Genomic DNA, 463,377 nt, shown 5'->3' on the forward strand with positions numbered 1-463,377 from the left:
CAGCCTTCATTTCTCCAGGCTAAACAACCTCAGTTCCCTCAGCAGCTCCTCTTCAGATGTGTTCTCCTGATCCTTTGCCAGCTTCATTGCCCTTCTTTGGACATGTTCCAGCACCATTATGTCCTTGTTGTAGTGAGAGGCCCAAAACTGAACACAGTATTTGAGCTGCAGCCTCACTTGGGCAATAATCACTTCCTTGCTATTGCTGGGCACACTATTGCTAATAGAAGCCAGGATGCTGTTGGCCTTCTTGGCCACCTGGGCACACTGCTGGCTCACATTCAGCTGGCTGTCAACCAACACCCCCAGGTCTCTTTCCTCTGGGCAGCTTTCCAGCCACTCTTCCCCAAGCCTGCAGAGTTGCATGGGGTTGTTGTGACCCAAATGCAGAACCTGACACTTGGTCTTGTTGAACCTCATACAACTGGCCTTGGCCCATTGATCCACCCTGTCCACATCACTCTGCAGAGGGATCACCATGCCTGCCCAACTTGGTGTTATCTGCAAACTTACTGAGGGTGCACTTGATCCTCTCATTCAGATAACTGATGAAGATAGTAAACTGAACTGGCCCCAACACTGAGCCCTGGGGAAAACTGCTTGTGATCTTCTGCCAGCTAGATTTAACTCCATTCACTACAACTCTTTGGGCCAAGAGTGTGTTTTACCCAGCAAAGTGGACACCTGTCCAAGCTATGAGCAGTCAGTTTCTCCAGGAAAACGCTGTAGGAAACTGTCAAAGGCTTTACTAAATTCCAAGTAGGCAACATCCACAGCATTTCTCTCATCCACTAAGCGGATCTCCACTTAGAAATCAGGTTAGTCAAGCAGATCCCGTCTTTCATAAACCCATGCTGACTGGGTCTGATCACCTGGTTATCTTGAATGTGCTGCATGATGGCCCTCAAAATGATCAGTTCCATAACCTTCCCTGGCAGTGAATTCAGCTGAGGTCAGGCCTGTAGTATCCTGCATCCTTCATCTGGCCTTTCTTGTAGGTTTATTTCACATTTGCTAACTTCAAGTCTACTGGGACCTCCCTGGTTAGCCAGGACTGCTGGTAAGTAATGGAAAGTGGCTTGGTGAGAACTTCTCTCAGCTCCCTTGGTAGCCTTGGGTGGATCCCATCCAGTCCTGTAGACTTATGTTTGTCTAGGTGGTGTAGCAGATCACTAACCATTTCCCTGTGGATTATGGGGGCTTTGTTCTGCTCCCTGTCTTCCAGCTCAGGGGGCTGGATGCCTGGGGAACAACCCAGGGATGCTCACATCAGACATTATTTCATCCCTGAACTGTTGTGACTCCTGTGATTTTTAGTTCCCCATCCTAAAATAGGCCTTAGGTTTTAACACAATAAAAGCAGCTTATTACTTTCTGAATCATATTCAGTCCCACGTACCAAACAAAGAATTGTGCTCCCACTCATACCAGTCTGGATTTGGAGTATAACTTTGCGTGGCTTTCTATAGCAGAGTATCAAGTGAGGAGTTTCATTTACCTTCAAGAAATGGCTTGTTTACTGTCTGGCCAGATAATACATATCCTAATGGATGTTTTACCTTTAAGTCAACAGTTTTGCACAAGCATTACAAGTACCCAGATGAGTTATAGGAAGTGCTCTTCTGTTTTGATGGCTCCATTATGGCAAGACCCTCAAAAAATGATATTGTCATACTTGTGTATTACAGTAGCCTGGTAATTCCTGTGAAAGCAATTGTATAATTTCAGCTTGAAATTATTCCTGGTTTTCTGATTTAAGAATATTAATCTACTTGGAAGAAGTGAGGTGCATGGAGACCCACACTGCGTTATTTTCTCTGAACACTTATACAAATAAGAGACATAGAATCATTAAGTTCGAAAGAGACCTCTAAGATCATCAAGTCCAACATTCCTACTAAACCATGTCCCGAAGTGCCATGCCTACAAGTTGTTAACACCTCCAGGATGGTGGCTCACCACTTCCCTGGGCAGCCTGTTCCAAGGCTTGACCACTCTTTCAGTAAAGAATTTTTTCCTAATATCCAATCCAGTCTCTGCCCAAGCAGAACTCAATAGTAAAAACCAGCTCTGACTCAGATTCTCCTATCTTATTTCAGACTTGGGGCTTTTTACATTCTTAATTTTTTCTTTAATGGAGCAATTATATCAGCAGCCAGAGGTACCATTTCAGATCAAATGTACTAAATCCTGTACAGTAGCTTGTGGAGCAGTAATCTATCAGGGTTGAAATTGCCAGGATAATTCATGTACAAATCTTGAAGTTGGGTCCTTAATTCTCAACTGTATTAAGCAGTGTTGCAGACTCATTTCAGTGGTGCTGCTTCAGGCTAAGCTCTTTCTTGTGGGTTATCCTTGCTCACTTGGGCAGACTCTGTAGCTGCAGCGAGGACTCATTTTGCCAGTGCAATTGTTGTGTCAACATCTCAAAGGCATGGGGATGGGAGAGAGCATCCAGTATTGGTAGAAAGGGAAACCCATGGTGTCCTCCTTAAAACCCAGGGGCATCTACTGTGAGTAATAAGAAGACTGACCTAGGGCAGAAAGTCTTGATTGCTGCTTGGAGCCAATCATCTGGTAGTGAACTGTGTGTGTTTTGAGTAGGCTGTGAAGTGCTTCTACAATTTCTTTCCAGTAAGGAGGCAGAGATGAGGAAATCCCAGGACTAGCCTTGGGGCTGGGAAGGAAAGGGAGATAGCAACTGGGTAGGAAAGACTGTAGTGTTTGTTCTTTACTAAATGTTTGAGAAACCTGTTAATTGTTGGGGAAGGAAAGCTGTGCTTTTTTCTCTTTAAACACAAATGCAGTGTCTCATGTTGAGAAGGCAGTGGAACAATGAACAGTAAAACAGTAGTAGTTTCTTTGTCTCCCTTTCAGATAGTACTTTGATAATCATATTTCTATTTAGTTGCTAAATCAAGTATTTGTGAGAACTGAGTCAGCCCCAAAACTCATGAGTGAGTTTAAAAATGCACATAGTTTCTCTCCTTTTTTTGACTTGGGTTTTCAGACCATAAATCATGATCATTCAGCCTGTCCTGCCTTTTCACTTGCAAATAAGGGCAAAAAGATTTCCTTAAATAAAAACGAGAAGCTGTTATCTTCATAGCAAGAGCTGCGGGTTTAGGAAACAACTCCAAATACTAAAGACTTAGAAAAATGTAAGAGCTGGGAAACATATCAACTGTCCACCTAAGTTCTAATCTACTGCTTCAAGGTTAGAATGGGCAGGCTGTCTGGGTGAGTCATCATGGGCACAAGCTGCATGTTCAGGGGTAGACTCGTCTTTCATAGGCTTATGTGCCTATGGAATTCCACAGAAATATAAAAAAACCCTCAGATCTGAGACTGAAAAAGTTGGGCTGGAAAAAGGCAGTATATGGTTTTCAGCTGCCTTTGCAATATATATGTAGGAGTTGCATTTTGGTAGGCTTTTAAAAAGGATCTTAAATCTCCTTAAAGGCAAGCTGCGAGGAGGTTTAGAAGCTATTTTTAAAGCAAGCTTTTTTCTTAGCATCTTGTGAGCTGCTTGCCATCTAGTCACATATGCTTCTGGGGTACGGGAGAGGCTTTCTGAGGCTGCAGGCACTCCCCACTCATCTACTTCTGCTGGGCCATGGGAAACTGTTGTCTGGAAGAAAAGTTAAGCTTTAAGAAGGGAGATCTCAAATGCCTCTGGGGCTTCATGTACCTAAATAACTCTGCTCTTTTTCTTGTAGTTGTTCATTCAGATACTTTGAAAGTTTATAGTGTGTCCCAAGGGCCTGGCTTTTATTCTTAAAGACTTCTGGCTGTAATTTTTACCTGTTATGCTTGTCGTTAAGAACTATCCTAAAACTCATGTGCACGGATAACTCATTATCTGAACTTCTAGAATTCATAATTCTCAAGCCTTCACATTATTTGTGAATGTTTCATTTGGAAAGACTTTGATCTTCCATTTTATTTAAATAGGCAATAATCTGCACTGGTTTTCTGTGATCCCTTTATCTGGCTCAGCTTTATGAACAACTTTTGAATGCAGCAAGCTACATAAATGTTTCTTTTTTTCCCATTTAACTTTTTCCTGTTAGCAACCTGGCCTCATGCTGCTAGGTAAATAGGGCTGCAGTCTGCACATTTGTTCTGCACCCAATGTTATGACAAATGGAAGGCTTTGGTCATTATTCTATAAGGTATTTTTCAGTCTATTTGATGAAGCCTAATAAGGTCTTTCACAGAAGCAATAAAACCCAGAGGATATAACCTTGATCTTTAATTCATATCCCTTTAAAAAGGAAAAGAAACATCTTTCCTCCTCTTGAACACAAAAGGCTTTTCTAGCCTGGTAGGCTGGATGGTGAGTTAAAGTGGCAGACTGAAGTTCACTGCCTGTGTGAGGTGGTCAGGTTGCCACGTCCTCTTTGCATGTTGGGCACAAAGATGAGCAGTAGGAGGTTGTCCATCTATGACTTACTGTCTGATAATTAGTCACAATATTTTTTTTCCTCTGGCAAGGACTAGACTTAGGAATGCTCCTGGCTGGAAAGAAATTTGTTAGATGAGCAGAAAGGCAATTTTTCTGAAATTTACCAGCCTTGCCATTCTAATGGCAAACTCAAAATATATATTCCATGTGTTGGCAGTGTATGTACAGTGCACAGAACTCAAGGAAGAAAGGCTTGAGAAGACTTCCTAACAAGCAGAAGGAATAAGGAGGAACAGTTCCCTAGTGCTTCCAACAGGATCTTGGTTTTGTCCACCTTGGGTAAGTGGCATGTGTTGTGGGAGGGGAGTCCCAGAATGTGGGTGTGTACTTTAAAGCCTTGTGGTGTGACCTGGCATGTCTGGCACAGAGAAGGCTGTGCTGCAAGGAGCTTGTGGCAGCCACTGTGGTGAGCTGGGAGCTACTGAACTTCAGTACGCACCAGGCTGGAGGTACCCAACAGGAAGTGTTAAGTGTAGGACTGAGTTCTGAACCCTGAAGCTTGGGTGTATAGCTTCTCATCCAAATTGGTTGGCATCCCCTGGGTAATCACAGTCACAACTTTTTTCTGTAAAAGCTGCTCTCCCTTGCTACTGTGAAAGGGTAGGGAAATGTGCTTTATAGGAGGGAAATACAGCTGAGAAATCATGACTAAACTATGGGATATGACATTTGCCAAGCAGGAATCTTGGATTCCCATCCCTCTGCTCCTAGAGCTACTGATTTTGTACTAAGATATTGACTAAAGCACAGTCCTGGCTGAGGCTACAACACAGGCCTTCCCTTCCAGCTCAGTGCTCTCACTGCACTGTTGCTGTTTCTCCTTGCTGACCCAGTGATTCTGCACCCTTCACTGCACAGCAATGCAGCTTCCTTAGGAGGAGCAGGAAGCAAATCCCTGTCCCCTCCTGCCCGGTACTGCTAAATTGAAGTTTGGGACCAGGTGGTTGGAATTACTGTCAGAAAAAATAAAAAGCCCAAAGGACCTGGATCTCCTGTTTCCAGGGTGAATGCTGTAGCCATTTGGGTATTTCACACAAAACAGCAGGCTGAGGCTTTCCTTATGAGGGCCCAGACCCTTTTGATGGGTATTAGGTACTTTTTGAGTGACTTGGGGCTGGCCATTTTTAGGTTTTGTTGGTAAAATTGTGGTGTGCTTTGCTTACATCAGGTCCCAGATATCTTCTATTTCTAGGAACCCTCAGAATTCACATCTAAAATCCAGTGCTATTGCTGTAGAGTTTTTGGTGTTTCCTGTTACAACAGGTAAAGTGGCATCAAAAACAAGGCATATAAATAGAACTCCACACTGGGCTGAAGTGACTGAGTCATACCCAAGCATGTTGTACTGGGATCTAGGTTTAAAATAGATATTGTGGGTGTACATTAAAAAGATTAATCTTTTTTTGACTTTCACTAGACTTCCATGATAAGCTTTAAATGAAACATGCAAATAAGGCATTAGAAAAAGAAGATGCATATCTCAGGTAGTCCTAGGAGGCATCAGAAGGAATTTTCTTATGGAGAAAGAAGAAATTGTAGCAGTGCTGGGCCATTCTTTCCCTTTCCTGCTGAACTGTGTTTTGGTTTACAGCTCCGTAGTTTAAGTTGCCAGGACCTCTTGCTGGCCTTTTGGCTTTAGCTACCCTGACTTATTTAAATTATTGATGTATGAATTAAAAATAAAATACCCTAATGTAAAAATCTGTCACCACTTAAATATTTGATTAGAAAAAATTACAGATAGAAAAGAAAAAAAACAGTTGCAATGCACCATACTGAAGTGCTTGTGGGAAGGCACTACTACCATCTGAAGAGTAACAGACCTATAGCAAAGCTTGCCAAACTCATTGGTAATACTTGGTAATGTCCTCTCTGGAGTGGCTACTAGTAATGTTTCTTGCCAGTGTTCCTAAAGAGATTGTGTGCAAGGCACATGGAAAGTAAGGTGATTGGTGATGGCCAACATGGCTTTGCTAAGGGCAAATCAGGCCTGACAGATTTGGTTGCCTTTTATGATGTGTTGGTAAATAAGGGAAGAGCAATTTGTCATCTACCTGGACGAAGTGAAGTATTTGACACTGTCCTGCATTACATCCTTCTCTCTAAATTGGAGAGACATGGACTTGACAGATGGACCACTTGGAGCGTAGTGATTGGCTGGATGGTTGCAGTAGATGGCTTCATATCCAGTCATGAGTGGCACTCAGGGATTGGTATTTGGGCTGGTGCTGTTTAACATCTTTGGTGATGTGGACAGTGGGATTGAGTGCACCCTCAGCAAATTTGCTGATGACACCAAGCTGTGGGGTGTGGTCAACATGCTAGGGGGAATGGAGGCCATGTAGTTCTTACAGTTTTATGTTTTGGAGTCTTGCTAAACTGTAAAACTTGGATTAAAATCAATTGGGAACTTAATTTTCTTTAGTAGCACTCTTATGAATATTGTTCTCTTGTGGTTAAACTAGCTGCTTTTTGAAGGCTGCAGAGTTGTCCTCCAGAGAACTCAAAAATGCAAATTTAGTTTTCTCAATATATTGTTCCAGGGTATGTCTTATTTTCTACTTATTGCTTAAAATGTCACTTAAGATGTGTAAACTAGTCTTAAAAGGAGGAAAATAGAGTTCTTTTTTTATACAGTAAAAAAGGTGAAGCTTGGCTTCTTGGCCCTATAGTTCAACAAAGCTGGTGGAAGCAGGCACTGGCTTTGGCATTCCCAAAGCTGGAAGTTGGTGGAAGTGATGAGAGTATTGTAGGAAGATATGGCTGTGTGTGCCAGAGTCTTGCTCCTTGCTAGGAATCTATTATCAATGATAAGAGTGATAATGGGATTAAATTACCCTGATCTAACCTGGGAGACCAAACACTGACCAGGGCACCTGGCTGAACAAACTGATGCAGCAGCCTAGGAAGCAAGGAAGACTTTTGAGCTGGTGGTGTGCAGGTGCATTGGGTTTGTGTGGCAAGGTTTTGGTAGCAGGGGGGCTACAGGTGTGGCTTCTGCTGCTATGGGCTTCCCTTCTGTCTGATAGAGCCAATGCCAGCCAAATCCAAGACAGACTTGCTGCTGGCCAAGGTGGAGCTCATAGCAATGGTAGCGATGTCTCTGGGACAACATTGAAGAATGGGGGCAAAAAGACCCACCTGTGCATTGGCAGTTGTGGCTTGACATATGAGTGAGAATGGGAGAGCAGCAACCCTGCAGACACCAAGATCAGTGAAGAGGACGGGAGGAGGTGCTTCAAGTGCAAGAACAGAGATTTCCCTGCAGCCTGTGGTGAGGCAGGCTGTAACCCTGCAGCCCAAGGAGGTTAACAGTGCAGCAGATGTTCACCTGCAGCCTGTGGAGGAGGGGCAGGTGGATGTGCCTAAAAAAGGCTGTGACTGCCTGGGAAGCCAGTGCTGGAGCAGGCTCCTAGCAGGAGCTGTGGACCCATAGAGAGAGAAGTCCATGCTGGAGCAGTTTGTGAAGAACTCATGTTGAACAAGTTTGTGGAGAACTGTCCCCTGTGGGAGGGATCCCATGCTGAAGCAGGGGAAGAGTATGATGAGCCCTCCCCCTGATGAGGAAGGAGCAGCAGAGACAACATGTGATAAACTGGCCATAACCTCCATTCCTTGTCCCCCTGCACTGCTAGGGGGAAGGAGGGAGAGGAAATTGGGACTAAATAAGATGCTTTAAGATTTGGGTTTCTCATTACCATTCTCTGATCTGGTAATAAATTAAACTGATTTCCCTAGCTGAGTTTGCTTAGCCTGTGATGGTAACTGGTGAGTGATCTCTCCCTGTCTATAACTTGACCCATGAGCCTTTTGCTATATTTTCTCTCCCCTGTCCAGTTGAGGAAGGGAGTGACAGAGTGGCTTTGGGTACCTGGTGTCCAGCCAGGGTCAACCTGCCATAGCAGGGCATGAGGAAAGTTCATTCAGCTGAACATAACCTCCAGCTGCGGCTACCACAAAAGCTTCTACAGCTCTGCTTGAAAACAAGAGTAAAAGCAAGGGCCTTTTTTGTTAGAATAGAGTAGCTGTTATGCTAGCAAGGGTGGCTCTACCATTCAAGTGTGTAAAAAATATAGGATATCCTTCCAAAAGATGCTGAGAAACTGGAAGACGAGATCAGCTGTGAGAGTGACAGAAGGGCTAGAAAGGTTTATAATGAACTTAGTTTATAATGAGGTGCAGCTTAGTTCCTTTAGCTTAGCAAAGGTTAACAGGAACCAAAACTAGAATTAGAGGACTCATAAGTCTAGCAAACAAGACCATAGGAAATGTCAGCAGCAACAGTAAAAGCTACATAGATTCTGATTCTGAATACTGCTGATGCTAACCTGTTGTGAATTCACTGGGCATTTTTAAGTAAAGAATGAAGGCTTGTCTGACAGATTAAGTTCTAATTTGAACATGAAGTAATTCAGTGAAGTCCTATGGCCTGTGTTATGCAGAAGGTCAGATGAGATAATTGAGAAAATTGATGCTACAAGACAGAGGCACAAGCTCTGCACTTCTAGACTTTGACCATGTGAATATTCCTCACCTATTTTACTGGCAGGTAAACTGAGTAATTTGAAGCTACCTTCAGCACTACTGCATGGAAGTTGGACAAGGTGAAGCAGCTGATAGCTGTCTAGTTTTCCTGCCTTGCTGGTGTTTGGCTTATCCACACTACATGGTGGCAGCAACTCAACTTGCTGTGGAGGCTGGACCTACTACTGAGCCCCTTTCTCTTACAGCTCCTCCTGTCCCTGAGAGAACATCAAAATGAGGTTAGTGACTTGAAGATAAATGGGCTGGAGCTCATGCCCCGGGTATAAAAATGCTAATGCTTGACAGTATTTGACTAAGTTGGATAGGAAAGACAACAGGATAGAAAGAAGCTGCTATAGTGTATGTATTAAAAGAAAAATAAGCTGCCAGTAACTACTGCTCAGGTATTACCCTAGAGACTCTTTTGTAGAAGTGTCAGAAGTGGTTAAAAATCAAACCAAGTGTTAGCAATTGGTAGGAGAAGTGCCATGAGCAAAACCAGCAGACATCATCAGGCCATTAGACAAACTAGTGTGCCTGCAGGCAGTGTGCAGATCTGCAGACCTCACCACTCCTCTGAGGAGACAGTTGTTGGAAAAAGCATGGGGAAGGCATTTCAGGATTGTTGCAGAATTGTTTCCATTCAAGGAAGGTACAAATTGAGATTCTTCAGTTTTTTCTTACAAGCTGAAGAAAGGATGTGGTACAGATTTAGTAATGGATGGATTGGAGAGAGCAGTGAATGTCTGCTCATACCTACTTATCAGGCTCTTATGATGGAGGGTGGCTGTGAGAAGGAAAATTATTTTTCCAGGGAGACCATAGTGAAGTGGCAGAACTTACTGGCAGAGGATGATGTAGAGGCCAGAAGTACAGGAAGGGTAAGGAAAAGTGGTAAGAGAAAAAGATCAGCTGCAGATGTTTAACACAGTGGTGTGAGTATGTAAGCCCTTGGACTCCTTACTGTCTTTTAGGGGGGCACATTTTGAAAAAAGGTTACTGTGTATTTGATGTTTTCTTTTAATTTTTCCTTAAGGGAGAGTCTTAAGGGGAAAGTGATGGAAAGGAGCAGCTCTCTCTACAGCTCTTGCTAATTGCCAGTGAAAAGAAATCTGCTGTTGGAAGAAGTAAAAAAATGGGGGAAGGTAGCACAATGTAGTAAAGGCAAGGGAGCTGGGAGATAAAGTGAGGAGGTAAACATGACTATCAGAGCACAGAGGGAGCAGTGGAAGGTAACACCTTGCTCTGAGATTTCAAAGAGGTATCTCTGGCCCTGCCTGAGGTTCTGCTGGAAAAATAGGATACAGGTGGATCTTTTTTGACCCAGTGTGATTGTCCTCAAGACCTTAACACCACAAGTGTGCTGCCAGTGTGCCTGTGTGATGTCAGTCATGTAGGAAAAGTTCATCAGTGGAAGAAGATGCAGTGGACTGATCTTCTAGAGATGCAGTATGAACTGTTTCAGGAAAAGGATGTGATCCAGAAACCCTCATGTTTAAAAGGGATATATAGTTCTCAATTATTTCTTCTGACAAAACCATTTCCTGAACAACTGATTTTTCAAATGAGACTTTCAATGCCATTAATTGTTCTTGAAAATGGATTTCAAACTGCATTCTCTAATGCTATATAGGCAGGTCACATACCCACAGGCTGCATGTGAACTGAAATCACCTTCCATGAGATTCTTCTATTTAAATAAAGTAAGAGGACAGACCCTTGGCTAATATTGATCATTAATGACTCAGTTGCAGAACTGGCCCAACAAATACAGGGCATCATGGTAGCTTCCTAAGTGAATGTTCTGAATTTCTTGCCTTACTGAATACCTTCTGCTTTTAAAATGCTGTATTCTCCTTTGGTATTGGCAGCTCCCTGTCTTTTGCCCACATGGCAGGGTCAGCCTAGTAACTCTGCTTTTCTCAGGAGCATTTCTTCTGTATTTGAATTATTTTCCTGATGTTTAGCACAAAGGAAGTTGTTCTCAAAGGAAAATGCATCTGATTATATTTTTGTAAGGAGCAATTTAAATTCTGATGATACTGTTCATGTTGTGGAAAAAGTAGCTGTATGTTCCCACCCAGAAAGGAGACTCCTCTTTCTAGTGGCAATTCTGCTTGACCTGGTGATTAAGTCCCACTACATCCTTGGAAGGGACAAGATTTCCAGCACAACTGAGTTTTGAACAAGCCTACCCTATTACTTAGTTCCCCCTCATGACAGCAAGTGTCAGATGAAATCTCTTGTCCTCTCACAAGAAACAACTTCTGCCACAAAAGTTCCAGAAACCAATTGCATAAGTGTCCATGTAAGCCCTTGCTTTTTATTAATCAACCTTTTGTACCTAAGAGCTGAATTAGAGTTTTTTAGCTACAAAAAAGCCAAAATAGCAACAGCAAGAAACCCCAACCAAACCAAACAAAAAAACCCCAAAACCCACAAAAAAACCCAAACCAAAAAACCTCACTTGGAAGCTCACAGCTGCTGTCATTGCTGTGAAGGCCACAAAAAGGTCACTGGCTTTGCATAGCTATACTGACCTTCCAGGAAACAATGTTTTTGAGGCTGTGTATTTTTAGATATACCCAGAAATCAAACCTTGTGCTGTAAAAGAAAACAAGATTGCAATAATGGGTGACAAAATGGTAGTCAAACTAAGGTACTTCTCTAACCTTGCATTTGTATGCTTATGAAATGCAGCCCTTAACTGCTCCTAGATGTTATTAATTGGTGGTGAGATCATGCTGTATGAATCTGTCCCAAGTTAATTAAATGTTTTGTTGAAATGCACTGGGCTCATGCTTAGCTGCTACAAACTTGCCACAGGTAATGTAGGATAGTGCTAGGCTAATGGAGGTGACAATCTAATCTAATTATCTAAACCACACTTTTCCACTTAAGCTATTGTATGTGATGCCAAGGAAGGAACAGTCTAATCCCACCTTTCCATGTAGCTAAATAAGTGGATTGATTTTGTTACCAGCAGTATGCTTGCAGGGGGATCTGCAAGATTTATTACAGGCAGTGAAGTAGCATCAGTAATACAAAGAAATAAAACTGAATGATAAGAAAAAAAAGTTGTCTAAAGAAGGAAATCCAATTATGTATCATCAGCAAGTGATTAAGAAGGTGGATGGCTCTTTCAGATAACTCCTGTTTCTTTTTTTAGTGCTTCTGTATTTTCTGTTAACTGTTGAGTATTCTGTTTGGCTAAAAGGGGTCCTTCAAAGTGCCTCACACAGGGCATTCAAAATCACTAGTGGTAGTTGAAAAGCTGGGTGGGTCCTGGCTTAATGTATCATGATCTTATAGGATTGCTTTTTTAAAGAAAAAAAACCCCACGAAACTTTAAAGTATGTTACAGTGACAAGATATTGCTACTCAACTAGCCAGTGTCTTTAAAAATAATGGAATGCCAATTCCATCAACTAAAATCAAGATGTGATGCCACATTCATCAAGAAGCTGGAGCAGAGTTTCTATAGGAATAGTCCAAAAGCTTAGAGCACCACACATTGCTTTGGTGCAAGTTAAACAGAATACCTCCCCAATGTGTAAGTACAGACATATCAAAGGGAAGGGTCTCATCTATTTTAGTGATTGCACCTCTTACTCATGTAGTTGACTGTGAGGAAGTCTTTAGAGACAGTTTCTAAAATAAACCTTCCAAAGAGGGACAGGAGACATCCTTTATTTCTGGGAAGTGGCGAGGACTGCAGAGGTGCAAGCTGCATCTTACTGCTCTGAAGACAGTCTATCCTGAAGCTACTGGGGTGGCTCAAAGGTGTGGTAAGAACTTGTGACTTGTTACAGCAGCTAATGTCAGTGTCGATTGGTTGTGGCTCTTTCACATTCTATAGGCAGGGAATGGGCAAAATTAACTTGAATTGCTGTAGGGAACAGTAGACCTTATAGGGTTAAGCCTGCATCCAGAATTACTCAGGCATTAACTAGAGCAGAGCCTCTGGAGCTTTGAAAGCTGTTGCCCCTTCACACAAAGCAGTGGTGTGGAGCCCCTAATCCTGTGTCTGTTCCCAAGAGGGCTGTGTATGTTTTATTTTTATTGTGATCCAGAGGGAGCCTTTCCAAGGTGGAAAAGGAAGTCTGGTTCCCCCACTCCTCAGCCCAGAGGAAGAGCTGTGCAGGAAGAAACTGGTGTCTGTGTCAGCACTGGGGATGAGCTGTGGCATTTCATAAAAAGGTTCTGAGACTACCAAAGACCTGAGGCTTTCTGCACTCCAGATGTGGTTGTAGAAGCTCTCTGTGCTTCCTGACATACCTGGACAGTAAACTAACCAGGAAGGTGCCCTGCTGGACCTGCTCTTTGTGAACAGGGAAGGGCTGGTAGGAGCTGTGACAGTTGGAGGCTGCTTTGGGTACAGTGGCCATAAATTTGTAGTTCTCTGTTCTTAGAGATGCCAGGGTTGGGGGCAGAAAAACTGCCATGCTAGACTTCCAAAGGGCAAACGAACTTGTTCAGTAGCCTGATTGCCAGAATCCCTTGGAAACTGGTTCTGAAAGATATAGGAGTCCAGGAAAGCTGGACACTCTTCAAGGGGGAAGTCTTGAAGGTGCAGGAGCAGGCCATCCCCATGTGCTGTAGGGTGAGCTGGCTGAACAGGGAGCTTTGGCTGGTGCTGAGGGAGAAAAAGAGAATCTGTGGCCTCTGTAGGAAGGGGCAGGCCAGTCACCATGACTACAAAAATGCTGTGAGGCTCTGCAGGGGGGGAATTAGAAGGTCCAAAGCCCAGCTAGAAATTCATTTGGCCTCCATGGTAGAGGATAACAAGAAAAGCTTCTATAAATAAGACGACAAACAAAAGACCAGGGAGACCATCCATCCCCTGTTAGATGCAGGAGGAAACATTGTGATGAAAGATGAGGAAAAGACTAAGGTGCTTAATGACTTCTTTGCCTCAGTCTTTATTAACAGGTCCAGTTAGATAGTGAATCCAACTCCCTAAGCTAGGGGACAGGGACAAGGAGCAGAATGACCCCCCCACAATCCAGGAGGAGATGGTCAGTGAACCTGCTCCACCATATAAACGTGCACAAATCTCTGGGGCGGGATGGTTGCACCCAAGAGTGCTGAAAGAGCTAGCAGGGGTGCTCACCAAGCCACTTTCCATCATTTCTCAGCAGTACAGGCTGACTGGAAAGGTACCAGCAGATTGGAAATCAGCCAGTGTAACCCATATATATAAGAAGGGACAGAAGGATGATTTGGGAAATTACAGGCCTCTTAGTTTGACTTTGGTACCAGGGAAACTGATGGAGCAGATCATCCTGAGTACCATTATGCAGGACAAACAGGTGGTCAGGCCCAGTCAGCATGGGCTCATGAAGGGCAGGTCCTGTTTGACTAACCTGATCTCCTTCTGTGAGAGGGTGACCTGCTTATTGGATGAGGGAAGGAGGGCTTGTGGATACTCTCTACCTTGTCTTTAGCAGGGCCTCTGACACAGTTTCCCACAGCATTCTCCTAGAGAAGCTGGCTGCTCATGGCTTGGATGCACACAGGCTTTGCTGGGTTAAAAGCTGGTTGGATGGCCGGGTCCAAAGAGCTGTGCTCAGTGGAGCTAAATCCAGTTGGTGGCCGGTCCCGAGGGGTGTTCCCCAGGGCTCAGTGCTGGGGCTGCTCCTGGTTAACATCTTTAGTGATGATTTGGACGAGGGGATGGAGTGCACCCTCAGTAAGTCTGGAGAGGACAATAAGCTGGGTGGGACTGTCGATCTGCTTGAGGACAGGGAGGCTCTGCAGAGGGATCTGGACAGGCTGGATTGATGGGCCAAGGCCAATTGTATGAGTTTCAATAAGGCCAAATGTCAGGTCCTGCACTTCAGCCACAACAACCCCAGCAGACCTACAGGTTTGGGGAGGAGTGGCTGGAGAGCTGCCCAGCAGAGAGGGACCTGGGGTGCTGACTGACAGCTGGCTGAACATGAGCCAGCAGTGTGCCCAGGTGGCCAAGAAGGCCAGTGGCATCCTGGCCTGCATCTGGAACAGTGTGACCAGCAGGACCAAGGAGGTGATGCTGCACCAAGGGAGGCTCAGACTGGATATTAGGAAAAATTTCTTCACAGAAAGAGTGGTGAGGCACTGGAGCAGGCTGCCCAGGGAGGTGGTGGAGGCACTATCCTTGGAGGTGTTAAAAAAATTGGTTAGATGTGGTGCTTTGGGAGAAGGTTTAATTGTCATGGGGGTGTAGAGCTGATGGTTGGACTTAATGATCCTGAAGGTCTTTTCCAACCTTAATGCTTCTATGATTCTAGTACCACTTATTGAAGTAAACCATGTCCATTTTCACTCTAGGCTTTTGTTTGCACCAGTTCATTTTGAGACAGTATGAGCAAATGGATTTAAGACTGTCACATTCTCAACACACTTCTGATTGCATCATCAGAAATAAACTGGTAGGAATGTAGAAATATTTAGCTTGTCAAGAATCCTTCCCTTATAAGACTTTGGAGAAGAGGTGTGGCTGACAAATACTTTTCTTTCAACCCTGTATCTATAGGAGCTGCTGCATCCAACCTAGCTACCTTGTGTCTACACTTGTGCTGTATTCTGGAATTGTGCATTATGTTCTTGTGTTTCCCATGAGTTATACTTGAGATAGAGGTAAAACTTACCTTCTGCATTTATATATCAGCTAGTCCTGTGACTGAGTATTATAGAATCACAGAATGGGGTTGAACGAGGGACCTCTGGAGATCATCTAGTCCAACCCCTCTGCTAAAGCAGGTTCACCTAGAGCAGGTTGCACAGGATCATGTCCAGACAGGTTTTGAATATCTCCACTGAAGGAGATTCCCCAGCCTCTCTGAGCAGCCCATTCCAGTGCTTTCTCACCCCCAAAGTAAAGAATCATAGAATGGTTGGAGTAAAGTTTTTCCTCATGTTTAGATGGAACTTCCTGTTTTCCAGTTTGTGCCCCTTGTCCTGTTTCTGGGCACCACTGAAAAGTCTGGCCTCATCTTCTAGACATTTGCCCTCTTGATACTTATAAGCACTAATAAGATGCCCTCTCAGTCTTCTCCAGGCTGAACAGACCTAGATGTCTCAGCCTTTCCTCACAAGATAAATGCTCCTTAATCTTGTGTCACCAATATTGGACTCATAACTGAATGAAGCCTGTGCTTAAACTAGATGCCCTATAGGACAATCCATCTGCTTAGTCACCCTCTGTGGACAGACTGGGATTTGCTCTACCTGCTACCTGGCCCTACCACACTGATGCAAAGGCTCTTTGCAGTGCCTTGGCAGAGTTGTGTTGTTCTGGCTGGGAGCTGGGGTAGAGCAAGGACGTGTCTGGGTAGCCCTGCTACTCTCTTGAGCATCACACTAGACTTTAGTATGGGCAAAAATGAGCAGGAGAATACAAATCTGTGCTCTCTTGTCTACACAAATATTCCATGTGCTGTGGATTTTCAAAGCAGCTGCTGACATCTTCAGTTGTTTAGCTTTTGTATGAAGCCCTGAATGTGGGGGTTCCCTCTGTTATTGTCCCTGATCTCTCTAAAGCCAAACATGGGGTGGACATTACTTTCAAGTATGCTAGTCTGCTTTTAGAGAGGAAAGGACACCAGAAGAAAATTCTGGGTTTGTTTCCTGAAGAGTTAAGATAAAGGCTGAAGAAGCTGAGATTAAGTCTTTGGGGATGACAGGGAAGGAGATTGTGGAAAATAGCTTAGAAGTACAGCTTGGGATTTTTTTCTAGCTGATAATCACAGAAGCTACTGGAGGTTTTAAAATTGGCTGTCTGTATAATTTTCTGACAAAGGAGCTGAGTGGCTATATGTTATGACAAATGTATTACAAAGTAGTCTTATAAGCCACTATTGTTACATGTCAGTACTAGGACTGGTGGAAGGAATGTTCATTTCCACTAAATGAAACAACGAAAGGGACAAAAATATCAGGTTAGGCCTTGGATAACCTAGATTAGACAGCAAAACAACAGATATTGATGTGAGTATGTTATACACATCCTTCACTAGCAGAGCTAAAGGATTGTAATTAGAAATTGATTCCTACAAACAGTAGTTAGACATCTTAAATCCCTAAAGAGGCTCCCCTAGTAATGATAACCTGAAAACCAAACACAAACTTGAAGTAGGTTTTTTCCATTATCCATTTATGGTATTTTCAAGTCCCAGCTGCCATAGCAGTGCTGTTCTTCAAGTGCATCTATACTGAGCTAAATCCCACTCACCTTAATAATGTCAGCAGTATCACTGATGTCCCTGAAGGACTTACCCCACTAAACTGCTATTGGATTTGTTTTGATTTCAACAATTCTGACCTCTTATAATACTACATTGCAAGTTAGAATTAACAAATCTCCAAACCTGACACACATAAAGAACATGCTGAAGGAAGAGAAGAAAGGAAGAAATGTGCCTGGTATTTGTGTCTTGAAAAGAAAAGGCAGTATTTTAAAAACTTTTCAGCTGTAAAATGCAATATGAAGAAAATGATCTCTTAGGGGAATGACAGAATTTGAATTTCTGGTCTCTTGTTCCAGCTTTTCTGCCAACTTTCTGCATGACCTTGGCTATAGAATGTGCCTCAGCACATTCCTTCCTCACTTACAGGAAGGATACTTAAACTGTCCATGTTGCTAACCAAAATTCACATTACTGTTGTTTGCCCTCACTGCACAGCTACCCATTATCTAAAGGCTCTGTGGGCTGGCTAGCACACTGTTCTCAACTTCTATTCCAACTTATCCAGCTGGAATGAACTTGTACAAACTGGTACCTTTGTATAAAAAAGGCTCACTCTGCCCTAAGTAGCTACTGAAATATTAAAATCCTAACATTGCATTTTGGGGGCATTTAGTTTAGGGTAATGGGTATCAAAGTAACAATTGAAAAGTTTTGGACCTGGAGGACTTCTGGGCCATTATTTTTGTGAGAGGAAAAGAGCTTAGAAGACTTAGAACATCCAGAAAAAGCTTCTGCTTCAGCACAGGGCAGGCAGTGTTGTGACAGTTTTTATTTACTTGCATGTCAGAACATGATGCTGGGCAGAGATTTCTTCCTGTAGTCGGATTTGTGTGGTATGCAGAGCTCAAGTCACCTGTCTATGTATTCTCATGCTGTTCTGGCAGGAAAACACAGGTTTCTGGTGTGATTGACTTCTGAAAGTCCAGCCTAACTCCCAGTTGGTTAGCTGACAGGATGGCAAGAGCAGGTGTTCCCAAGCATCTTTATTCTTTCTTACCTCTAACTCGTATCCTGAAATGTTAGTCTAATTACCAACAAACAGGACTTTGTGTTAGTGGGCTGTTTCCTTATTTGTTGGTTCCTATTGAGACCTACTTATCCATACTCACTGGAAGCTGACAAATTGTGACAAAGGCTTTTGCTTGCATCCCTTAAGTGGGGGGATCTCCTAATTTAGGGTAGATTAAAGAAAATCATGTGAAGACATTATTTTTTCCTTTGTTCTTCCTTGTAATACTCCTCCTGCTCTTAATTTTCTTTTTTTCCTGAATCACAGAATGGAAGGGGTTGGAAGGGATCTCTGCAGAGCACCTAGTCCAAGCCCCCTGCTAGAGCAGGATCCCCTAGAGCAGATTACACAGGAACACATCCAGGTGGGTTTTGAATGGCTGCAGGAATGAAGACTCCACAACCTCCCTGGGCAGCCTGTTCCAGTGCTCTGTTACCCTCAGAGTAAAGTATTTTCTCATATTCAGGTTAAATCTCCCATGTGCCAGTTAATGACCATTATCCATTTTGTGAATGGAATCTGGGAACACTGGCAGAGGTAACATACCTCAAGTGATCTAACACCTTGATGAGGGGAAGTTTGAAGCTCTTTCACTATTCTGTCTTCATAAAGAAAACTGGAGTGGACCTCTGTAGAGAAAAGTTTTGCACTCATGAGTCACCTGGAGTACTGTGTCCAGTTTGGTGCCCCCAAAACAGGAAGGACATGGAGCTGTTGAATTAAGTCCAGAGGAGGGCCAAAAGATGATCATAGTGCTGAAGCACCTCTCCTGTGAAGTCAGGCTGAGAAATTTCTTCAGTATGGAGAAGAGAAAGCTCTGGGGAGACCTTACAGTGGCCTTCCAGTGCCTGAAGGGGACCTACAGGAAAGGTGGAGCAGGATTTTTTACAAGGGCATTTAGTGCTAGGATGAGGGGTGATGGCTTCAGACTGAAAGAGGGGAGATTTAGGTTAGAAATTAGGAAGAAATTCTTCACTATGGGGGTAGTGAGACAATGGAACAGGTTGCCCAGGGAGGTTGTCTCCTTCCTGGAAGTAGTCAAGGGCAGGCTGGATGGGGCTTTGTGCAACCTGATCTAGTGGGAGGTGTCCCTGCCTGTGGCAGAGGGGTTGGAGCTGGATGATCTTCAAGGTCCCTTCCAACCCAAACCATTCTTTGATTCTAAGTAGTCGAGGAAAGAAAAGGCTGTTGCAGAAGTAGACCAGCAATGGTGCATATGCAAAGCTAATGGGAAAGCGATCACAGGACTCTTCCATGTTAGGGTGTAAAGAGAGGGCATTATTTCAAAGTTTGCACTTTTGAAAGAAAACTAGTAATTTCAAGTATTTTCAGGTAAGCCCACTGAATTGCTAGTTGTTTGTAGAACGCCTTACACTTTGGAACTTCTTAGACTCAAGAGTTTACTTCTGGCATATTTACAACTATAAGTGACACATGCAAGTATAAAGGAAATTGGTACAGGTACACCAGTCTCAACTGCCTTAACAGGGAGCTTGTTGTTAATGGTGACACTTACAGCACCACTGTTCTGCCATACACTTTCATCTTATCTGCACTCCTGAAATACTCTAATGGATTTTTAAAGCATAACCAGCTATTTATGGGATGTGCTGTTCCTGTCCCCAGATATCAGGTTGACCAAATAGCTGGCTGTTGTGTATCTGGACATGGCTTTAAGTACCACAGGGTCAGAAAATGTAAGTAGAGTGTACTGCACCCAAGATTCACTGTGACCTTTAGTGTTGTGGCCTCTGCTTTCTATTCCAGATGTTCAGATAAAGACAATTTAAAAGTTGTTCCTTACAGAACAAAAAGCCATTTTAAATGTGCTTACATCTGAGTATGGACTAATGTGCATTTCCTGTATTGGGTTCCTGGACTGGTTTTGACAAAGATCTGTCTGCTTTTGATTCACCACTTCACTTGGCTGCAGTATTTGGAAGGATTCTGTCTTTCGGTGCTAAATAGACTCATTTTCCACCTGTTTCCAAACTTTTTTGTCCTTCCAGAACTTTTCTAATCTTACATTTTCATGTTGTGTTTTTTCTACACTACAACTATGAAAAGTCCACTTGGGACAGCCGAAATGTGTGCTGTTTACAGGGAGTAGATCTGCAGAGGGAATGTTCAGGAGGGAAACAGTAGATTGCTTCTTGACCCTACATAAGGTTGCTGTAAAAGTACACTGGATTTCCAGGCAGTGAATAGGGTCACTTGAACACTTTCTCATGCAGCCTGAGCAGTGGCTGTTGTTGCTCTTGTAGATATGGCTCTCAAAGTCTTTTCCCAAGCCTAAGAACACTGTATTCCTTTCTAAACTAACTTTTCCTTGCTGAGATGAGTTGATGGGTTCCTGAATGGGTCAATAATAGCAATGATTGCTTAAATTTTTTTGTTTTGTTTGGCAAAGGATTGCTCTGACCTTTGGAGAATAACATCTTATTCTCAGGTTAACACAGCTATTTTGTCAGCTATCTTACTGTCACTGTCTTTGCATGATATCCATATCTCAAGGACAGATCTTTATATGAAGAGAGCAACTGCTAGCTTGCTTCAATTTGAGTTTTCTAGAACTGCTCAAGTGCAAAAATTGTCTGTTTCTGGAAGCAGGAACTGGCAGTGGCATTCTCCCCTGTGATCTGGAATTTGTCAGTAAATGAAATGACAAGATAGAGAAACCAAGCCTATTGAAACAGACTGAGATTTGAGCCACAGTCATTATATTATTACCCTAGTCATCTCACATAAAGAAAAGAGGATCAATACTCAGGAAAATATCTATAATGCAATGTCAATTTTTTTGTATTTTACTTTAACAGCATATGTTTAGATGTGGTACTTCTGGCCTGGCTGTTTGCCTACACCTAAAAAAAGCTTTTTAAAAATAAAATTTAAGCCATTGAAAAATAAGCTTATCTCAAACTTAGGGATTCTCTGTAGGACTGAAGAAAGCTTTCCACTTGTTTAAATACAAAGAAATACTTCTGAGTTCCTTACTCTATTAGCACATCTCCATGATGAATTAGGAGTTGTAAAGCAAGTGTTGAAGTAACTGGATGGCATAATCCCAAAGTGTACATCAGAACCCAAAACAAGTCTGTTGTCAAAAGTTTAGTCTTGTAAGAGCTAGTCTTGAATCTGAAGTTTGTTCAATTCCTTATCTTTATCATACACTTTAAAAAATATTTTGAAAAAGGATTAGAAAAAATGTACTCCAGAAAAAAACACTTCCAAATATTTCCTGTGGATTAATCATAAAATAGGACACTTCCTGATTAGGCAAGTATTATGAGAATAACAGATTGAGTAGTAATGACCACAATGGATTACACAGAATAACTCAGTTTAGGAAGAACATGTACATAAAATAATTCCTGTACAGCAAACTGCACTTCAAGTATTTCAGACATCTGTAGATGTATTCTGTAACATCCTTAGCTAAGAAAAGAATTTAATCTATGTACACACAGGAAAACTGAAAAGCAAGATGCTACAGGGACAAGTTGTGTTTAGATTCAGAATGTGGTGCATTAAATTGAGCAGGATTGTACTGGCAGGGTTTTCTTGCCCCTTGTCTCCTAGAAATAGCTATTGCACCCTGTACTGCTAATGTTTTGTGATGTGTCTCAGACATCTCCATAACCCAAATGGTTCTGGTCAGTTTGGGTCTATTAAATCTTAGCTGTAAAGCATTCCCTGTTAGAATTCTATAGGATCCTGTCTTGGAGAAAATTTTTCAGTGAAAAGAAAGGGAAGAATCTGCCATTTCTTTAAGTTATTCTCTTTAGGAGCACTTTCTTCTGTACACCTCAGGGAAAGCATCCTTGGGTAGGTCCTTGGATATCTTTGGTACGTTCTCCAGGAAACATCAGAAGAATGTCTAAAGCAGAAGGGGATTATGGCAACACCCATGTCCATGCAGGAGGGATGCACATACTTGCAGAGACTGTATTGAAGGGCAATAAGCAAACCTATGTACAGAACCCAGCATTATTATACAAACAAAAATGATTTATGAAACTGCATTACCAGATCTTGAAGTACAATGACCTGCACTGCATGTGACATTAACCCTATTTTCTCTGTTCTTTTCACCTATCTGCTCCTGACAAGAGTCAGAAAGCAGATGAGTGGGTAGCTGGCCTTTGGTCTGATCCTCTCTGACTGTGTTTTCCATACAGAGGACAGTCTCAAATAACCACTAAGCAAAAGTATCTGCATCATCACTAACAAAAAATAAAACAAAAAAAACCCAGAAGTGCAAAAGGAATAAAGGCTTTGCCACTGATATGTTACTTTATATGTTGCTTTATGATTAAGCAGTTGTGCTTCTGAAGGGCTCCTGTGGGTGGTCTGGTGATCACACATCCAACAAAAGAAAGTAACATTCCGTAATTATTTACCTTGCTTAGCTTTGTGAGGTTGCAGTAGTTGTCCACTCTGTACAATATGAAATCACTCTGGAAACTTTTGGAATAAAAATCAGTGACCCTCCTGCTTGTACCCAGCTTTGATTTTTGATATTTGTAGATCTTTATCAATTGAAAGAGTTCAAATAATCCCATAAAAACAGGGACTGGATTGCTCAATCTCTATCCTTCATTTCTCTCTGAAGAAGTTCTATGTACTCCTTGTTTTTGTATTTTAATACAGCTGGGTATATCTGGAATAATGCAAATAAATCAAGAGGATTTAAGCTGGTGAAATCAAACTACCCAGTTAACTGACAAGGAATCTGCAAATGGAGAACTGAGAAATTCAGTAATGCTTATTTTCCAATTATAGTTCTGTAGTGTATGCCTGTAACTTCTTTTCCTCTTAAAGATACTTGGGAGTTTTATGAGAGGTCATGACAGTTGTTGTTTTTTCTTGTGATACTTCATACATTTTGACCTTAAGAATACTGGAAACTAAAAATCTTCAGTATTTAATGATCTGTTCATTTTCAGACATTGAAAGGCAAGGTCTGCCCTACAAAATTAATTACAGTTTATCTCATTAATTCCCTTAAAATGTTTGTTTCCTGTAGTGTTGTGTACTTCAGTCTGTGTCCTGTCTGTCCAAACATTTCCATGATCCTCATTGTTCATAATATACATCTGACCTGACATTCTCACAATCCTTTCTGGTTTATTGCTTACTGACATTTCCCTGGGTGAAGCTATGTTTTCATTTTTACACATAAGGAACAGACACAGCAGGTAGATTGAAGTATTTTCCCCAGGCTACATGGGAAGTCTGACAGAGCCAGGACCTGACTCCAAGTATATGGGGTTTCAGCATGATCACCAGACCTCCATTGTCATCTGCTTGCAGTATCTTGTAGTGCATTCCAACAATGGGTGAAACAGGCACTTTTCCTATGGGTCTGAAATACAGCTCTGTAGGAAGAGAAGTCAGTTACTGATGCTGTGTACTGGCCAAAATCCTTCCTTCTCTCTATATATTCATGACTCTACTTGGTTTTGTTGCTTTCACCTATATGAAGTGTCATAATTTTATTTTGGCTAAAAGCTGAACATGATCAGAAACACTTTGATCAAATGAGGAATCTAAGAGGAGAATAATTAGATGCACAGTGTATATTTTTATGCAAATAGTGTGAAGTTTAACTGGTTTTCCTTCCACAGTGTGGAGCCTGGTACTGCAGAGGTTATTTTAAAAGAATACAATTTTAAATGGTATAAGACTACAGTAAAACTAAAAATATCACCAGACTATTTAAAGCAGATATAGAAAAAATAACTCCTGTCCTAAGGCTCTTACACTATTACCCAGAAGTGCCTGAATATCAGGCAGGGTGTCTCAGCTATTTTTAGGAGTAAAAGAGATGTTGCATTATGAAATTTATTTTTGGTAGTGTATTATTGGTAGGAGTCATTTTCCAAGAGAAATGTTGCAGCTTTCTGTAGGTCAGTTAGACTTAATATTTGGTCAGCTTGGAAAACAGAACAAACAACCACCCTCCCCCCAAAAAACAAACAAAAACAACAACAACCCACAACAACCCAAAAGCCACAACCAAAAACAAAGCAGAAAAGTCAAACCATGGCATACTCTTTATACCATTTACCAGGAAAAGTTGTTTTGCTAGCAGTTGCCCCAGGAGTGGCAACTTACAATAATAGTGAGGAATGTGAGAGCTTGTAAACTGAGGCAAACTTGTGTGGAAGAGTAGTGCTCTAAGCCAAGGGACTGCAGCTGAATAATTGTTGTAGGATCAATTCTTGCCATACAAAACCACAACTGAGAACACGTGTGCCACCCTGCTCCCCAGAGAGTTTTGATATGGAACAAAGATGAGTGGGTCCTGAAGTCCACAGGGAATCTGGTCTATATAGATGTTAACCAGACAGCTCTGGCTAAATTCTGGGAACCGTATTTGCTTTCTCTTCTTTAAATACTTTGATTATATACACAACATTACTCTATACATGGCCAGATGTGTACAAGCTCTATTGAAAATCATTGAATTACAGCAAAGCCAGACATCCTCCTTTCAGCTGCTTCCTTATTCCTGCTCTGAAGTACAGCCCCTGAGATATTAATCACAAGGAAATTATATTTTTTGTCAAATTTTTAAAAAGCAATTAAAAACATTTAAGATATGTTACAGCTTATCTCAAATGCTAAAGCTGAAACCAGCAATAGTTTTGCTAGCTAGCTGGAAGCGTAAGAGCACTGGAGTGGGTGCTCATGTAGGAATTAAGAGTCTCTTTCTCTGTGTGTATCTCAAACAAGGTAATGCTGAACTCTGATACTGACACTTTTTCAGATTCTGCTGTCAGTAATGAACTATTCTGGATATAAAGCAGTGTGATATATCTGAACTTAGACATACAGGGATAATGCTTATTTCAATTGCAGGTTAAAATGCTTTTAAAAGCAGAAGATATCAAAGGCAGAACACATTAATGAATGTACTCAACATTTGAGTGTTCAGTACCTCTTAATTTCTTCCTGCTCACATGTTAATTGTTCTCTAATATCACTTCTGGATTATGTCTCCTTTTCCCTTTAGATGCCATTTTTACCTTGGATTCAGACCCTGCTCCTGGCACTTCTGTCTCTTCTATAAAAACTTTTTCTTGGCAGGAAAATGCAAGTACTCTATATCATTAGTCTTGCAGAAAGAATCACTGCAGTTTTCTTCTTGCACAAAAATGCTCTGTGGTGGGGTACATGGCACTGCAGTACAGACTGTTTCTTTGTGCAACAAAAGGAAGAGAAGAGCCTTTACAACTGGACAGTATGAAAGGCTGCTACTTTTGTCATGTCTGGGGACTCCTCACAGGTGTCTTGGTACTTTGCAGAGTGACAGCTAGGCTACTTATACTGACTTACTGGGCTCAGAAATAAATCCTAGATCATTGAATCAGAGAGAGGTTTGGGTTGGAAGGGACCTCATCTAGTTCCAATCCCCATGCATGGGGCCTCCCACTAGATCAGGTTGCTCAAATCCCCATCCAACTTGACCTTGAACATTTCCAAGGAGGGGGCATCCACAGCTTCCCTAGGCAACCTGTTCCAGTGTCTCACCACCCTCACAGTATAGCATTTCTTCCTATAAGGTCTCCCCAGAGCCTTCTCTTCTCCAGCCTGAACAACCCCAACGCTCTCAGCATGACTTCATAGGAGAGATGCTCCAGCCCTCTGAGCATCTCTGTGGCTCTCCTCTGGACTCACTCCAAGAGCTCCATGCAGATGCTTTCCCTGTACACATGGTTCACAGGGGACTTCAGCAGCTGCTGTGTATGACCTGTCCATAATTCTGTCCCTGGTTCTTCTGTTTCAAGCTGCATATAGTTCAGCCCTAGGATGTAATATGTGCAACTCCTACTTACCCAACAGAACAGTGTGTAGTCAGTCACATCTGCTAACAGTGTCAAAACAGTTTGTATTGCTTTTTACTCCTGTTAGCTCTGCAGCAACAATACGGCTGAATGGCAAGGCTGGTGCATTATTAACAGCTCATTTGCTGAGTTCCCCACAGGGAACAGCCTATGCTAGCAAGCCAGACGTGCACCCTCACTGATGTCCTGGTGCTGGGCTGGATGTAGAGCTACTGAGCAAGGAGCAACTTCTCTTAAACTTCACCTTAGAGGTGAACTGGACTTCCTCAGTGCTGTGCTTCAGAGAACAGATCAGATTAAAGATGCCCAGCACAAATACAGAAGGAAATCCCAGGTGTAGCTCAAGTTGCACAGAACTGCTGAGGCCTAAATTTTGCTGCTGCTTCCCATGTACTCACAAGAAGACAGAACTTGTGCTGCACTTGTGTGTGTGCACTAGACAAATCTCTCAGATCAAAGTACTTCTCAGTGGTGTATAGCATACCTCTTTATTTTATGTATGGATATAATTTTGCTATGTTTCCTAGCCATTAGCTTTTACTAAAACAGCTAATGTCTATGGCAATGTCTTCTTAAGACAAACTGCTGAAAGCAAAGGAATTAGTTGTACTTCTCACTGAGCATAAATTGCTTGTGATTTTTTTTCAGGCTGACTTTTAAACTTAAAACTGCTGAAATGTTTGGTGGGGCTAATGAATGGGTGTTATTCATGCAACTTACACAAAAAGGAACGTATGGTTAAAGTCTTCAGGGACCTCTCTGCAGCAGGAATTCCTCATATATGTATGTGTTGGTTATAACTAGAAATTAGAAGTTGTGTAAGCATTTAAAGGCAGAAAAATGTGCTCTGTAACCTAACAGATGCCAAAGACCTTTTGCCAGGTGGTATATCTAACTCTTGTAAACCTGGCCATCAGTCTTCCTACCTGAGAGCTGTGACAGCCATGTCACTTCTACTTGAAAGGCAAGGGTAGGCAAATTATGTCTATGGAGTAGACATTCTCAGTATCCAACAGGTAGAGTGATGTGGTGGCATAATTTAAAGTTTGTCTACATGATTTCAGATGTCAGTGTGGGGGCTGAGGACTAAAAGGAATTGCTGTGTCTGCAGAGACGTTGATAGGGGAGACACTGGAGCTGAAATGCTGATAGAAAGGAACAGTAGCTACAAGCAAAGCTTTCATGATTGGCTAGAAGAGCTGTCAGAGCAAGGGTAAGCACAAAGATGGAGGAGCTGGCAGGGCTCAACCAGGAGACCAGAAGCACTTATGGCCAGGAGGAACAGCTAATGCTGTAGGGCCAGCAACAGCTGGGATAAAGCCTTATGATTCTGCTGTTCAGGTGACAAAGCCCTGGGACCTGCTTGACTGCAAGCTGAAAACAGAGTGATAGTGCAGGAGACGGGAGAATAGCCAGATGGCTACACCATGGTGCTAGGGAGGAAGGCTGTAAGCAATTATAATGCAACTTTGGGAGAGGTACTTTATCTTAACTGCTTTTGTCTTCCTGTTGTCCTTTTCTCCCAGTCAGTAAAGTAATAACTGATGAAGAAAATTTATATGGTTTTAGGTATGGAAAAATTAGCCTTTGAGCACCAGATGGCTTACTTTAATTTTGCCAGCTTTGAAGTTGGGGATTCAAGCTGGTGTTTCACTATTGGCCACTAAAATTTCAACCTGGCATGGTTGATATCAGTCAAAGGCACTCAGAAACATTGCAGAGGGCTGTGTATAAACTCAGGACATCTGTCCTGAGTGATTAAGGTATTCCATAACAGGTTCTTTTGACAGCAATTGGAAGGGATATGCTATTTAAGTGCATATCCACTTCTTTTTCCTTTTATCAGTAGGATAGTTTGACAGATGAAGGAAGACAGTGGCACTTGAACCCATGCCAGACTTATCTTCACAGCATTTGCATGGGGAGGTGGATATGATATTGCAGAACTACTGAGGGTGGCAGTGGATCTGTGCTTACTATAGCTGTATTCATATGACTGTGATTCTACATATTTGTAAAAAATAACAAAGGTATTCACCCCACGCAAAAGGGCACGTGTGCTGTGTTGTGTTGCTCGTTTGGACTCTTGGGAAGCACTGACTGCAAAAAGAAAGGCAACCCTGAAAATCTCAACACAAAACAACAGATAGTTCTGAAGCACTGTGACAATCAAATAACAAGAGCAGAAAAAATGTTTAGAAGAGACATATGGCTTAACATGCTGGCCCATTTTTGGTTGATCTTTTTCCAATCCTTCTGCTCTCAACATAACCTCTCTCTCAGTCCTTCCCTATTCCATAAACCCATCTGCCTTCATCTGTTAATTCAGTCCTCTGTTACTACTGCATTGTTTATCAGCCAAATGAGTGTGGACAGTGAGCTTCTCTATTCCTTCCAACCTTGTTAAAATAGGCCTGCTACTCAGTGGTGGGCCAGTGTTGAGAAATATGTAAATGAATGATTTGTCTGGAAACCTTTGAAAGGGAGGCCAGAACAACTGAGCATTTGGCATCTCCAAAAAATTTCCGAGGCCTCAATGCAGGCACCAACAATCTCTTCTTCACCACCCTACTGAGTACACAGTGATTTTGGCTTAGTATGATTTCACAAGGAAAGAGGAATACCCCTGCTTGTCTTGGGCTTGATCCTCTTCCAGTTCAGTCTGGGAGAGATGAGAAGTCTGAACTGCTCCAACAGGCTTCATTGCCCCATAAAGGGGAAATGGTAATTTTTTTTTCCCCTCTTGCTATCCAAGTAATTTCACATCTCTCTCCAATGTACCAGTGGGAGGTGTTGGTCTGACTCCAGTTCAGCTACTAGAAAATTAACCCAATGCAACAGTGGGTAACTGTCTGCTGGATTAATGAGCTAAACTGAATTAGCAAAGGCTCAGATGAAAGCCTTGGCAGGAAGGGGTGGTGGGACCACCAGATCAGAAAGTGGGTACACATCAAAAGGATCCCCTTAGAAGTGAGATTCATTCATCCATTTTGAAGAGAAGAAAAACTTCTCTGGCTCTATTCTAAGACAACGTTAAGGCCTGTGTCTAAGCACATGAATAGTTGTGTAGTCAGTCATGTAGGAGTGCTGCCTGTGTGAAAGGTGTACTTGGTCAGTGTTACTAGAAGTATTTTGTTTGGGGAGGACCTTCAAAGCCTGTTTCTGTAACTAGAGCTTTTCTCACTTTGCCCCTTCAGAGGAGGTCTCCAGTTGAGACTAAAACTAAGTATGTGCTAATTAAGCCAAATCAGTCTGTTGCTGTCACCCTTCAGGACTCTCCTGACTTTTTTCATAGACAATGAGACAATTATCCCCCTCTTAGTGTGGATTCCTAAGAAAATAAGACTTGCATAATTGCTCTGAGTGTCTGACTATATGCAATCCATGTACTCTATGAACTGTCTGAGACCTCACATGCCCATTAGATGGGGGAGTCTCAAATATACCGAGCTCTTACGAGCTTTGTGGCAGCCAAATAGAGGAGAAGAGACCCCTGACAATGTGTATTCCTACTTCCACTTTCCTGGTATGGCAGAAGAAGCTGTGATGGGAACTCACCATTCACTGGACATACCAAAGGAGGTACAGGGACAGTCATCTAAAAAATTTCATTGCTGACAAAAAAACTTGTTTGGTTTATGGGCTCAATCTTTGTGTCATTGAACATTCTTTATACATTATTTTTTCTTTAAGTGGAGCCCTAGTTGTAAAAAATAGTTGGCCTCTTGGTAGGGTTATAATGGGCTTTATGCAGGAAAAAATATGCAGTATGTTTATCCATGTAGAATTATGTTTCATAATCACTGTGTATCTCTTCTGCCAGGGATGCTAATATTTTATCTCCTTCTATTTTGAAGCTGGTTAGCATTTGCTCCAGAAAGAGCACCAAGGTAGAAGAAAATTAACTTACCAGGGACAAATGTCACACCAGTGTCTATATGTAAAACAATTAGGTGAAGTTGCAAAAATCAGGCCATACAAATTATTGTAGCTGAAGGGCTGGAGCTCTTTTGATCAATTTGTGTTAATGCTCCATTAATTGGTACCTGTCTTAAAGAAAATTCTCTGTGCCCACAATGAAACAGGGATGGAGTCTGGACTGTTGCACAGTATGCTGCCCACTCCTGCAAGGAAGAGGGTTGGTGGCTCTAGGGCTTGCAGTCCTGTTAGGGCAGAAATCACTCTTGGTGATTCTCATGTCATTCTCCAGAAGTTATAATCCTTGGTCATCTCTTCTGGGAAGGTGTCTGTCTTGGCCTCCCCAGATGTCCAGATCTGGGCTGCCAGGAAGGAAGGGTATAGTGTCTAAGAAAAAGGTAGCTTGTGCCCTAGAACTTCTTAAAGAAAGTATTTCAGTAGAGCCTGAAGTCCTAGCTCCTATGTTAGGCGAGTGCCTACTGCTATGCATAAACATAGGACCCAGTTGAAATACGAGCAATTCCATCTGTGTAAGGCAAAATATAGTAAAAGACATTAGACAGCATCAGCCAAGTGCCTTTTTAAAAGACAATCTCTGTGTGTCAATATCAGTAACAGGGTTCTGTGTCCCAACAGAGCAAATAATCCAAAATGAGAAGCCACGTGAGCTAGGTATGAGGGTAACACTTGAACATAAACGAGTCCAGCATCTAGAGATGCTGCCCTGTATCATCTGAGTGGGCAAAAATTGTGTTTATTGGTACAATGTTGCAGGAAAGAGAAGTACCTACATAATATCTAGCTCAGCTGGAGAGGAATCCAGCCTGAAAATTTAGGATATGCCCGAATGCACATCTAAACAGTTAAATGTCCCTCACAACACAGTGTTCTGCCAGTTCTGCCAAGATGCTGGATTCCCATTTATCAGTCATTCAGTCTTTACTTATACAACGGCCACTCAGGGTCAGTAACAGGATAATAGCTAGGCTCCTATGTTTGACAGATTAAAATGGCAATATAAAGCTTAAACAGCTTGAAGTTACTCATAGGTTTTATATGGCTTGAAGGCAGGAGCATGCTTGGTAAAGGATTTAGAGGCTGACCACTTTTCTTTCAGAAAAGCTCCTATGGAGGAAGTTTGGTCTGTTTACACCTGGCTCCCTACAAATGCAAGATATAAGTAAACCCTGTGAAAGCCTGACTCAGTCCTTCCATCATCACCCAGATCAGCTCAAGCCAAAAGTTTGCAGAGAAGGACATCAGTGTTTTGTTTTCTGCTTTTGCAGGACTATTCTCTAGCTGCCAAAATTCTGCAAACCCCCCTGCAAGACAGACCTGCATCTTCATCACTGGCTGCCCAAATCATCTTCACCTTGTGCTGTCTGTAGGCCTGTCCTGAGGCATAAGAATGCCTTAGCTTGTGGCTGAGAAGATACCAGAAGTTGTTGACAGGGCTGTGGGACAGCAAAACTTACTATTTTGTTTGCCTGTAGGAGGCCAGGGAGTGTATAATTGTCAGTTGTATAAAACGCAGAAGTTTGTTTATAATATAGATAAGCATCTCAACTGCCAACGTTTAGTCTAATTTTAAAGATCCTTATGCATTATGCAACTGTTCTCCTTTTCAGTAAAAGGCAAAGTTACAATGGAAACCACTTGATTTCCAATGTGCATAATTTCCTTCTTTTGAGGACCAGGAGGGCAAAATGTCCTCTTCAAAGGCTGGCTCATTCTCTGAAACACTTGCCACATTCATCTTCTGCTCAATATTTGAATGTAAAGCTACAGGAGGTGGGTATGCAGTCTGCCTCTTGATCTCCTGGTTTTACTCAAATTTCAACAGGGGACAATTTTCATTTTCCTTCTCCTGTAGGAGATTCAGGGTGTTCTTTCCAGTCTGAAAAGAAAGGAGGAGTTATAGCTAGTGAAGAGGAAAGCACATGCCCAGTTGTCCTTAAAGGCATTCCTCTCCTCAGGCCCACAGAGCATGGCAAGGCCTTGAGCTTCAAGTCTTGTGGTCTCAATGTCCTGATGAGGGTTTTGGCTCCTACTTGCATTTCCATAATGTTGAGCTGTCTCCACAACTTAGAGTCAAGCTTGGAGTTTGAGCTGATGGATGTAGACTGTTTTTTAGAGATGTGCATGTATTCATTTTTCCTGGCTTAGCTAATGTAGTATCTTTGATAGAACGAATACATCCATCCACCTTTGAAGATGAGATTCGTGTCTGAGATTAATACATGATGTACAACTACACCAGTAACCTGCATGAGCAGAAGGAATTGGGAAACGTTCAGAGGGGGCAATGAATCAAGAGTGAGAGGGCTTGGATCAGTTCTTTGCTCTCTACCAGCTTGCTGTGTGACCTTGGCAAACTGCTTCACCTTTCCATGCCTCTGACTCCCTCCATCTTTTTTATTTATTTTTTTTAAATTCCTTTTTATATAGACTTTCAAAGTGCAAGGGCAACAGCACATGCCTACCTGGAGCAGTTTCAGTATAAGCATTGATACACAGCTTTAAAACAAGGAGGCAAATACCCAGCTGGAGGTCTCCTGTAGGTATTTGTGAGCATAGTTTTCTGCAAATCAGGAACAGTGGATGGATTCAGTGGTTGAGGAGGGACTGTGCTTGTCCAAATGTCAACTGGATCTCTCAGACACCTGCAGAAGAGTGTGTTTTGCACATACAGGTGTCCTGCAGTGCACATTAATTTGCTTGTGTGGCCTTCAAGGCCTGGTATGTCTCTTGGTCTGCTTTGCTCCTGGGGAAGAGCTGCTGTGGCTTTGTGATGGGCTCTGCTTTTTTCCTCACTCTGCACAGGAAACTAGCCCGCTTGCTGGTCTAAGCATGCCAGTAATCCTGATTGTAGATGTATTTCTTCTTTCACTAATGTAATAAATACCAAGCCATTCTCCTTCCCAAATTCAATTTCATTTTTCTTGTGAGGTTTCTGCTGATACTAAGTTCTAGTTTCTCCTGTTTCACCTTTTAATGAAAGGAAATGAGATGATCAGGTGGAAATTAGAGACTACAGTGTCTCTGAAAATATTTCAGACTGTGTTCATTAGAAAGCTACAAGAAAAAAATATTTCATGTACTAATACCAAGCACACTAAATCTTTGGTTCCAAAGAAATTTGTGTGAGTGAAGGATGTAAAGGTGGTTTTAGAAACAAACTTAGCTTCACTTGTGATATGTTACTGGGCATATCTGTGGTTTTTATCAATATGTCTTTGCTTCAGCATACAACTTAAGATCTAGAAGACTCTTGAAAAATTGATGTATTTAATAGCATAGAGGGGGAAAAAATCCATTCTGACAAGATGCTTTAAAAATTGCTATTATCCAAAACCACCTATCTAGAAAAATGAGTTGAGGACTAGCAGACCCCTGCAGGGTTGTTCTGTCTTTTCCCTGGTCTTCAGCCCTTCTGACGGGCGGGTGCAGAGACAGCATGTTGCTGGTGGAAGCTGCTGCTCCCTGCAGCCCCAGCAGCACTCCTGCTCTATTTTTGGCCAGCAGATTTGCCCGGGGACAGGACAAATGCAAGACACGGCAGAAATAAGTGCATAGCGCCTCTGCCCACGTCCCTAACTGCATTTTAAAACTCGCTTTGTTCCAGCTGTGCTGCTGCAGCTTTCTTGGCCCGGGGGTGCGTTTATAGAACCACAGAATTGGGTTGGAAGGGACCTCTAAAGGCCACCCCCCCCAGCCCCCCTGCAGGGGCAGCTCCAGCTAGACCAGATTGCTGAGAGCCCCATCAAGCCTGGCCTGGAGTGTCTCCCGGGACGGGGCCTCCAGCACCTCTCTGGGCAACCTGCTGTCTAGGAGAAGAGGCAGGAGAGGCTAGAGGAGATCAGGATGCGTGTTCCCCGCGGGGGGATGACCACCCCCGAGACGACAGCACTCCGGGAGGGCTGCAGGCCCGGGCGCAGGGGCAAAAAACAAGGCGAAGAGCTGCATTTCTCTGCCTCCCTGCCCCCGTGCAGCCGGGTGGCTGGGCTGAGGGGGCTGTGCACAGCGCCGTGCGGGGGCCGGGCAGGCTGAGGGGAGAGGGCGGCCCGGGACGGGCGGGGGCACGGCCTAGTGCGGGCGGGCCCAGCGCGGCCGGCCATCGCCGCCCCGTCCCCAGCGGCCCGGGCCGCCGTGCGGTGCCGGGCGGGAGGGAGGGAGGTGCTGCCGGGCGGCCGCCGCGGCGTGTGGGTGTCTCCCGGTGCCCAGCAGCGACGGGCGGCGGGGTGGGAGGAGGCTGGCGGGGCGGAGGAGGAGGAGGGAGCGCGGCGGCGTTGCGGGCGTATCAGCCGGTGCTGGACTATGGTGCGGCTCGGCGGGGGCTGAGACGCCGACACCCCGTCGCCCTTCCCTCCTCCTCCTCCTCCTCCTCCTCTTCTGTCGCCTGACGAGCCCTGCGCCGCACGTGTGGGATGTGAGCCCTGCCCTCGCCGGGGGAGCATGAGCTGTGCCCAGGCCGGCATTGTCCAGGTACGAGGGGCTGGTCCCGCCCGGCCCCGGGTGAGGGTGCTGGGGATGGCGGGGATGAGGAGGGAGGGGGAGGGAGCGGTTCGGCGTTGCCTCCCGGCGGAGAAGTGCGAGGCGGGATGGGGGCTGTCAGCAGCCTCGCCGCCGGGGAAGGCCCTTCCCGGGGCCGGCAGCCCCCGGCCGGCCGGCCGGCCGGCGAGATGCGGCGGGAGGTGGGCGTGCGCTGTCATCCGCGCCCGGCTGCGCGGGGGCCCGGCTGCGCGGCTGCCCGCCTTTGTGCTGCGGTCCCTGCGGGAGTGGGACCCCCCCGTGTCCGTGTCCGTGGGCGCTGCTGCGGGTGGGGGTGGCCGGGAGGAGGAGGAGGAGGAAGGGGGGTGGTGGGGGGGGTTGCTCTCCGCCGAGCATATGGGCCCTGGTGGGTTAGGGGCTGTCGGCTGAATCTCGCCAGCGAACAAATAGTGTGGAATAGAAGGGCGATGAGCGACGTGCCGGCAGGGATGGACATCATGTGGGGATCCGGGGGCGCGCAGTCCGTGATGAAGAGTCCCGCGCTGAATTCTTGCTGGTGGCGTCCCTGCCCTGCCAAGGAGGAAGCCCCCAGGTTTGGTGCTTGGCTCCTTGACAATGCAGCAAAATTTACAGCGAAAACTGCCTTTTTCCTCCCCCTGCTCTGTTTCTGTAAGCCAATCTCGTGACTGCATATGTTGGTTATTACCTTGTGTTATTATGTAACTCCGTTTTTTCACGAGCAATTAAATAAAATAACTTATTTTAAGTGCGTTAAGAGCATTGCCCCAGCCTGTAGCGTTGTCAAATACTGCTTTTCTCATTTTGCAGCCTGCACGGATAATGGGTTTGTAGTGACACAGGCACATGCAATTCATTTTCTTGTCTCTTGCATCGTTTCCTGTGTGTTTCTTTATAGTTGCAGAAGAAATTACTTGGCCTGGGTTTAGATTTTTGCATCCTGCTGTTTGGGGCTGCAGTAGTGCCTTTTTTATTATTATTTTTTTTTATTTTTTTTGCTGCACTCAGCAGAAGTGCGTAGTGAGACTGTACACACAGGCAGGCAGGCAGGCTGTGCTCCCGTCCACGTATCCAGCAGCACTGCCCTCTCATGCGGTGGGGCACCTAGCCCTGTCTGGGCAGGGCAGCAATTAGGGGCAGGGTGCTGCCGAGCCAGCGGTGTCACATAGCAGGTGGTCAGCTGCGCCTTTGCTGATTAGCGCCCACGTGAGGATTGCAGTTATTAGAGTAATTCATTTGAGCTTGGGGATTCATTTTGAAAATTTGGATTTTCCACTAAGAAGGGATTATCGTTTCTCTGTATAGTACGTGGGTTTTTATGAAGAAGTGGAGTATGGTACCCGTCCTGGCTGCTCTCTCTACTTCTGCCTGTCTTTGAAAGGCATGCTCGTTTGGACAGCACAGGTGCAATGTTGATTTACATGCTGGAGTCAGAAGTAGATGTACAAAGCAGCGCGCGCTTAGTCAGACAGCACTCATCCTGTTGACGCGGTCTCACACTAGCACAGGGAGTGGGGAGAGTGCTTGTCCTTACAGAGGAAACGCTGGGTTTATTTACTTGTTTGTTTCAGCAAGGTGAGTGGGGAGTTAGCTGAGAACAAAGAGTGCTTGTGAGGAGCTGGTGGTGGGTAGCACCTCGTATCACTCCTGCCATGTGTACGCTAACGATGTGTTGCTGACTTACTGTGACCTGAGCTTTGGACTCCTAACCTGTTTAGTATCAATCAGTTGTTTCTCATCAGCTTACCCATTTGGAACCAGAGCAGGCCAGAGCACAAACTGACACCCACAGTGGCTTTATCAGGATCTATCAATATCTGAATGTGCCAGTGATTTATTTGAAAGTGAAACGTGTACATGTGCTCTGAACATCCCAAAGAATTGATTCAAAATCCATATACTCGGTATTTTAAATGCATTCCAATAAACAATGTGGTGCTTATAGTCTTCCAACAAATAACTGGCTGCGACTTGTTACTAAAGTGCATCTTCCTGTGGCTTTGTGTTTCATGTACGTGGCATGCAATCTGGCATTCTGTGCGATCGCGAGTAAATCCCTGTGAAGCTTCGTGGAGTTTCGCACGTGCTGTGCCTGACGCTGAGTAGCGTTCATTCAGGGTAGTGCTGAATCTTCCTCCTCGTCTCCTTTTCAATGGTCTTACAAGCAATGCAATTACTTGAAAAAAAGAGTGTGAGCAGAATTTAGTTTATTACCTGCTTTTTGAAAAGCTGCAAAAGATGTGGTTGGGGTGTAGTGAAGGGGATTCAAGTTGTGACAATGTTGAATAATTGGTGTCAGGCCCAGAGCTATTCTAACAAAGAGGTTTGGTTACCTGTTGTTTAAAGTTGTTGGAAATTTGTCCTGTGGATTCAGGTATTAATATTGTCCCTGTGGTTTCAACACTGCTGCTTTTAAAAAAAAATCGACTAGACAACCTTCCCATTTGCCCACCAGTTAGGCAGGTTGCAAAGTTCAAACAAAAGGGCTTTGAAGGCTTTGAAGTTTGTGATGATGGAGTTTGCTGGACAATGTAACTTGTCTTCACAGTGATTTTCCTTTTGTTCTTCCTAAGTGTTTCTCTGGTCTTAAGTCTTACCTACCTGGTTTCCTCCAAACTGCGGTGTCCCCACAGGGTCTGGCTTCAGCGTGCATAGATTGTAGTGGGCCCCTACAGACAGGGAGGAGAGCTCGAGCCTTCTGCAAGTGCTCTGGCACACTCTCCCTCCTGTTCAGCAGCGAGGTTGCTTGCCAGCCTGAGCCAAAGTGCGCCTTTATGAATGCCACCCAAACCAGTTTCATTTGCTATCCAAATATACGTGTGGCTTCCATGAGTGGATCACACCTGCAGCTTTCCAGCATATGTAACTAGCGTACTGGGAGTCACCGACACCTCAGATGCTCTCTAGTTTCCAGCGGCACCTGCGCTGCTGGGAATGTTTCAGTGGCGTCAGCTTTTTCTCACAGATTGGCTTGCAGGAGTAGCTGGAGGATGGTCCTGCTCATACCAGTTTGTGTGTCTGCCTATTAGCATGGAAAGGAATCGCGACGCCCCCTTTTCTTCAGGATGTCTGTTGTTTGTTTACGCTCAGCGACTTTCTGGGTTTTGGCAATAAGGAGATGAGTCAGTTTTGCTTCTGTTTAAGGCTTTTTTTACCCATTTCTCTTGTAAGATTTCATGTGCTGTTGTGATTCTGCAGTGGCTGAGTGGCAAACACTGCAGGGGTTTGATTTAATTCCTTCGATATACATTTCTATTTGCCTTAGATATCATGAACATTAATTCTAATAAATTCTAAAACAGGGTAGATCTTGCATGCTTATGCATTTCTCCTAAAGCACAGCAATGTTTTGGTTTCTACTGATAACCTCAGGAGGGTGGGGGGCATGCAACACAGGAAAAATAAAAGTGCAGCCCGTAGCAAAGGGCAGGCTGAGATGCCACCTACTTCAGTTGGTGTTTTCCAGCTGAGATTTAAGGCCAGCAAGATCTTTAGAGTTAATTAAGAAGAAATGGCAAGGTTCTTTGATGTAGGGAGCCCAGGGTCATGTTCATTACAGTTAATGAATGGTGGCTAGGTAGCTGTATAATGGGCTTATGAGTCAGTCTTGGAATTTTTGATCAGCTATGCCGTGCTCTGACATAGGAGGTTTAGGTTCTTCAGGCAGGTCTTCTCAAGAGGTGCTGGGACTGTCCCTTGGTGAGGTGGTGTTCCTTGTCTCAGCTATTGGTGGGTTCACCAGAATATGGACCAGTAAGACTAGCCCAAGCTACAGGCAAAACAGGCTGTTGTCAGGGGCAGCAGACTGCTGGGGGCGAGAGGCTGGCGTTAGCCCCACAGCCTGTTTTTGCTTTGGAAAGAGGGAGGAGTTAGTTTGAGCAGGGCAGCAGCTGAGCCTGAAGGAGGGTTTCACCTGCTGCAGTACCTGTTGCAGATGTTTTTTGTCCTCTCCCTCCAGTGGCGCCAGCAACAGAAGCCTCAGCTGGCTCCTCAGGACTCTCCTTCCTCAACTCTCCACTTTATCATCTCACTCTCCTTTTCCATGAGTTAGGAGCAGCCTAAGGTTGATCCCAGTCCCTCGTCCTTTTGTCCAAGACATTGTCTACAATGCAGATAAACCTTGAGATGGCTTGGGGGCTGGGCGGGGGTGGGGGGCGCGCGATGCGGCAAGCTGTTCCTTTTAGACCTTAAAAAAGGGGGAAACCCTGGTGCTGTTGTTTGAAATAGGGAAGTAACTTACCAGCACCGTGCTCCCCAGGGAACTGCTGTGCTCCCTTGTATTGCAAAGTTCCTTGAGGACGCGGCAGGGCAGGCAGCGTTCCCTTGCTGCAGAGCAGAAGGTCTGTGGGAGAGAGCGTGTGCACAGCAGTCAGGAAGGCTATTACTGAGACCTTTGCTGAGGTTTCATTTTATGCATTTAGCAAAACAGGCTTGCTCTTTCGCACTTTACATATATTTTTATATTTCTCTGCAGATGCTTGTAGAACACCAACATTTCTTCGGCTTGAAGCCTGAATTAAAAATCCCATCCAATGTCTAGATGCAAAATGGAAAAAAAAAGCAAGTGTTTGTCCCAGAATTAAAATCCGTTTAAATTTGCGAGTTGTTAACCCATGAAATAGTGATGCAGTATAGAATGTCTCTTGGACTGAATCACTTGTGTTTAAAATGGAACATGCTCTAAAAATAAATGGGTAATTGCTTCAATGTAGTCAATATGGAATTCAAAGATGACTGACAGAGTGATTTGTCATCCAGCTCCGTAGCAGGAGTCATCTAGGAAGTCTGTGATGTTAAAGGCATTTGTTTCTATTAGCACCTTTTAAAGCAATTTTGTTAATGAGCTCTTGAACACGAGGACTGAAAATCTGTCATGTGGTACAATTTATTTTTCCATACCGTAGGAAAATGTGTGCCATGTGCACCTTCAATTACCAAATCAGGTTTCTCAGGTCCTGAAATGTGTGGTTCAGCAGGCCTATCATTTTAGAGACAGGAGAAGCATCCTGTTCTTCTGGTGCTAACAAAGTGCTTTCACACATCTCTTTGTAAAATTTAGGATGACATTCTACAAGCTTGGGAAGATGTGATGTTGTGCTACACACTGTATACTTTTTGAAGAGGAGAAGACTGATGGATACCCCCTCCCAAACATGTGTAAGCAGAAGAGGTGGAGGAGGAAATTGTCTGCTTTTCCCAAGGGGGAAAGGAGAGCAGGAGAGGAGGAATGCTTTACAAGATTGTGAAGCAAGTTGTTCTTTAGTGTATGTTAGTAAAACACCTGAGTGCTGGTTGCACGGAGCAGACAGGTCAAGGGGATGTTGTCTTGGTCTTAAATGTTGCTGTGACTCCTCTTCCTCCCTGAAACACCCTATCCTACCAAAGTCTGTCTCTTGGGCAGAACGTAGCTTATATTTTATACAGGCTTTGCTAAGCTAGGTAAGAAGCAATGTAGTTAGGGATAATCCAACTTTGCTTGTGAGCTGAAGGCCTGTTTTAAGGCACTTCCTGAACCATTTGAACTGCAGTCCTCCTTCCAGCTGGACTCAAAAAAATGTGGTGTGGTGCTACCTGCCTGGGCATCTGTGGGCAAGTTTACAAGTGCTTGCCCAACTAGTGGGATGAATGGGATCACCTGATGTCCCAAGCTGATCCTTGGGCAGCTAGATGCTTTTCTTTGAAATCTGGGACCTGTCAGAACTGATAGTGTTGTTAAAGTAGGAACTATTGTCTTGTGCCTGCATCTTAATGCAATGTTGGGAAAATTTAAACTTAAAATTTACAGTCTGATGCAGAACATCCATCAAGTGTTGGGTTATTTGTCAAGTATCTTTAATGATGTGTAAAAAAAGCCAAACCCAGACAAAGAACAATGAGAAACTCTGGGAGAGGCCTTAGGATTTTTACTATTAAATATATATTTTAATTGGTTTTGGTTCTTCTTGTGCAGCACATGATTATGTAAAGAGGACAAAGACAACAAAAGATTTATTCTCAGAGGCAGCGTCTTAATTTAAATAGCGTGGTTTATTTGCTACGTGCTTTATGTGAAAAGGGGGGAAATGTGGATGAAATGTTTAATCTTGGGGTCAGAACGTGATTCCAGGATGATGCTGTTCAAGATTCACGAAAGGCCCCTTAGCCGTTAAGCTGTGTGCTGCCTTCATTACAGTCCTGTGGAAGCGATGCAGAGATTTGTTGTGAGATCTTGTCATGAACTTGTCAGTTGATTCGACTGCACCATGTTCTCAAATGGTAGTCAACGTGAGGTCAATACCGCAAGTCAGAAATACTCCGTATGTACCTTCTTCAGTCACAGTAGAGACCCGATGCTGACGTGAAGCATTTGGTCTGAAATTAACAGTGCTCTTTCTAAAGTTATTGGGAACTTTGCTTAATGAAGGGCAGTGCCATCTGGCCTTTTGTGAATTTTTAAATATTTTTTTTTCCGAGCTGAGTGTCGTAGGGGAGCTGTTTGCTGTGCCAATGCGAAGCACTGACATTTCTGTCTCATTGCTCTAGCAGCAGGCTACATCAGAAACAACCATGGGAGTTACTACCCAGGCCCAGTATTAAAGGCTAATGAACTGAACTATACTACTTCTCAGGCTAGAAAAGTATTCCAACATAGAAGCACCCAGTCCTGTAGTAGAACTCCTCTCCAGGACCCATCATTATGGTGGTTTATGAGAGTTAGGCTACCTAATCTTTTTGATTTTCACTTCTTAATGTTCCTTAAGGATTTTGCTTTGTGTGTGAATGGAAATTAACTTTTTTTTTTTTTCTTTGTACCAGCAAATCTCCTACTAAAGGTTAGTATTTCCCACCTGACTAAAGGCAGAATTTCTTATGTTGGTCAAAAAACTGCGTGCTGACATAGAAACATTATCAGCTCTTAAAATTTACCTTTGTGTTACTCCTTCAGGCTCTTCATAACTATTACACTAAAAGCACCCTCTTTGCAGATTTCAAAGGGTCCCCCTCTCTGCGCATCAGTGTGCGTTCTCTTTGATAGTCTCCTCTCCCCCTTCAACCTTCTGCCTCCCCAAGAACTGGGTAATTGTGAAGTATTGGGGTTTTTTTCCAATGCATTTTGCTACACAGGTAGCTGCTCCTAGGCCATGCAATTTTATGTCTCTGTCAGTTAGAACATGAGTTAATAACTCTGACTAATTCTCTGTACCCAGTAGCAACCTTAGTGTCTGTATTTGAGCAATTATATTAGGGCAGTTCTAATTAAAAACATATATCACCTAATTTTAAGTGTCTGAATTCTTAAGTATCTGTATCTTTTGCACTCAACTGTGCGTAAAGCAGGAGTGGGTGCAGGGGAAGCACTTGCTTTTCCTGAAGTACTTAGAGCAGTTTACAAACCTGGTGTTACAAAGATTTCACTGTGCTGAGGAGGGAATGAAAGTTTGGGACATGGGAACAAAATAAGAAGCAATCATGCTGCAGGAAATTCAGCAAAAGTGTGGTAGAGGTGTGATAAAATGTTCGGTGTGCTTCTGTGGGTACAAGTTGCCAGCTCCGCTGCTGAGGTTTGGCTGGAGGTGGATCCTGGAGTAGGGTAGAAGCAGACAGTACCTTCTAGAAATCTGATCTAAGGGTCAGCTGCTCAGTTTGCTTGTTGGAGCTACATAGTAACTTCTAGGTATCAGCCTTATTCTCTTGTTCAGCTTGGAAGATCATCATGTGCCCAGGGAAGTTACTGCAGAACTTAGAGAAACCAGAAGACAGCCCTTGTGCATTCTCTCCTGTGTCCTCCTGGACCTGCCTGCAGAGGTGGCTTTTTGATACTTGGAAATAGGGGTAGATGCCCAGGCCAGGTTCCCTGCCAGGGCATCTAAACCCTCCATCCACACTGTCCTTAAGAAAAAACAAAAAACGTCTAAGACTCTGGTTGGAAATGAGTAAGAAACAATTTCCCGATTGTACAGGAAGAAGTTGCTTGCTTATGGATAAAAGAATGGATTCAGGGTTGTGAGGGAGAGGTGATATGTTTAAACCTCTACTTGGAGCAGGAATAGAAAAGTTTCTGTCAGAACGTCTGCTTCTGCAGATATCCTGGTGGCCTACTTCCTATCAGAATGACTTTCTAATGGTTATCAAATGTGTATTTTGTGTATGTGTGTAAGAATTATTTGTTGGTAAAATAAATTTCTGAGGTTTGGACTCCAAGTTAAATATATGCCTGTTTTGACCTATTTTTCCCAACCTAATTCTGCCAGGTCTGCGCGCACACACATGATGTTACTTGCTGTGGAGTCCTGCTGACTTTGGAAAGACAATGCACCTTAGCAAAGCTGGCACTTAAGTGGTGGTAGCAAGCCCAGGGTCAGGCTAGTTCAGCAAGGAGAAGGTGTGGAATGGAATGTTTTGGGTCTACGGATTTAACACTGTATCATCTAGTAGTTCAGGAAGGTTCATTGTGAATAATGTGACCTGTGACCTTGTAATAGCTCTGGGAGATGGACAGGAGGTCAGTCTACTTGGTGGCCTGCTAATAACTCACTGGAAAACTCAGTTCATCTCCTTTAGCTACCTGGACCAAAAGGGAGATAAATGCAGTATTGCTAACCTAAATAATCCCTTTGGGACTGTGACAGAGGGACACCCACATGCTGAAGTGATGAGGGCCTTAAGCAAATGAAGATCTAAGCTGCTGAGTCTCCATGGCATGCTGTGAGCTTTCTAGCTTATGTCTGCGGATGATAGAGCTGTGTTTCGTGCAGCACTGCACCAAAAAGAGAGGTGTAAAAGATTAGCTTGAGTTGGCTGCATGCGACTGGCTGATGTGCAGACAACAATAGGGTTCCTTCTCTGTGCTCCCTGGGGCTTTTATTTCCAGAATAACGCAGGCAAAAGCAGCGTGCTGCATCTCTGCCCCCTCGGTGTGCTTCAGCCCTGAGTTAAGTGCAAAGCTGGTTAGCAGTGCCTGAAGGGAGCCAGGTCATCAGAAGCAGATAACCCAAAACGGGGTGTTTTGGTAGGGCTTGTCTCTCAGGGAGAAGCTGCTCTCTCCAGGAAAAGGCATTACTATTTCTCTTGCATCTAATCAACCCTAGATCTGTGGGTTTGTAGGAATGTGCCCTAACAGGCAGGGATCTCCTGTAAGTGTCTGTGTATGGGACATAGTTTACGCCCATCTGGCCAAAGTAGTTATGTTCTATATAGAAGATTTGAAGATTCATCGAGTTAGAGAGCAAGAGGGGAGCATAACTGATAGAAAGGTTAGAGAGGGAGTTTCTGGGTTCCTTTGCCGAGGGCAGGGTCATGTATTTTATATGTGGAGTAGCATATGGGATGTCAGGACTGATGGTTTTGGGATACACAGGAGCAGAACACTAGGTCCCTGGATCCTGTGGATTTTGCAAGCAGGGCTCAGCAGTGAGTATGGTTTTCAACTTTAATGCCTTAATAGTCAGTCTAACAGTCCTCTGAACTCTGTCTTTATCCACACCTCAGTGATATGTCAAATGAGAATCTGCATATTCATTTGGCATGTTTTATGCAGTAGTTTTCTGAGATGAATCCTGGTAGCTAATGGTGAATGTGAAAGCTCTTAGATACAAATTCCCATGTAATAGGATAACCAATATAATTCAGTTAGAGCTCTGATAAGCAACAGATTATATGTGGCAACCAGGTCTTCAAGCCTTAGACAACCTAGGATCTGAGCTGAGAAGGCTGTTGGACTACCTCTGTAAGTTTGAGTGAAATAATGTAGATGAGAGACTACTGAAAAATGTTTTCCAGCTGTACCACTCAGCCAAAACCATCAGCTTTTTTCATAACCCCTTCCATTGATCCTGTGTTTATGGTCTCAGGTAAGTATTAGGGCAGGAGGGAGACTTTGCAGCTGTAGGGGTCTCAGCTGGGCTTCATGTAAATCAAGCATTTCTCATCAGAGAAATATAGTTAACGTTGCAGTTTGTGATAAATTAATAAAAAATGTTAGGTTCCTTTCAGACCTCTTAAGTTTGCTTTTTTCCCTTGTTTTAAAAGATGCAGGGGATAAATTTTTTTGTGCTTGAGACAGCAGGCAAATTCTATATCTACTGGAGGCAATAGGTCTTCTGTCTAATAAAGTACCATTTTTATATAATTGCTTTGGAGGAAAATCCTATTTTAGGCCAGAGAGGCTTGGTGTTGAGCAGACTTTCTTAGAGACCTCTAACCAAGTACAGTGTTCCTCCTCATGCTGTGGCACTTCCCATTTCTGCAGAGCTGTCCTGCTGGGCTTGTCGTAGCAGTCCAACTTCAGGTGTGGTTCAGAAGCTCAGACCAGCTCTTGACAGCCCTGCTGAGTGCTGAGTCACAGGGAAGAACTGGAGACACAAGTGTTCCCCAGATCTATGTGGCACCAGTGGGCTATTTGCTGAAAACTAGAGACCCACTGCAAATCACATGTGCTTCTTCAGTTGCTGATCAAGATTGTTTGGTGGTGTAATTACTATGTTCATTTTCAAATAGCTGGCTGCTTGAGCAAAGAGCTGAATTTATCACCATGTGAGCCACCCTGAGGCTACCAAGCCTCTAAAAAATAAATAAATAAATACAAATCCATGTTTTCCTTGCATATATTTTTTGGGGAATGCATGCCATGTATGTGCACACATTGAATTACTCTTGTTTTGATGACTACTTTCCTTGTAGTCTCTCACTACCAGTGAAGACAGGTGACCTGACAGGACCAAAGCCAATGCTCTGCAAACATGCAGCATAATAATCTTTCTCAGAGTAGCTCTGGTGCATGCATGTGTGGGAGGAGGGGAGGCATATTAAGTAGTGAAGCTGCATTAAAATTTGCCAGTGGAACAGTTGTGTAAAAATAAATGCTGTTCTAAACAGAATCAAAATGTTCTTTGTGAGAATGTGTTTGTACTGCAGCTGGCAACAGTTCAGAGGACCTGGAACCCTGCAGCCCTGTTTAATGATCAGATCCAGTTGGGAGAGATCAGAGATGGAGGTGTGGCAAGGTGATGGTTGTTGTTGTGCTTCAGCTGTAAGGAAAACTTCAAAATGCTTCCGTTTCCCACAGTGCAGAAAATGAGACTTGACCTCCTCTGCTTTATACAGCTATTTCTTAAAAACTATCTGCTGTTCCCAGTGCACATCATTATAGTGTTGTGCTATTGTATTTACTTCATAGAAGCCTGGGGCTGATCTCCTTGCTACACTGAGCTCCTTTAAATCACTGGTCTTACCCTGGGAATGCATTTGGCCTGTGAGGTCTTAAAATACCTGTAGAAAGATTCACTGCATATTTATGCGGGACAGAGACCACACAGCTTTCTCAGCTGGCAGTTTTGTAACACTTGTGCACTGGAAAACAAAAGCATGTCAGTAAGGAACCACCCATCCCAGGCTTCCTTTTCGGCTTAAAAGGATCACCTTGAGCAGGGTCTCCACTCCCTTTTTTAATTCCATTTTTGCAGGTTAGATACTAATGTTACTTTAGCAAGGTGGTCTGCTTTTTTTCTTCCCCTCTTGACAATGCTGGGAGCCATTTTTTTTCCCGTCATTATTTCTACTTCCCTCCACTTCAGACCCCTTTCTTAAAGCCATTGGAGGCCAGTATGTCTATTCTCTCAGTAGCAAGCCTGTAGGATGTTTGGGCTTCCAACCTAAGCTGATAAATCCAAGCATAATGCTTCTGTTTAGACCTTTCTGGTTTCATTGGTGTTGGAACCTTCATAGTTTTGGTTGCAAAAAGGCCTGTGCTTTGAAACAGCTGGGCTCTTTTCCTTAACATACAGCAAAGGCAAACTGTCTGCAGCAGATTGTTCCGAAGTGGTGTTCATCAAGGCAAGAAATGTCCTGTTTTGACTTCACTTCTCCTGTGGCAGTCAAACCGGGCATCAGTGCAATGGACAGAAAAATGGCTTCTATGCAAATCTTACGGTTTCAACAGCTTTTTCTTTTTCCCCTTTTGTGGCGATCTGCCTTGTTCCTGCAAAGACCTTTTTTCACCCTTTGCCCTGTGGGTTGCTCTGGTGTGTTGAAGACCGTACTCCAGCTGCTTAGTCTGTTGAAACATGAATGTAGAAAAGGCATTTTTCTTAGTGTGAGCACTCAACAATGCATTTGTTCAACAACTGAGCCGTTCCTTGTTCAGAGCATGCTGCACAGCAATAATGTAGCAGCTTTGTCATCTCCTAAGTAGGATGAAGAAAGAAAGTTAATGGATTTATGACCCTGAGACTACTTCTTGTTCTGTATAGTTCACCAATTTCTTGTGTTTGTTTGCTAGTGCTTGCCTTGCATCCTGCGTATATAGATACCCATTGGTCTTCCAGTGGCCCTGCACCTCTTAACACTGGATGATGGGATGGAGAGGGTCCCTGCTGTATCACTGGTTCCCTGAGTTAATGTATTCACATAGCCAGAGGCAGAACTAGTCTTGAAGTGCCCAGTTGCAGGGTAAAACTTGGGAGGTGTCAAACTTTCTATCTGCCTATGGATGAAGCAAAGAAGAACAGCAGAACCTTCATCACTCTGCTTAATGTTTTTACAAGCTGAGTTTATATAGCCAAGTATTGTGTATGAAAAACAATTACATTTTGATAAGTTCTTTTCCTTTAAGGTGTGCTGCTGTCTGTGGATGAAAATGGGAATCTTTCAGAGGTCCTTGTCGTGCTCTGCCAGGAATGCTTAGCAATTTTGCGTTTGCAGAAGCTAATTCTTCAGACCTTAAATGCTCTTTTAGCAGGGATGTGAACACCCTTGCAGAAATGTCACATCATATCTCCCATTCAATTATCTGTGTAACTTACATTGTCCAGGCCTTGCAGTTTAAAAAAACAAACCAAAAAAAAAGCTTTTTTTCTTATGTTTAAAGGGAATATTCTCTATTTCAGTCTGTGCCTATTGCCTCAGGTCCTGTCACTGGACACCACTAAGATCCTTGATCAGTCTGCCTCACTCCACCAGCTATTTATGCACATTGATAAGATTTCCCCCTGAGCCTCTTCTTCTCCAAGCTAAATAATCCCAGTGCACCCTTCTGCTTTTCTGCCCACTCTTTCCTGCATGTTAGTCATTTCCTTGGGCTAGGACATGCATTTGTGTGGCTGAGTGGAGAGCTGTGTCAGGGAAGTGACCCAGGTTGGAAGTAACCTGTTACTTTATACCATGTGGTTTTAACATAGGTGAGGTCCACTTGGCTGTTCTGTGAATGCTTATGGCAATGCAAGCAACCAACCATCAAAGGCTGAGGAGGAGAAAGGCAAGGTGTTTCTCTCTGAAAAGTGTCAGTTTATGTAAGCTTAAAGACTTTGTGACAGTCACCTGTGTGGACTGTGAACAGATCTGAAGAACTAAAGGTAAAAATCTCTGGTCTAGATTTAGCAGGAAACCAAGGCAAAGGAGATAGCATTTTGGCAGGGGTTTTTCCACCATGAGAAAATCTCTTCTATAGTATTTCTTTACTCCCACCCCAACCACCTTCTGCTCAGGTGTTTTTGTGAATTTTGTACCCTTCAATAGACACCTGCTCCATGAAATCTCCCTTGCTTCTCTTTGAACTTATCTACACTTTTACTGTAATTTGAAAAGTAATTTCATTACTCAACTACCTGTTGCATTAAGAACGACCTCCTTTAGCATATTGTGAACCTGACTCCCAGTGTCTTCTCTTGATGCCCACCCTTTTGTACTGGAAGAGAAAGTGAAAATTCTCTTTTCCACTCATGAGTCTGTGAACCTCTGTCTTGTCTTCCCTTGGTTGTCTTGTATCCTTCCCTGAATCTTATCTTAATCTTCTCCCCTGCTGTCATCTTTGGTACCTGCATACCCTTCTCCTGGTTTGCTACCATTATGCTATGCGCTCCTTTTTTTCAGACACTCCTTTTGCATTAACTCCCAAACTAATTATCTTCTGACTCCAACTCCCTAATGTGCAGTTTTGCAATCCTTGTAGCCCTGTGCATCCTATGCCATACTGTTTCAATGCCACCTCATCTGGATTCAGTGCAGTTTCTTATATGTGACCTCTTTCTCTCCTTTTCTCCTCCTGCCACCCGTATTTCGGTCATGGATTTGGTCTTAGTATTTTATTTATTGTTTTCATTTTGTGAGACCACATTCAGCTTGGTTCCTAGGTTATTGTTGGATATAATTTTCTGCTTGCCTCTGTTGCCGAAAGTCTTTGCCCATGACTTGGTCTTCACCTCATCAGCTTTCTGCAAGTTAAAATTTTCTTGTGAAGGCCTTATTCTCCTCTGTTCCATTTTATCTGAATGATTTTTTTTTTTTGGTCTGTATTTTCATGGATCTGTTGAATGCTGATTATTCTTAAATATGCATTTCATATCTTCTGTCCCTTCTTTTGCTAATTAACATGACTCAAATATTCTGTTTCTGCCATTGGTATGGCTACTTCATGCTACTTGGCATACATGCATATTTCATGCTGTTTTCTCTACTCCTTCCTTGAGATCCTTCCCAAATATTTTCTGCTACAAAATTACTATTGCAATAATATCTGTAAACTGCTGTTATGTATGTATCTTGTCTATATAAGGTTATCAGTTTTCTGATGTACTGACACTGACTGGATGATTTGCAGCTCAGCCCTGTAACTTGCATTTCACAATATCGTGTCTGGTGTTAGCAATTAGTGAAAAAATTGTTTCTGATGTTTTGGACATTTCTGACTTTGCCTTATTAGTATGTGATATGATATCGAAGTATTCCAAAGTACAGAAGGCCTCAGTGAGTTTGGCTTGGAATTTTCATGCACTATTTGCTTATTGGGATTTGTTATGGCTATTAGAGGATGCTGAGGGGTCCTGTCCTTTTTCATGGATGTTCTGAGGATCTTTCTACCCCTGTTGTATTACGTGTATCTCACCTTTTCTTTTTATCAATTTTTCTTTTAACTTTGGCTATGCTTCACTTTTTCCTTTACAGTCTCCTAAGCCTTGTTATATGGCCTTTTCTAAGTTTATTTAACAAGCATCAATGTTATTCACTTAAAAAGAAAAATCCTCCCATCTTCTCTGAGGGTTAATCAAGGGAGAAACTTTCTAACCCACTAAAGCAGGGTGAGACTGTCTCTACTCTGAAATATTAAATAAAAGAATCAAAGGGAAAGAATACCCTGTGATGATACCTCAGGCAAGGCTTAATTAAGAAAATGAAATTGCAGTAAGAGTGACCCATAGTGGACTGCCAAAGAGCCAGCAGATGAGGGAGACATTTGTTAGCAGTGTCTGCCCATCAGTGAGAGCTTACACAGTGGACCAAGCCTGTGAGATATGATGCTCAATCGGGTGGCTTAAAGTGACATTTAATTACCTCACTGGTTAAGGTAATCTTTTTAAATTCAGTACTGCAGGGAACACATCTAGTCTGTGAACTGGCCTTGCAAGTTCTGGGCATCAGGGCTGGTCACAGCACATGGCCATGCATGTGTCTCTACTCATGCCTCGCTTAGACTTCATACTAAGGAGCCACCTGCAGTTCAGAGATACTGTTTGCAACCTTCACTGGCTAAAAGGGGGGAGCTCTCTGGTGCATGGCATCTGATCTTGACCCCACTGAGCTAGTCAAAATCTGGCCAGAAGACAAACAGTCCTCTAATGATGCGGTCTGCACAGCGGCCTTGACAAAAAACATGAGCCAAGGGAAGAAAGGAAACTATTCCATAGCAGAGAGATATCTTACCCCATGACAACAGTGATACTTTAAAAGTTGGTATTGCCTTCTGTGTCTGTACAAGCCATGAAAGCACAGGGTGGAGCAACACTGGGAAAAGAGTTACACTGGGATCTGCTGTGACCGTGGCAGCACAGGCACAGCAAGCACTAAGCAGAAATACCTTCACAGCCAACTTAGTTTTCCTTCTTTTCAAGGCAGTCAGCAAGATTTCTGTTTGCAGACTGCTTGTCATTTAGTCACTGTGGAGGAGAGAAAAACACCTCCCTTTACTCCTTAACTGATGTGCTCTCAACAGCTTTTACACTGCTTGAGGTCCATGGGAGTAAGTTGATGTGGGGGACACACTGATGGGGGCCTGCACACTCTTCACCCTAAGCCTTCCCCTGAAGAGCCCCTAGCCGAGATCCAGTCAGTCCTGCATTCTTGTCTAGAATTAAAACTGATCTGCAGCTATTCTTTGTGCACTGCCACCGCAAGTCTGGCTTAATCTTCTACCATAGTTTGGTAGCTGAGACAAGAACTAGCCAGGCACAGCAGTCCTCCATGGATCTTCTTGTCCTCAGACTTCAGACTCCACCTCCAGGCCCCAGGCAGGTTGGTGGTCCTACAGTGGACTCCTCTTTTCAGCCTTGTGCAGCTGCTGGCCCTGTGCAGCAGCTCGGAGAATGCCAGGGCCTCTCTTCCCCTCTGCTCCTAGTGGGTGCAGGGATGATGCCACTTGAAGGGCATTGAGTGGCTGGAGAGTAATGGAAACTCCTCAACCCTCCTGGAACACTTGAGAACACTCTCATATTGAGTGGACACCAGGCCTGGCACAGGCAATAAGGAGAAGGCTGGAGCCCAGAGCACATGAGGGGAGCTGGAGGGCAGTCCCAGTGCCCAAGGGGCAGCCTTACTCTTTGGCAAGCAAAATGGCACCCAGGAATGGGGCCTTCAGGGCCCCCTGGCCCACTGTCCACCCCCAGCAACTCCCAGTGGTGATGTTACCAGCTGTCTGGTAGCCAGTGGGCACCCTGCGCTAGCCCACAGGCTGCGGAGCAGTTCCAGTTTCTGACACCAAGCACACTTGGTAGAGGAGGTCCCAACAGAGAAGGGAGTTGAGTTCCCACCTTGAGTGGGAAGTCTGATGCCTCCATGTCCCAGAAAACAGAAGCTGGTTGATGAGAGCAGCAGCACCAGTGGTAGGTGAGCAGTACTCAAACCAGCAGCAGTGTCCAGCCCATGAAGGTCAGCCCACCACAGAATGGCAAGGAGCCCATGCAGGTGGAACCAACTCCTGCAGAAGAAGATTCTCTTGAGGTGGATCCAGCTCAAGAGGAAGAAGAGCCCATGGAGCTGGATCCATCTCCAGCAGGGCTGATGGAGCACTGCACCATCACAACCAGAGTGCCTGCAACAGTATGATGCCCAAAGCGCTGCAGAGCCTCCAGAGGGTCTCGGGGACCCTTCAAACTACCAGCTTCCAGCAAGTGGCACCACCTGAACAGCTGACACCAGCCCTCAGCGGACCAGCTGCACTGACACCCGGCAGGCTCATGAGTAAGATCACCTGCCTCTCGAGACTCAGATATGCCCTGACCCCTTGTGATGGGGGACATCTACTCTGCCCTGAGCCCTGGGGAAGAGGCAAGGAGCTGCCATCTTCTGGCCTCTGGCACCATAGCACTAGGAGGAGGCCATCGGAGCCTGCTGAAGATCCCTGAAGGACCACTGGAGCCTGCTGAACACAATCCGACTGTCTCCGTCAGTCTGATGGTCTCCCAGAGACTGCTGGAGACCATCTTGATGATCTTCAGCTGTGTTCAGTGGTCTTGCAGAGGCCATCAAGATTGTTGGAGATTGGTGGAGACTGTTGGACTCTCATGGAGGCCACCCAGGTTATTGGGGCCTGAAGGTGGCTTTTTTCCAGGATGCAGGATGAGAAAGCCAGTGTTGGAGGAGGATGTTCTCAGTGAGCTCTCACCCCAGCTCCCGAGTGGGTGGGTGCAGATGAAGCTAGAGCCACCCTGGCAGTGTCCAGAGAAGAGCAACAGATCATCAAAGAAGGTAGATTCTCCGTTGCTTCAAGCATTCAAAAATAGACAGCTCTTACTTTCAAGAAGCAGTTCAGTTCTGACAGGAATAAGCTTTTGCAAGGTTGGCCAGTAAACAATTATAGACCAAATAAAACCCAATTAAAAAAACAAACCCAATTTCAGAAATGAAGAATGCTCTCCTCTCTTACATTTGGCTCTTTTGAGACTGCATGTGGATTCCTGTGTCCTGTTCTGGTCTCCTCAGGACAGGAAAGACACTGACAGGTGGTATAGGCCCAGCACAGTGCCTTCAAGATGGTGAGGGGCCAAGGCACAGGGCACATGAGGTCAAGCTGAGGGAACTGCCACTGTGCAGCTGGGAGAGGAGAAGGCTTAGGGCTGGATCTGACTGAGGATCTCCCAGCACACTGACACTGTTTTCCTGACCCGATATGACACAGAAGTCACCCTGTTTATCTCCCTCATGCACTTAACCATTGCTGCTTTTGGTATTCAGGACAGCAAAGGCCTTGTATTTAAAAAAAATAAATAATAATACTAAAAAAATTAATCAGAGCTTGATTTCCCACACACTGCAGCCCTGCTCTCTCTGGTAGGATACAAAGCACAGGCTTCTCTCTTCTACCTGCTTCCTGGGTCTTATTGATCAAAGAAGCAGTATGAGAGCATTCAAGCACAAGGATTCTTTGCCAGTGTGCATGGAAGTGGCATTGCATCGCTAGATTATGAGACGTGAGAAAAAAAACTTCATCTCAATGCTAGGAATAAAACATGGAAGTGGAGCTTTGCTGTGAAAATGGATTCTATGGAAAAAAAATACCTTTGTGAGCTCCTGAGGTTCTCTGGCTTTAAGGTCTTTAACCCCACAGCCAGTAGGGTGCAGACCATGGTGTCAGCTATCTATTGGAGAGTACTGTTCAGTAGCAGTGCAGACCTCATGTGAAGTTGTACCTGGAGCAGAGTGGGTAAGTTCAGTAAGATTTCAGTGGGTTTGTGTTGCTTTAAATCAATGGGGTTATTTTTTTGTGCATGTTGGCCAGAAGCAGTTCTGCACTGACTGAAGCCAAGAGATGCAAGGGCAGCTAACTGGTTGGCAGAAGATCAACTGAGAAGTGAATACCTCGGTGTGATGGCAGATACTAAGAGAGTAGCAAACTGAAGCTGCTTCCCTTGGGCTCATTTGCTCTAGGTCTACTAGAGGCAGGAAAAGGAAGCAGCTTGCTTCTTCCCTTGGTGTGACTAGGTTTTGTAAAACTCAGAGCTGTGCATTGGGGGAGAATGCATTCAGGTTCTGCTCTTGCCTCTTCAGGTAAGGATTGACTTGGGAAGCTGAGGAGGAGGGAATGTAGGAAACCTAACACTTGACCCTTTACTCCCCTAGGCAATGCTTTTGAAATACGTTTGGCTCATGGGGTCTGGAACAAAGCAGGGAATGACATTTAACAGATAAAGGCTGCAATAATGGGTTTTATGTCTGTAATAACACGTGATTTTGTAGGTCGGCAGCCATTCCCGTGTTAGGGCTGAGCAGTTTCTCTCTTGTGCCCCACACACTGCCTGGATCCCAAGAGGTCTCTCTCAGCCTGCTCTCTGGCAATTACAGAGGCATTCCCTCACTCTCACCATTACCATAATGGCTAGCAAAAGCATCACTCACCCCTTTGCTCTTGAGTGACTACTGCTTCTGTAACCTCTTATGCATTAAACTAATGGATGGCTTCTGTAGGCAATTTTTCTCCCCCTCCTCTTGTGTTAAGGAGGGTACCTGTCATTGCTTTTGTCCTGTTGGTCTTTTATTACAGATGAAAATAGAAGGAGAGTTTGACAAGAAATTAGAGCAACTGTCAGATCTTGTTGTGTCCCACAATCTTCTGCAGATCTCACTGAAAGTATGAAAATACTAGAAAATGCCAGCTGAAAAAGGAAAAACACCCCCACATTCAATTACTTTGTCGCCACGTGTAAATTCCTCAATTGCGAGAACACAGCTTTTCATCACACAGTCATTTAACCTGGCTTTTATTTATTTATCTTTCAGTTAGAAGTGATATTTAAAGTAGCTACTTTATAAAATGGAATAGTGGCCATTCTCAGGCCATCTTGTATGAAAGAAGAAAAATTTGGCTTACAGATACAGCAACTCTCCCACTGTCTTTTACTGCAAAGTAACAGTGACTTTACATATATGCTTCATCTTATCTGAGTTTAAAACATCATTCCAAGAAATAAACATCTCTCTCTTTTTTTTTCCATTGGTCAATCCCATTGTGCTATTTATTTTTTTTTAAATGTAGTGCCTATGGTTGAGTCCTTATCCATCCTATTCTTGGTGAATAAGTTCAGTAGAACACAAATAACTGCTTGCTATGTGCTTGCTATGCCTGTTATGGGAGGACATAGAAAATACAGAGCTGGAAACAACCTGTAGAGGTAGGAGCAATGATACTTGCAGTACTCACCAGGAGCTTCTGTAGCTGTTCTGAAAAGCTGCTCAGGATGGAGAGGCCACAGACCCCCATCCAAGCATGTGCCTTCTCTTGATTGTTAGCGAGTTTTTCTTAATGTCTGAGCGAATTCTTCCTGTGATGTAATTGGTCACATCCACTGTGAGCACAAGAGAAAATATCATTTCTTCTTTGCAGTAGCATCTTAAATACTGAACAATGTTACTTGCACCATTCTTCCCACTCTGTCTCCCATCTTTTTTTCCACATTACTGCTATCCAATCCCAATTACATGTCTGTCTCCATAGGCTGTGTTTGCCTGAGTGTTTCTCTTTCCTGTGACTCTTCTCTGGACTTGCTCCAGTTGGCACATCTTTTTCTTCAAATGCGTTTTCCAGGCAAGGATGCAGTACTGCAGCTGAAGCTTTTCTGGTGCTCAGTAGAGTGGATGGACAAGTCCATGCAGTATGCAGGCCACAGTCCTGTTTATCTGTTCCAGACTGCTCATTTGTCTGGTGCTCAATAGCTTGACTCTGTTGACTCATGTTCAGATTGTCATCTCTTCTTACCAGTAGGTCCTCTCTGAGGGCTCTTAGCTGGCCCAAAGTTCTCCTTACTGTATTTATGCAGTTGTTTCTGTATGTGTGTACACCTGTGTGTTTCTTTCCTGTTTTTTATCCAATTCCTCCAGTTTGTCACAGTAATACCGGATTTAAATCCAGTCCTATTTGTGGTCTTCCTTGGTTCCATTTGGTCTACATATTTAATAACACATCTCTTTCCTGTCATCCAGTTAATGACAGAGGAGGACTAGCCCACAGAATTAATCCACGTATGTGCTATACACTCATATAAAACCAGTGATAACTGCTGGATACAACTCTCCCAAGTTTTCCATTCAACCTGAATTATCTTCACTTAGATCATGTTTTCCAGACTTTCTTAAGAGAATGTTGTGTGAAACTGTATCAAAAACCTTATTTAAAATCAAAGTATAAAATATTTTGCTTTTCTTTTTTTCTGAACCACAAAACCTGTTACTTTGGTGCAGAAGGAAATTAAATTGGTTTGAGATTATTTGTTCTGATGAATCTATTTCTTGTTACTTCCCGTCCTCAATCTCTTGATGCTCTTTTTGGATCTGACCCACTCAGAGAGCTCTTGGAATCTCTCATCAGAGTAAATGCTTGCCAGAGGGATTATAGTCCAGACTTACTCTTCTTTGTCTAGATTTTGCAGTCTCTGGGGCAGACTCTGGGTATACCTCCATGCTTTGGAGAAGTATCTGGTAAATTTTGAGCCCTCCTGAAGTTTAAACAGTAAGACTGTACAAATGCAATGTCAAGAGACATTTTTCTCTCCCTGGGGACGATTGCAAGATCCAGGAAGTTAATAAACTGGGCAGGTGCATGGCATGCTGATCCTATGATCTGTGCAGCACTCACCAGCTATAAAAAGAGTATCTGGTACTAATACCTGGAATATTTTCTATATTGTTTAGTTTGCACCCAAGTAGGAAAAACACTGCTGCTGCAGATAAACAGAACCTCTTTTTGTCCATTGCAGCCAAATGAATGGGATAAGGAGGGATCCAATATATAACACAAACTTTATTTTATTCATTACATGGTTAAAATGAAATGTCTGTAGCTTTATGATCTAGTTTTTCCTCTGTTATGTGCGGGAAAAAATCTTTATGGCTGAGAAACCTCAAACTGTTTTCTAGATACCTGTTTATAGCAAGAAATTAGATGTGTGAAAAAGAAATAGAATTAAAGTTGTAGCATCTCAGTGAATCAGGTCTTCTTTATATAGTGTTTTGCAGGGCCTTAGCCTAACCCATCAAGGTGAGTGTGAGACCCCAGCTGTATTCAGAGAGCAGGAGCACTGAAGGATATCAATCCAGTTTTAAGATGCATTTTTAAAAGACTTTTTTGTGAGCAGAATCCATGAATCCTAAAATTTATTCTCATAAAAAATATACTTTAGTTACTGAATGTTATTCCATCTAAGATATGCTTTATTTACTGAAAGTTATTTTATCATTGTGCAGTTGTGGAAAGTTTCTATGGGTTGTCCTTCCCATTTGGTACAGTGCAGCTTAGCTGCCTTATTCAGTTGGTTTTTTGCTGAAACTCTCCAAATAGTATTACATGCCTCACTAATTTCATTTATCAGATCTAAGGCAGGTTTATCAGATCTAAGGCAAGTCTTCTGCCTGCATGTTAACACTGTAAGTATAGAAGTGATGATTATGTATCTAGTTTTGTGAAAAGCACATTGGAATACCCTCTGTGTACAACAACTAATTGTAGACATCGCCAAGATTTCAGAGAACGGTCTTTGCAACCAGTGTTACAGCAGGATGGGTTTCATGCACTTTGATATGTGTACTGTTTTTCTCTGACAACATCTTAGGACTGATGGATCTGCAAAGTTTTCCCTGCTGTGAATTTTCTGACAAGAGTTGAGCTCTTCATTTGTTTTCTCAAGTCTGTCAGCTCGAGGAAGAAGAGATGTTTTGTCATACTTCTAGTGTTTCTTTCCACTTCTTTCACTGAAAATGAACAGGTTGAATTTTAAATCTCTAGTCTTTACTCTTCACTCAAATGCATTTGTAAGATATAAAAATCTTTGTGAGTTATAAAAGGCTGCAAATTGTCAGTTCTAGGTGCAGAAGCATCAAGTGTGGAGAACTGATATAATTAGGAGATGCAATATATCTTGCATAAAACATAATAGATATTTTATTTGACAAGATTTAGCATTAATTCAAGAAGGAATTGCTCTTCATTATGGGCCTTTAAACATTAATTTATATGTTTCCTCATTCAGAGGTTTTATTACCAGTGATTCAGGTTACTTTGTGAACCAAAGAACTTACTTTGGCCCTGCAAAGATTTAGGCATATCTTTAATTTTGAAGCAAAAAGTCTATGCATGCTGATCAGACAGACTGTGATTAAAATTAATTTGAATGATCTAAAGCAGAGTCTGTGTATATGAGGTTTTGTTCAGGGAGCCTAAATGATTAGGATTTGGCTACTGGAAGGATTTAAGATACCTCTTAAGTCTAAAGTAATTTAGTGGTGGCTTTTAGTTATAGCTTCTCCTTTTCATTTAAAGAATGCAGGAAAAAGTAATATTGGAGTTTTAAAGTACAGGTAAATTAATCCAAGTTTTCTGTATTGACTATTCACTTTAAAAAGATGCCTAGATTATTTTTTTAGATTTTTTTTTTAATAGACTTCAGTTCTTCAGCCTCTTTAATTAAGATCTTAATCTGATCATATATGTATGTCATGAATCACTGTTTGATCTTATTAAACCACATACATTTGATGCAGGTTTTACAGTTAACATGTTTTTTCCTTCTTTCTGTGCTTTCTGACATAATTTTACTTGGAAAAATTGTCGAGTAAGGTTTTTTCGTATCTAGATAGTCTAAAATGAATCTTAGATTTTTCACATATGTTGTTTAACACTTCAAAGCCCTGAACTGCACTGGTTCTGAGAATATTATTAAAAGAAGTGACATTTTGGACAGCATTCTGTGAATTGTTAGTAAATGTTGATGGTTCGAGCATGACCTCATTTTTTGTCACTTCTCTCATTATATTTGCTAATATTGCAAAACACTGTGTTTTTCAAGGAAAAATTTCTCATCCCCGGATTCTTTTCCTTCCTTTCTTCAGTCCACAGTGAAGATGTGAGCCTGGATCTGACATGATCTCCATGGCAGCACACATTAGTTTCCATGGCAACATATTTCAAAAACAACCCTACAACTTTACTACAGTGTCAAACAAAAGGAAGAGTCTGACTGTTGGAACAGGCTGTGATCAAGGTTAAAATTAAAAAAAAGAAGGGGGAAGGGAGGCACATGGAAAGAGGTCAGGTGAGATAACGACTTCTCAAAATTTGTCACTCAAAGCTTTTGCTCCAGGGTAAGCATACCATGAAAAAAAACCTAAAAAAACCCCAAACAACAAAATAACCCCCCCCCCCAACCCACCAAAAAACCCTCTACGCTCTAAATTCTCCAGTCCGCAATGACTGTGCTACCCAGCTGCATTCCTGCACATGAGTAGGTAAGTGATCACAAGTCTTTTGTCCCAAGATAATTCTTTAGCCTGCTTTTGGAAGGAAATGAGGCTTATGGAATAACAAACCTCTGTTCTGGCTGTCTCTCTCTTACTTCCTACCCCCTTCCTGCAGCTTTTGACCCCATTGATCAGATTATTTGAATTTGACAGAGGGCCCAAAGTTGAGGAGGTAATTAAGGTAATTAAATTCCCCTAGGTGTTGTGAGTCCTTGGAAGGAGGCTGTGGACACTGAGAGTTGGAGAACTACAGGCATCTAAGCTAGATGGATATAACAAGCAATGTATAAAGCCTAGTTCCTTTGATGCTCTGAATTCAGTAAAAATGGTTAAGCACGTGCTGAGTGTCTCTTTTTCTCATGAAATGCAAAGTAAGGGAATGACAAGAGGCTGATACTCTGGGAAGCACTTAAGGTTACATCTCTTTCAACGTGATAATACTTGTGAAGAGCAAGGAAAAAACATGTAAGGACTGCAGGGTGTGAAGGGGCGTTCAGTTACAGATGGAATATAATCCATACTTCAGGTTTGTACCATGCAAAGATTACTGGAAAAAGGCGTGTTGCAGTCTGCTTGTGTTGCATGTTGTCTCAACAGGAAGCTAAAATGCAGTTGTTCCTGCCTCCTCCCTCCTTCCCCCATACTTGTCAGGCTGCTACTGGCAACCAAATCTGAAAATACAGGGTGGAGTTTGGGGCCAGAGGACTTGTAATGAGAGGGTTTGGGAGGGTGGGCAAGGATAATCGTATCCTATCTTAGAATGGTTTGGGTTGGAAGGGACCTTAAAGATCATTAAGTTCCAAGCCCCCTGTATGGGCGGAGACACCTTCCACTAGACCAGTTTGCTCAAAGTCCCATTCAGCCTGGCCTTGAACACTTCTAGGAATGTGACATCCACAATCTCCCTGGGCAACCTGTTCCAGTGTCTCACCACCCTCACACTAAAGAATTTCTTCCTAATGTCTGAAATAAATCTACCCTCTTCCAGTTTAAGGCCATTACCCCTCATCCTATCACTACATGCCCTTGCAAAAAAACCCCTTCCAACTTTCCTGTAGGCCCCAATATTATTTGTGTGTTCAGTGGTCTGCTCTGTTATCTGGGCTGTGCACATTTCCCCTGTCTCTGAAAGATGCCACTCCACGTGCATGGGAATGGTTGTGTGATTGCATTTATGTCACTGGAAAGGTGGTGGTGTTTTGGTAGAGTCTTTCTCAGCTGTATTGGAGGTGGTTTTAAAAAAAGCGAAGAATGCCAAAATAGCTAAAAGATGTACCTTGCTCCTGGTTTAGAAGTGCAAGACGACCACATTACTGTTGTCACTTTAAAGTCATCCCCATCAAACTTACTATGGCATAGTACCTTGCATGTGAGCTTTTATGGGAAGATTGGAGGGTTTTTTATTTTCTAGTTTTCTTATTTTATTAAAAAATGTTAGGCTGCATTATAGAGGTGGATGTACAGGGTTAAATGCAGGAGGGAACTCCTAAGTATCAGAGCTATGTTTTGCTTAGAAGAAGTACAGGTAAGCCACACTAGTATTGCTGTAGGTGATGCTGACAGCAAATGGAAGCAGCACATTAGGCTGGGGAGCTGCCAGGGTAGAGGTGGTTCTGGAGATATGGTGTGAGGCTGGGGGCATTGCTCTGCTCAGAGAATGGGATCCAGCTGCAGTGGGTCCTAGGGTGTTGGGTCTTTTAATACATTGCTGTTCAGAGGTGACTTGCTCCCTGCAGACCTTTGCTTACCGTTTGAAATATTGAAGTGGCAAGATACTCTTTCAGAAGGAAAGAAAACAGTTCTCTTGCAGACTTGTTTTGTTCTTCTGACTGCTGGAAAGGATCGCAGTGGAAATGCTCTGTTGAACAGAGTTAAAAGAAATGGTCAGACATTCATAGTTATGAATTATTGCCTTCCTCTCCATTTTACCTGATTACTGTTGTTTTCAAAAGTGACTAGTCATTTTGTTAAGCATATGAGTGTCCCTAAATCTCCTCAGAAAGTAGTTCCTAGGGTGCCTCCATGTTCTGGAAATTGAGTCCTTTGAAGTTTCTGATGAAACAAACATGCATGCAAACACTACCCATATTAAAAGGCTTGCCTGTAGCAGTGTTAACTGTATAACCAGCCTACACAATGTTTCTGGTTTTGATTGAGGAAAAAAAAAAACAAACCTGCGATAAACTACTAAGCTTCCAAAATACCAATATTTAAATTTTTTTGTAGCTGAAGTACTATCTCAAAACACTCAGGAGGGTTGGAGTGGATATTCAGACGTTGTTATTTAACCCTCTTTCCTGGTGGTTATGTTGTGCCTTGCCTAGGGGGCTTAGTCCCTTCCAGACTGACAACTCAAAGAGCCTGTCTTTCGTTTATTCCTGCTTAGCTTTCAGCCTCCTTCCTGCCCTTAAGACTTCCCAGATGGAATTAGTGGTTCTCAAGCTTGCATGTGATGTGCAGTGGTGGTCAAGCCCCTTCATCCTTCTAGAGAGTCTTAGCTAGTTTCCTGTCCCAGTCAAGAGTACCTTCTATAGCTACTGTCTTTCAGGTTTTTAAGGTTGTATAAAGACCTGTGATCCAGGCAAGGTTTAGTGAGGCAGGGTAAACTAGACACACATCTATGCTTTTGTATATTTGGTCAGGACAAGATTCATGTAGATGATTTGCCAGTACTATGATTTCAATATGTATTCCCAGTACTTTTCTGTGAGCTGTGGTAATGTCTTGCTTTCTTCTGCTTTGCCTCGGAGTGCTGAAATTGCATCGTAGGCTCACTGCTGAATCTATTCCGTGTAAAAATAAACTTGTTTCATTGAGCTTTCATGTATCAAGAGATTTGTAAATGTAAAAATGCAATATAAAGGAAATGGATTTAAAATAATTCCTTAATCTGGTTTTCAACGGTCAGGATGTTCAGCTGCATTTTCTGTCTTCTCCCTAATCACTTTCATATTAAAGATTAATTGCATATCATAGAGAATCCTTGATTAAGCCAATGAAAAGTGAGAGCACGGATCTGTTCATTAAAAACAGCGTGAGGAATAATAATGAGCAACTGCCAGGCTTCCTTGTCTACCTTGCAATAGACACATAAAGGACATGTATTTCTGTGATGCTCCATTTGCTGTTTTTAAACAAAAAATAATCATTTACCATTTTACTAAGAACCATCCTTATTAACAAAACACAAATTAATTACTCTGCTCCATACACCTCCTGTGGTGTAACTTTAACAGGGGGAGGAGTTAATATTTTACAAGTGTGTTTTGCCTTTGACTCCAGTAGAATTCAACAAGTTGATTTATGAAGACGTTTTTATTTTAGACTGTCATTTTGACTAGCACTCTTTCTCATTTGCTACGTGTCTCTTTGCAATGGTTTTTGTTCTGAGTTGTGGGGCACTGTCTGTGACAAATGTAAACCTGCAGAATTTCCTTCCCATTGCATGAGTAGATAGATGAGTGTGTACAATTTTACCCCCTGAGTGTGATGCTCTTGGGCTGACTCTGCCGGCCTCTCTAGAGCAGGAATGTCAAAAGGGATAGGGTGTAGCAAGGGCAATGTCAGGAAATATATCAACAGCATGGACTACATGTGCCAACATTAAATTAGAGTAACTTTATAATAAAAAGTGAAGCAGTTGGGGAATGTGATTTGTTTGTGAGGCAAACTGGTTGTTAAAGGCACACCATTGTTTCTACTAGTACTGTAGTAGTGCCAGTACTGCAGCTGCTAAATTCCTGTTCATCAGCAACATGTGGCTCTTACTTGGAGGGGAAGGTTTCTTTCTGCTAGTGTACTGAATGATTGTGTCATGAACATTGTGAGCAAGAGGCTGTACTCACTTTTAGTGTTGCTCATAGTCTGTAGCAGTGATTCTGAAACCTCTTGGAAATGGATGACTGTCAAATCTGAGTTTCTCATGGACCATCTTGGATTCTTGAAGTTTTAAGAGAAAACCCCTTTAGACTATGAGTGAATTAAAGCCAGTTGCATCCATCCCATGCCTATCACTGGAAAAATGTAGTTTGGGAACCACTAGCGATGTGTCATCTTTGTCTTGAATGATCTACAAAATAAAAGGCCTCTGAGTTGGCTTTACTGGAGTTGGTTTTTTCCTGCTTAGAAATTCAACAGGTAGAACATAAATGTCTGATGCTTAAAAGGCAGCTGAATTACTCCTTCTTCAAAGATCTATTAAACCAGGTCACTGCAGAATTGCCTAGCACTCATCTGGTGCTTGTTCTGCTGGGCACCTTCTCAACTATGGGCCTTAGAGCCCACTCTTTTGCATATGTTATAGGGAGGATAAATAGATGTGCATCAGAAAATATGAAGGTGGTCAGGTACTAATATAACTTTCCAGAGCTGAAGTTCTTTCTTACCCAATAGGTGGGCAGCAAAGCTGAATTCGTGGCTGAGAAGATACATTATCCCTCATGAGTAGCAAGGAACTGACAAGGTGACTGGTTCAAGACCTTTTGAAACAGAAAGCTGTTTTGTGAGTAAAGGGAGATGTGGTCATTGGTGATGAGTCAGTACAGTTTTTTTTCATTGATTGTCAGATAGCAATTAGGAATAGTTGGTTATTCATTAATCTACGTTTGCATTCCTTCTTTTGCTGCCACTGGACCTTATAGATAACTTTTTAACACTTCTGTTTTTCTATTTCTTTTTCCTGCGTTTTGAACTAATATGAGTAGTACACCAAAGGGAACAGCTAACCTATTTATCTTGTATTTCTCATGAAGTCCCTAGGCAGCATATTCTAATCACCTTCATCTTCCACAGTGTCTGCACTATCTTCAAAAAGATTTAAGGGAAAGAAACTTCAGTCTTGGTAAAAACTTAAGCACAGATTAAGCACCTCCCAGTTTAAATTATCTCTACTGAAAAATCTGAACCAAATTGAATTGTATGGATGGCTGGTCAGGTTGTTACAGATCAACTTCATGTGTGCTCATATGTAATTTCAATATTATTTTTTTTACTGCAAAGCAAAGGGATACCCTGAATGTTAAAATTTACATCCTTTTTTATTTACGAACAGTAGTGGGACCCTAACCACACTGTATTTACTTCATCTGCTTTCCAAAGGCTTCTAAAATGCATACTGTGATTGCCACTTAACACTTTTTTTGCCAGTAAACCCCTAGAGTCATTGTTGTTTTTGACAAACAAGGAGATCTCTTAACAGTGATATTGTGTAGAGAAGGTTTTGAAAGTACAGAAAAATTTATTGTCAAGAGTTAGATGAGAGAAAGCTTTAGATTAAGTGACAGCAAGAGAGTTCAGTTGGTGATGAAAACTGTGTACACTGTATTGTCACTGCAGGTGACACAGGTTTGTGAAGATACAAGAGACAGGCTTTATCTAACTTCTCCAGGTGCTGTTGACATTGTGATCATTGTGGCATAATTGGTGCTGCAAAAGTCGGTGGTGAACCTGTTCGAAGTCCTGTCTACCACAGCAGATGCAGGACTGATGGTAGAGAGTAATGAAACATGAACTTCAGTTGTATAGCTGGGGGTGGTGGTATATTTGGTTTCTGCCTCCTGTCCACACTGTGGGGTTTTGGGATGTTTTTTTGCACTACTTAAACAATGAAGGGAAAAAAAAAAAATCCCTCAACTAGCTAAATACCTGCAACCCACTATGAACACTGGTACATCAGAAGTTAATGCTGCAGCAGCTTCCTTTGGTGTTGCAGGGATTGAAGTTGTTCAGACTCCATTTACAGAAGTATAGGAAGCATTGCATAGGTATGGCTGCTGTGTGCATTCCATACTGGTTTCATCTGAGGAGCTCAAGGAATATCATAAATTTATCTTCTTACTTTAGGAGTCTGGTTCCATTTTACTGCAGAAGAGAAATAAGGCTTTAAGAGGTGGAGAGGCAAATCTGGTTCATTTCTAGTCCAGAAAACTTACACCAATCTTTCGCTTTGCACAACTGATACAGCCCTATGAAATGTTGAATTTTGCACAGCTCTTTAGACAAGAAGCAGTGAATAGTCGGGAAGAGGTGGGAAAGGACTGGGTAGCCTTTCTTAATGTGGGTTTTCTGCTGTCTTCCAGCAGCTATACCTTGCTGTAGCTTTGTGCATGTATCACACTGCTGGTCATGCTCTTAAACTAATGGGTTGTTTTCCACTCATGAGCCTGTCTTTTCTCTGCTTCCTTGAGTAAGGCTGTGGGCAGGTTCCGAGGCAGAGATTTTTGATCATGAGCTCAGATTTGCTGCAGGAAAACAAGGAGCCAAGTACTGGGACTTCGTGTCCTGTGTAGGAAGCCTGGAGCCACCACTCTTGTCCTCTTCAAATGAACTCTGGATTCTTCCCCCTATTCTCCATGGAAAACATGTTTAACCACTGAAACTGGATTTATTATTGTTTGTACAGCTCAGATCCATACTCTGTTGTCTCTGACTTGCTCCTTATGTTCTGGTAGAGTGAGGCATTTTTTGAACATCTACTGTGTTTTTACCTTCCTCTTTGACTGAGCTCCTTTCCCTTGGACAAGCCCAGAATGTACAGCTTGTTTTGTCTGTTCAGGCTGTCCACATCTTTGTGCAATGCAGGAGCAGATAGAAAGGAAAATTTGTATTGATTCTACCTTTTACTGTTTGACAGCAGTTTTTATTTTTAGCCTCAAGAATGCACATTGGGAGCTCTTCTCTACTGCTCTAAACATCCTAAAGACTTTTTCCCTGACATGTATTGGGGACATGGCCAGAGCAAGAAGATAATCCTTTCTGCAGGGCACCAGACATGACTATCTTTTATGTATATTTATGTATCTATTGCTTGTAAGTGAAAAAAGAATTACATTAAGGTCAAGGGAAGACATCTGGGGAAAAAAAGATTTGTAATAGCTAAAAGACCTCATACGGATTCCTGTTCTATCCAATAACAAAACATGCAAGAGACCATTTAAAAATTAAATATAGACAAGAAATAAAAAGGAGGTAAAATAAGGGAAGAAATTAAAGTTGTGTAGATTACCAGTGTGCAACCACTAATTTAGGAATAGAGGTCTGGAATTTGCATTTGATTATTTTCTTTTTCCAGAAAATGTAGTATTTTTAACGTATATTGCTAAAGAAGATTTGGGGCAAGGAATACTGTGATTTCTGACCTGCACTATTAGAGAAAAGTATTTTTCTTTGGTTTAGTTTGCTTTATGCAGATAAAAACATTCTCACTTCAGCATTGAACCAAGTCTATTGTCTTGCATCTATCTCTTAGGCATATTGCTTTTATGTTACTGGATGGGGACAGAAAATAACAACTTTTAAGGAAGTCAAGAAGTCCAGAGATTTGCATTTGATAGTTTTGAAAGAATTAATCAAGGTGTTCTTCTGTACACTAATGTCAGTTTTAATATATATCAGAGCGCTGGAGAGGTTCAGGAGAACTAGAAAAAGGAGCTGTTTTGTAGATATTTCGGAAGAGTGAATGGTTCAACCCAGTTACTTGTTTGTCTGTTAACTGTTATTTTTGCCAAGCAGAAATTATGGAATGCCTGGGTTGCGATTAGTACAGCTGTAAGGAAGGATAGTGTAAGGAAATCTAGCCCCTGTGGGTGTTGACTTATAGCAAAAAAAAAAAAAAAAGTCAAACTGGCCTTTTTTCTTTTTTCCTATGACTTTTAAAGCCTGGTTAAGAAAAGTTATACAATTGATTTAATACACCAAGACTACTAGGACACATTTGCTGCTGTACAACATTTTGATTGAGATACTAGATTGTTATGGGATCAATGTGACACATTATAAATGGATAAAACCCATGTAACTGAGGTCTCCAGATGTATCACCAAATAGAAAAACCCATTGTTGACATAAAGAAGGCTACTGTTTTCAGTGCTGTGTCCTCTTCTTGTGCTCACAGGTCAGGAAAGTTTCTGTAAGTGGAATTTGGAGAAGAGCCACAAGGAGGAATGGAGATACTGGGCCACTTTAATCTGTTGATATGTTTATCTTACCAAAGAGAACTTAAGTGGTGACTTGATCATTGCCTTAAATGCATACAGAGGAAATAGAAATTTGAGATCTGAAGCAAAGGTATAACATCCTGAGGACTAAGATTGTAATGGGTATTTTTCATTTATGCTGTAATTAAAAATGTAAATAATTCCTCAAGGTTTGCATGGCTTTTGCTATGTCTGAAATCTTAGTCCTTCTTGTGTATTTTTCTAAAATGTACACTCAGAGAAACATACAGGAATTAATTTTTTAAAAAACCCATCATCCCTTTTGGCAAGAGAAGTTAACCCTGTTTGCCCCAGTGATCCCTGGGTTCTGGGCTGAACTGCCTCCCACTAGACCACCCTTTCTTCCTGCACACTGAGTGCAGTGAGCTGCAGTGTGGTTAGGAAGATCAGCCCTTGGTGGAGAGTAAGGTCAGGAGTCGCTATTGGGAGGCTCTGCAGCATTGTGTGTGGCCTCAGGGCCAGCTCAGACCCAATTCAATTTAATGTCAAACCAGTTTAAATTAAAACTTCTCTATTTAGTCCAAGATGCTAACACATTCAGCTGGGGAATAGTGAAATATTTAATATCTGAAATTAGTGCTTTCTAAACACTTTATTCTGTCAAGAATGCTGATGTTTTGAATTTTTGCCCTAATTAGAGATGAAAGCAAATGTCAAAACTGGGATGCTCTGAAGACTGGTAGTTCTGTGTTTTAGTAATTTTTACAGAAAAGCTCACCTTAACAGCTAGAATCACTCGTTTATAGTCTTCATCAAGACAGCTGAGCTTCTACGTGTCTTTAAACACTAGACTTCAGTTGGGCTACTTAAAATTAAGCATATGCTTACGGACAGTGCTGAACTGGGCTTGATTTCAGAAGATGAGCTGCTGCCCTATTTGTGTCCGTGCAAGTCTTATGAGGAGCATCTGAGAGAATTGCAGTTGTTTAGCCTGGAGAAAAGGAAGCTGAGGGGAGAGCCTATCACTCTCTACAGCAACCTGGAAGTAGGTTGTAGTGGGATTGGGGCTGGTCTTTCTCCCAAGTAATAAGCAATAAGAGAAGAAGAAATGGCCTCAAGTTGTGCCAGGGGGAGTTTAGATTCGATGTTAGGAAAAATTTCTTCACCAAAAGGGTTGTCATGCATGGAACAGGCTGCCCAGGGACGTGGTTGAGTCACCATCCCCTGGAGGTATTTAAAAGACATGTAAATGTGGTGCTTAGGGACAGGGTTTAGTGATGGACTTGGCAGTCTTAGGTTAATGGTTGGTCCTGGTGATCTTTAAGGTCTTTTCCAACCTAAATGACTTCATGTGTGAGAAGGCTGAGAGGACAGGTAAGGCAGTAGCACACTGAGAGCACAGCATATGTAGGACAGTAAAGTCCCAATGAGCACAAGATAACACTGAAGGGATTGGGCTTGTTTGCCACTGAAGCTAAAAGACTGCAAAGTGGGTGAAGAACTCAGGAGGCTGAGACAGTCCTTCTGCATCTCTTCTGCTGTGTAAGGTTGAGTGAGTCCTGGCTGTTACCAGGGGGAAAGAGGGAGATGATCTGTCTGTGCTGGCTGGAGGCTGTTGGGTGCAGTGTCCTGGACAGTGCCCAGGGCTGATGCCAGCAGTACAGCTGAAGATGTCCTTGTCTTTGCACCTTGGGCAGCATGGCTGAGCTCCCACTGGGGTGTTGTCCTAACCCTGGATCAAATGTGAGTTGGGTACCAAATGGGAGGTACAACGCACTAGGATCAGTGGGATAAAAGGGCACCAGTTAGTGCCAGTAAACTGGCAATAGCTTACATAATACTTCTTCATGGGCACTTTAATATTTAATGTTTGCTATAGCATAAATGGAGCTTGCAGGCAGCTGTACATTACCAGCATGAATTTTTAAGAGGGAGGAAAAAAGTTCGGGAGGCAGGAATGTCACAGAAGTTTCCTAATTGGCACATACCCCAGTAGAAACCAAAATGTGAAAATTAAGTGACTGCCCTAATTATCAGAGGCTCCTAGGAATACATTGTGCTGGGAGATACTCCTTTTTTATTTCATGCACTGCTTTAAAAATAAGCATTGTGCAGAGCATAACAAGACTTTTAATTAAAAGGCTGTGCCCACACAGCAATTTTTCACTGTGGCACTGGCTGGTGAAGGGAGCCGCGAGGGGTGAAAACATTGCTTTATGTCCACAAAAGATGGAGTTGTTAATCTGTTGATAACTAGTGGCTCTGAAATGAGTTTGCTACAGTGACGTGAGATTTGATTCTGACTGGCAGGAGTGTGCGTGGTAGGTTCCTTGCAAGGAGAAATACTCTGTGCTTCTGGCCAGGAATCACCTTTGCCCCTGCAAACATGCAGCAAAAGATGTGCACTGTCCTTTGTCCTTGATGCCAACCTGCCCTAAACTCTGATGACTCTATCCCCAGCCTGTACCAGCAGGTAAAAGCTGCAACTGTTTAAGCCAGTGAGGCTTGTAAGATGGGAAAGAAAACCAGTACATTGTGGTGATGGACAAGCATAAGAGTGAGTTACACAGATAGTGTTACAGCAAAGTAATGAAGAGTAAACAGAAGGGTACACTGAGTAGTATATGAATTCTGCTGTTAATAACTTAGAAGGTCCTCTTGACTTCTGAAATGTTTCATTTAGAGGCAAGGATGTGCCATGTATTAAGGCAGAGAACATAAATAAATGGGTAGCTATTTTGTTGGTACTGTCATATAAAAATCTGATTGCAATGCTCTGTTTTCTAACCCACTCACTGTTCCTTCTGGGTTTTTCTTTTACCCTCCACTTTTCTACCCACATGACTTAACCTTTGCTCTCCCACCTTCTTTGCTCTCCCTTGTCTCCTCTACAGTATTCCAATTTCTTTGGCGAGTTAGGCAAGAGAACTGTCATGTGGCAGTTGGCTGGCAGGGTCCAGTACCTCAAATCTGTGTGACAGAAGCAGAGCTTCACAGGATGTACGTTATATAGATAACTTTTAAAAGGTTTCTTAAACATTCCTTCCACTTGTTCTCCAGTGATTGTCCCAATTAACAGAGCATGACACTAGTTTTCCAATTAACTGTATTTTCCTGAATGTATTGTTTTTATTTGGGCAAAAATAATTAATGTTCTCAAGATCTCATCAGAATGCAGAACAAATATCTATGTGTGCATGTATTTGAGAGGGGAAAACTGCAGAAGTAGGGGTTCTGCTGGGTTTTTGAGTATGCAGTACGAAATATCATTTTCAGAGTAGTGTTTTTTGAATAACTGTCTTAACAGCACTGTCACTGAGGGCAGAGAAATTTTATACATTGACTTCTCTGAGAAGAGATGATAGAAAAGGCAGAGTGCTTTTGGGAAATATTGTGGTTTAATGGGTCACCCAATACATTTTTTAATATATATTCATATAATGTATGTATGCAGCATAGCTGTATACTAGAGCTGTTGAAAAAAAAAAGAATTTTGTGGTCCTTTTTACAGACAGAGAGATGCTGAGCTGTGCAAACAAAATTGATATGTTTTCAGCTTTTTTCTTAATTTGCCAAAAAATGCTGTGAGGACTTAAAAGTTGGGAAGAACTAGCAGGTTGAGTTTGTTTTCCTGAGTCCAACCTACTTTAGTTCAAGGTTAGAGCAATCGAAAACCCTCTGTATGAGAAGAGGTTTGAATAAGTCTAATAATAGATATTGTGATCAGCGTGGTGTGTAGTAATGAAGTTCCTCCTGAGAACCTAAGAGCAGTTGCATTGGATCAGAAGGAAAGGTCCGCCTTGTGCAGTTCCTGTCTCATAAGCCGGTAACATATGTTACTAAGTTAATGAAAGGTAGAAACATCACAGGCTTTGTAAGAGTCCTTTGCCAGTACCCTACCACTTTGCAGTACTGTGTGGTACGGGAACTGCGAGCTTGTATTGTCTAATAAGCCTTAAGGGATTTTTTGAATTTTATTTTATTCAAATATAGTTGCTCTTTTCCACTTTATCCATTTTGAACTCTTTTTCCCCTTCTGACACATATCCACTGGGAAGCTGCAGGTTTTGGCTGCCAGGGAGATATGATGGTGTGATAGTGCTCCTGCGTGCTCTAATTCAACGAGCTATGATTTGCTGGGTTTGGAAAATAAAAATATTAAAAGTTATTTAAATTAGCTTGGGATATTTCTTTGGAGGAAAGAAAATAGTAATAGAAAACTTAATGTGTTAAACTGAGTTGCCCAAATCTTTATAAATGGTAGGAACAAAACCATACTAAGTAATCAAGGATACAGTGATCTCCTTTATATGGTTACAGTACGCTCTAATTGAGTAGGTAATCAACCTGAAACATCTTGCCCTAAGCACGAGTCTCAGACACTCACCAAGTGTAAATGTCACATAGAGAGTCTGGTAACTGATAACACTGTGGGCAATACATCTGTATAATCTGATTTTTTCAGTTTTGCAGCAATCTGACAGAGAGCTCTTTCCACCCAAATTTGTGCTTGCGCCTTATCATTTTGATTGTGATAAGGCTCAGGGTGCCCAGACTGCTTCTCCCTCTCCTCCCCGAGAAAATGTATTGAATTGATATGAAGGCAGGAAAAATATATCTCAGGAAGAGGCTGGCAAAGATCCATGGAAGATGAAATAGTGGTGTAAATGTATGACTGCTACCTGGAGGCAAAGGAAGCTGCATTCAGCCTATGAGGTGTAGCAAATACAGCTGTTAGACACTTATACACCTCTCCCAGTTATCACTGGAGTGTATCTTACTGTATTGGAATGGAAATTTCATCCACTGACTTTCAGAGATAGGAAAGATTGTTCTATCAATATATTTATTAAATGATAATCTGGGTGTCCAATTATTTCTTAAGCCAAGCACTTAGAGAAGTTTTGTTCTTCAAAGTGGGATAAACACTGTAAAATCCTATTTGCGATAGTGCCTGGTCTAAGCGCCCAGTTTTTGTGCACCAGGCACTTCTGCCCTTTTCCCTCTTTGCTTAATAGAAGACAGGCACCTGAATTGCAGACCACAGGGTTCAGCTCCCCAGAGGTGTGACTACTGTTGTTTTCAGTTGAAGATTTGCCTAATACATGTGCAAGCTGCACTGGGACCCACACTGCTGGCTTGGGGTACCTTAAGCCCAGTTGTCAAATGGTAATAGTCAGAAATGTGGGCTGTCATAATCTGTTGTGACAACTATCTGTTGTGATACACTTTCTTAATGAGCTGAAGGGCTGGAAATATAGTTGGGCATATGAGTGTGTGTAGCAGCCTTGTCATTGTCTTGAGAGGTCTGACTGGCTTTTCAGATCAATTTTGAAGAACAGAGCAAAGCTTTCTCTATTAAAAGAATAACCTTTCCCCTTGCAGTGGAGAGTGGCGGATTTCATGTTTTAGAAGCTGAAAGGACACACGAGTTTCCTGCATTCCAATAGTAAAAGAGAGGCTGTGAAACACTGTAGAACATCACCAAGTTTTTCCTGAAAAATAAACTCCACCTGAGGTCCCTTTTTCACAAAGATCAGTGTTCTTTGCACAGCATCAAAACTGAGTTAGTCCACTGCAGTGAGACAAGAGCAGACTGTAATAGAAGGCTTTTTTTTCCCTCTACAAGTCTTAGAAGTAACACTGGTTGTTATAATAGAGACTGCCAATATTTAGAACTACTGTATTTCAGATCTGTGTTTGCTGCATTGCCCAGGCTTTTTGTTTTCCCATAATTATTACCCACACAACATTTGGCAACCAAACTGTTCATTTAAATGCTTATTCTGTACATTTTAAAGGTTCTGTTTTCTTTTCAACAAATACTTTCTTTGAAAATATCAAACAAAAACATCCAGTGGTGCTTAAAATAGATTTAAAGAAAGAACAGGCAAAAAAAGTCTGTCCTGGCAGTGGTTCAAGATACAAGTTGGAGATCTTTCCAGTCTGTGCTAGGAGAAATAAACTCTGCAGATGTTGTCTTGTCTGATCTAGCTGCTGTTTTTCTGCTAACTATGGAAGTCAGGCACCTGGGAAATGAGGTTTAGAAGAAGTGAAACAACAACCTGAAGCAAAAAGGGTAAAAACTGTGCTGTAAGGTTTAGAATGATCTAGTCATTGCAATGTGGTAATTGATGCCTTAGGAGGAAATGTGAGTCAAGACCACAAGACAAGGGGCAGATTGATTTTCTCAAGAATCAAATATCAATTACCAAATTCATTGAAGGTTGTGCAGTCAAAGTCTTGTTTTCCTGACTACTCACATCTATATGCCATGTGACAAAAAGGCAATGCATTCAGGTTCTGTTAGAGAGTGCTGAATGTTAGTGAATGTCTCCATTATTACTGAGGTAATTAAAATAATGAGTCATGCAATAGATAGAAATACATCAAATATCTTGTAAACAATCATGAGAGCCAGTGATTCTACTCCTAGGTGAGAAAGCACAAGTAGCAGACATTAATATGTAAAACCTGAGTCTCACAACTCAAGTACAAAAATGTGCTCACTGTACAAAATCTTGGTGTCAAATGGAAGTTAAGCTTAAAAAAACTATGTTGGCTGTGTTTGGGCTCTCTTATCCCTGTATATGATCCAGTGTCACTTGGGCCTTACTGCGGGATGTGTGGAATATTGCAAACCTTGTCAGAGTTGGGAGCATGACCTCAGATTTACCAAGTCCAGTAGGGCAGATAGACTTTGCAAAGACTGAACAGAAAGTGGCATCTCCTGTTGTGTTTGTGTTTTGCCCACTGAATTCTCTTCTGGGTGAAAAACAAGGCATTAAGCAGTTGTGTTAGTGGAAACAGGCATAATTCCTGGTATGAATCCTTCCGGAATTTTGTATGTGTGTTATTCTTTCATGTGCAGCATTACCAGTAACTGAGGAGCAACTCTTTGTATCTGTTCAAGTATGGTCTCAAGTATGTTTTCATTGGTGGTGTTCATGTTTACGGCAGATTTGAGGTGTTCTGGTGACAGATGGATTTAGAAGAAAAAAGCAGATTCTTGCCTTGTTGCAAAGACAGTGATTCAGAGCTGCTTCAGGGCTACACTTGAGATGAATATTTGCCTTTGATCTGCATGGATGACATCTGTTGATGCTAGTGCATGCTTGCTTTTTTCCTTTCTCTCCTGTCTATGTTCGTATCTACATGTGCCATATATCTATATATAGTACACATATATAAAAGGAAGTGCAGTGTGGCTGAAAATACTGAAAAAAAATGAGTTATTTGAGAGAATTCCTTCATAAAAATGTTGTTCCCTTATTTGCAAGCTGTGACTGGTACATTACAATTCATGCTATTATTGTAAAGAAAATGCTGCTGCAAACAGCATTACCTGTATGTTTTTCTTCAGGCAAGTTATGTGAAAGGTAAAAAGAAGAGCTGTCTAGGCTTACTAATTTTAAGCTGAAAATTGAATAGATTGGTGATTAAAATGACCCAACAGATTATCTCATCCATCTCAAAGCCAGTCCAAGATGTTTCCCTACCATTACCCTAGGCACATTTTTATAGTGCTTTATCCCGCTTGAAAGAGCTGAAGTGTTGAATATTCTGCTGTATGATTTATTTTCCATCTGAAGTACTAGCTTTCCCTTGTGACTTTTGTTGGAGGCCTGTCCAAAGCCCATGGATCAAACCTTTACTCCTGTTGCTTTCAAGGGACTTTAGATCAAACTCCCTGAGACTCTTGAGTTGGACACCTAAGTGTGTGTTAAACCCTAGCACCTGAGTTTGCCCACTGATATAAAGCACTGCTCCTCACAAGGGCACAGGGATTTAGGATTTCTGTGAAACTTGCTATCAATATGAGCAAGGGCTACCATGAAGGCTACGTTTCTGTACTTCATAGCATCAGCAGCCCAAGGCTTAGAGTGCTTCTCCATCACAGACTTCTGCAGAGTGGAGAAATGTACTTTGCTGCCCCTCAGCTGGATTTGTAATAAGGGTGTTAAATAAACTGAGTATCACCTTTTAAGCATCCTTTGTGGGACATTTAGACATTTTCTCACAGCTCTGTCCAGAGGCTGCTTCAGAACCGTCCTGACTGGTTTAATCTTTTCTAATCAGCTTTGTAGAGTTCCTTATTTTTTTGTTGAGTCCCTGAATTTTCTTCTTGTTACATTTCTTTTGTGTGGGAACTTTTTAATTCCTTGCAAAGTGGAAGTGGGGTCAAGCTTGTTGTGGCATCTTCCCTGTAAAATGCAGGATGCACAGCTTCAATTAATGAAGGCAATTTGTCCTTTTCAAAACCACCCTAGCAAGCAAAGTCATGGGAAGGGCATAGGAGAACATTGGAACTTTTTTTTTTTTTTTTTTTTTTTTTTTTGCAGTGCACCATTGCATAGTTTAAATTCATTATCAAAACATCTGTTGTGTGAGGTACAAGAGCAGAAAACAGAGGTCTATTTTCCATTAGTTTTACCAATTTTCTTTGTGCCATTGCTTGAAGGATAGGCCTTGAAGGTTACTTGGGGTGGGGAATTTGGAGATGAATGAAGGCAGAATGGGAAAATGAGCTGTGGTGGTCAGCTCCACCAGACAAGATCAGTTGGAAACCAGGATCTACTGAAGCAATTTAGTCCAGCTGACTGGCTGCTGCCCTTCTCTTCTTGGGGGACTGGCTAACTCTCCAGTAACTCTCAGTATTTCTGTCAGAGCAAGTGTAAGGGAAATCCATTGTGATCTCTTTCTGATGGATCCTGCAGACTCATTTGTGAAGCTCTGGCTTTTGGGGTTTACTCCCAAGTAACAATTTGTAATTTTAATGTTCAAAGGTCCAATGTGGTTTTACTTTGGAGGGGATTTTTTTATAGAGGTAGTAAATAAAATTTTTACAAGAGCTTACCCAAATGGGATGAGGCTTGTTGCAGATCAGAATTGATTACTGCAGCCTCAACAACTGAAATCTTACTTTACGTGTCTGGAGATGCTGCACAGTTGAACAACAATGATGTCTGCTTCTTTTAATGCTGAGGGCATATACTTAACTTTTCTGTGATTCTCAGGGTGGTCCCTAAAATATAAGGGTATCCATTTTCTTCAGGTTATTGTTCAAGTGTCCGAAAACAAACAGTACTCATCACTTTCATTTAAATTGTGTGGTTAGTGGCCCTATGGGGCCATATAAGAATGTCCAATACAGGACATTCCTCCCTTGTAACTGGTGATCCTGCATTGGTTGTCTCTGGGTCTTTTCCCCCTGGACTTTCTCATTTTTTGGTAAACTCTAGGACTTCCAGAAAACCTCACAAAAAGCAGTCACCCTCCTGCTGCTGTGTAACAGTCCTCAAAGGAGACTAAGGGATTGTACTGACTGTAGTGATGGCAGAGATGATGAGCACCTCCAGTTCAATGTTTTTACACACTTCCCTGTGAGATAAGAGGAACTGGTGTATATAGAAATCAAGTAATTCACAAATTATCCCAGTCCAAATAGCTGGGCTTTACTGCTTTTCCTTGGAGGACCTGAACCAGTGCTCTTTCAGTGTGCAGATGGGACTTAGCATAGATTTATCTACTTTCTTCTCAGCTCAGTATAAGGAGTGAGTTTTGGAGAAAAGATGGCAGAGGCAGTAAAGTTTGGCCCTCTGTCCTACATAGCTAATGAAGAACAACAGCTCAGCAGTTTTCTGTTACGTCCAAGCATTACCTTCTGAGTGGAGTCTGAGTTGGTGAGGAAGAAGGAGAGGAGAGGTGTAACTGCTGTTGTAGTGCCTGTTTCCCAGATCCTTTAAATTGCTTTTGAAATAACTTTTTTGATGAGGAAGCAAGAAGAGGTGTGATTACAACAAGGGGCAGAGCTCTTCTGGAGGGTTCTTAGAGTTGAGAACAGGTCTGGGCAAATGCTTGTGTAGTGTGAGGCTTAGCCTTTGATCATCTTTTCCCACCAGCCAGCTGATCTGGCTGGCCATAGGGGGCAGAGCACACGATCCTCTCTCAGAGGGTGGGAGATGGTGCAGGGGAGTTCCTGCTCCACGTGTGCCAGGAACTGCTGCATTTCTTAGGCACGTTTGTCAGAGATCACATTGGAATTACGGTTCTCAGAGCACAGGCATAGCTTGGATGGTGACAAGCTGTGTGCGTAGGGGTAAAGAAAAACAACAAGGATGGCTACAGGAGGAGAAAAAAGCTCCCTTCTCTCATATCACTTACAAAACAATTGCCTGGATCTCAACATGACTGGCTCTCAAATCCAAACTTAAAATAAAACCTGGGTTTGTCTCTTTCTATTGCTATTTCTGCCGCCTCCGTGGTTAGTAGGAGGCATTTAAAAAAGTGTTCTCATACTACTTTTTTTCTCCCCTGTTGTGACAGTTCTTCAAAATAATGACTTGTCTGTGATGTTCAGATTGACTTCTTTGGTAAGGTTTGCACAAAAAGACTTCTTCATTGTGGAAGGTGAGTTGAGTGTCTGAAGTAATATAAGCAGGGAAGTTCTCTCTAGTTCAGAGACTGAATTAAATTTGACCAAGTCTTAGGCTTTCTTCATTTAGAGGCATCTTTTAGGGTTCAGTTACCAATTAAATAGTTCCCTTAGTCTCTCTGTCTGGATGAGGAGAGCAATCTGCACCAGGTATTGCCATCTTTTCAGTGCAAACAAGCAGTGTGGGCAAAATAATTGGTCAGGTTGACAGTACTTGAGTCGGGAAAAGAAAAAGAGCTGAACCCAAATGTCTCTGCTGCCTTTTGACATGGAGCACAATAGGAATCGGGCAGTGTCATAAGGCACACAATGTCACTCTAGGCCCTGACTTTTTGGTTTGCTTGCTTTGTTTTTGAGGGCTTTAAATTGACCCTGAAGAAATGTAGCCCCCTGCCTTTGGATGACCCATAAAGCTGATTCTTGGCTGCGTGCCTGGTTCCAGGAGCAAAACTAAAGGTGTTGATGCTACAAACCGCAGCTCCAGGCTTTGGTGATTCTGTGACAATGCCAGATTAATAACTTCACCAGGGATGGTCACTTAATCAGCATTTATTGATTTACTGTGAGACACTACGGGCTGTTCCATAAGCAGTTTCCTCAGTCTGCTGTTTATCCAGCCTGCATTGTTGGGTTGTGGTCAGCTTGAGAAGCATCTGATTTCTGTCTTCCTCCAATGCCATTGTGGTAGTGACAAAGATAAGGGTGTAATAAAAGCAAATCAGAAGGTTTGGTCACTTCTTGTTATTAATATCTTTCTACCTTGGGGGTCATGTTGCTTTGGAGTTGCTTTGCACAAGTTTGAGAAATTTGTAAAATCACCAGCTTGTATTTGTACTTTTGGGCTAGTCCTCCTTTCCATGGAGACATGTAAAACCGCTGCCTTGTGCATTAAAGGAAAGAACAATAGCAGCGAAATTAATCTAAGTGTTTTGTGTGTGTGAGAAGGTAATTTTGTGGTGTCTGCAAGTTACAATTTTAAGGAAAAAAGAAAGCTCACTATTTGTAACCACTGACATGTAAATTGGTGGTGGCTTAATTTTTTGTAATCAGCTTTAAATACATTGTGAACTTGGGCCAAAATACTTTCTACAACTTTATAAACCTTGGAATAGTTACCAGGAGACACTCTGACCTATTTCTTTTCTTTTTTACTACCTATATTACTTTTTAGCTTCTCTGTGTTGGTGTTTGTAAAACAGAAATATATTCAATTTGTGTCATTCTGTGGAAAAAGGAAGTTTTCTGTAGCCTCTATCTCAGGAAACAGGTATATGGAAATCCTGTTTTCATTTTACATGGGACAATTGGTTTCTTTCCCTTCACAAATAGTGACTCTTAGGCCACCACAGGCAGAGACTGCTTTAGTCAAAGGCAGTTTAAGAGATGAGCATTTGAGCCAAGAACTTGGACAGGGAGCTACCAGCCCCAAGGGCACTCTCCAGATCTGCTCAAAAAGCAAAGCAAAAAAAAAAAAGACCTGGCACTAAAACCATCAAAACAGAAACACTAGTGAGAATTCATCACTAAATTAAATTAAACCAGCCCAGATCAATAACATATGCAAAGAGGGGAGGCTTAATGTTAAGTTAGGTACCTTTGTGTTGGTACACAACAGGACAAATGTTGGCCTGCCAGCTGGAGATGATCAGAAGGCTGCCTTCAGTTTTTTGAAAAGTCCCTATGAGAGCTGTGCATTTTGCATGTGTTTTCAGCTGAATTCATGAAAAAGCTGGTAGACGGGCTATGTTATTTATATATATATTCCCTATGACTCTTTGTAAATAGACAGAATGAAGACAGTTCATGGCAGAGCATGTTTGCTCTGGCTCAGTATGGTGTTAGCCATTCCTACCTGAATTGTAGAGACTTGGAGGGTAGACAAAGGACTATGACATGTAACATGTCCTGTAAGATCCATTTAACCTCAAGAAGAAGCAACCATTAAGATTTTATTAAAAAAAACACCAAACCCACTATTTCCACAATCCCAAGTGAACAGTTGGTGCTGTCAAGGAACTTGTAGGTGACTTTCTAAGGAGAGTCTGTTGACTTACTGGATTTCTCCAAGAGAAAATTAGCAGAATTCCATATCTGAGCTGTAAATCTACCAGTACTAAGTAATTTTTCAGAGTATCTTAGATGTAATTCATAATAGCTTGTAACATATAAGGATCTGTCATGACTTTGGTCAGCCGGTTGTGAAATTGAATTTATTCTCATAGGGAATACTGGGAGCTAGAATCCACTCAGTTTATTGGTAGAGCAAGAGCAAGCAGGGGTGGAGCGATAACTCTGATGGTATAATTAAAGCTATACATCAGGTGGTTGACTACTAAGTGATCAGCAGAGATTTTGGAGTAAGCATGGGAAAACAAAACCCTTTTTCATCATTATCGGCTTAAAGCACTTATGAGTAAATGACCTTTTCAAAAGAAGATGAGTAAATGTCTTGAAAACACTGTCTGGTTTCTTTGGTTCCAAATACAAAAATACTTGGAGGATAACAAGAATTTCCATGACTGTGGCCAGGTGATTTTTTTCAAGAGTTGTTTTTTGTCACACTTTATTGCATTATCTTTTCAATATATGTTGGGTATTGACAGACTTTCTCTTGCTATCTGCAGAGATCAGAGCGCTCCGAATTCGGAGGGCAGAAATATTTCACAAGGTATGAAAGATAGCCTTAAATGAAAGGCAGTGGATCGATGCTTAAGTGAGAAGGGGTTTACTTCTGAGCGCTTCCAGAATGTCAGATTAACATGCTGTGCAAGGGGACACTGTGTTTTGCCATTTACAAAGTAATTGTAATTTGTATTTTGATTTTTCTGTCTTTATAAATTAAACATTTTTGAGCTGCTATTTTCTCTTTGTCTCTGTTTTTGTAACTGCAGCTACAATGGGATCTTGATCCTATCAATTGCTTCTGGTACTGCTACAGTATTCTGCTTTTGAATTAAGGAGCCCAAGATCTTCACAGTCTGATTAACTCAGAAGCTTTTCCAGTTTTCTCCAGAGACTTTTCATTCTTGAACCTGGTTCATATATGGGCACGTATTTCTTAAAATACAACTGCTGGTGAGAAAAAGGCAAAAGCTGCATAATGAGGAAGTTTGGATACTTTTTGCCAAAAGGACTCTTTTTGATCTCTGTATGCCAAATGAATCTCTTAGAATTTCACTGCTTGTAGCTATTCATAATAAATTAATGAGTAATTAAAACTGTTATTAGGAAAAAAAATGATGGAATTTTAGCTTTTGGAAAGTGTAGTGCTCATTTTACTTTCTGCTAGAGTGGAGCATGTGAAAAAGTGAAGGGTCTGATTTCCTACTTCACTGCACCACTTCTAACCTGATCTAATTGCTTTGATTCCAAATCCACAAATAGGTTTGACAAAGTGGACAGAATAGTGAGTAAATTTCCATGTGTTTATGTTGGTTTCATAGCATGTTTACTGCAGAAGAAAGAATCCTTGTAACTGGCTGTGTGGTCTCTGTAGTTATTTTATTAAAACTTCCCATAGTAAGAAAGCTTTGGAAACCTTTTCTGAGGCAGTGAAACCACTTTTTTTTTTTTTCTTTTCTTTTTTTCTTTTTTTGTTTTTTTTTCCTGAAGCTTTTTTAGTTTGAAAGGCAGAAGGCACTTGAGGAATAATTTTACCACACATGAAATTCCACTAAGGTTTACTTGAGTGATAAACTGTTAAAATTGTTTCATCACATGTTATTCATACCCACTGCCCCTTCCTACGAACATTTTGACAAGTAAATGGCTTTGCACTCAGGCATGCTCTAGTTTATTCACCTGTACAGATGTTTGCAGGACTCAGACTAATATTTATTCCCAGTCTGAGTGCATCTGACAAGTCGCAGTGGGATGCAATTTTTGGAACAGAGTTGTTGATATCTGAGAATCCAAAAAATCCAGGAGTGAAGGGGAGGAGAATTACCTTAGATGCAAGTATATTAAAAGTAACTGTCACCTAAATCTGTTCCTCGAGAGCATCTTCTTGACTGTGTATTCTTCCAATGTGAGTGCTAACCTGCCTCTCCTGAGGAAAAAGCTTCTCAGCTGGCCTTCTCACAGGTTTAGTTGATCTTATATGGTGTGCTTTTACTGGAAGCTGTGGTTGATGGTTAGATGAGAAATGCTAGGCTGTCCTTTCTGCTGTTTGTAAGACAGGAATTGGTAAGGGAAAGGGCATTTCCATGAATGCCAAATGTCTTAAGGCTTCCTGCCTGCCCCATTCACTCTCTTCTGGGTGTGCTCACATTCTTCATCTGCCTGGCTTTCAGGTCCATCCATGCTGTCAGCTGGAAGGGAGGCAGCTCCATGTGAGCTGGTGTGTGGTTCTGCATCCCCCCATGCAGAGCACAGGCCAGTGCACAAATCACTTCCTCTGCAAGCTCCCCACTTGGTCTCTTTTATCACTAATTTTTTATTGCCCATCCCAAGTGCTTGAAAACGTGAGTCAAGAACCAGCAGCTGAGAAGTTGTCTTAGGAAAAAAATAGATTTGTGGGAAGGAAAACCTTTTTAAAATTAATCTTGTGACTTCTGGGCCTTTAGGGTTGACCTTCCAGATTGTCTGAAAAATTAAAGCTAGAAACTCACAATATAGAAAGAAAAGATTTGTAGTTGTTCATATAACTCCAGGGTTGGGTTTCTTAAGAATACCAAATATTGTAAAAGCTGAAATTAAATTAAATCTTAGTTACTAACTCTGCTATTTATCCCCTCACCCCAAAATACACTTGAATACTCCAAAATAGCTAACAGTGTTTTTTGGCAAATATTTACAATTCTCTTGCTCACAACTCAGATCTTTTCCTTTGTTGTCTCTGAGGAAGGACCTAAAGAGCATATTTCCACCAGACTGAAAAACACCATGTTGGTTAGAGAATCTGCCAGATATAATGTATCAATCAAGGCAAGGTGAAATGCTCAGAAGTGTTCTGTGATGGAAACATGCATCCTTTCAATTCATTTAATTAACACTGCCTTATCTTTTAAGTCCCCATAAATAAAATTTCACTTTAATAAGCTATTCTTGTGGTATGAAGTGCTTTCTAATTTTAAAAAATAAGAATCTGTAGAGATATCAAGCATAAGCATGATGACAAGTAAGGATACATATCATTCATATATCTATGTTCAGACATTTATATATAAAAAAATAAATCAAGGGTCAGGCAACATGGTAATATAAATATTTGTTCAGATTGCAAAATTACTTACTGCTGGATTCTGTTTCCTGAAAAAAGCTGAAATGCCAAATGAATCTTTCAGCACAGATTTCCCCAAATTCCCTCAGTAACAAATTGTAACACGTAATATTGATTGTAGTTTTAAATTTCTGCTTGATTACAAACACACGTAGAATTGCTTTGACTAGCTCTGATAGTTTTATTCATATAGTTAAGAATATACCATAACTTGCTGAATTGAAATCACTACGTCTAAGGTTTGGTACCACCACTGCTAATTTAATATAAAGGGTGTCAGCACCTTTCTAAGTGTCTTCTGATCACAGTAGACAGTAATGAAGGACAGTGAAAGAGGCAGGGAAAATTCCAGACTGTATTTTGCTGCTTGTATGCAGAATCAGTAGCTCTGGGAAGCCTATTTCATGAGAGGTTATTTTTGAAAAACGTTTCCCATACATGTCTATTGTCACATACAAGGCCTGTTTCAACCTGAGTTATAGTCAAGAACAAATTCACCTGACTTGAAAAAAACACCAGTCCTTGAATTCTGCTTTACAAATTAACGTATTGAGTATGTGACTTAGACAAATATTAACTTTCCAAGCACTTTTTACAGAGGGCTTAGGCTGGTAGATGGGTTATTCAAAAACAAGCCTCACACCTTCCAAAATATAAAGTTCTCTTAAAAATCTCTTGTAATTTAAAGAATACCCCTTTTCCCTTTTAAATAAAAGTGACAAAAAGGGAAAATCACTGTGTATGGAAAAAATGGTCTGGTTTTGTTTGCATAGACTCTATTTCCAGGGTACTTCTATGCTAATTGCTTGCTTGATGATGATTTTGCATTATTTCTCTATGATACGGTAACAAAATGCAGTATTCTAGATAGCTGCTCTGACATAGGTTTAATCAATGTTTATTAGTTTATTCTGGAAAGGACACAAACAAATTTATTGTGAGAATTACCTGGAGAGAATTAATTCCACTTGGCACGTTCATCAGCACAATTTGCCTATCCTCCTTTTCTAAGGATTTCCTTAATATAAGGTGGATATTTCTTCGTTATGATTCATAGGTCACTTGTGGTTCACTGGGTTCACTTGTTTGCTGTGTCACTTCAAGACTGAGAAGCCAAGTATTGGTTCCTTAGAGGAATTTTTTGCAAATAAGCATGAAACTCAGATACTCCTGATAGAAAACATTCTACTTAATAGTATTTGCATCCTGCTGATTTTTTTTATGGATGACTATGCTTATATGCCACAATCTAGAATAGCTATTAGTAGAAATTAAATTGTATGGGGGAAATTAACTGGGGGAATTGGGGAAAGAAAAAAACCAGCAGTCAGCTGAAAAATGATAGGTATACTGTAGGTTTTTTTAGTTCTAGAAACAGCAATAAATTTCTCATTCCTTTTTATGCAGCTGAATAAGATACTACTGTGATTTATTTTTTTTTTTTTAAACAGCACTCTTCTGTTACATCTGATCACTGGAATTCTGCTAGGGAATTACTTTGTTATCAAAATTAGTGCATGTAAATTATGCATGCATGAGCACAAGAAATAATTTTGTGTTCATAACAGCCGATTGTACACTCCGATGAATGTTTGTGTGCATAGTCACCCATTTGGAACTGGGCCCAAAGTAAATTAGAATTAATACCATGGGCTAGTTCCAGGATTTAGCTCTCAAGTCTGTTGATAGTGATGTAATACACATTAAAAAGATCAACCTCTGCAGACTGCATTCTGCTGAGGCTGCTCTAGCTGTAAACCCATGTAGCTGCAACACTAGCCTGCCATCAGGTGAACATGCACGTGGGAGAGAAGGGGCTGCTACATCAGGTGGAACTGTCATCGACACGGTTTTGGTGCATGTGTCATGTCAAGACACAGGCTAGGCTGTGCAAGAGGCAATAGATAGGACTGCCCTGAGCACCTCTTCCTTTTTTAAGCTACTGCACTTCATGCTGCTGGAGCACTGGCTGTGTAAGTGAAGAGACGGGCTATTTCCAGGAGACAGCCACTTCAGTTCACCCCCCCCCCCCCTCCCCCGGGAAGATAGCAAGCGTTTGGAGAGTCATATCTGCCAGCCATTGTGGGCCCCAGGTGATGGGATCTTTATGTGCGTCATGACATTCAACGAGAGTGCCTGATGTCTTGTGTCAAGTGGAATGGCCAGGCTCAAAGTGCAGGGCGGGTAGGAGAGGGGTCAAAAAAAATGGTATCCTGATTGAAAATGGATATTGCATCACTTTCATACTTAGCATCTTCTGCAGCTTGGTGTTCCAGACTGTCTGGTGGATGAGGAATTGGAGAGAGTTTTTCATCTGTCCCATCCTTCCATGCTTCCTCTCTGCACAGCAACTGCTACAGGAGCTAGGCTCAAAGAAGAGCCCATTGTAATGCCATCTGCCATCCCATGTTCCCTCTCTTATCTATCCCTTAACAGATCCAAATTGATTTACTGTGCTCTTAGAGGTTTACATAGTGTGTCCTCATAAGTGGCAAGGCCAGGCTGACACTGATACAGCGGTCAGTGAGGCCTCCTGTCACAGACCACAGGAACAATCTACAGAATCCTCTGTCTGGCCCCACTGTTTGTGGTCAGACAATGATGCGGTCCCTAGAGATGGTGCTAATCTTAGTTTTAACTCATCCGGTGATTAGACTCGGACCAGCTTACACAAGGCAGAGATGCAATTTCTTTTTCTGTTACTGGAAACCAGTTCCATCTGGGTCTTTGTATCCAACCATGTGCAATTTCAGAGTTTTTTAATGTCTGAAGAGGAAAGAGCACTCTTACTGTTCAAATAATCTTTTTAGGATAGTTAAGGAGAACCAAACTAATACAAGAATACACCAAAACAAGTAGATGTGTACTAAGTTATATTAAGAAAGAGAGGAGTAACTCCTTGATTTGAATAAAAGGAATGAGAATTGTGAGTTGGATTTTTGTTCTTTAAGGTCAGATGACTTTGTGGTGTGAAATCTTGGCATCAGATGGAATGCTGATCCCTTCATCTTAGCCACTAATGTAAGCCAAAAGTGAGTGTAGTGGAGGGTTTTTTAATCTGATTGTTTAAATAAGATGGTTGTTCATATATTGTCTTCAGTTATGAATAAGACAAAAAGTATGGCATGCCAATGGCATCCAGTAAAAATATTGTTGCAGTTGTATGTGGTTTAAACTATAGACATAATCAAGTGCGTGTGATGAGTCAAATATCAGATGATGACTTGTTTGTTGCCCACCGTTGTTTATTTTTTGTGAGGTTAGTGAAGGAATCTCCTTTTCAAGGTTATAGAACAGTACCATAAATGAGTAAGATGTTTAACAGTGCTTTCAAACTTGCGGTTTTGAAATCATGTCCATGCAACTGAAGTGGAATAATGAGAGGCACAGGGTAAAGCAAGCAGAGGGAGAAGGTAGTGCACCAGGAAAATGAGCCTTTAGAAGCCTTTGCAAGCACCCAGTGTAGAGGATGGGATGTGAGGAGGGAGAAATTGTACATGTTAGTGCTCATGCCTTTTAGGATCAAACTAGGCAGAGAACTGATGACAGAAAATGCCCATATAATGATTCAAGGGAGATTTCTTTAGGACAGCAATCACTGGGCACTGAAAAAAATCCATACAAAATTACTTTGAAGTTCAACACTTAATCTTCCTTTATTCTTAAGGAATTTCCTTTATTCTTGTATATCTAGACTAGTAGTTTCACCTGACAGTGTTGCTGTTTAGGAGCTGGTATTAATTTCTTCTCTTTCATCCTGGTTACAGAATTCTCCTCTCTGAGAAGATGCATTTTATTTTTTCCTGCTTTACATGACTTTTTTTAGATTGTTTGTCACCTGTGAAGAGACAGAAGTGGATACCCTTAAAATCCTCACCTCATCTGCGGTCAGTTCAGGGATCTTGGTGAGCTCTCAGAGAACCTGTAGTCTGCAGGGGTCATATGAACTATAAATGCATAAGAAAATCGTACTGGCTTCCTCAAGGCACTTCAGGTATTTTATATGCAGAAGTGATCTTAAGCAGGTCCAGAGAGAGAAGAGGAAAAACCCCACAAACACCAGAAAACCTGTTCTTGGTCCAGTATGGGAAATAACAGTTATGGAAGGCAGAGATAGAAACATTTTCTTATTCATATCTTTAATATTTATTTTTCTGAGAGAGTTTTAGTCACTTAATTTCAATTCTTAAAAAAAAATAAAAATCAACTACTAACAGACTTGAGGAAGTAAGACCTTGCTTTGATTTTATTTTTAAATTGATTTCAAGTACTGCCTCTTTTTGTAGGGTAAAATTAATGGGGAGGTAAGGTGTAATTAATGGGGCTAACGCTTCACCCTAGAGGTTAGTAGCAAATTATAATCAACTTCAGCAATACAGAATTTCACCCTATTATTTCCTAGGTCTTATTGAAAATTAACTGACATAATCGATTGTTAGGGTCCCTTCCAACTCAAACTATTCTATGATTTTAAGTAACTGTTTTTCATCCAGGTCACATACTGAAGACCTTCTAAGATACTTTGAGAGAAGATGAAGCATTGCTGGTCTTACCTTCTTTGGATAGGAATTATCTAACTGGCCCATTTTTAAAAATGTGTTTCATCTTGCTCTTTCCATTTAGAAGGTGGTGCACAGCAAGTAGTGGGAAGTTGGTGGTCTAGGTAGGATATACTCTGCTGTTGTCCCTATGGACAGGTTTTTATGAAGATAAGCTGTCTTTTCCCTATGGTGAATGTGCCCTGCTCTTCTCAATGTGTCTTTCTTAAGTCATAGAATCACAGAATGGTTTGGATTGGAAGGGACCTTAAAGATCATCTAATTCCAATCCCTGCATAGGCAGGGACACTTCCCACTAGGCCAGGTTGCTCAAAGCCCCATCCAGCCTGGCCTTGAACACTTCCAGAGATGGAGCATCCACAACTTCCATGGGCAAACTGTTCCAGTTCTGTTCAAGTCTGTCTACTTGGGGAACAGCACTTGCTGCCTTCAGTGGTCTTTTATAAAGCCTAGTGTGGTCTTTTATCTGCCTGATTGATTATCCTACTTAACACTTTTTCTGAGTATAAAAAATATTGTCTCCTCATAGCCAACGTGAAATGCTGTTGAAATTTGAGTATTGGATAAACAATCAGTGATTACTACTGTCCAGTAATAATTGTGGCTTTACATTTTATCTGTGTAGAAAATAAAATTTCAACTTGTCTAGATATTTAGCTTCCTTGCAACTTCAGAGATGGTGTTGGTTGTTTACCTTTTGGGTGCCCAAGAACATGCCTGTTGAGACCTGGTGCAGGTGCTGCCTGAGAATTTTTATGCAGAGAGAGCTGGAGCCAACGAGTTAGCAGAAATAATGTTTCTTGTCTGGGAGCTGTTTTTTCCAAGGAGGAAAAAAAAGGCTTTCAACCTTTCCCTTTGTATATGTTCCATAACAACTTGCTCTGTGAATATTGCTTTGAAAAAGTGAATGGTGCAATTCTAAATGCAACTCACTGAGTTGCTGTCATGTTAACATTTGCCTGTGTTCATGGGAAAGCAAATGAAAGTCTAATGTATCACAGCCTGGCCCAGAGCCAGCAAAATTCCTTTAAAGTGGATCCACCTCTCTAATGTCACTTTACTGTAACGTCCATCATTAGTAAACTATCCAAATGCAGCATTTAATATGGTAATAAATTAATTACTTTGGCACAAGTAGTGCCACTGTGTTGTTTTATAGCATGCTGTTATTGTGGTGATACTTCACTGTAGTGAAAAGAGGATGAAAGTGGGGTACAGGGTAATTCCATTGAATTTATAAAGATGCATAGCAGGCAGGAGGGTTAGTGTCATGGCAATGTAGCCTTAAGATTTCTGGTGGTGGTTTAGAAACTGGAGTAACAGGGTCTGGTATTTATCATTTACAGTAGAAGCTTGTGATTGCTGGGCTTGCTGCTTGCTTTTTTATCATCTTTTTTTTTTTTGTCAGTTAAGCTGTAGTTTGCAGATACTGATCATTGCACTGAGCAACTGGGGGAAGATGCTGCTGGTGGTTCTAGTAGATAGTTGGATGTTTCCGTGTCACAATTCATCAGATAAGTTCAGGAGGTTGCCAGCTTCAGAGAGGTCCAGCAGCAATTTATTATACTTGAAGCATGCTGCTTTGCAGACACAGGCATTAGTGTTTTTTTGCAATCAGAGGGGAGTCATGGCATTTAGGCAGTACTAAATAAATTTTGCTGTCTTGTACCTTTCCCTGCTGCAGGTCTAATAGCTTTAACATCCTGCTTGAATACAAAATGCCAACATAGTTTTCTGTATTATTGTCACATGCACTGTTGGTTCAGGTCTTCTCTAGTCCCTTGTCTCTTTCTGCTCTAGCAAAAGGATGCTTCTAGATAGACCCTGAAATTGCATTTATGAGTACAGGGTTATAGTGACAGGGTAAAGGATGCAAGTGCTGACTGTTCACCCATGCCTATTTCTTTAGGAGGTGGGTCTGGTTTCCTTGTGCTTGATGCTTACAGCTCATTCAGTGTTAAACTTAATTTGGTAAGCATTAACTCATCTGCAGATGTTACTATTCCACTGATCCTTTAGGACTGCAGTTCAGATCTGAGTTCATTTCTCAAGTGGCTGATGGACTGTGTTAAACTGTTTTTCTACTTAAGTCAGTGTGCTGCCAAGTATCCACGTCACTAGGAAAATCACGATTGTCAGGGAGAGAGTGAGGACTTGAAGCCAGTCCCTTCAACCAGTTCTTAATTATAGTCTATTGGAGCCAGTGGAGGAAGGAGAAATCACTCCATCTGAAGGTGTGGTAGTGTACACAGTTCCACCTCATCAAGCAAAATGTTTTCTACTTAGGCCAGCACTCAGTCCCAGTGGCAGAGCTCTAGGAGGAATTTGGCAGCTGCTGTCTCACAACTTGGAGAAGTCTTTAGGGCCCAGTGACTGAACTGCTGATGCCTGTCATCAGCATGAAGTGTACTTTATAAGTACAAGGTGGAACAAGTAATCAAAAATATGTATGGACCACTTCTTCTGGCAAATGTGATTGCAAACCAAAATATTAGGTAGAAATGGACATACACATCATTTCAACCACAAATGAGAAGGGGATAACTAATACTGATGGTGCAGAAACATCAGCCCTAACTGATGCCTTTCTGGTGCAATAATACCAACTTGCTTTAGTTTTCATTGTGTGCTGTCAATAGCTGTAGTGTTCTATGTGCAGCCAAGGAGTCTGGTGCATAGCCTGACAAAATCCAGAGGAGGAAGGAGAGGTTGGTGAGAAGCCTAGTTTCCCAGAAGCTCATCAAAACAAGACAGATTTCATTCTCTTTCAAAACTTGATCTTTCCATTGAGGATAAGAAATAATTCTGGAAATAAATTGGCTGAGATGGGCTCTGCAGGAGAGCCTTTCTGGACCTCTCCAGCTCATTGTTGTTCAGTGTTTCATTCCCTGGGGTCTCAGTTATTGCAATATCCTTTGTAGGAATGGATATACCTCACTTGGTCTCTTTCCACAGTACTGCTGGAAGCATCTTCTACCTACCTACAGCACGTTTCTCTGACTGTATTTTTTCTATCTGCCCTCTTTTTGCTTTGTTGGCTCCTGTTTCTGCAGAACTGCAGAATATATCAAACAGCTGCTCATCTTCAGAGGAGTGAGTGACCTGTGGACACCCTTCCTACCAACTTTCCACACTAAGAGTTCAGCACTGTTGATCAATTCTGCCTTTGTTGCCAACGTCCCTGGAATGCTTGCTGCCCCCTTCAGTTAATCTTCACAGGTTTTTCTTGCTGTTCTTCCTGCTTGTCAGGCAAAGGAAATACTCTTATCATCCTGTTTCTATTCCCTCTTTTTAAAAATCCTCCTTTCTGCAATGCCTGTGGAAAATCTGACAAACAGTTGGTGTCTGTCCTGAGGCAAAAGCTTACTTACAGTAGTGACTACTCTCATTTTCTCTTCTGTCTCTGTTCATCTCAAGCTCTTGGTGGGCATATGTTTGAGATGTCATGTGGTTGGGGGCAGAAATAATGGGTTTTGCTCTGTGGTCATATGTCTCCTTGCTTCATGGAGGTTTTGGTTCAGGACCCCAGTTCTAAACTCCATCTTAATGTATCAGCAATTATTTACAGAATGGTTTGGGTTGGAAGGAACCTTTAAGGATAATCTAGTCAAACTCTCAAATAATATCATTTATACAGCATTTATAATAATGTCAGCTATTTATTGTTAATATTACTACTTGATGCCTCTCAAGACTGGGCTGGTAATTGACAACAATGTGGTAGATCTGCAAATTAGCAAATGGAAGATCTCACCTGAAAATGGCCTGAAGGCATTGCTGTCTTCTTAATTTGCCTTTGGTGTAAAGCAGTCAGAGGTTTTATATTAATATGTACAGATTTGTGCCTTTACTTGAAAAAGCTAGAGTGCTTTCCACAGCAGATGTAACTCTGATTTTGAGCCAGATTTCAAGGCAACTGAGTTTTGTCTCTAGGCAATTAAAATCCTCAATTAACATATTAATTGTTTTTCCTAATGACATTACATTCTTTCTCTTTTTGTCTACTGAAGGGAAAAGAAAATACCTAATTTGTACACTGGTTTGTGAGATACTTAGCTAATTTACACATGAAAATTTGTTAGTAGTTACCTTGCAGCAACAAAACTGAGCATTTATTCTAAGCGATTTTAAATATTTTCTGATGCAGCTAGGTGTGTTGAAGTAGTGGCTTTGGCTAGCAGCAAATCTGAAAAGTGCAGGAGATACTTTTTCCTGTTTTCATTTGTTGAGATAGAGGGAACAAATACTTCTAGATAAATGACCAGTACTATGTTTCTTTCTCTGATCTTTATTAAAAACTGAAAAACCCTTCAAATATCCATCTGTGGAGGTTTAAAAAAAACAAGGGGAGTTCTGATCTCTTCAATGCTGTTCTGATCCTTTCAAAGGAGAGACAGTACTTGAACTGTCCAGCAGAACTGTTAATTACCAGCATACTGGGCCTGGTGCTTGCAGGGGAGAAGGAAGAAGGGAGTGACAGAGAAACAGAAAAGCTTATCTGCAGGAAAAAAGCATACCTGCTTTTCTGTTACTGTTAAGTCATTGTTTATTGTTGATAGAAAAGCATATCTTCTCTGTTTGCAAAGCTGGGTGTGATACTCTATCTTATTCTGAACTGGTGGCTCAGTGTTTGGGCAGTTGTTCATTCTCTGTGCTACAAGATCAGCCCCTACTCAAGTGGCATCAAGTCTTCAGGGAGCTGAGCACAGGTATTCATTGGTGGCTCTGGAAACATGCTGTTGACCACTGAGTGACATACTTTTTCAGCCTTGGATGGGTTTTCTTGCAAAGACTGAGTTGTTATTAAGCAGTAATGCACATCATGACTAGAGATCTCCTGGGCTAATTACTATACAATCTACCCCAAGGCTCTGAACAGTACACGGGCTAAGAACAACCATTATAGATAGCATGGGCAGCAGCAGGAGGCAAGGATATCATAGAAATGTAATAATATACATGTAGGTGTTGCGGGCCGGTGTCAGGGGGCTTTGCTGGTTTGAAAGGCGTTTTGTTTAGTCTTACGTGGGGGGAGAGAAGATGGACCGTTCCCCACAGTAGGTGTGTGCCCATTTATGTAGACATAGAATCAAGCATAGAATCACAGAACGGTTAAGGCTGGAAGGGATCTTAAATATCCTCAGGTTCCAACCTCTCTGCTATAAGCAGGGACACCTCCCACTAGACCTGGCTGCACAAAGCCTCATCCAACCTGGCCTTGAACAACTTCAGGGAGGGGACTTCCACAGCCTCCCTGGGCAACCTGTTCCAATATCTCACCACCCTCATGGTGAAAAATTTCTTGCTAATATATAAGCTAAATCTCCCCTCTTTCAGTTTAAAACCATTACCCCTTATCCTATCACTGCACACTGCACTGCATGTTTCTCCCCATCTTTCCTGCAGGTTCCCTTCAGGTACTGGAAGGCTGTTGTAAGGTCTCCCCGCAGCCTTCTCCTCTCCAGGCTGCATAGCCCCAGCTCTCTCATCCTGTCTTCATAGCAGAGGTGCTCCAGCCCTTTAATCATTTTTGTAGCCCTCTTCTGGACCCTTTCCAACAGGTCTGTGTCTTCTGTGCTGAGGGCACCAGAACTGTACACAGTATTCCAGATGGGGTTTCACCAGAGCAGAGGGGCAGAACCACCTCCCTGGCCCTGCTGGTCACACTTCTTTTGATGCAGCCCAGGATGTGTTTGGCTCTCTGGGCTCCAGCACACACTGGTGGCTCATGTAGAGCTTCTCATCTACTGCCACCCCCAGGTCCTTCTCCTCAGGACTGCTCTCCAGCCATTCTCCCCCCAGCCTGTATTTGTGCCTGGGGTTGTGCTGACCCAGGTGCAGGACCCTGCACTTGGCCTTGTTGAACGTCATGAGGTTGGCACTGACCCAGCTCTCCAGCCTGTCAGGGTCCATCTGGATGGCATCCCTTCCCTCTGGGGTGTCAACCACACCGCACAGCTTGGTATCATCAGCAAATTTGCTGAGGATACACTCAATCCCACTGTCCATGTCACCTGCAAAGATGTTGAACAGCACTGGTCCCAATACTGACCCCTGAGGGACACCACTCATCATGTGCCTCCATTTGGACACTGAGCCATTGACCACAACTCTCTGGGTGCTGCTGAGTGGTCCATCTGTCAAATCCATGTCTTGTCAGTTTGGAGACCAGGATGTCATGTGGGGACAGTGTCAAATGTCTTGCACAAATCCAGGTAGATGACATCAGTTGCTCTGCCATTATCCATCATCTCTGTGGCCTTGTCCTAGAAGGCCACCAAATTAGTCAGGCATGATTTGCCCTTAGTGAATCCATGTTGGCTGACACCAGTCACCTCCTTATTTTCCATGTGCCTTAGCAGATTTTCCAGGAGGATCTGTTCCATGATCTTGGTGGGCACAGAGGTAAGACTGAGCGGCCTGTAGTTCCCTGGGTCTTTCTTTTTCCCCTTTTTAAAAATAGGTGCTATGTTGCCTTTTTTCCAGACCACCAGGACCTCTCAAATATGATGGACAGAGGCTTAGCAACTGTATCCACCATCTCCCTTAGGACTCATGGATCTCATCAGGTCCCATAGACTTGTGCATCTTCAGGTGTACATGCAAAACAGGTATTGATTTTAGCTGTTTGCATGCCAGTTTTACCACAGAGTTTTATTACCTAAACACTTACTGCAAAAAGTGCATTTGCATAGGAATTTGAAGCAAGATGGCAGGTACCAGCAGGATATGAGTCTTAGAATCGCTTTAGGCAAGGCATGGCATGCATAAAGATGATGTCAATATGCTTGTATGTTAAGCAGAAAAATCTATAAGGTACTCAGACACTACTTAAGAGGCTGGATGGGGGAGGGTCAAGCATCAGCTGCAGAGACTAGCAACAACTTCTGTACAGAGAGAGGGACAAACCAGAAGGAAATCAACAGTGGAGGAGAAGGGAAATGGAATAATAGCAGAAATTAAGGAGATAAACTGAAGGGAGAGAGGTTGAGGCACAGCTGGGCTTGTCAGAGCTGGAAAGCAAACAAGAAATCTTAATGTTAAATGATGGATGATGAAAGAGACGGTGTTAGAGGAGGTGAGAGAGAGAAAAGCAAATCAGGAGAGAGAGTTAACATCAATTGAATCAACTTGAATTTGTGTTTTCAGAAGGAGGAATAGGTTAGGAAAACTCTGCTGAGGAGACTCTCGTCCCTACTTATTTTTCTCTTGAACTCTGCTAATCTTGTGCACGGATTTCAGAAGAAACTACTCATATTCTGTCAATGCAGGGCTAATTTTGTTGGAAACCCATGTTGTTCTCACCCACCAAATGAATGAGTACTCAAGCTTTGAGTAGTCTTGACACAAACAGCACAGCCCTTGTATTTTTTAGTCTCTTCCTCTCACTTCATCCATCATGCAGGCTCAAAACATGATACAGCTGACTGTTCTGGCCCTTGAGATGATGTGTTTGTGTACACATTTACTGAAAATGTGTTTTTAGGCTTTTATTGCAATAGTAACTGGCAGGCACAGTCATGGGCAGAGAAAAGGGCAAATGCTGTGTGAGTGCCACGTGAAAACCAAACAAAAGTGCCAGGAAATGTGCTATCTAAATGTAAAGACAGAAGTTCATAGGTGAGCAGAGACGACCACAAAGATCCAGAAAAGTGTTCATCAAAACGATGATAGTCCATCTGATCACAGGCTCTCAATTTACCTCAAGTGCATTTCAACCATAATTACATTTTTGAACCACTTTATTTAACATAAATGTACCCCTTAGTAAGTCTAATCATATGTAAGATAGTGTTTTTCCAATCTGTTGCTGTAAAAGTTTGAACACATACAGGCACATCTGCCATTTGTCCTGAAGCTGGGGTGTAAATACTCTGTAGGAGGCCAGAGCCCTGGCCAGAGCATGGCATAAGGATGCCCAGCCCCGTGGGGTGTTCATGGCTGGATGGGGTGCTGGTGGCTGGGGCTTCTGTCATCAGGCTTGCTGTAAACCCTGAGCAAGATTTTTCTTTCTCTGTGCAAAAGCATCACAACACAACCTGTCTCTGTACAAAAAATGTTTTCTGTGACTTAGTTTAGGTTTTGCATCATGTGTGAGCCAGGCAGTTTAGGTAAATCAATTTACACTCTTGCTTCCCCTTCACAAACTAAGTGACTTGAAGTCTGTCATGCTGAGATGCTTTGAGGAACGGGGTGGGAGGGGAGGGAAACAAAATCATTGCTACACCTCAGGGTGCAGGAGAGGGCAGTGGGGTGTATGTCCAGGAGTTCTTCCTTGCTCTCCAGCTTTACTTTGGTCATGCAGTATCTCTGGTCTGTGTAACTTGGTGGTACAGTCTGGATGGCTTTGAAGATAGGAGTGGAGCTGTGGCCTTTTCACGCTGCCAGTGGAGAACTATGGATTAATGTCATTGTGGGAAAGGCTGTGAACGTCTTGGCAGAGATCAGGATAGCACCATGTGTACCTTGCCCCAGGTTGCCCTACCATAGCTTTTGGTACAGAAGCATGAGGCAGTCTCAGGTACCAAACATTCTGTGGTTTTCTCTCCTCTTGCCAGGAAAACACTATTTCTGGACTATATCAAGGAAAATGCTACCACATACTAATTCTTGCTGTCGGCAAAGCTATTAGGTCTAAAACCAGCTTCTGTGTAGCTGAAGAAAATTCATGGTGACTGTGGTTGTAAGAAGAGGTTTTACAGCCCTGGTTATTTGGAAGCGTTTTGTTGTGTTTGCCTCTAATGGACAGTTGAAAAAAGCATATGTTTGTAGAGTAACTTCTCTGAGATTTGTCTCCAAAGATTATGTGGCTCTTTGCCCAACTTTGGGATCACCCTGCTTTATATCTAATGTAAACACACTTTAAAATAAAAGCAAAAGGCCGCCGAACCGTAAAGAGTTGGTAGATTTGGGACAAAAATGGATGATGACCATGAGATTCAGTGCCTTTTGAAAGGTAGAGGATGATGACAAAGTAATGTGCACTTTTATTTTGTTTAATATCTTTTTTTTTGTGTTTTGATAGTCTTCTAATTTCAGAGGAGTAAGATCAACTGACATTTTATTTTGTAGATCTTTTTTTAGCTGAATATTTCCGAACATTTCCAAAGTTCTTCCTAAATCCACTACCGTGCCCTTCACTGTTGGTTCTCATTTTCGTTTTAGTCCTCTTGTTGAATTGACAATTTTAATAGTGATTTCAATCATGTTGTTTTAAGACTTTTTTCTGCCTTCTCAGCTGTGGCTGACTACACAGCAGAAACTGATGATGAGAAGGAGTATCAGGGTGGGATAACAATCTGCAGACATGCTGTGACGTGAGCAGATGAGGGTGTCAGACTGTCCTGTTGCTGAGATGCTTTTCCTGATGGTGCCATGGAGAAGCTGTGAAGTGTTGGTGTACCCTGGTCACGAAAGAGGAGAGCGAATGAGCTAAAATACAGATGTAGATGTTGCTGTTGTGACTTAATTGTGGATGTAAACTTTTTAAAACTATTTTTTTATTATTGCATGTTTGGAGAGCCTTCTGTCCTTGCTCTTTAGTTCTCCCGGATTCAGTGAAGGGTTTTTTTTTGTTTCATTGCTTCTGTCTCTATAGTTTGGTTACATGGGAGGTTTTGACTTACTGGTTGATGTTGATTAGGTTCATTCTCTGTATTTTGTGGTCTGATCTTGGAATATCAGAATTATGGTGGATACCTGGTCAGCTCGAGTATGGTACACTGAAATTAACATCCTTTGCTTCTGGTTCCCACATGTAACCAAGCATATCAATAAATTGCTGGGAAGCAGAAATGCTGATCAACTGCTACCCATCTAAGCTCACTCGATGTGAGGATTTTACAATGAAGCGGAAGATCCGTTGATGGTATCGCTTGTTATATCTAGGCCTCTTGTTTTCTTTCAATTTATTAGTTAAATGATTTATCTTACACGGTCTGGAAAGCTCACTGTAGTTAACACCATTTTTATTTTGGTAAACACATGTATTTCTGTGTTGAAGCATACAACCATGTCCAGGTCTGTTGGAGCATGATGTAGTACACTGTTAACTCAGTGCCGGACAGTGAAACAACTCAGTTAAACGTTGGCAAAGACAAACAGGTTTCTGTGGAAGAAAACAACAATGTTTTAAAATGTCACTTATGCTGGTTATGGGATACATGCTGAGTTAACCTCATTGAACTTTTCCCCAGGAATTGATGCGCTTACAATTGGCGGGTCATTATGCTGCTCCACCTGTGTAGTGTTAAGGTCAGTGTGTTTTTCTGATTATAAAAACCATCCATACCATTCCATTATAAATTCACTACCATTCATATAATGGAATGTGCCAAAGCTCGGAGCTCGTTGCAGCTGCCCCTGGTTCATGTTTAAGATCAAACAAAGCGGTTCAGGTAATTTGAGCACCTCTTCAACAACACGTCCAATCAAGCTTCATTTGAAGTGATCTTTTGTTGTTTCTGGTTTTGTTTTTTGTTTGTTTGTTTGTTTGTAACCTGCTAAACATCCATCTGATGTCAGTGTTGGTTTTGTTTTGTGTGGCCTGCCCAAGAATTCTTATTGAATCAAGACATGGTAATTATAAGATCATAGCAAGGAGGTCCTGGGAGCAGCAAGCAACTGTGACCTGGCAGTTGCACGCATCCAGGCAAAGCACAGAATGCATCAACCACTCACCTTCACAAGGCATTTCCTGAAGCCTGCAGCTTCTAACTGTGAATTAATTCTGAGGCATCACGACACACAACTCAGCCATCACAGTAGACACTAATGTGTGAGATGCAGGAATGTATGACTGGCACTAACCACTTCCTAGGGGGAACCTGTGAGATGATGTGCATGCGTAACACACACACGGCTGCTGTATGCATCTTCCTGCACAGCTTAGTCTTCTGAATTGTCATGTGTTACCAAAGAGAGCCAGAATGTGCATTAAAGCTTATCTAGTCTTATTTCTGTCACTGAAATGTTGTTACGGTTGGGGCTTTTTTTTGTGTGTTTGCTTCTACATTTTTCTTTGTTACAAATCATAAAAAACCCTTTAATTCTCTGAACAGTTAAGAATTCAGTGAACAGCTATGTATATGATAGGTCATTGTGTTCTTCGAGTTCCATGAGGACGTATCCTTTCTGTGTTAAGTTTTGCACATTGTAGTAGCCAGTAAGAGCCTCAGGTGCTGGCAGTTGTGTTGGGGAGTATTTTGAGCCTCTGTGCACATTAAGCAGATACATGCAGCCCCTTGATGATGACAACTGAGAATTTGTGTGACCCTGTCCAACAGCACTCCTCCTTTCACCTCTCCATAGCTGCAAACTCAGGAGTATTCTACACTAAATGCAGTGTGAAACTTTCCCAGATGTATATGCTATATACAGTATATACAGTCTCACAAAATGTGGTGAAGATTCATGGGAAGACTCTTTGGCAAGAAGTAATCCTTGAATGTTCTAACTCATGGAAACTGTTCACCACCTGACATTTCACATGACAGTAATTTGAATTTTACAGCTATTGCATCAGGTAAGTACATCTTCAGAGGTATTTGGCAGTTTCTTTTATTACACTGGGGAAAAAAAAAAAAAGTATTAGGCCACAGTCCAAAACTTAAATGAAATATCTCCCCCAAAAGATGATGCAATCATTGTAGGATTGCATGTTTTTTCTCCAGTGAGGAGTCTGAAAAGGAAGGGCATGTTTAATAGCAGAAGAGATATCAAAAGGATTGAGAAGAGGGGATTTTTTAGTAAGGCAGAAAGCACAATACATTTTCCAGCATTTTCAAGTTCATCTGTGGTGATGAACCTTCCCGATTTTTAAACAAGTGCATCTCTCACTGTCTCACTAAATGGCTTAATGAATTTGGGTCCTTACATACAACACATAGGAGATCCTGGAGGTTGTATTAAATACGTCCCACCAAGAATTCTGCCAGAAATAGGTAGCTGACATGGTAGCAGGAAGAAAGCAAATTGATTACATGCTGCAGCATATTCAACTGGCTGTAATGCCTTGTCTCCTGAGGGGTCTTCTGTTTAAGATAAGTTTGATCCCCAGTCTATGGGGACAGCTGTATTCAGATGTACCAATGTGATGCAGATCATAAGTACTTGTCACAAAGTGCTGTCTACTAGCTGTATCACCTGCCTTTTGTTGACAACATTCATTAACTGGAAATGCAACTTTGGCTCTTGTTTCTACTACTCTATGTGTGGAGGAAAAACCCAAAACACATTTTAAATGGAACAAAGTAATTTCTCAGTACCCATCTCCCCTCTCCTCACCCCCTATGGAAAACATGTTGAACCAAGCCTGTAACAGTATTTTCACTTGTTACTGGACACTTTTTTCTCCTTTATTGTCATTATTAGGAAAAAAAGTAAATTGTTTGCCCTCTCAGTCTCAGCATGGACAACTTCAGTAAAAACAAGCAAACCAGACGGGCAATTTAGTCTGTGACAATGAGCAGTGTGAACCTGCAAGGGCATTTACTTGACCTTGCAGATAAGCCTTTTGAGTTGCATGTAGGCATTTGAGATAAGTGCCAGTATTTGTTAGCAGTATGAAGACTTGCTGGGCACAGCAAGTCCAAATCCTTGGGTAGGCCTGAGCACTATTCACAGCTCTGTTTTTAAGTACCTAATTTAGTTTCTTAAATTAGTTTCCCTACATATATGCTATATAGTCAACAGTAAAGTCACGCTCCTAGTGGTTATTTCAGAGCACCCTTTTCTCTCCTGTAATATAACCAATATAGACAACTTAGCCTCATTCAGGTACCCAAATCTCAACGCAGGCTATGAATGATTGGAATGAAAAGGTAGAAATGCAGCCAAAAAATAATGGTATGGCACAATCAAAATAAGGCCTCCATTAGAAAGTTAATGCTCTAGTATGTGGTGGCTCCTGGAAGTAATTTCTGGCTTTTAGGTCTCCTCTAGATGAGATAAAGAACAACATATTAACCTTTCACTTTGGATTTAGTCCTTCACTAGGGAAGAGGGCTTACATTGATCCATTGTTTATAAAAATCAGCTTCTGTGGCCTCTGTAGCACTATAGTGCTTTCTGTAGTATGCTGTGTGTTTATACACAGCAATGCTTTATTTTTTAAAAAATAAGTCTTCAATTAGAGTTTAGCACATATGGAGGTCATTGTTGTAATCACACAAGTTACTCATGGAAAAAAGATTTATTGCTGTTCCTGTGCCAAACATTGTTAATGTAGAGTTGTTACCTGTGGTTTATTTAGGACTCAACATACAGAAAGCTTTCAAGCCTTTTGCAGTGTAATTCTTGAGCAAGTATAAACAACAAAAAAGTCAACCCTAGGGATTTTTTTTTATAAAACAGTGCACATAAGTAGAACCTGTCCTGAAAGCTGTTTCTCAGCCAAAAGCCATCCCACATACCCAACAGATCCACCCAAATCCCTTCGGGTGCAAAGGGGGTGGTGGCTAGCCAGCCTGCAAGCATGAAGGAATGGCCCCCCATTTGTCCTGTAGACCCTCAGCTTAGGCAGTGATGGTCCCAGCAGATGGGAAGCAGTGGTAGGAGGAGAGGTAGAGCTGCGAACCAGAGACCTTCCTCTCCTAATGTCTTTTTAATTAGAGTAATATAAGTATTGACTGGGATGATAGTTACATCTTAATAGAGAAATTAAGGAATAGATTAATTTCTGGCACAATTCCCTCTTCCTGTTTACGTCAGTCTCTATTTCCAGCAGCAGTTTAATTGAAGGAACAATTCTCTGTGTTTGTTTATTATCTGCCAGTCTTGTAAGGGAATAACTATACATTTGGAAAAGCACCAGGGGGTTTAAGGGCACCAGCAGAAACAAAGATACACATTATAAGAAAAACATAACTGAGTAACAGGATCATTCTAGTTATTAGGAAAAGAGTGCTGGCAGGGAACTTTGGTAGTAAATTTGTCATTCTTCCCATTGTATCACGGGAAGTGGAAAGCTGTGAAGGTGGTGCTTTTCATCTAACTGTGAGTATTTAGGAATTTAAAAGAACCCCAAATGACACAATGGCTCCAAAGTCTGTTGAAGGCAACAGGAGTCTTTCCATGACATCCAGGATATGTGAGATCAGGCATAGGTTGAACTCACTTCCCAAGGAGCAAAGAAGTTGTACATGGATCCATGCCTGAATGTGCAAGCCATTGTCCATCCTGGAGAACAGTGCACTGATGGCATTGGAAACAATGTCTGCACAGAATGTGTCTGGAGTTTTGATGCACTTGAAATCTCTGGTTGCTCTACTGGCTGTTGTCAGCTAGAAACTCATGGGCCTTTAAAAATTCTGAGATAAAAGGCTTTCTAATTTATTTTGGTAAAACACAGGTACACTTTTAACTTTTAGGATTTCCATATTGGGCACCTACATTGCTTCCATAGTATTTTGCAGCTTTGCCCTTGCAAGACATGTGGAAATGCTTTTGTTTTGACATGCACAGATATTTTGATTTTTCTGGGAGATTCAATTCTGTTCTCAAAATGTGGCCCATCTCTTTAAAGCCAACACAGAAGCTAGCTGAAAAGATCCGTTATTTTGTGAAATTCTATACGATAAAAGACTAACTAAAATCAATGAATGTTGAATTTTCTTGTATTAAACCATTTACAGAGCTAGTTGCATAATGAAAAAAAAACACAGTACACTGAAAAATCTCTGTCAAATGCGTTATCTCTGACTCTTATGTGAATATATACTTTAATTGCATTGGGAGTTCAGAAATGAAAAATATAAATTAGTTTTTTCTACTTTGCAATTTAAATTAGCCCATTCTTCATGACACTAAATTTTCACCTCTATCCATTTCTTTGCTTCTTGAGGAAAAATTATACACTGGATGTCTTTAACATGGGAGAAAAAATTCACACCAGATGTACTAGTAAGTTGGAAATCTGTAATGAAATCCATACAAAAAAATATCAATATATTTCATTTCACTTGTAACTAAAATTTTCCACCAGGATGAGAACACACTGGGCTGTATATGACAAAACACTAATTAAGAAGAATGGAGCTGGAAAGGGAATAGAGCTGGGTTATATATTAAATCAGATACTGTTCCCACCAAAGTAGCTTTGATTAGATTTCTGTTAATTTTTTGTCATGACTCTTGAAATACTAAACACCTATTTCTGCAGGCCTGTACACATAAGGAAATTCTTTTGTTTAAGTAATCAATTAAATTAGTGAGGCTATGTATAATTTTTTTCTAGTCTGGGCTGCTAGACTCCTCTAATGGCAATTTCTGTCTGCTTGTCACTCCCTTAACTAATTACTTTTGAAGCTGTTGACTAATTTCAAGAGAAACAGAGAGGAGTACTTCTCTTTGAGATAATTAAGTTTCTACAGGTCTCAGGGGCTGCGGAAAGGAGGGAGACCCAAGTTGGGGCTGGGGAAAAGGCAGGTAGAGCCTGTCTGTCACCTACTCCAGCAGCCAGGGCAGGCACTGGAATTGTCTGCACCTTTGCTTCAAGTGTTTTTTTTTTGCAGAGGAATGAACAGGAAAAATCTGGGACTTTAGTAGAGGTCTGGTGGTGATGAAGGATACAGCTCTGCAGGAAAACAGATTCATTAATTCTACTGCTAACAGGGCTGTTTGTTTTTGTTTCCAGGAATGCTTTCTGAATCAGACATGAATGTCTTTAATACAAACATTGAACTTGTGTTTAAAGGTTAGAAAAATACAGCAGCCAGGTTAATTTATCACTAATACCGAGAGAAAAAGTACCAGAAACATTAGTATGTGGCTGTTAAGCTAATGTGTTACAAGTGATAAATGTGTCAAATTAGTGTCTTTTCTGTTTGCAGGTCTTAAACACAAATAAATTCTTGCAGTGCCTGAGCAGCCCTAAGTGGCAATACCTGCTCAAAAGTCAAATTTTAACCTCATTGACATTCCAGTTTTACTGCATAAGTTGAAGTTGCATAGCATTTTATCCAGCAAGTAAAACCATCAATATCAAAGTATCATCTGTGGCTCAAAGTGTGCTTCATTGATTTGAGCATGGAGTTGGACAATAGGTGGTTCTTATTGTCCTTAGGAGAAGAGAACGGGGTTCCAGGCCAAGACATCCAAGCAGGGAATGGCCACTCATGGGGCTGCAGCCTTGCTGTGTGATGATGTGCATGTCTTGGCCTTTCCTCTAGTACTCAGGTTTAACACCTGCAGAACAAGTAGTTTTACAGCTTGCTTACTCAAGCAGGCTTCTACAAATACTAATGAATTAAACTGTTGACTTGTATTGCAGTGCCCTAGAACCTAATGCTTGATGGATTTAGGACACTTCTTGGCAAAGGGGTTGTTACCAGAAAAATAGGTTAAAAAAAATTTCTCCTTTGGGCCTTACTTAAAGTGCAGTCTTAAAAACTAATTACTTCTCTTCTGTGTGGATTCAAGGGCAGCAAAAAAAGCATTGGCTTACGTCTGACTAATGGTCCTCATTAAAATGAAATGAAAACTATGTCTTGGAACCTTCCATCAGCATCATCCTTTTGCTTTTGTCTGTAGGTGAATGAAAGGTAACTTTTCCCATTACTTTTGCAGATGGTCTTCCTCTTTGAAAACTATCATGAGACTTTTAAACACAGGACTACAAACCCTTTTGAGCTGGATTAAAAGGGAAAAAAAGCAAATTAGAACCTCACACAGTAATCTGAGCAGACATACATGGCTGTACGTATGACTGTTTGACACAACTCAGATATATTTAATTATTGTATTAGAGGTGTGCTAGCGGCAAAGTAAGTATGGATGGCACAACAGGACTTGACCACTTGTGTTCAGGTCCAGCTTCTCTTGGTGATGAGGAGTCAGTCAGGGGCTTGTCTCTCTTCTATGCTTATGTTTGGTTGGAGGAGCATGCACCAGTTTGTTCATCAACTTGATCTAGTTCCCCTCTAGTTGTTCTAGGCAGTTTCTGATTTGGAAATCTGCTTTATGTCCATAATTGTTTTCCAGGGGGAACCTACCAGACTACCTTTAATTTAACCTTGGCTAGCAGTTCCCCAGAAAACCTTCCAGATGTAGCTCAGTCTTAGAGCAATCCAAAGAAAAACAGCTGATTTTTCTGCCCTAGATAAACCCATCACATGTTCTTTTAGTAAAATCTGAATCTTGTTTCTCAGCTAGGGTCTGTAATATCAGAATTACTCATATCCTCTTGGGATAGTTTGCCCAGTTTATTTTATAAGAATACAATTACAGTAGCAATTTGTTATGATTTACACAGTCAAAACATAAACCACTTTTAATAAACATGAGACAGTAAGTAGCAATGTGATTTGGAGATATGTATCTGAGGCTTGTGTTACCTGCCCAGGAACAGACAAATCTCACCCTTTAAACTATGCCTTGTGGATTCTATCAGTAGTATTAAGTTTTTAACTTTGTCAGGATTATTTTTAAAAGTACTGGATCTGAAGCATTACTAAGCATACATCAGTTTTTCTTCACTATACAAAAATTACGGGGTTGTTGCTGTAGTCTCCCCAAGAGTAAATAGACATAAAATGTCAGTCTGTTGAGAACAAGCATAATTAAATATGGCAGTTGTACTCTTAATTCTTGCAAGCAGTTTCCATTCTGCTCTCTAGTTACAGCAGACGAAAAACAGGCAGTAATGATGAATATGCTTCAGTGTTTGGTGTTCCAGTGTAAATCCATGAGGGGTTTCTTCATGTTTGAAAAAATGAAAAAGCGTGTTGGATCCTACTATTTCATTGCATAGGAAAAAACCATTCAGGTATCATGGTCTGAAAATGTTATATTTTAAATGAATCCTAACCCATCAAAGGACAGATTTGTTTATAGGTTCTGAGATCTTATTCTAGGAGTAATTGCTGTGATCTGTGCACTAAACCACAACTTGCTGCTCTATGTGTTTGTCTAATGTGTTTTCCAACAGAAGAGGTTGTAGCATGGATGAAAATGTTTCAGGTGTTTCAGATAAAATAAAAAACTCTTGTTTTTTCAGGTCTGGATTAGCCCTTGTTAACGGCAGGTGTTGACTTCTCTGTGCATTTTCCTTTGCTTTACAAAGACACTTTGTTCCACGTTGAAATCAAGGGGAGTTTTGCCTTTAATTTTATTGGAAGCAGAATCAAGCACATTCAACTGGATGGCATTTCTGTATTTGTCTGGAGGTAATATGATAATAACAGGAGCTCTGTAGCCAATTAATTTTAAAATGTCAGGTAATATTCTAGGCCTTGTTGAAAGGTAGAAGATGGAGTTGAGGGCATGCTTCGAAGCTGGTGACTGGTTGAGAGGTTGCTTTATTGCAATGGTTTGTTGTTGTTTGTAGATCAAAGGAGTGGTTGATGTAGGCATTAATACTTGACAGGCTGCTAATAATACTTACCTGCCTCAGCCCTGCCTCACTGCCTGAGGAGGTTAAGATACTGACACTTCAAACCGCTTTTCCCTTAAAGAAGTACAGATGGGGGTAAGAAGCATGACAGAGTGTAGGTGTGATGAATAAACCAGGAAATTTAAAATGTTCTTTCTGCTGTGGAGTGGGGGTCAGCAACCATGGGCCGCTGGTAGGAACCATGAGTGAAAAGAGCCTCCTTCCATCTCTCCTGGGATTTGTGTGTTTATCATCCCCACATGTTCATCCAGTGCCTAAGTTATGGCTGGTACAGCAAGTGATGCCTTGTGCCTTATCCGTTCCTACCTATGAGTGAGGAAGAGGAGATATATGCCCTGGGAATAAAAGGGAGCGTGAGGAGAGGAAGATGCATGGTCACCTGTGAATGTACAACAGTCCGTGATGTGAGGGACATGCCACTGGGGAACAAGAACATTGCTGAAAGCCTGGAATAGAGGGAGGCAGGAGGGAAACCACACACAGCTCTTGCAGTGAGTGGCATGAGTGGTGTCAACTGAAATTTTACAGATCACAGCAACCATGAATATCTTGTGGTGTATATATAAGGATCCATTTGTGCTGCACACAGGAGTGTTCAGGCAGAGAGGGAAGTGTGAGTGGTGGGTATAATACTTCATGGGTAGAATGGAACTCTGCAAGATAAATCCTTTGATACATATTCCCCTCAACCTTTCATTTGCAAAGACTTAGGTCTGAAGGAGGTTGATATTAAAAACACTTTTGATATCTGTGCTTCATTGATACCTGTTGCCTTTTTGTGTGTGTGTAGGGTTTATACATGAGCTAGGCCTGATACCTATGTAATATATTAGTCAACTCTTTTTTTCTACCTGGTAGCAATATACACTATAGACATCTCACAAGCTTTGTTTTTTAGCAAAACAGTTGTCATGATGGAAGGCATAATATATTTTTAATGGAAGAGAATTGTGGGATTTTTATAACTCTCACGTATCATAAGAAATTAAGAGGGCTTTCTGCAAGAAATTTTCAGAGGAGTCCTTGGACTCTGGGGAGGAGATACAGGAAATATGGAACTGCTTCTGAGCAGAGACGTGACTGTACCTGACAGTTCTGGGAAACGTACATGACTGGATATCTTTCTATAACTCATGTTTACTTTACATCTTTTTGTTAGTAGTCTCTTAAAATTAGCAAGATGTCTTCACAGCTTTTCATTTAACCCTTGCTATGTTTACTGGTATTACATTTTTAAAAAGATCTGTACATAAGCTGTATTCAGTATACTGAGTATTTTACTTTCTCTGCTTTGACTTTCTCTGGATGTACTATCTAGTTTGCCATTTTATAGTTGCCTAGAAAGTCTGACTATTATTAAACAGTCAGGCAGTAATTTAGTATGTTTTTTATTATGCCATAGGTTTCTATGTCACATGCCTGAATGTACTCACAATACATGTTTTCTGCCAACCTCAGGAGTGCTTTGCCCACTTGTCTTTATATAATATAAAATCTTACAGCTTGAGAGATTCATACACAGATCTGGCTCCTTCCTGTCTAGCCTAAAATGCCTAACCTAGGATCCCAAAAGTCACTGACTCCTTAAAAAGGTGATGAAGAGAGGTGAAGCTGAATCCCTCCTGGGATAGCCTTACTTGGGTCTCAGACTTTCCCAGGAGGAGCTTGTCTCCAAGTACTCAGAGCTTAAGTTGGATGAATCTGGGCCCCTGTTAGTGCTGTTAAAGACGTTGTTCGTTTGCATGGACAAAGTACTGGAAGAACTGAATCCACTGGTTATAAAAATCGATCAGTTCAGGGATGTCTAATAATGTGTGCTGTGCAGAATCTGAAACAGGGCCTCCAACATGGCCTGGGCTTCTCAGTAGGAATATCAGTTGATGACTTCACAGAAGACCAGCAGTGTTTTTAGCCTGCAGAGGAGAAGAGCATCCCTGTCCTTACCTCCAGCCTCCTAAAACCCCTTCAAAATAAGTGACAGTTCTGGGAGTCCAGCAGAGTCTAGCTGTGCAGTGGATCTGATGAATGCAGTGATGATTGTTAAACAGATCAGAGTGGGGCACACAGGCTTTTTGGGACACCTCTTCTGCTGAGAGTGATGCTTCTCTACATTAAACAGGGGGCTAAACCAGTACCAGTGCCTGGTACAGAATAATTATTTTTCTTCTTGCAGTGATTGTTGTTCATAATGTTGTCCTTGGGCTTGAAAGGATGAAGAATGGAGATTTTTAGTCTTCAGCACCATACCCACTAGGACTGTGTATCTGTGAAGCTGGTGTGGTCCACACTGCCCTTCATGGACCTGAGGATGCTTGTTAAGAGAGGGTTTATTGTCCTACTAACAAATGCTTCGTCTTGCACCTGTTGAAAGGCAGTCACTGTCCTGCTGCTGTCTGGTACTGCAGCAACACTCCTCTGCCTGCTAATGTGTTTAAAAGCAATCAAGTAAAAAATGTAAATTTCCTGTTACATGCATCATAAAGCACCAGAAAGGCGAGAAATGTGGACCTTGGAGTATTTGATAGTAGCATGTAAGGAGATCCTAAGGTTATTTATTTGATATTGTAGTGTGAAGAGAACAGAGTGAAGATGTGCAGTGTTACCATGTTGACTCTTCTATTATTTCCTTACAGTTATCTTTTTGAGATTTTATGTTCAGGCCATATTGTATGTTTACTTGTTCTTGTGCACCTGAATATATCCTTTAAAAAGACTGGCAATGTTTTTAGGTCTTTTTGTCTGTAATGGGTAAGTGTGATGGCTATTTCTCATCCCTTGTGGTGACAAACTGCTGAGACAAGACTGGTTTTGTGCTACTTATTTAAGAGAAATTAAGGAATTAATCTTGTGATTAGGTGCATTCTATTGCAGAAACTTCCCATTGCTTTATTTAGTGAACCGTGAGTGGATTATCACTGTTTTAACACAAATGGGTTCAATGTAACATTATTAATTGCTCTTGGTTAGACATGAGTAGTCTACAGTGTAGAAGCTTGGAGTGATGACATCTAAAACTGGTAAAATGTAATATTTTTTACAAACTTGTTTAGCTTATATACTTACAGGAGTACAAATCTTAATTTTTTTACTCATTTATTTGGAAGTGTGGTGTGTGTATCCTTCAGGAAATTGTCTTGGGTTCACCAGACAGCACTCTTTTTTATTTCTTCCAGACAGAGAAAAAAGAAAAAAAGCATTATTAATTTTTTTTTTTTACTCTAAGAATTTATCTCCAGTCACTGCCCCGTATTCCAGCTTCCATCTGCTTTTGCCCAGGAGATTGTTTACATGCTTTGAAAAAATGCACACTGCTCTTAATTGTACTTTTTCTTTGTATATGCTAAGAATACTCCTAGTTACTAGGCTGCCAGCTTGTACTGCCTCATGACTAATAGGCCTGCATCAGGAATCAATCCCACCCACTGGCACCAAACCTTGTCAGGTTGACCTTGAGGCCAACTCTTTCATTTTTATTCTAATTGGTGCAATGATTTGCACATCACTGAAGCAAAGTTACATGTAAGAGGATATATTAACACAGCAGTACAGCTAGACTGGAAATGCACACAGGTCAGGAAATGGAAAAATGAACTACCTAGTAACATCCATTTGCTGCATTGCTGATGTATAATGGCTTTGATTTCCAACTGATGTTTATTATAGGCACAAAAATATATATATATATAGTGCCATAGACGTGCAATGTTGAGACAAATGCACTTAACGTTCCTTAGTGGTGTTATTGCATGCATCCCTTGGACACGTTTGCAGTCTTCTTTTCAATCTTCCCAAAAGCAACAGTTTAATCCATATGCTCAGTAATATCTTGCAGGGGAAGGGGTGTCACTAGACCATGGAAGCCTGCAACTGTCTCATGGTTTTAATGATTCCTTTGGAGCTCTGAGAAACCATTCCTGTGCCTCTGAAATAAATGGCCTGATCCTACAAAGTTTCCCATGCTCTCCAAATCCTTTGGCTTCGTGGCATTCTCCGATCACAAGTCTGACAATTTTCATGTTGGGTTTTATGTTTTCAAGCAAGTCAGATGCCAAAACATTTGGAGATTTTGTGTATAGCTCCTTGCACTATGTGATCTTGTTTAATGGATTTGGCTGCACTATAATCTATGCTTCAAAAATCCTTTCTGTGCTAAGAGTTATACTAACAATTCTTCCAAAATTCAGATGTCCAAAGGGATTTTTCTCACATGATGATGAGCAAGTAAATAGCTGTGACAGGTGGGAGTAGGTTGATAGGAGGCAGTTATGAAGTTATGGTAGCTGGAATTGTAACCTTGATTATCACTTTGCCTTGCATTTTGCATAGTCAATTGTACTGTGCCTGCAGTGATGGAAAATGCAAGTTTTCTCTTGGTTGACAATTTGCTTCACAGGTACCATGTGCTATGTTAAGAGGACAGTCCCTGGGCACAGAGGACAAAATCTTTGTACTTTATCTTTTCCTGGCTAAAAGTCTGACAGATGGAGAGTACGTTCCCTGAAAGCTGCTGAGTAGTGGCAGCTAAGAGTTCTCTGGGTTATTGGTGGGGGTAACAGATGGGGAAAGAATCAAGAGCAGGCCTGCAATGGGAGTGGAGATAAGAAGGTTGCTGGGAAGAACAGGGAACAGATCCTACAAAAACTCTTTAGGGCTATGAAAAGTAGCAGCGTTTGCTCTGAGGAAGGACTTCATGGTGCTGGGTTGAGAGCAAGGCTGGAGGTGGAAGTCCCACTCTGTAAGAAGCATTGTTGAGATTCATTCTCATATCTTTTTGTCTTCACCCAGCTTTTTTACTCTTTCACCCAGCTTTTCTATTCTTCCACCCAACAGGACTGAGTTTCCTGTCTTTCAGAACTTACCGGATTCTAATTTATAATAAAACAGTTTTACACTCAGGATTTGGCTCTGAATGTTCATACCCGAGTGATGACTAAGTTTTAAAAATCTTTTTATGTTGTCTCTCGTCCAGCCAATTAAACGTTTAATGCAGGCAGTTACTACCTTGTATTTCTGTTAGTACAGGATCCTCGATGATGCACATGGTCTTACCTTCCTGAAAGCTGGTCAGAATACTTTTGCTGCCATAACTTAACATTTTCCCCAGGCTCCCCTAACTTTCTATTTGTTTTTTTGTCTGTCTTGGCTCCTTCTGATCTTTTACAAAACACATAAAACTGTCTTTCACAAATACATATAAGCCTTGCAAATGAAGCTACAAGCTTATGAAGAGAACCTTCTGCTCTGGTGGGGCAACCAAGAGACTGACTCCACATCTCATTTGTGATATCAGACTTGACTACTGGCTTATTAAATTTTCAGATGGATAAATGTGCTGTGTCCCGAGCTTCCCATCGTGCAAAGAATCACTGTCTTGGTTGAAATTTTCTTGCCCTTGACATTCTGGTTGCAGTGATGCTTGCAGACATCTACGTATGACTTCCTGTGAGCCCACTGTCATGCTCACTTGTTTCCTTTAATTTCTTCATCTGCCAGTCCTCCAGTGATGGCTGGTATTTCAATCATAGAGTATCTTTGTTATGGACCATAAAAGTCTGTCGTACCACCATGCTGACCTGCACAAATACATCTTTTCAGCACTAGGAGGTAACTCGTGTCAGTCCAAGGATCTAAAAATCAGCTCTTAATTGTCTTAGAGAGCTGAGCTAGGTCCTTGCAGATTCTTACCTGAGATATATCTCTGTCTTGCTAAAGCATCATGTACCTTTCTGGCATGTTTTAAAATAATCCCACATAAAAAAATCAATCCCTAAAATCAAGGCAGGCATCTCTTCAGTAGAAGTTGCTGCATGGCAGATCTGAATCCTTGGGTGACATTTAGCTAGCAGTAATGGTGTGAAGCCTTCCAGCCAGAGGATTCCTCCTGTCTCCAAGAGAGAGGTGGTACAGTTTTCTTAGGTGGTGAAGCAAAAGGCAGTGGTGACAACAGCTCTCTGTTGTCCCAGTGCCAAACAGCAACTGGGTGAGGAGGGAGGTGCGAGTGTGAAAGGGAGAGAACGTGAGAAGAAAATATTGGAAATATTTCTTCTTGGTATTTACTGATTGCAGGTTTTCTGTGTGTACACTTTTGAGATCAGCTTTCTTTACCGTCAGATCTTGTCTGTCATTTCCTTTTGGCTGCTTCTTCCTAATTTCCCTTGTTAGGGATTGCTGTTGCATTTATATGGGGGAGGAGGAATCCTAAATTAATTTTCTTGATGTTTGTTTTCATTAGATGGACAATGTGACATAAATGAGAGTCAAGTTCTGCCTGCAGATAATCCTCCAAAAATCTGATTTGGGGTGGGACTTTTTATGTGGCTGTTAGATTTTTAGAGACAGAGCTTCCCAGAACTTTGTGAAATCAGCAGGAATGCCAGTGAGAGCAGAAAAATGTCCCTTTACCTAGTAATACTCGTCGCACTAGTATTTTATAGCTAAATACTTGTTGTCATAGCTGTCTGTACACAACAGGGCTGTTCATCATATTAAAAAATACAACTAATTACTAAATTTATGTGAGCAAATGCTTATTTATGCTAGAGTGGCTGATTATCAGTAGAAAACCTGTATGTTTTCCACCATTAGTGATATTTGCATTTCTTGACAAGGTGTTAATTTAAAAGTTGTCTACTACACAGTAAATGAAATTTTAGGTATCTATGGATTAGTATTGTTTCTGTTGACAACCAAACATGATCTGTTTTGCTGTTGGGTCAACACATGGCTGTTCATTGCACTTGCTTTATAATTTCCACTGTATATTAGAAGGTAGAGTATAACTTAATGTGTATAGTGTGCAAACCTCTGCAAAGGGATAGAGAGAATAAATAATCTCAATCACCTAAAGAAGATGTTGATTTTATTTATTTATTTTATTAATATATTTGTAATCTATATGTGCTATGTGTGATGGATCAGATTGCTTGCACAAGGCAATTTGTTTAAGCTGTCTCATTATGGCCAGGACTCTTATCACCAGAGCATGGGGGCTGGGTGCATGCTTTGGGTAGTTGCATGGAAACATGCAAATCTGGTAATGAATGTGAAGTAACTATTTCCCCTAACTCCTTTTAGAATCACAGACTCGTAGAATGGTTTGGGTTGGAGGGGACCTTAAAGATCATTTAGTTCCAACCCCCCAATACAGGAAAATGGGAACTTACAGAAGAATTAGACTACAGTGATGAATTTATCACTTTCCTTAAAACTGTTTAAAGTCATGCTGAAGCTGAAAAAACATAAATGTTTAATTTGAAAGTAAGCAGTTAATTAATACGCTACATCCATTAACATTCAAAAATGAAAGTATCAGCAGAACAATTACTCCCTGGAGAAACTTGTCACCAGAAATGTCAGCCTTTGAACTGGAGTGGCTTTTTGATAGCATGCTATGAGTGAAGGAACACATGTAAATGATACAGACTACTCCAGAAGAGTAGGCTTGAAGTTCTTCGTGTTGCTATCTCACCATTATAAAACCAACAGTAGTTGTTGCGGTTACTGATGTAACAGCAGGTATCTTCATCACTAACTGACAGACAGTAATATCAATTTTGAATTACTTCCTGGAGTGGGGTAGTTGCCCATGCCCATGAGCACTTCCCAGATTAGAAAATGTTCACAGCATATGAGGCCCAGTTTATGAGGCCCTGTTTTGTTTTATTTAAAAAGATGCATTTTCTGTTTACAGGGAATAACAGTGTTTACACTATGAAGTGACCTCTCTGAAACAGGGAATAAATTTAGCTCTAAGAGAAGCAGCAGCAGCAAAGACATGATTATATACACAGCAAATGCAACACCATGTACTTCATTCCCCTGCATGCTTCCTTCCTCCTTCTATTCCTCTTTCTCTAGTGTAGCCTTTTGCATTATTTGCTTCAATCTTGCCAGCACTTAGTATAAGGAGTGGCATCCCTGCTGGGGCTATTTTTGCTATAAACCCTGTCTAATGCAGTAAGTGAGGATTTGGGTCATTTGATTGTAAGTGTTGTCTTTGCAGACAAGCATTGCAGTGTCTGCCAAGTGACAGCGTATCTAAGGGTACCTACATGCCAGTTCATTTTTTGCTCTCTCTACAGTTTTTTGTGCAACAGAAACCTACAACAGAATAATATCTCTCTTAAAATATTCAATGAAAATTGGTATTAATAAATTATTTTATTTTGAGGGGGCTTATTGTCCTTCTGTGCTACCACAGCCATAATAAAACCAGGGTTAAATTACTGCTTGGCTGGACAAAGGACCTGTGATTTTTCTTCTGCTTAATTTGTTTGAGTTCAAAAGGATTATTTGACTTCTGATCACGTGAAAAGCATTTCATAGCATACTGGAAAGCTGTCTGGTTTTGTATCTAACAGACTTGACAGCATGGTTGGCAACAGACAGATAATGGAAGGCTAATGAATAACAAAAAGCTGAGTGACTGAAATAGTAGAGCTGCAGGGAGAGAAGAGGGAAGGCTGGGAAGGAAAATGGAAAAAACCAAACAGCACAGAAATAAGGAATAACCAGTATTTTGATCAGTGTCAGGGCATGTCTTCACATCAGAATGAACCCCAGTCATAACTTAAGCATTCTCCATCTGCCAACTCACAAGAGCTCTTAACTCATGCACCATGACACATTTCATACAAGTCACTCAGCTTGCCTTGAGGAAGAAGGATAGGTTGGAATTTAAATTTTTTTTCAACTGCTAAGGTGATGACTACTTTGCAGTAACCTGTACGATTCCCCTTAATTATCAGATGCATTCCCAAATTCCTACCAGTACATGTGCGCATAGTATCTCACACTCTACTGCAAAAAAAATGAAGCAGAGCAACAGCATTGGAAGCTATCAGGGGTACTGAGAGACACCCAATGCTTAGTTTGTATTTACACTTCAGTGAATACATCTTTATTTTGGCAACAGGGGTAACTCCGTTTTCATGGCTCCTGTTCTTCAAATCTCCAGCAGGGAGGAAGAACTCTTTACTCATTGCTAACTAATCTTCCAGATGGGAAGCAGTCTCTGGGGCGACTGCACCTTAAGAAGATTCCTCTGCAAATGTAATGAGAGAGAAGACTTAACTCCCAGTATCAGAAGCGGGCAGACTGTCTCCTGATGTTAAAAGAGAATGGCTCTCTAGCAGTTTGATAGTTGAGATGTTCATGTCTGGAAGTGTGCCCTAAGGTGGACCCAGCCAGCTGCTGTTCTATTAGTTTGGTCACACACTGCTAGTTGTGGCTGAGCTTTGTGGTGTAGGCTTGCTTTTACACGTGTTTTCATGGTGAGAATTATAGAGGAGGAGTTGAGTTAGCACAATGTTTCCTGCTGCACCTTTTTGTGCCTCTTTTTTTGCAGTGCCGTATGGAAAAATACCTGCTTTTTTTACTGTTTTCTCATTCCGATGTACTACCTTTCCTGAGCTTTAACATCGCTGAAATATGAATCATAATGTAAGGACGATCCTTTCTTTTCTTCTTTGCAGAATCTGTACCAAAACAGGTTCCTGGGCCTGGCAGCCATGGCGTCTCCATCTAGGAACTCACAAAATCGGCGCCGGTGCAAAGAGCCTCTCAGATACAGCTATAACCCTGACCAGTTCCATAACATGGACATCAGGAACAGTTCCCATGAGACAGTCACCATTCCTAGGTCTACCAGTGACACGGACCTTGTCACTTCAGACAGCCGGTCTACTCTGATGGTCAGCAGCTCCTACTACTCCATCGGGCATTCGCAAGACCTAGTGATATACTGGGATATAAAGGAGGAAGTGGATGCAGGGGACTGGATTGGCATGTATCTCATAGGTAAGTCCCTCTTACCTCTTCCTCTTCAGGTTTCTTGCTGCTTTTTTTAGTTGTTAGCATTAAGGTAATGTGGACTAATGGTATTCATGAGCTAATACAGCTCCACTGGGTTTAGTCTTTAAATGGCTTTCTATATGACAAGATTTCTTCTGCTCTTGAGTTGCTGGCTGCAGTCCTGGCTTACTTTTTATCTTCAGTAGAGATATGGAAATGCTGCTTTTTTTTTTTTTTTTTTTTTTTTTCCTGACAGTTTCTTGACGTTTCAAAATATTTTCATTTTAAAGCCATTTGGATTTTTGGAAAATACCTCCTGTATAAAGACAGCATAATATTTTCAGGGTTTCCTCTTGTGAGTCCTTGAGTAATCTGTGACAGATGAGAGGTTTTACAAGTCAAGAATATGAATCATTAAAAAACCCCATGAAACAGAATTACTTTTTCTGTATAGCCAGAGGATATTTTGATATGAACAATAATTATAGACTGAGGCAGGCTGGAGTTGCCCCAGAAGGTTTTTCCTTTTTTCCCTTTTTTTTTTAAATTTTTATTGGAAACTGTATTCAGCCATGTGCATTAGCATATTTTTGGCATCTCCCTCTAGTAAATCCAGCCCCATATAAGAGTAATAAGAAATGGTTTCAATCCACTTTTTACCTGATTGTTTCACTTCAGTATAAAATTAGCATTTTTTTTAACCTCATTTGGTTCCTCTGGAAATAGTCCGGCTGCCTAGACTGAAGCCGGTGTTAACTCTTAGCCCTCTGGTAACTTTTGAATATGGTAGATCAGTTTCAGACACATTACTCTATGGACTAGAGGTCTTTAAAATGTGAAGTTCTAAAATGTTGCTTGAAAACCAATGGTTTGGTAAAGAAGACAGACTCAAATTTGTGCCCCCTCAAAGGGAGATGTTCATAAAATGCTGCCCTCACCTGTATGGGTGAGTGTGCCTAGCACTAAGCAATTTGTCTACTTCCAATAGCAATATTTTATCTTGCCCAGATAGCAAGCCAAACAAAACCAGATAAATCATGTGGTATGTTTTTGGACTTTTGGAGCACAGTGAGGGGCACTGTAGGGAGTCTTGCTCTAGTGGGTGAGACCAGAAGGGTCATATGCTGAGGATGTTGAGAACACAGATGCTGGTGATGTGAGAAGGGGCTGGGCTGGAGGTTTGACATGTGTGAAGGAACCCTGGAGGCACAGTGTTAAACATTAGAAAATTAGTTCAGGGTATTGGAGAGACTGGGAGAAGGGGAAGATGAGGGTGGCCATTTAGGACATGGAGGGAAAGGAGTGGGGGTTACAGTAAAGCAGGCTGCAGTACTTTTTCCTTTGAGTAATCTTATGAAATAGCCTGCTTGGAAAATAAAAGTAGGCTTCTGAAATTTAAAATATTTTAGGAAGAAAAACCAGAGACTGGACTTAAAACATGCTCTGAAAGCCGTCTGGTTTGTTGGCCTTCACAGAATTACTTGTGTTTACAGTTAAGCTTGCAGTTGACTGTTTTATTGGAAGAGATGAGAAGACACAGCAGCCCTCAGTACTAGGTACTAAGAAACATTCTGAGCCTATTCTGTAGGCAGCTCAGAGAGGACTGTATTGCTTCTGTAAAGAGAGGCAAAGGTTTGTTTCTGGTGGTTTGGGGTCAACAGAAAGTTCACAGTGCTGTTTAACATTCCACTCATTCAGCCAGGTTCACAGCTCATTGTATCATGGGCTGTGAGGACCTATTCCGACTTTTTTTTAATAGGTAACCTTAATACATGAAGGATTAAGTAGGAGAGATAAATTCACCTTGTTAATCCTGTGTCATGTATCATATCAAACAGGATGTTGCTCCAGACACCCCAGTAAATTAGAAGTGCAAATCATGAAGTGGATCCTTGCCCCTGCTGGCTGAATGCCAGTGGCTTGTTCCAAGGGACACAGCTGCCAGTGAAAAATGAATAGTGTCCAGGCCCCAAGAAACTGTCAGCTGACCCTTATTGTCTTTGAAGGTGTTTTGTCTCCAGCCTCTCAGGTTTCCAATCTAAATAGCTGAGGAAATAGCAGACAGCAGCACCCCTCATTCCCTTTTTCTCTTCCTGTCCCCTCTTCCCCTGCTCCCCTCCCAAAACCTAATGTAAGGTGAGATTTGGTGTTTTAGTTTCCTTAAAGAAGGAACATGGGAGACTGAAGATCCCTTGGCTTTTGCTCTGTGTTTGACATGGAAAACACTTGGAGTCTGGGGGACTGGCACTATGGCCACATCAACACACTAGGGGGAACCAGTAGGAATGGGCCTGTAGAAGCAAACAGCTGCTGAATACATTTTAGGGGCTTGGTTTCAGAGTAATCTGTCTGGCAGCTGAATGCCCTTGAGTCGCAATAGTGCATCTTTCAGTTTAGCTTCACCAGGACAGAACTGAATTTGTGTGCCTGAAGATCACCACATGCTCTGGGTGGGGACAATTGGAAGGGTCATTCCAAAAGCACACTGCTGACCAGAAATAAAACAATGATGCATCCTGTATTCAATGTCTGTGACCAGTCCATAGGGATGGGAGATCCAGACATCCCAATGGCTTAGATTTATGTGCATTTGCACAGATTTTCCATACCTGCACTCTTGTTTACAGAGAAAATGTTCCTGGCCTTGTGGGCATGACCTTCACAATGTAAACTGATATATGACTATGTTTTGAATTAGCAGCCAAACTGGAACAAGAGAAGGGAAGAAACCATGAGCTTTTCTCAGCCTGCTCAATAGGGGATTAAAGTTGAAGCCTATTATTACCGCTTGCATGGCAATACTGTTAACTATTGCATTGCTGCTGGTCACTCTGGTGTTTGTCTCAAAGCCAGTTCATGGATACAGCTCAATCCTTTTTTTAGTTGCTTGGGTTGGTGAAATTTGAGCTGAAAGTTTTGAATGTGGCAATACTTTAATATTGCAGTGAGTCATGCGAACAAAGAATTTATTTGTATCCTTGAGGTATCAGACAGTGTGTTGTGGTTTTTCTGTAAACCTCAGTGCTGGAGTGTTACTTCTTTGTCTTGTGGGAACTCCTGAGCATCCCAAGAAGGGGCTATACAAAAGCAGAATAGAAGGCACTTCTCACCTTGGAGGGTTTTAATCATTGCCATTGTAGTAATCTAGGAAATATCTCAAAATAATTTTATACAACTGTTGGTTTTGAAATGTGTAAAACAGTCTGCTCTCGCCACCACTGCCATCACTAAAATTTTGATGCTACCCAATAACCTGAAGGCTTCATCTGTGTCTGGGGAAATACAGATGATAGAAAAGACTTTCAAAAGAAAAAGCAAAAATCATGTAGCTCATGTGTTTTGATACAATAGGGCATTTTGGGATGCTATTCAAAGATCAGAGTGACCTGAAAGAAGAGTTAAGGAAGTCCTTCCTGTAGGGAAATTCTGTCTTCTTGGTCCTCTTGTGAAGGAGATACATCTCCCTTTATCAAAAGGTATCTGTTTTTCTCTTCTTCAATCCATGTGCACATTCCTAAGAGTGGCCAACTGAGAAATAGCCTTTGCAGAAGCCGGTAAAAGCTGGATTTAGAATTGGTTATTAGAGTTTTGCTTGTGGTCTCAGGAAGTGTTCTAGGCAGCCAATTGATCTTTTCTAAAACAGTTTAAAAAAATGATGGTTGTGTGTCTCATGACAAAAAAAATAGTATTGAGTGTATTCACCCTGTAGCTGCATGAAAACATCCATACGCACCTATGTGACTTTTATGAAAGGCCACAGAGGAACTCCTTGGTTGGAAGGAGGGTAGTAAATGTTGACTCTGTTAAAATTTAGATCTTATTACTTCAATGCATTTGAAGTTTAACTATGGTAAGATGATAAAAAATATGGGAATTGGAAAAACAAGCCTTTCTGGGTGTTTAAGACATATTGTGTCTTCAGGAGTAGAAATAATGTTTGATTTCTGCTAAGCTTGAACTAACTTATTGCGTATACTGTATGTCAGCTCTGAGCTATGCAGAGGAACATCTAAATTCTGCAACAACTCGCCTGAGATGTGCATTTGCCCTCCCTCAAGAGTACTATAGTATTATGAATGTCAGCAGTCTGTCAGAAACATATCCACAATCAAAAATACATCTCAGTGCCCAAAAAATAGTTCCCTAAGAACATCTTTGTTGCAGTTTCAAGGTCTCAGGAATTTTATTCTTCTTTGCAGAAAAGCTGTATGTAAAGAAAATGCACATTGTGGGGGAAAGAAGTGAAACAAAAACAGTTTTGAATGAAGAAGATAGCATGTTTGTATATTTTAAAAAAAACAACTCCCATTTATTGGCTACTGTGAGACAGATTGAATATTGGCAGTTATTTACCTAAAAGTTTTCTCTTTCTCTCTTCTGTCATTTACTATTTGCTACAGTATGAAGCTTCTTAGATAAATTAACATGGACTGCTGGCAGCTGCCTGTAGAGAAAGTGCTATCTTATAATTACTGCAGTAGCATTTTAGCTGCTACTAGATTTCAATTCTGTCATCATCTCCATATCTGATGTAAAGTAGCTAATGAGAAATGTTTAAACCAGACTTGGAAAGAATCATTTGTTCCAGTGTCTGTGCACACTGATGTTGGGAATTTATCAGGGTTACTAACATTATACTTTTTTTATGCATATGCAGTAGTCTTTTTTCTCTTGTAATTTCCTTATGGGAAAGCAAAATGTGGTTGAAGGCTTTTTATTGAAAGATTCTTCATACACAAATCTTGTAGGGTCCAATTTCCTGTCCATATTTGGCTTTTGACAGTAGTTCCTCTCAAATTTATGTAAGTAGGAATATCTTGACCTAATTAGTGAAGTCTAGCTTCAGCTAAACAGCAGGTTTTCCTCCTGTGTTTCAGCCTTTGATGTTGTTTCTTTCCCAAAAAGGCGATTCACCATAATCTGAGAAATCAGTTTTTTAAAGCTATTAGTTAATAAACGTTTAAACGTTTGTTTAAACACTTTGCAGGTTGACTTTAGGCTTAGAGGGCCTTATGTTGCTGTATTGCCCACTGAGACAAGTGGAAAGATCTGCGTTTTTCCTGCTGTCAGACTTGGATCAGAACTTGTTTGTACAGCTATTTTACCAAACATCCAATGCATACAAGCAGAAAGTGTCACATGTTGCCAGCAGAGATGGAAAATGTTAGAAGCAGTAATGTGCATATAAGGCTAGGAGTTGTGAGTCCCTGCATTGCAGCTCTAATCCCCAATTCAAGCACTCTGTGTGTGTTTGGATAGTTGCTCCACCGCTTTGCTTCAGAAAAAGCCCTCTGTAAAACATAACTCTTCACAGCATGCCTGCTTAGAGTGAATTTTGTTGAAGCATGGAATTGTGTCCTAGGGTTAACCATCTTCCCAGTCCTTCTATGGCGTTTGGAAGAGAACCTCGCTCTGGTCTTAGGGCTTCTCCTCAGCAGGTCATCTTGTAGTTGGGGCTTTCACCAGGCAGGCTAGACATGGTGGCTGTGGCTGACTGTGATAACCTCAGCAAATTAAGTTTTCTCCAGCACTTAAAATTCTGTGCTCTCTGTAAAACATTGTCAGAGGTGCCCAGTGGCCAGACAGCTTTAACTAAGCACAGCACTATTTATTTCAGGAACAAAAAGTGTCAGAGGAGCAAACCTGTCATTAAAAAAAAAGGCAATGGAAAGCCTGCTCAAATGCTGAACAGAGATGGTATTAGGTATCATAGGCCTTGGCAGATATATTAGTGCAGAGATATAAATTCTTTGTTCCAATCTGGTTTGCCTTCACCTTCCTGCTCTTGGATCCAGTGAGAGTGACTTCTCATTATCAGGCTGAGTCACTTTCTGCCTTTCCCAGTTCCGTAGCTGGTGGTCCTCCACCGAGTCCAGTGGCAGCAAATCTGAGTCACTGGCCACAAAATCCAAGTCCACTGGCCAAGTTCACCCCTCCTGGCGCCTTCAGGGAATGTTCCACCATGTTCCTCCATGAATGCAGGGGGACAGCTGCCATCTCGCCATGGGTTGCAAGAAGACTTCTGCTTGGGCACCTTCTTCCTCTCCAACCTCCAGCACCGCTCTGCGTCTCTAGCTCAGCTCTTCTTTTTAAGTGCTCGTTCTGCTCAGGTGTTACCTCAGCTCTTTCGTATGTTAATCACAGAGGCGCATCTATTGTCTCTTTAATGGCCCCTTGGCTGATTTTGGAGCAGGGGGAACTTCTCAGCTTCTGACCAGAGCCACCCTTGGGGCCTTTTCCCCACTACCAAAAAAATCCCACCAAACCAAACCCGCACAACTGGGTAGTATCAGTTACAGCACATACAGTGGACAGCACAAACATAAAATTCTTGGCAGGATAAGTCTTAAAGCAGAAAGATTTGCTCTGTAGAGGTTGTCAGGCTAGCCATGTGGATTTTGAAGGTTCAGCATATGTTTTTCTTCACTTAGTTTTCTAAACCGAACTAAATCATTCCCACTCTCTAGTGGTTATAGCTTAAACACACTGTTCTTAACATTTTAATATTCCCATTCTGCCCTTTACAACTACAGTAATGACTGTGTATGCATTTATCTTTTGTAATCTTCTTCGTCCAATGATCTCTCTAGTCCTAAAGACATCTTTCCTTTACTGAAGATCTCCCACTTTGTAATAAGCTTATAGTTGAATACCATTTTTCAGATAAAATCACTCCAGATTCTCAAGAGATTCTTTGCACTATGCTTCTTCTGTACACAGATCTGAGTTGTGTTTGGGTTTGTTGGGGTTTTTTTGCTGCTGTCAGATCACAAATGCCTGTCTAATTTACTGCCTGCTGTGATGTCTTTCAACATTGATATAAGCCCGTTTTTCAAATAATGCAAATTATTTCCCCCCTATTTACTAAAGGTTGTTAACCTGGGTGAGTGTCATCCCTGTTCAAATTTCAGATCTTCCCATGTCCCTTTATATCATGTCTTTATACTGCTTTGGGCCTGCATCATCTCTTATTTTAGTGTCTTCTAGCTAATTTCATGGGCGTACTGTTTTCTCCTGATCCTCATTTTCCAAAGTGTGCTATAATTAATGGGGAGGCTTCCACTGACTGCAAGAACTTTGGAACTGTTGTTATATTAAAAACAAGCAAATAAAACTCTTCCATGTTGTCCCTCACTACACATAACGCATCTGCAGTTTTTCAGTATGCACCGAGGCAGTTACGATCATCTCCCTCCCATCTTCAATTCAGTGTGCAGGCTGGATGTTATTAATTGTGAGAAGTTTGTGCAATACATAGCTGAAGTATGGCTGTTGCTGTACTAAAACCCAGATGTGGTCCATCTGCTGCAGGGGTGAGAATAAATCTGGAAGTGCGGGAGCTTTAAACCAGAATTCTGTAGCTGGGACAGGCATAGCTGAAATAGCAGTGAGAGCTGTGTGGATACTATCATGCTTTTAAGTGTACGCAGAACCAAATGACACCAGTATTGCTACATAGATGCCCGTCCCACTGCAACCTAACATCTGCTGTGGGGCTTTTTAGCCTCCACAAGCTGTTATTGCTGAGCCCCAACTCAGGTCTTCAGTTTCCTCATTCTGTCTACCTTTTCAGCAGAAAATTTGTAGTTACTGGACAGAAATAAATGAATGATGGGTTGTGCTGGAGCACAGGTCCCAAACACCTCAAGGATACCATGGAAGAATAGGGCCCACCGCCATCTATTCTGCTATTAGCAAGAGGCTCCACTGGTGCAGGGAAGAGAGGTGCAAGTCCTTCAGGTGGCAGAGCTCAAGCTCTCGCTGTGGTTGGCTCAATTGCAAGAAGAGCAGGACAGTGGGGGAAGGACTGGATACACATGACATCCGGAGCCTTCTGAAAACCCATAGGCATATCATCCCCAAGATTTAATAGGGTCTCTGTGATTGGCAATCTTGTTTGCTTTTTTAATTGGTATCGGTGTAATGAAGGAGGGATCTCCAGTAGTCATTTGGAGGCTGCTGAAGTGGTAAAGGATAATGTCATATATGGCTCTGAAAGTAACCTTGCTGTTCAAAGGTAAAAGTGTTTTGCTGAAAGTTAGAACTTGATTTTTGGGAATGGACAACAGGTGTTCTCTGGGTTTTGTGTGTAAGTCTTTATGCTGCAGATTAAGTAGATTTTAAACCTACTGTGCATGCCTCTCTGTGTGCCTGGAGCAGTTTTACTTAGGACAGCATCTCCCTCAGTGACCACAAATTGTTGCAGTTTTGCCAGCTCTATCCCAGTTTTCTTAGGGTTTATGCTCTTCAACCTTAGTACTTTCCTTCGGTCTTTCTCTTTCCATGTCTTCCTCTCACTGCTATCCTCCACTTGTTCGCATTTTCTTCCTTCTAATTTATTTTCTTTAACTGGGTAGGGAATTAATTTTGATTGATTTAAAATGGGACCTTTCATGTACTTGAAACAGCACACATGTATAGCTCTGAGACCAAGGACTGAGCTTGCAGCACCATGAGGAATTAGGCCCTTGTTTCCCAGAATGTTTCTCCCTGAGAAGCTATAGAAAGAAGGATGCTAACTGTAAATTGCATTATATTCATTGCCTGCAGCAGAAATCGGCAAACAAATTAACAATGAAGTTTCGATCCACATTAGAACTGGATGTGTAACTGGTGAAGTCAATGGAAACATTCCTATTGATTTCTATAATGATAGTCAGCATTTGTGTGGTTATTTTTTACTGTGGTATCTTTGTAAATAACAAATTGGTATTTGCATCTTCAACGTACATTTCTCATTAATACAACTCTTTGGAAACGTGGTTTCTAAGGGCTGGGCTTTGCAATGCAAAGCTAAAGGGCTGCAAGAGGAAACGCTGGCGTGGCCTGATACAACTCACTCCGAGCTGCACTTGTGAATTGTAGAGGCTGTTGTCCTCATTTTTCTCTTTTTCAAGTGATAAATTATGTGGTAAGAGAAGAAACATCAGACATAGGAAGCTTATCTATGGCTTATACTTGTATTATCTTGCAAAATAATTTTATTTTCTTTATATTCTGTGCTTTACAATGTCCTTTTCCTGCAGGTTTCTGTGCAAATTGCAAAACAGATCAAGCTTTGCCTCTCTGTACAGAAAATTATTTTAAAAATCATTTTGCTAACTGTCTTCATATGTCATTGTAGTACAGACATACAAATCGGTCAAATGCACTTTTAAATGTCAAACTGAAGCAAATTTGTCCTGTAATTTTAGGAGTACAGCATTTCTTACTCATAAGGGATCAAGACATGAAGTGTAGCTTCTGTTTTTACACTATAATTGCATTAAGTTTACGGAAATCAAGTGTTGTAGTATGTAGTGCTAAATCAAATTAGTGATGGATAAGAGACTGGATTAGTGTACTGAGTTCAGGCACCTGTCTGACACTGTGTTCCTGTCTCATGTTAATAATTTGCTTCTTTGAACGTAGCTCAGGTTTTTCTAAATTTTTTAGTTGTTACTCTTGGAGAACATAGAAAGATAGGCTGATCGTATCCATCAGCAAAATAGTGTTTGAGAAAAGGAAAGTTTCTTGGGGTTTTTTTGGTCATTTCTCCCTCTTTAAGTAAAACCAAACTGACCAAAAGGGTCACTCAGCTCTTTGTAATTTGAATTCCCTCAGGCCTACTGAGGAAGAGGTACTGACTATCTGTTTGCTTCTGTGTGGAAATTTCAGGCATTCCTTCAAATACCAAGGCCCTGTCTGTTTAGTGTAGGCTTCTGACAGCACTTGAAGGCCTCATTATTTTTTTTAACAGACCCTTTTGAGGGGTGGTCTTTATCAACATTTTCCCTAATTCCTCTGAAGAACATGCTTTCTGTCAATTGCTTGCTGTCTTTCATCTGAAAGATAGCTTTCTTTGGTGGCCATGGTTCTTTATCTCTCTCTCATATATATATATATATATGTATATATAGTGCTTGTGAAGTATATTGGGATTGCTCAGCATGGAAGTGACAGCACAGAATATTTTTAGCAGTAAAAGGCTGTGCTTGGAGGTACGTGATTAGGTGAGGACAAGCAGTCCATCAGAATTGCAGCGAATTCCCAAAGCACTTGCTAATCTTTGCCTGTAGCCTTGGTCCCTCTGGCTGTTGCTCACACCCCGGCTGCCTGGCGCTTGGTCGTGCATCACCTTCTCCGTTCCTCTAGGGACCCTGCAAGATGTGGGAGGTCTGACTGCTGCTGCTCCCGTCCCAGCACAGCTTTGCAGATCTGCAGCCACCTTCCCTCTCACCAGCAAGAGCCAGCTGGCACCTGTGTGCCCACACAGCAGAGGAGGGAGAGAGCAACATCTGCTGGCTCCCCATCTTAGATGCCCTCCCTGTCCCCATTCTCCAACTCCAGGACCAGCTGATTATGTTCAAAGGGCCACACATTCCACATACTCCCTCATTTGACACTTTCCTTAATTAGCTAGTTGTTTACCATGCAGGAAAATGAAGCCACAGATCTGAGAGTGATAGCAGAGTGCTTGCTTTCTGACCCAGTGGGGCCAAACCTAGGCTATGCAGTTGATTGCCAGCTAAGCAGAGGGCTAGTTTAATGGTTAATCTCATTTCAGAAATAGCGGGAGGGAGATGCACTACAATGCTTCATTGGAAAAATGTCAAAAGCCATTAGCTGCTGGCTGAAATATATGAAAGAGAGCTGCATTAACTCTGCTCTTCATTTTGTGTGGAGGTGAAACGAGGCATTTCACCATTTACCACTGGGAATTAAGATGCAACATATTTTTAAGGTCATTTCCTTTGTTATAGGGATTCTCAGTAGAAAGATGAAATAAAAAATGTTTTCCTTTGCACGTACTCTTTAATATACCACGCTGTCTATTCACTTACATATGGCATGAATGTTGATAAACATAGGTGTACACATATGTATAGTGTCCTAAACTGTTGTGTATTTCACATGCACCATTTTCTTTGTTAATGTGCTCCATACACAATGTCCATGGTCAGGGCATAGCATGCCTGGAATAGTATCATCTGCCAACTAAAACAGGTCGATCAGTCGGACTCACACATTCCAACCTCCTGACTAGTTGCAACTACTGCTATTTTTAACCTGCCAGGGGATATTTCTCTCTTATCTTTCACCTTCCAAAAATACCTACCTTCAAAACTGAAAGAGAAAGATTTCTCTTTTGGACCTGCATGTATTTTTCTAGAGCTAACCTTCGTCTGGCTTAAAAATCCCAACTAATGTAAATTTGTACTGGACTAAAAAGCAGTTTTATTTCTTTGAAAAGAGGGAAGTACCTAGCTTTCAAAAGAGACAGGGCTTAGATCTGACTGTGAGAAGGCTCTACATACGGAATTTCTAAATCATGACATTTGTAAATACATTTTATTTACATAAATTGTTTTATACTTAAAGGCTGTGCTCCTTCTTCTTGGGGTGACCTGCATATTACAGAGCTCCAGAAGCTTATCCTTTCTACTGCCTGAGCCTGTATTTCATCAATGGCCCCTGTCCATAAACTGTGTGTGCATGACTGGCTCCGTGTGTTTTTGTGCCATCCCTGATGTGCTTTGTGACCTGACCTTTTGCTCTGGACACTGTCCTCCACACACCCCCTTTTCTCTCTCTTCTGTGGCAGGAGGCAGCGTGCAGGTGGGACTCGGTGGGTGCAGCTTGTTCCAGCTTTCCCATGATCTCACCTATCCACTGTAACCATAGACCGACTTTGCAGGGGTCTCCTACCTTGGATGTGTAGATTAAGAGCGGTCCTTTTGCTCAGCTGGTTTACACCTGGTTTTCCAGGTTTCCAGCCAAAAGGAGGAAGGGACTCTCTGCAGTCATCCCCGCTGGCTCAGCTTGTGGTAGGGATGTGATTGGGTTTGGGTATGGGCATATTGTCGAAATCTCTGTCAAATGAGAGAGACTGCATTAGGCAGAGCTGATGCTGCCTTTGTGCCAGCTGCGGGAAGCAAACAGCCAATGCAGGGGAAGTGCCAGCTGGCCCCCACACATACTACGTATGAACACAGCATTTTAAATCTGCTTCTGGGATCTCGTGCCACTAAGCTCTGGCCTAAAACATCTTTGATTTCTTAAGCAAGGGATCCAGTCTAGTTCAGCTAAGCCTCCTTAAGCAAGCATGGTGTTTTATAAACAATGTATCTCAAGGAACAGTAATTACCCATATATCTTAATGACATGGCAGGCATTGGAGCATCTCCAGCAGCTTACACAGACTAAATATGACAAATAAACGTCGCAAGTGATGAAGCCAGAGAGCAGCATGCCTGAGCTGAGGGATGCTCTGTGCTCCATTAGGAAGAGGGGCTGGGCAGGGTTCCCAGGCTCCAGCTCAGTGCAACATTTCAGTATACGCTTGCCCTTAATTCTAAATTGTTTTTCCTGCCAAAGCAAAAGGGACAGCTCATCGGTTTAAATCTCCTTGTGTGTGGATAAGTGTTCGTACTTCCACAGAATGATGTGGGTGATTTTGGATCATCTGTGTCTGGGATGGTCCTATACTGAAGGTAGGCATTAGTAAGCCAAAGCTCTGAGACCAACGGTGTAGAGTTATCTCTGTGTCGTGGTTTGAGCCTAGCACAACAACAAAGAAACAACCCCGTGGCCACTGACTCAACTCCCCCCACACACACACTCTGGGATGAGGAGGACCAAGCTCATGGGCTGAGACCAAGGACAAGGAGGGTTCTTCACCGATTAAGGTCCCAGGCAAAACAGACTCAACTTGGAGAAAAAAAATAATAATTTAATTTCACACTAATCAGATATGGTTACCCCACCCCTCCCTTCTTCCCGGGCCCAAATCACTTTGTTCCCGGTTTCTCTCCCTCCTTCCCCCCAGCAGCACAGGGGGACAGGGGATGGGGTTTAGAGTCACTTCACAGGCTGGTGGTTCCTGCTGCTCCTTCCTCCTCAGGAAGAAGGATTCCTCACAGTCCTGCCCTGCTTCCCCACCGGGTCCCTCCCATGGGAGAGAGTCCTCCACCAACCTCTCCTTCATGACTCCTTCCCACGAGGTCCGGAGCTGCTCCAGCCTGGGCTTCCCACAGAGTCAGGGGCTGCTTCGGGAACAAACTCCCCTGGCCCCGGGGTCTTCCACAGCTGCATAATCAGAGTCCACAGGCAGCAAATCCTCTGGCCACAAAATCCAAGCCCAGTGGCCAAGTTCACCCCTCCTGGCACCCCCAGGGAATGTTCCACCACGTTCCTCCATGAGTGCAGGGGGACAGCTGCCATCTCGCCATGGGTGCAGGGAAACTTCTGCTTGGGCACCTTCTTCCTCACCGCTCTGCCTCTCCAGCTCAGCTCTTCTTTAAGTGCTCGTTCTGCTCAGCTTGTACCTCAGTTCTTTCGTATGTTAACCGCAGAGGCACATCTGTTGTCTCTTTAATGGCTCCTCGGAGCAGGGGGAGCTTCTCCGCTTCTGACCGGAGCCACCCCTGGGGCCCTTCCCCTGCTACCAAAAAAATCCCACCAAACCAAACCCGCACACTGTCCTTTATATATATACGCATATAATTTGGCATTTTAAAGAAGGTAGAACCAGCTATTAAGTACAGAGGAAGAACAGAAATCATACAAGAGGATTTTGCCGTTGAAGAGTTACCTCAGAGATAAACCTTGTGAATGTGCTGAAAGATTTCCACTTCAATGCAGAGCATGAAACACAGCTAGGGAAATAATTACTGACAATTAGGAAGTCAGCAAAAGGGAAAATGTGTTATAGATAGCACTGCCATTTATAATTATCCATTGCAATCATTCATGACCTCTTTAAAAGGATTTCTGTTGTAAATCTCTCAAGAAAGTGGCACCGAAGGGGTCAGTGTTGGTAGCCCACTTACCTTCCTCCTGTGAGAGTGCAGCTATGTAAAACCAACGGGACAATGTTGGAGTCTGCTGCTTTTTTATTTCAGTGCCAGTGTAGTTTCCTTCAATTTTTAAGTCTACTTTGCTTAACATTTGTCTGTGTGTGTGTGTGTGTCTGTGCATATACATATATATATATATATATACAGATAGATATATAATCTGTTAGTCTGAGTTTCTTGACTTTGTCAGTTGGGCTTCCTTGTCTGCTCTGCACTTGGTCACACAGCCAATCCATCCTCAGATATGTTGTCCTTTGTTGTGTGGCATAATCTTTGTTTTCTTGTTGACCTCTGTGATAAGAAAGCAAGTGCTTCACAGTGTTTACAAGTGATGTATTTTAATCTCTGGTTGAGTGGTTCACATCTTTCCTCAGCTTTTAGAGCAACTAATAATTCAATTGTCTTCAAAACTGAATCTCATCACCCACCCAGGACCACTTCCATAGTAAGGTTGAGTTGGTTAAAGTGTGTTTGTACGAATCTCTGTTAAAATTAAAACTCTCCTCATTGCTGAGAGGGGAAATCCGGGAAGTTGCTGTCTGGTCTCAGCAGGCAGAGATGGCAGCTGTTTCGGCAGGGCACAGATGCAAAATCCATTTCATCCCCCTGAAGCCAGAGCGATGAAGCCATGGCCGGGCCCACCCTGGGTCGCTGCTTCAGCCGCTTGAGTTCATCACCATTTTGGGCTCACACAGGGCACGGCCCATAAGCCCCACTCCCCCTTAATAGGCTGTATATGTCTCTATGTGTCTATTTTTGCTGCACTGTTTGTACTTAGTGACAATGAAAACCCTAAGTGCTAGCCTGGTATGGTGGCAGCATGTGCTTTTTTGTTTGCTTGAAAGTCTGTCATAAGGCTGTGAGCATGGGCCTGGGGCTGCAGCCCAGCATCCCTGGCTGGTTTTTAAGCTGTTGAATAAAAAAGGGTCAAGAATCAGGCTCTTGCCTCAAGGCCGGGATGTGTTCCCTCACATCTACACTGTGCAGGGCTTGCAGGTTGCTCTGGAAAAGAGCTTGTTGAAGCAGTCCAATATGAAGGTTGGAAGCAGACTAAAAATTCGTTTGATTTTCAACCAGAAGGCCACTTTCTCAGGCTCGCTACCTGTCCACCTTTTATTTACATGCAGCCCTCTGCCTGCAAGGCAGTTGCTTCCTCAGCCTTGGTTTTCAGCAACTATTTTAGAGATTATTCATTTTTATAGATGACCTCTTGACTTCTCTGAAGATCAGCTTGGTAGGCTGACAGCTGCTAGTGGAACACTGCAAAGCGACATCATTTTGTTACCAGTCATTTGGATTTGGAGGCCAAGAGCTGTGAAGGCACCCAGTGAGTGGGATTCTTTAAAAATAAATATCCTTCACTGTACACTGCAAGAAATAAGCACGTGTTGTGATACAAGTGAGTGTAGTACAGATGTCTACACATAACTGTTTTCTGTGGGGTTATTTTTAAGGGAAGAGTTGATGCAAGGGGGGGATTGTTTTTTGCTGCCATTCTCTGTTACAGATAGATAATTATGTTTAATTGGGAAGGGGTTCATCTATGCTAAGCTAGATGTTTTCATTTTTTATTATTTTATAGGGATGTATTTTTAAAATTACATTTCAGGAAAAGCTGTGACTTTTTACAAACTTTTCAAATACATAAGTGAGTGAAAAAACTGATTTCTCAACATGTGGTGCCAAGCTGTCTAGCAGCTCTAGTATGTTCTGTCAAGCCAAAGGCATATTTTTAGCCTGACTCTGTGCTATGAATGTCACTGAAACAGGCATTTGATGAAACTGTTTTCTTTGTTTATAGATGAGGTCTTGTCTGAAAACTTTTTGGACTACAAGAACCGTGGTGTCAATGGCTCTCACCGTGGTCAGATTATCTGGAAGATTGATGCCAGCTCTTACTTTGTTGAGCGTAAGTACTTTTTGAATCCTGCTACAATATAGATCAGTCACTGGAGGAAGATAATTGAACTACTTAAGTTGTTCTTAAGTTGTTTTTATGCCCAATATATCCTTTAGGAAAGCCAAAAATGTTACAAAAATCTTTGAATGTATTGAGAGGAACAACAACAATCTATTGGGTAGAAAACCACTGTTCCTGCAAGCAAATATATTTAGTGGACATTGAATTATTTACATGTCGGTTTTTATACAGTTACAAATAAGTAGTTTAATCCATTTGCTGTTATCTGGACTATATGATTAGCAATGAGCTGAATTAACTTTAAGATAGTATTAAGCAAAAGAGGATCTCAGGGGCATAAACTCACTCCAGGGTGATTCATACTCACTTTTAATTGGAAGACTTCATGGTTCATCCAGCTTCCACCAGATTCAGGTGGATTCAGAGCTAAAAAGGGTTCTGATTACCACCTAGACTGGTAGCAGTATAATAATACATAGCTGCAGCAAAGTACACTGATTACAAATTTGTTCTTCCTCATTATATTCATATATTACTCAGGCCATCTGATGCAATGCAGTGTAACTCTTTTCCACCCTTTTAGAAATCAAAATACAGTAACACTGGATTTGCTTCTGCAAAATACTGTGTACCTTGTTGTGGGCAAGTTAACATGTCCAGACTTGGCTGTCCCACATCCTTGACCAAAGTGAACCTGACCATTCGGGTGCTTCCTCCTTTCGGAGTTACATGTGCTAGTGTGAATGGAATTCATGGTTGTTTTTGGAGAACAGAAAAAGGTACTCAAAAGGCTGGACTGAGATCTATAGCAAAATTTCTGTGGTGAAAGAGCTACATGTACCCTTAAGGAGCAGTTAAACACAAAGAAGCCTAGCATGCAACAATTTCAGTTTTTCAATTGTATTGAATGTTTCCAATTATCTACCTTAGCGGGTGGAGCAGAATTCAGAAGTTTTGTAAAAGCATATATGAATTGCATGACAGTCAGGTACATCTGTTTAAGACTGTCTGAATCTGAGAGCAGTGAAGGGCTTCCTTGATACAACCTGAATTCTAAAGGATCTGGAAAGATTATGAATAGTGTTTTATTAGATTAATCTATTACTTTGACCTTAAGTATCTGGTATCAGCAGGGATACTACAAACAGGCATTTTACAGATACTCTCCTAGAAATGGGTTATCTGTGCACTACAAAGCATTGCTGATGGTCCATAATTCCTAGTGTTAAGTTCAATTGAGAATGTTGTAAAGAATTAAGGGAGCTGCTAAAATGTCTACAGGGCAGATAGGATGCTTTTATCCTGTTAGTTGTTTTTTGGGTTTTTTTTGAATGCATTTATGGGAAATTGTTTAATGCATAAGAACACTGGTTTGGGGCAGAAATACATTACAGGATCTAACCTTTAAAGCAGATTCTAATTTGCAGCTGACTGATTGTGCTTTCTTTCAGCTGTTAAAGAAGTGTGAGGAGGAGATATAAAGTCCCAAGAACTGGGTTTTGAAAAGGCTTTAGTACCTCTGTTTATTGAGGAAGGGAGGAAATGGGGCTGGGCTGGTGGTAGCTTTCCTGCCTAATTCACAAGAGGAAAGAGGGGCAACATGAGAAATGCTTAGGAGAAAGCCTCTTCAGGTGGGCTGCATTTCATTAAGAGCTCAGCTGTGCAATGAATTGTCAGCTTAATAAGTTGCCCCCATTAGCTGAGACGTAGTAGCTGTTAATTAATTGCATGTACATTCTTCACTTGCCCTGTTGTAAGAAAATGCAACTTAGCATAACCATCCTTCACTGGTACTTAAAACTAAGTCGTACTACACTGTAGTTGGGCATGCCAGGCTTGATGAGTTGCTGCCTCTTGGTCATTTGTTCTGCTGCTATTGTTAGGTTGTGAATCTCAGCCCTGAGGTTAGGTACCAGTGCAATCATCAAGAACAAATCATTGCTCTGTCCAGAATTAAAGTAGCAGAAGATTAAGTAGGCAGTAGTAAATACAGCACATGTGAATACTGTATAGCCACTTCACTACAGAAGTGGCAAGTTAAAGCAGTGAAATTTTTTGTATATCTAAAGGCATATTTAAGGTTCCTGCTCATTACTGAGACTTATATATGAAAGTACACAGCTTTGCATTAAATGTTATGTTAAAATCTCCAGTATCTGAAAACCTCATGTATTTTCTATCCAAACAGGACAATGTAAACCACCTTCCTGTAGTCTTTTCTTCTTTGGACAGAGATAATTTATTCCTCTTATGTTTCATAGCACACAATATGGTGTTATTTGCAGGAATCAGAAAGATACTGCTTATCAAAATCCAGTTCACCTAGGAATTCTATTTTCTTTTTCTTGTCATTCACTACAGAACTGAGAGAACCTAGAGGATAGGGCAAGGGTATATTCAGTGGTTCAGGGGTAATGTGATATAAGAATTACTGTGTTGATCCAACGTTAACCTGACCTAGTGTCCCGTATCCAAAAATGGCCAGTGGTTTAGACTTGAGTTGCATATAAAGGTAAGTAAGTGTTAGTGTGACTTCCAGCTGAAGTATTCCCAGCTTCTGTTAGTCTGTAGGTCTGGCAGTTTCTAAAATGGGTGGTCTTTTTATTTAGTGGTTGTCAAGGCATGTAGTAAGCAGCTAAGATGTGGTAATTTATTTTCAAGATATCTGTATTGTTTTTCTATTAATTATGTTGTACTTTCCTAAACTTGCTATTGATTGGAGTCCTGCTGATTATAGCATTAATTCTCTATAAAACAGAGTAGCTTACTTGTAAAAGCAGGCCTTAATTTCTGCCTTTGCTGCAATTAACTGTACTTAGGTCTCTGTTCACGTGAGTAAATGTGGGCAATTTATCAACCATTTAGTGCTTCAGAAAACATTAGGGTATACACTGCAGTGTTTGGCCCATCGTAGCTGTCAGGAGCCACAATGAAGGGGAAATCACAGTATGGCTAAATAAAAAATCAGCCTTACATAGAGCATTTAAAGTTCCCAAGAACTTAAGTTACCCCACACAAACTTGTTTGCTTCCGGTCCTTGAAATGTATAAAGGTTTAACATTTTTGGTGGTACTATTGTGTGAGGTATAATAGGCTTCATGTTGGGGGATCATGGGAATCATCCTGTCCAGCCTCAGGAGTCAAGAGTTTTTCTTTGACTTTACACTCCATGTGTGTTTTTGTACCACATTTAAGGAAATTACCTTATGCTGTGGCCAGCCAGCCACTTTGACATAAAGAGCTTAGAAAGACATTTTTGAACTTTTATTAAAGAGCTATATGAGGGAACTTGAAAATTGAAAGGTATTAAGAATTGTCTGATTTGCGATAGTGCAATTCCCATTAACGTGGGGGGAAAAAAAAGAAGCATTAGGAATGAGGTCAAGTAAATATAGAATTATTACTCCTTTTCTATATTTTAAATCTGGAGGCACATGTAATGTACTTGGGAGTATTTTTTTCCAAAGCTTTAATGTTCCCCAATTAGTTATTCTTTGCTTACTGCATTTTTTAAATTAACAAGCAAATTAAATACGACACTCTAACTATGTAACCTGTACTCATTATACATAAAACCACTGTTCAGGTACTTAACAAAAACTTGACATTTAACTGCTGTAGAGAGTTATTTGTATGTGATCATCTGGGTCCTGAAATAAGAGTAAGTAAAGGCAAAAGTGGCCGGAAGTTATTTTCTTTGTGGTGGCAGATTATCACAACAGAAATTTTCTATCAGATGCAGCTGTAATGATAACTACTGGCAAAAATCATCAGCCTGGAGGACCACACTAGAAATTGTCCACTTAGTAACACTATAAAGAGAAGAAACTAGCAATATTGTGAGAGATTTGCAGAAGTGCATCAGGAGTGGAGAACACAAAGGAAAGTGTGGCAAGAGATTGAAAACATTTTTGTGTTAACTGAACTTCTTGTGCTTTTATAAAACTGAAATTCTGCAATTTCAGATCCTTCTCAGATGCTTCCACCTCTACTCTGCCCTGGTGAGGCCACATCTGGAATATTGCATCCCGTTCTGGGGTTCCCAGTTCAGGAGCGACAGGGAACTACTAGAGAGAGTCCAGCGAAGGGCAAGAAAGATGGGGGATTGGAGCATCTCCTTTATGAGGAAAGGCTGAGAGAGCTGGGACTCTTTAGCCTGGAGAAAAGAAGTCTGAGGGGAGACCTTATTAATGCCTACAGGTTTCTAAAGGGTGGGTGCAAGGAGGGTGGAGCCAGACTCTTTTCAGTAGTTCCCAGTGACAGGACAAGGGGCAATGAGCACAAACTGGAGCGTAGGAAGTTCCATTTAAATATGAGAAAAAACTTCTTTACAGTGAGAGTGACAGAGCACTGGAGCAGGGTGCCCAGAGAGGTTGTGGAGTCCCCTTCTCTGGAGATATACAAGACCCATCTGGATGCAGTCCTGAGTAATGTGCTCTAGGCAATCCTCTGTTAGCAGGGGGATAGACTAGATGATCTCTAGAGGTCCCTTCGAACTCTGACAATTTAGTGATTCTGTGTTTAAGCTCTACTTTCACTGTATTTGCAGTGAGTTGCCCATCTGAGTCATTAAGAGTTACTTTGTCAGTTATATTTAAAATCTCACTAGGCTAGAAAAATGCTTTTTGTGTGGTAGTTCAATGACAACACAAAACACTTTCACTTTTTGGAACATGCTTCTGTGTTTTGGAGGTATTTGGGCAAAATGCATGTTGCTTTTGAATTTGCTGATGGCCTGGTACAAGACCATCTAGGAAATCTGTCAAGGTTTAACACCGGGCCAGCAATTAAATGAATGACAGATGCTCTCTATTAACCACTTCACGCACAGTTGGTATGAGTATGTTGTTCGTTTCATGGACAAGCCCTACCACTTTTCAAAACAAAGGTAATTTCTTAACACGTACCCATACAGCATTTTCAGATATCATTTAAAGTTTGTGTTTGTTTTATAGTCATGTACTTTTTCACCTTGAAAATGACTTTTGTCTTCCCAGGACTTGTGTGCCTTTTCACTTTGCGTATCGCAAACTTGGACCATAATGTTGCCAGACAGTTACGTAATTGGTGTGACCCAGAGAGGGAATTGCTTCCAAATTAGAGCACAAATGCCAGCAGAACAGAACTCACCTCTTATTAATACCCAGCAAACAAAAAGCCTGAACAGCTGCAGAGGCAATGTTGCACTCCGGCCAGTTTTGCATTTCTGCAGAAGTCTGGTGATTTGAGTGTTTATGACAGCCAGTGACAAGGAGTAACCACCCACTGTAAGCATGCAATGGTTGGGGTTTGGAGAGAGGAAGGAGGAGGGAAGACAGGCTATGTGCCACCAGGGAGGTATACTTTGTACTGAGGCTTGGAAGGCACTGCAGTGAAAGAACCAGCCTATGATGGCTTTTCCAAGAAAGTGAACATGCTGTGCTTCACTGAGATTTCTGGCACACTTTTGTGGCTTATACAGCAATACAGAGTGTACAAGAGATTGTTTCACTGAGGTGCTCAGCCTTGTCCTGTAAGTGTAGTATAAACTACCATATCCTTAAAATTATAAGAAGAGTTTCAACACTTCAGAATTGCACTGAAAACAGCCAAGTGCCTGAGACTCCTGTTAGTCTACTGGCCTTTCTGTAGATTGTTTCACCACCTGGCAACTAAGAAAACCATTTTGAAGTGTAGCCAGTCATCTGTGTGGCACTTTCATGCAGAAGCTTATGCAGCAGTTGCGTGTTTACTTTGTTGCTGTTGTTGCTGCATTTTTACTGGTAGCAAAGAGGGATTATAGGCCTTGCAGAGAGCAGAATTTATAGTTATTTAGTCCTGTTGACTAGGAGGAAAATAATGGTAAAAAAAAAGCATGCAACTAAAGTCAGAGGTCTGAGAGATCCTGGTACATCTGCAGGTAGAACGCATATGTTCTAGATCATGGTCCATATATGCCATACATGTGTGTGTATTTATGGAGTAAGTACAGAAATGTCCCCAAAAGTGACAATCAGCCCTTTCATCTGAAGCTCTCTCTAGAAAACCTATCTTTTGCATTCCTTTAGGAAGCCAATATATGGGACACTTTCAAGGTACAAAGGATGTTGTAGCCTCAGATGTTTCCAAATAAATGCCACACAGTTGTATCAACAAAAGCTTTAAGAAGCTGGATTATTTGTGAAGTTTTACTTTTCCTGACAGCCTGTTGACAGCTCCAGCAGACTAATACAATTTCCTGTAGCCATTTTCATTACCCCAGTGTGTCTCAAATCATATACGCTCCACTCTTTCATACAGTGTGTGAGGAGAGGATATAGAGTCAGGCTGTTGAAGTCCATTCTGCTATACCTTTGAGCAAATTACAATATGCTGCACGACTTTAACCTTCAGGAGTCCACAGATGGTAAAAACTGGAGCAAAACAGAAGCACCTTTAATAGTGTGAAGACTATTAGCAGAATGGTTAAAGGTGTCGGGGGGGGGAAGTGTGAAGCTATAGGAGAGGCTTTGTGCCCTGAAAGGAGCATCTACTGCTTGTCTCTCTCCCACGGAACACATACTTTTGAGTTTCTTTCTCTTCATCTCTTTGCAAACCTTGTAGTCTAACTGATGTGTTTCAGTTAACTTACACCCTACACACAATTTTAAAATTCCTCCTTCTGTTCCTGAGCCTGGCAGGCTCCTTACAGGAGTTTAATATTCATATCTGAGCCAGGCTTAGCTTTGGGAAGAGGAGAACCATCTGAGCGTGCATGAAGGCATTTCCCAGTTCAGGGCTGTAGAGGTTCCTCAAAAACCTTTTACTTTGGATCCTTTGATCCACTCTTTAATCTTTGCTGTTGTTGCATTAGTTTTTCTCTTACAAAGTCATTCTGTGCCAGGATTGTAGGCAACAACCTGTCATAAAGGGAAACATAGGTCAATCCACACAAGACATTACACAGCTATTTCTCAGCTTCCTGCATGGTTGCAGTGTGGTAGCTTAACAGGGAGACTTGTCTGCGAATCGAATTTTTCTGGTTTTCTCTCCCTTTCCACAACTTGTTTTGACACTTGGACATACTTTGTTTGTGGTGTGGAGATCAGGGCTGTTTGCTTATTCATTTCCACATGGGGAAGAAGTTGCTTGTCTTGCAGCATGTGTCCTTGGTGACACTCTGCTGGAACAGCCATGTTGGTCCCAGCAGTATCTGCTCTCAGCTTTTCATGGCAAAGCTTAAAGAAATTACAAAATCTCTGCTTGCACAAAGGTGAGATTGAAGTGAGAGCTCTGATAGGTTGGTAACAGGAGTTTCTAAAGCTCTCTTAAGGTGAACTGGAAAGTTTTAAATGAGAAATAATGCCTGATCTTAGGCATGCTAAAGTCAGAGCAAATCTTTCTTCACTAAGCCATGGTTCCCAGTCACAGAGACCACAGCTTTTGTGTTCTTTTCTCAGCTACTTAGCCTTAAACAAGCACAGACATTGTATCAATACATCAGAGACTGGACATCATCTAATTCCCAAGACAGTAGTCAGGAAGTTGTGGTAACATTTAGCTGAAGTTTTAGTGTCAGTTACACTGCACCTTGTGGCATTTGGATGTGGTTTGGATGCACAGATCTGTTCTTGCATGTTAATTTTCAAATTTTTATTAGTTGCCTTTTTTTTTTTTTTTGTTACAGTACTGTCTAGTGTCTCCTGTGAAGAGTAGATCTTATTTTATATGTACTAAAATAGTTTCTGTCCTTAAGAGCTAATGTCAGATTTCTAAAGGTCTGAGTTCAATGCAGGTGTTTGAGAGCTAGGCTTCAAAGCTGAGATAGGGAAAGTAGATTAAAAGGTGAGAGGTAGAAAGAGAGTCACAGAGTGAAGAGAAGACTTGGCAATGAATGGGTACAACTGCAGATAAGACTTGAGTTTTCATACTCCCTGCTTAGTGTCTCATCTAGTATTTTTAGTCTATTTCTAGTCTGTTTGCAGGCCAAACTAGTGGGAATTACTTAAAAGTTGTACTCTGAAAATAAGTGTGCCTTGTTGCATGGTATGTTCCTTTTCCTTTTGTTCTTTAAGGAACAGAGTTATTGAAAGCTTTTATGCTGGAATGAGGGTCATCTTATGTCCCAGAGTGCAGCCTGGTGAGGATGGTCAGCCCCCAGGTCAGGTGCAAACTAGTGCCAAGTGGTACCAGAAGCACAATATGTGCCTCCCATTGTGAGATGCAACACCATATCGTTTTGTGTCTTGGGAAGAAGATGCTTGACAACAAGGGGATAATAAAATCACATCACTTTCCCTTTCTCTTCTCCTTCATTTATTGCATTGTTTTCTCCATCCCCACTATCGTTTTTCTTGCATACATCTGTTCAGTTCCTAATTCGACTAACTCTTCTAACTTGGGAGTTTTGGGAGGACACAGAAATTTGTGACTGTTTTTTGGGTGACACTGGCCTTATTTCAGGCTTGTTTGATTTTAAGGTAAGGATAAAGTTGATGAAAAGAGTTCACTCTTTCCAAGCAGGGGCGTACTGCTTAATACCCTTTAACAGGTAAGAAATGGGGAGCAGCCAGTAGTGTTGTCACTGCCAGGAGATCAAAAAGAGGCTGTCTGGTACTTACAGCAGTTCCCACTTCAGTCTGTCAGTAGCTGGGAATGCACAGCTTTCCGTGGTCCCAGCATGAAAATTTGTGGGCACCTATAACTTCTGATCTGTCCTGCACCACTCCCTCTTCTGCAGATCCCACTGAAGATAGATACCAGGTAGGGTCTACATACTTCAGCACTTCTGGAGTCACTTGTTGGTCATGCAGTTGTTCCTGAGTAATTTAAGGAGGAGCCATCAGACCACTCTTTACCTGACAGTGTACCATGGGGAATGGTACATCTTCACTTTGGGTCTGGAGGAGTCTTAATGTAGAATGCCAAAGTTTGAAAATAGGAGTTCGCCTGCAGTTCACTTTGCTCTTCCAGTTATGTCAGCAATATTCTGAGACACCTTTTTGCTTTAGAATCAGAACTGCAGTACATGAAGCGTGTCTTCTGCTTTAGCTTTGGTATTCCTCAGGATACCACAGTACGTATCGTGATCTTGAGGAACTGAAGAAAGGTTCCTCAAATCCAGTGGTGTGGCCAGTAGCTGTGTTTTTCTCACCTAACCCAGCATTTGATAATGCATGAGCAGATGCCTGTTGTTTTGGTGCTTTGAACTTTGGATGTTAGTATTCCGCACCATGGGTGCTAAAGTCACAGAATTTATTTAACTTTGATAATGTTGGTTTATGATTGATAATATATTGATAGTAGGGGGTTACAGTGTCATCTCTTACTCACAAATGGCTTAGTCTTTGCCACTCTTAAATGCATCTGGAAAGTTTACTTTGGATTATATTTGGGGATTTGGTGGGATTTTCGTGGAAGGTAGATCCCCCTGCTTTCTTCCATTGCACAAGGGCTCCCCTTGGATACTTCCACTGGGCATGTTTCTGAAGCTGCTGCAAGCCAAGTTGGTCCCCACTGAATTCAGTAGGAAGTGCTTGCACGCAGCCCCTGCATGCCATCAGGCCCAGCACCTTTCATGTACAGCCATGCTCAGAGCCAAGGTGCAGGCATTGGCCCAGGTGGTTTTATCTTTGTAGAAAAACAAAAGACAAATGCAGTGGAAGTGGGAAGTAGCAGTGATTGGAAAGGGTATCAGTATGTGCATCAAAATGTCATATTTACTGTAAAGAGTGGTAAGGTACTTAAGCCTTGTTTCAATTATTTTATTACTAAATAATAATAATAAAAGGTACTGTGTTCAGATTTTTATTATTAAGGATGTAAATTCAATTAATGGATGCAAAATTTGTCAGGAGACAAGGAGGCTGTCTTGTCAGTGTCAGATCTCAGCACCATGAAACTTGAGTATTTCTGATGGAGGGGATTGTATCCCCAGGGTCATGGGTCTCTGAGCAAAGGCTAAGTTGCATCAAGGGCTTGCCTGAGAGAGCAAACTCAGCAGGTTGTTTATTGACCAAGCCTATTGCTAGTTTAGAGGCCCTAAAAATAAATCAGTTTCAGTAATTTACCATTTCTAATTTTGTAGAATTTAATTTATTTTTTGTAATCCTGTTAAAAGCATACTGTGAGAGTAAGTCATCAAAACAGAACTTGGAGTGTATGTTTAAAAGATAACATTTTTCTTTATGGATGTAGTGAGTTTGCTTCACATCTACAAGAAAGTCTCTTCCATACCTCACTGCAGTAGTGAAGCATCTGGAGGGCTCTTCTTTGGTGTCAGGCATAGCACAGTAAAATCTCAGTATAAAGGGGGATAAATCCCTTCACAGAATACAGAAATTTTGTTGTAACCCTGCTGTATCATTGTCCTGTTTTTTCCAGCCACTCCATCTCTCACTCTCTTCATGTCTCATAGTGGTCATGGCAACATTTACCCAACTCATGGAGTTAGGACAATTTTATTTGACAGAAAAACGTATTTGACCTTCCATGAGGGAGACAGAATTATATCTATGGTGTAGTGCTGTAGTAACTCAGCCTGCTTCGGGAAAAGTGCATATATGACACAGGAAGCCTTTTTGATAATTGGCTTTTCTTGCTAACTAGCTGGTAAATCTAGCTCTGTCATCATCTTACTCCTGGTCCAAGGTTTCCTGCTATTAGGACTGTCGCATGTCAAGAACACAGTTTATATCAAGAATGGACTTACTCGGGGAGTTGGAGGTCAGCAGGGATGAATTACTGTGTCTCTGCAGGGTTCAGACACTTTGCCCAGCAGAACCATTTTTCTGCTAGGTCTTTGATTTGGTAACAGGATCTTAAGAGCCTCAGACAAATAAGGTTTTCAAGCTTCCAAGCTATTCTCCAACCCTTTCAATACTTTAGATGTTCACTTTACCATATTAGTAGCAGGTATAATTTCTTTCCTTATCTCAGTGCTGATAGCTTTTTATAAATAAAAACCAAACCAAACCAAACCACAGTCTTGAAACAGATACTTTTGCTGTAATTGTTTATTAATTAAATTTTCATAATGATGCTTCTTTCTGTCCTTCCCCTTTCATTAGGTAATCTATGCTAATTTCATTATGCTTTCACTTTTTAAGAGTTGTCCTGCTTGTGAATTTTTTTTGAAGTCTTTATGAAAAGCAGATGCTACAGTGAGGCCTGTAAGAGCAGACAGCAGCATTTATTCCAGACCCTCCCTTTTCCTTGGCAGCAGAGCCTGTGTGCCTGACAGGTACTTGTTCACTTCTGAAGCAGTAGGAGATAGAGATGTGGGGAGATGACATGTCTACTTACCTGGAGTGAGCTGTTACAGCTCACTTGTAGCTCTAGACTCTGAAAGTAAGAGCTACTGGTCTGCTTGCTTCTTGCTCTGGGGCCATTTTAAGGCAGCTTTTAACATTATTACGCCACACATACTGAAAATCTCAGTTCCTCTTTGTGGCTCCTTCATACTAGAAGAAAGATATGAATACGATCATTCAAAAATCTTGAGTCATCTGGCCCAACTGCCATCTCAAGGTAGGTCTGGTTAAAGCAGGTTGCTCTGGACCCTGTATAGTCAAGTTTTGAATGTCTTCAGGATGGAGTTTCCCTCTGGGCAACCTGTTCCACTGTTTGACTACCCTCATCATGATTATTTTTTTTCTTAAACTTAATAGATCAGGGCACCCTTACACATGAGTGTACATAATTCTTATACCCTGTGCATGGTTTGAGGTAATCCCAAGCACAGATACAGGCTGAGTGGAGAATGGATTGAGAACAACCCTGAGGAAAGGGACTTGGGGTTGTTGGTGGATGACAGGCTCAACATGAGGCAGCAATACATACTTTGGGCTGCATCAAAAGAAGCAGGGCCAGCAGGTCAGGGGAGGTGATTCTCCCCCTCTGCTCTTGTAAGACACCACCTCGAGTACTGTGTCCAGTTCTGGAGCCTCCGACATAAGAAGGACATGGAGCTGTTGGAGCAAGTCTAGAGGAGGGCGATGATGATGATCACAGGGCTGGAGCAGCTCTCCTCCAAAGACAGGCTGAGAGAGTTGAGGTTGTTCAGCCTGGAGAAGAGAAGGCTGCAGGGAGACCTTGTAGCGGCCTTCCAGTACCTGAAGGGGCTACAGAAAAGCTGGGGAGAGACTGTTTACAAGGGCATGTAGTGATAGGATGAAGCACAATGGGCTTAAACTGTATAAACCAGGGTAGGTTTATTTCAGACATTAGGAAGAAATTCTTTAGTGTGAGGATGGTGAAACACTGGAACAGGTTGTCCTGAGAAGTTGTAGATGCCCCCTCCCTGGAAGTGTTCAAGGGCAGGTGCATTTTTCCTGTCACTATTGATAAAGAAAGGTGTTTGCCTGAGGTGGGATGAGCCAACCCTACTCACTGACAAAACACTGATTATTTATTATTTGACACTGTGGCATCTCGTGGTTGTGGGGAGAGACTGAACTATTTCCTTCCCTCCGCTTGCCTAAGATTTCTTGATTTACATGTAAGTGATGTCCTGTAATTAGCACAATTCTGAATTCAGGCTTTCAACTCTTTTCCTGTTTACAGGATATTATGGTAAGCTTCATGAGCTGCCTGTGAGGAATATAAAGTTGACATAGCTAATAGATTCAGTATTTTCATTTCTTTTTGTGAACTGTATGAAGTCTACACATGGCATGTCACAAGAATGAGAAATAAATTATCTGTACCAGTATACTTTGGCTTTATCGTTTCTTTTCCCCAGCTGCTCCATAGATTTCAGAGAATCCACTGCAGACCTGTTTTTTTTTTATTAAGGTGAAAGTAGAAAAGGCATAAAGTGACATTTTGAATTCTAGGGGCTCAGTTCAGAGACAACCATGGCTGAGTGACCTGCAGTGTTTAAGATGATGTATCAGTTGTCTGCTTTGGCTCTTTGCCAGAAGTCATCTCTCACTGCCCCACCATTTTTGGTGGTGACTGTTTGATTACTGGCCTTGTAATCAGTTGTAATTACTGGATTGCTTGCTCCAGTTCCAGTAGTTTAGATCTTATCCAGGTGCTATTCCTAAAAAACTCTGTGTGTTACAAGGCTAGCTAATGTAAGCAAGCATTTGAATCAGATCATGTTAACTAGAGACTTGAGATGTGTGGAGCTCAGGTGTGGGACCTTATCTGAAAGCCTCTGACTCGAGGTTTTTGTTTATCATGTTCTGGTGCAGAAGGAATTTTCATGAGGATTCATGGTGCTTTTCTGTTTGAATTTCTTTCTGACTTGAGGGGAAAATAATGAAATTTATCCAGGGGTAATCTCAGCAGCAGCTATGTTCACTTCCATGACCAAAAGTAGGTTGCAGTCAAGCAGGTGAACCAAGTTTCCTCTGATTTTTACCTTAAAAAACGGAAGATTCACAGACAGAATGAATTCAAGCTAAATGCTTAGTTTAAAGTTTTATCCTGGAAGCTCAGGCCAGCTTTTTTAACCTGGTTGTGAGGGATGGTCCGTTGTCAAAAATACTGACAAAAGTCTCAATAAGCTTTGCAAGCTGTCACTTCAGTCAGCAGTATTAGAGCAGAGCTGTTACAGCTCCAGCATCCTGTACTGTGCATATTCTGACATAGTGGCAATGGCAGTTGTATCTACAGAAGACATGGAGATTAAGCCAGTGCTGATGAGTGTGAAGAATGAATTCTGAGGGCTGTGAGCAGCTAGACAGGGGGCTTCTAGTTGCTCTCTAGAACATCTTCAAGAGATCCCATCTCTAGTTGTATCAGAAACACATAGCAATGCTCAGAACAGGGAGACTTGTGGCAGTGCATGAGTGTGATAATCTACACCTGTGTCCTTCAGTGCTATTTGAGTTAATTTGCATTACGTTGCAACTGGAACAAGCTTAAGAAAGCTGTAAATTAGTTGAGAAAAGCACATGCTCTTGCAGAGCAGCTCTGCTGACAACAGAATCTGAACTGCTCGAGAACTCAAGGGATTGCAGTCCTGTCCCTGCTGCAGTTGAGAGAACTAGCTGTTAGTTTAAACGGGATTAACAATTTCACCTGGAGGTGTCCAAATTTGATGTTTTAAAATTATTAACTCTCTCCCTAGTATATATTCATAGAAAAGCATGGAAAAAAAGATCTAATTCCCTTCTTCTTTTTGCACTTTTACAAGAAGGAAAAGTAACTAAATAAATTACTTCTGGGATGAAATTTTCTATGGTGGTTTAAAGCCAGTACATGAATGTTTTGTGCCTGAGATGTGAAACCATGAAAACTGGGTTAGTAATGAACCCTCGACACAGCCTTAACAGTAGCACTGCTAATAGGTACCTCTGTAATTACTGCTTCTCTCTGAATTTTGCTGAGCTTCTACAATGAATTAAAAATCTCATACTGTGATTTCTTCTGTTAAAAGATGACTCAGTGGAAGCCTTTTAAATATATATAATACAACCAAAGGTAAAATTTCTGCCTCTGAAATAGACCATTTTGGGTTTGTGTGGTTTGGAAAATATAATCTGGTTTTGCTTTAGCAGATCAATTTCCTTTTCTGTATTTCATAAATTTGTTGCACTTGAGATGCAATGAAATGCTAAGTAAAGCTTCTGTGGCATTGCGTACATGATAGAGATGACCTGTCCATGTAATGTACCATGGAATATAAATCCAGTTGTTAGTGCATTTAGCAGATTTTTTTCTGGCTCTTTTCAGACAGACAGATTGCAGGAGTTTTATAAGTATTTTGGAGGACAGAAAGACTGAGTGAGAAGTGGATGTAAAAGGAACAGATTATAGCTGAGGAAATTGTTTCTTTTGGAAGGAAATGAGGAGATGTAGGTATGGTCTCTGTCCACTGAAATCAGTGGGAGTTTTTCTATTAGCTTTCACGAGATGAATCAGACTTTTGCCAGGAAGTGTGGAAGAGGCCTCTAGTTCAGACGCTGGAAAATGTTTAAAAGGGTAAATTAAACACAAAATGTATAAGCAGTGTTTGTTGTGCAGTGGTCTAAAAGTTACTTGGTCCTTCAAAACACTTTGATTTTAGAAGCCACAGTTTGTCAAGGCTGACATCAAGATTCCTACATGGCTGCTGACTCAAAGTACTATACGCCAGCCCTCACTAAGGGCTGACAGACAGTCACTTGATGGTAGGTACAGTCTCCAGGGCAGCAAGAAGTTGAAAAAATGAACCATCAAAACTATAAAAGAACAATGCTGGGAATACATTTACCTCGTTTGGAGTCTTAGTGTGGCACTCAGCAGTTAGATGTCCATGACAGCATTATATAGGTGAGCAATGTGCAAGCACATGTGCTTTGTTTGTCAGAATAAGTTGACATGGTAAAAATGCACATCTTATGCTGGCCTTGTTGTACTACGAGACAAATGTGAGTATCCTCAGTGCCTATTTGAGACTTCAGATCTGGAATGTAAATGTGCTAGTAAAGGATGTCTGTTGAAAAAACGAGAGGCTGGGTGTTTTGTGTGCATGAACTAGGATGGATCCATTAGTTTATGTGAGTTCACAGCAAGTGAGTGTTCAAATATTTGGTTTTCAGACTACAAATTCCCAGAGGTAGCGGAGGGAAAAAACCATACAAACCAATCTATTGCAAACCCATCCTGGAATCATTATCGATTCTTCTAGAACTGAAAAACCATTCGAACAGCTTGTTCCTCTCCTGTTGCCTCAAAGCTTCATCCATGGCTCTGTTCAATGCCCTGTCTTGTTCAGCTTTCAAAACTGCTAAAAAGGACATGTTTACTGGTGATAGTGAATAAGATTGATATTGCAAAAAAAATCCCACATTTACAGAAACTTCTTTTTATAGTTTGTTTTTTTTGACCTAGTAAGTGAACTATAACATGTTTCCTGCAAATAGTTTTTTGTTACCTTCTTGGCATTGCAGGTTGTGTTTTAAAACAAATAAGCTACAGAACTATGAAGGCCAGATGGGGGGTGGCCTGGATGTGTTTTTTAGCATCTCAACGAACAAAATTGGTTTCAAGAGGCTATTACAGCTTCTGTGAGGAGGTGACAGTTTCCTTGATGTTGGTGAAACCCCACCAGAAGATGTGAAGAAACTGTTTGGTTAATGCATCTCCATTACATTATGTAGTAAGGGGCTGACAGAGTTTGTCTAGCAGAGTGGCTGTTATTGTTACTATTGCATTAGTTGTACATGACCATTTGCATCCCAAAAGAGTTCTCCTTCCATAGTAGATGGTCATTTCCCTCCATGTGTTGGCTATAGGCACCCACATCCAGCCAGTTAGATCAGTAACTTTCAGTCTCACTTTCCATTCCTTCTTTTTTCCTTTGTGATCGCTGGGCAAGGTGCCAACTACAGTGCTTGTCTGAAAGCTACCCTCTCCAGGTGGGATTTATAATACTGGGAGTGACAGGGTTACAGCTCAGGATTTTTCTGAAGTACAAACCTGTCTGTGATTTAAGGGTAAACAGGCACAGGGGACATCTGAACAAACAAATGCTTTAAAAGAAATTTGGAATGTACTTTTCAGTTTCTGTGTGACCTGACTGGTTGCAGCTTAAGTAATAAGTAGAGCTAAATCCTGTGATGACCTGCTCAGTCCAATCCCTTCAGGTCAGTATAGAAGTGCCTGATGTCTAGAGAGGCAGATTCACCAGCCACAGCATATACCTGCCAGGAATTTAACTGTTACTGAGCGACTGTGCTCCCAGATGCTAATACGCTTTTTTAGGGCCCATGTTGAAAGTCATTGTGGGCATTGCTTTGCAGAAGACAGTACTTTTCTCCTGTGACTGAAGAACAGTCCTGTTCTTATGAGAACTGGCTTATGGAAGGACAAGAAAACACTCATATTCCTCTCTCATTTGGATTGGCTTGCTGGAAGTATAATTTTCTTCATCTTACAGAGGAGGAAATTAAGTCAGGAAAGAGTGAAACTACTTCTGTAGTAAGTCAGTAAGAGAGGTTCAAATAGAACCCAGGTTTCCTGACTTTGAAGTATTTCAACTGAATGCTCAGTGTGTTTCTTCCAGAGATGGAAAAGCAGTGGCCCGGTTTCTGCAGGACACTTGAGGTCGCCAGCCTTATCCCAGGCCCAGGAAGCTGCAATCTGTCTTCCAGACTGGGAGGAAGAGCCACAGCATTTTCCTTTTTCCATATTGCCATGCATAGCGTAGCAAAGGTGAGAATCTCTTGCTTGGGGCTACAGGAAGCATGAATGTGAATGCCAAGAGTGGGATTCAGTGTCCTATTTTTATATATATAGCTGGCAAATTAGGAGAAAAAACATACATGAACTTAAGTATAAATTAGTAATAGTACATTACAAATGTGCAGAGGTCAGACTAGATGAACTTCAGAGGTCCCTTCCAACCCTGACAACTCAATTACTCTGACTCTTATTCAAAGATAATTTACTCCATAATCATCTTTTCTCCTCTACCTGCTTCCTCTTTTCAGATGCCCTTTGCTTCTGCTTTAGATTTTGTCTAGGTTCTCTGCAAGCTTATTTCTGAAAAACAGTGTTTTAAAATAGTCTAGAGTATCTGCAGTCTGAACTGGATAGTCATCCCACTGTGTGTTGTCACACAGCAGCTGTTTACGTCTTGCTCAGGCTATTTATGATTTGCATTAGGGTTTCTTTTTCAGAGTGCAGAAACTCTGGTGGGAGTAAAGCGTGCTGTGGACAGAGACCTTAAGCCTTTACTATAAAAAAATTAAACTAGTAATGTTTCCTGTCTGTCACCTGAGTGTGTGACTGCAGCAATTTCAGCTGGGATGGGCTGGAGCAAGCCAGAAGCTGCTCCTGTCAGGACAACAGCTCTGAAGGCTTGCAAAAGTCAGGCCCAGCCAATGAAGTGAACATCTGCAGCTCCCACCATGGGTCCCAGCAGTGCAGTGCAAAGCCAGAGTGCAAGTGCGAGCCACCTGGCAGACACCTTCAGGTGATAAATGTGCTGGCATCTGTATATGGTTTAATAATCAATAGGAAGTAATAATGATTTGAAGACCATTTTTTACAATCTCCCAATGTCCATTTTAATATATTTTACTAGGGAATAAAACTTACTCACTCTCGAGTATCTTGTCTAGGCTGGCTATGATTCTTTGTCTCCTTGCTTTTTTAAATGTGGTATTTCCATTCCTTTTTATTGCAGTATATGCTACAAGATACTTATTTTTTAACCTGCACCAATGCAGCATCTGTTTCATAGTAGTTTTTTTCCACAGTTCCATATTTTCATTGCACTTGAAAACAAATACACTCATCCAGTGCTCTCAGCCTTCAATTCACTGGTCTTTTTACAGTCAGGATTTTTTCTCTTGCCTTTCAACTTGAGGTAACTCATTTGTAGCCCCTTCTTTTTACTGGTTCTGAGTAAGATACTTTTGAAGTTGCTGGGTGTTAAAAAGTCAAGTTTCATTTTGTGATTACAGCAATTTTATTCCCTAATTATTAGATTGCAAATAAATGGTGAACATAATGGTATTTTAGAAAAGTAAAAAAATAGATCTTGAAATAGGATATTGCAGAGGGAGCCCTAAGGTGAGAAGTAATAGGAGGTATAATACCTCCTTCTTAGCAGCCTTTTGATCTTTTCCTTCTTGATATCTTTTGTTTTGTCTTATAAATTCCCAGGCAAATTAACAATAGGTACCATAGCAGTGGCACCTGATCAAAGTGCCCTTGTGAACAGTTTTCTGAATGGCTGAGCAGCCACATAGGGGCTGTCTCAAGCCAAAATGTAATAAATCCTTCATAGTAGAGTAGCTCAACCAGATGCCAGCAGTTACCTTTCTCCTTCTACAGTTGAAATTGTGAAGTGAATCACATAAGTCTCATATTAGGCTTCCTGTAGAAGATGACTTTGTGGGCAAGCTTAAGAAGAGCAGCAGTGTTTGATGGGTCTGTCCTCATCTTTTTAAAAGAGAGCAGAGAGGCTCAGTTCTGTCATCCCATGCAGCTGTGAATCCAACTACAGTCAAAAGCAGAATTCCACTTTGTGGTTCCTGTTAAAATGTAATTTTTCTAATGAGTAGGGGTTTCCTTCTTCTTACTCATCTTCAAAAAGCATTGCACAGAGTTGAAGCCTGATTAACTCCAGCCTTAATTCTCATTCTGATATAAATCTTTCTCAGTTAATTCAGATCCTGAACCCTTCAGAGTTTCCTCTCATGGGACATGGACACCTTTCTGTCTCTTTGAGATCTTGGACACAACTTGACTTCAAGTCTGTAGGCAGAATTGCACGTGAATTGCTTTCTTGAAAAGGAATTTCACATGCCGAGTGCTGTAGGACCAAGCTTATGGCTTATATGCAGCTTGCTGCTGGGCACATTCCATATGCTATTGCCAGCAACAGACATTGTTAATGGCGTGCAGATAGATAAAAGTATACATAGAGCACAATCCCAGTTCCTAGAAAAAGAGTTGGTCATGCTTCCTTCCCATTGCTGCAAAACAGGGACCTGAGCAGCGCTGAGGAAGGAATGATCCATGCCACATGTGAAAGGAGGCACTGGAATGTGAGTCTGTCTCTCTGCAGACGTATGTAGTTCCTCCTCCCTTTTATTATGGAGGAGGTGGTGGCAAATATGTGCAGCATCTTACAAAGCAGCAGTGATTTTGAAATTTGTAGCACACAGGCCACAGTCAGACAGTGTGTGAGCTGGTATTGGATTAGGAACCATGATAATGAGATTGACCAGTGTGTGAAGCTGGAGTGTCAAGGGCTTTTCTCTTTGTGATGCATCTTATGATGGTTATCAGCATCCAAGATCCCCCTATATGCAGAGACTGCATTTTTGCAGAGACAGAAGAGACCTAGAGAAGGGGCTGTGCATCATGCAGACCACTCTGGGATCTCCTGTGTGTCCCTAGGTAAGCTGTGCTTTAAGTTTGTCTTCTACAAGTCCTCGATGGAAAAAACTTAATCTAGCTAAACCTGAACATGCCACACTTCCATTCCTGTTGAGCTAGCAGCAGTACACAGGACAGGAACTCTGGTGGCATTTTTTAAAAAAGAATATGGGGAAGTTTTTATCCATTATACACAGATGCAGCACTGTGTTTGCAAAGGTGTCACACTGACAGGGTTTCACCAACCAGCAGAGTGGCTTGCAGGTTTCTGCAGGAACCGAAGAACATGAATGCAATTTATCTGCCTATGTTTTCTTAGCAAATGGAAGGAAGATAGGCCCTGCTGTTGTAAAGCAAAACATTTGTTTTGCTAAATACTAACTGAAAACTAAAACTAAAAGGAGAGGGGAAAAAAACATGCCTTGACAGCATAGCTATCATACAGGTTTTATTCAAGGCTCATGGTTCTGAGTGGGTGAACCCAATTAATTATAAATGCTTTGGAAGTGTAAACAAGAGAATGGCTCTGTGTTGTGAAGACACAGAAGTCTCTTTTCCTCTGTTTAATTAATGCTTACAAGACTGACCCAGGTAAGTTTTTGGTGTACTAAGAAAAGACCTCAAAGAACACAGTTTTTTAAAGCAACCAAACTGTGGGAAATTTTGGTCATTGGGTAATTACTGTTTATCTCACACTTGTGTTTAGTAACGTAACAAGTATTTCGTGATAGAATTTAATATTGTTCACCATTGTTCATTTCCTTTCTGCAAAGAAGGAAAAAAAATAATGTGGAAAGAAATAAAGTATTTGCAAGATGATAATGTGAATCTAGGAATGAGTGTGCCAAAGATCTCAATCTCTACTGCATTGTTACCATCTGTCTTTTTGCCTTCAGTAGAGCTACTGTGCCAAAAGACAGGTGCAACTGTCCTAATTTTCTCCTCATACTATGTAGACCTATTAAGTGCCTCGCAAATAAGACCAAATAATCTTAAGGTGAAGGGTGGGTTGCATGCTTTTCCTTGGGTTGCTCCCTTATATGTTATCCTTGCCTCTAATGCCACTGCCTGGAATACTGGCCTTAATTTTGGTCTTCCAGATTTTTCAAATAATGATCTGCAAATAGTTCTGCTCCGTAGTTCAGTGAGTAAAGCCAAGACTTTGAATTGTCATATTTGCCATTGCGTTCTTGATACATGTAATCTATTACCAGTTGCCTCAGAGTACCACATCATCTCTCCTTACTCTTTTCTGTGAGCTGTTACTTCAGTCTAAAGTAGCTTTTTATTAGTAGTATTAGTATTCTTACTATAGTACATATTAGGGTGTTCATATTATGATAGCAAAGAACAGTCTTTGGTGTATGATAACATGACTCATAATTCTCTTGATCAATCAAAATTAGTTTTTTAATATTATTATTAGAAATAGCAACAGCAAGCAACAATGTGGATAACTGAAACAATGTGAGCACCAGAAAACTGCTTCTACAAGCATTTTGAATTTTCTTCATCTCAAATTGACCGTTTCTTGCTCTGTTGTCATGGAAATATTAGGCTAAAAATATCTTTAGATATGCAGTAGAAACAAGGAATGAGTCTGAAGTGTGATAAATGTATTAAGGAAGAAAAGCAGGGCTTGTTATGGTATTGTGAATAATAGGGCTTAAACTCTTGACTTCTCTTTTACATCGAAGTGCAAAGGGTATTTTTCTTGGTAATATTCATGTCTTGTTGCTGAAGGACTTAATTGCAAAGCTGTCTTTGTACACTGCATGGCACATGCTTGACTGACTAATCGCTCCCCATCAGAGTGAACACTGAATTTTAGTATCGCATGGTCTGGCTGCTAAACACAAAGGAACTGTTGTTGTTACACATTCTTATAGTGACTGAAGAGAGCTTAACACTTGAAAATGTGAATAAATCAGACTTCTGACTGGGAGCGTTTGTGGAGTGACAAAAGAAAGGACATAAAGTGCAAGAGGAGCTGGAGGACAGAGAGGTCCATGATGACTGTTTTTTGGCACTAATGTCCTCAAAGGTAACTCCCTTGGGAAAAAAAAAAAGAAACACGGACTTAAAGGAATGATCTAATGTGAAATTCAGTTATGCTTATGAGACAAGTGATCAAAGGCTAGCTCAAGAAGTGCTGTAGCAGGTGTCTTGAATTAAACTGCTACTAATGTAAATGAAAACATTAATCCTCCCTCATTTCAGTACTCGGCAGAGTCTGGAGTTGTAAGGTGTCCCTTTTCATGCTGTCCTCTCGCTTCACAAAGGAGGCACCAGGTAAAGTTATGGTTTACACCTTCCTAAGTATTAATCATTGATTGTAAGGCTATTGTCATAGAATCACAGAATTACAGAATGTTTGGGTTGGAAGGGACCTTAAATACCATCTAGTTTCAACCTCCCTGCATGGGCAGGGACACCTCCCACTAAATCAGATTGCTCAAAGCCCCATCCAACCTGGCCTTGAACATTTCCAGGAACGGGGCATATACAGCTACCCTGGGCAACCTGTTCCAGTGTCTCCCCACCCTCACACTAAAGAATTTCTTCCTAATGTCTAACTGAAATCTACCCTCTTCCGGTTTAAAGCCATTACCATTGTCTTAAATGTCCTTTTAAAAAGTCCCTCCCCAGCTTTCTTACAGGGCCCCTTCAGGTACTGGAAGGATGCTAGGTCTCCCCAGAGCCATCTCTTTTCCAGGCTGAACAACCCCAATTCTCTCAGCCTGTCTTCATAGGAGAGGTGCTCCAGCCCTCTGATCATCTTTGTAGCCCTCCTCTGGATTCACTGTAGCAGGTCCATGTCCTCCTTGTGTTGGGGGCTCCAGAACTGGACACAGTACTCCAAGTGGAGTCTCAAGAGAGCTGAATAGAGGGGATGAATCACCCCTCTTGACCTGCTGGCCACACTTCTTCAGATGCAGCCCAGGATACGGTTGGGTTTTGGGCTGCACGTGGACATTGCTGGCTCATAGAATCATAGAATACCTTGGGTTAGAAGGGGCCTTTAAAGATCATCTAGTCTCAATGTTATGCTTCTCATCAACCAAGACCCCCAAGTCCTTTTCCTAAGTGCAATTCTCAATCCATTCTCCCCCCAGCCTGTATTTGTGCCTGGGGTTGCGCTGACCCAGGTGCAGGACCTTGCACTTGGCCTTGTTGAACTTCATGAGGTTGGCATGGGCCCACCTGTCAGGCCTGTCAAGGTCCATTTGGATGGCCTCCCTTCCCTTCAGTGTGTTGATCACACCACACAGCTTGGTGTCATCATCAAACTTGCTGAGGATACACTCAATCCCACTGACCATGTCACTGACAAAGATGTTAAGCATCACTGGTGCTGGTACCGACCCTTGAGTAACACCACTCGACACTGGTCTCCATTTGGACATGGAGCTGTTGACCACAACTCTTTGAGTGTGACCATCCAACCACTTCCTTATCCACTGAGTCGTCCTTCCATCAAATCCATATATTTCCAATTTAGAGACCAGGATGTTGTGCAGGACAGTGTCAAATGCTTTGCGCAAGTCCAGATAGGTGACATCAATTGTTCTTCTCTTGTCCACCGACACTGTGACCCCACTGTAAAAGGCCACTACTTTTGTCAGGCATGATTCGCTCTTGGTGAAGCCATGTTGGTTGCCACCAACCACCTCTTCATTTTTCATATGCCTTAAAAGAGCCTTCAGGAGGAGCTACTCCATGATCTTGTCAGGTACAGAGGTGAGACTGACTGGCCTGTAGTTCCCCAGGTCTTTGTTTTTTCCCTTTTTGAAAATGGGGGTTATGTTTCCCCTTTTCCAATCAGTGGCCATGACTTTTTTAGTATTATGGAAAGTGGCTTTGCAACTTCACCTACCAGTTCCCTCAGGAGCCATGGATGGATCTTGTCACGTCCCATGGACTTGTGCACTTTCAGGTTCTTTAGATGGCCTTGAACCTGCTCTTCTCTTACAGTGGGCAGATCTTCCTTTTCCCAGTCCCTGCCTTTGCCTTCTTCAACTTGGGTGGTGTGGCCAGAGCTCTTGCTGGTGAAGACTGAGGCAGAAAAGTCTCTGTGTTCATCTGTGCAGGCCTCTTGGCATTCTTGTCTGCCTTGCCCTTTGTTGGGATATATTTCTCCTGGTCTTGGATATTGACCAGTTTCTTGGGCTCCTCTTCCTTCCAGGGCTTTATCCCTTGGTACCCTACCAAACAGATCCTTGAAGAGGTCGAAGTCTGCTCTCCTGACGTCCAGCTTGCTGTGCACCCTCCTTGTTGCTCTAAGGATCTTGAATTCCACCATTTCATGGTCACTGCAGCCAGGGCTTCCCTTAGGCTTCGTGTTGTCCACGAGCCCATCCTCGTTGGTGAGAACAAGGTCCAGCATAGCACCTTTTCTTGTTGGTTCCTTTACCACTTGGAGAAGGAAATTGTTGTCAATGCATTCCAGGAACCTTCTGGATTGCTGGTGCCTTGCTGTGTTGTCCCTCCAACAGGTATTGGGGTGGTTGAAGTCCCCCATGAGGACCAGAGCTTGTGAATGCTAAGCTTCTCCAATCTGTCTATAGAGGGCCTCACCTGCTCAGTCTACCTTGTCAGGTGGCCTGTTGCAGACCCCCAGTATGTCATTTTCTCCTTTATAAATCTAAGGGAGTGTCTGGTCCACCCATGTTCTGAGATCAAGGGGGATAAAAACATGCTGTGATGTAGAGAGCTGTGTTTGAGGCACTTGGCCTCTGAATTTCATTCATTATTTCTTCCTCTAGGCTGTGGCTGAAGGCATAATCAAGTCATATGTATTTAATTAAAACTCTGAACTACTGTTGCTGTGATAAAAGCAAGGAGCTGATGGTTCAGAGGCACCTGGTCTAGGAGACAGTTAATTTGAGGCAGACACAATACCTGGAAGCCTACAGGATATATTGCAACAAGGGCAGTAGAGATGAGTTTACTTCATCTGGGGCAACCCAGTGGCTGTACATCACAGTAAAGAGAGGAGAGGGGTCCCCAGCTCTGCTTGTCCCTCCTCTTTTGTGGAGCTGTGAGCTACTTTATACTTTTGTGTTCATCCCTTTCTCTGTCATCTCCAAGTCACCTTCACAGTGCCTCTGCTGACACTCAGAACAGAGCTCAGGGATGTCAGTATTTCTGCATATTTATTTTCTATCTGTTTATCTTGTGGTTTAATATATATTGCTGTAATTGAGAACAGTTAGGCAGTTTATGTTCAGTTTAAATTCTTTTCCTGAATATTGTCAGTGACTCTAATGGGACACTAATACAGTGGAACAGATGGCTTTCTGTGTGTGAGGCAAGGCTCATTTCCAGTGTACTGAAAGCATAGAGATTTTTTTCTCTACTATTCAATTTTGATTAAAAAACCCACCAAGATGATGAACAGTTTTAAAACAGAAGTGTTATTAGAAAACTTAATCTGATGTAATTGTTGCATTTGAGAAGTTACTTTAGATCATCTCTCATAAATAGATGAACCATATGTTTGATTTTGCCTGCAATGTTGTTTTTCATGCAGCATGCAGGAGCACTTAGGATCAGAGAGCAAACTTTAGGCATGGTTTCCAGTTATTATGGACTCAGCTAGCACACCGTTAAAAATGCTTTGATGATTGCAAGTTTTTCTCAAATAAATGGCTCACTTGCTAATGCTCATGGTGAAAAACTCATCGTTAAGCTGATTTACATAAAAACATAATAGCCTGTAGGCTCTGGAATTTCATTAAAGTCTCAACCTTAGTGCAGCCCTTATAACTTGCTGTTTGCAATGACTGAAATGTCTCTCTCAAGCAGCTTTTTCTTCTCCTGATGAAAGGCAGGTGAATTGTTACAACCCCCCTCCCCATCCCCAGCTCTCATTCACTCAAATTGATGCCTATCATTCCATAAAGGCAGAGCAGACAGATAGCACTATTGGCTTTGACTGTAAGTAAATAGATAAAATTCTTGCCTGTTCTGGACTGGATCCTGCTGTCTTTATCAATACGGAGCAAAGAATTCTGTTGGTTTCAATGGGATGAGAGATGACTCAGTACCAGGAATGGTAAGTCTGAGTTCTTTTTTTTCCCCCATCTCACATTTCTGAAGAAAATTTTAGGAGGAAATTATTATTTTCAAGGATGTGAGCTGTCCGAACAAACCAAATTTCAATTCCATTACTCATGTTATGCAATAAAACTTTAAAAGTAGGTAATAGTGGGAGAGTATGCTCCAGTGCAATCTGCAGGTTCTGTTCCTAGCTACATAAGAGCTAGAACAGCTTTTTATTAAAGACATTTGGCATCTTTCACTACTGGCCAGGCAGTGGCAACTTTCCACTGACCTTTCAGGTGTCTGCAGAAGCTTTGCCTTGCTCCACTGTGCCTTGAATCTAGTTGTCAATCTAAATGCCAGACATACTGGGCACTTGGTACAGACTCTTGTCGATGATGAACTGGACTTTCACAAGGGCCACTGGATGGCTGTAGATTCTAATGCATTCCAACCCCTGCCTGTCTGGACAGAATTTGAGCCAGCAGACTGACCGTAAATCTCAGTGCCACATCCCTGTGGCTGCTTAATTGGGAGCTTGAATACAGTTCTCCAAGTACACGCGTTGTGTTCCCACTGAGAAGGCAGCTGGCAGTGCTCATTTGTCCTAGCAAGACTGAAACAGTGCTCTGCTACCTGCTCCCCTCAAATCCTTCTCTACTCAAGCCTATGGCCATCACAGATCACAGGTTTTTTTCTTCAACATCTTACCTAGTTTTGTCCTGACTTCTGTTTTCCCACCCTATGCTCCTAATCCCCCCAGCTGGCTTGGTCTCTTCCTTCAACAGGGGCAGGCCAGGGATACAGTCCTGTGGCTCCCAGGAAAGGCACCCAGAATATGGCACAGCCAGGAAGAGCTTTGTTCAGTTCTCTAGTACTGAAAAAGTCTGTCTTAGCACCAGTCTGGAACATACTCAGCACAGCTAGGATTTCCTATGGCACAGACAGGGCATTCAGATGATAAACTCAAAGATGTCTGAAATTAGCATATCAAACTGAATTTTTCTGAGAGGTTCATAAGTTAGCTGAATTTAAATGTGCTTTTACAGGAACAGGAAAAGATATATGCTTATTGTATTGACTTCTGCTCCCTATTAACATGGGGGGTAAAAGGAAAGGTCTTGAGAAATCTTTAGTAGGTAAAACCCCATGGATTTCCCTTATAATTCACAGCTACCAGTTTCTGTACGAAGTTTTCTTGCCATTCATGTCTGTAGGTCTGAGACACGCATCCCACATGCAAAATTTTATTCCAAATATATGTATCTTGAAAATGTACAAGCAACTGAAAGCAAGGTTTATGATGAAAAATGTCAAGCAACTTTAGTAATCATCAGTGTTAGATGTCCTGCCTGTACAGAGAAATACAGAGAAGTGCTGGAAATTAATGTATAATCACACATCCATTCCAGCTGCTATCATTCTTCAGTAATGAGTCTTGCCAACAGTCCAGTTTTTATGAGGGTAGCACATAAGCAAAAGCCTATTGAAATTAGATCTATATGTTCTTCCTGAATAGCAGCTTAGAGCCACTTTGTTGTATGTCTTCTGTAATAGAAACTCAGGTATACTTTTATTTTCATAAGGCAAAAATGATGTGATTTTGTCTGGCTTATGCTCAGTTATCTACACCCAAAACATTTCTGAGTGCTGCTAGTTAATCACAACACAGTTATTGGTAGGCAGAGAGATGCATGTCACTTTGTATAAGCAGCATCATAATCATAGCATGTATTGGGTTGGAAGGGACCTCTAGTCCAACCCCCCTACAATAAGCAGAGACATTTCCAACTAGACCAGATTGCTGAGAGCCCCATCAAGCCTGACCTTGAATGTCTCCAGGGATGGGGCCTCCACCACCTCTCTAGGCAACCCGTTCAGTGACCCACCACCCTCCTATTAAGGAACTCTTCCCTTATGTCCAATCTAAATCTACCCCTTTCTAGCTTGAAACCATTACCCCTTGTCCTCTTACATTCCCTTGTGAACAGCTCTTCCCCAGCCTTCTTACAGGCGCCTTTCAGGCACCAGAAGGCTGCTATAAGGTCTCCCTGGAGCCTTCTCTTCTTCAGGCTGAAGAACCCCAGTTCCCTCAGCCTGTCTTCATAAGAGAGGTTCTCCAGCCCTCTGATCATTTGCGTTGCTCTCCTCTGGATGTGTTCCAACAGGTCAACATCCTTCTTGTTTTGGGGCCTCCAGAGTTGGAAGCAGTACTCCAGGTGAAGTCTCACCAGGGCAGAATCACCTCTCTCGATCTGCTGGCCGCACTTGTTTTGATGCAGCCCAGGATTGGCCTTGTGGGGTGCAATTGCACATTTGTGACTCATGTTCAGCACTGGATCTGCTAATACCCCCAGGTCTTTTTCCACAGGGCTGCTCTGTAACATGTCTTGTCCCAGCCTGTATTGATATCTCTGGTTGCCCTGGCCCAGATGCAGGGCCCTGCACTTGGCCCTGTTGAACCTCATGAGGTTCACCTGGGTCCACTTCTTCAGCTTGTCCAGGTCCCTCTGGATGGCATCCTGTTCCTCTGGCATATCAGCTGCAACACCCAGCTTGGTGTCATCAACAAACTTGCTGAGGGTGCTCTTAATATCATTAGTGAAGATACTAAACAACACTGGTCCTAGTATGGACCCCTGAGGGACACCACTTGTCACCATTTTCCATCGGGACATTGAGCCATTGACCACTATTCTCTGGATGCAACCATCCAGCCAGTTCCTTATCCACTGAACAGTCTACCCATTAAACTCGTATCTTTCCAACTTAGAGAGAAGGATGTTATGGGGGCCATTTCAAAGGCCTTGCAGAAGTCCAGATAGGTGACATCCATAGGTCTTCTGTTGTCCACTGATGCAGTCACTCCATTGTAGAAAGCCACTAGGTTGGTCAGGCAGAATTTACCCCTGGTAAAGCCATGCTGGCTGTCCTAAACCACCTCCTGGTCCTCCATGTGCCTTAGCATGTCTTCTAGGAGGATCTGTTCCATGATCTTCCCAGGCACAGAGGTGAGGATGACAGGGCAGTAGTTCCCAGGGTCCTCCTTTCTACCCTTGTAAAAAACTAGTGTGATGTTTCCTTTCTTCCAGTCACCAGGGACTTCAATTATCCTGGAGAGTCGCGTGGCAACTACATCCGCCAATTCCTTCAGGACTCTGGGATGCATCTTATCAGGTCCCGTGGACTTGTGTATGTTCAGGTTCCTCAGATGGTCACAAACCTTGTCTTCAATTATGGTGGAAGGGATTTTGTCTCCCTGGTCTCTGTCTTGTGGGCCATCAACTTGAGAGCCATGAAGAGAGGGGTTGCCAGTGAAGACTAAGGCAAAAAAAATTGAGAATCTCAGTCTTCCCCTCGTCTGTTGTTACTAGTTCACCACTGTTGCTCATCGGGGCAGGGGGCGACACTTTCTTTACTCTTCCTTTTCTGGTTTACATACCTGTAGAAGCCCTTCTTGTTTTTCTTTACATCCCTTGCCAAGTTCAGCTCCAGCCGCCCCTTGGCCTTCCTGACTATTACATCACGAGCCCCTGGCTCATCTCTTGTAAGACTTTGCCTGTGCTGCAGTGTCCACAGCATGTGTCAGGGCAACAGGTTGGAGGCCCTTACCATCACCCCCTTGCTGTCACCCCATCCTTCCAACCCTGGTGTGTCTTCCTGCCGCTTGTCACAGACAATCTTGGTATTATTATCCCACTCCCCCTTCACGTCTAGTTGAAAGTCCTGTCAATCAGCCTGGCAATCTCTTGGGCAAAGACCCTCTTCCCCCTTTGAGAAAGGTGTCTCCCGTTTGATGCCAGCATTCCTGGTGCCATGTAGGCCATCCCATTATCAAAAAACCCCAAATTGTGGCAGTGACAGCAGCCATGGAGCCATGTGTTGATAGATTGAATCCTCCTATTCCTTCTAATGTCACTGCTTTCAACTGGGAGGATGGAAGCAAAAATAGCCTACCCCCCAGATTCTCTCACTAACCATCCCAACGCCCTGAAGTCTTTCTTGATTGTTCATGAGCTAATAGTTGCTGCTTCCTCTCTACCCGCATGGAAAATCACTAGTGGGTAGTAATCTAGGATAGGAAGTTTTCTAGTGATGTCCTTAACCTGGGCTCCAGGGAGACAGCAGACCTCCCTGTGAGAAGGGTCTACGCAGCATGCTGAACCCCCTGTTCCCTTCAGAACAGAGTTGCCTACAAGTAGAACCCTTCTTTCTTTCCTTTTGCATGGTGATTATATGGGCAGTAGGCCTGTCTGGCTGTGCAGATAGCTCTGGTGTAGTTTGCCTATTGTTCCCATCCTCATTCAGCTGTTCCTTCTCAACCAGAGCCTTGTACCTGTTACCCAGAGGCACCTGGGGTGGCAAAGTGAGCGAGAGAGGATTTTGCCTGCTCCCCTACCATGAACTGCTCCCTCCACTCACTCTTTTCATGTAGGCTTCTGCCTTTGGCCTGACAGGGTACAGAGGCCCCTTGATCCTGGGTGTTTTCTGATGGGTGCTCCCATTTCTGTTTTAAGGAGGGTAGAGCCTGGCTCCACCAGTCTATCTCTTGTTCATCCTCCCTGCTGCTCCTCAACCTTTTGACCTCCTTGTGCAGCTCGGCCACCAGGCTGAGCAGATCCTTCACCTGTTCACATCAGACTCAGCAGTTCTCATAACTGCGACTTGTTGCTGGGCAAGGCTCTGGCACTTCTTGCAGCCTGTGACCTGGACAGCTGCATGTTTCCCTGGGAGTTCTGTCAGGGCTGCTGTGTCCATTCTGGTGGGTGTAGAGGTCACTACCTTTTGCTGGGTGGGGACCACTGCTGAGCTCTCCCACGCGCCCTGCTCGCGCTTTCAGTGAGAAAGCTGCTGCTTCGCTCTTCGCCAATGGAGTGTTGCCTCCAGTTTTGCCAAGTTTAAATCTCCTGTGGTTGCCCCGGCAATTCCCTCAGTCACATCAGCCTCTCTCGCGGGAACTGCCAACTCCCGTTGGGTCTCTCCACTCTCCCTTGGGCTTCCCTGGCTCTGGGAACCTCCTGTCTGTCTCAGCCTAGCATACTTTTTTATCAAGGCATAAGACTTACCATTAAATCAATGGAGCATGCAACACAGAGGGCTCAAACAAGTGAAGGAAGCTAGGACACGGGAGACTGGCCAATGATGATGAGGATTTGTTACTACCAGTTAGTTGTTGTTGTTGTACTAATCTACTGTGCCACTCTTGTGGTAGTTGGAGGCAGGTTGCTGCCGAATCAAATTATCGAGCAAAGGAATGAAAAGTGCAAGTCAATAGCAGAGAGTGTCTGCAGATCACAAATAACAGAACAAAGAATCAATTATATAATAAATTATAATAACCAGCTCTCCTGTTATAAAGCAGATTCCTCCAGTCCTGAATGTGCAACCCTTGTGAAGCAATAGCAGTCTGTTAATACACCATCTGAAAATGAAATAGAATTTCTAATATCATCTGAACTGTTCTTCACATATCAGTCACAACTACAAATACTGAAATACATTATTTATTGTTTCAGAGTGACGGTTATTTGAATGTTCTAACTCTGCATTTCTGCATCTTGAAAAGTTTGGATTTTTGGCTTATATTTAATCTTGATTCGATGTTTTCTGGGTGTTCTACTGCTTGGTTTTGAGCTATTACAGTTTCCTTGCAAAGGTTGGTGCCTGCAATAATTGATATGTACTGATCAGCCTTAATTCTCCCTCCAGGTACTTTTTTCTTTCTTGTCTGGAAGCATTATAATAATCTGAAAGGTGGGGTTTTAAAACCTCATATCTCGCAGCTTCTTAAAAGAAGTCTTTTAACAATCTGTTCACATGTATTCGTGCACGTTTTAGAACAGGACAAGAAAAAAAGTAATCAGCAAATTAGAAGAAATTCTGCAACTGTGATTAAAGAACACATCTGCTTAGGCCTTATCTGGTTTTAAACTGTTAGTTGTCTGAAAACTGAGGCACCTTACAGAAAAGCGTCGGCAGTTGTGATACTAAACAAGTACTGTGAGCAGATGCAGTTTACAGCTTAAGGAAGGAAACATTCCATAGGTGGCTGAGCAGCAGACCAGCTTGATGACTGTAGTGTCACCATTGCATATTGGACATGCACTTCCTGGAACAGCCAGCCTTTTCTGATACAGCACAAGAAATGAGGGCTGTTGTTTGCATGGAGCAGCAGCAGGCATACGTGATGGAAATAAACAGTACCATGCTTCTCCCCTCTCCCCTGTCCCACTCTGACTCATGGTGGTTGTCTTATAATCTCAGTCCTCTCCTTCCCTCAACTTTGGCTCAATTCCAGTACTGCAACACCTCATACTTAATTTAATCTCTGTGCTTTGGCTTCCCATTGTAATTCTTTGCCATATTTTTTCATATGCTTCACCCAGTGTCCCCATTGTATTCAAGTGGTTCTCCTCCCTCCTCACTCCTTATCTCCTCCACTTCGACACTTTCTGTCTCCACTTCCAGAGATCACTGTGGCTACTGGAATTCAAGATTGTCCCGTAGTGATCTGATTATAGTACAATATCATATATTTGTTTATTCTACTTCTGTGTCCTCTCTATGGAAAACTTTGTGACTCATAACTTAATTGCTTTGCTTTCTGGTTTGGTTCACTTGGTTCCCATCCACTTACCAAAGACTTTTTCATTTACCTTTTCATTACTGGTTTTTGACACCTCTCATTTTTTATGCACAATGTTTGCCCAAAAGAGCAAGAGCAGCTCTTTTAGTAACAGATTGAATTGATCACAAATGACTCCATTTTTAAGACCAGCATTACTTCCCTGAGTGGTTGTACAATGCTGAGAAATGCTAAGCTAATGCCTAGTCACCCCAGCTATTTAATTGAAACAAAAATCACAAGATCGTGGAAGGGCCTCAGGAGTACCAGACACTCCTGTCAAACCACAAGTGATGCTCCCTGCCCCACCCTCCCCTCCATCACCCTAGAATATCATTTAGGCTTTCCTTTAAATACCCATTAGGAAGGTTGAGGGGTTTTTTAGTTTAATGAGGGAAACTGCTTAATCCTGGTAATGCTTCTTTTTATATTTGAGAAAATAAATCCAACTTTTAGTGAAAGCTAAGCCTCTGAGACCAGACTAGCTTTAGTGAGTGAGGAGTAGAGGATTTTAAGAGCAAGTGAACTTTTGAGAAGGTATTTAGGGCAATGTTACAACTCTGAAGTAATTAAGAGGATGAGTAGGGACATAATTACTTTAAAAGGGTAAGGGTATCAAATAAACCAACAAGAGAAATAACAGTGACAAGAAAGAAGAATAGGTGGATGATGGAAATTAGGACACCTCTTAGAGACTTTCAACCTTCAGTACTTCTAGCTGCAATTCATCAGCAGACCCTACTAAATTTTATCTCCTCTCACTTCAGTTTAGGAAGGAGTTAGGGTGTTTTCAAGGGCTGAGTGATTGCAGAGGCAGCATTCATATTGCCAAGGAAAATAATGTTGAGCTGATAAATTAATTTTCCAGTTAATTTGCAAAACTGATTTGGTAACAGATAACTCAGGATAACTCAGAAATAATTTTCTGCCAGCTGTTTTTTTTTCTTGTCCTGAGGGGGATGAAGCTCCATGGCAGAGTTGTTCTCTGGCAAAACTCAAACTTCTCAGGTTTCCTCTGAACAAGGCGTGGTCTGCATGGTGTCTTGGGAAGGGCTACGTTGCAGCTCCTCTCCCTTCCCCAGGAGCATCCCTCCTATGTGGCCCACAGAGGCACTTGCAGGCTGTGGTGCAAGGAGCAAAACAGAATTGCTTCTCCTGCTGCCTGGCTTTGATTACCGTGCCTTTGGGCCTTGCTTTTGGGCAGCTCTATTTTCTGCACCTGTGATGGTTACAGCAGTGGGTTGGCGCGTACAACTGGGAACCATCTTATTTACATCAGTGCAGCAGAAGGCTGTAACACAGCCATGGTATAATACACCATGAGATACCAAGCCTTGTGTAAAGAGAATACAGTGCTGTTTTGTTCCTGATTTGTGAAAAATGCCAAGTAGTTTGGTGATTGCCATGGGCATGAGTATTTATGAGCATCTTTAAACATCTCATCTCTTGGAAGATATACCAGTTTAACTGCCATTTACACTAATTGAAAGGAGAATTTAACCTCATTACTTCCTGACTTTAACATCATAACTTCATTACCTGATCCAGTGAGCTGCTACTCATAATTACTGAGATGAAAATAACAATGGCATGTATTTATTTATAGCTGAGGAGTAACTGGACAACATCTGCTCCTGACCTGTGCACTGTGCCTTGTAGCTAGGGCAACAGAACAGAGTTAAATGGTCTTCTTTATTCCACAACAAGCTAATATACAAGACTGCAGTGCAAACAGCCCTTATAACCACATATTAGGTGCAAATGCCAGCTGGATAATATTCAGATTAATTTATATCACTGCCTTGTCTATACTTACTGTGCTTTCTGTTCATCTGCAGAAGTGATGGTACCAATCCAGTGAATGACTGTGTCTGTTTTGGATATGTCTCAGAAGTGATTCATAAATACAAGAACAATCTTCAGATAGATTAAAATGTTAGGGCTTTGTTGAAATGAAAAACATGGCACCAACAATGTTATTTGGAAAGAATGGCTTCCAGCCAAGAAAAGCCCTACTAGGCTTTAAGTGGCATTTTTGTACATAAAGATACTGTATGTAATTTTGCAAGCTTTAAACTTGTTAAAGTTTTATCTATCCAATGACAATAGCCATTTTCCTATTATTTTCAACCTGAAAAAGATCTGGGGAGAGGGGGAATATAGAAAAAAGAAAATGTCATTCACCTGATGTTTCTAGAGCAATTTCTCAAGCTGTGAAGGCCCATATAAGACTTTTTGCTGTCAGGCTGCTCTTTGAATGAAACCTTTGACATTCATTAGTCACCACCTCAGATACTGCCTGATGAATGGCTCTACCTCTGCCACTGTTTTGAATTGGATGTGACATCTGCATCTCTCTGGCTTGCCTTGTTGCCAGTCTCTATGTGGGCAGTTTGATTGAAAATTAAAATAGAAATAGTACGTCTGTTAAACTGAAAGGAATCTTCAATACCCACATGGTTCTTTCCAAATACATTTTCAATCATCTTAGTAATCCTTTCTCCTTGAAAGCAATACTAATATCCAGAATACCTACATAAGGATATATTTTTTCCCCCTTCTGTTCTTTCTAATACTTTTAGATTAATTAAATATGTCCTTTTAAACCATAGTTTCCCAATGTACATGGTAACTGATTTCCTACTTGTCAACCTATGGTGAGGCTTCCTGCTGTGAGGTCTGAATGTTGTCATACAGGCTAGTACCTGAAGTTATATTTTGTTAACTGCATGAGCTAATAAAAATTAGAAATAAAATAAAATAAAAGCAGCTTATCTTTATTCTAGCTCTTAATGTTCCATGCAAACTGTAGCTAAGAATCTCCAGCGGAGAGGAAAATTAAGATTTGAATAATGGGACAGAACTGCATGTTTTAGCTGTTGTGATATCCTCAGCTTTTACTGTCTTCTCAGTGAGTAAATGAGTTAGCTGCTGAGCTGTTAGAAGTCCTGTAGAGAAAATTACAACATGAAAATTCAATCTGGGCTTGCAGTTTTTCAGTCCCACAAGCTCATCCAGGTTTTTTTGCTGCCAAAAGGAAACAATTTCTGCTCCCAGGTGCAAGAGCAGGGTCGCTTGCTCAGCTGTGCTGACACCTCAAGTAATTCTCTTGAATTTGCAGAAGTTTGTTTGGGGCATAGTTGCAAATTAATCCCCAAGATGGGCAACAAAGACCCTTATGGAGATGCTGAAGGACTGTTCCTCTTCTTCTGGAGTGCTGTGAAGTAAAGAGGACACATGTCTGTGTGTATAGTGGAAGAGGTGTGTATTTTCACTGTGTGAGCAGAAATGTGCACCTGGTTGGCTGATGAAGAATGAGCTGTGGGGATGGAAAATACAGTGGCAGATTAACTGCACTGTAACTGTGCTTTTCATTGATGGGCTTGTATGTCCCTGGTGCCACCTCAGGGAGCAGTGCTGGAAATGAGAAGTGCTCACTACTTGCAAACATAAGCTCTTTGTTTTTCATTTCCTGAGTCACATTTTAAAGTTCAGATGGCTTTACACTCCTAAAACTGTTTTGTCTTTCAAAAAACAGATCAGGATTTATTTTTCCTTCTGTGTATGTGTAGGTGTCAGGGTAAGAAATTCAGGCCTGTGTTTTTGAGCAGCTCCACCACTTTTCATGTCCCCACATTTTGCTTCCACCTGGGGTGCTGCATGGTTGTTTATACTGGATCTGCCAAAGGGCAGATTGCAGCATCAAAATCTGTGGCCGAGGTCCCAGCTCTTAAGGCTGCAAAATCTTTTGTCACAGCTGCACTGATTTAACTTATTTTGTTACTGCTGTTAAAACAACACTGCCATTTGTACATTAAAACATTTGCATTCATGGAATCGTAGAATGGTTTGGGTTGGAAGGGAGCTGAAAAATCCTCTAGTTCCAGCCCCTCTGCATGGGCAGGAACACCTTCCACTAGACCAGGTTGCTCAAAGCCCCAACCTTATCTTGAAGACTTCTAGAGATGGGGCATCCACAGCTTCCCAGGGCAACCAGTTCCAGTGTCTCACCATCCTCGTGGTGAAGAATTTCTTCCTAATATCTCTCCTAAATCTCCCCTCTTCCAGTTTAAAGGAATTACTGCTTGTCCTATCACTTCATGCCCTTGTAAAAAGTCCTTCCCCAGCTTTCCTGTAGGTCCTTTTCAGGTTTTGGAAGGTCACTGTAAGGTCTCTCCAGCACCTTCCCTCCTCCAGGCTGAACAGCCCCAATTCCCTCAGCCTGGCTTCGTAGGAGAGGTGCTCCAACCCTCTGATCATCTTCATTCCTTTAGTATTTTCTTACATAGGCACTGTAGTTACAGTGAGCAGAATTGTGGCTCTGCAGACAAAGGTTGGTGTTTTCCCTGGGCCTCAGCAGCATCTGCAAAGCAAGATGTTAAGGAAAAATACAAAGTGTTAAGGAGAAGCACCTTCAAGTATATTATGGAGTATCCGGAAATTTCCACGATGTTATCCAGTTAAAACTGCAAGATGTGAATGTTGCTTTCTATTTAAATAGGGGGTTTTTAGATCCCACAAATATAGCCGTTAAACACACACAGTTCATAGCTGTGATGTCCTGGCTGTATGTAGGCATCTATCAACACAGTTCTCATCCTAGTTTACTACAGAAGAAAAGTCCTGCCTGCGGGATGTGCTTCAGCAAGTAAGCAGGTCCAGGCTACTGAATAAGAGGGATTGTGGCACATACTAGGAATTTGTATCTGTAGTTACGGACCAACAGAGAAGCTGGCTAAAGTATCTTCCCTTCTTGCAGCAGACAAGAAGGTGGGTCCTAAGGGGATGATCAAACAAGAAGCTGATTTTACTTCTCTGCCTTGACAGTTATCAAAATGGGTTTCCCTCACTTAGTGTGTCTATCTGAATATCGGTGCATGTGGCAAATGCTCTGAGTTCAGAATGTGTTCCTCACCTAATCCAAATCTTTGGAAGTCAGTAGAAACGCACTGAGATAGGGTCTCATGGTACCATGCTGTTTCTGGAGTATGTTTTAATGCAGTAACTTTCAGAGCAGTTAATCTGGGTAGATGTACATCCTTGCCCTGACTATGGTCAGAAAAAAATGGCCATGAAACCTGCCAGTGAGCAACTATGCAATCTCGTTTTCCTAAGGAAGTTTCTCACTTTGTCTGCACGTTATGTTTGGTATGTCTGAAGAGGGAGGGTTTCTCTCTCCCTATTTTTCTTCCTCTTAATGTAGCAGAAGAATGCTGATCAGGTACTCTGAGGTCTGTCTGTTGAAACTGCTGCTCAGAAGAGATTCAGGTTTTAACTATTTTTAGTCACAGAAACCAAAATGTAAATTTCACTCTGGCAAAGTCAGAGGCAGGAGGTATCCTGACATGCCAACCAAACAGGGACAAACCACTTGCAGTTTAACTCCTTGTCAGCCTTGTGCCTGTGAGCTGCAATGGATCATGCAGCTTCTTCCTGGCAGTTCTTCTAATTTATAATAATTCTCTTTTTTTAGCTGAAACAAAGATCTGCTTCAAATACTACCATGGCGTGAGCGGGGCACTACGAGCCACAACTCCAAGTGTCACAGTGAAAAACAATGCAGCTCCTGTAAGTTATACCAACCTTTTTTTTTTTTACCCATGGATGTTCCCTGCTGTCACTGTGCTATATACCTTGCTTTCCCTGCCTGCTTTGTGTGATTTTGTATGGAAACTAACATAGCATTTGCCCTTCAGTGCACTGTGGTACAGAAAAATGGGTAGACTTTCAGTACAGATGTGGATTTGTATGCCAAGAGAATGCAGATTTAGCTCTCGATCTGTCACAGGTAACCTCTCTGATTTGGGGTAAGTACCGATGTCCTGGCTGCATCCCGTTCTGTAAAGTTTTCTTCTCTCTGCTGGGGTTTTTGAGGCTTGGGTGATATCTCTAGAGCATCTGGGATCCTTGTGTTGTAAATACATCAGCTGTCCAGAAAGGGAATAAGATTTTCCTATTTTAAGGTGCTTTATTCAAAACTAAGGCATGAGCATTTTCACGGCAGTGCCTCTGAGTTCCAGGAACAGTGCATGACATGCTCCCACAAGTGTTAAGAAGTGGGCATTCAGGTTCTGATCCATCAAAATACTGAAGATAATTTTTGACAGATTGAGGTTTCGTTGAGAGCAATTTTGATTTGCTAGAGTTTAGCAAAGCTCCGTGGCCTAAGTGGCTGTAAAAAGCTATGTATCTTGCCTGGGTTTGGAACATTTGATCGTCCTTGAGAGTGAACCATTTTTCAGAAGCCTGCAGAGAGACTTGCTGACCTCTAGAGCTTGTCTGGCCTTGCTGACAGTTTCACTGCCTGCTAGGCTCATCTTGTCAGAGAACTGCATGAGGTGAGGACTTTCAGTCCAACCAGCATTAGAAAAAAATTAGCTCAGAGGTGGTTAAGACCAGAAGATGGGTTCAGGAAAGAACTGGCTTTCCTGTGGCTGTATGCAGGTTTCAGTGGACATAACTAAAGCTTAAACTTTTAAAGTTCATTATTTTAATTTTTTTAAGCAGTTCCACATTAGTATTCCTAGAAAGGCTGAAAAGTCTCACAGGTTGTATGTTGGTTATGTCCAATTGCATCAGGACCAGGAAGGATTAATTTTTTCACCCTTGAACCATGTAAAGACTTCTAGTGATTTCTCTTTGCCTTCTTTTGATGCAGCAACTGCAAACTGGATGCTGGGTAGGGATATAATGTGTCTTTCAGGAATAAAAGGCATTAATGTCTTCATGTGCCTTTCTTATATGCTCACGGTGAAACTATTCACCAGTTTCAGAGTCTGGAGAGTTTCCTTCACCTGTCTTCAGAGGAGCATTATGGTGTGGCCTTGGATATCTTCATTGTGTGGCATTCTGAGTTCTTTTTAGCCTTTAGTGAGTGGTGTCTTGTTGATTCAGGACTTGCTGTTCATTTCATGGTTGTCATCAGTTTGGAAGAACAATCTGTGTCATTGATTTAGTCCTAGTCTTCTCTGAAAAGTAAGTCAGGCAATAAATAACCAAGGCAATAAATACCATTAGGCTAAGAAATTAGAATAATTTTTTGCACAATTCACACCCATGTCTTAGACCTGAGTTTGAGCCAGTTAAGCAAATTTTTCAGGTCTAGTGCAGAAGGGTAACTCTCTCATTGTTAAGTATCAGCAATATGTTTTAAATTAATAGAAGAATGTCTGAGGGCCTGTGCCTTCATAATATGCAAATACATAATCTCTTTATGTTCTTCAGTTGAAACCTTTATATTTGTAGGGAAATAAAGTAACATTCGCTTTCAGCTGAGCAAAACTTGTTTTTATAAGAAAGTACTCTGCATGCAGTACTCACGGTCTTCTTAGAGATCAGATGGAAAAGAACCACCTATTGTGACCTTCAGCTGAGTATACTGTACATGACTGAAAAATAAAAGAGTATTAAAAGTGGTATCAGATAACAGGTTTCTGTTTGAGGGCCGAATCACTGTCCTTGGAAATAGCATTCTTTTCAGGTCAGCTCCTAGTTTTTCCTGTGTTCAGAATAGCCTGTGTGTTTTCTCCAGTTTCCTTTGCAGACCAGAAAGGCCAGCAGTTTTGTAGGTGCAACACCAGTTTCGCTGTTGTTTTCTCTTTGCTGTTTGCTGCATGACATAAATATTTGGTGCATTGTAAGGCAAATCCAAAGAAGTGAAGGCAACAAAAGCAAAGGAATAGCAACAAAGATTATGCAGTATGAGCCCAGGTGGACACCCTATTTGAGTGTAAGAGAAGAATGCTGTAGATAGGAAAACTGCTTTAGTATTCAGAGAAAAATGATGGGCCGATTCTTGCCTATGTGAAGACCTGTGTGGTCCTCAAAACTCCAGTCCCAGGTGAGACCATCAGAGCTGGGGCTGTTCAGCCTGGAGAAGAGAAGGCTGAGGGGAGACCTCATTGCTCTCTACAACTACCTGAAAGGAGGTTGTAGTGAGGTGGGTGTTGGCCTTTTCTCCCTGGTCACTAGTGATAGGACAAGAGGAAATGGTCTGAAGTTGCAGCAGGGGAGGTTCAGATTGGATATTGGGAAAAACTTCCTCAGAGAAAGAGTGGTGAGGCATTGGAACAGGCTGCCCAGGGAGGTGGTACAGGCGTCCTTGGAGGTGTTCAAAAAATGGGTAGATGTGGTGTTTCAGGTGATGGTTTAGGGGCTAGGGGTTGTAGGGCAGACAGTTGGACTTGATGATCTTGAAGGTCTTTTCCAGCCTTGGTGATTTTGTGATTCTGTGATTACTTTCTCCATCTGCCATTCTGCAGTACATGTCCAGCCTTTGCTGCTAAAGTTGTTGAATGTTTCACAGCATCCTGTACCATTCAAAAATTGTGTTACTCTCACCCCACAGATGGGGAAGGGCATGACAGAGGTTTTTCCCACCTCTAGCCTTTTCCTGGGCTCTTATGTGCCTCTGCCCTGGCTGCTGCTGGGACACAGGTAACAGCCATGCAAAATGCAGACATCCTTAGAACTGCAGACACATATAGACACTCACCTTTGGAGTGATCCTGGGTATAGGAAAGGAAGCCTGGAGGAGGGAAGACTCTCCACGAGTCAGTGAAGAGTGGGTCAGAGATTAGTTGTGTAAAATGAATGAACACAAGTCCATGGGCGCTGATGGGATGCACCCAAGAGTGTTGAAAGAGCTGGCTGATGTTATTGCCATACCACTCTCCATCATTTTCAAAAGATCATGGCAAACAGGAGAGGTACCTGAGGACTGAAGGAAGGCCAATGTCACTCCAGTCTTCAGAAAGGGCAAGAAGGAAGATCCAAGAATTTACAGACCAGTCAGCCTCACCCTCCATTCCAGGAAAAATGATGGAGTGGCTAATTTTGGAGGTCATCTTGAAGCACATGGAAGAGAAGAAGGTTATCAGGAGTAGTCAGCATGGATCTACCAAGGGGAAATAATGTTTGACTAATCTGATAGCCTCTTATGATGGTGTGACTAAATGGGTAGATGCAGGGAGACCGGTGGATGTAGTCTACCTTAACCTTAGCAAGGCTTTTGACAGTCTCCCATAACATTCTTGTGAGCAAGCTCAGAATATGTGGGATAAAAGAATGGACAGTGAGATGGATTAAGACCTGGCTACACAATAGAGTCCAAAGAGTGGTGGTCAATGGTGCAGAGTCCAGCTGGAGACCTGTAACTAGTGGAGTCCCTCAGGGATCAGTGCTGGGTCCAGTCCTGTTCAACATCTTTATCAATGACCTTGATGACAGGACAGAGAGTCTTCTCAGCAAGTTTGCTGATGACACAAAGCTGGGAGGATTGGCTGATTCACCTGAAGGCTGTGCAGCCATTCAGTGAGATTTGGACAGGCTAGAGAGTTGGTCAAAGAGGAACGTAATGAGGTTCAACAAGAGCAAATGCAGAGTCCTGCACCTGGGAAGGAACAACAAAATGCACCAGTACAGGCTGGGAGGTGGTCTGCTAGAGAGCAGCTCTATGGAGAAGGACTTTGGAGTCTTGGTAGACAACAAGTTATCCATGGAACAACAATGTGCCCTTGTGGCCAAGAAGGCCACTGGGGGTGCATTAGGAGGAGTGTGTCCAGCAGATGAAGAGAGGTTCTCCTTCGCCTCTACTCAGCCCTGGTGAGACCCCACTTTGGAGTATTGTGTCTAGTTCTGGGCTGTCCAGTTCAAGAGGGACAGGCATCTACGTAAGAGAGTCCAACGGAGGCTACGAGGATGATTAAGGGACTGGAACACCCCCCTTATGAGGAAAGGCTGAGAGACCTGGGGCTTTTCAGTCTAGAGAGGAGAAGACTGAGAGGGGATCTAATTAACAACTATAAATACATGAGGGCTGGGCAATCAAGAAGGCAGGGACAAGCTCTTTTCACTTGTGCCCTATGATAGGATGAGGGGCAATGGACTCAAACTTGAGCACAGGAAGAACATGAGGAAGAACTTCTTTACTGTGAGGGTTACAGAGCACTGGAACAGGCTCCCCGGAGAGATTGTGGAGTCTCCTTCTCTGAAGACTTTCAAGACCTGTCTGGATGCCTTTCTGCGTGATCTGTCCTAGTTGTTTGTGGTTTTTTGGTCCTGCTCTGGCAAGGGGTTTGGACTCGATGATCTTCGAAAGGTCCCTTCCAACCCCTAACATGCTGTTATTCTGTGAGTGTGATTTCACTATTAGTGAATTCCAGACACGCTCCTCTCCCCCTTTTTTAATGGAAGGAGAGAGGGATAAAATGTTAAAGAAATCCCAAAATAAAATGTTACATCTTTTTCTAAATTATGGCTTGGAACAACAATCAGAAATTTCTTGTTCAAAAGAAGTAGCAGCTGTTCTGTTTCATATTTTGCTATGCCCAACCCTCATCAGCCAGAGAGTAAATGCAGAGCTTGCTTTATCCTTGTTGCCAAGTCCCTCCCCATCCCTTTGCAGTGGCTCCAGAGTGAAGAGTAGTAGGTGGGCAGCCCCACCTCTTGCTGTATCTTGGATCAAAATCTGAGCATGACTGAGCAGGGAAGCTATAGATTGTTTTATTTTCCCTTATTCCTCCATGTGATCAGTGAAGGGCTGTGACAGTCAAGCGCCCTCCCTATAGCTCATCTGAGGGCCCTGAGACTTCTTATTCTAGTGAGACTTGACACGTGGGGCCTTCCCAGATCGAATTGGACGCTTCAGATTCCTCAGTTGTTTTCATTGCTCCAGTGATTCAGAGCACTGCCCCAGGGTCTCAGGCATGGCACACATTTCTCACCAGCAACATCAGTGGTCTTCCAGCTGCTGTAGCCTGGGAGCAGAGAGAGGCTCTTCTAAGAGGGAACCTTCTTCAAATCCTGGGGCAGGTTCTTGCACATCGTTTCTGCTGGAAGAGGGAATCCTGTGTTCTGTGCTTGGCAATTTACCATCTTTTGCAGTCAGTAGGAATATTAGCAGTGGCTGTGGGACTATAGTGTGTTAGAAATAATAGCTTTGTAGGGAGAAAAATATCTAGGGATCATACTGTGGGTATAGGAGCTGAAGTATTTTGAAAAGATGGTTGCCTTGAACCAAAGGCAGTTTTGCCATTGTAGTGGCAGCATCACAAGTTCACCCTGAAGCTTGGGCTGTCAGTAGGGGAACAGAGGAAACAATGCTTTGCGTATTTGACACAAGCAAACCTCGTTTGGCACAGCTTGGGAAAAATATCCAGAGCAGGTGTCCTTTGAAAGGCAGCATCTGGGGACAGGTGACCTTCTGGGGAAAGTTACCGCTGCTAGCACAAACTCAACTGCAGCTGATGCAAGAGCCACCCAAGCAGGTTCTGTCGGAGCCTCCCGGCGTGTGGCACATCCCATGATGGGGGCCGCAGCTGCTTGGTGCGTGTCCTGTCCTGTCCAGTCTGTCAACAAGACCTGCAAACACTGATAGCTACCAGTAGCCTAACACCACAATTTAAAACAACAACAGCAAAAAAAACACCCCACTCTTAATTGTCTGTTTGGCTGTGTTTTGCTGCAACTGAAAAGGGAAGCAAAACTGGAAGAAGTCATGCTAAGGGCAGTAAGCCACTGCCTTTCTTGTTCACGTGGTGCTGAGACCATCTTTAACTGGCAGTTAAAAGGAATCCTGCTTCCAAAGGGGAAATAAAGTTGCTGTGTTATTTAGGTGTTTTTATATAGCGCTGATGGCACTTCAGGCTGAGTAGCATCTCAAGTTTCTTGTATCATGAATGTTCTGCTCCATTTCAGTTTATCTCCTTACGCTGTCACACAGTTTTTAGAGCTGCCTTGCCTGCTTGACTAGCATGCCCTGCAGTTCGCCTGTTGGGGAAAAGTCCTGTCACATTTTATCGCCTGTGAATCATCAAGCTTGAGTATCTGGGACTAATGGGGTGTGCCCTTTGGCCAATTCATGCATGGCAGAAGCATAAACGTGAGTTTGGGCTAGCAGATAGACCTAGGGTGATGGTAGTAAAACGGAGCACCTTTAGTTCTGGAAAAGAGGAACATCCCACCTGTTTTCTTTTTTTCTGGACTAACGGGCATCCTCAAAGCACTTTTGCTTGTGCACTGTAGTTTCTCAGTAGAAAAGAACATTTTTACATCATCTGCAACATTCCTCTATTTGTTACTCTTTCTTTATTCATAATGTTGTCCCCAGTAATTCATCTTTACATCAGACATTGCTGTAGAAAAACAGTATCAGTTATAGCAAATAATTATAGAAATAGGAAAGTGGTCTCGTGCTAATATGAGCATTATTTAAACTGAATGTGGCTCCTCTGCAGTTAAATAAAGCAGGCATGAGAAGAGCATATAGCTTGAAAAAGAAAAACCTCTTCCCCTAAGAGTTTATAGCCTAAAAAGATAAATTAGATACATCACAATTAAAATACGGTAAGTGGAGAATCAATGTTCTCGCCTCAGGACAAATGTCTTCACTAAATTGGGAGCATTCACTCACTGTGTATTAGATGCAAAGAACCACAGCTGATGGAACCTCTGGAGGTTTCGTGCCACAGTTTCTGTCTCATAGATCATTACGACACTCATCAAGTACACTTAGCATCGTGGGGAAAGCTATGTAAATTGGAGCCAATTATTGAAAGAGACCTTCTCTGTGTTGTGTTTGCGTGGAAATGCTGCCTCAGCTGGGTTTCCCACAGCAGGAATTACTGCTTGATAAGATGCTGCCATTTGGTGGTGAGTGATCATTCCTGAGGACTTCCTGCTGCAAGTATTTGCATTACGTTCTGCCACGTCAGAGTGTGGGCTGCCAAGGAGTGTTTGATAATGAAGCATTCTGCCTTATTTCCACGTATGTGCTGCAAGTCAGGATTTCATGAGAGTATGCACGTATGAGAAGCTGTATCTCTCATTCTTTCCAAAGGCTGTATTTAAAAATCTCAGCTGTGTTCATTACTTCATGTCTTACTCTGTGATAGGTGAGTTTTAAAGCTAGCTGTGTTTCTGAGGAATCGCTGTGTAACAATGCTAGCAGTCTGATTTTGAGAGTGTAAGAATAATTATAATTCAAGAAACAGGACAAAGAGAGAGAAGAGACTTCCTAGTGGCTTCTGCACCGTTCAGCAATTGAGGTTAAAAAAACCCAAAAAAAAAAACAACTTTATGGAAAACACAACATAAGGCTGCTGCAATTAATCATGTCAAAAAATGCAAGCCGGGAACATCTTTAACAAGTGTAAGTGGTGTACCTTGAAATGCTCAGCATTTCTAGGGGGTAAGCAGCACTTCTCTGCAAGCTCTGGGTGTTCTTAGGTGACTGGGTATTTGTCAGAACTGAGCAAGAGAATCCCCTTTTCTTACCTCGAGATGAGAAGTAGCCAGAGCTCCCCCAACTTGCAGCTGCCTTCAAATGCAAGGTAAGGAGTAGCATTGTTAATATCACCTGTTTTCTACCCATCCCTGTATATGTCTCCTCCTATTTTGATTACCTGCAAAGGAGATGGAGTCACTCAGGAATGAAAAATTCAAGGCAAAATGAGCAGGGGAACTGACTGGAAATACTAGCTGTGCTGGAAGGAAGCTTAGACTCCAGTAGTCTAATATGAAGTGCTCTCTGCCAAGGTACAGTCTCTTTCAGTGTAAAGGGCATCTAACAAAAAATATATATGCTAAGAAACAACTGGAGAAAGAGAGTGGATTCCACTGATGCAAGGTGGATAAATCTGAAAAAGTAGCTGATCCATAAACTGTGGGAGGAAGGTGATCTGTGTAGGCTTCTGGTCTATTGGAAATATCTGCCCGTTTTTTGTTTTCTCCTGACATACATTTCTTTGACAATAGCAGCAATTTTGTTCACATCCTGCCTGCTTTATGGGCTCGTACTTTGCTATTAGTGTAGGTTAACATCATGAAGTGGTACAACATGAAAACATAAATCTCTTGAGTTTAAAGAAGCTATTACTTTGACTGAGGATTTGCTTCAGCATGTTAACAGGAAGTCCTGAATGTCATTAGTTTGCTGTAAGCATGCAAGGAGCAGTTTGGTCACTTGTGTACAAAAGACTTCTAAGGTGTTTCGCGTTAAGAAGGTGTCATGGTTCACAGTAAACTCATCAAAGGCAGAAGGTAGAGGTGGTGTAGTACCTCTCAGTAGGGAACTGGCAACGATTTTACTGTGTGCATAGGGAACATTAGCATTTTTATGTTAAAAAGTCCTGTGTGCACTCATTGTGCGCTTGTCTTGAAACGTTATAGAGAGATGAAGTTAAAAAAGAGAGCAAGGAAAGAAGTAGGAGCAATATAGAAATATTTTCATTAATATTCTGTTGTTTTCAACTCTTAATACTGCAGTATCACCTAAAGTTCTAGTCTAGGATGGGACTTTATGGCACTGTGCACTGAATGGGTACATTAGGCTCTACACAAGCAGCTAACACTTGTTTGGAGGGAAGGGCTTCCTGGCAGAATTTTACCCCCCCAGCTACAAAATACATGGGAATGATTTGTAGTGTGAGAACAACCCTTAGCACATTTGTTACAGCTGAGAAATGTCATTAATTCATTCTTTCACTTCTGTTTTACTTCATTATAAAGCTATGGTAGTGTTTTACAGCCTGATTTGATGATACTTAGTTATGTTCAAGCATACTTACTCACATGAGCAGCCTTCTAATAGCTTCACAGTTATGCTCTTAGTTCAGCATAATTACATTGTTGGTTATGCTTTTTTTATATCCTAATTACCACTGATTCAAAGAATTTGAAGGTTAATGACATGTCCAAATTATTCTTATTGCCACCTCAGTAACACAGGTGCATTTTCAGAATCCAGTTACATAAAGACTATTGTATTTACACTGCAATTACCCTGTCATGTAGCAAGTGCTCTATTTACATGAATTAGCAGAGTCAGAAAGCATAACCAGGTTGTAATTGGTCTCTGACTGCAGTATAACTGTGGTCACTGTGTTATAAATAAGAATTTTTTTCCTTCCTTTTGTTTCCTCTACTCACATGTTAAGCCAGAATGGTTGGCAAGAGATTTTCTTTAAATATATAAGAAAACTTATTTGCACTGAAGGCCTCTTCTGAGTGCAGATCAAGAGTACTGGCTTTTACAGCCCAGATGCAGTAAAGGTATGGAGCACGTGCTGAGACTCCACTGCCTTTACTGAAAATGTTAAAGGATTTTTTCCAAATTGGCAGAACCTTTCAAAACAGAAGAGAACTAGCAAGTACAATCACTTCAAGCAGTATTTTTATTATGACAGATTTCATGTATGTCAATAGCTAAAGTGACAAATTATTCAGTTCTATGTGCCTGTTTCCCCTATCTTGATAGTGACTTTCTCAGTTCAGTGTGGTTCAAACTCCAGTCACCACCCATTCTTAGATTTACACCAGTTACATGAGGTAAGTGCTCAGAATTTATTATCTATCAAGCACAAATTGAGCAGGGGAGGTAAAAATTATTTTCTTTGTGAAGATCAGGATTGATTTCCTGAGCAGCAGCCTGTAACTCTCTACATAAAGGTATGTTCTTTTTTATTGTTCCAAGCCAGAAGGAATGTGTCTGCTTTCCAGCACACAGCTGTTTGCATACTTAAACCTTACTTAATTTTGCAGTCTGTGTAATTTCCTATCTGTCTGTATGAAGGATGGAGGTGTAGTGTATTTAATCATCATAATGAAAGTTTAAATACGAGGACCTAGGATTAAGCTTGATGCCAAAAATCAGAATGGATTGGAAAACACTTCAGTGCAAGAGATGGGCCCAAAACACTCTTCAGAGCTTTTTCTGCATATTTCACGTGCATCTTCAAGGACTGCACAGCTAGGAGAGAAGAGAGAAGAGTCACCCGTGTGGTGTGAGCACGATGCAGGGCAGCACAGCCCTCCTCTCAAGTGCAGTGCTTGTCACCCAGGAGGATGTGCAGCTTGCTGGCCCTGCCACTTGGAGACAATTGACACTGAGGGCTGGGTCAAGCAGCGACTCTGCACATATTGCTGATGCATTGAAAGCCAGAGACCTTTTGCATCCTGTGGTGAATCCAGGTAATATACTAGAGCATGGAAGAAGTAGTCCTATATATCAAACATATCCCTAGCAGAGTACCAGCCACTTGAAGCAGAGAAGGGCTGTGTGCCTATATAGGCAGGGCAGCTGGGGCACATATCCTGTTCAGAGCACAGTGGAATGTGAGTGGTCTGAAGTAGAAGTCACAGAGGTCCCAACTTTGTCTTCTTTAGTCATATTTTACCAGTGTAGGCAGGCTTAAGTGCCTGGTAGCTTCACACGTAATGCACTACTCTAGGCATAGCTGCAATGGATTTAAATGGAGAAGACATAAGAGAATGTTGGCATCTGTTAAATTATTAAACAAAGTAATTGTTTAAGTGTTCATCCATCAGGCTTTTTCTTACACTGCTAGCCTGATCATGCAGTTATGCAGTCAGAAAAGCAGAGTAGGGACAGAACAGAAAGCAGGGTTAAGGCCAAAATTTGCATGTCCCATTAAAACACTGTCAACTTCTTACCCTCTCACAGGCTCTAATTAAGCAGTGTTAATTGTGGAGCTGCTGAGCCATCCTAGATATAACTGACCACAGCTACTCTTCACTTTACAGATCACACGTTGTTTCAAAGAAGACACTTGGTTCAAATTTAACTTTACTGGACATCTGATCCCTTATGAAGTTCTAAATGTAGACTTAGAGTGGTTTAATTAGGAGACTTGTAGTGCAGCACAGAGTTGAAGTGAAGACATAAAAAGCATGGCAGATGGGAACGAGAGTGACTTTATATCAGCAACACCAAGAAGATCGTTACACTAGCCATTTATTCTTTAATGGGTTCAATACGTGTCTCATATTTCCCAGCCACTTGCTTTCTTAATGTCTCTTGTTATGGTCACAGAATAGCCATACTAATAGTCTGCACATCATATTACTCCCTCCTGTAGTTTAGTAAATTATGGAAAGATCAGCAACTGTTCAGCATACTGTGTTAGTATAATCATCTGCTCTTTGGCCTTTTACATTCTTACATACTCCCTCCTGCATCTGGTCAGATCCATGAAGAACAGTACAGTTCCTCAGATTATACTGTGGAACCGAGGGCAGATATTTCAAGTTTTGTTGAGGGAGAAAGGAAGCCATTATTTAGACCTGTGTAGTGTGCTTCAGAGGTGAAAGTGATAGGCTTCTGAGTGAAGCACCTGCTGCTTCGTCTCTGCTAGGAGTTACCTGCTGAGATAGGGCACCAATCTGATTGTGGGCCAACACCAGCTAATTTTTACTAGAGGTGGTTAGGCTACATGACACACCTTTCCAATATAGATCAGTTCAGAAGTTGCAAAAAGGTTTGCTTTGATGTTGCTTTATAAAATAGATTATTTCTGCCCTTTCCCCTTACATTTATCAATTTGATTTGTGTGCATTGAACTAGGTCTCACTGGATGCCCTGTAGGCCTGCTATAATGGATTAAAAGGAAGAGCACATTGTGTTCTAGTCATTTTTCATGTATATTTGACTATTGTTTAGTGAGAAAACCATTTATACTTGGCACAATCTAGATGTAAAAAATACAGTTTTCTCTTGGGTGGAAAAAGAGGAACTGAAATGCTGCCAGGCTGAATCCTCTCCAGTATCCAGTCCAATACTCAGGACCATGGAAGCTACAAGAATCCTGTTATGCATGGACATGAAATCCTCTAGGTCAAATTGGGTATGTCTGCAATATTGCCTGATAACTAATACAGAGGAAAGGACCAGGGTTTGATTTTGTGTGCTCTGTTGTGTTTCCAGGACTGCTTGTCCACGTCACTACTCTACTGGGCATAACATTTTCACCAGTTGCCATTTCTCAGTGTGCACTGGATAGGTGTCAGGGACTAGCTACTGGAAGAACTTGTATCCATGTTTCAAGTGGGGTGCTTGATGACTGAAGTAATTGCAGCAGGGAGGTAGTTTTGGGTTCAGCAAATTATGTGCTTGGATATGTACGACAAAGCCCATACATAAAGATGCAAGTCAAATCTGCACCAAAAAAAAGAAATTCTGTGCAATAAATCAGTAAAGTAGGCACACCTAGTAGCTGTTGCTTGGGTCATGTATTGGCATCCTGCTTGATTTTTTTATTGCTGTATGTTACAGGAATTCTGGATATTCCTGATTGCCATCTCTCGTATTTTTTTACTCTTGTTAAACTGTTGGCATAATAATACGGTGTCCTTGTAGTAACACATTTCACCCTTTAATTAGGCCTTGCAAGAAAAAAATCTGTGCTTTCCTCAGTTTTGAATTTACTGTTGTTCAATTGCATTCTCTTCTCCCACATTCCCAGATTAATGGAGACAGAGATTAGAAGCTCTTGGTCTTCTATCTCTGTACCAGTTATCATTGCTTATAGTTCTACTAGGTCTCCTTTTACTCCTATTCTTCTAAGGTGCTTTAGAAACATCTACAAGCATCAGGTCATTCTGATCTGGATCTCCTCTTGCACAACTTTTAGTACAAAATGAGATTCTTCTTGAAGGCCTAAGCAAGCATTTTCAGAATCTCTGGTATCCTCCAGTACTCATGAGTTGAGGAAGTTCTTACTGTGTTTATATAACAATATAGGAAGAGAGAGGAAATTTTGAGTGTGGATGATAACCACATAGTTTTGTGTAGAATTACAATGAGGTAGAAGACTTTTGAAGCAGGAATGGTGTTAATTAGCTAAGAAATCTGAATCAGTTAGGATGAGGTCTACTAATTGCTGTTAGTCTCCATGACCCAGAAAGTAATTTCCAGCCCGGTGTTTCTGCGAGGTCGGTGCAATTTCATCAAGACACGACACGTGTGTCCTCATAGTTGTTAAGATCATACTGACACTTTTTCAAGGATAGCTGAGTTAATACAAGGATTCTAATTGTTCAGATTCTAATTTGGCTAATTATGATTTATCCATAATACTTAAAATTTCAAATTAGTTTTGCGTTATTTCACGTCTCATCTGGCTTTGTTATATAGCACTACTATTGGACATCTGTATATTTCATCTCAGATGTGGGTGACAACTTCTTACCTCTCAGGTATGTGCTATGAATTAATGTGTTCTGAAAGGGTTAGGAATTCTCAAATGGAAGCTGTTGTCAAAGTATTTAATCTGCTATTAATTCCTATTAGCTGATGAGACAAAGCTTAGGACTTAGGGGCAAGTGTTAGCCATCTGAAGGCTGCAGTGGCCAGGTTTCTGCCTGATGTGTCTCTATCCAGGAAAATGAGCATAGTAAGCCATAGTCATTAGATTATAAGAAAGGATAAATTGCTCGTATTGAGGAAGGAATGCAAATATTAGCCAAGAGACAACTGTTTGTGTGGATAAACCTTCCAAAGAAGTAGAATGAATTTTAAAAGGTGTACAGGAAAAAAACATAAACTCACAGCTTATTCAAAATGATGAGTAAAATCCCAAATTACTCTTTAAAAGCTTGCAGTGAACAAGGCAAAATAAGCAGATGGAGCTGGGCAGTGAAGGAACTTGTTTTGTGAAACTCTTGCAATGCCTGTGTGATGGTATGAAAATAGAACATCAGGAAAACTTGGAAATACAGTGGAATTACTAGCTTATGGGTTTAAAATATATGTGATATTTGTAAGAGATCAGTGATTTCCAAAGCATGGTTGGAATGTCAGAGTCTCATTTCTTGAAGATGATGTTTTGTGTGGCAGCATGTGCTGCTGGGTCTCAGACACTCTGCCAAGTGAAAAGGGAAGAGGAAGCTTAATCTGCAGGGAGAGATGCTTAGAAAGGTATAGCTACAGTTTTAAAGTCTGTTGCTGTAGATCATGGTAATCTGAAAACCAGATCCACTGTGGCAATAGAGGTTTTCCTTCTGATTCAGTGGGTCTTTCTCTCAAAGCCTAGATGAACACATAGAATCACAGAATCACTTAGGTTGGATAAGACCTTCAAAATCATTGAGTCCAACCATTAACCCTACACTACCAAGTCCAGCACTAAGCCATATTACTAAGCATCACATCTAGATGACTTTGAAACACATCCAGGGATGGTGACTCAACAACCTCCCTGGACAGCCTGTTCCTATGTCTGACAACCCTTTCTGTGAACAAGTTCTTCCTAATGTCTAGTCTAAACCTCCCCTGGTGCAGCTTGAGGCCATTCCTTCTTGTTCTATTGTCAGTTACTTCTGAGAAGAGACCAGTACCTGCCTCTTTACAGCATCCTTTCAGGTAGTTGTAGAGGTGATGTGGTCTCCCCTCAGCCTTCTTTTCTTCAAACTAAACAACCCCAGTTCCCTCAGCTCCTCCTCATAAGACCTGTACTCAAGGCCCTTCACCAGGTTTGTTCCCCTCCTTTGGATGCCCTCCAGCACCTCCATGTCCTTCTTGTATTGAAGTGCCCAAGACTGGACACAGTATTGGAGGTGTGGCCTCACCAATGCTGAGTACAGAGGGATGATCACCTCCCTGGTCTTGCTTGCCACACAATTTCTTATACAGGTCAGGAAGCCGTTGGCCTTCGTGGCCACCTGGGCACCTCTTGCACAAATATAGGCTAGATACATTTTGCTTGTCATTTAGGTTGTGTTTCTTTGTCTGACCATTTTAAATTACATATTTTGCTATAAGGCATGACACTTTGGACAGCTGCTTTGGATGATAATAGTGGGAGATGTCCCTGCCCATGCGAGGGGCTTAGAACTAGATGATCTTTAAAGGTCCCTTCCAACTAAAATAATTCTATAATTCTATGATATGATAATACAAATAATTTATAAGAGTTGAGTAACATTTTTAATTTTTTTTTCCAGGAAAGAGTGTGGAGACTTACCTGAGGTCTCTCTCTGGGGGCTCTTCATGCACTAACCAAGCTCACCTGTGCTCTGTATTGCAATCAGAGCTGTCCCTTGCAGGTTTATGGATGTGAGGGAAATGTTTAGGGGATACAGAAGAGAAATTAACTTAATAGATCAGTGATGAATTTTCTGTGCAAAACCAAAGTATAATTTTACATAGCTTCGATGAATAATTGGGAAGACTGAGAAATTATTGGGTAGATATACAGATTATAAAGTCTTTGAACCACACACAGATGAAATCCAAGTTTTATTACAATCACATAATCCTAAGCTAAAGTGTGCTGCATTCCCTGTGGCCAGCTGGAACACAGACACAGTGGGAGGAAAGCAGGGAAATAGATACAAGTCCTCTTCTTGTGTCTCACAGCTGTATTGCTTGTATGAATTTAAACTGAGGTGGGCAATAGCATGCCCAGCCTCTCACTCAGCAACTTCCAGCAAATTTCAGCAACTGACATTCCCTAACATAGCTGTTTTCAAGCACTGGAAGGATTTCTTTACCTCAGAGCAGCAGCCAAACAGCCAGACATAGAGAGGAAGAGGCTGTAAAACTTGGCAAAGCCAGGCCTACAGCCTGCCCTGAACTTATCTGTGTGCAGTCTTACAGTGAAGTTTCATCTCTGCTGGAGCTGTTATATGCCATCGAATTTAGTCCTGATTGGGTTTTCAGTAACAAAGGATTTTCCAGCAGCCAGTGTAAAGGAGAAAAATACCTTGATTTTCTAGAAATAGCTTCTTTTTGTTTCCTTGTGTGCTTTCTGGAAGTCCTGGGAAGAAGTGGGGATGGGAGGATGATTTAGGAAGAGAACATTATTGTACTTTCGCAATGTGTGACCCTTTATAAAAGTAACTTGTACTTAAAATTTGTCCTGAAACACCCTTAGATGACTTATATAAAATCAGCAGAAATGGCTGTAGAGATGACTGTGAGGTGAACTGGTACACATTATAACTTGTAGATTTGTAGGTAATCCTTAATGTTTGTGGGCATAACTCACAGGTTATTTCAGTGGAAATACCCTAAGTAGGTGAAATAGAAGAGCAGGTGGTTACTGAAAATTGAAGGGGTTTTCAGCAACCCAGCACACATCAGTGCCTACAGGTATCTGTCCTTCGAGTATAGTGTTCATTAATGTTCTTGCATGTGCATGTTTGCACATTCATGCAGGCCCTATCACGATCATGTCATCCTTTCCAGCTAGTTGCTTTTTTTGGTTGGTTGGTTTTGGTTTTTTTTTCTTCTCATGTTTTCTGCTCTTACTTTTCAGTTGTGTATTTCCCACTTTTTCTGCCAGCGATTCAGCTTTTAGGTTTTTGCCATATCTGAATCCCAAGTATATCTTGGATTGTCTATATTTTACTGGTCACAAAAAACAGTGATCCAAGAATATGTCTATAATGTTATATTGGGAAAAGGTTATGATCAGAGACAGCTAAAAAAAACCCAGAAGCATTACAATTTATATTGATAAAGAGGCAAACTTAATGCTTCACAGTTATATTTTAGGTTTACATTTCCTGGTTTCTAAGAGCTTGACAGAATAATCATGTTCCCTTAACACAATTTTTCTGATGAAATTCAGTTATATAAAATTGCATACTTTTCTAAATCATTTTTTCTAGAATTATTACTTGCGTGAAAGATTAAGAATGAAAGAGGCTCAAGTGGGGAAACCGATTTAGGTCAGTATGTTAAATATCAGCAGATGTGCGTGATAGTATTTTTGTTAATAGAATTTTGAACCTTTTGTTCATTTTTAATCCTTGAATCTCTTGAGAAATATTTTCCACTTCCATGAAATATCTGGGTTTTTACTCCCAGCAAGCTAGCTGAGTTCTCAGGCAAACACATTTCCAACCCTGCAGAATGCACGCTGCCCCTTCCCACTTAATATCACCAGGTTAAAAGCAGGCTTAAATTCTTACATCTGTGAAATATGATGGAAAGCAACTCAGTTTTTCTCACACAGTTCCCTTTTTAACTCAACGGATCTGATTTTTATTTACACGGAGGCCCTTTTTGCCCTTATGGCAATGCAGCAGGAGTTTATGGTGCACAGAAGTAGAAACCACATTAATTGGACCATATGTTTATATTCTTAGCAAAGGACCACCAGCATTGCTTATGCTACATAACTAACCCTGGGAAATTGTTAAAAGTTTAGTTTATAAAATGTGGAATGTATAAAATTCCAGGTACCAACACACTTATGACTTTTTGTCTAGCAAACTAGTACTGTACTAAGACACTAGTTTCAGAGATGTAGTCTTTTGAGGGCAACCAGTACCTGTTACCATAGAGCTGATTCAGGTACATGTGAATTGTTAAGCCTAATAGCAGAAAAGTCTGGAGTTGCCACTAGCTGTCAAGAAACCCTGGTTTTAGTAGCAGCCTATCTATCTTGGGTTTTTTCCCAAAAGTATCTGACTTATCTTCACCAGCAGGCATGTCTGAAAGCTGTTGCCATCATGTTTGAGTTCTAACACAGTTGGACTGAATGCTGTTGAAGGTTGGGGTTTTTTCAGGGTTTGTTTTGTAGTTTTTGAGATGTGTTTGAAAGGAAGGGAAGAAAATTTTAGGATGTTGAAGATCTAGAATTTTAGAAATTAATTGCTTGCATTCCTTATAACATTCTCTTCTTATCTTTGTTTTCAACCCTTCTGTAGAGCCTTACCTTTTCTCTTTTTCCCTTTTTTTAACCTTTTTCTTTCCTTTTCTAGTTCATTTCTTTCACATTTTTGTTGTCTGCTTCCTTTCACAGTTTTGACGAGCTTCTTGATTAGGAGCTCCAGGCTGTCTAAAAAGCATGCTGGGCTCATGCCCTGACCAGCCTTTAGGACCACTTGGCTGCCTCTCAGACAGCTGGCTGATGGCAGCCTCTGTGTGAGCCTTCAAGTGGGGTGGGCAAAGCTGCCAGGTGCACCCAGGCATGTGACGCCTGCTGCTTCACTGCAAGGGCAAGCTGTGGTCATGCCTGGGGCTCAACTAAAAGGTCTGCTGGTTTTGCATCTGCCTCCCTACACTGTGCAGCAGTATCTTGTGAGTCTTTATGCTTTTTGGAGCTGCTACCAGTGAGAGGATGCTCAGAGTCTGCACCCTTTGAGGGTAGCGAATGGAGGGGGAAGCTGCCAAGTCTGTCTCATGACGTCCTCACTTTCTACGGTGAGTGATGAATTACTGACAAGGGGGCAACAGAGGCTGTTTCAGTGTCCTGCAGTTCAGATAGAATGCTACTGCAGCAGCAGAAGATAAAATATTAATGCCATTAATTCGATGGCCAAACTCTTACCACTTTCAGAGAAGTCAGAATTGACTTCTGGATCCATTAGTCATCTTTGTGTCTCACTGCAGAGTGACAGCACTGCCTGCTCCAAGATGGTTGGAGAAAAGTCATGTATCTTGTTCTTTTCAAATGGTTACGGGGCATGGTCCAAGGAATCTCTCTCTAAATGGTTAAAGGGACATGATCCAAGAACGTGGCCTGGCCAAAGTTTTGGATGCTGAGCAAGGAAGTTCTGTTCCTGCTGCTGCAGGAAAGAGAAGAGCAGAGTGAGAGCTGCTGCTGGAAGGGCAGCCTCATAGCACCAGTCTCTGCTCACCATGCCTTTCAGCTCCAGCAATGGCAGCAGCAACAGCCCAGCTCTGCTCTTAGCTGCTTTTCCATCACTGCTCATACAGAGCTGCAAAAAAGTGAGCGTGGGTCTGCCTGTGCAGAAAGGGAAGGAAGGGAGGAGCTGTTTGCTAGGCAGAGGGCAGGAATGTTCCTGGTAGGTATGAGGGGGGAGACGTTTTGTGCACAAGACACCTGCTTTCATGTGAGCATGTTTGCCAAAGGGGGGGATCTGGGAGCAAGGGATGCAGAGTTTTCATGGAGGTGGAAGCCATTTATCTTCCATATGAATACTGGATAAGGACCAAGTGGGTAGTGTGTGTGGTGTGGGATATGAACCTCAATACTTCCTTGCTCTGCTCCACACAATGATTTCCCAGGATTGATTGAAGTGTTTGAGATTAATTCTGTACTGATTTCCATCAAAACTGAGACATGTAAAAGAAAATACCTCTGTTGCTGATAAGATACTATTTATTTATTAAGATCTACAAGAGTGATATCATTATACACACTATAGCTAATGATTTCTCTGCAGTGACAACACTCCTGCATTTAGTTGACATCCTTTTCCCTTCCTGTCATATTTACTTTATGTTCAGAAGTTTTTTGCATCCAATATGTAGCAGCCCAAATACTTCACGAGGCTTTCTCTGATGCCCAAGTTGCTGTAGTGAATTCAGCTATTATGGGAGACTGGATTTCATAGAATCATAGAATGGTTTGGGTTGGAAGGGACCTTCAGGATCATTTTGTTCCAGCCCCCTGCATGGACAGGGACACCTCCCACTAGACCGAGTTGCTCAAAGCCCCATCCAGCCTGGCTTTGAACACTTCCAGGGTTGGGGCATCCGCAACCTCCTTGGGCAACCTGTTCCAGTGTCTCACCACCCTCCCACTAAGTGCCTCTTCCCCCTGGAAATCTTTGCCGTACCTCAGCTTTGCTGTAACACCTCACCACAGTAATTTTCAGGATGAGTTTTCCCTGTTTTCTTCATCCTTCGGACTGGTCACTGGCATTACATGTGAGGAGCAGCACAGGTAGAGTTGGACTTGTTCATTCTTAGGAGAAGTCGTAGGTCGGATGTTACTGATGCCTTTAATTACCTAATAGAAGGGTGTAGGAAAGAAGGTGGCAGACTCTTCTCACAGTGCGTGGTAAAACAACAAGAAGCCATAGACACAAGTTGCAACTAGAGAAACTGATTAGACCTCAAGATTTTTATTTTTTTTTTCCTCAGGAGAATAGTCGAATATTAGAACAAGTTTTCTAGAGAGCTCATAAGATCTCCATCCTTCGAGATACTCAAAACTCAATTGACAGGGCCCTGAGTAACCTGCTCTATGTTGGTCCTGCTTTGACTAAAAGATCAGATAAATTCAGGAGGTTGCTTCCAACACTGGTCATTCTATGGCAGTTCGATTACAATCAGTATTCCTGCAACACTGGAGAAGGCTGTTGACTTCTGCTACAGAAAGCAGCAAAATAAGAAAAAACAAGAGTGAAAGCTGTAGCAAGCAGTAGCCAAATAGTAAGGAAAATGCAATTCTAAAAAAGAAAAATAAAAAAACCTTAACCACACCAACAAGGGAAAAAACACGCCTTGCTTTTACTGAGGATAAGCAGTTTCTGATGAGTCTGATGGATCTCCCAAAAATATACATGAAAAACACTGAATGAGCCTGCATTAACTAAAGGACTGTAGATACCGCAAAAGGAAAAGGGTTTTTTTTGCTCAACTTGACCTTTTCTTTGTTGTTATAGCTAGAGAAGAGGCTCTGTGGAGGGCAAATGTTGTATTAGTAATTCAACAAAATTGAGAGGCATTTGAAGTAGCAGAGATATTTCTCTACTTTTTAAATCTTTCTCTACTTTTTAAATCAGACTGTAAATCTCTGCAGTCGCCTTGTTTCTGCCTGAAATAGGATCCAAGGTTGAAGCTGTAAGGTCTGTAACTCACTTCTGGTAATAATGGTATTCATAGTGAATTGATATGTGAGACATTCATTTAGAAGAATGGGTGTTATTCGCTGCCTTCTGCTGCTTTTATGGCATAAAGGGTCATTGACTCGATTCCCTCATCCAGACTCTTCTGACAGCAAGACCTAGTGCCTTGAGCAGTTCTTCAAACACAGCTTGGCTGAAGGATATAGTTGTCTCTTACACACATGAGCATCACTCATCTCTGTACTTGTCCTGACCAAACTGCATTAGAAGAGTGAAGAGTTTCTGAAGTTCTAAGACTGCTGTCTAACATAAAGTTTCCTGCCTTCCAAAGACATTGTGGGTGTGTCAGTTTAGAGTATTTCCACGATATATGCCCTATGTTTTGATCATGCTCATTGTTTCATAGTGCAAAGAGAAAAGGTTTCAGAAGTATTTTTCGCTATCTATGCAAACAAAATGTTTTCTTGAAAAGTCTGGATTTGGAATGTACACAGGGCAAATTTTATGTTGCAGAGTTACAGGATTCAAACAGTGCCTGATGGGCCTATCAATGGCAGAAGTCCCAGTTATTTGAGTGGGTGTAGGGGCTTGCTTAGCTGTTCCCAAGAGGATAATATTTACAAGCAGTTTTTGTTGTCAGAGTGATTAAGCACATTAATCCCCTGTGTACAGACCTGTCATGCTTACAGGGTCGATCCTGTCCTGAATTAGGCAGCTGCCTGACGTAAAACTGATCATAAACACAGAATATATTAGAGGCTTTTTTTCTGGATGAAATAGCTCTGAGATGTACAACGTTCTGTAGTGACTGCAAGGAACCTTCTTCCCTGCTAGCTGGACCAGAGTTTGTTTTGCACGCTGGGGCTGTAAACTAAAGCCATCCTTTGGACCGCTTTAAACTTCCTGAGAGACTTGTTAGCCCTCAAAGGCTCACTGGCATAAAATGGCATGCAATGGCAGAGCCCATGTGAGCACTTGGTGAGATATGCTGCAGAAAGCAGTCCTCCCAAAAGTTTGCTACATAGAAAGAAAAAATGGCTGCTGCTTAGATGTAGTCCAACCATCATCCCAGAAAGTGCAACCCAAAGCCGATCCACATGCACGTGTGAATGTGTTTCAGTATCTGAGTTTCAGTATCAGAGTTTATTCAAATTAACTTTCAAGGAGCGCAGAAAAATCAGAATCTCTAGTCAAAGCTTTTCCTCTGCTGCTAAAGGATAGTTGAAGTTCATTAGGCAGAACTGGTGAAACAGTGGAAAAGCTGAATATAGTAAAATTTTGGAAGAAAAAGATACTGGCCTCTGTGAGAGATACTGCTTTGTTGCCTCAGGCGTCGATTTTGCTTTAAGTGAAAATGCTTGACATCCCTATACCAGCTGCTGGTTATGCTGAAACAGTATTCTACCCACACAGGGGAGGCTGGGGAATATGAAATATCTCTATGTCAACATAGAGACCTCATACACTTTTTATTTACTGTCATTGAACATCCCTTTGTCATAAGTCTGTTGTTAGCTGCCTTCTAGAGGAGTTCCCTGATGACACTAAACAGCAGTTTTTTCCTGGTAGTTTAATTTGGTTTCCAGGGTTTGTTATCTAGAATCTGCTGAAGGAATCTGCAACATTTTTAACGGGAACAAAAATTGTTTAATCACTTGCCACCTTTTTCTAGGAGAGAAGTTTTTGGAGTGAAAAACTTCTGTCCCTTGGGAATAAAGTAATCGATAAACAGTGCTGCAAGATGAGAGCTTTCTGCAGAGAGAGGACAATTTCCATATGCCCACAAAAGGCAAATTCTTCCCTTCATTAGGGAATGGCATTGAGAAGGTGTTGTATTACAAGGCTAGAATGGCACTGAATGCGACACCTGGGGAAGACTCTGCTTGTGTGTGGTCACAGTCCTTTAGAGATGCAAGTCAGCTGCAAAGAGCCCAACAGGGAGATGGGCTCTGCTGCTGGACAGACTGGCTGCTGTGTGGAGGCACCTAATAGAAAAATACTATGGTGCCAGCACAGTGGCTTAACCAGCTAACAGGATAAGTGGAATGTATTGCATTCAAGAGCTGGATAATTCTGTTAACAGGGTGAGGGCAGTAGCTGAAGCACCGCCACTAATTAGGGCTGGATTTTCAAAGTGGTGCCTGGGATTATAGCCATAATACTGTCATGGAGCTCAGGTCTCTGCTCCTTTCACAATTCGCCCTTGCTGTCTCAGCACACCCTGTGTCCCCAAGATGTGGAAGAAGTCAAGTAGTGCTGGAGAGAAAGGAAGCACTTACACAGTCTGTGTTTATTCATACAGCTTTTTTTTTTTTTTTTCTTTTTTTCCCCAGAATTATTTCTTTTTAAATTCAGCACTAGGAGGAAATGGGAGTATTCACCCATTTGCAGATCTACTGAGGACTATTTCCTCTCTGAAGAGCATGGCACAAAATATGAAGTATGAACTTGGCATGATGTCTTACAGTCTTTTATTGTGAAAAGACCCTTCCCTGCTAAGCTGTGGAAAATGTAAGCCATCGATTAGATAGTTGTCCTAATGTTTAGAGTTCAGGGAAATCAAGAGGGCAATAGTAAAATTCAATAAAACTAAGTTAAGGCAGAAAATTTTTTTTAGGAACTCGTCTTAGCTATTAAGAAAAAATTGCAGTAGAGGTGGTGTGACACTGGAACAGGTTACCCAGGGAAGCTGTGGATGGCTTCTCCCTGGAAGTATTCAAGGCCAGGTTGGATGGGGCTTTGAGCAACCTGGTCTAGTGGGAGGTGTCCCTGCCCACGGGAGGAAGTTGGAACTGGGTGATCTTGAAGGTCCCTGCCAACCCAAACCACTCTATGAGTCTATGATTCTTGACACCCCTGCTGTGTACACACAGGTCTGCTAAATAATAGCTCAAAGCTGATTAAAGTCACGTCAGCAAAGCTCTGCAGAGTGGAAACTTATCCTGCCCCTGCATCAAGCTGGGGAGATTCGGACCTCTTAAATCCTGGATGACCTGAGGGATGCAAACAGGTGAAAGGAGACAGAGGACAAAGCATAAGTTTCTTTTTTTCTCAGGATCTTTGAATTCAGGCTATTAATCTTATTTATTTTGTTTTAATTCTGCAGGCAAGTATAGTGTTCTTGAAAAACAGAGAACAGATATATGGAGCTTGAAGCAAGCAAAGTGTAGGCACAGCATACGGGGCAGCCTGTCTTTTACCCCAGCTCTGCAACACATGTCTGCTCTTACACATCTAGCAATAACTTTTCCGTTTGCTGATGCACAATTTGGGACTGAGTTAAGGCTATTTTTCACTTGGGATTTGAATCAAGCATAGGTCACAACCTCTCCTTTTTGCCATGCTCTTCTCTTCTACTGCTTTTCACCCTCAGAGCTGGTGTATACAAACAGAAAATGCTTTGCTGCTTTACTTTTGTAATTTCTAGTTTTCTTTCATTGTAGACGTCCTTCTTCCATATACATGTGGACAGTACTGCTTGGAAGCATGAGCTCCACTGAATATTTTGTCAGGTTCTGCCTTTTTTTAAAAAAAAAGCTCTTGTGAATAGATAGTGTGGTCCTGGATAGAGCTTTGCCACTTTACAGTACTTGAATATTTAATCTGCATGAAATATCACTGTAGTTAAAATCTGTGTTGTCAGTGTAAAATATTCTAGATTTTAATCAGAACCTTTTAGAATTGGAACTTGATTGGATTGAGCAGTAGGTCACATCCATAATGTTCACCATGTAAAGTCAACAAATTGCACTAGTGCTAGTGCAGCCCTGTTTCTAATGTCACTGCAGTTTCCTCTGTTTTAAATGTAAGAAATACTAGCCTATGAGAGATAACATATCATTAAAGGTTATCATTCTTTTGCAGCAGAAACTACTGATACAGAAGTGCTTTGGCTGTCATTGAAGAGTCAGATTTCTTAAACCAGATGTTTCTTCTACTTATAGGAATACAACATTTGCTTAGCTTAGTTGGATTTCTTCCTGTAGTCACAAGGGTCAAAAATGCCATTCTGGAGAGAAAAGTGTTACAGAATGTTAAGACTAAGGCATAATGGTGTTTTTCTGTCTTGTGTCTGGGAAAAGAAGTAAGTGCATGAATTTGCCAGCTGTGCATATCGAGCTGTGGTAGAAGCATCTAATAAAATTGTATTAGTCCTGTTTCATATCAGCAGGACTTTTAAAATAAGAAAGTTGGGCTGCACAAATACAAATACATGCTAAAAGTGCCTTAGTGGTGCAAACCACGCTTTACCAGCATGCTGCCCTATTGCTTAGCAATGTGGTGTGCAAAAGCAGATTTTCTAGAACAGGCAATCACAGTTACAGCTTCTTCCAAACCTGTGTTCACACTCTATGTGTCCAAAAGAATTTGCCTCATCATAACCCAGAGGTATGGGGTGGCAAAAGAGGGGCACCCAAGGTGGGCCCTGTAGCCCACTTTACTTTCAGGAGCAAGAGTGTTCTCCTTGTTACTCTTCCACATGTCTAGGTAGACTGCTGAAGGGTAATCTATTTTAGGAGGTATTTTTAATTAGCTGTGAGAGTCTCTGTATCTTAGCTTCTGCTTAGACAAATTTTTAGTGATGCACTTGGACCTGATGGACTGTAGTACTCTGGGAGTTCTCAGAATTTTATTTATTTTTTTAATAACATATACCACAGCTAAAGAGGGAGAGAGACTCAAGGGTTCCATTTTCTAGTGTGAAGCCTCCCTCTTTTCTTGTTCAGGGTCACGTAACTTCCCTCCAGCATTTACAGGAGGGAACTATTACAGGAACTATTCACAAGGAAAAGTGCTACTATACTTTTACTGTATTATTTTTAGCTTTCAGTCATCTCCTTCTGTTTTCTTTTTTCTCTCTACTGAAAAACTGAAAAATGCTACCAAGCATGAACCCTTTCCTGAGTTCAGCATGTCCTGAGAGGGTTGGATCTGGCTCCAGGTACCTCCTCATGTTTTGCAAATAGCCATCACGGGTTCTGTCAGTTGTCTTTTGCCATTCCCAGCCTTCAGAGGTTGGGAAACTCTGTAGCAGACCAGAAGATGATTTTCCAGTGTGTGTTTACTGGAGAATATTTTAAAGGAAGTACTGATACTCCTGTAACTGCTTGAGTGTGTGCACTGCCATTAGTGGCCATGACACTGGCTCTGATTACAGCAAGAAAAGCAAAGGGAGATTTGAATCTGATTCAGGAAGTCTTTGGTTTCCTGAGAGATGCAGCTAGGCTTGAAGTTGCAGCTCACATCCCATCTCTTCATGTCTAGATATAACAGAAGCATGAAATAAAAGTGTATTTGTCCTGTTTTGTATCCGCTGGACTTGTAAAGTAATTAGGCTGGGTTGCACAATGTGCAAACATTACATTATAAACAAAACATTAAACTAATTTAGATTGAGCTCTCACTTCAATGACATAAAAGAGCACCAAAGTTACTGAGGGAAAATCGCATTTGCTCCTTTTCATACCAAGAACTTCCAAGTCCATAGGATATCAGCTGACAAGATGAATGTTGCCTTTCTGTCAGCTACGTTCTATGTTGTAGATGAGAAGACAGAGGGTTTTTTACCTCCCCATAACTAAATTCAAGGTTTACTCACAGCGACAAAAGTTCAAATGTAATTATATTGTAGCCTCTAAAATCAGTCTGGATTTCTTTGATGATAAATGGCAAGCAGGAAGAGCATCCCCATCCAAGGCCTCAAGACACTGTGAACCCCAGTTGGTGTGGTGGCTGTCGTGCATCGGTGACCATGTACGCTTCTGTGTCCTGCCCTGCACCAAGAGCTCTTCAACGTTGTCCTCACTACTGGGGACAGTCTGGTATAGCATTAGTGAATGGTGAAGCCAAACTGCAGCAAGTAGCTTCTTTCTTCTCAGAAAATCAGACTTCATGTCAGGAAACTTTTCTCATTGTTTTTAAGTCCCTGTGATGTTTGGTTTGGTCTCCAAAGGTTCCCTTCGGCTGGACTGCAGGGTAAACATAATGACCTTGGCTAATCAGGGTGCTGAGGGGAAAAGCCCCACATGCTCTGCTTCCTTGGCATGACGAGATAAATCATGTTGTGCTTCTGGTATAGCTTCCATTCTTCTCCCACCATTCCTTCTGACTCCTTGAAACACCAATATTAAAATAAAATCACTTTCCTGGCCTTCCTGATATCCTTCCCTGGGTGTGTCTGTGTTCCTTCCTTTGAGAGAGGATGTCCACCTGCTCATGACCCCCTCTGGCACATGTCCTGCCACAGCTGACGACCTGTATTGGAAGTGAGAAGGTGCAGGGTATGTGAGGGGAGAGTGGCAGACCAGTGCTGCCTGGCCACTGGAGGACAAGGAGCATGAGTTTGGGATGGTGTGGCTATACTTGAGGTGTTGGACTCATTTGTATGATGAAGTTTTTTGTGGTGCATCCATTTGTTTGTGTTGTGCATCTCTCCCCCTCAGCTTTTCTGCTTTGTGTTCCTTTTGTCAGCTACCTGGACGGGGATAAAAACTGGATATGCTTCAGAGAAGTGTTGTGGTGTATTTCAGTTTACTATAGTTAACTGCAGAGTGTGGGATAAACTACTGAGTATATAGTTTGTTTATGCAGTGGTGCTGGTTTTTAGGCCTTACTTTCATGTCACAGCTTCAGACCTTGCCGATGCAGCAAGCGCCTGACTAATGCACCCTGCTGTGTTTGGGGGTGAATCTGAGGTGTAAAACTCCCACCAGGAGATGCTTGTAAGGCTTGGTTTGCCTTTATGATACTGTCTGGCTTTTTGGCCTCTGAAGAATCCGTAAGGGTTTTGTGAGTAATTATCTCGTTTTTTTGTGAAAATGAGAGCTAGATGGGAAGCCAGGGCTGCCCCTTGCCAGACGCAGCCAGTCTCACCTGGCTCCAGCCGCCTTTCGTCTTCATAGGGGAAAATAGCAGTAGGGGGGAGCTCTGTATACATCCTTCTCAAACCTCTTGACTGATTTGGGATCAGGAAGTCAGGGGTTAGGAAAATTACATCAAAATTTTAAAAGCACCAAATCACCAGCCCAAAGAGCTGCTTTCCATTGAAGGCTGTGGAAAGCATTTGTTAACAATCAGGTCATTTTAAAAACTGACCCTGATATAATACGCAAATGCTGTGCCTATGGAGTAAAAAAGCAGGAGTCCTTCCCAGCTCCTGGGTGCAGGTGGGCACTCCAGTCTTCTCTCAGTTTATCGTTGAGCTGAGACCTGGATGTGCCCTGCTTTTTCACCCCACTCCAGCCTCCCTTTGCCTTGATTTCCATTGGAAAGTAGAAACTGGGGGGAACACTGCCAGTGGCTTTGTGATTGCTTGACTGAGGGGTGAGCACTTGACAGCACAGTGTGGGGTACACCTGCTTCACGTAATAGATTGAACCTTTAGGAGCAAATAATTACATTGTCATTGTTCACGTTTCACTTACGGGGCTAGATGTGTTATTACTGTCTTTATATAGTGGCAAGCTTTACCACCACAGTTGTGGCCGTGCTGAGGATCCTTTGGCTAAATCAGGATTCATTACATTACTCCGGTATAACTGTCTCGATATAATTTCACTGATGTAGATGTGACCCAAAAAAAGTCATTTAACTGCAACATATTTTTAAGTTTTGAACAGGCTGGTATTTGCAGGCCCCCTACCAGCCCCACCCTGGTCTGTTCAAAGCATAGACTGTTAAAATATTTGTAGTGATTTGTGGCAGATCTAGAAACCCCACAGAAGTTTAAGGACTGGAAAAATGCACATTTTGCAAATGTGTGCATATCTAGATCAATTGGCCCAATTACTGTCCTGGACAAAATAATGAAAAGCCCAATAAGTAGTAAGTAAGTATTAAAGGATAGTGTGTAATAAATGCCAAGCAGTGAACTTGTATGAAAAATATATCTTGACAAGGAAATATTGTAGTTTCTTGGTGAGGTCACAGCTTCAGCTGGTAGAGGTTACTGAGTTCTTGTAATAAAATTTTCAGAGTCACATAATATTCTCATTTACACATCTCTATCCAGAAATCAGTGGTGGCTTCAATAAATATATTGTAACCTGCTTAGTTGCAAAGGCCAAAAGTGCAATTATACCTAATTAGATGTGATCCAAATAGGGATGTTTTTACTGGAATTTGCTTGTAGTCCAGCTCTACTTAATATGCTTTTTCCCATTTAAATAGCTATTATGATAAAAAAGTTAAATCCAATGGAGCCCATTGTCCTTATAATGGCATCTAAATTCAATCTATATGTTTATGATCTAGGCCTCATCTGTGCCTTGACCTTCCAGTTGGGTTGTTTAATCCTGCTAGCTAGGCTGCAGTGCCTCCTTGCCCAGGCTTTGAACTGTCTGGGGGCAAAGAGCAGCTTGTATTCTAAGCTAAGCCTGAATACACAATATTTAATATACTGAGCAATGAGTCACAGGTGAGTGGGACTTCAGATACTGTTTCCTGGCAGAAATTGGAACTTCACTGCATAAATTCTCGTTTCTTTTTTTGCCTGGAAGCTGAACAGCAAGAGCGGTGGGGAGCTGCAGCTTCCCAGGAGCAGAGCAGCCCTAGGTCTGACTCCAAAGTTAGTGGGAGGTAGTGATAGTAGCATCATCTCCCTGCTGAACTTGGAGCCTGACTCCTGGTAGCCTCCCCTCTGCTCTGTGCAGGACAACAGCAGTGAAAACTACTGATGGTGGGTTCCTGATGATGCTCTAGACACTGGCTCAAAGGTGTTCTTGCTTCTCAGTTCCGATAACAGGGAGATGGGAGCCTCGGTCCTAATTTGCACTGCAGGAATTCACTAATTAACTTGCTGAACCAAAGACTGACATTAAAGCCTAAACTGTGGGGTACAAAGGCTCATTTATTTTTAATATTATTTTTTCCAGATCACCCTCAATGCTTATTGTCATTATAATTCAGGGTTGCTTTTTGCACAGGGTATTAGTAAGCTCTCAGAAGTCTTTCTCACGTGTATGCAATAAACTTTCTGGAACAATATATTGTACATTAGTAATAAGATGTGATAAAGACAGAAATTGTATTTAGAGGCAAGAGCCACATCCCCGTCCTTATGTACTACTTTCATCTCCTGTTTAATAAGGAGTTCCTTTTTAGGTGAGGAAATGCTGTATTAAATAATAGTAGTATTTTTGAATAAATTTATTTTCCTAAGCAAAAGCTTCCTGAAAGGGATTACTGGTGCTTTTTATTACCTGACCCACTAGTGGTTTTTATTACCTGAATAAAGACATTGTTTTGATTAGTAGGCATCTAATTGATGACAGTTACTAAGCAATTTGTCTCTTCAGGAGTTGTTGGAGACTCTCTCATCATTGTCTTTCTTCCAGCAGATTTTTAAAAGCATCACCAATGAAGATTCAATCCAGGGACAAGGAAGTCGGAGACTGATAAGTTTTTCATTGTCAGGTAAGTCACTGATGGCATGAAAGTTTTAAGCCTAGAGAGTAGGAAAGTGAAGTTACTAAATCCTTTCATGCATATATGTATATATGTATATGTACTTACATATATATTTAAGCATAGGGTTTTGCCTGTTGCTCTAGAAGTGGTGCTGAGACAGAGAATATCTATGATTATTGCCTCTCCTTCAACGAGAGTTATGTGCTGAAGTGTCTTGTTCAAGTAAAGTTTTGGGGCCATACTAGGTTTTCCTGTTTGTAATTAAATGTGGTGTTGGTCAGGGAAAGCAAGGTCAAAGGCATGTGCTTTACTTACAATGAAAAGTGTGATTTTCACAGTCCTCTGTTTCATGGAGAGCACATTCCACAGTCATGGTCTGGACCTGAGGCAGATCCATGCACCATGGTGCATGAGCTTGTCTGTCTTGGTCAACAGTGACTCTCAGACTTCTTGAGATAGAAGACTGCTCTCACTCTTCTAAATTTTCTGAACAATGGTCAGCCTCATTACTTGGCATGTCTCTGCAGGTTTTAAAGGCTTAATATGGTTCATTTGTTCTGGCTTCAGTTTAAAAATTCTGTAAAACTCTTCTGCAGAAAAAAATCCTTTTCTCAGAAAGACAGTAGTTGAGAGCAAGGTTCTAATTTTGGAGTTTTATGCTTGCTATTTGGTTCTCATGCATTTTAGCTCCTGCAAGACAAAGAGAAAGATCTTGATCTTGACTTGTAAATTCTTTGAGGAAGTAGTACAGAGAAAAAAGAGTGACCCAAGTTCAGCATTTTTACAAGTGTAGGCCTATGAAGTCCTGCACTCATACAAGCATTACATGATAGGTTTGGCTATATGATTTATTGCAAACTTCCCTCTAAGTAGTGTTAAAGTTGACTAGGTGTTCCAAATCACTTTAATATTAAGTATGCAAGTCAATGCTTTTTCAAATTAGGTGGCCCATGTGTTTCTTGAGACGTTTTATATGCTCTATGGCAGGTTAGACAGACATGTGATAGGGCTCTTTTTTTCACTGTGCTGGATGCTGGCACCCACCTAGTCACATTAATTTGTTAAAACCATGGGTTTAGCTCAACAAAAATAGAGTTAATATTTTTTCATGTTCCTAAAGAATCTTTCACAGAAAATGTTGCCCAGAATTAGTGAATTTTTTTCTTTGCCTTGGCCTAGTAGACCAAGAGATGTCAAGAGTAGTAATTTGTGAGACTGTTAAATACCCTTATTAAGCTAAACTATCTAATTTACCACTTGATTCAAAGTATACGAAGACCATAGCACACGATACTTTTGGGATATCTTATTTTAGTGGTTCACAATTAATTCATTTACATTTTTATCACATCTGTATTAACAGCATCATCACAGCCAGGTATTTAAAAGGCTTTGAGTTCACAATGTTTTTTTCAAAAGTATTTGGTATCGAAATAGCTCAATTTCAGTATTTCTGAAATTAACAGATTAACACATCACAATGATTTATTTATTACCTTCTTACTTAGTCAATAGCAACAAAAAAAGTTGTTGTCTTTCTCAAAGTAAAGTAATTGCTGTTCCTTTATCTATTATTCTAGCTAATAAAATGCAGATCAAGTTAGGTGTTCCAGGAGCATGGGGAGAAGGTGGGATTCCTTTTGGTTTGTACTCCTATGGCAGCAACAACCTCTTTATTGTCACAAGTCAGTTCAGCTCACATAGACTTCTCCTTGTCAATATCTGTATTTTTATATACTGTTACCATCAGTGTCGTTACTTAAAATTTAGGTTTCCAAATGATGGTGTAATTGGTTGCAATTAAAAGTGCTGAACAGTATCAGTCCATTCCAGCACCCTTGGATTGCTTGCTGTACTGCCTAGACACTCCAGACGCCGCTCTGTTAAACGGTGCAGAAATAGTTTCTTTCTAAAAGTTGGTAATAAAGTGCTTTATTCTTTCTGCAGTTTTTTTGAGCATTTGCTAGGCCAAAATCCAACTGATTTCATGGAAAGTTTTGCCTGAGAAGGATTGCTGGATCAAATAAAAGTGTCAAAGAAAAAAAGCTATAAACTGATGCTTCAGGGCAAAAAGAGATTGCTAGCTTCTTGAGAACAGAAGTAGCTGAGAGGCTGCATTACATCAGTAGGTTTGTTTTCTTCGTATTTGCTTCTTAGGAGGCTGGAAGTTGGTGCTGTGAAAGGTTAATTCAGATTAATAGATCCCTTAGCAATACTGATCTCAAAGAAGATAATTTCCTATGATTAAGCTTCTTAATCATTATATGGGGACTGTATTGTTATAGCTTTCATTATTTAAAATACCAAGAGAAATATTGTAAGCTTAATATAGCTAGGAAAGCTAGGCATTCGCTTGACATTTACTTTCCAACATGACTTTCCTGTTGTTACCAGGGAATGTCACACTTTTGAGAGACATCTGAAAGTGTCAGAACTCTCTCACATGAATTACAGGAAGAAGAAATGTGCTAAGCTTCCTGAGATGTACCAGCCACTTCATGGAAGGTTCATGGTTTAGCAGCACTGTAACGCATTTGCTGAAGGCCCTTGGAACAATTCTGTTGGCTGGTATATTTAGAAAGTGTTATAACGAGGTTTGTGTGATATGCCTCCTACCAGTATGTTGCATCAAATAACTTGATTCAAGCTGTGGTATTTTACGTATCTCATCGATTTCTTCTGTATTCCCCAACTCAAGCTAACTTGCCCACCTGTATTCCTTATAAACCTGAGTTTCTAATCACTTGACTTTCTCTTACCCATCAGAGCTTGTGCGAAGGTGAGGTGACTTTCTACCACCTGCAGTACACCTGTGCCTACAAAGTACTGCAGTGCTCTAGGCTAACAGATTTAAAAGGCCTCAAAAGGCTTTGAATTCAACTACTCCGTTATCCAGTGTAACACAGGCCACTTTGCTTCATGGTGTGGAGCTTTGTGTGAGTTTGGCTCAGACATACCTTACAGACCGATGTGCAGTCTGAATCTGTGGATACCATGAGATGGTACTTTGCTCCAGTAGTTAATTGCTTGCAGTGGTAAAAACTCCCCCTCAGTGTTCAGCTGTTCTTATAAGCTGTTCATACTTTTTCCCTATTCCTTCTTGATGAAGACAATTTAAAAAGTAACTTGTTTTTCAGCCATTTGTAAATAATTAATTCCTCCAATTCATTTATTAATAGACATATTTTCTTTGTGATATCTCTGCTGCCTCTTCTTTATACAAATGAAAATCCCTCTCATTGACTTTTGTGGCATTTCTAGCTAGAAAAATTCTTTTCTCCTCTTTTCGACTGTCTTTATTGTTTTACTGGGGAACCTCATGTGGCAGAAATGTTTTGGTTTATCTGCTCCACTTAGTAATTAAAAAAAAAATTCTTAGATCTTTAAACACCTCCTTGTGCAACTACACCATGCAGTTCTTCCTTTCTTTTTTCAAAGGAGAATGGAGTTTGTCTAAAGGTTGGTAGATTTCTGAGAACAGAAAGAACCACTTTAATGATCTGAATTAACCTCTTGCATATCACGAGTTAGAGAACCTCATTCACTTGCTGATCAAGTTAGTAATCTATTGTATGTTATGTTGTCTCTTTCTCAATTCCCATGCATTATTTTTGTGTTGGATTTTATAACTTCCTAGCATCACTGTTTCATTTTTTAAATTCCTTTATACCAGCTGCAATACTTGTGTGAACCTGTGCTCACTTTCTTTAGGATAAATTAGTATCATGTACTGCTGCATGAATTGGCATTTCCAAGCCAATGCAATAGTGCTGTGCTGTTACTGTTGAAAGGTTATTACACTACTAGTAGGGAATAATTTCTAGTGCTTTAAAATCACATAGCTGAGAGGCTATGTATCTCTTGTTGAATCTTGAGCAAGCAGATTTTTGTTGTCTCTTCCTTTGCAGCCACAACTATGTCTTAGGTAGCTCAGCTCAATATATGAACTGCTACCCTCTAACATAGGCCATACTTGTTCAGGTCAAGCTCTGCAAAGTGCACTTTACCAAAGGAACACTGATATATTAGCACCCTGACAATTGCCTAACCTCGTTGATGGTCAACACAGATACCGGTCCTGTTCGAGTACATTTATTCAGTGTTAGAACCCAAGCTGACAGCTCTTCAGGAATTTACGAACAGAAGTGTTGGAGCTGTCCTTTGACATCCTAGTTAGCAACTCTTGTGGGGTGATTGATCATGAAGATGGTTTATTGTGCCTTGATACATGACTATCAGGTTTTCAGTAAGACAACCTCATTTTTACTTCCTGCCATTAATGAGCAGATCATAGAGTGATGCATTCTATTTTGGTATTCATCAAGCTAAATCACGATATAAATTGTCTTGGGGTCTTTCCAGTGACTCTTTGGTCTTCCAGTGACCTGGTAGCTTGGCAGTAGAATCATATAATGGTTTGGTTTGGAAGTGACCTTCAAGATCATCCAGTTCCAACCTCTTGTCATGGGCAGGGACACCTTCCACTAGACCAGGTTGCTCAAAGCCCCATCTTATCTGTACTTGTGCAGTTCCCGGGAGGGGGCATCTACAGCTTCTCTGGGCAACCTGTTCCAGTGTCTCACCACCCTCACAGTAAAGAATTTCTTCCTAATATCTAATCTAAATCTCTTTCAGTTTAAAACTGTTTAGACCTCATTAGTTATGTTTGTATGTATGTTCTGGGCAATTTTGACCTGATGCAAGGTGTCTTCATCTTCTCAGATGACTCATGAGGAATATATATGTCCCCACTTGGTTCAAAGTTTTGCCAATAAATACATGCTAGTTTCCAAATTGCCACAACAATAGAGTCTCCATCACTATCCAGGCATCCGTACCCCAAAGTCTGTGATGCTGCACGGACAATGGATTTGCAGAATGATCCTTTACAAGGCAGACAAGGAAGCCTATGTCCCACCTTAGGGACAGAGGCTGCATGTATACAAGTGACCTAGAGCAAAGCTTCCTTAGGTCTTATCCAGACACAAAGAGATCAGAATATATGGAAGGGAAGCCCTAAAGTTGGAACAAATTCAGAATTCACTTGAGGGCAGCAGCAGGCAGCAGTTATTATAAGCCATTTTTTTACAATTAAGTGAGCCCAGCTGGATTAGGAGGCATGTACTTACGATGACTGAAAGTCTGCAGCAGTGAAAGAGCATGTGGCTGCTGTATCTCCACCTGGATTCCTTCCTTCAGACATCTTTCATGAGAGATGGCCTGACATTATTGTACTGATAGAGGTGTGTAACCTCTAAAGTATGATATGAGGAAACAGGAAACTGACATATGGTATATTAATAACTCTTTTAAGAGACTGGATGAAAATAAACCTTTGCAAAGCATAGATGAGTTATCTTGGTAGCATTTCCTCACATGTCTCCAAGAAACACACTGTAAAACTACAGTGTACATCAAGGCATATCCAGGACTTCTGGAATCCATTGGTTTCCATTAACCTTAAACCATCACTTAATGATTTAGTATCTTCAAAACCTTATTCTGAAGACAATCAGAATAGCTTGGATTCTTCTGTTGGAAAGTTACACAGCAGTGGTAAAAGAGTACCTGAGCCCTTGGTTACAAGTTACAGCATCCATCCATGATACTTCAAATTAAATTGTCTCCTTCTGGATATTTGCAAATGCCCATGTAGCTTTATTCAGAGCTTTTCTATTTTTAATGCTCTTGTTTTCCACAGTGCTGAGAATCTGGGGTGAAATTTGGAAGTATAACTGGGATATTTGTCCTTGAGGAAGCTATTTCTGCTATTCCTGTGTGTGCTTTGGACGTTAAAAATTAAAGTTTCTAACTGACATTTTTACAAATGTGTTGTATTATGCAACTCAAGCAAGAAAATGACACAAATGAAGTTTCCTTTTGTGTGCTAAGCTGAAGTATCTTTTCTCATCCAAATACAAAAGTTAGACTACTAACTAAGGTAGGATTACCTTCGCTCTCATGACGGGGCTTAATTCCTGCAATTGGAAAGAGGCTGGTAGGTCACCATAATATGTATGTTCTTTATGATACATAATACATAAGTATGCATAATTGAGCACTAGTTATTTTCTGTCTATCAATAAACCATTTATTTCCACAGTGGTACCCAAAGATAGTGTGGTGTCTCTTTGAAGGAAACAAAATCAGAAACATATCCAGCAATAAATATTTAAGTTTCAGAATCTTTTGAGGAAACATCAGAGAGAAAGAAAATAAGATCCCAGAGGTCTTTCTCTCTTCTCATGTTTTAGCAGCCTGACACTATTACACTGCTGGGTCTTGTCATTCATGCTGCTTTTGCGATGTTGGTTTCTATTTCTGGAATGTCTTTCTAACAGTACAACTTCCAAAGCAAAAGAGTTTGCCATTTAGGATTTCAGCAGGGCTGACAGATGAACTACATGCTGGTTACACAGAGATTATACACTCAGAGAAAAAAAGATAATCAGTGTTAACTGGTTTAACCTAGGTAATTTTCTTTGTGCAATACTGTTGCTAGGACCATGGCACTACATACTGTCAGCAAAGTACTTTCAAATAGGCAATTAGTAGTGATATCCCCTATTTTTTGTTAATTGTTAGAGAATATCACAAGAATGAGAGTCTTAAAATACAGTCTTTTTTGGGACACTCTGTCCAACAGCTTTTGAAAATCTGCAGCATAAATGGGGTGCTGGAATAGATTATTAAAACCAATCAGAACAAACTTTGTTCTTTCTAACTTGCACATTTTATTGTGTTGGCTATTCCCATGTGTTAAGGAGGCAAAATACAACTTGGTGAATCTTATTGCTGTTCTTAATGTAGCTGTTTTCTGGAAAAAGTGCTGATGTTGATGCAGAAAGTGTATGATTTTCAGATTAATGGAAAAGATCTGCCTGGAGGGTTTTAAATGGTCTCTCACAAAGTGCCAAAATAATTGAGCTTTTAATCAGAAGCAAATTAAAAGACTGTGAAAAATAATGTTTTCAAAACCTGCTTAAAAGAAAATATGTGTTTAAATTGAATGTTTAGGTGTACATCTAAGGAGTTTTGGAAACAAGGAAAGCTAAGGCCTCCTTGGAACTAAACTTTGCTAGTGAGGTCAAAGACAATAGAAAGGGCTTGTTCAAATACATTGCAGATAGAACTAACACTAGAGGCAATACAGGCCCACTGCTAAATGAGGTGGGTGCCCTGGTGACAGAGGATAGAAAGAAGGCAGAGGTGCTGATGCCTTCTTTGCCTCTGTCTTTACTGCTGCAGACTCTCTCCAGGAGCCCTAGATCCCTAAAGCCCCAGAAGAAGTCAGGATGAAGGAGGAGTTTGCTTTGGTAGATGAGGAATGGGTAGGGAGCAGTTAAGCAATCTGGACATCCATAAGTCGATGGGTCTGGATGGAAAACACCCATGGGTGCTGAGGGAACTGGGGAGGTCACTGCTAGGCCACTCTCCATCATCTTTGGTAAGTTGTGGGCAACAGGAAAGGTGCCTGAGGACTGGAGGAAAGCAAATGTCACTCCAGTCTACAAGAAGGGCAAGAAGGAGGACCCGGGTAACTATAGACCGGTCAGCCTCACCTGCATCCCTGGAAAGGCGATGGAACAACTTGTTCTTGTCACTATCTCTAGGCATATCATGGATAAGGGGGTCATCAAGAGCAGTCAACATGTTTTTACCAAGGAAAAATCATGTTTGACTGACCTTACAGCCTTCTGTAAGGAAGTAACCAGGTGGATAGATGATGGTAGGGTGGTAGATGTGGTCTATCTTGATTTCAGTAAAGCATTTGACACGGTCTCCCACAGCATCCTCATAGATAAACTGAGGCAGTGTGGTCTTGATGGTCAGGTAGTGAGGTGGATCATGAACTGGTTGAAAGGAAGAAGTCAGAGAGTTGTGGTCAATGGGACAGAACCTAGTTGGAGCTCTGTGACTAGTGGAGTCCCTCAGGGGTCGGTACTGGGACTGGTGCTGTTCAATATTTTCATCAACGACCTGGATGAGGGAACAGAGTGTGCCCTCAGCAAGTTTGCTGATTACACTAAACTGGGAGGAGAGGCTGACACACCAGAAGGCTGTGCTGCCATTCAGCGAGACCTGGACAGGCTGGAGAGTTGGGTGGGGAGAAACTTGATGAAATTCAACAAGGGCAAGTGTAGAGTCTTGCATGTGGGGAAGAACAAGCCCATGTACCAGTACAGGTTGGGGGCTGACTGGCTGGAGAGCAGTGTAGGAGAAAGGGATCTGGGGGTCCTGGTAGACAGGAGGATGACCATGAGCCAGCAGTGTGCCCTTGTGGCTAAGAAGGCCAATGGCATCCTGGGGTGCATTAGAAAGGGTGTGGTTAGTAGGTCAAGGGAGGTTCTCTTCCCCCTCTATTCTGCCTTGGAGAGGCTGCATCTGGAATATTGTGTCCAGTTCTGGGCCCCTCAGTTCCAAGAAGGACAGGGAACTGCTTGAAAGAGTCCAGCGCAGAGCCACAAAGATGATGAAGGGAGTGGAACATCTCCCTGATGAGGAAAGGCTGACGAAGCTGGGTCTTTTCAGCTTGGAGAAGAGGAGACTGAGGGGCAACCTTGTTAATGTTTACAAATATGTTAAGGGGGAGTGTCAGGAGGACGGAGCCAGGCTTTTTTCAGTGATGTCCAGTGATAGGACAAGGGGCAATGGGTGCAAACTGGAGCATAGGAGGTTCCAGGTAAACATGAGGAAAAACTTATTTCCTGAGAGAGTGACAGAGCACTGGAACAGGCTGCCCAGAGAGGTTGTGGAGTCTCATTCTCTGGAGATATTAAAAACCTGCCTGGACACGTTCCTGTGTGATGTGCTCTGGGTGACCCTGCTCTGGCAGGGGGGTTGGACTGGGTGATCTTTCGAGGTCCCTTCCAACCCCTAAGATTCTGTGATTCTGTGTGACTAAAATTATTGATATACCCATAGATTGGTTTGTATTTCATTTGCTCCACAGGGACAAATAATAAAAAACTTTGTGTCTTTATTTAGAACATTATGAGTGAATTTTTAAATAAGTGCCTGTGGATTTTTGTCTGCACAACACACATTATGTTCCATGGGAGTTCTGCAGCTAGAAAGCCCCACTTAAAATTTGGACAGTATATACCAGAGTGTTTCTAAGCTACACTGCACGTGAAATTAACCCAGATAGAGAAGCTAAAGTTTTAAAGTGGAAAAAATGTAAGATGACTTCACATGTAGAAAAGTGTTCTAAAACCTAAGATTCATAGAAAGAGAAGATTGAAACCTAGAAGAAATTACATCTGTTGGGTACTGAATGTCATCTATGTGATTGACTGAATAGATCTTTTTTTCACAGTAGTCCTGCCTCTGGAATTAGGCTGGGTTTAGCTCCTTAGAGAAATAGGCAGATCACTTAAATTAAGTTGAATAAATATTGATGTAGAAGCCAGATTGCTCTACAGAAGCAGGTTGTAAAATATGCAATTTTATTATATAATAATTTGTAAGTCCTAAATCACAAGATCATTATGGTTTGGCTTTACATTACCTCACAGAATCATAGTGAGTTTTTTCATATTCCTGCCATACTATTTGAATTCCTTACCAGTTTCCTGTATGCTTCTCCATGTATCCTAGAGAACTACCTGGAATGAGAAGAATAATTGAATTATCTACCTTCTTTCAGATTTCCAAGCTTTTGGTCTGAAGAAAGGAATGTTCTTCAATCCAGATCCTTACCTGAAGATTTCCATCCAGCCTGGAAAACATAGCATCTTCCCAGCACTTCCTCATCATGGACAGGAGAAGAGATCTAAGATCATATGTAATACTGTTAACCCAGTGTGGCAAGGAGAGGTAAGCACTTTAAGTGTTGCCATGAGACTTCAGACTTTTCTTAAAACATGGAAATTGCTCTAGCAGTATCCTTCCTTTTTTTTTTCCCTTCTTAAATTTCTTTCTTGGCTAAATAGTTGTTGACCTAACCATGCTTGATGTATTTAATGACTTCTTGTCTTAATGCAAAAGGTGTAATTAGCTACAAAGATGAATGACACATTAAAACATTCAGTATGGCTTGTACTTTGTGAATTTAATTTATGAAGTTGTTAAATATTAAAGTTAGGTATCATTCAGAATTGAAAAATAAACTTGGTCAGTGTGAAAGGCTGCTGCTATATTATTGTAGTTTTCTTACATGGAGAGCAGACATAATATAAAGCAGAATAAGTTTAGCATATACATAAAAAGAATCTCTGTGATTGAAAAGTGTCAGGGGCAATATAAATTAAAGGTAACTTTGGCATATTTGCCCATCACCTTGAAGAAATACACTCCAGTCTGCTGCTGCTTGTTGGAAGGGTTTAGTAGATCTTAATGAGATCTGTGAGTTCAATTGCTGCCTGCTGTTTCTAAATTACATGCAAAATGGCAACAGACAGCAAAGAATAAGGGATCCCTTTGGAATTAAAGGAGCCTGACATAATGGGTGTGATTTACTGGTGTTCCCTGTCAGACAAATGTCTCTACTGCAGGAAAGAGTAAAATTGAGTAAATAGACTAAATAGATTTATTCACATGAAAATGCAAATTGTAAAGTAATTTAGGGATAATTAGGTCAAACTGTATAGATGTGAAAGTGGAAGTGGGGAAAAAAGACAGCAGAAATGTCACTGAATAGTCCTGCATGGAGGAGGATGGTCAAGGAACTAGGTGGCACATCAGGTTATGTGGCAGGTGAGCCTATGTGGGGGAGGTTACATGGCAGGAGGGGATGACCTTGAATCTAGTCTGGGAAAAAGCCTTCTAACAGGACTTAATTAACTGGAATGCCCTGTCATGAGGAATCCACCAAGCCATAATTTCTCTGTGGCTCCAAACATTAGATGTATCTGAGGGGTCCCAGGTCAAGCTGAGGGACTGGATCTGACATGGAGGATCAGGGAGTTGGCAGAGATCTTTCAGTGAAGTGCATAAGACACAGGCCTAGAGGCAGGCAGGCATGAAGGGGAAACTTGCTGTATGTATAGCACACTCAGTATGTGATTGTGGGAACTGGCAGCAAGTGTGGATGCCAGGAGTTGACACTCCAAGGAGGACCCAGGATGTGGCTGCAGTCCCTCTATTCTGCATCAGCCAGAGTTAACTGCTAAGGAGACACACAAGCTATCCTTATCCAAAGAGGGATGTAGCAGCTGTGCTGATGCAGCCTGGAAATAGAACCCAATACTGACCAGAAGTCTTCTCTTGACAAAGGCAACCCTCCAACAATGCAGCTTGTTGTCGCTTCAAGGTCCTTTTGTGCTGCTGTAGGAGGAAATAATCAAAGAGTAAGAATGTGGCCCTGATAAAATGTTAAGGATGTCTTCTCCTCAGGCCATGTGGGATGGCTGAGTTTCTGGGATGGTATTTCTTTTCCAATGAAGTTCAGCAGAAGGAAAAGGAGAAATAATGTAGTGGCTTAATTATGGACATCAGCAAGTGAAAGAGCACAGATGGCTTCCAGCTTCTCTGTTCAGCCTCCTGGTTTTCATGATTGTGTGGGTGCTGCTTCTCCCTTTCTGTTGTTAGTCTGTTAGTGGCTAAGGAGTCTAAAATAGCCAAGCTGTCATTCAGCATGTTCTCATTCTGCATTCTCTTCAGCTGATGTTGAGATGCTTATGAATCCCTTCAGATCTATTATGTAGATGCAGCCTGTGCACATCAGCTGGTCTGATGTTTGCTTTGGTACTGAAAAGTACTGATTCAGCAAACTGTTGCTGAATCATGGTGGTAGTCATTCTTCCATCCACCCTTTTCACTGATGGATATGAATATATTAAGTGAAAAATATTGAGGAATCATAGCCATTTCGTCAAAGAGATCAGTCAGTATTTGTTTTCCCAAAAAAAATATTTTAGGCAATATAGTATTTCAGAAGGGTGATTCTTTCCTCAAATAAACAGAAGCCAGATGTTTTGGGTGTTTTGTTTTTTTTTTCAGTTGAATGACATATCTCTTTTGTTTTGGCTGCTGAACTTGAAAAGATCTGGAATAGGGATATAAAACTATAGAAATAGCTGCAGTCTGGGATATTTATGTATGTTCTTGATTACCCTTGAGCAAATTGACAATTTAAAGCATTGACTCCGTTTTGCAGGGCCTCAACACCAAAATAAAGTCCTACGGACTAAGAGATAATTCATTTAGTTATATTGGTTCATCCTGGTATTCCTCTTCATATACTTACCAGGTATGAGTTCTATCTGCATAGTAACCACTTGCCCACAAGAACACTCTGGGAGCACCGTGATACCTCAGGCAATTTTTCAACTCTGTCATGTAATATTGATGATAATTTCATAGAGCATACTGTTTATCAGGAGTTTTCCTGACTTAAAACTATTCTTCCATTGCTCTCTTTTGCACTGCTTGGTACAAGAAGACATTTGGAAAAGAAAATTTCTCACTGAGAGAGAAGAGTAGCATGTGATATTTTGACACTGCAGCAGGGCTCTGCTGGTGAAAGAGCCCTCACACTGAAAATTGTTCACTGAGACAGGTTAAAGCCCAGGTGGTATCTTCTGCTGGTAGAGGGGTCATTCTGTGATGTTTCTATATGTTTTCACATGCTCACAGAAGCATAAGATTGAATTCTGCTAAGCCAAAGTGCTGAATATTGCCATGTGCAACACTGACAAATGAGAAGTACTTTAGGGGAGATCCAGATGAGCTACTGATGGTGCTCAGGCCTCTATATGGTCAATGTGAATAGTAGACAGATGCAGAAAGTAAGAACAACAGGTGTTCTTCAGACAGGGAACTAGTTACTGAATCAGAGTTAATGGTCCTAATTGTTTTCTTACTCCTGGCCCTGCTTTCAAACTGGTGTATTCTTCTGCAACATCTGTGCTGTTAGGTGAAAGAAATGAGTTCCTGGAAACTTCATGCCACTGGACAGCTTGACTCTAAACTCCTAGGTTGAGCAGACATTGTGATGACCATTCACACAGTTTCAGGAGCGTAGTGGGTGAGTTTTCCTACTGTGCTGATTTGAGGTAAAATAGAAAGGAAATCTCAGAAGGTAACGCCCACTTCACAGATCTTCTGTACATCTGACAGAATTGAGAAGGGTAAATGTCGATCACATCTCTTGTAATATTGATATTAGAAGAATAATTATACTATTCCCATATTGTTTCATAGTGAGACAATGTGTCTGCTGTCACGTTCTATGGAAAAAGCTCCTTTAAGAAGATGTAATTTGCCAGCAAGCAGTGAAGTGATAGTTCAAACAAGCAATAGGGGATCATAAGCAACAAAGCAAAGTGGTTTAAAAAGTCATTCACATACCTCCAGCTGGTTGGCACATTCTCTTGATAGTTGATAAAGTACATCAGGCCTCTGGACTTTCCCTTAGACATATTTATGGTATTTCTTTCTTAACTGTGACAGTTTGAGCTAATTCTTCCTTCAGGTTTTGTTCATTTACTAGCAAGTGGAAAGAGAGCCTCAAGGAATGGGCAGTGAGATGACTATAAAAACTGGCTGTTGCGACCATCCAGCATATTTTAAGTAGTAGGAAGTGTCATCTGTTAAATGACACACTGAATTTCAGCTCTAATAATTCTGTCTCTGGATTTGGATTGCCTTGAAGTGGGAGCTGAGGCACAAAATAGTGTTTTGGGTTGCTGTTTTATCACTCTGAAGATAGCTACATTTCATTGGTAAATTAATTAATGTATATAAGCAGAGGTGTTCAGTCATCTATGGCAAGAGCACTTCACAAAGAGTAGTTAATGTGTCAGATCAGATAAACAGAACTAAAAGTATTTTCACACATGTAACTTTTATTCTCTGCACCTTGATAACCCGCAACCTTTCAAAAATACTGCACTTGAATAAATTCTCACATAACCTGTCTCTTCAGATTATTAACAGAAAATCAGAGGAAGAAAACAGGGGCTTGAATACCAGCAGGAGGTGGTTTGGGGAGAGAGGGCTTCTGTGGTGGAGACTTGTCAGTGATAGAAACATTGGGTTTGGATGCTGCCTGCAAGAATGCTGAGATGACACAAATACAGCTGACTGACTGAATGCAGGTTTGCAACTGCTTTCCCTGTGATGCAAATTTGTAACTCCGGTGCTGATTCTGTGGTCATGAATGGTGTGTGATGGACCACTCAGCAGGACTGCAACTGAAAGGTGTTTTGTCAGAGTAGCCAGATCATGCAATATGGGGTTTCAGTTAGCTCTCTGCTTCTCTGGAGGCTTTATGTTGGCTGATATGATGAGTGCTGTACACAAACCTAAAGTGATGCAAATACAGGATACTTGGTCAAAGATGAATCTTTCCAGAACAAAATTAAACCATACTTTAATATATCTGAATCAGAAGTATAAATTTAAATCGAAGCAGATAATGTTTGATTGGATTTTGATCTAATATTCAGAGCACTAGATACTGGTAATCCAAGCATGCCCTTACAGGATCATTGTGTGGTTTCACCAGAAGTCCAAAATTAAAAATGCAACAGGAACATCATACTGATTGAACTACCTATTTAACATAGATAACCCTTTCCCCCTTCTACTGGCAAGTACAAAAGAATCTACTGCAGAAACCTGGAGGCCTTTACACCCAAAGCGTAAATCCAGTAGAGGTGCATTAAAATCCGGGTCCTGAATTCAGTACGAGTTTTGCCAGAGTTGTCATTGGGACTGAGTAAAGCCTTGTGGGTGGTAGCCTCACCGTAGAACATTCCTGCACATGTGGCCAGGTAAAGTGTAAACTACAGTATGACTACATGGAAAAGCTGTGATTTTACAGCTGCAGGTTTTTTGTTATCTAGTAATGACTGAAGTATCAAAGTCCAGGACAACTTCAGCTTCTTCAGGAGTAGGTTACAGTGTGAAAAATAAATGTCTATATTTTTGTTTTTATTATGTTATTCTTCTAGAAATGCATTTTAATTTTATCTTCTGCATCTAGAAGACTATCAATCTTGCTAATCTGTGTATTAGTGCTCGTGAGAGTTTTCAAAGGTTTTCAGTCTATTCAGTGCTAATAAATTTGTAGGCAGTGGATGAGAGATTAAGAAAAACCCTGACTCTTTAAGCAGTGCTTGCACTTGATTTATCCAGAAGTTATTTTATATTTCTCATGTGTCAAGGGTAAATGTTGCCATTAATATAGTAGGAGACATCTTGCAAAAATCCCACAAATGTGGAATTGTGGAATACATTAAATAGATGGGAAGGAATTATTCCTTCTTTCCATGACAGAGAGGTAGTGAATCTGAGGGAGAAATTTAGAAAGCAAATTTGCTGAGCACCCTATCCAACTTTGGGGAAGTTAAGTAGAAAAGATTGAATTAGGCACTAGAACATCAGCTTGTATTTATATGCATCCCTTTTGCTGTAGAAGAAGAGCATTGTGCCACACTAGAATAAGGCATCTCATTGGATCTAGCACCCTGAGGTCACTGCTGAATTTCACAACTCTCTTGGAATACGTGTTGGCACTTCCTCAGCCTTTGGCAGCAGAGGAGCTCTGTGTTTGATACTGCTGACCTTGCAATATTTTGCATTGTCATTGAGGAGTCCTGCAGTAAGTTTTAGAAACTTGAATTCCCCACGAGCTTATCCAGTTGTTTGTATGACTCATGTTGTCTGGGACAATAGTGATATGTAGAGGAAGATTTTGAATGGTGAGCAGTATGATGCAGATGGAGAGCAGCGAGTGCATTAAGAGTGCAATTGTTTTGCTGGAGTATTTGAAATTAAAAACCCACTAATGAAATATTCAGCTGAAAGACTAAATCTGTCTTCGTCCATCAAATGTAATTTACAGCCTTTTAAGATTTACCTCTGCTTGTACCATCCCTGTGGCATGATGGATATTGAAAATAGATTTTCTTTTTAATTATATTTCTAATTCAACTCCATATCTAGAGCCTAGTTCTTCCTGTCACCAATGTATTAATTTATCTCCCTTTTCCCAGTTTTACTGACTGTTTTTAAAGAACCTGAATTGCACTTAACTTGTCCAATTGCTGCTGATGGACATATTCTGTTCATTTCAACAACTTCCTTAATAGTGTTATTGAGAACTGATCACTGTGATTTATCAATATTCAGGGATGCAAGTAATGTTGATAAAAATAAAACATGGGAATATATCAACATCATTAGTTGGCTTTCTGTGAAAAATTAAGAAAATAAATAATCTTGTGTGTAAAATCATTGTTGTGTCTGGAAGCACTGAAAAGTAGATTACTCTCTGAAACACCTTCAGGGGTGTTTACTACAGTGTTTTCAGATCTTTCTTCAAGATGGGAGTAATAATGTAAGATCAGATTTGTGTTTAGGTCATTGAAATGGTGTGAGAGGATGCATATGACAACTGATCCTAGGTAGCTTTGATTTGTGTCTCTGAGAGGGAATCTGCAGAAGGTGGCTGTGTAAAATCTGTGTAAATGAGAGGACAATCTTAATGACTTACTACTGACCAGGGACAAAGCTGATGATACGCTGCTTAGCCCAACAAGGCTTATTATATGTTGATGTGGTTCTCTCCATCATGTCACTTTTGCTTTTTCCTCTCCTTCCCTTCTCTGCATTTCTGTGGAAATAATTATATCTTGTTGAGTTTTGGTGCCCGAGAAAATGGCTGGGACATTTTAAGGCTGTTCCTGGTACAGATTCTCCAGGGCCTAGTAAGATGTGCAATGATGCTGCAGATTTTCTCTTAGTGAGGAACTAAGAGTTTCTCTCTCCTATCCTACTGCCTCTTTTCATTAAACATGTAGGAACAAAGCAATCATTGGATCTTCTGCCACTCTAACAAGTGGGACAGGCATTGAGAAATGGCTTAAGTGGGGAAAGTAGAGAGACCCAATAGCTTTGCTTCCAGGGCCAGTCTGTCTCCTCCTAGCCATCATACTTCCAGAGGGATGCAAGAACACCTGAAAAGGATTTAATTAAAGCAAATACTGAGAGAATAATACCAACTTGTTCTATAGATCATGGTTCTTAACGATTCAATGGTTCCATCTACAACAGTGTTTCTGTTCCACTCAGGGGAGCAGTTTTAAAGCAAATCTCCTGATCTCTCCACTCTCCACAATGCTTGGCAGTCTTAAAGTGCATGGCCTGAATTACTCTCAGCAGAAAGTAAGCCAAGAGATGTGCTTTAGGAGTACATCTAACACTTTTCAGACTATCACAGAAGTTCAATCCAGAGCACCAGCCTCGAGTTACTTCGTGGTAAAACCTTTGCAACACGACTGGATGTGGTCATTGGGTACACAGCACCAGCTGCTTTGCTCTTCAGATCTGCTTCTGTTGTGCCACATGTCATCCTAATGCATGGCCGATGTATTCCAGGGATCTGGAAACATCAGCCTCCACAAGGATGCTTTACCATTGCTCGTAACGTGTACTGTTTTTCCCCAGTATGCCATGGATCTTCAGTCATTCCTTGTTATCAGACTTTTTGCTCGTACCTTCCTTTTAGGAATACACCTGACAGATAACCATTTCTTTTAGCAGTCCTAATTTGTTTCTAGAGGAAAATGAAAAGGTCTTCTCTCCTGCTGGAGCTCAGCACTCGGAGCTTCCCTGCATTCTCTTTCAAAGCCCCTAACTCTGAAGGGGTTTCCAGCCTGGGATTCTTCCAGACCAGGGTGAGCTGGCTGACCACCTCATCCTTCCAGTGGTGCTGCTCACTGTGAGGGTGTCTGTGATCTCATCTACATCTGACCTATAAACAGGAGCCCTCTCATCCCTAGCTGGTAAGGGTCAGACAAGGGGACAGCTGATACACTACATGGACAAAATAGGGTCTGAGACTGCTTCCAGGGCCAGGCACCCTGTGAGAAACAGGTTATTCCTAATGATAATGTCTTGGCAGTTCTGTTGAGGCAATCTGCCATTTCCTCTGTGGCGTGTGCTGTGTCATGTATCATGTCAAGTTCTAAGAGTCGTTTTGTACAAAGCAGTAGTTGATGTGATATGCAGGGTAATGCACTGTGACTAATGCAGCATTATAGGTAATTACTGGTTTGTACTAATCAGAGAATAGAGATTTAACTTCTTGTTCATTATCCGTTCATCCACTGACTGCTGTAGATGAGCTATAAATTGTGGGTCCAGTGATACCTTCTAAGAGGTTTTTTCCCCCATTTTAAATAATGCATTTTACTTGAATTTTAGTTAGTGATCAAGTAAAAACATCAAGTTCAAGTCATCACAACTTCTGTGGATTGTTATTCCTAGGTGTCCTGTTTTCTGCTGTTATCCAAGTAAATGCATAACAGGTAATTGGACAAAATATTTTCCTTGGGTGGGGCTATAGCCTTGAAACTGTAGGTGTTCGGGGACGTGAGTTTGTGCCTTTGTTGAAAGCCATTACTTCTGTTGAGAGGTTTTTGTATTGAAGTACAAAGAAAGCTTCAGATGAAGTCACAAATCACATCCATGCAGCCATTATCAAGTTTGGTGGACATCTGGGCAGCTGGAGAGGCTGGACCTTTTGAAGAAGCTAAGTTAGAACATCATAATTTAGAAATGCCAAAAAATATATTTTCACTTTGTTCTTTTTGAAGGAAATGCCCATTTATGTGAACTTCAGTACACCCTTCTACAGTTAGTCTCAGTGTAAACTTTAATGAGTGTCTTCAGATTCCAGCAGGTTCTTGACCAGTCTTACAGAGTTTGCACTACTAGTTGTAATCCAAGGAACTTGATTTTTTGTGGAGAAAACCCCAACCAATGAACAAGCCCACGAAATGAGCTGTCCCCAGTGATAATACACAGGTCAAAGGCTGCTGTCTTAGATTGTGAAAGAAAATGCCTGGTAGCCAATGCCAGTTGCAAAACAAAAGAATGTGGCTTCAAGAAGAGATTATCAGAAAAATCAGAAGTCCTCTTTGAATAGTATATTTGGGCTTATTGTAATAAGGTTTTTGTATTCTTGGTTTTCTCTGCAACCATGATGTTATACTTCTTTTTAATGTAAACGCATAATTTCCAAGTTAATTCTGTAATACTAATAGGTGTGATAACAAGAAAAGTTCCAAATAACGGAAGACTTACAGTAAAAATCATTATAGCAACATCAAAAAACAGCAGAAGACTTATTCTTAAAATGCAGCACTTATGGTTTTCAGTGGTGTGGTTTGTGGGCATATGTAAGAAGTCCCATCAAGCTTTCCTCATCCTGAAGATAATTGATTATTTTTTTTGTTGTTGTGATCTTACAGCCTCCTTTTCTTGCTCCTCCTTGGGATGAATTACTAATCATAGCATCACTGAGTGTGAACCCAAGGGTATTGCAGACTCAGAATTTAGAATTGGTGTCTTCGGCTTCTTTTCAATGCAGATACGAAGTATACACAGTAATCTTCACAAACTGACCATTGTTCTGTGACAATTAGCAAATATTAGGCAAGAAGAGGATGTCATTTATAACAGCAGTGTTATAATACTAGTGTGTTATGTTAGTTATATTGGAGAAGACCATGAAATGTAGGGTCCTTTCTCTTCTAGACAGATAGGACAGAAAAGGCCGAGGCTTGAACAGTGTGAGTGCAGTCAATATTTTGTGGCTAAAAAGCAGAGGCCAGCACTTGTCAGAAAAGAAGGTGAAGGAAGATAGAAATTAGGGTTTGATGACAATTTGCTTCTGCATCTGAAGCAGACAGTCTCAGCTTTAAAAATAACAAGAACCTGCAGATTTTTAGAAGTCAGTGGTGACTTTTGAAAATGAGTTTATAAATATTTGAGTTCTCCAACTTAGATGTTTTGCTGGGACCAGTTTTTCGAAAGGCCAGAGGCCAGTGTGTTCTGCAAACAAGGATTCCTTCAAGCTGTTCAGTGCAGTTGTCCTGAGCCTGAGGCATCCACGGTCAGGGATTGCCTTAGAAAAATCTTGCCCATTAAGGATTAAACTAGATGAAAGCAGGGAAAAGTGCTTAGATAATGGAAAACTGAATTATGTAAAACTATCACTGCTTTAAAAGCTGTACAAACGCATTTCAGTGAGTTCACTTTTGATCTCAAACTGCAGTTGTTTCCAAATGGCAAAACCCTTAAGCTCTGCCACAGGACACTTCTGGTCATAAAGGCTTAATTGTGTTTCCAAGATGCTGCTGTTTTTATACATCAGAACTGTCTCTGAAAAGAAGCATTTGGGAACTCTGATCATAGACCAGAGTCTGGTCCCAGGCAGTTTCATGTATTCCCAAATGCAACATGGTTGGCAGTTGATAAAATCAGAAAACGATTTTACAGGTTGCATGGAATATCCTGGCATTTGTACATCTGAGAGGCATATTTGTTCAAGGAAGAGAGGACATTTCCTTTGGTTGATTCCAACACACCTTGCTCCATGTCTCCATACTCTCTGCTCATGTGCTGATAATTGCTCTGGCAAATGTCAGTGTGTTTCTTGTGCAAGAAAGGAACTGTCAGACTTGGTTCCAACTGATACTATGGAAACAAATGTCCATGCAGATTCTGATTTGCTTCAAGACAAAATGTTAGTAAGATAGGAAGGTGCAGAACATTAACCTACATTTCACTTTCTACATGTGAACAGTTCAGTCTTCACCTGTGTGTGTGTGCTCTACCCTACAGACACTTTTTTACAATTTAGTTGTCAACAGAATGACAGTGGATAATTCATTAAATTGCAAATTGCTGTACATTACAATAACCTCATTCAGTTAAAAGTTAATTCCCTTCTACTTTTCTTGTACGTGTCATGAAGTGGCAGTTACCCAAGGTTTATAGCAGGTGGAACAGTAATGGCAATACACCTTATTTTTATAAGGCAACTTTCAATATACATGTGGAAATACTGTTGTCCCCTTGTTAGGCTTAGTCTCTGTGGTAAGCGGTTCTAGAGATGTTGAAGAAAATACTTTACAAAAGAATGCTTTAGCTATTATTTGAATTGTATTTCTCTGATTATTTGCATGTTTGTAGGACCTGATTAACAGAATATCCCACTCACATTGGTTTCACTTGAAGCTGTTTTAACTAGGCATTTCTGAAAATTAGATAATCATTCAATGAAGCAAGCAATTTAGGGCTTATCTCCAGGCCTCAGCAACCCAGCACATGATTCTGTTATGAAGATTGTTTTTGGCAGCAGGAAAGCTAGCAAATCCTTTCATCCATCTCAATATTCACTTACTACAGACATTGTCTTCCAGTTCAATACTGACCTTACAAGTAGGTGAACAGCAATCTTTACAGTTCTTCTACTGATGCACACCTCAGCAGAGGTGTGCCTTTTTTGATTGATGATATTCTAGTAGTAGCAGCAGATCTGTTTGGAAAAAGGATTCAGTGACCTGTATCCCCAGCTCCTGGTCTGTACTGAATTTAGCCACTTCACGAGCAAGCAAGACCAAGTTATCTGATACATTTGCTTCTCACTGGTGTTCCTAAATAGATCTTTGCTTTTCTTATGGCACGATCCTGACATCCCCAGGTACCATAATGCTCCCATGCTTGGAAGATATACTTATGGACTTCCTTTGCTCCTGCAACCTAAAGCATCGCCCTCCTTGTTCCTACCTCAGGTTTGTGTGCAGACAGTCTCTGAAAGCTTACTGAAACATTATTTACAAATAAAAAATAGATGTTCTTAAAATCAGATTGGCTGAGGTGGGAATCGTGTTTCAAAGTACTTGGTTACAACAACAGTTTTAGATGGTGCCATTCCAACCTTCTTCAGTATCATTTGTTCCCATTCCCTAAACTGTGGCTTACCTTCTCATTTTACTCTTTGTGGGATCATGCGGTGAACCAGGTTAGGAGATTGATCCAAATAAACAGTCTATTCAGACTTCTTCCATTTTAAGTTGTAGCAGGGATGAGCAAGAGAGAGAGAGATTCCAAGGCTCTGATCTGAAAACTTTGATCAAGTATCTTTCACCTCATTAGGTTCACACTTGTCAATAGCTGAGGTGTGCCTTACAGCTGAAGTTCCACAAATAGCCCATCAGGTGCAAAGAGGACTAATTTCACTTGGAGGGAAATGCTGACTAAACATCTCTCCAGGCTGCCAGTTCAGTTGTCCTTTCATGGCACTACTTAAAGTCTTTAGAACTTGGGGGGGGTGAGGAGGGAAGGAAAAACAAAACAAAACAAAACAAAGCAATGTAATGTGTGTACTATTACATGGACATTGATAATAATTGCTCGGGCAGAGTTAATTAGATTTCAATAGGTGTATTGATTGTCCTTTCATCGGTGAGCCTTCATTAGGTTGGTTGATTTATCATGGCAGCCCATGACAGGAGTAAATGAAATTGCTGTATTCCCCAGGCCTGATTCTGCAGCATTACACAGTAACTGTAGGGTGCTTTCACCTGCCTGCTTTGAGACCAAGCTGTTTTTATTTTGCAGGCCTGTGCCTTGGAGTCCAAGGACTGTTTCTGTCCTGTCAAAAAGTCAGAGACTTACAGAAGTCAGTGAGCTGCTAGCAGCTGTGTATTGTTGTGGCCTGACCACCTACTTCATGTTCTGTGCTCTTCCTTTATTGCAGCAATTCAGCTTTGTCTCCCTGCCCACGGATGTCTTGGAAATAGAAGTTAAAGACAAATTTGCAAAGAGCCGACCAATCATCAAGCGTTTCCTGGGCAAACTCTCCATGCCAGTTCAACGCCTCTTGGAAAGACATGCCATAGGGTAAATTTGCTACTTCTGCTACTTTCCATTGTTTAGCAAGTGTGCTGCTGTTTTGAAGTCCCTGTTAATAATGTATCGTCATAGTTGATATGATGATGTCGAGGAGATTTATTAAACTGACAGTTGTCTGAATAATTATGTTGGTCTTAATCAGAATTTATAGGACTACGGGCCTGACAAAGAATTTCCTCTGTAAGCCTATCCACTGCATTTTGAAAAGTGAGAGCTGGCATTTAGGAAAGACAATTGTTTTGTGTGTGTCATGGCTGTGAATCTGGAGAGTGCAATATTTTCAATTTGAATATTATTTTAATGTTATCAACAGGCTGTTCTCAAGTTTCAGGGAATTACCTATGGGCTAAAATCATGCCAGATCTGTTCCTCCTCCTTTTAATTTCTGGATAGTGGAAACATTATTTTAAAAATGTATGTGGCACATTGTAATTAAATCTTGCTAACTTGACTCTGCTTCCTAAGAATAACCAGTTCACTTGAGCTCCCCAGCCCCGTGCTGCTTCCCCTTCGTGTGAAAGTCCTGGGAAGGTGTATGGTTTCAAAGCAACACAACCAATTTGAGGAAAACTGATAGCATGCAAACAAAGCCAAAAAGCTGGCTCTCAACTTTAAGGTTCAGACCTTGAAGAGCAGAGAAAGAAAGTCATCTACTGAGGAGAGCATAGGCAATGTGGTTTCCAATAGGGCATTTTTTTAACTTGGATCTCAATTGAGCAGAACAGCAGGAAGCCAAGCTTGTTGGAAGTGTTTTTGAACAGCTGGTTCAAAAACTGGCTGTGATATTGACAGCTGAATCTACCAGGAGGAACTAAGCTACCTCCCTGTTTCTCAAGCAGGGAAGATAGATTAGGTTTTAAGAGACCAGATGGAAAAGAACAGCTTGAGGAAGGTGGAGCCCTATAACTGATATCACTGGCTTCCCTATGTATGAGAAGATTTCTCATCATCTTCTGATTAAATCTTCCTATTTTACTTTCTTATTGTAAACAATGTCATTTCTAAGGATATACTTTGCCAAGACCAGTGCCTCCAACCTGTACCTGTATCTGGCTTAGTTTTAATACCATAATGGCTTTTAAATCTCAGGCAAGCTCACTGGGAAGGATACACACAAGTTCAGAAAGAGATCTTCTCATTTATATGAGTTTCTGATGCATGTGAAACTATCCTAGCAAATATATTGGGCCCAACTGGAATTGAACTATGTTTCTTCAAAAGATGTGTAAATATTACTATTTAGTAAACCCTTTACACTCAAAAAATGCTTTGCAAACATTGATTCAGCCTCATTTTGGGCAGCTGGGAAGTTAATCTCTTCTATAGTTTCATTCTGTTCTGAGGGGTGGATGAAGTGTGGCAAAGGGAGGGACCTGCACAAGGACAGAATGGAGTCATTGATCAACCTTGTCAGGAAGGTGTTCTCCTGATATTTCAGCTTCATAGAGGTAAGAGGGGTGGAAATAGATGAAGATCAGTTGTTCAGCCAGTCTGAAAAGAGAAAGTGGTAAGCGGGGACTGGCCTGTACAGGATTTTGAAAGAAAGGACAGGAAAGCTGAATTTTATACAGATGGTGAAGGGAAGGATATGCAGAAATGTGAGGTTCTGCAGAAAGGTAGATATGGTCAGATCATTAGGGAAGTGAAGTCTTGTTACAGTAGCTGAAGTGGGAGTCGTTTGCTTCCCATGTCAGTATTTTCATATCCATACTGCAGAAGTTCCATTCCCACTGTTCTCTCTCTATATATACATACGTGCTTGTGTATCCCAGAAGCCTGTCTTATCCACTGACTCAGCTGTTCCATTGTAATTGAAGACATTGTCCTCTCCTTCTCTGCCATTCGTTCTCTCGTATGCAAGTCAACATGCCCTCATGGCTGGGTTGAATAGCCTTTGAAAATCATTCTGTATTTCTGTAGGACACAGCAGCTTTATCTATGCACAGCAGACACTGTGAAGGTCATAGTGTATTGTGACAATATTTGTTTTCTTTCAGGGACAGGGTTGTAAGCTACACTCTGGGTCGCAGGCTTCCTACAGACCATGTCAGTGGCCAGCTGCAGTTCCGATTTGAGATAACTTCTTCCATCCATCCAGGTAATTCTCAGTCTTAACCCACTGTTTATCTAGATCTTGGTTTTTTGCCTTTGCATTCTTTCTCTTCAGAAGTTTGAATTCATTCCTGGCTACTCTGGGACTTTAAGTACAGCCATGAACAAAGGAAAGTGCATAAAGTTCCCTGTCACAGGATGCATCGTGAGTCACAACTTATTCCCTGTTTCCCCTTAGCTTAGACCTACTGGTGTCTTGTATCCCCCTGCTCTTGGCTGCTTCAAATACTCTGCCACATCACTGGGAGAGAAGAAGGTGGAAAACTAAAGTCTTACCTACTTCCCTGTCTCCTTTCCTAGGGAAGTGCTAGGTGAGCTGTTATTTGTAGCGTCATCTGCATTTGAACACTTCATAAGCAAAAATGGAGAATATAATAGTAGAGGTGAATAGAAAGTTTCTCATTTTGAGTATTTTTTTAATGGAAAACGTCTAACAAAAAATAATTCAGTGTTCCCCTCCTTCCCTCCCTTTTGGTTTGCTTTTGGTTCACATTCTTTTGTAGTTACTAGGAAGTCACTGTCACAACGGTGTAACTTTGAACCTTTTCTTGTCCAAGTCTCAGTAGCCTTGCTCAGGGAGTTTTTGCCCTCTGTATGGTAGTGCCCTCTCAGGTACACTTTGTCAAGCCAATAGCAGCTGTATTAATGGTTGGAAATTGTGGCCTGCCCCTTGCTGGAAAACCCTGACTATTTGGGTTGTGTGGAAGAGCCCAGATTGTCTGACATCTTGGAGGACATGATACAGACGAAGATCACAACAAAGGATGTTTTGGGGAAAGTTGCTGCCTTTCAGGCGTGTGAAAAACAGTTGTTTAAGTTCTATGTTGTGGAGTCCTGTTGGCTTTAGCATGGCAAGAAAAATGTCATTAAAGCCTCAGGGAAGACTTCTTTGTAATTCCCATGATATTCCCTCCAATGTCAGTTTGGATCAGAGATGTTTCTAGAAGGTGTTACCCTCAGGTTGTGTTGCAAGGAGGCAGGGTGCTGCATACAGATTACCATTATGAGTAAGCCCCATGGTTGTTAAACCCACTGTACAAAGACTGCCTAGCAAAAAAAAAAAAAAAAAAAAGCAATTCTTGATAATTGCTCAGTTGCCCACTCATTTCACTCTGTAATTTATGCTTTTAATTTTCTCAGATTGCTGTGGATGCCTGTGCCTCTGCAGCCAAGCTTCTGGTTCAGTCAACACTTGTTAAAAGAGTAAGTAATTTCTTTTCCTGTCTCATACAGATGACGAAGAGGTTTCTATTAGTGCTGATCCTGAGCCAGCTGACCTCCAGGAAAGCCCTGTGAACAACCCCACAGAGGAAAGCCTCGGTGAGCCTCCATGCCTCAACACAGTGACCTCAGAAAGTACAGCTCCAGAACAGCTAAATGGATACAGTGTGAACAGTGTCGATAGCCCAGGGGCTGTCAAACCACCTGGGGAAGTCAACCAGAACAGCTTAAATGAAGAGCTAGCAGGAGATGGGGAGGTTGATGCAGTTCCAGTTCCTGAGACCTTGGAATCCATCCCAGAAGCGCTGCCTTCTTTGAGTGCCACGGACCTCACGGAGCAGCTGACTCTTCTGGCGTGCATGTCTCCTCCTGAGACTGAAGTTAGGGAAAATAACGAAGTCAATTCTGGTACTCAGGGAGATGATGGAGTCTTGACCAGCGTAGAAGCATTAGATACTGGTGAGGTGAGTGCAGAAGTGCATGCTGGCAAGGACCTAGAGAAGGGTCAGGAAGAAGAAGGGGCTTCAGCCCAGGAGGCGGAAGACAACAGGCTACCACTGAGGAGCACAGCGAAGAGGAAAAACAGGCCGTGCTCTCTGCCTGTGTCTGAACTCGAGACGGTCATCGCTTCAGCCTGCGGCGAGCCAGAGACCCCTCGCACGCACTACATCCGGATCCACAACCTGCTCCACAGCCTGCCCTCGGCACGGATGAGCAGCGATGGGGAGGAAGACCAAGACGGTGGCAACAGCGGAGAGAACGATGAGGAGTCTACAGTCAAGGAGGCGCTGGAGAAGGAGGGGGTCAGTGAGAGCGAGACAGTGGCCGCAGAGCCTCCTCTGGAAAATGATGCTGAAGAGAACTTCAGCCAGAGCACGGTACCTCCCGGGACCTTGGATGAGCAACTCCCTGACTTAAATGATGGGCTGTTGGATGGGGAACACCCCAGGCCAGTAAGCGAGAGCGAGTCGAGCTCCAGGGCCAATGGTGACAACGATTGTGAGACGTGTGACACCTCTTGCTACAGCCCCTCTTGCTACAGCACTTCCTGCTACAGTACCTCCTGCTACAGCACTTCTTGCTACAGCACCTCCTGTTACGACAGTAACAATCGCTTCTCCAGCCATACCCGCTTCTCCTCTGTCGACAGTGCAAAGATTTCTGAGAGCACGGTCTTTTCCTCGCAGGATGATGATGAGGAGGAGAACAGCGCTTTTGAGTCAGTGCCAGATTCAGTGCAGAGCCCTGAGCTGGACAGGGAGCAAGTGGATGGCTCCTCCCAGTGGCCAGATGAACTAGTAGCTCATGGTGGGAATCCACAAAGAGCCACAGAGAGTCTAGACACCCCAGTAGCAGGTCCAAGCAGCAGAAGAGAAGGTTAGATCCTGAGAATCGACGCTCTGAGGAACCCTGATTATCTGGGTGTCACAGAAGGCATCAGATAATCGAGGTTTCAGATAGCTCACGGTTTCTTTCACACAAATTTGGGGACTGTGAGCTGGGCCAGTTGTCAGGGGGGGATGGATAATTGAGCCTGAACTTAAAAATCCCAGCAAAAAAACCAAATAAATCAGATGGGGATCTATATATATGGATCCCGGTAGCTTTTCATGCATCATTATAAAATCAAGATTAACTACTGTAGTTATGTGGCAGATCAGCATTATCACATCCACCAACTCATTCCTGATTTCCTGGGATTGTTCCATTTCACATCTCTGATGTGTTGCCATGTCTCTAGTAGCCTGTGAAAGGACCAGCTTGTGCTTGTCAAAGGGCAGATATGCTGATTTACACCAGCTAAAAGTCTGGGCCAGTTTTTATGCTTGGTAGCTGTGCATAGTCATAAGCACAGAGAAATGCAAATATTTGTCTCTTATGGAACCAGTTTTTTAGCCCCAATTCCTCAGGTATCAAACAAACCTACCTCAGCTTTCACAGACCAACAGAGATTTTTTTTTCCTTAGATACTTTGAAAATTGAACTATCTTGAATAAAACTCATCTCCTTGGCCTTTTCTAGAGATAAAACATTTAAGAAAGTAATTTTTTGTCTTTGTAGTTTGAGTACTGTTTTCCCCAGTCCCTCCAAACTGTTACCTTTAATTGCTCCCTTTGATAGCTCATTTTTTGTCATATGGAGTTACATGAAGGATGGGTTTGATCACTCGTCATTTCTTCAGCTATTGTATTGCTTTTCTCCAGTTGAGGAAGTGAAGGCCTCAGCAGCAGCTAAGGAGTATGCAGTGAGGTCAAGAGGTAGTCTCTAGATTCCAAAAAACCTGAGTCATCTTTCTCCCTCTCTAAGTGGCACCAAATTAAAATGACACCAAAAGGACAGCTTATTTGGGGATCACTGGGAAATGCCAAGCAAAGCATCCTTCTGCCTTTTTTTCTCCAGACCAAATTTATTTATCCTCACCTTCCACTGCCACGGACCCTAAGCCAGCAGAAAGAGAGGTGTGAGGGTGGCCTTACATGCTGGACTGTGTAAAGACTTTGTAGACAGCTGGGCCTAAGCAATTATTTTCTCTGCAGAGCAGAATCTAGCCCAAGGAATTACATTCCCAGAAGTACAGAAACCCAGTTTCCTTCCTTGCGGGCAAGGATCTTGGCATGTGGACATCATTTATGTGCAAGTATACCTAAGGGGGCACAGGCATGTGTGTGAGACCATCCTTGCAGACTTGGACTGTGTGTACTTTTGAGATGGGATATGGGGGGAGAGGGTGTCTTCTGCATGGATTCAGTAGAGGTCTGAGATTGTGCCCCCTGAGCCTGCAGAAAGGGCACTGCACTGCTCACGGTGGCTTTGCTTTGATGAGCTGAGAGAGAGTATATCTGAAGGACAGCCCAGCTCTTAGCACTCTTGATCTCACCAGGAGTGCTTTGGTAAATGTGCACATTGCTTCATAACTTGGCAGCTGTTACAAATACACTAGATGTGGTCACCTCCATCCACTCCAGGTGACTGACACTACCATGCTTCTGCTGACTTGGCGTAACTATCTTGACTAGGGGACAGTCAATTATGGTGAGGTAAGTAAAGAAACATAGGTGGGCGATCTGGAAGTTGGTGCTGCAACACCTCTAGTAACAGCACAGTTTTTAAGGCTATGAAAGAAGGAATTTTAGCACTAAGTAATAACTTACATAACTCTGCTGTCTGTTCAAAACATGCAGCAGATGCAACTTAGAGATTGGCCTATCCACAAGTGATTTAATGAAGACATTTTACAGGCCATACGGTATCATCAGAGCACCTAGAAGAGGGAGTATTTTTGCCTCAGTGATTTTTCTTACTTCTGGATGGTATAAGTTTTTGGGTTTTTTTTACACTTTTATACAAAGTTGGCTTCTGCCTTCCAGCTGTTTCTTGTTTAAGAAAAAATGTCTTTTTTTTTGTTTTGTGAGGTTTTTTTGTTTGCTTTTTTGTTGTTGATTTTTTTTTGCATTTGATAGCTATATGCTTGGGTTTTTTACAAAATGTTAATTCGCATAGTAATAAGATTCTGACATTAAAGATGGCTAAACCAGGCAGCCCACAGCAAGCTTGGCTTAGCTGAATTGTCTGGATTTTACATTTGAAGTATCTTTGTGTAATTATCTGGTGATGTTGGGAATGGGAAATATATTTTTTTCCCTAAGCTGCATCTTCCTGATGTATGTAAATGTTACATTTATGCAACTTAGATTGTATCTGTATTAGCAGGCCCACATGGAGCTGGAGGTTATAGTGAAAAGCTGTGATCATACAATATGAAAATGTGCCTGTTAGTAGGATAAATAGTCCTGGCTTCTAAGTTTTAAGGTCAGATGAAGTCTGAATCTGAATTCTGGAACTTGTGAAGTTTTAATGTGCAGGTTCCTTATCCTCAAGATGAGGAATGCTTTTCCATCCCTACTATAACTTCTTAGTTTCTTAAAGAATTGTATAAACATTGACTGGATCTTAAGTTACTTGATCTTTTCAACAGAACATGAGTTGGACATTGGCTTAGGTTTAATTTATTTCTTATTTGGATATATAAACATATATACAACATTAGTGCTTTTAAACTTCCTCTGCACTGTCTACTGTGTCTCTCTTTCTTCTTCTTTCCTTCTTCTGTATCTCAGGTCTTCCTTCTTTATCTTGGATCCTGACTATGCCTCACTGTCTTATTCTTTTCTACCACCTGTCTCCTACCTATTTCTGGTCCTCCTCTCATTCTCCCTCCTTTCACCCAAGATGGACTCTTTGAATTTTAAAAAATAGCTACAGGAGGGGATGATCTTCTGCTTTGCAGGGACTGCAAAATCCTGCCATTCCAGTCCACTTATACATCCATTGATCTTTTGGAAAAGCAGAGAAAGATCCAAGGCAGCTTTTAACATTATGTTCAGCGGATGGGGATGAATTAGAAGTTGGAACCAGGATTTTGCATATTCCTGCAAATTTCTGCAGAAGCTTGAGTTTGGTTGTACATGCACAGTATTTCTCAGAGATCAAGCCTGATTCTTCTCTCGCTTACACATGTGTGTCTATGAGTCCAGAATCTGGCCCATAATAGTTTAGGATCGACTCAAAGCTGAGATCAGAGCCTTGACTGCATTATTTTAATAATTCTTTGGCATACAAGGTGTTATTACAATAGTGCCTAAAATAGGAATAACCAGAGCTGCTCGTACACCAGGCTAACCTATTTAGAAATAATCACTTGTTTTACAGTAGCACATTTTTGAACCACATTGTGAAAGCAGTGAATGACTGTCAATGTCTTAAATATCTTGTCCATAGGTGATTGTCCTTTACTCCATAATTCTCAGCCAGTCAGCCAGCTTCCTTCTCTGAGGCCTGACCATCATCACTACCCAACTATCGATGAGCCTCTTCCACCAAGTAAGCCTTAGTTTTTTAATGTATTGCATTTTTCAGCTTTTCCTGTTAATTCAAACAGTGTAGAGGTCAGTATGTCTTTCCAAAGAACCCCGTCTGTTCTGTATATACGTCCCCCAGAACCCAAGCAATATGCCCTTTTGTTTCTCTTATTTGATCCTGACTTCAAGTGTTGTCACGTTATTTTGGACAAGCTCCATAACCTCCCTCTACCTTGGTCTGTCTTCTTCCTTACCTACCATGAAATGAAAATAATAACATTTCCCTGTTTCCAGTCAGTGTGTTCAGACTGGAATGAGTGAGTATCTGTCAGGTGTTCCAGAAGCCTCACTGTAAAGCTCTCTGGGTGATGTATCAGCAAAGTACTTTGATTTTTCTGTGAAATTTGTTTCCAGGTTTTCCATAACCAACTTCAAAGATGGCTTGGGATGGCAGTCCCTGTGGTCTGCCAGCTCTGCTTGTAGGTCTAGCAGGAACCCTTTCACAGTCAGGATGCTCCTGAGACAGATAGGTCCAAATCTGAGCAAAGCTAGCAGAAGGTGTGAAAAGGCAGCTCATGCAGAGTTGTCTTGTACTATCATTGGATTTGATAATCAGTGAATTTTATGTTCATTATGGACTGTGATGAGATCTGCAGTTGCGTTGGATAAAAACAAGAGGGTCTTAAATAGCGTGGTCAATTAGTAGGCTGATAATAGGGGATTTTTACCACTGAATCAGCTGCTGGAGGTGTTTTCACTTTTTTGGTAGCCCTTCCCATGTGTATTCCCGGAGGATTACCCTGCCTTTTGCATTAGCGTTAAGTGCCCAGCAGAGTGCACTCTATGCCCTGCAACGTGCTGCCTCTCAACTTCAGCACAGGATTTAACGACCCCAAATGTGCAGTGCCTCAGAGGGACAGCCAGGCATATAAACAAAGCATTCTGTTTTCTTCAAAGCCTAAGAAAGGAACACACTTACTTGGCCTGTGGTGCCCTTGACAAATAATTAATCATTTACCAGCCATGCTCTCTGTATTCCCTATGCTGAAAATAGCCCTGATGCTGGCGTCAGCTGCACAGTAGCATGAATGATTCAAATGCCTTCAGCCCAACCAAGTCTTATTAGAGTCCCACTGTGAATGATGAAATGGGAGTGGTTACCTCTGTAACAGGCAAATACTTCTCTTCCTCCTACTCTTACCCCAACACTTTGTGAATAGGGCACATTCCCCATTAGATATGCATTCCCACTTAATGATAGGATACCAGCTCAGGTAAACAAAACATACTGAGAATTTGTTCCGTATTCTTCCATCACCAATTTAATACATTTTTCTTCTTTCTTATCCTTACTTAAATAAGTGTGTAAGTAAGTACTTAAGTACATAAGTACTTAATGTAAGTATTTCTACCATTGGTTTTCACAAGGGGCTTCCCAACAGGGTATAAGGACATGAACTGCAATGTGTGATGATACAGTACAGAAATGACATCCCTTTGTCAAATTTTATTTTAGCATTTGCACATAACACTATTTTTACAATAAAGGCTGACACTGGGCTTAAATATATTGATCTTACTAGAAACAGACGGTACTAAGTTAATTTGGGGGGCAAAAAATTGAATCGGATGATATTCCCTAGGAAGTCTCTTTCCAAAAAATTCATTAAATTTTAAGGACATTTCAAAATTAAAACTATAGCCTTAACCTAGAAATATTTCTTCTTCTAGCATTTAGCATCACTATCTCAGTGTCTTTATTGCTTCTTAATCCTAGATAAATAGTTCTTCAATCATGCCAAAGGAAGAAACTTTGTATTTTAAACCTGTCTTACTTCTCACATGCAGCAGTAGCTTCCATCTATAAGTAGAGCTGAAGACAATTTGCCATTGCTGCAAGTTCAATCTTGACTGGTTTTACTTCAGTCATGGAGAATCTGCTGCACAGTCTTCTTTCCGTTTTGATTAGTTTTCTGAATTACTTTGCTTCATCATTGCCCCAAAACAGTTGATCTTTGGGGTGGAAATTTCATTTCAGACTGTTTTATTTAGGAATGTAAAGTAGAACATACTCATTATTTATGCAGGAATGTCATAACAACCAGTCTGAATGTTAAGGCCTATCTGAGATTGACAGAAGATTTGCAGAGTTTGTACTGCCTCACGATGGTCTTAATCACCTCCCCTTATTATGGCTGTGTTTGCTAGTACTCCTGGAAACCCTACAGAATTGAATGCAAGAAAAATACCTGGGCCCAGTTCAGAGCTGAAGGTGTGGCTGAGCATGGCAAGGGAAAAACAGTGTATTTACTTTGCCCCACCAGAATTATGGTCCTGCCAGAAAAAGTTGCATCTTCTGGTATAAGTCAGAGCAGTTCAAGAGTGTACTGTGAAATATGACTCAGCTGATGGAGGGGGATTGCTGGAAAACTGATACAGTATTGCCCTGTCCCCAGCCTGTGCTCTTATTGGGAAGGTTAAATGGACGTCAGCTTCTCTTGTTGTCACAGGTGTATTTTGCCTGAAAAACTAACAAAAGACCCTGAGGAGGTTTGGCTGCTTCCTAGATCACCTGTATCCCTGAAGTAGCATGAAGGGACTTGAATACAGCTCAGAAGAAGAGTTCTGTCTGTCAGTTCACCTGTCAGCCTGCTCCTCTCCCTGTGCAGGTCTCCATCCATCTGCCCACAAATCTGGTATCATACGCAGCTTCGGTGACTTGTGTGACTTACAGATTGTCTTGTGGGAAGGGAAAGTGCACCTGCCCCTGCATACAACAAAAGTATCAACACCTGTCACCCTCTCACAACCTTCCTGGATCACCAAAAGATGTATTCAGCTGATTAAAAACGTTGTTGCAAGGAGCAGTACTGCTGCAGGTTTCTCCAAAGCCATGTGACACACAATTCCTAATTTTTTAGCATGCCAATGCAAGTGTCAGCCCATGTTCTCAGGTTTATATACCCATAAAGCAATGAATAAAACAGAACTCAGGTGTATTTCATGTCTGTACAAATGCAGCTGGATGTCTGATACATCCAACAGAGATAACCTTCCTGAACTTGTAATCCAGTCTGCAGGATCCTGACCTGATGTTTTTGCTGTGACCTCCAAGCTCTGGACAAGTTTTATTGCTGCTGTATTTCTAAGTATTATTCTTAGGAGCTTAGGAACTCTAAGATGCATTTAATTAGAGAGAAACTGCAATGTAGCCTCTAGACCCAGTAGTGCACAAGGCTGGATTATGAGAAGCCCTTGTTTGACTGTGTTATTGAGTAGTAGTATTCTTACCAAGCGTCCATCAGCAGGCTTCAGACCAATATGACCAGTTGATGTCTTCTGTAGGCTGTCTAGAGTGTGGGTCTACAGCATTGTCTACAAGCTTCTAATTATCCATCAACTTTATTATTCTCAACTTGTCAGATGTATACTGCAGCAGCGTGGGGTGAGGACTAGGGTTTGTCGTTTGCCAGACAACAGCAAGGAAAATGAAGCTCTTGCTTATGTTAAGGTACATCATGTCACATTTGATCTGGCTGAGATAATTTCCTTGAGGATACTGCAGACAGTGCATAGCTCCAGAAGGACCATTCCCCACCCACGGTGGTACACCTGCCACCAGTGACAGCCTCTGCAAGGCTCTGGCCTTCAGCCTGCCTTATGTGTCAGTCTGATTTCCTTCAATGTGCATCTGTTGTACCTGATGTGTTGTTTTTCACCATCTTACGTTTCAGACTTTTTTTACAAAGCTGTGACCTTGTTCTTGAAACAGCTACAACATCCTTGGGAAACTTTACCTGACAGGAGAGAGAGTCCTCTCCTTAGAATTGTGTAGTGATGTTCACATAGAGAGGGAGACAGTGTGTGTACCTGTGGTGTGACTGTAGGTACTTACAGTCAGCTTTTAAAGAAATAACGCATGTGCATATGGCTCTTGCTGTTTTGGAGTCTTACAGGAAATCTATCCAACAACACCCAGGGCCCATCTTTTAAGGTCTGTGGGATTAACGTTTCAGAGCAGCCAACTATAGACTTGAGCAGCCTGCACTTGGCTGGGACCAGCCCAAGCATGGGACCAGAGTTTAGCCAGGGCTGGCATTCAGGGGATGAGAACTAGTCATGAAGGATAGATTTCCAGGCACAGCAGGAAGAGGTACACCTTCAGTACTACTCTTAGAGAGTAGGAGATAAAATATATAAAGTATGAAATCCAGCTGATCCTGAATTTGGGCATAGAAAGCCATAGAAGAAGGAATGGACTCATCAGGAAGGAGAATATCATAGTAAGAGTATGGGAATAACAGGAAGTGTTTGCCCACAAAGGTAATCACCATACGTGGATTTGTGTGTGAATGTGAGTGAGGTTGGTACATAAACACATGTAGACAGTATGTGCATATTTTTACATAGATATTTCATCAGCTGATCGATCATGTAAAATATGAAGCTAGCAAGTCTTAATTTATATCACTACTCCATACATTCCAACCAATTTGTTATATGGCTTTGCTAGCTAACTCAATGCTGAATTTCTTCTGTTCCAAATCCTTTTTTTAATCAACATTGCCATTTTTCACAGGCCATCATATGCCAAATAACTTTTGGTTTTCAACCATGGGACAAGTTAAGCATTAGCAGGGAACAATAATGATGGAAGGCTTGATATTACGCTGCAACCTAAAACTGCTGCTACAGTTTAGCTGCTGCTAAATCTAGTAGGTGTTCATCAGAGCAATAGATTTCTTATACACATCTGTTTAGAGAGATTTCTAAGGATATGTCCAACCAGGCTGTGATCAGTTTTCAGTGGAGCCTTTAAATGCTGGATGGTATCCTTTGAAGCCACCTTAACAAAAAGAGAGAAATGAAACATGTTGTTCTGAAATACCGTAAAAGAAACCATAGGATTTGCCGTATTATCTCAGATGTAATCCTTTTCTGCTAAAGGTTGGTTCTATGTGGCTACCTCAACCTGCAGTGAATCCAGCCGACTGGTATTGCTGTTGGTAAAATGATCCAGCCCTTTAAAAAATGTAGCCACTATGTCACTTGTTTTTCATTGTCTGTGGCAGTGAATTCCATAGGCTAGCTATGTGCCGTGTGTGAAGTATTTATGTGTATGCAGTATATGCATACACATCTATATAGACAAGCACATAGCATATATACACATCTGAATGTATACTTGGAATATTTACACAAAATATCTATGGTGTGCCTGTAGCCTCTCTCTGTGGTATCTCTCGTGTGTATAAACCCCAGCTGTCTATGTGTGTGTGTGTGTGTGTCCATCTCCCGCATTTAGGGGTTCTGGACGCCATCACGCTGACAGCATCACCCCTTCCTTTTTTTCCAACCCTAGACTGGGAAGCTCGCATAGACAGCCACGGGAGGGTATTCTACGTTGACCACGTCAACCGAACCACCACGTGGCAGCGCCCCACCACTGCAGCAACACCCGACGGGATCCACAGGTCTGGCTCCGTCCAGCAAATGGAGCAGCTGAACCGCCGGTGAGCGCTTAAACCTACACGCTCCCTTTCTTCCACGCTGCCCCAGAGGCTTCTTTCCTTCCCCAGTGCATCACATTTGCTCCCTAAGGATTTCTTTTTCTTTCTTTCTTTCTTTCTTTCTTTCTTTCTTTCTTTCTTTCTTTCTTTCTTTCTTTCTTTCTTTCTTTCTTTCTTTCTTTCTTTCTTTCTTTCTTTCTTTCTTTCTTTCTTTCTTTCTTTCTTTCTTTCTTTCTTTCTTTCTTTCTTTCTTTCTTTCTTTCTTTCTTTCTTTCTTTTTCTTTCTTTCTTCCTTCCTTCCTTCCTTCCTTCCTTCCTTCCTTCCTTCCTTCCTTCCTTCCTTCCTTCCTTCCTTCCTTCCTTCCTTCCTTCCTTCCTTCCTTCCTTCCTTCCTTCCTTCCTTCCTTCCTTCCTTCCTTCCTTCCTTCCTTCCTTCCTTCCTTCCTTCCTTCCTTCCTTCCTTCCTTTTTCTTTCTTTCTTTCTTTCTTTCTTTCTTTCTTTCTTTCTTTCTTTCTTTCTTTCTTTCTTTCTTTCTTTCTTTCTTTCTTTCTTTCTTTCTTTCTTTCTTTCTTTCTTTCTTTCTTTCTTTCTTTCTTCCTTTCTTTCCTTTCTTTCCTTTCTTTCTTTCTTTCTTTCTCTCTTCCTCTCTTCCTCTCTTCCTCTCTTCCTCTCTTTCTTTCTCTCTCTCTTTCTCTCTTCCTCTCTTTCTTTCTTTCTTTCTTTCTTTCTTTCTTTCTTTCTTTCTTTCTTTCTTTCTTTCTTTCTTTCTGTCTGTCTGTCTGTCTGTCTGTCTGTCTGTCTTTCTGTCTTCCTCTCTGTCTTTCTCTTTCCTTTCTTTCTTTCTTTCTTTCTTTCTTTCTTTCTTTCTTTCTTTCTTTCTTTCTTTCTTTCTTTCTGTCTGTCTGTCTGTCTGTCTTTCTGTCTGTCTTTCTGTCTGTCTGTCTTTCTGTCTTTCTGTCTTTCTCCTCTCCCTTCCCTTCCTCATCCAAGTCAAATGTACACATTCCAGTCCCTTCTGCTGATGTCTTCCATCCTGCTGGAGTGCCTCCTGTGGGTGTCTGGTACCCAAAAACTTGCCCACATGAGAAGCACTGTTGAGTGAAAGATATTGCAAAATGTTTCAAACAGCAAGAACAGGCTCTTGGAAAACTTTTTTTAAATCACTCCCAGAAGAGAAGGGAGTGTTCTTCCAAAAGATGGAGTAATTTTTGCTGTTTGAGTTGTATTGATGGGTCAGCATCTAGTGCTACACTGCAGAGGTTTCTGGGCTGACTGTTGTTAAAATAGTGTTGCCATATCAGTGTGGCATTTCTACTCAAGCTAATCAGGCCTGTTGAAAGGTCTGTCTCCTTTTCCAGGTCAGAGCACCACTGCATTAGGACAGTGCACATTTCTAGACACAGACAGGTTTGCTTAGTGTTGCACTGGGCCTTATAAATCTGTCAGTTCATTCAGAGCTGGCTGAGATGTCTCGTAACATGGTGCACATTTTCCCTTTGTTTGACTAGTCCACACATAGATTTGTGTATCATTGCCTTCTCCTGCTAACTTTTCAGACTGAATTTAGGAGGCAAGAGAAAAAATAAATAGTTGGTCAAAAAATCCTCCCTTTTTACTTCAGAAAATGATTATTTTTTTTACTCCCTTCTTACTGTAATGATACGGTTTCTGGAAAAGCACAAGCAAACCTGAAATTATATTCTAATAATACCATGTGAAATGCCACAAAAGTTTTCTGGTCTTTTTTTCTCTGCTAAGAGAAGGATCAGTAGCTGGGAGAAGGATGCCGAGTTTCAAAGTGCTGTTTTCAGAGTGCAGAATAGTTGAAATGGGCCCTGAATGACAACTAGAAAATTAATGTAACTTGTGAAGAGCAAATCAGCCCTCTTAGAGTGGGTGTTTTGCAACATAAGTTGACGCCATCAACAATCTCTTGAAGAATTTCTCCTGTTTTCCAACAAAATTTATTATTTTGGATGGCATTTCAGTACACCTGTTATGTCCTGCAGAGGTGAAAGAACCTGTTCAGTATTTGTTTTCATTATAGCCCTCCTCAGAATGTGTCAAGCCACCACGTTAATACTAAAAAAAAAGACCCTAAAGAAAGTGAGTGTTTGATCTTTCAAGGGATTGACATGACTGCTCTTCCATTTAGTATTTGTCTTTTAAAAGGATTTGGGCCATGTCCTATCTCAGACTCTTTGGCTTCCACTTAAGCAAGTTATCTGCCACAGAAATCAGGAAAGCAAAAAGCTCTTCTGTGGCCATAAATCACCTTTCTTTTTTCTTTTTTCTTTTTTCTTTTTTCTTTTTTCTTTTTTCTTTTTTCTTTTTTCTTTTTCTTTTTTGAGGTTGAACTCATATAAGTACAGCACAGCCAGGAAAGGAATCAGTGCTTGTGAGAGTGCATAGGAATTTACCGTTCCATTAGTTAACACTGATAAATAATTAAACCAGCTATCTCAGCAGATACTGAATGGTAGGCCTTTGTGACTTCCTTGCTTCCAACTTTATTCTTCCCTGTTTTCATGTAGGCTGCCTGTCTTTCTTGATTATGACTTGATTGTCGCTGGTTTGGGCTGGGAATTGACAGTTAATAGCACTGACGTTCTTTGAATCTTTATTTTTAGTATTCATATATCCAATTACAAAGTAAGAAGTGTAGAGGGTTTTCAGTAGTGGTATCTCTCCTTACCTGAGTGCCATTGGAGACTAAGCACTTTGCAATTTAATAAACACAAATTGTCATGGCTTCTTGGGACAGAGGAAAAAAGCTGGTGATTCTTTACTCTCTGCCAAAGATCTCTCTTGATTTGAGAAACTGGACATGGAGGTCTCCTATTGTTCTCAAGGCTGGGATCCTTTCCTAAGATTCTAGTAAAAGAGATTCATACTGAGCATTTGTCCAGTGGCAAGTCATTGTTGTATTTTCAATGTGGATATTAAAAAAATTAAAATTATTGTGGTCCTAAAGCCAGTTTCAAATATTTCATGTCTCCAGATTTCAGGATTGTGACAAACACTTTTCATAAATGCTTATTCTCAGCACCATGTAGCATTGGGCTTCGTTGTGAGCACTCATTTCAGAAATACTATTTTGTTGTATTGCAGACTTCATTATTTGAGGTGTTCTTCAGCAAACACAAAAAGAATTATTTTACGTGAGGCAACAGCAAACACAGACCTTGCTGAGAGAATTAGCAGCAGCCTGAACTTTTGCTCTAACCTCAGACAAAATTTGGACTCAAAATCATTTAGCAGTTTGAAAACACTTGATGTCTTTGCTTTTTAAACTACTCATCTACTCACTTTTCAGCTTCCCAGTTTCTTTTGTGGAAGGGAATGGAAAGACCAAAATATTACAAGGCAGCTTGGTATTTCCAGCCCAGCCAAAACCACAAAGCTTTGGAAATTCAGCTTGAAAAAAAAACCCCACAGCTTTGATTGAGCCTAGTCTTGCTTCCCTTCTGTGCTCCAAGCTTCCCATTAGCTCTACTAGCCACTTGAGGATACAGGGAATGCAAAATTAGAATCCAGGTGTTGGGCAAACTCCAAAGAGACATCCATTCTTCTTATTTAAAAGACTCTTGCTCATTTTCTACAGCACTACCTGACTTGCTGACTTGTTAACAAAGCGGGTAAACAGTTCTTGTTCAAGCTCTGCTGGAAAGATGCTTTGCAACATATGTGTATCTAGACTTCTCTTTGCACTAATTTAAAAAGGAATAAGTAACGTAAGAAATTGCAACCATAATAGTTCTGACAAATTGGTATTTCTAAATTTCCACTTATTTGAGAAATAACTTTGAAAGGAGACTGAAATTTCCAAAGGCATTCCCGTAACTTTTTCACTTTAAATGTTTTCTCCAGTTGCTTTGGCATTTTCTGGTATTTATATAAAATTGTTTTATAGTATTGAGACCTAAAAGAAAAGTGTAACCTTTTGTTGGCATACAGCTAATATTCCTCTTACAGGTTTGCCAATGGGGATTTTCTACCATCTAATTAAATTGAAGCTACAAGGGTTTTTTTGTATGTGTGCCTATATCCCTTGATTATATTAACTTCTTTTTTTTCCCCCTTTCTTTTCCATATGGGTGTTGTAAAACTCTTCAAGTACTGAAATGGAAAGTTTATTCAATTGCCTGCAGTCAAGTGAATAAAACATTAAAATTTGGGTCTAAAACAGAGGGTTTAAACTGCAGAAACTTCATGCTGTTGCAAGACCTGTTATCAGAATTTCCTTGTAAAGATGGATGTTTACTTAAAACCAGAACCCCCAATTTTAAAATAATCTTTTAAAGATGCTGTTTATTGAGCTTTCAAAATACACATTAAATGTACTGGGGAACACACATAGATAGCACTGTGAAAGTTTAGCATAAATCTATTAAAACTTTATTTTAATTCATTGTCTACAGGCCTTCTGCCCAAGATCAGGTTGCAGTGAATTACTGGAGACGATGTCTGTTGAGAGATGTAAAAGCCAAATCCTAACTGCTTGTCTTTAATGATCCTGTGTCACTTTGAGGAACTAATTCCTGACTAACTTCTAATTTGGAATAAAGTGTGCATTAACAAATAAAGAGAGAGAAAGTGGGTAAATTTCTAAGTTATAAACTGAGCAAAAAAAAAAAGAGTGTTAAGTCAGGAAAATGAGTGAGAAACAAAGCTGCATCAGATTAAATGCAGGCAGGAAAGCCATTCTGTTTTATATCATACAGAAAGGCAATCCAGAAATAAAGATTAAAAATAATTGAAGTGAAGCAAAAGCTTATTTTCTTTCTTTCCTTTTCTTTCTCTTTTTGCTTCTTTCTTATTCTTTCTTTGTATATAAAATATATTTTCTAATCTTTTATATGAGAGTTCCATTCATAGCTTGGCAGTAGAACCAAGGAAATCTTGTTCATCTGTCTGTGTGAGTGAACAAGTCAACTAGTATTTTTTTTTGTGTAGTATGTTTGGGTAGAATTCAAAACACTACAGGTTATTCCCACAGACAGGTACATACTTTGTTCCTGATCTGGTAATTATGATTTGGCTCATCCCTAAGACTGTGATCAGACCCAATGACATCAACTAATGTGGCAATTAGTTCCATGATTGGTATGAAAAGGATGTTACATTTTTTTCAAGGCTTTTGCTGGTTTTTATTCTGAATTTTCCTCTGTTGTCCTTCTCACTTTTGTTTGGTTATTTTTATATTTTTTCCTCTTCCTTGTTTTGCAACTAGTCACCACCCAAGCTAAATGCTGAGTCCAACTGAGTTCCAAAAATGGGCATAACACTTGCACCCTCAGCTGTGCACTCAGCTCATGTGTTGCATCCTATTCTGCTTTTCTGTGGCTGTTATATCAATTAGAACGTAGCTCCTTGAGGTCACTCTACCTACTAGTTTACATTCCATATTGCCTACCTGAAGGGAAGTGTTCCCAACTGATGGGTATGTAGTATAGTAACAAACATTTTGTAAGCACTCTTAATAGTCTTTACCATTTTAGGGTTAAGCATGTCTATCCAATACTGTAATAAGAAAGACTGAAGGATACTCAGTGCATCACATTGTTCCTTACTTTATTGGTTATGCCACCATAAGACTAAAGGAGAGGGGGAACCATGATCCACTAGCAGTTTTAGATTCCCAATGTCCAGATGTTTTGAAGGGAAGCCTTGTAGCAACCTGTAGCCTAAATACCTGTCTAAATTTGGCCTTTGAGTCTTCCTTGCTTTGCGCCCTGTGCAGCTATTTGTTACTCAGTGCAAAACGCCTTACTTGCAGTGTAATGGTTGGCCCAACTGTGAGTAGCTGCTTCAGTTGAAGGTGAAGAACTGGGTGTGCTCTTACTGTGTCGTATGCTGAAGCCAGAAGTACTGGAAACATTCAAAACCACTGCTTTTTTTTAAGACAGAAAGCACGAGAAAGCTCATCTGTTAACGAAAGCATGTTGTCCCTTTTTCTGAATATATGCAGATACCAAAATATCCAGAGAACTATTGCAACAGAGCGGACTGAAGATGATGCTGTAGTAAACAACAGGGGGGAGAGAGTTCCCACTGGAGGAGGAAGTGATTCTGAGGCAGAGCCTTCCCAGCCAAGCTCAGGTATGGGCAAAAAAAGCTATTGAGTGGCATGGTCAGTGCTACTCAGTGATGGCATTCAGTTCTGGGGAAATCTGCATTTCCATGGGAGACTGGAACTTTATTATACTGGGTTGAAAAAGTTAATTACAAGAAAAGAGTTTTAGGCTTGAAGCCACAGGTTTGTGACCTGAAGCTACAGGTACAAAGCTAGGCACAAAGGACCTCAGTTATTTTTCAATAACTGCAAAGACATTAAAAGTGTATTTACTTTGGTACAGGGCCATTTGAAATTCAAATGGGAAAAGCATCTGGTTTTTAGTCAGCTTAGTAGTTGCAAAAACGACACTGTCATATTTTTGCTGCAGTGTGATTTTGTCTTGAAGCATTGCATTCTCTCTGGGCATGGCTTCTGCGCTGCCACATTTGCCCATGTGGTCACACCTGTAGAGGCCCTGGTATCAAGTGTGAAATACTTGGGGGTTTAAAACTGTAGTTTTGTGATAGCTATGATCTGATCTAAGCATGGGCTGCCACTGAAGGAGACACAGTTGCCTTTCTGCTCATCACTGACTCATGTGACAGCACCCATACCAGAGCAGAGAACTGAAAAATAACCTTGTTTCTTGTACTTAATGTTTACAGCCAGATTTGTTCTTTCATCTGGCTTATTAGATGACCAGACAAGAATGAGTGTCACTACAAAGGAGCAAAGAAGAATGTGTACCCAGGCAGTAGGGGATTGGCGGGGAGCATTTCTACTCTTTTTGGTTTCTCTTTGGTGTGTTATGAGTCAAACTCATATTTTCTTAAAGCATTTGTGAAACCACAGCCTAAGTGTATTTTTCAGGTGAGAAACACCAGCAGACTAGTGCCCACTATGAAACTTGTGGACATGCAAAAATAACTTATGTGCTTGCACCACCAAAATGAATGGCCAGTTCTCTACCTTTGGATGTTTCTCACTTCCACCTAACTTGGTGCTCTATGTTGTCTACTGGAAGTAAAGATAACTTCTTGCTGTCCTTTTGACACCCCTCTGGAATTAGCATTGGCAAGAACCAGCACAATATCTGCTTGAAAATCAATTTTGACCAAGAATGTTTAATGTATGATGTTCAAAGCTTCTTTGCAGTCCTTCTGTGTTGAAACTTATGGGAGCCTTTTACCTACACTGAATGCTATAGTGAGAACCCAGTCCTCTCTGTTAGCAGCTGAAATGGAAATCAGGGACACATTGTATTATTAATATTTAAATTATAAGTACTGCAGTCATTACTACTAATATGTATAATCATTTACTATCGTAGCCTACATAATAAAACAGTAATTTAGCAGAGCTTGCTACCAGTAAGTCTTTTAGGTCAGTTTATTATGTAACATTCACTTTTTTGTTTTAACCTTGAAGAGCTAATGAGTATAATGTCATCTTAAGTTATTAGTAAAAGGTTTCTGCTACAAATAATTGTTTCGCTTTTGGGAGAAAAAGTCAATATTGTATAAAATGCCACGAATTAAAAGATCGATGGTGATGTAAACCACACTAGAGTAAGAGAAGGCTGCAGTATGATACATTTGCTATTTGCCTTTTAATTTAAATGAAAAATGTCAAAAGAAATACAGTTTAGGCACACTCATCCAGATTCTAAGCCAGTAATAAATCAAATCTAGTCTGCAGTTTTAAGTGGATAGAATAATACGATGTGTCTAGCAGGAAGAAAAAAAGAAGTTGTAGTTGATAAGAAAAAGTGGGAATCTGTATTTGTTCTGTTGATGACATCTGCATCCAATTTCCTCGGACTGAAAATAAAAGTTGGCCTGTATTTGGAAACACCAGAACTGCACACTCAAACCATAATTCCACAGTAAGAAGCATTTTTCTGGTGGCTGTAGAAGGCCAAGGAGTTCCCACCTCTACAGAGTTTACAGTCCCAAGTGTTCAGTTTGGCTCCTGTGCTTCATGAATTGATACAGATTAAAAAGAATCCCTTTTTGTCTGTTTTGGTTTTTTTGTTTTGTTTTGTTTTGTTTTGTTTCCCTTTACCATGCAAGTCCCCAAAACCATGGACTGGCCAAAAATAATACAATTACAAGTAAAGGGCAGTGCTTTGCAGCACCAACATGGCCGTGAGTGGCTGAGCAGGGGGCTTCCTTACCCCAGTCTTGCTCCCAAATGGTCTCTGCTGGTGAACCCCTTTGGCTGGATTGAGAAATCAGAGCTCTCAAAAATCAACAGTGGAGGGAACCAGTCAGGACCTGAATGACAGTATTGAACCAAATCATCAGCTGGTAAAAACAGTTGTGCTCACTTTGTTATTTAGAGACAGCAGTAGATAGGACACAGAGTTTTATAACGTAGAGAAAAGCATCCAGAATCTGACCTTCAAGCACTGCAGCACTAACCAGGTGCTACAACATCTACCAGTTTGCCAGCAGGCTTGTCTTGGAAACTCAAAGAAGTTATGTGCATTGGGCAGGATGGTGACTTTTTAATAGCATCTCTTTTGCAGCCATTCAGTAAGTGTTAACCAATAGGCTGTGCTTGCCACTATGATTTTGGTGTGTTTTTGTGTTTTTTTTCTGTCCAGAGATTAGGAGGGAAGGTTCCCTTTCTCCTGTGAATTCTCAAAAAATCACCTTGTTGCTGCAGTCTCCAGCTGTGAAGTTCATCACCAATCCTGAGTTCTTTACTGTGCTGCATGCAAACTATGTGAGTAATTATTTATTTGCTCTCTCATGCTACTGATTTCTGAATCCAGACGTTGTGCCCCAGGCTGTTCAGGGAGAGCACACATTGAGTTTGAATTGTGTGACTCAGGGCTCAGTTGTCCTTTCTGAGCACGAGACCAGGTTGAGGACAGTACAGGCAGGCTGCTCCAAGGAGAGACCCTTGCTGGGATTCTGCATCACACAAGGAATCCTCTGGTACAGAGAAGCTCGTTAATTAACCCTTCCAAAATAAGCAGGAGCCCTTGGTTTTGGCTTGGTTTGATTCTGTTGTCTGTTGCTGCATGGAGTGATGTTGTTACTTTTCAAGCTGTGTTCCTGAGAAGTATTACTCAGATACCATCAAGTCTCAAGGAAACAGAGGGAAAAAAAACTATTAACTCCTGCAGTTTGCACTCCCAAGAAGTAAATGGGCATAATGCAGTGAAAGAAATACTGACGTGAGTCAGTGTAGCTATTTTGGAAAGAACGAGAAGGAAAATTAATTTTCAAAAATTCAAATATTTTTGTATTTTTCTATTAATGCAATAAATCTGCATGTTTTCTTGCAAATCTAATGTGGACTGAAAAAAAAAATAATAATAGGTCAACCAGGAGGGAGCAGGTAGGGAAATCTCACAAGCAGATGCATCCCTAGTTTTCAGTATCTTGAAGACGTTCTACTAGGCATCAGCACATGCCTTCTGAATATTTGGAAAACCATCCATTTCTGGGTAGGGATGACTTTTTTTTTAAAGGGAAAAAAAAAATTAAAACACTTCTGGTCTGCAGGTCTTTAGCAAACTACAGATACCAGGTTTTGGCTGTGGTGCTGTGTGGGTCGAAGTCAGCTGTCCATCTCCAAGCATCTGCCAGAGATTGAAATCCTGGAGAGGAAGGGATATCTTAACTCATCGACACTAACTGAACTAGGTTATGGAGTACATGTAATTTCTTGCATTGACAGGTTGTTATATGATGATTTATAGCTGGGAGTAATATCATTTTCATTTGGTGTAGTTGTTTGCAAAATGAGCAACTGATTCCATAGTGGTGTAAGGAATAGCTCGAAAGAGACTGAATCCCAATTTTATTTTTCACTGAAACCAAAAAAGCCAAGAGAGGCCTTGAGTTTGAGCGTGTAAAGTTTTCTCAAATATGAGAGCCAGAATAATCTATTTAAACCTCTGTCAAATAGTCATACAGATTCCACTTGTACAGAAATAATAGCCCACATAACTTTTGGCTTAACACAGCTGTAATATTATAACCACAAGCCCGTATTAAAATTTCAAGCTATTAATTATGCCAGTGAAGTTGGGATTGGAAAATACTATCCAGCAGTTGGATTTAAAATGGAAAGGCTCTCATTTTTCAGATATTTTATTTCCATGGAAGGATAAAACTGTATTATATTTTTTGCTTCCCTAGTGCAGCTGAGAGATACTCAGACAGTCATTGACCACGTTAGATCAGAATACAACTTCTGTCACGGAGAAGGCTGGACTCTTAGCAGTTTGTGACCATGAAGCTTTCCTGGGTCATGACCAGGTCATACCTTCAGGGCAGAGATCATGTCTCTGTGATTTCATAACATTTACCAACCTTACCATAATTATGGACCCTGTGGTGCAGGGAGTTTTCTCTTCTCAGTGCTACCACCACAATAAATCCTTACATAATAAAGATAAGACTTGTAAATAGTTTATTGCATTATAGTGGTTTAAATGCATTAAAAGTACACAGAAATGGATAAATCAAAGCTGTTGGGTCAGATTCTCTGGGCAGATTAAAGGTGCACACCCTGGGGCTCATTTCACTGGAGATACAAGTCCTTCAGTGATCCTCTATTACTCTAGTGAGTAATTAAAACCTTTGAGCTGAACAGCAGAACCCATGTATTCATTTTTTTTTTCTCCAGCGAAATGCTCAGAAGGGTTGCAATTTTTTGTAAAGGTTCATACCCTGTCTTGAGGAGCTTTTTCCCTGAGGTCACAGATCCCAAGAGCTACTTGTGGACAAGAAAAAGTGTTGTCACCACAAGAGTATTTTGTGGTGCTCTATCATTGAATACACTGTGGCAACAAAAACAGTTTCCTTTGGTCCCTATTCTGCAACCAGATTGGCACTAACTCGCTTAGATCTGCATCAGGGTGCACTCCTCTAAGAGGTGTATTTAATGTCCATTGTGAGGTACTACTAGCTGCCTGAGGGGTGGCATTCATCTGACTCATGAGAACATCTCCATCTGACTGCAGAAACAAACACTGCCTTCCAGGAAAAAATTCTTACCTCTCACAAACAGTGTCTGTTTCTGTCCTCTGCTTAAAGTGACCATAAATAAGATAGCAACCTTAAGTGTAGACATCTGCACTGCCGTCCTCTTAAGTTCATCCATCCTATCACAAGCATCTTGATTTGAATTATAGCATAAATACATGTTCATGGATGTCTTTACATCTCTCTGGCATCATCCAGTCACACAAGCAGTGTTTCTGTTGGCCAATGACAGCAATTAAATAGCCACATTCATCTTCAATGTGCTATGTTTTAGCTGACCATCCTTTAGAAAAGTGTTTATGCACTGTGCTTAATGTGTGGGAGGCTCCACTTTCCAGATATTCCTTACCCCTCGGTGTTCGTATAAAGTAGTTAATCAAATCAGAACAATGAAATGGAAATGGTTCTTGACTCTCAACAGGATTTGTTTCAGCTCTTTCACCATATGTCTCATGAAATAGCTAAACGTGTTGTTTTGAGATCAGAGCTGGTTTTCTTCACTTCTGTTTTCCATCTCATAGAGTGCCTATCGAGTCTTCACTAACAGCACCTGCTTGAAGCATATGATTCTGAAGATCCGTAGAGATGCTCGTAATTTTGAGCGCTATCAGCACAACAGAGACCTGGTAAATTTTATCAACATGTTTGCTGATACCCGACTGGAGCTTCCACGTGGCTGGGAGATAAAAACTGACCAGCAGGGCAAGGTAAGAGTGCTGACAAAACCAGTCACTTGTTTAACACAGCACATCGGGCTACTTTGTCATTAAAGGTTCCTTCCTTCTTGAGTCAAAATTGGTGAAGGTTTGGTTTAGACAACACAAGTAGCAAGCAGAGTTATTTTAGAAGTGGAAAAACCTTCAATAACAAATGTTTCAAAGCACAATGGTGACCCTGTAACTTTCTATGTAATGTTACAGCATAGCCAAGGCAGCACTGGGTTAACAAAAAAGTTTAAGCCGGTGTTTGGATCTGTCATGACTGCAAAATTTGACTTTGGGTCTCTGCCTCCAGTGAAGCTTTGCTGAGTGACTTCTGGAACAACCAAATAGGCTAAAGCAGTGTTCCTTGGTAGTTTTATTATATTCTTACACTTGATTTTGACCTACATAGCTTCAGGTATTTTCTAAGAGATATTCTAGCTTCAGCTGAGAAAGTCATTTGCAGCTTCCAAGGTAACTTCCAAGGGCTGTACCTAAACAGAGTACTTCTGACACACAACTACCAGCAGTTTTCACTTTATAATCCCACAATACTATCACAGTGTTGGCATTCTCACCAAAACAACATTGTACCTGTGTGTTTCAGTCTTTCTTCGTTGACCACAACAGCCGTGCTACCACTTTCATAGATCCCAGGATCCCACTGCAGAATGGTCGTCTCCCGAATCACCTGACTCACCGGCAGCATCTCCAGCGGCTCCGTAGCTACAGCGCTGGAGAGGTAATAGTGCTGGTATCAGTACAGTTACTTTTGACAGCAGAATTAAAAGCACTGCTTATCTTTCAAATGTGCTTTAAAAGATTGTCTTGTGGATTTTTATCTTCCAAAGGAAAGAAGGGATTTTTTAATTTATTTTTTTTTTTCCCGAAGGGTTTATCTTGGAGCTTTCTGGTAATGAAGGTTTATGTTTTGACCATTTTCAGAATAAAATAACAAACAAGTAAAACTGAATAGTCAAAATTGAATGATGGCAAAATAGATTTTAAATGAAGAATCCGTATTTGACATCCTGGTCTTGCTTTAGTAAAGGAAAGTAAATGCCTGTTTTATAGCCTGATACTTCAGCAGCCTCATACATTCCCTGTCGTGACACTGTGCTCTGAAGAGATATGCACCCTAGCAGATTTACCAGTGTATTTTGGGGTTTGCTTCCCTAGCTTTCAGTTGCATGTGCTTTCCTATGTTTCATGGGTATGATTTTTATCACTGAGGGGCATAAGCAGAATTGATAGAAGCATAAATCCAGGGTTTGTGTCATGGATTTATGGAGGAAAAAGTACCAGCAATCACATCCTCCATATAGCGAATCCATACATTTGAAGATTTGTGAAGATTGAAGCTGAAGAGGAGTAGAGATGAATTATGGCCAAAGGACTTTCCTCTTCCAGAAAAAGTCTAGAGAAATGCTTGTGAAATTAAGATTAAAATTTATTGCAGAAGGACCAGTCTGAACACCTTCCACTGCCAAATAGGGTTCTGATCACAAGTGGTGTTCCCCAAGGCTCAGTGTTGGGGCCAGTTCTGTTTAGTACCTTGATCAATGATGGAATAGGCTGCCCAGTATGGTGGTTGAATAAAAGACATCTAGATGTGGTGTTTAGGAATACGGTTTAGCACTGGACTTGGTAGAGTTAGGTTAATGGTTGGACTCAGTGGTCTTAAAGGCCTTTTCCAACCAGAACAGTTCTGTGATTCTTATACCGGGGCATGAGGTTAGTGCTTTAGGATCAAAAGCAGACCAGGCATGAGCAGCTTGCCCATCTTGTTTGAATACAGCAATATGTTTTCTGAAGACAGAAGTGTAGCAACGGCTCTGTTTTAATCATATCTTCCCACCAACTTAGCAGCTTCCCTCTGCCAACAGCCTACAGCTTAGTGTTACTATTGTGTCTGAATTATTGACATGAATGTGAAAGTCACCTGCACGATGATTCATGTTTGGGCCCATGCTTGCCTGGGTCTCTCTTACAAATTCACCTGATGAGGGATAGACACATTGCTGAGCAACTCCAATGGCCTAGCCCAAAAATTACACTTGGTTTTGCAAGTGCTGTCAAGGCTGGCAAAGAACAAGTACAGGGAAGGGAGTGAAAAGCATTGAATACTTTTGAGTAACGATTCTCTGTGGAAATTGTAAGCTGTTCATCAAGGCCACTGATTTGGCATGATCAGCCAGTGAAACAAAGGCTTCTGTCTAGGGAGCCATCACTGCTGGCACCTTCATCTCACAGCTTCCGCTCCAGAAGTATCTGCTGCTCTGCTGGAAAGACTCCCATTGATTTCCCAGGACTTTGGATTAGTGCCTAAAAGCCCACCATTTACAAGTAAAAGATTCATCCCTTTGTAATTCAACCCATTTATTAAAAGCTGCATGTTCCATGCCATTTCTTCCAAGTATATTTGGATGTGCTTTTGTCGTATAAATCATGTCTTTAGGGACACATTTAGGGCTTTGTCCTGGTGATGTGTCAGCAGTCTACAGTCCAGCTGGTTTCTTTGCTGAGCAGGTCATGTGGCCTCTGGAATCTGTCACCAGGACAGTATGAAGAACCAAGAAAGTAACCACTGGTTTTGAGCATGATGTACAGATGTCAAATGAACCTGAAGAAGAACAGAATAGTGCAGCTTCAGTCATGATTGTTTGCAGGTGCCAGAGAGAGTATAGAAAAGAGCCAGGGTAATGAGAGGGAAAACTCTACCCGGTCTTGGCACACACAGTTGATATCCTGCCCAAGTGCCAAAATGAGTTGCCAGAGTGTCGTGTGGACTTCCCAGGGACTTTGTGACACTGAGTGATCAGTTGAGGGAAGAGCAGACAAAAATCATAGGAAGATGAGCCCAAAGTGGGAAAAAAGAAAAACCCTAGCTTCACACACTCAGCAATGGCCATTAGCCGAGTCACTGACATGAAATTATTATGGTTCTAGGAAACTGTGATCTCAGTACTCAACAGTGGACAAAAAATGAAATGTAATGTCTGAAATTCTAGAAAATCAATAGGAAGATCTGTTTAATCTAGGAGAGGACAGGCCTTTTGGTAGTAAAAGCCAAACCAATTCAATCATAATAAGGCAGGGCTGAAATTCAGTGAGAATAGTTAAACAAACTAAAAATCACATGAGTATTGGGTCTCCATTTCTTCATACTTTCAGGCCAAAACACAGTGCAAAAGCCAGTTTTGTCTTGGTCACCAAGTTTCTGAGCTCCTTGGTCAGGGGCAGTCAAGTGAATAGGTTGTGGTGTTCAAGTAAAAACATTGATCTTCTGCAGTCCCTTCCATGACATCCATGAATCTTTTATTCTTGGCTCATCAAAATGTTGCCTTGACTCCCACCTAGCAATCTGTGGTGTTGAACAGACTACCTTGAAACACTAATAAAGGTTTAATTTTAGTATTTCAAATGTACTTTTAGAGCTCCTTCATGAGACTGAAACATAAAAATATTCTTTCTCAAATATGTTAGTTATCTTTGCTTGATGGAATTTGAGTCCATTCTCAGTAGAGACTAGAACTACCGATTATCACAGAATCGCAGAATCACAGAGTGGTTTGGGTTGGAAGGGACCTGAAAGATCATATAGTTCCATCCCCCCTGCATGGGCAGGGACACCTCCCACTAGACCAGGTTGCTCAAAGCCCCATCCAACCTGGCCTTGAACATTTCCAGGGATGGGGCATCCACAACGTCCCTGGGCAACCTGTTTCAGTGTCTCACCACCCTCACAGTGAAGAGTTTCCTCCTAATATCTAACCTAAATCTCCCCTCTTCCAGTTTAAACCCATTACCCCTGATCCTGTCACTACATGCTCTTGTAAAAAGCCCCTCCCCAGCTTTCCTGTAGCCCCCTCAGATACTGGAAGGCCACTGTAAGTTCTCCCCAGAGCCTTCTCTTCTCTAGGCTTAACAGCCCCAACTCTCTCAGCCTGTCTTCATTGAGAGGTCCTCCAGCCCTCTGATCCTCTCTGTGGCTCTCCTCTGGACTCACTCCAACAACTACATGTCCTAATTGCACAGCTTCTGTAGAAGGCTGGCTGTTGCTTCCAGAACTTTTATTCATGGCCTACCCCAACTATTAACAGCCCAAGCAGAGACTGAAACTACCCTTCCTCCCTTACTCAATATATGCTGGGCTATTTAAAAAAAAACCTATATAATAGCACGTTACTTCCCTCTTCCAAGAAAGAAAGCATCCATTTCATAAATTATTCTGTAATATTGTCTCATTTTAGTGGTCAGGGTGAACCAAAAACCAGAGAACCTGTCACGAGCCGATATTGGGGGGCTACTTATGTGGGGAAGAAAAGAACAGTTTCCCTCACCCCTTCCCAGCACCTGATGGATTTGGATCCTGCAAAGCATGTGGGGAGCTGATGAGCTCAAGCTTCTCTCCATGACCTCTAGGCACAGCAAAGGGGGCAGCTTTGGTCCTCCTGGCTTTTATGGAGTATGGCAGGAAATAGGAGGGAATATGGACCCTGCTCTGTTCTGACCCCCTGAATCCCTCAGGGTCCTAAAGAACCTCTCTCTAGGTCCTCGTATTGGTCCCATAGAATTAACCTGGCCCCCCTCAAACCATAGCAAATATTTATGTTTTTCTTCATGTTGAAATACTCCTATAAACTAAGGACTTCTGTAAAAACATTTTATGTCCATCTAAGTAGATGCTTGATATTAAATGGTAATATATGTTAATTGGAAAAAGTGCTACAGATTATTTAGTAAGCACTTCTTTAAGGGTGTCAGGCTTTTGCAGGAAAAAGATGATTGATGCTGCTCTTGGTTACCTGGTTTTTGAAAGAAAAGTTTAGATAGCAACACTAGCCATCAGTATCTACAAGAACATAAGTCACCAAGTGCTTAATTTCTCTGTGATGCTGCTATAAACAGAACAGGTCAGAAGAACTTTCCATGCCACCTAAGAGACTTTCTGTCTGTAATGGAAATGAACACCTATGATTACAGGGTATAGATTTTAAAGACAAAAAGAAGAAAGAAGCAGGCATCTGTAATGAAGAGGCAAGAGTTTCTGGTTGGCAAGAAACGTGGAGGAAGTACTAGGATACAGTAGTATATTAATCTCCTTACTGACCCAAACCACAACAAACAAGCAGCAGGACTCAAACAGGCCAGAGCCTCTCAAATCCAGCAGTGATATAAAACCCAGGAAAAGTCTATTATATCATTGAAAGTCTCCTGTGATAGTTTGGACTTTCCACTTTGGTTGCAACATGCCAGGATCAATTGCAAAGCTGTTAAACCCTGCCATAAATCTGTCAGATTACCCTGCACTAGATGAACCAGGTCACTGAATCATTAGAGGGGCTACTTTTTTTTTTTTTTTTTTTTAATTAGAGAATAGTGTGATAATCTAAATTAAATTATTCAATTAGGAAGTCAAAGCAGACAAGGCGATTGTGATTAAACACTGAACTGGGCCAGTCAATTTTACTTTATTAGCTAAAAGATTGGAAAGAGGAGTGTTAGCAAAAAGGAAGTTAATTGAATGGCTGGGACTTTTCATGTTGTTTTGCCAGAGAACAATTGTTTAGAGGTGTAAATGTGTAAAGACCATGATCCAAAGACAGCATTAGTGATGCCTAATGGTGGTCACGAGGAGAAGTACAGCACAACAGAGTGTGCAGTTTATTATAAGGTGTGTACAGAACTGGATACTTACCATCTAGATTACTTCAGCTTCAATTACTTCAGAATTGGAAAAAAGGGACAATAAAAGCAAAGATCTCTCTTCACAGGCTCGAGTCATGTTTCCTTTCAGATTCATGCTTCAGGAGACGTATGTTCAGGCACACAGCTCAGCAGCACTGGAAAGCTAGCCCAAAGGAAAACAAGACAAAACCAGGTGACATGAGCAGGGGGAGGATACAGTTGCAGGCTGGGCAGGAGTACCATAAGTGGCAAGCAGATAAAAACTGGTGCTAATGTTTGTGGGGGATGGAGGTGTAACTCCTCTGTTACACCTCCGTTTCCCCCTTCCTACCTCCTATCCAGTAAATCTATGTGTGGCAACACGGGTGTGGAATTTGCCAAACATGAATCAGAGACCATCCTTACAAACAATGGAAGCAATGGAAGAAAGAGCATGTCTTGCACCTGAGCTGCCTCATTCTTCCATAGCATAGAGTCAATGCCAATAAAGGCCACATAGTGCCTGTCAGGGTGGATGCCTGGGTTGCAGGACAAACGCTGCCTAAGCCTGAGCCAGACTTGCAGTGTCAGTGGGCCTGGGGGGCTGTGAGAAGGAGACAAAAGCAGAAGATTTAGCACAGCACAGAGACATAGTGAATTGTGTGTGACCTGCTTGAATGTTCTTCTTGCTTTCAAAGGTGAGAAGGGTTGGACCAGTCCATTAAATACTGCAGGCTTAACTGTTCTCCCTAACACTAGGATAACCTTTGTAGTCAAGAGATGCATACCAGTATAACATGGATGCAAGTGAAATATGACTGAATGATGGAGCAAAACATTTACTGTGTACTTTCACAGCAGCTTTGTGTTTTCAATTACAGTATGCTTAATTAGAATAATTAAGTTTTTTTCATTTTTTAGCCTGTGTATAAACTCATATCAAGTGCATTGACTTCTATCTTACTATATATAAGCATTTTATGCTTTATGTGCTCCAAAGGCAACTTGCCAGCCACATTTAGCTTCTCAGCTTTCATTTATATCCAGTTGAAAGATCTAACATTTGGCTGCATCACTGAAAATGGGTTGGCACCATTTGCTTGGATGCGAAGTTGAGCCTTTAAACTATTGGAGCAGGGGCAATTTCTTCCTGAAATCTTTGCCAAGCACTACAAGTTATGCAGTGAGAAAGGGGCAGGTGTTAGCACAGTAGAATGGCAAGAGGAATTTCTAATGCATCTTGTCCTGAAACAAGATGTGCTCAATCTGATTCTGTAGCAGTGCTGCTCTGTTGGTTTCACCATGGCCATATTCTAGAGGAACACGTATGAGAGAGAGGTGGGTTCCCCTCAGCTTGCAGAAGTACCTGAGGAGTTACCCAGCAAGTAATGACTGACTGAAGAAAGATTGCCAGACCTCATTGTATAGCTTTGAATATCCTCATACTTTCCAACCTTATGTATCTGCCTCCCTGACATGATTCCCTTCACTAGGATCTGTGTTTAGGACAGTGGCATTCTTTAAGGGGCTCAGTTAAGTAGCAGTTATAAATTTCCTTTTTACTCCTCTTTTTATCAGTTCTTCAGAGAATGCTCTTTATTCAGTGTATACAGGTCAGCTTCTATTTCTGGTTATGCAAGTTAGGCTGGCAAGCCCCTCTTGTGGTAGTGTAACCCTTTTCTGTCCTGTGATCTACATAGATCCGCCTTCCTCATGTTATTTTCAAAATTATATTTCCCTTCAACAATGCTGAGTGAACATGTTGCAGTGTTGTGGAGTTTTTTCTTTATTCAAATTAACATTTCTGTAAAAACCTTGAAGTAAATGCTGTTATGCTAGAACAAGAAACTGCATAATATTACAGATAGTTTCTTTTCATTGAACAAGAGAACTCCATCACTGCAATGACTTTTTAAACTTACATGTACTTTGGGACTCTGGTGCCTTCACTGCATCATCAAAGAGGTGTGACAGCTGCAGCTAACAGTGTCCTTCCATTTTGAAGCACAGAATTACCTGGGGTTTTTTCACCTGGCTGAAGTATAAAGCTATAATTTTCATGCAGGCTTTCTGTCCTCCAATCAGTCAGCAGCATGTAGCATTCTGCAGGTCACAGAAATAAAGATAAGAAACCTTTATACTGACAGATGTGCTAACCAGTGGTCAGTTCTGATCAATCTTTCCCTCTCTGCTGGTCTAGGCCTCCGAAGTCTCTCGAAACAGAGGAGTTACTCTGTTGGCCAGGCCAGGCAATAGCCTCGTAACAGCGATTCGAAACCAGCACCATCAGGAGGCATTACCTCTGGGTAAGCCAAGTGTCTCTTTCCTTTTCAAAGCAGTGCTCACAAAGATGCTTTTAGAGCCTCGATGCGGCCATGACCCCTCAATGGTAAGTAAAGGTTCTGTATTACTATGTCTTTTTCCTTTTCCAGCTTACAATGACAAGATCGTTGCATTTCTACGCCAACCCAACATTTTTGAGATGCTGCAGGAGCGTCAGCCCAGCTTGGCTAGAAACCATGCGCTCAGGTATTTCCAGACTGCTGAAAACAAGTTCCAGGAAGGACTGTTTGTAGTGGGGAAAACCACATTCCAGTAACTGTAGTGCAAAAGGTGAACTTGGGCCCCATATGGAACTGTCACCATTAAAGAGTAGGTGTGGACCACCAGAATCTATGTAGTTACCGTATTTATTTTCCACAGACACCCAAGAAGCAAGAGGAACCAAAATAACTGTGGCCAAATAGTGACACATCTAGTTTCCATTCTAAGTGTTACTGAATGGCAGAAACTGTCATCACCAACAATTATCACTTTGCTTTTCAGACGATAGAGGTGAAATTGGTTTTGGATGGAAGTCAGCAGCAAACCCCAGCAGCTTCAGCATAATCAGGATCTCATGTCATGCTTGGATTTACACCCATGCCATGGACATAGTCACCCAGATTCTATAAAGAAATAGGGACATTATGAAGTAGATTGTACTCCTGTCTCTCATCTTTCGCACTTATGACTTAATGGTAGCCCTTTCAAAGTACTTAAATTTTATCTTTTATTTTATTAAGCCCATTCCTTTTCTATTAGCTTAAATTAAAAATAAAAATAAAATAAATACAAATTTAAAATTTAAAAAAACACCACACCAAAAAACCCCCACACAGAACCAAAAGCCAGTACCATTTAAACTCATTCTAATTCCAAAGGTTACAATAATTGTTTTGGCCAGGAACCCAGGCTGGCATCAGTCAGACTCAGCAATGCCAGCGTGCACCAGCTATGACTTTGACCAAGAATTTAATTTGTACTGTGCAATAAAATGTCCAGCTGCAGGACTGGTAAAGGAGGGAAGCAAGACCAAGACAAGGACCTTCAAGTTCCTGCAGAGCAGTTTCTGCTGATAGCTTTACTGACGTGTTGTTTACCTGTGAGGGCCAGACAAAGAGTTCTTTGGGTGTAAGGATTAAACTTTCTTCCTGAAGGAATTAATACATTCAAATAAGATGAGGGAGACAGAATGAAAAATGCTCCCAGTGTTCAAGATGGACATTTCTGTAACTGAGAATTTTTTATCTTCACCATCAGATTATTCCAGACTCTTTTTTTTCACCTGAGCTGTAATTTGAATTCTCATTTCTCAGAGAACAGATGATGCTTTTATCTCCTTTTGAGCAGGGAACAAAATTGACTAGTGATAGGGACTAGAGAGCTTAGCCAGTGTGTAATGAGATTTGTAACAGGATATTGAGCCCTTCGCCTCCAGGTCACTGCTTTGATTATACCTTAGGTCAGGAGTGATCCAAAGCTATCAACTAGTGCATATACAGCAGGTCTTAGGCAAACTCCTGGGAGAAAAATGTCTGCCTTTTCCAGGGCTTAATCCTGCAATACATTGCAGCCCCACCCAGCAAGGTACTAAAGCACATGCTTGATTTGAGGTAGAATCCTTTGATTTGATACTAGAATAAATATTCTTGAACACTGCAATGCTTTAGAAACGCCCTGCAGATTGGGGTGTAGATCTCTCTCTTCTGTGGTCCTAATCTGCCAATAGGACACCATCCTGTGTTTCCCACTCTTTTTTGAACAAAAAAAAGTATGATTTACACAAGTACTGGGTAACCTCTGCATGGTCAGTTAATACCAAGTATATGTTACAGTGTTCATTGCCAGATAGGGCTGACAGAAGTAAAAGAAGTGCTATTACATGAAATTCAGTTATTGAAAGGTAGTATGTTAGTTGTAGCCTTAAACAAAAAGTCTGCCATTGACCTTAGCTATCGTGCTACGTAAGAGCTTGGAGAACTAAGAATCATTCTGTTTCCTAAAATGTGGTGTTAAACCTCTTGCTTTTGGATCAGGAATCTGGGGGATGTAAATATTCTTTTTTACAAGTTTGTTAGTGAGATTAGAAAAAGAATCAGGCAGTTGAGATGTTTTCCATTTTTGTAATACAAGAAAGAGCAACTGGCAAAATACCGAGGAATAAACAACTCAATGCATAACTCATGCCTTCATAATGGCATGTTGTTGGTTGGGTTTTTTTTCCTTTCTTCTCTTCTCAACAATATTTCATTTATGTTTCAGGGAGAAGATCCATTACATTCGGACAGAGGGTACACATGGGCTTGAGAAGTTGTCCTGTGATGCAGATTTAGTAATTTTGTTGAGGTAATCAATTTTATGAAAAGCATAATGTTATCACTTATGGTACCATGCAAGCTGGCTGGCTGTTTCCTCAGCATAATTGAAAAGATTTTGTTAAATCTTCCAGTCATTTGTAATTAGAATAGGATTCACTGCTAGTGATAGTCACCCAAAACTAATTCAGCTAGAATGTATCTGTCAGCTCTTGCTTCCTGGAAGGCAGCCTCCATCAGTGCACTTAACTCCATCCCCAGCCAGCTCAATCAATATAGCTTTTACCATCAAATAGCAGATAAAAAAGAATCAGGTCAAAATATTTTCTTTTTGAAGGAAAATCTCTTTGATTTTTTTCTTTTTTTCTTTTTTCTTTTTTCTTTTTTTTTTAAAGAGGAAAAAACTTGTCTTCCTCAGTACAAGTAAATAATTTGTAAAAAGCATGGTCTTTAGGTCCAAGCTACTATTTTTTTAGCACAGAGAAGGACTTATTTTGTTGTCTTGCTCTTACATGGAAAACATTGCATTACCCAGGTGCATTAGGCTATATAGCACTGCCTAATGTAAAATGTTTATCACTTACTGCCATCAGATTAATCCAGATTGTCAAGGAGCTAAGCTCTATGAAAATGTATGACCCAAGGAAAACAACCTGGGAGACAGATGTGTGTATCTTTGCTTCTTGCTTCTAACTTGTTCAAGTTGTCCCTGTTTACTGCACAGCCTTAGATCTTTACTTTCTATCAGTAGAGCGAGCCACTATGTTAGCATAAAATGTCTCATAAAATTAATCTTGTTGCTCTTTGTTACTGCTGACCATGCCTGATTTGGGAAATGTTATGAAATCATGAGGTCAGAGGTGTACCCAAACTTATGACCACAGCAGAGTTGCACCATACAGCATGTTTTCATGGGATGAATGTGAACCAATCCTCTCCCTATCACTTTTCCCACACAGCCTTTTTGAAGAGGATATTATGTCCTACATACCACTGCAGGCTGCCTTCCATCCTGGTTACAGTTTCTCTCCTCGCTGCTCACCCTGCTCATCACCCCAAAATTCTCCAGGTAAGGGGATAGGGAAAATAGTACAAAATCTTGCCTTTGTGGTATTTCTCCTAATAAATACAAAGGGACAGATTTGGGACCAGCGTCAGTTATCAGCCTGGTAATTCCAGTGCCCACTCCAAATCTGACTCCAGCTGCTTTTATTGGCTAAATTGCCATTGCTGTTATCTGTTGAAATGTTAGCACTGAAGGAGGCACAGAGATCAAAACTCATACATATGGAAGAAGATATTTTCTTGCTTTTTATGTCGTTGGAAAGGATTAGAATAAGGGAATGGTGCACCCCATGGTGCACATGGAAGCACATTCAAGTTATGTGACAGGAGCAAAGAGCAGCTGCCCAATCAAAGGTGTCCTGCAATACCTCCAGTACTCCTGTAAAGTTCAGTCTCCTCTGCTTGGTCTTCCAAAGACTTCTCATCAAGACTCATCTATTTTGAGACCTGAGGGGATCATCTTGATCATCTAGTCTGACCTAGCCCATTGACTCAGGTTTGACAGGAAACATATTTTCCAGAAAGACATGCTGAGAAGGTTATTTCCAGCTGTGGTATGTCTCTCTAGTTCTTGTTTATTCTACAGAAATTTGAGGATTAAATGTCTCCCTTTTGCCAAGATACACAAACCCCACCACAGTCTCACTGCATGGCTGTGTCCAGTGGCCATTTTGAGAGAAATGACAGAAGTGTGATCTGAAGAAATCCATTTTTTGGCTGAGCTTTTTGAACATTTGTTTAAGTTATCTGGTTTCAAACTAAATGGCCAAGAGACCATCAAGTCTCAGAGATCACTGTGGATGGTTTCTTGATGTGACAAAATCAAATGTTAACTCTTGTCTATAGGAGGACAGTGTTTTGCTAGAATGTCCTATTTCATTAATGAGTTTTAACATCATTTTAATGTAATGCCCCTTCTCTACATCAGGACAGATCATAAACAATTCTCCTGCAAGATAAAAATCTAAGTATTTGGTGAGAATGTAACTTGGGAGAATATTAAAAGAACTACACTGGTCTTTACCTGTTCTTGTGAAAACACTAGAAGGGCAAACTCTCCTTTCTGGCAGCATACTGTCTGCTTGCTTATTTCTGCCCCTGGTTATGTAGCCAGTGGGAACACCCATTCTCTTATGTCCTGGGGGAAAAAAAAAGTCTAACAGAAGAAGTATTCCAAGGGATTCTCTTTACACTGCATGTAAATACACCTTTCTGGTTTTAAGCAGAGACAATTAATTAGTAATGTCCTTCTCTCCTGGCAACCACAGTATTTTCTGTTCCCACTAAATGTGATTTTTTTTTTTGCCTTCACGTGGAAGAATTTTATTTTCTTATTTATTTTCTTCCAGATTTCTCATGAAAAGGCTTGTTTTTATTGTCTTCCTTAATGACACAGGAAATGGGATTTCCTGGATCCATTCTTTGACTCTTTATGGCATGGCACTTGTTCATACAAAAAGACTAGTCAGCTACTTTGAGAATGCAGACTTCAAAACAGGTCCCAAATTGCTCAAAATCTGTATGTGTGAATCATAATAGGAAAATGTAGCATTTTTTTGCTGACAGAAATCCTTCTGGACGCCACAAAGGGGTTTTGTGTTGATAGCTGCAAGTGTTTCACATACAGTCAGATTAACTCAGGGAAACCTGATTCCCAGCTTGGCCAGGGTGCTAGGCTCCAGTGAGGAGTGTTGCTTTGACCTCCAGAGGTTTAATCCTACCAAGTAAAGAGATCTCCTACACAATGCAGAGGAGAGAGATCTCTTAGAAGGATCTCTTAGGATAGGAAAACCTAAAAACCAATGACCATGAGTGGGAGTTATGCAGGTAAGTCTTTCTCATACCTTTCTGAGTTTCTGTTCAGATCAGTCACTATTTTAAAGGCTGAGGCAACACAAAGGCACACACAAGGTGAGCTTAATGATTTCCTTTAGTGAAGAAGATGTAGCCCCTGGAAGTCATTGCAATCCCTGAATTACAGGAATTTGCTACTCCATTAATGCCAGGTAGAACAAAAATAATACCGAGGGCATCGTATACCTGTAAAAAGTTCCTGATGCATTTGTGAGCCGGTTCTATCTGGAAGCATCAGCTGAATGATTTGGAAAAATGTAAAGCCTCTTACACTTCAGGATGCTGTTCATTTTCTCACCAGGCCTGCAGCGAGCAAGTGCAAGAGCACCTTCTCCATACAGGAGGGACTTTGAAGCCAAGCTGCGCAATTTCTATCGAAAACTTGAAGCCAAAGGGTACGGGCAAGGTCCAGGTAAAATTAAGTAAGTATTATGACAAGTCACTAAAATAGTCTAAAATGATTTAGCTTTGTCTTTTTTCCATATTCATGAATGAAAACACTGATAGGGAGTGGGAAATGCACCAGAGATTGCATTTGGTACATGAACATGCATTTTGTACATCAGGCTGAGATAAGATCTTAGTGCACCATGCAAGAGGCTTTTGTGTGGAATTTCTTAGAGATTCATATTCTCTTTACCTATTTAACAAGGATGTAGGTATTCCTACCCATAGTTTTCTAGTAGGAAAATAATCCATTTGGGTAAATGTCCACCAGAGATTAACAGCTACATATTGTAATGATGGAGTGACTCCAAATCCTTTGAATCTACATCACAGTATTAACTCAGGACCAGAGGATGACCCTACAGAAGTTAGCCTGTACATGCACATTGAACTTGCAGTAGATCTTTGTGTTGGTAGGCCTCCTGGATTTAGACTTGAGAGATTTCTTCCTCTCTTCATATATTTAGGGGATCTCTGTAACTTGGTTGTGGAGTTTGCTTTCCAGGCATCTTGTTAGTTGGCTTTTGAGTCTCTACCTACTTGTGCTCCATCTAGTTATCCAACTTGGCCAAAAGACTGTATGTTTCTAAGGTATTTCCTGGGCATCTGGTTGAATTTATGCGTCAGGTTGGCTTCCTACCAAATCACATCTGTTGTGGAAAGAGAAAGAAGTATGAAGCCAAGCAATTTATTCCAGGCAAACATCATCATCAAAATATTCTTACAGAGTCCTAGCCCATTGGTTGTCCCTTTTGGTGTCCTGCTGGATGGGCCCAAGGCAGACACAAAATACATTTTGGAAGGTCTGTCTTAAAAAATGTCCATGAACACATGAACAAGGAGGATTTCTTGCACAGATGGTGTTTAAATGTTCTATTCCTTAAGTTGTTTCAGAGATTGGCAGGGGAGTGAGAGGTGTATTATATAAACAGAGGCTGGTACTCCCTTTGTTTACCTTGCTACAGAAGCAATAATTCCATGGACATCCAATGGATTAAATCCAGGAAAAGTTTGGGGCTAATCTCAGAAAGCTGTGTCTTCTTGTACACAGGAAACTCTCAGCCCTCTCTCCCATAAATGTTTTTTTAAATGAAGGGTGTTACAGAGAGTCTTTTTAGGCATACTTTGAACCTAATCACAACATTGTGAAGAAATTCACCTTTGAGGCATCTAGAAAAGCCTAATGGAACAACTCACTCAAACCCCATAATGCTCAAGTAGTATGTGCACCAGTGGACGCAGCTTCATTAACTTCTCTCAGGATGAATGCCTCTCTCTGCCAGCTCTTGTTTACCTTCAGCCTCACAGGTTCACACAAGACTCAATCATTAGATCTCTATTTCTGCTTCCCTTTGCAGGTTAATCATACGACGTGACCACTTGCTGGAGGGCACCTTCAACCAGGTAATGGCCTATTCACGCAAGGAGCTGCAGCGGAACAAACTCTACGTCACGTTTGTTGGCGAGGAAGGGTAGGGAACCACTAAATGCTATTGTGAAGTAGCTGTTATGTTGCAAAACACTTGCTGGGCTGTCTGAGGCTGAGCCTCTCTTGTTACGTAGTGTTTCTCTGGTTTTGTTTTAGCTGTAAGGGATTCATCTTAATTAGCTCAAACATTTGTTAAAAATAACAACAGTAATAATGCTTCATTGTCCTCTAGCACCTTCCATCTGCATGTCTCGAAGTGACAATTTAAGTGGTTAAATCTAATGCCATCTTGTTGCCATAGGTATTTTGGCTGGCTGGAAGGCAAAATTTAACTGCAGGCCTTTGTTTACACATTGAATCAGTCTTTGGGCTATAATTTGAGATCAAACCTTTACCCCCTTTGGATCTGGTTCTCAAAGCAAAAATTTTTGCTTTGCATGCCATCTAATGATCATTTGTTATCCATATGTGGACTTCTTGTTTCTGGCTGAAGTGAGAAACCTGAATGCTGCTCAGTCTGTACAGTTTAATTCACCCAACTGGAAGCTGAAGGCAGCAGGCCTTTTCTCAGGAGACTTTCTGCCAGCCTTACAAATCCATGAGCCATTCTTGTATGATTAAAACCAGACCCTGACCTTTTGTTTCCAAATCTAAACAAAACCTTTCAAAGCCTCCCTGGCTCACCTCATGAGTTATGTTGTAATTGAGGATTAATCCACATGATTTTATAATGGAAAGACCATTGTGCATATTTCCAGTGTTCCATGTAATAAAGGCTTGAAACCGTATTTCAGTAGCTTTGCATATTAAAAAAAAACAAAACCAAACCCCACATGGAGAGGAATTTACTTCCAAAGGTGTCAGAACAGTAAAGCTCTGAAGCAGCTCTTGGCATATTCAGCAGCTGCTAACACTATCAGCTCTCCTAGGTGGGACCTCAAGTGAAGAGCTTCTGCAGAACTGAGTTTGTCTGGGCACGTGTTAGGTCCAGCAGGAAACAGGAGTCACCAATCTCAAAGAGATTCAGTGACCTCAGGGCTTTTCTTAACTCATATTTTTTATATTCCATGGATTCAGTATTATTTAACAGAGATCATCTTTCACAGCTGGTTTTGCCTCTGGCTTGCAAGTAAAGCACAAATGTGCAGCATACCTCAGTTTGCATTTTTGGAATAGTGTTCTAGTGTGCTAACACTGGACAAAGTCATGTTGTTTTCCCCACAGCTCTAATAACTTCTACTGTGTGTGGCATGGTACCCTCAGGAGAAATTATGAACCAATTTGATTTGCAAATTAATTCATTCTTCACTGATTCATTTACATCTGAAGATACATGTCCCCAGGGTTTCTGCTGTTTAATGCTAATATAGGTTCTGCTGGAGGGACTCCAAGATACCAATTCCCCACTGAAAAGAAGAGTCGATGCTGTATGGCCACATGATGCTGTATGGGCACAGCTTCCCATGTGTCTCAAAGCTAAAATGACATTGAAAATTAACTATGAAGGCTTTATGATGAGTTAATGTGTTGCCCAGAAATGCAATATGTGGACTCTCCTTGGAGGTTTTTTAATATAGGCAGGTGTTGTTTGTAATTCTTGACTCCAGCCATCATCAGGCGTAGCCCAGTATGTTTATGTCCATTGAACCAGATCTGTGACAGGGTTAGCACTAGTGGTTCACGTGGGCTTATGACCATCCCCTTTTGCTGTTGTGGCTTCAGTCTCACTGCGTGTTCCTATAGCTAAGACTGCTCAAAGAGAAAAGTGCTGGATCTCATAAAGTGTAGCAGAGGAGGATGGTTCAGCCTGCCCTTTATCGTCTTTCCAGTTTCACAAAGAATCAATCAGCCCTTTGTGGTTGTGCTTCCATAACTGCAAATATAATACAGAGCATTCTGAGTCAGCTGTAGTTTTCCAGTTACTTTACATTTGTTAAGTAGAAAGAATAATGCCTACCTCCGAAAATCTTCTGGCACATGTGATACATGGCTACAAAGCATTTGTTCATATTGCTACATGTAGATTTATATTGAAAATCCTATCTACCATTATTAGAGGATGATCTGTTTTTAATAAATCTATCACAGCTGGGTTTAATGCGTTCATGTAGGTTTTTTGGGTTGTTGGGTTTTTTCAAGTTGACATAACTGGAAACAGCTTGATTTAAAAGTTGAGTTTAAAAAAAAAAAAGGGGAAAAAAGGGGGTTCTCTACAGAGCAAAATCATGCAGTGGCAAACCAGAGCTTAAGGTGTACTACATGTATTTAAAAGGATTAGAAAAGTAGAGAGCTTGGATGGAACAACTGAGGAATCACAATTCTATATTGAGACAGTTCTTCTGGGGCTTGCTCTTGTTCAGTATCGACCTTTAAGTTATACCTATAGCTAAGAAAGCATCCTTGGGTCTAGATTCTATCTTTGGTTGCACCTCAGTGTAGGAGAGAAAAAGCAATTTCTGCTTCAGTCTGGGCTGTCTGGTCTGTGAACCCAGGTGTTCACAGGCAGTTCAAAGCCAGTCACTAAAAAGCCATCCCTCTGCTAGCCAGCCAGCTAAGGCAGGGCTGAACTTGTTCCAAGGGAAAAGAAACTACTTGAGGGATGTGTCCGAGTTATGACTCCTTCCAGACTCACCTGGATGCTGGTAAAGTTTCAGCATCCTGTGACTTATTCAGGGTTTAGAATCAAGTTTTGAGAGGGGAGATACACCATGTTAGAAACACTTGACTGCACAGGGCTGGTGTCAGCCAGTAGCCAATGTAAGCAAAACCTAGGAAATTTACTGAAATGGGAGGGAGCCTCATTCTCTAATTGTTACCTTTTCCTTTCCAGGTTGGACTACAGTGGCCCCTCCCGAGAATTCTTCTTCCTTCTGTCTCAGGAGCTCTTCAATCCCTATTATGGGCTGTTTGAGTATTCAGCCAATGACACTTACACTGTACAGATCAGCCCCATGTCTGCCTTTGTTGAAAATCACCTGGAATGGTAAGGATATTTTATGCAGAATTGAACAATCCTTTTAAAGCACTGCAGAAATGGAAACACAAAGCACAATACATGCTGGTTTAGTCTCGACTGCACACAAATATCATTGCTTCTGCTGGGAAGAAGTGGGAAGTAGCTTGGGAGAAGGAAGAGAGGGAGTAAGTGTAAATACAACAGTAGGCTCTGAAAAAGGAGTGTGATGAGGTTCTACTGTTAAAATGTCCTGCTCACATTACTTGGGACTTGATGTTTGTGTATTTCCATGTGAATGGGGATGGGACAGGGAGGGGAGCTCTGCTTAACGCAGGCCTCCTCTGCAACTGTGGTCTTTCTATACATCAAGCAGCATTGTGCTTGGAAGCTATACGGTGTTCTCTAAGTGCCACATTGCTGCTCTGTACCCACCACAGGCCTTAGAAAAGGCCCAGGGAAAGCAGTTTCCTTTTTCTCCCCTGACAGAGTGTCCCTGCTTGTGTGTGACGAGGCCAGCAGAGCAAGCAGGTACTTCACCTTGCCAAGTATGTGTGCAAACAGACAACTCGCTGATCTTGTTTCTTAATCAAAAATTCTGAATGTGTATTGTGATCTCTTTATTTTTCTATCTGCCTCCAGATCTGTCTGTCTTCGGGAGTTGTTTTCCCTTTGATAGTTTCAGATGTGGTTCAGTGGCGAATGGACTGCCCGCCCTGGGCGCTGTTTGATCCCTTGTGGGATTTCATTGTGTCAAAGAAATACTGCCACATGGGTTTGTTCCTATGATGTTTTTCTTTGCTTAACCAATCTCACTGGCTCCTCTCAGGGATGCTTTTTTAAAAAAAATGGAAGGCAGTTCAGGCCCCTTTTAATTTGCAAATGGCACATACCCTTCTATTCTTGTAAACATCTCCTCCTTTGCTTTGATTTACTGTGGACAAGAGACTGAGGACAACTGACTGGTTATACCATCACATCTGTTGAGGTCAAAATGGAAAAAAGTGATGTGGCTGGGACCTGGCATAGTCTCTGATTTTTTTGTATATCTTTTTGCATTATCACTTCCAGCAGTGGTGCATTATGCTAACAATGATCCTTGCATTAGACTGTTTCTCTGCTGACATTGGCAGGAAGAGAGTGGCTTAGTTCTTACAGCTTGTCAGGTTTTTAAAGGTATCCTGGGCATATAGAATAGCAGAAAGACACCTAATATGGCTGTTAGCATTCAACTCAGAACCCCCTTGCAGTTATATACTTGGGACAGTATTTCTCCAACCAAATGTATCTACACAGGCTCCTTGTATGTCATTTGGGCTTTGGGCATTTTTGGTTTCTGTTTCTAAGGAAAGTGAAATAAAGTCCCCTGGCCTGCAGAAGAAAATAAATGCTCTGAACAAAAAGTTTTTTACATCAAGTAGTGTAAATAGGGCAAGATTGCAGAATGCAAGGGAAAGATAAGCAATCCAGTAAGTGCTTGGAAATACTTCTTGAACCTGTTATGGAAATAAGTGGCTGTGACCAGCAGTTTATAATTAGCCTGTTAGGTTTCATGATTGGCTTATAGATATCTAGACATTCTAAATGTTTTTATGGTGTCTCTGCTGACTGAACTCAGCTATTCATGTGTAACCCTAGAGCAGTGTATTCAGAAGTGTGTGCAGCCAGCTAAGATAGGATTTGGACCAAGCTTTCTGAAACTCTAAAGTACTTTATAGGATAACTTCTCTGCGAGCACTGAGCTTATCATTATTTGTTCAGGAGGAACAAGTTTTCTGAAGTTCTCAGTCTCTCATCTCATCAAAGTTAGTGCTAAAACTTCTGTTTCTCAGATTCACTTGATAAGATTCCAGCAGTGCCTCCTCCTTCTAACATGCAAGAAATAGAGGTTATTTTCCTGTTCCCAAATCTGTCACAAGAAATCAGTTAACATAGATGAGTGAATCTGTGACCATGGGATGAGTCCCAGGGTCACAGATAATAAATATTCATAGTCTTTCTGAAGATTGAGGTTGAGGTCAGTCATGGAAACCACACAACCACAATTGGTTTAGATTTGCAGATTTCTAGAACTGTATGCCATTTGGTCCTGTAGGGCTTATCATTTATGTGGAATCCAGCCTTGACATGTCTTTCTGTATAGTAATCCTGCAAGACTTATCCAGACATGGCTATATTAAGAAACAGGGCTAGCAAAAATATTCCCTCAAAACTATTTTACATTTTCTCTTCCTTAAGCTAACAGTGGTGAGTTTGGGGTAAAACAAAACACAAAGATGTGAAGTTTTGTTCATATTGTCAGAATTGAGAAACACACTGCTCTTTCTTTCCCTGGCCCAAAAGTTACAGTTCTGCCCCTGTTAATGGCTTATTTCATGCCTTGCTCTTTGTACAAACAGCATTCTGAGTCCAAAATGAGCACATCAAAGCACAGAGGAGTTGTATGTATGCCAAGTTAAGAAAGAGACATAATTACTGGAAAATATTTCTCATTTATGGAGAAACTGAGATTTAACACCTTTCCTGCAAGCTTCCATTGAATAAGACTTTTTCCTTCAGTTAACATATGTGCCTGCTGAGTGCACAAAATATAAGATATCACACATTTTCAAACTTAAAAAAAAATATTCTAAATCCCCCTATATCTGAAAAGACACAATGTTATCTCCCAAGATCTAAGAAGTTTGATGATACGCATTTTTATCTGCATGCCACAGTATGTATCTGAAGCTCATAGCCAGAAGAGCTGCTTTTAATCCATGTCAGTAACAAGCCTTTCTACCTGATCTAGGTAGCTCTTTGCTTGGATATTTGAAAATACCTTTTAAAATACTGTTTACACCCCTGCTTCAGGTAATGTGCTCTTCTCCAAGTAGGTGGGCAAAATGCAGTGGCAGCTCCTATATATTATTTAAGGGAAACAAATATGGTTTAGCTTAGAAAGAATATTCTTGTTACTCTCCCTGTCTCCATCTGGCATCTGCTCACTGCATCCCATTCACTCTGTCAAATCATGCTGTGCTACATGGTGGTTTTCCTCAGGTCTTTTTTTATCTACCATTTTCCATACTCAGCCCTACTTGGCTCTAGCTAAGCAAAATGGTAAACTGGATATTGTTTCCAGTGATGATTTCTGTATCACTTCCACCAAACAGGGAGATTATTATCTCTGTGCTGTTTCATTGTCCATGTGTCTACCAATTTGAGATATTTATGATTTGGCTATCATTGCAGCATCACATAAGAAGTTCTGCTTCTTAGAACAGAGCAGTTCTCAGTGTTTTCTTAAGAACTTCCCCTCCCTGCTGTTACTACTTAATTTGATAGGAACAACAAGAGTTCCATTGCCTTTTCAATTCACAAAACACCGTGTTCACAAACTGCTGTCAGGTGGAAATCCAGTTTCTCTTTTTTCACATCTTCTGAGTGAGCCAGAATTTTTCCTTCACAGCAGTCCTGCCCCCAGGAGTAGTCAAATAAGATAATAAAATGCACCCTTGTTCAAGAGACAGCACTGTCCTCATGGCATGGTCATCTGCACCAGACTTTTTGTCCTCAGATCCCTCTCGTCATCTTTTATCTGACTTGCCCCAGCAATTGATTTCACATCATCTGCTTTTGAAATTTTAGTTCATTCTATGTTTGTAAATGTAAAACCACAACCAGAAATGTAAAAAGAAGCCCAGTTTCTGCACAAATTAGCAGATGGCCCCAGCAGATAAAATCATTCACAGAATAATAGTTTGGAGATCTGTGGAAGGCTAATGCAAACCATCTTTTTTCTGTGTTTTCAAAGCAAATGAATGGCAATGTTGGTTGTGTTTTGTTTTGTTGTTTAACAATTAGGCATTTGTGGACCTTTCTGTGACATTTATGCAGCCAAAGAGCAGTGTCACAGTTATCTTAGAGGTAGTTATAGCTTGCTAATCATACTTAGCATTCCGTACCCCTCGCAGAAAAGTCCTGTTGTGGTTTGTTTGTTTTTCTTTAAATTAAATTCATCATAGAATCATAGAATCCTAGGGGTTGGAAGGGACCTCAAAAGATCATCTAGTCCAACCCCCCCGCCAGAGCAGGGTCATCTAGAGTACATCACACAGGAAGGTGTCCAGGCGGGTTTTGAATGTCTCCAGAGAAGGAGACTCCACAACCTTCTCTGGGCAACCTGTTCCAGTGCTCTGTCACTCTCACAGTAAAAAAATTTTTTCTGATATTCACCTTAAACCTCCTATGCTCCAATTTGTATCCATTACTCCTTGTCCTATCACAAGTCATCACTGAAAAAAGCTTAACTCCATCTTCTTGACACTCACCCTTTACGTATTTGTAAACATTGATGAGGTCACCCCTCAGTCTCCTTTTCTCCCAACTAAAGAGACCCAGCTCCCTCAGCCTTTCCTCATAAGGGGGATGTTCCACTCCCTTAATCATCTTTGTGGCTCTGCGCTGGACTCTTTCAAGCAGTTGCCTGTGCTTCTTGAACTGAGGGGCCCAGAACTGGACACAATACTCCAGATGCGGCCTCACCAATGCAGAATAGAGGGGGAGGAGAACCTCCCTTGACCTACTAACCACCCCCTTTCTAATACACCCCAGGATGCCATTGGCCTTCTTAGCCACAAGGGCACACTGCTGGCTCATGGTCATCCTCCTGTCTACCAGGACCCCCAGGTCCCTTTCACCTACACTGCTCTCCAGCAGGTCAGCCCCCAACCTGTACTGGTGCATGACATTTTTCTTCCCCAAATGCAAAACTCTACACTTGCCCTTGTTAAACTTCATCAGGTTTTTCCCCGCCCAAGTCTCCAGCCTGTCTAGGTCTCTCTGAATGGCAGCACAGCCTTCTGGTGTGTCAGCCACTCCTCCCAGCTTGGTGTCATCAGCAAACTTGCTGAGGGTACATTCTGTACCCTCATCCAGGTCGTTGATGAAGATGTTGAACAACACCGGTCCCAGTACCGACCCCTGAGGGACTCCACTAGTCACAGGCCTCCAACTAGATTTTGCCCCATTGACTACAACTCTCTGACTTCTTCCTTTCAACCAGTTCTTGATCCACCTCACTGCCTGATCATCAAACCCATACTTGATCAACTTATCTACAAGGATGCTGTGGGAGACGGTGTCAAATGCTTTACTGAAATCAAGATAGACCACATCCACCGCTCTACCATCATCCATCCACCTAGTAATTTCCTCATCGAAGGCTATGAGGTTAGTCAAACATGACTTACCCTTGGTAAAACCATGTTGACTGCTCTTGATGACCCCCATCTCCTTGATATGTCTAGAGATAGTGCCAAGGACAAGTTGTTCCATCACCTTTCCAGGGATGGAGGTGAGGCTGACCGGTCTATAGTTACCCGGGTCCTCCTTCTTGCCCTTCTTGTAGACTGGAGTGACATTTGCTATCCTCCAGTCAATTTAATACATTATTTAATACATTATTTAGCAGAAACTTACTAGAAAGTTAAAGACTTGTGAGTAAAATGTTTTTGTACAGAATCCTACTGAAAACCACAAAAAAATATTATATAGTCAGACCCAGTGGCCCGGGTCCCCAGAAGCTGTAAACTGATTCCTGGCTGCAAGATCCTAATGAACTCCATTAACTTAATGCTCATTTAGAACTGCCTTGGGGCAGGAGTTTCTTCATTCAGATCCCACAGTTAACCTTTCTTTCTGCCCTCCAATACCCCTTGTATTCTAGTCTGTGCTGCTAAACAGAGTCAGACAGAAAAGTTGCATGTGTCTCTACTTCCTATTCTGCAGGCAGATGCCAGCTTCTTGCGCCCACCCTCCACACAAACACAAACTTGCTTTCCTTGTGCTCCAAGCCAGCTGACATGGCTGCTGCCAACACTGAGCTGAGAAAATATATGCTACCTCCCATCAGGGCTGATTACTTCAGGTTTGGCAGTGCCTTGGTTGCTTTTACGGGCTCTGGCAAGCTTGGCCCGTGGGCAGGGTGAGCTCCCTTTGCCTGCGCAGGGCTGTGTGGGTGCAGCAGGGTGTATGGCCACAAAGACAGACCCATAGGAAACAAAGCCCCATTAATCCTGCTACATGGAGAATGGCTTATTGAAAGTGTTTTTCAAGAAAGTGAGGAATTACCTCCTGACCTCATGGGTTGTATTCAGATGCTAACCAGTTCACAGGATGGATTTTGACACATTTCCATGGCTCTTTATAGAAACAGTGGAGAAATGTAGTCACAACATCTAAGCAGGAAGGAGGTCTGCAAACAGCCATTACTCCTCTCTGCTGATTGAAAGTAGCTCTGGGGAATATGTCACCTGAGTTACTAATTTTTCTCTCTTTGATTTTTCAAAAGTTATGGCAGGCAACCTACATATGGGCCCAATACCTGTTTTTATTAAGGAAGTCAGAAACACTGAGTTTGGTTTTGGGCTCCAGTGAGCCACTTGTGCAGGTCTACGTTTGGGGAGGAATGAATTTAGAAGACAAATTTTGCAGCCATCTTGAAGGGGCCTGTTTATGCTAAGCACTGAAAAATCATCCTCTTAAAAATTGAATCAGATACAGCACCCCAGAATGGGGCATCCAGCAAGATCCAGCTGTTTCTGAAATTAGATTATTACCTCTTTGCCTCAGTTTCCATCTGGAAAGATTTCCTAGTATGTAATCAACTTGAATTCCAGTTGATATACATTAATGCTCTGAACTGCTTTGAAATTCTCAGATGAAAGACACCATAGAAAACCAAAGCATTTAATATTACATTACACCATAAATTTTAATTACTAGAAATATCTTATTTTAAATAAATCATGTTTGCATGAGAAATTTTCAAACACTGTTGTAAATCTTCTGGACAAGAATGATATTAAAATAAATATGCAGCTGAAATAATTTTGTAAGACTGCAAAAAGGGTTATGTTGGTAAAATGCCTTCTTGCTGCTTCACTGTGATCTCTCTCAGTGCCTTCTGTACTTCAGTAAACTTTTTTTTTTCTCCTAAGTTTGATGTGTGCTATATCACATAGAGCCTGCATCAACAGCTGGTTAATTATTCAGGGCCAGGAGGAATTGGAAGATTAAAGGCAAACCAAACTGAAGGAGGAAAAAAACAAAACATTCTCCTTAGCTGAGCTTCTGCAGCAACCATGTTTTTAAAAAGGGTTCTGCTTTATATTTACCTTAATCTAGACTTTCGGTCTCTTACTGGAGGATTTTTTTCAAGTTGTTTTGAGGATCTGAATGGCAATGTCACAAGGGTTGAAAGAAGAGGTGTTTCTCACAGTCCTCCTTTACCCTTCTCTGAAACTCATAGTCTCTAGCACTGCTTCCATAATTAGAATTTGGTTTGAGGGAAAGGCGGGTGTTCTGTTTTGTTGTGCTTTTTAAAAAGTCATCTTTATGGGTTTTTTTCCCCTTGCTTAAGGCTGTTCAGTCTTTTGCAACATTGCGGATTCAATTTGCCCAGAGATGGGAGGTTTCACATGAAAATCTCCATAGTGTCTCCACCTTGCATGTGGTAGAGGAGAAAAGGGTAAAATCCGCAGTGTCTCTGAGCATGTGGGCCTGTGGGGAAGCATCAGGGTAGGCAGTGATTGTGTGTTTATTTGTAGTGGCAAAAAACTCCCAGGGAGTGATGAATGTCCTCATATCTCTTGTTCCAGCCACACTGGAATGGGAGAGCTGAGCTGTCACTATGAAGTATTGCTCAGTCATCTTTGCCCCTCCTTATTTATCACTACATTTTATTCAGACTTCGGTAAAGAAAAGTCAATTAGAGCAGGTGTAGGAATTCCTGAGCTAACCTTTTTTATTAGTAAACACAATCCATACATCAAAAGAAAGACTGCTTGCTGAGCAGAATTGCTTTCATTAAATCACCCAAATTCCTTTTGGGTATTTTTTGAGTAGAAAAAGCATTTATCTTTGTGTAGGCCTCTCCCTGGGATATTTTGAAAGTTAGAAGTTTCTTTTGTTCATTGACAATTATTCTTCATTTCAGTATGTTACCTTAGTATTACATTAAAATGCAGAAAAAGGGAAGATTAAAGATTTAAATTGATCTGATCTGAATGTATTTAAAGGGTGAAGGGCAATGTCAAGTTTGTCAGTTTGCCCCAACTTGGGACAGGAATATTTTTCAAAATCTCAATAAAATTATGGAGGATGAGAAAAATACTGACCTGTCCGCCCTCCATGAAAAACAAATGTATTTAGTAGCAAGAATACAGAACCATAAATTCAATGTCTTATGGCTGATTGAAGGAAGCTTTTTTACATTGAGGCTTATGACTTGCATTCTGGAAAACACAGACTAGAAACTGGAGTTATTTAATTGTATTGGAAAGATGCATAAAGGATAAGACAAAAATCTTCTTGGAATTCAGAACAGCAACACAAAGGTCCAGGTCTGCTGCATTCTGCATGCTCCCAGGAGGGGATCAGAGCTGCCACTTTGCAGTGGTTTTAATAAAAATTGGAGGAGTTCAATGATTTGCAAAACAAGACCTAGAATAGACTGTCAACTAATAGCACGTCTGAGTTTTAGCACGCAGTCTTCTGAGTTTACTGAACTGAGGAGCTTCATCCCAAGAGGCAGGGATCGTTAACTGAATTGCAGCACAGTGCAAACTCAGGTGTTGTACAGCTTCTGGGCCAGGGGTGGCGAGTGCACATGGCCCTGCACTGCAGAGGACCTGTTTGCAGTTAGCTCAAGGATATCTGCATCATGCTTCCTCACGTGGTGTAACATTCCTGGGTACTTACCAGTGAGTTTATGATGAGCAGTCTCTGTCATGCTCCAATACCCCAGACAGGCTGGAAAGGATGTGCCTTCTTTGACTGAGAATAAGTCAGTTATTGTGGCTCCAGTGTTTATAGTTAGCCTTTGAGGGAAAATGTGCAGTCATCTGGCTTGTGCTTTTATGGCCCTCTTGTCTGGCAGGTGACTAAATCTGTGAATTTTCCCCTGCAGCTTGACTAGTTTGTTTCAGCACATGGCAAAGCTATGGAAAGCAAACATAAATCATGCAATGTATAAAACTTCACCAATTCATAGGTTTAAAAAGTGTCCCCCTGCCACCAGCTTTTCCAAAAGGTTTGGCTGAGGAATCAAAAATCTCTTGAGAAAAATGCTCTTTTACTAGCTTAAAAAAAGAACACATGCATCAGCCTGAGTTGATCCATAAGGAGCTGATCATAAACTAGAGCTGATTCACAAAATTACATGTCACTTTATAGAATATAAGGAAGTAAAAGATGTCAAATAAACTAAACAACTAAAATTGATCTGTGACTCAAAGAACTCTGATCCCACTGCTCTTGTTTTCTGGAATACAATAGATCCATTTTACTTTTGTACTTCAGTTTTCTCACTTGTCAAATGAAATATTGGCAGTGATATCCTCTGGAAGCTGTTTTGAGATCTGCCAATCAAAAATACAGTCTTGGATCTGGGAATCACAAAATGCAGAGATTTGTAGTCTTCTAACCAGTAGTTAATACTTCATGCTGCACTTCGTCTGTAGTTCCTGGGCACAATTGGAGGAGAGTTTGCCAACAGCCTTACAGGCCAGCATGTTTTATCATTGTAGCAGCAAGAGGAGATAAACCCCACGGCAGCCTGGTTTCTGATGAAGGTTAATCATGTTTGTGCTGCCATCGTTTGCCAGGGCCTCTCCCGGAGGAGGGTGATTGTACATAATGGTCCATGAGGTTGATAGATCTGCAAGCAGAGATGGCCACTCCAGCACTTGGCCACATTCCTCCTCTCCTCTTCCAAAAATCTTCATTCATGGAACTTCTTTTCATTGTTAAAATGACGAGTAACACAGATTACTTGTTATAGAGAGACCACCTAGTTTATTAATCTCCTTACTTGTTTAAAGACAGAACTGGAAATCAATTCTCCATTTCCTGTGCTTGGAGTCTCTGCTGCTCACACAACCCATGCCACAGGGACTGGCAAGTTTGTCATGACTCCATGTAGTGGGAGTCGCGGAGCCAGACGTGCTCAGTTCTGTATCTGCAGTAAGAGCTTCTGACACATCAGATGCATCCTCCTGAAATTAACTGTTACATATTGCCCTGAAGAGAAAACTGAGGGGATGTGGTGAATTTCCTGTATCTACATTATCTTTGACCTTCCTTTTTCTGCATAAAGCAGAAGAGCTTGCAGCTTTCCTGATAAAATCATGGTTTTTTTCCCTGTGACACAATCCGTCTTTTAACCTTTCCCAACAGTTCTGTTGTGTGTGGTGTAGCCAGAATATGGGGTAGGTGGAAAGACATTTTGAGTGAACAAGTAAGATGGCTAGGTTATAGTCCAGGAAAAGACTTGATGAGTTTGATTAGGGTAAACAAAGAAGCCATAAGTTTTGCATTATCTCATTGTTTTTCAGTTACTGGTAAATTGTCAGTAATGGTTTGAGGTTTAGTTGTTAATTGAGGAGCTGTGAGCTCCAGGGATTTAGAAGGACACAGGTAGTCCACATTTCCATCACGTGTAGGCAATATTTCTCTTTCATGTGGTTCCTCTTTAGTACTGAGAAACAGAAATGTTGCGTTCCGTTTGTAGGTAGATCCAGAGAATAAAAGTTGGGCAAGCACTTACTGGAGTGTCAGTGTTGCATGGGCCTTTTGCAGCAGAAAATTTATGCACAATTTAGCAATAAACTGAGAGGTTGATTCTCCTCAATTTGTATGAAACTCAGGTGCCCAGCAAAAAATAAAAATATCTAAAGGAAGGCTGGCAAGAGAAGGCTCACTCCTGTAGATCTGCACCTGAGGAAAATTACCAGTTCAGGATTTGAAGCCTAATGGAAGTTTATTTGTACCAGGTTTATTTTCTCTCTGAAAATCAGTTTTCATCCTTTTTTTTTTCCCTTTCCTTGTTCAATTTCAGTTCTTGAGTGATGCACATGTATTTCACACATCTCTGAACACCCTCTTTGTATTTTATGACAATCTGCAAGCAGGCCTGCTGGGCTGTTCCACTTGCCATACACTTTACAGTCAGGGCTACTTAAGAAAGGCTAGTGCTTTCTTAAATGAATGTTAAACTTTTCCTTTAAAATATAATTAAATATCATAATTTTTATCAGAATAGTCAGCAGACAGAGTATTATCAAAGAGGGACTCGTGGAATATGCTCCTTCATCTTTTGATACCTGAACAAAATGCCCTGGCTCTGAGTAGAATGTGTCCTTTAGTAAGTCCCAATAACATTTGTAAGGACTGCCGGGATAAATTCCTGTAGACTCTTAAGTATTTAACATCCATCAGTTTCCAGGCTGGAATTCTGCACAAACGGTTCCTCCGTGTCAGCACTCCTAAATGTTTCCTTTCAGTTTTAATTTGGAAAAATGGGTGAAAAATGAAGCTTAACCTTACAGAATTTTCTACGGTTTCACAGTGAGGAAGTATAGAGATTCCTCTTAAAAACTCAGTAACTGTCTGAAAACTTGGAATGAGTTTTGACTATATTTGAGATAAGATGCATTTCAGGATTTAGAACATAACTCAAAGGAGGTTAAAAAGAAAACACCAACACAGTTTGGTTGGATGAGTCATTACCATTCCTTCAGAAGACGTGTGTGAGGATCCACAGGAAGTTCTCAGGTGGGATACCAGTGTGGTTGGATATTAGAATCAATGAGGTAAGTCCTCAGCACAGCATTGGAAGATGCCACATATAGATGACTCAACACTGTATCTTTGTCTGTCTGAGAATTCTCCATATTAGAGATGGATATAAGAAAAGAAAACAACCCAACAATATTCTCTTTATTCCTTGTATTGGAATTCTCCTCCAGGACTAATTTAGGAATTACTTTACCTTTTCTCTTTAACGTGTGGAGACTTCATGGATTTTTTGTCTCCTGCCTTTTAAAGAGCCATTCCTTTCATATTAATGACACATCAGATTCCTGAAGAGGCATCGTGCTGGAATGCCACAGCATCCACCTCTGAGCCTGCAGATACGCAGAGCAAATTTGCCACCACCCCAAATGACACGGTGGCAAGGAGACGGTCTGCAAAGTTTGCAGATGCAGGTCAGATAAAGAGAACAGCCTTAGCTATCCCAGCCTGCATGGCTCACCTTTCTGACAACAGATCCCTTCATGTCATCACATTAGTCCGTTCAGATGTTCTGTCATTTATAAGTGGGATGGGGTTAAATATGCACAGCAAACTAAAGAAAGGCATTTGTTAATGGAGGCTGATAGAGGTGTGGATTTGAGCCACTGCCAAGGTTTTGTAAATATCATCTCATCTAATGCTGGGTTATTGCTCTGTAGGTTTGGCTCATTACAGGACACGTTGGTCATGTGCTGCACTGAGCCAGCACGGGGGTATGTGCTACTAGCATGTAGACACACTCCTCTGGTGCGTGCGCCTGACACGCTGCCAGTTTTGCTTAAAATTCATAGTCCAGGCGGAGTTGCTGTAACCATCTGGTCAGCTTTTTTGTAAAATACACTCTTCAGACTTCCTTGCATTTTCCTCTGCGTGTCGTCCCCCACTTTCCAAATCACAGGATTGCAAATCTCAACATTTTAGGCTTTAAAAATGGATTTTTAGTTCCTTTAGTCAGTAGTTTCTGGTCCTCAGGATGTTCACGAGTGTCTTCATAGCACTGGGGGTTTAACTGTCCTTTAAAACAAGCTGTACTGCAACCTCTTAACCCATGATGCCTAGTTTCCTGTAAATTTGGGTTTCATAACTGAATTCTCTGTTATCTCATAAGATGCATGTTTGGAGTGAAGCCTTTCCCATGTCCGGGCCCTTCTAAATACTTTCCCCTTTCAGTATCTCTGGTATCTAATAATAGTCGAGATTAGGTCCGATCTCTCCTACTGTGGAAGGACTAATGGGCTCTCCAGCTGCGTCCACCTGCCACATATCATTCTCCCTTAGAAGACCTGCCAAGGACAGAAATCCTGTACTGCAGTGCAGCCTCATTTATTCAGCTTGTCTTTCAGGTGGCCAAAAGTTCATCTGCATGATTAAACAGTCAAAAGCTTTAAAACTGGTGCAACAGAACGTGTAAATTCATCTTACAGATGAAAGCAAGTTTTCAGTAGCCTTGTGAAAGGAAAATGGCATTTTCAAATTTGATGTGAACCATACTGTATTATATTATTCTCTCTTGAGCCCTCCTTTTTGAATATTTTCTTCGCAAGCTACTGTATCCAGAAGAGCACACTTAAACCCTGCTGATGTGCTTGAGTGAGAGAAGGTTTGCAAGATTTTTCAGTCTTTTTAATCCCATCAGTTGCTTCCTCTATTTAGGATTCAAAGTCTCTCATACCCTAGCAAATTTAACCTACAAGGAAGGCATGGTTACTGAAGCATCCCCTATAGAATGATAAAAACCATCCTTGCCTCATACACAGATGACAGTTTTCTCAAGGTACATCATTCTCCATCTGAATCCAAGGAAGGTCTGTCATATGGAGAAGAGCTGCGTTCCTTCAACCCATTAAGAGAGAGCCCTGTAACAGGGGGCCATTATGGGTCCTGCCTTACTCTGCTGCTATATGATAAGGACCAGAGTAAATTAAATTTCCTGTGACTCACCTGCAATTGGAGGAAAATGTATTGCTTAGTCACTGCTGCAGCATGTGGTTTTGTCTCTGCCTGTGTACACAGACATGCAGTAAGTATGCAGAGAGTCCCACTGAGGAGAATAAGCCTGTTTTGCAACAGGCTGTTGTGAAAACAGGCTGTTTCAGGGACACTTGCAGCCTCCAGAAGGAAAGAGAGTTAGCTGAGTAGGGTGGAAACCTCTGCAAATGGGTTAGAGAGTAGTGTTGTTAAAAGCAGGTGCACACAATGTCCCTTTTTGAGTGGATGAAAGGTGTCAATAAGCAGGCAAACCAGAGCAGCTCTCCTGCTCATTAATTCTGTTTCTCATGCCACCGTTTCCTGTTCAGTAACTCCCTCCTGTGTTTTCCTTCTCTCCCGGAGCACGTTACTCAAACTCAGATATGGCCTCCAAAAGGGAAGGGTGTTGAAAGAAAGGGCCAGAGCAAGACCTCATGTTCCCCACCTCTCCCAAGCTATCTTTCTTGCTAGAAAGAAATTAAACAGGCATGTTGCACTCCCTTGGAAAGATAAATGCAAGTCAAGTTTCAGGAAGGTATGTGCCCTCCAGCCAGGATTTACCTTTGTGCTGCTTATTCTGTCCAGAAAACTTGTTTTTTTCTGAAGGGACTGCCTCACCCATATCTGAATCTCACCCATGCTCTAAATCCTTCAGGAAGAAATAAACACAAAAGTCTGTTGTGGTTTTTTTACTGGCTTTTGTAAGGAGGGCAGTTTGTTTGTTGCTGCTTTTATGCACATTTTTATATATTTTAAGTGGGACTGCTATGCTTTGCTGATTGTGGTGGCAGCTTGATGGTCTGTATGGACACAGAGATAGACAATAGTTGTCCTCTGAGGACAGTAGCAAATGCCTCCCTTTTGATAGGTGTCCATCGACTTACATGGTCCATGTTTCTCAGTGCACTTCTGGACCACAGCAGTCCAGAATTAACAAGGGGTCAGAGGACCTTCTCTGACATCACTCTTCAGAGAGTGAAGTGCAGCAAGTCTGCAGAGACACCAAACTTTCGAGCAGAGGAAGAAGGGCTGGAGAGCTTAGACATTTTGGCCATGAAGCACTGTCTGCTGAGGAGATACAGAGCTGCCAAGAAATACAGTCTGCAACCTAGCTTTTTTATCCATTGTATTGACAGTCACCAGGAGTAGCAATGTCTTGCTTGTTTTTTAAACTCCTTTAACCAGAGCAGTTAGTACTGGACGTGTTTTCCTACACAGTACTACTGCAAGGGCTGGGACTGTGAAACCTCAGTCAAGCCCCTAGTCTGAGCAAGACCTGGTATGTCCCAGAGGGCTGCAAGTACATAGCCAGGCTGGTGGACCACACAACCCAGAGCTGCTTTGGCTGGCTGACCCACCAGACGTAGTCCTTTCACACAGAAACGCTGCCCACGGCCTTTGGATGGTTCCATACAGTTCTGCTGTAGGAATCTGCCATGATTCCAATTAAATGCGCCATTAACTGCTACTGTAGCCTGTACTCATGATTGTAAACACCTTGATGTAGGGGCACTACCCTTTCACGTCAGCTTTGCATGAACACCTTCAAAGCCAGGCAGAGGTACAGAAGTGATACAAGCAGCAAAGAGAAAAACCAGTGCTGTTCACTCATGCAAGGACTTCCTTATCAGAAACAGGGTTCCCAAATCCATGAGACTTCTCTTGGCGATTCACTTTCAGCTTGACTTTATTCCAAAATGCTCCTGCCTTTCCAGCCCAGCACAGTCAAATAGCCATGGGATGAGTCTCGTGAGGAGCAGCCAGTGCAGATTATATTTTCATTCAGTGTTTGACTGCAAACTGTACAGGGATGGGTGGGGGAAGGGGGCGGTGAAGAACAAAACCAAAGAAAGCCGACATGCATTATTTAGGACAAATGGACTTGATTATAGATCCTGGAGGTGCTATTAAATTGATGGATTACAGGCTCAGCATTTCTGGGATTTGAGCTGTCTGGCTTCCACTGTACTTCCATTGTGTCAGCTCCCCCCTCTTTTCATTGCTTTTTTCTGGAAACATTGTACTGGAGCACAAGTGAAGTGAAGCAGGTCCTAACGAGACCCAGCAGCTGCCTTGTGGGGCTGCTGTGGAAACAGCTGGAAGGGAGTAATATAATCACCCTTCTGTTACCAGTCAGCTGCATATCATAAGCACCTTCCTTGGATGCAGGGAACCTGGAGGCAGCTCCTGTGGTGATGTAAATGCTAATTGAGCCCACAGCATGCTATTTTGTGCCCCATTTGACATACTAAGCACTTGTTGTTCTGTCCCATGAGGATAAAGTGGACTGAAGGATATTCTGCGTTGCTTTTATTACAATGACACTCATGTTTCATTTATGTGCAGGAGGGGTCTTTGCACTGGTTCCTCTAGTGGAATTAATGGTTTCTTGGCTTTTTGGTCTGTTTCTCATCTTTTGTGCAATAAAACTTGACTATCGTTTCAGTCAGCCCAGGTTTGGAATGCTTACATTTGGGATGTTGGATTTTTTTTTTTCTTTTCCTTTTTTACAGATAAACAACTTGGGTGATGGGGATTGTTTTTACAAAAAACAAACTCACCTGGACTCACACCAGTTCTGTATTGTTCTGTCTGAGGTTACAGATTTAAAACCAAATTTGATGGAAGAATATCTAGTAGGTCACAGAAGAAATCATTGGAATAAAAATTCAGCAGCTTATCATCACAGGTCATAGATTGTAGTGGGCAGGGCACTATTTGAATGTATTTGGAGCAGGAATAGGTGCTTCTTAGAAAATAGAAACAAGTTCAGGGGTATGTAAATACTGAAGACAGCTGAGCATCAGCATTAAGAAGGTGATGTGGGGACAGCTTGCTTGTTACCAATTTTAATACATGTCCTTGGTCACAACAGTTAACTTTTTTGAACATCAGTTTCCCCCCCTAAAAAGTCATCTCACTACCATGTTAAAGTACTTTAAATCCCCACCTTGGAAAGGGCTATAAACAGTCAGAAACTGGGTCTGCTGATTCACTGAATGTCCTTTGCAGCTGTTTTGGTAGCATGTTTTCTGCTGAGGTGAGGCAGAGTATTACCGTAGTTTGCTGGCTAAGTACTGTGTTTGACAGAGTCAGTCTGTGTCAGAACATTCAAGTAAAGATCACAGAAGGTGAGTCTTCGGAGCAATTATCTGTTTGGCACAGGGGAACATATGTTCCCCTGCATGTATGGATGGATCAAGAAAAGATCCATTATTGATCAGAGGTGCAAAGGCTGGTATTGCATGTCTACTCGGAAAAAAAGAAATAGATTAATACATATAAGAAACTAAGTCAGAAATAAAGAGCAGTTGCTACCTGTGTAAGTTGCTATGCTAAATATCTAGCCTTACACTTCATTTACTCTGCATTTTTATATTCCAGGTTCAGGTTCAGTGGTCGTATTCTTGGCCTTGCTCTCATTCATCAGTACCTGCTGGATGCTTTCTTCACAAGGCCGTTCTACAAAGCACTCCTAAGGCTGTAAGTATGAGCATGCAGCCTTACAGAAACCATGCAGAAACAGTCATCCTGCAGTGAGTTCTACAGAGATGCAGGCCCTCATGAAGTTATTTTGAATGTTCTGACCTTCAAGCCCTTTCCACTGTTGGTTGGTCTGTGATAGAAAACAAACATGTTTTAATTTTCCTTTACTTTCCTCAAGAATTTTCCCTTTGTAGATACTGATTATGTTGATTAAAAAGCATTATAAGGATGACATTTAGGAACACACCTTTAAAAGTACTGACCCATAATTCCAGAGTTTACTACTGGTGAAAAGTTATCAAAGCAATTAAAATTATATGTGTCCTATCATCTTTGATAGAACAAAACAACAACAACAACAATGAAAAAGGACTGGAATCATAATAAGAAAAAGACGTATTTCCTTAAGCTTCAGTGAATATTTCATGCTGGTTTTCTCCTGCCTTTTACACTAGTAAGCAGAAGCTACCAGCAATATATTACTTTCAATGTCAGGTTAATGAGGTTAACTTCTATTGACAATCTGTCCCTCTTTAATTAATAGACTGCAGTGAGACAAGATACATTAAATGTGTAGAAATAAGAAAAGCAGTAAGTCAAGACTGCAATTCAATTACAAAGAGCAGAATAAAGCTTAGCTAAAATAGTTCATCATTTAGGATGATTCCAAATCAGAAAAGATACTTGTCTTAGCTGTCTTTTGAGTTCTTTAACTGTATTTAAATACTGTTGTCCCAGTACTCATATCTATACTGTATCTGAGCTAGTCTGGAAACAGCCTGAAACCTAGAGTGCTCCCTGCATCCTTATTGTCCCTTTAGGGGATGTGAAACCAGACTTCTCTTAACATCCACCTGCCCCTTCAGCAAACAAGGCTGGCTCCTTATGAGCAGAAATTTAGGCTGCCTGGTCTGCCTTACATCAGTCTTGTGTGCTTACCTCCAGGATGATAGATACATGGAAGCAGCCCGGCACAATATGGCAGGGCCCATCCACACGGAAGGTAAGCATCCTGAAGATTCACATAAAATCGAGCCCCTGGGGTGCCTTCTGACAGCAAATAGTGCAGGCAGCCAACAGGTTTGGCCTTGAGCCCAGCCATGCAAAGCAGGCAGTTGCAGAACTGCTTTAGGAGGGTCTGGGTAACAGGCTTTGATGTTAACAAAACCAAGCAAACACCAGTTTTATGTTGGATCTTCGGCATAAATTTGTTCTTAGTAGTAAAATTGTTCTTAGTAGTAAGTCATCCTGCCAATAGTTATGGGGTCATATATTCAGCTACTTCTTTTTTTCTTGCCTCGCAATCAGGCCGTGTGATTTAAGTGACTTAGAGTACCTGGATGAAGAGTTCCATCAGAGCTTGCAGTGGATGAAGGATAACAACATCACAGATATCCTGGATCTCACCTTCACAGTGAACGAGGAGGTGTTTGGACAGGTGAGCACAGCTATGAAAAACATCTGAAAAGCAAAGCTGAAGCTGACAGAGTTGAGCATGATGAGCATATTTCTGTCAAGAGGGATCCTTTAACCTTTCAGTAACATTTTCTTCCCCTGCCTTCTGTTTCTTTCAAGCCACCTGTTTCAATGCAGATGTTTATTCTTAGGATGTATAATATAAAATTCCAGCCCCCCTAGAGGCCTATTGAACCACACACTGATGAGCATGAGGAATTCTCTGAAGTGGAGCTCTGCTCTCCAGGGTGCAGTTCACACAGATGCGGCATTCTGTGAATGCAAGCAATGTAACTTAAAGCGGATGTGACTGAAAGGGCAGGGAGCTCTCACCATTCTCTTGTCTGGTGTCTCCCTCTTAGATTCTGTGTCTCTTGCTTAGCTTGTACCTACTTAACAGCTTGGTTTGCATATCCGTTTATTATGCTTTCTGCCACTCAACTCTGCCTTAGTCAGACAATTCTTTTAAACCTAGGGGAGCTGGGTAACTGTAGCTTTAAATAGGGTACAACCCTGGCTTAAGTGCAGACTGGCAACCAGAACATGTGTCTTCTGGGAGATTCTTTGGCTTGTACCAAAGCTTGGGTGCTCTTTGCTGTTGTAACCCATGCTAGAGTGTAACTGTCTCTGGAAAGCCTTGAAGAGACCCCAAGCAATATTCACACCAAGATTAAGGGCCTCCAAGGAGATACTGGAAACTAGAGAGACCGAAGAGCTAGGCTCACCAAGTACTGCAGAAGCTCAGGGGGTGGGAGTTTAGTTGTGGAAGGAGCAGACAGTGTCAAAGGGAGCAGAGAGATCAGGTGGAATATACAGACAGTAGCTCTTAGCCCTTCAAAATAAATTTGTCAGGAGGAGTTTGCACAGAGCTAGGGGAGAGTTAAACTAGTTTCTGAGGGGAGGAATTCTGGCCCTGGGAGTAAAAGGGCTGCTCCACTAAAAGCTTGAAAGTAACGGAATGCAAGCAAGACTTCAGGGGGTATTTTCAAAACTGAATTTAGTCTGCTTATCGTACAAGGTCATGAGGGGTGAGCAGAGTCAAGGGTGGATGAAATGAAAAGGATGGGGCAGAAAAATTGAAGTAAGAAGCCTCAGTAGGAAAGGTAACACTGTTTTTCCACAGACTTAAATGTAAGGGTTTTTTTCACTGACTTTGAGCTGAGAGCTTGCGAGACATTCAACTGACAGTACAGTGGTTTCCCTGGAAGGTATGGCCATATAAGACAAATACACAAAGACAGATAGAACCATACAGACCTATTCACAAAGACAGATCAGACAAGTTTGTATTTACATTGGAAGACTACAAAAATTACTAAGAATCTCAGCCTGAATTGCCCTGATGCATCTGAAGGTAACACTTGGCACACTAATTACCTGGTATGCTTTCCCCAAAGAAGAGTGCTAGACAATTACATAGGAAGATAAGAGATGGCTCCAAAGAGAATTTAAAAAAAAATTGGAATCTGTTGTAGATAGTGTCATATAAAAGCAAAAGAACACTAAGCCAGACTTTTATGCCAGTTCACATGTTGTTTAATACTTTATTTCATATGTACTAGATACTAACCTTACTAGATCTCATGATGGGGAAAAAAATGTTTCACTATGTGAATTATGACTGTAAGAATCCAAGAGTCCTAAGTGAAAGTGAGATTTTTCCTCCTCCTGAAATTTGTTAAGTGCTGACAGCAAATAATGAAGAAATTGCAGTCACATTTTATGCTCACAGATGGATCCCAGTTGGAAATTCTTGCGTGCCAAGAGTATCTGACCACTTAAATATCATCAGAACATTGCTTTGCTGGATACATTTGCAAGTGTAGATCACAGTGGGAACTCTGCTAATATTTGGGAAGCTGGATGTCAAGCCTTGGGTGAGGGAAACAAGAAATAGTGGCTCTTTGAGGAGCTGTGTGACGGTTAACTGCCCTTTTGTCCTGCTTCCACAATGATGTTATTATGGATCAGTCACTACCTCTTACATTTTTTCTTTCTTGTCTCATCTCTGACATTTATTTAGCTTTTAAGCCTTTCAGGCCAAATCCTTTTTCTTGGTACCTTTTTTATGAGAATTTACTTCTGAGAAGTGCTAGCCTTCTTGCATGCTGGAGCCCAGAGCATGACTGTAATAGCAAAGCTATGATGTCAAACCAAGCATTACACATTTTTACTGATGGGGACTGAATGCCAATTTGAGAATTTCACTTACAAGACAGAGAGAGGTGCCATTTGCTTGTACTTTCTCATACGTTTACCAAGTAGAAAATGTTCTTCAGGCCTGTTTCTGAGCTTTATATGTGGATACGTCCTGTCTCTGAGCCCTGGCAATTGCTCCAGCCAGGTAAAAGGAATGGACTAGATTGGTTTAAATGTCTCCTTGCTACTATGAAACCTGATTCTGAATTCTAGTTCACAACTGTGATTAATGCCACTTTGAACAAGAAAAAAAAAATATAGGGACACATCATTATTGATTGTCTGCCTCCAATTCTAGGTTAACTACTTTTATTTCAATTTATATAGATAATGAGAAGTTAGAGAGCTCAGCAGCAACTCTAGGTGCTTGTGTGAAGTCTTGTTGGAGATCTAGAACATCTGAACTTATGGTCATGCTTAAGGCTAGACAATATTTAGTCTTTGGTTTTGACGGATGTATCTTAATGCCACAGTCTTGAAGAATAGAGCATGGCAGCTGGGCCAGGGTCTTACCCCCTGGGTGATGCAGCATTGCTTGTATAATGGTGATACAGTGACTTACAGTTGGGAATTTAACCTGAACCAGCTAAGGGTTCTGAACTCATTACATCCAACCTTACTTGTTCTTGCTGTTTCTCAACAAAGCTACAGATTAGGTGACTCACTGAGTGTTTCCATAATTCATAATGTCACAACAGGTCGCTCAAGCAAAGTGACCTGAATACTTTATGTGCTGTGTGCTGTCTGTTGGGCTAATAAATAGTATAAATAATAGGTAAATAGTACAAGTAATGATTATGTATTCATGTAACTTATTTACTATCTGTGCTAGACATCATTGTTACAGCAGCAGAAAACTGAAGAAAGCAAAATATTCTTCCTTTTAAATCCACTAGAATGTGAGAATAATTGCAAGATAAATATTATTTTCTGTCACATGTGAAGAGTATGTGCTTTCTGGGTAGAATCTAGATTGATTCCTTAAATCCCTTCTCAGTCTTAAGCCAAATAAATTAACCATTAAAATGCAATTAAACGCTGTAGCTCTTGGTTTAAAAAAAATAAAATGCAAAAGTTATTACAAGTACAAACACTTCTCAGGTTTGGATAGCTGATACAAAACTCTAAATCCCACAGTGACTGTTTATCATCTGTGCAGAGTGCTGTAGAGGTCTTGATTAGGTAGTGTAGCAGAAGTATTCCTTTTGTGATAATGTCTTTGGCTATTGGCATTTCTGAGTAAACTCTTTCATTAGCACTTGTTGCCTAAGAGACCAGATATCCTTTCCAGCTGGCAAGACAGTCTTCCTGTTGCAGTACCCTGTGTGCCAATCCATCCTGTAGTTTCCCATCCATTGGTTGGATCATCTACAGCACGTAACAAGCTGGTTTGGTAGTCGCCCTCTCTGCAGCTCCTAGGCCAAAAAAGGAGAGGAGAAGGATCCAGAGGTGGGCCTGAGTGGCATGTTGTACATGCCTTATGGATGGTGCTCTCTAAATCAGTCTTTGCTCGTCCAATTTGGAGTAACCTAAAGGTCAGTCCAGCTTCAGCTGGGAATAAGGCAAGGGCTAGGGCTTATAGGTGTCCCTCAGTATCCTTTTTTGTTTCTGCTGCAAATGGAGAAGAGGCCAGGAGGCCTGAACTGGGAACGTGGCTGTTATGTTTTTCATTTTCACTTTCATTTTCAAAAGACAGCTTAAATTTTAAACACAATGTGATCCATACATTGCTACACCACTGTTTATCTTTGTTTTGTAGGTGACAGAGAGAGAGTTGAAATCTGGAGGGGCAAATACAGCGGTGACAGAAAAGAACAAGAAGGAGTACATTGAGAGGATGGTTAAGTGGCGAGTGGAACGAGGAGTGGTTCAGCAAACAGAGGCCCTGGTCCGTGGCTTCTACGAAGTAAGTAACAAGTCTTGCTTTCCTCATCTGAATGAGATGACCCCGTGGGTAAACTGTGCTTGATTAGTACCCTAACAAATGGCTGAACACAGATGGCAAGGAATTGGAGAGCCTTGATATGTAGAGACAAGGACCTTGGAAATGGCTTGTTTAGCATTAAGGGAGAAAAGAAAAAAATATATATTCTGAATATGATAAAGCATAATGGTCAAGAGTTAAGAACGATACTCCTTTCCTTCCACAGAGTAAGAGAAGTAGGCATTTGCAAATGTTGTTTTACCCTGCTGCGATACAAAAAAAAGCTGTGAATAGTTGCACGCTTCAGTGAGGAGCCGGTGTGATGCACTTGGATTTGTAGGGACTCATTCCAGTAAAGTTGGTCCTAGGATGCATGGTATCTTTGCTCATATTTATGGATGCTGTTCCATTGTTATCCCTGGACTTGGCTAATTTATCTCTGCTGAAGACCTGGATCTGAGAACACCCTTCTGGCAGTGCTGCCACAAGGACTGCCAAAGGCTGGGCAAAATCCTGTTGGGTGCAGATTATGTCCTGTCACTTGTATTGTTTTGTTCTCATCAGATCTCACGTCATCATTGTTTGCAGCTCAAAACATGAGCAGACTCCCCGAAGAGGAGCACAGATTAACCAGCAGAGGAGTGAAAGTTAGCTGTCAGCATGCACCTTTGTCAGAATAAAAAGCTGGCCATCAGAGCCATAGGTTTACAAGACATTGCATCTGCTTTATTTCCAGTCTGAAACTCTGCTAACAAGTTTTTCTTTAATCCTAGGTTGTAGACTCCAGGCTTGTCTCTGTTTTTGATGCCAGAGAACTGGAACTGGTTATAGCTGGCACTGCAGAAATAGATCTCAATGACTGGCGTAACAACACAGAGTATCGTGGAGGTAAACTGCCTGCTGATGCTCACTAACATCTTTACTCTTTGCAGTCTAAAACATGAAAGACTTGATCCATCTTTTCCTTCTCTTTCCTGGGGGAAATGCCCTATTTTATTCAGGAAGCTTTTGTGAAGAATAGCTCATGAGATAAAATAAGGAAGAGATCAGGTTTGGATCAACAGATGCAATAATATTGAAGGCACTTCTGCTACTTCTATCCAGATTTTACCCACTCAATTCCCACCAATTGAACAGGAGTTTTGACTATTAAGGTCTGAAAAGGATTTGCAGAATTAGATAAATAAGTTACTTACTCAGATGACTGTGAATGAACTCCTGGCCTCACAGTAGTGTCACAAGTCCTTTTGGCTTCAGCAGGGAGCTGCATTCAAAAGCCGAATTTCACAGCTCCCAGATACACTTCAACAAAATACAGATCTTGCTCAACCATCCCCTCAGCCTAAACTATGTCAAGTTGGATGTTTTTTTTTCCCTTCTTCTCTAAATGCATGGCCTGGTTTTGCTTTAAACACTGAACATGATTTGTCCAGGCTGTCTTGGACGATGTACGCATGAGAAATCCACCAGGTCTGCACTACAAAAGGAAAGTCCCTGAGGTTCACATATCTTTCCCTGAAACACAAGTCTTTGCTGCTCACTGCCCAGCCTTTGTGTTACCTTGAAATATGCAGCTTAGCACAAACAAAGATTGCCCCCTGGGTTATTTTCCTTTTTTTTTCTTTTTCCATCTAGCTATTCAAACATACTCAGGCTGGGTTTATGCTGGCTTTCATGAGCACAGACCAAGGCACAGAGCCTCTCAGGTGGGAAGTCTGCCAGGGAAGGGCTTGTGGCAGCAAACTCCTTTCCATATGCTGAACACTGTTGCAATGCAAAAGAGAAATTTATTTGGGAGCCAGAAACTGTTAAGTCACTAGGACTCACACGGTGTGGCATATTGCAAATGGTCTTTTGTATCTCACGCAGGTAACCCCAGTTCCTGCCAAAAGGTTTGTGGGAGGCCAACGTACCTCAAACAGATACTTGAGTTTCGGGGTTTAAATGAGTTAGTCGTATTCTAGTATCCACAGCCAGGACAAGATGGGTGCTGGGACCTACTGCTCATCAAGAAGAAGATACACTGTTAGATCAGGATCTATTGGGTAGGAGATGTACTGCCCCATGCTAGTGGGAGCATACTTGGATGTTACGCTTCCTGCTCGGAGAGGGCGATAATAATTTTTCTCTCTTGCTTCTTTGTTCAGGTTACCATGATGGACACATAGTAATACGGTGGTTCTGGGCAGCAGTGGAGAGATTTAACAACGAGCAGAGGCTCCGGCTGTTGCAGTTTGTCACTGGAACATCAAGTGTGCCCTACGAGGGCTTTGCAGCTCTCCGAGGGAGCAATGGGCTGCGGCGCTTCTGTATAGAGAAATGGGGGAAAATAACCTCCCTCCCAAGGTATGTCCCAGCTAGGCTGTGAAAACAGAAGTGCTTTTCTTGCATCTCTCTGCCAGTGGAAGGTAATTCATGCAGTACGGACATCATAAAACAGCAAAGAAACAGTTACCAGTTTGATGTGTCATTACTTTCAAGGAAAAGTGTTCTCTTTTGCTGCCTTTTTGATTTGGAGGCTCAGTTTAAGCTACTTTGAATCCTGGGAAATGAGTAAGGTAAAGATTTCCATAGGTCCAAACCTAGTTCTTTTCTTTTTTTTTTTTTTGGCTGGAACAAATCCAGAGCAACAGGAGCCTGTCAGATGATTCTGTTCCTTTTACTTCCAAAATAATAGGAAAAATACTTACAAGTTTACAGACCCATGAAGGCCAGAACCTGTTTTGGAATTTTGGCCAGAGATCTGAGTGTAGTCCCTTCATTTGCTCTGATGGTTCCACTTTTTCATCACGAGGAAGCTTAGTGAAGGGACTTCAGACCATGTGGTGGTAATACCCAATTTGTTAAATCTAGTTCAGTCAGCCAACTAGGAGCAAATGAGCCCTAATGTCATACAGAGTCAACAGACTTCACAGTGCTTTCCAAAGGGAGGGCTCATCTTCCTTTTCAGAACAAAGGGACTGGGGCACAAGGGGTGGTCTGACTTGGCTAAGGCCACCCAAGAGAGCCATGGCACAGCCAGCAATACATTCAGCTTTGAGTTCTGCTCCAGCACTTTATCCATGACCAGCACTCATCATTCCTCACCAAAGTAAGACACCTTTTCTTGAATGTCCTTATTGTTGCCTGAGGCTCTGCCTCATTGAGATTATTACAGATCTTTTTTCCATGGAGCAGCTTCTCAGCACTTCTGAAATACTTTTGTTATGTGACTCTTTGACATAACATTTGCCCTCCAAAGAATGCTTTCTTCCTGTTGTTGTTATTTGCTTTCAGCTGCAGCCCAAAGCAGGCTACTTTCATGGCGTAGAGCAAAAATAATAGAATCATAGAATGGTTTGAATTGGAAGGGACCTGAAAGATCATCTAGTTTCAAACCCCCTGCATGGGCAGGGACATCTCCCACTAGATCATGTGTCTTCTCACATAACTCACGGATACACAGAATTATGGGTCTGGTTCATTTTTCTTGTTACTTGCCATCCATGTTGTTTACCCAGGAGCATACTGTAAGACATGGACTTGAGCAGACCTCCAGAGTCTTCTGCAGAGGGAAGGTTCAAGTATGGTCACACTCAGTACAAGCGTGCTCAAGTCCATGCTTTTCCAGTGGGGAGACATAATGTGCTATATCAGCAGATTGTCTGAGCTGTCATCTTATGTGGAATCCCTCTAAAGTCAGGAAAAGGGAAGTTAAGTGTTCTTAAGGCACAATTCATATTGCCTGGACACAGACTTTAAAAATTGCTCAGTTGAATCACACCTGGTATATTCTGATTTATGTCCATCAATTATAAAGACTCTACAGAGACTATATGGAGAACTAGAGCCTATGAGGAAGGTAGATGTAAGCCCTGAGATTTAAAAACAGATGAAAATAGGTAAAGTCAGTGAGATTGTTCATGCCCTTGAGCTTCAGCCAGCAATGTGGAAAGAAAGGCTAAGAGCTACAGTTTGTTATGTGTAGGCCCTGATCCTCCTTTTGCAGCATATTTATAGTTTGGTTCTGTTTGAGGGTTTTGGAGCTGACCAAGGGCATTCCCACCTGTAGACAGGCAGCAAATGGAAGTCACAGACTTGTGCAGCATTTCAGCAGAGCTCTCTTTGCACTCCTTCTGGGATGGAAAGGGGCAAGAGGAGAGGGTGGACCTTGGCGTGTGCACAGAAAATGCCCTGGGCTGACCCATCAAGTTGTGAAAAGGTAATTGGCCTCTTTCTGCTCTGCTTAACTTTCTTTGTGATCCTAAGCAGTACTTATGACCCAGATTCAGTCAGCCCCGAGATATTCACAGTAACCGACTTTACGTTTGTCTGCTGATCACCAAGCTTGTTGCACTCCCTGAAAGAGGCCTCTTTTCCAGGTGAAAGTTGTTAGCACCTTTCAGAAGTCTTAGAGCTCTGCATTCATTTTAGCCAGGGGAAAGAGGAACAGCACTTGCTCGGTGAATAAACACAGCTTGATCACTGTGAATTATTACCTGCATTTTTATAAAATTATGGGCTGCTGCCAAGTATACACAGTGTTAAGAAATACATAAAACACACAGGCTAAACCTGGAGGCTCCCTAAATCCTTAGTTAAGCAACTAAATAAATGTTATTTTAAACTTTTTTTTTTTAATGCCTGATTATGGCTTGCTCACGTTTATTTGGATTTACTTACATGTTTACTTAGACTTAGAGGCTAAAAAAAAGTCAGATGTCATATCCTGTAGGCCTTTTGGCCCCTGTGATATGAGTGTAACTAATTTTACCTGTTTAAAACAAATGACAAAAAAACCACAATAAACCCTTGTCCTTCTAGCAATCCCTACAATTTCACGGTGAGAGTTAGCCTTACTCCACCCTTTCGAAGTCCTAGGAAAAAAAAAACAACAAACAAAGAACAAAACAAAAAAGCCCAGCTTTCTCATATCTCAGCAATCATCAGATTTAGTCGTGTATGTGCTTTGGTGTGTATTGCACATCTTAATTACTGGCCTTAGTTCTGAGGCCCTGACCCAATAAACACTGTGTGGGGAGAGGTGTTATGAAAGCTTGCATAAAGCTGATGCATTTGGCTTTCTTGACATCCAGGTAGATGGTGGGTCACTGGGGCTAGGTTAGTCTGCCCTTTGGTTTTCAGCTGCTTTGCAAAGTATCGAGATAACTCTTAGCTCTATCAAAAGAATCCAGGACTCTCTTTGCATTCCCTCACTCCTGCTCCATGCAGCTGAAGTAGTAGGTGACTCTCCCTTACATCTTGTCCTTACCCTTCAGCAATGGAGCATGCAAATGCCATTTGTTTATGGTGATCAAAGGCTCAATAATACCTAAACCAACTATGCTTTTGCACTCCCAGAAAAAAGGCATGGTGTAAATTTCCAAAATGCGACACTTTTCAAAGAATAACCATTGAACATAATGCCGGGAGTGCTGCTTGAAAGCACTGAGGGTAAGAAAGACTTTTTCAGGAAGGCTGAGAATCTGGTAGCTTCATTCTGAATTGGTGCACTTCTTCATCAGTACCACTTCCCCTACATAGAATCATAGAAGGGTTTGATTTGGAAGGGACCTTTAAAATCATCTAGTTCCAATCCCCTGCATGGGCAGGGACACCTCCCACTCGACCAGGTTGCTCACAGCCCCATCCAACCTGGCCTTGAACACTTCCAGGGATGGGTAATGGTGGTGTAATATGTTCATGTAAGAAAAATAAGACTTAGATTTCACCAGTGGTTTATGTCTGGACCGTGTGTGTGTACCAGGCACATTGTTCCAATCTGTCATTTCTTTGAGTCCACACACATTAGAAAGTCAAAGTACTGTACAGCTCAGAGATGCTGCTCTAATCCCAGATCTCTATATGATGACCCTAAAGGAGGTTCTAAAGAGACTGCCAGATTTATGGATCTGTCAGTGTAAGTCTGCAGTGTGGTGTCTTCCAAACTGATGTAGCTGCTTGTATGAAATAACACTAAATAGGTAACAGATTTGACCACTTGTTCATCAGGATTGAGTTTTACTCTCCCTATACCAAACTTTACCTCAACATAAAGGAGTTACATATTTTACTTCTTGAAACTGGTTGCCTGAGTAGGGATGATAGAGAATTCTTCCAGCTATAGCCTGTTCCGAAGCAGGAAGCCTCTCTTCACTTTTCCTGGATCATGCAGATACTTAACACAGAACCAGTTTTAGCAGCAGTTTCACGAGAACTTGTTCTTTGTTCCCCACCAAACATTAATGAACACTGGCTTTCTAGCTGGAATAACGTTGCTTCATCTGATATTGTGGAAGCAGAACTCCTGACCCAAAACAAACCTGTGCAAAGAACTGTAGCTGTAGGAGGCAACAGTTCCCTTTTCTTAGAACTGCAGCCTGCAAGTGTTCAGTGCCTACAAATGCCATTGTCCCATCTTCTGGTTGTGCTTCTGACCTGGCCCAAACTTCTGTCAGCTCCAAAGTTATTTCTCTGGGAGTATCAATTAAGTAAGAACCTCAGCATGTATTCCAGTGGTTCCAACAGTTGCATTTGACACAATGAATTCACTTTCCTCATCAGCGCTGAGCTGCAACTACCCTTTCACCAAAGGAGATTTTCATTCATCAGAGTAATATTAGTGATTACCACTATACAGTCTCTGGTTTATATATGCTAAAGATATATGCTAAAGATTAGCAATGATAGTAAATATCTGATCTTTTGTAAGAGAATTCTGTCCCTCTTTATTGGATGAACAAGTATTTAATCACCTCAAAATCCCATCTAGTAATTCTAAAAAGATTATGTATGATATGACTACAAAGAACTTTATTCTCACAATTTCCTTCTTTCCCAGTGGACTGAGTGTGTGTGCTGTGCTGTCTTCTATCATTTATCTCCCATCCCTCTCCTCTTTCCTCTTTTCTCACATACAACAGAAATACCATCTACAAATCTACATTCATTAATTAAGCAGTGGTTCCCAGACAGCATGTAAGTGTTCCATCTCACAGACAAAAGGGGCAAGAGTTGATACCTGTGGGTCCTGAGGTTGATCAAAAAAGGGCTTGTGGCTTCAGGTGAAAAGGAGAATTACCCGGTTTCTGCCTGACAGGCATGGTTATGTTAGTATGCAAGTCTTATTTTAGTTGATAGGTTCAAGCTATAAATAAGACGGGAGGGATTTCTGTGCACTTACTGCCTTTGGACTCTCATTGTTATGGAGATTAAAGGAAGTACAAAGGAAAGAAGAATGCAAAAATCTTAAAAGCTTATACTCATAATTTTTAGAGAGAATTCTTAAAAGAAAATAAATAGTGCCGCACTGTGAACAGTGAGCAAGATTAAAGATTCAGACCCACCAAAATTACTTTGAGCAATAAAGACAGACTGCCAGGAATAATGAAATTTTAAGTGGTCCATTTACTGCTTTACTTACTGGAGGATGAGGGCACATGAGGGTCAGAGTTAGTTTATATTACTTTATCTTGCATTTTCTTCTAGAGAAGCCAGAATCCTTTCCATAAAAGTTCTTCCCAATCTTTAATTTTTATTCCAGACTTCTCACTCTCTGAACACCCTCTCAAATGTCAGCAGGCTTATGTGGTAGGAGGCTTAATCTAGGGAAGACTTTTCTCATTGCACAGACTGTGTCTTGCACTGCTGATGTAAAGTTTTCACCCAAGTATGTGCAGCAAGCCCAGTACTACAAAATAGCAAGTGTCTCCTGGGTCATGCTTACTGTAGACACTCTCACTGGGATCAGGAGGAGTTTACCCCTTTGGAGGAAAAGGCACAGAGTTAGGCAACAGTGGATATTATGGAAAATATCCTTGCCTCTTTATTGCCCTGTGTACTGCAGTATCAGACACAATATGATCTAACAGAGCAGAGGCTGAGCAATTTCTTTTCAGTCTGGTTTGGAAAATAGTTCTCAGCTTTGAATTTTGAGAGGCAAAGGTGCTATTCTGAGGAGAGAGAAAACACTGAATGAGGAGTCCTAATGAAGCCTCTCTCTTATTTTAGGTGAGGCAGAATATTGGAACACAGAAGTTCCACCTCAATGTGAGGAAAAACTTCTTTACTATAAGGGTGAGGGAGCACTGGAACAGGCTGCCCAGAGAGGTTGTGGAGTCTCCTTCTCTGGAGACTTCCAAGACCTGTCTGGGTGTGTTTCTGTGTGACCTGCCCTAGGTGTTCCTGCTCAGGCAGGGCTTGTTGGACTCAATGATCTCCAGAGGTGCCTTCCAACCCCTGTGATTCTATGTTTCTGTGATTCTATGTCATTCAGTTACACAAGCAGACACCATGTCTGACCCTTACGGCAAAGAACCAATTAGACCCATTGCTGGATGCATACCAGACAATTTTGCACATAATTATCTTGTTGTAAGATTCAGTGGGCTTCACTGGAATCATTGGAGTTGCAGCAGGCCCACATTAGTTTCACAGACCAGAATTTGAACTTGGGTTATTCCCTGGGCAATATATTGTGTTTTGCACCTCAAGTAGGTAAAAGTGCAAACCTAACCAGCACAGGACTCCTGAAAATTAGTTTAATTTTTTATTTGACAACACTTTTTGGAGTGAAAGGGCTTTTTACTATAAAATTGTTGAATTGAAGAATACAAAAGTGTTCCTTAGCAAAATACTTCTGTTTTTCTAGACATGTCAACTTTTTTTTCCTTTCTTTGTAATTGTTTCTCCCCACAATTAATTCCTTGAGACCTTCTACAGAGGAGTCCACTGCCGTAAACCTCCTAATAGGGAAGGGAATGGATCTTTTTTCTGAGTTTGACTAGGTCAAGAGTGACTAAAATCAACAGCATTGCATGGTAGTTTCATAACCAGGATGAAATGAGATGGATAACAATCAGTCAAGGTGAATGTCTGCAAGAAACTAAACACCAGAGTCAGTGGCTGTGGATGTCTGCACCACACAGTAGGATGCATGACAACAATGTCTGAGATGCTATGGTCTCACACAGTTAAATGTGCCAAGGTTAAGTACCATACAGAGAAATTACTTCAAGTTCAGCGAAGTTGTATTAGCAGAAGCCACACCTGAGCCACCATGACTATACTTCTTTCAGTTCTGGAGCCAGGCAGCTGAGCTTCTCAAGACCAGCTGACTCTGAATGGTGTTCTCGTGCCTATGATAAACACATTCTGAATGGACTGCAAGAGTCCTTCAGCTTATTAACTCCCAGTGGTTGATACATGTTGGCAATGGATTGCAGAAACAACTTAGACTGCCAGAGATTGCTGAGATAACAATAAACAGTGCAGGGCTACTCATGGATAATACACAGGAGCTGCCATGTTTAATTTCAAGAGATGTGCTAAATAATGGCTTTATTAATGTTCCTTTTTCAGTAAATCACATGTGTTCCCAGCTCATTTCCGCAACTTCTGTGTTTATTGTTCTCTCTCTCTCTTTGAGAGTGACCAGCTAACAAGTCTTCATTCAGAAGGGGAAAAAGGATGGTAAAAGCTCTCCTAATTGAACTTGTGTGATGCTGTGAAGTGCCTCTGGCTCTTTCAGTTCTCTGATGACTTTTAATGATTCACCAATGGTGCTTGATAAAACTCTCCCTCTGAATCTGCAAGTCACAGGCCAGCCCACCTACCAGAATTGTGTTTTTCTCACTTTGCGGGTGGCCTAAGATATGACTAGTGTGGCTTCAAATAGTTTCTCCAAGATAGCTCTTCTGCTTCAGTTTTGAAGAAATAATATTGAATTAAAGTGTGAGATAGAAAAGCTAAAAGTAAAACAGCTTAACGGCTTCTAAAAATACTAGGGGTGAGGAGCTTAGACACTGTTAGCCCCTGAGGCTGCATTTCCTTTTGTCAGTTGACATTGATCAGAGGGAGCAAGAGGAGACAAGTATTTCTAGCATCATGCAAAACTCCAAGCTGACTGAAAAAAATGAAGCCATTTTAATGAAATTGTGCCCCTGTTGGTTGAATGAGCTCTATGGTTTCTCAGTCAGTTGAAATGGGTGAACTGTTAGGGCAGGGACTGTTTCTTTACCACGCATTTGTGTATCCCCTCACACAGTGAAGCTCAGTCCACATCTGGGTCTAATTGATGCTACCAGCAGAGCTGGAACAAGGTAGAGGCACGCGTGGAACCCATCCCACTGCTTCTTTTGAAGGTGCTGCCAACTGGGGGGTAAATATAATGATAGAAATGGGGGAAGAGAGGGTCATCAAGTTGGCAGCTTGCTCTGCACAAAATACTTGGCTTTTGCCTTGGCTACTACAAATAAATAACATTGAAAGGCCAGACTTGCAGCAGATGGCCAACAGCTGACTTACAGGAATATTTCCAGCAACCTTCTTTCTTTGGTTAGCAGATCCCTGAATGGTCTTTTACCAGTCAGCCCTGCCTCACTATAAACACATGCTGAGCCCATTCTGTCCTATAGTTCATCACATTCTGCTTGTCCACTGATGCAAAACTCACGAGCTGCTCATGGTGGATGTACAGCTGAGTTGCAGTTTTTTGGAAAAACTCAAAGCAACCAAAATTATAGTTGTGGAACTGTCTATCAGGGCCTAGACCCCTACTCCTCAGTGGCATCCAGCATTGTTCTCCATGAAGATCCCAGCAAGATCCCTGCTACATCTAGTACAGGGATAGCAGAGAAGGATGTTGTGTTGTTACTTGTGTCTTCTGTTTGAAATATTGATGTGTATGTGCATGTTCATTTCAGTACCACAGATCCTGGCAGAATTTGAGAGTTTTACTTTAAAAGTTAGATTTCTTTTCATCCCTTTTGAGGGAACTTGCGTCTCAGTAGAAACTTGTTATTTCCTCAAGTTATTTGGATTCAACTTAACGTGCAGCATGTTTTCCTTTTGCAGGGCACACACCTGTTTCAACCGTTTGGATCTTCCACCTTACCCCTCCTATTCTATGCTGTATGAAAAGCTGCTTACAGCGGTTGAAGAAACTAGCACCTTTGGACTTGAATGAGGGGGTTCAGGCACTTCTGGTGTTTTTCTGGCTGGTGATGTCACCTTCCCTCTCCACCATTATTTGATCTTGGTTTCCCATGTTTTTATTTTTGAAAACAAAACAAAACAAATCAAGATTGACAAAAGCTGTGCATGAAGAACTGCTGCCCTCTAAGATCTAACCTTCATGCTTTCATCCTCTGTTTCCAATGGACTGCTAGCCTGTATGCAATAGAAAAACAACTGTCTCAAGGTTTCTGTATATCTCTACATACCTCCATTAATAACAATGAAAATACAAATGCAAGTTACACTACACTTGACCAAATGTTAATAAATGTTTACTTCCACCTACGTTGATTAAAAAATAAAAAAAACCTCATCAAGCATTCCAAGCTTTTATATGCCCACATCTTCTAAATCAATTCACAGTCCATCTTACTTCTTAACAGTTGAATCCACTACTAGGAGATGGTCAAATATATCTTCATCCATCCTTATTTTCCCTGTGTCTGTTGTCCATCTGAGAGACACCTATGAGCAAAACTGAAATTTTTATATATGAACTCATGATCCACATCAGTTGCATCAGCTGGAACTGGCCCAGATACATGGTGCAGATATGATCTTCAAAAACTAAAGAGAACTTGCACTTCAGAGATATTGGGAGGGGCATCTCCACTGTAATGTTTACCACACAAGAAGCACAAGGTTGTGCACACTCAAGAAGGATGTCTTATGTAGCATAAAGGACAAGGCTCCCTTACCTTATTATTGTATATGACAAGGAAAAGGGGAAATAAGAAGAATGTTCTACTCTTATGAATACCCTTGGGTTCTGTTTTCCAGATCTTTGTTTTCTGATGTTTAAAATGCTCCTTTCCAAATGAGAAGTCTAGACAATCCCATCCCCTGTGTCAGAAGCCATTTATTTTCTGTCAGGCTGGGCTAATCTATGATTGCTGGGGGCAGTTTTCGGTTCTCGCGTTTTTCTTTCCTTGCTCAGTGCAAATCTCCATAACTTCAAGAGTGGCTGTAGACAGAAGGTTTTAGTCAAGGGTCTATTAAATGAGAAGCTGCGGTGAATGAGGGTGCTTGTCAGGGGTGAAGGGGACTGTCGCTCTCTTTGGGTTAAGAATTTGTTGCACTTCCTCTTGGAGTAAGCCCAAAGGCCCTGCAGTCGTGTTAGGTACCACAAAACTGAAGATGAAGCTCTGCAGGCATAACCCTCTTCAGTTTTGTGTACTTCGCATTGCAACTCTGAAGCTGGGGAATGAAGGGAAAACAGCAGTAGGCTTGTCTTCAGGTCAGTTTTGCAGAGGCTGTTACTATCAACCACACTGCTCTGATTATTTCCTATGTATTAATCTTTGCTGCCCTTGTTTTCCAAGGCTAATCTCAGATTGAAAGTGTTTGTCTTAACTGGGAAAAGGAAATACAACTTATCTTTACTCCTGACACTCAATATGTTAAAAGGATGCATGAAATATGAAGTGAGAGACTTGTGAAGGGTGAGTGAAGGTAAGTGTCTAGCAGCTCACATGAAATGCCACACCCCTTTGGGGGCTTGTTACAGGTAGTTTTGTGTTAGCGTTGCTTCAGAAAACTAGAACATCAGGAGATCAGTTTGATGTCTGACACATCTAATTCCCGTAAGTTTTCTCTCCAGAGAAAAGAATTGGACTTTGCTTTCCCACACGTTTTTATTGTGGCTACACAGAAACTCATCACACCTGAAAAACTGCATTCTGAGAGTTTTAGATCATTTTCCTGCTTTGATTCTTAGGTCAATAGGTGTTTGAAAGATGCTGGGTCCCAGAACATGTTTCTAAGCAGAAATGATATATAAAACATTTGGGATATTGAGATTGCTCCATTCATTCAATTTCTGTGATATTTCAGCCACTTTTTTAGTAATTTACTGTATGGCTTTTACTGACAATCTATTTTATAGTCTTTGTTATTATTCTTATTGACTACTCATATTACAGTTGCATACAGAGGCTGCAGCTACAGGCCAGCTTCATTGTACCAGACCCCAACAACTATTTCTTTCCACAAATGAGCTCTCAGGCATCTATTCCACATGACCAGCCTCACTGCATAGTTGAGATGGAAATCTTTGGGTTTGTTTCTGAAAGTGTCTGTCATGTTGTACATGAATTTTACGTCAGAGCAAGTCACACCAGGAGAGACTGAACAACAAATTCTTCCAATGTATGTAATTTCTGCCTCTTCACCACTGGGCCCTAAACTCCAGTGACTCCTGGATGGTTCCTGTTTTATTTCTGGTGATGTTAAAAAGTTACCTGTCAAATGTTGGATGTCTTCTAACAATAGAAAAAAAGAAAGAGAAGTAGTGGGCTGGTTGGTCCATGTTTGGCCAAGGAAAATAGTGCATCAAGAGCTGTCTCGTAACACAGAAAAAAAAATAAATCCAATCTTTACAATACTGTATAGTTAAATTTTATAAAGTATTTAAAATATATTTTATTAAGAAAAAATGAAACTATTTTTTGTAGCATAATAAAAGATATTTGTATTTCAGAGACAGCATCAAACCCCACTAATTGAAACAAAGATGGCTTTCTCCTGAAATGCTTCTTCACAACATATTCTGGCACTTGCTGCACAGTAAGCGAGTGCTTAGTTAGGTGGGTGCTGTGCATCTCCGTGTTTGGCAGATGCCATCTGAAGCATCTGGTGTGTTCCTGCTCTGGGAAACACACAGCACAGACACCTCCTTCCCATCAAAATCCTTGGTCCAAGCTGTCTTTCAAGCGCACAGCCTAGTATTTTTAGAAGGTTGCTTTCCTAGGTTACCGTGATGACATCAAAGTAACAAGGTCATGCAGATTTCCTTGGAAGTTTTTTTGGTTGTAAAGCCAGGAATAGAGGAAGACAGTTGACTATTTTCATGAAACAAAGAGAAAGACAATGCCACACTCTGCTTTTCTAGCATTCTGTCATTTCAGTCTTATCCCTCTTCCCAAATGCCTTACCCCAACAGCTTTTCAAACACTAACACAGTCTCTAGGATACCTGGATGGACACTTGACAGTGCGTTCCTCCATTTGTTGCCTCATAGCCTGGGCTGAATCTGGTCCCAGTCCAGAGTGAAGGGGAAGCCCTGCGTTGAAGTGGCATCGTAAGGTTAGAGTGAGGCAGGGAATGGTGCTAAGAGGAGAGAGGGAAGAACCCATCTCCCTTGCCCTGTTATTTAACCTGCCCATTGTGCAATTAATTGACTTTGTTGTTGCAGTTATGCATATGTAAGGCATATACCCTTCCTTGTTCGCCTTTTGATTTGAATGCTGTTACTCATATAATCAGCTGTGCTCTTACCCAGGTCTGCATTTTCATTCATAAAACACTGTTAATTACAGAATTTCTGGTTTCATTGTTTTTCCACAGGAAAGACTAGAGGATACTCCACAGGGCAGATTTACAGTGAAATAATCTGTTCAGCTCCTTCACCTCAGTTCCCTTTAAACATTGTGGTGGCGAGATTAAGAGATGACATCAAACGTCAGTAGATTTTTAAATGGAAGTGAAAAATGGAATAGGCAATCTGACAGCTTTTGTGAATTGCAGTTTTCGAAAGAAGCAAAGAATGCTGGTAATTTGTATGTTTGGTTTCAGGGGGCCCAGATCTTCCTCAAGGTAACTGTTGTCATGGTATTAATGGTAGAGGGAGCGGAAGGGATACTTCTGTTAATGAAATCCTGTTGACACACTTGCATTAAGCTGAAGGGTGAGAATGAAAATAGGTATTTTAAATTGCCAGTAAGTCTTCTGCCTTGAAGTACTCTCACCAAGTGTTCATCCACATCAGCTATGCAGGATCTGCTCCAGTACAAGCAACCGTACCTTACTGGCAGTTGCATCAGGCCTAAGCCTTACAAATGCTGTCACTTCAGTCTGCAACACGTTACATGAGCATTCCGTTTCAGCCGTGTGGCTGTGCATATTCAGAACTTGGCTTCTATGTTCTAGGGAGATCTGTGGTTATCACAAGGCAAGAAGGGAGTGATCCAAATAGATCTAACCAAGAAATCATGAGTTTTGTACAGGTCTGACACAGAGGACGTTTTTCACCCAGTTTGCTCAAGTGCCCGTGATCTTTTGAATGAGCTGTAGCTAAGGTTTGAGTTTGTAGTCTAGTCTGAGAGACAGCCTGTGGTGAGGGGGTGTGTTTGTTGGGTTTGTGTTTTGTTGTTCTAGTTTCACTGTAACAAATAGTTGACATACCTCTAGTTGAAAACAGTAGGATATTGAATTTGAATGTGGAAATCAAATAAGAAATGTGCTAAAATACACACTCGCAGAGGATGAGTTAAACTCGTCCTTGGCTATTAATCCTGTGACAGTCTGTGGAATTCCAGAAAGACAAATCTGACTGGAGATTTGTTTGATTTCTGTTGCAATAATAATTATTTGCCCTGTCTCCATAGTAATATGAGTAGGGCTTCCCAGTCAAGATTAAACACTTTCAGTCAAATGCAGACCAACAGATCTTTCTACAACAAATGCGGTGCTTTTTTATTCTTATTCTTGCTGTACCTCAGTGTTTGTTATTAAAAGAAAAAGATTACTGCAATATACTGAATCTGGGATAGGTTTTCCAGTAATCACAAGGTCCAAAAGATTGGATTGTTACTTTCTCTCTAGTGAGTCATGTAGTTCCTTTGTTCTAGTAGAAAAACAGATGCCTGTAGATAGTAGATATTAGGTATAGTAAATATTGTACCATTAGCCAAACTCCCTGCAGCTTCCGATTTATCTAACAGAAGTGTCTATTCTGGTTTTTGTTAAAGACTACATTAAGTCAATGGCAGGAAAGGTCCTCATTATTGGACTGATTTTGCTTATATTGACAGAAAAATGTCACATGATACTCAGGCTGTGCTTTCTATTCAACCATATCACTATAGAGGAATGTCAATAAAATCACTTTGTTATGTCATTGTGTGGACTCTCTATTACAAAATAACTTATTTCATAGAGGATAGAATTTACTAGAGTGGGTGGAAACTGGCACTAGTGAAAGTCCACTGAGTGAAGGAATTGCTCTTCCAGGATCTTATCCTTTCTGACCACTGCATTCAGGCCCTCCCACTGCTTTTGTTCAGTTTATCAGGGTAAATGTCTGAAACATGAGGTTCTTCACTTCAGTGTACATAAGCAAAGCCCCCATGCTCTCCAAATATCCAAAGACCAGCCCTGCATTGAAAGCGTGTGAGCTTATTCCTCGCTCTAGAAAAGGTCTGGATGCACAGAGGGACAAAAGGAACATGCATACTACTTACGCATACCTCCCTCCTAGGTATGAAATGCAAGTGGAAAGATGGTTTCTTAATAGCATATGCTGGGTCTGCATTAGGTGTTGACAGCAAATAAATAGCGAGATGCTCTGGCATTCTCAGTATGTCACACCCATTGCTCTACTACTCGTCACTGTAATATCTCAGGCATGTTTCATTAGCACATTCCAGGGTAGATTAACACGCCTCAGATACACAGTCAGCAGACACCTTGCTGACCATACCTGTTTTCGTGCATAAACAGCACCTCACGAGAGATCATGGTACAATGAGAAGGATGGGAAAGCTTAAATATGAGGAGCAGTTTTTATAAGGAAACAGTAAGCGTGTCTTGCCCAAGACACATCAGTAGCAAACGTGAAACTATGTGACTGTGACAACTCTTCAGAGATCTTCTCCAGTTGTCACTGTATTTTAGCTTGTGTGGAGGAGCACAGGTCCACAGGGCCCATGCTGGCTCTCCTGCACTGGGGACATGGGGGTGGCAAGAGTACCCCACCCACGCACGTGCTCAAGAGATCCAAGTCTCACAGCCCAGCCTTTATTCAAAACTGGTCTGGTTTGATGGCACAGGTGTGTGAGGAGGAAGTGGGGGGACAGGTATTTGAGACACTAAGCTACATTTCTCTGAATTTTTCACATACAAAGGAAGGAAAAATCGGTACTTACTGAAAGCAGCGAGGCCAGATGCTGATCACTAAGGGTACATCAGAGGTGTCAGTTTCTGTAGTGGTGATTTGTTTATGTGGCTGGAACTGCACCTTTTACCAGAACCCATTCTGTGATTTATGCTACTGAATTCCTGTTAAAATATAGCAGCAGTCCACCTGAAGTCTCCATACATACATCAGATGTCTGTCTTGTCACGCTAACAAAATTCCGTATTCCTATAGGATATTACAAAATTAATAATAATCCCTTTCCACCCTGTGGTAGCAAAGTTATAAATTTTTGCTATAATGGACAAGAAACCTACTTGTGGCATGACGTTCATTCTTGTACAAGAGGCCAGACTGGACAATAGCTGTCATCTCTGGAGAACAAAGCCACAAAGGATCTGCTAAGTCTCCTCTAATCATAAATCCTCCTTAGGCTGCAAAGCCATGCTCTTTTTTTTTTTTGTCTTTTTTTTTTTAATTTAATTCTTGTAACTTTCAAAATCAATTTTGCCTGAAAATGCCCCTCATGGAAATATCAAAATGAAGAGCATTTGTTTGTTTAGTTCCTACCCTCCTGGAATTAAGTTTTGAAGAAAAAAAAAGATACATCTTTCTGTCTGAAACACAAGCCTGATTCTTAGTTATAGTCAAGTTTGGTGTAAAGCACGTTTGTATCTTTTTAACTCTAGTGTAAATGAAGCTCATCCCCACAGTGATATGTTACAGCTCTTTCAGGTTGAAACAAACAGAAGTCACTGGATAACACAAAGACTGCAACTAACGGTGTTTTTTCCTGAATTGCAGGCATGTAGGATTTCATATCATTAACCCCTATGGTCTAAGGAGATAGTGGAGCTGCATGGGACAGTTTCCTGTGTCAATGATAAACAACAGTAAAAGTAAGGTCGCTTGTCTTTCCTTCTGTGAAGAGCGATACGCTTTAGAGACCTTTTAAATTTTACAATATGAAAATAAAAGATAGGTTTGGGTTATTTTCTTTCCCAGTTACAAAACTAATCAGCTGTAAGGAAAAAAAAACATGTAAATACTCTGTGGTGTGACACTGAAAATCTGTTCAGTCAGTTTCAGAATGGACCGCAGCAGTTGAAGAACTATTGTTGGGTGTAATTTCCTAATGCTGCTTTTCCAGGATCAAAACAGCACCTATTTTTCTGTTTTCAGCACTTAATATGCTTCAGTTCATAGACAAAGCAGTAAAGGTACCAGTGTGCCACAGGGAGTCATCCTATTTAGATAACAGCTTTTCAGGAATGCAGCTGGGGCGGCACTGGAATTTGCTCAGGAACTTGGTTACAAGCTGTGATTTGACTTCAGTACCTCTTAGGTATGTCTTAGTATTAAATACATGCAGTGACTTTTTAAGAATGACTGAAATTAATAATACAGATTACTATTTAAGATTATACTTACGATGTGTGAGGACACACTTACTGACAGCTTTGGCATCTTTGGCAATTGAGTATAAACTTTCCTGCTTCTGGCATGCAAGTTAACAGCTTTAGTGATCCGTGCATTGATTAAAAGAATGGGGACATTTAAAGTCTAACCTCTCTACTATGGTATGTAAAGCACACAGCATGGCTTTTGAACATCACCGTTGTGCTTCCACTACATGTTTCAGTCCTCCTAATGTACAAACTGAAACAGGTGACCTTTATGCTCTGGACACAGACAGGAAATAAGTAGTAAGGCACCCTGGATTTTTATAAAATGTAGTCTGCCTCATTTGTGAAAGACACATCGGTCTTTGGGACTGCCTTGGCACTGCAGAGAAGCTGGGAAAGTCATTTGAGGAGAACCCAGAAGAATGTGTGGGGGCCTATATGATGTGTTTTCCAACTCGTAGATTAGTGGTATTATGTGTAAAACTAAAGTGGAAATTTCTGCAAAATATTAACCCATGGAAGTATTTGGAAAGGTTGTTCTTAGACTCTCTGAGCACAGTTTTTTTTCATCTGTCATGCATCAGTCATGAATGCAAACGAGCAGTATGAGCAAAAAAGAGGCATACATATTACTGCCACATGAGCAGCAGTTCCTATTCCATCTCTCACAAGTATAAAAATAATTCAGCAAAGCTGGCACTAATTATGCCTGGTGCTGCCACTTGGTGGAGCTGTGCTTTCCTCCCTTAAATTGGAAAAGTGGAGATTTTTTTTGTTGTAGCTGGGAAGAAACCCCGGTTTGTACAAAAGTGTCGCATGGGACTGGTTTTCAGCGGTGCTGGGTACTTGGAGCTCTTGTGTCAGTGCCTTTATGTGATGACAAGAAGCATTTGAGGAATACAGGAGTGAAGCACCTCAGGTGAGGAATGTGTACTCTTCCTGCTGCCTCCTGTATAAAACAAACACACGAAGAATAAGTAGCTTCATCAATGCAAAAAAAAAAAATTAATATGGAACTGATTCTAGGATTAAGCAGCCTGCAGAAATTTCAATCACAGGAGCTCGTGATTTTTCTGTCATTATGGAAATTGAAAGGAATAATTTAGCACCTGAAAAATCATCTGAAGTTACATGTGCTGAGCGACAGATGGTTAGACTTCATAGTTCTGTTATAAATGGACCGTGTTATTATTTAGGGTAACTCTTCCATGTACAATTTGCCTTTCTGTACAACTTCCCACAATCCTAGTGGGAAGTGGAATGTCCTGGGAAGATCAGGCTAGAGTCAGACAGATATAACTGAGCAAAGCTTCTGTCCCTCTGCAACACATTTGATCCACATCTCCAAGGCAGAATTGAAATTGCTCTTTCACTCCAGTGCATGCAGGCATAAATTGAAAAGGACAGTCTCTTAAACAGAGTACCTGTGGTGGCATTTTTCACCTCACCTCCTGCTTCTTAGCTTGCAGGCCAAACAGAGTTCATGAGAATGAACTCCTTGAACGTTGCTGGCAAGAAAGAAAGAAAAAAAACAAAAAGATCAAAATATAGAACAGTTCATGCTACCTGTACAAGCAGAAATTAGTATTTATTATGCCATCTGAGTGCACTTGAGCAGGCAACAGCTAATAACATTTATGTGATTAAAGCCAAATAGCCAAACAACAGGAAAGAAAAACAAAACTTTTTTTTCAATAGGTAACTTATGAGAGTAACCAGCCTAGATACATCTGTTAGCTTATCTCTAAATAAACTGAGCATTGCTCACATCCACGTATGTTTCTCCCTGTGTGGATAGCACATATAAGCTTATGCTGCAATAGGTAAGACTAAAAGCAGTGAGTCATAACACTTGGGTTTATTTATTCTACTAGGAAAACTTAAATTAAGACAGCATATATCAGCTCCATAATACTCTGGTACAACTAGGCCAAGCATAGTCTGTGCTCTGGCTAGTGCATAGGAAAGTGGGAAAAGTTTTTATTTCAGTCAGTTTTCAAGATGCTAAAACACCATTTTTCTTTTTGTCATTGTCTTCCTATTCCATGGATAAGTGTTTTTAAGAATGCTACAGATCCACGTTCCTGTTACATTAAGACACTGCTCATGTCTTTGGTAGTTTCTACCCTATGGAAGAGAACACAAATATTTATGTACTACATAGAAGAAAAGTTCTTCCACACAGGAAGAAGCAATATACTCAAAACTCTCCAAAAGTTAGATACAAATGTATCTTAAATTTATCTGAATAAAATAATCACATGTGGGGAAAAATGTAAGACCAACATAACCAATTGTGAGGTTTTTAAAGGCACTGAAGAATCTAAAACGTATAATTAATTTAAAAGATCGCCAGGGAACCCTACATATCCCAAAGTGTTTTGAGGAAGGTCTGTTCATATTCCAGAATCAGTAATTGCACTCCTCTCTGTAAATTTTTTGCAGGTTCCCCCCACCCTGCTCCCCAAAACATGATTGTGAAAGGAAGTAAAGTAGAAAATAAGACAAGAATTATCTGACACCTTAATTTAGGGTTAACATAATTTAAGATATTATCTGTTTTTTTCAGGAAACAGCCTTTTCTCTGTAGCAAATGCTTCTGATACGTACTTTGAGATATATCGATTTCTTAACCCTTGTTTAATCTGAGTTTTTTGATCAGCAGTAGCAGTCTGGCCCTGCTACAGCATAGCCAACGCTCTGAGTGGAAAGCACATGGATACTGTGAAGTCTTGAACTCTCCATTACTCTATTTACTGGTTCTGGAATTCATTCCTAAACTGTTGATTTCTGCAAATCAGACTTGGTGTTGAAGGAACAAGGGAATTCCAGAAGAACGCCACGTCAGCAGTTGTACTCCCACACCAGACCAGTGACCGGGTTGAATCCTTTCCTGTGTGTTGGCCTGTTTCCTCATTAGCCTCTTCTCCCTCGAGCTTTGGATGCTGGCAGGCAACGCCAGGGAACAGTCTGTGCCCTTGATGGAGACACGTGCGGCAGCCCCGCCTCCATGAACGACTGCCACACTGCACAGGTCTCTTGGAGATGTGTGTTAGGGAAGCTGGATGAAGAGCACGTGAGTTGGATACGGCCGTTTCTCAACCCGTGAGACCATTCCCACCCGTCGGGACAAAGGGATGCTCGGGAGGCAGCTCCCGCACGCCGCACAACGACATTGGGCGCTTAGACGGGCATGGAGAAGAGGAGCCAAGTACACCCCAGCTGTAGGAAAGGCTTAATTGAAGCTTGTGCCTTAGACACCACAGAGGCTGACGTTGTGTTAGGTGGGCTGAAGTGTGCTTGCCCCCTTCAGAGGTGCTACTGCCCTTTTTTATCCTCGCCCGCCTTCAGCCTTGCACTCCAGAGTCCCCACTGCGGGCCTGGGCCCTGTTTTCCCCCAGGACCAGCTCTTGTGGTTTCACCTCAGGCTTCTCCCTGCTGACGTACTGCTCCCTCAGGGCATGCCTGAGTGCCCACAGATGGAGCTCCTGGCTTGCACAGGTAGGAAGGAGAGCAGTCCTGACGCTGGTGCCTCACCAGTCAAACAACACGTCCCTCAGATACTCGTTTTGGCTGTATTATCATGTAATCAGAGAATGGTTTGGGTTGGAAGGGACCCTAAAGATCCTCTAGTTCCAACTCCCCTGCATGGGCAGGGACACCTCCCAGCAGACCAGGTTGCTCCAAGCCCCATCCAACCTGCCCTTGAACACCTCCAGGAAGGGGGCATCCACAGCTTCCCTGGGCAACCTGTGCCAGTGTCTCCCCCCCCTCACACTAAAGCATCTCTTCCTAGTATCTAGTATAAATCTACCCTCTTTTAGTTTAAAAGTGTCACCCCTTGTCCTGTTGCTACAAGCCCTGCTCAGCTTCCCCGTGATCCCTTTGCAGGCACTGGAAGCCCACTGTAAGGTCTCCCCAGCACCTTCCCCAGCCTGAACAACCCCAGCTCCCTCAGCCTCTCTTCAGTGGGAGAGCTGCTCCAGCCTTCTCTGGCCATCCCCAGGCCATTCCTCTGGGCTGCAGCAGCTCCAGAACGGGACACAGCACTCCGGGCTTTACACCTCGGCACCTGGGGGTAGGCAGGCCTGGCACCCCCCCAGTGTCACCCCCCAGTGTCACTCCCAGTGTCACCCCGCCCAGTGTCACCCCCCAAGTGTCACCCCGCAGTGTCACCCCCCAAGTGTCACCCCCCCAGTGTCACCCCCAGTGTCACCCCCCAAGTGTCACCCCCCCAGTGTCACCCCCAGTGTCACCCCTCCAGTGTCACCCCCCAGAGTCACCCCCCAAGTGTCACCCCCCAGTATCACCCTCCCAGTGTCACCCCCCAATATCACCCCCCCAGTGTCACCCCCCAGTATCACCCCCCACTGTCACCCTCCCAGTGTCACCCCCCAATATCACCCCCCCAGTGTCACCCCCCCAGCATCACCCCCCAGTGTCACCCCCAGTATCACCCCCCCAGTATCACCCCCCTGTGTCACCCCCCAGTATCCCCCCCCCAGTATCACTCCCCCAGTATCAACCCCCAAGTGTCACCCCCCAGTATCACCCTCCCAGTGTCACCCCCCAATATCACCCCCCCAGTGTCACCCCCCAGGATCACCCCCCAATGTCACCCTCCCAGTATCACCCCCAGTGTCACCCCCAGTATCACCCCTCCAGTGTCACCCCCAGTGTCACCCCCAGTACCACCCCCAGTATCACCCCCCCAGTACCACCCCCTAGTATCACCCCCAGTACCACCCGCCAGTACCACCCCCTAGTATCACCCCCAGTATCACCCCTCCAGTACCACCCCCCGTATCACCCCCAGTATCACCCCCAGTGTCACCCCCCCAGTACCACCCCCCAGTGTCACCCCCAGTACCACCCCCCAGTACCACCCCCCGTATCACCCCCAGTATCACCCCCAGTGTCACCCCCCCAGTACCACCCCCCAGTGTCACCCCCAGTACCACCCCCCAGTACCACCCCCAGTATCACCCCCCAGTACCACCCCCCAGTGTCACCCCCAGTACCACCCCCCAGTATCACCCCCAGTATCACCCCCCAGTATCACCCCTCCAGTACCACCCCCCAGTATCACCCTCCAGTACCACCCCCTAGTATCACCCCCTAGTATCACCCCCAGTATCACCCCTCCAGTACCACCCCCCGTATCACCCCCAGTATCACCCCCAGTGTCACCCCCCCAGTACCACCCCCCAGTGTCACCCCCAGTACCACCCCCCAGTACCACCCCCAGTATCACCCCCCAGTACCACCCCCCAGTGTCACCCCCAGTACCACCCCCCAGTATCACCCCCAGTATCACCCCCAGTGTCACCCCCAGTGTCACCCCCAGTACCACCCCCCAGTACCACCCCCAGTATCACCCCCCAGTACCACCCCCCAGTGTCACCCCCAGTACCACCCCCCAGTATCACCCCCAGTATCACCCCCCAGTATCACCCCTCCAGTACCACCCCCCAGTATCACCCTCCCAGTACCACCCCCAGTATCACCCTCCCAGTACCACCCCCCAGTACCACCCCCAGTATCACCCCCCAGTACCACCCCCCAGTATCACCCCCAGTATCACCCTCCCAGTACCACCCCCCAGTACCACCCCCAGTATCACCCCCCAGTACCACCCCCCAGTATCAGCCCCAGCACCACCCCCCAGTATCACCCCCCAGTACCACCCCCCAGTGTCACCCCCAGTACCACCCCCCAGTATCACCCCCAGTATCACCCTCCCAGTATCACCCCTCCAGTACCACCCCCCAGTATCACCCTCCCAGTACCACCCCCAGTATCACCCTCCCAGTACCACCCCCCAGTACCACCCCCAGTATCACCCCCCAGTACCACCCCCCAGTATCACCCCCAGTATCACCCTCCCAGTACCACCCCCCAGTACCACCCCCAGTATCACCCCCCAGTACCACCCCCCAGTATCAGCCCCAGCACCACCCCCCAGTATCACCCCCAGTACCACCCCCCAGTACCACCCCCAGTATCACCCCCAGTACCACCCCCCGTGTCACCCCCCCGGCCGCCGCCAGGGGGCGCTCCCCGGCCGCCGCTCCCGCCCCGCCCCGCCCCGGGGAGGCGTTCCCGGGCGCGGCCCCGCCCCCGGCCCGGCGCGTGCCGCCCGCCGCCGAGCGCGCAGCCCGCGGGAGCCGGGCGGGAGCGGCGGAGCAGCCGTCCCTGCGCTGCGGGAGCGCCGCGCCATGGGCCCTGAGGAGCAGCCGCCGCCCGGCCGCTCCCGCCACCGCCCGCCGCCGCCGCCTCAGCCCGCTCCCGGCCGAGCCCGGCGGCGCGGCGGCTTCCTGACGGAGATCCGCACGCCCATCCGCACCGAGCCCTTCCAGGAGCGGTACAGCCTGAGCCCCGGCAGGGAGCTGGGCAGGTGAGCGCTGCGGGGTGGGGGGGGGTGCTGCGGGGGCTCCCGCCGAGGCAGCCGGAGCGGGGAGGGCGTCCCGCCTGTCCCGCGGGCGCGGCTGGCTCCGGGCGCCGAGCCCGAGGCGTGTGCCCAGCCCGGGCTGCGGGGCTGCGGGGCTGCGGGGCTGCGGGGCTGCGGGGCTGCGGGCGAGGCCGCCGCCTCCCTCCCCCTGCGCGAGGCCTCCGCTCTTCCCGCTGGAGCTGGCGGGGAAGGTGCCGCTCCCTGCCCTGGGTGCCGGTGCGCGGGAGGGGGTGGATGTTGCTCCGGTTTCCCACGGGAGACGGAAACCCGCCTGTCTTTTGCGTGTTGTGGTTCGTCTTCCTTCAGTTTTGTGAGCTGTGACGTGGGGGGTAAAACGAGTCTTAAGAGGGAAGGAGTTTGTGGGTAGCGTGTGCTGGGGAATAATCTGACGGTGGAACTTCTCAAGGCGTTAAGAAGCTGGGTAATAAACCTGGTTTTGAAAGTGACTCCACACGCAGGGTGTAATCAATGCGTAGTTTCAGCAGCTGGCTGATAGCGAGCGAGGTTTGAAGCAGAGCGTCTCGCCGACAGGTTTCTGCATCTCGGGACCCACGCGTATGGAATTTCAGCGCCACTGAACCAGTACTTCGTACTGAAATTGTCGCTGATGAAAAAGAGTGATATTATTCTTACCCACAATCACATCTGCTCTATCTAAAGAGCATTCAGATAAAAAAAAAAGATTAGGTTATGTACCACAGGATATGCAACAAGAAAGACTCCTTAATACATGGGGTTTTATGCAGGCTGTGCTTGCTGTGTGCTCACTTCATACAGCAGTCAGAACCCTTTGGAGTTTCAGAACAAACGTAGCTGCTCTAAGCACCTCTTAACAAATTTTTAGGTTGTCCAGGTGTCAGCTTAATGTTTGCTTGGTAACCCTAAATTACTAATAGAATAATGCCTGTTTAAACATAGTGGCCTAAAGCATTCGCTTGGGAAGCAGGTGGGAGAAACATCCCATAAAGTGAGAAAGCTTTTTTTAGCATATGACCAGTGTCCAGAGCCTGGAAACGGAAGCTAACTAAGTGCAGGCTACAAAACAGCCTAAATTCTAAGCAACAATCAAGAAGACGTGGGAGCAGTATAGCACTGGATATCCTGGTATCACTGCTGCTCGGGTCTATTTATATGAAGATCAGATGACTTTTCAGAAAATACTTTGCAGTTTTCTCATGGAGTGAGAGCTGGGTGATACTCCTTGACGTGATCAGAAAATGGGCTAGATGAAGCTTCCTTCAGACACACAAAAGTACAGCTGAAATTTTTAGCTTTACACTGTGAACAACAAGTAAGTACTGCAGCAAATCTTGGTCTGCAGTTTAAGCAAGAAAATCTCAGCATGGCTTTTTGTTTGGAGTTATTTTTAACCTTTGCATGCAGGTTCTGATTTTGGACCTGCAGTTATGTTAAGTGACAGTTCTAAGTGTCTGTCTTGTTTTTGTGCAACAGTTGCACCTATTTTGGTTCAGGCTTTTTTTTCTCCTCAACTTCACAGATGTTTTCACAGTCTTCTCTCTTAGAATATAGAAATTATGTGTTTTAATGTATATGCTTAGCTTTTAATTAAACAATTTGGAATGCTTTATTACTACGTTTTTATGGGAAAAAGTGGGTACTTCAGCTCAAGTACTCCTATCAAAAACAGTCTTTTCCGAACTCTGTGACAAAGCATAGGTGGCAAATGGAATGTCTCTCTGCTGCTTGTAACTGTCCCTGTCATTTTCTTGATAATGTATGCTTAGCAGAAATTGTTTCACTTTTATCTGGTCATAAAGTGTCTAAGTCTCTACTTATGGGTAGAGTTTCTCTCTACAAAGGATTTGAACAAGTTAGCACCCAGGTATGACAGGTTTTTGTCTCAGATGAAAAGCAGTCCTTGTGGACACAACGTAGTGTATTTTAATTCTAATTTGGTAGCTGAATTTGCTAACAAAAAATGTTTATACACTCTGTTCATCCATCCTGCTTCCTAGAATTAGGGAAACCATTTAAAAGTTAAACTTTAGAGTTTTGTGAGAGCAACATTTGTCCAAGTCAAGCTTAAAACTGACAGCAGGGAGAGAAAAGCAAACAGATTTAGCACCGTTGCTGAGAGTGAGGCTGCTGGGTGAAGTCGACAGGTTTGTGTGCTCTTTGGCCTCTATCCAGTCAGTCAGCACATGTATATTGAACTTGTGGTACTTCAGGCCTCTGTTCCCTTGTCACCTGTGTGTGGAGGGAAGTGGAAAGAGGGGAGAAGATGGGAAAATGGCGTTGCAGTTCTAGCAGTACAGGGAGGGGAGCTGCTGGCCCCTGGGTGGCATGTTGGATATGGAAATCCTGGGGAAATATCACCAAAAGAGCAGTAGATGAGCCTGAGAGGAACCTGGTCATAATGTGGTGAACCTGGTGGGACTTGGGTGCAAAGCCATGGGAAAATCTGGCTTTGTTAGTTCTGCTCACAGGGGAAAAAAACTGCTTTGAGAATGCAAAGTTTACGTGCTTCAAAAGGCTGCTGCCTCATCCAGTAGCTGAACAGGCATTTTCAAGTCTTACCAAAACATACCTGCTAGGGAAGACAGGTCAAATCAGGAAAAATGCTGAAAATTTGGTTATAATGGCTACTCTGGAGAGGAAATTCAGTTGCTTAAAATGGCATGGAAATTGTGAGGGTTTTAATAAAATGTTTTAATAAAAGAAGTTTTGGGCTAGTCTTCATGGCCTTATTAGTTTTACTGTCCTGAAGTCAGAGTGTTCTCACACAAATCTCTATTTAAAGTTGTCTGCTGTTTAAAATCAAACTTACCTCTGGTGGATGGTTTATGGGTGCCACTCCTTGTCAGCTCACTCAGACTGAGTTTTTTCAGCTGGTGCTAGCTTGTAAGGGAGTGTAACCTTTGCAGGGGGCAAGACACCAGTTGCTTAACTCTTCTTTCCCTTACCGTCTGTGCCTAAGCCAGAATTGTACCGCAAAATGGGGAATGATATATTACCTAGAGCTTTAAGGAGTTTATAATAATTGTACTGAGTTGCTTGCTCTTCTTCTCAACAAAAAAGTCCTAACTAATTACACATATTACTAGACTATTAGCTAATTTTTTGTATCAGTGTTAGATTATTGCACTTTAGTATGTGCATAACTTGTTTTACTTAAAGAGATTGTAAATCATGTTCAGAAAATAATACTTCTAGAGCTGGATTGAGGGAAGGCATAAATGACTGGACTTGCTTTCTTTTCACTGGAAGGTAACAGTCAGCTTAAAGGATTGCTCTAACTTAAACAATCTTCTAGTGGAATGTACGCAGCTCATACATCTAAATGTATGTCAAGTGCAATTCAGGTGACTCTCATTCCCAGTTTTTTCTTAAAGCAGACAAGCTCATTCTCCACCCAGAGCTAAGAATAACAAGTATGTTAATAGTCTGAGGAGACTGAAAAGAATAATAAGGAAATATTATTCCATTCTTTGTTTCTGGCCAGTGACCTGGCTGTAGTTTCATGTGCAGATACTGCTTATCTTGGATAGTTTTTTCCCCACAATGTCTGGCATGAACTTGCTTATTTCTTAGGCAGTTTTCGATAACGTGCATCGTAGTACTACATGATGCTTGTACAACAGTAAGAATGTATATGCCCACATTTCTGTTGTCAGCTGCTCTCTGCAGTAGCACAATTTGGGTGAAACAGTTGTGAAAGTGGAAAATAGATTAAAATTAAGACTTGTAAGCAGCTGGTTCCATCATTTGAGAATAAATTTGTGAGTAAATGATTAATGAACATCATAAGTGGAATCCCCACACCTTGCTCTTTGGAAATGAAAAATAGTAGGGGGAAAAAACATACTTTAAGAAAGTTTATAGTGCATATAGTTTTGTGGATCTCAGAAAAGTTTTCTCAACTTTATAAAGTAAGTATCTTTACAGGAATTGCTGTTATTCCTGCATTTGTTACAGTGACATGGTTTTATAGGTCACTTGAAAAACAATTATTAAAGTAATGTTAATTCTCTGATCTTCTGAGCCTATGACAACCAGAATTAACTGATGTGACATGAATGTTCGTTCTTATCTGATTTGACATTTGCTTTGTGATTTGAGGCTTTTGCTTTAAGCCATGATGTATGCCAGATGAAACAATGCTAATTCTGTTGGCAATCTGAAAAGATGACATTGGGCTTCTTTGTAATCAGATATGATTTATCTTAAATCATGATTCTTGAATGAGGCTCTTGTGAGGACTGAGAACCACTTCTAGTTTCCTATTCATGTCCCCCTTCAAAGCATTTTTGTTTGTGTTTGGATGACTGGTAGTTAGTTTTTAACTTTGGATATGCACATTAAGTATTTCCTGTCAAAATTGTTCTTCCTTCAGTGCAGTGTTCTCACAGCTAGCTCTTCTCAGTACAGCTAAACTAGCAATCCTGTGGTCTAATACTGTTTTCACTGTTAAAAATATTTTTATAAGGACTTCTGAAAATCATAAATTTAACAAAAGCAAAGATGAAGCATATGCAATGTGTACTTTACGGGAAAGCTTGTTTATATCTGTCCTATCTACTTATTTGGTCTTTATAAAAAAGAAGTTCTTTACAAATTTATCTTTTGGCTTAACCATAGAGTGGATGGTATCTTTGGATCTTAGCTCTGAAATTGTCTCAGGCATGAATCTAGATTGCTGCACAGTAATTAGCTCTATTAGCTGTAAACATCAGGTTTGTCAACTTTGATCTTTTTTTGGGATTCTATTCAGAAAAGATTAGTTCTACAGAATGTAGTTATAATAGCTCTAATTATACCTATAACTGTAAAGGAACCAGGCAGGATTCTTGGTCTTAAACAACTGAGAATTAGTATTTGTTAGCCAGCTGAACTCCAGTGTAACCTGTCCTTTTAATTACGTCACCTGTCAGGCTTCTGGCCAGCTCAGCTAAACAGGACATGCGTGTCCACACAGTGGTGGTTTTTGCTGCTCCTTGCTGCCCCACAAATACTCTTTGATTTCCATAGTGACTAATGTGAGATGCATCGGCAACATTGGTGCTCGTTAGGCTAGTTAACTTGCTCCCAGATAGATTTTCTATGTGTTTCAAAACAACGCAGCACTTCTCGAAAGCTGTATTATGGAGGTTTCAGACTTTTCTAACTATTTTCTCTAGGTCCTTCACTAGAGTTAAAAGCTTTTGACAATATGCTAAGGTGACATTCAACTGGAAGGAAACTGCATTCAGAGGCTGTTTAAGGAAAGAGATGGCTGAAGCCAGGGGTCTAGATCTTTGGTATAAAGGCTTAGTATCTGCCAGGTATTGAAATTACTTGCTGTTAAAGTGCTTATCTGTTAGTTTCTCAATTTATTTTTATCTGTTGATTATTTTTTTTTTATATCAGCATTGTTGCTAGTTTTTTTTCCTGTGCTGTTTTTCGTTTTGGTACAGCAAGGATTCTAACACCCCTGGTAAATGCATAGCTTTATGTTGTACACAAAGCATACAGATGCATGTCTTCATTTGGAATAACTTAAACCTTTTCACTGACTATATTCACATTGCTCTCTGTCGTAGTGTTACTTCTTCCAACATGTTTTTGGATAGATGTGTTCCAGGCATGTAACAGGTTACCCTTTAGGTGTCTGTTCCTCCTGTGGTGTTCTATGGTGACTATATTAATGCATTTTACAGTGATCTTCTCACCATACCTTCCTACTGCTGCAAAATCCTATGAAATTATTTTCATGCGTTTGCAGGGCTGTAATGTTGTCTTAACAAATATTTTAGTAATTGGGGACTTTCTCCCCAAAAATGGATTCAGGAAATTGGAAGCATGTTCTTACTGTTTGTCTTCCTTCACAGCCATCTGGGCTGTGCTCTGATCTAGTCTGAATACATACTGTGCTGTAGATAATGTGCTTATGCAACATATTATTCAAAGAATAACTGTGGCTGTATCAGCGGTTATAAGTCTGATTATTTTAGTGAGATTGCCTAGCAAATACCCACTTTGTGGGTGCTTATTTGACCTAATCCATTTAGACCGGGTAATTTTGAAATAAATGCCTGTTAAAAGCAAGCTGACCACAACTTCTTCTACCAATTACACTTCATGGATAGCAATATGGCAATAGATTTGAAGCTGATTGGGAGTGGTAACTTCAACATGAGCTGAATTAGTTAATTCTGTGGAATCCAGCTTGGAGATAGGAGAGGTAAAGCCTATGTAATTGTATTCCAAACCAGATGAGGACTCCTATTTTGGTTTCAGCAACACTACAATAAGTTAAGAATCAAAATAAAGATCTCCAAGCTGTTCCTGAAGCTTTATGAGAAACTTTTTACATATAAATGAAACAATAGGTCTTGCCATCAGGTATAATGTTTGTAAAAACAAAAAAAAGATTGCTCTGCTTCAAAGTGTGGGAAGTCATTCATTGCATTAGGTGACAAATATTGATTAATAGACCTTTCCAGTCTAAAAATCAGTACTATATGAATGTAACTGAGTGTGGGACTCAAGGAAGTCCAAAATGCTGTGGTGGAAGTCTTCTGATGCAAGTGCAGCAATGTGGTTTTAGCTAGCCTGCTGCTGTAACACATTGGTTGTGTTTTGTCAGAAATGACGCTCATTACCTATGCTCAGTTCTGCTCAGTGTGTTTGTATTCACATTATGATGTCATAAAAGTTCTGTTACAAAGCTTTATGTTGGTCAAGCTGCTTAATTTTTTTCCTAAATCATCCCTGTTTCTTATGCAGTAAGACTAAGTGGTGTTGAGAACTGTTAATTAGAAAACTCTGGCTGTCATCAGTTGAGACACCGTGGTGAAAATACCAAGTGCCATCTTTGAAAGTGCAGAGTCTGGATACTGCATGGCAAATGGGGCAGGATTCTGAGCAGTTACTCATTGGGAGTGCTGGTTGCTGTTGTCTTTAATATGGTGGGATACTTTAGAAAACAGTAAATTAGTTACTGCAGCATAGTCAGAGAGAGCATAAATTGCCTATTTGCACACATCTGTTTTCTGAGCTTTTTTAATGAAAGGCTTGAGGATAACTAATAAAGCTTGTTTATTCTGTATTTTTGAAATCCAGGTTCCTTGAATTGATAGAGTTTTTTAAATTATTATTTTTCATGGAGCTTATTCTGGGTTGTGGTGTTCTAAAAAAAATTTCTAAATTTAGATTTTTTTAAATGTAGGTATATTTATGTAATAGATATACCTATCTAATAGATATATTAGATAAATTTAGATATATTTTAAATATATCCAATTTAGTTCAAGTTTCCTGAAATGTTAGTTTATGAGGGCAAAGTTGTCACTAAGGGACTTAATTTTAATTTTCAATTTTTCTTCAATTTCAGAGGAAAATTTGCAGTGGTGAGGAAATGCATCCAAAAAGACACTGAAAGAGAGTTTGCAGCAAAATTCATGAGAAAAAGAAGAAAGGGCCAAGATTGTCGGATGGAAATTATCCATGAAATTGCAGTCCTTGAGCTGGCACAATGCAACCTTTGGGTCATTAACTTGCATGAAGTTTATGAAACTGCAACAGAGATGATCTTAGTCCTTGAGTAGTAAGTACTATTAATAATTCCTCAATAACCTTCTGCAGTGTTTTGATATAACTAATAATGTAAAAATACTGTATATCAATATGAATAATGTGATTTGATTGCTTGCCTGTTACACTTGCTTGAGTTGAAAAAGAATTGCCAAGAAAAGCAATATTACGAGAAGTTATGTGCAGTCTTGTAACTACTACAGATTATAATGAATTTCTCCAACTATGTAGTGTCTTTCAAAGCTGAGCTATAATTCATGTGGTTAAAAATGTTTTTAGTGAAATATGAACTGTGTACACTTGTAAAAGAGGAAGAGGAGAGAAGCAACAAATCTGTTAAAAAACTGAAGTTTATTTCATTGACAGTCATAAAGACAGGGTGAAATCTGGGTGGTTTACAAGTTATAAAAAAGGTATTGAAAGCAATGACATTATTTTAAAAGAAGCCATCAAAACCCTCTATGATTTACAAAGAAAAGCTCTATAAGTAATTATCTTTTGGGGGAATAAAAAGAGTAAGAGGATTCAGACCTAGAATAATTTATTTGAAATTACATTTAACTTGTGACTCTACACTTGTCTCTGCGTTTTTTCTGTCCTTGAGTTTGTCCAGATGGGTGTTTCTGCAGCTGTTTTGACTGTTCAGCTAATATGCCAGTCGCTTATATATTTGATGTCTCAGTTCAGATGCAGCCAAATGCTTGTTGCTATTGAACTCTTGTTAAGATCTTGTTTATGTTCTATGGATTTTAAGTAATTAGGAGAGGAGTAGTGAGGCTTGATAGTTCAGAAATTAGTTACCCTGTCTGTTAAGATGAACAGTTTGTACAGCTCTTTTTTCGCTTGATAACAGAAAGGAATGGTGCAAAATCTTGTCTTCCAACCTGATCTTGCTTAGAAGTTAAACTATTTTTAAAACTCAGTAAAATGAAATTAGACTGGCTCTGCTAAGGTAAACTTCCTTCTAGAAGAGATTTTTTCCCTGTCATTATGTCCTTATGGAATTAATAGTTAATGAAATATTCCAGTATCTCTTGAAATGCAAAAGTGTGACAGCGCTTCTGGACTTCTAACCACTGTTATTAGAGATTAGTAAAGGCATGCTTTAAACACTAACAGAACAGATCTAGCTGGAATACAGTTTAAATGTTTGGATCCTGTAGGAATATAACGTGAGCAGCAGGATTCAAAACTGGATGTGAGCAACAGGTTTTGTGATAATTTTAATGCAGAATTGCTAGTTTTGTTTTGAACTCAATTCTCTTACAATTGCAAAACATTTTTAATCCAAAGTATTAACTAGGTTGTTCAGTAGTCACCAAGTCGTTCAGTAATTAGCAGCTTTATTGTTTTTATATGCATCAAACAGTCATACCTTGTTTCAGATAAATAGCTGTGTGTTAGAGTTGTAATTTACAAAAACAGGCTTTCCCTGACTTCAGTAAATATGTCTGGATGCTTCTTTAGTGTCAGCATGTTCCAGAGACATGTTGCAACAGAACAGGTATGAATGTTAGTAAATTTCTGACATTCTGTATGCAGAGGATTAATGAACATACCTAGACTGCAAGCTTTTTTAGGGTATTTCAGCTTCATTTAAGCTTGACAGTCTGTGGCCATTCTTTATGTTGGGAAGGAGAAAACCAAGTACTTAATTGTTACCCACTAGCTTTATCTGCTAAGGTTTTAAAGTTTCTTATGTTGATGTTCAATCTGTCATAAGGGATGAGGGAAACACTTAGTGCTCTGCCTTCATCAAGTGAAATAGTAATGTTACATTGAGGGTTATCTTTTGAGTAGGATCCATTTTTGACAGAAAACAAACTTAATATTGGCCACTAAGTGTTAATATTGAAAGTTCTGAGTAATAGGAAGCAATGAGGCATTACAGTGTTGGCTTCAGTTGTAGGATAGCAAATTGGTGGCTGTCTGCATCCACCCTGACAACAGTTTGTTTGTTGTCACAAGACGTCAAACAGGATTTAAGTAGAAGTTGAAGGTGTGAGTAAGTGTGAAGGGGTAATATGTAAAGCCTGGAATTGATCTAGGTCAGACATGTTTCTGTATTTCAGTGAAAACTGAATGAATTTAAAAGAAAATTGGACTTTTACTGATAAAAGTTAGAGATACAGTTTGGGAAACCTGACATGTCAGATATAAAAGGAATGAAGGAAATGTGACAACTTTTGAGCTTAATATTTGTATGTAATCTACCAGACTTTCTCCAGTTTCTTTTGAAGAAGAGCAACAGAGCATCTGATGCTCAAGAACTGGCAGTTTTTGTAAGTGTTCATCACCATATGTTGATACATGTATGGAAAAGATAGGTGATATTGGTAGGTCATTAGTGGGTCAGATATTACAGAAACCTGTATGTGTAACTTCAAAATCTATGCCATGAAGTACTTTTTTTGTGACGAGCTTCTTAACTGAGCAATTAGCTGCCAGGGTCTGGTTTAGATATAGTAGGCTTTTGTTACACTTTAAAAAAGAAAAAAGTTCTGTTTTATCATCTTGAAGACGTAGTCATGGTTTCTTGGATATGCTGGATTTAAGTGCTTTTTTTCATCTATAGTTATTAGGACCTGGATAATGTTGCTACTTGTATTGCCTTGGACATACTGTCCTACTTACTGGAGGGTGACTGGTTAAGGTAAGACTGCTGGCAGGAGACAATTCTTTTGGCATGGGATTCAACAGATAAAGCTTGAAGCAAAACCATTGTAACCAGAAATAACTGTGCTGTTCCAGTTTTTGCATCTTGCCTATTAGAGTAATTAAAGTTGTTCTAGATGGCAGTCTCAAATCAAGACTGGAGCTCTTAAAAAAAGTTTTAAAAGAAGGTTTCTCAAATGGTATTAGATACCATTTGTTGGTGTTTCGTTCAGTTCTTGGGCTTCCTGATTGGAAATATTAAGGGGGAAAAAAGCACATTGTTTGAGAACCAAGAACTTAAAAGCAGTATCTACAACTTCATGCATTTGGATGCTTTTCTTCCCAGATATCCTCTTGTCAGATACAGATTTACAGTTTTCTCTGTTTTTGGGGACATTGGTATACTATGATAACCTTACACTGAAAACTTCTTGAAGCTGTATTGCTGATAGCAGTACAACGACCTTGATGTGATCTTGTCAAATAAGCTCTGCATACAGAAAGCAGATGAGTTTCCATTCTTCCAAAGAGAAGAGCCTTTGAGAGAGGCTGTTGACAGAGCATAAGAGTAAATTTTTTGCTCTTGCAGACTGTATATGGACAACAAGTTATCCATGGGACAGAATGTGCCCTGGTGGTCAAGAAGGCCAGTGGTATCCTGGGGTGCATTAAGAAGAGTGTGTCCAGCAAATTGAGGGAGGTTCTCCTCCCCCTCTGCCTTAGTGAGACCTCACGTGGACTATTGTGCCCAGTTCTGGGCTCCCCAGTTGGAGAGACAGGGATTTACATGAGAGAGCCCGACGAAGGACTATGAGGATGATTAAGGGACTGGAACATGTGCCTTATGAGGAAAAGCTGAGAGACCTGAGGCTTTTTACTCTGGAGAGGAGAAGATGGTGGATCTCTTCAGTATATATAAATATATGAGGGCTGGGCATCAAGAAGAGAGGGACAGCCTCTTTTCACTTGTGCCCTCTGAGAGGATATGGGGCAATGGACTCAAGCTACAGCACAGGACATTCCACCTCAACATGAGGAAGAGCTTCTTTACTGTAAGGGTAACAGAGCACTGGAACAGGCTGCCCAGAGTGGTTGTGGAGTCTCCTTCTCTGGAGACTTTCAAGACCTGTCTGGATGCATTTTTGAGTGACCTGCCCTAGATTTGGTCCTGTTCTGGTATGGGGGTTGGACTTGATGATCTCCAGAGGTCCCTTCCAACCCCTAACATTCTGAAAAATATGGTCTCACTCAGCATTTGAAAAAAAGTGTATTCTTGAAACTTGTTATCTACATATCTGTTGTGTGAGAGTTTGTACCTCTGAGTTTTTCAGAAGACTATCTTAATGTCTCATCCATTAAAGCTGGGGGTATGTTTAATTTTTTCAGATGCACTAAAATAGATGTTTTCAATATTTTTCTAATGATATGCTAAGTGACTTTTAGTGTATTGTAAGTGCACTTGAAAGAAGTGGGATGCTGAATTCCATATAGTGCATTGTTAAGATATGTTTGAAGGAAGATAAGCAGTCTCCATTGAATTAAAAGTCAGCATAATTGTAACCAAGATTAATGCTTCAGACTTCCAAATTACTTTTAGCTCATTTATGCTGATAAGCAGCTAAAAAATGCTAGCATGTTTTTCACTGATGAAGAGCAGTTGGATTTCTCATGAAAGTTTAGAGAATTTAGTAGCAGAACAGTACATTCATAAACAAATTAAAACAGCTAAATAGTTCAGGTTGCCATAGCTTTTGAGTTTGGAAAGAGTTCTTACGTCCTGGGTTTTTTTTGTATACTTGGCTGAGGAAGTGTGTACTAGAGAAATAAGGCATTTTAAATCACACTGGATTTCAAAACATTGTGCTCTTAAATATTTTCCTTATCATTCTTTTTTCAGATTAAGGTGGCTTGTTTTCCTAAAGACTTTTTTGTCCTAAGGACAATTCTTTGCTTTTATCCCCTAGGAACATTTTCTTTCAAGGTGGGTGGGGGTGCCTGGAGATTTGCAAAGTTGTTTTTCCATAATGACCATTAGAAAAGATGGAGCTTAATGGCAAATATGTTCTTACAGGAAAAATGGGTAAATGTTAAAAACGTCAGAGAACTCCTGGTCTACATATATACAGAAATCATTGCAATTACATGCACGTACAGCAGCTATTTTAACCTCTTCTATGTTTTGATTACTACTTTTTTTTCCCCTGAACTCTAGCTAGGGAATATAAAATAACTGAGTTGAAAGTCTCATTAAGGAGCTTGGTAATACATGGATGGATGTGTGGGAGAATATTTTCAGAGTTCTTTTTGACATTGTACTTCTAACCAGTTGTGACTAGGTTGGCTCACAGCTAAACTGTTTTAGTTTAGGGAATCAGTTAAGCTCACTCCACAGCAACAATAGATGGAACAGTCTTGCAGTAACAATTTTCCTGTGTTCTTGTAAAGGTTTGCTACTTACTTGTGTGAATGTGGTAATTTATTGATAGAATTAATTGTCTGGAAGAAGATGCAGTTCTATTTGCATCCTAAATAGCAAAGTTGACCCAAAAAATGAAACATTTAATGTGCAACCACCTTTCCATGTGAGGCTTTTTTTATAGATAAGTGTCTTTTTCTATGGTGGCTGGGAATGGCTGTGTTCCATGAAGTGGGTGTGCACATGTAAGGACTGTATTTACTAATCTCACTCTTAACAATGCTGCAGGACCCAGGCATCTTCAGAAGTACTGGGAGGTACTAAAGACCTTTTATTAAAAAAAGGTTCTGTTTTGAGGGCTTTCTACTCATGGTGATGCTGTCTTGCTTTCAGGGACATTGCTTGAAGTTTTATTGCTTTGGCTTTTAACACATTGAATTCAGAGTTCTCTAAGTGTAGTATTAAAATTCTAGGTAGCTCACATTTTAGTTAATTTGTTTAGTAGTGTGACTTAGTTGTAACAGGTGTCTACCAAGCAGACATAGAGCACACAGGGCTTTATAAGGCCCCCTCCTTGCTGATATTTTTTCAGGTGGGCCTATTAAAAATGTAGTGTCATCCCTGGTTGACTACAGCAGTTTTTGGGTATAAATAGTATTTTGCAAAATTAAGTAGCAGAAGTATTGTTTTGCTTATTTTAATTGGCAAAACTGTACCAGCAAAATGTCAGGGTTGTTGCTGTAAAACACATTGTGTTAGTAATTTTGGTAGTAAATCTTGCCAGTGTATGTGCATTTGTAATTCACTGCTACAAAGAATTAAATTATAATTATAGTAGATGTTTTTCTATCCCTGTTTTGAAGATCCAAGTGATGTTGCTTAAAAGAATTTGATTTATAGCATTAAAATACACTGGACCATGTACCATTTTAAAAATGTCATTAATATCTGAATCTTATTCAGAGTTGAAATACTACTTTTTCCTTGAATTAAATAAAAATGTGCTGAAAAATGTGATAGTTTCAACCATATGCAGTTTTTCTAGAGGAAGTGAAGTATTAATAGTCCTTTGAAAACCTCATTTTATTCTTGAGTTCTATCATCTTTGAAACAGAATGAAGAAAAATGGTTATTTAATGGATTTTTTTTAAAAAGAAAATCTTAGTTTAATAAATCAAATTGTACTTCTGTAGCAGTTAGCCAGCATATAGAACAGAAATATAAAACTTTCTTAAAAGTTAAGATGTCACCCTCTTTTAAACTCTTTTTTTCTTGCATGACCGTCTGTGGAGAGAATTTTAAATACAAGAATATTAGGGAAGGCAAAAAGCTTTTTTATTAATCATGAGGCACTTTCAGGTACTAGGACTGTAACAGTAAAATTAATATAGGCAAAATGAAAATTTGAGTACATTTAAGTGTTCATCTTCTGGGTATGTAATTGAAATAACACCATTTCTATAGAACTCCCATTTGCTGTTATATTCATGTTGAATATGCCTCTGTCTTCTGGATTGCCTAGTTAATATAATTTATTAAGAAATATAATTTATTTAAGAAAAGAGCAAGCAAAGGCAAAATAGATGGCTGTGCATCAATAGAGAGTAACGCTTGTGCAAAATCATGTTTGGCGTGTCACCATTTGGGCTAACTGGAGAAGATGCTGTCCTCGGGGTTCACCATTTTTCACTAATGATAATGAAAGAATTTCATACAGAAGATTGTGTGTGGGTGTGTCAATTTCAAAGTAGTAATTCAGCAATCCAAATGCAAAATTGTCCTGTTCTAATATGTTCTTATGCCCATTACTGTTTTAAGATAGAGCCTCTGCTTATTTACTTTTGATGACACATGATTTTGCTGTAAAACAATTTTAGTTCTCCAGAGTCATTACTAAACAGATAGTACTGCTTGTGGCTTCAGAGTACTTTTAAAATATTTATTCTTCTCTAGTTATTTTTAATTTTTGTTACTTTATTTATTTAAACATATATAAACAGAAGATAAAGAAGCAAGCTAAGGGCTAAAGTTTTCCAAAGTACTTTTAGATGAAAGCTATTTAGAAACTTAATGCATCCCTGTATACCAGAGACTTCACAGACAGTTCAATTATAGACTTTACATTTAGTCTTTTGAGGGTGTGCAAAGCATTTTAAGGAGGACTGGGGGTGGAGCTGTTTTGAGTTGTGTTTACAAAGGCTTACCTTGGCCAAATTTCCATGCAGTTTCATAGGAATGGCAAAAGGCACATATTTTATGTAAACACTGCCCTTAAACAAATGTGGCATTCATCTAAAGCATAGTCAGTAGTGTTTCCAAAATAGTCCCCAGAATGTCAGTAGTAGTCATATTCTCTAGCCTAAATCACTAAGATCTTTTCTAAGAGCTTTTCTCTGAAGTTGCTGTACTGTAGAGAAGTCTCCTAGGCTGTAAAAGCTTGCCAAATGTTTAATAACTTAAAGTACTGCTATTGGATGCTACTGCCTGCTGATTTTGCCTACACTACATAAAATAGTACAAGTAGAACAAAATGGGTGCTATATCTTAGTTGTTGAAATAATAAAATTCATATTGTTCCATAGTGCTGCTGGAGGTGAAATCTTCGACCAGTGTGTGGCTGAGAGAGAGGAAGCCTTCAAAGAAAAAGATGTTAAACGGCTTATGAAACAGATCTTAGAAGGAGTTTCATTCTTGCACAGAAACAATGTGGTTCATCTTGACTTAAAGGTAAGATTCATGCTGGGTTTTTTCTCATTAATTTCTTATCTGTTGACTTCCTTGTTGGTCATATGTCATGCAAATGATAATTTGTACTTAACACAATTTTTATCTAGTTATTCCTCAAATGATAAAATTCAACCTTTGGGATGCAGTAGGGTAGTTTTTATGATTATGTCAAATATAAACTTCATTTAAGTGAAATGTAATGAATTCAAAATTGGGTATGCGTTGTACCTTAAATTATGAATGTGTGCTTTGGGTAAGACCTGACTCATTTTTCAAGTGCCATAAAAATGTCTAGATGTTACATGGCTGTTGAAAAATAGGTTTGTTTTTTGTATTGACTTGAGTTTTAGTGAAGCAGAAAGGTGGCAGAGGCACTGCTAGTGTAGTGCTTCAGAATGAAGTCTTGGTACTGGACTGGTAAACTGTGTATTAATGTGTTAAATACTTTCCTAACACTTTGGTATTTTTTTTAAATTACTGTAAAGCTTAAATGTTTGTCATTTACTGCCAAACAGTTGGCCAGCACACTATTGGTATATAAATTGCCATGATTTACTGGAGTAAATATTTTTCCTTATTGAAGAGCAGTTTTTACCCAAATAAAGAGATAAAAGTCCAGTTGCTATCATATGAAATCCGAAGTATTGCTTATGGTTAGAGAAGGAAGTTGTAACAGGAATCCAGAAAACTATCCTCTCCCACTGAACATAATGCTACTGAGTGCAAATTAAGTATCACTTGACAGTATTGTGTTGATGGTATTTAATTTGCAGGGTGTGCACAGATTGTAGTCAGGAGTCTTTCATCTCCTCTTAATAGTGCTTAAAAGCTGCAGAGTAAGGGAAGACTCCTTGCTCTGTGTTTTCATTTGCTGTTTCACTTGATCTTGACTTGGTGTTCGGAAAAGCTTAAAGTAGTTGGGAATGGAAGAGAATTTAAAAAGGTGTGGGGGCTGAGGAAGGACTAGTTGCCTCTTGTCTACAGCAGAGATAGGTGAAGAGCCTTACATAGCCCTGGAGTCTGGGAGAATGACTGCTCCAAGCTGCACTCTCCTATGGCATATGTTACTCTGGTTATCCAACAGACATTTCCCTTCCTTCTTCCGTATGGCTTTCAAGAAGTTGTGTTTGGTGAGAACAACTAGCAGAATCATTTGAAATTGGCTTCAGTGGCAATTTACACCAATATTCAAAAAGCAAACTAACACAATTATGGAAGAAGTGGCCTAATACAACAACATTCATTTTCTCATTTGATTTTTTTCAGGTGGGTTAAGGTGGAATGTTTATTACACAGAAGTGTAATATTCCTTGACTAAAGGAACGTGCAGGAAGCTGAAGAGAGTTGAAAACTTAAAATAGAATTTTTCAAGGCAAATTAACAGTTTAATCTGGAGTTGAAACATTTATAGCAATTAGAGCAAAGCTGTTGGTTAATAGGCCTCTATAGACTGTCCAGGCTGTACTGAACCAGTTTTGATCACAGCCTTATTTCTTATTTTGGGGAATAAGTGTGATCCTAGTCTAATACAGCTACTCTTTAAGTGACTGTTGATCAGCCTAGTTTCATCTTTACACAAAATGTAGCTGGTGTATCCCAGTTAGTCTGTTTTTCCTGTTTCTGCCCAGTGTTTCTTAGATAGTTCTTGTCTTTCTTCTCAGAATCAGATTTTTTTTACAGTGTTATAAAATTAGATACCTAGCTTAGTTACTGTTGAAGGTTAAGGTTTGACATTGATTAGTTTAAAACACGACCTTTATTATGTGTCCCTAGTCATACTCTTCTTGAAACCAACTAAAGGATACAAGAAATACTAGGGCAAACAGTTCATGAAAACTTCTGGAGTAATGGCAAATTTGCTATGCACGGATTTTGCCATTATATAGTCAGTTTACAAGATTCCAAAACCTTCTGGCCAGGTTGGGTTGAAGGGTATCGTGCTTTACAAAGTACACTTTTTACAAACAGTTTGTGTTACTTACAGAATAAGCTTCCAGATGCCACCAGATCTTTGTATACGTTGCCTTAGTCTGACCTTTGCACTGCAAGGACACTGACAGGAAAGCTGTGTTCTTCATGTGACAGTAATTTAGTCCAATTTAAGTGAAAAATGTAAGACTGGTTAATATTTGCAATGATAAAAAATGCTTTTTGCTGCTATTATTCTTCATATGATGATACAGATATAAGCAACATCTCAGATTCCTAAAGCCAAAGTTTCTGGTTGTTGACAGTATGCTTGGAAAATGCAACTTTATTGACAGTCTTTCCCAAAGTACCCATTTCTGGTTGCACTTTGGTGTTGGGCTAGACTTGTTTGACCACATGTTATTTCTGTGCACATCCCAATCTTGAAGTCAAGTTCATCCCTTCAGATTGTCCATTTAGCCAAGGATTCTTTCTTCTTTTGTTTTGTTTGGGTTTCTTTGTTGGTGCACAATGAAAGAGGATCTAAATCAGAACCTTTGGGCCTTACTGCATTAGAGAGGGAGGTTTTTAAATGTTGCTATTTGACAGTTTTCAACAGCCATTTCATTCCTGCTTGACTGTAGGAGTGAAAGGTCCTTTTTAGAGTGGCTACCAGGAGAGCCTCTGGCCTGCATCTCACTTGTGGACTACTTAGTATTAGGCAAACATAAATGTATTATAGCAGAGGGAAAACAAAAGAGAAACAGTATTACATGTGAGAAAATTATCTTCCTTTTATTAAAAGTTTTTGAGTAATTGTGTTGAAAACTATCGTAAGTCCAAAGCTAAAACCTGTTTAACATTTCATGCAGGTGTTTAGACTGTCACTTCACATGAACCCCATAATGATTCCTTAAAAGAAGAAAACAACTGGTATTTCCTTATGAAATTATTTAGGGTTATGGCTTGATTCATACTGTAGACAGGTGTGGTATTTTCTGCATAGGTTTGTTTTCAGTAGTAAGATTGTTTTTTTATAAAAATACAAGAAAAACTTCTGGCAACTGTGTTCCCTACTGAAATATTATAATAGAGGGCTTAAGGGTTTCACAAAACATTTCCATTAACAACTTTTCCTCATTTAAATACAGAGGACAAATGCTTTTCTCATGCTTCTTATTTGCCTCTTCAGAAAGTAACTAAATTTTCCACTGGGAAGAACATCTGAGAGGCTAATTAGGGAGGCATGGTCAGCTTTTTTGGATATTTGCTTTTCTAATACAAACACAGAATAACGAATGTGAGCTATAAAGCATATGGTAATGCAGAGCTCCAAAAGCCTTTGTACAGCCACCAGATCCCAGTTTGTAAGCAAAAAAGAAGCTGCTGCTAATGCGTAGATTTACAAACAGAAACAAGATTGACAACATTGTGGAGTGAGTTTGAAATACCATGGTTTAACTTTGCAGGAATGAAAGAACTTGCCTATATATAGGTCTTGCAGCAAGGAGGACCGTCCTAAGGTTTATAATACGTTCTTGTACAGTTTTATTTCTGTGTTCAAAAGCAAGGCAACTCATGTGGAAGCATGTCTTCATGATTGATGTGGGGACGAGGAGAGAATGGCTCAGTGATTAAGGAAAAAGTATAAATGTTGGTGTTAATCCAGTTGGATTATCAGTCAGTGGTTGCTTTGGTGTTCTTACTCTTTTACCTTCCTCCCTTTTAAAAACTACCCCTGATGCAGAATAATCTAGGTTCCCGATAAATAAAGACTACTTTGCTTTCATGGAACTTGTGCTCACACAGTGTCAACTGTCAGGCTTATCATTCAGAGAAGATAATGATAGAACCCAACGTGATCACTGGCCGGGGGCAGGGAGGGTCACACCTTTTTGTTTTTCGGCATGGAATTTTCAGTTGTGAAAAATCTCTTAAGACATGTTGTTTAAATTTAGTTTTCAGATGATTTTTTTTTTAACTGAGCTAGCATTTAAGCAGTAAGGAACTTCTTAATGACCACACAGTTGCTTTGAAGGATGACAGCCAAGATCTAGTGACGTCAGAGCAAACAAGTTTGCTCCAAAGGTGATGCTGTTAAAAACCTGTTTTTCAGGCTGCTGTATTTTTTTAAACTGTTCTTCAGTTAGTGTTCTGTAATACAATTTGAACACAATTGAGGTTGGTTGCAACAGACTTTTAACAGGTGTAGTCAGAATAGTTTTATGTGTTCAGTTTTTTTTTAATTATTGGGTGTTTTTGGACATCCTGCAACAGGGGAGGTATTTTACACCATCTGTTGGAAGGAAGCAAGGAGGGAAGGGAAGTTAAAAAGGGGATATGAAGGATTCAAGGTATAAATGTGGAGATATTTCTATGCTGTTGTTAAATTATAGCTATTGCAGGCATTTTGTACGTGTTTGAAGCTGTAAGGGGTAGATGCTGGATTCTCAGTTACAAACAGAAAATCCTGCCACTCCCTTTAGCCTGTGTGTCTCACCCTGGGGAAAAACAAATGATCCTGGTTATCGTACTAGCTAGGGAATGCATTATTGCTAGTCATGATCTAAAATAATTATGTGATATGGTGTCACAGACAGTAGATTTGGGTGATTCTTAAAGTCTCCTCCTTTTGTTTTTCAGCCCCAAAATATTCTACTAACCAGTAAGTCTCCTCTGGGAGACATTAAAATAGTAGATTTTGGCCTTTCCAGAATAATGAAGAGCAGTGAGGAACTAAGAGAAATTATGGGAACTCCAGAATATGTAGGTAAGTTGTTACTATAGAAGTGATGTATAGTCCAGGCTTTTGGAGAGTGAAAAGAGAAAATACCTCAATTTGGTGAATGCCAGACTGGCTGTGTAGCTCTGTGTCAAAGACAAGGTTATTACTTGGACATGATCCTGCTGTAAAAGGTAGAACTGGCAAGCCTTGCCAGCCTACTAAGTGATAATAGTGTGCCTGTGTTGAAGGGGTCGTGCTTTAGATTACTCTTACAGCAGTGATAAGAAGTGTTACCTGGATTAAAAGTTCAAAATTACATATTCAGTCTCTGAATATAATATTTAACTTGTGGAGGTTTGTATCCATTTTATTTTTTAAAAAGCACAAATCATTCCAGGCCTTGAAAATGTACTTGAAAATATCTTTGTTGTATGGTATCTCTTCATGGGTATACATTTCAGTGCTAGAATATGGAATGTTGGATATTTCTGATTTTTCTGTAAGAGTCTGACCTGGCTTCTGAAGATGACAATAAAAGGAAAGCTTTTTTTTTTTTTTTTACTTAAAACCAATGAATAATAGTAATCACTTAAATAACTTGAATAGAAATATTTTTATTATGAAAGAGTGCCATGGCTCCAATGTGTTATCTTATATAACAGGCATGTGGTAAAATTTATAACTGCACTATATAACTACAATGTAATGTCTGCATGTGATAAAAACAACTTGATTTTTTTTTCCCCTGAATAGCTCCTGAAATTCTGAGTTACGACCCAATCAGTACAGCGACCGACATGTGGTAAGTGGAACAAATTAATGGTCATTGAAACTTACTTCACTGAAAAGGTTTAGAAAAAAACCAAAACCAAACAACTAAATAAATGGACTAAAAGCTGCTTTTCTGTTTGTTTTTATTATTTTTTACTTCTCATTTAGGAGCATTGGAGTACTGGCATATGTTATGCTAACAGGGATATCACCTTTCCTAGGGGACGATAAACAAGAAACATTCTTAAATATATCTCAAATGAACGTAAGTTACTCTGGAGAAGACTTTGACCTCATATCAGAGTCTGCCGTGGATTTCATCAAAACTCTGCTGGTTAAGAAACCCGAGTAAGTAAAATGCACATTTGTATATGCTAAATGTCAGACTGGATTTGTTTTAAATGTAGCAAGTGCTGGCATTTCCTTTTTTAAGGGATAAGGGAACTTGGTTTGTATTTCATTGCTATCTGTTACTTCTTATGTATATGAAAAGAGAATTTCTCCATTTCCCTCCAGACTTGCATGTTCTGAATGTGTCCAAGTGTTAGTAATTAAAACTCACATTGATTTAATAACACTGTATATCAATTGTAGCATGTGCTACAGTATACTGACTTTCCTTGCAGGTACTTTGATGGTGCCTTTTAGATAAACTCTGCTTTCAGGGGTTTATTTTTTAAGAGCTGGTACCTGAGTCTTTTCTTGTTGGTTAGTTGGTTTCTCAGTGGGCAGCAAACTGGAAATTCCTGGTTGCAAAATAGGTGTTTTCTGTGGATCTTCGTGAGGCATGTCAACTATTGAAATTGCCCACTGCTTGTCTGTGGGAATATTTGAAGACTGTAAGGATTGGATAGTTTTCCTGTTTATTAAAAAAATAACATCTGTATAAACTTTGAAAGTTGATTGGCAATGTGGGAGAATAAACTTAAGGCTCTATGAACTGAGCTCCTTTAATTTCAGTGTTAGCAGTTTACCTCCTTGGGCTGCTGGTGGTGTTTTTTGATAAAAGATAGCTATCAACACCTAAAAAAGCTTGGTCTTTAATACAGTCATGTCCTTGGAATTATTTCTGTGGATCTCTTCTGCAAGGTACTGGATTTCAAATTCATTTGAACACGTATTTTAACACTTCCTCTACAGGGACCGGGCAACTGCTGAAGAATGTCTTCAACATCCATGGTTAGAACAAAGTGATAATCCTGCTAGCAGGGCCTGGAGTAAGAGTACAGGAGGAGAGACCAGTGATGTCACCCAGGGAGATGCAGATTCTGCCTCTGAAAAATCAGTAGATGCTGAGAAGACTGAAGAGGAAGAAGCAATAGTGACAGAAGAACTAATTGTAGTGGCATCATACACACTGGGACAATGTAGGCAGTCAGAAAAAGAAAAAGTAACTGAGCAGAAAGCCATTTCCAAACGATTTAAATTTGAGGAACCGTTACTGCAAGAAATACCAGGAGAATTCATTTACTGAACTGTGTGGAGCTTCATAGCTATAACTGGAAGGCAGTGTTTTCTACTAAACAAAAATATCCTAGCCAAGTGAATTTCTGATATGCAATAAATGTTCTAGATAAAAGAAAATGCTGATAAATCCAAGGAACATGTGCCAAGTTTTTAATTTCATGGAACAGATAACAAGATTTCAAGTGGCTGACAGGAATCTTAAAGTTAAAAGCTTACTGTTTTTTCACAATTTTTAGTTCTGCCGGGTTTTTTTGTTGTTGCTTGATAGCAAAGTTTTTGTTAATTGTTCCAGTGTTCTGGAGAAGTTGACATTGGAAGTGTTTCAGTGACAGATGTCAAGAGGAGTATTTTAGGATGTGTTTTGACATGTAATGCAAACAGGTAATGCTGGGTTTTCCTCCAACACCTTTTAGCACTCCTGACTTCAGTTGAGCTATCTTCTGATTTAAAAATTGTATGGGAGGAGAATTTGATCAACTGGTTTGATGTACAGATTTCAGAGTTATACTGTGTATATATTTGTTTACATCACACCAAGGACCCAGACTCATCTGGTGTGTAGCCAAACAGTGAGCTGTGCTTCAGTAGGAAGAGATGCACATGTCCCACAGCTAAATAAATCTATTGGGGAATAGTTCCAGGTCACAGTGGTGATACTTCTTTCTTTGGGAGCACATGAACTCTCCTGCTTCAGCGGGTGATGAATTTGCTGGAGTCAGTCACTCTTGAGAGCCAGCAATAATTGCTTCCTTCCCCTCTGGTGTTGGGTGAGATGTGCTATTAGAATCCAGCTCACTGTGACCACACAGTGTTGATGAATGGAAAAAAGAATGACAGAGGGTCTGATGTAGCTCTGCTGAAGTTCCTGGAGTTCTCTCCACTGACTTCACCATGTTAGATCAGACAGCTTGTCCAGCTAGTGATAAATCAGCCCTCGATTCCACCCCCTCTGCAGAACCCAGCTGGAGTTTTACTGAGAGCATGAGGTCATTTCTGCTTTCTTTCTCTTCCTCTATCCACTGCTTTAAGGAAGAAAGAAGCATCCTTAGGCTCTTGTTCCGTATGGCTATCAGATGAGGAAAGAGAGAGGGCTTCCTTTGAAACAATGAAGCACAACTTATACTTCATGCTTCCAATTGCTCTCCTTTAGACACTTGGAAAAACAGCATGTGTATCATGGGGCAGAGTGAGATTAGGGAGCTGTATGGATGGGTCATCGTTCTCAATCGACATGGTCCCTCAGAGGACAAAGCTGGGACCAACTGAGTGTCAAAATTGCAGTATACATGTCTGAGGATCTTGGACTGAGTCCTAGTTTTCTAAGAAATCTTTCCTGTTGATGCTGTTCCAAAGTTTAATTTTTATGTAGAAGTTTAATACTGTTATATTGCATACTGTTAACTATTCAACTATTTATTTGGTTTCCTTATGCTGTTCCTTTATAATAAACCTTGACAAAAGTTTTCTTGCTATAAAGCAATGAATAGAAACTCTTAAGCTAGTTTTTCCTTTTTTTCCCTGTGGCTACACACTTCCTTAATGTCAAATGTACCAATTCCTACTCTTTTTAGTGCACGGGAGTTCAGTGCTCTGTGCTAATATTACAGTTCCTCCTTCACACAAAAGGTAAATGGTTTACTAAGACAAGCAGTACCAGTGTGGTCTGAGTGTTGCTGTAAGGATGGGAGAAAAAGAAAACTGATAAAGCAGCATCATGGCACTGGGGCAATGAGCACCTTTCCAAAGGCTGGTCTGGTTGCCTTCACCTGAAGCCACATCAGAAAAATTGCTCCTAAATTAAGCTGTTCTATTAGGCTTCTTCCCTTATGGAATTCCATGTTGAATATTCATGTAGGCAGGACAACTTTTCACTCCATGGAAGACTTCATGTAAGAAAACTTCCACTAGTACTCCTAATGGAATTTGGATGCATTTCACTATTTCTAATACCTTTCATACTCTGGAGAAATTAGTCACTTCCTGTTTTTTCCCTCCTGTAAACAGAACTTACAGACTCCTACTGAGAAGCTGCCGTGTGAGGTTTTCTTGGGTAGCTCTCGGTTGCCTCTGGTAGATGTTAACCAAGACTCTGAGCCAACAGAGCAGCTGTGTTCCTGGGCACCGTGTTACTGCCTGCTTGCTGACCCTGCCTATGGTGCTGATCTCCTGCAGAGTGCTTGGGCAGGACAGTTCTCTTCATAGGCATCTTTCTTTTGCTGTTCAGTCACTTGCCCAAGACAATTTGCTTGCAGGAGGACAGGCATACCTTACCAAAACTCCTTTCTGCAAGATTCAAGTTTTTCCCAGCTTCAGTCATGGCCTTTCTACCTGCTTTTTTTCTTTCTGCATCCATCCATCCTCACTGTTACGAAGCTCAGCAAAGCCCTGAGGTTGAAGCACGTTGACATCCTCCCACCCTTACAGAACACGTTGACGTTGCCAGACCTGCACACCTAAATGTGTAATAGTTGTCATGGTTGTTCAGAGCAAATCATTCAAGGGACCTGCAAGCCGTTTCAATTCCTGTTTGTAACCACAGATCATGTCTTGGGTGGAGACTGGTACTGGTGTAAAAGAGCAGATGCTGAGCAGCATACATTTTGTCCTATATTTGCTGTTTTTAATGTATGACAATGAAGCTTAACATGTATAAATGAACTATGTACTTTTACTACAAGGCCAGTTTCTCTTGAATTGGCTGCTTTGAGGCTTCAAGTGGGCTGCATTTCTGTTTAACTTTTTGTGCCTTAAGGTGGTTTTGTACAGTGTTTTTTAACATCATTAAGAGTTTGTATAAAGTTGTGAAAGTTTAATAGTGTAAGTTATAAACAAGGCATTTTAGATTGGGCCTATAATAGGAAGAACTTTCTCTCATGCTGAACTGCAGGACTATCAGCCAGTCCCACACATGCCTGAAGCTGTATTTGTTCCACTGTAAGCGTGGGTAAAGCTGTAAATGAGATATTCTTTCCCTGTGCTGTAGGGAGAGGCTATTGAGGTTACTGGTTTGGGGAGGCTTAGTTACTAGTGAAGTAACAGGTTCAAAACTGGAAACGAGTCACCAGCTTGTGAAGAGCTGGTTTTCTGCAGCTCCGTGAATACGGAGGACTGTGCGTACACGTGCAGTTCCTCTGGAAAAAAGCTGCTTATGCCTTAAAGCCTTTGTGAAGAAGGAAGCAACTCCTTGTCCCCTGTGGGCAACGTGCTCTCAGTCCCCGCTCTCCAGACTGGGCACCTGCTGTTTGCTTGAATGCAGGAAGTTGGAGGGAGTGGAAGTGCAGATGTTCTTAGGCATTGCCAGAGAATTGTTATTTCTAGGGCTCTGAGGTAAAAGACATGATCTATAGGCAGGGGGAGGTCCAGGCCTATGCCCCTCTTGCAGCTGTTGGAATAAACAGCAAACATCTAATTGAAAGCAAAGCCTTCTCTGGTTTCATTGCTACATTATTTTATAGTCATAAATCTGGAAGTTCTATGAAATACCCTTTTTTTTTTTCTTTTTTTTTCTGGTTGAAAGCTGAATTTGCCTTGTCTCATTTCTTCCACCTTTCATTTGGGGGTCCTTAAATACAAGTTGGGTGAATTCCAGCTTGTCATCTACCAGGTGAGTACTGAGAGCTGTTAGGTAGGTAATGCAAACACAAATTAACTGCTCATTTTCCACTGGTGGGACTGGCAGGGGACAGGGAGGAAGGTGGGCCTTGCACCTCATTATTCCGTGGCTTAAGGTCTCCTGAATATTCCAGATGCTGTTCCTGGAAGACAGTTCAACATCTTAAAGAAATAGTGCCAGTTTGTTGTATTTCTGATAAGGTGTTTACTGTTTCAGGAACTTTACAATAAATGAAATTTTGTTTTCTGAACAGGTGCTGCGTCTTTTTTTCTTCATACATTGGGAAACACTTCAGTTTTTTTAAAAGAATAATTATGTTTTAATGTTTCTTCAAGACAACATTACTGCTCTGAAACAGAATTCCAAAAGGCACACTAGTTTGTGGAATAACTGCACAATGACTGGAATCAACATTAAAGCTGTAGTACATGCTGCATTGCAAAATACTGCAACTTCAACTCCTGTGGGGCTGGTGATTGTCCACCTTCATGCTTGGCTCTGAGCACTAGAAGTAGGGTGTTGCTGGAACTGACTTCTGATCTGTTAGATGGAGTCTCCTCTTCCAATGCCCTTGCTTTTCTCCCAAGGAATTCTGTGAAATTAATTTTCTGAACACCCCTATAGCAGAATTACTGGTATTTTAGTTTTCTGAATTAACACATTTGTTCAATTTGTGCAGCAAATATAAAACACACCAACAGTCTTTCCCACTCTAAAGCAACATGCTTGAACTGTGATCTTCACAATACAGCATTTACAGATGCTGAATTAAACTGTCGCTGGGATTAATAAATGCAGTCACGTTATCCAGTCTTCCCAATTGGTTTGGTTTTTTCCATGCTGTATACTAATCCTAGAAATACATGGCTATTAACTTTTGGACTGTAACTCTGCATGTCTGACAGGTGAGAAATGACCTGCCTGAAGGTGTGAGGGTGAAAAGATGGTATTTAAATGCCAGTGAATGGCGTGCCATGTAGGGTGTCTGTATATCAGGGTGTCCATCAGCACTGATCCAGGTTTAACAAATCGTGCTGAAGTGTGGGCTCCCAAGCAGTGAAACTTTAGTATCCCCTCCAAGATGCACAGGGTCTGGGACTGTCTTGGCCTCATGTGACTTCCTGTGGGACAAGTCAGAGCATCAATGAGATGCTGGGTGAGCAAAGTATTTCCTCTTCTAACACTGCTTAATTTCATTAATTGTCTCTGTTACAAGACAACTGACAGCTGTATAGCTCTTTAAAAGTAAAATATTTTGGTTTCATAAAAATACAACCTGGAGGGGTTATAAAACAGGAAAAAAAAAATGAAGTACATATGGATGTGATTAAAAATCTCCCTTAATTAAGAAAACGTTAGGATTTGTCCAAGTAAGGCAGAGCATTAGGACCACAACAGTTACTGCAAAATTAGAGGAAAGGGAATTTTAACTACTTGAAGGGATTATCATTTTTTTCCTGTAAACAGAATTTAATTGCACTGAGTCTCTGCTTGTTTGTGCAGAGTTACACCTAAGCTGGTGATGCATGGAAACCAGCGTACCCAGCTCTTTGATGGATTCACTGTAACCCCAGTATACAGACTGAATTTCACAGGAGCCTTTTAACTAATCCTTACAAGAAAACCTCCTGGGCTGTTGGGGTATCACCTTTCCAATTGCTGCCTTCCAGTAGCACCCAGTGAGATCCAGCTGGTCTGCTTGCTGGATGGAAGTTTACCAAGCAAAGAGGGGCAAAGGCTGCCCCTCAGAAGTTACTGAATAAAGGTGCTTGCTTCTGAATCTGCTGGGAAAGTAGCAGACACTACAGGAGACAGGCCAAGAAATGACATTATTCTAGTATTTTATATACTTGGTGCTACATAAAATCAATCAAAAGTGTTTAGCCAGGTGTGCTGGGTCTTCCAGAGTAACACCAGGAATGTGTCAGGTCTCCATCACCATGGGTTTTGCAGGCTGCCTGGGTAGTGCTGCAGGGAACACCAGCAAATTTTGCAGAAAACACAAGGAATGTGATTTTGCTTTCAGAAGCAGATCAGGTGCAGGCAGATTGTGGCAAAGAACTGGATGCAGCCTCATCTCTAAATGGGAGGTGATTTGGTGACTAATGTTTCCTGTCGATGCAAGACATCTGCCCAAGCCAGGAAGTGAACTGACAGGCCCATGAGTTGGACAAAGCCACATGACTACCTGGAGAAGCATAGCCAAGAGGGAATGCATCCCTCTGTTCAGCCTTAGTGAAGCCAGGGGTTTTTAAACAGCTGGTTTTAAACAGACCCTGTGTACTAGTCAGGTCCAGTTCAAATACGTGCAAGCAGTGTGAGAGTCTGCTAAGCAGTGTTTGGTTATTGTTCCTCAGTGTTAAATAAATTCTTGCCCAGAACAGACTGCCTGATAGTTTCCTCAAGGGTGATGACTGCCTGGCAGAAGCTATTAAAATCAAACTACAGAGTAAGAAACAAACATGTAATCCAGCAAAGGTCATGAAAAAGATGATGGTTGTTTTAACCACACCAACAACTGGAAAAGGAACTATGCAAATTTTCAAGCCAATTTAAAACAAATTGTTTAATGTGCCGAAAATGATTAAGATGATTAAAGGATTGTAGCACCTGTTAATGAGGCTGAGAGACCTGGGATTGTCAACCTGGAGAGGAGAAGGCTTGGGAGGGATCTTATCAGTGTCTATAAATATCTGTGGGGGGAGAGTAAAGAGGATGGAGCCAGGTTTTTCTCAGTGGTGTCCAGTGGCAGGACAAGAGGCAATGGGTACACACTGAAGCATGGGAAATTCTGCTTTAAACATGAGAAAAAAACAATTGGCGTTTGTTTTTTATTGTGAGAATGGTTGGACACTGGTACAGCTTCTCCACAGGCTGTGGAGTCTCCATCCTTGGTGATCTTTAAAACCTGAATGGATGCAGGCCCAGACAATTTGCTGTGAGTGAGGCAGTTGGACTAGCTGATCTCCTGGGGCTTCTCCTGACCTCAATCATTCTGTGATTAGAAAAAAAATGGCTTTCTAAAGGTGTTTAGCTGGGGGTCTTACCAGAAGATGAATATTTTCTCAATAAAAATGAGTAAAAAATGCCACACAATATAATAATAATGAATTGGTACTTCAATGGCCTAATGAAGTTAAATACAAACCTAATCTGCTCCAGCATTCCTGAAAAGAAAAGACTGCAAGGGAAAGAGGGGTGCCCAGGTGCCCTCCTGAAGTTACTTGGGCTTTCAGCAGCTGCTGCTGTTTCTGAGACCTCTGCTCTCCCCATTTTCCTGGCATGCTCCAGCTCTCCTGGCTGCTCCTGCTGCACCTGTGTCCTCTCTGCAAGCAGCCACCCTGGGCTGTGGTGTATTTAATGGGAGCCACGTGGCTGAAGCAGCTTGGTACCAAACATACCAGCTTCCTGCTTTTTTTCCCTCCTGTTGAATATGTGTGTCTTAAGAAGAGCTGAAACACTGAGAGGAAGTGGCTTCTGAGGCTCTTCAAGGTCAAGAGGTAAGACTTTCCGTGTTTACTGTTAGGTAGTAAAACAAAAGCAGGGATTTGAATGCTGTTTTGTCATCCCACTGTACTGACCCACTGGCATCCAGCTCCACCCGTTGCTTTCTTCCTCTTCAGGATTAAACATCTGATTTAGAGTTGTGTGGGGTTATCTCCCTCAGGTCTGGGCTCACCAGGGCTAGAGCCAGACCAGGCAGTGGCATTGTGGTGCAGCAATTGGTGAAGCCAGGCCAAGGATGTTGTGTGTGTTGGCTCTGCGGACAGGAGGCTGGTGAGCAAGCATTACAACGCAGGCTGGGGCGGTTGTGGCCAGGTTTTCTGGCTGCTTGTACACCCTGCAGTCACTGCAGGTCCCAGGCTTGCCAAGCACCCTGTGATGACAAAAAGCAGGGGAATAGCAGTGTGGCCAGATGCTCCTAGCATGGCCATAGGGAGGAACTGCATGGGCTGGGGTTGCTCTTAACAGCCACAGCTTCTTTGGAGATTGGTAGCAAGTCAAAGCTGCAGCCAGGGACGTGATTGATGGATGTGAAGAGGTTGATTTAGCTTTTCCTTTTTGAATGTTTGAGTCCCCACCAAACTTCTCAAGGGACCAAAGGCCAGAGCTGCCCAAGCTCTGAGATGCTGGGTGGTCAGGAGATCGCCACATCCCCCAGGTGGCTTTCTTGCTAGGTAGGCTGCAGTAGTGCAAAGCTAGTATTTTTTAATCATATGGTTTGTATTTTGTTTTGTGAAACTAGATAGCAGTGTTTTCAATCTGAAAGCTGGGACATGCTGTCTCTCCTGATGCATCACTGATTCAACTTAATCCTTCCCCTGGTGTGTCGAGCATTCAGGTGGGTTGGATCAGGTCCTACAGGTGCTGTTCATCCTGGGCAGCTCTTTGTGAATCCCAGACTAAATCTGGAGTGGTTTTTGTTTGTTTCTCCACTCCTAAAACATTTTGTAACAGATCCTGTTGCTGCCGTCCTCTAGTTTCTCCCTTCATTTGCTTTGGCATTTGCTCTGCAGACTTGTTGAAAAGTACCCTGCCTGGTTTGCTGGGTCATTGTTGAGCAGGGAAATGGTTGCTGGTCTTTAATGATTCTTTGCTCCAGCTCTGCCTACTCATTACTCTTGAAAAGTTTTGCATTGCCTGTGCCTTTGGTGGATTTCTAGGACTCAAATTTGGATATTGTGATGGAGAGGGGGGAAAAAAGGGAATTGAGTGGTGTAAGCTCTGGGCTTTCACTAGCTGCATCTTGATTAACCTGCTCTGTTAGAATAAATCCAAGACTCTTCTGGACATTCTTGCCGGCTTACATGTTACTGCCAGGTATGAAGGCAGACTTGTTACTTGTATCCTTACCTTCGCAGACTGTGCCTTAGGCTTTGCAATTTGTTAGGATGTACGGGTGGGGGGGAATGGAAATTTGCCTCTTTTTTTTTTTTTTCCCCCTCCTTTATTCTTTAACTTGCTTTCAGGGAGCGATAATTCTCTGTTGGCTGAGCTGCTGCACTGACAGAATCAAGGCACAACCAAAATCTCTTGTAGCCCAACTGAGCCATGTCAGTGTTTTCCCTGTTCTGCACCTCCTGATCATTTACATCCTTAAGCAGAAGTGGGGGAGTGAATGTGCTCTCCCAAACCTGTGTTGGTTAGTTGGTGTGAAACACTGACAGCTTCTGAGTAACCTTCAGTGTGAGCAGTGTGAGTCGTGAGCATCCTCCTGGAATTCATAAGTTATGATGAGTGGCCTTGGCTATCTCATGAGCTTGTTAATGATGACTGTGAGGGTGCAAACCTATTTGTTCATTAGGAGTGGAGGAGGCTGCTGCTGAGCTTCACCTTCGCTGCTGAGCTTCACCTTCACTGCTTCGTCCCCCCTGCTTTAGGTAACACCTTGTTGGGAAATGGGGGAAAACAGCAGCAGTGAGAGAATCACTTTGAGAAGCTGACTTAGTATTCTAACTAAGACAGAGAATCCCAACTGTCCTGACTCTGGGCTGCAATGGTAGGAAATCTCCTGGCAGTTGTCTGTTTATCTCGCGTGTGTAATACCAGCAGACACGGGACATAACACGTCACTTCTCTGGAACAGCAAGTCTTCTGCAAGATATTTATTTTAGGCTTCTGCTGAACACGTGAATAAATCAACTAAAGAAAGAAATAATGAGATAAATCTTAGAGAGAAAATGAACATACACTTAAATGAAATTGTTACTTGTGACAATTGTGGATGTTCATGGACACAGCAGGATGCAATCAATTAATGGCTCCTTTGGTTCAACAGGAGGTGGGAAAACAGCTGCCTTTGGTTGTTAGCCTTCTTGCACACTGGTGCTTTCCACAGGGGAGGGGTAAACTGGAATATTCTGACCATCCCGCAGTTTCAAGGTGACATCCTGAAGGCACCAGCTGACAAAAACCAAAGAGATTTTTAACTTGTTTCAGTCGCTGTTAATATGGTAGTAAAATTGGTGTACAAACAGCTGGCACAGAGAAACAAATTGCACATCCATTGCTTTTAAAAATTCTCTCAAGTGCCAGCTTCTGAAAGCTGTCTTCCCTAACAGCACAACACAGCCCAGATTTAAAGGTCTGGGAAGCGTGTTCCTATTTGTTGCAACACAAATAAAATCCTGCCAGCTATTTTTAGACAGGACATTCCTCCCCCAACCCAGTGCCTTTCTTCCTCTCCATCCTGCGGGTGCATTCCTTGCTGTGTTCCTCTCCAGCCTTGGAGCCAGACCATGTTGCTAAGGAATTATCCTGGCTTGGAGGAGTTTGAACACTGTGTGATTGCTCAGTGTGACTGCTGAAACCCTGACGGGGTACGACAGTGGTTACTCAAAGGAGAAGGAAAAATGCATTTGTTGGAAGCTGAGGGGGAGCCTTTTCCTTCCTCTAAGCCCTGCTCCAAGCCCGCTTCAGTGAGACTGCCTGTGCTGCTTTTCCAGCTGGGAAGGGCTATTATTTCGGCGTACCAAGACAGGATTTTTCAAAAGCTCCTGGCACTTGCCCAGCTTTGCTGTTGCTGGAGTCGGTGCTGAGTAGGTGCAATGAGGCTGCCGCACCTCTGCGTGACGGGCCCGCGGCAGGGCTGCTCGCTTGCCAGCCCTCTGCCTCCATCTGCCCAGGAACAAGCACCAGTCTCGGCTGCAACAGGGTCAGAAGGAACAATTGGTTGCTCCCCTCAGCATGTCCTGAGGGCTCGGCAGGACTGGTGCCTTGGTTGTCCTCACTGCTGGGCACCCTCCCCAGCCCCTGTGCTGCCCCTGCCTGAGGGAAACTCCTCCTCCAGGTCCACATCACTCCCAACTTCCTCTTTCACTTGTCCTCTTTTTTTCTTTTAACAATCACGTAAATAAATTTAACACTGGAGTCAGAAGCATTTCGGGGGCTTCAGAGCCTCACCTCCTCTTGCACAGAGCACTGGCCTCCTGCTGCTGTTAAACTCTGTCTGCATCGCTCCGGTTGCCTCCCCCATCTCCACTGGAAATGCCCATGTGTGCATCCTGCAGAGCCCCACCAGGATGGCCTGCTCTCATCTTGGTTGTTCCCGTTGGGATTTCAGGAGCTCCTCTTCATGGAGCAGATGGGAAGCAGCCATGTTATTCTGCATTCCTCAGCTGGTGGCAAGGACACCAAGTCCTGCCTAGCCCTGCCGAGCCTCGGTGTGGGTGGAGGTGGTTGTCTGACAGATTTGTCTGCCACAAACCCTTCTGCAGAAGATGCTTTTTCTGTGCCCCCCTCCTCCTCCCCCAAGCTTGCAGAAATGCATGGAGGGGTGAGGAGACCAGAGCCCAGGTGCCCAGGGAAGCATAGGTGTGCAACAAAGGTAGCTGGGGACCTCTGGGGGTATCTCTGGTCACTTGGTAGGAGGCCAGATTGGGCCCTGAGCCTCCCAAGTCCCAGCCTAGTGCTGCCTTCCCATCATTTTACAACTTGCTTCCCATAGCCGTTCATAATAGTAATACAGCAAGTTGTACCCATCCAATCATGGAAACAAAACGTTACCATATGTCTGGTGGCAGCTGAGCAAGTGTTGTAGCTTTGAGTTTCTAAATAAAGCCAACAGAAGTGCCTAACAACCTCCAAGAACAAGTATGCATGAGGAGCTTTGCATCTAATGAAATTTCCTTTTTTTGCAATGGAAGATGGACTTTGAATTCCTGTAGTAACTCTTTGCTCAGTTCTAGGAATCAGTTTACCCTTGACAAGAGAGGCTTTAAAGCTTCAATATTAAAAAAATGTAAAGTTGCTACTATATGATATGGAGTCAGAGCATCTTTCTACTGCAATTTGTTTGTTCTAGCACTTTTTAACTATAAAGACTGTGTCTATTGGATAGCTTGGAAAAAAAATCCTGCATGGTTTTTAGCTCACCTTTATAGGTTCTGATGTAATGTGTAAGATAATCCCCCTGCTGCAATACATGATACTGAACTACAGTTGGGACTGCTGTTCAGTGGCCTTGCACCTTCTTGGGTAGGAGAGGACAATGGGTTACCTTGGCTTACAGTATGTGTATGTATACTGAGCTATAGTTTGTGGAAGACATCACACAAACAAGTGGCTCATGTTGTTCTGCTCGTATTTCTCAACTAATTTACATTTTTTGCCATAATTACTGTGATAGCCTTTCACAAGACCTTCAGACATGTATTTCCTCTTCCTTTGTGCATGCTCTCAGCAACATGGATGACGAAAGCAAATATCCTGCTCCACACTTTTCTCCTACCACTTCTCCCCCTGCATCTCCCCACTTCTCCCAGTACACACCATTGGCGGGAATGGTCCATCTCCGAGTTAATGTAGAGGTACCCTGCTGATTTTGTTCCAGACACTGGTAACTTTATCTGCAGATTTTAAAGTATGTTAAAGATTCAGTGAAACATGCTCCTGAAATGGACATTCACTCTTTGTACAGCCAAAGACACCACACATCCCTTTCAACATAAGTCCTGATTTTCTTCTTTTAAAACATGTTTCAGAGTCTTGCCAAACTTTTCAAATGGCAAAGGTGTGCATGGCTGTACAGGTAGGCCTGTTCTGCCATACATTAGTCTCTCTCTGCTGAAAGAATGTGCTATGTTACAGCTGCAGCCCCCAGGGAAAACCACTCTTTGAAATATTTATGAGCAAACACCTTTCCTTACCAGAATGTATGGTGATCCAGAGATGACCTGCACTGTGCTAGAGCTTCCCATAACCATAATAAGCCTGTAGGTTGAGATCCTCTACAGATGAGTCCATTAGCATGCATTGAAGCAATGAGATGTTCAACAATTTTTCTCAGTGTCATAAATTCTACCACTTTGTTTGTTCAACAAACAAAGCTAAAAGCTGGAGCATCAACCAGAGCTAATTGCACTCAGTCTAAGGCAGGAGTCAGCGATGTTGTGGAGTCAGTAAATTCATCTATGATACAGTCATTACTGATGATTAACTAGTTTATTTCATGAGAACATGAATGCTCATGAGCATGAAAAAGCAGAGAAGAAAGTTGGTGGCTTGTGTCCTGGGTGAGGTCAGCAGAAGGCAGGGTTTGACTTCACCCTGAGTCACCTGAGCAACAAGCATTCTTAAAAGGTGATGCAGGAAAGTATCAGTGGGACAGGTTCTTTTTTTTTTTTTTTTTTTTTTTTGTCAGCATAGGAGGCTGTGCTTTTCCCCCACATTTTTAGCCTTAGAAATGTTGCCTTGTAGAATCTCTAAATCCTGAGAAATTGAGAATCATTTTGGCCCAGGGTATCACATGGGTGATGCTTGGCTGCAGTGGGATGGGAAGTATAATCTTATGAGAGTTGGTTAAAGGCTGAATTTTCTTGCCCTGAAAGCCCTTCTCCTTCACTGCACCATCTGCTCCATTCCTTACTGCCCTTGCTTGGTCCCGGGGACTCAAAACTAGTCACCACGAGAACAAAATGATTCAAATGTGATGAGATCCCTCAGTCAGTTGTTTGAAAAAGTCACTAGGGATGTTGCTCATCACCAGCAAAAACAGGGAAAAACAGTTTGGATTAAGGGGTAAAAGCAAGGATGGAAAGATCTCTTCAGGCAGCAACCCTGAGTGGAAGTGGACTTGTGTTTGCAAGGCTTGCTTGCCTCAACCTTGGGCTGATGCAAGGCAGCCTTGTGCAATACTTCAGCACCCAGTGCAGCATTCCCCAGTCACTATGTAAGCCCAGTGCTGGGCTCCACACTGGGCAGCTGCCTGCTCTGGCACAGACCTACAGGTGCATCTAAAAACCACATCATTTGTGCTGTACCACAGTGTGGCTGGTAAGCAGCTATAAATCTCTGCTCTGAATAAAGCTTTAAAAACCAGCACAGGATGGATTCTGTCATGTGCCCATACAGCACAACACAAGGGTGCTGCTCTTGGTATTTCTAGTCCTGTGCACTGGAACATACATTTATGCTCCGGAAATCCATTCCTCTTCTAAATCAACTGGCATCCCACCCTACTGCCTTCCAGTGCCCCCAGGTCACCTGTGACCTGCTGAAAAATCTCATCACTGATCTCTTGTCTCCTAGTGCCACCACCTCCCCAGCATCACCTGTGCTCTTTCTGTGTCCACACGGTTGCTCCCATCCATCAGTCGGATGTTATGGACCTGAAGTGGGGGGGCACCAAGGGCTTCCAGGGCTGTGGGATTGCTGTTCAACTGCTCCAATGCCTGCTGATAGTACTGGGTCCTGGCAAAACTCTCTAGGTAAGAGAAACAGGGTAGTAAGGAGACTTGTCCACTTAAAATCAAAAGTTTTTTTTAAAAAGAGACATTTCCTCCAGACTACCACACCCTCCCTGAAACTATTCATTAGGAGAAATCTGGCTAAAGGAGGAGAAACGCCCTTGCATCAGAGAAGCAGTTCTGAGCTGTAACATTATTCAGCTCACTTAAGTGAAAAGGGCTCTGGATATAGTTTGTCCCATACTGATGTTCAGCTTATGGTTCTGTCTCCCTGCTTTTCATTTGTATATCATCTAAAAGGAACAAACAAAAAAAAAAGGCATAAGGATTAATACCTGAAAATATTCTCAATGTAATTATATTTTTTAAAAGCAGGTACAGACAATACTTTAAGAATATTTTGCAGCCATTGGTGTGAAACAGGAACAGCTGCTGCTTCTGCTGTGAAACTCTTGCTGTGGTCTTGATGCTACTTTTTATGAGGTAGCCACTAAGCTGTAACTACTGACTGCTGCACTGAAAGGGAGGCACAAAGAAGTGCCATTAGAGTTAATGCTCAAGCAGCAACAAAAGCAGAGTGGTCTCTATGCTGCAGTGTTGACATATGGAGGACAACTGTAGTAAATTGCTATTTATCAATGCCTGGTTACTATGTATAGCTGGGAATTGCTGTCCATTGGTGACCACTGCACAATGCAAAGCTGTGAGGCTGGAAACGTGCCGACCCTCCTCATGGAAACACAGACTTGCCTATAAACAGTTTTAAGGCTTGCCTGCTACGATTTCTAGATGTGCTTCACACCAGCTTAACTTCACTTTCTTGACATCAAGAAGGGCAGAGTTAAGCTACGAGTGTGTATGTGTGAAAATCCTACTCTGGCGACTTTGCTCTTGCCTTGCAAAGAGCTTAAACCAAGGTGTAAGGTTTCCTTCCCGGTCTGTTGCCCATTCGTATTCCTCTTGGAGCATGAGGCAGAAGGATGCTGCCCCCTCTCTCTAATTAGAGGCATCCCCTGTGAGCTGGCAGCATCCAGTTGGCATAGAAACAGCTTTGCTAGGCTGCAGCCTTTGCTGGTCCTCCCCAGCACCCTGGTTATCCTAAGAAGCTCCAGCAAAAGGGGTTGCAGCACGCCAACCCTTTAGTGCCTATGGATCATGGCAAGCAGACACCCAAACCGTGTTAGAAGTATGTTGCCCTCATCCTGCAAGTTGGAGGTGAAATGGGTTTGAGTTTCCTGGTGCTCCTTCTCAGCTGTTCCTTGTTAGCATCTCAAGTATTGGACATAAAATGCCCAACTAATCTGTTTGTCAACACATTTTCAGCAGGAGAATTGAAACTATGCAGGGGTTGGCTGGGGAGACTGCTCTCCCAAGGAGGGTGTGGAGGTGAAGAGAGTCAGCAGAAACAGGATTACCCAAGCATCTATCACAGAGGCCAGAGGCATGCAAACTTCCCCTTAGCCTGAAGGAGGGGGAGGGAAGCACCCCTCTCCACCTGCTCCCACTGCTGTGGAAGCCACTTGCTCCTCACAGGCCCCAGTATGGGCCAGTGCTGTGCACTGAGATAGCAGAAGGAAGTGGGACAAGCCTAGGTGTCAGCCAAGGGAGGAAGGGTCCCCATGTGGCTCCCTTATCTGCTGGAGGCTATAGAAGGACACACTGTGCAGCAGAAAGGGTCCTTGCAACAGCCTGGTTGGCTTGCCACAGGGTTACCAGGCAGCTGCTCAGTGGCCACCAATATTACAACAGAGCAAGAAGGAGCCAGCGGGTTGCACCGCTTGATGGCACAGCCAAGTGGTGCAGGGAACGAGCCCTTCGACTTCCATGTAACACAGGTGGTGACTTTTTCTCTTCCCCCAGAGGTTCCTAGGTAACAACGCTGAAGCTGAAAATTAAAAAAATGCTAATGTCCTTGTTAAAGCCAGATTTAGTATTTTAAAGCGTAAGAGGATCGTATGTCTGTCATGTACTCCAAGCGCTGGGGGGCACGAACTGCCTAAAATTAAAGCCTGCTTTCTAGCCTTGTCTGATTCGTTATTAATAAGTGTAAAATGAAGGGGAGGTTTCGGAGCTTATCTGAGAGCTTGAGGAACAGGCTTGGCTACATTTTTCTGGCAGCATCCCCTGATATAAAAGTAGGTGAAAAGCAGTATCATTTGATAGTACCAGCTAGGGAGAGGCATAGGGCCAAGAGGCCTACAGCACCCCCTGAGAGAGAGAGGCAAGGCCTATTTCTGGTCTGATGCTGAACATCTAGAAGCAATTTTAGAAAAAATAAATTCGGACCTCTAATTTGGCTTCTTAGCCAAAGACACATTGCAATGACTGCTGTCTATAAACAGCAATGGCAGCTGTCCGGCTTTGCTCTCCTTGTCATGGTCTTCTCCATGCTGAGGGCTCTTATCTGCCCTTAATTCAGGAGAAACTGGTGATGTCTTAGCACTTCACAGGCATGTTGTGTTCAAGGGCCAGCACCACAGAGAGATTACAGATAAGCTGCTAGACTTTAACACGTTGTCACAGATGGTCCTCTTTTCCTGCCCAGTTGTAAAACCTCAGTAAGAAACAAAACCTGCGTTACTGCCTAAGCTTTCACTTCACCCTCACCATTGAGAAACTCCCCAGAAACCAGACTTCCTCCTGGTCACAGCACCCTGCTTCCCATGCAATACCCACCTCTGGAAACGCATGTGGCAGTGCTTGGGAAAGCTGCAGCCTTGGGGCTGAACAAAGTGGAGCCCACAGAGGCAGAACACAGAGGCTCAGCCACACTTGGCTTTATCAGCTTTTCCCATCTTGCGTGCTGCTATTTTCCCCACTGCACAAAAGCAAAACGAAAAGGGCAGAGGAGAAACAAGGCTGCTAGCACCACCAAGACTTACTTTGCATAAGATTATACATCAAGATGCATCCCCCACCGCTGAACAGCCCCATGAAAACAGCCATTTGCTGCAGTTTTCTTAGAGAAGCTGGCATTTTTTCCTCCCTGAAAAGAAAAAAGGGAAGACATTTGTTGTGAAAGAAGGAAGCCAAAGGGTTATTTCCCCCTCCTCCTGTTTCCTAAGAGCCCTTTCCGACCAAGCCTGAATGGCTGTGCAGTGCACAGGCCTCGGCCCCACCGTGCGCCCAGAAGGAAGGGGTGGTGAGAACAGAGCAAACAGGGGACCCCGCCGGTTTGAATGTGTTTATTCAACTTCTTTTAGCCATGCCACCACTTTGCTGATTGCCGAGAAGAAAATGACCTCCCCGGTGTGGCCGGGGGCCAGCGCTGTGGTGCCTTGTGGTGGGGGCTCCTGGTGCCCGTGCGCTCCCTCGCACATGGCCAGTATTGGGGCTTGAGGCTCAGGGGGCTGGTTTCTCTCTCAAGAAAACTCCTCTCAAGCAAACACGCTCCCGGCAAGGCAGGATTTGGCCTGGAGTGATGCAGGATTTGGCCTGGAGTGATACAGGACAGAGCCAAGCCAGTGCTGTGCCAGCAAAGATAATGGAGCCAGGGTGTGTGTATTCTGTTGTGTTGTGCTTTCTGTTGGGTTTTGTTTATTGGTTGTGGGGTTGTTAGTTGTTTTTTTTTTCCCCAAGCCCTTGATAAACAGGAAGGCTCTTGTGAGCTCTTTTTTCTTCCTTCCTGCACCCCCCTCAGCCCAAGCTTGCCCTTTGAATGAGTCACAGTTTGGGCATTTGAATGAATGACCCAGCAGAATGAGAAACACCTCTGAGAAAGTCAATCTACTAAACCCTGCCGCAGTCTGAGTAACACGGGGACTGTGTGGCCTGAGAGGAGCTAATGCTCCTGCCCACAGAAGGTTAGTAGGAGTCAAGCTGAGTCGTCAGCAGGAGAGCAGCATGCTGCTTCAGGCTGTGGCAGGATCAGACTTGACTGAGCATCCCAGTATCGGCTTAGGCTCTTGCTTCTCCTGCAGCTGGGATGGTAGGGAGAAATAGTCTTGACAGCAATTAAAAAAAAAAAAAAAAATTAGCAACAGTCTGCCCTTTTTAGATGTAGGCACATATGCACTTGAATACATGGGGAGGCTGTATGGGATTTCTAATCCTGAAGGCTTCACACCTCTATCCTTGCGCCATGATGATGTGACTTAAGTGTTACAGCCAGCAAGAGGTGGTTAATAAACCAAGGCCCCAGCTAGTTACAGAACTGTGACCTGGGCTAGGCCCCTTGAGCCCTGTTGTGGAAACCACCTCTCGCATCCCTTAGTGAGGTATTGCTCAGCCGACAACCACAGTTTACAGAGGGTGGAGAGGCAAATGTCAGGACTTCCAGTCACGGTTGGGTCAGGGTGATGTGGGCAACCTCCCGCTGCTCACTGCTCTCTTGACGTGTCCATGTGCCATCTCTTGTGTCCTCTAGGAAGGACACAGTGCCTGAAGGAAACTGAATGCAACCCAGGTACAGCTTTCATCTACTGCCCTGTTGGCACTAGTGTTAAATTGTAACACATGCTATCTCTTAGTAGAAGGCTTTCCTTCTTACCTAGTTCCCTTAATTTGAAGAGCTCATTAATAATAAGTTTACCGCTTAATTTACTTCAGATTTATAGATGGCTAGTAATGGTAGCCACCCAGAGAAACACGTGGGTATTCTCACTATATTACCCCAAATTGTGCCATTGGTACAGTCAGTCATCAGCTCTCTCACTCCTGATCTTCTTCTCTGATGACTTTTCTTCTTCACTTCCCCTGGGGAACTTGAGCAGCGTGAGAAGTTGCAGCAGAGGAAGTATGAGTGTGTTTTTACAGAGAAGTGGCAGTAGTTGTTTCATGAGGACAGCCAGATCCTCCTTCTCACCCTCTGGTGTTTGCAGCTTTCCTTAAATTGCAATTTATAACACTATTTCCCCACCCTCCAACTGCAAAATCTGATTAATAACAGACTTTCCTGTAAGATCAGTCAGGCCAGGAGGAGGATGTGACACCAACACCACATAACGGGGAGAAGTAAAAAAAGGTGGTAAAGCTGGAGAGTGGATCAGATACGTTGTGATCTGTGGCATTCGGTTTTGTCCAAGTTGTGGCCAGGCAAAATTTTCTTTCTCTGATGAAGTTCAGGGTAACTGAATGCAAATGTCTGGGAGTAGGTGGGTAGGTAGTGCTGCTGGTAGCTTGCTGAGTAAAAGTGGGAAGACAAGGAGCTCTTGCACCAGCGAGGAGGTTTTGACCGAGGCTGACTAGCAAAGGGTGGAAATGGGAGGTTCTGCAGCTCGGTGTCAGCAGCTTTCAGGTCTGTTAGGTCTCACGGTCTGCTCGCACCCAAACAAGGGGGATGAAAGTAAGAGCAGCTTGTGCTGCTAACCGGCCACGTGCCCGTGCGCACTCATCGCTGCCTCTGCTCGCAGCAGGTCCGTGGCTGCAGGGGCCCCAGAGGTGCCATGCTAAGACACTGCCATCTGGCAAGGGAGCTTGGCAGCTGAGAAATGGTGATCCCAGTAAGCTCTGCTGCCCCATGCAACACTCCCTTCTGCTCCTGATCTGCTGCTCCTGCCTGAGGGCAGCTCGGGTGGGCCCTGCTGGCCCAGGTGAGGCAGGGATGTGGTGGGGCTGAGGTGCACCCAAGTTGTGCAGTCCACACTGGCTCTGGGAAGATCCTCATTGCATTAACAGAGAGAATATCTCTGTTGCTTGCTTTTGGTTGCAGTGGAAAGCCGATAGGCTGGACCACCTCATCCCCAGGCTAGCCCTTGATTCTCTCCTCCCACTGTTTGTCAGCTGGTTTCCCAAGTCAGCCCTACCAACAGCACCTTATGGGAAGAGGTTCAGAGCTATGCATTTTAACAAGCCTCTCAAGACCTTGCAAACCTTCTCTTTGATCCCACAATTGCCTGTTAGCTTCCAAAAGCAAGGACAGAGGTGTCCTTGGAGTCCTGTGTATCCCTCACAGGGGGGCTGTTTCTCTCTTTTCCTGCCATCACTGTCCCTTGCAGCATGGATGTCTGGATATTGCATCCAAATTCTTGAGCATTCCTAGGCACACAGCTGCTGATGACTTCTGAATGATGACACTGGAGTTACTAATGGTGTTAGATTGTAGAAGACCAAAATGTAGTATGGAGCTATTGTCTGTGAGGACTCATCACTAGGATTTCTGCCCTCTAGCCAACCGTGTTTCCTGCTCCCAGCTGCTGCTCTGCTGAAGTGCCATGGAGGTGGCTTGCTAGGGAAGGGAAGCAGAGGCATGCCCAGAGGTGTGCCTCCTGGCCTGAGCCTTTCTGAACACTTCTTGCAGCCTTCAAACTGTGGAGGCAATTAAAGGGAAGGATGAAACCCCCTCAATTTGATTTGGCACAAAGGGAGTAACTGTAAGACAATGCATTTAGGAGAATATTACAGATACAACTGCCTCCTAAGGAGCGAAGTTCACGTTGCTATCTGTGGTGGAGATCTCCCCTCAGAACCTGTTACACCACTAAAAAGTATGCAAGTCAATTCGTGGAAACACAGATTTCTTCACAGTGGGTAAATAAAAAAGCACAGTTTCCAAGCTACACTGTTCTGCAAAAAACATCTTTTCCCCTGTGCTATTTGCAGTGGTAAGAAAGATTAAGTGGAGATTAGCACACACAAAAAACCCAAGCCAACAGCTACCACAAGAAGAGATGTTAAATCATTATAGGTAGTGTTCTCTAAAAGTAAATATTAAAGAGTAGAGCTTCCTAATAAGGGTGATACTAATTTTGCATCTTGGTAATAGTAAGGTATGGTGGAGAAGGTAGTATTCAGGCTTGACTTGGAAACTAGGCAGGACTCAAGCATTTAACAGGAAGATTTAACAAACCCAGAGAGGTGGAAGACTCCCAGGATCACATGTGAAATGGTGGGTTACTGCAACAATAAAGTCTGTTTTTAATTAGACTTTGTTTTCTCCACTGAGGCTCTTCTAAAAATAGAGTAGGCTTAAGAGATTCTCCCTTATTTCAGCAAATTCAGATTTTCTGTTTTGGTCTCTGAAATTTATATGGCAAAGGTTGGTCTCAGGCACCTCCACCAAAGGCAGGTAGCACTGAAGCAAGGGCATTTTCACCAAGCCACAAACATTCATTTTATTTGCCTTGGACTGAAGCAAGGGAGCTGGGGCTGCAGGTTCTTTGGGGAAGGCATTTCCCCCTTCTCTGCTTCCTCCTTCTCCTGGCACTACCAAGCTCCATAAGCATCTCCAGCTTCTGAGTCCCATTACAGACTTAACAGGTAGCAATAATACTGCTCTGAAATCAGAGAGAAGCAATTAGATCCATGCCAACTCAGTGTGATCACTGCTGGCTATCTCAGTTTGGGCCACTGCCTACCCACCTGGCCAAGAGACTATATTGCCAGGCTACCAATACAAACAGCTGGGAGCATTTAAAACACCTGAACCACTAAGATCCTAAGGCTTTGGCATGATACATTAAATTTGTGTGGAAAAAGACCACTATTAAATTAAAAGTTATCAGTAGGTCTGAAAACAAACCTGAGCACCGAACTTCAAGGCTGGATCTGTTGTCTAACCCTTCTGCCACAAAACTCTCCCTTGGGCTGGTGGGATTTGAGTTGGCTCCGGGTATAGCTTTTCTATAAGCCACCCAGGTAGTCGTGGAAGTCACAGGAGATGAGGGTAATGTCAGGCAAACAACACACAAGCACATACTTGTATTTGCTCTCTTGGCCATCCATTGATCTTGTAAGATCCATAAGGCATCTGGGTGAGAGCCAATTTTTATACTAATAACATGCCAGAACAACAGCTTCTTGACACTTGTCTATGAAAAAGCTTCATCATCAGAGCTGTCACCAAAGACAGGACGGTACAGAAGAAGTGTTTTGAAAGGATCATAATTTCAGCATATTATTTTTCCCTTCCTTTTTCATGGAAATAGTCTCAACATACTATTTACCTCATTTCTGAGAAGTAACAGGACAAATTGTGACCCCTGCCAGCATGTTCAGAAATACCAAAGACTGCATGTATGACCTGCCGCCACCAAAACCTCAGCAACTTTCAGGAAAGAAGTTTGCTTAATTCACAGTGAAACCAAAAGTAGGAGTAATACTCTTTGTTTTCCTCAGTGATTCTTCTATGCATGCACTGAAAAGGTATATTTTGGCATGCAGGGAGGAAAAACACCTTTTTAACCAGCTTTGAACTGGTGCTTTCTGGGGTCTCTTTGTAGACTGGTTCCTAGAAATGTGTAACTTACCCGAGTTAAAATGCTTTGAAGGGACAACTGCATGTATAAGGAAGTTTACTGGCAAGCCAGGAAACTGCTTGAAGTTTATTTTCTGTCTTTGTTGCTAGCTAATTAACAAGGAAAGCGAGAGCAGCCAATAGAGTGATTAAGGACTCTAAAAAGCCACCTCATTCCTGTAGTTGTATCATATCTCCTGGGGCACACACTACAACACAGGTGGTTTGCTTAGTTAGTACAAAGCCTGACATGGTGCTTACAGGTATTTGAGTTTCATTTCCTTTTTCTCCTCTCTTGGGTGCTCTCATTTGCATGTTTCTATATATGTATGTGTCTTCATACATCTTCTGTACCCCGCTGTCACAGACTACTTCCTCAGGTGCTCTTAAACTGCACAGTCTCATCTGGTGGGCTCGCCTGGCCTGGGTTTCTTTTCCTTCCACCTGCCCACCCTCATCCCTCCACATGCCCTCTTCCCAGGCAGACTATGGCCCTGCCCCAGTGCTGGGCAAACAGAAACAGCGGGGCCACCATTCCCATTGTCCCGGGAGCCGCCTTCTGCCATCCCTCAGTGAAATGGAGTCTTTCTTCCTAACTGCAGATAACAAAGGCAGGTGCCTAAATCCTTTTCCACTTTTCTCCTAAGCTGCGAAGATGCTACAACCTAGTTTGTTCAGGCTTTCTGAAGGCCAGGCTCATGTGCCAGCCAGTTCCACAACCCATTCCAGATCATCCTCAGAGACAGCTAGAGCTGCCCATGCTATGTACTGAAATAAGAGGGATATCACAGAAAAGAGGCACAACTAGGGTGTTATTGGAGAAACAGGATAATTATACTTAAAGTGTGACCCAATTTTGCTGTTACTGGAGCACAGAGTTATAGGTTAATGCCTAATAATCTGTCATTAACATCCCTAATTGTATGTTTCTGTAATTGGACACGATGGAGGGGGAAGGAAGGCGTGAATGTTCACCTTTTGTCTTTTAGAGGTGAATTGCAAAGGACTTAAGAATGTGTAAGTAGGGTAAATGAAAAAATTGCATACAAAGTGCAGGAAGAAAAGATCAGTGGTGTTCATGGTCTTAACAGTGAGTCATTTACCTGAGAAAGCTATAGGACAGTTTCTTGGCTTCCCTGCCACTGGGAGTGAGGTCATGAGTGCCACAATCCAAGGTTCAAGAGAATTGTCCTATGCTGTAACCTTGCCTTCCCACAGCATCCATCACAGCCCAGCTTCCAAACGGACATGTTAAAACAACAGAATCACATGAAGAAATAGCAAATACAGTTATTTGACTGTCTTGTGCTGTCAGGATGAGAGGGAGTAGCACTCTGTGCTTAGCAGGAGCTCAGCAGAAGTGGACTGTCAAGCCAGGGAGGTTTTCATAGTGTGATGTGCATTTTCTGTATGGTTTCCTAGAATAGGTTCAGTGGACCTGCAAGGTAAGTGACCGGTGAAGAGTACCAAGCCATTTCTCACAGAAAGATCAAAGAACGCACAATGTTTTCACTGCAGTGGCAACTAGTTGGCTCTCTCACCAGTCTGAGGGCATTTATCTGTGTCCAATACGTTAATTCAGCCAAAGACACTGATAAGTTCTCAAAGCCAAAAACAATGACCTAAGAAGTCCTGAGGTGGGGCAAAAACATCAAGAAAGACAAGGAGTCTGCAATACCCATCTTGGCTAACATTTTACCTCACAAAGAGAAAAGAAAATGGCCACAGAAGTACTGCAGGCATCACTGGGCTAGGAAATGTACTATGTTAAATATTACCTGCCTGGAAGTTTACAGTTCCTAACTCCAATCATGATAAGGCTTATGCCTGTCTGTAGTCTTACTAACTTCATTAATATGATCCACATGAATGCCTTAAACAGACATGCAGTAGACGGTGACCTTAAGGAGCTGAATGCCAGGGGGAGGCACTCACAGGGAAAAAGTGTTTAAGGCAGGAACATAGTGTAAATCATATGATGTTTCTTCCCTTGTAATACGTCTGCTTCTGGAAATGAGGGGGTAACAGATGTGATCTACTTTGCTATGATCAGCATGGAGCCTGATTATAAAGCCTTTTTAAGTATCATCAGAGATGGGAAGGTTTGCAGCCCTAAGGCCAAGCCAGTTGCTGATACAATGCCTTTTATCCTATAGTATTATAGCAGTACATACTTGTGGCACTGCACAAACACTTTGCTCTCATTCACACTTCCTACTGAAAACCAAAAATAAATAAAGCGCTACCCTAAATCCCCCCAGATTCTCAGATGTGGTAAACTTATTTCAAGTGCCCATCTTTACACCGTCCCCAACAGGGCCCCTCCTTCAGAAAATGCTGACCCTACCCTTCTTCTGAAAGTTAAATCCCTTTGAAATACATCAGATCAACACTTAAAGCCTAAGGCTTTGAGGAAAAAAACTAATTGCTTTCTAACACCTTGGACACTTGGATCGTGTCCAGAAGTTGATTCTTGCCCATATGAGCAGAACTGGTTCAGTAGCAGTTAAATCTGTTAACACAAATTAAGATCTGGGTAAAAAATAACCTCAAAGACTCGTGACTTTTTAATAAGCATTGAACACCAAAAAGAGCACAAGATGACAGGGATTCTGACCTAGAAACTTTTTATTCTCAGAATGACAAAAAGGGGAAAAAAAAGTTATGATGGGAACTATTAAAAAAACCAACCACAAAAAAACCCTCCCCTAATACTTGAAGGTTTCCGTTCAGACAGATCTAGACAGACAGCACAGACCTGTGCAAGATGGAGAAAACAAAAAGGTAAAGGAAGTGGCAGAACCTGCCACACTGCACGTGCAGAGTCAGACTTTTAGCTTGATCTGAGGAGTAGCTACTGATTTATCCATCCACCTTTGAAAGAAAGAAAAGATATGCTGGATGCTCACAAGACAGTTGGACATGAAACAGTTTCTCTTCCAAAAATGAGTCAGGGCAAGAGGAATTTCAGAAAACATACTTTCCTCCCCAGAACATTTGTGGAAAAAAAAAATAATCTTTCTCTCCTTAATGCTTTAAATGATATGTCTACTTTATTCACTACATCTTAGGTCCTTCTATAGCTCCCAGTAAAGAATGCAGGATCACTGTTTCCTAAAAGTGTTGGGATCTTTGAAAAGTAGGTGCTTTATGGCATTATCAAGACACACCCTCACTGGCAGATTTCAAACAGGGCTCCTAACAGCATACAATTATTTCCTCAGAAACTCACTGCTACTGTAATCTTCAAATACTTGTTTGCTGAGTTTGTTCATCAAATGCTAGAGTACCAAGGGCTAAATACAATGAAATTTGACAAAAGTGGCATACGTGACACACACAGGTTTGCTGTGGTCCATTAGAAAAGGAAACGGGTCCAGTTAGCAGGGAATCACTGCTGCTAATGATGCTGGCAGGGGGATCCGTGCCCACAGACTTCTTAATTTGAAGGCTGCAGAAGAAAGACTTTGCTTTTGACCACAACAAACACATTTTTCCATTTGTTTTTGTTTTCTTTTCTCATCCCATGCTACTCAGCTCTTTGTGGAATTAACAGCAGGATAAAAAGATAACATCACTTTTACACAATGTTACTCTCAGGGACCTCTGCTTAGGTAGAAAAAGCCACTACTTAGTGTGACTTCCAATTTATCTGTGGCTTTTGCAGTCCAAACATCAGAGCAGGCAAAGCAGAAGATGCTGCTCCCAGGCTTCACAAGCAGCTCAGGGACTGACTCACTGTATCCCTGTGGCTAGAACCATAAACTTTGGGTGTCTCAATTCACACGTAAAAATAAGTGACTAAACACTTCCTGGTTCCTCCATCACTGGAAGATAGAGACATGTAATGGCTGCAAAATGCTCTGACAACTTAAGATGTCATTTTACTTAGGTATGAAATTGCCCGTGTGCAGTACACACGTTAAAGAGGCATGACAGTGTGTTCCAGAAAAAAAATTAAAAAATACTTTGCAGCCTGGCACAGGGTGTGTTGTAGGACCAGCAGAATAATTACAGCAGCTGCAGCTGGCACTTATTAGAAAATTAAAGCAGCTGTTACCAGGTCATTAATGACCTGTGACTACCTGCCTTAATAGTATTCTTCAGTCGACAGGCATGAGGGTGAGGGGGTGGAGGAAATGGTCACACCTTCTTCTAAGCCACTGTAGGAGGCAGATACTCTTCTTTTTCATCACTTTGTAATCTGCTTGTTTACTTCCCTCCTTTTCCAACTGGCTCTCCTCTCCTTGCTAGCTCTGACACCAAAGGCCCACAGGGCTCTTGGCCCAGGAAGCCAGCACCTACACCAGCCCTCTCTGCAGCCTCCCAGCCTGGTAGCCACCTCCCTGCTGTTCTGAGGCAACTCTGAACACCTCTCCTCAGCGTGTGCTCCTACTTCTGAAAATCATTTTGCCTGCAATGCATCCCTGTCCATTTACAACACGCGACAATTTTTTCTCTGGTGTCTTGCACCTTGCTTTCCCTGTGTAGGCAGATGGTTGGGGAAGGAGAGAAAAGCAACTTGTTTCCCTGCTTCTTCAGACAAACACACGCTCTCCAGAGCAGACAGATGCCCTAAAGTCAGGGCATCGATTCATCTTTTGGGTTCAGCTGTAGTGTGTAAAGCATTTGCTGGCTCTGGTCTAATGCTTTTTGACATTGTCAGGCCCCCTCCAGTGAACTACTGCCTTGTAACCAATTTGACAGCAAGTATTGTTCTACATTTATTAATACCGTACGTGCTATCTTCAAACTGACATGTTCCAAGGCCAGGCGTCAGCTGTGCTCAGCTCTGGCTTAAAAAAAAAATATATTCAGACAGCAGCACAGACCTCCTGCTGCTAGTAAGTAAACAAATAAAAATAAACATGCCTTTACCATGCTGCTGCCACACCTTTTAACCTTTTCCAACAATGTTTTCTTTTCTTCAGTGTCTTAAAATGTGAAGTACCCACTTCCCTGCACCATCTCCTTTTTGGTTTCTTTAGAAAAGGGCTTTTGTTTTTTCCCAGTCTTTCAATTTTTTCATTTCACTCACTCTGCAAACTCACTCTGCAAACTCACTCACAGATGCAAATCTGAATTCCAGAAACTTGAATCTATGTAAGAGTTAATTAACTTCAGGAACTGTTTTTTTCTCTGCTTTTTATTTTTTTCTAATGTAGGTTTTTTTATTTTTCTTTTGACTATACTGACTGCAATTTTCTATTATTTTTAAAATGGTCATCATAATGGGTTATGTTTACTTAGTCAATAAGCTGATGATGCCCATGACAGGACCAGAAGTGTTTGGTTAGCAGCAGGGAGGAAAAAAAAAAAAAAATCAATAACTCCAAGCACTTGGCAGCTTTGTGGCCAGGAAATAATTTGTATTCTCTGGTTTAAATCAATGACCTTCTTTTCTTTGCTGTTCCAACAGGAAATTATAAACTCTGTGAACACTATTTGCATAGTGCCTTCTGCAATACACTTACATATGCTTGGGCAAAACAGTATGTTAACCCCAGCAGTACTTCCCTGAGGTCTCCACTAGAGAAACCCGGGCACTTTAGCACAGAGCTTTTTGGCTGCAGGCACTTGTATTTATTAGAAGTGGAGGCAGAACAGAGCAAGACGTGGAAAGATCTCCCCCTCCATTTGCAACGGCACCATCCAAAGATGAAGACATTATTATTTGATAGCAGGATTGTCTACTGCAGAGTAAGAAAAACTGCCTTCTTTTAACTTGGCAAGATGGCATTTTCAGTATGACAGACACAAACTTGCTACTTCCACACTGAAGCTGCAATTGTATTTTTGAACCTTCTTGTTAGGGTTGTCCTAATGGCCAGGGATGGTTTGAAAGTGCTGCACCTTTGCTTGAACTCTTGTTTTAGAGGTTAAGAGCATCACAGGCTTCATGTTTGTGAAATTTTCAGCCTACTCTACCCTGCCCTTTTGCTAAATGCACTAAAGGAAGAAAAAGAAATTGCCACCTTGCCTTGCTATGCTGGTGGGAAGCTGTTTCCGGAAGGTGACGTTCTGAGAAAAGGTAGTGTTGAGCCTGGCACCAAACTTGCCTGCTATCATTTTTTGCCGCCTGCCAAGTCCTACCAAGTCCTCTTGCTGCCTACCTTCAAGTCCAGCTCAGCTATTTCTTAGCGTGTAGGAGAGCTGGCATTCAAGAAGACAAGCTAGTCACAGGAGATGGAGGAAGTGTGTGATCCTTTTTTTCTGTGGTTCCCCCAGTGTGATCACAGTGCAAGCCCCTAAATCTGGAATTACTGTCTATGGCCAGAGCTAAGTGTTGCATCTTGCTGCACCAGCAACTGGCACTAAGCACTTAGCTTCTAGAACCCCTGGTGTGCTTATCTTCATCCTGTGCAGGAAACTGAGGTGGTAAATCAGTCTGAAAAACATCAGTATAATCCCAGAAACCACCAAGGCCTCAGCAGTCTGCACTGAAATTAATTGTTGTAGCATTCAGATTTCTCTGCTTTGCTTTTGCACATGACAAATCCTGACACAGTAGTTCTCTGCAATCCCTCCTCTGCTCCCAATGCCACTGGCACAAAGCTGTAGTCATCAGGTGACAGGTGAAGTATATTTATTTGTTATGTCACAGCTCTCCCTCGCTGAAACAAGAGGGATAGGAATGTTAATCCGAGTGATTGAACTGTAAGTGTAATGATTGCCCATCCTGGCCTTGCAAGCAACTCACTCCTTCCCACTACACATTCTATCTGTTTGCTGGGGTCCCTTCCAGAGCTGCTGTCTGCTGAAGCACCCTTTCCTTTACATTTCTAAAATTTGCTCTTCTGGATTGAAGGCAGCCACCAAGAGAGATGCCCTCACTTTCTCACTGACAGTAGACCAAAGCAGCATCACAGTATCACAGAAGCGTTGTGGTCAGAAGTGACCTGTGGAGGTCACCTTGTCCAATACCCCTGCTCAAGCAATGTCACCTGGAGCCAGCACTTAGTCATCCTCATAGTGAAAAAGTGTTCCCTGATGTTCAGACTGCACCTCCTGGGTTTCCATTTGTGCCCATTGCCTCTGGTCCCTTTCAGGTGTTTAAACACATTGATGAGATCCCTCTCAAGCCTTCTCTTTACTCTGAACGTTTCCAGAGAGCAGAGTGCTAAATCAGAGGATAAACTTGGTAGATACTGCTCAATTGAGTTTCTTCTACTGAGTGTGTCAAAAACAAATGTACCTTTCATTCCCTGCTGCTTTTCCTTCCTTCCCCATACATGCATCTCAGAAATATCCTGCTGTCACCTTTTCCCACTGAATATCATATACCTGGCATTTTTCCATATCACAGCCTTTCTTTCCCTGCTGCTCTTCCTTCCTTCCCCACACATGCATCTCCTAAATATCATGCTGTCACCTTTCCCCACTGAATACCATATACCTGGCATTTTTCCATATCACAGCCTTTCCTTCCCTGCTGCTTTCCCTTCCTTCCTTCCCCACACGTGCATCTCCGAAATATCCTGCTGTCACCTTTCTCCACTGAATACCATATACCTGGCATTTTTCCATATCACAACAAGAAATGTTTTAATCTGGAGAGATGTACAAATAGAATACCTCATGTCAGACTGGTTTGGTTAGTTTTAGGCTTTGGACTGCTTCGTGAGTGATTTATAATTACATATGAATAAAACATAATCAGAAACTGTGGAGAGATAGTGGTGTATGTACAAAGAGAGCTGCTTCTGTTACACATGGGAACGTATGGGCCATAATCTAATTCTTTTGAGGTTGTGAAAGGTGTCCTGTGTGACTAATTCATTTCACTAATACATGACAAGCCACTTCCACAATGGAAAAAATTACTTTCCTAGATAATTTGTTTTTTAACGACTTCTTATAGTTGTTACCCGTCTCAGGATGTATATTTTCCACTATGCAGAAAACTGTTATGGAATAAAAAATGCTGATAGACTCAAAAACTGCATTTAGCTTCAAAACAGAATTTTGTGGGTTGTTGGTTTTTTTTAATATGTATAAGATACAGTCTTTGAGGTTTTTGCTCAGAAGACAACCATGTGTTTCACACGGCCTCTGTTTACAAAAAGGAAAATACAATTCTTTCTGGGGAAAAAAAAACTATATTACACTGCAGAAAAAGGAGATTTAGTGCAGCAGGGTTCAAGAATACTCAGACTGAAATTCAGCTCAAGAATTCAGAGCACAGATTTACCAGTTGGCTGTGTTCTGGCATTGCACTTAAATGTACTGCTGTATTCCTACTGAATTCATTGGGGTTTGCTATAGAGGTAAAAAGAAAGACTCGCACTCTCTTGAGTTTTATACAGGGTAACAACGTTGCTGACTTCAGTAGAGTAATTCTTGCTTTATAAACAAGAGCAAAACCAGATTAGGAACATGCCTCAAAGTGACAATGCTCAGATGTGCATTTAATCCTTTTAAAATGAAATATCTGGAATAAAATGCACTATTTACTGCTCTTACCATTGTCTCTGTAAATGCATTGTGAAATGTCTATAAAATTTAAAAACCTTTATAACATTAGTAATGTGGACCCATACTTTCCCAACCATGTTCTCCTTATGTGACACTTTCTTCAGTGTAAATCAAATCACTTTAAACGAGGTGTAAGTTTTTACCAGAGAAGACACAACTGGATAGCTTACTGTGTGAATGTACAAACAAAACATAGTAGAATTGGCTGACAGATACAGAGCTAAAATTTACCAGATCCACTCTTCTGCCCAAGGCTGGCACAGAAGAGGAGCAAAATTTCCTCCTTTCCTGCTCTTGATACTGAGATCCATTAGACACACCCTCAAGTGTCTTATTTGTCCTTCTTCATTGTTGGCCATTCCTTTCTAACAGGCCATTCTCCTCCATCCTGGACAAGCAGCTAGGCAAGCAAGTGGTGCTATACCCTGGCTTGGAAGTTCCTATAAGCATGGGATTTCTCCCTGGGGATGTTTTGTCTGGGCCATTTTATGATGCAAAGGTCTTCTTGGAAGAAAAAACTGGCCCGACAAGGTATGGATGCCTTGCTGAGAGATTAATACTAGCTAGCATATATAATATCCAGTACCGGTGGGGAAAGTAAGAATAAAGCAAACAATCATTTTTAACTTATGCAACAAGCTGTGCTCCTCTGACTGCCTTTCTCCCCAAATCCGCTTGTTAACTATGATTCAGTATATGCCATTTGTGCTTTATGGCACTAAGAGTCTAAGTCAGTTTACTGGTGAAAGTAACAACTTTCTCATTAAACACTAATGGCTATGTTTTAATTAGTCCCCGGGTTCTGGTAGAAAGCGAAGCCCTTCCTCCACAAACCAGCAGTTACGGATGCAGTAAGTGTTAATAAGCTAATAGGAAGCAAACTAGGCAGGCATACATTCCATCACCCAGAAAATGGATTTCAGACCACTTTTTGATGCACTGTTCATGCTTTAAACCAAAAAAGTGGTTAATTTTTAATATGGAGAGTTGGGCTGCTTGCAGTTCCATTATGTTGTTTCCCATCTCTCTCAGACCTGATGTTTGATGTGCTCCCTGATTTGAAGTTAAAAATGTCACCTGATTTAGAGGTGAGGAGGGGAAGAAATTCAAGTGAGAATAGCAACCATTCTCAGACTTTTAGCAACCGTGCTCAGATGCCAAAGGAATAAACATAAGAAATGGTGAGAGATTTAAATAGCTTTGTTTCTGATATGGGCTTTTAAAGCCACAAATGGATTTTTATGAAGAAGCAAGATTATGCATGGGGTCTATATGGGAATGGGAAAGGGCTGCATGTATGAGTGTGACACCACAAATTATTTAAAGGAACAGCAAATGAACAAAGTTTGTTTGTGAGACAGATCACCCAGGGAGGTTGTGGGTTCCCTCTCCCTGGAAGGAGGGCATCGCTGTTTAAGGCCAGGATGTTGGATGTGGCTCTGAGCAACCTGATCTACTGGGAGGTGTCCCTGCCCACAGAGGGAGGTTGGAACTAGAAGATCTTTAAGGTTCCTTCCAACCCAAATAATTCTACGATCCTATGAAAGTTTTTTATCAAATGCCAGCCTGGAGCAACCAGCTGGTTTTCATTTCTATGCAAAAGGAGAGCGAGCAGTCAGTTACACTGCTCTTCCTCCCTCATCCCTCTAGCCATCAAGGACTTAGTTGGGGGAAACTTTCTCTGAGGTGGAGCCCATCAAATTGCAAGGTCAACCTAGGATAAGGTTTTTGAGCCCTAGAGATACTGTAACCAAAGGGATACAGTAGGGATACTGTAGCTTTATGAACAGAGATTTACCGCCTTCGTAGCATCACTTTCTGATCTTTGTTTTCCTACCCTAGCAAAAAATAAAGTAGACTGCCACTTAATTTACTTAAGTGACTGGCCAGCTCATGAGATGTCTTCTTCACTTTTCCAGTTTAGAAAGCAAACTGAAGTTGCACAAAGCTCTTGTCACGGGCAAGAAGCAACACTGCTTTTGGCAGTGGATGGGGCTTTTCCAGTGATCCACTGCAGTTTTCCAGCCTCAGCAAAGCTGTAACTGAGGGAGTTCTTGTAATGCAACCCTACACCAGCACAGTGCTGGGATGTGCTAACAAGACCTCATTTACTGTAATTTTAGTACAACAGAGCGAGATCTAGCAACATTACAAACAGCTACACGACAGTGTGCTCTAGTGATTTTTCCCTGGCTTGATTTAAAGCAGTTGTATAACAAACTGTTAACTATAGTAATTTTAACCTCAGTTGTGCAATGGATGCAGACTTCTGAGGCCTGACTTACTGTATGCAGATTGAAGGTCAATGTCTGTGACTTGATCAGGCAGCTGAGGAAGCAGGGAGTGTTATCTGTCCTTTGTAAGGCACTCAAAATAACAGGCTACTTGGTGTCACTCTTCTGAAACAGTGGTTCAAGATTGCTATCCCTTTGTAGCTTCAATCCATCTAAAAAGCTCTCCTGACAGCTCTTATCCAGACTCCACCTAGAACAAAAGAAAATGCAAAGGAGTGGGTATACAGTGGAAGTAGAGGAAAAATATTCAGATATTCTTAAGGATTCAGCTAAGGGTCCCTTGCCCTCCCATGTCAAGACAACTTCTAGTACTGTCAGTCCTACTGCTTGTGTTTTCCTTATCACCCATTTATAGTAAAGTGAGAAGTTAGACCATGACATTTTGACATGACTAGTTCCATCAAAAAACATTAGGGATCTCATGAAGCTTTGTCAAGCCTTATTTACAAAAACCTTATGAAAAAGAACCACCCATTCTTTTGCATGCAACCATGCCTGCTGTCTGCCTGAACACTCAGCAGTATTTGTGAAAAGGAGGTAACAGACCATATATTTCAGTCCTACAACTAAACACAGTTTTTGTAATAGACATTCCTCCTGTACAGCTCTTCCTCTGTTGGCAATAATGAATAAATCCACAATAGTCCAGATTCTGGAGTTTTTGTTTACCCGTTTATCAGATCTTTATGAACTAGCCTACCTGAAAACAGATACATTAATTCTTCTAATGACATTTTGCACTTACCAATCTCTGCACATGCAGCATTTTGCTCTGTATGTGTACCCAGAGGAACAAGGTAGAGGAGCCAGTGTTTTTAAAGATGAAACATTTCAGGCTGCAGCTAAGATCTTTAAACTAGTAAGCTCTGTGAGAAGTGCAATAAGAAAACCTAGGGTCCCTCCAGATCTGGGCCTCCTGGGAGTCTCCAAGGCCGACTGAGAGAGTTCCCTTCAGCCTCTCCAGTACAGAGAAGATCCAGACTCCCTTCAGTATACAGCCTCCTGCTTTCACAAAATTCTAGTCACTTCAATACATCAAAGACCTGGTGCCTCTCTGTCAGGTCTGTCATAATAGGGAGGGAGGTTCTCAAACTGTATACACATGGATGCAGAGATGCACACAACACACATGCTGAGAACAGACATTTAAGCCTCACTTCCGTAGGAAACCATGCTGAAATATGTGCAAGTCAGTCAATACAAAGCCAGGCAATTTTCAAAACAGCTGTTAAAAACTTGTTAAACATTTGCTAAACTCTAGGAACAGAACTGCATGCTTGTAACAGAACTGCATGCCACAGCATCCCAACAGCAGCCTCTTGAGTACTCCCAGCACGCAGGAGTTGTTGCAGTATCACCATGAACAACCCCAACAGAAATCAGACTTTCACCGCTAGTCACTCGTCCTTCATTAATAGGACACTTTCCATTTAAACTTCAATGACATCTTTTGAAAACAAGTTTTACCCCTACTGTATTTCTTTTGGACAAAACAATCTGCTCAGCTGTATTCCCAGCTGTATGTTTTACTTCTCCCAACCTTCTGAGAGCCACACTACTTAGAAAGGAAGTTAGTTATGTCAACTACCAGGATTTTCTATGGTACATATTACATCACTTTTCCTGAGAAACTTGTCTGAGCAGATCCCTCTTATTGCTTTTTTCTTTCATAATGTCCTTCACATTCCTCTTTCAATATATATTGTTCTCCCTGTCAAAGCTCAGGGCTGGCATTTTAAGGAAAGGTTACATAGCAAAAGAGTCATTAGTGGAGCTTTTTTCTCCCTGCCTTCATGCTCCTAGAGAGAAGTGTTAGGCACCTTTAGAAAAAAACTACAGCATTCACTGCTGGTTTCAGAACAAGAAAAGCAATTTGGAGCATAAATTACCTTGGCCATTTTAATTCTAGCTGTGAAAAAGTAAGGAGGAGAAAGGGCAAAAGGCAAAACAAAACGAAGACAGCAAATTATGCTGTGGTGCAAGTATAAAGCTAGATCCCTACATTTTATACTTATCCCTGATACTTTGGTGTTTCTGCCCCAGATCAAATTGCTCTGTGCCTCTGCTTGCTTCTTTACGAGTCCTGATCCTTATGAAATGGCCTTGGAAGTCAATAGTCATACAACTTTCAAAATGTCCTCTAGATAAAATGTACCAGTTGAAGTCTGGTCCAGAGATAACTGAAGGTGCTGTGAGCCTGCCCAATTCAGGTCCATACACTTAAAAGTAGGCGGTGTAAGAATGAAGTAGGTTAAGTCTGGGGACAGGATTTGGAATGAGCTGGAAGTGGAGCCTAGGGAAAAAAAAACAAAACATTTCCAACCTTAGGTGTATAAACTGGAATGGACTAATGTATGTGCTGACCAGTGTGAATCCATGCACACCCAAGTGTGAGCTGGCCCACCAGACTGCCACTTGCTGTTTGTTGATCTGGGCTCTTTGGCAGCCCCTCATTGCAGCAAGGCAGTGTCTGCAGAACAGCATGGTCTGTCATAGGGCATCAGCTCAAAAGTGTGGTCAAGATGCTTATTTTGACCAGAGTGAAATTGCTGAACACGAAGTTGGGAGGCAGTCTATTCAAAGGCAGCTCCTTCTTCTAAAAACAGTGGCTGTCACATCATCTTCTTGAGTAGCTTGAGTCTTTTTATACTACCAATGGAGAAGGAAAATTAATTCTCAGTATAGGAAAGGAAATACAGCTAAAGAAATGTTGTTAGCAAGGGCAAGCATATTATCTATGACTGTTTGAGAGCCCACCAAGGTTGAACAAAATCTCTTCATTAGCTGTAGTAGAGTTTTATTACACTCTACTGAATGATCTGTTTAGGATTAAGCATTTATTGAAAAACAGACTGTTTTTACTCCCAAAGCATTTTCCATTCCATGAAACTCGGTAATACTTCAATTTAGCAAAATGCTGAATTATCTGTGTCATGTTTAATATGAAATGTAACTGAAACACCCTGCACTCTGCAGTCTCTGGACCTCTAGTTCTTAAATGGATCTGTAAAAAATCAACAGAAAAAACCACAAGCAAGCTATTTTGAGCAGGCTTAAATTTAGTACAAATTGGTCCTCATCTTAACTGGAAAACTTTCAAAGGAGCCAGCAAACAAACAAGCAAAACTAAATCCATTGTGCTTCGACAGCAAAATAAACTAAAAATTAGCTTAATACTTCTTGGATCAGCAATCTGAGCAGACAACTAAAGCAATGGATACCCAGCACTGGGTACCTAGTTAATGTATCAGCAGGCTGTTGATTTTATATAAACAATACTAAAAGAACAGGAAACAATTAAAGCAGAAGGCAATAGTTAACTTACTATTCAGCTGGGATTGCTGCTTAGGAAGGCACTAATGCATGTTTATAATGAATACTAGAAGTAAGCACAGGCAGAAACTTGCCTAGTGTGACTAGTGTTAAATGTTTCTCTTATTAATCTTTCTTCGAGCCTGAACTTCAGTACCAGAAAGGCAAGACTATTTGGGAGGTTCCATTTTCACACTTAATTGCAGAATCAGGTACATGGAGCACTTCCAGGAGCTTTTTGGGTTTTGGTTTCTTCTGAACAGAAAGAACATCAAAAAGTAACAAAGCTCACAGCACCGGCTCTGAACTTGGGTCTCCTGACCTGCCAGCTGTGCGCTGGATTGGGAATTTCCTTCTGTTTTCTGGAAGACAGAAAAGAAGAAAGGGGAGAGAAAAATAAATTAAAACAAAACAACAAACTAGCCCAAAGTAGTATTCTTTTTCCAGTTTATCCGTATAGGATTTTGTCACTGGCCTCTGTCAGATTGGGAAAGGCTTCAGTGTATGGGAAACAGCACTAAGAGATCAGATAAAAAGGGGATGTACTAAACTAGTGGATGTAGTACGGGGTCCCCCACATGGTCAGACTCCTCCCATGGTCACAGTGTGACCTCCCTGCCCCTTTTTACAGAAACCACTCACAGAGGCAGCTGCCTCGTTCCAATCGATTGGGAAATGTTAGGCATGAGGTGTGTCTACCAAAAGGTCTGAATCACGATTGCAATGTTGAAGCCAGATGCCTCCAGCAGGGAGGCAATCTCAATCCAAACTACCCTTCCTGAAATGCCACAGCTGCTAATTTTCCCACTTGCCTTTTCACTTGCTATGGATTTCTGTTATAAAGGAATGACACAGTACCTTAATTTCTAAGGCATAAAAAAAATGCTGCAATGAGAGATTCAGATAACACTACTGAGGAGCACTGGGCATGACCTACAGAAGCCCCAGGTAGGACAGACCGCCATCACGGGTAAAAACATCTGAGTCAGTAACAGACTGGAAGCTGTGGCTTCAAAAAAGAAAAGGCAGACTTGTGACAAACAAGAGGACAATAAAGAGAAAGGGAACTTCTGGCCATGCTCCGCCCACCCATCTTTCATGTTTACTCCTTCTTGTCCTTCTGCCCTTTTGCAAACATCCAAAATTTCACTGATCATGTTATAACTACAGGTAATTTGTCAAAGATTTGTCTCCTCCCTCTTGGTATGAGCTAATTGTTCCCAGCAAGCTTTCTGGGGTGGTGACTCAGAAAGAACTGACAGATTAGATGTGGTATTTGTTTTCTTCTGCTTTTTTAAAGCATGGTAGTCTTCCCCACTCACAAGCATTGAGGATGAGGTCATCACAGGTACTGCAGCTGGGGGCACTGAGGGTGATGTTCTCAAAACCTGCAGCTTCCAGTAAAAGCCTTGTATTTTTGTGTCCTTTTTTTGGTACTGGCATTGCTAGATGTTTAGTCAGCAACACATTGTGTTAGAAGTTGCAACATTCATCTTTAAACATTAATTATCAAGGCATGATTGCTTCAAAAATCCACTGCCTGAGGCCAGGACCTAGGAAGTGGAAAATGTAATTTCAGAAAGAGATGAGAACAAATGTTGAGCCTTTTAATTGCAGGTTAGTACAAATGACTAACAGTAAAACAAAAATTATTTGGATATATTTGTTGTTCTGCATGTCCAATTCAAAACTTGGCAGTGTGTTGCCTGGAGTTTGGTGTTGGTTTTGGTGGGGTTTTTTCCCCCACTGTTCTTTTTCTAAAAGTCAGAGAAGCCAGTGAACTTTGGAGAGGTGCAGGAAGGATATTTCTAAAAATCCAGTTGCAATCACTTCCTAGACAGGAGAGAAGGGAGTAAATTATGCATGCAAAGTCAGGCAGCAGCAGTTGCTGGACAGTTACTGGGCTCATTTGGAGTTTCCTTTCAGGATGAGGGTTGCAGTGATTCTCAGCATCTGTCTCCATCTCCCTCAGTTCTACTGAAATCTACCTGTAATTACCACAGTATAACAGTGGATTGGGTCTTTTTCATCACATGTGGCAACACAAGATTACATGCTGCCATGACTCAATACTGCCATACTGGGTGTCCCAAGCTGAAGCCAGCAGAACCACTGCAATAGTGATGGCATCTTCATCTCCACCCTTCTAGCCTTGCTGCTGGGGACAGCCCTGCATGAGCACCTTTGCAGGGCACCAGAGGCACTTCTTTTTCACACAACGGTAGAAAGCTTGCTCTTCCAAGCCCCCCTGTTGTCCCTCAGTGTTGGCCATGCCTGGGAGCACACAACTGATGGGAGACGTAGCTCACAGTCTGGTGGGCCTGAAGCTGGTTTCTTGTGTGACCATAGCAGAAACCATAATGGCAGGGTCTATGATGGTTCTAAAGATGCAGTTGTGCACCCAAGACTGGAGCCTGAACAAACTCCAGATGGTGCCACTCATCTTTTCTAATGAGGACGTTCACGAGGAACCTCCAGTTCTGCTCCTGTGTGTGCTCAGAAGCACTTCTGACCTCACAGCACTGAACAGCTTGGTGCCTGCCTCCCTAGGATTGAGAAACAGCATGCCACTCCACTACCAGAAGGGCCTGATTCACTAGGTGTATCAAAAACCTGCCTAACCCATCATGTTTAATCCAGAGGAGCAATCAATGGTGGAGATTTTAGTGTTCCAGATCTTCTCCCTACATGTTTCTAACAGTTCTGTACTGAAAGCTTTCTCCCAGAGACCTGGGAGATAAGGTTCAACACATTCTGAGTAAGTTCTCTTGCTACATCAATCTGCATTCTTCTGTTAAATGGGGAACAGAAGACCTTCTTTTTCTCATGGTCATTTCCACCAGGTCTGTCCTGCACACCTTTGCCCATCGGCCAGTTTTTGCAGGATGGCTTACGACCACTCTGTTAAGTTTGCTCCCTACTGAGCTGTCTGGATGCAGCCATGCTGCAGAGTGCTTAGCTCATGTCCCCTCTCGTGAACCTGTGGCTAACAGTCACTATTGTCTGTGCACAAGCTTGGTGGGTTTTTCAGTTCAAATATGGAGAATACTAACAGGAGTATGCTGCAGGCCTGCAGAGCAGTGCTGGGTCAAAAACATTACAATGCCGGAAAAAAATGTTGTCTGCTCTAGGAAGGGGCTGGGTGAGGGCACAAATAATGCTGATGCCTAACCTGGAATAATGCTGAAACACTGCCTTTGTTAAAGGAAATACTTCTGGTGTTTTCCACTTCTGTCCTGTCTGAAGTGAGCTACACGGTTGATGACATTCCTGTTTCCCCTTGGGGATACCAACAGATTTGTTCCACAGGAGAGCTCAGACACTGACAGGCATCTGACATACTGACCACAGGTAGTGTGAATGACCAGGAAAGCCATCCCTGGAGCAAAACAGGACTGCAACAAGCTACTAGTACAGACCCAGCAGTCTTAAGCAATAGCTGTTCTACTTTGATGGGGCCCGTAAAGTTCAAGAGGTATCTCTGCTGAGCTTATGCTACTCAGGCAAAGCACTAAGCAGATCATCAAAACAAAGTAAAACAAAGTAAAACAGTGCTTTATGACAGCCCTCAGCTGGTGTCATCAAATAAGCAAGGACAACATTGATTTTGTCACTCAACAGGGTGACTGCTTCATTTGTAGGGCAAGGCCTGGAAGTGTGCAGAAGACTGGGGCTTGCATAGTCTCCCATCTTCCCCTCCTTTGCCAGAGATCCAGTGACCAGTTTCATTTCTGTTTTATCACAGGTACAGTGGGAGCCTGAAATCAGTCTCACGTGCTTTTGTCCTCTTAAATGTCACTACTGCTCTACGGAAACACAGCTGCCACTATGTTTTCCTGACTGCCTCTAAGATTATCATCAAGGACAGAAAATATTTATTAAATTTTAATTAATAAATTGAATACAGTGGGGTTAATTACAGCTATTTACGGGGAGTGTATGGGATTTGGAGGGCCTACCTTCTGGTAGTTTTGCCCAAAGTATTGCCTCTTCCTGAAAGCTCTAATTAGCTGGCTTTTTTTTTTTTTTTAATAGCCAGTCTCCAAATGACTGCTCCCATTTTGTTCCTCAGCAGCAGCTCTCTAGCACAGCTGCTACAGAAGGGAAGCAGCCTTGCAGGGAGCAGGTGATAATCTATCAGAAGTGGCGTAAACCAACAACATGCTTGTCTAGCAAGGAGACTATATAAGAAACAAAGGATGCAGGCAGAAATAAAAAGGAACAACATCTGAGGCTGCTGCAAGGTAAAAAAAAAAAATAAGCTTCTCTCCATATGCAGCCCTCTGTCCAGCTGCGTGTTCTGCTTTCCTGCATATGTATAACACCAAGAGTAATCAATAGCAGACAATCACCTGGAAAAAGAAGGCTGTTTCAGCACAAAGTCAAAATAATTTCTTTTCTACTCCTTATTTTCAACCGACACGTTTCTGCCTTAGTGATAAAACCTTTTAAAAAATGTAAATGGATTTAATTATCTGTGTTTTAAAACCAGTTACTCTTAGCTCCTCCGTATATAGCTATAAAGAACAAGGGTCCTTTCAGGACACTTATTAAACCAAAGGCACACAGTAAACAAACACACTGTGCCCAGATACCAGCAGTTTATTCCCGCCTGCTTTTCAGCTTCACGCCACTAGATGCAAATTAACAGAGCCTAAGAACCATCACAGGAGAGAGCTTTGGCAATCTGAAGGTTATTTTGGATGATGTTGAGGGGTTTTTTTTTGGGTTTGTTTGGTTTTTTTTGCAGAAGTGATCGACGCGATCGGCAGACAGCTCGCTGCTTTCCCTCACGTGTCTGATCCTGCCTGCCAGTGCTCATGCCTGACCAGCTGCCAGAGAGGGAGCAGAGGACCAGGACTGGCAGTGGCACCACAGCTGGCCTGGTGCCTGCCTTCCCCTTCCCACTGCAGCAGCTGGCTCTGCCTGGCAGGCACAGCAGCCAAAAACTGCCTCCTGCTGAGGTGAGGTGGGGTGAAGAAAAGGATTTGTTGGGTTTTTTTCTTCTTCTTTTTTTTTTTAATATATTTTTAACCAAGAGCAATAATGGTAGTAAAGGAAAATAGGGGTAGACCGGCCAACACGGATCCCTGTGGTTTCTGAGGTTGGAAAACCAGTGCCTAAATTAAGAAAGCTATCTTCCATCTCAAGAAAGGAAATGTAAAGGCCAGAATCATTCTTGCAGATAAGCGTAACTCATCTGGCTCCTCAAACGTGCTCAAAAATGTCATTAATTCCTCTTTGCAGCAGAACGGTTTCAGCTGCCCAGGGGTGTGGAGCTGAGGGATCTCCAGCACCAAGGTGTCTCTTCACTTTGGCTGAAAGCCTCAGGTTACAGTGCCAAAACCCTGCTCCAAGTCCACCTTTCACAACCACAGAGGTTCCCCCAAAACTGAGAAGATAAAGCGTTGACTCTTCGTTCGGTATTTGGAAGCGTGGCACCTGAGAAGTGCTTGCCAGAACATGCGGTAGCTCAGCTGCTCCCGCCGAGGCGCACACATCCTCTAACAAGAGCAGAAGTGCTCCCGCAGGAGCTGCTGCAGAACGTTCTTTTAAAAAGCACCCCGACCGGTGCCTTCAGGTGGACTTCTCCTCACCACAACGACAAAACTGATTTTGTAACGAGGAGGTCAGGAAGCCCCTGCTTAAAGGTTCTGCTGCGCCCGAGGCTCCGCTGCCAAGTGGAGTCCCAAGGCTGCAGTCACACCTGTGCCCGTGGGCCACCCGCGTCCCGTGGGCTCACGGGCCGGGCACCAGGCAAGGAGAGCTCAGGCTTGGGTGCGGGCTTCGAGGGCTGAGAGCCTTTAAAGTGGCTGAGACCCCGAATGAGCGAGGCTGTTCCCAGCCACCTTCTGCACACATGCGCCAGGGTTACTCTTGGGATGGAAGCAACGCGGTGGGAAGTGTCTTCATTTCACCTCCAGTCCTGCTTCCCCCCCGCCCCCCAGTTTTAATCGCTCGCCATGTAGCACATGGCGGAGGGTGGAGCAGCCGCAGCAGCAGGGCCCGAGAGGGCCACGCAGCGCATCCTGCTGTGGGTGGGAAAGCACATGCTGTGCGCTCTAAAGAATGCTCCCTGCCCTTCGGCGTTTCCTCTTCTCTGCCTCTGAGGCAAGCACCGGGAAGGCAGAGAAGAGCTGGAGAGATGGTGGCACCCGTCTGAAGAGACATCTGTGTACAGTATGCCCGGGAGGAAGCGGCACTCGGCGGCACCCTGGCTGAGGCGAGGGGCACCATCGCAGGGTCTCCGAGAGCATTCACTCAGCAAGGACCAGCCTCTGGAGAGGGGTCTGCCTGGCCCCGCCATCTGATCAGCTTCAGTGGCTCTGCGTGAATGCTGACATCTTGAAGTCTTGCCATTTCATGTCAACGGCAGTTGTGTTCACAAAGGGAATTGTGCTCTTCAACATCCAAACCACAAACTGTTGAGCGTGGTTACGCCACAGGCATTACTGAGTGCAAGGCTAAGGTTAGAGATGCCACCTCACTCTGAAAGAATCCAAAATTACATCCCCTGCCGACAGCAGCTGCAGTTCTACCTGTTTCTTACAGATGTAGAGTGGGACCCGATGACTGTTTTCCAAGCAGCAAACAGGATACATACACCCAACACAGCCTCAAAACTAGCTGCAGATTAAACTTGTGAACAATTTTTAGTGCCAGGATGTCTCCAAGGAATGGTTTAACGATCACTACAGCAGGCAGCTGAACAGAAAAAGCCGTGAGGTTGGAGAGAAATGTTTGAATTGGTAGAATATAAAGAGGAGCCATAAGGAAGAGCTACGGGGACAACGCAGAAGACAGGCAGCAAGGAAAAGTTTCAGGCTGTAGAGCTCCTCTCTGAAGACCTGTTCTTCTGCCCTAAAACTGAGATGGAGCTTAAGAAATGTGGAGTTTGAAGCTGTCAAATGCTTGCAGCAGCTGCAAATGTGCAGTGCCTAAAACAAAGAGCCTCAATTTAGTGGCAGCTTTTTTTAAGGATTATTGTCACACGGGATGGTGGCAATACAGACAGTGGGTCACATGAGATATACATGTAATGAAATGTGGTCCACAGTAAGAAATTATCTAAGTATTATACAGAAGCTGCTGCACTTCTATACTGCAAGTGGTTCTTGTTTCCATTTCAGAAACTGGGGCACAGCAGTGACACAAGGTCAGGTTGAAGGACCCGTAAGACAAACATAGCAATGGTACGGGCAATATATTTATTTCAGAAACATAAGGTACTTGGAATATTTTAAAATCACATTTATTTTAAATCTTTCAAGCCTTCCTTTAGTATGCACATAGCTTAATGATAAGTACCAACCATGTGGTCACTGAAGCCACATCGCAGCTTTGATATTGCCATGTTGTCATCATGCACCCCAGTTTCAGATGCTGCCCCATCTAGGTTGTCAGTTTTTACAGCTGGACTCTGCTTGAGTTCAGTTGCTGTGTAACTGGCCCAGATATATGTACTGCTACTTCTTGTTTGTGAAATGGCTTCACTGGATATCTTTTAATATAGATTTATTTAAAATAGCAGTAGGCTATCTTCCACAGTGGTGTAATCAGAGTAACTGATGGTAACAGCAGTTTACTCATATCATCTAATTCCTACTGCTGTTAAGTCTCAGTTCCTGTAGCTCTCCAGAATGGACACAGACAACTCCAGCCTGAAGTAATTTTCAGCAGGATCTGGAATTCTGAGCCCTGCAGAATGGGATTCATAGATGTGCTTCTCTTTAGCACTGGTACTTAATGGTGGTGTATGCTTTATAGCAAAGGGGGTCAGCGAAGTACTTTCTTTTTGGCTACTTACACTGAGGAAATAGCAAGATCTCTATTTATAAATTTTATAATTTCCGGTCTATATTGATTTTAAAAGAATCTCGGGCATGCAAGCAGCTGTTTAATGCATTTTTACCCAAAGCAGGGCATTTGCATTAGTATTCCCACTAGAATGTTTGTCCTTTCGTGTCCACGCATTAAGGCCTTGTTTAAAATCTGTCCATGTCCCTCATCTCTCTGGGGAGCTCTCCCTGAATATTCAATGCTAGTCTGCAGTCTGTAACAAAAGGGGGGGGGAACAAGAGTCAGATAACAGTGTTTATGCATAAAGTTCTACAGCTTTTTCACGTAAAAAATATACACACACACACACAAGCACCTCAAACTACAGAGCCTGGCATTTCCACAGCAAAGATCTGACAGCATGTGCAGTTTTTCAAGTTAACTAATTTACAATAAGGGCATAAGGCATCTGAGTTCCAGATGCACTCATTCAGGCAGCCAGGGCCATAAATAAATCAGAAAAGAACACTCTGGCTCTAATATGGGTTTTACAGAGATGTGTTGAAGGTCTAGCAGATGGGTTTTGCTGTCTCAGCTTTTACCTGTGTAACAAAGTAAATGCATAAAGCTGCTTACTGGCTCTTTCAATTCAAAACGTTTGCATTTGCTCGCATATGCTCCCAAGAAGATATGGCTAATTTAAACAATGAGCAAAATTCCTACCCCCCAGGGAAGCTGATGGCAAAACTCCCACTGGCTCCAGCAGGCTCTGAGTGTTGCTCAACATAAATGCAATTGGCTAAACTTGACTAACAGCATAACCAATACTGTAATAAAATTGGTATTCCTTCATCTACAAATTTGCCACCCAAACGCATTCCCTGGTGCTGCTGTCGCCCCATGGTTCTCGCGAAAGAACAAAACCAGCACCATAGCTGCTGCCACTGGAACTGGGCTTGCTACAGCTTCAGCTCATGCTGACAAGAAGCTTCCTTCCATGGAGGAGTGAGAAATCCTCTCTTGAATTCGGACAACATATCAAAACATTTTCTCATACCATTAACTTTGTTTTTCTCAATCTACGTGCTGTTCTAACACAGTACTTACAAAGTAGAAAACTAGCATCCTATACTTGAAATACAGCAGGAATTTCTGATTTTCAAAGAAGTCTGCCAAGTGTAAAATGATTTTTTTTCACCTCACGGAATCTTCTTCACCATCGCCATCCATTCCATCTTTCATAAACATGTGAGTATTCTTTCTGAAGTCAGTCTGCCGTTTGGGCAGATGGCATGGAAATTTCACAGTCCATTTCATCCCTGATGCCTACAGTTAATGCTAACTGGTAATAATGGGATACACACACAGAGATACGTACACAAACATACTGAAGAAAACATTTCTGACGTTCTGATAAGGGAATTAAATTGGTGAAGGCAGATTCCTGATCTTAACACATACTAGAAGCATATTCCCAAAACTGTGTATTTGGCTGACTTTAGAAAAAAATGTGCACTGTGAACAACTAAGCAATGCTTCCTAGTTTAGTATCTCTGGAAAATCAATTCCTCTGCATCTCTCTTAAGCCTTACCAAAATATATCTGCTCACCTGTAGTTTTAAAATGTAACCATTTGTGTGGCCATATTCAGTTTGGTTTTTGTGGATGGTCACTATTCACCGCACTTGGCCCTGATCTGCAGGTTGCCAGATATACGTGCAGTTATTTAAAGGATATGTTTGACTCATTCCATTTCATAACTAGCAAATACTTTTTTCCTCTCAAGATTCTGGATTTAAAACAGAAATTCCCACTATTTAGGACAGGGGATTACGGGATACACGGGACTCCCTAAGACCAAAGCCTGTATCAGGAAGAAGCAACAGGGGGATGGGGCTCCAGGGATGGGAAGCAGAACAGGCAGTACAGTGACCAGGCACTAAGGGAGTAGTCAAACTAATGCATGGCTTACCCATGGTTGGGTATGTCCTTCCAGAGCCTGCCTTTAGAAGCAACACTTCACTCAAGCAGCTCTTGCCACCTGGGCTCCAGTCATCCTTCTTAGTACCTTGTCTCAGTCCCTCCCCACAGTCTCTGACCCTGCCTGCTCTCAAGAGTGCCCCTATAATGCACCCCAGCTTCCAGTCAAGCACTGCTTTGTAATACTGCTTAGGGAAAGACAGAGAAGGAGGAAAAGAATAAACGTATTTGAGGACCCATGACTCACACCAACTAGACAATGCACTTAAAGCAAGTTTGTTTTGTCACTGGCAGTGCTCTGCTGTTTGCTTTACACCTTTTAGACTGGGTCATCCCAATTATTCTTCTCCATTTAATAGCAACATAACTAAGTGGTCAGGAGGAAGCTGTCTCACCTATCATAATAGCACGGTCTGCAGTAATCATAGGAGGCTACTGTTCAAGACAAAGCCGTGAACTCTACTTTTAAGAATGTGCTGGGCTGTAATTCTGAAGAACACATTTATTAGCAAACTCCTGTTTTTATAAGCCACAAATCAAGACACAGCTCCCTTCAGCACTGAACTGGCTTTATGAATCATGAGCCCTGCAGTGCACTGCCATGAGACTTTGCTTTAGAAATAAATTTGTTCAACAGCAGAACACCCCAGTTCAACTTTTCACAACTGCTGCTTAGTCTCAAACTAGAACGAAACCGCTCTGGAATTACACATGCACTTAACATGCTCTTAGTATCTACCAGGTTCAGTATAAATGCATCGTAATGAGTTTCTAAATCTCTCATCTGGTTAATTAAGCAACATTTTCAATATCTGGTTACTTTGCAAAACCAGGCAGCTAAGTGAAACGGGTCTTGTGCAGATTCAGTCATGAGATTTTATTTTCTTGCTTTTTTGGGGAGGGAGGTGCTAGAAGTTTCCCAGATATTCCTTATTTCAAAGCAGGAAAAAACAATGGCCAGCTCTGCACCAAACCACAGGTCAATAGATTTCAATGGTCCAAGGTTAAAACTGGCCTCCAGCTAGCTGCACAGACTTATCCCACAGGTATTAAACAGGAAACTTTTACAGCTTAAAAATAGTTACAGTTATGTGACTTATTCTTGTAAAAGGATTTTTATCATGTACATGAAGACTAGAAGCATTCCTCCTTTGAAATGTTTGTGTTTGACACTTCCTCTGTAGCACAGCAAGTCTGTGTTTTCCCCTCTTGCACAGGCTGAGGGCTGAGTTTTGTTTTTGCTATTTTGTCCTTTTTTCTTTCACAACTCAAGCTGTCAGCAGCATGGGAAGTAAATTTGTAACTGGGACACGTAAGAACTCTGTTCTGAGACTGCATTGCTGCTCCAATAAAGTCACCCTTGGAAACAAGAACACTTGAGAGTATTTTAGCACACAGTAAAAAGCTTTTTGCTATGGTTTATTTAGCTGAAAAGGAAAAACAGAGTTCAAGTAAAAAAACCCCAAAGAATAAAGATGCTAAAAGCATGTGGTCTCTGCTGAGCTTCCTGCTACTGCAGGCCACAACCTCTGCTAAGCACTGCGTTTGAATATCCACTTTGATGGTGACAATGCTTCTGGGCTGGGAGATGAACCTACTTTTCTTGGACTGATATGAAATCTAAACAATATGATCCTCTCCTACCACCACAATCACTCCCAGAGCTAAGGGAGTCCAGCCCAACACTGTAAAGCCATGCTGAGCACAGATGGTTGGTACATGAATTGCCTTAACTTGCTGTATTAACTTCTCCCTCTACTCCTTACTCACTGCCCTGTATCAAGGCCAGTAGCTGTACATTCCACATGTCCTGCCTCCATCCCCAGCAGATTCATCCCATCTGCCCCCAGATGCCACATCTAGCCATCACTTCCCAGGTGGCCTAGTTTACCTAACCTCGATCTCCTGCTGGGCCCTGGGAGCCTATCTCCACTGTCAGATGCACTGTGCTTAACCAGCCCAACTATGTAATTAGCAGTGCAGCTGCACAGTCACCAACCTGCTAGTATGCATGTGACAGACCACTTAGTGGCAACAATCATATATTGCATAAGAAACAGTCCCTTAACCCAGGCTAGTCTTTCCACTCCCAAACTATGTAAAGGACATAAAAGCTTTTGGCCACGCAGAAAAGTGAACAAAATGAGTGGTAATTAACTCTCATGACTACAAAGGCTAACAACTTCGGCACATGCAAAGAGGATCAGAGGGAGCTGAGCTGAGAAAGAACTGTAGCAGAACAAGTATTTGCCTAGTAGCAAACACTGCCAGAGTGCTTATTTTAGAATGAATAGTCATGTTAGTTAACTAGAGCTAACTACTGAACAAATAGCCCACAACAGCATACCGAGGTACACCAGATACCTTTGATCTACTGACTGACAGATGTACTGCAGTGCTCTTTTTTTTTTCAGAAATGGAAAAAAAAATAAATTTATCCTTTATAGTTGGTTCTGGGTTTTGGTACAGAGTCTTTTCACAAATTAATGGGAACAAAAATTGTATGAAAAAGGAACCTAAAATGGACTTACCCATTGCAGCATGAGATGCATTCAGCATGACCATGTGGTTTGCAAAGAAAAAAAGGGGAACCAAATTAAACATTTTTCTGTAAATCAACACGTGTGACTGTTAACCCCTTATTCGTATCTCTGTCAGGATAGGCAAGCTTTTGTGCTTTACATGCCCTTGTCATTTCTGACCTTTTAGCACAACTGCAGTTTCTTGGCATCAGGATTTGTCCTGCTGTTTAGTGGCATACTGTGTAGCCTGCCACACCCTACGTGCCACTTACTTAAAATACCAGTGTGGACACTGAATATAACTCCCAAGAAGGGAGAAGAGAGCTGGTTTTTGGGAGCATTTTTTAAGGCAGCCAGAATTAATCCTGAAAATGACAAGTAAAATGTGCTCTGATTATCACCATGCAAGTAAACACAGCCTATCTAGAAACAGATAGGAATTGATGAGTAGAAGTTTCTTTTTTACATGTACTGCTTTACACTGATCTTAAATTTAAGGGATTTGACAGGGATTATAGATTCACTTGTCAGCTGCTATGTCCTTTAATAAGCTTCTTAACAACTATACTGACAGAAGCAGCGTGTCCCCAATTTAGCAAACCAGGCTATCTCTGTCCAGGTTTCACTGCAGCTCTGGAGGTCTGGATAAAGAATTAAATGCAGTGTCTTCTGCCCCCTTCAGGGAAATAATCTACTAAAATATTTTCTTCAGGCCCAGCTTTTGTGGAATAGACAATAGAAGTAGTGACTTGATTTCCGGGAGCCACACAAAGTGTGTGTGTGGCTCTGCATGCTCTCTTGAGGAGAATTTCACATACCAAAACCCCGTGTTGTGCTCTGCTATGTGCTGTTCTTGTACCTGCTGCCTTAGTTCAGGTCCTCAGCAGCCCCCATCCTCAAGGCTTATTCAACTCAGTACGGATGGCTTGCTTGTAAAGCACTTGACATCAGCTAGACATTCTCTGCCACAGGCAACGCAGCTGCTGTCCCTCTAACCCAGCCAAGCTGTCTTAATCCCTTCCTTGCTCTCTCACCTGTAACACGGAGATTTAAAAAATCTTTCACCTTCCCAGCTAATTATGCTTCTGCTTTTTAAATTATATGCTCTTTGGAACATAGGGTTGACCACATACTTACACAGAACCAAATCATCCTTTGCTTTAATTATTTGAGATCTCTGGATAAGAACCAACCCCTAAAATGTAAAACAACTTTTGTTTAACAGCATTTATACAATTCAAACCAACTGCAAAGCAGACCAGGCAGATTCTCACTTTAGATCCCTAGATTTATCTGGTTTCCATCTTCCTGTCATTTTGTGGTCTAGGTGATTCCAGGCAAGTTTCTTGCTGGTTTCCTACACTTGTTTTGTGCCATCTTACACTGCTGGAACTATGCAAGTAAGGAATTGTACTAACAATACTAACTTCTCAGCTTTGACAGGGTATAGCTATTTTTACTGGATTACTTTTCTGGCACAGCACTTAAAGCACCAAATGATTTGACACCTGTAATTTTATACTTGGAATAACACAAGGAATTCATACTTCTTTTGTAATGTAAGATAAAAGCAAACACTACATATGTTCTCACTCCAGTGTTGCTGTCTGGCAGCTATTTGCCGAAGGTAAAAAAAAATACTGTTACATTACAGAATATGTGGAAAAGTAAAAGCTATGGAAAAGAACTCATTAAACAGCTAACTTATTCCCTTGCTAGCACTAGACTGCTCCCTGCAGCATGTTTCAGTGTGTTTTGTCCAGTCTGGTTTTACAAGTTTCACATTACTTTCATTTATATCTTTAACACAGCGCTGAGTCCAGTGTGGTTTGGTGCTGCTTATTTTCCTCATCTTTCAGCTAGAAGACTCAGTGCTCAACCAGCCGTTCACATAGAGTTGGCTCCAAAACTACTGAAAAAAATTTGGGACTCTTTCCACTGGTTTCAATAGACTCTGGATCAGACTCATAAAAAGATGGCGAATACATTTCATGTAAGGCTAAGCAGGTTACAGTCAGTAAATAGAGGATTAGCTGTGTACAGTCCAAAGGCATATATTACTCTGTGTGCTTCTGAAACAACTGGCTAACACACTTTCACTTTCAGAGAGAGAAAGGGCCAGATTAGTTTCTGGTGCACTGCCACGAAGTCAGTGCCACCATGCCAAGAATGAATTTGATCTGGAATCTGCCCAGTTAACCACATTACAACTGGGATTTTCCTAAACTGGAAGTAAGGAAATTTATTTTCTGAAAATGCAAAAGCAATAAGCAAATGCCTTCTGCTTTCCAGTTGAAATTTAGGTCTTTAGAGAGACCCGTATAGAATGAGTATAAGAATAAACGCAAGGTCAGTTCCCTCGGTCAGGAAAGGATGGACCCTCTTTCTTCTTCAGAACCTGAAATGGGTCATGTTTGGTTTAAAACACATATACTTAGATCTTCACTTTCTGTGACTAAAACAGATTGGCAGTCCCAAACTGCTACTGTGCGCATATTTTACCGAGCACTGATACTTCAACACACACCCACTGCGTACGCTTTGAGTGCACAACTTCTGAATGCTAGAATGCCCTTTATCAGGACTTATTTTACCAGTGGGGGGGGATTCATTCTAAACAATACAACCAAATGAAGACGGTGCTGTGCGGTTATTCTTCCCACCCTTTCAAAGTTCACAGCAAACCATGTCAGAGTTAGTGATGTTCTGAGCCACTGAGAATGCTTTAACCAACCAGATTTTTTTCCCCTACCCCCTCTGTTCCCTACGGACAGGGGACTTCATGGCTCTGCTTTGTTGTACAATGTGTACAGTTATAACCTACACTAAATGTATGCCATTAATGAACAAACACTGGGTGTGTGTGTCAAGCAGATGAGAATGTTCTTTTGATCTTCTGTGCTCCACCACTGTGGCAGATGGATGCCTAAATTGCTTTATTAATGCGCTAACGTCTTCCATCATTTCTCAAACAATACCGAGGGAATAATCAGAATTTCATCAGGTTTTGATTTTCTGCTCTTCCAGCTCAAATCTAGCTGAATGTTATGCAGTAGGGAAAAAAAGGATGACTTTTAAAATTTATTAATTTTCTAGGGGGCTGGGTGGAAAATATCATGTGCTTGACACTCTCAGGCAGCCAAAAGAAGCTTCTCAGATTTCTGTTCAATTTCAAAGCAGTTTCCACACAATATGGGAGATGTATTTACCTTTTGGTACAATTTTGAAACTAGTTCAAGGGAGCAAGATAAGGGATTAAAAGTGTTTCTTGGGTTTTTTTTAAGAACAACTTAGAATCAGAACAAGCATGTTTTAAAAGCAACAAGTTTTCTGAACATAGTAATGCTCTTAGCCTCCAACATATGAACAGCTGGGGAAAAACAAATAACCCAACTGGTTTGAGGACACAGAAGCATATTAAACAACTTCTATATGCAACTGCCTGAAAGACCATGACATAGAAAATCCTTGATAAATAACCCTTCCAAAATGATGATTCTTACATGACAGTGTGACAAAACATGTGAAGCTGCCCAAATTTCCCCAGATGACACAGCTACAAATGACAAGGGGGAGAGAAAAAGAGGCAAAATAGGGCCTCTATTCTGCACAAGAAGTAAATAAAACTATGGCTTCACAGGCAGCTAAACTGATGAAACAAGTCACTGTTCCAGAAACGTGAGGTCAAGCCTCTCAGTCTTTTTCCCAGCCTCCCAGCTCCTCTTGCAGCAGCTTGGGTACTCCTCTGAGCCCCTGCCTTATATCTGTCATTTAGTCAGCTGATGTACCTCTTTAGCCAGAGAAAACTATCCACATTTCTGCTGTTTTTCTTCCAAGCTAATAGGTCAAAGCGGCTAATACAGCCAGTGATCCAACACATGCCAGAACCAGTGCAAGGTAAGCAGCAGGATGACCAAGAGCAAGGACTGCTGGGAGGGGAAAGGACTGGGGCTGCCACCTCTCCCTCCTGGCAGTAGCGAACTGTTATATTGTTTCAGGGTGTCTTCAAGGAAGCACTTAGTGCAAGGACTTACCATTAGAAGGGAAGGCGAAATTAAAGCAAGAACTGGAATTGGAATGTGTATGGATTCTGATCATTGTGCAGGAGGAGTGTGGATATAAGGACACATATTAGAAGGGCAGGAATCCCGTATGTCTGCAGAAGATTTTACGGGTAGAAAAAAGAATGTGCATATGCAGCAGCTGCAGCACACTGCACTTGCAGCAGCCAGGGGGATCTATAATCTATATGCAAATAACTGCGTAGCTCTCCCATGAAAGCACGGGGCTGCCTGCAGAGAGTCCTTGTGTGTCTACGTCAAGGCCGCTGTTTCTGAAGAGTTCTGCACTTACTGTGCATGGACGGACACCACAGCACAGACACACAGCTGCTCCTGTCAGGCTGCTTCATGTTCTGTAACTGCAGTGCATGCTCACTGAGCTAATAATGTCCACATATTCTAAGCATGCAGCAACTAGTTCAGAAGTGTCTGCTCCCTACAGCTACCAGACATCAGGAAAGCCCAGACAAATTTACGAAGTCCTCAAAATCTGCCTAAATCTTATTTCCAGGCGAAAAGAGAAAATGTGTCTGGGAAAAGGTTGCCTGCAACATCCAGAAAATTCTCTGCTACCTGTAGGAAAGCAAATGCAGGACAACAGTTTAGGAATGGCTTTTCTGATGAACTGAAGGCACGGCTGGAGCTCAAGTCTTAACTACTTCACCTTCACCTTCTCTACTGACTTCATTTACCATAACTCCATTTTACAATGAACTTGAGAAAACATGCTTTCATATAATGAAAATATGAGAGGTGTCTTGCAGTTCAGCTTCACAAACGTTCCTGTTACTGTGTCCATTTCAAAAGCTGCATAAGGAACTCACTTCAGGTCTAGACACCCATAAAGAAAATAACTGTAAACGAGTAAGAGGCTATTCATTAATGTGAGAATGCACCCTTCTCTCTTCTTTATATGGTGTTGGCTTATAAAATTAATTACTTACATACCTCACAGAGACGCAATACTTAATTAATATTTGTTAAGTGCTTTGAAATTCTGAAGGAAGTCATCATACCAGTGTGCATTATGACTAATACAGTGTAAAAGTGATGTCAATGGTGTTGCTCAGGCAGAGTGCTAGAAGGATACCTATTCAGTTTTACATTTAAAAAGGGGAATGGAGACGTAGAACGTTAAGGAAAGAGTTTTAAAACTCAGTTATCCTTAAGGAAAAGGGAGAACCAGGGACGAGGGGAGCTAAAACAGTTTTCAGAGGAATATGCTATACAGAGTACATTACCTCCTGCATTAACTTGTGCCTACAGCAAAATCCTGGCTCCAGTCAAATACACGTAAAATGTTTCACCAACTTCAGTGAGGTGAAGATTGTTAGGTTTTGTCATAATTTCCAAGAGATGAATCCAGCATCCTGTATGCAGGTTTGAGACTTTGCACGGTTGCTTGTTTACAGTTTAGATTCAGGAAATAAACTCATCAAGCTAGGGCATGCTCACCATGTAAAAGCAACTGCTCAGCTTCTAATCATCTTTCTACTACATCCCACATTCAGAGTAAATATTTCCATTCTCTTAATGAATTTGGACCTGAGCTACCTATTTAAGTTGGTGGCAAAACTCCAATGAAATGGAAGTAATGTGGAGATCACTGTAGATTTTGTGATGAAGAAAGGAGGAAAACACCCTGTGTTTAACAGTGGTTGCAATCCATACACACCCCTGGAGTTTAATTCATTTACTCGAAGCCTATGGATTTTGTAATTAATTCCTGACTGGCAAAAAAAAGGAACTAACATAAATTCAGGAAACTTATTTTTTCAGAATTAGTCCTCCATACCTAGCAGGATAAAGACTGGGAGAAACATGATTCTTACTCCTTCTGGGTAAGGCAGTGATAAACAGGACATTTTTCAGCTGGAAGCTTTGCACCTGGGAGACTGGAAGGAGAAAGGCTATAAAGAGTAGCAGGTGATAGACATCAAACATTGAGATAAGGTATCTGGGAGCTTCAGGTATTAAGGAGTCAGTTTCCAGCAGGAGTCTACAGCTACTTTAGGTAGGAGACTAAGTTAAAATGTGCTAGGATATGAATTTTGATTTAATTTTTTTTAAGGCTTGAAAACTGTTTTTTGGTGTATATGGGGCTCTTGGTAAGCCATTGCTAGTTTTTTCTAAGTGGTGTACAATGGCTTCCACTGAGTAGCTCTTAACATACTTCTGTGTGTCACAGGGAATCTTAAAGGTACTATGTATTGTAAACCGTATCTTAAGGTAGGTTTTCTAAGTATGGTACATGTAGAAGTGCTGTACTACAGCAAACCAGCACTTCTAAAGCAGCTTTGCCTAAACTGAATGTGATGATAAAGTTACACATAGCAACTTTTCCTCTTCACTTGTGTTATTTTTTGCTGTATCTTCCTAATTATACTGCAGGCTCTGAAGTATGTATGCTTCTAGTTTTCATCTCTTAGTGCTTGTATGCCTGTGTCCACAAATGCACATATCCAGTAAAGCCCAAGGAAACGTTCCTGGATGCCAGAAATAAGCTTTGATAGCCAAAGCTCTAATAATTCAAGTGCAGCTCTCTGCTTTCTTTTTAATAGAGAACTTCTGTAAACTTCTCACAGCAGCTTGTGCTGTAGCTTTAAGTGCTGACACTTGCTTTCCAGTCCTAGTGGCATAAGCACATTATTTTTCCATCTGAACTCAGTAGTCAAAATGAGTTAGTGTATGACCTACATCATGTTGCAGCTCTCAGGATCCCAAGTAGAAATTATGGTAAGGGACCAAGGCAAAAAACACAGGCCTAAAGCTTTTATTGACTATGAATTAAAAGGCCTGATATTTGAATTAAAAACAGTGCTGTGTCACTTGTTTAGACATATAGGCTGTCTCTCCTTCCTCTGTATATTCATTAATAGTATACTTACTGGACAACCAGTCTCATCAAATACAGCGAATGTCTCTTTAGAGTCTGTCTTTTATTATAGCTGGATACAATGTAAGCAGGCAGCGTAGAGGAAAAATTACTCTGTCTACCATGTGGCAAGGCTGCTTTCAGAGAAGGCCACTGAAAAGATGCTTACTATGTGTTTTGAAAGGTCTGATTTTGTGGAGGGGCCAGAAAAAAGTTATACAGAAGGTCAGAGTATGTCATGCTGTATGTAAGTCAAAGACCCTTATTCAGTGATGTATGCATTGAGATGGACCTGAAGGACTTTTTAAGACAATACTTTTCCTTGTTTTAAGTCCCTGGCAAGACTTGTATTCCTTCTACCTACAACCTGGCAAAGTGAACTCTTGGTAGGCAGTCTGGCCACCTTGTATCTAAAGTCTTTGCATTCTGAGTTTCTAATTTTCTCCTACCTCCTAAGTGCCCCACATACATTTCCCAGCCTCAGGTGAACTTTTTTTCATGTTACATTAAAATTAATATTGTTCAGAAGAGCATGTTTTTTCAAGTAGTCCAGGTCTCGGTGTACCACCCGGTGTTTACACCTTCAATTTGTGGTGTTCATCAACACCATAAAACCAGTTACTTTCCAGACTCCTGTAAACTCTAGAAAAGCACTGGTCTGAGGTCTTTGGGACTATGTTAGAGTTCTGTTGGATCAAAATTCCCTATGGATGTTAGCATTCCTTATGGGTCTTCCTTCTGGGGGAGATCAATGTATCAATTTCTTATTACTTTAATGGTAGACTGCTATCTCTTCTATTTACTGCTTGCTATATCTACACTAGGGTTAAGTAAATAAAAATATCTATAATGGTATATGCCTATAATGCTGAGGGCTGTGTTCCCACTACGTGGGTTTTGTGTGTAGTTTGTTCAGACTAGTTCCTGGCTGCTCTCATGGACCTTCCCTCCTTTGAGTTGTGGAGGCTGGCAGGCATTTTCCCGTGGTGCAGCCTCTGGTGGTCCACCTTCAAACTTCAAGTCGAAGTGCAGTACATACAGGCAACCTGCTTCAAAAGCACACTCTTGCCTCTAACTCATTTACCATCATCAAAGTGAGCATCTACACTGCTGCTAAAGCAAAAGTCAACACCTGCCAGACAGACTGGGAGATTGCTGTGATTAATGAAGTTAATCTGCATCTGGAGAAGACACACAGGGATGTGGAAGATTCCTATCTCTTTGTTAGTTAATGGGCAGAAGCTTACAAAGTCATCTTCACAGCAGATGGCCACAGATATGAAAAACAATCCTTGTTCACGTGCCTCCAGTTTGATCTATAAGAGGTCTAATAGCATGATGGCAAAATCCACTTTTAGGTAATAGATAATTGGGCTTGCTATGTTTATTGTGGTCATCAAATTAATAGGAGGAATTACTTTTTATTTGGTGTAGAGAGTGGTGAGAAAGACAGGGAAGGGGCAAAACCCACCAATTGTATTGAGGATATGTGGAATACTCTGAGACAGCTCTGGAAACATGGATTATTTTAGCTGGTGGTAGGCTGTGCAAACATTTAATGAAATTATGTAAATACCAAGAAAAGAAAATTACCCTGCCTTGGGGGGAAAAGGAGGGTTTAAATGTTATTACTGCTGTGCAGTTAAAAACAACAAACACCACCACTGCCACTCCACCAGATAAAAGTGTTCTATCACTTAACTAAAGAGACTCAAATACCTTCATTATCCCTGAAACGCTTAAAAGCAAGTATCAGTATAAGTAGCCGGTGATGCTTTTCAAGTTGCTCACAGCAGGGTAAACAGTAAGAAAACAACGCTGAAATGACAGCTGGAAACCATGTTAGTAAAACTGCGTGTTTTCTTGTGTACTGGGTAGCTTTTCAGAAGTACACTTTATGGCCATGTAACTGTTGCTTACTTCCAGAAACTAAAAAACAGTACAGCTTTTTTCTGCAATCTCCTCAGGTTTGCGAAATCACAGCTCAGAACTGTAGACCAAGTCACTAACAGCATTATATACAAATGGGAAAAAACAGGATGTAGCTGGGTTTTTCTTTTTCTCTCCCGCTTGTTTGCATATCCAAGTATTTCAAGGGTTCACAGACATCAATTCCATTTCTGTGGCACTCTTAACAGTTGGGAGTTGGACAAGAGGTGAGGTGTTTGCATAAAAGGCTAGCACTGATGTGGCCTTCAGATCTGTACCTAGAGCCCTCTCCTAATTCTCTCATCAACCACAAGTTGGGCTGCCACCAAATCATCCTTGGAGCTGCTCTAAGAGCTGTGTTGCAGACCAGATAAGCTAGTACAGGCAAATAAGAGAAACTGCTGTGCAGTAACAATGCTCACATGGAGCTGTTGAACAGATAAGCAGCCTTTCCCTGTGTGGCAGGTATAAAAGAAAGGTCAAGTGTCCTAACAGCCACCTCGTTAGGGAGGGCATGTGTGGGCCTATCTCTTTGTGTAAACTGCAACACTTAAGGTGCCTTAACTGTAGTGAAAACAATCCCCAGCATCAGCTCTTCCTCCTGCTCGATTTTATCTTGTGGTCACAGCTGCAAAGGTAAGGATGTTATTTTGCTCCTCTGGCACTGAGTCAAAAGCCTGAAGTTTGTATTTAGAAAAGGCGCCTGGAAAGTACTGTATTAACAGATATGCAAAGCTTCTGACTTCTGGGGAATACCCAGCTTTGAAGTAAAATACGTGCAGCAATAATCCACGCACACTTCATTAATTCAGAACTGCAACAGCAAAGTACCACTCAGAAAAAGCTGTTAAGATAGTCATGAAGGGTTTGGAGTTTACTTTTTTCTTTTAATCCCCAAAGCTCCTTATCTCCATTCTCCATGTTTTTTCATTCAATTTACAGTAGTCTAAATCAAAGCTCATCTAACAAAAAAATGACACATTAAGTTTGGCTAAGCTCTTCACCCCCCTCTTGATGAGAATCCCTTCTTCCTCAGAGGAATAAACGCAAGAGCTTTAAAATTGCTACATTACTTGCTTAAGACAACTTCTCTTTGCACTTTGCGTTTAATGGAATTTGTCAGATTTTGGCTGTTGCAGCACCTTAAAGCATTATGTCGAGACAGTGAGGTCAGCAATTCTTGTCAAAATTTCACCAAGACAAAAAATGATCTCTAGGCACTAAGCTACCCGAAAGGCATTATTTTGTTATCTGTCAACATGCATGCATCTTTCTCTACCACGCCCTCAGCCAAGCTGGAGAACCCTTGACACTGCCTACTGCATGATACGAAACATCAGCTTACTGCTCAAATTCAAGTCAAAGCTTAGAGTCAAAGACTAAGCGCAGCTGAAGGCTGCATTGAAGTGAATCGATGAGTTGCTCGTGCCCCTTTTCCCTCCCACCGGCAGGACTCTGCGGCTGCCGTGTCTGCCGCGTCCAGAAAGCCGTGCACTGGGAAACCGACTTTCAAAAAGCCAGCTGATCCAGCTGTGCAAGACGTGTAGCAGGAGGTAGAACTGGGCGGTGGTAGAGGGCCATCTTGCTGTCACAGCCTGCAATTACTCCAGCCTTTGGGGTTGGCCTAAGGGAGGAAAGCTCGTTTTTTTTTTTTTTATTTGTTTCGTTTCGGCGCTTTCGTTTACCGAACACGGGCTCTACAAGAAGCAATCCCGCCCAGTCTCACGCCCCTCGCTACACGCTCCCACTTTAAGAGTTCATGTAAATCACCAGAAAAGTAATTTGTTTGAGTCCAAACCAAGTGGGACTGGGAAGCAGGAGGAACTAAGCTCGCCAATAAAAAAGGACTGGGAAAATTCGTTTGCTTTAATTACAGGAGCCATTTGGAACTGGAGAGTTTCGAGGTTTTGGAGAAAGAATCATAGAAATTCATTGGTTTTGGTCATGGTGTCAGAAATCATATTAAACACAGTCAGGACGACTTGGTTGCTTCTCAAGTTGTACCCAAATGACAAAGCAAATTTGGCTCTTAAGTTTTCTTACAACCAGGACGAGTGACCGTGCAAAACTTAGTTGCTTTATGCTTCCCCTTTCCCTTGGAAGTTTCTACCAGCTGTGCTTCTGCCACGGGCTTCCCACAGCACAAGCGGGCGTGCACTGGTTTCAAGGTCCCTCGGGCTGAGGTAGTTTCTGCGTCCCAGCCCACCCTGTGCCTCCTCCAGCTCAAAGCCACCTGCTGGCAGCTGGCCGTGCTTCCCTGGGGCGGCACCATCTCTGGCAACTGTATGTAAGCGGGTGAAACCAGCCTCAGAGCGGCAGGTCTTTACAAGCGGCTTCGGATTTTCTGCCTCTCGGGTGTCGCTTGTAGCTCGCTGGGTAAAATCCGCCTGCCCTCCCACTCCTGAGAGCGGGTGAGGCGTTACTGAAAGCGCGATTCCCCACGAAGGCGGGCCGGGTCATGGCGCTGCGAGACGGCCTGGGCTTCATTGCTGCCCTCGCTCCTTCCCCGACGGCTCCGAGGCGCCTGCCTGCGCTGCTTCCCCTCCCCGCACCGCCCCCCGCCTCCGCCGGTGCCCGCTCTTCCCCCGGCACTGCTCCCTCCCTGGAGCCGGTGGGGCGGCATCCTCCACCCCCGCGGCAAACCCACCCCCGCAGCCCCTTCCCGCCCGCCCCGCAGCCCCCGCGGCCGCGCCCCGGGCGCCCCGCACTCACGGTCGGCAGCCGGGCAGGCTCAGGCGGGGGCCGCCATGGCCGCGGCCTGCGGGAGCGGCGCGGGGCGGGGCGGGCGTGGGGGCAGCGCTGCGTGTTGAAGGCCGGGGGGGTGAGGCGCGGGGGTTGGTTCTTGCCCCTGCTGCGGGGCAGGGCTGCGGGGTCCCTCGGTCTCTGTGAGGCGCGGGGGTTGGTTCTCGCCGCTGCCGCGGGGCAGGGCTGCGGGGTCCCTCGGTCTCTTTGTGCCGCGGGTGGCGCTCGAAAGCGCCTGAACTTCCCTCTTTGTTCCGGGAGTCTTCCCCCTTCCTGTGCTGCTTTATTAATAGTTTTCCAAGCCGAGCCCCAGGCCACCGTAAAAACACCTTTATGAACAAAAACAACCCCACAGTTTCTTTCATCGTCTTTCGAGCAATCCCCAAAGAAAACGATGGATTTCATCTATTATCTGATCCTACGCAACTACGTGCATACTTAATTTAATTACTGCTGTCTTGAGCTTATATTTTCATGCAAAATGTATCCCTTGCCATTGTAGCACGTCAGCTGATGTCCCTGTCAGAGTTTATTTAAGAAGGCTGTCCAAGAGCTGGCACTGAGCTCAGCCCTTAGGCCTGTAGCACTTGTAAAGCGTGTGCGAGGGCTGCCAGATTATAGGATCCCAAGCCTCAGCTCACAGTTTTGATTCATCTGGAATTAAACAATGATTGCACCAATAACGTCAGCATTGGCTCCACTGCTGTTTCTTGCTGTATTGTGCCTGCTGTGATACCTGTTGTGTGCACTTCCTGGCTGAGGGGTCGAGGCAAACATTCATGTTAGGGCTGCTGCCAAGCCGGTTTGTTTTCTTATCCAAGTAGTGTCCAGCTTCTTAGTTACACTTTTTGGCTTACCATTGTGATTTAGTGGAATATTATCTGCTATTGAGTTCTCCGAAATAAAACTGCTTCTTCCTGTGAAGGGCTTTTAGTGGCTGCCAGTCAACGCCTGCCATCAGAATTGTGATTGTGTTATTTTACATTGCGTAGATGTTCCTGACAAAATAACTGAGAACCAGGGGGTTGCTTGGTTGTAGCTGAAGTTAATTAATAGATCTGCTTGCTAGGACTTGTGGCACTTGCAGGACTATGGAAGGTCAGAGTGGTGAGAAACATGGTATGGAAAGACAGCAGAACAAAATGATGTGCCGATACAACTACTGAGAAATACAGGAAACAAGGGAGCGGGTTGCCCAACCTAGTCAGAATTCTTCCTGTGCTCCTCAGAAGCCCTGCTAAGAGGCTGGTTTGTATGCAAAACTGCAGGTTTCCAGCATCTCTTCTCTCCTCCTTCCTTTCCGCTAACATCCCTTCTTTGTGGGAATCACTTGCCTTTGCGTTCAGGGGAGGTCTGACTCCTACATACCTAATTACCTGTCTGAAAAATCGATTTCATACCTTTTGGACCTGAAGAAGGATTTTGTGCCAAAAGCTTGTCTACAGTTCCCAGCTATGCCTGTGTCAACCTAGCTACCACTGCGGGCTTTCTCCTTGTAATTTTGCAATTATGAAAGCTATACAATACCCACCTAATTTTGGTGAAATTTTATTACTATTTAAGGTACTTGTTCTTTATAGATACTCTCTTTCCTATTTCCTTGTGGAAGGAGAAACAGACTGTGAAACATAGATATATCAGTAGAGTTACATCCATGGTGGGGACTAGCTGCTTCTACTTCTTCCAAGGTCAGCATTTCCTGCTGCCTGCTGTCACCACCCTGGGGACCCCAGCTTCTCTTGCCATGCCAGTTGCTCATCTCATGGTCACAAGCAGCTCCTCCAGAGCCCATGTCTCATTCACAGAATCACACAACTTCTGGAGCTGGAAGGGACCTTAAAGATCATCGAGTTCCAGCTCCCCTGCATGGGCAGGGACACCTCCCACTAGAACAGGCTGCTCAGAGCCCCATCCAACCTGCCCTTGAACACCTCCAGGGATGAAGCCCCCACAGCATCTCTGGGCAGCCTATTCCAGTGTCTCACCACCCTTACACTGAAGAATTTATGCCTGATCTCTAACCTAAATCTCTCTTATTTCACCTTAAAACCATTACCCCTTGTTCTCTCACTGCAAGCCCCTGTAAAAAGACCCGCCCCAGCTTTCCTGTAGGCTCCCTTCAGGTACTGGAAGGCCACTAATTCCACCTCTTTGGAGGAACTGCTCCTCCCAGCCCTGCAATCTTGACCAAGTCAAGAGTTCAGTTAAATGTTGGGTTTGTTATCTAGTTACCTGAATAAATAAACAAACCTGTGTCAAAGTGAGCTTAAGGCTATATACAGGGACCAAACAGCAAGTAGTCACCTGGCTGGTTTAAGCTGACCTGACTCCACAGTGTGGAGGAAAAAGGCAGTTGTGCCCTCCTGTTCAGCTGTGTGTTGCACTCCTGTGTGGTTCTGGGACCTGATCCATCAGGAAAGCGTATTTTTTCCACTTTTCAAAATAAAGTTCATTATGGCATCAGACAGGTCCCGCATCCTGTAGAACATGCGGCTGTACAAATGCGAGCACTGTCACTAAATCCAAAGGCTCTGAGTTACATCTGCCTCTGAGCACTCCCATATGATATTCTTTCGTATGTTCTGCTGTTTGTCATGGTTTCCTATCATGTGCTAATTGATTCATTACTTTATGCTAAGCATCAGTCACGTGCTTGTCATTAGCAGTCCCATGTGTTGAACTCTTAATGTGTATCTTTAAATGCCATGTCTCCTGGTCTGCCAGTCCTCCTTTATGCAATAGCACACAGATGTGGCAGACATCCATTCATGTTTTGATGGACTTTAAACTTCCTGCTTGTGAGTCCTGTGTGTAATTCTTCAGTCAGTCTCTGGAGCTTCTTATTGCAGTGGTGTAATGACTGTAATTAGGGCTATTGATACATAGATCTGTGTTTTAGCCTGTGTACTACAATGTGTTTCAGCGGGGAAGGAAAGAATTTTGGAACATCCTGTGAACATCCAGTGTAGTAATGTCAGTATAAACCCCATATTCAGATGAAGTTACGTTAATCCACTGAAGTTTTGCCTGAGTTAAAGCTTCATAACTGGCTCAGAAAACCTGACTCTGGAAGAGCAAATGGAGCCGGGAGGAGACCAAATGATTTCCTGAAATTTTGCTGTTGAGGATGTTAATTGGTCAGAAGTATGTGAGGAAAGATGGAAAGAAAGGTGTTTTACCATCCCAATCTGCAGAATTCAATCTGCATTGAATTTTTAACCTTTAAAGAAAGAAGACAGACTGCTTACAGTATGCATGCTGACAATTAGCATGTCCTGAGGTTTGCCAGAAATTTGCCAGGAGCAGATTGAATTGAACACATTTGGATTAAAAAAAAATAAAATAAAAAAAATTAAAGATTTCACCACAGTTACTTATATTTTACATGTGAAGTGAATTAGTTGCACCTGTAGTTGCAATAGGGGACAGTTTTAGGTGCTATCATCATCTGTGAATGCCCAACATCAGCATGGTATTGTTGTGAGTGGGAGTGGAAGGTTATTTGTCATTAATTGAGATTTTACAACATCCTACCAACTATGCCAATTTGTCACAGATGAGAGAAGGATGTAAGGTTGCCTGAAGAAAGAATCACTGTCCAAGATACTAACAAATGTGATTTTAATCTAGGGAACTACTAGAGAGAGTCCAGCAGAGAGCAACAAAGATGAATAGGGGGGTTGGAGCATCTCCCTTGTGAAGAAAGGCTGAGTGAGCTGGGACTGTTTAGCCTGGAGAAGAGAAATCTGAGGGGAGACCTTATTAATGCCTACAGGTTTCTAAAGGGTGGGTGCAAGGAGGGTGAAGCCAGACTCTTTTCAGTAGTGCCCAGTGACAGGACGAGGGGCAATGGGCACAAACTGGAGCATAGGAAGTTCCATTTAAATATGAGAAAAAACTTATTTACTCTGAGGGTGACAGAGCACTGGAACAGGTTGCCCAGGGAGGTTTTGGAGTCCCCTGCTATGGAGGCATTCAGAACCCACCTGGATGCAGTCCTGTGTAATGTGCTCTAATGCAATCCTGCTTTAGTAGGAGTTGGACTAGATAATCTCGAGAGGTCCCTGCCAACTCTGACAATTCTGTGACAATATGAATTTGTCAAGGTGCAACAGTTTGATGGCAAGCTTCACTGTAGTACTATGTGAAAGGAATGTACAAAGATTGGGATTGGGAGAAAATTTTTATATAGCGATCAGGGGAAAGCGAGTCAGGATCAGGTTGGAGTGATTTACACAGGGATCAGGAAAAGAAAATGAGGGAGGCTTTCCTGTGGAGTCAAGAGGTTCGGAGTGGACCCCTTTGCTTTCTAAACTCCTCAGTGAGGAGTCTAGATGCAGCTGGATCCATTCCTAGTCCCAAACTTGGTCAAAGGTTTATGTATAAAGGGATTAGGTGCAGGCATTTCAGTGTAGCGATTCAACATGTGATTATGGATCTTGTGTAACTTTGGCAGCAATTTCAGCTTTACTAACACTACTAGGGTAAGTCACCAGCTGAGGTTATATGAACTTGATCTGTCAGTGATCAACAATTTGGTATAATAAAACTCAGTGATTTAATTAAAGATTCGACAGAGTTTTCTAAATTAAATCACATATACACACAGAGAGGTACAGAGTCTAACCTATGATTAAGATGTTTCCTTTTCTGCAGATTACAGTAAATGTTGGTACCCAGTGATCACAACTGAACTATACTTAACTCTCTTCCCTCTGTTGCTTTCTGTCAGCAGTCGGCCTGAGGCTCCTAACTCTTTTCCCTTCATCGGCTTTTATCAGCAGGTGGTCTGAAACACCTAATTCTTTTCCCTTTGTTGGCTTCTATCAGCAGACAGTCTGAATCACATCACAAAATATGGGGTAGCAGCCAGCTGTGATCCCGGAGGGACCCTTAAGGGCCTCAAGTGGGATCGGTACTTACGGAGCTGCCAGATGATGGACTTTGGTCAGTACTTTTTCGTTGTGGCTGTAATCCTTGCCAGGTGATCTCGGCAACTTTCAGAGCGGGCTGTGGTTTGGGCAGGAGGAGTCTTGAGTACATTTCCCAGGCAACAGGCGTTCCAGGCACAGTTAGGGAGCACCTGATCTTCCCAACTCGCTGTACTTGTACCAGGGTGAGAAGATACCCGATTGTCTCAACTCACTTCTCCAGTAGGCAGGGTCAGAAAGTGCCAGCCCACTGTTAATTTGCAATTAAAACAAGAACAATGTTGGCTGGTGGTGACATGGCAACGAGGCCTGGGCTGCAGGGAGCCTGCACCACCACAGGCCTAGAACGATCTGTGGAATTCAGACCATCCTTGTTGCATATACTGTTTATTGCTGTAGCTTCTGGCCTGAGGGAAAACAGCTGTACCCTCCCAGGCTTTTTATCTTCCAAGCCCTGCAATGAAGCAGCTGAAAAGTTTTGTTGCACGTAGGTAAGAAGCCGCTAGTAAAGAGGCTGCGAGCAAGATCTGTGTACAAAGCGGCTCTCCAGGGGAAGGCTAGTGGTGAAGTACAGTGTGTTTGTGGGTCAGGAAGCAGTCTCTGTAGGAAGGGAGACGGAAAGTCTTGAGTAAGAGCTTGTGTAACACCTGGCCTGGGCTGTCCTGGCGGGCTGCTTTCTGTACGCTGCCTGCGGGAGGAAGCCAGGCACAGAACGGTTTCTTTTCCGCTTGGGCACTGCTGAAACTCTCCGTCTCCTGACCACAGCCTGCAGCACGGACCCTAGGCATGCCGCTGGGCAGACACAGCGCTGCTGATGTCCCCGAAAACCATGGCACGGCTGGGCTCCGGGCAGTGCCCGGCTGGCGTGACCGCTGCATGCGGGATCCTGCACAGAACCCCCCGGGGGGTCCCAGCCCCCCGGCAGCCACCTGCGGCTGTCGGGGTGTTTCTTGGGGGGCAGGTCCCCGACAGCGCCCACCACCGCTGTGCCGCAGCTGCCCCGGCTACAGCCCGCCCCTGTAGTGTCCTTATTGGGTTCCCGGCCAAGGGGGTGTTGCTGCAATGATAGCAGGAGGGCACTGATATGCTGGAGCTGCAGAGCGTTGTGTAAGAGGGAGCTGCGGGGAGCGGAGGAGGATTAGGCGGGATCACGTTTCTCCTCTGTGAGCCGAAGAGGTTAGTGACTCTTACTTAATCCCTGCTAACTGTAATTAGGATTTGAAAGTCCGGCTTGCGTGTTCTGAACGCCCCCCCCCCCCTCCACCCCTTCCAAGATGTGCTTGCCAGCAGCGTTTCCCCCTCGGTTGTGAAGGAGTAGGGTAGTCCTGCGAGTCACCTCGTCCTGGCTGCTCCAGAGGCATTAGAGGGGACAGGCCAGCATTCGGGAAGTGAGGGGGAGGGGAGCAGAGAGAGAGAGAACCAGAGAAAAGAAAGCCCTTTGGAGAAAAGTCCGAGATGCAGTGAAGCAGAGTAGCAGCTTGTAAATGACGTGGAGGTAGCCAAGTAGCATCACTGGGTGGCCAGGGCACCGCATGGTGGGAGCGTGAGAAGTCACTTAACACCCTTCCTACGAAGTATCTTCTGGGCTTGCTTTCAGAAGTGCAGAGCTTCGTCCGAATGCTGTTAAAATCCATGTTTACAGCAGGTGTTTGACACCCCCTTATGAACCAAAAGATCATTCACCTTAATGCACCCCAGTTTACCCATGTGTAAAGTGAAGATGAGAGTATTTTCCTTTTGTAAAGGAACGTGGTAGGAACATAGTCCAGACAGCTTTTGGCAAGTGAAAGATGAATCTTACGTTCTCAGATACGGCACTGCATCCATGTCTAAAACGCAGTGATTCTTTATTAATAAATTGCTTTATGCTCTAGTCACAGTTACCAACTATCTCTGTCTTAAAAAATATATGCGTTAAGGCTCAGTCAACGCATGGAGAAGAAACAGACTCAGCCTTTATATAACACTCCTGGCATTCTGCTGAACTTGTTGGAGCTTGTTAAAAAAAAAACAAGCTAGTGTTAATTAGGGCAACACTTTATTGAACTGTGAAAGATTTTTTTATGAAACTCCATGCATTAGTTTGCCAAATCAATTTTCTTGGAATAAGGATAGTTGTTCAGCTGTTGGTTCTTTGATTACAGATGTGAACACTGAATGACACTGTGCCAAAAATCAATAACATAGTGTTCGAGCATCTTTCTGTCATTGATGTCAATAAATGGGAAAATAAAGAGAAATCTGTTTCAGTAATATAAATCCAACTTGACATTTAATCTTCACAAAATAAAAGCAATAGGTAAGTATTTAAGAATATTTTCGGAAAGTCTTAGTAAAAACTATTCTCACAAGCAGTGCACGCAACTTAGATATTCAATAATTGATAGTAAAATATTGATGATTTCTATGATTCTTATTTATTGGATCATGGAAGTTCCCTTATACTAGCAAGCTGATAATTCTGGACATGTCCTCCTGAGTCTACATGCACATGGTCAACAAACTTCTTTTCCAATACCAACTTCACAGTTCCTTTAGACAGTGAATTGAGTTACTGTTTGTGAGCAACTGGAGTTTTAAGTCAATGAAGTGTGGCTTGTGTTATCCTTAAAGGAACGGCAGTGTTTATTTTGTATAGCTAAAAAGGACAATCAATCTTTGTCATCTTCAACTTTTTATTTTTGGTGTCCTCATTATTTTCCAAATTCTTGCGCTAACCAGATGTTTCAACACTCACTCCACACGCTCCAAAAAACCCTCTGACAACCCCAAGAGACCACCACATTCAGCTCTGAGAACTTAATTTTCAATGTAAAAGGGACAATTTAAGTTTGTTTTTTTTTGTGAGAAATGTCTGCTGTATCCACAGACTTCAGAAACTAAGCTCAGCAGATGAGAACAGGATGAGAAAAGGACCACTTTGATCCCTGCACTAAAAATGAACCATCCTAGTCAAAACAAGTGAAGATAAATGGATAAATTAACTGATCGGTTTTTTAATTAAAATGGGAATCACTTCCCATCTTACACTTTGGTGTCAGGACTTCAGGAAGATGGAGGAGTGGAATGTGCATTGACATTTTTGCTTTCTAATGATGTCTCTGAAGTCACCTCAGTTTCATATGGCTTGTGGACAGGATATTGCACAGTAAATTGTGCACATTTGTTGTAGAAAGCTTCAGTGGGTGTTTTCTTTTCTGGTGTGGTCCATTGAGGCTCCATCTTTGCTGCTTACCTTTGCTAAGTAAGCAGCAGTGAGGCAGCAGGAGATAAAAACAAACCACATCTGGAAAGAAGTGGAGAAACTAACAGAAAGAGCTTGGGTAGGTGTGATAAATCAGTGTTTGCAGTGGGCGAGTAACTCCCCAGGAAGGGAGTTCTTGTATTTAACTCAGTGATGTAGCAACATCAGCATATGCAGGACTGGGAATAACTTGTTCACTTCTAATTTTCAGGCAACTGTAGATCTTTCTGAAGCTTGCACATAGTGCTTAGGGTAGTAAAAGAATTTGTTATGGTTGTACTGCTCTTTGTTAAGTGAGGTGACAAAAAGGTTATTTCAGTGAGAGGGGAGGGAATGGGGCTTAAGGAAGAAAACCAGTCTGAAATCCAGTGCATTTATCAGCATAATCCTGTAGTAAAAAGAAGAGACACTGAATATATCCATGTCCTGTTGTAATTTAGTAGAACAAAGGTTGCTGAGGGCCTGTACTTCTCTGGAGCTAGTCTTGATCTTTGGCAGGTGTTCTTATGCATGGAAGTCCAAAGTTTTTGGCCTTGAAATCTTGAGACTTTATAAAATAACTGCAGTTGTAATAAATTTTATAAATATACATTTGAATAGTTTCTTCTCTACTAAGCAAAAAGAGTGTTGGCTTTTTGTTGAAGTGAACTTAAGCATTCCCTAGACTAATATTCTCAACCCAGACAGAGCTCTACTGTGGTAATTAGAAAGCATTGAAGAAAACACACCTGACTGGGAAAGATAATGAAATGCACTTGCTAATCTTGTTATTCCAGATGAGTGCAAGTCACCACTCTAACAACATGAGTTCAACAGTTAGCATAGAAGAGGGTGTTTATCCTTTTTTTCTCTCAGCATAGTTTTATAAAACAGTTAGAAATACTATTTAGGGCAACTAGTGTTCCTGTTATAGTAACTATCCTAAATGCTATATTGAGGGCTTCACTACACTGGCTAATAAAGCGAGGCGTTCTCATGGCTCAAGTAATGTTACTGTGTTTATTAGTGAAATATGTAAGCAGAAAGGGATCTTTCTTTTCTTGTCATTACCTTTTTTCTGTGAATGAGAGGAAAGCTGCCAGAAAGAACATGGAATTATTAAATAATCCCTAAATATGAGGAGAAGTAGTACAGGATGTGGGGGGAAACGTCGAGATCACAGTCATTCTAGCTGACACATCATGGATGTGTTTTAGCTATGCTAGAGGCTGTGAAGCTTTGTGAACCTTTCTGTTGCTAGGAGAACAACCTTTAGTCAGTATTTGCTGTTTTTGCAGGTTCTGACACGGACTAGCATCAGAAGACTGGTTAGTCTGTTACTTGATGATGAATTTTGAGGCTGTGGTGGCTTGCTCATACTTGTCTTCAGAGTAATATGCTGATTTTTCTCAGGCACTGCGCAACTGTGTGTTTGTACAGATCTCTGTGCTTAGTCTTGGTGACAGAAGCAAGTAAATGGAGGACTGAGTTGGTTTGGTTTGGTTTTGGTCCCCATTAAAGCAGGTTCACAAAATTTGGATGGAGAAGGCAGATTAACTTCTGACTTCTGACTTCTAAAGCTAGGATTCTCTAGTGGCAAAAACCTGCAAAGAACTTGCTGGGAAGGATGAAGATGGATTCTGTACTGGTGGCAATTCACTGTTAAGTGCTGAGTGTATAAACTGGAACGGTGCATTTCTGGTATTGGAGGTGATCATGGGCTTCATCCACTTTCATTCCAGGTGTCCAATGTAAGACAGAGCAGGCCTGTTTTATACATAAGTATGGAGTTCTTGAATTTGCTGCCTGAGTAACCTGAAGTGCAGGAATGTCAGAGATGGCCCTGAGATGTCTTATCTTTGTCACCCAGAAGTCAGGATAACCAGTACTGGTGGCTGCTGGAAAAGTTTGCTCTGGGAAACATGTTTTTCGTTTGGACTCTGTAATCTTCTCAAATGGCAGCAGACTAAGCAAAACCTTTATTTACTTACTTGCACAGTAAAGTGGAATAGCTATCCTTGCATATAATCCAGTATTTAGAAAAATAAGACATACTGTCTGTCCTTACATGCCTGGCATCTGTAATGAGGCCTTGAGACTAAGGACAGTTGAATAAATCTTTTAAAAGTAAACGGGTGATTTGCCTGACTCTTCTTACTGCTTAAAAATAACAGGATTCTGACAGGGGTTTCCAACCCAGTCCTTCCTGGATAGGTTCTGGTGGCAGCTCACCTGATCTATAATATTTGGATCTCAGTTAAAATACCCATATTATATGATAATATAAGCAAGGCTTGAAGTGGCTGGATGGTAGCTTATCCTCTGTTTTAGGGGAGAGAAGAGCTTCATATCCTTTCTTCTGTTGTCCTCTGAGAAGGGAACGTAGCAATGTAATTCTCCACCTGCTCTGAGCCAGTGTTTCTGGTAAGGACTCCACCAGAAAGGATGCTGTTTTCTCAAGATGGCAGAGATGGAAAACACAGTCTTTATTCCCTGCTGTTTCTGAAAAAGGTCTAATTTTGCACAAGGGAGATGCATGACGCACTTCTCTCCCCCAGTCATATGCAAGCTCTGCAGTTTTCTTTTGTTCGTGTGCTCAGGTTGAAAGAGCCCCTTTCGAAAAAAATGCTGGTCCACTGCAACTTACCACCATCCCTGTCAATTGACTGGTACCTGCCCAGCCTCAAATGTCCTGCAATCCCAGAAATGCAATGTTCTTGTTTTTAAAACATGGGAGGGGAACCCTCCTATTGTACGTGTTCCTAAGGAAGCATGAAAGTGCTGATAACCCTGGACATTAAATTTCTTTTTGGCTAAATTACTACTGAATCTGGCTTTGTGTTGGGTCTGTATGGCAGGGCTTTGGTAGCTGGGAAGGGACTACAGTGGTGACTCCTGTGAGAAGCTGCTGGGGTCTCCCCTGGCACCAAAATCTGGACCTGCTTCTGGCCAAGGTCAAGCCCATCAGCAAGGGTGATAATGCCTCTGCAATTGACATATTTAAGAAGGGGAAAAGGAAACTGCTAAAATATTTTGTGGAGTCTTCCTCCCAGAGGAGGAGGGAGCAGAAAACTGTGTGGCAAATTGACTGTAAACCCCATTCGCCATTTCCCTGAGCTTCTGGGGAGAAGAAGGTAGAGAAATCTGGAGCAAGGGAATTTGGACCTGGGAAGAGGGGAGGGGTGGGGTAAGGTATTTGTTTTTAAGCTCTGGTTTTGCTTCTCATTGCCCTCTGTGATTTGATTGGTGACAAAGTAAATTGATTTTTTTTCCCCAAGTTTCTTTTGCCCATAGCCATAATTGGTGAGTGAACCCACCCTGCGCTTGTCTCAACCCATGAGCTTTTTGTTACATTTTCTCCTCCCCATCCCACAATGAGGAGAAGAATAAGCCAGCAAGCGGATGCGTGGTTCTTCGTTGCTGGCTCGGTCTATACTACAACAGGCATAATCTCTTCATCTTGTGCTTTTGGGATCTCCTGCTGTGGTGCTGACAGAGATGGCCTTTTTCATTGAGAGAATTATCACGAGCAGGGAGAACTGATGCAGTTGCCAAGTCACTCTCCATCATATTTGAAAAGTCATGGCAATTGGGCAAAGTTCTCAGTAACAGGAAAGAGGGAAACATCACACTCATAGCAGGGGAGGTGGACTAGATGAACTTCAGAGTTTCCTCCCAACCCAAACCATTCTGTCATTGTAACAAAAAGAAGTTGAAAGTACATTCCTTTACAGTGTGCTCTTTATTATTATTTTTAATTTCGAGCTCCTACATCACCTTATTGTTGTTTATGTGCCTACTTGGAGTAACGTTTCCTGTTCCAGACTACAGAACTAAAATCTATGTCCTCAGGAGGAAAAGCCGTCCAGCTTGAAAGCAGGTGTAGTCAAATGGCTTGTGACCTTTAAGTCTGGCTCACAAGCCATTGTTTGGCCACACTGCTATGCTCTTTCTCTGACTCAATCCAAACCAAATCCAATGGATCTAAGTGGGCTTAGAGAACAGATCGTTGCAGACAGTTAGGTATTCTGAGCTGCTGAGGCTCCACTGCTGCCTTCATTGACACAAGTCTGACCATGGAAGGGAGGAATGGAGATTTATTGTCTGATAGCGAAGGCAGGCTTCTATAAAACAGTGACAACATATGAATATCCACGTGTAGTGTTTGTGTTTATGATACTAATGTAGAATGCCTTGTATTTTCAATTTCTAATGTTAAGAAAAGATACTCTTTGTCTGAAACCAGTTTGTGGAGAGGCCTCAGTCATGCCTGAGATGTAAATGGCTTGATTACTATAAATTGGTTTTATACAGTGCGTTTCTCTCACGGAACCTCAAAATGCTTTGTTAAGTTAGGCTAGCAGGAGGCAAGTAGGAAAGAAGGGATTTAGACTGAGCTTTCAAAAAGCTGTAAGGCTGAATAAAGAAATCAACAGAATTGCTGTTACATTAAGAAATATCGTAATGTTACCATTGGTAGCATTGGATGGTGGTGGTTCAGTACAGCCACTCTGTTCTTTTTAGAACTCAGTGACCTCTTCGGTCACTTCAAGGGATGGTACGGTTAAAGGCATGAACTTGAGGAAGGGACAGAGCTCTTATCTTATAAAAGTAACTATTAAGTCACTTTACCAAAACACTGAAGAAAAAATCTAGTGGACTGAGCATTGTCTGCTCCTGAACCTTTGCAATAGCTGTTTTAGTTGTTGCGTAGTTAGGTTGTTGTGCTGATCTTGCCTTTCACAGAATATTATCCATTTGTTCAGCCATAATTGTTGTAAATAAAATCCTGGTCCTCATTAAGTAGATCCTATTGGCAGAGAAAATTAAAAGTGATACTTGGTTGTTTTGTCCTAGTTGTATGGTCATACTGATTCTGAATAGAGCATGTACTTAAAATACTCCTCTTAGCAGGCAATCAGCTTCACTAAAACCTTCCAGCTCGACATATTTGAAGGCAGATTGTCTGGAGTAAAGATTTTTTGGGTTTTTTTTATAGCCTGTTCCCCAATTATAGTTACTTTTACAGAGAGTTTGGTAGAGGTCATGGGTTTTGTAGGTGTTACCAGCAGCTTCACTGGTCCCAAACCAACAAGATTTTAACCAAGTATGTAGAACCCACAGTGCCCCTGATACACTGGCACAATCTGTCCTGTGACCTTCTTCAGCTAATGTTACTGCATGGACCCAACCATCAAGCCAAGTTAACATTTGTCTTGAGTTTTGTATTCATTACACATCCACGTGCAAGATGGGAATGCCCGAGCTAGGAGTTGGAATATCTACTGATCTCTCTTTAGACATGTTTCTACTAGTAGTTGTTGAAGTGGCTTGAACCAAGTAGGATCTTCTGCTTTGTTTGTGGCAGTTTTTTAGGTCCTTCTGGAGACTTTTTTTTTAATTCTAAATCCTGTGATGGTGGATCCATAAAGAGGCAGATGCTTGTAAACAGGAACTATTTTGTAGGTCATTTTTTTGCTCATTTGCAAGCCTGAGTGTGAGCCTGAATGTGTCAGACTCTAGGTGGATATGCTTGGAGGTTCAGGTTTAGGCATGCTCAGAGTTGTCTGACTGTACAGGCAAATCAAAACTAGTGGGAAATGTATTCATCTTTTGATATATAAAACTACTGTACCTCTGCTTGTAGAAATCATATGTTTTGATGGGTGTAGACCTCAAAATTGGGAGATATGCCGTCTGGTTTTGCAATGTCAAGCAAACATAAAGCATTGTTCTTCCTGAAACTTTTTATAGGACCTAACGTGCAGCTGAAGTACTGTGGAAAATACGCTTTTACAGCATTCCTGTAACTTTTAAAATTATTTTTCAAGTTCACTTTCTAATCAGTATGATTTAAGCAGGATACCAAATGCCCCCTCTAGTGGCTGATACTTTGGTAAAGATGTTTTCGGTCTCTTGGGACAATTTTAATAGATGAGTAGCACATCAAGCCTAGCTGACCACTAAATCACATTGAATTGCAGACTAACTCTTCAGGAGAGGGCAGGCCAGTGACTGGCCTGTGAGATTCTTGAGTGTTGCAGTACCCAATAACATGAAAAATACTGAGCTCTAAAGTTAGGAGGGATTTGAATAACTTCAATTGTTAATTTTCATCCAATAACTATTTCCTTTTGTCCTACTCTCAAGCAATTGCTGCCATTTTTAGATTTCTGAAATATAATGAGAATGGAGAATCTATTTGCATTTTTCAGAACTTACTGAGGAGTGGTAAGATGATAACATGGCGGAGGGGGTAGCTATTGCATGCATCATTTTTAAGATGACAACTTTATGCAAAACGTTTTCTACTTCCCAAGTTATCTTAATTTAGTTATTAAAAAACTTTCCATCACTCTTTGTTTCAGAAGGGTGAAAACATTTTTGCTGGGGTAAGGGAAGAAAAAGTTGGCTAAAACAATACACTTGTCTGACCAGCTACATTTTATGTCTATATTGTTTGCTATGGAGAGAGTATAGGGCAAGCCTCTGTGTTAATATTTACCATCATGTTAACGATGGAGGCAGAGGGTTTCATCAGCCATGAAGAGCAGTATTTTCATGGTGACGACAGTGTGTAGCAGGAAGGCTTTTTTTGTTGTTTTGGAAATTCTCAAAATAGGTCATCCTGTCATGAATTGACCTTTAGTGGACCGGAAGATAGGTATCATCTCTCGGGTTGAGTCCATGAAGATATTAAAAGACCATACTTGTGCCTGGATACGTGTTTTGTTCTTATGCCTAATAATATTACAGTAAACAGCAAAAGCTCTTATTTCTTAATGTACTTGTAGGAGTATTTTCACTGATATCAATGGGATTATTTGCAGTTAAAGATAAGCAAGCATATAATTCCTTGTGGGGTTTGACTTTCAGATGAATTTAACAGCAAGAGAAAGGAAAGAAATAAGATATTTGTGTGTCATGCATTATATGGCATTGTTTTATATAGATATTTCAATATAAACCTTAGCTACCCTTTCTAGATATCTGATCTGTGTGGGATTTCCTACAGCAAAGAAGAGAGGCTGTAATAATAGCTACTTCTTACATTGAGCTTATCACCAGTAGGTCTGAGAGTGCTTTACAGAAGAGAGAGTTCTTCTCCTTTCTGCTTAGTTAGAAATGTAAGAGATAGTATAGCTGTCTATTCTTAACCATCCACAGTTAGTAAAGGTGCTTGTCTGGCAGCTGTAACACAGCATCTGGCCATATTTCAATATAACTATATTAACTTCAGCTTTAAAAGCCTGTTGGAAAATCAGAATTTAATGAGAAAGCCCACACAGTAATGTGAAATTATGTGGGTGTATTGTTCAAATGGCGTTGAAAAGCCAGGAAGAAAAGCCTACTCTGGCTATGTCCAAGGTACAGTGATGCCACTTGGCATGAGAGGCTTTTTTGCGGGCAAACCTCTGTGAAAGTTGGTGCCTCAAATGTGTAACTCACCCACCAGAGCCTGGTGCCTGCCAGGAAGTTGTGGCCTGGGTTGTCATCGATGGAAAAAGATGGAGAGATGCTGGGGAGGGTTGATATTAAAACCACAACAAACAGCTCTCAAGGAAAATGTATGTGGTTGCTCTACAACTTCTAGGTGCTGTTATTTTCCTCTGAAATGTGGAGACTATAAATGTTCTTGGTTGGTTTTCAAGAAATTTTCTCTGTCACTCTCATTTTGTGTTCAATTAGTATCTTTAAGGAGAAGTGACAGAAGGGGCAGTGTTGGGACCTGACTTGTGGACTGTCTCTGCCTTGCAAAAAGACTACTTTTATCTCCATGTTGCAGCAAAGGAAGCGGAAAAACAGGAACTCCCACTCCAGCACTTATTAAAACAATTAATTTCTTTGCTTTCATTGCTGATTTTCCTTTTTATTCAAGTTCTGCCTTTAGTTAAGATGAGTGAGGCCTCTGTTGAGTCTACTTCCTGATGGTCCTTCAGCACATACAGAGGTGGAAGTGCCTAAGTGGTTCCCTACAGAACAAAGGATATTTATGCCTTTGAATAGGCTATTAAATTGGAGCATTGGTGCAGTTCTGCCCTTCTAAAAACACTAACAAAAGCCACACTGTTCAGCTTCTGCTTTCTCTGCTCCAGGCAGATGCATCTTGCTACCAGCAGACAATAGGAGAGTAAGATGTGGTGACACAGACCATACCATGTACCAGCACACTTAGTACACAGCATCTGCCAGGGCTCTGGGTATTTGAAATCAGAGATGAGGGGATGTAAGGGATCTCAAGGTTTCAGCTTGTTGATTTTACAGTGACTGCTGCTGTCTGTCTGGTGTTCCCCTAAAAACTCTTGAGGAAGATGCTGGAACCCCCATCTCAAGGCTTTGCTACTTGGACAGAGAAAACATTCTCTCTGTTGTCTAATCCACAAGTCTTTTGCCCAGGGAGCTCTGGAGAGCTTAATGGGTCCAGCCTAGCTTAAGTTAAGGGGAAAATACCAGGTTGAATCTGACAGCCCGACAGAGATAAGGTGGTTGTAGCTCCAGGCTCCCAGGTCCAAGCAGTAGTGAGGCTTAGAACATATTCCCAGTCCACACATGCACACAGAGCACACATATGCACACATGTACATATGGACATGGCCAGCCACACAGATCACAGACAGAGCACTTGCATAAAAACAGGCAACACCAGCAGCCATATCCTGCTCTCCTCTCTGGCTGAGCAGGACAAAGGTCTGCCAGTGAGAATATGTATGTATATATACATAGGTATAAGGTAGATCCCTCCAGCAGCTGAGCTCAGACACCTGCATTCAGCTGCCTCTGAATCCCAGTCTCCCCAGTTGCTGACCCCTGGCCCTATGAGCCCTCTTTACAGTGGGAGCAGTGGGAGGTGCATGTCAGGTCAATGGGGATTGTGTTGTGTATTTGTAAGTGGCAGGAGGGAAATTATAACATATGTCATCACTCAGGCTTGGTAGAATTACAGATTTAATGTAAGCAAAGTTCTGGCAGGTGTAGAAGGAGGTGCTGAAGAGAGTGAATATTGCTGAAGAATTAATGTGGGAATTAAATGGTTCAACTGTTGAGTATGCAAAAGTGAACTAACTTTGACAGCAGCATTTTCAGAGTAAGTACTCATTGGTAAAATATTTTTATTTCTGAGTCACTCATTCACACCTTTGGGAACAAGACTTTGAAAACTACAAAGAGAATCCACAAGGCTTACTGAAATTCTTTATATATGATGGGAGAAGGTACTTGTTCTCATCCTGTAATGTCTAGATATGCCATGAAAAATTTTCTTGAAGGGGTGATAATTCTGAAGTTCTGCCTTTTATCTTGCCTCTGCACTGGCTTTGCATGGCCTTAGTGATGTTGCAGGAAACAGGTTAATCTCACTTCCCTAAAGCTTACCTCTGTGAGCGTTAGGGGTTTTGAGATGTAGGAACTGAACCCCCCTGTGATTGCACCAGAGAGGAACACGTTTGCTATGTGACCAATCCCTTTGGGTGTACTCCATTGCCTGTTTTGCCACTGAATATTTCTGGTTTACTGCTAAATTTTCCACAAATGCTTGGGATGGTGAGACGGTGGTGTGTCTGTGTAGGACAAATGATCATCAGCTGGCTGCCTTTTTTGTGTCTGCCTCTGTGTTACGCAGGGCTCATCCTTCCTCGGTAAGAGGAGCCACTTGTGCTGGCTATCAGTGGGGAAAGAGCTCCTGCACCAGTCTGCAGCCACCATGCCCCTGTCCCCACCCAGACCCGTTATGGGGCTGGCAGAGCTGCCTGTGACCCAGCCAGGGCAGTTGTGATGGAAGGCACTCTTGAATCACAAGCTGTGAGCAAGAGGGACATCCCATTCAGATCTTACCACCAGCCCCTTTGCCTTCATATAGCAGTTAGGAAAGGGTGGAGAAAAATGCTTTTTGATGCAGGTTTGTGTACTGTTAATATCTCTTACTGTACAGTTTTTCAGTACAACAGGAGCCAAAGTTCAGCAGCCTTGAAAACGCCTCTGAAATTTTTGTAAAGATTTAACCGAGGTCACCTATCTAAAGAAAAAGGCATGGAAGGCAGGCACAGCAATTTACAGTTTAGGCTTCCTCTTTCATTGTTTTTCTACCTGAAAAGCTGTTATCCTAGTCTAAAGGTTCTAAATAAGGAGTAAATTTTCATATAATCATCTGGATGCTCAGATGAATATTTTCTATTCTGCTCTTACCTGATTTCATGACAGTTCCAAAAAACATCCAATTTACTTTTCTCCCTGAGTAGCTCCAGGATGTGTTTTGTGAGCAAAATGAGGGTAATAAAAAGCAGCAGCAGGGATGCAGACGTAGAAGTTTTTCTCTCAGCTGTGCATGTAAGCAAAGGTTCTGCAATGTGCGTTTAGTATCTGTCTCTTTCCATGTGGATTCCCTATTAGTCTGCAAACCCTTGACCTGGACCAAATGGTTGCTATGGCAACAGGTTGCATAGTAACAGGTTTTGTTCCTAGGTTGAAATCATCTTGCTTCTCTTAAATGTGACTTTTGGGGAGGTCAGAAGTTGCTCGTCAAATGAACCTAGGAAAATTGTTTCAAAGAAGAGGCAGAAATGTTGATGTTCTGCAACCTGAGTGTCTGCTGAGAGAGAGATGTTCTTTATCGTGACACTGCAAGGAGGTAATCAGCTCCCCCACCTTTTCCACTTCGTTGCAGTGGAGGTCAGCAGCTCACCAGAAAAATAAATAAATTAAAAAAGCAGTTCTTGGAAACAAAATTACTGTAGGAGCTGCAGGGGAATTTATCTGCCATGTGACTCCCACTCCCAATCTCACTAAAGGCTGTAGGCAAATATTAACAGCTCAACACTCCAGTAACCTTGAAAATTTCTGAATTTAAAGTAAGCCCCTGATTGGCTCTCCAGCTGAACTGCTTCTAAACCTCTGCTGACCGGGTTCTAATTCACACTGGAGTCCTTTATGAATCTAAATTTTAAAGAATTACAACCATACACTTCACAAGAGCAGTTTTTTGGCTTTTTGATGGCTCTGCTTGACAAGATCCCATGGGAGACTGCTGGGGGGGGCATAGGGGCTGGGGCTGATCTACAGGGTTGACCTCCCCAGAGCACAAGTAGGGCCCACTCCAGTGTTCTGGAAGCAGAGCCAAGCATGGCAGAAAGTAGGCATGGATTGTCAGGGACCTCCTTACTGAGCTCAAACTCAAAAAGGAAGTGCACAAGCTGGGAGGGACTATCCAGGGTCTATCCAGTGGCCAGGCTCGGAGGGATGGATATGGGAAAGGCAAAGCTCAGATGGCACTGAAATGGACTATGGGAAGGGTTTCTCTGGGTTTGGCAAGACAAAGGAGGCTGATAAAATGTGAGCCTGTAGCTCATTGGGGATGGGATGATGGAACTTGAAAGTACTTGCCTTTTTTTTTCTGCCCTGGTTTTCACTAATAAGGTCTGTTCTCAGGTCTCCTGGGTTTCAGAGTCCAGTAACAGAGTCTGTGGGAATGTAGCATTACTCACAGTAGGGGAAGGTGGTGATAAAGCTCTTGAGCTAATTAGATGTACAGCAGCTTCTGGCTCCCGACAAGGTACTTCCAAGGATGCTGAGCAACCTGGTTGAAGTCACTGCAAGGACACGTGGCAGTCAGTTCTTGGCAACTGCAAAAGGGCAAAGGTGCTTATTTTCAAGGAGGAAAAGCATGAGTGTCCCGGGAAGTGCAGGCTGATCCATCCTCTCCACTGTCCCTGTGAAAGTAATGGAGCAAATCCTCCTAGAAGGCACTTTCAAGCAGAAGAGGGCCAAGAAGGCAATTGTGATCAGCCAGTGTTGGTTTTAGCAAGGGCAAATCTTGCCTGACCAATCCTACTGTGTTTCATGGCAAGATGACTGGACCTGTCAACAAGAGGAAAACAGTGAATGGCTTTTAGCTTGACTTCAGCAGGGCTCTCCCTGGGGTCTCCTGTGGTGTCTTTATGGCCCACTTGTCAATATGGGAACTGAATGAGCTATAAGGTGGGTGTAAAATTGGCTCAGAGCTCTGTGATCTGTGACACAAAGTTCAAGCAACTGTTAATGAACTAGTCCAACCACTTAGTGCCATCCCTTGGGATTTGATATCAAGATCAATAATGTTAAATGTCGATGGGGTGGAGTGAAGCTTCAGCAAGTCTGTGCCTCAAATCAAACTGGTGGAAGTGGTCAGTACACTAGAGGGGCCTGGCCAGACTGGAGAAATGACAGACGGGAACATCATGAAGTTCAACAAAGGCAGATGTAGAGTGCCTCATCCAGGGTGAAATAACTGTGCACCAGTACAGGCTGGTGACTGCCTGGCTGTAAAGCCAGAAAGTACCCTGTGTATGGTGGTGGATAAGCTGAACTTTGGGCCACAGCATGCTTCTGGGGAGGATGAGGGAACTAGGTTTATCCAGCCTCCAGAAAAGAAGGGTAAAGGAGGGTATTATTGCTGCATACACCTTTCTGATGAGAGGATGTAGAGGAGGTGGAGCCACACTCTTTTGGGAGATGAGCAGTGAAATGGCAATAGACAATGCAGTAAATGGTGAGTAGGTACTAGGAAGAAATTCTTGTGAAGGTGGTCAAATGCTGCAGCAAGGACCCTGGGAAGCTGATGGATTCCCATCTGTGGGGACAGCCAGAGCTTGGCACGGCCCTGGTGCAGCCAAGTGGGGTTTGGATCAGGTGACCTCCAGGGGCTCCTTCCAGCTGAGATTATTCTGCATTTCTCTGTCTTTTTTCTCTTTGGTAGTAGAGAGAAGCGAGTGTAACTGTGAGCCCAGCCCGGGACTCTGCCTGTGGGTGGAACTGAAAATGGGTTGTGTGGTTATGTTGCCCTACTTTCCCCCTTTCTCTCTCAGCCCTGTACATCTGTTCCCTGGTGAGCAGTGTCATCACATTATACCTCAAATATTTGGTAATGACATGTTACTGTAATCCCCTTAGAGAACTCTTCCAATATGACTCATTTCTTCTTTTATATTAAACATGCTGCTGTGTTTTACCCTTGCACCCTTTTGGCATGTATAAAGCAAGCAAAGTTCAGCACCAAGAGAAATATATACGTAGGCAGGAACTTACAGAAAAACAAAATCCAGACGTGATGTGATTGGAGAGGGGCTTTCTTTTCTTTGTGCCAGTTGATGTAATTTCTTAGCAGCTGTCAACCTCTAGCCTTGTCAGAACAGTCACTTGTGGCTGTGCTGCTGCCCTGTGATCCCATCAGATGAGAGGCACAAGGAGGGGAGGAGTAGGGTTGTCCATTTATCCTTTTAAGTCTCAGAAGGATTTGAAGGGTTGTGATCAGGTAGTGGTAATGAAGTGAAGGCAGGGGCTGGAAGAACACCAGAACACAAGAAACAGAGTTTGAAGGGATGCTGTAACAGGATGGAAGTAACATAAAAATGCAAGGAGGCTGACTTGGCTTGGTTTCCAGCAGTTTTTTCTGTAAATCTTAAAATTACTTTACAAAGTGTCGCTAGCCCTTTGGGTTGGGGGACAGTGCAGGTTTGAAAGGTTACACCAGTTGCCCAGTGCTTCCACAAATCAACCCCAAATCATAAAACCAACAGGAGAATTTGTTCCTTGGGATCAGTAGCACAGCCAGCAAGTGCAATACCTGGCTCATCCTCCGTATGATGCAGTTGGGGCAGAGATGGGCTTTTGGGAGATGTAAATCCTGAGGACATGCCTGCCTGTCATTAGAGAGATGGGAGAGCTTTCTTTGTGCATGGAAATAGCAAGCAAGCATCTTAACCAAATTATCAGATAGTTAGTTGCATCTTGACACTGTAGGACGTGCCAGCAGTTACATGGGGGCAGAAAAGATGCTCTTTGCTTCCTGTCCCAAAGTATTCCTGCTATGCTGCCGGGCAGTGTCAATATCCATGTAGCAGCCCAGGGCAGGCTGTGCTGCAGATGCTCAGGAAGTCAGCAGGGTTTATGTAAAGCTCTGCTGGGTTTGCAGAACCTTTTGGATCCTTTCCAGCATGGAAGCAGCGATATAAATAGAAGAATGTCTCACTTTTGGAGTCTGCCTTCTATTCTTGGAAAGGAAGAACTTTGTGCCAGAGCTGTGATATAACAGCTGTTAAATTCAAGACTCAAGACCAGTCCTAAGACAGGCTGAACCACTTGACTACGTTTCAATGGGATGCAAGTGAGCTCAGTAGCCTGTAGCATCACATCTCTCTTAGCGGGTTGCTGACATCTGAACAAGGTTTGGCTATATGGAAACGAGTTCAAGAGTAATCCATCCTCCCACCTCCCTGCCCAGCTACTCCTCTCCCTGCACAAAAAAAACCTCCAAACAACCCAACAACAACTTGTTGCCTCTTTGTTTTTATTTTATTTTTGTTTTCAGATTAACAAAATGTTTGGGACTGTGGTGGTTGGAGTTGGAATTGCTGGCTTAGCACGAATCCGAGACTTGATGAATCCCTTGCCTTCCAGCCCTTCTGAGCACCTGAAACTCTTTGGATTTGTATCCAGGTTAGAAAGCTCATCTTAACGTGTTTAATATGGATATTGTAATGTTTATTTCTTCTGATGCATGTGCCTTTCCGTGTGGAGGACTGTTGTTTAAGGGGGGCGGGGGAAGAATATCCATCATTTTATATTTATCTTATAATTAAGGCTGCCTGAAAAGGGAAAGTTTACACAAATATGCCTGTCATTCTGAGTGGCAGCTGGGAAATGAGCACAGAAACTTTGCAAGAGGGAACGAATAGGTTACCTTAGTGAGATAGCTTGCAGAAATGACTGAAGTAAAAGCTGAGAGACATTGTCACTGCAGGATCTGTGTGATAAAAAGAAATGCAATTCTGTCTGACTGAAATTTCCTGTAGGTTTAGGATGATACAGACAATAATTACACTAATGAGCTAATGTCTGCATAACATTTGTAGACAACCTTAAAAAATATAAGAAGTTTGACAGAGCTTTTTAAAGTTTGTTTAAAAAAGCATGTTATAAAGCTCTTAATACTGCAACTTTATAATGTATTTTTTTAAAACACATACTGAACCTGTAGATATCTTTAAATAAAATCCCATTATTTAGTACATAGATTATGGTTGCCTCTTAGAGAGCAAGAGTTTTTCTCACTAACTTGGAGCTGTGGAAATTTAGCATATACCTCCTTCTGAGCATTCCTGCTTGTGGTCTGCCCTGCTGCTGTTGTGTCCTAACACTGTCAAGGTGTCTGCTCCTGTCTTTACTAATGCAAAGAACTTTTGAGAGAAGTGTGTGTGTGTTTCATTTCAGGTGGATAAGAGAGCTTTCCCCTTAGCACTGACATGATGTGTGTGTTGCTGGTTAGGAGCCATCATAGCCAAGCATCTGCTTTTTCCTCTCTCCTACTTCAATGTACTTGTTGTAGTTGCCTGTTTCTCTGCCAATGCAAGTGCTTTTGCCTGTGTTCAGCATGCTGGGGAGAAGTTCTCCCATAGGAGCACTGTCCTCTTTCAAGTTGCTCTTAAAATGGCTCTTTTGTAGTGATGCTTATTTAAAAACAAAACAACCAACAAAGCAAAAAAAAAAAAACCAAACAAAACAAAAACCACACCAAAACAAAAAAATGCTTCTATAGCAGGACTATTTCTGTACTGATGCCACCACCTACTCACTGGCCCCATCTGTTTTGTTCTTTGTACTCTGCTTCTGTCTGTAAAGGCTTGTGCCCTTTCTGGATCACAAGCTGCCTCACTTATACCTGGCTGAACTCAGGGAGACAGTGGTCCATGGGAACAATTTCTAAGTGCTGCTGCACAGCATGCAGTTGGGAAGAAAGGGCTGTGATGGTTAAGCCCTGATTTCATTTGTGCTAAATATGCAGGAGAAGTTTTGGCAGTATCAATGAGGTGAAGCAGATTAGCCTGGAAGATGCTCTGAGAAGCAAAGAGATACATGCAGCCTTCATCAGCACAGAAAACAGAAGCCATGAAGAAACTATCAGGTATTTTCAGGTGTTTTGTGGTTTTTTTTCTTTCCATTTTCCCACCCTTTCCCCTGTAATTTAGAAGCATAGAGGAGCTGTGTAACCTGTTGCAGAAGAGAGACTGCCAGACCGAAAGCCTGAAGCGAATGATAGCAAGTACCCTAGAGCACCCAATAAGTACTGGAAGAAGGTAGAATTTAGGATACATTAATTTCCCAAGTAATTCCAGCTGTGTCCCTCTAGGCCTGTGTTTTGATAGACACAGCTTAAAACAGGATTCAAAGCCTTTCCTCACAAGTTATATAGATGAAGGGTACTCCAGTGCCCCACTCCAGCCATTCAAGCGTCTGGAAGTTAGAAATTGCAATGCTCAATGCTGTGGGATGTACTGACTTGCTGCAGGTCAGTGAGGGAACTTTGTGGAAAAAAGGAGAACTAAAACCCAGCTCTCCTGGTGTTTAGATGTGTGATACAATCACCACACCATCCTTCCTAGGAAAGTCGCCATTTACTTCTCGTACTCCAAGCTGTGATTTCTCCATATGGGGGCTGACATGTGGGGGAAAGATTATTAAAAGACTGATCTTGTTTCCCTTTCAGAATGTTTTTAGAAGCTGGGAAGCATGTCCTTGTTGAGTACCCCATGGCTTTGTCTGCTAAGGCAGCCCACGAGCTCTGGGAGATGGCTGAGCAGAAAGGTAATGCATTTGTTCTCAAGGGTGTAAGCAGTATTACCCGCTGGGTAGCACCAAAGGCATCAAACTCAAGGCAAGACTCCAGTCCACTAGTAAAGACGATGTACAAGGGAGTGTGCCTGTCTCAGAGGTGTGTAAATCTAGGATTTAAGATGTGTGCCAATGGGGAAATAAACACACAAATGTCAACGCTGAGAGTAAAGTATGTTTGCCTTCACAGAAGTGCTGGTCTCTGCTTGTGACACAAAGAATGCATGTAGAGAAGGAAACTTCTGTCTCAGTGATGGTAAAAGGGCTTAATGAGTGTCACCACTGGACTCGTACAGCTCCCTGTTCTCTCTCCTCCTGAAAATAAAACTGGAAACAGCTTACCAGCCTTCTAGCATTTTTGATGTGCTGGTCAAACACAGCTGCCCATGCTGTTGTAGGCCAGCCACGTATCCCTGTCTGAAAGACAGCTTGTCTCTTGAGCAAAAATCTCTTTATTTCTGGAAAGCCTGTGGTCCCATCCCTGTGGGGGCAAGGGTCAAAAGCTGGTAGTTCTGCTGAGGCCAGTGGGGAGGTATGGGGCTGCAAGGAAAAGAACAGTGCTGGGCAGGAGCAGAGCACAAACCATTTGCACAAGCTGCACTATTTATAACAGTGCTTCTTAAAAATTTCCCTTGTGGCTTTTGTCCTAAAACATGAGTGGTACAGGATTTCTGCTTTGCTGTCTCCCTGTACCCACACCACTCACTGCCTTGTTGCTCGCCAAACGGCTTCCCATTGAGCAGAATTTATGCCTCTTCCCTCAAAGCAGCAGTAGTTACTGTCAGAAGCCTAAATTGCCTCTCTTGGAAGCCTTCCAGAGAAACACATATTGAATGAGGGCCACGTTCAACATGTATCTGATAGCCTCTATTCCAAAGTAAACCAATTAATCGCAATGGAAGGAGGGATGCCTTGACATATTGTTACAATCTGGGTCTGAGTATTATGCTGGTTTCTTCCCTCCTTTTTCTTTCCTATTACCCTAGGAGGAAAAAATGCAGAATAAGGAAATGCGAGGAGAAAGAGGTCAAGAATTAATCCATCTTTTACTTTGAAGACTAATGTTTCAGCCTTCATTTGGTTTCATTACCGAGTTTCTTTTAAATGTAGTGGCCGCTGTTCCTCTAGTCTCTATATTTGTTGTCTCCTGAAAATCCTTAACCCAGATAGATGCCTCAGTGTGGGGCCTGTGTATGGTTTTCTTCCTGACACAGTTTTGCCAGCCATGCATGAGAACATTTCTAAGTGAGTTCCCACTGGTGGCAGCTGAAGCCTTTACTGCTTAGATGTGCCTCTCTTATTTAATCTGTCCTGATTTTTGGTAGGTTTTTCTCTTTTTAATGGCAGAAAAAATCCTCCATGTGGAGCACATTGAACTTCTGACTGAAGAGTACAAGCAGCTGAAGAAAGAGGTGGCTGGGAAAGACCTGGTGAAGGGAACATTGCATTTCACAGGTCAGTATCTGTAATGAAATTAAAGATGATCTGGATTTGTCTGCCTGCTCCACAGGGAGGCCAGTCCTTCCAGACTTCATTCAGAGACCTTTTAGACAAGAGTCTCTCTATGAAGTGACTAGAGACCAAGGTATCAGCTCTGGGTATTTCCATAAAATTACAGAACTGTCTGGAAAACACCTTTGCCTTAACAGTTGTCTTCTATGGGCTTTGGCTTTCTTCTGTCTGGTGAAGAATGCAAGCCTGTGCCTTGTATAGAGGACAGGGCTCTTCTTCATCCCTTCCATACTTTGGTGGTAGTGACCAAATACTGGTCTCAGAGAGGAGGATGAGTTCTGAGGAAGTGTCCCAGTTTTTAGTGGGGACCTTCAGTCTTCTGTACTGGTGATTCACCTCAATGACTTTCAAGCCATTATTTTCTTCCCTCTTTATTCCCTTTTCAAATCTATGTACACCCTCCTGTCCTCAACACGTGGTGAAGTGTTTGTTGTATATGTACTTTGTGCAGCCTTCTCTGTCATAACTCACCAACTGATGCATTTCCTACTCAGTCCATCCACTCTTGGCCTTGTTACACCCTGGTCATTAAGCTGGCAACAGTGCAGTTTCTCCAGCATTTCCTATGCAGAGGACATCATTTTCTTTAACGTTTTTCAAAACTTTCTGTTGCTGTTCCACCAGGTAGTGTCCTCGATGAAAACAAAACAGGATTCCCAGCTTTCAGTGGAATTGCCCGACTGACTTGGCTGATTGACCTCTTTGGAGACCTCACTGTTACCTCTGCCACCAGAGAAAAGCAGAAGGATAAGAATTATTCCAGGATGACTGTTCACTTTCAGACAGCAAACAAGAAGTGAGTAATGTCCATAGCAGCAGGTGAGCCAGGCTGCTTGGTTATCATCTGCAGGAATTCTGCATCCTCTCTTCCTCTGGTGGAAACAGAATGGGTGGATGCTGGCATGAAAGTATACGAGATAAACAGACTTGAATGTACTTCTTATAGAATCATAGAATGCCAGGTTGGAAGGGACCTCAAGGATCATCTGGTCCAACCTTTCTAGGTACTACTGTAGTTTATATGAGGTGGCTCAGCACCTTGTCAAGCTGAGACTTAAAACTCTCGCATGTGGGGGAATCTACCACTTCCCTTGGGAGACTATTCCAATGTTTGACTGTCCTCGTGGTGAAAAATTTACCTCTTGTGTCCAATCAGAATCTCCCCAGGAGCAACTTGTGTCCATGACCCCTGCTCTTTTCCATGTGACTCCTTGTAAAGGGGGAGTCTCTCATCTTCTCGGTAGCCACCCTGTAAGTACTGCAACATGGTAATAAGGTCTCCCCGAAGCCTTCTTTTCTCAAGGCTGAACAAACCCAGTTTTCTCAGCCTCTCCTCACATGGCAAGTCCTTCAGTCCTCTGATCATCCTTGTGGTCCTTCTCTGGGCCCTCTCCAGCCTGTCTGCATCCTTTTTGTAGAGCAGGGACCAAAACTGAACACGATACTCCAGGTATGGTCTGACAAGTGCCAAGAAGAGTGAGATGATGACTTCTTTATCTCTGCTGGTGATGCCCTTGTTGATGCAGCCCAGCATCCTGTTGGCTTTCTTTGCCACAGCAGCACATTGTTCACTCATGTTGAGCCTGTTATCCACCAAGAACCCCAGGTCCCTTTCCACAGGGCTGCTCTCCAGCCAGGTGGATCCCAGTCTGAACTGCACTCTTGGGTTATGTGTTCCCAGGTACAATACCTTACACTTCTCTCTGTTGAACTTCATAAGGTTCCTGCTAGCCCACTCCTCCAGTCTGTCTAGGTCATCCTTGAGGGGGGCTCTCCCTTCTGAAGTGTTAATCTCTCCACTCAACTTGGTGTAGTCAGCTAACTTCATCAGGGTGCTCTGGTTCCCAATACCCAGGTTACTTAGGAAGATGTTAAACAGCATTGGGCCTAATACTGATCCCTGGGGGACCACAGTGAATCCACTACCTAACAATGTCTGCTGAGGAGCACAAGGAGGTTTAAATAGCTTTTTTTTGATGTCTGGATGTAGGAATAGGCCCATAATACGTTTTACCATGCCCAAGACTGAAAGAACCTTCTCTTGCCTTCAGAAAAATGGTTCAGAGAAAGGGTATTTTTTGTTTAGCATCAGACATTCTAGTTGTATGTTGAAAGCTAACCTTTCTTTACAGGTTGAAAATATATGACTGTTTGAAAAGGTGATACACTAGTAATAACAATAAACTGATAGCACTATGATGCTTGTGCTAATATATAGTACTAGCTGGAGGTTAACAGAAAATGGCACATTTTGAACAGAAATGTGCAAAATTTACACTTGACTGATGCCTACTCCACAGTTCTGAAGTTTCATTGACTTTTCCTGAGGACACCAATCTATCTCCCGTTTCTTGTCTTTTGCTTTTGTTGAGCATGTTAGACTGAGGGAGAACCTAGCAGGCAGGATTACTTGTTTTTTCCGATCATTACACTATGACTTTCTTGCAGAAAACTCTTTTGATGATGCATTTTATAATTATAATGAGCTTGATCTCCCTTTTATTCTATTATAACAATAACCTTGCTGTTGAATAGTGTTTCATACTGTGGATTGACTGCTTGGTCCAAAGTCTGGTGATATATTTTGCTGAAGACTCTCCAGTTGGGTCACTCTGGGCCATCTGTGTGGAAGTCATACCCTTTCAGATGGTTGCAGTTATTATTATGGGGCCATTTTGCTGCATGCTATAGATGCAGCTGGAGCGTTGGCTGACATGAAAGGGTATAGAGAAGTTATGCAAGTGCTGTATGTTTCCTAGGAGGTAGGAATGGTGATGGAACAGTTTGTTCCTTTCCCTTCACTCCTATTGCCCTGTTTTCCATGTAGCAGACACTGCCTTTGAGCCAGATGGCCCCCTCATAGGCGTATGACAAGAGGCAGATGAGAAGACCAAGGAGAGCAAGAGAAGATTAAGCCCCATGGGAAAATATTTTGGCCTATCTTTGTAATAAATTACCTTTTTTTTTAATTGCACATATACTGCTAGAACACAATTAAAAGAAGAGAAGAGAAGAGGAGAGAGGAGCGAGAAGCAGAGAGCGGAGAGACAAGAGAGGAGGAGAGACTAAAGCAAAAAAACCAACAAACACCCAACAAGAATGCTTACTACTTCAAGAATTTTAGATAAACCTTTAGTTCAAGAAGGTATAACCTGAAGGACTAGCTATTTGAGGAGTGAATAATCAGGGCTCATTTGAACTGCTAAAGCATTAAGCATTTAGCATAAAGCTAAAGCCTTTTGCCAGCCAGTCCTACAAAAGCCCACTGCAGTTTATCGTGGGATCAGCATCTTGTCTTAGCAATCTTCCTCTCTCTTTAAATAAAACATCATTTCCAGTTCTTTTTAAAATGCACTCGAGAGAAGACAGAACTCTCTGTTTACCCTCTTAGCGATTTGCCAGTAACACGAGTAGCTGCAAAGATCTGTACAGAGTGAGATTTTGAACTAGTTCCAGCAGGTGGAACTAGCGGGTGGCTTAAAGATTTCCTTGGCCGTCCTCTTTCCTAGGGAGTTCTGAGCCTCCACCTGTGATATATGCTGCATACAGAACCCTCTCTGGATTACTGTTTTTTCCCTGCTCTACACCACTAACCAACACCTGCTTTCTTAGCCCACTACTAACTGTTTGGATGGGTCAGTGTTCTGTCACCGTGAGCATTTTAACGACCTCGGGGACAGTCAGCTTTATGGCCCTGGGATAGTTTATCCCGGCTGGAAAGTTACATAGTGTTCCTGTGTTCTGCTGGGTGGCGAGGCCACTGTTTCCTGCTGACCTTCCCCCATTGACGTCAGGGGAGTTACAGCAGCAGAGAATTTGGCCCACTCTCCATCACGAGAAGTTACGGCCAGGCAGTCATGGCGGTGGTGTTTATGGCTCAAATTTGCCTTAACCTTTCTTGTGCTGAAGCATGGGAGAGGTTTGCACCTTTCCTGAGAGCTGTCTCAGCCCTTTTCTAAAGACGTGAATACGCTAACCTTGAGAAAAGAGGTTAATTCAGCCTATTTTCTGCCTTGGGAGGTACAGCAGGTGCAGAATGCAGCAGCCTGGGTTGTGCTCGTTAAGCGGGGATTTTTGCAAAGGCTACAGTCTGTCTCCACCACACAGCCCATTCTGGCTGCTCATCTGTCCCCGGGTGGATTTTGGAGGTGTGTGTTAATGCCTGACACCCAGCTCTCTGCGAGGTGACCTCTGCCTCTGTTGTCTTTCCAAGACAGTTGAGCCAGACAGACTCTGTGATAAAATGTCGAGCAATAGAGGAAAAGCCAAACCTCTACTGACAGCACAGCTGGTTTGGAGCTACAGATCCTGCTCCAGGATTGCAGAGCTTGGTTACAGTAAATGTCAAAAAATATTTTTTTAGTGTGAGCTGGAGAAATAATGATTTGGGAAGTGTCTCTTTTAATGTTAACTAGGGTCTAACTGTCTAATTCCCATCTAAGCTAAAGTAGCTGGGTTTTGATTGCATGGTAAGTAAAAAATACTGGCATTTTCAAAACATGAAAAGGAGGATGCTTAAATGAAATTGAAGACATTTTCTGAACGCATATTCTGGCAATAAATGTTTGAAATTACATTTGTATAGAGATTTTACCTTACAAAGTCTATTAAAAACCTTCCAATTGAACATCCATAGAAAATGATGTAATACACACTTTCTGCAGAAGTTGCTACACAAAATATTAAGCTGAGTAGACCCAGAATTCTATCAAGCATGAAACCAGCTTAATTCTTCTGCAGGTAAAATGAGTGTGCACTTAATTTTGGTGTATTTAACTAGGACAGTCCAACTTGGGCCACTCATTATTTGAAGAAACAGGGAGTCAGAAGAGCAGAAAGTCTCTTCCAATCTCTGAATAAAAAGTTGCTAGGAGAGCTCTACCAGTCTAACAACAAGATTACATAAAAAGTCAGGGTGGTTTTTTCCACTGCACATAGTGCTTGCTTTGTCAGAAGTCAGTATAAAAGTAGGTTGTTGGTGTTTGGGTGAATTTTCTTTTTCTTCTTTACTGTCCGACATATTTAATGTGGCTTTATTCAGCTACCAAAAATACTGCATTTGTTGCTTCTAAGTAACACTACTAACACTTCTAAATTATTAACTACATCCATAGCCAGATAATACTTTGATACAAATTTTTAATGAAAATGAGTAAATTGCCTATTTTTAAAAGTCAGTTATTTACAATTTTCGGAAGAAAAATACAAAGCTGCTTCTTAAGCTCCAAAATGGCTTAACTAGTGTGCAGACTTGCAGCATGCACATCTTTATAGCAAAAAAGAGACTTAATTTTAGTGTAGAAGTTGTTGTTAATTAAAAGTTACCACATTTTGGTTACCAATCAAGTAGACTCAATGTCTCCTTGGGAAAACAACTAAAAATCCGATGAGAGAAAAGAAATCTGTTAGCAAAACCAACATTTCTCTGCTCTCTGATCTAAATCAGTAATTTTAATCACTTTGATGAAGTTCTGCCCATTCTGTATGACTGTTCAGTGGCTTCCCCAAGCTAGACAAGACAACATGCACTTGAGCCTGGTTATTGGTGTGCATTTGCTCTAGATCACCCCTGGGAGGTGACCCTGCACAGACGCTGCCTGTTTGGAATCATACTGTGGACTCCCCTTTATTACATGGTGGAGACCTTTGCCTGTGCCTGCCTAGTGGCTTCTCCATCCCTGAGATAAAGCAGCTTTGAATGACAATTGCCTGCAGAACAGAAAACTGGCTCTCTTGTGGTCAGAGCAAAACCCAGCTTGCTCAGCAGCCTTCCTCTGACCCAGGTCAGCAGCCAGCACCTCAGGGAAGGAGAATGAGGACATAGAAAACAGTGAGTGATATGGCCCTCAAGCACCCTGCTGGCATCTAGCTAGATGTAGCCTTGGGACTTCCTGAAATACATGTTGTCCTTACATTTATTAGTCTTCTAAGGGCTTTTTTGTGTGTGTGCATTTTTGCAGGCTGTTTATTTTTTTTTTTCTCCAGTTGTTTTATTCTGTTCAATCAAGTTTGTCTGGCCATGCTTAGTTTGTGTGTGGGGGGGGTGTGGCAGTACAGGTAAGCAAAGAATAATTGGTAGAATTATGTGAATATAGTAACTGGATCCTGAAGCCTAAAAGTTGAAAGGTGCAGAACCATGAAGCTGAGTTGTGTGTGTTCAGGGTAGACTGACAAGGACTTTATTTCCAGATCTAATGATAATGAAGATTTAATGGGCAGTACTCGGAGACAGAATTTATTCTTCCATGCTGGCGAAGAATATGCATGCCCTCATAATTTGTGAGTGACAGACTAAAGTGAGCCATGGAGGACTGTGGAAGGACCATCAATAACCAAATAAGAAAAATAATGTACATCCTCTAAATACAGACAGCAGCAAATTGCTGATGGATGAGCAGCAGAAAGGGAGTGCTAGGGTGTAGGCAACTGACAAAAGAGAAGGAGGGGAGGATCCTGGCACTTGTTGATGTTGAGGATCATTGCTCAAAGCCTCTGCAGACATTTGCAGTGTTGGGCCAGAGAATCTGTTAAGACCCCTGAAGAGATTCAGCACCTCCCATGGCTTCGCTTTCCTCAGCTGAGCTGGGAAGTTGGGGAGGAAAGTGCAAGGACCTGTGAGCTATGCCAGTCAATATCCAGCAGCACCTGTGCTTGGCCTGGAAGTTGTAGCTGTCGCATTGGCACAGGACTTTGTTCTGATGAAGAAAGACCTGCTTGAGAGCCTACGTGGCTGAAACAGGCAAAATATACATCATCTGGTGTAATCTCTAGGATCAACTCAGTGCTCCCAGTGAAGAGAAATAAACGTATCTGAAAAGTTCAGAGAGAGTACGGATGCTAGAGTCTGCATGAGTGAACTTGCTGTCTGTCCCTCTCATGCTGAAGGGGTGGTGTTCAGCTTGCAGGGTAGCACCCAGGTTGTCACTATGTGTCTTGAGTGATTATTCTGGCTGGAGGAATGACTAGACATTGAGGACCTTGTGAGTTTGGCTGTGATTGAATCATGCATCAAATATTTGGATGTTTAACTGCGCTTTTCATCTAAGTCCACAAACGAACTAATTTAACTTCCCTCTTCCCTGTGAGATGGACAGACACTGCTGGCTTCACTTGATGCACAGGGGAAAAAAAAACCTAGAGAGAGCTTAGATGGTGTGCTGAAAGTCATGGCATGAAGCAGTGGCAGAATTAAGACTGTTCCGTGGTGTTCAACTCTGTAACCACAAAGCATGTCGGTCAGAACATGTTACCTGAATATGCAATGACTGAAATTTTAAAATGGTCCATTTATTAGGGCATTTTCTGTAAATACTGAGAAAAAAGCATTGACTGTAATTGTTGATTCCATTTCTTATAAATACTAATCTTTCTCTCTGCTCCTCCACACTAGACCTCTGACTTGGATTGAAGAAAGGGGACCAGGGATGAGACGTGAAAAGAAAATCAACTTCTGTTTCACAACTGGTTGCCTGGAGAGCTTCCCTCAAGCCCCAAGGTCTGCGGTGGGCCTTTTCATGCAGGATCAGAACCTCTTTGCCAAAAAACTGCTGGGCCAGGTATCCAAGGAGGAGCTGGCCGCTGAGAAGTGGCGCATTCTGAGGTGTCTCGACCTTGCCGAGGTGATCCAACAGCACTGTGAAGAGGCAGAGAAAATCTGTTCCTGAGACTGCTCTTAGGGAAGGAGGAGCGCAGCAGATGGGAAAGCTGTAGGGCTGGAGCTCACTGTTGCCATCAAGCAGCTGCTATTTCTGTTTCATTGCCTTCTTCTTGACTAGTTGTGACTCCCAGGCTCTCCCGGTGAGCTGGAGAGCCTGGGCTATAGCCCGTGCCTTCTGGTGTGTGCCAGAACAAAGCAACGTTACCTTGCTCTGATGTGTTGCTGTCCTTCCAGGCAGGTAGGAACCTAGCAGCAGCAAGCTTTCTTGTGGTTGCTCCCACTTGATTCAGCTGGAAATATCCCTGAGAGCAGATCCTGGAGGACTGCAAATACTAGACAAAGTTTTCCCTCCTGAGGTGTTTTCCCCCTCTCTAGATATATCTGAAAATGAGATGTCTCATTTAGTAGTATTCACATAGTATTATCTATAAAGAAGTATGAGCTAGAATGAAGTTCTAGATGAGATTTCCACCTCTTTACTTGATCTGCAGAACTTGTGCCACCACGGTCCTGACCTTTTCTTCCATTTGACCTGAATTGTACTGTGTGTTTGCTCTAATTAGTAGTTGTGCCTGTCTGGGTTTTTGGGGTTTTTTTTGCACTTTGGAAATCATCTACCTTCAAACAGAATCTACATGGGTATCAAACCAGAATAGAAGATATACCTTGTTTCTTGGTAGGTGCCAAATTGAGTTCAGTCACTCCATTTTTCTGGTGCCCTGTGCCAACAAAGAAATCTGCCTTCTTTCCACTGAATCTATTTATTTTAAATATATATACTTTTTTTTTTTGGTGCTAGAAGCAGCATATTATTACCCTTCATTTGTGTTCTTTATCTAGTTCAGCATGCGAATGGGTCACTGCTAAAAATAATATACATCCTGCCTTTAAGAAAAAAAATAACTCCTGGAAACAGTGAAATTCATTACACATACAGATAAAATTAGAATAGAACTGCAGAAAATGGAGCAATTTGCCAATATAGTCATGCAGTTATGTCGTATGACACCTGTGGGGATGGGTCTTTAGCATTTTGCACTAGTCCTAGGATCATGTATAAAGACATTATCCCTTCCCTAAAGAATCATTTTAGTTTTAGGAGAAGCCTGAGCAGTGCACAAAACTGTTAACAATTCCTCTGTTCGCCTTTTACTTTCTAATTACAGCATTGTTGGTGCTATATTGATACAGCAGCAAACTTCAGTCTGCACAGTTGTTCTTTCAAACACAGAACATTAATTTCTTTACTACATTATCACTCGGGTAAGTTTTTAATAAGGGAGCATAAATGTTGTGAACCTATATATAATTACAGCCAGTCAATATTGGTGGAAGAAAGTCTTTCTTTGGGTAAATCCTGTTCATTCAGAAGTTGGATACAGCTCAGTTAATCTCAAACAGGGAAGAAAAGACTATTTTTTCCCAAATCAGTCAGATTTCAGGAGCCACTGCAGCTTGATATGTAATGAATTCTGTGTGTGAGGTTTGTTTAATTCTGTTAAAATCAGAGAAAAGCCTTGTATTTACTCCAATGACTTGAAACCCACGTGGATTGCCAGCAGATTTGTTCAGGCAGATCATGCCCTTGTCCACCCAAATGGACACCCTACTGAGGGTGTTCCTTATCAATGTGATGGACATTACCTGGGCAGATCTGATGCTGTATGAGAGGAAAAACTGGGTTTGTGGCATTGGAACGAGAATTAAAATGGAGAATTGAGATTGGAATGAAATGAAAATCTGCTGTGTATATCTACCTGCCATGTGTGGCAGCACAGGAGAGGTCCTGTTTCTTGACAGACTCCTCAGCTGTGAATATGGGATGAATACCACTTGTTTACATGATAATTCACAACGGGTGGCTGGGGAAGGAGGGCACAAGGGGGAAGATTCACACTCCTCATCTATAGGCATCAAAATTAGGCAACCACATCTCCCTGGGCATACTCTGCAGTTGCTGGCAAGAGCAGTGTTCCTCTAAGAAGTGGGGAGGAGATTCACAGGAGCTCTGCAGAGCAGCAGTATAACATCGTGCAGTGAATCACCCTCTGGAGAAGCTTGTTTCTACAGAGAGCACCTGGGGAAATTAGCTGGTTAATTTGAGCTAGGGAAGACAGATGCCTAGAGCTGGATATCCTGCTCTGTCTTCCCCCCACCCCCCTCCCAATCCTCCCAGCTAACCTGCCTGCACGCTGCTGTGTGCCCTGCTGCTGAGAGCCTGCAGCATTCAAAAGGCTTTTCCTTCAGTCCTGTGAATTTGCTGAGGTACCACGAGGGGTTGTATATGAGAGCTACTTGACATTAAGCTTCACCTAAATGTATTGTTTAACCAGATGTTGAACTTGCCAATAAAATATTTGAGCTCTTAATAATGCTGTTTGGTTCCTGTTGTCCTTCATTAGCAGTTCCCATGGCCTGTGCTGAAACTGGATCTGTCCTAACTGGTTCTTTTCCCCTATTTCACTCCTCAAGCCCTGTGAAATCCTGCCAGCCACTACAGGCTGTGATCCTACCCTAAACCCCTCGGTTGTCTCACTCTCTTCTTTCAAAGTTTTGAATAGAAGTGTGGTGGGGTTTGTGACCTTATCTCAACCTATGAGCCCTCCCACAAAATTCCTTCCCTTCTGATCCTGTCCGACGCCTGCCCGGGAGTGCTGGCAAGTCTAAATCTCAGCTGTGCTCTTCCAGTTTCCATTCAACAACTGGTGTATTTGAGCCACCTTTTTGTATCTGCTAAGCAGAGTCTGAAATGGTTGTTGAAATGACTTCTCTTGTGATTTTAGTAAACTGCTTTATCATAGCAGAAAGAGTATCAGAAGAATCTTCCAGATACTGTCAGAAGTATCACAGAATCACCAAGGCTGGAAAAGACCTCTGAGATCATCGAGTCCAGCCTATGATCTAACACCACCACATTGGCTAGACCATGGCACTAAGTGCCATTTCCAGTCTTTCCTTAAACACCTCCAGGGATGGTGCCTCCATCACTTCCCTGCGAAGTCCATTTCAATGTCTAATCACCCTCTCCCTGAGGAAGCACTTCCTAATATCCAACGTAAACCTCCCCTGGAGCAGCTTGAGGCTATGCCATCTTGTTTGGGGCCTTTGGCACCCTCACAGCTTGCTGGTGAGTGGCCAACCAAAGGTGATCCTGGCTGGCTGGCTGGCTCTGTAATGGTGTCTGCAGAAAGACTTGCAAAGCCATTTGCTAATGTGCTTCATGCAGCAGCATTTACTGCTCCCCAAGGTATGCAGGATGCTTTGTGCAATAGTAATAGTATAATACCAGGAATCCAAGGCTCTCCAGTAAAAGAATGACTCCAGACTTTTGACAAAGGTAGCAAGATGCTTGGTTAGCCTGAAGTGCTGCAAGCCTGGTATCTCTAGAGGCTGAATTAAATGAGGTGACAGGACTCTGTTGAGAGACCTGTTAGAGGTTAAAGAAGAGATGTAACATAGATAATACCAGTGCAAACCTCAGCCCTAACCCAGAAGAACCAAGCCTTGCAATGGGAAGACAGGAGATGTCCACACAGTACAATGTGATGCTCCACAAAACACTGGAGCTGGCTCTGGCTGAGCTACCTCAGGTACCATGAGGACCAGTTGGTGATGTAATTTCATCCATCCATCCATCCTTCCTTCCTTATGTGCCCTGGATCTCAGCAGAGCTATCTGGCCCGTGTGAAGCACTTGGTTAACTTGTTAGGCCATGCAGACATACCCATAGTTCAGACTTAGGTGTCCTTTTGGGTCCTATCTTCTGCCTGAAGCTGCCAGCATCACTACTATCTTTGTCTGGTTACAATTACAAGTTGGGCACCAAAGAGAACCCAAACACAGCTTCCAACCTGTAGCTTCTGCTTTCTTGCTGACCCAACCTAGTTAAAATGGATAGCTGTTTTCTCTCCCTTGAACAGAAACACAGGGCTCAGGAGGCACAGGGCTGCTGCATGGTGATGACCCCAAAGCTCCCTGAATTCTCTCAGTGTTACAGCTGGCCAAGTTCCAAGGCTTAGCACTTGTCTTCCATGTCTTGGCAATAACCACACCTTACTGGCTCCCAGCTGCATGCAGATAAATGAGGGAAGCTTCAAAACAATCATTTAAGCAAAAATACCATCATGATAAGCTCCAAATAATTGCCAGCAAATGTGCATGGTAGCTCTTACAACAATAAATGCGTCTTGCTCTAACTAAAATCCCTTACTTAGTCCAGTTTGCTGCTTGAAAAACTTAGCTAAACACATCCTAGGGCACACGTAGTGTGAGCTGACTTTCTGATTTTGCCACTGCTTTTAATGTCACAACCTGCCTCCTAACGTTGCTGTCTACCATACCTAGTGTATCATGCCATCCTGCCTGACCTCCAGTTAGTCACACCTTTTCCCATATAAAGGTCATCTTAAAAAGAACCCAATAACTTGTCTCCCAAACAGCTATATTGCCTCAAGGTAGTGAATAACTGGTTCACTGAATTAGTGCTTTCTGATACTTTGTGCTTGAGTGTCATTGTCCATGGTTTGAGCCAGGACAGAACCAGTTTTCTGTTAGTAATTTTACTTTTTGGTTAAGTCTCTTCTAAGTAGCTGCACACGCTGGAATTAATGGCATGTTCTTCAGTCCATGTCTGCTTCTAGGACTGCTAACATTCAACTTTTATAATTATTGCTGGAGGCCACTGCTTGGTTCTGCTAAACTTCTTAAGTGCTGGAAATGAAAGGGAGTAAAGGGGTCACACCTGCAACCCTTCTTTGGGAGGAGCGATCCAGACAGGTGGCCAAAATGGACCAAAGGAAGTATTCCATCCCACACGTCATACTCAGTATAAATTTGAGGGATCGCGAGGGTCAAGCTCTCTTCATCCATGGCTGGTGTCCTGGGAGGACTCTTACCTGTTTGTCTGCCTGCCTGTGATCCTGATCCGTGCATTCCTGCATCTGTGTGTTCCTGCATCCAGCTCCCCTCTGCTGCTGACTCCAGGAGCCCAGTCTGGGCCATTCCCAAGGCCTGCCCTGCTGCCTCGCTGGGGATGGGAGCATTACTCTGGGGGGGTGACTGATTGTGGGTTTGTATGTATTTGTATACATTTCATTATTTTCCTTGTCATCAGTACTGTCATCAAAGCTGGGTAGTTTCGTTTCCAACCTAGAGGGGGAGGCAGAGGGGTTAATAGAGAGCATCTGTTGGTTGTTTAATTGCCGGCCCAGCGTTAAACCGGGACAATTTTTCAAGTAGGAGACAAGTTAAAATAATTTTTAAATGGTAGGTTGAATCTTAGCAGAAAGTTGAGAAAGAAGCTTGACAGAGCTCGGTGTCAGGAATAATGTCCCTTTGTGAATAATCTGTCATTTGGGATTTCTAAAACAGGCCAGGAACAAATATATAGTTTGCTGATAACTCCATACTAGGAGGAAGGAGTGAGCGAACTATGAGTTCTTCTCTTTCTCTTACATAATTAAAAGAAAGTCTGTAATTCAAATGTGGTCTGTATTTCAAATAGTCTCTTCCCATTATTTGGGAAGTGGCACACTGGCAGCATTCGGGTTTTGTATTTGATGTATTTTATGTATTTGATTTATAGCTGGAGTCCTAGGCTGGATAAGCAGCAGTATCCTTGTTCTGCATGGTTCTTAAGGAGCTGTTTATATCTGTCAGTCTCTCTTTCTCTCTTGTCTACACCAATGGCTCCCCCACCTTTTCAAAAATACACATCTCCTTGTAAGTTGACATCTCTTCTTTCTTCTGGTCCTTATTATTAGCAGTACTTGTAGATAACATGGCTTTGCAAAGTCTCAGATTTTAAATGAATCAGGACACCTTTTCTCAGTTTCCTCTGTGAGATCTCATTTTGTGAATTCCACTGCCAGTATATTTGCTACAGAGTTCAACACTTTTAGTATTATTCTTTCTAGCACTGATACAAAATATACATTTATTCTAGAAAAGGCCTGGGTGCTGGCATTTTCCCATCATTGATTGTACCTGTGTTTTAGTATAGCATTTTTGCACATGGGGGCTGCTTAAATTCCAAGTCTAGTTCACACAGACAGTGTTCATGTGTAGACTTTTACTATGCTGAAGTCTATTTGTGTCCACATTTTAAATGTTAGGGAAATGCCTTTAAGACATTTTGAGATGGGGACTTACAAATGCCTTAACACCATCAAGCTGGGTGCCTTAACACCTTTCTCTTATTTTGCCCTGTGATAAAAGCCAAACAAACCCAAACCATCTATGTCACTGTTTCTGCCTGGTACACCCTGATCTTTCCCTTTGGTCTAGCTGCAGTGTGAACTCAGGCAGAATGTGTTTAATGTAATTTTTCATGTACACCTTGCTTCTCACTGGGCATGCTTTTTGCTTTGCACAGTGCAATCCACCTCTGCTGCAAACCTGCTGCGTTTGTACATTTGCTGCTCATGTAATACTGTGTCCCACTGTTGTACCTTCACCTCTGTGTGTTCATGAGACTGTTGCTCATATCTGCTTTATTACAGATACCCATTTTATTACACAACCGTGCAGGTCATGACTGCCCACCAGAGCACTCCCATGTGCTGTTGTATCTTCAGGTTTTCTGTGTTATCAGCCATTAGAGCTTTCTCTACTTTCGCTTTTGAGCTGGATTTCATTAGGAGCTCATCTTTCAGCCTGTCATCCCGGCCTGTCAAGGCACAGTCATCTTATTGTCAGCTGTAGCCAGGTTACATGCTCATGAATCATTTTCGAATGTCCTTGATTTCACTCCTCAGAGAAGAACCTTTTTGCACCGAGGTGTTTTTCACTAGAAAATAATAAGGTTCTGTGTAGCTGAAGCAGTGCACCTAGGTTTTTTTTTATTCTGTTCTGCTACAGTGAACTTGTCTCTGGAGATGGGGGTCTCTGCAGACATCCCTACTTTTTTTTCCTGGTGCATAGCATTCTGTGGGCTTCATCTGCTGATAGCCCTGAAATTATTAGGTCTACTAAGTGCTTCTGCTCAGTCTGTTTCTTTGCAGTCCTTCAAGTTTGCAAAAGATGCAGCATGATTCTTCCAGTGCTTCACGTGAAAAGCTCTCTTTTAGTGCCTTCCTAACATCATGGATTTTTTTGAAGGGAGGGGCAGGGTAAAGCTAAAAGCTTTCCTTGGTTTTGTTGTTTGCAAATCCCCTCACAGGTAGTGTGCTCCAGGAATTCAGGCTCATACATGGCAGAGCTTAGCCGTGCTGTTTTAGGGTGACATTTGTGATGGATGCACTCATCCTCTCCGTAACCAAACCAGCAGCAGTTTGGTACTGGCTCTAAAGGAGGTAAATGCCTGAGCCACAGCCGAGCCAAGAACTCCTCTAGGAAACCCACAAAGGAGCAGAGTGACACAGTAAACACAGATAAGTTGTGAGTACAAGGAGTCTCATGTATACCTCTCCCATTGCATGCAATTCGTCTACAACTACATAAACATGACAGCCTAAGTGGGCCTTCTTTGAGCTCTCCAGCTCTCCCTGTGAGGCAGGGTGGCTGCATAGCCATTTGATACCCCCAGGAGCTGGGACAACTCTCAAGGCTGCTCCTTGAAGCAATGAGATGATCTACCTACGACAGATCTCTGGACGAGCCCAATTTGAATTCTCCCTGGACAGCAAGTGGACTGCATGCCAGCAACTCTGCCCTTTAGCAGGGATGCCTCTCTGTGTTGAGAGATCTAAGTTGTTTAGCTTAAATAAGCAACTTTCAAATAGAAATAGAATGAATCACTTAGAGTTATAATATTATGTGATTTAGTATGCTGTTTGCTTAGCATGAGAAGCTAGATTTGCTGGAGCCTTAGGCCGCAAGCTGTGAATTTCCACTTAGATTTACTGAACGTGTACCTACTTAGTCAAAACAGGGCCTCCAGAGCCAGCATAAGTCAGAAGGTGTGGAGGCTTCAGGGCTACAACCATCAATAAGAGCTGCAACTAGACAAGATAATGGCCTGCCTGAAGGTAATGAAGGAATCCGATGAGGAACAAGAAGACCCCAGACTCAGATATTACTGCTGCTCTGAACCATGGTGGGTAAATAGTCTATAGGGGTATAATTGCCCAGGGTTTTCTTTGTTTGGGTTGGATTCACTCCAGAGGCACCCAGCTCGAGCTCACCCCACTGCTTTACCACTCAATTTGTTGATTTTTATAAGATCTGATGCCTGAGAGTCTGCTTCCAGACCAGGTAAATGAGTGGGGAATAAGCATGATGAAACTTTGAAATCTTAGCTAAGTGATGTAAAGAATTGGGTGTGCACCTATAATCCTTTAGCTATAACACACACAATCCCTTAGCCATACACCTTTGACCAAGTCTGAGACTAGCAGTGGATCCAGCCACACCTAGACTCCTCCCTGAGAAGGTGGTAGAAGGCAAGGGAGTCCATTCTGAACACCACGACTCAACAGGAAGATTTCCCTCACCTTTTAGCATCTCCAGTCCCTGTGTAAATCATTCTAAATTGATTCTAACCTCGTTTCCCCGCTGTGTTTTTCCTCCCTATAGTAAGTAATAGAGTGAACCTTGCCAGCAAACTCTCTTAAGTCACACTTTTACCTAAACACTTATCCATGACACAATTTGACAGGCATTTTGTCAGGCGGGATCACCGAGTGCCCATGGCTTGTCCCTGCCCAGCTGCCTCTATGTGACTGTGGTCACTCCATCTTCTGCCCCTCCTGCTGAGGTTCCTCCAGGTGTGCTGTGAATACTTCACTACTGCAAGGTGTGCCTCTGAGGTGTTTAGTTGGGGGACAACCACAGGGCTGGGGAGGAACAGGCATCAGCTGGAGGAGAGAGGGAGTCTAGTGTCTAGAGGGAAGGGAGGAGGCTGAGCTGTTACCTCAGACAGCACTTCACCAGCACTCCCACGTCAAGAAGAGAGAGAGAAAAAAAAAATCCAGTAAGGGGCATTACTTTTTTTTTTTTTTTTTTGTGAAAAATAAACCAGAAAACACAGATAACCTTTCTTCCTGGTATTTGTGTATGAAAGGCCCAGAGTTTTTGTCGAAGAGAGTTGGTAAGAACCCAAATGCCACCAAATGCATCTCTCTTTATGTGACACCTGGATTTCTCATGTGTAAAACAGCCATGGGTAAAAAGTCCCACTGTAATTTGGCTGTTCTGCATTGATAGGTTTTCTCCATGCAGAGATGTATCTTCTTGTGGTGAGAAAGAACTGCTGGCAGAACAGTTTTTAAAACAAGAGAAAACAAAGAACAAAAAGGGCTCATGAGCTCAAATTTCTCTTGCAGGCAAGCCTGCTTTCCTTGACTAGTCATTCATATTCTCTTAGGAGCTGTTGTTGTTTTGCCTGATATTGGGAGGCTCTTTTAACACTTTGAAGTCAGCAAGGTCTTACATAGGGGTTGAATCCTTCTGTACCAGACAGGTACTACATGATGAGCTGACACTGTGGGTGACTGGGCTCAGAGACCCAGTCCCACATCCCAAGCTCTTGATCTCCTTGATCTCCTCCACCAGAGTTGGTTTTGAAGGGGACATGTGTCCATAAAGGTAACTGACATCAGTTGCAAAGGTAAACCTGATACAGGAAGGCTCCCTGTGTCCCTTACCTCATACACACTTTCCTTAGATGTACCTTGCTTACTTTTGAATTTTAGCAAAGAGCCACGTTCATTTTAGCAGCTACCTCAGGATGCTCCTCCTTGCCAGCTCACAGCACTACCTGGCTCTGGGAAGGAGGTGAGACATGGGGGCCTGCACCACCTCCCCTTCCTGCTGCTGTAAGAGGGAGTTAGACTCACTGCGAAAGCAAGGGAAAATGGTGGAAACCCACCCAGGAGCAGGGTTTCGCCTGGATACTGCCCTCTGCTTCTCACAGCTAAGTTCCTACTGGGTGATTTGCAGTCATAACTGCTTGTCTTCTAGCTTTGGAAAGCCTGGAGTGAGTATCTTAGAAATTTTCATGTGGGGTGAAGCTCTGGACTCAATACGGGGTTGTGCTGGTCACTGTCACTTCGGCTTCTGCTTAGCATCCTTTACACAGCAAGGTTTACAGCAAGGCATCCTTTACACCTTCTCTTTCTGACAGCTTTGTAAAGTCACCTCTGAAGGAAGAAGCAGTGCCTTGACTGGCTACACAAATTTGGATGGCCGTGCTGCTGTGTCAGGCAAGACCTACACGTCCAGCAATGCCTTTTGGTAAATACCTTGTTTTTATAAGTAACATTTCATCTAGAGCTTGATCTGTAGCACCAAATACTACAAAGCACTGGATGTGAGCCATGTGTAGACCTCTCTCCTCTCTTCCTGTGCCTTTTGCACAGATTCAGTTGCCAGCCCTGGCACAAAGCCCTGACTGGTTTTTCTGGTGGGTGAGGAGTTATAACAACACAGATTTATGGGGAAAGGGTAAAAGAGGGAAAACTAAATCATTTTGACAAAGAAAGGGCAGCGAAATTTTTAGCTCTACTTTTAGTCACATCAGTGAATTACTCTACAAGGTTGATGTATCCTCTGCATATGTAGCTGGAAGGATTTTTTGGTGCATTGATATTCGTTTTACAAGAGCTTATAATAAGATGTCACTCATAACACTCTGGTCACTGAGTATGTTAAGGCTTGTTTATTAGGCAGAAAACTGCAGTAAATCACAGCCAGGTAGTTATTACTGGCAGTGTAATGTCTTCCTATCGATGCAGCTCAGATCTTTTGGAAATTCAGGATGCAAACTAAGCTATATCAACAACTTGTGCTATCCCGTGAACATTTCCCACTGATTCTTTATGCATTAGATAAATAAAAGTTTTAAATGCCTGTCTGCTTTTAGGCAGCCACGTCCAGGAACAGATTTGTTTTAAATGATGTCTTGCAGCTGTTTTCTTCTTGACTGTTCAGTTCATTCAAGACTAAAGCAAACATTCCTCATACCTTAAGCCTCACATATGAATTCCTATCTGTGCAAAAGAGCACAAAGGGCAATCACATAAAAAGGCATCACATCTCACCCACTTTCTTCAAAGTGCAAAACAGAGGAGAGCCTCTTGACTTGGTACTTGTCTACTTGAATTCCACTGAAGACCCTTTCAGAGAACGTGTACTGCTAACCCATCACAGCAAAAAGGAAAAGCAAAGCTGGAGGGACACCCGTAGACTGAAGATGCAACCAAATCAAGGAATGGGAGCTCTTCAAGGGAGGTTTTCAGTGTGAAGGTGCAGAAATGGAACAACATTGTTCCTTTGGCTGTTGCAGAATTAATGCCCAGTGAATAAAGGCCAACCTGGGCATGCCTGGGGCACAGCTGGCTGAAGGGTAATTCCATTTTGTGGAGCCAGAAGTCATTTTTATCCAGACTAGGAGAAAGCAGAATTTCTGACTGATTTTTGTGGACAGAGAGTGAGTTTGAATAGCGACTGAGATACGTAAAAACCAGTAACAATTTCACTCATTCAGAGCAGAGCTGTTCTTCTTTTTCTCAGGTCACTCCAAGTCAGGCAGAGCTCACATTTCACAGGCTGCTGTGTTTGCCATTTGAGGTAGATTATGTCTCTGTGAGAAAATATCCTTATTTAATGAAATAGAATATAAGAAACAGCTCCATTTGGAAGATTCTTTTCCAGGATTGAGCACCACCGTGTAAGATTTCACTTTTCTGAGCCAGCTCAATGTTTGTCTTTCAGGGTTGGTAGATAAAAATGTTGAATGAGTTAAATCAGATTTTAATTAAAACAAAACCCAAAACATTAATGCAAACCTAAAATCTAAATCTAGTTAAAATTGCATTTGAAATGAAAATGCAATGCCTGTCATTATTTCACTTATATAATAAGTATTTATATAACAAATGTGATAAAACCGGTAAAAGGTCATGCACATTTTTCACCTAAGTTTAAGATAAGGTTGCTGAAACTGTGGGCAACCCTTTAGCAGAGTGTCTGGGGCCAGAGTTTTCTGCACTGATAAAATAGCTTTCTGTAGCCCTAACTTCTCATAGGAAGCTGTTTTCATTTTACTGCATTTCAGTATATTCTCTCTGAAGAATAACTAACCAATAACAAACAAAATTGCTGTAAGTTTGCAAAAGCAGAAATGCTTGCTTGGTTCTTCGGTCCTGGGCTTACAAACGATGTATGAGGGGCTATCAGTTTTTAAATCATTAGGCTGAAACTACAGATTATACTTTCTTTGTAATAAACTGGCCTTAAATACATTACATTTTAAGGGTAAAATTACTAGTTTTCTTCTATTTTCAGCACATTCAACATTATTTTAGATTACTGCCCTTATAAAATTGTCCATCTGCCATACAAAGCAAGTAATGAGTGAAGTATTAAGAGCTCAGTAAATAAGAAATGCCGTTTTTTATAAGATGTTATCAATGGGAATCTGAGTGTATAGTCTGTAGGTTATATGAGCATTTGCATCCTTACATTATATCTCTCTGAGTAGCAGAAGATGGGTAAAATTGAAATGTAAGTTTTGCACAAAAGTTCTTCGTGCTGTAACCCTTGGTTATTCACTGATTAAGTTCAGCTGTGGTTTCAGAAAGAAGTACAAAGTACAAATTAAACAGGATTAAAGCCTGCTATTTAAATTGAGCTGGTTTGCCTTGCTGACTTAATTCCAAATTTTCAGAGTTTGAAATTCCTTTGCTATCAATATATGATTACTTTAGTACTTGATAAATATATATATATAAAAATATATAAATATTTTGCTACTTGAACACATCCAGAGGACAGCAACAAAGCTGGGGAAGGTGCTGGCAGGCATGTCCTCTGAGGAGTGGCTGGGGACACAGGGGTTATCTAATTTGAAGAGGAGGCTGAGGGGTGACCTCTCGGCTCTCCACAGCTTCTTGAGGAGGGGAAGTGGAAAGGGAGGTGCTGGTCTTTTCTCCCTGGGATCCAGTGCCAGGACACGTGGGAATGGCTCAAAGCAGGGCCCATCAGAGAAGGTTTGGACTTGATGTGAGGACACATTTCTTTACCAAGATGGTGTTCCAACCCTGGACAAGGGTTTCCTAGACAGGTGTTTTAGAGACATCTGGGCAATGCCCTTAATGCCATGCTTTAGCTTTTGGTCATCCCTGAAGTGGACAGGCAGGAGCAGGCTGATGTGTTCTTCAGTTTCATTTGAAAGAACATCACTTGCTGTCTGGCAAAGGCAAGCCCCAGAGCTGCAGAAAGTAGCAGTGGAGGAGGAGTAGATGGTGGTGTGTGGTACTTTCTGAAGTATGACACGTAGAGATGACAAGCCACTTTCTGCCTTCCCAAACTTGCTCCACCGCTGAGCTCCTTGCCCAGCGCTGCCTGAGCAGCGCCCTCGTGCCTGCCCTGTGCTGGTGTTGCACGCAGGGACAGCTGGAATGGGGCAGCTCTGGATGGTGCAGCCAGGCTGGAGCCCTTCCAAGCACAGGCTGTTGTGCACAAGCAAGAAGCCCTGGGGACATGGAGCCCAGGGAAGAGCAGAGCTCTCTGCTGCTCCAGACTTGCAATGGGCAAGAGAGCCCCAGAGAGCCAGGGCACGAGTGGGGCCTGGAGGGGCAAGAGCAGCAGGTGAGAACTGAGCTGAAAGGGCCCAGAGGAGCCCTGAAAAGGGGCTCTGCTCATGCTACAGAGGAAAAGCTGCAACCCCGGGGGCCACCCTGGGGGTCTGGAAAGCTTCCTCCCCCCAGATGTGGGGCACAAGGGCCACCTTTGTGGAGCATGAGCAGCAGGCAGTGACCTCACAAAACGGGCCAGAGGAGCCCTGGAAAGGGCCATGCTCAGTGCTGCAGAGGAAGGCAAAAAACCCCCGGGGACCAGGGCCAGTCTGCCCTGGGGGAAAATTCCTTCCTGACCCCAGTAGAGCTGGTGATCAGCTGCTCCCTGAGCATGTGAGCAAGACCTGCCTCCTCCTCCCACCGGCTGGTCACGCCTCCCAGGAGATGCCCAAGCCCTGTTCTCCCTCAACCTGGAAACATCTCAGAGTCTTCTGAGAGTGGCCAAAGGCCTTTGTCTTGATCAGCCTTAGGGGCAAGAATCCTTCCCGTGCCTGGCAGGACACCAGTGGGTGCTCCAAAGAGCTGGGACCCCTGGCAACATCTCTGCATCCCACTTCTTGTGGCTGTTGCTCCTGGCTTTGCAGGGGATGAGGATGGTGAGCTCTGCAGTGCTCCTCAAGAAGCCATTCCCTTGGTCTGGCCACAGCTATCCAGCAGAAAGGCCTGATAGCCTCCAGGGGTTGGAGGTGCTTTGTTCTGAACCCCTGTTCAGTGAAGGAGGCTTCTTGTGCTGAAGCTGCACTGAAGGGAGGGGCAGCAGGTCAGTGAGCCACCTCAGTGCCCTCATGTTCCAACACCAAGACCCTTCCCTCCAAACCCTGAGAAAGCCAATGCATGAGGTGAGGTGAAGACTTCACATGAAGACATAATGAGACATGCGAGATTTTTTGGTTGTTGGTTTTGGTTTATTTCTTTTTTTTTTCTTTTCCCCTCTCTTATTTCTTTTAGCAAATCCATCTTGATTTGTAAACAAGGATTGTAACTGATATGACTGAGCACAGAAAGCAAGTCCTCTGGGACCTGTGAGAAGAAAGTTTCTTCTGGAGACTTGGGCTGGCTGGAGCTATGCAATATCTTCCAGATGTCTTGTAAAGAGATGTATTAGATGGAGGAGTGGTGCTGGCTTACCTGTAGCTCCTCATACTTGTGGTTTTGAGTTGGGGTGAGAAAAGAAGCCTCAGCTGTAATTTGTGTGGGAGTGGTCCCTAGTTTTACAGCAAGACTCAGCACAGAGGCTCACATCTGGATCTTTATTTATGAGCACAGTTTTCCTGAGAAGGGGAATGTGGAGGAACAGGGAAAGCTGGAGAATCACTTAAATGAAGAAGGAAAAAAAAAAAAAAAGACAACTATAAACTCCCTGTGCTACAGCAAATTGCATGTAATTTTTCCCCAAAAGAGAAACACTGTTCTAATCGTTAGCTCTGCCACTTCTGTTTTTGAAAACAGAAGCCCAAAAAGATGTTCTGTTTCTTCCTAAATCACAAAGTTATTTTGTTTTCTTCTTATAACTAAAAGAAGCACCTTCACACACACACACAAAAAGAAGTAGAAAAAGGAGAAATTAACATTTATGGTATTACTTGACATTCAAGTCTGCCATTGATTTCACTCATTGAGAGGCAGGAGTCTGCTGTGTATTGCAAGAAGGTTCAGCCAGGACAAGGATTAATTTGATTATCTTTGTTTATTAATGCTTATTTTCTGACACAGTAAACAAATTGTATTCTCAGGGGCAGGAGGAAGGGGCAGAAAGGATGCCCCTTCCTCATGTGGGAAAAAGAAGGACATCTGAAAATTAGCTCTGTTTCCAAACTGGGAGCTGGCTCTTCTCTCCAGGGAAATACTTCTCCATCTGTATTGGAACTCTAAATCAACAGAGCTTCAGAGAAACTGGAGGAGCTTTTGGCTGGGGAGAGATTAGAAGAGCAAGGAGCAACATGATGGATACTCAGGGAAGATGCAGCAGAGACCAGAAGGTAATTAATTTCCCCTTCAAACATGGTCCTTGTGATGGACATCACCAGTGTGTGACCAGCAATCACTAGCAAGAAGAGCACTGTCCAAAGCTCAATAAACCTAGATTGTGCTAAGTTACTTTTCTTGGGAGGAGAGATGTGTGTCCAGTGTTACTAAATCCTCCTTGCCTCCTGAGCTGTACTATTTTGGCCTTAGGCAATGTCAGAATTGAGGTCAGGTAGCCCCATTTCCTGCCCGCTGCCCTAATTTGAACTTGCTATATTGACCTTATTGGAAATGCAGCTCACAAACTGATCTTCCATCCTCAGAAGCACAGTCCTGGGCCTTCTGGACCCTGATGGGCTGTAAAAATGGCATCTCAAAGCTCCATGTAAAATGAAGACATCATGGATTGGCAAATTCAATTTGTTGCACTTGTCACATGAGAATAATTTTTTTCTGGCAGTCCAGCAAGCTTTCCCTGCAGTATGTAAGTGTGAGATTATTGATTTTGTTTCAACTTTTATGTAAATCCAGTAATCATGCTGGGTTTTCACTAGTAATTGCTAGTGTTAAGTGTTGCAGACACCAGTTTCATCACTTCCAACAGGTAATATCTGTATTTCAACACACACTTAGGGTGCAAATGTATTAAACCTCTTGGTTGAATAGAAACAACATATGAATACTATTAGATCTGTTTTAATCCACTGAATTTGGATTATTTTTACCAGATTGTTTTTTAGTTGTTAATCCATTGTCTTTTGAATATAGACAGTGAGTCCTCTAAACATCCTTTACAGTTTATATTGGCCTACTGCCTCCTCTTGATGGTGCCTTTTTGCTTGTTATCTTTGTCCTACCATAAAATTCAGAGTCTGTTGACTCAATTTGTGCAAGAACCTTTGCAAATGCTGTAGCAAAATGTGACTTTAAGCAGAATTGGCTTTTAGTAACCTGCTTAATGTGGTTTGTTGAAGCACAAAGTTTACCGTTTGCTGGAGGGGCTTAGAGATGAATCAGGACAAACAAAACACATGAAGCATTCGGTGCCATTAGAACATGTGGGATTTCTAAACCAAAAGAAAAAGGGCTGCAAAATGCTCTGTTGAGTTGATATTACCATCATAATACCTTCTTTGTTGGTTGTGCCTTACTCCTTGCTGTTGGTGTCAGTGGAGCAAATCCCCTGGGATGGTTGCTTGTTTGCTTAATGAGCTGTCCTAGAGTAGGTAGGGATAAAATAGTGGCAGAGAAACAGTGACTCACTTATCCTTTGAGATGCCTTTGAAGACATCCTTTTGAGATTGATGAAGTGGATGTTTCTCAATATAAGCTACTAAATGTTCTGGCTGGCTGTGCACTGGGGAAAAAGCTTGAAGGGAGATGAACATGAATGAGGAAGGGCTCAGTGAGCTAAAGCAAGACGAGATTTGTAGGTGGAATTAGGGTTTTGGCAATGTGAAAAACGGCTGGGAGAGAAGCTGGTGAGAGCAGGCCTTGGAGGAGATCTGAGAGGAGAGGAGAAAGGACCTTTAGGAAGGAGAATCTGGGGCTGGCGTTGGAAGAGAAGGAGCCAGAGGAAGTATGAGCGAAGTATGGTTGGGTAGGAGAGTGAAGTATTCAGGAAATGGAAGAAGACAGCAAGTAATTTTAAGGTGGAAAAACTGAAGCTAGAGTGGTTTGCATAAAAGTAGCAAGCAGGTAAAAATGGGAAAGTACATTCGTTGGTAAAAAGAAGGGTTTAGGAAGTAGCATATTTATGGTCCTCAAAAGAAGATCTTTTTACAGAGAGAGAGAAAAAAATCTGTGAAAAGAATGGGAAGCGTCATGGGCTTGGAAGTGCTGATGAGAGAAAGTGAATTTTAGGGAAATAAATAATACACGTAAAGGAGGAAGGGGCTTACAGCTCAGAAGCAATGTGGGCTTGTAGAATAGCAGGACAGAACATGAGGGCTGCAGCAGATCATCTAGTTAGCAGAATGGGAGGTCCAAAGCCTGAGGGGCTAATAAACCAGGCATAAAAGGAAGAACAAAGTAGCAGAGGAAGATGAGTTTTTAGAATACACTTCTTCTTACTATCACTTTATTCTCTTCCACCATCCTATTGATATTTGTTTTTCCTGTTATCTTCTGTGTCTCTTTCTACTTTTGCCATTTTATCCATCCACCCATCTGTCCCTTTATCTATCCATCCTCACTCATCAGAAAGTTCAGAAGGCACCTATCCTGTCAAGACAGGCCAAGAAAGTTGGGGCTGTTCAGCCTGAAGAGAGAACTCCAGGGAGACCTAGCAGCCTTCCAGTACCTGAAGGGGTCTACAGGAAAGCTGGGGAAGGACTTTTTATAAGGCCACATAATGGAAGGATGAGGGGTAATGGCTTTAAACTGGAAGAGGGGAGATTTAGGTTAGACACCAGGAAGAAGTAGTTCACTTTTAGGGTGGTGAGACACTGGAACAGGTTGTCCAGGGAAGTTGTGGATGCTCCATTCCTGTAAGCTTTCAAGGGCAGGTTGGACAGGGCTTTGAGAAACCTCGTGTAGTGGAAGGTGTTCCTGTCCATGGCAGTGGGGTTAGAACTAGATGATTTTTAAGGTCGCTTCCAATCTAAATCTTTCTATGATTCTGTGTTCAGAGTGATGGTGTTTGTCTTCCCAAATAACTGTTAAGTGTGACCAAGCCCAACTTTCCTGGAGATGGCTGAACACCTACATGGAAATGGGAAATAGTGAATGAATTCCTTGTTTTGCTTTAATTGCTTGCGTGGCTTTGACCTTACCTATTAAACTGTCTTTATCTCAACCCACAGGTTTTCTCACTTTGACTCTTACAGTTTTCTCTCTCATCCCACCAGAGGGGAGTGAGAGAGTGGCTGCATGGGGCCATAGCTTGTGCAATGCAAAGTAATTCTAACTGACCAAAACTAAGAGGACCGACAGTGACATCACAGAAGTTAAAAGGAAAGTTAGGCATTAGCAGTGTAGATGTAGGAAGGAAGTTTGAGGTAGTTTATAAAGATGAAGATTGAAGGAGGTAAAGAAGCTGATTATCTCAGAGGGACAAATACAGAGTTATTTGCAGTCTGGCTGCAGACTGGGCTCCTGCTGATCTTGAACATGTGACTTACAGTTATTGGGAGGAGTAGGTAAGAGATATGGGATGTCAGGTGTTCTGGGAAGATACATATGCAAGTAAATGGCAGCACCTGGTACTGAATCCCTCAAAAGCTCAAAAAGGTTGTTACACAAATGAATCAGAAAGTGTCTGAAACAGGTGCTAGAAATCCCTGAATCTTTGTGTGAAGAGAATATTGACAAGACTAGAGCACAGCTGCAGTTGTTCAGTGTTTGACAGATACCAATTATGGCTATAGCAGAGCCAATGAGGCCTTGAAAGAGGATGTGAAAAGTTCAATGGACAGATAAAGAGGGAAATGAAGATGAAAATCAGAAGCTTGGGAAGAAGATCACAGAACTGAAAGCTGATGCTTCCAATGCCCTGGCAGAAAAAGCTGAAAAATGCTGTCGTGTATCAAAGAAGCAGGTGGGTAATTTGGTAGTTACTGTAGGGTACGTGGAGGATGGAAAGTTCATAGAGGCTGCTACAACACAGAAGTGCTACGAGGTGAAGGCATTCACCTGGGAAATGGATGTTTGTGAAGAGATATCTCCTTAGGCAGTGAGCCAGAACTCACACCATTATACTCCTGCTTGCTTGGTAAAATCAGGGAGGCAGAAAAGGGGACTATACAGAGGAGGGATGGCTACTGTCACTGGGACGAGGCCACAGAGTGTCCTGGAGTGTTCCAGTGCGGAGAACAAACTGGATTTCTAACTTCATTAGAGGGGCAGGTTTCAAGTCAGATAATCCTGACCTGAAAATAATTGACCCATAGCCACGTTTGCATTCAGAATCCAATAACATAGGGAATGAATTTGTAACACAGCAGTCATCTTGCGGATTCTTTGAAATGGCAGCAGCTCCTGACAATTTATGGAGAAAACTGTAATAGTGCCCCTCCCAGTTATGCCAAAGAGTGACCTCAGGATGCTGCTGAGCCTGGCAGAGAATGAATGAATGTGGGAAGGCAATGTGTGAGATTATGCCTGATCTCGCTCTAGGACCAGGGTCAGATACACACGTTTTTAACCTTCTAATTAGCTTTTTGTCCCAGGATGTCCCAGCGGGATCAAATTTAAAATAAAATGGCTAAAGCTGTTCAGAGAATGCAGACTAAATGCAAGTTTTCATCAAAGAAAGGAAAAAACTAGAGTCACTCTGCAGATCATGCAGAGTTGATGTGTCAGGTTATTAAATTATTCCCAAGGGAAGCTGTGGATGCCTCAACCCTGGAAGTGTTCCAGGGCAGGTTGGATGGGGCTTTGAGCAACCTGGTCTAGTGGGAGGTGTCCCTGCTTATGGAGAGGGGTTGGAACTAGATGATCTTTAAGGTCCTTTCCAACCCAAACCATTCTATGTTTCTCTGATTCATTTAGCAATTTGTTATTTTAATTCTTGACAACTGATTCATTCATTATTTATTAATTAATATAGGTTTTATACTCTAAGAAAAGTTCCTTGGGAGTAAAGATTGGGAATTTAAAAATTAGAAATCACTTGATGCATTATGCCTGATTAAATATTTTAGTTTTCCACAGGGAAAGGCCTTAGCAATCTTTTATTATTATTTTTTCATAGAACAAGGATTTTTTTGCAAGATGAAGTAGTTCCAGTAATGTCTGAAGCCTATGAAGAAGAAAATCAGTTAACAGATGGAAAAGTAAGTAATTACACTGAAAGTTAAGATCAGAAAGGAAATAAAATGTTCTCCCCACACCTAAGCCTCATTCCCTAATAAAAAATGAGGAGAATCCATCTGCCACCAAGTGGAGGCTGAGCCAGACTCAGAATAGGTGTTTGTAAGTCAAAAGAGATGGGAAATGAAATGAGTGAATGAAACGTCTCTACAGCAGCCCAGGTGTGTGTGAAGTGTCCACCTCTGGCAGGCTCAGGTAACACAGCTGTGGGCGTCAAGCAGGGGAGCGTGGGATTATTCAGAACCTCCTAGAGTTTCACTGTGATGTTATGGATTATCTAACTTCTGTCTAGATCCATCAGCACACGTTTGTTTGATGCCAGTTGAGTAAAACGTGAGTGCTAAGGCAGAATGTGCTTGGGAAGGGGTGGCAACAGCTGTTGGATCACGTTTTTAAGGCTCAGCAGATGCGTGCAGAAGTACTTGTGTTCCCTAGCAGCCCAGCCTGCTGCCGTTCTTCAGCCCATCCACCAGCTGAGCCAGAAAAGTATTAGAGACTTTAATCTCCTCTAATTCTGCTGCAGACACGACAGAGCAGCACTTTCCCTCCTCGATGCCCTGAAGTGATGGCAAGTTAGTCTGGAAGTTTTCTGCAGGATGACAAATGTTGACTGAAGGTAGCAGTGGGAGCTGGCAATGGAATAATTTGTACGTAATTGGTAGCATCGGAACATGTTTAATAACGTGCAGTTTTGCAGATGATGTGTCATGTGAAAGGCTGACAAACTTCACGTTGCCATGACAGCTTTTTCATGAAAACTGTGTACACTTCTATGTGGAAATGGTGACGGAAGTGATGGGTGAGTTTTAAGTAATCAGGAGATGAGATGAGATTGGGGGCAGGGAGGGAATTTGGCATCCCAAAAGGGAAAATGTTACAAAACAGAGGAAAAGAGAGATTTGGGATGCTGTGGAGGATGTCAGCCCAGGGCCTTTGTAGGCTGGAGAGACTGGTGGGAGGAGAAGCAGAGAGCAAGGGCATAGGAGCAGAGGTTATTGGTGGACATCAATAGTCCTCAGTGAAAGAACACAGAAAAAGACTGAAAAGCTGTTCAGAATGCAAGTGGCAAGACATTCTGCTAAGAATAATAAAAATAGCTGTTAAGAGCATTGTGTGCCAGGCCAATCCATGGAAAACAAGCTCCTGTATATTATACAGCACCTGCATTATACAGGTTACAAGTAGATGTAGAATAATCTCAGCACAAGGATAGGGAGGGAGGAAAGTATTTGGGTTCATAAACCAGAAGATGCTGGAAGAAGGCAAAATAATAAATGTGAACTGATGGAGGAAAAAGGAGTCCTCAGAGGTCTGCTCTGCTCAGGAGGAGAGTGGCCTCAAGAGAACAGGACCATGCCTGTTACAGTGCTGGGTGATCATATTTGCAGACACTGTGGATATGTTTCCAGGCTGTGTTGCACAGGACCATGTCCTCTACAGACATGGGCAGGAGAGAGGATGTCTCAAGATGCTGCTTTGCAGTGCTACAGGGTGCATTGCTGGCAAGTGATTTCCCTTGGGTGAAGAGCCCCTGGGCTACATGTTGCAGCCAAGGCAAAAATGGGGTAGCCTGTAGTGTAGAGCAAGTCCAGTGTGTGGCACATGCCTGCTGACATGACTGGAGGGGGCTTTATTTTGCAATTGAACAAGTAACACAAACAGGAGACACTGAGTCTTTGGTTACAAGTCCCACAACATTAAGCTGTTGATCTTTGGCTATTGCTACTCTGGAAGTTGTGGGTCAGCAGAATGGAGTCCTCCTTCCTCTACAGATAGCCTGAGGAGTCCATGTCTCCACAGAGACCTAGATTTGCCAGGAAATTCTGCTTGGCTAGAGCTACCCCATACATGACCAGAGGTAGCTACTGCGCCCAGGAATTTAGTGATCTTCTTCTAATAATATGACATTATAATACTCATGCATAAAGGTGAAAAAAGAAAGAAACTTGAAGAAATATATGGAAAGCATAGATTCCTGGAAAGGATTTGGAAGTTCCAAAATCCTGAGAATTATTATGAGAGCTTGTTGGACAGTTATGAAGAAACATGAATGAATGTTAGCAAAGTTTCAGAAGACTGCTGTACAGGGGGAGAGAGAAAGTGGACCACAGAGGTGAGGATGCAGAGAAGTTAGAAAACTCAGGAGGAAAACAGACACTTGGGAAGTTTGCTGAAACTAATGTGAATTAGCAAGGATTTTTATTAACAAACAGGAGTAGAAACAATACAGAAATTAAAGATTTAAAGAGAGCAGGTATTGTAAATATAATGGAGGGCTGGGATGTCAAGAAGGTATTTATCTAAGAGGGAGACCCTGGGATTGATCCCAGAGGACTGTGCTCCTGCTATCAGCTTGTACTTGTGGGTTACTTTACACAATCAATTAAAATGTTACCCATAGCTCAATTAAGTGGTACACTTTATTAAAAAAATTGTTCTTGCTCTTGTAGTAGCAACCTACAGCCTCTCCAAGGTATAGTTTACTCTCTAAGACCAAGTTTACCCAAGTTTATCCCCTATTTGCAGCTGGCTGTTCCAACTCTGAAGAAGCCCAGTGTGCTGCTATCTGCTTATTATCCCCTGTTACCCTCCTGTCCCGTAACTGCAACATCTGCACCTAATTGTGCAAAATCTTGGCACAACAGGGCAGTGGTACAGAAAACAACTGGGAGAGTGTTTGGAGAGAAATTTCCCTAGAGAGGCTTTATCAGCCTCAGGTCATCTCCATGCTGTGGTGTCCTGCAAGTTAATCACATGCCATGGGGAGAGGAACCTCTTTGTTCCTCTGGGACAAACAGAAATTGCCTGTTGTTTTCTTGGTGGTTCATCCATTAACGGAAAAAATATGACCTGGACAGTAAAAAAATCTAACCAATGCTCAGTAAGGTCTATTTGTACACTAGCAACTGCCAACAAAGGAACACAGGAAAATGTAACTGTTCAGAGCACACCTCTCACTCTGGCAGCATGGACTAAGCTGTTCTTCCTGATTTCATGGTTCTAAGAAAGAAATTAAGAGGAGCCTGAAATTTATATTTAGTGTTACTTGTCTGAAGAGTCTCTCTGGAGCCATGTAGTGGCTTAACAGATGGAGCTAGGGCAGAGATTCATTCTGTGATGCTTAGTTATTAATACAGCTTTTCCTGAGACAGGGGGGGGAAATATGTTTTTGTAGGAAACCTTTTCCCCTTCCCTGGAATGGAAAAAGAATGACATCTGGACATCTCTTAAGCTGTGCTTGGGATGTGTATTTTCCCCAAACGAGCATTTCTGAATCTCACGACATTCTGGTTGCTTTAAAGTAGCTCCAGAAGCCAGTTTCTATTTCCCACAGAAAGTAGTTTGAAACAGCAGTTTTGTTCTATGTTAGTGCTCTGATTCTTTCTTGAGCCCAAGAAACTTCTGCTTTTATTTATCTACCCAGAAAAACTAAGAAAAAACACAGAAGAGTAAAAATTTACCAGGGGCAGTTCTTGCTCAATGGGTGCAATAACAGGCTGTATTTAACTCTGTTTTCAAAGTTTTGAATCATTAGAAAGAAGATCTAGATTGGCAAGAGATCCAAATTACTGTGTTTATTTCTTAGTGTTTCTTTTACTGAGAACATTGCAGGAGGAGACACTGAGCTCATCCTTTCAACGAACAGTCCCTGGGAAAAGATGGAAATGTCCTTGTTGGCTCTTTTCCCCACGCAAACATCCCTCCCTCTGACTGACATTTTGCATCAGTGAGGTTTAAAACAAGCCAGAAGGGCAAAGGCTGGAGTCAGGGGAGACTGGAAGAGTAGGAAATGGTGAATGAAGGATTCAACAGAGAGGCTGCATTTAGGGGAAAGATTAGACTAAAGGCAAACCTGGAAAAATGCTGATATTTTGCCCCCCTTGGGGCCTAATTTATCAGCTTGGTACCCCTGTAGAAAGAAAATGATTAATCAGTAGTGTGACCGTGCCAGTGGCTTGACTTTGCAAAGATAAGCAATGACCAGCCCCCATAATTTCTGACCTGGCATTCAATGCCAAGAGAACTGACAGAGCTAAGTGAACATAGAAATGCCCTTCAGTAATGATTTCTCTCCACTGCCTTGTGTTGTGCAGGCTCTGTTGAGACTATGGGCCAGCATGGCCCCAGATCTGCTCTTAAGCCTCCAAGAATGCAGATCCTGGTGCTTAAAAACCAGTAACAAACCAATTTTATGGTTGGCCCAGGACACTTGTTCAGTTGGCATGTAGCAAAATAAAGGTGCAGCAGTGTAGAAGGCCAGCTGACTCCAGTTCTCTGCAATTTATAGCTGACATGAATACAAATCTTTTCAACAATACTAACATTCCAAATTCCATAGCCAGCTATACATACACACTGTGGGATGGGGGAGGATATGAAGCCTTCACTGTTCCGTGCAGCTGGAGATTTGCTTCTGTCTGTATCAGCCTGTGCCCTTTCCTGGTATAAATTAAGGTGACCCTGGACCCTTTTCAGTGGTGACATGTATTTTTCCAGGTTTTCAATGAAATACACTTGACCCTATCAGGAGGATAGCACTTAGTCTTAGTTATTTAGGGCTCTACAGGCAAACAACATAACTCGGAGAAAAGAAAGACATGCATAATGCAAATCATATATTATTTAGGCCAAAAGAACAGATCTGTTATGTTAATCTTTGAAGAACATGTAAGGAGATCTCTGTTGATACCCAAGGAAAATTGAGGGAGCAGCATGCTTGCTGATGCCTGATCCAGCTCTGCATCAGGTCTCTAAAGGTTACTCTGCCACAGCCAGCTGGGGAGAAGTGGTTGATGCACCAGCCAGAATAACAACCTCATAATCCAGAACAGACCATAAAAACAAAGGCCACTACTAAGGGATGCAGTGAGAAAAAGCCAATAGCATACTGATTGTGCTTCCTCCTCCCATGCTCTGCAGCATCCCACTATAATGGCTTGTTCTATGGCAAAATGTTGTTATACTATGGGTGTGCAGCACCCTGAAACCTAAGGGTATTGATGACAAGCAGTCTCCATGTAGAAATAAATGGCTTTGCAAAATGGAATAATACCTGTCTTGTGCCTATGCTTAGCAACACAGATTTTTGTCTGAAAGCCTGGCAGCCTGTAGTTCTTTTAGAATAATTTTCTCCTTTCTGGAATATGAATATAAATGACTTTTTTTTTGCTTTGGGGCATTTGGACAGGCTCCATATAAATTCAACACACAAATTCACTTTAAACAATATATCTGCCAAAGCTCATGCATGGATGTTGCTCTTGGTTGTACCTGGCTTTCTTCTGGTTCATGTCAGAAGAGTGGACAGAGGACTGGTGTGTCCATAGCAAGCTGAGGACCACACTGCAATCAGCCTAGCAATTCATGTGGTAGTACTCTTACAAACTTCCAGTGACTTCCAAAAACCACTACAAAAGAAACTTAGGGTGTTCCCTTGTCTTTTTATCATATTTCTACAAATAACTAATGCTTTCAGATAGCTTTTAACAAATACCAGCTTTTCTATCAGCACAACCCTAAGGACAAAACCAGCCAAAAGCAACAGAAGTCTTTTAAGGGCTTCCTTAATTATTTCCATCAAATTTAAAAACAAGCTAACAAAAAACTGTTGAGGAATGAATGTAGGAAAGCTGAGAGAATTAGAACTTGCTTTATGACATATTCTGTGAGGATTCTTGACTAGGGAAAAAAAAAAAAAAAAGAAAGCAAATACTAACCAATCTAGTCAGTATGAGCCGTTTAAATGATGGTACTTTTCTCTTTCAGCTGCTTTGGAAGACAATTATCTTCCTCACTTTCACAGCTCATTTCCTTACCTAAGCTATTTTTTTTGATACTTTTATGTAATAGCAAAAGAAAAATATTCCAATCTACTAAATTGTTGTAGAGCACGATTATACGTGTAGGACAGCATGTAACTGAACAGCCTCTAAACCTCCCTTGTCTTCATCCAAGACTTCCTGCTGAGTTGAAGATGTCATTATTGGCTGGATAATTGCCAGGAGCAACTGAGCAGTGGTTCATCTCCAGAGGAGCAGGTTCATTGTTAAATTAGAGCTACTGTTGGTGAGAAGTGGGCATGTAGTGAGAGGACAAGGGGTAATGGCTTTAAACTTGAAGAGGGTAGATTTAGGTTAGACATTAGGATGAAATTCTTCACTATGAGGATGGTGAGACACTGGAACAAGTTGCCCAGAGAAGTCGTGGAAGCCCTATCCCTGAAAATGTTCAAGGTTGGATGGGGCTTTGAGCAACCTGATCTAGTGGGAGGTGTCCCTGCTCATGCAGGGAGTGTTGAATCTAGATTATCTTTAAGGTCCCTTCCAACCCAAACCATTCTATGATTTTGTGATTCTATGAAGTGCTAGCCTGGCACCATCTGAGATGAAATATGGTTAGGCAGAGAGCTGGCTGTGCCCTGATATTTGCACTGATGAGCAGAGAGAGAAGTGGCTTCCTCGGCTCTTCTCGTTATGGTGGAAACCCAGGAGAACTTGTGGGCCTCTCAAAAGAAATTGCCAACTACAGAAGAATAGCAACTATGTGGGATAAACATGTGCTTGTGTGAGAAGAACATGTAAAGAATTGGGCTAGGACTGTGGCTGGCAGATGGTAATGGACTGTGCTTATTATCACTGGAGCAGGCATCCAACCCAAAGGCCTCCTGTCCAGTGGGGCTGAGCTGAAGAAACAATGTGCAACTGCAGTGCCTCAGCGTAGGTGCCAGCATGGTGGTGTGTGTGCCACTTCACCTGAAAAGCTGCCCCTATGCTTAGATGGTTTCTTGGGTCCAAAGCTTGGAAGCCAGTTAACGTAGCTGCCAGAAGGTAAGAAGGTCCTGGGGTGCAAAAGCTCCAGTTTCATGGCTCTTGAAGTTGTCCCGAGGTTGTTGTCACTTTCCGGCTGTGCTGAAAATAACAAGACTGGTTATTTATGTCCCAAATAACTGTGTATGTTTTCATTCATAACAGCAAGGATGGCATACTCATTAGCTGATAGTATTAATTCTGTATTGAAAAATATGTGCAGGGTTAAAGCTGCTCTCATAAATTTTACCAGATGTGAAATTTCAGTATTAAGAATATCACTGTTTTAAGTTAATCTAAAAAAATGAGCAATATGTTGATCCAGGGGAAAAAAAACAACACAAAAACAAAACAAACAACAACTGGCTGGAAATAATAAAACTCAGAGGGAAAGTAAACCTACCTGTTAATTTAGGGCTTGCTTTTTTTTAAGCCAGAGAGAATTAATGTGTTTTGAATTTATTTTCAGGGTCCTAATGTTTTTAGGGAGACATGCTTAAGGTGCATGTTTCTTTATCTGGAGACATTCAAAACCCACCTGGACATGTTCCTGTGTGATGTACTCTAGGTGATCCTGCTCTGGCATGAAGCGCAGCTTCCTCATGTTGGGTTTAAGGATCTAGGTGAGAAGTAGGTGGCTGAGGCCTAAAATAGCAGCCTGGCACCTGGCTACAGCAAAGTGGAAGGGAGTCTGGCCACATCAGCTCTATGCCACTGATATCAAGTGAGCTCATTTAAAGCAAGAAGAGTGAATCAGCTTAAGGGGCTGACACAGAATACTGAGGCCTTCAGTCTGACTTGACCAAAGCAGAAAACAATTCTTAAAAATGACAGTGCTTTTTATGAGCACGAGTGTTTCTAAGTCCTCAGGAACTCTGAGGATCATTCTCTGCAGTCCTCTCTATTAGAGGCCACCTGAGAAGAAGCTTGAGGTGCATTGCCCAGGCGGTAAATACAAAGCAGGCAGATATGATGCAGGTAGGAACAATTGAGTAGCATGATTCAGAAAGCCACACATTTCTCTTAGGGTTAGAATAAAAGGAAATAATTAATTCTCCAGTCACCCTATGGGTTTTCCTGTCTGGGAATAAATCCCAGGTCTTCCTGGCAGCCAGGAGCCAGCCACGCAGCTGTGCTGCTGCCAGGGACAAAGAGGCTGCGGAGGTGGAGATGAATGCACTGACACTGAGCTTTGCTAGTGCTGGAGGTGGTGAGCAATGTAAAATGTTCATAAAAGGAAAAACAATGAGTCAGGTCTGACTTCTGTCAGGCATCAAAGCCCTGTGGTAGGAAAGATCTTTGCTAAACCTCTCCCTTGGGCAAGTTAGCTCCGAGTCACATATATAACAGATAAACCATGGGATTATATATCATGTAACCATGCTAGCTAAATCCTTAAAGCCACCCTGGGCCATAGCATTCTGAAGATAGCAATGAAGAAAGGAGAGATAAGCATGGTAACTGGTATTCTGAAGATCTAAGCCCATATGAAAGATTTGCAGAAATCAACACAGTATTTTTGGTGCAGTGAGTTGGTGAGGGGCTATCATGTTTACAAAAAAAGTGGAAACTTTTGTGTTGTTGAAATTACTTTCCACTGAGTTTTTTTAAAATGTGGACTATCCAAAACATGCCATGTTCTCTGAAGATGCTTTATTATCATTCTCAATTGTTTGCAGCGTGCCATTTTGTAACCATTGTGGACTGTTCTTTGCTGATACGAGTGCTATATAACAGCAAAAATATTTTCCAACCATTGAGATGTTAGCATAGATTATAAATAATAGTGGATCTAAGCCCCGAAATGTAAATCCAGATCTCAACCACTCAAATATTTCAGTTCAGCTCATTAAAAATAAACACTTATCATAGCAGTCTGAAATTTATTAAAGATTTTTCTTCTCCTGTGTATGTATTAACCCAAGCTGTGGACTTAAATATACTTTTTCCTTAATTACGAAAGTTCCGAAACATTTTTTTTCTGCCTTATGCTCTACTTAGTACAGCACTCTAATTAGCAGCCAATTGCAGGATGAACGAAAGCTCCCTCACGCACAAGTTCATCTGGAGACAGAGTCAAATCTTCTCAATTTTTATTCTGTTGACATGAGAATCACCAAAAAACAGCTTTGCTCTTGCATCACAGACTGCGTTTGTTATGCTGGCAGCCAAAGGAAACATTTTAGGTGCAAATGGAGATATTTAACTGAGAAGCTGCTAACATAATAAATATGGAACTTCGTGTCACCATTTATACAATTGTTTATTAAAAGATGTTTGTTCCTTATGGTTCCTAAAAGAGAATACAACACTTTGCATTGAACAGTAGAAAACCTATAGAATGGATCTTCCAAGTGTTTGGATATGATTTGCATCAGTTCTTTTGAAGTTAAATCTGGCAGTTCGAGGAAGCAGAGTTTGGTGGCTGCTGCTGAGACCTTTTGAAAAGTTCATTTTACATCATTTTTTGTCTTCAACAACACAGCCATTTCCTGTTAAAGGCCTTTTTTTATCAGGTGATGCCTAAACCCAGATCCTCCAGGTTTGTTTTCTTGATAATGTGAGAAACATTTGTCACGCCAATGAACAGGCCCACACAGATCCTTCAGCGAAGCACGGTTTATTTACACTCTTGCAAGAATGGGTGACCTAAACAAGCAGGCACACCCATAGTAAGGTGAATAATGGTTTATATTCCCTATTCCCGACAAAAAGTTCCCTCCCCTGTTTCCCCACCGGCTGGGTACTCCAGGGTTTACAGCCTAACCGATGCTTCTCATTATCCTATAAGTTTCCCACTCCCATTTACACATTCCATTCTAGCAGTTTACTTTTTACCTTTTAAGGTTTAATTCTGACCTTTCTTGCCCCCTTGGCTGTCTTCCCAATTAACAAATCTACTGGTGTCATCCTGCCCTGAGGAGCAAGATAGAAGTGACTTTGTTCTGTCTTATCTTGGCCATAAATCCTGCTCTGTGTTCGGATCCCCCAGATGGAGCCCAATTCACTCCCTCAGTTTCTTGGGCCGTAAACCACTCCAGGTGTCACTGGAATGTGCAGATATCTCACTTCTCTCAAACAAACTATTATATTCCTAACACTAAGGTATATATATAAAAAAACAACCCAACAATGTGCTTCTAACACTAGGATGTGAAAACAACACTAAACCCAACACTATGCTTCTAACAGTAGGATGCAAAAACAACACTACATTTAATTTCTAACAATAACTAGCCAGAAGTTTATAAAAGCAGAGTCTGCTCTGTCAGGGGCAGCTGCAGGGCTTCTTTGGCCAAAAGAATCTGAATGTTTGCACCAGAGTTTTGCTAACAATGAACCTGGTCTTAAACAATACAGAGAGAGCAACCTGCACAGCCAGAAAAGCAAGTATATACTATTTGCAATTGAGGGGAAAAAAAAAAAAAAATTTGCTTTGGTGGACATAGTTTTGATTTCTTCAAATACAATCTGCATTGGTTGGTTTAGTTTCAAGGAGGGGGTTGTTCCCGTTTCTGCCTGAACAAAAGTGTTGTGTCTGGCAGTGGGGTCAGCAGAGCTTCCTGCTTTGGTACGGGACTTTGTCTTGCCATGGGGATGGTAATGATTTCAGAATCTTGCTTTTTCCTATCTGACAACAAATATAGTGATGGGTAGGTAGCAAGTGGGCTTACTGCAAACTTCTTAAATGCAGATAAACGTATTTTTATGGAAAAGATAGAAGGAAAGAGTGAACCTGGGTCACTTCAGCCTCTTCTGATCATGGCTTGTGGGACACATTCAATGCCAATACACAAAATGCAGCCTGAGGGAAAGCTCAGGCAAACTTTTGCTTCTACGTGCAATGCTATCAGTATTAAAACTGAGAGCTTTACTCCACCTGACCTTATTGGGTAAAGCAAGAGGACTTTTATAAAATGGAACATGTTGCTTAAAAGGTTGAAATGCCTAAATGGTTATCTCACTAGGCATAATCTACTAATAATACTGCTTACCAGAAATATTTTCCCTTTTAATGCAAGCAAAACACCAGTCAAATTCTGCATTGCATCTTATACAAACACAAAATTGTCAATAAGACAAGGAGTGTGAAGAGAATAATAAAATATACATGTAATGTAAGTAGGGCTCATATTGCAATGGGAAAAGCTGGAAGGATAGGAGGTGAAGTGGGAATATTAGATATCTGGGGTTACAGAGAGGCAGATATCTATTGATTGAATAAGATGTGATTGTGGCTGATTGATTAAATGCTGTGAGATGGCATACAGATGGAAGAAAACCCTGCTAGGGAAGGTAAAGCTGAAGAAAGAGCTGCTAGCTATACATGGGCTGGGAGCAGGTTTCTCAAGCTAAAGATGCGTCTTCCTCAAGAACAGTGAGTTTGGAGGGCAATTAAGTAATCCTTATATATCTTTATATCTTATATGTATTCTTTTTGTGTGTGTGCCTGCTCTAGCTTTTAACAGAGCAACCTAACATCAGTGTCACAAACAACACTAAATGGGAATTAATTCTGACAAGCTTAAAAAACTGACTGCTAGTAGCCTGGTGATCTATTTATTTATTTAGGAAGCAAACTTTTGTTTTTTGGGCTAAAATGCTTGGAACTGAGAGAGAATTAAGTGTCCTGTGTGGAAAAAGGAGCTGTCACTATCAGGAGGTGGGGACACAGCTCTGACTGAAGCTGCCCACAGAAGACTCCAGCACTGGAACATCACCATCTTCACAAAGACCTTTGAAAGAGGCTTTAAAAAGAAAAACGTGGTGATGGGGCCCAATCTGGGTCAGGATATTCAGTCAGCTCTAGAAAAAAAAAAATAATTGGTGAAGCCACACTATTTAGGAGTTAGAGCTTAGCACTTAGGAGCTCTGGTAGCACTTCAGGAAAAGCTGCAGTGTAGAGCAGCTGATCCAGGGTTGGGTTGGCCCTGTTTGCCACTCAGCCAACATGTAAAAATAGAGATACTTGGCAGAAAAGTGTTTCTCAGCTAAAAAGGTGCTGTGTTGCTCCCTGGGACCATATGCATATAAAGAAGAACAGTAAATCTATAGGTCATTAAGGTAAGGATTCACAGTATGGTACTGAAAATGGAGGTAGATGTAGGAGCAGCAAACCTCTTGGTTTTCAAGGGTCCAGGAGGCAGTGGACCAAGAAAATGTCCTAGGTCAAGCTTAAGGTAAATAAGCACACTTTTACAATGTCACAGCAAAAAGCAAAGCTAAGAAACTTTCATGTTAGGGTAACTTCTCCAAAGGTATTTAGAGATAATGGTGATTAGATAGGAATTGGATGCAAACATGCTGGATGTGAGGAACAATGCTGAGCTGTATTTAGTACAGTCACATAGTGATGAACTCATTTCTGAATTCCTCAAATCTAGGTTTGTGGTATATGTGCTGCAAAGGCCTCACAACAATCACCTGGATACATTGTAAAAGCAGAGCATAATTTCATCTGTGGAATTTATGAAGGGCTGCACCGATTGCTCCAAAGAGTGATGGCAGCTTAAGGAGCTGTGGGTGCAATAAAGCCACCATAAATCCCAGCTGAAATGAATCAATACCTTGTTCCTAAATTTATTCATTTGCAAAACTTGGAGGCTGTGCAGAGCTTATTAAACTATGCTCACTTCGTGTGTCTGAAGAGTGAGCCCTGAAACTAGAGATTGAATAAATTTCTAACAATGAATGTACATGAAAGACTATTTCAGTGTGAGCAATTACCCTACAGCATAGTTGGTGCATTTGCTGTATATCTAAGAATAATGAATTAATGACTTCCAGGATAAATGTTGCTGCCTGGTGTTTTATGGTACAGGATTAAGGAGTAAAAAAAAAATAATAGTGGGATATTTATAAAACTGAGATGGTAGTCCTGCATTCTGCCTCACCTCAGGAAAATATGCAGTGGGTGTGGGTAGAAAAGAAATCTAGGATTTTTGAAGAAGCAGTGCTGTAGTAGGGAAGAATAAGCAATTGTACCAAGTGGTGGTTGTTGGATATTCTTTCTGGCCAGAAATGGTACAACCTATAAAGCAACCTCTCCCATAAAATTGGCTGAAGCACTATCTGGTTTAGGTTGGCAGTGCAGCCACTTTTGGATTAAGGTCTACTATATGCAATGTACCTGTGAAGTGTGACAGCTATTTTTGCAGCAAGAGATATTTTAATTGGCCTCATGTTGGATGACCAAGTACGTTGTACGGGCTCAGAGAAGGGCATTATGAAAAAGTGGTAGGGAATCCATCAGTCCCAGAGACTATTCCAGCAAAGAGAAGGGGAAAGGGTTTGATTTACTGCAAGTAGACTTAGCAAAGGACTCAAGGTGAAAATGGTAAATAGCAAAAAAAAAAAAAAAAGAAAAGAAAAGAGCCCCCCCCCATAGTCAGGATCTCCCCTAGTTTTGCTGCATACAGCAGACAGTGCTGATACATGACTGAAAGGAAGGACAGAGGTAGAAAGCCAATATGGTAGAGTAGATACTGGGATGGGTGACATACTTAGCAGTGGAGGGAAGAGATAAGAAAGGGGCGGCTTACTAATTGCCTGCAGATAAAACCAAAGGACAGCTATAGGAGATGTGCTCTGACATTAATGAATAGTGGTTGCAAGCCTTTCATAAGCTGTGAGAGGGAACCAGGAGGTGGTACTGGGAAGTAATAAGCAGGAAGAGAAGAGAAGCCACGTTTGTAATGATCGCAGGAGCCGGAAAGCAGGCTCGTGCTTACCTCATCCCTCTGCCCAGCTCTGCAGATTTCCATGCTCAGAGCAGACATGCTGGGCAGGCAGAGCTCCAGCTGCCAACCAATTCCCTCTGCTTTCCTAGGGATGGCCTTACAGCATGTGGAAGAACAGGTAGGATGTAGATGAGTAGTCTGGACAAGAAAATACAGCCAGTCCATCCAGCAGGCAGTGCCATGCCAGAAGATATGTGCGTGGGTCCTTCCTAAGGGTGACTGTGGGACCTGGAGCTCCCCAGAAGCTGCAGCTGTGTTCGCAGAATGTGGGTCTGAACACAGACATGGAGTGCAGCTTTCACTTTAGACACAGAATTAGATGAAGACAAGGATTCCTGGGAGTAACAGCTTGAATAAAGAAGCAACAACAAGCAGCAGAAAGCAGCTTCTTCTCTGACCAAGTGCCCCACACTTGTTCCATAAGGCCCAGCCCCTATGTTTTTGCACTCAGGAATGGTCTCTTGAGAGAGGATCACCAGCAAATGCCAGTTTAAGCCCAAGACTGCTTGCTCTGCCCTTCTCCTTCAGCAGCAGCCCTTCTGCTAGATGAATGATTCGCAGAGCTACTTTGTGGACTGGATTTGTGAGGATGATCTGGTTTAAAAGAAAAATAGCTGAGGGGAAAAAGAAGGTTATTTTTAACCCAGATGGGTTCATTATTCATGCTTAACAGGAGAGCCTTACAGAGTCAGAAAGGCACAAGTGGGAGGGAAGTGAGCTGCAGGGCAGGAACAGTCTCAGCTGCCTCAAGCAGGGCTGTGGGGCCAGGCTTTTA

The 463,377-nt window shown here is 42.0% G+C and overlaps 4 protein-coding genes across 17 annotated transcripts; 3 read left to right on the forward strand and 1 right to left on the reverse strand.

Annotated features, from left to right (window-relative positions):
• The first annotated feature begins 34,301 nt into the window (after nucleotides 1-34,301).
• Nucleotides 34,302-303,783, forward strand: HECW1 (HECT, C2 and WW domain containing E3 ubiquitin protein ligase 1). 7 transcript variants are annotated; one of them, XM_051612724.1, is made up of 29 exons: nucleotides 34,450-34,488; nucleotides 97,107-97,164; nucleotides 114,775-115,099; nucleotides 130,733-130,840; nucleotides 168,781-168,875; nucleotides 198,989-199,067; nucleotides 208,711-208,880; nucleotides 221,563-221,705; nucleotides 223,715-223,815; nucleotides 225,063-226,427; nucleotides 229,830-229,931; nucleotides 235,272-235,422; nucleotides 241,392-241,522; nucleotides 244,087-244,208; nucleotides 247,006-247,191; nucleotides 247,793-247,927; nucleotides 255,056-255,161; nucleotides 255,288-255,384; nucleotides 257,440-257,523; nucleotides 258,452-258,561; nucleotides 260,713-260,833; nucleotides 262,217-262,330; nucleotides 265,118-265,270; nucleotides 282,212-282,310; nucleotides 283,622-283,751; nucleotides 287,727-287,873; nucleotides 288,665-288,779; nucleotides 290,039-290,237; nucleotides 298,725-303,783. In XM_051612724.1, the coding sequence occupies exons 2-29, from the start codon at nucleotides 97,138-97,140 to the stop codon at nucleotides 298,834-298,836; spliced, it is 4,827 nt and encodes a 1,608-aa protein (XP_051468684.1). In that variant the 5' UTR covers nucleotides 34,450-34,488; nucleotides 97,107-97,137; the 3' UTR covers nucleotides 298,837-303,783. The 7 variants fall into 7 exon arrangements, with proteins under 7 accessions (XP_051468682.1, XP_051468689.1, XP_051468683.1 ...); XM_051612725.1 differs by lacking the exon at nucleotides 34,450-34,488 and adding an exon at nucleotides 93,485-93,521; XM_051612722.1 differs by lacking the exon at nucleotides 97,107-97,164 and having other exon boundaries at nucleotides 34,302-34,488.
• An 8,596-nt stretch (nucleotides 303,784-312,379) lies between these two features.
• STK17A (serine/threonine kinase 17a) lies at nucleotides 312,380-338,722 on the forward strand. The gene is made up of 7 exons (XM_051612730.1): nucleotides 312,380-312,603; nucleotides 319,991-320,203; nucleotides 327,844-327,988; nucleotides 332,540-332,666; nucleotides 333,375-333,423; nucleotides 333,561-333,740; nucleotides 334,533-338,722. The coding sequence occupies exons 1-7, from the start codon at nucleotides 312,425-312,427 to the stop codon at nucleotides 334,864-334,866; spliced, it is 1,227 nt and encodes a 408-aa protein (XP_051468690.1). The 5' UTR covers nucleotides 312,380-312,424; the 3' UTR covers nucleotides 334,867-338,722.
• A 5,341-nt stretch (nucleotides 338,723-344,063) lies between these two features.
• On the reverse strand, nucleotides 344,064-395,006 carry LOC127381854 (cytochrome c oxidase assembly factor 1 homolog). 6 transcript variants are annotated; one of them, XM_051612734.1, is made up of 7 exons: nucleotides 394,772-395,003; nucleotides 371,236-371,275; nucleotides 367,593-367,791; nucleotides 351,542-351,645; nucleotides 348,525-348,676; nucleotides 346,744-346,820; nucleotides 344,064-344,376 (listed from the first exon to the last, which is right to left on the reverse strand). In XM_051612734.1, the coding sequence occupies exons 4-7, from the start codon at nucleotides 351,633-351,635 to the stop codon at nucleotides 344,280-344,282; spliced, it is 420 nt and encodes a 139-aa protein (XP_051468694.1). In that variant the 5' UTR covers nucleotides 351,636-351,645; nucleotides 367,593-367,791; nucleotides 371,236-371,275; nucleotides 394,772-395,003; the 3' UTR covers nucleotides 344,064-344,279. The 6 variants fall into 6 exon arrangements, with proteins under 6 accessions (XP_051468694.1, XP_051468693.1, XP_051468691.1 ...); XM_051612733.1 differs by having other exon boundaries at nucleotides 371,211-371,275; XM_051612731.1 differs by having other exon boundaries at nucleotides 370,927-371,275.
• Nucleotides 395,007-400,812: 5,806 nt separating this feature from the next.
• BLVRA (biliverdin reductase A) lies at nucleotides 400,813-431,134 on the forward strand. 3 transcript variants are annotated; one of them, XM_051611638.1, is made up of 7 exons: nucleotides 400,813-400,908; nucleotides 417,294-417,421; nucleotides 418,767-418,886; nucleotides 419,469-419,566; nucleotides 420,941-421,048; nucleotides 421,730-421,901; nucleotides 428,496-431,134. In XM_051611638.1, the coding sequence occupies exons 2-7, from the start codon at nucleotides 417,303-417,305 to the stop codon at nucleotides 428,767-428,769; spliced, it is 891 nt and encodes a 296-aa protein (XP_051467598.1). In that variant the 5' UTR covers nucleotides 400,813-400,908; nucleotides 417,294-417,302; the 3' UTR covers nucleotides 428,770-431,134. The 3 variants fall into 3 exon arrangements, with proteins under 3 accessions (XP_051467598.1, XP_051467600.1, XP_051467599.1); XM_051611640.1 differs by lacking the exon at nucleotides 400,813-400,908 and adding an exon at nucleotides 413,501-413,579; XM_051611639.1 differs by lacking the exon at nucleotides 400,813-400,908 and adding an exon at nucleotides 417,046-417,149.
• Nucleotides 431,135-463,377: the final 32,243 nt, after the last annotated feature.

Source organism: Apus apus, chromosome 2 (assembly GCF_020740795.1).
Source record: "Apus apus isolate bApuApu2 chromosome 2, bApuApu2.pri.cur, whole genome shotgun sequence".
NCBI classification, from domain to species: Eukaryota; Metazoa; Chordata; class Aves; order Apodiformes; family Apodidae; genus Apus; species Apus apus.

What these genes read in the sequence shown, in the direction of transcription:
- HECW1 (XM_051612722.1), top strand. Translation starts at nt 34,459, where the DNA reads ATGAGCTGTGCCCAGGCCGGCATTGTCCAG. An exon ending in GATAAGTTTTTCATTGTCAG is followed by an intron (nt 199,068 to 208,710) that starts GTAAGTCACTGA and finishes ACCTTCTTTCAG; the next exon opens with ATTTCCAAGCTTTTGGTCTG. An exon ending in TTGGAAAGACATGCCATAGG is followed by an intron (nt 221,706 to 223,714) that starts GTAAATTTGCTA and finishes GTTTTCTTTCAG; the next exon opens with GGACAGGGTTGTAAGCTACA.
- STK17A (XM_051612730.1), top strand. Translation starts at nt 312,425, where the DNA reads ATGGGCCCTGAGGAGCAGCCGCCGCCCGGCCGCTCCCGCCACCGCCCG. An exon ending in CCCGGCAGGGAGCTGGGCAG is followed by an intron (nt 312,604 to 319,990) that starts GTGAGCGCTGCG and finishes CTTCAATTTCAG; the next exon opens with AGGAAAATTTGCAGTGGTGA. An exon ending in CTGCTGGTTAAGAAACCCGA is followed by an intron (nt 333,741 to 334,532) that starts GTAAGTAAAATG and finishes CTTCCTCTACAG; the next exon opens with GGACCGGGCAACTGCTGAAG.
- LOC127381854 (XM_051612736.1), bottom strand. Translation starts at nt 351,635, where the DNA reads ATGCCAGCTTCTCTAAGAAAACTGCAGCAAATGGCTGTTTTCATGGGG. An exon ending in GATGTATAATCTTATGCAAA is followed by an intron (nt 348,677 to 351,541) that starts GTAAGTCTTGGT and finishes TCTCTTACCTAG; the next exon opens with AGAGTTTTGCCAGGACCCAG. An exon ending in ATGGACCATTCCCGCCAATG is followed by an intron (nt 344,377 to 346,743) that starts GTGTGTACTGGG and finishes GGTTTTTGTCAG; the next exon opens with CTGGTGCCTTCAGGATGTCA.
- BLVRA (XM_051611638.1), top strand. Translation starts at nt 417,303, where the DNA reads ATGTTTGGGACTGTGGTGGTTGGAGTTGGAATTGCTGGCTTAGCACGA. An exon ending in GGAGATGGCTGAGCAGAAAG is followed by an intron (nt 419,567 to 420,940) that starts GTAATGCATTTG and finishes TTTTAATGGCAG; the next exon opens with AAAAAATCCTCCATGTGGAG. An exon ending in GGGAACATTGCATTTCACAG is followed by an intron (nt 421,049 to 421,729) that starts GTCAGTATCTGT and finishes CTGTTCCACCAG; the next exon opens with GTAGTGTCCTCGATGAAAAC.